The sequence below is a fragment of the Zootoca vivipara genome, chromosome 2 (genome assembly GCF_963506605.1).
Source record: "Zootoca vivipara chromosome 2, rZooViv1.1, whole genome shotgun sequence".
Taxonomy (NCBI): domain Eukaryota; kingdom Metazoa; phylum Chordata; class Lepidosauria; order Squamata; family Lacertidae; genus Zootoca; species Zootoca vivipara.
In genome coordinates this window covers 72697056-73273771 of record NC_083277.1, presented here as the reverse complement: position 1 = coordinate 73273771, position 576716 = coordinate 72697056, and the positions used below count along the sequence as shown (strand labels likewise).

Here is a 576716-nt window from a genome sequence, read left to right as displayed (position 1 = left end):
TTTCCAAGCCTATTGATATCTTTTATTGTTTTTACTGAGTGATAAGTGCAATCACAAAGTATTGGGGGGAGGCTATAGGGAAAAGTAGTACTGTTATGTTTATCAATGAAAGGGACTGACAGGTAAAATATTTGGTGGTCAGGTATTTTAAAGACATGTGGCTGCATATGGGGCATGTGCTTGCTTGCGTGCGTGTGTGTTTGCATGAGTGCATTGTGCGTGCATACACACATGCTGAATAAATAATTTCTTTTGATTTATGTCCAGGTTTAGTGCTCTAACTGCAAGCTCTCTATTTTTAGAAATGCTTTCAAGGTTGTTCTTGGGCTTTGTGCATTGCCTTTTCTTATGTGGCTTGTCTTAAGCCAAATTATATGAAAGGCCTTAAAAAACAGAGAGAAATTCCATCAATACGAGTAAACTCAAAATAGGCTTCCCTCCTGCAGCCCAACACGGTGACCTTCTCAAACATCCTAAATACAGTCCAAAGGTCACACTTGATAAATTTGCACTTTATGGGTGAAATTTAGTTGTGTATTTATTCTAATCATAATCTAATTTATGCAGTTTATGCACCCCTCTTATTGGCTCTTAGGATGAACTGCATGTACATAAAAACAGCATGGTTTTTAAAATCATATTAGCTGTGCGGCACCAGTGGCAGTTGAATCCTGGCAAAACAGAGATGCTCTTGGTAGGTAGTCCCTAAATTCAGGAATTGGGTGGCCGACCTGTCCTACATGGAGTCACACACACCCTGAAGGTTCGTGGACTGGGATAGCTCAGTTGGCAGAGCATGAAACTGTTAATCTCAGGGGTGTGGGTTCAAGCCCCATGCTGGACAAAAGATTCCTGCATTGCAGGCGGTTAGACCCTCGGGATCCCTTCCATCTCTACAATTCTATGATTCTATAATCCTGTCACTAGAAGCCAGCGGTGCCGGATATATGGGGTGCGAGGGGCTTTACCCCTTCAATATTCTGAGGCAGGGGGCGCGGCTTCCCAATATTGAGGGAACTGCCATCACCTGCCACCTCTGGGTGAGTGCTGGCATGATCACCCAAATGTCAGGATGGGCGGGAGGCTTGGAGAGCGATTGCCAGAGCATCCCAGCAGACACCTGCGCATCTCAATAGGTGTGGCCCAATGAAGGTCAGGGCCTTGTGCTTGTGACATCACACGCATGCGGCAGCCTCCCCAATGTGGGGCCCAACTTGGTGCGCCTGATAGGAGCCCAAGTGGCCTCATGGGGAGAAATGCTTATTTCCATCTACAACTAGCTGGATCAGGGCAGCCTTGTCGCCATATTACAAGCTGCACTAATTTATTGATTACTGCAAGGCACTCTACAGGGGGCTTCCCTTGAAGACTGACCAAAATGGCAGGATGCTGCTGATAGAGCAGGGGTACTCAATGTGATGTTGTTGGACTCCCAACTCCCATTAATGCCAGCCAGCATGCCTAATGGTCATGGGTGATGGGAGTTGCAGTCCATCACCATCTGGGGGAACTAGAAGTTCCTCATCTGCATTTTAGTGGACAGGGGTCTATGTTTAGAGCAAAATCTGGCAAAATCTATTTAGCTGTCAGGGTGTTGTCTTCAGCTCCCAGGTGGTTGCCCAGGGAAGTATAAAGACAAGGGAAAGTTTCTTATGTAGTCCTTTTTTATTTCAAACCTAACAGAGAGAAGCTATAGAACCCAGCCTCCTGGATTGTCCCAAGTGAATTTACACACACACACCTTCTCTCCCACTTCCCCATTCATCATCATCATCAGCCTCTACGGGTGCCGCTAAGTGTCCTCTGTCTTCGAGCTCTTTGCTCTGCTGCTTTTAAGGCTCACCGGGTTCTGGGAGATGGTGGGTCTGGAATGCTTTCTAGTGACAATGTGTCAGCCAGCTGCTGCTCCGGCTCTGCCTGCTCCTCCTCTCCCATTATTTCCCAATTCCCCCCCTCATCTGCCTCTGAGCTGTGACCTCCCACAAACCACTGTTGTAAATCTATACTGTACTGTCTTCCTCTTCCTCCTCCCTGGAAGGGTCAGGATGAGGAGGCGGTCTCCACCACTTCTCCTCCTCCGCAGAAAATTGTTGTCAGCAGATGAAGTAGCAAGATGTGATTTTTTGGTTGCTTAGCAGAACGCATTTTGGCACCATGATCCCTTGGAGTTCTGTTTGTTTGGCCTTCCACTGTAGGCAGTTCAAGGATAAGGGAAAGTGTGTGTTGTTTAACAAGCTAAAAGGGGCATGTTCCTTCCTGTTGCCTCCAGAGTCTTTGCCTGATCCATTCTTCAACAGCTCATGAAAAGTGACACTCACATCCATTTGTTTATGGGTAGAAATTACAAGGAATGACAGGAGAGCCAAGTGGAATATTCAGTTTTCAGATTGTTCTGAATATGTTGATATATGCAGTAAGAGCAAGACCATCCAGCTGCATGTCAAAAATTATAATAATTGCATATTAGCTTCATTTGCATTCAAGTTCCAAGCACAGAGCTATGATATAAACGTACGTGAAGTAAGAAACCAAAACTTTGTTTTAACGAAACACACAAACATATATGTTTAAATAACAAGGGTTTGCATTGAACAACACCCTGCAATTGGCTTCACACAAAAAGAGGAGGCCATTCATTAGCAGCCAGGGAACAATCCACGCTGCGAGATGCTCAACTTAAACAAAAGCATTAGAAATTTGCATTAATGCTTCCCTGTCACCGCTTGGAAAATACTGTTTATTCTGTGCATTTCAATTCCCGAACCATTTTGCAGTAAAAATGATTAAAAGACCTCACTGCCATTTAAATTCAAAAGGCAGAGTGAGGAATGTAGCCCCTGTTGCATGATTATTGTGCTGTGTTTTTAAATGTACATGACTGCCCCTTCTCCCCTGCATAAAGTGCTGCAAGAAATGAGGCAAAGGCAGCTGCTGCAAATGACATCCACCAAGCACTAGGAATATATCAATTGGTCAGAGCAGTCCAGAGCTCCTAGCTTGCACCGGGGGGGGGGAGGCTAGCTTTGCTAAGCCAGTCTCTTGTTGGTTGCCACCAACAGAATGGTGTGCCACTCCATCAGTGTAGCTCTTCTTCTTCTTCTGCCTGTCAAGCATGAGTGCCATTGGCAGGATGTCCCTAAGGGACAGCCAGCGTAAGAGCAGACTGGGGCAATCTAGGGCCAAGGAGCAAGGAGAGCTAAGCCAGTCCAGAATCCATTAGATCCAGAGACAGTTTCACTGCTCTCGTGCAATGGCATTGGGTCCAATCTAGGCCCAATTGTTGTGCCAGTTTCAGGTCTTCCTGCAGTGATCTACCTATCTGCTCCCCGCCCCTCATGTTCTGCCCTAGCTGCCATGCATGGCAGGACTGCAGATGTGGTGATCACACTGCCCCTCCAGGCAGTTGGCTGCCAAAGTTTGGATTGTGCTCAAACTCTAGGATGGGGAACTCAGGCAAGCCTACCCAGACATGTAAAAGGTGACGTGTTTTAATCTGTAATTTTAACCGCTGGTTTAAATTGTATTTTTAATATTTTAAAACTTGCTTTTAACTCTGACTTTTATTGATAATTGTAATGTCTAGTTTATGTTTTCAGCAAACCACTTAGAGGTTATATTTATAGTTATGTGGTGCACAGGTTTTGTTAAATAAAATGCATTAAAAAAAACCAACAACTCTTAGTAACATGGAGCCAGCTTAAGGTTTATGAGCCAATAAAACATCCAGACTCGAATCTCCAGAGGTCTAAAAATCTAGGAAGGTGTTTACACAGTTTATAGAGGTAATCCTAAGGTATTTGTTTATAGAGGTAACCTAAAAGAAAATTGAACCATGAAAGACTAATGTGTTCTACTTAACAGTTCTGCTGCCTAAGGAACTGTGATACTGCTCTGTAGTTTGGAGCTTGAGAATTTCCTCGACCTGGCCCAATTGCACTGCCAGTAAGCTCCTAAGCTGGACAGCTCCAAGTGCAACCAAGTTAGTTGCTTAGATAGAACACCCAAGTGACACTCCTGTGATCTCAAGGTGGATCTGCAAGCTGGAACATGTGCAGAGGATGGCAACCAAGATTATCAAGGGTCTGGAATGGTTGGGGGAGTTGGGTATGTTTAGTCTAAAAAAGAGGAGACTGAGAGGAGATATGAGAGCCATCTTCAAATATCTGAATGGCTGGCACATGGAAGATGGAGCAAGCTTGTTTTCTCCTGCTCCAGAGGGTAGGACCCGAACCAATGACTTCAAGATACATAAAGGAGATTCCGACTAAACATCAGGAAGAACTAGATTGGAATAGATGGCCCTTGGGGTCCCTTCAAACTCTACAATTCTGTGATTCTATAACCTGTGCTTATATGTGTTGAGATCAAAGATGGGGAACCAGACCAAAAAAAGAGGCAAGCTTTAATTATTTACTGTTTGATTTAATTATTTTAAGCTCTGACCAATAAGAGCTAATATTGCCAAGTGACTCAAAGCTTAGAAGAACTAATTCTCTAATATTTTTGCATGGTGGGGGTGCTTCCTTGATAAACCAGAAAAAAAAACTGCAAGACAGTTTCAGTTTTTACTGGAACACACTCAGAGGTATTTGGAAGCAGTTGATTGGGAGCTGCCCAGAGTGGCTGGGGAAACTCAGCCAGATGGGCAGTGTATAAATAATATATTATTATTATTATTATTATTATTATTATTATTATTAGCATGGTTTTTTTCCTACAGTGGAGGAAAAACATTGGGAATCAGGAGTCTTAGCCACTAGAAGCCTTATCCTCCATTTTATTCCTACAACTTAGCCAATTCCTGAGTCACAAGAGCACCTCTCCTCTTATCCCATGACTGCTGAGCTTATTCAGGAGTCTTTGGTAAAGTACCAGGTTGTTCATACACTCCCAAGTAGGTGAAGCTTGACACAAACCAATAAAAGCTAGGCAAATCCTGCCAGAGTCCTTTGTACTATCTTGTTCATTGTATTTCTGCAGAAGAGACTGGGAAAGGCTGAACTCCCATTTTCTGAGGGAGCTGAATGGATGGGCCTTTCTCTCTTTGAGTATTAGCTTCTCTCATAGGGGACAAAGGAGGGGCAAATGGTCTGAGCTCTAGTTTTGTTAGGGATCCAGGAAAAAGCTATGGTTTTCCCAGTAGTGATGTATGGAAGTGAGAGCTGGACCATAAAGAAGGCTGATCGCCGAAGAATTGATGCTTTTGAATTATGGTGCTGGGGGAGACTCTTGAGAGTCCCATGGACTGCAAGAAGATCAAATCTTTCCATTCTTAAGGAAATCAGCCCTGAGTGCTCACTGGAAGGACAGATCGTGAAGCTGAGGCTCCAATACTTTGGCCACCTCATGAGAAGAGAAGAATCCTTGGAAAAGACCCTGATGTTGGGAAAGATTGAGGGCACAAGGAGAAGGGGACGACAGAGGACGAGATGGTTGGACAGTGTTCTTGAAGCTACGAACATGAGTTTGACCAAACTGTGGGAGGCAGTGGAAGACAGGAGTGCCTGGCGTGCTATGGTCCATGGGGTCACGAAGAGTCGGACACGACTAAACGACTAAACAACAACATTTTTGATGGCCATCTCCTGTAGGCAGAGTAAGGAGGAGGAGTCAGCTGGTTTTCTAGCTTGCTTCAGGCTTTTATCCTTCTAAAATCGAACCAATTTGTCCATTGATGGAACAGTGATGAACAGACTTGGGAAAGGCAGCAAAATACCCTATGAATTTCCACAGGGTGACTTGTAACAGAAGTTAATCTATGAACATATTATTGTTTTAAGTGACACAGCTGCCCTTCCTGTTGTATTGTAAGCTTGTCAGGGATCACTGCGAATTGTGTGAGGAGTTCTTCATTTGGAAGCCGTTTCACAATAAATTGCAGTTTCTGTGTTCCAAATTGTTCTCTGAAAGAGATTCATCTTTCCTTCTTATTGATAGATTACTAGCTTACCATTGGTGGCAAACTGCTTTTAACAATGGGTTAAATTATCACCATGGTTTGCCGGACAAGAGAAAGGGACACCACAAAAGATAGTTAGGCTACTATTTCATGCTTCAAATGTATTTCTGCAATCCAGCCAGGAGGCGTTTTCAGACAATTTTATGTGGAAAAGAAAAATCCTATCTGTTTAGCTAATTGTTATTTGTTACAGCAAAGTCAGATGCTTTTTATATTTGTGTGCCTTCTGCAACAAGGGCATGAGAAAGAAGTCAAACACTGGCTTGTCTTAACCAAACCTTCATATATAGGATCTTTCAGTCAGGCCTTGAAATTCTTATTCTTGTTTCTATTGCCTAAGGTATATGATGGTGTGCCGCTGCCTCTAGCACTGCTTCAGAGAGAGAAATGAAAGTCAAACTAGTGAGAAATCAAATTCTGCCTGCTTCAGCACAACCACTGAATGACAAAATATTTTTAAAAGAAAGTCGTGCTTTTCAATAAATCACTTAGCCCTGGAGACATGAGCTTTGTTGCACAAATCTGAAGCATGCCCCAGCAATCACATCTGAAAATCGAGCATGAGCTCTACCTTTCCCTCCACCAATACATACCCAATAGTATACAGTGGAATCTCGGTTTATGAACACCTCGGTTTACGAATTTTCGGTTTATGAACGCCGCGGACCCATCTGGAATGGATTAATCCACTTTCCATTACTTTCAATAGGAAAGTTCGCTTCAGTTTATGAATGCTTCAGTTTATGAACAGACTTCCAGAACCAATTGTGTTCATAAACTGAGGTACCACTGTACAAATGTTTCAAGGCAGCTGTATTATAGATGGTTATAGATGATATTTTCCTATTTCCCATACTTCTCCATATGAGTAGGGTGGTATAGAGCCCCCCCCCCCAAAGATGGCCTACTTATTGAGCATTCAGCCCGATTTGCTTGCACAAAGCTTACATGGAGATTAGACCATGTCCGGTCTTCATTGAGCATTTTTTCTCATTAGTTTGTGGGGATTTTATATGACAAACAGCATTTATCTTGCACTGATCCTGATATTATTGTGTGGTTGTTCTGTATCATTCTGTTAATCATTTGCCCATCCCACACTTTTTCCTCATCACTTTCCTATCTGCAAAACTGCAAAAAAGCTGGAGGTTTTCTTTGGATTTGATGTGTGGGTTTTTCACGGTGGTTATATCATGTTCAGACTGGAACACGGGGTTATATGCAAGTTCAAAACACACCCAAAAGTTATCAACCATGGTCAGAAAACCTTGCCATTGTGAGGAGATGATAGGTCACCCAGGCCACTTAGACTAAAAAAAGTTTTAGCAAAAGAAAGCTTTTATTGAGCATGAGACTCCATAATCTCAGGTTTGTGGGTTCTAGCCCCACATTGGGTGAAAGATTCCTGCATTGCAGGGGGTTGGACTAGATGACCCTTGTGTCCCCTTCCAACTCTACAATTCTATGATCCTCAAGAGTAAAACTGCCATGTCAAAAAAAGACTTGAAACCGGTTTCAATACTCTGGACAGGGGAAGCTTATGTCACAACATCCCTGCTTATGTACATAAGATGACAGTTTAAAAATGAATGGTGGGTCTTCCAAGTGAAAGGGGGCTTGATAGAAGTGTTTCCTTTCTCTACCTTTAGCCTGCATTTTGGAAACTCTTCAGCTGGATCAGTTCATCCAGGATTTAATGGTTATCTGGGATGTAGTCAACTGACCTGATTGAAATGGTGCAATAAGTATTGTGTGCCCCCGAGAAATAGTTTTGTAATGGGAATACGTGGAGACCTTTAACGAGAGGCATTCAGGTGTGAGAGATGATAACAGTCAGTTGAGTGTCATGCTTTGTGGCTTTTCATCACAGAAGAGAAGTATTTGTAGCCGAGGCTGTAAATTGCATCCTGCTGCATGGGTGGTCAGGGAGAAATGGATACCCGCTGTCTGAGCTGGCTGCTATGCAAAGGTCACTGAGGCTCTGATGAAGTTCAGGGGCTGATTGAATGGTGGATATTTATCAATGGCTTGTGGAAGGGTTCTAAATATGAGCTCTCTTCTGCACTTTAACACCTGGGTGAAAATCTGATTTATAAAAGATTATGGTTACATGGATTATGGATTTTATGACCACTGGTGATGGATATGTTAGGGTATCAGTTATGTTTGGCATTTCTTTGAAGTGGACAGCTGAGGTTGTGCATGTCACCACTTGTTTCTATAAGTTTATCAAGATTCAAATTAAAATCTTCAATACAGGAGATGTGAGAGGACAAAAAGCAATTGAGGAGAAACTCCCACAAGCCTGCAAACTCCGGAGGATCAGATCCTGTTGAGACCATTGCCTCATGCCTTTTCAACATTTCCTCTTAATTCTGAACAGTGTTTATGTGCTTGAGCTGAAAATCAAGCACATATACAGTACAAACAAAATATTCACGGGCCTCTCCGTTTTTGTTTGGTTTTCATCCAGGCTAGGAAATCTGCTCTTGTCGTTGTTGATCAAGAGCCTACAAAGCTTTCCTTTCATCTCTTCCCTGTCTCCTAAGGTCACAAAAATGTTGAAAGAGCATCAACTTGGTATAGCGATCATGTCACCAGCCATAGGGACCTCAACTCATAGTGACCTCAAATGTGTCTAACCTCCTTATAAACCGCTTTAAGGTTTTTTTGACAGTCAAATGGCATAGAAATTTGATTAAATAAATAACTAATAAGGGAGTGCTGCCCCCTTATCCATCTTCAATACAGGCTGTTTATACTCTCTGATAAACCAAAATGCACTCTGTACATGCTCAAAATAACTCTAAGCTCACAGATTCTGGAGTGGACCTTTAATAAACTGCAACTTAGGGTCAAACTATATACAATGCCATTCATTCATGCAATTAGCAATGGCATAGATGGCTTTCTTTTTAAGTAAATTGTCACAGGGGAACTATTCCAGATAAGAGCTGGTGGAAGGCTATAATTCTTTGTCCGGCTCTGTCCCCAGTCCAGAATGGCACCTACACACACACGCACACACACACAAAAGCACACCTGCTATTTGAATTGGAAGAGAAGCCTCCCTACATGCATGAGAACCAAATAGGAGTGTATAAAGAGGATAAGAAAGAATGGAGCTGGGAAGAACATTCTCCTTATAGATTCCCAATGTGTTGCCTGACCTAGTCCCTAAAAGGATTCTGTCTGTGCCTATGTCTGCAGCAGGGAGAGTCAGGGACATTTCAAGCTAGCCCCCTCCTGTCAGTGAAGGTTGCTTACATAATTCAGGGGCATTTCCGACATGGGACTGTGCCACTGAAACTGCAATCCTAAATGCACATCATTTAGCACAGTGGAACTTCCTCATGAGTAAACATGTGCAGGATTGCGCTGTTTGTGCGCACCACAGCATTAGCAGCCCCAAATGCCTTTACGAAGAAGGGTTTTGGTGTCATTCTCGTTTCACAGAAGAGTAACAAGGCAGTGACAGCAATGATCATTCAGGAAAACGCTGAACAGTAGGAGAGCACATGCCTTCTCTTAAAGGATGCCTTTGATCTGACAAGGTCAATTTTAACCAGATTCATATTTTGTGGTGTACATTTTTAAATGCTGCTGCAGACAGACAGTCTAGCCACAGGATCTTCGGCAATGTGTGCTCACTTCATAGTTTTAACTGCTTTCCAAGATTGGATGGGAGCAGAATTTAATCTCCAATAAATCTTTATCTATGCCGAACTGTTGTGGCAAACATATTGCTGCTCCGGCTTCTACAAGTGTTAGGAGAGAATTGCACTGTAATAGCATTTTTTTACATGGCTGCTTCCAGGGACTCAATCAAGAATTCTTAAGCAATTAGAGACAAAGAGGGAATATATACCATCAGAATTTAAAAGTCTTGGTACCTGCTGCATTGAGGCCTTGTTGTTGTTGTTTAGTCGTTTAGTCGTGTCCGACTCTTCGTGACCCCATGGACCATAGTACGCCAGGCACTCCTGTCTTGCACTGCCTCCCGCAGTTTGGTCAAACTCATGTTCGTAGCTTCGAGAACACTGTCCAACCATCTCGTCCTCTGTCGTCCCCTTCTCCTAGTGCCCTCAATCTTTTCCAACATCAGGGTCTTTTCCAAGGATTCTTCTCTTCTCATGAGGTAGCCAAAGTATTGGAGCCTCAGCTTCACGATCTGTCCTTCCAATGAGCACTCAGGGCTGATTTCCTTCAGAATGGATAGGTTTGATCTTCTTGCAGTCCATGGGACTCTCAAGAGTCTCCTCCAGCACCATTGAGGCCTTAGCCACACTTATATTTTGTTATACTCTTTACAGGCACAGGTCCACACTTGAAAGCTCCTTGTCTGAGCACCTTTCCCCTCCCTCCCTCCTTGAGCTTTCCTCACAAAAACCTGCTCTTTAGTGCTCAGTCAGAGCAAAGGTCAGTTCAGGTTTTCAGGAGATTGACATTTGCTCTGAGTGAGTGCTAAAGAGCAGATTTTCACAGACAAAACAAAGAAAAAAAGAAGACTTGGAGCTTTAAAGCATGGACCATACCTGGAGAGAACAGAGGAAATGTATGTGTGGATAAGCCCTGAGAGATGGCTAGAGGGCTGCATGGACTGCAACATGACATCCAATTTTGGGGTGCCATGGCCCCCAAATTGTTTGAGGCGCAATCTTGCACAAGTCATTTGACATGCATGTGAGTGCATCCCAGAAGATGCGCATCCTAGTTTTCCACATATTGTAGGGTATGGGTTTTAGAAATTGGGACTGTATAGGGAGCAAGTACTTATTTATGCAGAACATTGTTAAGCTATGGAACTTACTCCTGCGGGAAGCAGTGATGACCATCCCCATGAAATCCCCCTGAAGCCACAGAGGAGTTGCATCCTAATTATCCACTGAACATTATGGTCTTGTTACCAGTGGATTCCAGTCAACTCTTGCCTCAGAGCAGTGGCTACTGTCTGTAGCAGTTATCTAGATTAATTGATATGCTTGCGTGTAACTGTACTGAAAACAACAACAGGCCAACCACTCCAGCCACTTTAGCGTTTGTATAAACTGTGCAGGTTTGTTATTGTTGTGTTCCATGCTGTGCAGTGGAATTTTGGTGTGTGTGTGTGTGTGTGTGTGTGTGTGTTGATTCTTGTACCTGTATATCTAATTCATAATCCGATTAGAATGATTAATTCTAGAGCACTGAGCAGCACGTCCCAATAGCTGCTGAGACTGCCAAGTCAGCATTCTAAGGATTGTGAGCAAACTTGCACGCTGCATTTATGCTAAAGCTTGTTATCTCACTAGTTCAGTGTGTCACAGCTGCCTGCATACATCTGTAAGCAAATACAAATGCCAAGCGTAACATATGTCTGTCTGCAGAGGAGAGGGAAATCAGCACTTTATATCTGATAAATCAAGAGTGAATAAGCAAGCCGTTTTGAAGGCATCTCCAAAACTCATTTCCTCGTTATGGATCCCTTCTCCCTCTCTCTCACATTTTCCTGTGTACCGACACAATGAAGCCTTTCTCAGCTGCTAAACATGGTCGCATCACACCCTCCCTGCTATGTGGGTAGAACTGAGACATTCCATCTGTGTAGTAATGATATTTTTAACCGCCATTCTTTATGCTTTTAGGCATACACAGCCAAAGGTATCCTATTTTGGAAGCGAAAGCATCCATCTTTTATGGGCCAATGCTCTCTCATTGTAGATTGACCTTAAAACAGCACATTCAGCACACTGAGCAATGCTCATGCTGCAGGACTGCAGTTGGTGATGTGTGCCATCTGCAGCATTATGAGAGAGTTCAAATTGTGGGCTAACCTGCAGCCAATGAGGAAAGGTACCTCCAGAGCAGTTTCTTTCTGCTGCTATAATGGAGTTATGTGCTACAGCTAAAGCTGTTAGCTATAATTCCTTACTTTAAACAAGCACCCCCAGAAATAAATTATCTCTCTCCTACCCCTTCTCTTTAAGCTGGATGTACATTACACATACACTGCTTATGCAGTCTTACAGAAATTTCAGACTTGGCTTGCATTGCATTTTTTTGTGATAAATTGCCACTGGTCTAATCACATAAAGCACAAAGCTGGCAAATAACTGGATTGGCCAGTATGAGACTTCTGTACAGGCAGCTGGTATTGGTATTCATGCCCCAGACACCATGGATGTTCTAGCCGCAGAATCAACACAGGAGTTTATTCTGAACGGATGGGCCACTGCTAATTTGCACATTTAATTAACATAATTGGAAATGTTGGTGGTTGACAGTATGGGAGTTGTGACAAGTCCTATCTCTCCAGCTGAGTCTTCCAACAGTCTTTGAAACAAAAACAAAAAAGCTGTGATGTTGCCAAGCCCAAATGTTCAAAAAGAGGACTAATGTAAGGGTCCTTTGATTTGCCTTCTGGTTTCTGAGCTTTCAGGATTCATTGCCAGTATTTTTCCAGGTTTTTCCACACTACAACTGACAAGTGCTACAACCCATTATATATATATATATATATATATATATATATATATATATATATATATATATATATATAATTAAGATTCCTGTTTGAACAAGAGTCCCCAGAACATTGCTTCTTAGAGCAGAGATTTCCCACCTCTCCAAACAATTTATTACAGACCTAATATTCCAACCCCCATGCTTGGCAATGTAATCTAAATCCTTCCTAGAGGAATTGCAACATACGGTACATAACAGTGAATGGACTGGCCCCATACACTGTGCGATTTCCAAATCAGAGCTTTTTCCAGAGTAGTCTCCTTCACTACTTTGCCCTCCTCCTTCCCCTGGGGTTTTGCTTGCTGCAAGCATTAGGGTTGTGTGCAGGGTAGGGGGTGGTGAGAGAAAAATTAAGGGAGCACTGTGCAACAGAAATCCTAAACTCCCTTAAATATGTAAAGGGCCAGAACAGATCTCCAGGTTGCAACCTGACAACTGCAGTACTCCAAGACAATATTAATAACTTATGCAAGATCAGCAGATATATGGAAAAAAACATAAACAGACCATAGCAAGAAGGCAGGAAAAAGCAGCTGATGTTTTACTCCTTTCTTCTCCTGTCCTATTTCTGTACGGCTTCCTTGCAATCTAGTGCATGCGCCATTGGGAAGGTTTCTTCAGCCATGTGGGTAGATGCCTGGAAATCAAGATGACAAGGAGGAAAATGCATAGATGCTTAAAAAAAAATACTAGCAAACTATGGCTGGTTTCTAGCTGATCACAGATCTGGTTTTAATCTCTAGCCAAGCCATTAATTAATGGTTAAATGCATCAATGAATTAATTGAACATAAAATGAAACACAGCAGAAAGGGAGGAATGAAATCTCAAGGCTATTAAGGAAGTGACAAGGTGGTGGGGGAGAAGCGGTGGATACCCAGGTTGTGTTAGCAGAGTCTTTGCACTGGTTTCTACTAGAGCACAAGGTTAGTTGAATCTGACCCAGAGTGCCCAAAAATACATTTGACCTACCAACAACCCTAATGTCCTTGTAGTATATGCCAGTGGAAAACATAATCTGAAATCTGTGTTACGGTTATTCCTATCAGCTTCTGCAACGTGGCCACAGAGGCCCTTCTCCATGTTCTATCTATAGGAGAATTATAGTGTCCATGTACAAATAACAGGGGCTTCTCTGTGATGGGCTGACTTTGGAATGAGGAAGGTACGCCTTCAGCCAATTCTCTGTTATTTCCTATTGTAGTTTTAAACATTGTCATTTGCCTGGCATTTTAAATTATTTAATTTGTATCTGGTTGAATGTTTTTATTCCTCTCAGTACTGTATTGTGTTCAACTATTCTATAATGTTTTAATATTGCATTGTGGATTTTAAATTGTCATATATACCTCCCAAGAACTCTATGGTTCATGGGTGGCATATATGACTTGGGGCAGTTTTTTTAATCCTCAAAACAAAACAAAATAAAACATTGTCTTTATATTGAGTGTTGCTACGCAGGCTCCAGCTTTCACTGAACTTGCTAACCAATGCTGTGTCATCTTATTTCTCCCAGGACTGCCCAAGGAGCTGATGAGGCTATCTTTACGAATGTCACACAGTAGGTTCTGAGACAACTTTGATGGAAAGAAAGAAAAAATGGTTGTTCCCATTTGAAAAAGGATTCTCACGCACAGACTCACAGCAGCCAACAGCCATGTCAAAAAAAGGACGCAGCAAGGCTGAAAAGCCTGAGGCACTGATTATGTCCTTACAAGCTGCCAATGAAGATCTCAGGACCAAGCTAACAGATATTCAAATTGAGCTTCATCAGGAGAAGTCTAAGGTGAGTGGGAAATAATGGTAGTCAATAATAATAATAATAATAATAATAATAATAATAATAATAATAATAATTTCTTATTTATATCCCGCCCATCTGGCTGGGTTTCCCCAGCCACTCTGGGCGGCTTCCAACAAAATGTTAAAATACTGTACAATGGTCTGTTAAACATTAAAAGCTTCCCTAAACAGGGCTGCCTTCAGATGTCTTCTAAAAGTCTGGTAGATGTTTTTCTCTTTGACATCTGGTGGGAGGGCGTTCCACAAGGCAGCAGGTGATTTAAAAGGACATGACATTGCAAGGAATTAATTAAAACTGCCCTCCCGCCATCCCAGAAGATGGGATGAACCAAACTTACAATGCTTATTTGTAAGGTTTGCTTCTGACTTCCCTAAACAAAGAACCACTTCAGTAATACATGCCAGGATAGGCTTTTACTCTACTGTATAACAATAGAACAGAAGGGTAAAAGCAGTAACTAGGGGTGGAGCTGCAGCAACCAGCCTGTGCAGTATGTTCTACAAAGCCAGCCACAGCCATCTGTGCTGCTCTTTAGCATATACTTAAGAAGCAGACGAACTTCCCCATATTATACCATTTGGTGAGTTGGTTCTCTGTATTTACGCAAGACCTCTTAGGATACTAGACGGATAAATGGTCGGTCTGCTTTTAGTACTGACATCCTTTAAAACGGGCTTTATGGAAAAGGACCATGGCTCAGTGGTAGAAACATGCGAAAGTTCCCAGGCTCAATCGAACTGCCTTGAAACCCTGGGGAGCTGCTGTCAGGAAGTGTCCATAGCACTGATGTAGATACCGTAGATCAGTGCTCTGACAGATTCATGCGTTCCTGGGCTGCAGAATGAGGTGGGAAAGGCACTGTAGAATTCCGACTGTACTATTTCAGATTGCAGAGGAGAGTTAGATTATGGAGGCTCTTGTGTCAAAAAACTAGCACAACAGGAAGATGGCTGGGCCTTTCTTTTCCTTTTCAGAAGCATTTTTTAAAAATGGCATTCTTCCACCTGTACATGTACTGTGAAATGACGTCCAGATTCTCTCTGAGTTTTACTTGCCGATCCGCTTCAGTTCTTACGCTGTCTTGCCACTTTGAATTCGCAGTCCAGCCACACTGGCAATTTTATAAGGTTCTTGGGGAAAATTTCCTCTCCCTTTCTCTCTCTGGCCAGAGAACTGTAATCGACATCAGTGACCCAGACTCTTTCATTCTTTTGTCAATAAGCATCGCCTCAGGCAAAACAAATCTAGGCTGCCACTGGATTCCATAATTAAGCAGTACCATTTTAACTTCCATGAAGTCTTTCATCACGAAGACCTTTCTGGGCTGTCCATAGATCAAGGCCACCATTAACCTCAGAGGACAATCAAATGTGTCTGTCGAAATCCAGTTTATTTCACAGTAGAATGATTGGGATGAAAGAAAGACTCGGTGCTGCATTAATATCAGACAAGATAGTGTACTCCAGAGTATTTCTCCTTTTGCCCTCCAGTGTGAGTCAGTCATTAATTTGCAGCCCATTTTAGCAACAAAATAATAATTTTGAATGAGAGGAGAGCTGCAACCCTACACCCCCCAAAAATATGTGCAGAAGCTCCAATCATGTCAGTGGGACTTACCTATGTGTAACTGAGTGGAAATAGAGCTTTTGTTTCCAATTCATCGTGTGCTGCACTCTATTTTTACAATCTTGAAAGACAGCTTGTGTTGGGTCCCCTCCCCTCTTTCTTTGGCACACATCCTGTAGCACTCAGGGAAAAATTAGCTGCTCAGTTCACTTAGGAACTGTTATGCTAGTTGCCAGAGGCCTGGAAGATGTAGCATGAGGAGGAGGTTGTCCTGACAATTGCCACTTCATTCCAACCCTACAGTCATCTGCATGTCTTGATTGGTTGCAGCTTTTTTGAATGTGCTGTTAACAAGAGAGAGATGAAGGGACCCATGTCATATATTGAGAATGGGTGGGGCAACCAGTTTTTAAGAGCAGAGAGAAGATTCATGGAATCATAGAATCATAGAGTTGGAAGAGACCACAAGGGCCATCCAGTCCAACCCCCTGCCTAGCAGGAAACACCATCAAAGCATTCCTGACAGGTGGCTGCCCAGCCTCCACTTAAAGACCTCCAAACAAGGAGACTCCACCACACTCCTTGGCAGCAAATTCCACTGTCGAACAGCTCTTACTGTCAGGAAGATCTTCCTAATGTTTAGGTGGAATCTTCTTTCTTGTAGCTTCATGGTGTTCGTTGCAGTTGCATTTTTCCTTCTTGTAATAATGAGAGATATTCCTGAGTAATAATCTTATGTGTTATAAAACAGAGGATGGGTAAGAGGCCCCTTCCTTAAATGGTACTCTTGTGTTCTACCAATGGGTCGCATAGCAATCACCTAAAGGATCAGCAAGATTGTCCCAACAGCAGAAAAGTGTCATCTACTGTACATTGCTGGTGGTATCATCACCACAATTTTAGAAACACAGTTTGAACAGAGGTGAATTCCAGAAGTCTAGGTGGGACAAATGAAAAGAGGTGCATAAAAACAAATCCAATAAGTATTGCATAAGCTTAAGAGAAGCAAATTAAGCCATTATATTTGGCACATTTTTATCTAACCCTCCAAGGAGTTCAAGATGGCATTCAAATGAGTTTCTTCATTTTATTCTAACAACTCTGTGAGGCAAGTAAGGCTGAGATGAGGTGACTATCCCAAGTCCACATCGTGACTTTTGTGGCTCAGTTGGGAACTGAACTCAGGTCTCCTCAGGTTAAGTCCAAAACACAGCCCACCTCACCAGGTGCGGAGAATCTTTTTTCATTCCGAGGGCCTCGTTGCATCCAACCTTCTAGGACCACATACTGGCAGTGGGCAGAGACAAACAAAAGTGGGTGTGGCCAGAACAGGTGAGGCCAGAAGTTACACATAAACAGCACCCACCATACATAGATTCATCACACACATGTTCACATAAACATACACACGGATACACATGGCACACACATATGTACACACACATATGTACATGTACATACAGGGGGGGAAGTCACTGGGGTCCTGCTCCTTATTCCAAGTGCATATGCGTAGAGCAGGCATAAGCAACCTAGGCTCTCCAGATGTTTTGGAACTACAGCTCCCATGATCCCTGACCACTGGCCCTGTTAGCTAGGGGTCATGGGAGTTGTAGTTCCAAAACATCTAGAGAGCCAAAGTTGCCTCTGCCTGGCATAGAGGTTACCATGTGAATTTTCCCCATGACATTGAAAGAAGACATCAGTTTGGAATAATTGCTCTAGGGTGATTCTGGGGACATGTTTTAGTCAGCTGTCTCCAAAAGCGATATGAAAATAGCTCTTGCCTTAGGAAGAGCACTAATCAGTTTTAGTTCTGACGTGGAGACTTTGGTGACTTATGCTGAACCAAAATTGCACTTTGGAAACTTTTCTTCCCATTAGCATTTATCCGGTTTAAAATATATTCCATACCCATGGACGAAGGAATAAAATAAAGGAGGGGGGAATGCTTTTGTTGCCTCAATACATCTTGCAGGGTGTGAAACAATATCCCCTGAAGTTAGCAATTTTCGTCCTTACATGGAATATTAACTGCAAGCAGACATCCCCTTATGTTTTAATGCTAACATCCTGGCAGCCAAGGTTTGGGCTGATAAGTTCCAGTCAAATGAAAATTGTCATCTCTTCTCCAAACTTTCCAGGTTCTTGGTCATCTCTTTGGGTTTCTAACTCTTAGGGCCACATTCAGCTAAACAGTTGCACTAGCAGAAGTTCCCAGCCTTGGGAACATATCACAGGCCTACTTTCTCTTTGGCCTTCCATTTATTGCCTGTGTTCCCTTTTCTTTCAAGCCTTAGGCCCATAGAGACTTAGTCCTTGAATAAAACTTTTAGAAGACATCTGAGATATTTAATATTTGATGTTTTGTTATGCTTTTATATTAGTTGGAAGCCGCCCATAAAATAAAATAAAATATTATTATTCAAAACAACATCAACAATAACTTTGCACAAACTACAGAGAAAACCACACTCTGGTTTTATTTGTGCTGGGGGGCATCAGAGATAAGCCCTGGAATCTGTTTTCATTTACATACTACTTTTTTTTCTTAAAAAATGTTTAGGGGTACTCTCATTTTCCTACTCATATTGAAATACTGCCCCTCAATGAGGCCAAACTTAGATTCACAAAATGTTTAGGGGTATGCGTACCCCTGGGACCCCCCCAGAAAAAAGCACTGCTACTTACATGCCAGAATGGCTTCCAAGTTCCCCATTCTTTGTCCAAAACGGGGTTATATTGCTCCAGGACTCAGGGCACAATTTTTTGTTTAATGCCAGGTTGGCTGAGCACAGATGGTCCCTTTTCCCCCTCCACGGAAAAAGTCCACACATGCAGTTTCTGACAAGGCTGCAAGCCTATTACAATATTATATTGATTTTTCCTTGGTGTTATCAGTGAGTGGGCCTCCCTGTTGGTTTTAAATATTTCTTTGCTTTCCCTTAAATTGTATTTCACTATATTTGTTGAAAAAGAAATGCTCAAAGGAAAGCCTTATTTATTGAACAAAAGCCTTTCCCTGGTCATCAATGTGCACTGAACACCCCTCCCCCCGCAAACTTTAGTATTAAACCAAATTTGTTTCTCTATCCCAGTGTTTTTCCCCTCACTAAATTGCTTTTGTCACTATCAGGCTGCACTTGAAGTCTGCCCTCATGATGATGTTGAAAGCAGCTTACAGTGCAGAAAAGGCTTTATTGTTGTCTTTTTTCTGTCAAGAACCATGAAATATTTATAGGGGCGAGTGCTGGGATCCATACATGAGCCCTTCTTTAGGCAAAATTCCTATTGAATATTGTTTCTGAAGTAATAAAGATGAAGTGCGGATTTAAGCCACCCATTCAGGTTGTGAGGCACAGAGACTTCAAAAGCTGTGTCAGCAGATTTCAGATGGGCTCAGGGAAATCAGTGTTGCGGAAGGGCCAAGCTAAATGTGAGGCTTGTCACGTAGTTGGCCCAGGCATGCTTGCTTATTTTAAAAAAATAAATAGCTGGTGCCTAAGGTGAGAGCAAGCCAGGTTGAGACCATGAAGGAAGGCTTAAAATCTCCCATCCTCTTGCCTTCTATTTGCCATGGTAGAAAAGTTTTCTTGGAGACTTACTGTTTGGTACTGTCTTGCATGTGGAATGAGAGTCACTTGGCCCTTACTTTGCTATCATTTTAGAACCAGGCAAATAGCTTTTTATTTACCCAGTCTTTAAAAGATTGTTAACTTTTATACTATTTTCAAGAACAGGCACCCCCAAGCTTCGGCCCTCCAGATGTTTTGGACTACAATTCCCATCTTCCCCGACCACTGGTCCTGTTAGCTAGGGATCATGGGAGTTGTAGGCCAAAAATCTGGAGGGCCGCAGTTTGGGGATGCCTGTCCAAGAACTTGTGAATTCTGATTTTTATCCACTTCTGTGTTGTTGTCTTGTTGTTGCTTTATTTGTTTCCTGCAATTTTTATTCTTTTGTAGGATTGCTGACTGGCTATATCTATATGCAGGAATGCTGACTGGCACATATATATTTACAGCAGATTTTGTAAATGATCTCTTCAGCTTGATTTATGCATCTTTTAAATGGTAGTTAGAAGAAACAAAACTAAATTCTCCAAATGACAGGATAATTCAGCAGCAGTAAAACAAATCGCATACACACAATAAAGAGAGTTCATGTTCAAGTGTCAGAGGATAGTGCGGGGCGGGGGGATATTCTTCAGAAATAACCTGTGTAATGTAAGCCATCTTTTGTAAAGTTGACTAGTTGATGCTTGGGGTCCCTTCCAACTCTAGAATTCTAGGATAGCAACAGCAACCCCCCCCCCCAAAAAAAATTATCTCTATAATCCAGAATGAATGCAAGACAAGCATCCAAATCAGTGTGTAATTCGTCAAAGTTCTAGTGACAGGTAGGTAGCCGTGTTGGTCTGCCGTCAAAACAAAATAGAAATAAAATAGAAAAAAATCCTTCCAGCAGCACCTTAGAGACCAACTAAGTTTGTCATTGGTATGAGCTTTCATGTGCATGCACACGTATCTGAAGAAGTGTGCATGCACACGAAAGCTCATACTAATTACAAACTTAGTTGGTTCTCTAAGGTGCTACTGGAAGGAATTTTTCTATTTTATTTTTATTTCAACTCCCCAAAGGTGGAGATCAGATTAACTCAGGTGTAAATTGCTTGGGACTGAGGGTTCACACTTCGGTTAAGGTTTGGTTGGAAGTTTGCTGCTCGGGACTTTAGCTACGTCAGTAAACAAGCTTTGGGTCTCACTCTTGGGAGAAAAAGAAGCCATTTGGAATTGTGTGACAACTGCAAATTCTGTGACCATTTTAAAGACTTATAGCACCATTATCAACTTTTAGGCTGCAAAGACAGATCTGTTTACCCCAGCATTTGTTTTTTAACTAAGATCATATGGTACTCATATCATACTCCAGCCTACTGGAGTTCACCCTTTTAGTAGGAAGGACTAGGATTCAGCCTTATCATATTGCAGCAGGAGTATTTCCCTGTTTCTCATATTTTAAGACATACCCATAAAATGAGCCATAGCAGGATTTTTAAGCATTCAAGGAATATAAGCCATACCCCGAAAATAAGACATAGTGATAGGCGCAGCAGCAATGCCAGCTGCGGCAGGAGGAGGAGGAGGAGGAAAAAAATAAGACACCCCCTGAAAATAAGCCATAGTGTGTTTTTTTTGAGGAAAAATAAATATAAGACGGTGTCTTATTTTTGGAGAAACACAGTTGTACTAAGGAAGGTTGTTTAATTCTTTTGCTGTTGCTTTAAACTCTTGCATTGTTATGCTTTTTTATAATTTCCATCTGCTTTGAAACATTTTATGTAGAGACAAATGTAATGGATAGTCATTGTCATCATTATTAATAGTTTCCTAACATCTCTTTTCCTTCTACCTTGCTTTATTGTCTTACTGTAGGTAAGTAGACTTGAAAGGGAGAAAATCCAAGAAACGAAGCGGATCCGGGAGCTGGAGCAGCGCAAGCAGACAGTCCAGATCACTGAACTGAAAGCAAAGCTCCACGAGGAGAAGATGAAGGAGCTGCAGGCCGTGCGGGAGAATCTCATCAAGCAGCACGAGCAAGAAATGGCACGGACAATGAAAATCAGAGACAGTGAAATCCAGAGGCTCAAGTCAGCCCTGTACGCGTTGCGGGAAGGGAGCAGCGACAAAGTACGGACAGCACTGACCATTGAGGCTCGCGAAGAGGCCAGGAAACAATTTGACTCTGAGCGCCTTAAGCTTTTGCAGGAAATTACCGAACTCAAGTCCGCCAAAAAGCAGGTGGACGAAGCCCTGAACAACATCATCCAGGCAGATAAGATCAAAGCGGGCGATCTTCGGAGTGAGCACCAATCCCACCAGGAAGCAATCTCGAAGATCAAATGGGAGAGCGAGAGGGATATTCGCAGGCTGGTTAGTAACCTTATCTGGATGGGAAGCCGCTTAACGGGGCTCAGAAGTACATACTGGTTTTGTGCAGTTGTCACAACTCTTATGTGGTGCCTGCAATGACAAAAGCAAGGTTACAGGGGCAGGAATGAATTGGCTGCTGAAACAGGGCAGTGTGGCTTGAGATGCCCCCATCCTCTCCCCTACGCCGACCACATGGATCAAATTCACTGTAGGAACATTGCATCCTCCTTCTGAGTGTTATCGAGGCTGACATATAAAATCAGTGAGCATAACTTACATAATAGTAGTTAGTCTCCCTCGTTGTTATTAGGGCATGTGAACAACGCAGGCAGGCAGCCCTCTTTGACTCTGCGTGATTGTGTGCATGGGTACGCAGCTGCCAAGAGAAAAAATATTTGTGTGAACTTGGGGTGGAGGCCCACAGCCGTTTCTTTCAGCACAGCCCCTGGGGTGGGGTGGGGGGGAATAAGCCAAAACTGTACAAATGGCAATGTTTTCCATGTACCCCTCCCCTAGGCAAGCCACCTCTTCTTATAGGAAACTCTGTATGACTTTTTGGCTTTGAAAATCCATTTCTGGAGGGGGGATACATTTAAAGCAGGGGTAGGAAATATCCAGCCCATGATACGAAGGCTGTTCACCTATCTAGCCCGTCAGACACTCCCCAGGCCTCACCCCTTCTCCCCAGGCCATAGCCCTCCTCCATGCTCTCTTTGGGTGATTTTTGCCTTGCAGGGGTGTGTCCTTGAACTGTAATAAAGCCACTTGCTTGCCTGTATGGAGGGTGGAGCAGGGTGTGTGTACAGAAAACACTGGCTTTTGCATGGCTGGAAAATAGACTTCCGTACAAAGTTAAAAGTGCAATCCTTCATCCTATCCACTTTCCCCTGTGTCCTCATCACTTACAACTGGCATGTGGCCCCTGAAAGATTGTTCCTTATGCCTGATTTAAAAGATGCCATTAGGTGCCATCTATATGGACCTGCACTGTACATAATTTCTCTCCCCCCCCCCTCATTTTCACGTTGTATCTTGGTTATTCCTGTAATTGTCTTTGCCTAGTTGCAAAGGTCAGCAGACAAGCAGTGAAGTAGATTTGTGTGACGAGGCTGACAGAAATTCCCCCAATAACTCACAACAGACACAATATTTTAGGTTTGGGTTTTTGGCATTATTTTGGCCACAACTTTATTTAAATACAATTATAATTGAGTGTTGGCTTAGGCTTTTGGTTAACCATTCGTCCTTCCCTGGGAAGGACCATATTAATCTGCCCCGCTTGGGACAGGACTCACATCATCTGTCCACTTGGGACAGGACTCACATCATCTGTCCATTTGGACAGGACTCACCATCTGTCCACCTGGGACAGTACCAGCTCTGACTTCCCCCAAGGGTATAGGGAAGTCAAGTAAACATCCATGGAGAGAGGAGGTAGCTGTGGCCAGACATTCACCCCTCTCAACCAAGAATGTTCCCCAAGGCTCGTACTCTGTAATTTGGCCCACCATCCCCGCCTATGGCGGGGATGCAAGGACTAGAGTGAAAGCCCCAGGATTCCTTTAACAGAATACTTCTATGTGGAGCAACATTAAGAAGGGGGGTAGGCATCTGGGTGCCTCAACCCCTCCTTCAACCAAATTCAATAACCAAAAGCCTAACCGCCAACCTAACAAGTTGTGACGATTCGCTAAACAGTAGGCAAAAACAAAGTGGCAAAGCCAATCAGCCAAATGGCAAAATTCCTACTGGGCCCCTTCAACAGGCAACCCCATAACAGGCAAAGCAAGGTCAAGCGGCGGGTGGGAGGGAGATTCAAACACCAATACAAGAGTGGCTCAAAAGAGACTAGGCTTAAATGGGGGGCCCTCCTGCCAATCGAATTACCCCAATCTAAATAACCACGTCCCCCCATTACTCAGCTCCTGAACAAGGCCTAGGCCCCAATCCAAAACCCCAAGGGACTTCTTCCCAGCCCTTCCACAACCCGCTTAATATCTGATAATATAAAGCGCTTTACCCATGCAAGTAGGCACACCAGCCTGCTATTTGAAATGGAAGCACAGGAACTCAATTTGCAATTGTATTTGTTTGCCCACAGGTAGGGGCACAGCTTGCCACTACTGCAATCCCAAAGAGCACAATGTTCTAGGGCTGAGGTGAAATGGGGGTGAAGTGTTTCGTGTACATTTCCACCCTTGGTGAATGCATTATTCCTTTATATGTCATTGGAAGGTTCTTCTGCACCCCTTTGTGAAAGGGTCTAACACTTTGCTCGATAGGATAGCAGGTTGGGGGGTAAAGAGGAGATGGGCATCCCAATGAAGGTGTTTCATGGCAGGCAAATGACACCTTCCGTCGCATGTGACATTCACACTGTGTCACTTAACTGAGATGTGCATTTGAATTGATATTCTGATGCAACATGCATGCATAAAGGAGGCATCCATGATTAGAGTTGGATTGTAGCAAAAATACACTGCCAGTGAGCACTAGAACTGATAGTACAGTGTGACACAACCAGGTGGACAACAGCGATGCTTTCTGTCCTCAGTGATATCATCATATAACAAATTTGACTGGATACATGCCACTGTGACATCACCAAATTCAGTATGTGATCCCTGATTAGATGAGTTAATCATTGGTGGGAAGCTCTTCACATAATAATAATAATAATAATAATAATAATAATAATAATAGACTCCAAAGCAGCAGTAAATGGGAAACAATGGCTACAAACAAATGTTGAAAACTGTGTTAAAGAGTGGAAGGTAAAGGATCAACTGCAGATATGCCTTTAATTGATTGTTGATGTTTAAGAAAGTATTTTCGTCTTCCAAGCTTAAAGAGGATCAACTTGCTTCTTACTGCTAGTCTTGTGAAGTGTGCACAGAGTCCTACACAGAACAAGACATATATAGGAACATGAGTATACCTTTCAAAATCATACATATATTCAGTAAAGCAGGAAGACATCTAGTGGCAAGCAGAAGTCTAGACAGAAATAACAAAACCAAAGCCAATCTCTCTCTCTTTCTCTCTCTCTCTCTCTCTCTCTCTCTCTCTCTCTCTCTGTGTGTGTGTGTGTGTGTGTGTGTGTGTGTGTGTGCAAACATTGCTGAGTGTATACAGAGAGGGAGTGGGAGTGTTGGATTCAGTCCACAGCACTGAATTTGTCTGGATGACTAGCCCGGAATACAAACTTTTTGGGAGCCATATACAAAGCCAGACCCTTGTGTCATGCATATTGGCTTAAAAACACTTTTCACCAGACTGCCAGCTCTGTAAACAAGATCAGACCCTGCCTCACAGACTTTGCTTTGCTTTTAGGAAAGCAACTCCTCTTAAGGATTCTGCAACCATGAGATATTGCAGGCTCTGGAAGCAGCTTTGAGTTGTGTGTGGAAAATTCTTCAGAGTCTATTTTGTATGAATGCTCGCGCACAGACACCCCAAATTAATCATTTTCTTCCACTGAGCATTTATTATTATTATTATTATTATTATTATTATTATTATTATTATTTCTGTTATCTAGTTCATACCAAATCATAACATTTTCAAGGCTCACATTGAGAAGTCTCGGTCAAAATCAGTTTTCCCCAGTGTGGTGTCTCCCTGGTATTTTGCACTACAACTCCCAACATCACAGTCTAAATTCTGGTTAACAGTTTCACTGCTAGAGAAAAGCTAATACCAAAAGTTGCCAACATGATGCCTTCCAGATGTTGCTCGATATTAACTCCCATCCTCTTCAACCAGCATGGCTGATGGTCAGGGGGGATGGGAATTATAGTTCAGCCACTTCTGGAGGGCACCAAGTTGACAACCCCTGCCTAATACTGCTCCAGGGTTATACTGACACCAATAGGATGTGTCAGAAGGATTAGGAATACAATGGTACCATTCTTAAACCGAAACCGTTCTTAAACCGAGGAGCGCTTGCCCTAATGAGCCCTCCCGCCACCGCCACCATTCGGATTCCGTTCTTAGACCAAGGTAAAGTTCTCAAACCAAGACACTATTTCCGGTTTTGTGGAGTTTGTAAACTGAATCGTTCTTATACTGGACTGTTCTTAAACCAAGGTACCACTGTAGAGTGGTAAGACAAAGTGCAGGCTTGATACTTGGCCCCTTTGCAAGAATCAGTTGGGGTCTCCACTCACCCTGTAAAAAGATAAACTCATCTCTTCTGTGGTAAATCAGAATAACTGCACTTTAGTGGGGAAGTACACTAACCTATGTGTATGCAAAGCCTTTCATCATTGCTTATGTCTGCAGTACAAGACATTTAGAGTAGAGTGACACATCGCAGCTAACATGAAGCCCACTCTCGTTCCACTTGCTGTGTGTTCTGGAGTCCTTGCTATGGATATTTCCTTTGCTGCACCTCATTGTCTGGAAGGGTGGGGCAAACACACATTGTAATGACCAGGCCTTCTTGGTAGTGGCACCCACCCTGTGGAACACCCTCCCAGCAGATGTTAAGGAAATAAACAACTATCTGACTTTTAGAAGACATCTGAATGCAGCCCTGTTTAGGAAGTTTTTTATGTTTGATCTTTTATCGTGTTTTTAGTATTCTGTTGGGAGCCACCCAGAGTGGCTAGGGAAACCCAGCTAGATGGGTGGGGTATAAATAAATTTATTATTATTATTATTATTATTATTATTATTATTATTATTATTATGACACAGAGTAAATTGAACATGACATTGGAGAGAGGAATGGGAGATCTGAGTGTTGAGGGTCTATCATTTGTGGCTTTTTTGCTTTGTTTAGTTTACTGGCACTGTGTTGTTGTTTTGCAGTACAGTATACAGTCCCACACTTAGCTGGGGAAATTGACTTTAGTTGATAAATGCTAGCCAGACATTAATCTGAGTCACCTTCTTGTTCTAAAATTGTTCTATACTCATCTTACATAAGCAAACATTTGTATGACTTTGCAAAATGAAGCGCTGCTCAGCATCTACTGATCTCACCGACTGCAAAAGCTAAACGTTTTAGGTATAGTTCAACAACCAGTACTGCAGTTAAGACTACTGACATTTTTTTTATGGACAACTGCTTCATTTTTATAGAGTTGCATGCAGACAATCAGGTTTCCCTGTGACTGCATTCTCATGCAGGCAAAAGAACAGACTGGCTTCTGGATATCAAGCTTATAAAGACACAGAGCCTTTTCCATAAAACTGTGGGCAGGTCTATGCCATGCATTTAAACCATGTCCAACATGCATTTAAAGTACATGAATCTCCCTAAAGAATTCTAGGAGCTGCAGTCCCCCTCCCAAAAAAAACCCCTTACAATTTCCAGCATGGTTAAACTACAGTTCCCAAGATTCTTTGGGGAAAGTCATGTGCTTTAAATGTGTGTTGGGTGTGCTTTACAGGTATGGTGTAGATCTGCTTTAATTAGCCACATAATCCAGAATAACATATGTAGAAGTTAGCAAAATGCGCTATGTCGGAGCCAAAGGTATGCCTTTAGCACACACTCTTAAATGGATAGAACACTAGCAGTGGCAAAGTTTTTATCGGTGGTCACAAGAACTAATGTTTCCTATTCCGAATTTGAGTAAGATGTCTGAGTGGTTTGAGGGCGGGGTGTCCTAGCTGTGTATCGCTTGGTAACGAATTGATGGGTCTATGGACCGTAATAAAGATTGTTGTTGTTGGATAGAGTGAATGGGGTGCACCTTACATTAAAAGATTATACAGGTGTTAGGTGTTCTTCCCTGCCCTGCTGCTTGCTGGTGAGTAGTTTGCACATGGCTGTGAGAATGTTTAAAAGAACCAATCATATGTTTATTACAGATTTGGCACAGCAAACACAGCCTTTCTTGATTTTGTAGGAAAAATCTACTTTATAAGGTCATTTAAGCAGTCTCCCCACTATACAAGAACTCCCTACAGAAGAATATCTAAAGGGCACAACAACAACCTTTCCACAGAGTCGTGCCAGCCAATACAAATTGAGTGAAAACTTCTCAATCCTAATGGCAGGCCTGGTTTAGATGCTCTAAAACCCTCAGCACAGAACCTCTCACAAAGTAACGTATGATCAGGTGCAACTGCCCTGATTGGTGCTGCTTCCTGGTAGCGATTGGTGACATAGCTGCCAAGTTATCCCTTTTTTTAAGGGATTTTCCCTTATGCTGAATAGGCTTCCTCACGAGAAAAGGGAAAACTTGGCAGCTATGGATTGGTGTAGGTGCAGTAATAAATCCCCGCCCCCCTTTATGACTAGCTACTGGGAAGCACCACCTCCCAATGTGGTCAGATTGGGTCAGACACTACTTCCTCTGTACAGCTGCCTCCATGGACCTTTCAGAAATTGTGTCAGAATGTGGATTGAGCTCAGATACAGAGAGAAATAAAGAAGAAGAAGAAATCACGAGGCCTAAAGAATTCAGTTTAGGGTAGTCCCACCACATAGCTGCTACATAACCAAAGGTTGTGTGCCCACCAAATAAAATATTTTCGTAGCTCTGTAGCATCTATATGTCCCCTTTCAACATCCTGTTTTCAGCCTTGGCTTGTGAAGAGTTGCAATCTATTTTTCCTTTGGCTTTTTCACATGCCATGACATAACAGTCAAAAATCTGACAGGTGTATCTTTTCTAAACATCCAGACACAGATATGGGGTTTTTTTGCCTTTTGGATTTATGCCTGCTGTACAGCTGTATAATCATTCCTTGACCATAAAAAGTTGCCGGCCATAACGGTAGGGGATGGAGAGAGTGAAACAATTGACTGGAAAGTTTCTGTTAGTAGATTGAAAGGCATGTTTGAATGTAAACAAGTTGAGCTTTGGTGAATGTGTATAAAGTATGTTGGCTCACTGCTCTGGCTTGTGGAATAACATTGTCCTCCCATGTCTTAATTCAGATGGATGAGATCAAAGCAAAAGACAGAACCATCTTCTCCTTGGAGAAAGAGCTGGAGACCCTGACTGGATATGTTCAGAAGCTTCAACTGCAGAAGGAGGCTTTGGACGAACAGCTCTTCTTAGTAAAGGAGGCCGAATGTAACATGAGCAGTCCCAAAAGAGAGATCCCAGGCAGAGCAGGAGATGGCTCTGAACACTGCAGCAGTCCTGTAAGAAAGGCTTTATATTTCATCACAAAGGGGGAACATTTGGGCTTTTACTGGATGCACTTTGCCCACTTATTGCATCATTTCCATGAGGAAGCATCCATTTGTGGTGCATGAAATGTGCCCTCTTGTGGCTGGCAGAAGGCTGCACTTCAATACTCTCAATTTAGCACAATTCGCAAGAAATGGTTATGGAAGTTAAAGCTTAGCATTCTTGTAGTACATGGAAGTGTTCAAATCTGTTCAAATCTTTAAAAAATAATAATCTGTTCAACAGTTCTGTAGAGTGGGGATGTCGAGGCTGAGAGATAGTGGCCTACCTAAGCCCATTGCGTTCATGGCCGATTCAGCAGAGACCCATGCATACTATGCAACAATTATTTCAGTGTTTGAATGCTTTATTTTATGTGAAATCATAAATGAATTGAATCCTAGAGGGTGAGAGACATGGTTGCAGGGTGGGGGTGGGGCTATACATTTTGTCTTCCTTGGGACCCGTCATTTCTGCCAAAGAACTTCCCTACACAGTCCAGCAGGTAACCAAGCAGCGCTTGCAGTCCATTTATCCAGCAAATGTACAGAACCTGGCATTTTGGATCAGCTCAGTTTCTGAGCAACCATCAAAGGCAGCCCCACATAGAGCACATTACAGTAGCCCAACCTAAGCCATGGGTATGCAGTAGAATAGACTTACCAGGTCCAGTGGCCTCAGGCGGCTGAACTTTGGTGTCATGAAAAGGCAGCAATTTGTTATTTATTTCATTTGCCATGTGGGGTTCAGGGGAAAGGTGCCAATGGGATTTTCTTCCTCAGATGCCAAAATAACTTATCTGGCCTTGGGCACTGCAGTGACAGCAGTTTGCCTATATGCAGCTCTTGTATTAAATGGTTTAAACATTTCCTTTGCAGGACCTACGCAGAAACCAGAAGAGGATGGCAGAGCTCAATGCTACCATACGGAAACTCGAGGACAGGAACACACTGCTGGTAGACGAGCGGAATGAACTGGTGGGTGCTTTTAGCAGTTTTTCCAACGGGGGTGCTTGAAAGCTATATCACAGAGAACAAAAGGACCTAAAAGGGGCCATGACTTATTATTTTGTTTATTAAATTTCTTCACCGCCCTTCATCCCAGGGTCAAAGGGCAGGTTACAGCATAAACCAGGTGGATTATTTACATGGCTCCTCATCTCTCTTAGATGGAAGGAATATGCAACACATGAGTAGGAAAGACAGAGGGCAAACACAAGCACATTCCCTAAAGAGGTGGGGAAGATCTCTCCTCCAAGATTTAGTCCAGTGGCAGCCAGTGCAGTTCCCTGCAGATGTTATTGGATTCCAACTCCCATCATCCCTGACTATTGGCCATGCTGGCTGGGGACTGATGGGAGTTAGTGTCCAACAACATCTGGAGGACCAGAGATTCCCCATCCTTTATATGTACCAAAAGCAGTAAACTCTTTTTCAAAGCACCTTTAGTGCTCTAATCTCCCACCCATCCCCCCACAAAAAACCCTCTGCCTTCAGCTTTAATGAAAGTTAGAATTGCCATGTTATCATTCATTTCCTAAATTGTACTAGAGACTCCCTTGCACAGTAAACAACAGCAATGAGAAATTAAATGAAGAAAGGGGTTTCTCTTATGAGTTATTATTGTTGTTGCAGTTGAAACGTGTTCGGGAAGCTGAAAAGCAATGCAAACCTCTTCTGGAAAGAAATAAGTGCCTCTCCAAGAGAAATGATGAACTCATGCAGTCGTTGCAGCGCATGGAGGAGAAACTCAAAGCAATTGCTAAGGAGAATTTAGAAATGGTTTGTACTGAGTACAGTATTCAGAACATTTTCTTCCCAGTTGTGCATAGTAATATTGGCAAGCTTTTGCCCATAAGTTTTCTTTGCAGTGAATTTATGGGATTTAAGCGCAAAAGGCAAAGCTGCCACTTGATCTCGTTAGTTGATGAAGGTTTTTCCTTCTTCAAAATTGAGTGTGAAGAATTCAGGAAATTATCAATAGCTAAAAACCAGTCAATTTCATGCTGACCCTTGTCCGGTTGTAGCTATGACATTGTAACACATCCAGATTGAGCATCCTGGTACTTACAAACTGACCACAGCAACATGCCTAAACAATAAGGAGTCTTTTTGCATTTTACAGACTAAGAAGTTTATTCTGGCATAAGCTTTTCATGGACTACAGTCCAATTCATCTGTCCAATTCATCCCAGGGGCCAATCACTGCTCCCCTTCTGTCACTTGCTCCTCCGAATTCTCCCTGACAGAGGCAACAAAACAAAACAAAATACTAAAAATAGCTGTGCCAATTTGGATGTCAGATTGTAGACACCTGGCAGAAAATGTTGCTGAAGCAGAAAATGTTGTTTAAAAGAAATTTAAAAGAAATTACTTGTTTTTAATAGTCAGGGGTTGCTTTTGTTTTGTTTGCTACACAGAAAGAAAAAATGACATCACATCCTCCTCTGAAGAAATTAAAATCTCTCAATGACCTGGATCAAGCTAATGAAGAGCAAGAGACTGAATTTTTGAAGCTTCAGGTTATAGAACAACAGAACATAATTGATGAATTGACACGGGTAGGTTGTCACTTCTACAAGACATTAGAAGTAGAGGAGTAGCCCCTGAAAGCTATCATTATGAAAAAGCAAGATGACCTATAATTATGGAAGCATTTCTCATATCCTGAAGTCAGGAGCAAGGCTCCCAGACCACATGGGATCAGACATAGCAATCCTTTATTATTATTATTATTATTATTATTATTATTATTATTAACAACAATATTTTTATTTGCAAATTTAACAAAGAAAATGAAGAGAAAGAAAAGAAATTATTGACAATAAAAAGAAAAAGAATATATTAATAATATGAATAATAGCAAAAACAACCATCAGTTCACTTTATGGATACAATTACTATCAGTTACTGCATCAAAAGTTAAACATTAACTTATAATAGAAGCCCGCCAGATATCCAAATAGATATCAACACAACATTGGCATTTATATGGCATGAATTAGTCTCCCACTGTTACGGGTTGTGTATGAATTTCACCTTGACTTCCGTTCATGAGTGGGTGCCCTGTTGGCTGGATGGTGGTGCAGTCTGCCACTAACTGAACCCACCACGGGCAGAATAATTGTGAGGATTGGTTTTTAATTCAGGGATGGGGAAAACTTTCCAGATTTTGCTGGACTCCAACTTGCACTAGTCCCAGCCAGCAAGGCCGATGGTTAGGGATGACACGGGTAGCTAACCTTTTTCAACTCATGGCCTTCATTTCCTCAAGAACCCACCTTCCATTGGGTTAGGGCCAGAGACTTCTCAATGTGGGGAATATATTTGATGCCTGAGACTGAGCCTGCCCTACCCTGGCACTCACTGTTCTTTGCTCCTCTTCTATAGGATAGAGAGAAACTTATTCGCCGCAGGAAGCATAAAAGAAGTTCCAAGCCAATCAAGGTAAGTGAAGCATAGAAATGTTTTGGACAAACAGGCTGTGCTGTATTTCATTATTGCAGAGCCCAATGCCGTGAGTTGCAGGCATTTTGGTGGGAAAGACACTAGGCCTTGCAGACATAATTTTGCCAGTAGAGACAATGAATTTGCACAAATAGCAGCAAATACAGGATGCATTTGCCAGGGGTGGAGCGTGTGGAGCCAAGAAGAAAAAGGAGCGGGATAAAGCAGAGATTTGTAAACCTGCATGTTGAGCTCAGTACACACCTGGACCTCATCTCCCTAGAGAGAGAGGAGCTGCAAATCTTCTGCCAGTTGGCCATGCATATCCCAAATACTTTCCACCCCTGTGATGTCTTATCCTTTATGTGGGAATAGAAACATTATAATACAAGTGTGCCTTAAATTCTCATTGATCAGTCTGTCTGCAAAACAATTTCACTTCACTTGGCAAATTTTAAGTGCTGATGCCAGTACTTTGCTATCCAAACCCACAGATTAAGCAGCTCTGTCATCTAACGGCATGACTCATCTTTCCTTTGATGTTTTCTAATTCAATTAGGAAGTCTGAAGGAACTAAGCTGGGGGGGGGACTGAATTTAACGTGGCTTACTTCATAAAGTAGCAGTTACTTTAGCATTGTCCCTGTGCCTTAGCTCCAACTAAGCCTGTGCATAAGGACATGTAACTGAAGCAACCATATATTGCTTCCCTGTTTCACCCACACCCCTTCCCTTCCTCTTTTGTTTTCCCTGTGTCAGATTTTAGAATGGAGGCTCCTCAGGGCAGGGACCTCAGTTCTTATATCTCTGTAAAGCAGCATGCACAGTGATGGAACTATGTAAATACATTGTTGCATGTGGAGACCCTTTAACCTGGCCTAGAAAAAAATTCAAGGGTGGTTGCATAGGCTCTGCTTCGGCTAGCTTCCTGCAGCATTGCAGGCAGCGCTAACTGTGGACAGCAACCATAAGTCAGCCTTGGGTGAACATCTGGGACAGAGGCAGGCACGGGTGCCTGCCACACCTGAAATCAGGCTCAGGGCACAACCCCACTCAGGGAAGACCAACCATGAGTCCTTGGATTCCTTTTAAAGGAATACCCAATGCATAGGGATGGCTAGGCATCCTGCCACCCCTATCAACAAGAACCAGAGCCTATCCACAACCTTACAAGTTGTGACAATTTGCTACACAGCAGGCGAAACCCAAATGGCGCCAGCCAATCAGCCAAGTGGGGGAAATTCCTGCCGTGCCCCTGTCCCAAAGACAGGCGACACACGACGGTATAGCAAGGTCAAGCGCAAGCCCTAAAGGTAGGGAGAGGTGGGCGGGTGTTCCGATGCACTGAGACCTGAAAGAGAAGCTCAGGGTCATGTGTAGCAGTTAAATAGTGATCCCTCAAACTACTTTGATTGCCATGCCCATAGCCCAATTGCTCCCGTGTTAGAGGGACCACCAATAGGGTGTTGTGGCCACTCCAATGATCATGCCCCAACACCTAGGCCTGATTGCCGGGTCCCACTGCAACACGTGCCCTCTTGTTAGGGAGGACCCGATACAACAAATCAATAGCAGCTGCAACAACAGTGGGTTGCATACAGTGGTGCCCTCCTGATCGAGGAAGGCTCTTTGATCCATCTGTGATTCCTGAATTGCATGGGGTTGGACGAGAAGACTCTTGTGGTCCCTTCCAATGCTACAGTTCTGTGATTCTGTGTGAAGAAAAGTGGGAGGCAAGCGCTTTTCACTGTTTCCCTCTGCGGTTCCCCCTTTGCCTCCCCAAATCTGTAAAGGAGGTTGGGGAGCTGTCTGGAAAAGTGTGGAAGGTGGTGCAACAGGGGTGCTGCAAGAGAAAGGGCAGCTGTGTGCAAAAATCACATCTCTCCCATTTGATTCATGAAAGCCTGCAGGCTTCCCTGAGCAGGGCCCATTGCTAGCCAACTGGAATCCTGATGCCCCTGCGCACTGATTTCAGTGAGAATTCTCTCACTTGTACAGCACACCGTGAAGCTGTGTCCACATCAATGACTGCCACTACTCTGACACTGGGGGGAGTGAGAGGAGGAATTCTGGTGTACATTGTACTTCTAAAACAGAAAAGGGCCCACCAGTGATGCCATGTTGTGCGGACCCCAGCGCAGCAATCACATCAGCTTGCTGTCTAGATTTTGTGGCTCAGCAGGACATGATGAAATAGCCAGTGCAGAGCCAGCCAGGCTGCACCCCATGTGCCTGAATCAAGAAAGTAATGACTGGACTTGTAAGCATGACTGAATATTGCTTGTGGTGATGGAACAATACTGGTAGTATTTTTTCATGCGAGGTTTTTCCTCCCTTCAGAGGCATATATTGGACACAGTTTATGGGGGTGACGATGACTCCATGGACTCCGAAACCTCATCCATGGCTTCATTCAGGACAGACAGAACACCAGCAACTCCAGATGAAGACCTGGATGAAGTAAGATATTTTGCCTCATACTATAGACCCTGAAGGGCTAGCAGTGGGGACTTCTGCAGTGGCAACACTTTTTATTTTTTATTTTTAAGTGACTGGTTGGAATTTTAAAAGCAGGAAGTCTGGGGCATGGCACAAATCTGTGCAAAATGTAGTTGTTTGTGTTTGTTGAATAAACTATGTGAAACAGAGGACTCTCTTGTGACCTTTTAAAAATATGCATTATAAGTTGAATTGGAAAGGGCCAAAGCTCAGTGGTAGAGCATCTGCTTTGCAGGCGCAAGGTCCCAGATTCAATTCCCAGCATCTCCAAGTTGGGCTGGAATAGACTTCTGTCTGAAATCCAGGAAAGCTCTTGGCTGTTAGTGTCGATAATACTGAACTTGATGAACCAATGGTGTGAACCACGGTATGGTTAGCTTCTTGTCAAAGACTACCATGGTGAGAAAAATTATTGTAGATTTCAGTGAATTTCTTCATGTTTTTAAATGTTTTTCTTGCTCATTCTTTGCCTTGTGTGTCATTTTGTTTTCAGAAAATAAATTCCCAGCATTTTGAAAGCATGATAAAATACCTTCTTACCAGCTGAATAATCCATTCAGCTGAGTTGACATGGGCCAAACTACATGTGATGCTAAAACAAATTGAATTCCATGATTATACTTCTGGTTTTTGTTTTGTTGTTGTTTTTTTAAAAAAATAGACTAAGGGGAAAGTGTGTGTGTGGAGGGGATCAGGATCAGGAATGGGGGGGGGACAAGAGACTTATCTCTTCCCCTGTACCATTTTCCCACTGAAAATCCTACCCTCCTTGCAGCTGCTGTTTGCTCCCAAAGCAAATAATAGCAAAACCAGGTTTGGGGGTAAATAAATAGCAGTTGGAGGTGGGACTTTTTCTGCTGGAAAGCCGCATGGGAAAAGGGGTCGCATTTCCTGCCCCATGTTGCAGTCCTGATAGTTTTGCCCCACCTTGGAAATGCTGCGAGTTACTGGTAAATAGAGAATTCCAGTCAGGATATTCAGAAATTTGTTTAGCATCATGTGCCTGTTTGACCAAGTGTTCTAGTATTGCTTAACTCTCAAAATAAGCATGGTGTATAAATCAGGGGGGGGGGGTATTTTGAATTCTTGTTATCTGGTGTTATAACCAGTGCTTTTTTTTCTTTAAAAAAATGTTTAGGGGTACTCACATTTTCCTACTCATATTGAAATACTGCCTCTCAATGAGGCCAAACTTAGATTTACAGAATGTTTTGGGGTATGCGTACCCCCAGAAAAAAAGCACTGGTTATAAGTACATTTTAAGTATGTTGACATCACATTTTTTGAAAGAGAACTGAGTGTTTTGGTTTTTAAAGGAAACCATATATAAGAGAGAACACAAGCTACAACAATGCTCTCTTTAGGTTACATTAATTTAAAATAAAATAAAGAAGTCCAGGAAGCAACAAACAACCCTTTTCCCTTTAAAAATAAGTTATTGATGGTTGCATTTCAACATAGTGACTCTTTTTAAATTTATGCTCATTAAACTCCTAAACAAAATACCAAAAAATTATGTGGCTTTTGACATGGTAAAAGCCCTAAACCATCCTAAGCAACCCTTCCAAGTTTTCATAACATACATTCCTAAAGCTTATACCCACTTGAGACTCCCTCTATTTATTTCTCTGGCAGAGCTTAGCAGCTGAAGAATCAGAGTTGCGATTTCGACAATTGACAAAGGAGTATCAAGCCCTGCAGAGAGCCTATGCATTACTGCAAGAGCAAACAGGGGGTATCATAGATGCAGAACGAGAAGCCAAGGTTAGTATTTGCCATGGGCAACTCAAACATACACCCCAAACTTAAAAACAGAGGGGGAGGAGAGACGTTAGAAGAAACTCATAGCTATGTCACAAAATCAGAGTTTTGTTATGGTTCATAGAGGGCCACCAAGGAACATGGTGCCAAGCTAGATGTGACTCTATTCATGCAATTATCAATAGCATGAATGTGTATTTTTTTATTTTAAAAAATAGCAAGCATTGGGATGATCAGGACTGTAGTAAGTGGCAAAGGGTTAAAGCCCCCTCCCAGGCTGAGTCTCTCATTCCTGCTATTTTTTATTTGTAAATCACACAATTGCCTAAATAGTATTACATCAGGTTTGATCCAGAGTTACACGATATAAGCAAAAACATAAGATCCTGCTTGAAGAAGCTTATAATTGAATTTTGATAGTGGAGAAGACAGTAAAAGAAGGAGATGTAGCATCGGAGAAGCAAGAGCACCAAAGTCTGAAAGTAGGGAAGTATAGTTATGCATTCCTGGGCCCATACATCTCCTGAGAATCAGTGCCAGTGATGGGACCAATAACAGGAATGAGAGACCCCATCTGGGAGGAGGCCAAAATGTATCGTATTGGCCTTTTTCTAAAAGCCACATTTTGTGAAAAATTAGGATATATATGAATAAATGATACAGCCAGTGTGGTGTAGTAATTTGGGGTGTAAGTAAAGGTAAAGGGACCCCTGACCATTAGGTCCAGTCGTGACCGACTCTGGGGTTGCGGCGCTCACCTTGCTCTATTGGCCAAGGGGGCTGGCATACAGCTTCCAGGTCATGTGGCCAGCATGACAAAGCCACTTCTGGCGAACCAGAGCAGTGCACGGAAAAGTTGTTTACCTTCCCGCTGTAGCAGCACCTATTTATCTACTTGCACTTTGACATGCTTTCGAACTGCTAGCTTGGCAGGAGCTGGGACCGAGCAATGGGAGCTCACCCCGTCGCGGAGATTCGAACCGCCGACCTTCTGATTGGCAGGCCCTAGGCTTTGTGGTTTAACCCACAGCGCCACCACAATAGTATTTTTACCATTATTTCCTCCTCTCACACTGGGGGAAGGGAATAGGGAGGCAGTTCTTTCTCCAGTTTCTCCTTCCTTCTTCAGTTCAGTCTGTCCTCTGGGAAACTGCTCTGGAGGGCTTGGGGGCTGCTGGAGCACAAGAAGAGCCCTGCTGGATCAGGCCAAAGGCAGCATCCTGTTCTCACCCTGGCCAACCAGATGCTTGTGAGAACCTCACAAGCAGAACACGGGTGCAACAGTGCTCGCCCCTCTTGTGATCAGCCAGAGGGGAAAAGCAAAACTGGAGAAACTCCATGTTTTTCCTTTAGTTAAAGGAAAGGATCCTGGTTTCTGCTGTGCAAATTGAGCCTGACTTTCTTTGCAGTGGGTTGTATCCCCAGGACCTTGTAATCCAGGCAGTATGATGTGCACACTTCATAATGTTGTGGCTATACTTTTTAACAGGCACAGGAGCAGCTCCAAGCTGAAGTCCAGAGGTACAGAGCTAAAATAGAGGATCTGGAAAAGACGCTGGCCCAGAGAGGACAGGTATATTCTTTACGACTGGTGTTTTCTGCAGCTGTTTTCACCCATAGGCAATATTTATTTGCTTCCGCATAAAGAAGTTGTTAGAAGCATGGTTTGTTGTATGAGAAATAAATGCTTTGCATACATGTCTCCACTATGTGAAAGGTGACATGTGAAGAACATAAGAGATACACAGAAAACTGTAACAACACGTCAAGGTGTCCCATCCATTAAATGTAGCTGCTTTCGGATGTCCCACTTCCTACAACACAACTATAGATTAATTTGGTAGTAAATGCAATATAAAGCTGAATAAGAGTTGAGTCAGCACAGTAAAAATAACATCCATTATTTTCTTAGTCATAGTGACTTTAATTACTATCATGACTGTGGTTTCCTGTCTCCTGCAAATGTCAGGCCTTTCTGAGCCAATTCACACAATATAATTTTCTTAGACATGTATTAGTTCGTTTCACACAAAAAATGTGTCCATACACATCATAGTGTATCTACTTCATTGCCTATCACACTTCTTTTAATGTTAAAATATTTCTTCCCATCAAACAGGACTCCCATTGGGTAGAAGATAAGCAACTTTTTATTAAGAGGAATCAAGAGCTTTTGGATAAGGTATATTCAAAACCTGAATTTCTAGATTGTACATCAGTACGTAGGATTTGGTGCTGAAAACTAGAGCCACTGTACCTTATTCTATCCAGGATTCCAAATGCATGCTAATAAGCTGTTCATTTCTCTGTAAATTCTGTAAGTAGTCTATACAACAGGTAGACACAAAGCATAGATATCAAAATGTTACTGAGGTTTGCATAGGAAGAAAGTAAAATATATTAATTCCAAAATGCAAGAAATGAAGAACAAATGAAAGATATCAAGATGAAACTTAATTACAAAGAAAGGGCAGTAGTTGTAATCAAAAATGGCAAAACAAAAGACTCTCGAACAACATCAGTTGTTGTTGTTTAGTCGTTTAGTCGTGTCCGACTCTTCGTGACCCCATGGACCATAGCACGCCAGGCACTCCTGTCTTGCACTGCCTCCCGCAGTTTGGTCAAACTCATGTTCGTAGCTTCGAGAACACTGTCCAACCATCTTGTCCTCTGTCGTCCCCTTCTCCTAGTGCCCTCAATCTTTCCCAACATCAGGGTCTTTTCCAAGGATTCTTCTCTTCTCATGAGGTGGCCAAAGTATTGGAGCCTCAGCTTCACGATCTCAGACTGTACAGTAAAAGTAACTTTTGGCAGCAATTTTTTCATCCTTCTTCAGAAGTGGCCTTTCAGAGCAACTAAGAATTCTTCCAATTTTGCTCAAAGGCCAGTCCTTACACAATGTATTTAATAATATAAAACATGAAAACTGAAAAGTCATCCAAGAAAACTGCATGAATCATCAAAAATAATCTTCAAAAGTATCTCTTAACCACAAGGAACATTGAATCCCTCAAAAGTCCCAAATCAGCACATGCAGATCTTGTTTTATGTGCCAGGTTGCTTTTGATATATTTCCATCGATTTTTAAAGGCAATTTATGCTTATAGCACATGACCTGTAACCATTATAGGCTTTGTTATGTTTTCCATTATCAGGCTGACCAGAAAGTTTAAAAAGTTGGATATCTTCCATTGGGGGGGGGGGTGGAATATTGCAGGGGAGACAGTGGCAGTAACAAACTTCTAAACAAACATGGTCTGGAATCTCCACTAATTATATATTTACATTTGCCTTATAGATAGAAAAACTGGAAATCGATAACCATCGATTGCAACAGGAGCTGCAGGATGCCAGAGATCAAAATGAGCTGTTGGAGTTTCGGAATCTGGAGCTTGAAGTAAGACGCCGTGGACCCTTTATTGCAGAATGATTTTTTATTATAACTTTGTGTTTGTGGTTTTCAGTTTGGAAGCTGTTAGCTGCTTTGAATATTTTATACAGAAAAACAGAGTGCTAAATGATATAAATGATCATTGATGAACAAAGATAACTGAACTAGGAAGAGCAGTGTGGAATAAAAGTTGCCCAGTTCTTTCCTCCTTCCTTCCTTTCCTTCTTTCTTCCTTTCTTCCCTCTGAACAATAGTTGCTGGGAAGCACAATTGGGGAGAGTGCTGTTATGCTCATATGCTCCTTGCAGGCATCTCATAGGCATCTGGTCAGCCACTGTGAGAACAGAATGCTGAACTAGTATTGACCTGAGCTCTTTGTATATCCTTATGTTAAAGAACAACAGAAATAATTAGATGGGCTCACCACCAAGCATCTCCAGGGACAAACAGCATGTCACATTCAAGCTTGGTGTTGCTATTTCAGGAGTTCCTCAGTACAGTGTCTCACTGAGAAATTCACCAGAGCATGCATTTTTAGTGTAGATCAGCTAATCCAGAATAAATAACAGGCTCCAGATCTGTCACAATCAATCATCCATATGAATAGTCTTCTATGATATATGTTGACAACACCATTAATAGCAGATCGGTTCCCTCTGCTTTGTATAATGTTGTTGTTTAGTCATTTAGTCGTGTCCGACTCTTCGTGACCACGTGGACCATAGCACGCCAGGCACTCCTGTCTTCCACTGCCTCCCGTAGCTTGGTCAAACTCATGTTGGTAGCTTTGAGAACATTGTCCAATCGTCTTGTCCTCTGTCGTCCCCTTCTCCTTGTGCCCTCAATCTTTCCCAGCATCAGGGTCTTTTCCAGGGAGTCTTCTCTTCTCATGAGGTGGCCAAAGTATTGGAGCCTCAGCTTCACGATCTGTCCTTCCAGGGAGCACTCAGGGCTGATTTCCTTAAGAATGGATAGGTTTGATCTTCTTGCAGTCCATGGGACTCTCAAGAGTCTCCTCCAGCACCATAATTCAAAAGCGATCACCCTTCTTTATGGTCCAGCTCACTCTTCCATACATCACTACTGGGAAAACCAAATGAATTTAAATACTGTAAGAATAGATAAATAAAGTCAGTGCATGTTTTTGAGAACATTCTTACTGGCATTTGGTAACCCATATATTTCATTTCAAATTAACATTCTCATGCTTTTTTTTTAATTTAGTAGATTTATATACTGCTCACTCAAAAAAATTCTCTGTTGTTTATTATTGAACCTACTGGTTGCTTGTCTTACAAAAACTCAAAGCAGCTTACAAACATACATTAAAACAAACAAACCTACAGCATATATCAGACATAAACACTATAGCTCAGCTGTATATTTGTCACTTCATTTTAAAGGATGAAGAACAAATTGCTTGAACAGGGTAAAAAAAGCAAAGTTTTCACCTGCTCAATGTACATAACTCTTCTAATTCTTACATAATTCTTACATTTTACTTGAAGGAAAGAGAAAGAAGGTCTCCACCATTTAATCTACAAATCCACCCATTCTCCGATGGTGTAAGTGCTCTGCAGATCTACTGCATGAAAGAAGGTGTCAAGGTACGTTAGAATGGATTCACTTAAAAAAGGAAACATCATGTCTTTCTTTTTGGAACTCATTTCAGTTGTTAAATTGTTCGTCTAGGTACAAACAAACACATGAAGATAGGAGCGGAGTTAGGATTATGGTGATCCCAATTTAAGCACATTCAAGGATCTCATTTGCATAGAGTCTGTACATTTAATCCATGACCCTCCATTATCCAGTGTATTAGTCCATGTACCTGCAAAGACACATGACTTTTGAGTTCAAAGAAGTTGGGCACAGGATCAGTGGGCCCGACCCTGATGAGCTCTTCCCAAAGTTCCCTGAACACTTGAATTTCACTTTCATGAATGAAGTGTGTTAGACAGTAGAGCTGGATATGATTTTAAGCACTCTAGTTGTGTTGATTATATAATATATTCTATATATCAGGCATGTCCAACAGGTAGATCGTGATCTACTGGTAGATCACTGGATGTCTGTGGTAGATCACTGGCTCCCCCCCCCCCCAAAAAGAAGCTCAGCAAATTTGGCTCCCCTAAAAAAGTTCTACCATGGTATGGTGGGCTGAACCCAGGTTAAATTGAAGAAGATAGAGGGTTTTTGCAAAAGACCACATTTCTTCATGCTGGAGATTGCTAGAGCCTTATGAGGCCTCTCCTCCTCCAGTTTTGGTGCTTTTGTAGCTGTGTCCTGACCTTCTCATGCAAATCAAATCTGCTTGGTTCCACCCCTTCAATAGTTCTGCTGCCTTCACACAACTCTACATTCACTTCACCCTTTCAGTCTATGCATGTTTTAGGGCTCAGTTGTTAAGTAGAGTTATTTTCGCCCTGTCCAGCAATAGGAAGAGAGGTTCTTATCACAAATCTGATATTACTGACTGTGAAAAGCCTTGATCCTTCTGTTCTTAATAAGTGTTATTTTTTTAATAGGATGTTAGCATTCCAGATCTTATAAAACAGTTAGACATCTTGGGCGACAATGGGGTAAGTGATATGCATACCTGACAGGTTCATATTATGTACAGCACCACAAAGGAAACTTACAAGGCTGCAGAGTAATGTAGCAACCTGTTTTTATCAAAGAGGAAAGCAATAGAACTGTGTTCGTAATCTCTTTTTTCAAATTACGTAGTTTTTATTAAGGTGTTTTTTTTAAAAAAACAAAGAAAATAGATAAACAGGGAAGAAAACTTTGTCTGAGATGTTTGGTTTTCAAGAAAGGTATTGCCCAATTGTGCATTTTGGAGATATTTCTGTCAGTTACAAAGACTGGCCTTTTGTGGATAAGAAAGGGTTTGTCTCTGATACAGAGTTCTGCGCTCACCGCAGAATGTAATGTCCATGCAGGCATGTTTCCCCATTCATTTGAAGAGAGAATGTGATTTTGCACAGTGCATCACATTACCTGTACACACAACTGCTTCCTCCACTTAAGTGAATGGGAAAGGTCCATTAAGGGCATGGGAATACTAAGAAACTAAGATGTATTGGATTATAGGAGAAACTGAAACGGAATTCTCTTCCTCAGAGAGAGAGAGAGAGATAGTACCTATTTAGCAAACAACTGTTGCTTTTCTCAGTTTGATCTTTTGCCTTTTGAAATTTACAGAATTTAAGAAATGAAGAGCAAGTGGCTATAATTCAAGCTAGCACCGTGTTGTCCCTGGCAGAAAAGGTACTTTTGGGGCATTTGGTGTCTTTAAGTGTACATGAATTTAATTGGAATATGAATTGGAAAGTGATGTAGCACAGAATGAGGGTGGGGGACTGAAATATTATCTGTCTGTCAAATAGTATGTGGTCTTCTCATAGGAAAGAATGGATAAGAGTAAAATATGATTCAGGTGCATTTGCCACAAAAGGAAACATCAGTTTGCTCCTGCTTGTTTGTTTTTTAAATAATTTCATTCATCAATCCTGTTGTTCAGGTTGGCTTGGTTCTTGGATATAAGCCAAATCATTTTATTTTGTGACCATTTACTACCTTTCAATTGCCCAAGGCACTGCTCACTTTAACATTCTAGTTCCAGTATGAGTTCATTACAGTTAAGAGTAAAAACCAGCATCTCATTGTTCAGATAAATGACAATTTGCTTGGCCTGAAAGCTCCTACTCTGTGAATAACAACAGATTAATGAGCAATGTGCACTTTAGCTAGCAGAGTCTGTCCTTGAAATGATGAGGTTACTACCCAGAATGATGCACACACTGATTCACATTAACACAGACTGCCCTTTAAATGGAGAGCAGGTCCGCAATTGGGTACATAGGAAGTAGCCATATACCGGTACTGAGACCATTGATCCATCTAGCTCAGTATTGTCTACATTTGACTGGTAGCAGCCCTCCATCATTTTTCAGACATGGTTTTCTCCCAATCCTACCTGACAGGGATTGAACCTGGGACCACCTGCACACAAAGCAGATGCTCTACCGCTGTGCCACGGCTTCCTGGCACTGATTCTGCCTGTGCTGTAAATGATAAACTGAGGAGCTCTGAGCATGAGCAGAAGCACTCAGCCCTTTGAATGGGAAAAGATGAGCAACAGCAAAAATAGATTATCCAGGGGGAAATATCTCAAACATACAGGACTTATGTTTGGGAAGATGGAAATATCCACAAGAATGGAATTGGAGGGATTTGCACAAGTGGTTAAGAAACAGAACTTGCCTGGACTTGGCTCTTGGACAGGGTTGGGTAACTTGTAGACTTCTACATACTGCTGGACTCCAGCTCCCATCAACCTCAGCCAACATGGCCAATGGTCTGGGCTAATGGGAGGTGGAGTCTAGCAACATCAGGAGGCCCATAGAGGTTCCCCACTGTTACCCTAGGCCACGTTTTCAGTGCTTGAGATGTGAATAGTAACCCCTGTGATCAGGGGTTTCTTTTTAAAAAACCTTAAGCACACGCACATACACTTTAGACAAATTAATGGCAAACAACTGAAGTAAGATATTTATTTATCCACGTTGTGAAAACTTATATCCTTACAGGTTACAGGTTGAGCCACAACCCGGTATATAAACCACATAAACCCAACATTCTAAATGTTCTGTTTTATTCTATTATTTCATTGTGATGGTTTGCTGCTTTGTTGTTTGCTGCCCTGGGCTTCTTTGGGAGGAAGGAAATAGGATAGAAATGTCAAGATTAATAGATAACAAATGCATAGAATTACAGGTCAGTAACATCAGTGCTGTTATCTGTTAGAATGCCATTAACTGCCTTTACAGTTGCTGAAAGAGAAAGCCGTTACGAGAGACATTGCACATATTTTTGTAAATCAAGAAAATCTTTAATAATAAAAAAGAAGGCTCCTCTTTCCTTTGTTTCTTGTTTTGACAAGAGTAATGAAAAAAAGATGCAAATAACTTTTTGACCTTGCTCCTTTTTCTAGTGGATACAGCAGATTGAAGGGGCTGAGGCAGCTCTGCACCAGAAGATGATGGAGCTGGAGAGTGACATGGTAGGGGGGAGACCATATATTAGACCTTCTTGAAATTGTTGCAATCTTTGTCCCATACACCATACATTTTATTATATATATCCTGAATTATTCTGAGTGTCAAATATGTCTTTTGCTACAGTTTCTTGAATAATTAATTTGTGGGTTTGTTTGTTTGTTTCCAAAATCATCCTTCATTGTAGGAGCAGTTCTGTAAAATAAAGGGTTATCTAGAGGAAGAACTGGACTACAGGAAACAAGCTCTTGACCAGGCCTATATGGTAAGTTGAAAGCAAGAGCAGGAATGAACACCAGAACATAGATCTCAGAACACTGATTACATGCACCTCCAATGTATTTGGGGGTACATTCTCAAGTCAGCAGTTGGAATTGTTTCTCTGTGTTTGGGGTTTTAGAAGGTAGAACATGTTCCCTGTTGTGGGGGTGGGAGGAAAAAAAATCAGCCTGAGCTATGGGTATCTTGCATATGCGAAAGCTCCATTGCCTACATGGAGGTTCCATGGGCATAATGGCAGAAAAGGGTGCATATTGTTCTCTGTGTGCAGGGTTACATCTGCTGTTGAAGTGAATGGGAAAATCTAAATGTGATTGTAAGCATTCACTACAGTACATCTAAGTGAGTAGGCAGGTAGATGATTTTAGACCTTCATGTAGAATTGTCATCATTTACCAAATTCTAGAGACTAATTAATACACTACAGAGAGAGAGAGAGAGAGAATGAGACATAAAACTATCACAAACTTTCCATTTTCATTTTGACCCCTCCAGTCTAGGCACCTTGCTCTTCTACATAATAGTTTTAAAATATATGCATAAATAGAAAACTCGGGCGTGTTTAGTGTGAGGTTATATATCCCCTAAACACCTTTTCCTCTTCCATTGCTTAGAGAATCCAGGAGCTTGAAGCCACTTTGTACAACGCTTTGCAGCAAGAAACAGTGATCAAGTTTGGAGAACTGCTCAGTGAGAAGCAGCAGGAGGAACTTAGGACCGCTGTCGAAAAATTAAGACGGCAGATGCTGAGAAAAAGCAGAGAATATGATTGCCAGATCTTGCAGGAGAGAATGGAGTTGCTTCAGCAGGCACATCAGGTGAGATTCAGATGACAGAAGAAATACTAGTTACAGGTAGGTAGCCGTGTTGGTCTGACGTAGTCGAAACAAAATAAAAAAATTCCTTCCAGCAGCACCTTAAAGACCAACTAAGTTTTTATTTTGGTATGAGCTTTTGTGTGCAAACATTTGCATTGTTACCCACTGTTTCATGGTCAATGCATTTGACCTGTAAAACATCAGCAACAAATAAGGTAGACCTGTGGATTTTGCATCACATAAGGCAACTCCAGACTGGCGGTATTTCACAGGATGGAATCATACCAGGAAATTTAGGTTCACACAATTAAAGAATAAAAGCACTCTGTCACCCTAGTTTAACAGATCCACTTAAAAAAAGAAATGGATTTTTTTGCAGTTAGGAAAGTAATGTATTGAAAAGTGGGAAATGAACAAATGATTTACAAAATAAACATACCACAAGCAAATTAGGATAAAAGTTCAATAAACTGGTTGTCCGGAGGAGCTCCGAGTGGTAAATAAGTACATGCTTTACTCACTTTCAGAAATTAAGGAAACCCAAACTTATTTTTGACGTTTTGAGTCTGTGATCGTATATTCCCTTACCTGGAAGCAAGCTCCATTTAACTCAATAGAACTTATTTCTGGGTAGACAGGTATCAGATTGCACTATAAGTAAAGTGCACATTAACTGCTCACCGTCAATACAAGTTCTTAATTTAGAAATCTTAAATGATATTTTCTCTATCAAAATTCAGCAAACCTAAAGTTTCTTTCTCTTTTTATGTGTGCATTTTATTTCTAGAGGATCAGAGATTTAGAAGATAAAACTGACATCCAGAAGAGACAGATCAAGGATTTAGAAGAAAAGGTTGGTTATTTACATTTTAAAAAAATGTGTAGAAGCCTAGGTGGTTTAATATTTTATGTGTTCTTTTCAGGTTTATTAAGTCTCATTTGTGTTTATTAATTGTTCTGCTGCTTTGCATTTTTCACTCTACAGATTGTACGCCATGAAATTTTGCAGAGGCTTTTCTGTAAACCTGTGCCTTTCCATTGGAAACCAGCTGTTTCTGTTAGAGCTGAGCCAGAATACTCCCTCCTTCACTTCAGTGCCCCCATGACTCATTGTGGATATTTGAAATGGACATGTGAACAGGAGTAAAGAATTCCCCACTACCCAGCAAGAATTGTTCTTGCTCCCTATTGTTACTGGATGCTATTTTGCTTCCTCCCCACCTAAGACATAAGGGCTGGAAACTTTCTGTATCTGCCCTTACTCTGATTTGGCTTCAGGCTGACGCCATCAGAATGAGGGCAGGAACAAAAAAAACCCTGACTTTGGCATCTTCTAGGTAGGAAAGAACTTTGAAGAATCATTGTGCTTTGCAGCAACACGCACATAATCACTCCAACACTGGAGAAAAGTGATAGAGGTCAATGGAAGGATACCTTCCAACACTCCAGTATGAGTGAAAAAAAAAGTTCTTTAAATAACTTTCAGCTCAGCTCTAGTGTCTATTTACTGCTATCCTATTTTAAAATTTACAAAGGGAAAGAAACACTGGCCTGAGATATTAGTTGTGATTCAGACTTGCAGATTTGCCCATATTTGTGTAATGGCTGATCAAGAGCAGTTTTTGGTTTTAAGTCAGTCTACCCCCTTCATCGGATTTTTTTCTTCCTGTTAATGAATCAGACAGCTGGTAGTGCACTTCACAGCAGCAAATGGATTTTAACTGAAGAAGCCATTCAGCCTTTAATCTCTGTGTGAAAATCAAAGCAAAATATTGGCACTAATCCACTTATGCCATCATGCTGAAAAGCGTTTCAGGGAAAAGAATAAACCCAAAAGATTTTCCATCTTGGTTAAGCATGAGTAGTTGACATTCATAATACAAAGGCTTTCCCTATTTAATATTTTTGGATGACCAAAATATATCATTCTATCATTTTGCTACTACAGATTTATACAGGCTGTCCAGTCTTGCACTCTAATCCTGTGTTGTGTTCAAGACATGGGAGCTCCAGTGCACCCAAGGAAATACAAATTGCACAGCAGCACCCATTCTTGTGCCCACAAATTGGGTCCTTTCAGTGACATGAATTTTGATTCCTACATGTGCATCTGAGATCATGCCTCTTCATCAGATCATAAATCCCCAGCTATTCAAAGTCAGCCTAACAGGCTGATTTCCATGGAAATTTGCCAAGCTACTAAGAACGAAGCCTTTAATAATTATTTGTGCCAGTCAAATGTTAACAAAATGGATGCAACCCTATAGTCTAAAAGTGATGTATCACTTCCAAGAGAAAGGGTTTACTGGAAGTATAATCATTGTAATCACATGTCTAATGGAGTTAGATCCTTATCACATACATCATAGTGAAAATAAATATTATAACCCCGAAATATAATGTGTTCTTTTCTTCTTCCTCTGCAGTTTCTTTTTCTGTTCTTGTTCTTCTCTCTTGCCTTTATTCTTTGGCCTTGATGTCAAATGTGCCTCTTGAAAGGTAAGACTTCTTTCTTTGTTTTCCCTTAAAATACTAAGCCACACGCATACCTCTTTCTAGGTTCTTATCCAAAGCAGCACAACTGAATATCTAAACCGATGTTGATCCAGAAACATGATCAATCAAGTGTGTTTCAGATCTTCTACACAGGGCCATTTCATACATTATGCAGAGGCCAACTTGAGTTTTCCACAGGAAGTTGCAGCCAATCTCAGCTCCCTGAGTGGACCTTTCTGTTGTGTGTGTTCGTAAACACATTTATTGCACTCAGACTTTACATTAGATGGTTGCTGTAATGTCTGGTGACCCTAAGGAAATGTGGAATGTTGCCTTTGTCCAGAATATATTATTGGTTGGTTCTAACCTTTGTCCTCTGTCCAGCAACCCTTCCCTCATTATTTTCCATAGCACCAGCTTTTCGTAATATAGAGTCTGAACCATAAGTCATCATTTGGAGTGACTAGCTTAAGATGCAGAACAACAATAACAACAACAACAAAAGATTTCATGGTTTGACTTCTCTTTATGTCTTTAGAGTATAATAAACTAATAGCTACTCACATAGACTGAACTGTCTTTGAAGACAATATCGAAGTAGAAAAAAATACCCCAAAATTCTAAATTTAAAGCCTGGTCTCTTCTAAATAAATATAAAGGAAGACACATACCATGTTTCTCATATTATAAGTCATGTCTTATAATCTTTTTTTCTCAAGAAAATAAGCCTATGGCTTATTTTCGGGGGGTGTCTTATTATTTTTTAAAAAAATTACAGTATGGTACCTCCCCTGTCCGGCGCCTGGAACTGGCTGCTGCTGCGCTGCTGGGCGCGTTGTCGGCGCTTCAGCAGGGCACGCTGCTGGGTCCCGCCGGGTCGGGGCTTCACGCGGCGCGCGCTGAGGCTCTTGCTGGATCCCGGCTCGGAGCAGCGCGCGCTGCGGCTCTTGCTGCGTCCCGCAGCGCCAGCGCCAAGCGCCAACCCAGCAGCGGGAACGGCGGGACCTGCAGCGCGCGCGACAGGAAGAGGAGGGACCAGCGAGTGGCAGCCGCGGCGGCCAATGAAGGCTCGGCCGGGTGTTTTTTGTCGTTGTAGCTGCGTCCCGCTGCGTCCCTCCTCTTCCTGTCGCGGCTCGGCGCCCGGAACTGGCGGCTGCTGCGCGCGTTGTCGGCGCTTCAGCAGGGCACGCTGCTGGGTCCCGCCGGGTCGGGGCTCCACGCTGCGCGCGCTGCGGCTCTTGCTGCGTCCCGCCGCCGGGTCAGCGCTTGGCGCGGTGCATGCTGCTGGACATTTTGGAGGGGCAGCAGCAGCCGATTCCGGGCGCTTACAGGCATCTTCCTCTTCCATGGCGCCATCCAGACCTGCTCCCACCACTACGGCTTATTTTTGGGGTATGTCTTATATTTCTTCAACTCAGGAAAATCCTGCCATGGCTTATTTTGTAGGGATGACTTAAAATATGAGAAACATATTTTGGTTGCTTTTTCAAGTCTCCTTATTAACAGTTGCTATTTTACTTTGATTTGTATAGGTTGTAGCAAGCTGCCAGCACTCGCCACTATGCTCCACTCTCTCCAAACTGGTGTGGGAGACGAGCCAGGAAGGTCACAAGTGTCATTGCGCACTGTGATGACATCACACGTGGGTGCTGTTTGCTTACCAACCAGCACCACAATCAGGTGCAGCCATGATTGCTGCCAGCTGGGCAAGAAAGGGCCTAGCTGGGCAGTACCTTAGAGCAGTGTTAGCCAAACTCGGCCCTCCGGCTTTTTGGGGAGTACAATTCCCATCATCCCTGACCACTGGTCCTGTTGGCTAGGGATGGTGGGAGTTGTAGTCCCAAAACAGCTGGAGGGCCAGGTTTGCCCATCACTGCCTTAAAGGTAAAGGTAAAGGGACCCATGACCATTAAGTCCAGTCGCAGACTTCTCTGGGGTTGCGGCGCTCATCTCGCTTTACTGGCCAAGGGAGCCAGTGTTTGTCCGCAGACAGCTTCTGGGTCATGTGGCCAGCATGATAAAGCTGCTTCTGGCGAACTAGAGCAGTGCACGGAAACACCGTTTACCTTCCCGCCAGAGCGGTACCTATTTATCTACTTGCACTTTGATGTGCTTTAGAACTGCTAGGTTGGCTGCCTTAGAGCCATGAAATGGTCCAGAGATGCTTAGAAGAGGGAGGAGATGGAAGGAGAGGAGAGAGCAGAGAGACTGGAAGCAGGTACAGTACTGCTCTTTAATTAGGAAGATCATTTGAATGGTCCCCTTTTACCAGACATGCTTTTCTCTTGCTTTCTAGAGCGATTGGCTATAAAGAAAAGTCCTCAAAGGGCAGATGCTTCCAAACACATGAAGAAGAGAACACTGTTTACAACTATTGCAAAACAAAGCAACACTCTGTCACCGAGAGACCACATCCACCATGTAGTTTTAAGCCATTACTTCAAGATTTGTTACTTGACAGTTCCCTGTCTAAAGCTACAAGATATGCTGCACTTAATAACATTCTATAAGGAGGGAGACAAATATGCCATCAGCATATATCACTAGGATTTTTATTTTATTTTTTATGGTGAAGAATCAGCAAGCAAACCACATCCAGCCGATTGAGTAAAGGTATGCCAGGCAAGGAACCAAAGTTACTATGAACAATCTATCCCTGCTGTGCAGGGGGGTTATTTTAAACACGGACACCAACTTCCCATGAAAGTCATTGATAATAAATGGGACAGAGCAGAAGAAACGTATCCAGGACTCTTAAGGGGACAGTGACAATAAAACAGGTGATGTGGAAAGTCTGGCTTTCTTAATACAGGGACTCTTTCTCTCTCTCTCTCTCTCTCTCTCTGATTTTAAACTCAGGAACAATGACAGCTGCAATGTGAACAAAAGGGGGGAAACGTTCTCTGTTTTTGTTTCATAATGGGTTGAAACTGACAATGGGATAGACGTGGTTGGAATGTTAATCTACTGCTGCCTGCAGTATAGCATGGGTGATCCATCTAGTGAGAATGCCTGACAGCGCTCTTGAGGATTCCTAACAATGCTGTAGCCTTATTTGTCATCGGGGTCCTTCCGCAAAGGGAGGGTGGCTGTTACATCAAGTGAAGAACTTGACAAGGACACAACACTCATTTCGCTAACCGTTTAATGTATCTTCGGCCACTGGAATGGGGCGGAAAGGTCCTCCGGCAAAGAAATAGCTGTGTCAGAGAGGAAGCAAATGCCTGCTAATCAAACCTCAGCTTCCGAAGAGTTTCTGCCTCCGCTCACTTGTACAAGTGAAATCCTCCTAAACAATTTGTTTTCCCCTGTCATGTTGTGTTTTCCCAGTTGGCTGCATGAACCAAAACGATGAAACCTAGGATGTACCCTTTCTTATCTCACCTATACATGACCAGTGCATATCTTGCTGTTGAGGTTAGTCTTGCGTTCATCATCAAGGCCTGCCTTTTAATGCAGCATTTATCTTCCAGGTGACAAATAACTCTTGATTTTGCAAGGTTTCTTGTTGGATGTAGTATCTGCTTGTGGAAATTCCTGCTTAGAATCCTTGGTTTGTGTTTGGAGAAGTTCTGGTGACTGGCAATGTGCATTGAGGGCAGATGTCATCCCTGTGCTGAAGGCAGCAGTAGACCCTGGTTTGTTATATGGTGTGCGGAGAACCTCAGCTCTGTTCTCAGAAGCCTGCACTGACCTTCTCTTCCATTTTACCACCTTATGCCTCTTCTCCCTTATAGAGATGGGATAAAAAGCAAGGACTTATCTTCCACCTGTGCACCTGCAAAATTTAAATACATTTAGAAATATAAATACGGCAAGCATAGAATTTGCTTGGTTGTTGTTTGCTCCTAATAACAGTGGCCAACATAAGATTATGCTATGCATTGCTTAGCATTCAAAACGGGGGCTTAATACAGACATAAAGCAAAGTCTCTCGTTTTTTAAATGCTGGAATGCTGCAAGAGCACCCATTGGTTCATTGCCATGCCATCATGTCTAACATTCATGCACATTTATCACCCCTACCTGCTCAGAACTGTCCTCCTGTTAGTGCCTTGTAAAGGCACAGTACTTCCTATCAGGCATTCATACAATCAAGAAAATCAGTAATGAAGGGATGAACAACATTCTCTCCTACAGTGGATCCACACCGCAATGTTCGTCTTATATCACATAGAGTTTGCCGCAGCAACACCTTGAAAGCATGAAGCTATGTGGCTAGGATTACCCATGTGACTTCCCTTGTTGCCCAATAAGGTTTTAAGATCCTCCTTATGAGGTGGTGACCTCCCACCTCCCTGGAAAAGCACATAAAAATGAAAGAGGAAGTATTTAGAACCACAGATCTTGCACTTTCAATTACTGCCATGGTGCAAAACGTGGATGTGAGGCATGGATCCCATCAAAACCACTAGTCATGTCATAGGTCACCTCTGTGACCTTGGGTGTGTTTTGTGACTTCTTGGTGGTTTTGTTATTACTACAAATAATGAGGATTTATGCCTTGGATCCATGTTTTTTATCATATTGGCAAGCCCTGGATCTTTCATTTTTATTGTGCCGTCTACCAAGGTTGGCTTTAACTTGATGGTGGTTTAGGGGACTGGAGACTATAAAAACATGCAAATTCAAGAGGATCCATTTTAATTCTACTGGATTTGACTTTTATTCAGACCCCATTGCAAAGCAAAGTTTGTGTGTGCATTTTCTCCCAGCCAAAGGCTCACAAGCTCTGTTTCTCAGATGTGTCTGTGATCCCTTGTAACAGCTTGTCAGAAAACAGATGCATTGAATGTTAAATTCTAACATGCTTTATTGCTAAACTAAAACTTACGTACAGTTCTGATTACAATTATAAAATGATACAAAGTTTCCATAGGTGTCACTTTCCTCCACCACAAAGGAATAGCACTCAGTACAATTAGTAGTGGTAAGAAATTGGTCCTTCAGAGATACTAAATTTAAAAAAAAAAATTCCTTCCAGTAGCAACTTAGAGACCAACTAACTTTTTCATTGGTATGAGCTTTCGTGTGCATGCATACTTCTTCAGATACTGTCAGTAAGTAACAGCTTGCTGTCTTCTGTCACTTAAAGTAATAGAAGCTCTATCCATTTTCTGCATCTTGTTCATTATATTATGTCCCTTTTGCAATATGATGAGTGCAGATTGGCACTGAATGGTTGAGGTACTTTGCTGAGCAAAGTTTGTGACATCTCAGTTTGGAAACAAAGCCCTGCTTGCTGTCGTTACTTTTCTATGCGTCACACTCATTTGTCACTTAGCATCTTGTGAGAAGCCAGGATAGAGTTTACTTCCCAACGTTAAATCTGAATTCGGTCCCCAAATTCTTGCATTGTCTTCACCATTCCACATATCCTAAAAATGCCCTGACCTAAATATTGGAAAAGAGCTTGCTTTGTCTTACCGCAGCATGGATGGATTCTGTCAAGTCAGGTTAAGTCTATGAAAAGGCACCTAAAGCTTCCCTGCAGAACAGCGCTGTGATTTTCTTTGAAGCCATTTCCTTTGCTCTTTGGAATACCAGAATGGTAAATCAGCTTATTTGTGCTGCAATTTACATGAAACCTTACAAGATGCAGTATGTGTTGCAGGGCATGTCCACACTGTGTTTTTTGCAGCTTTTGCCATTCCTGTTTAATTTACATAGTCCACGTGACTAATCTCAACACTAATCTCAACGCTTTCCCCCAGAAAATTCCCAGTTTATCAAAAATGGGGATAATCCAATAAATTGTGGGAAATCAGGCTCCAAAGCACTCCACTCAGGGTGCAGACTATTTTGTTCCAGTGTCTTTGAGTGGATCATCCATCACTATCTACTACTCTCATTTCCATGCTTCTTCAAAACATTCATTTCTTTTTCTGCTGTGCTCTGCTATTTCTGGCATGCCCCTGAATGGAGGAGGAAGCCATATCAATCTTTCATCTATCTATCTATTATCTGTCTATCATCTTTCTTTCTTTCTTTCTATCTATCTTTTGATCCTTCACATTTGCACAAAACCATAAAACTGCACAAGCAAAACACATTAAAATACCTACAACAGATACTGCACAGCAATCTGAAAATAGTGCTGAGAAATTACAATTGCTTTCATTTATTCCCCATTCCCTCAATGGAGAAGCATAGCCTTATGTTATATTATTTTTTTGTTCCCTCAGAAAACTTCAGCAGCATGAGCAGAGAATTTACAGTTGCCTAACTCTACTTTTGCACGTTTCCTGGGCTGGGATTTTTTTTAAAAAACAAAAAAAACAAGGTGCATCCTAGCTATCTACATGAATGCCTTGTCAGTATTCAACTGACATATTAGAATCAACAAATCAGAAGGCAGGAACAAATGCAAAATGGAACACCTACTGGTGTGAACAGGCAAAGACCAACATTGCTCTTCATATTCAAATTCAAATGTGGGTGGGTGGCAGTTACTTCAGTCTAATTTAGATGTGGGGGAAATCCATTAACAACTAAATAATGCTCAGATGCGGACAAGCCCAGAAGTCCCTTATTTTTATGTTACTGGAGACTCTACCACTCAAGATATTCAATATCATCTTCACTTTATAAATGAATTTCCTAGGCTTTTGTGGAGAAAATTCTAGACCTGACAAATTACAAACTTCATATGGGTGAAATATAGTGGTCCACTTAGTGGAGTGATATTTTATCATTGTGAACCTGTGACTACTTGGCAATGTTACACAGCTAAGAACGGGGGGGGGGGTCCTTACCACTTCCTGCTTCTCCAGCTTTCTGATGGGGTGCAGAATGTGGTAATAGCCTCCTCAGCATCTGGCAGGATGTCACACAACATATTTGGGCTGCCGTACATCCGGAATTTCCCAGATTCATCCACCGGAAATAGCATCTGGGCAGAATTTCTGAAATTCGGCAAAAATGTCCAGGAAAACCCGGGCATATGACAACCTATGTTGGAAGTGTCTTTTTGTGAATCCCCCCCCCCCCAATAAAGCTCAACAACTTTTAAAGTTAGCACTTGCTGATTGGTGCTTGTGCTAACCTGTTGAGTGAATACGGTTCTCAGGTACCACTTCCATTCTCCCTGCAAAATGAAAACCAACCTCCATTTGATGTTTTGTGCGCTCTTATTATTTATTTATCGTCTCCATTTTTGTGTACATTTCATTCGACAACTCAGAATTCTAGGCATTGCGAGCTTACTACCATATCCCCTGGTGAGTGGATGAATATTTACCTGAGAAATATACCCCTGTATCAGCACTCTTTAAAGTAACAACAACACTGCCCAGAATTCTAGTTACAGGTAGGTAGCTATGTTGGTCTGCCGTAGTTGAAACAAAATAAAAAAAATTCCTTCCAGTAGCACCTTAGAGACCAACTAAGTTTGTCATTGGTAGGAGCTTTTGTGTGCATGCAAGAAGTGTGCAAAAAGTATCTTTAGAAGTGTGCATGCACACGAACGCTCATACCAATGACTAACTTAGTTGGTCTCTAAGGTGCTACTGGAAGGAATTTTTTTATTTTGTTTCGACTGCCCAGAATGTGATCTACAATTTTCAATTTTCTGCAATTTTCTGAAATCTAGCAAAAAGTATGCACATCACTGGTGGTAAGGGAACATGGCGGGTTGATGGAATTTTTCTTTTCATGAATTGGGGCCAGGAGTGAAAAAGAGCCATGCAGGCAAATGGAATACCCACACAATGATCTTTATTCCCCCAGTGGAAATAACTGCTGTCACATGAAATACAGCTTATGAGATGCCATTTTACGGCAATTCTTACCTTATCTTCAAATTGTCTGAGGCCCTGTAATTACTGTGGAATCCACCTTCAGTATACAAAATATTTCCCATTCTTTCAGGGAGAGAGTGTTGTTCATCCCATCAAGCCAGATTTCCATTGCTAAAATGCAGGCACACACACACACACACACACACACACACACACACACACACACACAGGTCCTGTGACCGTCTTATAGTTTCTCTCATTAGCACTGATGCAATATTTGCAATGTAAAACATGCATTGCCCTTTAACACTACATCCCCGAATTCTAAAATATACAAATAATTATGGCAGTCATATGTAGGGGCAAATAACATTGGTATTTTGCCACTCAATTTATAGCATTTCCCAAACATGTGGCTTGGAATTAAGACCCTTTAGAATCGTGCAAAGGCAGCCCAGAATGCTGCAATATGATTTTCATTGTACCACGGGGTCTTTGGACTGGCGCTGCCATTTTTGCAATATCCGTTTGTTTTTTGTTTTTTTGAAATGTACATCATTATAGGACCGCTTCCTGAATACCTAGTTTCACACTTTAGAGTGCTTTTAACATGTGGGAATTTGCCTTGCGTGCCCACATGCCAGTTACCACAGGTGGTGCCAATTATTCCTCTGAACACACCAATTAAAAAACAGTCCAAATATGAACAACTTGTACCTTCATTGGATAACAACTGTCTGATGTGACCTTATGTTTTAATCTTGCATATGCCTACCATGGTAATTTCTCTGTTCTGATCTACTGCAAATATCATTCATATAATGTGCAATTTACATGCCTATGTCATTCAATTTTATGCATTTTTACCATTTGGCATCTCCAGTATTGAGTAACTCAGATTTGGTTCCTGTGAAGAGCCATGGGTCTTCAGCTATAGACAAGAAGGTTGCTTTGTCATTTTGTCTTCTGTCACACTGTTCTTGTTATGAGACACAGTTTGATTTCCACTTAAATGAATGGCTAAATTTTCACGGATGGTTTTTCCAGCCCTTCCATGGGAAAATGGAACTGCTTAAGGTGATGTTCCACAGCATTCTTAGCTTGCTGAAGAAGTTTACATGTTTTCAGTTCTGTCTTTGGTATTGCAATATGTTCCTTGTGTATGCCTGTTCATCTCACTTTCTCTAATACATACAGCCAGTCCTTTCATTAAGGCTCTGAAGGAGGGTGGATAACCACCAGCCCCTTGGTGACAATTCTATGACTCATAGTACAGAGTGGCCTGTCCAATTTGCTCTGTAGACTTTGGAGGCGCTTTTTGTCTCTCTTCAGTGCAACACAATCTGTGCCTAATATTCTTGACACTGACTTTGCAAACCCTCTGCAGATCAAAATGAGTTCACCTTTTGAAATATGTACGTAGAAGCAAATACATGCATATGTTACTGTACATATATCTATCTCCAGTGTATATAGTAGGATGCTCTTAGATCTTATAAAAAGTGTACTTCCAATTCTAAGAATGAGGATGTGGGGCCAAGGGTGGTTCAAAGGTGACGTGACTAGTGTGAATTAATGGCATGACTTTCAGCTCCTGGGGAATTTGGTAGCAAATCTGCAGTTCCACCCTCGTGAAACTGGAGCTGTTGCACCATTCCCAGCTAAGCAGGCCTCTCTGTGCATGTACAGATAGACCTAGCGCATCATCAAAGCCAAAGGTGGCCTGAACTCGCCAGAATCTGGTACTTCAGAAAAGTGGAATCAGGACTTCTAAATTTCAAAAAGAGTTGTGGAGCATTCAAAGTGGGTGGGGCGAATCAGTGTCTGCCGAGCCTTTTCCTGAAATGGAGTCCACGGCACCGCCCAGTTTGAGCATTTCCTCTTGTATCAGTCTGGCATCTCATTGACAATTCAAGTGTTTTCTTTTTAACATCAGCGTGTGACTCTTTTGGGGCTCTCTTTTTTGCCATGTGGTCGCTCAATTTCATTGTCAAGGAGCATGGAGAAAGAACCCTCAAACTGACCTTTGAAGTGCACATAAGGGGGAAATGCTTTGAATGGCAAACTCTGGGCAAAAGATAGTCCCACATCACACAATTCAGCAGTATTACTACTCACATGGATCACAGTGGCAAGCCTTCTCTTTTGACATATCAAAAGGGCACATTATATAGTTTACTTGTAACTACAGCAAACTTCCCAGTTTCTCAATTTGAGGGCAGTATGAAGACACTGTGAATCTCCAAAGTGTTTCTCTCTGCTCTATCCCGTTTGGACTAAGCTAGCCAACCCCTTTTTAATCCCACTGCATTTAGATTCAGCAAATTGCTCCTAACGTTGGACAAAAGTTCCACTTTCTCTCCACTGCATCTCCCTGTATATAAATTGATCCCATTTTTGTGTCTATAATTCCAGAAGAGAATTGTAAATTATTTGGCAGAATGACCCTTTGATAAACACTGCGGCCATGTATATGTACTGTATGTATTAACGTGTAGATGAGAATCCTTATTGTATGTAAAGTTTTATGAATGGTTATTTTTTAATTTATGTATTTAATATAGGATTCAATGACCTCTGGTGTTTTAGTTTGTATAAAAAATAAAAATAAAACAGCAGCATTTTTTAAAACTTCACTTTACATTAATGGATGTGTTATCCACAGCCTGCTTGAAATCTATTTTGAAACAATGCAGAGACAGCAATAAAGCAGCACACCTGCTTCCTGCCATGTGCGATATTTTCACAGAAAAGTGAGCAGAGTGTGAGAAAAGAACAAGTTTCAGGAGTTGTGCCAGGGATGATCAGGGATCAGCCTCAGGACTTGTTTTCAACATATGCAGTGATAATAAAATTGGTCCTGCAACATACAGTATAAAGAACTTATATGCAAAGTGAATCTTCTCCACCATTAAGATTTAGGTAATAGTCTCCCATGCAGTCCTGAGCCCCATTCAGCTTTATTTTCAGGAATTAAGCAGTTGGAGTCAGCAGCAGACGTTCTAGTGGCAGAATGATGGGAAACCTCCTAAGCCACAAACAGAAGCTAAAAAAAAACATCATGTGGGATGGTTTAATTAATGGTAAAACAGATCTATGATTTAGAACACAGCATATAGCAGAGATCCCCAAACTTATTTAGCCTACCGCTCCCTTTTCAGAAAACAACAACTCCTCAGCGCCCCCCTGGAAATCTACTTACTTTAAGCAAAGGGGCAGGGCTGCAGTTCGCCTGCCATTGACCAAATAGACCAGCAAGCTGTGATCCACTTCCCAGGCCTGGGAAAACCCCTTGACCGCCAGATCCAGGAGAGGCATTAAGCATCATTACACAATGGATGAAACATGTACAGTTTTTCAATTTTTTCTTCTTTATGCTTCCATCGCCCCCTTATTTTATTCAATGTCCCGCAGTTGCTGAGGCTACTACCACCCCCCTGGATCATTCCAGAGGGCCCCCCCCCCAGAATAGCTGTCAACTTCCAGATTGAAAAATAAGGGATCAGTAGCCTCAGCCAGTGGCGCTCATCTTGCTTTCAGGCTGAGGGAGCCGGCGTTTGTCCGTAGAGAGCTTTCCGGGTCATGTGGCCAGCATGACTAAACCACTTCTGGTGCAACAGGACAGCGTGACGGAAGCCAGAGCGCATGGAAACGCCATTTACCTTCCCGCCACAGTGGTACATATTTATCTTCTTGCACTGGTGTGCTTTCGAACTGCTAGGTTGGCAGGAGCTGGGACAGAGTAACGGAAGTTCACCTCATCATGGGGATTCGAACCGCCGACCTTCTGATCAGCAACCCCAAGGGGCTCAGTGGCTTAGACCACAGCACCACCCGCTCCTGAACCTTTTTTTTTTTAATGGGATCCTCAAATGCATGTTTGGGTTAAAAGTGAGTCCTGGGTCTTAAAACACTGAAGACTACTGGTGTTACATGGGATTTCACAGTACAGTGGTAAAGCACACACTTAGCATGTATCTGGTTACAGGTAGGTAGCCATGTTGGTCTGGGTCGAAGTAAAATAAAAAAAATTCCTTCAGTAGCACCAACTAAGACTTAGTTGGTCTTTAAGGTGCTACTGAAGGAATTTTTTTATTTTACTTAGCATGTATGAAATCTATGGCATCCATAGTTCCCTTTTAACTAGATATCTTAGATATCAGAATTCTAGAACAAGATTCTGATTCTTTCCACAAGATGGCAGCCGTTTGCTGTCATCAACACTACAATAGGACTGGGTGGGGTTACGGAATAGTTTTTTCAGTGTTCAGTATTGCTCTTTCATATTTCTCTCTGTGTGTCTAAAGAGTATGTCTTTTTCTTCTACACACACAGATGAGTCACAAATCCAAAAATTATTTGACATTAGATACAGTGTGACTGACTATGCATCATTACAAATGAAGGAGGAGTCAAAAATATTATTCCAAAATCTGTCTTTGTGAGAATTCTCCACATTTCTGCCTAAAGACTGAGGCTGGCTGTTACTACCGGTAACAGATGCAGTAAATTAACTTACAAATCCAAGAGACTCAGCAGTCACAAAGAGCCCTGGAACTAATTAATTGCACACAGAGCAACTCATCCTTGCTCTTCTGCCAGACAAGAAAAGGCTAAAGGTCTGTGTGAGTCACCCTCTTAATTTTCAGCTTTCAGAGGCACAAGTCATTTGCTTCTGTTTTGAGATGAGAAAGCATTCACACACACCCGTTTACATGCCTTCTGCTCTAGTACTCTTTTTTTATTGTTGCTGTTCCAAGTATAACCATAATTTCTAATTGTTGCTCCAGCACTCTGATTTACCAGGAGACCAGAAAAACAAGGCCTGTTCCAAGTAAATAAGGCACAGACCCTCCAAGTGTCCCTACCTTCCAGGGAAAAGCCCCAGATTTACAGAAGCTGCCCTGGTTTCTGATTTCATCCCAGAAGGTCCCCCTTTTCCTTAGGATGTCCCTGTTTTCATATTTTCAAATGTTGGAGGGTATGATCTGTAATCCTACACACACTTTCCTAGAACAACTCTTTGTGGCAGGTGTGCGTACCTAGAGGACTAGAGTAATACAGGTGTGTTTCACATTTACAAAGAGATTAAGGCACACTTGAATTTCTAGCCACTTTTGATTACGCTGCCCTTTTGCAAGTGAAATAATCTGTTTCTCTCTACTATCCCATTTAGCACTCCTTGCAATTCAGGATTAAATAAATAGCCCAGCAGCCTGTGCATATCTTTTAGCCAAGACAGTTTTAGCCCCTCAGCTCTTTATTGACACACACACCCCAAACCAGGGGTAGCCCTCACACAACCTGGGGTTGTCCAGATGTTTTGGACTACAACTCCCATCACCCCAGCCAGGCTAGCAAAGGTGGGCCTAAACTCCCAAGCAATTGAGAGATCAGAAAGCTCAGCTTTGCCAATAGCTGCTTCCCACCTAAACTGCAAGCCACAGCTTCGGGAAGTCAATTTTTGACAGGATTGGGCAGGGTGGGGGGTAGAGGTGAGAAAGAGAAAGAGAAAGAAAATTCCTGCTGCACACTATGAAACAGCAACACAGAACTTTAAATGTGATTGTGCTTTTAACACAGTATATTTGTAGTTTGGAGCTCAGCTTCTGCTGGTGGTATCTTGGATCCCACCCCCCCTTTTTTTTCCTTCAGTACAACCGCTGCTGTTGACCAAAGTAAGATATTTTAGAAGCCTGTTGATGTTAATCTCATCTCACAAACTTTGGCTGCATTCTTCCTGAGGAGATTTAACTAGCTACTGCAAACTTTGTTTTCTGAGTGAGATCACTGCAGGGCAGATACTTTGCTTTCTTTCCTTTAAAAAATACTTATTTAAAACTTTATTTAGCACAGCAATCAATTTTAGTCCTTTTGACCCCAGGGGCTGTTTGTGTTTTAAAAATGTGGCTTTATAAAAGTGCCAGGATCAGCACCTTAGCACATGACAACGCAACAAAGTTCAGTGAAATCCAACTCCTTCCATGTTCTCCATGAACAGCTTCCATTGTGCTTGTTTTGCACAGTCCAGAAAAGGAGGACAAGGGAGGGGGACAGAAGGACGGGCTCGCTTTTGTCTGAAACAGCAAGACATGGTGCAAAGACAAAGAGACCCCTTGGAACCGGGTCAGTGTGATAATTTAAGCAAAAGAAGAGCTTTTATTTTTAACCACTACAATGCTGGATGCTAGTTAAATATTTGGTACGCATTGAAGGGCTGCCCAATCTACATCCAGTTTAAAGACAGAACCATAAGTAAAAGCTGTGAAACTGCCCATCTGAAGTGAGCACCCAGAATACCCCTAAATATTTTTTAAGAAAAAAAGTATTCTCTCTCTCTCTCTCTCTCTCTCTCTCTGTGTGTGTGTGTGTGTGTGTACATATAAATTAGCATATGGAAAGTATCATCTTTTTTGTAATGCATATTGTCAGAGGGTTGTCGTGGCTACTCTAGAGTAACTCCGCCTGAGTCCAGTTTGTCTTCAAAGACGTTTATTGTGCTATTTATTTACAGTGTAGAGACAGCTTAAAAACATGACCTCTCATCCCGAATCAGAATCTGGGCAATGGCCTACGTCTGATCCTACGCCAGCAAAGTAGTCTGGGCACCCCAAAACGCCGCCCCCTTGACCTGCGTTGTGGCACTCTCCTTACTTCTGGTGCCGGAAGTAGTGATGCCCTTTCAGCTTCCTCCCTCAGCAGTCGGTGCCCTGGCTCTGCAGCATCCCTAAGCGTCTGCCTGCATCCCTCCGTGCCCCCCCGAGCTTTCCCATTGTTCCTCCCTCTAATTTCTCTCCTCCTCCGAGTCTCTCCCTCCCCCTCTGGCTGCTTCAGAACCACTGGTGCTCTCTGTATTTGACGAGGTGGACGTCAGGATGGTGGGGGTGGCTCCCTGTAGGGAGTCACCCTTACACATATGCAGCCACAACCCTATCAGATAAACAAGGCCATTCATGTTATAGGCCCAGCCATCAAGCAAAAGCTCCTTCAAAATACTCGGGAGAGAAACTGACATTTTTGTGGTATCGTATGGAATGGATGGCTGGGGTGGTGTTCTCCATGCCAACTCAGTGCCTGGCTTGAACCTCTGGAAGGGAACAGGACCGACATCCAAGTAAGGAGCTCTCCTTTGGCAAAGGATAAAATCAGAAATACAGTAAAATGATTCAGTGACATTACACTTGTTCAAGCAGCAATGATGTGAGATTACCGGTAGATTGTGGTCCTTAGCTGGAAAGCAAAGAGCTTGGTTTGCATGAAGCATGCCAGCAAGTAATCCTCCAGGGATGAGGGTTGCGCTGTGGTCTAAGCCACTGGGCCTTTTGGGCTTGCCGATCAGAAGGTCGGCGGTTCGAATCCCTGCAACAGGCTGAGCTCCCATTGCTCTGTCTCAGCTCCTGCCAACCTAGCAGTTCAAAAGCACACCAGTGCAAGTAGATAAATAGGTACCACTGTGGTGGGAAGGTAAACAGCATTTCCGTGCGCTCTGGCTTCCGTCACGGTGTCCCGTTGCACCAGAAGTGGTTTAGTCATGCTGGCTACATGACCCGGAATGCTGTCTGTGGACAAACGCCGGCTCCCTCAGCCTGAAAGCGAGATGAGTGCCACACCCCATAGTCGCCTTTGACTGGACTTAACCATCCAGGGGTCCTTTATGTTTACCTTACCAGGTAAGGAGCAGCTACGCATTTATTCTGCATATTGCAGTTCTTAAAGAACAAGTTTATAGACAATGGAGAAAGCAATGTCTGGACATTTCACAATGATGACCTGGAAATACACAAATCCGGTTTAAGGTTGAATTCTAGAAGTTACCAAAGAACAGAACCCTCACCCCACTCATTGCTAGCCTCCATCTTCTGGAGACTATCTTTGTCCGATAACTAAACTGGTTGTGTTGTTGAAATTTTAGGAACATGGGAAGCCGCTTCATACTGAATTGGACCATTGGTCCACCTTGCCTAGTTTTGCACAGTAACTGACAGTGGCTTGCTGGGTTTTCAGGATCTCTCCCGGTGCCATTCAGAGATGCCAGGAAGTGGACCTTCTGCATAGAAAACAGATACTGTACTCTGCTGCTGAGCTACAGCCTTTTGCCTTGTTCACTTTAGCTGAGAAAAACTGCTTCCTTTCTCACTTCTTGAGGTGGCAGCAGAGCTTTGCTTTCATTACATTTGTTGTCAAGAGAGACAAAATATTATTCTGCCTTTCTGGCAAAGTGTGCAGGGCAGGCCCACGGACGGAAGGGCAACAGCTCACAAAAGGGGAGGCAGGCTGCACCGCAATGGAGGCCTTGTGATGGGGAGTTGCCAAGAAAAGCCTCAGAGGAGAAACAGAAAGTATATTTTTATAACTACAAAGATTTAGTTAATTGCTTTAATTTACAGTCTTCCCCCCGCCCAAGTCAGTTCAAATCCACAGCAACCTTGGAAAAATGTTTTTTTTTATTGCTACAGACTTGGTAAATAAAAAAATCAAGAAAATGCCATTTTAAAATGGAAAAAGCTTTGTGCGTCTTTATGCCTTTTGCATGCATGTGTAATGTTCCTTCCCATGACTCACAGAAAGATGGGAAGCCATGTTCCAACCATTTGTTTTAGCATAAATCAGAAGACAAAGTGAAAAAGAATTATATAAATGGGAACGAATTATTCTGGCACTATAGTTTTAGAGTTGTTTTTTTTAAGGATCATTTATAACAGTGAATGTTGCTAAGGGAATAAACACATAACATGGGATCTGGAATGTATCTAAATGTCACTGAAGTTTTGTAGTGTCTGGACCATCTCTGTAAATTAAAGCATTCTGAATCTAGTGTGTAAGACTCTGTAAGACATCCTTAAAGTTTATGTTTGCTAAGGGAAATAAAGCAAATAGATCAGATTTGAAGCTTTTGAAGCACAGTCCAAACACATTTCCAAGGATATCTCAGCAGAATAATTTGTAACATTCTCAGCCAACCAAAACTGGCTGCAGAAGAAAATAAGGGATCATACTTATGCATATAGAGTACCTGCATTTTCACAAGACAAACTAATTCTGATAAAAAAAATAACTCATTTTTTTTAAAGATTGCATGGCTAGCAAATGTTATCAAGTTGGGTGGTCGCCTTAGTCCTGGGGTCCCAAATGTGGTGTCCATGGGTGCTACAGTGACCTCAGACTTCTCCGTTGGCACCCATCAATACCTTCTATCCCTCCCCTTTTTTTAAAAAAAGTTAATTTTTGTGTTTTGTGGGGAACATTGTCTATTTCGGGGGGGGGGAGAAATGTTTCTGAGCATTAACACCCTTTTTTTCTCCTATGAACGCCCTGCCAATGAAGCATGTGTTGAACCTATACCAAAAGAGGGACACAAGGCAGTGGAATAAATATTGTAACAGTTCTCAAGGTATAATAAGAACAGGAGAAGAGCCAGCTGGATCGGGCCAGTAACCCACATGGTCCAGCATCTTGTTCTCATGTCAGCCAACCAGATGTCTATGCAAAGCTTGAAAGCAGGACCTGACACTAGCGAATAGGCTACAAAGTGTCTCATATGCTGCAATGGATCACAATGTGAGAACAACTTCACGTGCGTACAAGGAGGGAGAACGTGCAATATTGTGACTATTGTGAAGCACAGAAATGCTGTTTCTCCTAAGGGAATGGCATGGGGAGCTTCCAAAACCCCAGGAACTGCTGTATTTTCTATGGCTTAAAAAGGAAGCCACATGTTTAGGAGCATAAACGCAGCTGCCTAACCTTAATAATCCTCCATGGCCTAAATCTTTTTCCAGTGGCAGACAACAAAAGCAAACCATTTTGCACGCAGATGAAGCCCTTGTGAAAGCACAACTTCTAACCAGAGCCCAGTTCACAGATGTAAAGCTTTCTTTGTCAGCCCTAGCACAACAGATGGGGTCTTCAGGGAGAAGAGTTGATAATCTGTGGATTAAAGACTCCCTAATTACACACCGATTACAGCTGTATTGTGGGGGCAGATGAAACGGGCAGACATAGCCATATCTACTCTAAGCAAGTACCAGATGGCCTTTAACCTGGAGGTCCCTTTGCCCATTAGAAATAACCTGAAATAACATGGGAGTGTTCTTTGCTGTTGTCTTTGTCCATGGAGTTTGTCCATCGAGTTTGTCCATGATCGCCGAAGAATTGATGCTTTTGAATTATGGTGCTGGAGGAGATTCTTGAGAGTCCCATGGACTGCAAGAAGATCAAACCTATCCATTCTGAAGGAAATCAGCCCTGAGTGCTCACTGGAAGGACAGATCGTGAAGCTGAGACTCCAATACTTTCGCCACCTCATGAGAAGAGAAGACTCCCTGGAAAAGACCCTGATGCTGGGAACGATTGAGGGCACTAGGAGAAGGGGACGACAGAGGACGAGATGGTTGGACAGTGTTCTCGAAGCTACGAACATGAGTTTGACCAAACTGCAGGAGGCAGTGGAAGACAGGAGTGCCTGGCGTGCTATGGTCCATGGGGTTACGAAGAGTCGGACACGACTAAACGACTAAACAACAACAACGTTCTTTGCTAAGCTTAGGGTATAGAGAAGAGTGACCAGAGCTCTCCCAATACTGGTAACACCACAGTTTACATCAATGGGGCAGGATGGTGCTGTGGCATTGAGGTTAAGTCTGTGCCAACATCCTGATGGAGTCAGTTAGTTGCTTAATGCTGGTGCATCTGCACAGCCCCAACCCTGATGCCTTTCTGCTCCTCACCCCAGCCCTGTCCAGGGAAGGTATAGCAACATTGTTGTCCAAACTGCAACACCATGGCTATTCCTCATTACATCACCTCTACTGATAGCCAAGCTCTCTAAAGTTACTCTAGCTCAGGCATCCCCAAACGGCAGCCCTCCAGATGTTTTGGCCTACAACTCCCATGATCCCTAGCTAACAGGACCAGTGGTCGGGGAAGATGGGAATTGTAGTCCAAAACATCTGGAGGGCTGAAGTTTGGGGATGCCTGCTCTAGCTCTCCCATCAGTGGCATAGCAAGGGGGGGCATTGGGGGCGGTTCGGCCCGGGTGCCACCCTGGAGGCAGGTGACACTCGCCCCCCCCCACAACTCCCAAGCCAAGCCCCGCCACCCAGTAAAAAACCTCACTCGGTACGGCAACGGCGGCTGGCTTGCTCGCTCACTTGCTCGGCCGGCATGCGCTTTGCTTCTTCCTTCCTGCTGGGCGGAATCGCAGAGGCAAGGCCTCCCTGGCCCGCCCCTCGCATCCGCGGATCCACCCAGCCAGATGGGCATTGTAATAATAAAATTAATATTAATTATAATTATAATAGTCTGTTCCTGAGTCCGTAAAACTGGTATTCAGTGGCAAACTGCCTCCAGTTCCAGAGGTTGTACAGAGCCAATGTGACTAGGGGCAATCAATAGCTTTATCAGTGTGTCTAATCCCCTTTTAAAGCCTGTGCCCTTGCAAACAATGGCAGTTGGCATGAATGATGCTCCCTAATCCCTGGCACGAGATTGGCCAGGAGTTTCAGGACACAAGATTACAACCCTTTAAAAATGAGCAGTCAAGAGTTGCCAGCTGGGATGTGCATTCCTGTGCCTTCAATCTCTCGGCTATATCTCTTAGGCACCAAAGTAACAGGAGGCCTCCCGACTCACAGACTCAATGTCACTCCAAGGCCAGGGCATTTTATTAGCAGGATTAAAGACTAGGGGAAAATATTTGTTGTCAGTATCCTAGCTAATCTTCAGGAGAAACTGGCTAGTCTTTATGAGGCAAATAAAGTGCCTTCCTACCTCTGGGCTGCACTGTGATGACCTAACTCTTTTACTATGTCTTTACAACTCAAATGCAGCCTGGGAGCCATTAGCCAAAAAAAAAAAAAAAAAGAGTGGTGCCCCGATGTGTTCTCTGTGCTTTTGTATAAGGAGCTAGTGAGTCAGCTCATGCATCATTCATTCTTTGCATAAATAACAGGACTTATTCTTCTCAGTTAATTGCATGCTGGGGCTTCAAACTTTGTGAGAGACAACCTGTCTCCCGCCCTTGGATCCAGACATTCTTTCCAGAGGCACATTCCAGCACAGGCTTTGAGTTTCTGAACACCTTCAGTTCTACATAGAATTCCTCATGTCTCCTCAATAACTGGGGAGGAAAGGCATTTTGAGATGCCCGTGGCATTTTGCGGAAAGCCATTAATCACAGATTGCAAACCACAACAATAACCCCCATGATCCCTTTGAGCCAAGAGACTTTAGTATTCTTATTTGTTGAAATTGTAGTCTACTCCACTCCCCTAGTCCTCTGCCAATCTTAAAAGCTATGTGCATTATAAGCATAAGAATAACTGACCAAAAACATGGTAGGAGCTGGAACACAGCCTATTGTTTCTCATGGGATGGCTAGTGGGAATGGCACTGTTAATACACACTACAATGAGATTTGGGGGTGGTCTTTAAAAGTGAGTGGATGAATTAATGGAGTATATGCCTGTTAATGGATACAGGGCCACAGCACTGACACTAACTTCTCCCTTTTCCTCTGCCCGCAACGACCTTGTGCCACTATTCTCCATCCTGCCACTTGCCATCTCATTGTCTCTCTCCTTACCTGTCATTTGCCACCTCCCAAGATTTCTGGGGCCTTCCTTACACCTCAATGCTGGGCTCTGAGATCTTCAGATGAAGGGTGGTATATAAAACTTGATGATGATGATGATGATGATGATGATGATGATGACAATCCCTCCTGGTCTGCTGCTTGAGCCACATGGCTTATTATAGTGCTGGCCCTGAACGCTATCAGTCATGATGGCTAAATATGGCTTGGTCAAATGGCCTGGCAGTCCTAATTAAGTCAGTGGAATGGAAGTACCCAACACTTGCTACAGTTATCTAGTAATCAATATACATCTGGGGGGAAACTAGCAAATATACCCAGTGATTTCACCAGAAGCAGAAAATAGGTGGAAGTCCTACATATCCCGTAGTAACTGGTTTTCTATTCGACTTGCAGAATACTAATTTAAAATAGTTTTTCCTCTCTTTAAATCCAAGTGTACAATGAGGGCAATAACGTAATCTTAATACTATGCACATCTATTCATATATGAGTGTGGAGCCCAGCATTGAGGCATAAAGAAGGCCCCAGAAATTTAGCCTTTTTGTTAAATGGTGTGTTCTGCCCTAGTTGCAGGAATTCTTGTTCTTGACCTAAAAATCAAGGGGAAAAACAGTGGTTAATTAAAACAAAAAAAATCATACAGAAGGCATAAGGTATATGAAAGAAGGCTTTGCCTATGGCAATGGAATAGTGTGGAAACGCTGTGTCTGCTATTTGCTCTGCAATAGCACACTGAAATTTTTCTAGAGCAAGTTATTTGCAGCTTGTAGCCTCGATCTTGGCATAATATGGAAATGTAAAACAGAGTGCTGTAATGGGAAATAAAGAAATTTGCACATGATGTTATAATTTGTAGCATACAGTCATACCTCGGGTTACAGCTGCTTCAGGTTGCGTCTTTTCGGGTTGCACTCTGCGCCAAACCCAGAAGTACCAGAACAGGTTACTTCCAGGTTTTGACGCACTTGCATGCGCAGCAGAGCTAAATTGCACTTTGCACATGCACAGAAGCACCAAATCGCAACCCGTGCGTGCGCAGGCGCGGGTTACAAACGCTGCAGGTTGCGAACATGCCTCCTGCATGGATCACATTCGCAACCCGAGCGTCTACTGTATTAGCAATTAGATTATTAGGTCCCTGTAAAAGAGGACCCATCAGCATATTTGTAAAAATGCTTTATAGAAAATCTCTTTGCTTAAACAAAACTCTGTGCATAAATATAATTTATTTTGGAAAAACAGTCTTTTGGCACTTCATTGCATGAAGTGCTGTCCTGAGTTTTAGGTATTTATATACATGGCTGGGTGGGGGAATTGTAAACAGTGAAGCTGAAATGAAATGTATCAACAAACATACTTTTTTGCCTTTCATTTCCTTCTGGCTTCACTGTTTACTATTTCCCCCCTCAGCCATGTATGTATAGGCTCACAGGCCCTAAAGGAAGAAACCAGACCAAATAGCTCTTCTATTGTACAGCTTATTTAGGTTGCAGTTCTTTATTTTTTGTTGTTGTTGTTTAGTTGTGTCCGACTCTTCGTGACCCCATGGACCATAGCACGCCAGGCACTCCTGTATTCCACTGCCTCCTGCAGTTTGGTCAGACTCATGTTCGTAGCTTCGAGACACTGTCCAACCATCTCGTCCTCTGTCGCCCCCTTCTCCTTGTGCCCTCAATCTTTCCCAACATCAGGGTCTTTTCCAGGGAGTCTTCTCATGAGGTGGCCAAAGTATTGGAGCCTCAGCTTCAGGATCTGTCCTTCCCATGAGCACTCATGGCTGATTTCCTTCAAAATGGATAGGTTTGATCTTCTTGCAGTCCATGGGACTCTCAAAAGTCTCCTCCAGCACAATAATTCAAAAGCATCAATTCTTTGGCGATCAGCCTTCTTTATGGTCCAGCTCTCACTTCCATACATCACTACTGGGAAAACCATAGCTTTAACTATACGAACCTTTGTCGGCAAGGTGATGTCTCTGCTTTTTAAGATGCTGCCTAGGTTTCTCCCAAGGAGCAGGCATATTTTAATTTTGTGACTGCTGTCACCATCTGCAGTGATCATGGAACCCAAGAAAGTAAAATCTCTCACTGCCTCCATTTCTTCCCCTTTTATTTGCCAGGAGGTGATGGGACCAGTGGCCATGATCTTAGGTTTTTGATGTTGAGCTTCAGACCATATTTTGTGCTCTCCTCTTTCACCCTCATTAAAAGGTTATTTAATTCCTCCTCACTTTCTGCCATCAGGGTTGTGTCATCAGCATATCTGAGGTTGTTGATATTTCTTCCAGCAATCTTAATTCCAGTTTGGGATTCATCCAGTCCAGCCTTTCGAATGATGGATTCTGCATATAAGTTAAATAAGCAGGGAGACAATATACAGCCTTGTCTACTCCTTTCCCAATTTTGAACCAATCATTTATTCCATATCCAGTTCTAACTGTAGCTTCTTGTCCCACATACACATTTCTCAAGAGACAGATGAGGTGATCAGGTGCTCCCATTTCTTTAAGAACTTGCCATAGTTTGCTGTGATCAACACAGTCAAATGCTTTTGTGTAGTCAATGAAGCAGAAGTAGATGTTTTTCTGAAACTCTCTAGCTTTCTCCATAATCCAGCGCATGTTTGCAATTTGATCTCTGGTTCCTCTGCCCCTTCGAAATCCAGCTTGCACTTCTGGGAGTTCTCGGTCCACATACTGCCTAAGCCTGCCTTGTAGAATTTTAAGCATAACCTTGCTACTGTGTGAAATGAGCGCAATTGTGCGCTAGTTGGAGCATTCTTTGGCACTGCCCTTCTTTGGAATTGGGATGTCGACTGATCTTCTCCAGTCCTCTGGCCACTGCTGAGTTTTCCAAACTTGCTGGCATATTGAGTGTAGCACCTTAACAGCATCATCTTTTAAAATTTTAAATAGTTCAGCTGGAATATCATCACTTCCACTGGCCTTGTTATTAGCAATGCTTTCTAATGCCCATTTGAATTCACTCAATTTTATTTATTATTTATTAGGTTTCTGTAACTGTTGGGAATATGTGAGTGTGGGTGATTGTGTGCAGGTGCAGAATGGCTGAGGCACAGGCATGTTAGTAGATGTGAATACTATTAGTGTATTGAGTGGAAATCTCTGAATATGATGTTTTATATATTGTAACCATGGATTTTGATGGTTACCATATAGCCTTTAATTTTTTGCCATTTCTGTAAATCGCTTTGTGATCTTTTCTGATGAAAAGTGGTGTATAAATACTTAAAATAAAATAAACAAATAGTATTTATACACACACATTGTTATGCATATATGGTGTTTAAAATTATACCTGTATTTTTAATGAAGAATTTAGATTTTATTTTATTTTTTGTGTTGGGGGGTGTAACCCGCTTAGAGGTTTCAGGCAATTAAGTAGCATACAAATTCTATTAAATATATCACACCTACAACTCAGGATAACATTTGCGCATTTGATGAAGCAAATGCTTTTGTCATAATTAATGTGTTAGTTTTTAAAGTATCACACAACTGCAAGAGACTAATATGCCGGCCTCCCCTGGAAATGGTTGTTTTGGATAATATTGATGGAAGAAAAGTCTAGTTGCTTACAGCCTATAATCATGCTTCTGTAACATCTTTTAAAAACTCTGTTTTGCTTATGTGTAAACCAAATAGTAAATACTCTGGTTCTTGTGAGTATCTTGATAGTTTGAAAGATTCGCAATTATTAGTTTATGTTGCTCCAGAAGGCAATGATGACTTTGAAATTTACTTTATTGATTTACATAGTAGTCTGTTGGTCCATCTAGCTCTGAAGTCGCTATGTCTTGACAAGCAAAGCTCACTCCCATCCCTTCCTCTTTAGCTTCTTTTAAGTGGAGATAGAATTTAACTTGGAAACTTATGTGCATGCAAAGTGCACGCTTTACCACCCTGGGCATATTTATTATTTGCAATGTAAAACTGCTTTTATGTGCCCCTAAAACAAATAGACACAGTTACAATTAAAGAAAATCCTACAGTAATTACATTGACCGACACTCCCATAAACATTCTTCATAAGAGGTCAGCAAAGCCACTTCCACTTCCACTTCCAAGAGAAAGTTCAGAGACCGGTGCTGTCACTCTCGTCCAAGAGTTTCCTAGAGTTCTTTTAGATTAGCCTAGGCTACATGGATGTGCTGATTCATATGTCACTTTGGAGAAAGAGAGAAAATCAGTGAAGGCAATCTGCAGCTTCCAGGATACTTGATTAAAGCCCAAAGGAATGACAGTCTTTGCCAAATATTTATATTGCAAAAACCCTCAGCCTGTGCTAGTTAAATAGTATGAATTCCTTTGTATATTACAAAGGGACACTTATAAGTAATTGAGTGTTCCATTATTTCTAGGGTTGCCATATTTCAAAAAATGAAAATCCTTTATTTTTTAGTTTTGCCCTAAGTTGTTGGGCTTTTTTTTGCAAAATTACAAAGAAATTAGAGCTATTTTTGAGGAAAATTGGCAAAAATGACACTATTGACATACATCTGGATTTTCCTGGACATATAGCCGATTTCTGCCAGGATGCTGCTTGTGGCTGCAGTATTCCGGTTATGTCCAGGAAATTCCAGACGTATGGCATCCCTAATTATTTCTCTCTAAGTCTATGCTGCAACGTTTATCAATGACTGTTGCTGTGAAAAGTTTCTCAACCCTTCTCTCTTGATGGGGGCTTGGGAGAGACTGTGTCACGAAATATTGGTACTGGGATTATTGCATCTTAAGGAGCACATTCATGGGCACAATATAAAAGTATTGTCAAGACCTCAAGAATTTCAAATCTGTGGATGGGAAGTTGCCTAGTGAGCTACCATTGGAATTGTGTGGTCTTAGACCTCACAGCCCTCTTCAGGTGAAGAAAAAATGACATTCTCCAGTATCTCACAAATGAAAACTAGTGGGACTCAGAACAAAATGTTGCAGCATGCCGTGCTGTTGTGCAGGATTCAGCCACTCCATTCCAATCTCGCCATCCGTGGTTTTCTATTTCTCCTCTCCCCAACAGATATACAGAGTTTCATTGCCATTTAGTATGTTCAGTCTCCATTGTGTTGTTCTTGGGGTTCTTCCCTTAAAGGCAGTTTCCACACACAGTATTATTTTATAGACCTTGGGATTCCATATTGGCTGCATAAGCAACATCACTCATAGTCTGGACTTCAGAAATAGAGGGAACAACAGGGACATGCTTGCTTGTTATCACACACACCCTTTTTTTTTATTCCTGAGATAATTTCTCAAACCTTCCTGTACCTCATTACACATGGCTGAAGGCTCTACTCCATCTGCTGTGTTGTGTTCATTTATTCCACAACAGTCCGTGGATCAACATTATTTGAAAAAGAACAACAACCAAGAACAAGTATGTAGTTTTGGTTGCAGGTAAAAGGTAAAGGTAAAGGGACCCCTAACCATTAGGTCCAGTCTTGACCGACTCTGGGGTTGCGGCACTCATCTTGCTCTATTGGCAGAGGGAGCCAGCATACAGCTTCCAGGTCATGTGGCCAGCATGACTAAGCCGCTTCTGGTGAACCAGAGCAGCACACGGAAACGCCGTTTACCTTCCCGCCGGAGTAGTACCTATTTATCTACTTGCACTTTGACGTGCTTTGGAACTGCTAGGTTGGTTGCAGGTACCAGTATGCTAAAATGATAATAATAAGGAAGCGGCCAACAATATGCTATCAACAGTTCAAAATGAGCCCCACCAGCGTGTAAAATGGCAGACTATGAACTGCATGGGCACTCTAATGTTCACACAGATAAATTTGCAGGTGCCCTGAAGACTTCAACAGATGCATCCATATATGCACACAACCTCCAGCTCAGAGATTTAGCTTCTATGGGTGTAGCTGAAACCTGAGTAAACCTAGCAGCTTGTTCAACAGGCATCAACTGAGACAAACGGGGGCAGCAATTTATCAGGGACAAGAAAACAAGGACCATCCTTAGTAAATAGGCACCTTTGGGACTCATAGAAAAATGATGTGTGCGCAACATGAGCATCTGATATCGGTAGGCATTCTGAAGCCTCCCGATTGGCCAGGCCTGGTCTAAAGACTAGGAACTTAGGCTTCTGCCTTGTCCTGCTTAGTGCAGAACATAACTTTCTAGCTGTAGCTCCAGTGCCAAGCTACTGGCAATGGGAACGTAAAAATGAACAAAGCCTGCAGGCTCTGGTTATGTCTACACATAGCCCCAGTCTGGCTTTGTCAAGAACAATATTCGTGATTTTGGAGGGGCAAGAGAAGAAGTCCACACTAATCATGTTGATAATGTTCCATCCCAGTGGCTTTTCTGTGTGTGCCAACATATTTAAAACCCAGAACAACTTCCCTGAAGAACTTTGCCTTTGGTATGCACAACCTCAAACTGAACTTGCCAAGTGGATGCTTAGAGTGACAGACATACTCTATGGATTTTAGCAGCGCAGCAACCTATTGTAGCAATCCCTAAGGAAGAAATATTCATGGTTAGTGGCTAGCTTAAGGCTTGTTCTTTGTTTTTGACCCCAATGGGGTTATTTCTGCAGACTGGGTTTTTCTTTACAATCCCATCCCCTTAGTGCTATTTGGCAACCATTGCAAAGGAGGAGGCCAAGAGCAAATGAATGCAGGATAGACATGAATGCTAGCCTTAAATGTATCGAGTAGAAGCATTACTCTGAGTAAGTCACTACAGGCTGTGAATGTAGCATCTGTGGAGTGTTCTCATTTTTGCCACATTGCATCTCCCACTCTGCCTGGAGCCTTTTGTGCCTTACATTGGCCCAGTTCCCAAACAGCTTCTTCAGATGCCCAAAGACTTTGAGCTCATTCATTTCATCTCCACAGCTCCTCTTGCTAAATCCCAGAGCCTCACTGTCTTGCTTGATTGATGAAGGCAGACAGCTTTCTTTGGCTCGTATAATCAGGAGGAGCCACTGAATACTCTCCACAAATGTGCATTTCTTTTAAGGATTTCTTCCTCTCCGTTTTTAATTTGGGGTAAATTCATCCCAGAGGTGAGATTATAACTTTATTCCCGCCCCAAAAACATACTCCGCAAGTTAACGTGCTGAAACACAGTAGTAGTGTTTCCATGAAAATTATTCATTTAAATATATCTAAGACAATAAACCCAGCAATCTCCTCTAAGGCATCTTCTTCCCTCTTTGGGAAGGTGTCCATGAAGCTCCGATGATAGCCCACTACTTGATCTATCTTTGCACCAGGAACGGGGAAAACATCTCAGCTTGAAGGCAGCGTTCCCTCATGGGCAAGTTTTGGAGCAGTGGGTGAGGCCAGAGGCAAAAAGTGGGCAAGGTAACAGATGTGGTCTCTGTGAGTAGGTTACAATCTATACAGATGTCAGTGGTTTCTACACTCACATTTCCACCCTCCATCCAGACAAGAAAGTGGCATTATTCAGGGACACACTTCATCCAGGCAAAAGTACTGGTTGCAGGGCCAGTAAGGAGGGTATTGCAGGGTAGATGAGGTAGGAAGTATGGTGCGGGAAGAATCCCAAAGGCTTGACAGAGAGACCTGGAGGGCCACATTTGATCTCCAGTCATGAGATTCCCCAGCCTTACAGTACCTTCCAGGGACTGCCAATGCAGCACCCATGCACAACAGTACCTCCTATGGCGCCTGCAAAAGGTCTCAGTAAATATCCACTCAAAGAGCCACAGTGCACAAGAAACAGATTGGTCTTTCGGTTTGCACTGACTTGGCCTCTCCTCTGCCATATTGAACACACACCCTTAACAAGACGAGGTTTCATTGGATGTCAGGCCTGGGCACCTACCCTCTTTCCATTATGAACAGAGGAGAGGTACAAAGAGCTTATTTATGAAAGTGTGGTGGTGGATGATGTAGGGGACTTTTCCCATTGATGGAGAAGGGGTTGAGGGTGGCATGCTCCCATCATTTTGTGGTCCTGCCTCTTTTTCCGCTCTCTTGGATGTGGCAGCCATCTTGTGTTGTGTCCTGATCCACGGCAGCCATTGTGTGTTAATGTTACTCTCCCACAGCCATCGTTTTGTATTATGCCACACACCCCACAGCATCCATGTTATTTATTGGTACCCACGGCACTTTTCCAAAATTCCAAATGTGCCAACAAACGTAGGCAACTCCTACTAACTATACACTATATCCTAGGAGAATTTGTTAATTCGTGCTAATTCTCCTGCTGCTTTATGCTGATGGTTTTAAACAATAATGATTCTACTTTTATTCACCCTCTCCTCCTCCTTAAAAAATAAATATATCTGTGCCTCACATTGTCAGTTCTTGGCCATGTTTTCCTGTTCCTGGTGACATGTGGCAAAGCAGATATGTGGAATAAAGAATTATACCATACAAGGGTAAGTGGTGGAAATGTTGTCAATTTGGATAAATAGCAGTTTAGGAAAAGGGGGTTGGGTGGGGCCTCTACTTTGATGAATCTCTCCAGCACCTGAAACAAAAGCAGTAGGAAAGGTTTTGGCTTAAAATGAAAAATAAAAATCTGAGATTCAGTTCACAGCATTTAGAACATCTGTTTTTCCTGACATGCAACATGTTCTGTTTTAGAATATAAAGAACTTAAACATATTTTCATCTGTTCCTACTTTGTCCAGCAGCCGTTGTTTCTCAAAACAAACTTCTGCCAATATCTAGGTTCATTTGATGGCCAAAAGTATGTCTCTCGGTAGGCTTTCTTTTGCATGTCTCTTCTTTCAAGTGCACAGCATTAAAAAATAAACTCCAAATGCTCAACATACGATTCTCTTCCACCCCAGAGGCTGAGATACTTAGAAATTTGCTTTTAGAAACAAACTGTCAAACAATGAAAGTGGGATCAGCTTTGTTTTTCATGCCTTCGATGGAAATAAATGGTTTCCATCCTGGTATTTAAAGCCTCATTGTTCCCTGTAAATACCCTCCAGTTTATAATGCTAGCCTAAATAAAATATTTTTAAAGATTTACTTATTTTACGCTTAATATTTTTTCTTAATGTAAGACAGAGTCACTATCTGAACATAACAGACAGTTTATACTCCAGGGCTTTCCATGGGACAAGCGGGTGCTAATTTGAGGAGAGAGGTGAATACAAATTTTGGGTTGGAAGGGAAGCAGATCGTGAACTTGTATTGGGAACAAAACCAACAACTTGGAAAATTGTGTGGATAAGATCCCTTGTCTTACTGAGATGGATTCTGCTGTTTCATACACAACACATTTCTCCTGTTGAAGGGTCAGGGTGGAGGTACTCTGGCCTTATAACTGATCATCAGTAGAGCACATGGTTCAGTTCCTAGCATCTCCATCTAAAAAGGATGGTGATAAGAAATATTTCTGACCTGGAGAGCTCCTGCGTATACCGAGCTAAATCATAGAATTATAGAAACATAGAGTTGGAAGGGACCATGAGAATCATCTAGTCCAACCCCCTGCAATGCAGGAATATGCAGCTTTCCATTACGGGGATGGAACCTGCAACCTTGGTGTTATCAGCACCATGCTCTAACCAACTGAGCTATCCATTTGGTCAAATGGATAAATACTGAGCGAGATGGATCTAGCAGAAGGCAGGTCCATATGCTCCTGATACATTACAGCAGGTGTAACATCACTTGAAGACACATCCTGTAGCAGCCTTGCTGAAGGTCTGGGTCAGTGAGAAGACAGGAGACCAGCTGGGGATCCTCTGCAAGTCATCTTAAGTTCCATGGAAGAAAGGCAGGATATAAACATAATCATGAGTATTTATTATTTCAAACATTCATATCTGCCTTCCCATCTTTTAGTGCCCAAGATGGCTTATTTAAGATCAGACAATTATTTTTAGAAATCAGTTAATACATGGAAATATGGAAACAAAAACCCAACCATATGCCCAAACACATCAAAAACTAAGTCGGAGAAGAAGGACAACTAACAGTGAACAGCCATCAGGAAAATGCCTTGATGTGTAAAAGATGGCACTGACTCAGTTTTTCTGTGGTGGGTGTTCCAAAGACTGCAAATGAAAGGGCCCTTCACCACCTAATTTGCCTCTGAAATGGGAAGACTTCTGTGGATAAGCAATTTCATATAGGAGGAGGCAGGTCTTCAGAAATGCCAGTCGTAAATCCCAGTCTGGCCACTGAAGGTCATAACCATTGGCACTAGTGGTGTTACGCAATTTGTAGTGAGAACTTGTAAAGCAAACAAAGAAGTCTTCAAATAGACCTCTGGAAAGACATTTTAATTCTGTTTGCTGGGTTTCTTTTACTAGTTGACTACCTGAAGTTCCTAATAGGCTTATATGCATCCTTGTGTGGTGGCAACCATTGGAGATAACACTGCTAGCGGAAGTGTCTCCACTGCTGTACTTAAAGTGGGTGCAATGGGGGCCTCCAGGGTGGTGGTACTGCAGCCCTTGATCATTCATGCAGTCACTGTGTGATATTGCTTTCCTCAAGCATGAAATGAATGCAAATGCAACAAGCTATTTATATACAATAATAAAAATAACTATAATTTCTTAGGAATGCAATATTGGCTCTGAAGAAGCATATGCTAACCTAAGATTAAAGCCCACTGCTTTAACCTGGCGATCCACGACCAGCTGGGATCAAGACACTGAAACGCCCTTGAATTCTTTGCCAAGTTAAGCCTTTAAGTTACAAAATAAGTATATTTGCTTGGGTGGGCCAGTACAGAATTACTGCCATTGCTTGGAGAAATGAGACGTGCATCAGATTAACCGCTGGCAGACTCTTTACAAAAGCCCAAACGGGATTCTGGAGACTGACTGTCTTTGGTCGCTTCATAAAGCTCTTTCTAGAGTGAATCCCATTGGTGCAGAGCATAGGAACAGAATTCAAAGCATTTTCCCAATGTACCAGTGGAGGTATCTTGCTTTGAAGATGCAACATGAAGACACAACAGTACAGCACATCCTGTTTTGGCTATGTGGGACAACCATTGAAAGCCGGACAGGAGAAGCAGTGCAGGAGACATAGCAATGTAAAGAAAAACTCTGCTCACTTTCAGCCTTAACAATTCGAGTTATTGTTAACATTATTCCTAACCATGCAAAATGCCGAGGGCTGCCCTTCTGCCAGGCCTACTTTCTTAGAAGAGGAAATATATAATTACAGTGTAATTACCCTTTATTGCATTTTCAATAGATGATCTATGGTGCTAGCTATATATCAGCTATGCCAATCGGGTTATTCCCTCATTACTTGTCTTCTGTGTACAATTACGAAAGGGTGCTGTCTCCAGATCCACCAGAAAACCATTTTAATATCATTTCCCACTGATGTGGTGGTAGCAGAGAAAAGAGGAATTTCCTCCCAAGGACTTGACTTACATATGGTTGGTTTGGGATGAATAAAGAGTATGGGGGGGGAGGCAGTTATTTCCTTGGTATTATTCGTTATTTCATTTGTGTTATCTCCCTTCCTCCAAGGAGTTCATATATTCCAGATAATTATGAAAAGATGAGACAAAAATCATGGTGTAGCAGTTATAGCAGTTTTTTTCTAACTAGTGCACTCCAGCTATGCTGGCTGGGATTGATGGAAGTTCTGGTCCAAAACAGCTGGAAGGCCCAGGTTGGAGAAGCCTGAGATACAGCCTAGGGCTGTGAAGACCGAAGGCATGAAGCTTACTCAGTGACTCTGAGACAGTCCTGAACTCTCAGTCTAACCCACCTCTCGGGGGAGAACCACACTCATGATCCTAAATTTCTTGGGACACGAATGCACTTCATCCCTTAAAATGGTGTGGAGCGCTGAGCAAAAGTGTTTGGAAAACAAATACTGAGCGACACTGTTTACCTGATGTTAGCTTTCTTCTACTTTTTGGGGGGGAACAAATATAAAGTGCAGCTGGTATAAGACAGGATGTAACTGACTTAAAGACAAACATTAAGAGGAATGTTGTGGTCATGGCCCTGAAAGCAGCTGTTTGTGTGTAATCACCAAAATATTTTATTCTCCAAGCACCTAAATCATTTGACCCACATGAGACAATCCAGAAACATAAAGACTCAGGGATGGGGGAAATTGTCCCTCGGTGTCTATAAATAACTCTCATGCCCAATGTAAAATAGAGCAAGAATAAAAACTAGATTTATTATACCACAGTGCTCTATTTGGTTTCGACTGAGGTGACCCACATCTGAGGGAGGGATGCTACTAATAATTTTTTTAAAAAAAATCACTGCACCGTATAAGCACTTTTGAGTTGAAATACTGTATCAGCTGAGTGGTAGAGCAAGTGTTTTGCATGCAGAAAATCCTAAAGTCCAAACTCTGGCATCTCCCGTTAGAGAATTTCAAACAGCAGGGCTGAGAACGGCCTCTGTGAGTCAGAGTTGACAGCACTAGGCTAAAGGTAGTGGGTAGAAGGTAGATCATGGAAGCTTCCAGCAAAAAAAGCTGGCATACTTGGACATAAACTGATAATGCAAAACACTTTTCAATTTCCTAAGCAAGAATGCAAAGTCAGAATCACTTAACACAACCCAGTTATGTCTTATAGGTTAAGACAAGCTGAATGTGCATTCTTTGTAAAGTTAAAAATGCATCAGTGGACACAAAGCAGTTATCCCTCCCCACCCCGCCTTACAATGGCCCTGGGCATTCCTACTGGGCATCAGTGGGTTACTTGTTGCTTGAAAAGGAATCAGTGCTTTTTTTGTTAAAAATTTAAAGCACCAGTGAAGAACCTTTTTCAGCATGAGGACCAGATTCCCTTCTGGGCCACCTTTTGAGAGTGATGTAAATTTTACCTTTATGCAGGCTAGTCTGCACACACTAATATATACTGCTGTCTCCCATCTAGACAAACAAGAGTTTGCCAAAGTTCAAGGGCACATTGCAGCCAGCCAAAAACACTTGTGGTGCAAAGCAAGGGCAGTGAGGGGTGCAGTCTGGGGAGAGTTCCATGGGCTAGAGAGAGACTCCTGGAGGGCCACATTTGGGCCTGAGGTTCCCCACCTGTCCTAAACTATGGGAGAGCGCACCTTCAGGGGTGAAGTCAAACCATTGGAGAGTTACAGCACCTGCTGTGGCTGTAGAGACTGATGAGGGAGAGACGTGCTTTGTTGCAGCTGGGGCAGATGAAGGCGTCCAGTTATGCTGTTGCAGATGCACCATGGCGTTTCTTCTCTCTGCGCTCTTCCCAGCTGTCATTCCTCCTCTGTTCACTGCTGTGGATACACAACCTGATTGTTTGTCTGCAAGTGCTGCAGTTGACTGCAAGGAACTCCCACTTGGTAGGGTTAATGTTGCCAGCTTTCAAGTCATGCTTGCAGACATCATTGCAATGCAGAGTTGGTCTGCCAACGAGCCTGGTGCCTGAAGCTGGCTCCCCATAGATTACACCCTTGGGTATCCTGCCATCTTCCATTCTGTGGAGATGGAGTAGACGCCACTGAGACAGCAGTGTGAACATGCTGGGAACATGTGGGCTTGGGAAAGCACATCTCTGTTTGAGACTGCTTGAGACTTAGCAGTACAGTCATACCTTGTGCTGCGTCCGCTGCGGGTTGCGTTTTTTCATGTTGCAAACATGGTGGACCCGGAAGTGCTTGCTTGCAGGTTTCATCATGCGTGCATGCGCAGAAGCGCTCTATCGCATTTTCATGCATGCACAAAAGCGCCGCTCGGTTTGTGGACTTTTCGGGGTGCGAACGGCACCCCAGAACGGATCGGGTCTGCAACTCGAGGTACCACTGTACAGCTAAGTGATGCCCAAGGCTGCTATCTACTAATCCCTTTATAGAAAAGACCTTTTAAAAAATTACACACTCTGGAAAACTGGGCCCTAATTTCCTAATAACACCAAGGTTTCCAGTTGTTAGGGAAGCCAGATTGCACGTAAAGAGGAAGCTGATAATTGCAGTGTTTCCACTTTCCTCCTGATATCCGTTTAGTTTTTATCACACAGTTTGGCTTACTATAGAGAGTTTGGAAAAAGAGGCCTACTAAAAATAAAGAGGTGTTTGATAACACATGTTTTGATGAATCATCTGCGAATCATTTGTGGGAGACGCTGAAATTAGACAAAACACAGAAAATATGTTGTGGCATTCCATCTTGTCTTGGTAGGGGACATACAGACAGAGTAGTAATTTGCTATTAGTAACTTGATTTCTGTCATTTGCATAATAGCAAAATGTAATAAATGTTTCCCACAATTACATATACTGAAAATTACAGTGAAAATCAAGTGGTTTCCCCCCCCCCCCATGACAAGTTCATAAGGGCATTTTAGTTAAAAATAATTCTCAATTTTCACAAAACCTAGCTAGCAGACCCACATCAAGCAACAAAGAAAATGCACAATAAATTCTAGGAGTCAAAAAATTATAGAACGCCATACCATGTGGAGTGGTTATGTCTCATTTCATTAACTAATCCTCCTGTAAAAAGGGATTTGCTTAAAGGATATTTTGAAGAAGGCTGGACAATTCTTCCTCATTCATAGTTGTCCTTACAAATTGTTTGGCAAAGCACTTGGGAGCTTCTTAACATTTCCAAGTGTCTGATGCTGAAACAGTATTTCCATTCAAAGAAGCATTTTAAAAATTAGTTTACTTTTCTATAAGCAATCTGACATGAAAAAGAATTGGGTTGCTGAATGAAGAATATGGAATTATAGGGTAGGAGTTCAAAGTATTGTAGTTTAAGTCTCAGAAATTAAACTAGAAATTTAAATGTGACTATGGCTTTTTCCTGAAGGGTTTGGAAAATCCCAAACATGCTCACTTAAGTTTCAATTCTATAGTATACCCATTTACCTTGGTTAAGTGGGGCCTACTTCTGAGTAAACATATAAGATTGTGTTGTCAGTGCAGTGCACCAAGTTAGCACAAGCAAAATAATACCCACCTTTACATCCTGTACATGCTTGCCTGACATATGCAAGGAAGTGCAGGCTACATACCGACACTTGTCATCAGTAATAGTGGCCCTATTTTCCAGAGACAGTCCTGGATTTACTGAAGCCATCCTGGTTTCTGATTTGATCAGAGATTGGCCTGCTTTTCCTTAAGATGCCTCTATTTTCATCAGAGGAATGTTGGAGTGTATGCATTAAAGGTTGCCACATAACAGCAAAAGTACAGAAGGCAGCTGAATTATTCTGTTTGGCCTTCTCGGTAGTGGCACCTTCCCTGTTGAACTCCCTCCCTTCAGATGTCAAGGAGATGAAGAACTGCATAAAGAAGACATCTGAAGGCGGCCCTGTATCAGGAAGTTTTTAATATTTGATGTTTTACTATGCTTTCATACAATGTGTTTTTTTTCTGGGGGTACGCAGGGGTACGCATAACCTTAAACATTTTGTGAACGGGAGAAGAAACAAAACAATTTATTTATTTATTTTTCGTTTCTTCTCTAGCACGGTGAATCGTCAGTTCCATTGCTTACCCCCCCCCCCGATGGTGGCCTCATTTCCTGTCACCGTGTTTCCTGAGTCTCAGACGGAAGCAAGCATTTAATGTGTGAAGTAGGAGTTGAAATCTAGAAGGGTGATTTGTCAGTTTCGTTGTTGCCACTTCTGATGGCAGCTTCATTTCCTTTCCTGGTGATTTTCTTGAGTCAAAATGAGAGTACCCCTAAACATTTTTTAAGAAAAAAAAAAGCACTGCTTTCATATATGCTGTAAACTGCCCAGATTGGGCGGGGAACAACAACAACAACAACAACAACAACAACAACAACTTCTTTTATGCACTTCTTTTATACACGAAAGCTCATACCAAAATATAAACTTAGTTGGTCTTTAAGGTGCTACTGAAGGAATTTTTTTATTTTGCTTCTTTTATGGGGAAAGCCTTATGTGTAGATATCCCTTTGGTCCCAATTCGTTTAGCGTTGACTCTGGAATAAGTGTAACTTAGGCAACTGTTTTATAATTCCTCATTCTAGCCATGGTCCCTCCCTATTAAAGTATTCCACGCTTTTCTTTCTCACACTGAACATGAGCATTTCTACTTACTGACCCATCCTTAATGGCACACCACTCTTTCCTTTTTTGCTCTCTCCTAATACTGAGTAGATATGGACAATTTCTAAGCCATTTGGAAATGAGGCTAATGCTGAGAAATATTTGTATCTTCTAATTGGATTGTGCTTGGAACTGTCAAGTAGCACACACAGTTTTGACATTATTAATATTTCAGATGATAATACTGTAAAAGGAGTCACTTGGAGATTTGTCATCCATTTAAGTAATGCAACAGAATAATGAGGTTTTGAGACAGAGCCATTAGCTGCTCTTGAATGGCTGTCTGGTTAAGATGCTGCTATTTGAAAGTCTATCAGCGCCAGTCCTGGAAATTTTGCTGCTTAATCAACTTCCTCTCCCACCCCCCAACCTCAATATGATGCTCCCTTCTTTCCTCTTTGCAGTAGTGTGTACCTGATCTGCCATTCTCATGAGATACCACAAATAATAATAATAATAATAATAATAATAATAATAATAATAATAATATATTATTATTTATACCACGCCCATCTGGCTGGGTTTCCCCAGCCACTCTGGGCGGCTTCCTACTGAATATTAAAAACAATATAGCATCAAATATTAAAAACTTCCCTAAACAGGGCCGCCTTCAGTTGTCTTTTTTTTAAGTAAAATAGTTGCTTATTGCCTTGACAGGGCAATAAGGGTTCCATAGGGCAGGCGCCACTACCGAGAAGGCCCTCTGCCTGGTTTCCTGTAACCTCACTTCTCGCAGCAAGGGAATTGCCAGAAGGCACTCGGCGCTGGACCTCAGGGTCCAGGCTGGATGATGGGGGTGGAGACGCTCCTTCAGGTATACTGGACCGAGGCCGTTTAGGGCTTTAAAAGTCAGCACCAACACTTTGAATTGTGCTCGGAAACGTACTGGGAGCCAATGAAGATCTTTCAAGACCAGTGTTATATGGTCTTGGCAGCCACTCCCCGTCACCAGTCTAGCTGCCGCATTCTGGATTAATTGCAGTTTCCGAGTCACCTTCAAAAGTAGCCCCACGTAGAGCGCATTGCAGTAGTCCAAGCAGGAAATAACTAGAGCATGCACCACTCTGGCAAGACAGTCTGTGGGCAGATAGGGTCTTAGCCTGCGTACCAGATGGAGCTGATAGACAGCTGCCCTGGACACAAAATTAACCTGCGCCTCCATAGACAGCTGTGAGTCCTTCAGGATCAGGGAGTCCTCCATTCCAGCCCACCTCCTGTTCCCCAAGAACAGTACTTCTGTCTTGTCAGGATTCAACCTCAATCCGTTAGAAGAGTTTGGATTTGATATTCCGCTTTATCACTACCCGAAGGAGTCTCAAAGCGGCTAACAATCTCCTTTCCCCTCCTCCCCCACAACAAACACTCTGTGAGGTGGGTGGGGCTGAGAGACTTCAGAGAAGTGTGACTAGCCCAAGGTCACCCAGCAGCTGCATGTGGAGGAGTGGAGACGCGAACCCGGTTCCCCAGATTACGAGTCTACCGCTTTTAACCACTACACCACACTGGCTCTTAGCTGCCATCCATCCTCCAACCGCCTCCAGACACTCACACAGGACCGGTGGTGTGGTTATGCTACAAAGGGCTCTGGACTGGGAGCTTTGTGAACAACAGGGGGGACAGAGTGAGAGAGTTCAATCGGGGGAAAGTGTTAAAGCTCTCTCCCCTACATGCTACGGTCCTGATCCAGCTTCTCCCCTCCCCAACAAACAAACAAACAAACAACAAGAAACCTCAACTGTGTATGAGCAAACTGTGTAACAATCATCATATCTAGTTTGGCAGCAATATCACTTTGTGCAGGAAATCCAGACAACAGCTACTTCTAACTTCCCTGGGTAGCTTGTACAAAGGGAAAGTGAAAAATTTACTGCTCCCCTAAACTTGCCTCCCAGTCTGTTCCTTGCGCTGTTCAGACCGGTACTGTTCTCCAGAAGATGTTCATAACAGTACTATTTTGCCTTAGTCCACAGAGTCTCAGTTTTTTACCCAACATTTGCTATTTTAAGTGTGAAATGGAAAATAGTCCTTTGTATTGTGAAATACAAAAACAGTTTAAAGAGTAAAAAACAAAACAAAACAAAACATGCCTGAATCTCTACTATGCAGTGGGTAGTGAAAATCAGGGCTCATTTAGTGATCATTTGTTTCCATTCCATTCCGTTCCATTATTTTCCTTAGCCACAGACTATTGTTGGTTTTGGAGTCAGGTTATACAGACAGTGGTGTGTATGAGAGGAAGAATTTATTGTTTTGAGAGTTTTCTCCTGTGAATCATACTAATCACTGATAGACTTTTCTTAAACAAAACTCATTGTGGCTTCTGACATCAGCTTCACAGATGACATTCAGACATGAGAATAAGTCAGAGATGGTAGTAGCAGGAGTAGGAGAGGGAACCAGACATGCTGACAATTATCTCTGAGAATGGCTGTTGTGTTATGTTGCAGAGTCATTGAGTCTAGTCAATGAAAGTCTAGTCAGCAGATCTTGAGATGCAAATTTAAATAATAATAAAAAACTGATAGCAGTCAGAGCTCTGTGAGTGGTCTGCTGATTTCTTGCTGAAGTTATAGATCTGGTCAGTTCTTAGGACAGCAGACTGTATAAGTATGTGATATAATACAGGGTTGTCCAAAAGCAGCTATACAATCAATCAGTCAATGGATTATTTTTCTTTACTGATATTGTGAATGATGAGAACTTGAGTCAAGAACAAGGAAACTGGATTCTAAAGCAGTATACCTACTTTTGGGCCACCCTGTATATAATAAATAAATATTTCATTGTAAACATTCATAAGGGACAATTCATATAACTGTGCACAGAAAGAAAAACACCGCAAACTGAGCTGTGCACACAGGAGACTCCCATGGTTTTTACAGTGGTGTCTAATATTAAACAGGATGGTTGTGACTGTATAAATGGCTTCTACCTTTGGGCACGCACAGATTCATTTACACTACCCTTTCTTCACCCTGGGACGCGGGTGGCGTTGTGGTGTAAATCACTGAGCTCAGGGCTTGCCTATCAGAAGGTCGGTTCGAATCCCCGCAACGGGGTGAGCTCCCGTTGTTCGGTCCCAGCTCCTGCCAACCTAGCAGTTCAAAAGCACGTCAAAGTGCAAGCAGATAAATACATACCACTCTGGCGGGAAGGTAAACAGCATTTCCATGGGCTGCTCTGGTTTCGCCAGAAGCGGCTTAGTCATGCTGGCCACATGACCCGGAAAAACTGTCTGCGGACAAATGCCGGCTCCCTCGGCCAGTAAAGCGAGATCAGCGCCACAACCCCAGAGTAGTTCGGATGGAAAAAGATACATCTGTTGATTTCTGCCTCTCATATAATTCTTAACAGTAGCAACTCTTCGAATTATAAGTGAGCTTCTGGTAAGCTATAGTTTTCACTAAGCAAATGTGTTATTATCTATGTGCCTAATGTTGACCTCAGTGAGATTCTGACTGCATACTGTACCATCATGTCTTTACTTCAACGTCTTTATTTAGGGATAGATATGATTTAATTTAGCTATAAGTCTTGTGATTATAGATGTTTATGGAAATATAAAATCATGGCTTCTGTTAGAAAAAAACTTCAGTTTGGAAGAAAAAAGAGGCCCCAGTCCCAAGCAGTCTTACATGCTTTTAACTTTCATGGATAAAAGTGAAACTCTGCATAACATTCCTTCATTATGCTCGCTTGAGCTAGATAGGGTTGCCATATTTTGAAGAGCAAAAAAGAAGACATATTTGTCGACTATGGATCTCTATGGCTCTCATCATGAAAAAGAGGATGTGTCCTGGAAAAAGAGGACATATGGGAACCCTAGCTAGAAACCACCGTATTAACAGTTCCAGTTCTTGGCCTCTGGAAGTAATGATGAAGGGGCAACACAAGAATGGGCCTTTTCTACAGTGGCTCCCCAGTTGTGGAATGCTCTCTCTTACATTGCCTTTAGGCACCAGGCAAAAATGTTCGTCTTCAACCAGGCCTTGGGCTGATTGTCATCCAATGCCCTTTTGAATGTGTTGTGGAAGAGGTGATTATTGGGTTGTTTCTGCTTTTGTTTTTATTATGTATTTTATGTTTTTTATACTGTAGTTTTGTGTTGGGAACTGCCCAGAGATGTACAGCTAAAGGGTGGTATCCAAATGTAATAAATAATAATAATATAGAACATGGGCAGAGAACATTTCCCTTACGTTACTAAATAATTGCATTCAGCTTCCATACATCTGATATTTAGGAGGAGAGGTATCCATGTTTTATCCATGAGAGCCAGTGTGGTGTAGTGGTTAAGAGTGATAGACTCATAATCTGGGGAACTGGGTTTGCGTCTCCGCTCCTCCACATGCAGCTGCTGGGTGACCTTGGGCTAGTCACACTTCTTTGAAGTCTCTCAGCTCACCTCAAAGAGTGTTTGTTGTGGGGGAGGAAGAGAAAGGAGAATGTTAGCCGCTTTGAGACTCCTTTGGGTAGTGATAAAGCGGGATATCAAATCCAAACTCTTATTATTTTAGAAATGAAATACTCCCAAACTTGCTACCTTTCGATTGCAATCTTCCTGTAACTTTAATATCTACATGGCGTACAGAAATTCATTTGGTGGCCCCCATCCCTGCATCTCCATGCCAGGAAAGTGGCACCTGCTGAACTTATGCCCACAATGTGGTTGTTGGAAAGCATGGGAATTCCACCTGAAGTACTACTTAACTTGCCTGCACATTCAATCACAATAGGGTAGGATGTCACTGGTTGTGAGCTATGGCAGCATAGGGGAACCTCCGGCCCATGGACCTAATTCGGCCCACCTGGTCGCTACAAAGGTCTTGGAAGGTTGTTTTTTAGCAAGCCCCACTTGCAGAAGTCCTATTTGACACCAACTGCCATTTATGGCAGCATTCCGCATGTTAGACTTCAATTTGTTATGTATGTTTCTTACGTTTATGAGTGTTGTGCACTATAGACTTAACTCGGCGAAAGAGGTTGGGGCAAACGTTTGATAAACCACCAAATGCCTCCTTCCCTTCTGCGAGTCCAATTCCTATTAAAAACACAGGAGGTCCAAATAGGGAGCCTCTCACCAATGGCCAGATGACAGAAATTGTAGTACAGCAACATCTCAAGGACCACAAATACGCCACACCTGATTTAGGGGGGCATAAGGAACCTCTCACCATAGGAGCAGAGTTCCCCTCACACACCCTCTAAAATATTTGAAGGGGCCGGGACCCCCCAACGTTGATGGGCATTGCCATTCAAATAGGGTGTGTGCACCGCATCATGTGACCTATTATGTGGGGCGGGGCTTACTTCTCTCTCCCCCCCCCCAATATTTTATTCAAATTGGCACTCCTGCCTCCCCAACCCCACCCCTTAGCAGTTGTGTGACAAGCAGAAGTTCAGCCGGTGAAGTTTCTCTCCTGGCATGTTTTCCACCTCCCCTCCCCCAACAAACTACTGCGAAGAGGAGACACAGATAAAAAAAGTAGGCCGTCCTGTCAAGGGACGTCGCGAGGATGGAGGCGAGCCGCTGCCGCCTGAGGACTGCGGCGCCGGGCGCTTCAGGTGCCCGCCGTTGCCGTTACACAAGCGCAGCCTAAGAAGAGCGGGCGCCGTTTTCCCTTCACGGCAGCGGCGGCCGGTGCTTGTCGTGTGAGGAAAAGTCCTCGTGGCCGCCGGCCGGGCAACCCTGCCGCCGCGCCGCCGCCGCCGCCGCCGCCTCCCTCTCTCCCTCCCTCCCTCCCATCAGGCGCTCTTTCTCCCTCTCTCCCCGTCAGCCAGTCACTCCGCGCTTGAGCTGAGGCGCGGCGGCTGCGGCAGAGGAGCCGGTTGAGGCGCGCTCTCCCCCTTTCACGCCTCCTTCTCCTTCCTCGCAGGCAGGCGAAGGGGCTCGACTTGCCACCCGGCGACGGCGGCAGCGGCGGCTTGGGCTCCCTAGCGTTGTTTGGCGCTGCCCGCCCGTCTGCCTTGCCTGCGGCGGCCATGACCTCGAGCGGCAGGCGGAGAGGCCGGGAGCGGGGGGAGCCTCATCAGCAGGAGGAGGATGAGGAGCTGCCTGTGTACCTGGCGCGCCCGGGCACCGCCGACCAAGTGCCCCGCCAGAAGTATGGCGGGATGTTCTGCAGCGTGGAGGGCGCCTTCGAGAGCAAGACGCTGGACTTCGGGGCGCTCAGCGTCGGGCAGAGAGGGGCCCGGAGAGCCCCGTCGCGGCAGCAGGAGCCCCAGCAGCCCCCGCCAGAGCCCGACGCGCCCCCGGACGAAGCCCCGGCCCGCAGCGTCGAAATCCGGGCCCGCTCCGGCAAGGAGCGCCTGCAAAACCTCGACTACGAGGATTACAAGGTAAAAGGGATGGGATGGGGAGTCCCTCAAGGGTCAGAGAGGAGGCAGGGGGACCGCGGAAAGGGGTGGGGTGGGGCGGGGGGTGGCATCTCTGAGATGGGAAACAAAAGATGAGGCGATGAGGGCCAGGGAAACCCGCAGCCTGATCTGGAGGGGTGTATGATGTGTGTGTTCGTGTCGACGGCTCTTTGTGGTGCCTGTTTACTCGCTATTAAACCGCCTCCGAATCGCAGCCTTCGGCAGCTGGGCTAACACGAGACAAAACTACTTACTTCTGGGCTTGTGCGTGATCTGCCCTCTTGAGAAACGTCCGAAGCATCTTTCGAACATCTCGCCCTCGTCAAGCTGCGAAGCGGTTAAATTTCAACAGAAGTTAAAACAAAACGGCACGAATCCTACTTGGCCATACATTTTTAGGGCCTGTTCCGAAGTTGATGATGGCTGTTAAGACGGTTACTAAGAGAGAGAGTCCCCTAGCGCCCCCCCCTTCCTCCTGAACAATAAACTTAGCAACTAAACAATGTGTGGATGAGACATCTTTTCAACACTTCTGCCTTGTGTTTCCTGACATTCCCGATAAGCCCTTGCAGCTAGGAGTAATTCTGGTAAGATATCAGGGTTTAGGGATGTAAGAAACAACCCTACACACTCTTAGCATAGCTGCCAAGTTATCCCTTTTTTAAAGGGATTTTTCCTTATGCTGAATAGGCTTCCTCGCGAGAAAAGGGAAAACTTGGCAGCTATGACTCTTAGTGGTGCCTTGATCTTAATTATAGAGGTCACGTGACCACATTCTAATTATTATTCACCATCCCTGTGAATGAATCAGTTGCTCATCCTGCTCTGTTTATATGCTGTATCTTCTTTATTGCTCGCAGAGGTTGTGGTTAACCAAGAGGAGGCTCTACAACTTCTGTTTCTTTTCAAGAGAAAAAAGGGAGAGACAGCTTTTCTTTGCCATCAGCCTGTACTGCACAAGCTGAGTGTCAGCATTTTTAAAGTTATTAACTTAAAAGCTCTATGTTCTATGTTCCAAGAATGGTCAAGTAAGCGAATCAGGAGAGAATGCAGTCAAGTTATGCCAGGATTGGTTACTTTAAAGTCAGTCCTCCCCATTTTCTTCATAAAAAAGATGAACTTGGAACTTAATTTAAATGGCTTGACTTTCAAAAGTTTGACCTTATAAGGAGCAGCTGAATAAAACAGAAACACCTTAAATATTGCATCATAGAAGTAAGAGCTCTTTTGTCAGAGGTTACGTGCATCCTTTTAGGTTTTAAAAGTGGCCTAAGCATTTTTTTGGGATCCAAGAATTTCTAAGTCATTTATAAATAGCCTTTATATTCTGTTGGTCTGGCCTACTGCAAAACAGGAAAAATACCTGAGAACTACTAAAAATAAGTGTCCTGCCTTCTAACCCCATCCCAGTTATATTTCAGGAAACCTTCTCTGAGCTGACACCAACAAAACTTGGTAGCTGAAATCAGGGGTGTGTTTTTCTGATTTTGGTCAGTAAGTTTCCTTGAGCTCATGTTTTGTTTGTAGCCTTGGCTAGAATACAGGTGTCTGGTGAGTGATACCTACTCCTTTAAGGCTATGTACACAGAAATGGCTTAAAATGCAGCAAGGTTGTAGTCCCCATCCTCCCTGCTGTGTTTTAAGTCACATTTGCAAAGTTGCTGTGCACACCAAAGAGGGGGCAGGGATGTCTTCACCCAATCCACATTACCTGTTTGTTTTCCTCAAGCCTACAACCCACTCACCCTGAGCTTCTGCTCATGGAGCTGTCATCTGTGCATGTAAATGTACACACTTCATCTTAACTGAAATGATTGTGGATTACGTTTTCAAATCAGATGAAAGCTGATTTGAGGGAAAATGCATCAAATAGCAGTATTTCTCAAGAAACTACATATGGATTGTGGCTGATGTCATGTGGACACGGCTTCAAACTCCAGTAGTGGAAGTGCACTGGAGCCAGAGTTAAGTGCTAAGTGTACATAGCTGGTGTTACTGATAGATACCTCATACATGATAATTTCCATACAGAATTAACAAGTGTGGCAACGAAACAGAACCACTGTTATGTATGTGGTAGAGCTTGTTTTGCTGCAAGAACATGAGTCAAGAATATAATCCCAGTATTATTTACACAATGTATATATTTGTCACACATAAAGTTTTTCTGATAAGTCTTAAGTGGTGGTTTACATTGTTAGTTACTCCATGCAGGAGAAAGCCACCATGCATTAACTAAAGGGGATGGAACTATGCCAGATATAGGCATAAGTATTGGTTGGAAGTTCTCCTGTCCATTTCTAGGTCAGTGTGGGCTGCTTCAGTGAAGTCAGCTGGAGCTGAAATCATCCTTAGAATGAACTTCTGTTTCATATGATTCAGTTAGGTTGCTGCTTTGTTAAGGGAATGCCTTAACAGAATAAGGCTAATTTCACACTGAACTTCAGTTCATCCAGTTGTAAATGAGTTCTGGATCCTTGAGACTGGGACAACAGATCCTATGTCACAGGTAAGAGCTGGCACGCCTTTAACCGTGTAAGCCAAATAAAACTGGTTTGAAGATGAAGTTCTTAAGCAATGAATAGGTTATAAATGAACGTCAACTTCTTTTTCTCTGGTTCTGCCTTAGAACAATCTGCATTGATCTAGGGCTGTTAGTTCAGGTATTCCTGATCTGAAACTTTGGAGGAGAGCTGTGCTGGATTTTTTTAGCTGCGGTAGGTTTTTCTTCAAAAAGGTGCAAATAATGTTGATTTATTAGTACTGTGCTGTCCTTCGAACAGCTTTTGCTAAATATTTGCTTAAAGAGTCTGGCATGACACAGACTTTCAGCTACCAACTTCCTATCCAATTCCTATCTTAATACAGTATTTAGTCTTGTTTATCCCACCCTTCCAAGGAGTTTATCCTTCCCTTCCAAGGAGATCATGGGAGAGTAAATGGATTTCTCCCCCTCAGTATTTTTTCTTGGAACAACCTTGTGAGGTTAGTTAGACTGAAATATAGTGACTGACTGAAGGTCACCCATTGGGGGTTTGAACCCAGGTCTCCCAGATCCTGCACTTAAGCCACTGCAACACACTGATTCTCTTAGGATCGAGACAGCATTATCACACAATTTTTTTTTCTTTACTAAATAAATAGGATGTGTGGTGATCCTGGCTGGGGCTGGAACATGCAGGGAACTTTAACCATTTGTCCTCACCACTGTTCCAATCTGGATTGAGTGGGGGAAGAGTTGCAGTTGTTATTTCCTCCTAGAACATTGGCAGTCACTGGGCTGTGTTGAGGACAAATTGTTGAAGCCGCCTCGCCCGCCTTTGGTCCCAAATAGGATTGGGGATTCCTGCAGCTGCTATTAAGTTAATAAAACTAGTATGCAAGGGCCAGTCATGTGTTAACATAATATCTTTGTTCCTTTGTGCATTACAATCTACATTAGTGCATAGGCTGAACCTCAGCCCTTGAGCATCCTGGAGGCTCTATTGCCCCACCAGGAATGATGTTAGAATATACAACACTCATTTATTTGGGAAGCCTATATCCCACCTTTCCTTTAAAATAATGCCCAAGGTAGCTTAGAGAAAGAAAATTCAACACCACAAGTATAGTAAACCATGTTCAAAACATTAAAAACAGCAGAAAAAAAATCAATAAAACAGGTACAGGACTATAGCCAAATTTGCCAATGGAAGAAATACTACTATCACCACATGAAAGACTTGTAACTACCTCAAAGTTGATATGAGTAGTAATTTCTGATAAAAATAAAATAAAATAAAAGACCACAGGACATGCCCACATTGTATGCCTCAAATAGGGTTTTCAGCGATATGTTGCCAACATCTTTCTGAACTAATCAACCCCTTCCTTATAAAGGTGATCTGGAGTTCCATATACTCCAAGCATCCATTTTTCATTGAATCAATCTCAATTTTAAATCTAAACAAACACCGTATATTGATGCTATAGCAACTTTCCGTCGATTGGAAAACATCTAACTCTCTGTTCTATTTGTCTCCAAGATCCTGAACATCAATTTTACAACATTTCTATAAACAAGTAATAAGGGTTTAATCTTCAAACATCCATTTCCTCCAGGAGATGCTGAGGCTTTCAAAGCTGATGGTCCAAAAATAGACTAAAATGTGCTGTAGTTGAAGGTATTGCTATTCAGCACTAGTGGGTCAAGTGGTGGTTGTTGTTTAGTCGTTTAGTCGTGTCCGACTCTTCGTGACCCCAGGGGACCATAGCACGCCAGGCACTCCTGTCTTGCACTGCCTCCCGCAGTTTGGTCAAACTCATGTTCGTAGCTTCGAGAACACTGTCCAACCATCTTGTCCTCTGACGTCCCCTTCTCCTAGTGCCCTCAATCTTTCCCAACATCAGGGTCTTTTCCAAGGATTCTTCTCTTCTCATGAGGTGGCCAAAGTATTGGAGCCTCAGCTTCACGATCTGTCCTTCCAGGAAGCACTCAGGGCTGATTTCCTTAAGAATGGATAGGTTTGATCTTCTTGCAGTCCATGGGACTCTCAAGAGTCTCCTCCAGCACCATAATTTTTTATTTTTTTTTGCCATTTTCAGTTTTGCGGTTACATACCACTTGACCCAGCAATTATGGTGCTGGGTCAAGTGGTATGTAACCGCAAAACTGAAAATGGCAAAAAAAAATTCCATCTAATCCTATTAAGTGGTCTAACATGTAAATAAATACCAATTCACATCTACTATTTTATTATTTGTTTTCTTGTCTTTTGTTGTTATATTTGCAAATATTTTTCAAAATTAATTTTTTTAAGGACACTTGCCACACATACATACAACACCCACAAAACACCCACAAAACACCCACAAACAGTAAACATACTTGCCAGGCATACATCTGTCTGTTTAAGAATTCAGTACATAACATTTCCCACTATTTCTGGTTATTTCCCACTGCCTCCAATGATTTTTATATAAGTTATGCTGCCATCAGTAATGTTTTGAAAATGTATTTATCATTTCTTCAGTTCTCTTTGACACGCAGGGTGCTCACTTTTTAAAAAAGTTGCTGCTAGCCTTCTTAAAGTTCATCTGTCTGTTCTTCTCTGCTCGCTGTTGCTGGTTGGCTGCAGAAGGTGCTATTAGTGTACTGTAACAACTTGTAAGGGACAAAGTTCTTAAATAAATAAGCACAAGAAATCCTCAAAACACCCAAGGAACACCTGAGCTATGGAGGGAGAAGACTGGTTGGTAAAAAGGTTAAAAGGTGGGAGGGATCTGCTGTTGCCACCATTAACATACATATATCCTGTATATGGGGCTGCTTGTCAAGGAAACTCAGGAGCTTCAACTGAAAGCCTTATTCCCATGGTGGCACATCACCCGTATGGCATTTGAATAACTATGCGACACAGCAATTTCTTTTTTGCTACATTCTACCTCCACTGTTTGAGGTAAAATGCATTTGAATACCAGTTGCTGAGTATCACAACTGGGGAGAACACCTTTGTTACTCAGGTCTTGCATGTGGACTTCCCCTACATCTCTTAACTAGCCACTGTAAGAAAGGATGCTAGACTAGATGGTTTTCTTACATTCTTGGAGAATTCCTATGTCCAGTACTGATATAAATTAGATCTGTTCTAGAATGTTAAAGTGGGGCTTATTTATGAGTAGACATATTGCACAATAAGCAGAGATAAAATATATGGCAAAACGCTGTGTTGTGAGCTTTGGGAAGCATAAGGCAGAATGATTATTCTGTTAATTACATCTACTTCATCTACCTTAATCAGAAAAAAGCTGAAGAAGAAGTGTGCATGCACACGAAAGCTCATACCAAAATAAAAACTTAGTTGGTCTTTAAGGTGCTACTGAAGGAATTTTTTTTTATTTTACAGAAAAAAGCCATTCTATTATGTTTTCCTTTATCCAAGAATTGGACAAGAAGTCTTTGTCTCTTCAGCATGTGGTCAAGACATTTTCTCTTTTCCTAGGTAATTCTGTGAAGTGGGCTTTTCCTTGACAGCTGGCTGTAATACAGTATTGTACTACACAACACAGGCTTTACTGCAATTGCAAATTACAACTTTGTTGCAGGATTAGGCACAGAGATGATCTGGTTTATGAGGGAAAATGCTCCTACTCTTCAGTGGAAGCCAGTGGACGCTAAGTAAATCTTCCATCAAAATAAGAGTTTACTGAATAATCATTCATTTGTTGGTATCTATTGCAGCATTGTGTCATGGTTACAATTGTCTATATAAAAATCAGAATGTGTGAAATTAGTACATCTATTATTTATGTCTGACCTAAAAGAGGCCAGTTAAATTAAAAATATAAAGTGTTCCTACTATAAGTAAGTTGTAGTACTATATAGAAATATGAATTGAAATTACTGTAATTTGCATGAATACAGATGCAGCTATATTATCAAGCAGTTTCAAGGCCCATTTAAAATGCTTTAGGTTTCTTATTTTATGGGGGGGTGGGAATGTGTCTGGCTAACTTATGCTAATTAGAAACTTATACTTCTTCAGAGAAATCGGTGCATAGCTCTTGTGTGGAAGCCCAAGTATGCCTGTGAAGAGAAGAAGAAAAGACTAGCTCTTAAATTGATTATTCTGAAGGGAAAGTTTCATTCCATATTCAAAACTGATTGTAAAACAATTTGATCACAATTTACCTGTACTAAATATTTATGTATGACATTGTGCAGTGTGTACTTTGACCTACAAATGCAGAGGAGACTGATTGGTGTTTGGATGGAAATGCTCCATCCAATAAATGAAGAAACATCTCAGTAAGTAGACGACATGGGGTTGGGGGGACAACTCCCATCTCTTGCAGGGGCTCAATTAGTGCCAGCGCCTTCTGTCAAGAGTTTGGGTGTAACCTTCGACGCCTCCCTTTCCATGGAGGTGCAGGTTGCAGCCACAGCAAAGGTGGCATTTTTCCAACTCCGCCGTATCAAGCAGTTGGTCCCTTACCTCTCTCGCCCTGATCTGGCCACAGTGATCCATGCGACGGTCACCTCCAGGCTTGATTATTGTAACTCGCTCTACCCGGGGCTGCCCTCGAAACTGACCCAGAAACACCAGCGGGTGCAGAATGCCGCGCTGTGGCTCCTTACGGGGTCCCTGCTGCGGGATCACATTCATCCAGTGCTTTACCAGCTGCACTGGCTCCCGGTGGAGTACAGGATCAGGTTTAAGGTGCTGGTTTTGACCTTTAAAGCCCTATGCGGCTTTGGGACCATCGTACCTACGGGACCGCCTCTCCTGGTATGCCCCGTGGAGGACCTTAAGGTCTACAAACAACAATATTCTGGAGATCCCGAGCCATAAGGTGGCTAGATTGTCCTCTATTAGGGCCAGGGCATTTTCAGTATTGGCCCCAACTTGGTGGAACGCTCTTTCACAGGAGACCAGGGCCCTGCGGGATTTGTCATCTTTCCGCAGGGCCTGCAAGACAGAGCTGTTCCTCCTGGCCTTTGGGTTGGACTTAGTCTGACCCTTAGTGTTTTCCTCCCTCATGGCTTGGATTTATGGACTACTTAAAATCAGGCTGCATTTTAATTTTAAATTTTAATACTGTATTTTAATCTGTATTTTAATCAGTTGCTTTTTATGTTTTATTGTAATTTTATTGGTGTGAGCCGCCCTGAGCCCGGCTTTGACTGGGGAGGGTGGGGTATAAATAAAAATTTATTATTATTATTATTATTATTATTATTATTATTATTATTATTAAGTGCTACATTACAGTGATGACTACTATTAAATGCCTAGCTAAGTGGCTGTCCGGTTTGATGGGGTCGAGAGAACGGAGAAAGAAAGTCAAGTCCTTCTTGCTCCTAATTTCATTTCTTGAAGCTAGTTGTCCAGGCCCATGCCATACCTCTGTGGCTGTTTTTAGCTGCAGCAGCATCTGCGGCTAGCAGGCAGGCCTTCCAATCACCCCTTGTTTCTCCCAGTAATGGCTCAGGGTGTTACTATTCTGGGACTAGTGTAGGTGGGAATGGAGGAAGACAAATGCTTGCAGTCTGTGGTACAGTTTGCTGTGACACTGATCTCCTTGACATGCTGCAGACCAGGTGTAACTGGGAACGAAGACAAAGACCCTGTTCTCACATCATAGTAAGCTTACTGGGATAGTGTGAACGAGCTTGCTAAAAGAGAAGCAGAGCAACTGTGATCTTCCTGGCAGCCAGCATATTTGTGCATTTGCACAAAGTCATGGTTTGGCTTTCATGCAAAGGTGGCCAAATTGATTCCAACTTAGTTGGAATCAGCTTTCCTCTTTTCTCTCAGCTGTGTCCTGCTCAACAATACGTAGCTGGAAGAAGTGGTAGTGGTTCTCCGTATACTCCTATGGGAGTCAGTTTTCCTCTTCTCTTTCCCTTTGTCTCATAGTTTCTTGCAGGTATTGTTGGCCTACCATTTTCCAGCCAAATATAAGGTATAAGAGCAGTGGTGAAGCTGATCCAGCTCTTTGCACAGCTGCATTGCATTTTCCCTCTTTCCCTTGCATGCCCCTTGCATGCTGGTGAGTGTGGCTTAGTCAAAAATATTTTGTTGGCCAAATGTGGAGGCCTGGCTGACCTAACAGGGGAGAAATCTTGGACGAATTAGTATTCCATAATTAAGGACCCTTGATAGGGTGTATATGCTTAGCACTTCATTGGATGCCATTTTTTCATATTTATATTCTAAAGAAATAACAAAAAAACAGGCACATGCCTTTGCAAACTGGAAATGTGCCCAAATAATTTTGTGCTCAATGTATTGTTTAGAAGATACAGTTTAGAAGATTTATAATAATGGCCCCAAAGCATGAGTGCAAAACAGTAATTGTCAGTTTCAATAGCACCTAGTTTAGAAGTTTAGTGATAGATAGATAGATAGATAGATAGATAGATAGATAGATAGACAGACAGACAGACAGACAGACAGACAGACAGACAGACAGACAGACATAAAGTCCAAACTGCTCACTTGTGGAAGTGCTCTGTTGTTTGGCCACTGGCAGATATATTTTGCCTTGAAGAACAATAGACATGAGGGTGCCATTATTTTTATCTGTTTTGGATTGGTTTTTTTTGTTACTCCTGTGGTGTAATTTCCTTTCGGACTGCCAGCTTAAGTGCACATATTTTGTTATGTAATTGCTTTAAGAAACTTCCTATATTTTCACGTAGCTGTTCACATACTTACCTGTGATTATGCTTCAGCTGTGGACTTGGGATGGAATTTAGGAAGGCAAGCCAGATTTCTCTAGTACTGCTCATTATTTTCAATAGATCTCCTGTCTTTTAGCATCTCTGTGAGAAAATGATAGATTTAAGGATGAATTGGGAAGCTCATCAGATGTGATTAGAAGAATTGTTATGATTGTGTTATTTTCATGTCATTGTCTGAATGACTTGGAAATGTGATGTAGTGGGTTTCTTTCTTTTTTTAGTTGGCTGTTGATGAACTGTCAACAAAAAACTTTTCAGCCAACATGTAATGATCCATGGTTTGGTTTTGATGGGAACAATGAAAACTTATTTTAAGAAACTTAAGAAAGAAACTAATGTCTGCAAGATTGTTAACAGTGGCAAAGGCATGGTGAATTCTTCTGAATCATTAGAGTGTTGGAAAAGTCTGGTTTGGAATTCAGCTTTTTTAGAGAAACTAACACTACAGGTACCAAAGACACACATGTAGAGCAGTTTGAAGTCAATTCGAATGACGTTGCTTTTCTAAATAAAGGAAACAGTGGTTGGACACCTCCAGTAATGTATTGTTTGATGTGATATTTTGAGTTCACAGGTGTGGTACCTGCAATATTCTTTATGTAAAAGAGGAATTGAAAAGAAAGTATTATTAGCTATCATGTTGGTTTGTATATGTTGTTTGTACTATAAAGTATTTAATGTTAACAAGTGATTGCCACTTCTCAGGATGAATATTATTATTGGTAATTATATATGATATGAGGGACACGGGTGGCGCTGTGGGTTAAAACACAGAGCCTAGGGCTTGCCAATCAGAAGGTCGGCGGTTCGAATCCCCGTGATGGGGTGAGCTCCCATTGCTCGGTCCCAGCTCCTGCCAACCTAGCAGTTCGAAAGCACATCAAAGTGCAAGTAGATAAATAGGTACCGCCACAGCGGGAAGGTAAACGGCGTTTCCATGTGCTGCTCTGGTTCGCCAGAAGTGGCTTTGTCATGCTGGCCACATGAACTGGAAGCTGTACGGCGGCTCCCTCGGCCAATAACGCGAGATGAGCGCTGCAACCCCAGAGTCGGTCACGACTGGACCTAATGGTCAGGGGTCCCTTTACCTTTATACTGTATATGATATACAGCTTCTAGAACTGTTGCATATGTGTTGATTATGAAGAATACTTGCATAGTATCAGGATGCTTGCAATCTAAATCAGGCATGAGCTCTGAACCAAATATCCCAAACCTTTGGAGAATTATTGTATCCAATCTTCACTAAATTTGTACTTATTTGACAAACAATTGGAAGCTACTTATTTGTATCAGGTTGGAAATGATTGCCTTTATATGTCTTGTACTGTAAAGGAGTGGACTAAAATCTAGGCTTTGGGAGGTTCAGAATTGCAGTGTGCTGCTCCAGCTCTGGGCCTTACGTGATTTACTGATGGTGCTTTGCATTGTACTGAGTTTATGTTCAGCAAGATAATGGGAAATTTACAAATACAAATATTTGCAGTAATTGTGGTCACCTAGTGGAAGAACTACATACATTGCTATCAGAATACAGTCATACCTCGGGTTGCGAATGCTGCAGGTTACGCTTTTTCGGGTTGCGCTCTGCACCAAACCCAGAAGTACCGGAATGGGTTACTTCTGGGTTTCGGCGTTCACGCGCGCGCAGAAACACAATTTGACGTCATGCGCAGAAGCGCCGAATTGCACGGATCACGTTCGCAACCCGAGGTATGACTGTAGTAGTAGCAGTAAAAGCGAAATAAAGTCAGTATTGCTAATCAGAAAGATCTTACTTTGCCACCAAGCGCCATATCCCTCCTTTCTGTAGCAGTAACCCAGATGATGAGGCCTCTTTCCTCAACTGTTTCTTTCATGGAAGAAGTAATGCCACACCTACCTCCTAAACGGCATATAACTGACTCAGCTACCCAGTTCCTTAGCAGGCATGCCTAGTAACGAAAAATGAGCTGTGCTATCCCACATTGAAGTAAATTTGAATCTAAATCTAGGCCTAGTTGTGTTAGATGCTTTTTATACTTGAATTACTATCCTAGTAGACTCAGAATTGACTTTCATAAAGAACAGTCACAGCATCTGAGTTGGAAATGATTAAGAATCCATATTCTTTTAATTAAATTCATTGGAAACATGTTGGTTTAAATTAAGGAGGAGCGGAGGAAGAGTAAAATGTTCTTTTGTCACAAGGGGAAAAACCATTTAAGTTAAAGCATGATTTTTTAAGAAGTCCAGTGCTTTGGAAAACTTTGTGTTGCTGGGGTGTTTGACTATATAAATTACAGGCTGAGGAGTAGGTGTAATATGTGCAGGAGATTCTAACATCTGTCTATTCCCATTGTGTGTGTTTAGTTAAAATTGTACAGGAAAATGTGCAAGGCAGAACAGAAATATATAGTGCAGCTTTGAATGAAAAGCAGCTGGACTGAAATCAGCAATGTGCTTTCAAGGAAACCCAGTTACTGTCCATTTCAAGTTCCCCAAATTCAGGGAGAGGTGCTTATGAGATCATAATTGGAAAAACAGATGTATTCAGAGGACCTTTCCTGATAGTGATTTTTTTTTGCTAAGTGAGCATTGATCATTTCTGGTTGTGTTTCTTTTTCCAATAGAGATTTTGTCAGGAATTTATTTTAAAAACAACAACAAATCCTCCTGAAGAAGTGTGCATGCACACGGAAGCTTATACAGTCATACCCCGGGTTGTGAACATGATCCGTGGGGGAGGCATGTTCGCAACCCGTGTGATGCGATTCGGCGCTTCTGTGCATGATGTCATTTTGCGCTTCTGCGCATGCACGAGTGCCGAAACCCAGAAGTAACCCATTCCGGTACTTCCGGGTTCAGCGTGGAGCGCAACCCGAAAATGCGCAACCCGCAGCGTTTGCAACCTGAGGTACTGTATGACTGTACCTATAACAAACTCAGTTGGTCTCTAAGGTGCTACTGGACAATTTTTTAATTTAAATCCTCCTTAGTTACTGGATTTTAATCTCTTTTAAAATCACATGCTGTACCCTGATTACAGGACAAAAAGAAAACCGAAAAAGACAACCTAAATATAAGTCTACAGAACATTCAAAAAGCTTCAAAATCAAGACAATAAAAAATATTCAAGCAACAGTTGTCCCAAACACCCCTTGCTAACACAGTCACATTTAAGATTTGAAGGTTAAAGTTTGCATACGTGTAATGGAACTGAACAGATAGCTGGAACTTTCTTGACAGTTTGCTGTTACTCCCAAAGAGAGGCAAGTGTCATGCCACTCTGTGTTTGCTGGAGGGTTTATTGGGAAGATACAGCACAGTATCACAAGCTATAAAAATACGTTTTTAAGCCCAGTATCTTGTCTCCGTTAACCATCAGAGTGTTATTGTGTCCAGGAGTCTGAGCTCACCAGATAGACCTAAACACTGGTGGACAATGACACTTAATTAGATGATATAAAGTATTGATACACTAATGAGGAGGCCTTTTATATTCTGCCTATCATGCTGTTAGCTGGCTATGTCCATAATGAGCTTTATTCTTGGAGAATGGACTCTGATATTACAGCATCGGTGGTCTCTCTTTCTTGCAAGGGTATGTTGCATTGATGTGGACTAAAATATAAGCACTCTGTATATGTACATAAGGCCAAACACCTATGAAAGTACAAGTGTTGCTAAAAATAAGAGACATGAACATCATCATCATCTATTTAATTTAGTGAAATGTGTCCCATAGACAATGTATGATGGGACAGATCCCCATCTAATATATAGATTGGACCGACTGGAGTATCTGTTAGTCATAGCTAGCCCTATATACACAGTATTGTATAAAAATTTGCTTTTAACATCAGTTTCACACTTTATATATAACTATGGCTAGTGAAAACATTGATGAATACTAATATTTAAATATTTAGAGGCAACATTAAATGCTTAAAAGCCTGGGTGATCAGTACCTGGGATATTTTCTCCTCTTCCATGTTTCAGAAGTAGATGCCTCTTTAAGACAACTTTCTATTTGGGGAATTATACAGCATTTTTCTTGGTGGTGCCCTTCAATATTCTGATTATTCAAAAACAAATAAATATATTGTTAAATAATATATCCGTGCTGAACCTGTGCTGAAATTTTTACAGTTTCTTTATGTGTTAGGTTTTATGCATTAGTATTTCATTTAAGTTGGCAAAAACACCCCTTTGTGATATTTGTTTGGCTGCTTGTTTTGTGTCATCCAATTTCTAGTGTTCTCATAGTCTTCCCCAGGCATCCCCAAACTGCGGCCCTCCAGATGTTTTAGCCTACAACTCCCATGATCCCTAGCTAACAGGACCAGTGGTCAGGGATGATGGGAATTGTAGTCCAAAACATCTGGAGGGCCAAAGTTTGGGGAAGCCTGGTCTTCCCCAATCTGGTGCCCTCCAGATGATTTGGACTACAACTCCCAGCAGCCCCAGCCAACCTACTTCTTACTCCATCACTGGTATGCACCATTTCAGTACAAATGGTCCTCAAGTAAACAGGTGGCTTTGAGGAAATCACACAGCAACCACTGTATAGAACTCACCACATGCAACAGCTGCCATACTGATGAAATTTGAAGCTGCCTGTATATGGCAGACACCTTGCATGAAATGATCCTTCAAAACTACAAATGCATCAATTCAATCAACCAAAGCATCTGGGAAGTGCTGCATGTTGTACAGCCTCACTGTGTGTCTCAGTGCATCTCAAATTGCAGCTGTGATTGTGGGAGTTCCTTGAGACTTTGACAAGCACACCATATACATGGTTACAGTGGGGAAAATAAATCATGTGAATTTGTCTTCAGAAGTCTTTCTGTATAAGTGTGAATTAAAACAGAGAACATTTGCTATGGGTGAATGAAGAAAAGAAATTGTCAGAAACAAAAACAAATGTCCGATATGCTTTCCAGAAAGCAAGTTAAGGAAGCAGGAAAATGGCATTGTTTCATACGTGTCCAACTGGAGCCTGGCTAAGGCAATGTGTGGTTCCATCCGTGACTTTCCCACCTCTCAAATGGGAAATTGCTATGATCCTTTTGTACTGACAAGTTTGGAGGAGGAAGTTCTGAGCAGAAATCTCACCTCCCTCTTAACATTCTCGGTATTGTGTGTAACTAGGGGGGGGGGAGTGAAACAGGTGCTTTGGTTTTTACAAACTTGCCTTTATTCTTCATTCTTGTCAGCAACTAAATTATTGCAGTGGGGAAGCTGGATACTGTTCGCTGTATTGACCAGGTGATAATTGCATTGGTGGTGGAAAGAGAAATATCTTGTAGTGACCTTTCTCCTCTTTTCTAGGCTCAATTTACAAAATCCTCAGATGCCCTGTCCTATTCAGGATCGCTCTTTGGCTCTAACTAGCAGATTCAGGATGTGGTGCTTTCTGTTCTTCCAGAAAGAAGAGGGTGATTTGGCAAAAGCTGTAATAAGCTATTTTCTCCTTCTGGCTTTCACAGTTTTTCCTTGTGGCACTCTCAACAGCCAGTTTCATAGCTTCATTAGCAACAATGAATGACTTCCACTAGCAAGTATTAGGGAAGCTTGGCCATTTCAAAGTTTATAGCTTCATATACTAAATATAGGTAAAATGAACATGCTAAATTAGATCACTCTCAAGGATATCAGAAAATGTTGCATTGCAAACTGAAAATATTCCAGTGCCAATTGCTTCAGTTCAGACTTTTCTGGAAATTCCACATCTCTGGCAACAGCCCACATGAAGGATTCAGCTACCTGCCTACTGCTCTGTAGCAACAGCAACACCTCCATACCTGCCTCAGTCTAAGAACATTGCCTACATGGTTTGTTTTATCCTTCTTTATAGCTGTTGAATTTACTTACTTTTTGTTTAGGCCTTCTTTTGGAGGTGGTGGTGGGAGGGCATGAACATGAACTAGAAGTTGTTCAAAATGAATTTAGTTCACCTTTAGATTACCCAGCAATGATGGAAACTACTTCCAGACAGGGCTCTCCCCCCCCCCCCCCCGAACTCAGTTCCAGCACCTCTCAGGAGGCATTCATTGTGAGCACCTCTTTTTCTAGAAAAGTAACACAGCTTTCAGGTATACTGCAGAGATGTTTGAACTAGTTCATTGAACTTCATTGAACTGAACTAGTTCATTCCAAACCCTGCTTATCATTGCAGATGTATTGCCCCCACAAACTAGGCTTTGAACTGTACTTCTTCAAGGCACACAACACTGTTACAAGCAAAGTGTCACCTTTAAAAGCCTTCTTTTGTTTGAAAAAGAACCTATCTTAATGTTTCCAAAGGACAACAAAGCATTTGCCTGAATATAATTACTGATCAAGAGCTTCATTAACTACAAAACCCAACATTTGGGATCCCCTCCAAATCTTTCGTAGGATTTTGTAGTCATTTTGTAGCTCTGCCCAAGCCAGTATTAGCACCCCAGAGTCTTTGGGCTATATTAAGACAAGGTCTTTGAGACCCATTGTAAAATTTGGACAACAGTGCATTGTAGGGGGATGGGGGGGCGGATAACGTCAACCCTTTCCCTGCATAGATTTCCCATTATAAGCGCTCCCTAGCTGCTAGCTGCCCCATAATAGCTGCTTGGGTGAAGGCATTTACGCCAGAAAACAGTGCAGTAGGGAAGGGTTCTACCTTCCCATCCCCACAGTACCAAGGTCTTGATTAATTCAGAGGGAGGAAGAGAGAGTTGTTGCTTTAAAAAAATGAAAAGGTTGGGAGAACCAATCATGGATCTCAAACATATCTAATTTGGCCCACTGCTGCAGAAATTGGGTGAGGCTTATATCATATCATGCACATCAGGAAGTCATCAATGGTGTAAGGCTGATGCAGAGTATGCATACTGTTTCCAGTGTGATTTTTGGCAGAAGCAGCAAGACCTAAGCACTTTTCTTTAAAAAAGAAAGAAAGAAGAAAAGAGAGAGTCTTTACAAGGGTAAAAAAGAGATATGAAACAGGCCCAGAAAGGAATGCTGGCAGCACATCCCATACAGGATGAATGTAGGGAAAACCATCAAGTGGAACAACTTCTAGCCTAGACTTGGCATGGAAGTTGATGTCTTGTGCAGTGAATCTGAGAAGTAAAAGCTTTTTAAAAAATGAATGTTTAAAAGAATAGAAAATGTGACTTGGCAACAAAGAAAGCAGAACCTCCCCTCACCTCCCAGGACATACATGTAGACTGCATGGTGTAGAGTGATGTAATGGTTAGTGTCAGACTAGGACCTGGAAGATAAGGGTTCGAATCCCCACTCAGCCATGAAACTCATTGGATGACCTTGGACAAGTGTTGGCCTAATCTACTTCTCACAGGGTTGTTACGAGGATTAAATGAAGCAGAAGAACCCTGTACACTGCCATAAGCTCCTTGGAACAACAGCAGGATATTTGTTGTCGTTTAGTCGTGTCCGACTCTTCGTGACCCCGTGGACCAGAGCACCCCAGGCTCTCCTGTCTTCCACTGCCTCCCGCAGTTTGGTCAAGCTCATGTTGGTAGCTTCGATAATTCACTGTCCAACCATCTTGTCCTCTGTCGTCCCCTTCTCCTTGTGCCCTCAATCTTTCCCAGCATCAGGGTCTTTTCCAGGGAGTCTTCTCTTCTTATGAGGTGGCCAAAGTATTGGAGCCTCAGCTTCAGGATCTGTCCTTCCAGTGAGCACTCAGGGCTGATTTCCTTCAGAATGGATAGGTTTGATCTTCTTGCAGTCCATTGGACTCTCAAGAGTCTCCTCTAGCACCATAATTCAAAAGCATCAATTCTTCGGCGATCAGCCTTTTTTATGGTCCAGCTCTCACATCCATACATCACTACTGGGGAAACCATAGCTTTACTATACGGACCTTTGTCAGCAAGGTGATGTCTCTGCTTTTTAAGATGCTGTCTAGGTTTGTCATTGCTTTTTCCCCAAGAAGCAGGTGTCTTAATTTTGGCTGTTACCATCTGCAGTGATCATGGAACCCAAGAAGGTAAAATCTCTCACTGCCTCCATTTCTTCCCCTTCTTTTTGCCAGGAGGTGACGGGACCAGTGGCCATGATCTTGGTTTTTATGATGTTGAGCTTCAGAGCATATTTTGTGCTCTCCTCTTTCACCCTCATTAAAAGGTTCTTTAATTCCTCCTCACTTTCTGCCATCAAGGTTGTGCCATCAGCATATCTGAGGTTATTGATATTTCTTCTGGGATTCATCCAGTCCAGCCTTTCGCATGATGAATTCTGCATATAAGTTAAATAAGCAGGCAGGATATAAATATACAAAATAAATAAATTAATATATTGTTTCTAAAATGCAATGAAATCATCACTTTCTTCAAAGAAGCTTTTAGTTGTATTGCTAGAGGGGGGGAATTGAACTTCATTGGGAATACTGGGTGTTGCAATATGTAGTTAAATAGTGCAGAAAGTTATAAATACATGTCAAACTTTTGTCAGCTGGCAAAGATTCATTATGTGGCAGCATTCATCTTGTAGTGGCAGAGGCAAATCAATGAATGTTTCAGAGGCCCAAGAGGGATGGGTGGTGTGTGGTTGGGGTTTTTTTTTTATTAAGGGATCTGTATTTAAACCATACCACCCATCATCCAGTAATACATACTGGGTAGAATTCAGTGTTGTACTATTACAAACGAATGGAGCAATTCTGCCCCTCCCTTTCTGGATATTCTCCCAACACCAGCAGCCAATTTCAGGGTAGGGGGCGCAGGGAGGCAAGGGGAAACTCCCATTGTGTAAGTGCTTGCATGGGGCTTCTGCTGATGGGGTTTGTTAAGCGAATCCCGATCATGAAGTTTTATTTAAAAGATACACAAATAGAAGTTGCTTCTGCTGATTTCCCCCCCTCCCACTACAGTTCCCCATACTACACATTAGCTCTTTCCTGAGGGTCCTCTAACCTCAGGAGAGGTTTTTCAGGGAGCTGTAGTGGGCCGGAAAATCCTGTTATACAAGCAGACTTATATCTGCCTAACTTTGGATACAGCTTATGAAATGTTGTGTGTTGTAGTCCAGCAATATTTGAAGGACCATCCCTTGTTTTTGAATTATGTATGTTGTTCACCACCCTGGAATCTATTGGATGAAGGGAAGTATACAAATAATTTAAACAAATAAAATAAAATAAAAAGAGTGCTTGTTTCCATCTGACCAGGCTGACTATCATCCACCTGCACCAATGCTGATTCACTACCTCTGTGCTGCTGCTCTCCAGAGACAGTTTACCTCTTTGGTAAAGGTAAAGGACCCCTGACAGTTATGTCCAGCTGCAAATGACTCTGGGGTTGCACTTTACTGGCCGAGAGAGCCAACGTTTGTGTGCTGACAGTTTTCCCAGGTCATGTGGCCAGCATGACTAAGTCGCTTCTGGCGAAACCAGAATGGCGAAATGCCGTTTACTTTCCCACCAGAGCGGTACCTATTTATCTACTTGCACTTTGACGTGCTTTCGAACTGCTAGGTTGGCAGGAGCTGGGACCGATCAACGGGAGCTCACCCCGTTACGGGGATTCGAACCAACCTTCTGATAGGCAAGCCCTGGGCTCAGTGGTTTAGATCACAGCACCACCCTTTACCTCTTTGAAGAGGGTGGAAACCATACTTGCAAATGATTCAAGAAAGGCTCCAGGCCCGTTTTCCCACATACCATTGCTGTGTTGAGAGTGCCACTGCTTTTGTAACCTAACGGCCATTCACGAGTGGACAGTATCAGGCTTAGGGGAACCCAGAGATTGTAGAACAGGCATCCCCAAACTGCGGCCCTCCAGATGTTTTGGCCTACAACTCCCATGATCCCTAGCTAAGAGGACCAGTGGTCGGGGAAGATGGGAATTGTAGTCCAAAACATCTGGAGGGCCGATGTTTGGGGATGTCTGTTGTAGAAGTACAAGTAATTTCTATGACAAACTCTTAAGGGGAACTTCAAAAACATCCCCCAAAGGATTGAGCGTGCTCAGTGGCTATGGCGTTTGGGGTATGAGGAGAGGAGGGAAATGGACTGGATACAATAGAAGAACAGAGTCTTTTGCAGCTCTTGCTACAGGTATGTATATGGATTTTGCAAGAGAATTTTTATAGCAATACATAAAATGACTTTCTGGATCTAATATCACACAAAAAGTGACAGGTGCCTTTCCCCTTTCCACCATACGTCCTGCCCCTTTCATTGGAAGTTCCGCCTTTTGCTATAAATTTTATATTGTTTAATATAAATTTGATACAAATTATTCAAAGAAGTGATTATAAAAGTTTGTTTTAGGGTATCATGTTACCTGTGTACATGGCTGTCTCAGTGCCACAAATCTGACAGCAGGTTTTGAGTCCCTGTAACCTAAGGTATAGGGACCCAGGTGGCGCTGTGGTTAAACCACTGAGCCTAGGGCTTGCTGATCAGAAGGTCAGCGGTTCGAATCCCTGTGACGGGGTGAGCTCCCGTTGCTTGGTCCCAGCTCCTGCCAACCTAGCAGTTCGAAAGCACGTCAAAATGCAAGTAGATAAATAGGAACCGCTACAGCGGGAAGGTAAACGGCGTTTCCATGTGCTGCTCTGGTTTGCCAGAAGTGACTTTGTCATGCTGGCCACATGACCTGGAAGCTATACGCCGGCTCCCTCGGCCAATAATGTGAGATGAGCGCGCAACCCCAGAGTCGGTCACGACTGGACCTAATAGTCAGGGGTCCCTTTACCTTTACCTAACCTAAGGTATAGAAACTAAATGTTTGGGTTGCGCACACACACACACCCCGTAGATGTTGTCACTAGCATCCAGCCTAGTGTTTGAAATTCCAGTGTGTGTATACTGTAATCTCTTCAGGGTAGCCTGCCCTTTGCCCCAGCTACAGAATGGATGTAGATGACGCAACCATCCTTACCCCAAGGCTTTATGAATGCTATGACCAATAGGAACAGGCCTTTCCATTGACCAAACCCATGAGCTTTTTGGAAGACAGGGACATGTCTCTGGGGTATGAGAGCTAGGAAAGTTATAAATTTGAATGCTGTATTTTTTCTTACTACATTTGTCTATTGATTTTTAAAATCTCATTTCTTCTCGGGGCTAAGATGCAGCAAATGATTATTTGTTACAGAAGTTCCATGTATTTCTGTGGAGATCCTGTAGATTAGGAAATCCAAATATTTTTATTAAGGGGATTTAATGGAACCACTAGTATATGTGCATTGCAGAAATACTCAATTTTAATTAAAAGCCAATGCAATTCTGGGCTGCATCAATAGGAGTATAGCGTCTAGATCAAGGGAAGTAATAGTACCACTGTATTCTGCTCTGGTCAGACCTCACCTGGAGTACTGTGTCCAGTTCTGGGCACCACAGTTCAAGAAGTATACTGACAAGCTGGAACATGTCCAGAAGAGGGCAACCAAAATGGTCAAAGGCTTGGAAACAATGCCTTATGAGGAACAGCTTAGGAAGCTGGGAATATTTAGCCTGGAGAAGAGAAAGTTAAGGGGTGATATGATAGCCATGTTCAAATATATACGTAAAAGGATGTCAAATAGAGGAGGGTGAAAGGTTGTTTTCCGCTGCTACAGAGAAGCGGACATGGAGCAATGGATTCAAACTACAAGAAAGAAGCTTCCACCTAAACATTAGGAAGAACTTCCTGACAGTAAGAGCTGTTCGACAGTGGGATTTGCTGCCAAGAAGTGTGGTGGAGTCTCCTTCTTTGGAGGTCTTTAAGCGGAGGCTTGACAGCCATATGTCAATGCTTTGATGGTGTTTCCTGCTTGGCAGGGGGTTGGACTGGATGGCCCTTGTGGTCTCTTCCAACTCTATGATTCTATGAAATAATATGCTGCACATGCGATAAAATTAACTTTGTGCTATTTCTGAAAAGAAACTCTAGCCATAGGTAGTTCAGATTACTCGCTGTCTCTTTGGCTTTATATTTAACAACAATTATTTGCTGTGATCTTGCTGTGTTTGACAAACCCACCACCTGCTCCAGCTCCAAGAGAGGAGGAAGGGGATTCCTTCTAATTCCCAGTCTCTAAGCATAAGCTGCTCCACTGAGCATTTTGATGGATGCCCTTGGCTCACTTTTAATCTTCAAACCAGTATTGGCTTTTCCATGGCATGCCAGGTGAGATGCATGCAAAAGAGGGGATCTGAGAGTGGAACAAGAGTAGAAAGTGGGAAAGGTTAATGTAGCAGAAGGATGCAGGTTAATCAATATGCATAAAGACTCATACAAAATAAAGCCAATGTTTGGGTCCACTTTATTCTCTAACTTCTCTGCATGAATTCTGAGGGTGGTGTGAATTATTGAAATGTGAAAGTCCCTGGAGGGAAAAGTTCTTCATTGCATATTTATCAAAATGAACACACTGAGCAACAAGAGCTGTTATGTTACACAAGTCAGAGTCATTCAGTCATTTGCTACCGTGTTTCTTTGAAAAGAAGACACTGTCTTATATTTTTTCCCCTCAAAAAAAACACACTATGGCTTATTTTAAGGGGATGTCTTATTTTTTCCTCCTCCTGCCGCGGCCGGCATTGCTGCTGCGCCTATCACTATGTCTTATTTTGGGGGTATGGCTTATATTCGTTGAATGCTTTAAAATCCTGCTATGGCTTATTTTACGACTGCGTCTTAAAATAGGGGAAACAGGGTAGCTACTGTGGAATTACTGAATTTCCAGTCAGCCCAACTGGTAAATGTTTTTGCCTCCACTGAAAATAAGCATTTGTAAGGGTAAGTGCGAGCCATCCCTACTGGTATAGTCTGTCAGATGACTTGGTAGGTGGTGGACCCTAAAGCGGGTCTGTGGTCTGAGCACCCACAGTCCTGGACTCATCCAAGGGGTTTGTGGTTAAAACCCTGGGTGCTTAGTGGGAATTCTAGAATGTGCCTTAGGATAGTTTGCTTCTTCCACAAGCTCTAGTGGCTGACTATACAATATTTCCCCTGCCCTCCCTTCAGCTTGCAGAGCAGATATTTTGTACATATGTTCTCCAAATGGATGAGATTATGTCACCTAAGGTATGAAGCACAATATCCACAAACCACATCAACAATCTTAGACCCCCTAACCACACTGTAAAACTTTTTAGAACAAAGAAAGTTTATATTCCAGAGGGCTTGATGATGAGAACCTTTTTGATTTTGCTTGTTTTGTGCCCCCCCTCCCCAGCTTTATGTATGTCAATTACTTTTCACAAGCCCTGAAAGAAATGGATTTCAAATAAAAACCTTCGCAAAAAATATTGATTTTTTTGGGGGGGGGGGAGATGAGAATTCTAAAAAAACTGGGTGGGGGGGTTGTTCTAAAATAAAGTTAGGTATTGCAACCCTGTTGCACTTCTCCCTTTCCTACACACACTATTTTCCTAACAACAGCAAGATTTTAAAAATGGGTGGATTTTAAATTCTTTAGGGAGCACTTTACCGTGAAATAGGGTTGAAATGGGTTAGATTTTCAAGCTTGGTCTAAAACCATGAGAACAAGAAGATTACTTTGCAGGGGATGGTGGAAGAATCACAATAATATGAAAAATTATGGTAAGGTAGTAGCTTTCCAAACTGTGTGTCACGACACATTAGTGCGCCAGCTGCAGTGTGTAGGTGTGTCATGGGAATGCTCCTCATGCTCTTCCCAGGGCAAGAAGGGGGTTAGTTTATCCTCTGGTTTGCTCTGGTTTGCTAGTAAAACTAAATTACTGTGGCCCGAAATAATGCATTGTCTAAAAAGTGTGTCACTAAAATGGAAAGTTTAGAAAGCTGTGTAGGGGTTTTAAGGAAACACTGTTGAGAATCAGTAAATATGAGTACTAGCTTAACTGCCTTTTCCTTTGCAAAGTTTTTACTGTAGTCTGCTTTACCACACGCCAACTTGGCTACTACTTTTCCACTTAATGTACATTTTTTAAAGCATCTGTTTTAGACAAGAAACAAACTAGAAGTCATTTGTTGCTCAAAGAGATGAAATATCTCTGACCATTTCCGACTGGGTATCTGTGGATACTAATTCCTAAAATCTTAGCTGCTTGCTAGTCTCTGAGAAGTTTGATATGCTTTTCTGACTGCTCCCTTGAATTGTCAGTGCTGGCTTGTAGCTCCTTGCTTCTTCTGCAGTAGCTAACGTCCCTGGGAAAGAGCTTATGGGCCGTGCCCAGCCCCTTGGCAAATCTGGTAGCTAGTCTTTCCACTGCTACCCTCTAGCGGCTGTCATGCCTTACTGCCATGACAGCAGCTCGGAGTGGGTGAGGCAAATAAGGCGAGGAGAGAAAAATCAATGCACAGAGAAAGCGAGACTGGGAAGAAGGAGAAGGGAGGAGTCGCCTCATCAGCCATTCTTGTCTTACAGGGTCCCAGCTGTCATTGGTAAAAGAGGAGGGAGGGAGAGGATTTACTATTGTGTGAAACAAGTGGGAGGGGGCAAGGCAGAGAGGAAGACGAGGAAAGGAAGGAAGCACCATTTGTTTCACCTGAGCTTGAGCTTCTTTGCAAGCTGGTACTGCTCCTAGGTTGGAGGATAGGAGCTGGTTCTATCCCTGTCACAACAGCCGAACATCATGTCTGGTTATCAGGGCAAGAAGAACATCCCCAGGATAACAGTGAGTGGCTTAACATATCTTCTTTCGCTCTCCCCACCCTCTGCTCTTCATGTTTGCTGCATTTATGCTTCTGTCTTCACATTTGTTTTGTATTAGTTTACTCATCCCTACCAGCTACTACCCATGTCAGTCTAGTTTTGAAAGAAGCTGGTGCTGATTCATTTCATACCGGTAGTTGCTAGGGATATTAAAAAGCCAGCCAGCTTGCAAAAATGAAGAGGTGCATGCAGGGGCAGCCCTGATTAAGTAAATCTTGGGACTTGCATAAACTATACAGTTGACATGGGGGGGGGGGCTTCATTGTCTCGTGCTGTTAAATTACTGTCTAGGAGGACTGTACTAGTGTGAAGCAGTAATATCAGACTGCAGTATCTTCAAGCCCCAAAATGTTGCTATGAAATCTCTCTTCTCCCCCCCCACCTCCCCCTTCATGTCTGTTGTCCATTTCTGTGGGGCATGATGAGGATTTAGTGACATTCTGTTTTCAACCCTGCATGTTGGGAGTAGATGTCCCTCCTTGTCCAGTTCAGGATGTTTGATCACTTTTTAAATGCTTTGGACAGACCCTTGATTTTGTTTTTTGTTCTGTCACCACTCCTTTTTTTTTAAAGCAGGAACACTGGTATGCCTAAGTTGCCTGCTGCATAGTTTCGTTTGCTGCATATTTGGGTGCGTCATGTGCTTTGACTGGCTCAGGAAAAAGAGGAATTGATTCATCTGTAAATGTGAAAGCTTTGTTTTACAAATGAATGTGAAATATATAATTTTCTCTTTTTCTAAATAATGGTTTGCTTGTTAACATAAAATAAAAACTGTCTGTTGGAGAGTTTTTGTTGGGGGAAATACTGCGAAAAATAGCAGTGTGTTTTGCATCTTTGCATCAGTGTGTGCCCTGCAGATGCATTTCCAGTGGCTTCATACTCCACCCTGATTTATTGTTGATGCAATGAAACGGCTTGCAGAGGGGGTACCCCCTTGGTCTTTAATAGGCCTGGGGTTTATTGTCGCTGGCTTCAGATGCAAGGAGTGCAGCTGTGCTTTGTCTCCCATGCATTTTAATGAAATCTTTTGTGGGATAGGGTATGCATTGGGGGAACGGGTGGCTACTCCATCTTTGAGGCAAACAAAGGAAACAGCACAACCAAGCATGCACACCACTCGCACAGACACACTGGGTTGGAGCGGGGAGAAGCTTAGCAGATATTTTGTCTTCCACTGTACCTGTTTAGAGGGCAACTAAATTCACCAAAGGATTGCCTTTTCTGATGGGATTTTATTGAGTGCTTTCCTTTGTTTGTCCATTTAATGGATTAAAAACATTTGAATAAAATTGATGCTCATTAATTCATTTTGTGATTTGTGGGGCATATTTTCCTACCTGTGATCTTAAATAAGGGATGAGTTTATGTTAACTACAGCTGCCAGTTTGTTTTTGTCACACACACACACACACACACACACACACCCCACCCCACCCCACCCCCACCGAAACAGCCGTTTTCTTGATCCTGCCTTGGAACAGATATTTTTCTTTTAAGGTGAAAAACACTGAGAATCACAGTCTAGACAGTTGGGACTAATTATATAAAAGAAGTAGACTTAGCCAACATCTTATTTGACATTCACATTTCTGGCAGTACTGAATTATTTGCCTTTAATGCCAAAGTCATTTAATATTTAAGCCAATTTTTACCTGCTTTCGGATAAAGCAGCTAGGTGTGTACATGCACAGTATAATACTATAAAGCAACCATGTAAAAGTGGTGCATTTTCTTCTCTCTTAGGTCTAGAAGGTGTGACCTACATTAGCTAGCTAAATCCCATGATATTGTTTTCTTTTGTGCTGCTGCACCTGACTGCAGCAGTTTTGACTGTGCAGTGGGGCCGCACCTATCTTGGTATACAGCATATGCTTTCTTATGCTTTCTTTGAAATAGTGGAAAGTCCAGCTGCACTAGGGTCCAGCTGCTCACTATTGTGTGTTGTTTCGTAGTTCTGCTTTGGTTATTTTATGGCTGCAACTAGCTTAAAAAATTATATGGCATTTAGTGCTGTGGATCTAAAGTCAGAATAAAAGTAGTTATAATTAATAAATATATTCTTTGAGGGTGATCCTATTCTTTTCAGGGGTTTTTAAAACATTCTCGGCAGCACTCACTCAAATTAATGTCATTTTAAAAAGCAGTTCAAGATGGTGTAGCTGGAAAATAAATGGTAAAGTTAGGTATGCACCCTTAAAGATGTATACCTAACAGTCCTCTGATAGTGTTAATAATTGTCAATTCTATACCACCTGGAGACCACATAGTATAGAACTATAAGGTGTGCACTATTGCTAGAATGTTCCTTGTTCAGTATATGAGATGTTGGTCACCTGAAGATACGACACATTGAAGGATTGCTTTCGTAGGAGTGCTTGGGAACCCCACCCCCACTTTCTTCAGGGAGGTGCATCCCTGCATTTGAAAGGGTGTGACCACCCAGGAACCAGAAGTAATTTCCAAGAGGGAAAGGGTATACTGGTATTCAAGATTTTATCTGCCCACAACACTAATTGCCACATGTGGCCAGTTCAGGCTGTGCACAGCCCATCGTTTTCTCCTCATTTGACAGGTTGACTAGCAGGGGATTGCAGTGCTGTAGAAGAACATCTGAGATCAAGAAAATAAACTCTTGAGGTATAAGAGCACTGAATCCCTTTGTCATCATAGCTGGCAGTAAATCTTACTGCTAGTAATGAATATTGGAGTGAAAACAGTACAGTACTACAGTAGTATGTTTCCACAGGCAGTAATGTGTGCCTGGTTTTATGGGTGGGGCTCTGCCTAAACTCAGGCATAACACTTTCTGTGTGATCCTTAGGGATAAGCCAAAAATCTTGCAGAATAATTGTGTTGCTTGTTTGTACTTAGCTTGTAAACAAACTAAGAAATCCACTACAACTTGCGCAGATATTCATCTTGCATATTGTTGAAAAGCAGTCTGATGAAATGGGAATGGCAGAATGTCTGTCTTGTCTTTCATACTGGTGCTCATGAGCAGCAGCTGTATTGTGCATATGTGGCTATTTTCACTGTGTTCTCTGGGCGTTGCCATCTTGAATATGGCTATATATGTATAGTGAGATTACCTAGACACCTGAATTAGGAAGATGGTGAGGTAGACTGAATAAAATAAGTTGTAGATAATATATTGCCAACTGGCCAATATTGCAAAAGCTCAGTGGGCTTAGGTTAGGAAGTAAAGATGTGAGACAGATAAGATGCAGACTATACAAATAGTATGTGTTTTGCTAAAAATAGACTCTTAGGGATCAAAATTACCAATGATACTATGTTTGTTTATTTTTTTAAGTCTTGCCAGATAAATTGACTATACTAAAGACAATAGCTGAATCTTGGAGAGCATGCAAATTCCAATCTGGAATATCTCACTGGGTTTTTTTCCTTTACTCATCATTATATTTAGTAGAAAGCTTTCATATTCACTTTGGGAAGAGAAATGGAGTCCTGAAGGTAAAGTGACTTTCTCAACTACATCTGCATCAATTACATGCTTTTATTTTTAGACCAGTCTTTTTTTCCACTGAGCATCTCCTAGCTCCACAGTATATTTTTGTTTATAAAAATATGGTATATTGGAAAATATACCATATATACCCAATTGGCAAACCCAGTGGAAAGTTGTTCATGGAGTCTAACAGTAACCACACCACCAGGATAATGCATACTCTGTACAGTATGTAGAACACTATTCACTTGCCCCTGCAATTCCCAGATATTGTGATTCTTGGATTGTCCTGGTAAAAAAGAGGGGACATAACAGCACTCTTTTACAAGGGAGAGCTGCATTGTTATCAGTGCATGGCCTTTGTAATGTTTCTTTCAGTAACAGGAATTACATTTAAACTTTTCCCTTCTTTCAACCCATGTGCCTTGTAGACTGTAAATATGTAAAGTATTATCTTCCTGGCTGAAACTAACCTGTTCCTTTTCTGACCTGAGTCTCGAAACATGTACCTAGTTGCTGTATTTCTGAACATCTTTTGGCCTGTGAAGTGTTGCAGAGGACCAGGAATTGAATGGAAGTGTTAAGCAAATTGGAAGAAAAGTAATGGCAAAGTGATGGTTTTCAAGGAAGTATACTTTTATTACACACACCAAGAACAGTTTACATAGGACTCCTTGATTCAGTCATTTTATCAGGCCAAATCTGCTTAGTTGCAATAGTAGAATTCCATTGTCTGCTGTGAGACCATTCTCTATATAACTGCTTGTATAGAGTGTCTGTGTAAAATTGCATTTTCATACTCCTGCCAAGTCAGGAAGCGGCGCTAATATATGTATGGTTTATGCTAATTTAACATACTTCATTGGCCACATATCCAATACTTTGAATATGAGTATACATCTGAAAGTCGCACCTATGCCTATAAAAGATCCAGGAAAACATCATGTAGGAGACAAGATGAACAAACTATGGAGCTGCTCCAGCAGTACTCTGTGTGCATCTGTTGCCCAAAATTGTATAAGATGGGTTTTTCCCCCTTAGACCTTTGAATATGTATGAAATAAGTAGAGTAGAAAGAATCTACTCCAGTCTTTCAAAAGTAAAATGAGGAGGGGACTTAAGATTTAGATGAATGCTATCTTTTTTAACAGAAAAAAAACCTGTTCTTGTAACTTGGGCTCCTGTTTATTTTATGTTTCCCTATTGTTTTTACAAATGTCAAATATGATGGCCCAAAAATATGAGAATCAGGTAGGGAATTGCACATTTGTGCTGGCTACCAGGAACATTTGACTGGATTGATCAATATAGATTTTTAAAGACCAGGAAAAGGGTCAGTTTTATCAAGGAATCTGGCAGTGGTGCTAGAAGTTTCAGTATCAGTCTTGGGACCATTTCACATATCTACAAACGTGACTTCCATTACAAATCTATGCAGTTAGTCTACATAGAGTGAATGTTTGCCTGTGAATTACTACAAGGATAAATAGGTTGTATTCATAGTAAGAGCATCAGTGCAGTTTGTCCCATTCATGGCAGTGATTTATGCTTGTGAAACATGAAGGGCTGAATTGTGCTACTATTTTACCTGTGTACATTAAATTTCAACTAAAAGAAACCTGTGCATTAGTATTCCATGTGCACCCTTTTTTCCTCATAAAGTCAGTGTTGTTTTGTGCAAGGATTTTTGGACGGCAGGGGGGAAATGGGAGTTCATGGTGGCTTGCATCTTTTTAAAATCAAGCCATCTGCCTTCCTGATCTTGCTTTTGCAGTCAGACAGTACTAATGCCTCTTCCTGTAGAAACTTGCAGAGGAGTAGCCAAATGAGTCTGTTCTCTTAATAGTCCATGGCAGTGTATCCTGTAATAACTTTTTAGTCTTAAAGGTGGTAGATAATTCTTTGCTGTTTATCCTTCTGGTAGAAAACATCTGGTGTGTAGGGTAACATTTATGTGAGAATGTACAAGCAATAAAGTTTCCTGTAGCAACAGAGAGGCATCTTCATTTAACGGGATGCTCAAAGGAGGTAACAGAGAAGGCCTGGGATCCGTGCCAGAATTTCAAAAGAGAACCCAAGATGCACTTAGATTCTTGGTGCTTTTGTTGTGACTCCATGAATGTGATTTCCCTCATCTGTATCTTGCAGATAAAATTTCCCTCAGGCCAACAGTGGCTAATGATGCAGTCTGAAACAGGGTTGGCAGGAAGACATGGCTGGGTGTGGGGAAGCAGAAATGAGCTTTGGCAGGATGAACAGTGTGTTTATTGTAATAGTCCAGGAGATCTTGGTAAGCATGCAAAAGCCCTTGAATTAGTCAGGCCCGTTTCCTGATAAGCGCTTCAGTTTCCTCTTTAGTTCCTCTTGCATACGAACGAATCCAGAACTTTCTGTGCCAGAATAGACATGATGTCATTGAATGTGCCACCCTCCCCCCCTTTTCTGCATACCAACTAATGGAGTTGGTGCTGGCCTTCCTCTTTCTTATTTTACTGCTACTAGGGCTTGGCACAAATGATGATAAATGCAAAACTTTTAAATATCAATGAAACAACCACTAAGGCCATTACATTCCGGCATACTGTACTTTCATTACAGCAACAGTAGACCAAAATAAACTTCTAATTGTGCTGTGCCTCCTCCTTTATTCAGATGCATTATCATCAGTTACTTCTGCCCTTTAAGAATTCAGAAGGGGGGAAATGTACTTCAGTCAAAAGTTATTCAGCAATGAGTTAGGGCAAGGTGGCAATAAGGGAAGTACACACAGACCTTTTGTTCCTCTTAAGGTTTTGTTGGGGTGCAAGCATGCAGACAGGGGAAGGCTGTATTGTCAGAATCATCCCTCTGTGGGTGCTGTCTGGTACGGGCAGATTGTTCACTTCTTATTTTCTCCACATCACATGAATTTTATTATTTGGAGACCACATTTTAGAGTACGGGTCTGAATCTAGAAGATAAAGATTTTTTTTTTTAAAAAAGCATTGCAGATCTAGTACTGTTCTGTATTAAAACAAACACAGATTATGCTACAATGTCCAATGCACTTCTGCATTTGGTGTTTCCAGTAATTTGCACACACTTGATACATTCTGCTTATGACCTTCAACACTTTCCCACCAACCCTTTAGTATAGGCAATGTTATTTTGCAACACCCCCTAATTATTCTGTTTGCTTCACAATTTTGAGAAACTTGGTGTCTAGAACTGAAATTGATCAGCCTATGTGAGATTTTTTTGTCAAGAGCTTGCTTGTTATTTTGTGCTGAGGAAATCACCAGATGTTCATTATATTTGTCAAAACAAAATAAAAAAATCCTTCCAGTAGCACCTTAGAGACCAACTAAGTTTGTCATAGGTATGAGCTTTTGTGTGCATGCACACTTCTTTAGATACCATTATATTTGTGTTATGTGTACTATTAGAATGCAGAAGTCTTAGGGCAATTTAAGAAACAAGCTGAAATTGTATAGTTGTTTTTAACAGTGTACAGTATTTCATATTGTATTACAACGTGTGAATAAAACTTTGGGTCCTTTTAAGGGAGACCATCTGAATGATACATATGTATCCCTGTCTCTTTCAGATGTGTTGGGCATTTAAAAATATGTTTGTAGGAGGTCTTCCAAGAAACTTTTCATTTGGGAGCAAAGCATAACAGTATACCATAAAATCAGTAAAAGCACAGGTTGTGTACGAGTGAGAAAGATGATGTTTAAGAACAGAGAATTGTATTTTGGTCTCATTGCACCTCAAGACTTACAAACTGGAGTTGTTGCTTACTGTATTTGAATTTTCACCTGTCCAATCTTTAAAAAGGAAGGCCAACTTTAATATAGAAGTAGTTGCCATGAGGAATGAAGAGGTGGAGGGGGGGCACTGTTGTTGCCATAATTTCCCTTCTAATATCTACAAGCCCTGGGTTATTTGGAAGACAGGTGGTGCTGTGGTCTAAAAAGCACTGAGTGTCTTGGGCTTGCTGATCAGAAGGTTGGCAGTTGGAATCCCCACAATGGGGTGAGCTCCCATTGCTCTGTCCCAGCTTCTGCCAACCTAACAGTTCAAAAGCACACCACTGTAAGTAGATAAATAGGTGTGGCGGGAAGGTAAACAGCATTTCCAAGCTCTCTGGCTTCTGTTCCGTTGCGCCAAAAGCAGTTTAGTTATGCTGGCCACATTACCTGGAATGCTGTCTGTGGACAAACGCTGGCTCCCTTGGCCTGAAGCAAGATGAGCATCGCCTTTGACTGGACTTAACCGTCCAGGGTCATTTACCTATTTGGAAGACTAGCAATCCTTAACTAGCAATCTGTATTGTAATGACTATTCACTTAACTGATATGTTTGGACTATACTCCGAATAACCATGGAACCCATAACAATAGAGATTCAAGGTTGCAGAGAGTAAAGAAACTAACGAAATGTTTATGTGTAAGTTATTGTAATAGCTATGAAAACAAAGCCTGCCCTTTTTGTGTGAACGGAAATAACTATTCCTGGTTCACGAGTCATGTGTGTCAGCATGGCGCAGCAGCAGAAAGGACCACAAAGGAGCAAAGCACCTGCAAGCTTCCTCTCTGGAAGCCCACTCATTTGTGCTAAGCTAAGTGTGATGTGTGGAAGAGGTGAATGCATTTCAGAAAAGGACTGTGTGTATCCAAGGGACCATTTCTTGCATTATTTCTCCCTGATTTTTATTATGATGTTTGCATGAGGTCTTGCTTTGGATCTCATTGGGAAGTAAGATTGGTCTATGTATGGGGTAGGTATGGGAAAGGGTTTCCCAAACTTGGGTTTCCAGCAGTTTGGGACTACAACACCCATCATCCCTAGCTAGCAGGACCAGTGGTCAGGGGTGATGGGAACTGTAGTATAAAAACAGCTGGAGACCCATTTTTGGGTTGTTGGAAACAGTAGAGAAGTGTACCTTGGGGGGTGAAGTCAAACTGCTGGAAGGTTGCAGCACCTGCTGTGGCTTTAGAGACTGATATGGGAGAGACGTATTTTGTTGCAGCTGGGGTTTCTTTTTAAATAGTGGTTTATACTATTATTGGGGCTTTCAGGTGGCGCTGTGGTTAAACCACTGAGCCTAGGGCTTGCTGATCAGAAGGTCGGCGGTTCGAATCCCTGTGACGGGGTGAGCTCCCGTTGCTTGGTCCCAGCTCCTGCCAACCTAGCAGTTCGAAAGCACATCAAAATGCAAGTAGATAAATAGGAACCGCTACAGCGGGAAGGTAAACGGCGTTTCCGTGTGCTGCTCTGGTTTGCCAGAACTGGCTTTGTCATGCTGGCCACATGACCTGGAAGCTATACGCCGGCTCCCTCGGCCAATAATGCGAGATGAGCGCGCAACCCCAGAGTCGGTCACGACTGGACCTAATGGTCAGGGGTCCCTTTACCTTTACTTTTATACTATTATTATTAAGCTGGTTTGGCACTCTTATACAATAAGATTTTTTTTATTTTTTGCATTTATATTCAAACTTGTTTTTTCACAACTGGTGCTTTTATTTTCCCCTCCCCCCCATTAGTGTTTACTTTTCTCTAGAGCCAGTGACCATCTCATTGGGTTTTTCATGAAGGGGAGGGTTTATTCACTTTGGGTTGCCTCCACCTAAATATTCATTTCCACTGCTCCAAACCTTACAGTTCCCTCAAGCATGCTGATAGCAAAAGAGCTAAAACGGAAACAACCATTCAACTTTCTTGAAGCATTTTTTAGAAAGCTCATTTTTGCAGTGAACTGACCTCTCTACAGCATAAAAACATTGCCTTTCATCCAAAATGTCTTAAGGCTGCAAAGTGTGCACGGAGCTTCTCCCAAGGAGGGGCTGCCCCAACTGCGGTGTTGGAATGTGTGCAGTGCATGCATGGCATGTAACTGAATTCTTGACCTGTACAGAGCTGGATGGGCACATTAGTCTGGGGGTCGGGTTTATTTGATTTTGTTGTCTCCTATGACAAAAAGAGAGACAAAAGAAAGAAGAATACTTGCCAAAGTAACAAAAATTGTGGGTTTTTTATTTTTTGTAAATTGCTTTAGAATTTGAGACAAGGGCATTTTAGTCAAAAAAGATTTTGAGTCAGGGGAATGCAGAAATCAAACATTGTTTTGGTTTCCAGTTGAATGCTGCTTTCAGGCTACCCATAGGCATCTTCTTGGCCATTGTGAGAACAGGATGCTGGGCTAGATGGACCATTGGCCTGATCCATGATTCACAGTGATATGGTAACATCCAAAGGAATAACTTCCATAAATACATTTAAAAAAAACACTGGTGTAGTGAAAGAGCTCCCCCCCCCCGACTGATGTAAACAGTGGGGATATATGCCTTAGTCTAACCAGCAGGGACCAATTAACTCTTTCTGCAGTCCTTCGGAGTAATTGGTTCTGGCATGTACCAGCTTGCTGCTTGTGGCCCAGTACTGTGGATTATGTTGGTTATTCTATGATGAGCAACCTTTTTCAGGCCTGGGACCCATCTTTAGCCCATTTGGGTACCCTCTCTAATTTTTTTAACTTAAATGGTGCTGCTGTTTTGACTTGCCTTAGGTCTGGCTGTGACCCAGTAATAGATCCCCATCCACCAGTTGAAGATCTATGATGTGTGGCAGGCATGGCCAAACTTGGCCCTCCAGATGTTTTGGGACTACAATTCCCATCCCTGACCACTGATCCTGTTGGCTAGGGATGGTGGGAGTTGTAGTCTCAAAACATCTGGAGGGCCAAGTTTGGCCATGCCTGGTCTATGGGAAGTTGGTAGGTCTTTCCTTTGGTCCAAGTGTTGAACTAAATCATTGGCACCTTCCAATGCAGATTATTTTAATGTTGTGAGGGCCCCCAAAAAATGTAATGTTGATATGTTGATGCTCAAAATTAGCTTCTACACTGAATGCTGTTAAAAAAGAACTCTCAGGACTGTTCAGTAGTAACAATATAAATAGCATCCCGGTGAAACTGCCGCTTGTTCATGGATAGCAGTGGGATTGCATCAGATAGCCAGCTCTAGGGAAATGGGCAGATAATTTGTAACTTATGCCAAACAGAGATGGAATTGATTAAAGATTGGGCACAGTTCATTGGCTTTGTGTTACTCTTTCCATGGACACCCTGTGTTATAAAAAGGAGATGAAAACATGTGCATAACATCTTTGCTTTCTCTTCACAGAGCGACCGTCTTCTCATTAAGGGAGGGAGGATAGTCAATGATGATCAGTCATTCTATGCTGACATTTACATTGAGGATGGTCTTATAAAGTAGGTATACAGTTGCCATAGCCCGCTCTTTGTTTTCCTAGTGGTCAGAATATATCTATCTCTTGAAGAGAGCAATGGGATTCCAAAAATTGTTATGCGCAAGTTTATTTTGCATGTATACTGTCTTGTTATTCATGTCAAACAGTCTATGATCAAGTCATTTACAGCACATGGCTTTCTATATCAGTGCATTTAAACTGTCATAGTATTTGGAGACCCTTTGCTAAAGAGAAGAGATGACAAATGTAATTTATGTTTGGTTTCTGGCTTGCCTACTCCATCATAAAAATGACTGTTACATTTATTGCAGTTAAAGATGGTAAAGATTTTCTTAGGGAAGCTGTGTCTTTAAGATTCTGAGAGGTTTTAGGCAAAAGTTGTTATGGTTTCTGTTTTATCTGGCTTCTGGTTATGTTTATGAAGTCAAAGTAATGACTCCAGTGGTTAAAGGCTGAAATTGTTCTAGTGTGTAAATACATGCAATTAGGATTAAATCCCAGTGCAGTGAGGTTTGAGTTGTGGGATATTTTATAGCCAAGGATCTCAAATGTTCTTTGCCATTAAAGTATAAAAGCAAATATCCAGATTCTTCTGCAGGAAATATTTTTAAAAGCAGCAACAGGGGAATCAAATAATATTTAAGAGGAGGAAATTGTCCAAGTGTTTAAACCCTGAGGGGAAAAGGCAATTTATTAACTGCTGGTTTGTTGCCACAAAGACATTTGGAAAGAGTAGCATCTGTAAAATATTTAAAACTCACAAATAATTTTTCAAACGTTGTGAGTTAATTGATACAGAGATGTGGGGTGTTTGTGTTTAAAGGTTGTGTTTAAAGGTTTCTTTCTTTATAACCCAAAAATGTATCTCCAAAAGATGTTTACAGGCAATGACCATTTTATCCTTGTTCAGTATGTGTGTAACTGCACACACGTGCATCATTGTAACCTGGAAGTGGACAGAAAATGGGGGTCGGAGATGTAACAGGGCTCTGTTGATGTGCACAGGTTAGGAACATAACCCCCGTGCAAAACGGCCATTGTCTGTCATATCACAAGCTGCCAGATTTGATATGAATAACTATTTGGTGTAATCAACATTTTGATGAATGCAACAATTGGAATTGCTTCAGTTAAAACTGAACCAGTATTCTTTGTGTACACAAGGTTGTGTGGGCTTGTAGCCCCCCCCCCTTTAAAAGACTTTCTGCAATTTAGGCACTTTGGCTTAGAGAAGTGAGTATTAGTGGTATAAAACATACTCCTATGTAAGCACACAGAGCATGGAATTGTGCACATATTCAGAAGGACTAATAGAAGAAGTTTTGGAGCATATATTTATACCTGTATCCCACTTGTCTTTCCATCATGTGTAACAGGATGCCCAAAGCAGCTTAAAATCAATATAATTTTAAAAAAAATATCAAAATTGAAAACAAAAAGCAAACAACAGTTAAGAAGAAGGGAAATTTACAAAAAGCTTCAGTTCAAAATTCAGACAAATTATAAGCTTGAATAAAATTGTCTTTACCTGGCGTCTAAATGCCACCAGAGAGGAATCAGCCACGTTCCCTTGGGCAACGTCCTCCAGAGTCTTGGCACCACTAGAGGAGGCAATGTTAGAGGAGAGGTAGCTCTAGGGGAGTGGTCGGTGTTATGTACTGAGCTGAATCCTAGAACAATAGGATCCAAAATGCAGCAGTCTTGATTGGTTTGCAGGAGCCACCCAATCCAGCTCCAAGTGGAAGTAAATCCACAACCTGACTGGCCTGCAGGAGCAGCCAATCAGGCTGCTGGCAGAAGTGAACCTGCAACCTGATTGGCCTACAGATGCAGCCCTGAAGTAGCCAATCACGCAAGGCCCATTGTGTAAATAATGTATATAAGCAGACGTTTTGGAAAAAGAGCCATTCTTCTCTTCTCCTTTGCTACTACAAGCTGAATAAAGAGCATGAAATTCACTCTCGACTCCGAGTATATTTCAGTCACACTGGCCATGGAACTTCTGGGGTGCAGGACCAAGCTCCACCACTATTGCTCCAATGTAGAGTGGGAGGTGGGTTGCTAGATTTTGGCATTGCACAGGATGCCACTGAAATTTGAGATGCCAAGGTCCACCAGTGGTTAGAGGGGTTTATATGTGGTGGAGATATCTTTGCTGGTGAGGATGAGGCCTACACTGTGCCTGCTAAAAGCACAGTGGAGTGCATTCAACTGCCTAAGGTGTTCCTACCAGCATTTACCGTTGTAAGACCCTGGAACAGAACACTATGTGCACAAGCTGGGATAGGGTTGGTGATGGATCTGCTGGATCCAAAGCAGGCCTGTTTCCTGGAGCTAGCAAAGCAAACAAAGTGGAAAATTACAGCCCTTTGGCTTCTACCCTGGCCAGCAGGGCTGTGGATGTGGCAGTGAATCCATTGGTTCACTACCACCCCAGCTGCAACATGGATTGCTGTGTAAGTCGTTCAGGTCAGGGGAAGATGAGATTCAAGCAAGAAGATAGTATTTCTTGTACTGCTATAGCACAATGAACGTGCTGTAAAAAATTCTGAACAGAATGCACAAGGCTATGTCAGTGGATGTCCAAATACATAGCGAACTCATTGTCAACTCCCAGGGAAAGGCTTTTGTTTGTTTTATAGAACTTTTTGATGGTGGTGGAATTACAAAACTCTGGCAAAACTTAAGGACAGTTCAGCAGCTGTGTCCATTATATTTGGGAGTTTTCATTTTTTGAAACAAGTAATCCTAACTTTTAGACCTCAAGGACTTGAGAATTGTTTTTGCATATGGAGACAGGGCTTTTTAAAATATTTTTTAAAAGCTTTCTTTTTACCTCCTATTTATTTACAACAAAATACAAGTTTATTTATTTTTAACATCTAGACAAAATTCTCATGGAATTAATCGCTTGCAAATTGTACAATTGGTGGTTTAATTTTTGTGGTAGTAAATAGAGGTGGGAGCTTGATCTTTTTTCAGTTTTTTTTCATGTTTATTTCAGAGAAACCTGATCTCATTACACATTTTAATGGTGTGAATAAAGAGTGATTGCATGCTGATGTTGCAGTAAGTTGAGGACTGACAAAAGGAAATGCTTCTTCACACATTTAACTTTTGGAATTCACTTCCATAACATTTGCTTGAATGCTTCATGCTTCCAGTCACTGCAGTGCTGTAAGCTTGGACAAGGGAAACTGAGGTTTAGATCCCTGGTCAGCTATGAAACTTACTGGGTGAACCTGGGCACTTTTCATTCTGTTGAATGATTGTGGGCACCCTGAGCTCCTTGAAGATACGATATATAAATGCAACAAATTATCCTAATTCATGAAACTTGGTCTGTGAATAGCCACACTAGCTGCCCTAAATGACACCATGTTTAGAGGCAGTATGCTTCTCAATTTTGAATCCAGGGGATAAGCAGGGGTTGGCCATCACAAAAAAGGAAATAAATCCCAACAATCTGAAGTCTTGATAAAAAAAAGGTTCAAAAATTGATAAAATTGGGTTCAACAAATAGTTGCAAACTAATGTAAACACATACAGAGAGAGACAGAGAGACACACAGAGAGAAGGGCAGGATTCACCTAACAAGCCCCTTCAGCAGAAGTCATGCACAAGGACTCCTGCTTGCACAGTGGGACTCCCCCCCCCCTTTTCCCCGTGAACCCCTCAAAATTGGCTCAAATCAGTCAGGAGAGCCCCCAGAATAGCAGAGAGAGGAGAGGGGGATTGTTCTATCTGGCAAGCTGAAATGCTTACACAGATGGAATAGAACAGTGTTGAATTCCACCATATATAATTTGGTGGAATCTAATGACAATTAAAAACAAACAATGCTATTTATAACCAAAGCAAAAGCATACAAATGCAAACAGTGTATATTAGCAAAATAACTGAACAGATGTAGCTCATAAGATATCACAGATCTCTGGAATGTCGAGAAACAAAATAAATATAAATTTCAAACTATCCCAAGGCTCAAGGATATTTTGATATTGGTCTACCTCACTGGTCTTTACTATGTGGCATGAAAACTGCTTGGTGGAAAAAGTAACTGTATCTCAACAAACACGAAGCCAAATGTACAAATTAAGAAAGTAACACCACCTGCTGATACAAAATATAATAATAATATAATAATAATAATAAATATTATTATTATTTATTCAAAACAATACATTTAAAAACTCAGAAGCTGCCTTCCCAAATAGAGCCTTAAAAGAGCAGAAAACATATCAAGTTACAATAAACTATACAGTGAAGAAAAACAATATAATGTTAATATAAATTCCATCCTTCAAATGATACTTACAAATATCATTTAAAAACTGCTGTTAGAACTGCTTCATAAATGTCATAACTTTCTACATGAATATAATTTCCATGTAAGAAATTGCTTGTGTGTACTTCAAGGTATGTGATGCACACCATGTCTGTTTCTCCATCATGAGAAGCTTTCATCTGTGATGAAACAGAAACATTTGCTAAGTGTGGTAGGGTATATATAGGGTACATGAAATTTCCTACATGAAAATGATGTAAATTGTCCAATTACATATATCTAGCTTTGCCTTCCCAACATTTTGGTCCATATGTCTTACAATGACATCGTATACCAAAAATATCATTACTATTGAAATTCACACACAGTGAAAATCCAATACATAATGAAACACTAGTCTTTTGATTACCAGAAAATATTTCACGGCTTTGTATAAGTTCAGCAGATGCCCGTATTGTTGGTGCCTGAAGCTCTGAAGCCTTCTCTGAGCAGGGTGTTCATGGGTGAAACGACCCTTAGTCAAGCTGAAGCTTGGCTTGCAAATCTTTGGAATTGCTCCCCCAGCTTAAAAACAGGCTGCTATACTCCATACCAAATGGAGAACATTTTGCTTAATGTAGCTAATCAAAATTAACTGTAAAAAGACAGACAAACTGTAAAAAGACAGACAAAGACAGAGGCTTCTTACTAGTTAGTAGGAGCAGAAATGCTGGACACTCGCTGCTGCAGCCTGTCTGAAAATCTGGGTCTCTGCCAAACAGCTGCACAAGTGGCAGGTGGAGGGCCCACAATTCTACATTTAAGGGGTACTGCTAAACTCCTTCACTTGCTGCCCTTCCTTGTGGTATGACAAATGTAGGAAGGTCTGAGCATCCTCTTCTTGCCCACAAGTGCCAGTCACATAGTCTTCCTACCTCTTTGCAGCTGTTAGGTAGAGTCCTGGTTTTCCATTTTTGGGTTTCCATCAATGTGTGGTTCTTCTGGCATTAGTATAATGATGTATTGAGTTCAGGTATTTGGCTTCTTAAATATGCACTCTTCTAATTAGGCAGGTCAAATAAAGAAATGTTTGATTAAATTCACTCAAATCCTAACTTTTTTGCAAAAGGAGTATAAAGAACATATATTTGCTCCATTATTGTAATACTTTACAGCCTAAAGTAAATAAAATGTATAAGAGAAAGCTGCACTAAATACGCTGGTTTGCTGATCAGTTATGGTGGATGAAAGAACTGTCTTATTGTGGAATAAATTGCACTCGACATTTGTCATTGTAAACGTGTTTATCAGACTGGTTTGTTATTATTTAATCAGGCAAATTGGAGACAACTTGATAGTCCCTGGCGGAGTGAAGACTATAGAAGCTAATGGAAGGATGGTTATCCCTGGAGGGATTGATGTCAACACTCATTTGCAGATGCCATACAAGGGGATGACAGCAGTGGATGACTTCTTCCAAGGGACAAAAGCAGCCTTGGCGGGTGGGACCACCATGATCAGTAAGTACAAGGGTGGACGGGGGCTCTCTTTGTGACTACCTCGACAGTTTCTGGTACTTCTAAACATTACCTTCATTATTTATTATTACAAAACTTGTTTCTGGTGCATAATATGGTGCTAGGTATAGATATAATGTTGGTTATAGTTAAGATAGGGTGAACGTTTTACAGGTGGAAAGTACAGTTCATTGAGTGTCCTCCTACATGCTCCCATCAGTCCCAGCCAGCCAGAATTGTGGTCCATTACCATCCCACATCAGTCATCCTTGCTGCAGAACATATTGAGGGCTGCCTCAGAAGCCTAATAATTGCCATTATTGGTTCATAGTTGTTTATTTCTATATCATTTGAAATGTTTAAAAATGCTTGAAAACTGCTCTACTCATTGCAACTCCATTGGTCATCAGATGTAATGGGTGATGCATATTTATTTTTGTTTTACCTCCATGGAAATAATTTGGAGCTAGAAAGTGTGTAGTTATGGCAAATGAACTTCAGTAGACTCCAAAGCGAGATGGAAGTTTGTGTTACAGCTTTCATGGAAAAATCAGGCTTTCTGGAAAATCTTACTGAAGTGTAAGGATTTATGCAATAACCCAACTTAGCTTCATTATACTGTGAAATTTTTGTTGGTCTTGTTTGCTCATATACAAAGATTTAATCTTTTATTCAATGGCATTTCAGCAGTTTAACAAAGAATAAACGTGCACAAAATTGTGATTTAAAAATAATAGTAGTAGAGCATGCCTCAGAAGACAAACAAATCAATCTCCCAGCATGTCTAGGAAGTAAACTAAAATGAGAGAGCAATTCTTGCTTCTTGTTTTCAGAATGTTCTGGTTCATAGCTTGATGGTTCTGCAGGGTTTTTTTTGGCTTATTGAGTCATAGGACAAGTTGCAAGTGTGACTGCAGTTGGTTGAAAATGTTTTACTTCCTGCTCCTTCATTTTTGTGTTGAAAGAACTGCAGTGTCTGCCGCAGTGTCTGTTGCACATAAGAACTGCAGTATAAAATGAGGATTACGTCAGGGGCAATAAAAAGGTACATTAAGCTGCATGTTAGGAAGAAACTTTCTTCTTTTTTTAATGAGTCGTAGTGAGGGAAAGAGATGAGGCAACCTGCTACTACTTCCTGCTCACTTCTTAGCAAAAGCCTGCTAAAAGCACCTGGTATAATGCCAAGAACTATTAATCCAAAGCACAGTGCCCTATTTTTTCATTCTCCCTTCTTGTAAGTGCACTCTAGATATATCTGAGAAATTACAAGCAGTAAGATGAGACATGCTCTCTTGGTTCACTTACTATACCCACATTGTGAAATACAGTAGATGCTCCTGCGTTGAAAATGCCTGGACAATGACTGCTCTTTATAGTTCTAAAATATCCCTTTCTTTGAAGTATCTTCTCTGTTTCTTCTTTACTCAAATTCCTTGCTATTAACTTTGTTGCCTAAGTAGCCTAGTCCTCTATACCCATTTATAGTGTGCTCCATCACAAAAATAAATATTGAAATAATGCTGCATCTGTTCTTTTGGTGGTGAAAACATTGCCCCAAACACCATAGTGAATGAGACTTTGAAAAACTGTTTAGCTGGTTTCTTTGGTACATTGTGTCTTGGAGAATGCTGGGAAACAGCATATTTTTTGAAGGATCCATGTAGTTGGCTATTAGGATTTCAGGAATCTTTGGGCTACAGAAGACATGTTGTATTTACTTGAGTCTAATGCACCATCAAATCTAATGCGCACCTCAGTTTTCGGAACCTTGAAACCCAAAAAAGGATTTGCTGGCAAATGTAAATGTGTCATTGAATCTAATGCACAGCTTAATTTTCGCAGTGTAATTTGTCCCCAAAAAGGGGGACATTAGATTTGAATAAATACGGTAATTGTTTAGAGGGAAATCTCCAGACAGAAGGGAGGGCATAAGACCTTCATTCTTTACTACAGCTTGCTGCCTTTGTTCACAGTTGATCATGTTGTTCCTGAGCCTGAGTCCAGCCTCATAGAAGCATATGAGAAGTGGCGAGAGTGGGGTGATGGGAAGGCTTGCTGTGACTACGCCCTGAATGTGGATATCACCCACTGGAGTGACAGTGTCAAACAAGAAGTGCAAACACTCATCAAAGAAAAAGGTTTGTCAATGCCAGAGGCCAATCCCTTGACTTCCCACATTCTAATTGTATGTTAGAATATATAGTGCATGATTCTGTCTTAACAGACGTGTGCTGAGATTTGTTGGGTCCAACCACAGTTTTCTTACTATCTCCTTTGGGTTGTATTAATTGTTCCCCAGTTGTATGATAAGTAACTCTTGAATCTACATGATAATTATCTTAGTGTAGAAATTTGCTTACAAATCATAGTGCTGATGTTATTTGGTATTGCAATACCAATACATCAACTGACTCAGTCTCTTTTTGCACGCTTTCTTCCAGGCTACTAAATCAGTGTGATCCTGAAAGTGTCCTCTCGTGTTTGTTAGAGTTCTATAAGTGGCACTCCAAAAGGTGGCCGCATGCCCAGTAAATATTTTCCCTTTTCTTAAGCTTTTTAAAGATTCAACAGAGCTTTGGCTTGATAACTCCAGTGTTTCAGAGAATCAACTAACAGGACAATAAACAGAAAATTTCCCTTTGCTGTTGGCTCTTGCCAAAGATTCCCATTCCATTATGTGTGAGTAATTCCTCACATGACTAGTGGAGTACCGATTTAGAATGACGTGAAGTAGAGAATAAAATCTTATTTGCCAACTTTTCTTCTTATATAATCTTTTGCTTTAGGTGTTAACTCTTTCATGGTTTACATGGCCTATAAGGATTTGTACCAGATGTCAAATACAGAGGTAAGAACTAAACTGTTCAAACATGCTGTATGCATTGCTTATCATCCTTTTTAAAGGGTTAATACTGTGTTTTAATTTGTGATTTTGAGCCTTCTTGGTGGCCTTATGTAGGACTAAATGCCAGGACAAAAATTAACTTACCAGTAAAAATGTCTGTGATTGATTTGTGACGACTACAATCTAATCACAAATCCCGCCCCTCCCCATTTTTTATGAGGGCTACACAGTATCTCACAAGACATCTGATTAAGAGGCAACAACAGATGTAAGTGTAGCTAGGAATCATAGGCTTCAGCCAGTAGTCCTTTAGTGTGGACATCTAGTTCCTTCTCCTGAGCTCTCACTATTTTTCTTCCTTATTCTTATTCTTAAGTGGTACAGTAGTTGACTTTGAATTGGTAGCTCTTTCAAAGTCCAGTGCTAATAACAATAAATAAAGAAATAAAATATCTGCTAATCAGAAACATGCAATGTTGAAACACATGTTTTCTAATGTTGGCTTTCTTGTTAATTTCTCTTTTTCAGTTGTATGAGATATTTAGTTTCTTGGGAGATCTTGGAGCAGTAGCTCAAGTTCATGCTGAAAATGGAGATATCGTTGCACAGGTGATGTTGTTCTATCTTCTCTTTGACCAAAGCACATATTGTAAACAGAAATAATGTATGTATACTACTGTAAGAGTGTAACATGACACGCTGTACAAATGTATTCTGAGAGAGCCAGGTGGGTCCTTAGGTCCCAGCCAGGTAGAGATTGTAAATGCCTGAATTAAGTTTCTGTCCTTAAACTGGAAATTCTAAACAGTTAAGTAGGATTACCGGCATGTTTTCTGAATACTGTATAGTTTGTCTTATGTCTTCTGATTAACCAGCAGAGCTGGTAATGTACCAAAATTCTGGGACTTAGTTGTGGGCAAGCATATTATCCAGATGTACCTGGGTTTTGCAGATATTTATCAGTGGTTTTAAATCTTTATTTCAGCACTATAGTTCTACTATATTGTTTTGTTCCAAAAAAATTTTGTAAATGCTAGCTTATGTAAAAGCTTAATAAGTTTTAAAAAAACTATAATAAACTGACAGCCAAGGCTATATATAACATTTAACTACAGTCAGTCCTGTATTAGGATAGGTTAACTACAGTAATCCAAGCTCTGGTAACTACACATTTAGACTTTGCTCTGTGCAACATATTCAGATGACTGTAATGTACTCAGATTTTCTCCTTAATAACAATTCTTAAATCTGTTTCTTAACTGCATTCTATTTATATTCTTTAGGAGCAAGCTAGGATGCTGGAGATGGGAATAACTGGCCCAGAGGGCCATGTACTTAGTAGGCCAGAAGAGGTAAGATGTCACAGATGAATCAACAAACACTCTTCAGACAGTTTGTTGCTGCTGCACACTCAATTTTGCAGTAGACGGTTTAAGTTCCCAGTGCTAACATGAACCAGTGCAGTTCCAAAAGCAACCCACAAGTCCTGTCTGGGCAAACTGGGCTTTCCATAGCACATTCCTGCAGCTTTGCTTTTTATAGTCTTGAGAAACAAGACAGTGAAAATTAGGTTAGGGTAATTAAAAGCACTCTAGCAGTGCATTTGCATTGTAAAATAATTGTCTAGAAATTTTCCAGTGTCTCATTTCTGCTTAGGGTCTATGACTTGTTAAAGTCAGGACACATTCAGCAGTTACAAGTTGGAGTAGAGGGTTTCCTGATTAAGAATCACTTTCAAGATGCTAATTGGATTGCAGCTAATATTAGCATCCAGGTTCTTTTTTATTTGGCCTATTAATCCACATTTTAGTTTAAGGCTGAATTTTATACTATCACTTGTGGTAATGAGGGTTGCTTTTTTGACAAGAGTAAACACCCTTCATACATTCCTAGTGCTATAGTCAGGGCTGGCCATGTTAGTTCTGCAGCACTAAGAGCAAACATTACTATGTTTAAATAGGTATAACTTTATACCCATAGGGAGCAGGAATGGTAGGAGTATTACATTTGCACATAATACTTTCATTACTATAATTGTCCTAAAATAGGAAGGTCAGTGTATGTTAAATGCTAACATGCTTCTACAGCTGGCTTTGGAATAAGATATCTTCCATTCATCTTGGTAGGGTGTAACACATTTTCTCTGCTTACTATATTTTTGTGGTTGGTTTTGAGGATTTTCGAGAAAAAAGGACAGGAATTCTGAAACTTATGTAAGTTGTTTGCCCAGGCAGTTGTCCCGAGTCTCTATAGTGCTGCTACTGTTCTAAGGTTGCTAGACTTCATGGACAGTCGCTTTACTCCTGACTCAGAACTGTCTGTGGGGAGGATGATGTGTTAACCACACATATGGTTTCCTTAGCACACATCCTGATGGCACATGTGGTATGGTTTTTGGACCGCAAGCCTCAGTCATTACCGAATAGTTGCAGCCATGTGGAAAACACACCACGTTGGTTATCTGGAATGTTGCACAAAACAGCCATTCAAGAATATATTATTTGGGATTCCTTTAAATTTCTAGGATAAAGCTACTCCATAATTCAGGGAAATCTGAACATGTTTGGGGTATAATTGAGATTCCGTGAGTTGTAGATTGGAGGGGAGCAAGTTGGCTGTCCTGAGACTGCAATTCCCCATCACCCTGATGTAGATCTTAATTGCATATTTCCTCTAGACTTAAAGCTGGGAAGATACACATCTAAAGCATGCTTCTTTTAAGCATACAAGACTGCACCATACTACTGTGCAAAGTTTCACATTGTTTTTTTTGTATTTGAATGTTAATTTGTTTTTCAAATTTGTAAGCAAATACATTGTTGAGCACAACACCAGTCTCCTTCCTTGGTGTTGTGCTCTCTCTCCGGTAAAGCAACAGTGCACATACATAGCAGCTGCAGCACTCCTCCGTCTTCCTCCAGCTGGCTGGTCAAGTGTGTAATAAAAGGCATGTCTTGAATCACTTGCTATGAAGTTTTTTTCATTTTCAGCAGAATTAGTTCATAAAGAATCACCTGCTATATGACAAAATGCTTAAATATTCTCAGGCTGGCTCATAACAGTGAAATAATACATTCGGATATTGCAACAATATTTTGCAAATAGTTCCGTTTTTATCCCTGTGGGCAGCAAGTGATTTTTTAATGGTTGCTCATAGCTGCCTTCACCTGTGGAACAGGGAATTGTGGTTTGGAAATATTTCAACCTTATCTTTGCTTGGAGGTTATTTATGTTTTGCATTTTCTGGTGCTTCTGATAAACATCCTTGTGCTGAATTTCCAGCATCCCAGCCGTATGGCAGTTAGGTCTCAAATAACATTAGATATTCAAGTTCTAAGGGGGTGGGGGGTGTACGTAAGCATGTTACTCTTGGCATGTCCCTTTACAATGCTGACAGATGGAATATAAATCATTTCCTCGGCAAATTGACATTAAGTAAAACAGCCCTAAGAATTGTATTCACATATTCTTGACACTTTGTTAGAGGAGAAATTGTTTCAGCATAGGCAGGTGGTTGAGTAAACAACTTTTCAAACTTTGATTCCTTGGGTCCTGTACAAGCTTGCCTACAGTCGAACCTCTACTTACCACCGCCTCTTCTTACTGTATATGGTTTGTTTCAGGACACTCTTTTATTTTTTCCTTTCCTTTTAAAAAATATCAGTATTTAAGTTGTTGGCAGTCAGAAGGTATTTTAGATTATGTCAGGCTGAACAGTGGATGATGTAATGCTCCAAAGATATCTCACTTGCTGAAGTGTTGAAAGTTATAACAGCAAGCAAGATATGAAAATTACAGGCTTCTGATGTCATGGGAGGCAGCAGAGGCCAATAGGAAGGGAAAACAGTCATCATAATTGGGTTGGAACTGCATCCTAAACAAATAACCAGCAGAAAACCATCCTCTTTTACAGTACAGCCATTGTTAAGTTACAAAATAGACTCAGGCTGCATGCCTTATTCAGTAAATAAGCTAAAGCTTTAGTTCAAAATCAATTTTAATCAGTGAGGGTTAAATTTGAGGACTGAGAGATAGGGTGATGAGGAGAAGAGAGAAATTGTAATTGTGGGTTGTACATATAATAAGAATGAAATTGGCAAATTTTGGGCTTGTAGCTTAGTTATATGGCTCAGGTGGTTTGATTGGCTCTCCAAGAGATGCATGCTGTTGCTTTTAGAACAGCTGCTAATATATTCTCAATATTAACTGTTAATAAAATTATGTACAGTCTATCACCACTAACAAATTAGTGAACTCCATTTTTTCCTTTCTGCTGCTGCTTTGGAACCATTCGTAGGCTAAACAGTCTCTCTGTGAATTATTGTATTCATTTCTATCCTGCCTTTCCTCCAGACTGGTACCCCAGGTGGCTTCTGGATAAAAATATAAAAACACAAGATTAATTATTCCTCCTCCTTTCCCCCTGTTAAATAGCTGACTGCTGTATGGAGCATATCTATCTAGCAAACACAGGTTTCATTTACTAAATGGGTTCAATAGAGAGTACAGGGTTAATGCACAAGCTGAGCTTAGATATAATAGTCTCACATAGCAGGTTGTGTTAGCTTTAATCTTTCAAGGCCCAAAATTGCTACTGTGCATGATTTGCAATGTTTTCTATCCTGCTTTTGAACGAAGGAGTCTTTGGAGAGAGAGGACAGTTGTGCAAGAAACACCCATCACACATAAAATAGAAAGTTGATACTGTGTTGGGTAGAATTTGGAAAGGTTAGTGAGGGAAACATTTTAGAATTTAATGCTTCTGCTTTGTTCAGGATTTGAGGATCATTCTTTTCTTGCTGTTCCAAACTTTCTCAAGGGAATGGAAAGGTCATGCTTTGAAGTGGAATATATTGTGTCATGCAAAGTTACTGAACTCCTTTGCTGTTTTCTGAGCTCACAGTCCCTTCTCTGTTTCAGCTGGAGGCTGAAGCTGTCTTCCGTGCGATCACCATTGCCAGCCAGACCAACTGCCCCTTATATGTGACCAAAGTGATGAGCAAGAGTGCTGCTGACCTGATTTCACAGGCCAGAAAAAAAGGTGAGTGGCTTCATCTTTTTTACCTACCCATGTTACCTTCCTTACAAGGTTTGCTAGAATGACTGTAGCCTCAGAATGACTTAAAAAAAAAAGAAACCAATATAAAAACAACTAGAATAAGGGTGACCATCTTGTGGACTACAACTCGTAGCAGCCCCAGCCAAAACGGGAGGGCCACATATTAAGCACTCTTGAACCAGAAGAACAAAAACCAATAGCACAGAAGCAGCCAATTAAAAGAATACAAAAACATAATTGAAATAGACCAAGGGCCACAAAGCTTCCCCTAAAGAAGGTTTTCATGATCCTCCTGAAAAGGAGTAAGCATGGTGGGAAGTGAATTCACTTGGAAGAGGATCCTACCATCAAGGAGGCCTGCTTATTTTAGCCTGCTTACATCAGAAGATGAGGCTCTTTATCAGCTACAGTGGAACCTCAGTTTATGAATACCTCGGTTAACGAATTTTCAGTTTATGAACTATCCTAACCCGGAAGTTAGTAAACCGAGGTGCCCAAGGCCTACTGAGCGTCCGATGCCTTCGGGGAGGCCGGGCCTTCGCTCCAATGCCTCCTGGAGGCCCGAAGTGAAGGCATCGGAGCGAAGGCCAAACCTCCCTGAAGACACCAGAGCGTCTGATACCTTCGGGGAGGCTGGGCCTTCGCTCTGATGCCTCCCAGAGGCCGGGGAGCGCTTCCGCGATGGCTGCAGCCGCAGAAGCTCTCCCTGGCCTCCGCGAAGGCATCGGAGCGAAGGCCCTGCTGCTTTAGGGGGTGTTTTTCCCCCTAAATTAATCAACTTTCCATTACTTTCAATGGGAAAGTTAGCTTCGGTTTATGAACAGACTTCTGGAACCAATTGTGTTCGTAAACCGAGGTTCCACTGTATACCTTTAACACTGTCCTTCAAAGGGGTCAGTGCTTTGTTCTTTTCTTCAGATAATTCCTTTTTAAATTCATCCAATATTCCCTTTACCAGCTCAATGTCTTCCTTACATAGTCTGTGTTTTTGGCACCATCGTGCCATCAGATGTCATCTTCAATGTCATCAGAACCCATCTGTTGAGTGAGTTTATGAATGTTAAAATGAATCTTCAGAGTTTGTTCTTTCACTCCTTGTGATATATCCTTCTCAGGGTCAATGTTAAATCTGAATAGTTTTAGGATTTGGAGTACATTTAATCTGTTATTTCATCTGGGTGAGGAGGAGAGACCTGCTCAGCCTGTCATTTTTATTAGTGATGTCACTGCTCCCCTTGGACTAGTTGACAGGATATTTGAACCTTGATTTCCCAAGTCCTAGTCAGACACTCATTTAAGGAACCCTGGGTTTAGAGCTTTAAAGGCAGTCTGATTTGTACTTGTAAGACCGGAAGTTGATGTAGTTCTTTAAGCATGGGTGATACTGTATATGCGTTATGCAGCAGGCTCTAGTTATAGCTGCCATATTCTAGAGCTAGACTAACTGAGGATGGCACTAACTTTTATAAATGTGTAACTGCTGCCAACAGAAGCAGCTACAGGCCTAGCTCCCCCTCTCCCCTTCTGTAAAATGTATTGTCCTTGCCGTAAATCTCTGTTGTTATTTTCACCATCAGGTAATGTAGTGTTTGGCGAGCCAATTGCAGCCAGTCTCGGAACAGATGGAACACACTATTGGAGCAAAAACTGGGCAAAAGCTGCTGCATTTGTGACCTCCCCTCCTCTGAGTCCAGATCCAACAACCCCTGATTACATCAACTCCTTACTGGCCAGGTTGGTAATAGCGAGAAAAGGAAATACTCTCTCTTGCAACCAGTCCTATGGAAACTGAATAATAAGATGATGCTTGGAGCTAACATAAACAGGAAAGTAGTGAACTGCACCCACTCAACGGGGGACTTTCCAGATTCTGCTTATATTGCCTTGTTCATTCGGACGATTCTGAGGTGTTGCCATTGCAAGTGCACATTTGCATCTAGAATAGCTCATGAGACAGCTTCAAACTGAGGACAGCAGTAATGCTGAAAAAGAAGGGATCTTTACTCAAAAATTAGACATATAGAAAAACAAAAGAAGTGGGTCATTTAGCACTGGGGGGTAGTTAGCTTAACTGCATGTTGGCACAGACCTGGATTAGTGAGCATCGAAAAACTAGGAATAAGGCTTTATGTTTGGAAATAGTGAGGTACATCTCACATTTCAAATTGTATGCGTTGACTGGCGACTTGGAAGAGAAGACTGAATAAACTAGGTGTGAGTTGCATTAAAACTGACCAACTTGGAAAAAAATATTTCATAACACATATGAAGTGGCCAAGTCCTGGAAAAAAGGAACCATGCCTGCTTTAAACTCTCTGCTCAATATTCTTTTGGATACAGTCTTTAGGAGGTTTGCATGCCTGTTAGTTAGCTAGCTTTTAGCAGAACAAATCTGACTGACACAAATCTCTCTGTGTAGTAAAGCAGACATATGGCACCCAAATTATTAAGAGGAGATGGAGATTATCATTGGATTAGGACTTGTGTTCTGAAGCCCAGACTGAGGCCATGAGGCTCAGAGACTCTTTGAATCAGAAAATCAGACACAGGGTCCATCTGGAAGGAAAACAATCTCTATAGTTTCCTTTTTTAGTGTTTAGAAAAGGCTTTAAGCCCCCCCCCCTTTTTTTTCTTAATTACCATGCATCCTTTCAGCTAGGTCCCCGGCAGCTAGCAGACGCCAGGAAGCAGGAAGTTTCCATGGAACTCTTTGCATAGTCTTTGGTATGATTGTTAGACCATGACCATTGTTTGTTGCTGCCCTCTAGAGCCACAAGCAGATAAATATAATGGACCAACGCAAATGACTTAGTTTCTTTGGCACTACATGAACTCTGAAACAAATTTAAGTTAATAGGTTATGCGGAAAGCTTGTTTCATACAGTGGTTGAAATACTTCGGATTATGTGGGTCAAGGTTTTGTTACATTGCAGGAAAGGGTAGAATAGAAGCAATGTAGCAATTCTTTCTGAGATGAAATCTGGATGCCTTTCCAATAAACGATTCTAGGTGTGGCTAAAGTAATAAAGTCTTTACCTTTACCAAGAAGCAGACAGACCAAGAAGCAGGTGCTTTAGGCCAGGCATCCCCAAACTGCGGCCCTCCAGATGTTTTGGCCTACAAGTCCCATGATCCCTAGCTAACGGGACCAGTGGTCAGGGATGATGGGAATTGTGGTCCAAAACATCTGGAGGGCCAAAGTTTGGGGGTGCCTGCTTAATAATAATAATAATAATAATAATAATAATAATAATAATAATTTATTATTTATACCCCGCCCATCTGGCTGGGTTTCCCCAGCCACTCTGGGCGGCTTCCAACAGAAAAATAAAACACGGTAATCTATTAAACATTAAAAGCCTCCCTGAACAGGGCTGCCTTCAGATGTCTTCTAAAAGTCTGGTAGTTGTTTTCCTCTTTGACATCTGTTGGGAGGGCGTTCCACAGGGCAGGTGCCACCACCGAGAAGGCCCTCTGCCTAGTTCCCTGCAACTTGGCTTTTCGCAACGAGGGAACCGCCAGAAGGCCCTCGGTGCTGGACCTCAGTGTCCGGGCAGAATGATGGAGGTGGAGACGCTCCTTCAGGTATACTGCACCAAGGCCATTTAGGGCTTTAAAGGTCAGCACCAACACTTTGAATTGTGCTCAGAAACGTACTTTAGGCAGTCAACCAATTTTATTTCTCTCCTCCACATAACATTTTGACACAGTATGTCGTTGAAGATTTCACTGCTGGTGGGCAATCTCTTGTGACTCCAGTATCTAATTTTCACACTGAGAGCTGGTTCTAATCATGCCGTTCTAAAAAAAATCCTGCTCACATACATTATACACCCCTGAGCATTATATTGTGGAACCTGTGAACTCCTGCAAGATCATGGCTCTCCTTCCATGAAAATGAAAAACACTTTCTGGTTTCACGGGAACTGTGGATTCGTCTTAACACTGTTCATGTGAATAGACTTGCATCAACAGACTTTCTTTAAAGCACAGTGTTGGCACTGATCTGTTGCCTGACTCAATTGTCAGCAATCAAATCAGTCTGGTGCTAGCTGCAAGAATTTTCTTGCTTCACTTTTCAAAAGCAAATAAATCTTCAGCTGAAAAAGGTTCTTGAATAGGTTTACAATGATAAATTAACAGGACTGTCTCTGTCCTAGGCTTACAATCTAAAAGGCATGACACAAAAGGAAAACAGATTTGGGGGGAGGAGGAGGAAAAAGGCAATATTGGGCATTACTATTTAGTCACATCCTGCCAACCTAGCAGTTCAAAAGCACATTAAAGTGCAAGTAGATAAATAGGGACCGCTACAGCGGGAAGGTAAATGGCGTTTCCGTGTGCTGCTCTGGTTCGCCAGAAGCGGCTTTGTCATGCTGGCCACATGACCCGGAAGCTGTATGCCGGCTCCCTCGGCCAATAATGCGAGATGAGCGCCGCAGCCCCAGAGTCGGTCACGACTGGACCTAATGGTCAGGCGTCCCTTTACCTTTACTTAGTCACAAGGTTCTTTTATACATTACTTTTCTAGTTCACATTTATACTAATTACAGTTCTGTGCCTTCATTTTTGTTGCTGCTGTTGTTACAGAGAGTGGAAACTTTCAGTAAACTACTTGGAGATAAAAGCATTCTTGTATGATTGGACTAAGCATGACTAACCAATACTTTTTGTTGCTTGTCTCTGAGCTAGTGGTGACCTCCAAGTCTCGGGAAGTGCACACTGTACATTCAGTACAGCGCAGAAAGCAATTGGAAAAGACAACTTCACAGCAATCCCAGAGGGGACCAATGGTATTGAGGAACGGATGTCTGTTATCTGGGACAAAGCAGTGGTAAGAAAAGAGGATGGGAAGTGGGGATTACAGGCCCTCTGGTTATTAAGATTGGCAGAGAGGACCCTCTTGGTAGTTTCACTACCTAGTGGTGGCTCAGGAGAGGGCAGTCTCTGTGGCAGCTCCTAAGTTATGGAATTCCTTCCCCACAAAGGTGCATCTGACACCTTCATTATATGGTTTCCAATGTACTCTGAAGATGCACCTCTTTATCCTGGCATTTGACATCTGAGATTTCTATTTTTGGAACCTGCTTTATTCCTGTGAATGTAACTTGTTTTACTTGCCTTATCTTCCTTTTATGATTCATACCCAACAGGCTACAGGGAAAATGGATGAGAACCAGTTTGTGGCTGTGACAAGCACCAATGCTGCCAAGATCTTCAACATGTACCCAAGAAAGGGCAGAATTGCTGTTGGATCAGACAGTGACCTTGTCATCTGGGATCCCGATGCAGTGAAAATTGTATCTGCTAAAAGCCACCAGTCAGTAAGTCTTTTGCCAGTCAGTAAGTCTTTTAACTTCACAAACTGACATGGCCAGTTTGTGAAGTTAAGCACAGGAATATGGGAACCTGAGCCCTGGAGAGCTTTGTCTTCTCTTCATTCTAGGTTGCTCTTTTCTGCTTCAGTCTGCCTTAGCCCACCCACATCCTCACAGAAACGAAGTAGCAAACAAAAATGAAATGTATTTCCTTATTTTTTAAAAAGATGTTTAGGCTATAGGGTCAAAGTGTTCATCTCTTGGTGGCAATAAGTGTTGGTCCTGAATATTTGTGTGTTTTCGGACCTTAGGAGGAATTCAATGCAGTGCTAAGACTATTTAGTTAGCACAAGCATTTCAGCTTGCCAGACAGAATGACACCCCCCCCCCCAAATCTGCTGTTCTTGTGTTTCATAGAGTGTATCTTTCTTTTCTTTGGTCTCAGGGTGGTTCACAGGATAAAATCAGAATACAAAACCACAGAATACATACTCACAAGAAGAAGAAGAACTCCTCAATAAAAGGGCATAGGGTGTCAGTCAAAAGATATTTTTTTAAAAAAACACACAATTTAAAAGCAATTTAAAATAAGAAGCAGTACTCTGCTGGGCAGCAGCCAGGTGGCTAGAGGCAAGAGTAGGTCTGCAGGGTAGAGGGTACCTGTAAACCGAGCACTGGTTTAGGTGGGTTGGTGGCTTGATGCATAATGAGTCTGACTCCAGTGTGTTGTAGGCAGCGGAATACAACATCTTTGAAGGAATGGAGCTACGTGGAGCCCCCTTGGTTGTCATATGCCAGGGGAAGATAATGATGGAAGATGGCAACCTTCATGTAACACAGGGGACAGGACGCTTCATTCCTGGCACCCCTTTCTCAGACTATGTCTACAAGCGCATCAAAGCAAGGAGGAAGGTAAGATAGAGAAGCCCAGTATGTAGGGTTTTAATGATGGTGTGTCTTCCTTCATACTGCTTTGTGGCAAGGGAACTGTGCACCACAGCTCTTTGTCATACTGTGAAGATGCCACCAGAAGCCCTGAGTCACATGGGAGTAGCCAGCATTGTCCCAGTTTCTGGGAGGTATCATGCTTATGTTGGGTACAGCTGTCATGCGGTCTCCTCTCACACAGCCATGAACTTCAGATATTATCTTTGTCATAGAAGCAGCCATAGAGTAGTAGCTTCTACAAATTAAGAAGAGACCCTTTCTGTGTATCAGTAATGATAAATGCATGCCTACAGTTCCTTCCTCAGAGAATTCCTTATTCCTTTATTCCGGTTGCCTTGCTTGGTAGCATGTTTTCACTGTGTTTACAAGACCAAAATCTGTAGTAAACCATCGTAGCACTCCCTCCCTCAGCTGTCTGCTCATGGTGGAAGGGTGAGATGATGATGGAGAAGTATGTTAAGGCCTCTGCACTGACAATTGAGCAGACAGCTGAGGGAAGCAAGGCCTAATGCAGAGGTTTTCAACCTTTTTCAGTCTACGGCTCCCTTGACCAAATACATTCTTTATGCGGCACCCCTGTGGGACTCAGAAGCCCAGTTATGTCACCCCTTGCCTGCAGAGCTGGCAGCTTCTCTCCCTTATTTTAACACCCTCCCTTGTGGAACGTTCCCTCAGCCTCCTCTCCTCTCCCCATTCCTTGGGAATCCTCTGGGCAGCTGCTGCTGCCGCCCCTAGTTTCTGAGCTGCACCCCCTGCCCCAAAGAGAGGTGTCTCCTCATATTGCCCCACAGGGACCTGGGAAGCACCCCGTGGCCAGCCCCAGAGGCACCATTCACCTGGGGAGCTTATAGCCAGAGCTGCTGCAACAAACAGCTATGCAAGCCTTTGGGAGGCAGAGACACAAGAGGGCATCAGAGGAGGGAGGGAAGGAAGGAAAGAGGGACATAGGCCAGTGTTGCACCCCTGACCATCATTCAAGGCACCCCAGGGTGCCATGGCACTCTGGTTGAAAACCACTGGCCTAAAAAATTGCTTTTTTCTCTTACCTATGACAGATGGCTGAGATGCATGCTGTGCCAAGGGGCATGTATGATGGGCCTGTGTTTGACTTGACCACTACACCTAAAGGGGGCACTCCTGCAGGCTCTACTCGGGGATCACCTACCAGGCAGGCACCCCCAGTAAGGAATCTCCACCAGTCTGGATTTAGCTTATCGGGTAAGCTATCGGGTAAGCTATCTGCTAAGCTGATTGGGTAAGAAGATGGTACATTGATTGCAACCCCTCTAGGCAGAAGGCAAGGGAAAAGGTGCCACTGGTATTTAGTACAGCTTCAAATTCACCCCACTGGCAGTTTTGAGATTTGTTTCATTCTATAGGCGGAGAAGGGAATGGGACAACTTTTCATTCCATATGCTTATTGTAACCTTTGTCAGCATTTCTGCATTAAGATCTTTAGTGGATTTCACACTCTAGTTTTGTAGCCACCTATTCAGATTATCAGGGATCCCAAATAGTAGGAAAGTTAAGCCACACCAGGTGCCATTCTTTGCTGTGGAATGGTTGACTGTCACCTACTTCCTATATGATTTACCGCTGCTTCTCCCTTTATGGTGAGCATACTGGTAGATATTTCCAGAGTTAGCCAGCTAGTGGTACCTGTGCCAAAACAATTGTGTTCTAAGATTTCATGGTTGACAAAAAAATGACCTTCATAGCAGGTCTTTTGCCGTATTACTTTGTCTTAGCCCTGTGAAGAAAAGCACCTAACTGACTTTTCCTGCTTTTTGCCCTCCATCTTGTGTATGCCCTGCAGGTACCCAAATTGATGAAGGTGTTCGTGCAGCAAGCAAGCGCATTGTAGCACCTCCAGGAGGCCGTTCCAATATAACATCTCTGAGTTAAGCACCCAGTACTCAGGGAGGGGAGAAGGGGGGAAGGGAAAGGGGGAAACTGTTATTTGAGAAAACTAAGCAATGGTACCTTGATATTTAAAGAGGAAAGAGCAACCTGAAGAAGCGTTCAGATTTTGAAGAATCAATAAGCCTCAAGCCTTATGTTTCATAAATGCTACTCGCTACCTAGCTTTAAAAAATATTGCGGGTTTTCTTTTCTGTTTATTCATAGCCTTAATATCCCCCCCTTTTTTTTTACATGCATGCAAATCTGACAGGTGACTAAGTTAAGAGTATGTAATTGTACATGGTGAGTGCTTGTGTGATAACACATTGTAAGAAGGGGATTGGATTAAAGATGGGAAACTAATGACATGAGCTGTTTATTTAGCCAGTTTACTTGGGCAGAATCAACCAAGGAGTTTTAGTGTTGGGGAAGGGTGGGAGCAGAAGATGGTGGGGCAGGGTAGTGGGAGGTGGATGGGGGGCAGACCAAGTAGATCTGTGTATTGTGTCCATGTTCTTCTGTTTCCACTAAATTCAGACAAGACATAGTTGCCTCAGAGCACTACATGAGGCCATGGAAAATTCAGCCATCTTTGTAATGGCTCTGTTGTATCACCTTCCTGTTAGAGATTTTATTACTTTGTACATTTTAATTGAATAAAAAATGGAAAGGCATGGTTTTTTCCCCCTCCTTGGCTTGTTGAGGCAAAGTAACAGTTTCTTCTTCACTTACAATTAATTTCAAGTTCTTGGGGCAGGGATAGGGGAAAGGATATCACCCCTGGCAAGGACTGAACTTCTTGCCAAATCCTCTTTCTTTCACATCACACAAACTGGTTAGTGAACTGGAAGTTGTAGGATCTCCTCTCATGAGGGCTGCGACTGATTTCCATTCTGCTCTGTAATCATCAAGGGCTTTTTGAATCTGTGGCTCTGTTGATTGATTGGATTTATATACTGCCCTTCATCTGTAGATCTCAGAGTGGTTCACAGCATAAAAATACAAGATAAAAACACAAAATACATAATGAAAACACATTTAAAAGGATTTAGAGCAGGCATCGGCAAGGTTATCCAGCCATGGGCCAGATTGTTCCCATGGACATCGTCCGTGGACCGGACAGGCGCTGAGCGACTCCGGAAATGGTGCCTGCGCATGTCCGCGCCAGAAATCGCTTCTACAGCTGCGCAGACGCTGGAAATTGTGCCTGCGCAGAAGCGATTTTCGGCGTTGGCGCAGGCGCCATTTCCGGCACTGCTCAGCAAGTCCCCGCCCCGCACTGGTTTAGCGCCCCACGCGGGGGACTCACCGAGCGGGCGGCTTGGCTCACAGGCGGCCCGTGGGCCAGATAAACTGCCTCCGTGGGCCGGAGGTTGCCAGCCTCTGATTTAGGATGTTAGTCAGCCAAAGGCCTGGTTGAAGTGGAATGTTTTCACCTAGCATCTAAATGTGTATAATGAAGGCGCCAGCCAAACCTCCCTGGGGAGAGCCACCACAGAAGAGGCCCATTGCCACCCCCCAGGTTGGTGTTAGTGGCATGTCTGCATGACCACTTTGAAGCCAGGCGAAGCTCTTCTCAGTGTTCCTCACATTCTACATGTCCCACTCTTCAGTGCTGTTCAGTACCATGGGTTGGCAATATAGCCTGCGCAAAAACAAGAAATGTGCTTGTAAATTAAAGGAGGCCCAAAACAATAGGTTTACCTGTCAGCTTTTGGACTGCCCTTACCTGGCACAGTAGAAAACGACATGGAACAGTTTTGTGATTGAAACAGATAAACTTCACACAAAATTAGCTGGTAGACTTAAAATGTGGAAGCTACTGGGTGAAATTCACTTTGCCCTATAAACATTTAGTCCAGCAGCACAAGCATCTCAGCGTGCCAGATGGAATAATCTCCCCTGTCCTCCCTCCACATGCAGTTCCACAAATGAACTATGATGATAAGAACGTCCTTTGCAAAGAGCAATACAATAATGTGGGTTTTGAGTCTCTTAGTGATGGCCTTGTTCCACATGATTTAAATGGATAATTTTGTTGCCTGACATTGGGCATGGTGAAGATGGAACATAAGAGTGTTTTTAAGGTAAAGCACTGTAGCTATAACAACATTGGAAGAGGCCTCTGTCATCTGTCATCTATCTGCCCAGTCTGCTTGGTTTACTTATCTGGTTCCTGGAGGAAACGCATGAGCATTACTGTATCCTGCCGCCTTAACTCCAGATTTTGCCAGGTTCATGCTTAAGAATATCCTTCACAGCAGGCTGCATGTTCAAATAACATTGTACTTAATAGTTGTTAAATTAATAGAAGATAGAAATAACTTTCCTAACCAAAGGTATATGGGCCCTTTGTAAAAATGCCAAATGACTCTATGGTAAACTTGACTTCTTACGTTGCCTAAGATGCACAAGTATGTGTATATGTTGTCAGTCACATTCCTATTTTGCCATCTCTTTGGTATGCTGGAGTAACCTTTCCTTCTGTACCTCTAAATATAAGAATCTCAGTCACTTTCCATTTTTTCTTGGTTGGCAAGCTGACTTCACCAGTGACATCTGTGGTTTGCTGGCACATACTTTGCCCACAAAACATCCAACGTTCTATCCCTGGTATCTCCAGGTAGGACTAGAAAAGATCAATCCAGAACTGGAGAGCTACTGTCTGTCAATGTGGAGACAATATTGAGCCAGATGGACCAATAGTCTCAATAAAATACAGCTTGCAGTGTTCCTACAATAATTGCATTATTCCCATGTTGCCACAAGATGGGGCCAAACTACAAATAAGGGAACACATACTGTTGAGCTGTGGTTTGTGTAAGAGAGAGTATAGAAGACAAAACTGCACACTTGCTTGTTCTCAGAAATCGTATTGTGTCTTAAAAGGAAGAAATGTGATGAGAGATGGGAGTCAGTTGTTTCTGCAACAGAGCATACTCCTTTCTGTGTCCACAATGGACTTTTCACAAGTGGAAAACTACATACTGGCAGCCACTTCAGGCTCATACAATGTTTTGTACATTTTGATTCAGCAGGCTGCTTTTTATATTTCTTACTTAAAAGTGCTTCTAAATGTGATTCATGGAAGACTTGTGAAATCACTGCTTACATCTTCATTTGTGGCATCCCCTTAACAAACCCTCAGCATCACAGAGCATCCCTTACTTACTGCAATAAGTTACCTGTTCAAATGAAAATAATGCCACTTCTGGCCACATTCTACTGTGCTCTGTGGATGACAGCACAGACCTAATACACATCAGATGTGAATTGAACCTTCTGTAATTCACAAGAATAGATTCAGCTGATGAAATTTCGGAAAATCAATGAGCTAGTCAAGGATGGCCATTCTTGCACTCTGTGACAAGTCAGCCTGAGAGCAGGTGATCTATATGCAGATGTGGATCAGTCCAGAAACTGACAAACAGCCTCTAATTCTTGTTAACAAAAGTTTTAACACGACATGGATATCTTAATTGCTGTTAGCAATTGTCAGTTAACAAACTTGATGACTTTTTAACATAACAGATTGGTTGAGACTTTTCCCTGCCTTTGCAATTTGAGGTAAGTTTTTTCAATCTGGGATAAAAAAAGAGGATGTCATCAAGCTTTGAAAAATACATAAAACTGTTCTTAACTGACGCTAACTGGAGCTCTGGCCAGCAGTGAAAATCAATCAGATGTGTGATCTTCCCCAACACATCAATTTCACCTTAAGTATGGTACTTGGAACTGGAAGGTTAGGAACATCATATTCCTTTCTGAGAATTGTTTTACCACTGCGTAAAAGAATAGGAAAAAGCTGAAAGATCATATATGTGAGAATTTTATCTAAGCTTCAAATAAAATGAAAAGTGGCCAGAAGTGGGGGTGGTGGGGGAAGAGAGGTCAGATTCCCACAAAAGCTCCTCTACAGAAGTCTCAGTACTGCAATGATACTTGAACTTTCACATACAGCCAGGCACCTGTTGAGTATATTACAAATGTTGGGCACAGTCTAGCAGGATGTTCTTTGCAAACTTGCAGTGAAAAGAATAGGGGCTGTCCAAGAGCATGGATTGTATATACTGTATAGTTAGTTTAGAAAGGTGCCAGGCAAACAATCTAGGGCCTTTTAGCCAGGGTTATTGTTTTCATTTGTTACTTTGTTACTATGTTCTGTATTTTTATATGGTAAACTGCCCTGTGATTGTCACATGTAGGGTGGTATAGAGATTTTATAAATAAAAATAAAGTATAATGTGGCCATTACAATGTAAATAAACTTCAATTTAAAAATGAAGTTCTACCGGTATTGCCAAAAGTTCCAACTCAGTTTATTGAGCAACATTTAATTCCGCCACTGTCCAAGGTGCTGTGTAGAACATAGGGTAGGGACCCTGCTGTCTGATCACAACCCTCACTAAATTAAGAAGATAGCAAGCAGGCTATATGACATCCCCTCTTGGTCACCCCTTATCTACCACATCAAAACAGACACAGCAAACCTACAAATTTATTGAATGGGGCAGGTTTCTCTTATCTATCCAACCGACTTTTAAAACAAGAACATTTAATAAATTAACACAATTTTTTTTAAAAAAAAATGCAAGGGTAAAAAAAAGAGTCAATGCAGTGTTAAGAGTCTTATAGAAAGTTTAATAGACCATATTTATAAAATGGAAGAGAAAAAAGTGCCAGAAATACCACTTGTGTATTTTCATTAAACCTGACATAATTACTAACCTGTTAACATTGATAATGAGCAAGCTGTCTTCACGGCCCATTTCTGTGCAAGACAAAAGGATGAAGCCTAAAACCCAATTGCTTACCATTGTTAGATATGTGACTATAACCAGATTTAATGCCTCCTATTTATTGCCGTGCAGAAAGCTATCCAGGGCAGACAGTGCATAGGCTGCCATTTTACTGTGACATGTTGAACAACTGTTTACCAGTTAAACTTTTCATGGGAAGGTTATTGCTTGAAAGTGACAAGAGATCAAAACTGCACCGAGCAAGGGTAGCCTACACCGTGCTCTTCAGATGTTGCTGGACGCAAGCTCTCATAATCTCTGACCATTGGTCATGCTGGCTGGGGCTGGTCAAACAACATCTGAAGGGCACCATGTTGGTTACCTATGGAATGCAAAAAAACAATTATTGCTGCTGCTTGGCCCTAAAGTGGTAGCTCTGAAATAGCCAGCAGCTCATGTCCTCTTCAATCCAAAGTGTTGTCTTTTAGCGTATTAAAATAGTGCAATACCTCACAAGTTGTGGCATACTCTAGGATTCAAATTAGACATAAGGCACTCCTGTCCACAAAAGTTTTATTGTACCATAAACAGTTTTCAGCTACTGATTCTGTTGCTGCAAAACACATTTACCAACAGAGCATCAAATAGGATAGTACGTTTAATGTATTGTTGCATCTCACTATCTTTAATTCAAAAAAACAACCACCCTGGGGGGAGGGAGTTTTAACCCTCTCGCCTAGTGCAGTTTTTCTGAATGAGAGGCTATAGCATAAATAGCAACTTCAGGGGAACATTTTTGGAGGAAATAGGCCAGGGTTGACTTTCACAGTTCCAATCAAGATGTGTGTGGGTGTTGATACATACAGAAATATGCTAATACATTTACTATATCCTGTTTGACCCTAAGCCCACAGTTTGATATACCAAAAAAATAAAAAATTTAAAAATGCTGTCTTGCCCCATAACTCACAAACCTATTTTAAAAAGTGGGTGTTTCACAGCTTATCATTGTGTTTTTTGGGCACCGATTGGGTAGTGCCAATGACGTCACTAGTAATATCAGTCTTTTGAGGCTGACTGTTCTACATTGTACAAATCAGTCTAGTAGCTCACATTCAGCCTTAAAAAAGCAACACATCTCAACAAGGCTGTGCTGCAACAATCCCAATTTATTTTTAGGCTTTACATGCAGCTGAGATATCAAGCCAATGGGACTGGCGTACAGATTGTGCTAGCATAGCAGTAAGACTTAAATTCAATATAGTGTGAATAGTGGAAAGTTGGACCAAAGCTGTGTTAAAGGGCTTTGTGGATTTTCATTGATACTGTACAGTGGCATGGGCTCCTCCCAGTTAAGAAGCAATGCCCTGACCATTCAGCCTGGTGCAGCAGGCCAGGCGGAATGATGGCAGGGAGAGCTGGAGCCTGGGAGCCCCCAGTTAGCCATCTCAGCTGTACAGCCCAGGCAGAGCACAGAGCATAGTCCAGCCTTAGAGCTTATTCAGTATGTTGGCATCTATTATGCTTAATGCACCATGGCCAAAGGAAGGGTAGTTTGTGATCACCTTTTGTGTTGGGTAATAATAACCTTGGCTATCTAATGATTAGCGTTATACAATTGCATTCATGCCTGGTCTACAGAAGAGAAATTGATAAAAGCCAAGGAGAGACGAGTGTACAGTCTCCAATGCAGGATGAGTCACTACAAAGACACTGCTTCTTATTGAATGCAATGATTCCAACAGGCACACAAGGCAATGCTCCGATCCCAACTACTTTGGAATCTGCTTCGACTCTGGTTCTGGGATAATTCCATGCCAAATATATTTCATTTTGGAAATATTTTGGCCCCAAGACAGGTACTGGCCTTTCACCTTTAAAAGCAGTGGAGAGCTGGATCACAGCCAGCTGCTACCTGGGGCGGTTTTCTTTGGCAGAAAGAAGCCAAAGTGTTTTGTTGAAAAATAAATTGTGGGTTGTTATTATTATTATTTTTGCAGGAAGTACACATAAAAAGGATGTAGCTAGAGGGCCTTAGAGAACATTTTATCGATTTCAACATCTAAGGCAGCAATTTTAGCTTAAGCTGCCTGAAGAAATAGATGGGTTTAAGCAGCCTGTCTTTCTTTGTGCATGCAGATAAACTACTTATTCCAGATGATTGGTCCTCTCCCCACAAGGCAGTGGCTTTCCTTGAGTGCAAGAGAAACCAGATATTAATAGAAAGCAGCTTTTTGTATGTGAAAGCAGCCCAGTGAGCCTATAAAGCAAAGATGGGATTGCTTGCTCAGCCAAATATATGAAGTGTCTGTCTGCCTTGCTTCAATACGGTGATTAAAACCCAAGATGCTGGGCATAGTCTAGCCAATGTTTAACTCTACTTTTCAAATAAATGGCATCGAAAAGTACTGAACTTACAGCTGGATTGTGTCTATTCCTTGCAGAGTTTCTTTTTCTTTGCTTCTTTTCTTTTAAAAACATTTTTTTGTGCACGAGTGTGCACGCAAAGGAAAGGCCACCAGGGGGCAGTTGGCCACAAGAGCGGTGGAATAATCACTTGGCTTATTTTGACTCCCGGTTGCAAACAGCCACGGAAAGGACTCCAGCTGGAGACTATGGGCTTGACTTTCACATCGGTGATATCACTTGGCCAGCTGCGTTCCAGCGGGAACATGGAGAGAAGAGAACATGGCAAGAAGATGGCTAGAGTCCTGAAGCAGGACAGAGCAAAAATCTAGTGAATTTTCGATACATACAATATTGGTTTCCCTTAAAGAACTATTCTTAATATTGCCAAAAATGGAGGCTTATGTAATTGTTATGCTTTGTACACTCGCTCCACCCCACTTGCCCGTTCTCCTTTGGCAGCTCCTAGCAGATCTGAGTGCATACAGTGTCAAATTGCAACCTAAGGCTACAAAGGTAATAGGCTTCATACAGTTAAGTGTGATGTGCTGTCATATTGATCTTAGGGAGCATCAACCTTTGCTGAATGACTATTTATTCCTGATTATGCAGCCTTTATTTCATTTCTTTTAAAAACAATGTTTTAGGTTCAGCCCCATCCCCCACGGTTAGAGTTGTCAGTTGCACTTGCTGGTGAGTTCTATCTAACCACATCCCCTTAGAAGATTTTAGTGACTTATATCTTTGTTTGTATCTACTTGCCAACAATTCAATTTCTGATTCACATAGCAACTCTAAGATCACACACTCACCACATCCATTTGCCCTTGAACGCTACATATATAGTGCCAATAAAGGGGGGGATCCATGGCAAATAATAATTCTTCGTATATTTTGAGCTGGTGTACTAAATATAAGCTTTAGATCAGAGTAGTTGCTGGTGCAGAAAAAGCTGGTGTTGACACTGGACTCTCTTGTTGTCCATTTGCACAATTTTAGTTTCGGGCCATCTGTTTGAAACCTCTATTAAAATATGCAGCCACCCACCTAACAAACACTTAATAAAAACCTTATCACTTGCCTACAGGCAGTTGACTGAGCCCAATAATCAGCAAACCCTACATCCTGCCACAGAAAAGCTACATAAAGAAAATATGACCTTAGCCTTTCTTCATTCTTGTTGCCTTTGAGGGGAAAACACCACCTCCTTTCCTGCTTTTCTAAAACACCAGAAAAGGCATAAAATCAGAATTTGCGCCTTATGCACTGCTGCAAGAGACTAGGCCCTAACTCCTTATGGTGGAAGGAGACACTCAGCTTCCGGTTTGGAGAGACCATAGCAAGGGAAGCTGTCTGCCTTGTCTTGATAGCAGTGTGCAGTTTGATTTGTTGAGCTCCATGAAGTAGGTAAAGTAGACGCCTGGACCTTGGACAGCAAGACCTCAGCAGAAGCTAAACTGATTTCAAAGATTATTATTTTGGTCGTCTTCTTCCTGATTGTCTTTGGTTTGTGTCAGTGTCAAGTTCTCTTGCATTTCATTATGCTGTTTCCTCATCCTACAAAAACAAAACAAAACACATAAGAGAATCTCTATAACAAAGATGCAGCCAAAAGCCTTCTGCAACCAGGATGACCAGGCTGGAAAGTGGGGAACTGACGCCTATCACTTCAGAACTCCTGAGACACATATGGAGCACTCTGCTATTTACAGACTAATAGACTTAGTTGTGGACAAAAAATGGTAGGGCTGACACCAAAAAACAATATAACCTGATAATAGTCATGTTGTGCAATGATGGGGATCCAAGAAGATATGCCGGGTCTAAAGACCAAGTTATTTCTGCTAATATAAAATTCACCCTCTTGTTGCTCGAGCCAAGGAGCTGTGTGTGGAGGTAGGATGTGGGCCTCTTTAAATGCTCAAAGAGCGAACCCAAGTGAAGCCTGGTGGTTCAGTTGGTCCCGCCCCTCGGTGAGTGCCCACCCCTTTGCACACATGCCATTGGCCAATTGGGCAGGCAGCTTGTATCCAACTTTCTTGGCCAGTGAGGAGGCCGGGACGGCATCAGGGGAAGTGGTGGCCAGCTTGCAATCCTGTGGCACCTTTAATAGATAAAATCTGCGGAGTTCACTTTTGCTAAACTCCCTAAATATCTAATTATTTCTGCTAATATAACATTCACCCAGTTACCGCTCGAGCCAAGAGCTTGTTCTTTGTCATTTATTTTAATTATTAGTTCATTTGAAATATGCATCCCCTGCCTTTCCTTTTTAAATGTCAAGGCAGCAAGCGAAAAAATCAAAACGTAATTCAACCGTTTAAAATGTCAGTCACAAATTCCTTTCTCAAAACTACGCCTTGTTCCCTAAAGAGGTGCAGACTAGAACAGAAGAGAGCTATAAACCCACCACAGTCATCATATACTTAATCACATGAATTCAGTAGGACTGCCTACTTCAGGGAAATGGGCTGGCATTGGCTTTTTAAAAGAATTTGTTCTAGTGGCAGCCCAACGAAAGAGCCTGTGAACATTACCTAACCTCCCAAAGCCTTTCAATAGATTCCATGCCAAACTCACTGCTTAATTATTGGAGGAATACTGATCAGACTTCCTTATATCTAAATAGTCTTAGTGACATGCAGTAGCACACTTGCCAATATAAAGTCTACTTTTCAGCTCAATACTTACTTCTCTCTGTTGAAAATGATGAAGTCCCTTTGGATTGACTCCAGGTGTTTCTGAAGCTGGCAAGTCTTCCATTGTGAAACAAACAGAAAAGTTTATGGGATGAGATGACATTAAGGCTCTAGACAGTTCACTGGGATATAGGGAAGTGATAGCAACAACAATAATAAGCAATGGGTTGAATCCAGACAACTTAAGCCTCAAACAAGTTAATCATGACTTAGGGAGATTAACTAAATTCATCTAACTTTGATCCAAAGCTTTGTTTTTCACATGTCTCCAATGCTTTATACGCCAAAGATTCTAAAATTCATGTGATCTCTTTACATTCTAGCACAAAGGAACATTAAAGTCATCTGAAATCTAGGGATACTGGTAATGGTGGGCTGAAGATACCATACCCCTCTGTCTCTCCTGGATCCAGATTCTGCTGTTTTATGAAGCTACAGAAAAATGAAGGGTTGCAGAATAAAGTTGTACAAGACTAACCCAATATATCCTGTAGGTGTGTCACATACAGAGTGGACAATCTCAGGAAAACAAAGAGAGATGTGCAGGAAGCAAAAAGCTTAGGAAGATCCTCTTATTTTTGCCCATTTGTTCTCTTAACAGAATGCAAGAGTGCCCACCAAAGGGTAAATTTACCAACATAGCCACTTATCAACTATTTCAACCTGCCAAGCAGCAAGCAGAGTTATAGCATTATTCCACATCTGATACTAAATCTGATAAGGGAAAGTAGTCCGTTCTCTCTCAGACACATTCATAGACAGACAGATATAGGTTTCAACTACTCCAAGTGATAGGGAGTTATGGTCTAAATTATTTGCCTTTGCACTATGTATTTATATTATATTTTGGAACACCTCATATGGGCCCAACTCCATATAGCTGGTAGAAGGTATAAGGATGAACCTAGATAAAAGCATTAGGGTGGTTTCAAGAAAACAGGAAGGTGCTCTCTTATCACAATCGGTAAATAGTCCAGGGAGAGTTTACTTTCCCCAATTTCTTCCTTGTCTGAATATGAAGAGCTAAGAAAACAGAAAGAATTATACACCTGTCTGTTGTAGAGGGGGGGGTTCAGTAAGGGCCCTTCATGCAGGTTATTGCTAACAAAAACCTGACACCAAAGTCAGAAAGAATTATTTGCTATTTGCAATTATTCCATATTCCAGCAGTTTTTAAAGTGGATGTATAGAAAATATAGTATCAGTGACACATAGTAAAAAAGCAAATAATTTAGAAACTGAAGGAACTACTACTTCCATTATTATCCAAATGTGCAGAGACAAGCAGCCCAATAGGCTGATGGCTTCGCTTGCCTGTTTTGGCTGCAATCTTCTCTTCAAGCCATTCATTTGGAGCACTGCCATTAACGTCAATGCGATTAGACCTGAGTAAGCAATTTGAGCATCACTGTCTCTTGTCTTTTGAGACCAATATGTCAGGAAGGCATCTAACAAAGCTGGAATGCATTAAAATGCTGGCATCTTTACATCGGCAACAAGTCCACTGGTCTGTGCAAATATGAATTTCCTTGACTGAAACAAGGAGCCCAGCTGCCTGCAACTCTCACCTCCATGGAATCATTTTTGCTGCTTTCCTTCTCCTTCTTAGCCAGGCGTTTTTTCTTCTTATGAAGTGGCTTGGACTCCAGGATCATTTCTTCAAGTTCAAAGGTTGGGTCACAGTTCAACTTCCCTTTCTGGGGTGAGAGAATGTTCCAAACAGAATGAGACTTGCATGGGAAGCTGGCTCTATATACTTTGGTTCTATACTTGGAAAAGAAACTCCTCAATAAGAGCTCCTCAATAAGACAAAAGCTAGGTACAAGAGATGGTTTTCATTCTATCATCCTATTCATCATCATCTAACTCAGGCATCCCCAAACTTCGGCCCTCCAGATGTTTTGGACTACAATTCCCATCTTCCCCGACCACTGGTCCTGTTAGCTAGGGATCATGGGAGTTGTAGGCCAAAACATCTGGAGGGCCGCAGTTTGGGGATGCCTGATCTAACTGGCAGGGAAGACCTGTATGATCTGTGTGATTCACTATTTGTTGCCAAACGTCAATAAAAAGCAATTTTTTAAAAAAGCCACCATATTTTTGGTACATAGTTACAATAAAGGCTACTCCCCCATCATTCCCCCTCATCCCCAAAAAGAGGAGTTTGGCCATCACTGCATCCAATGAACTGGTTTGTTTTTAAATTGCTGGCTGTAAGCTGTCTTCTGTGGACTTCAATCTGAAAAGCAGGCTAAAAATATTCTTAAAATAAACAAACAAACCCTATAATTAAAAATAGAATCCTTACGGTAGGAAGGAATCCAGGCTCTACTGTCTTTTGAAGTACAGCATCCCAGTTGATATCGGACAAATAAGCAAAGTCTTGGATATCGGTCAGTTGAGAAAACCGCTCCTCTGTATTTATTTCCATTAACTAGAAATGGAAATTAAACCAACTTGTAAACATTATAAGGATCAGAATGGAGAGAAAACAACAAGATTTTTACTGTAAATTAAATACAGGAAATGACGGTGGTTTGATTCTCTGTGCATTTCAGTCAGCCCTGAATCCCCATTAAAAGCCATACAACTTAATTTAATCATGACTAATTTGCTGCATTGGTTTCAAGTGCAATAGATCTTAGTCACAACTTTCACTAGATCAGGACCAGTGTGCTGCAAGCATAAAAGAAAAAAGGGCAGGTTACCAGTTTTACTCCTGATAACTCAATAGAGAATCCTCTTATACCGCTATATTGTGTAGCACAGCATAGAAGCAAGTCTAATCTATTGTTCTAATTTGAAAATATAATTAGGTTTTCCAGGAAGGAGAAAAGCCATAATCCAGTCTATTTAGCTTTACAGTAAAACATCTGATTGGGTTTTATGTAAGAAATCAATAAAATTTTGAGACAAAAATAAGGATGCAGTCTAGGGCAGAAGACAAATTGGAAATTCATATGCTCCATTTTTTCTTAAAGGTAAAGGTAAAGGGACCCCTGATCATTAGGTCCAATCGTGACAGACTCTGGGGTTGCGGCACTCATCTTGCGTTATTGGCCGAGGGAGCCAGCGTACAGCTTCCGGGTCATGTGGCCAGCATGACAAAGCCGCTTCTGGCGAACCAGAGCAGCACACGGAAACGCCATTTACCTTCCCGCCAGAGCGGTACCTATTTATCTACTTGCACTTTGACGTGCTTTCGAACTGCTAGGTTGGCAGGAGCTGGGACTGAGCAACGGGAGCTCACCCCGTTGCGGGGATTCGAACCGTCGACCTTCTGATCGGCAAGCCCTAGGCTCTGTGGTTTAACCCACAGCACCACCTGCGTCCCATCTGCATTTTTTCTAAAGTTAGCATTTACTTTTGCAGGCAACAACTGATAGATCTCAAGCTCAGTTGGGTTGTCTGAAGAGTTGCAACACATGAAGGGCAGTACAACTGTCACTTGCCATACAAACTTCAAAAATCAAACTTGTTGAACTAAGGACAACAATATAGGGGTCTTTTCTGACATTACTTGGGCAGCTTGGGAAGAAGCAGTGGTTATTGTACAACGTCACAAAGAAAGTGTCAGAAGCCCTGGGTTTCATGAGAGAGGTCCATACTACAGCTCCTTTGCAATGCAATAATACTCCGGCTTTCATGAAGGATGGTAGTGGCATAGGAAGGAGAAGTATCATGGATCTTCTCTGAAGGCTCCCACCATCACTTTAGAAGCCAAGGAGGAGCTGCACTGTAGCAATTTCAACAGGAATGTAACATCGAAAAGGTAGCCACAGTTTTACCTAATACAGTGGTACCTCGGTTTATGAACACAATTGGTTCCGGAAGTCTGTTCATAAACTGAAGCGTTCATAAACTGAAGTGAACTTTCCCATTGAAAGTAATGGAAAGTATATTAATCCGTTCCAGACCGTCCGCAGAGTACTTAAACTGAAGCGTTCATAAACTGAAGCGAACTTTCCCATTGAAAGTAATGGAAAGTGGATTAATCCATTTCAGACGGGTCCGCGGAGTACTCAACCTGAAGCGTACTTAACCTGAAGCATGGGTGTAATTGGTTCCGGAAGTCTGTTCATAAACTGAAGCGTTCATAAACTGAAGCGAACTTTCCCATTGAAAGTAATGGAAAGTGAATTAATCCGTTCCAGATGGGTCCACGGCGTTCGTAAACTGAAAATTCGTAAACCGAGGTGTTCATAAACCGAGCTTCCACTGTAAATGTAGGCTTTTGATAATTTTTATCCATACAAAAGCAACATATTCAATTTAGTGACAAGTTATCAGTGGAGTTCAAGGACTACAGGCCCTACATTTCCTAGATATTTGCTCCATGATGGACTGATGACTATTCTGGCAGTTTCTTCAAGCTGCCTTGTTCATATTTCAAAACTTACCACTATTCATTCTGCATAGCCCTGCAGGTTTAGTCTTCTGCTAAGGCTATGAGAAGAAGTTGTATGGGAGGCAATTATAGCTGTGCAATAAGCAATTTAGGTATGAAAAAGCATTTACAAAGGTCAACATGCTCAGTGGAACACATATTGGTCTTGAACTTGTGAATTCAAATTTATGACCCTTGGGCAAAGTTGTAATCTCTTCACTCCCTTTCTGTGAAATGGGAATAAGTGTTGGCTGTTCTCATAGGGTTCTTGTGAGGACAACTGACAACTGAAGATAAATGGAGAACTTTCCAAGAGAAAACCAACATTCAAAGTAGCACAGCCTCAAAACACTTAAGGAGCTGGCTTTGGACAATGAAAAATCCTTCTACCTTCCATTCTCCTGTAAGATTTGGCATTACAACCAACTGCAGGTAGAGCTAAAGACCACAAGTTTGGTTCCAAAGGTCAAACAATTTAATTTGCATTGACCAGAAATCAGCACCACCATAGAAGGCCTTTCAATCTTTTCTCTCATCTCCATACATCACACTATCCATGAGTGAGTACAGAATCTGGTTCTTTTCCTTGCTGGATGCTTGGCTGGCTCAAAATGAGAATGTGTTCTACTTCAGCAGTAATTTACTGAACTCCTTCTTCTAAGTAAGTTAAGCCAAACACTCTACAAGTATCTACTGCATTTGAACAAATTACTCAAAAAGTCCTGTTCTGACAGATTTATCTCAGAAAGATTTTGCAGCAGTACTTAATTTTTATGACTAGATAACTACCCACGTAGTTCAAACCAACTCCTGCTGAAATCAGATTCCCCTGTGGTTTATACAAATGCCACCAGTGTATACTGCCCACATAGTGTTGAATATTTTTCTTCAAACATTGCCTAGGAATCAGCAAAACATTTCAAAATGATTCATGTAGAACATGAATGCAAACAGATTGTTTTTGTGGGAGTTGCAAATCATTCAGGGAATTCAAAGCCAGCCAGTTACTTCATCAGCCTGCTTCCATTCATATGCCAGACTGACTGGAATGGGATACTGTACTCCTGCTGAACTGCAAACCTACATTTATGCAAGTTCCTAAAATGCTCCTCTAACATTTGCAAGCCCATACAAGCGATTTTCACATGAGACGTTTACTTGGTTTCCCTTTGAATCTGCCTGTAATGCAAACATAAAACCTACACAGGTTGCAGCACACATTTAATTTCTGTTTTCTTCCCTTTTCCACCCTGCATTACCAACCTTGCGTAACTGGCAGTAGAGGGGCTGGAAGGTGTTTAGTTTGTGTGTGGAAATGCTCCATCCCTGATTTAATGCACTGAAACCTTTCTTATGAAATTTACTCGAGACGAGAGAGCCAGGACCAAACTTGACATCCCAGTTGGTCTCATCTATAATACATAACGGCTGCTAAAACAAAGACAAAGGGGGGCACAGTGGAAATTTAAATAGCGGTGACATTGCATCATTAATTCAAGAAGGAACAAAAGGGCCTGTGGGGGTTCCAGAATGTCATGGCACAGGATAAAAAGCAAAGTAAAATGACATAAATAAATATAAAGGAAATCTACAGAAATGTGGAGTTATTACTATGTCTTGGCTAGTTTCAAATGCAGGTATTTTTTTTAAGCAGTTATTATGTGTATTTAGGTTCAGAGCATCATATATATATATACCACCACACATGCATGTTTTCTCAATTGCCGTTGGGCAAGTTTCCATCTCCTTGGTGCCATCTCTTAGAGTGCCACTGTTTGGTCTCACATAAAGGCAGTGGGGATGAAGAGTCAGTATGTAGGCAATGCATGCATGTATATGGGACTCTGAATGTATGGAGGCTTTTCACCTTGTGCAGAACTATGTGAAGAGCATATATTTGATACGGAATTTTGAAAAACATTCAGGATTGGGCTGTGGATTTGGAGTTTTAGCCCAGCATAACCTGCTATGCATTTTGGGGGGTAGGGGTAGGGTAGGGTAGTGGTAACTAATTCACTGTCTACAGTTTAGGGTCCCCAGCCAAAATCATGTCTCCCAGATCTATTAATCCTGCCTAAAAATATTAAAATATTGTGGGTCTTTACTAAAATGTAAAATGACTAAAAACATTTCTAGCATGCTTGGTTCATGTGTGTGGGTTAACAATATGGATCTGAAGTTCACCGTTACACTATATCTCCCCCTTGCTCTGGGGGTCATGTGGCAAGGCGAACATCACCCCCTTCTGAAATCAAACTTCTCCTTGCTACTTGGAACTGTGCACCCGAGTGACTCTCGCCAAAGACAGACAAGAGATCTTCTCAGTTCTGCAGGGGCTTTTTAGCTAGAGATTCTGAACACCAAAAGTGGAGGTTCATGAATTAAAAAAAACCTCGGAGTGCATCACTGAATGATAGCCCAATTTCAGGGTCATTTTGTTAAACTGCCTAATATATCATCTCTACACCACTTGCTGTTACAAATATTGCTGCCACTGGGGGCTGTGTAATTGCCACTTCCAGTCTAGTACCACCCGTGCCCCCTTCTGTTTTCTTTTCCCCCAGGGTAATAATAAAATATAATAGACCTCGGCCTGAACTTTTCTCAGCCTCAGCAGCAATAGCAGCAGCAGTCTTCTCAACTGAATGGCCTGCCAATCCTTCAGATTCTCGAGGCAGTTCCGTACAACATTGATTTAAAAATCACAGATAGAGACATAAACACAAATACCAGAACCTGCACACATATTAACCTATTTTCTTTTCCATAGTCTCTTTTGAGGGGGTTATAGGAGGATACCGAGGCTATACGTACTTAAACCTGTGCAATGGGACTACCTCTCCTCTCCCCATATGGAACCACAACACCCCACTCTCAAATCTGGGTTTGGGGTTTGAGGGAAAGCCCAAAACAGATTTAGGAGGTTGTATGAGTAGAGGAAGGGATGCGGGTGGCGCTGTGAGTTAAACCACTGAGCCTAGGGCTTACCGATCAGAAGGTCGGCGGTTCAAATCCCCGCGACGGGGTGAGCTCCCGTTGCTCGGTCCCAGCTCCTGCCAACCTAGCAGTTTGAAAGCACGTCAAAGTGCAAGTAGATAAATAGGTACCACTCCGGCGGGAAGGGAAACGGTGTTTCCATGTGCTGCTCTGGTTCGCCAGAAGCGGCTTTGTCATGCTGGCTACCAGGGCCAGCCCTCTCCATTCTGATCCTTATAATGTTTACAAGTTGGTTTAATTTCCATTTCTAGTTAATGGAAATGGGGGGGGGCGCTGGAGGGATCTTCGCGCCATGGCACCAGATATGCTTAAGACGGCCCTGCTGGCCACATGACCTGGAAGCTGTACACCAGCTCCCTCGGCCAATAATGCGAGATGAGCATCGCAACTCCAGAGTCGGTCACGACTGGACCTAACGGTCAGGGGTCCCTTGACCTTGACCTTTATGAGTAGAGGAAGTCCACAGAGCAGGCAGAAGTCCTTGAGCTAATGCAAAGACTTTGCTGGATATAAACCCATTCTTTTAACAGTGCAAACCTATCTGTTTTCTCAGATGAAGGCTCCATTGACTTAATGGAAATTACTCTCAACTTAGTATGCATAGGATGGCAGTCTGTCTCTTCTTCCCCAAGTTACCTATATCAATGAACCCAATTATCTTACTTTACTTTTTTTAAAAAAGCTTATTTGGTAGAGAGAAATGTAACCATCTTTCATAACTGTAAATTGCTAAATGGTCCTGTTTATACCATCAATCTTGGATGTGAGACCAAATTAATTTGCACCACTGTATCTGGTATAAAAGGAATTAAGTGAATCTCCTTATGCCATTTATTCCATATTGTAAAATATTTTGTTATGTAAAAATGGTTCACTACATTTTTCCATTGCATTTTCATACCAGTCAGAATGAATTTATTTGGAATGATCTTGAATGGTGATGGGGAATTTGTAGTCCTCTAGATATTGTTGGACTACAGCTCCCATCATCCCTGGCCACTGATCGCAGTGGCTGACACTGATGGAAGTTGAAGTCCAACAACATCCGGAGGGTCAAATGTTTCTCACACCACGGTCTTGGCTTTGAAATCTTTTTTTATGACAGGAATTGCTACTATGGGGAGAAGGATGTCCCACTGCAAGCCCCATACTGAGCATTAATCAGTTAGTTGCAATCAAGTATTAACTGAAACCTATAGGAACTTTAAGTTAGTCATGAGGTCCTGTTATTTATTTCAGTGGGTCAACTGAAACTTAGCTGAATACCACCTAAGTTTCTGTTGAATTGTGCTCACTGAATGTTTGAACAGAGATTCAGATTTTCATGGACTGAACCCATTATTTTTTGCTGCATTTTTTTCATTAACTTCCCCTTTAATCAAATCATGTTTTCAGGCATTACCAAAACATTCCCTTTACAGAAAGAAAGAGACTGAAAGTTGCACTGAGACTTTCCCAGCGGCAAACCTTCCAAAAAGGCATCCCATTCCAATTTCCTCTGTCTGATAAAGAATGCCTGTCAGCCATATTTTCTGATAATTCTTATGCTGACAAACTGTTACCATGTGGAAATATGTGAATAGAAGTTATGAATAAATGATGGCAAGTGAACATCTCTACAGAAGCTCGACTGTCACTTTGCCACAGGGAAACTGTGATGTCTGGAAACCTTCTCAAGTGAAAGCATGCTGAACTAGCAGGCAATTCTCTCTCTCTCTCTCTCTCTCTGGTAATTTTACATAAAACCATTATGAGGTGGGTTTTTTATTTACAGCAGTATTTAAATACCCATAAAATCTAATAATACAAAGATGTAACATAAGTCCTCTGCAAATTTTTTCTTCATGCCTCTACAACGAAGTGCAGTAGGTGGCTTTTGTGTGGTAACCTGAAGTCATGTAAAGTTATGTCACACATTTTGTGTTAGTAGAAATTACAGTGAGGGGTGGGGATGGAGAGGTGAGACATGGGCTTTTTGCAGCAGTCACACCTCCCCTGTAAGTATTGTTGTACTGAGCTGCCACTCAGAAGGTGTGGGACATGGGTTTTTTGCTAGATATGTCTGTGTCCAGTCCTGGGCACCACAGTTTAAGAAGGATATTGACAAGATAGAATGTGTGCAGAGGAGGACAAACGGGATGATAAAGGGCCTGGAAACCAAGCTTGAGGGAGTTGGATATGTTGAGCCTGGAGAAGATCAGAGTAAGAGGTGATATGTTCACCACCTTCAAATATCAGAAGATGAAGCAGGCTTTTTCTGGATTCAAATAACAAGGAAGGAGATTGTAAGAAAACTTTAGGGGAAATGTTCTGATGTCAATAGTTGTTTGACAGTGGAACAGACTTTCTTGGAAGGTGGTGGACTCTCATTTATTGGACGTTTTTAAATAGAAGTTGAGTGGTCATTGTGAGGGACAGGGGATATCGCGAAGTCCCTCCCCTCCTGAGTTCAAGCCCATCACCGACCACAGGGGGAAGCAGAGGGAGCTCCGATTCCAGTGGGGAAGCAGGAAGTCGGGTCCGAGGCTCAGGCAAGGTAGCGGAGCCAGGGTCCCAGGTGGGACAGGAAGGGGGAAGTAAGGGGGGGAGACCCATCCCCCCAACTCCAGAATTACGCCGGAAGAGGAGGGGAAAGAGGATGGGGCTTCCAAGACTTTTGTGCTGGGGAAAGACGCGCCAAAAGTCACTTGGAGGTTCTGAAACCGACTGACCACATCACTCCGTGTAAATAGCATGACTTCAGCACTGTAAATACGCAGCACCAATAAAAGAATAAAAATGCAGAGCTGCGTAGCGTCGTTACTCTGAAGTAGTCCACTCCGGCCACTGTGACAGCAACCTCCAAGTCTTTTTGGGGCTACTTTGGAGTTGCCGGGATGAGCGTGTCAGAGGCGGAGAGATGGCGGCAGATCGCGGAGCAAGCCCAGCAAGAACTGCAGCAGCTGTCGCTGCAGGCGCAGGGGGAATTGAAGGCAGCTAAAGAAGAGACTAAGAAGGTCCAGGACGACCGGCTACAACTGGCGGAACAGGTGAGAGCACTACAGGAAAGAGAGCAGGAATTAAGGGCGGTGGCGGTAGACCTCCAAAACAAGCTGGATGCAGAGAAAAACAAGGCGGGAGGGGCACCCCAAGTCCAAGTGCTGCCAGGAAGGAGAGCCGGGACCCTAGTGAGCAAGTTCAATGGAGACCCGAAGGAATATCAGGGCTTTGAGACTGAGATGGTGTATGCTCTTGAGCTACACCACGCTGAGTTCCCTGATGATGAGCACAGAGTAGCGTTTATTGTGGAGCACCTTACCGGGGCAGCCAGGGAATGGCTAAGACCGTTGATCGCAACAAAGAATCCTTGCATGAAGGATGTCAAACTATTTCTAGAAGGTTTGAGAACGATGTATTCGTCCGATAGTCATATGGACCAGACTAAGGAGGAACTTCATAATTTACGCCAAGGAAATATGACAGTTCGCGCGTACTGGGCGAAATTCACCATGCTGGTGCACAGATTGGGGTGGGAATTAGGGTCACCCCCAATGCAAGCGGCGTTCTACTTGGGGTTGCATGAGGACGTGAAGGATGAGCTCTCGAGAGGTCCAAAGCCCAGTGATATGGATCAGCTGAGCAAAGCGGCTCTGGCGGTGGGGGTGAGACAGGAATCCCGGTGGAGCGACAAACAAGCAACGCGTGCAAAGCGGGCTTGGTTCCCACGGTCGCAGGAGAAACCACTCCCCCAACAACCCTTTCAAGCCACGCCTGGGGCCAGCCAGGACCAGGAACCCATGCAGATTGATAGCGCGCGCGCGCGGGCTTTTCAAACCCCAGCGGCGCCAAGACGCAAGGAGGGAAAGGGCGGGAATTGCTTTCTCTGCAACTCCCCCCAGCATCTCGTCAGAGACTGCCCACATCGCAGGGAGTGGCAAGGAAGGGCGGGAACGGTGGTGCCCTCCCCCACTGACGCAGCACCACAGCAGGGAAACGGGAAAGCCTGGCTGCAGGAGACAAGGGGCAGCAGCCAGGCACAGTCAGCAGAGAACCGCCCCAGCCCGCCCACCCGCACAGAGAGGAGCAGAGCCAGCCCACCCCTCCCAGAGCAGGAGTGGTTCTAGAAGTCACGCTAACGCTCCCAAATGGCTATCCCCTGACAGTCCTTGCCTTAATTGACAGTGGTGCCTCAGCGAACTTCTTCTCGAGAAACTTTGCAGAAGAGCACCAGATCCAGCTTCTGCAGCTGGATTTTCCCCTTCACGTGGCAACCATTGACGGCAGAGAGCTGCTGGGGGGGGCCATCACTCATCAAACCCCCCCCATGAGAATGACGGTGGGAAGGCACTCAGAGACACTGGCATTCAACGTCACCACCATCTCAGACCCCCCCATCGTCTTGGGCATGAGCTGGCTGGCGCGCCACGACCCCTCCATCAGTTGGCACCAGAGATGCATCACTTTTGGATCGGACTTTTGCCTGGAACATTGCATGCAGCACCAACCAGGGGAGGGGCCTCCGATAGCCACGGTGGCCACCATGCACGTCAAAGGGGGTGAGGCGATACCCAAGCCGTACTGGGACCTGCAGGAGGTCTTCAGCGAAGCGGAGTCCGACCACCTACCCCCACACAGGCCTTTTGACTGCCAGATCAACCTGGTGCCCGGGGCAACTATACCCCCAGCCAAGCTGTACGCCATGTCAGACCAGGAACTGGAGGATCTGCGCGCTTTCATCGACAAGAACCTCAAGCGGGGGTTCATCAGAGAAAGCAAGGCAGCAGGGGGCAGCCCGGTCTTCTGGGTGGACAAGAAAGACACGCAACAGCGCCGTCTGGTGGTGGATTTTAGACGGCTGAATTCGGTGACAGAGCCAGTGGCTTTCCCCATGCCCAGAGTGGATGATCTTCTGACAGCGGCACGCAGGGGCAAGATTTTCACCAAGCTAGACCTAAGAGGGGCGTACAACTTGATCAGGATCCGGGAAGGCGATGAGTGGAAGACCACGATGTTCACGCCTCTGGGCTCTTTTGAATATCTGGTGATGCCCTTCGGGTTGCAAGGGGGCTCAGCATGCTTCCAGGCCTTCATGCACCACGTCCTGGGGTCCCTACTCTTCAAGAACTGCTTGGTCTTCCTAGATGACATCCTTATCTATTCCAATGACCCAGTGCAGCATGTGAAAGATGTCAGGTAAGTGTTGCAGCGCCTGAAGGAGAACCACCTGTATGTGAAGCTGGAGAAGTGCAAGTTTCACACCAAGGAGGTGGACTTCCTGGGCTACAAGCTGTCAGACAAGGGGCTGGCGATGGACAAGGACAAGGTGCAGGCCATCCTGGACTGGCACAGCCCCAGGACGCGCAAAGATGCCCAACGCCTACTAGGCTTCGCCAACTTCTACAGGAAGTTCATCAAGAACTTCTCTCGCGTTACGGCTCCCATCACTGACTGCCTGAGAGGCAAGCAGAAGTTCAGGTGGACACCAGAGGCGCAAGCAGCGTTCGAAAGCCTCAAGAGGGTGTTCGCCTCGGACCAGAACCTGTTCCACGTGGTCCAGGACGCGCCCCTACGCATTGAGACAGATGCTTCTGAGAAAGCTGTGGGCGCCATTTTGTTGCAACTGGACGCCAACAGGGAGTGGAGACCCTGTGCCTTCTTCTCCAGGAAGTTGACACAGCCCGAGCGCAACTACACGGTGTTTGACAAAGAACTTCTTGCGATCCACGCTGCGTTCAAACATTGGAGACACTTCCTGGTGGGCGCCAAGCACCCCATCCAGGTGTGCACAGACCACAAGAACCTGGAGTTCTGGAGAACGGCCAGGGTGCTCAACCAGCGGCAGATACGGTGGGCAGAGTTCTTCTCGAACTTCAACTTCTCCATACACTACATCCCGGGGGAGCAGAATGTCAGGGCGGATGCCCTCTCCCGCAAGCCAGAGTACATGGAGGAGGAGGCGCCACCAGCACCAAGGCACATTTTCCCCCCGTCAGCATGGTCCTGCGGAGCAGCAGTGGTGAGCGAGGCAGAACTCACAGCACTGACGGCAGCGGATGAATTTGCCAACCGCATCTTCAGAGAACTGAGAGGGGGGAGGGAGCAGGCAAAGGACTTTGCAGAACGCAGGGGGCTGCTTTTCTACAAGGGTGCACTGTACCTGCCCACCACCCAGCTTCGACGTACGGTCCTCAAGCAGATGCACGACAACCCAACGGCGGGTCATTTTGGAAGGGACAAAACCGCGCACCTAGTCATGAGACACTTCTGGTGGCCAGGGGTGAGGGAAGATGTTCGAGACTATGTACGGGGCTGTGACACCTGCCAGCGGGCAAAGGTGGTCAGAGCAGCGCCAGCAGGATTGCTGGAGCCCTTAGCCACACCACACAGGCCGTGGGAAGTGGTGTCCATGGACTTCATCACAGATCTGCCTTCTTCCAGGGGCAAGACCGCAGTGTTGGTGGTGGTGGACCTCATGTCCAAAATGTGCCACTTTATACCGTGTGCCAGGGCGGTCTCTGCAGAAGAGACAGCCAAACTGTTTGTTGATCACGTATTCAGACTGCATGGATTACCTTTAAGGGTTATTTCGGATCGTGGCCGCCAATTTGTTTCCAGGTTCTGGCGGCGGCTCATGAACCTCCTGCAGGTGGAGGTCAGCTTGTCGACGGCTAGACACCCGCAGACCAATGGACAGGCGGAGAGGGTCAACGCCATTCTGCAGCAGTACCTGAGATGCTACGTCAGCCAGCGGCAAACGGACTGGGTGGATCGCCTGCCACTGGCAGAATTTGCCTACAACAATGCAGTGCACGTCTCCACAGGGGTGTCGCCCTTTAAGGCCAATTACGGGCGCGACCTCAGATCTTTCCCAGAGAGGGAGGGGGAGGAGGAGGAGGAGGGCCCACAGGCTGAGGATTGGGCAGAGGAACTGGAGACGGTGCACCAGCAGCTCAGAGAACACTTGGAGAGGGCCAAGGAAGCGTACAAAAAGGGGGCGGATCGCCACAGGCGACTAGGGGAGGTCATCAGGGTGGGGGACAAGGTTTGGTTGTCCTCGGAGGGCCTTCCCACCAGAGGGAGGTGCAAAAAGCTGGCACCCAGACGGCTGGGCCCCTTCACGGTCACGCAACAGGTCAACCCGGTGGCATACAGGCTGGCACTGCCAGAGGATATGAGGGTGCATCCAGTGTTTCATAGATCGCTGCTGTCGCCGTACAGGGAAAGCAGCAGGCTCCGAGACAGCGAACAAACCCCCGAGGGAGGGGGGGAGAGGGGAGGCAGGGAGCAACTCAATGAGGCCACGGCCATCCTTGATTCACGGAGAGGGGTGGGGGGCCTGGAGTACCTCATGGCATGGGAGGATGCTCCACCGTCCCAGAATGAATGGGTCCCAGCCACTCAGATACAGGAGGAATTCTTGGTGGAAGAATTTCACGCCCTCTATCCCCACAGACCCAAGCCCTGGCACATGGAAAGGGAGGGGGAGGAGGAGGAGGCACGGGAGAGCAGCTCACCATGGCGCTGGGAAGCAGAGTTTGAGGACTCGGGAGACGAGATATGGGTGTCACCGAGATCCACACAGTCAGAGGCAGAAGCAGATTGGCAGCACATTTTTTCCCCCACCAGCTCGGACGCCACGGAATTTTTGGGATTCCAGTCCTCCCAGGCGGAAGGGGGAGCCTCGCAGGACTGGGGGGAGGTGTTCACACCAACGGGCTCGGAAAGCACTGAGTTCTTAGGCTTCCAGTCGTCACCGACACCTGGGGGGGACCTGGGGAGGGGAGAAGGGGAGCTTGGAAGGGGGGTGGATGTGAGGGACAGGGGATATCGCGAAGTCCCTCCCCTCCTGAGTTCAAGCCCATCACCGACCACAGGGGGAAGCAGAGGGAGCTCCGATTCCAGTGGGGAAGCAGGAAGTCGGGTCCGAGGCTCAGGCAAGGTAGCGGAGCCAGGGTCCCAGGTGGGACAGGAAGGGGGAAGTAAGGGGGGGAGACCCATCCCCCCAACTCCAGAATTACGCCGGAAGAGGAGGGGAAAGAGGATGGGGCTTCCAAGACTTTTGTGCTGGGGAAAGACGCGCCAAAAGTCACTTGGAGGTTCTGAAACCGACTGACCACATCACTCCGTGTAAATAGCATGACTTCAGCACTGTAAATACGCAGCACCAATAAAAGAATAAAAATGCAGAGCTGCGTAGCGTCGTTACTCTGAAGTAGTCCACTCCGGCCACTGTGACAGTCATCTATCAGGGATTCTTTACCAGACTTTGAAGGGAATTGGGCAGCATCTTAAAAAGCAGAGACATCACCCTGCCGACAAAGGTCTGTATAGTTAAAGCTATGGTTTTCCCAGCAGTGATGTATGGAAGTGAGAGCTGGACCATAAAGAAGGATGATCACCGAAGAATTGATGCTTTTGAATTATGGTGCTGGAGGAGACTCTTGAGAGTCCCATGGACTGCAAGAAGATCAAACCTATCCATTCTGAAGGAAATCAGCCCTGAGTGCTCACTGGAAGGACAGATCGTGAAGCTGAGGCTCCAATACTTTGGCCACCTCATGGGAAGAGAGAAGACTGCCTAGAAAAGACCCTGATGTTGGGAAAGATGGAGGGCACAAGGAGAAGGGGACGGCAGAGGACGACAGTGCTCTCGAAGCCATCAACATGAGTCTGACCAAACTGCGGGAGGCAGTGCAAAACAGGAGTGCCTGGCGTGCTCTGGACCATGGGGTCATGAAGAGTCGGACACGACTAAATGACTAAACAACAACAACAATGGCCAGGAATGATGGTAATAGTAGTTCAGCAACATTGTGGGGGGCTGGGGTTCCCCACACCTGTTCTAAAGCAAGTACCCTTCTCTTTACTGAAGTCAGCCCTCTTCTAAAAATATGTCCCACTTACCTTTTGGATTAAGGACACCATATCCTTTGACCAAGCAGCAGGATACATAACTGTGGCTGTCTTGAAGATGTGGGCAATTTCGTTTGCAGCAGTACTAGAGCGAATGTGATATGGCCTCTGTGAAGAAGAAAAGGGGGTGGGGAGCAAATAAATTTTGAAACAAATCCCTCATCCAGCAGCTGCAAAAACTACATTATTTTTTTTTAGATCTTTTCTAAGTAGATGACCTCTGATCAGGTAGTCATTGTGCTGATTTTTTCCAAGCCCACATTCTTCCTGTTCCCACCCACATCTCTCCTCCATCTCGCCCTGCTGTTCTTCTCAATTGAACCATTGAACTACAGTCACTGGGGAGCCTAATTCAATTGAAGTAAATAGATCAGTGCAGGAGAGGGCAGCAGCAGCAACAACAAAGCTACATTGGAAAAGCAAAATGTAAGGGAAGGGATCAAGGCTTTGCACTGTCATCCAACCAGCGTTTCACTAGGACAGCCTGAGTGCAGAGGAAATCAATTTACTGCTGTTTTTAAAAAACAGAAAACAACATTCTTTCAATATTCCCTGAAACATTTAAAGATTGCATTATCCTGTTTATGTCTGGAGTCGGAGCTTAACTGCCATTGAGGTAAGCTTTCACTTTTATCTCCTTTGAGGCAACAGAACCAGCAGAATAAGAAACAGACATTGACCATGTTTGCATATCATGCTAAGCCATAAAAGGATGGTTTGGTAAGTCACACTTGCATGAAGTGCAAGCTGACAAGAGACATCCAGGGGACTCCCACTTTGCTCCTCCCACTACAATGAGGATAACCCAGGAACACGCTGCGTTTTGTGCTAACAAACCATGATGCACTAAGCTAACGACAAACCATGGTTTGCCAAACATCTCATGAAAACAAAAGTGGCTGACCTTATAGCCTCTGGAAAGAGTGAGTTAAACTATGGAGGGCAGTTTCAAACAGTCCGTAGAGATCATGGGCAGCTAACTTACAGCACAGCCACCTTAAGTAGCACAGACGGTGGGAATATATGTGACTCCTGGACAGCTATGGTTAGTATTTTCTGTATAGAAAGAGGATGCCCTTCTGAAGGCAACTACCAAAATGTTAAAAAGAATCTATAAAAATATCACAAATAATAAAATTACCTAAGACACATCTAAATCTCTTAACTGTAGCAGATTAAAAACCGATATCAGAAGACAAAAATCACCCAAGTGCAAAAGCAGGTAGCAAAACTAGCACATTTCTGGGTTCAGGCTGGAGTACAACCTGCATTCCTGCCTGCCTCTCCTGTGCAGCTCAGTTAAGACTCCCGGCATGGGGAGATACATAAGGACTGTTGGGAACAACCCTCTCGTCCTCTGGATTTTTACCTATGTCCCATTTGCCAGAACATTCAGCCATGACTAGTACAGATCTTCAAAGGTGATACATGATGGGCAAGAAGTCTGCCAGGGTTCCAGGAAAGATTTAGATACAATAACATTTCTGAATTATTATAAGCAACTTCTATTCATAAGATTTAACTCTACAGTATTTTTTTTTTCTTTACAGGGAAGATGGAGGAATACTTCACCATGACTGTAGTGTATGGTAACAAGGCATGAATGTTTTAATTTCCTGCTATGTCAAAGGACTCCTTTGGGCAGAGTAGAAATCCAATAAAGCAAGCTTTAGAACGCATTACTGCTTTCCAGGTCACCAATACCTGAATGTTGGATTCAGGGCTTTTCACTCTTGCTGACAACCTTAGCAAGTGGTTATTGAAAAATGCCCATGTATAACAGGAGAGTGAGAAGCAAATATCTAACCCTAAAAAATGTAGACCGCTTTAGGGAACACTGACTTTGGGAGACATACAGGCCCCAGGCATGTGGAAGAAAACATGCAACTGAAAAGGCAAAGTACATGTGAAGTAAAGCGCAGCAGTGTAAGGAACTGATTTTTCAATCGCTGTTTAGATTCTTATTAGCAGCAACCACATGCATAGCTTATATATTTAACTAAATCTAAATGGGTGGTGGAAACGACTGAATACAAATATACAATTCTGTCCAGCCAGCAGCACATTCACAAATAAAACATATCTATCTTCAGCTGCATGTATACATATTTTAACACAAGATTGCCTTTCTTGTTTTCCCCAGAAACAAAGTGGGTACTGAAATGATATCTAAACTTGGGCTACTTCATTCCCCCACCAACATGCAGTTGTGACTTAAATGACGTAACATTTTGGATGCTTTAGAAGAGCTGTTTTGGATTAAAAAAATCTAAGGTAGCCTTAATTAAAACTAATTAAATTAAAAATAATTAAAATTTAAAACTATGAGACTTTTTAAAGAAGCAATTTTAAGCAGAGGTTTAAATTATTTCTGCCCTGCTTACTTTACCAAAAGATCCAACTGGTATAAATACAATTATTTAACAAGAGCAAAACAAAACAGAAGCCTTTTCCTGCTTTTTTTTTAAGGTTGAAATCAAACAGAAGGCTGCAATCTTGGATAGTCACAGATGAAGCTCATGTGCAGCAAAATGCGCTTTTTTTTAAACTGCAGCTATTACTCTGCTGAGCAGCTTGTAGGTGGTGCAAGGTGATCGGCTGCAGCAAAAATATTATTAACGTCTCCAGCTAAGCATGTGCTCCTCCCACACCTTCACTTGCCTATGTATCTCCAGGGCTGCAATCAATGGGACTGTTCACGCTTAGTTTATCACAAAATTGATGCTAATATTCTATATGTTAGCAATGCGACATACTGATCACAAAGTTTTATTTATTTATTTATTTATTTATTTATTTATTTATTTAAAAACACTTTTAGGTGTATCCATTGCGATAAAGTTTCCATTCTGCCTACTGGTTTGACCTAACTTCTAAAGACTCCCAGAAAACATTTTGGAAATATGTTGTCATCCAGACCAGCAGCAGCAAGACAAGCTGGAACATGAAATGTGTTGGATTAGTAATTCACACACAGCGGTCCATTTCTTCCTCAAACCGCAGGATCATTCTGCAATTGTAAAATATCTTTCTACATTTGTTCCTGCTGAACTCATGGTATATTTTATAGCAGCTGCTATATCAGAAATTCATATTTATCAGTAAGATAATTCCTTTTTTAAAACAGTAGTGATTCTCTCTGGAATTTTAATGAGTCTATCATAAAAATGGACACAGAGCTTGAGAGCTGGACAACCTGAAAACAATGGATTAATGGATGTATAGAGCAATAAAGTATATAAATGAACAGTACAGTACCCGGCCTCTCAGAAGTTCATAGGCTGTAATGCCTAATGACCACCAGTCAACAGCATAGGAATAGCCAATGGGTTTTATAGAACTGAACATCTCGGGTGCTGGGGAAAAAGAGAAAGTTGTTATTTGCTTTCGTTAGGAATCTTACAGCAAAATTATTGCCTTTGCTTCCATTGGTGTGAGCATATATTCCAAATGTCCAAATAGAGACAGGCACTTTGGGGGCCATGGCTGGCTGGCTACTGGGCCCACCTAGTCAAGAAGGGCTTCCTGATTTGCCTGGGCAACAGTGAGCTACGGGAAATGAACTAAAAGAAATGGGAGCTGGGAGAAAAGCTTCTGTCTAATGTGCGTGCCTAAGCCTTGTGGAATGCCTTGTGAAAATGGGACATCAACAACTATTTTTATTTCTGTACTGTATTAGGATTTAGTCTGCCTCCTCTTCAGTTTTAAGCTGTTAAATAAGGTTAGTTTATTTGTATTGTTTTATCCACTACTGAATGGGTTATTTTTAAATGGTGCTTTACTTATACTGACAGTATGATTAGCTGCAATTGTTCTTATTTTTAAAAATAATTTACGTAAATTTTTAAAAAATGTTATCGCTGTTCATTTGATTTTTTTGAACCGCTTTGGGTATAATCTCATGGAAATGTAGCCTACTGTCAGGGAGAGTCCCTACAGGGAACCTCCCCCCCATCATCCTGACCAGCACTTCACCCAGCAAGAGCAGTAGCAGCGGGTCAGGAGGAAGCGAAATGGAGGAGGGAAGGCTCAGCGAGACATCAGAGCCCTTGCACTGCTCCAGCCAACAAATGGAGAAGGAAAGGCTCAGCGATGTTCCAGAGCCCAGGCACTGCCCCAGCCAACAAGGGGAACAGGGAGCTCAGCAGTTTCCGGCACCCAAATTGCGGTGCGAGCCCAAACATAGGGCTAGAGGGCGGCGTTTCAGGGTGCCCAAGCTATTATGCTGGCCCCGGAGCAGAAGGGCGCCATTGCCGGATTCTGCGAGTGACTGGGAGGTCATGTTTTCTGCTATCTCTGCACTGTAAATAATATGCATAATAAAACCTTAAAAGACAGAACGGACTGGAGCGTCTTTACTCGAGAGTAGCCGCAACAATCCCCTGACACCTACCAATAAACATGATGATTACAATAATCAGATCTCTGGCTCTGGTGTGTTTTGGGGTGACATTTACGGGAGCTCTGAGTCCTATCCTGGTCCCTTGAATCAGTTTCTCTGACTCAGTCATTAGCTCCCCGTTCCCCTCTTACAGCTGCTTATGGCTCAGCCCTGACACTTTATTTATCAGAAGGAGTCAATATTTTGCCTTTCGGAGAGATACAGCTTTAAACATCTGTCAACAAACATGTACACGAGTTCTTTAGGTTTTGCCTTCTAGAGAAGTTAGATCTCTGAGCAAGAAACAAATGCATCTCTCGTCTGGTGCACATGCATCTAAAAAGTTATATCCATAGACTGCCAATGTACTTCTTCCCTCCCATACTTCCATAATAATCTGTTAATCAAAGAGCCATTTTTGCTGAACACGTTTTGAATTTTGACCATATTTATAACAATTGCAACCAAGTTCACTGCAAGATTAAGAATTCTATTCAACCATCATAAGCAGGCTCTTACAGAGAATGCTTTCCCTTTGGAAGTGTGGAGGATATTCATTTCCAAGCATTTTTAGTGTATTTAATGAGTATTTAATGAGTTAATTGACTTGGGGCGAGTAGCCCACTCTGAGCTTCCTTGCACCTGCTTCTACTGTTTAAACTGGCTTTATGGTTTATGATTTTTAAAAATGATTTATTGTCATTTGTATTTGGATCACGACCCATTGCGATCAATCGCAGAATACAAATATCCCCAGCAAATACTGGTATACAAACAAATGCAGAAGGCAAAAAAGTATTTTCAAACAATGTATTTTTGGGTGTGGGGAGAAACTTAAGCAATATTTGGAATGAGAATTGGGGGGGGGCAGTATAAGCACAAAAGTCTGCCCCTTCTTCTGTGAATGTTCTCATTGTCCTCTAAAAGAGAAGATGAAGGCGGTATGGCATCCTTCTGCTTTTGTCACCTAACCAAAACTACCATCAAGAAAATGAGCTGGGAGACTTCTGCCATGTTCTTGAGGTTCAGAAGGTCACTGCACAAATCCACGGAGCACTGGGGAACTGACTCATCATGCTTACGTTCTCTGGTTCTGTACAAGTTTTTACACTTATGAATCACAATTTCCAGGTCACACTTTGGCTGACTGTTTGATCTATCTATCTATCTATGCATGAAAGTACCTCTCCTTTTCCCCCTTGATCACAGATAAAATGCTTGTAGCTGCTGAGCAGATGCATGCATTATAGCCACCAAAACATCATTTAATATTGTTAAATGGAAGTGGCCTAACTTCTGCTTAAGTGCTGGGAGGGGAGATGCTAACTCTGGTGTCTGACCCATAGAAATGGTGCCCTCCTGAAGTGGAAGACCGTGGCCCCTTAAGCTTGGACTTGGGAGACCAGGATTCAAATCCCCACTCAGCTGTAAAGTTCTTTGGGCCACACACAGTCTCTTAGCCTAACCTTAGCAAGTGTGACCTTAGTGTGACCTTAGCAAGGTCGTTGTGAGAAGGCAAGAGGGGAAACCATGTGCACCATTTTGAGCTCTTTGGAGGAAAAGTGGTATATAAGTGTAATAATAAACAAGCATTCAAAATTAAAACAAACATGGGAAAAATACAACCATATGAAATAAGTGATCAAAGGGAGGGTACCAACACACAAAACCCACTACCTCAAACAGCCAAGTTAAACAGACAATTCCTGGAAGTGAGCACTTGTTAAATTCTCAAAGAGTATGTAATAAGTTCATTATATTTCTTGGTAGCCAAAAACAGGGGAGGGGGTGCCAGTCATTTGAGGATGATGCATCAATATTCTGTATATTCATTTATAGTTTGGAGGCTAGTTCAGATGATATTTCAAAGGCTTCTCCCAATGGGCTGGGCCACCTTTTATCATCACTCTAGGGCCTGCCCACCGAACTGAAGCATACATCTCTCACATAAAAACCCAAGAACCAATCATGCAATTTTGCCCTACACTCTTAAGATTTTAGGCACATAGGCAGCAATGAGATGGACCGTTCTGCTGGAGTTGGAAGAGGTGGGACCAGTTTGCTGGTTCCATGTGTCTGGCTGGATGGAGTCTATTCTAAGCTGCCCTTTGCTTCTTAAAAAGAAGAAGAAGAAGCAAAACTGCTTTAATACCTGCACAAAATTAGAATTAAAATGCTCAGAGCACAACCCTAGAACAAAGGTGTCACAGTGGCCGGAGTGGACTACTTCAGAGTAACGACGCTACGCAGCTCTGCATTTTATTCTTTTATTGGTGCTGCGTATTTACAGTGCTCAAGTCATTGCTATTTACACGGAGCGATGTTGTCAGTCGGTTTCAGAACCTCCTAATGGCTTTTGGCGCGTCTTTCTCCAACACAAAAGCTTTGGCAGACCCATCCTCTTGCCCCTCCTCTTCCTGCGTAATTCTGGAGTTGGGGGGATGGGTCTTCCCCCCTTACTTGCCCCTTCCTGTCCCACCTGGGACCCTGGCTCCTCTACCTTGCCTGAGCCTCGGACACGACTTCCTGCTTCCCCACTGGAATCGGAACTCTCCCTGCTTTCCCCTTTGCTCGGGGACGGGCTTGAACTCAGGAGGGGAGGGACTTCGCGATATCCCCTGTCCCTCACATCCACCCCCCTCCCAAGCTCTCCTTCACCCCTCCCCAGGCCCCCCCCATGTGTCGGTGACGACTGGAAGCCTAAAAACTCGGTGCTCTCCGAGCCCGTTGGTGTGAACACCTCCCCCCAGTCCTGCGAGCCCCCCCCTTCCGCCTGGGAGGACGGGAATCCCAAAAAGTCCGTGGCGTCAGAGCTGGTGGGGGTAAAAATGTTTTGCCAATCTGCTCCTTCCTCTGACTGGGTGGATCTTGGCGACACCCATACCTCATCCTCTGGTTCCTCAAACTCCGCTTCCCAGCGCCATGGTGAGCTGTTCTCCCGTGCCTCCTCCTCCTCCCCCTCCCTTTCCATGTGCCAGGGCTTGGGTCTGTGGGGAAAGAGGGCGTGAAATTCTTCCACCAAGAATTCCTCCTGTATCTGAGTGGCGGGAACCCATTCATTCTGGGACGGTGGAGCATCCTCCCATGCCATGAGGTACTCCAGGCCCCCCACCCCCCACCTTGAATCCAGGATGGCCGTGGCCTCATTGAGTTGCTCCCTGCTTTCCCTCTCCCCCCCTCCCTCGGGGGTTTGTTCGCTGTCTCTGAGCCTGCTGCTTTCCCTGTACGGCGACAGCAGCGATCTATGAAACACTGGATGCACCCTCATGTCCTCTGGCAGTGCCAGCCTGTATGCCACCGGGTTGACCTGTTGCGTGACCGTGAAGGGGCCCAGCCATTTGGGTGCCAGCTTTTTGCACCTCCCTCTGGTGGGAAGGCCCTCCGAGGACAACCACACCTTGTCCCCCACCCTGATGACCTCCCCTTGTCGCCTGTGGCGATCTGCCCCCTTTTTGTACGCTTCCTTGGCCCTCTCCAAGTGTTCTCTGAGCTGCTGGTGCACCGTCTCCAGTTCCTCTGCCCAATCCTCAGCCTGTGGGCCCTCCTCCTCCTCCTCCCTCTCCCTCTCTGGGAAAGATCTGAGGTCGCGCCCGTAATTGGCCTTAAAGGGCGACACCCCTGTGGAGACGTGCACTGCATTGTTGTAGGCAAATTCTGCTAGTGGCAAGCGATCCACCCAGTCCGTTTGCCGCTGGCTGACGTAGCATCTCAGGTACTGCTGCAGAATGGCGTTGACCCTCTCCGCTTGTCCGTTGGTCTGCGGGTGTCTAGCCGTCGACAAGCTGACCTCCACCTGCAGGAGGTTCATGAGCCGCCGCCAGAACCTGGAAACAAATTGGCGGCCACGATCCGAAATAACCCTTAAAGGTAATCCATGCAGTCTGAAAATGTGATCAACAAACAGTTTGGCTGTCTCTTCTGCCGAGACTGCCCTGGCACACGGTATAAAGTGACACATTTTGGACATGAGGTCCACCACCACCAACACTGCAGTCTTACCCCTGGACGAAGGCAGATCTGTGATGAAGTCCATGGACACCACTTCCCACGGCCTGTGTGGTGTGGCTAAGGGCTCCAGCAACCCTGGTGGCGCTGCTCTGACCACCTTCGCCCGCTGGCAGGTGGTACAGCCCCTTACATAGTCTCGAACATCTTCCCTCACCCCTGGCCACCAGAAGTGTCTCATGACTAGGTGAGTGGTCTTGTCCCTTCCAAAATGCCCCGCTGTAGGGTTGTCGTGCATCTGCTTGAGGACCGTACGTCGAAGCTGGGTGGTGGGTAGGTACAGCGCACCCTTGTAGAAAAGCAGCCCTCTGCGTTCTGCAAAGTCTTTTGCCTGCTCCCTCCCCCCTCTCAGTTCTCTGAAGATGCGGTTGGCAAATTCATCCGCTGCCGTCAGTGCTGTGAGTTCTGCCTCGCTCACCACTGCTGCTCCGCAGGACCATGCCGACGGGGGGAAAATGTGCCTTGGGGCTGGTGGCGCCTCCTCCTCCATGTACTCTGGCTTGCGGGAGAGGGCATCCGCCCTGACATTCTGCTCTCCTGGGATGTAGTGTATGGAGAAGTTGAAGTTCGAGAAGAACTCCGCCCACCGTATCTGCCGCTGGTTGAGCACCCTGGCAGTTCTCCAGAACTCCAGGTTCTTGTGGTCTGTGCACACCTGGATGGGGTGCTTGGCGCCCACCAGGAAGTGTCTCCAGTGCTGGAACGCCGCGTGGATCGCAAGAAGTTCCCGATCAAAAACTGTGTAGTTTCGCTCGGGCTGGGTCAACTTCCTGGAGAAGAAGGCACAGGGTCTCCACTCTCTGTTGGCGTCCAGTTGCAACAAAATGGCGCCCACAGCCTTATCAGAAGCATCTGTTTCAATGCGTAGGGGCGCGTCCTGAACCACGTGGAACAGGTTCTGGTCTGAGGCGAACACCCTCTTGAGGCTTTCGAACGCTGCTTGCGCCTCTGGTGTCCACCTGAACTTCTGCTTGCCTCTCAGGCAGTCAGTGATGGGAGCCGTAACTCGAGAGAAGTTCTTGATGAACTTCCTGTAGAAGTTGGCAAAGCCTAGTAGGCGTTGGGCATCTTTGCGCGTCCTGGGGCTGTGCCAGTCCAGGATGGTCTGCACCTTGTCCTTGTCCATTGCCAGCCCCTTGTCTGACAGCTTGTAGCCCAGGAAGTCCACCTCCTTGGTGTGAAACTTGCACTTCTCCAGCTTCACATACAGGTGGTTCTCCTTCAGGCGCTGTAACACCTCCCTGACGTCCTTCACGTGCTGCACTGGGTCGTTGGAGTAAATAAGGATGTCATCCAGAAAGACCAAGCATTTCCTGAAGAGTAGGGACCCCAGGACGTGGTGCATGAAGGCCTGGAAGCATGCTGAGCCCCCTTGCAACCCGAAGGGCATCACCAGATATTCAAAAGAGCCCAGAGGCGTGAACATCGTGGTTTTCCACTCATCGCCTTCCCGGATCCTGATCAAGTTGTACGCCCCCCTCAGGTCTAGCTTGGTGAAAATCTTGCCTCTGCGTGCCGCTGTCAGGAGATCATCCACTCTGGGCATGGGGAAAGCCACTGGCTCTGTCACCGAATTCAGCCGTCTAAAATCCACCACAAGACGGCGCTGTTGCGTGTCTTTCTTGTCCACCCAGAAGACCGGGCTGCCCCCTGCTGCCTTGCTTTCTCTGATGAACCCCCGCTTGAGGTTCTTGTCGATAAAAGCGCGCAGATCCTCCAGTTCCTGGTCTGACATGGCGTACAGCTTGGCTGGGGGTATAGTTGCCCCAGGCACCAGGTTGATCTGGCAGTCAAAAGGCCTGTGTGGGGGCAGGTGGTCGGACTCCGCTTCACTGAAGACCTCCTGCAGGTCCCAGTATGGTTTGGGTATCGCCTCACCCCCTTTGACGTGCATGGTGGCCACCGTGGCTATCGGAGGCCCCTCCCCTGGTTGGTGCTGCATGCAATGTTCCAGGCAAAAGTCCGATCCAAAAGTGATGCATCTCTGATGCCAACTTATGGAGGGGTCGTGGCGCGCCAGCCAGCTCATGCCCAAAACGATTGGGGGGTCTGAGATGGTGGTGACGTTGAATGCCAGTGTCTCTGAGTGCCTTCCAACCGTCATTCTCATGGGGGGGGTTTGATGAGTGATGGCCCCTCCCAGCAGCTCTCTGCCGTCAATGGTTGCCACGTGCAGAGGAAAATCCAGCTGCAGAAGCTGGATCTGGTGCTCTTCTGCAAAGTTTCTCGAGAAGAAGTTGGCTGAGGCACCACTGTCAATTAGGGCGAGGACCGTCAATGGATAGCCATTTGGGAGCGTGAGCGTCACTTCTAGAACCACTCCTGCTCTGGGAGGGGTGGGCTGGCTCTGCTCCTCTCTGTGCGGGTGGGTGGGCTGGGGCTGTTGTCTGCTGACTGTGCCTGGCTGCCGCCCCTTGTCTCCTGCAGCCAGGCTTTCCCGTTTCCCTGCTGTGGTGCTGCGTCAGTGGGGGAGGGCACAACCGTTCCCGCCTTTCCTTGCCACTCCCTGCGATGTGGGCAGTCTCTGACGAGATGCTGGGGGGAGTTGCAGAGAAAGCAATTCCCACCCCTTCCCTCCTTGCGTCTTGGCGCCGCTGGGGTTTGAAAAGCCCGCGCGCGCGCGCTATCAATCTGCATGGGTTCCTGGTCCTGACTGGCCCCAGGCGTGGCTTGAAAGGGTTGTTGAGGGAGTGGCTTCTCCTGCGACCGTGGGAACCAAGCCCGCTTTGCGCGCGTTGCTTGCTTGTCGCTCCATCTGGATTCCTGCCTCACCCCCACCGCCAGAGCCGCTTTGCTCAGTTGATCCATATTACTGGGCTTTGGACCTCTCGAGAGCTCATCCTTCACCTCCTCATGCAACCCCAAGTAAAACGCCGCTTGCATTGGGGCAGACTCCAGATCCCACCCCAATCTGTGCACCAGCATGGTGAATTTCGCCCAATACGCGCGAACTGTCATATTTCCTTGGCGTAAATTATGAAGTTCCTCCTTAGTCTGGTCCATATGACTATCGGACGAATACATCGTTTTCAAACCTTCTAGAAATAGTTTGACATTCTTCATGCAAGGATTCCTTGTTGCAATTAACGGTCTTAGCCACTCCCTGGCCGCCCCTGTAAGGTGCTCCACAATAAACGCTACTCTGTGCTCATCATCAGGGAACTCATCGTGGTGCAGCTCAAGAGCATACACAATCTCAGTCTCAAAGCCCTGAAACTCCTTCGGGTCTCCATTGAACTTGCTTACTAGGGTCCCGGCTCTCCTTCCTGGCAGCACTTGGACTTGGGGTGCCCCTCCCGCCTTGTTTTTCTCTGCATCCAGCTTGTTTTGGAGGTCTACCGCCACCGCCCTTAAATGCTGCTCTTTTTCCTGGAGCTCTCTCACCTGTTCCGCAAGTTGTAGCCGGTCGTCCTGGACCTTCTTAGTCTCCTCTTTAGCTGCCTTCAATTCTCCCTGCGCCTGCAGCGACAGCTGTTGCAGTTCTAGCTGGGCTTGCTCAGCGATCTGCCGCCACTTCTCCGCCTCTGACACGCTCATCCCGGCAACTCCAAAGTAGCCCAAAAATGATTAGGAGGTTGCTGTCACAGTGGCCGGAGTGGACTACTTCAGAGTAACGACGCTACGCAGCTCTGCATTTTATTCTTTTATTGGTGCTGCGTATTTACAGTGCTCAAGTCATTGCTATTTACACGGAGCGATGTTGTCAGTCGGTTTCAGAACCTCCTAATGGCTTTTGGCGCGTCTTTCTCCAACACAAAAGCTTTGGCAGACCCATCCTCTTGCCCCTCCTCTTCCTGCGTAATTCTGGAGTTGGGGGGATGGGTCTTCCCCCCTTACTTGCCCCTTCCTGTCCCACCTGGGACCCTGGCTCCTCTACCTTGCCTGAGCCTCGGACACGACTTCCTGCTTCCCCACTGGAATCGGAACTCTCCCTGCTTTCCCCTTTGCTCGGGGACGGGCTTGAACTCAGGAGGGGAGGGACTTCGCGATATCCCCTGTCCCTCACAAAAGGTATTACCAACAGAAGTAAACTGTGCCTTAATTTTTAGCTACTCACCCATATATGGTTTAGTGCCAGCAATAGTGGTGACCTGAGTGTCTTTTGTTATCACGGTGGCAATATTGAAGTCTGTGACATGCACATGTCCTAAGGGAGAGGTAAAGAAACCATTTTTTACATGAGCATCTCACATCTACATAACATTCCATTCTCATGGCTATTCATTTTACTATATATAATTACAAGGAAACAGGGAGCAAAGAGTATCAATCATTTGCACTATGTCCTTTGAATTTGCTCTCTTCCCTGCAACTTTTCCTGTTAAACACTGAGGCCCCAATGCAGGAAAGTGCAATGTGATTCACAAGCCAACACCTATCAACTCCCTTACCGAACAGCCCAGGAGGAAATATAAAAAGTACCCTGGCTGTTGAGCTGGCAAGGTGCTATAATAAAAGCAACACAGTAAATCCCTAGGCTCGGAGGTTCGCGTCCGTGGCACTGCTGATCAGAAATCAAAGCCAAAATCTCGCCCCAGCTGAAGCAAATGAGTACTCTATTTGCTCAACGGAAGAGTGAAAATGGGACTTATAAATAAATTGTGGCAGTAGAAGAAGTGATTCCTACAGGGGAATGTTTCCCATGATCACCTCAAGCATACTTCAGTACCTGCAAACTGCTCAAAGATGGTCGGACAGCACATTCTGCTATGGTTCTCTACCAACCACAATGAAGTTTTTTGGGTGAGCAAATGTACCCACTTGGTGCTGCTGATGCCTTTTTTGCATTAGAACAGCCTTTCTCAACCTTGGGTCCTCAGATGTTGTTGGACTACAACTCCCACCACCCCCAGCTGGCAGGAACCAGTGGTCAGGGATGATGGGAGTTGTAGTCCAACAACATCTGGGGATCCAAGGTTGAGAAAGGCTGCATTAGAAGCATAATCTCAGCAGGCGGGGAGAATGCTTTAAGGGCTATTCTCCCTCAGAGTCTATCACTTCCAGTATGAGAAAACCATGAATTATGGTGTCAGAGTACATCTGACATGCGCCCCCTCCCCAGCAATTGATTTGGCAAGCGGCACATGCATAGCCTGAACAATCTTAGAGAATCAGACACTGTGGTGCCCCCTTCCTTGTGGCTGTAGAGTGAAAAAGAGAAAAGAAAAGGCAATCCCAAAATGACTCCTCAGAGAACTCTTAAGAGAGGAGGCAGTGAAAGGCCAAGGCAATATTCCATCCTTGCATCACTCTTCATTTCCTCTCTATTGCTCTCGTTTCCCTGCGGGAAATTGCATTAATAAAATAATGAATTATAGATGCCATTATTTTTATTCAACCTTTGATATTCTTTGGGAAAGAAGCAGGGAGATGGCATTTTGGCTGTCTTGTTTGTCAGAAGTTAATTCTTGAAATACAACCCCAGGTTTCTTAAAAAGCAGAAGTAATTGGAACAGTAAACTGTAAAACTGAACTATTAAAAAAGCGTGTTATGAGGAACACCTCACACAGAAATATCTTAACTTTTAGTATTTTGAGAAGAAGCTTGGTGTAGTTACTACCACACATAAGATGTGAATATAATTTTCTGAGCAGCACCATAAATAATTGTGGATCCAATTTGGTTTTAGACTCTAGAGCTGATTAAAAAAACCTTTTAAAAAACCTAAATAAAAATGCTGTTAACATTAAACTACCAAAACAGTATGAAAAAACGCAAGGTGTTGTGCATGTTAAAGAAATGTTTGAAAACATGATATTCATTTGTGAATGCTGACAATCCCTGACTAATTTTTTTAATGGTGAAAAACTTAAAGAGATATTTCATCAGTGAAGCACAGTTAAAATATAAAATATATGTATACATATATGGACTAAAATATATGTATATATGTATATTTAGATAGTAACGAAATTTATCTGGAATTACCAGCATGCAGATGTAAATGTCAACAATCATTAAATTGTGGACATTCGGTATAATGGTATGAGACTTTAAAAAATGTTTACCAACCAAAATTAAGTCGTCCCCCCACCAAGTGAAAGGGAAAGCTATGAACTCCCCCTTTTTTCTGGGGGTACTCAAGGATATGCAGTGCCAGAACCTTCCCCCCAAATGTTAAAAGTGTGGCAATTACTGTAACAACTTCGTAGTGAGTACCAACACCATTTTTTCTACACACACACCCCCCAAAAAACCACCTGCCTCCGTCCAGCTGATCCTGCCCATTGAAGTCAGCCCTAACATAACCTCTTTCTCACACAGAGTGCTTTCACACAATCTGATTAATGAACATTCAGCCTGATTTGCTTGCAGGGACATTAGATGATTTTAAAAAGAGAGAGGGGGGGAGGGAGGGAGCATCCATTCGTATTTATTTGTGGGTGTTCAGATGGTGCTGCATCAAAGGAAGTGTCATTCCACACTTTCCAGTGTGTTTTTCCATCACCTTCCATGTTGCAAATATATATATATATATAATCCAATATTTTGGAGAAGTGCGCTTGTTTCACAAGAGCTCCAAATCAGCCTCAATTATGCAACCTGAATTTGCCAGGGGGAGACTGAATCCCACCCAAAAATAGAGACAGTCTGGAAGCACCCACAGTTTGGCATAAATGTAGCAAAGGTGCAACAGATTGAGCTTGCGTTTGAACGACCATTCCCAAGGAGAGAGCAAGTGACTGGAAAACAAGCACAATCTTAGTGGTCTAAATATAGATAGAGATGCTGCAAAAAACAATGGCTGAGGGGGAAACCAAGAGCAAAATTGAACTATAGGTAAGAGGCTCTTTGCACGCTTGAGTGGAACCACACAACTCTCCTGCCATGGTTGGAGAAACACACAGAGAAATTGCAAAGAGGAAATAGTCAGAAGGGCATGGATTTCAAGGGCACGTAGAGAAAAGACAATTCCAAATAGAATTCTGATGCTGTCCCAAATGCATCAAAAATTGAAAAGCCTCTGAAGCAGTTCTTTTCAACTGTCTTCCTTGAGCCCAAGCCTATGGCTGTAATATCTGCCCATGCTCCAAAAATTATAGCATTTAGACACATATTAACATCAATGGAAGTGCAAGTTCCTCCTCTTGAATTGTTTCTTAATGTAAAGTTATCAGAACATTGCCCATTCCACGCCTTCTCAGAGTGCCTCAGTCTACCACGGAGTGGACTATTCTGGGAAACAGCAGAGAATAGCTCACACAATATCCACACCTTGTGGAGGCAAAGCAGGGAATTTACTGTGTTTTTAAATGGTGTGAGAGCAGCATGACAGGGAAAGTGCTCTTGAGGAACCTCTTCAGAAGCACCTAAAGCATGGATGTTGCTGGGCTCCAACTGCCATCATCCCTGGCCATTGGCCGTGATGTCTATGGTGGATATGAGTTTGAATTGACAACCTTTGAAGGATTCCAGGTGCCTCATCCCTGGCATAAATGGTTTTCATGTGAAAAATGCATCCATGACCCAGTGATCTCATGCCTACTGGAACGAAACTGCAGTGAACCTGCATAGGGTGGGAGTGTTTAAAAAGGAAACTTGCCTTCAAACAGGCTGCATAAAACTTTTGCACATTCCTGTGGGGGGGGGGGGAGGAGAGCAAGCAAGGAGGAAATGCTCTGCAGCTCAGCATCCCAAACGCACCTATAGTCCTCTCCAAACACATTTCCCGTTATCTCTGATTGCACAGCTATGTTGCACTGCGGTGCGTCTGAAACACTGAGCCACAGCAGGTCTCCTTCAAAAGCATCCAAAATTAAAACCTTATTCTACGGAGGAAAACATGATTGTTGTTCGTGATAAATTTATCAGTCTGGTTCAGACAAAGCGCTAAGCCAGAGAAACTTGGTTATGCATGGGGCAGCATATCAATGCTGTCAATAAGTAAATAAATGTATGACTCCATGCCATAGTGAGCTTCATGTTCACTGAGTCCCTGTTCCCCTTCCCTAGAAAGACAGGAAGGTGACACAATGGGTCAAATTATTTGTCCATCTAGTTAGTATTGCTTACTCTGACTGGCTGCAGCGCTCTAAAACCTCAAATACAGGCCTTTCCCATCACCTGCTACATGGTCCATTTAGTTGGGGATATGAGGAATTGTATCCCAGACCTTTAGAATGCAAAGCATATATTCAACCACTGAGCTTTGGCCCCTGCTTGAATCCATCATGCACAAGGGAAAAACGGAAATAAAAAGGTTCCGCTTTTGGTTTTGAATAAATCATAGTTTCTCACTCAGAGAAACTGTGATTGATTCCTACTATGAATAACAAACCAGATCCTGAAGTCAGCAATTGATCCTGGCAAGTTTGAACTAACCTTTGTGAGAGTTTCCCCATGTTCAGACATAATGGTGAACTGTGGTTCATTCAAAACTAAAAGTGGATGTTTTCAAACTCCTCTCCTGGCACATGACAGAAGAATGGTATAGCATGCAAGAGGAACCTCTGAATGAGGCCATCATTCTAGTTAAAAGCTGGGTCACAAGATGCAGATGAAGAAAATTTATAGTTAACCTGGCTTGCTGTAGAGTTATCTGTCATTCTTGCCTTAATTCAACAGAAGCACAGAGCTAAGGTAAGATTATTATTATTATTTGCCTCAGCCTGTTTTCCATCTCCAAGTGACATGGTGGCTTCCTAAAGCCTGCACTGCTCACCTAGGAGACAGTATTTTGCTACAGGTTTGCATGTGTGAGGATACTATTATAGTAAGAAACAATTGGCTCTTACCCTGTTCATCCAGCAAGATGTTATCAGGCTTTATGTCCCTAAAATAAAAGATGGAGAGAGAGAGAGAAAGAAAGAAAGAGAGAAGTTTCCAGTAGTAGTTAGTATTACATCTGAGGGGGAAATTTACTGCAGCATGATCACATTCCTCGTAAAAATTGAAGGACACCCAAATCACTCTTAGCAATCTATAGAATGATCCTCAAGTCCTTCTGTTACATGCCACCCACTGATTGTAATCATACCTGCAGTTAAAATTCTGTAAAAGGAACAAAAACTGTCTGGAGCCCATATGTTCCATTTAATAATACAGGGACAACTTCTGATCTTTCACTCTGGGCACAATCAACTTAATTTGTCTACAAATAACTTTTTAATTGCCCATCAACGTCCTCAACAGCTGTAATGCATTGCAGAAAGTGCTTCTGGTCATGCCCTCTACCGAGCAACATTATTTCCCCCTTCTCCTTCCTTTCCCCTTATTTCTTTGTGTGAAGCCTGATGAAGAGTTCTGCAACAGTTGAAAGTGATTGCACTACTTTTTAAAATAGTCCTTATAAAGATATTATACTACCAACCATGTTTGGATTCCCCACCCCCACCACCAATGGAACTGCTTGCAGTTGTCTCGGCTGCTTTGTGGTTGAAATGCCAAAGAGCCCGGTAAACATATGAGGCCATTGATTTATTAGTCCTGTTAGCAGAAGCATGCACAAGGATTTCTGCTAGTGAAACATGGCTTCTCCCATGTCTCTCAAATATAGCACTGGGGGAGTTGGAAGAACCTACAGAACAGTGTGCAGGGGGAGGAAAGAAGGGAATGTTCTGTTGAACTGAAATGCTTGCACTAAAAGAACATTTACCTCAGCGCAACAATGAATTCCTCCCATGGCTAATAAGATTTGCAAAGTATTAAAATAGAATATGTTGGTGTAACATTATTGAACATTATTGGTTGAATCCAATGTACCCATGCAGTTCCCCTAATGGAACAGGACTTCTCCTTCCTCTCCTTACACACCCTCAAAATCTGCTCTACAGAGTCTTCCAATCTGAAGACTATCAAAAAAAAAAAAGGCAACAGGAACTGGGTATTACCATCCCAAATGAAATTCATGCATAATAATCACAACACACTCCTTCTCCCCCAACGTTACAGTCCAAACCTAAGGTTTGGCATTTCCCTTGAACATCCTGATTGTCTTCTGGGAAAGCTAATGTAATCCCGAGTATAAACTCCAAGACACTCTATATATTATAGATTACTGTAAACACTAGAGCACCTTTTCCTTTTCAATTTTGCATTTTTTAAATATCCTTTTTCTTTCAGTGTTTTAGAAGTATGACCCAGATAGGCAGACAGAGAGCTCCATCTGGATATAGAACCCAATTTCACTGATTTTTCGCTTGGAACAAACACAGCGGGAAACACAACTTCTATTGGCTTTGACTTTTCAGCTGCTTTCCTTAATGCAAATACTTTGCTCTTTTCCCCAAAAGCAAAGTACCCTTGGCAAGACATTTAGGACATGCTTAGTCCATTGAAAGTACTTTTACAACAATGGACAAAAAGCTTCTATCATGTAAGGTGCAAGTGCAGGAAGACTGTAATGGCAAAAAAATTTCAGTGTTCTTTTTGAACTTATTGATTGACATACTTCTGTCTAGGCCACCTCCATGGCAACATAATGTACATTCTGGAAGTGACTTCTACATCTTCTTTTAAATGCGAATGTTGGTACTCACCATGATAAGTTCCTTATCCTTAGGGAGAAATATGATCCTATGTGGGTTGTCATTGCCCATCTCACCGCTGGCAAGAAGTAACTCTTTTTTAAAAGAGAGTGTATCTAGCTTGTAATACTCATGAAGGTGGAAGGCGAAGGTGAAATGGCCACCTTGTATATGTCACCCAGAGGAGCTCAGGTCCTAAGGGTGCCAAGGCAGTGTTGCTGCTAATGAGATGGATTGAGATTCCCAATGACGCCCCCCATAGGACCCCCCCCCAATACCACCTGGTGAAGCTGATCCCACCTGCTAATGATGCTGGGGACACAGACATACAGACATCATTTTCAAGGAGGAGAATAGGGTTGCCAGACTCAATAGTGGACAGGGCTTCTGTGCCTTTAATTTCCCTGCTCTCTTTTGGGTCTGGAAACCTTAAAGAGAAGCCAGCAGACCCTTTGTTTAATTTCCAAGCAAAGGGTCTGCTGGTTTCTCTTTTAGGTTTCCAGACTCAAAAGAGAGCGGGGCAATTAAAGGCACAGAAGTCCTGTCCACTATTGAGTCTGGCAACCCTAGAGGAGAGGGCTATCAGGCCACAATTGCTAGGCTCTGGCGCCACAGCTGCAGGCAACAATGCTTCTGAATATCAGTTGCTGGAAACCCACAGAAGGGGAGAGTAGTCCTGTGCTTGAATCCTGCTTGTGGGTTTCCTACAGGCATCTGGCTGGTCACTGTGAAATCAGATTGCTGGACTAGACAGGTTATTGGCCTGGTCCAGCAGGCTCTTCTTATCATCTTATGTTCCACAGAAATAATCAATCATACAGTCTGAGTGGGGTTTTTGTTTCTAATTGAAAAGTTAAATGTTAATAAAATTTAGCACAATCACAATTGCTATCATAGGAGTATGAAGCCTTTAGGTACAAACAAATTTCCCCAGAAATCAATTTAGGCTTGAAACAGAGCCATCTCTGGGGTATAGCACAATCTCCTCAGTGGTACACAGCCCAAAAAAAATTGTTTTAAGAAAAACAAAATAAACGTTGCTGAGTTCTCAAAAGGTAAAAATCAAAGCACAGTTAAGAGAATCACATTTGTAACCTTAGGGAAACTTTCAAAAAAATTCCCAGCAGAGTTAAGTGCAAATTTTAATATGTTAACAGTAAAATAACAACCCAGGAAATGCAGTCTAAATTCTTTTCTGTTTCAGAATGCATAGATATACTAAGAAACTTAATCTAGTCAGTTCAGTTTATTATGTTTTACTACATATCTAAAGTTTATGTAAAAAAAATGTTAAATCTTTCATTCCAATTCTTTCTTTTTCATTTTTATTAAAATTTTCAGTTATACATTTTAAACAATAAAATATCCACCAATAAAATAGTATATTTGTTTACTTCCCTTCTCCTTCTTCCATGGTTCTTTTAATTTCCCCATTATTACTGCGTACTCTGTTCCAACCATCCAATTCTTAACAATGTTTAAAGGATGAACTTCCCCAATGGGTTGTTTAGCAACCTCTTTTCTACCAAGAGCTAGTAATAGCATGATTTTTAAAAATATAATTTAGCTCTTGCACTGAAATATATTCCAGTTGTTATAACATATGCTTTTTGTTTATCTAGGGTTTTTTTAAGGTAAAGAAATGCACTCCAAACCAAAATATAATAGCCAAGAAAACATGGGATTTCTGATGAATTTCAGTATCTATTCAATGAAATGTAGCTGCTCTATGATGGAGGGGGTGGGGAGACTAATATCCCAAAACTAGGGAGGGGGGAACTGGAGGCAAAGTGGCAACTGATACGTCTGCTCTATGCACTTGATTGACTTTACAAGAAATTACCTGATCTTAATGGGCTAATTACATTGCTTCCCAAGCACCTGCCATGGGAATTAGTCAAGCGCCTTGTAATCTAATACCCAGTACAGAGAGCATGGAAAACACATGCAAACATCTTCACTGACAAAAGGGGAGGTTTGATGCTTTCTGTACCCATGTGATGGCAATTGTTGTGGCCATGGCAAGTCAGACTCTATTAGGCAGGTCTAGGTTGTTTAGTCATCTTCTTGCCACTTCACCTGATGGCTGATATATCAAAAACACGGGTCTGACTCACTGCTGCTGTCTCCACAGAGCTTTGTTCCTACAAAGTAAACACTTGTCTGCACATCTCTTGAGGGTTCTAAGTACAGATGTTGCATTCTACAGGTAAGGTGCTGCTTTATCAATTTAATGTCACCCCGCATGGGAATAGCTAATTATAAGACTAGCAAAACCTTCCAGGTGGCCAAAACTGTTTCATCATGTTACATTTATCTCATGTATATAAGCTGTTTTCCACACTGTCTCAAGGTTTTGTCCTGTTACCTCTTGCATTTCCATTTAAGCCAGACATCTAAAGCAGGGGTCCCCAGACTTACCGGCGTTTGGGCCGGTTCCCACCGCGCCGATCGCGCGGCGGGCCGGAGGATGGGGGACCGCGCGCCTGTGCGGGCCGGCGGGCGGGGGAGTGCGCGCCCGTGCGCTTACTGGCGCAGCGGCGCGCTTCCAGGGTGGAAAAAGCGCCGAAAATCCGTTGTGCGCATGCGTGTGGGCCTCCCCCGACCCGGAAGTGCACCAGAAATGACCTTTTCTGGGTCGGGAGAGGCCCATACGCATGCGCACAACGGATTTTCGGCGCTTTTTTCCTGACCCGGAAGAGCGCTGCCGCGCTGCGCACCGTAAGAGCGGGTGGCGGTCGTCGCGGGCCGGATTGGCAGGCCAATTGGGCCGCATCCGGCCCCCGGGCCGTAGTCTGGGGACCCCTGATCTAAAGGCTACGATCTCCACTCCAAAAAGACAGCTGATTGAAACTAATGGGATTACACTGTACACTAGAATTCATGTTTCTGGCCAAAGTAACCGCTTCAGTCGCTAAATGTTCCCAACACGTTGACACACTGTTTACAGAATTGTTTGGGAGTGGGGGAGAAGAGGTTATAATATCTTAATAGCTACATCCTGAGGAGTAATTGAAACAAGTTCCTTTTTTTTATTATCATAAACCAGGATTCAAGGGGAACAAATAAGTTATTACCCAACCCATTCGTCATCAGCAACTGTCTCAAATGAAATAAATTACTTTGGGGGGAAAGAATCTGGGAAAATTCACATAAATTCAAGACTATTGATAAACAGCAACTTAGTACAAAAGGAAAAAAATCAGAATGTTCAGTATAATCACCCAGATATACTGTAGGATATAGCACTGTGGAATTAAGACAGGAAACTTTTAACTTACACCCAAATTGCATCTTGGGAATAAGGCCTATTGGGAGATGGGCTGGCGATTCTACAAAGCATTTCAGCTGTTAATATGAAAATGGAGAACAACCATAGGAGGCCAGATACTGATGTTTTTCTACCTCTTTGAAATTATATCCTGCTGTTCACTTTTCCAAGCTATGCAGGGGAGACTATTCTATCTGTCTGTACAGATTCAAACAGCCATCATCCAGAGACAGAGAAAACTGCCTTAAGATATCACGCAATAGGATGCAAGTTACAATGGAGCAGGTATCTTTTGAATAAACATATGTACTGAGCACAAATGCTAATAGTGCAAGTCCATGTCAAAAAGGCATGAAGTATAGGGGGGGGAGTAGCCCCACACCATAGGGGAACAAGCCCACTGGTGCCACAGAGCAGGAGAGCGGGAGACATCCTTAAAAGAAAGTCAACACAATTTGACCTATGCTCTTCGGAGGTATTCTGTGCACATGGATATCTATTATTTTTAACTGAAGATTTCTATCCCAGTTTCCATCTGTATTTGAACTATTTTTAACCATTTTCATCTGTAGAAGTATTTTTGATTGTTTGTATATGTGGAATTGTTTTTTAAATGAAACTATTTTTCATTGTTCTTACAATCACTTTGTGGTTGTAACTGATCTTATTATTTATTTATTTATTTATTTATTTATTTATTTATACCCCACCCATCTGGCTGGGTTTCCCCAGCCACTCTGGGCGGCTTCCGACAGAAAAATGAAATAAAATAATCTATTAAACATTAAAAGCCTCCCTAAACAGGGCTGCCTTCAGATGTCTTCTAAAAATCTGGTAGCTGTTTTTCTCTTTGACATCTGATGGGAGGGCATTCCACAGGGTGGGCGCCACTACTGAGAAGGCCCTCTGCCTGGTTCCCTGCAACTTGGCTTCTCGCAACGAGGGAACCGCCAGAAGGCCCTCGGCGCTGGACCTCAGTGTCCGGGCAGAACGATGGTGGAGACGCTCCTTCAGGTATACTGGACCGAGGCCATTTAGGGCTTTAAAGGTCAGCACCAACACTTTGAACTGTGCTCGAAAACGTACTCTGCTCGGAAATCTAGCCCAATAATGTCTTCATTGTTGTTGTTGTTGTTGTTTAGTCGTGTCCGACTCTTCGTGGCCCCATGGACCATAGCACGCCAGGCACTCCTGTCTTCCACTGTCTCCCGCAGTTTGGTCAAACTCATGTTCTTAGCTTCAAGAACACTGTCCAACCATCTAGTCCTAATGTCTCCATAGCACTTAATAAACACTTTATTTTACAAAGTATATCCCTGGGCTACAGTATCAGGCCTGCTGGATCAGACCAAAGGCCTATATAGTCCAGCGTTGTATATCTCACACTGGCCAGTCAGATGCCTCTTATGTGAAGTCCACAAGCAGGGGATGAGGGCAATATCCCTCTACTGCTATTGTTTCCCAGTGAAAGGCATTGAGAGGCATGCTGTCTCTGATCCTGTAGGTAGCATGTAGCCTTCATGACTAATACAGCTTATCCATGCCCTTTTCAAAATTTGTCAATATTATTCTCTTTTTTTAAATTATTAAAAGGTACTTGGGCATCATGACTAGTAGCCACTGATAGCATTGCTCTCCAGCTTCCCCACTCCCTTTTTATCTTGATCCAGGCTGAAGTTCTTGAGAACCTGAATGCTGACTTGCTTGCTATTTTACCATTATCCTGTTCTTATTTTTGAAAAGTAAAAGCTTAAAGTGTTGCTGAAAGCAGCACACCTGTGTGTCTACAGTATGGAGCATAAATAATAAATACCAAGGGCAGAGATCAACCTTATCTAATCTAGGATGAATAGGACTCTTATCGCTGCAATTTATGGCAAAAAGTTCTTACAAAGAAATCCCACATACATTTTTTGTAATTTAATTCAATGAGAATGCAGCTGTATTTTAGTTCATGAGTTCTTTCCTTCCAACCTATACTTTAGTTGTTAAACTGATCTGTTCCTAACTAGCATTTACAGAAAAAGGAAAAATGACATACTCCACTGTGCAGCATATTTGCAAATAATCTCTGAGTCTGGGAAAAACATAGGGCTTTGCTTATTGTTAACTTAAAGTGCTTCTGTATAGAGATGCCAGGTTATGATTACCATCGATTTGAAGAAATCTAAATTCTGGATATAGGGACAATGGCAGAGAAAGATTGGAGCAGAGCAATATGTCAGGTTATTTTTCATACAGCTGAGTCAATTAAGCACATGTAATAAAGTTAAATATATATGTCTATTTTAAGTTATCAGCTGCTAATAATAAGGAACTGTAACTTCCCCCCCCCTTAACCATTTTCTAAATATGCATGCATCGAGAAGGTAGGTGGTAATTGCAAGGCACTGAAGATCATCAGTCGTAGGTAATGTAGGTGTTTGCTTCCCCTTCTCCTTACAGAGTCAACCCTCTGCCCAGTCTGTTCCACACTCCATATAGATACACACCCTTTGACTACTCCCCTCCTTTCCCTCTCCCCTTCTTTTAAAAGAGAAGGTTTCACCTGAGTCTTTTGTTGCCGTTATCTCACGATGATGCCCCAACTGCCTTTGCAAAGATAATCATGTAAGAGGAGTAACATACTAGCAAAGTAACCAGCAGCTTTACATCTCACTCCCAGTAACGTTATCTTGATAGACGTTGGGCTTATGTGGCATTGGTCCTGTGCTCAAATGGTTCAGTAACTCATTATGAAAAGAGGTAACATACAACTGGCACCAACTTTTTATCTCCTTACTTTTATTATCTGATAACTTTTTCAACATGTGGTCACCCTAACCACCAACAGCCAGCTTATCAAGTGAGGCCTACGTTACATCCATGGTAACTGCCTCCTCAGAAGAGTTTGCAATTCATCTCTTAAAAAGGTTGAAAATCCAGAATGGTCAGGGATGTGGGGCTCACCCAGAAGCCTTGTTCATCAATGTGTGCTTTAAGACCAGCAAATCATGTTACTAGTAACCCTCCTGCTAAGAAGAGTAATGCAAAAACAAGCTGGATTGGGATCCTTCCAAGCTACATCTTCATGGTGCCCATTATTATTAATTGATTTCTATAACACCATCCATCCTTGGGTGTTTGCCCAATACAGTTTCCAGGCTTTTTCAAAGCCAATACAAAACAGCCTTATTCCCTCTGCGTCTCCTAGTGTAATTCATCCTCATTCATTATTTGGTGGCTGTGTGAACAGGTGCAGAGCAGAAAAAGTGAACCTTATACCTTCATTACCACACTGTTTTGTCTTGAAGTCTCCTTTGGTTACGCAAGCATGAAATAGGCATTTGAGTTTGTCCAAGTGCAGGCGTTTAAACATATTACAAAGGAAGTTGAAGTGTACATTTAAAAAAATTTTTTAAAAAATCCTTCCAGTAGCACCTTAGAGACCAACTAAGTTTGTCATAGGTATGAGCTTTCGTGTGCATGCACGAAATCTGAAGAAGTGTGCATGCAAACGAAAGCTCATACCTTTGCAAACTTAGTTGGTCTCTAAGGTGCTACTGGAAGGATTTTTTTATTTTGTTTTGACTACATCAGACCAACACGGCTACCTATCTGTAACTTGTACATTTTCAGAAAGTAAACCATAAATATCCTGAAAAACAAAAAGAGCCATAGGAAAACAACTCCAATCCTGTCCAGAGGTATGGAAGAAGTTTGATAATGAAGCATGCCAAAAGGAGTAGTCTAAGTCAGCTCCACTGACTATTTTATAGTTAGAAATATTGGATAATGACCTTCAGTATCACTATTCTTCCCAGTGAAGTATGATGCCTATTGAATAAATATTATTTAGGTTTGAAAGGCAACACCTGAAAGTCTCTTACCAAATGCATATAAGCTTTCAAATTCTCAGCCTACTTGAGAAAGCAAGGCCAAACACTCTCACCAAATGGATCATTCATACAACTCTTTCTATGCCATTCCAAGGAATTGCATCTATCCAGGAAGAGAGCCTCATCTTGCATGATCATCTACTCCTAAGTACACATATAACACCTCTGGTTGCATTTTTAAAGACATGTTTGCATCAACTGGGAATTACTCCAATCTGATGTAGCTGAGAGACATTTAATCTGTGGACTGTGAAGCTTCTGCTTCAAAGAGAGATGTTAGAAGTGAGGGCTTGAACATATTTATATTAAAATTTAGATTTCAATGTAAGTCAGGTTATTTATTAATAAGGAGACACCTAGTATTACTGGGTTGTTGTTTTTTTTAAAAAAACACCAAATAAATATAATCCAATTCATCATATTCACATATCTAAAATACAATTTATGTATTTTTAATCTAAAAAAACCACAGTTTTATGGGTCAAAAGTTTGCAACCCATTTTTCTCATAGCATATGTGATTACAGCAGGCATTACATTTGTTTCTAGAGCCTGAAGTTTTGCTTGAGTAATTTCATAGATAGTTAATAATACATATACTTAGTATACCTGTATTTCTATTCTTCAAACTTTATCACTTGTATAACTTCTTAAACTGCAATCTCCCTGCATTTCTTTTAATTTCCCAAGCTCTACAACATTATGGCATACACTCTGCATAAAAACAGATGAAGTGGAAACCAATAACGTTTTGATGGTATGCAATTATCCACTTACGAGCTGAATCCTATAGTATTTACTCAAGACAGAATTCTGTCAGATGCATCCCCCTCTCTGGACTTCAAACCTTTAAAGAGTTTCTATTGAACTTGTCCTTGGGATAACACACTGCAACCTTGTATATATTAATGACTCTCAAAGGAATGCACTATCAATACTGGTCACAAACCAGAGAACCACGCAACTAGCTATGCCCAATCAGCAAAGGTTTTGGACATCATTCTTGAATAGTTAAACTTCTCCCCTCAGTTACATAGTGAAATGATGACAGATGCAAGTCACAGCATAGAAAGGCTGTTTCCTCTTTCAAGGGCAGGGGGGAGTCAAAGTTCATTATAAGTGTGTGGATTGGATAGTAGATAGTGATGGCTGTCACCACCAGCTCATAAGAAATGCTCATTCAAAATTCACAACACTCAAAATAAAGTATGTTATCAAAATTAATTTTTTGAAACTATTGTTATTGATTAAAACAGTCTGTGGGCAAATGTCCAGTCCCAACTAACCTTCTATGGATTTGCTATATGGATGGTTCATCTGAATAAAATATATATTTATTTTTATTACATAAGTTTTTGTGGACTATAGTTCACCTCATCAGATGCATGAAGTTTTATTCTTAGTAACAGGCTCATTGGTTTTGAGTGGGTTGGGATTGTAAACAGTGAGGCTGAGATTCCTGCATTGGAATCCTGGGGTCCTTTCCAATAATTCTATTATTCTGTGAGATCAGTTCCTGAATCTTTAATGCCACATCATCAACTCCTAGCCATTTATACCGAAGAACAGTCAAACCTCGGTTGTCAAATGTAATCCGTTCCGGAAGACTGTTCGACTTCCGAAACGTTTGACAACCGAGGTGCAGCTTCTGATGGGTTGCAAGAGCTTCTTGCACTCAAGTGGAAGCCATGTTGGATGTTCAGGTTCCAAAAAAACATTCGAAAACTGGAGCATTTACTTCTGGGTTTTAGGTGTTCAGAAGCCGAAACGTTATGATAACAGAGGTTTTCGAGAACCAAGGTTCGACTGTAGCAGCCACGTGGCTGAGTTAGTGGACTGAAACAAATGTGTGTGCGTGTTTTGTATAAAATATGTTATATTATATATATATTATATTACATTTTATATGTATATCTCACTCAGTGCATCAGAAGCCTTCTGTATAACTTTTCTAAAACAAGTACAAGCTAGATATTTATGTTATTATTCCTTCCAACATATATTTAAGCATTCATAAATGTTAAATTAAATTATTTATTTAGGGAATTCCCCAAACACCTGGAGGTATCCCTTTATTTCTACAGGAGGAACAAAGCCATTATTTGTTTTGTTCATTATTTCAGGGTGGAATATAATACTAATACCCATTGGTAACTGAAATAACCACACGTGCTTTCATCCTGATATTCCAAGTGTCTGTCAACCCACGAAGGTAAGCATACAGAAAATGCTGTCATTCACTGGCACTACAGACAGTGCTTTTTCAGGGGGTACTCAAGGGTATACAGTACCAGCATCTCTTTTTGGGTTAGAAAGTGTGGCATTTACTGTAACAACTTCATGGTGAGTACCAGCACCTTTTTTTCTAGGGAAAAAGCACTGACTATAGATACCTGCCAGGATTAATGGTGTCTCATGATGGTTTGACTGGTAACAGTTTCAATCTATCTCTATAGTGCGTAGCTCACCTGTGGATGATGTTCCTGCTCTGGAGATAGTCCAGTGCCAATGCTAGTTCACAGATGAACAGCTTCACGGTGCTCTCTTGGAAGCGGACATTTTGCTGCAGGTGGTAACGCAAATCTCCTCCAAGAAGCAGATCAACCACCATAAACATGTCTTCCTCATCCTGGAATGAATACCTGGAACAAGATGCCAGCACACAAATGACACATAGCTTGATTAGTGCACAGTAGCCAAAGCATGTATTATGAGATCTATGACTCTGCCTGGAGTCAGACTTCCTCTTTGTCAATGCAAAGCAAAACAAAACACAGCAAACTCTAAGTCAAGAACTGGGGTTAGTAGTGTCATGCTTGCACAACAAAATATCTTAAGGTTTGAGCTATTCTGGGTTTGTTGCACTGTTAATAAGACATGTGGCCAAAGTTTCATTTCCATAATTCTTCTAGACATGGAACCCCCCTCCCTTTTCTCTACTGTGTGTGTGTGTGTGTGTGTGTGTGTGTGTGTGTCTGTCTGTCTATCTGTCTGTCTGTGGGAAGGAGTCCAACTCTGTAGACATAGCAGAATTGTGTGCACATTCTTCTCACAGAAAAATAATAAGGCTTATTCAAGGGCACATGAAATGCAAACAAAAGTAGGAAAATGAAAACAGCAACTGTGGTGGACAAGAAGTGGAAAACAAGGAAAGAAGCAGAGACACACAAAACTGGTAGCAAACAAAAAGAGAAGGCACCCCCAAGCCCTTTATTCAATGCCTTCTAGCTAGAATTCTAACCTCTCGTTACAAGGGCTCAAGGCTATCTAGAAACATCCCTCTCTAGTTCTGAATGCCTCCCTCCCTTAATCCCTAATGTGTGGAGGCTCCCAGTGGTTACAAAGGAAATGCACTTGACACCTGCTCAAGGGTACCTCCATCTATTCCTAGTTGATACATTCTAAAGTTATGTCCTGGCACTGCAAATAAATGGCAGTGCTGAGCCCCGGCACAAGTTAAGCCTCCACCCCCAACATTTTCATATTGCCTTCGAAATTTCCCTCACAAGACCTTTCTGCTTGACTTCGTTTAAATAACAGCGAGTTAAATGTGGGCTCAAGAAATCAATACGTTTTAGACTTGGAGCAGTCAATGCTCTTGAATACAGAGAGGAAAATTAGCTGCTTTTGTGCCCAAAGATTCCCTGAGGTGCCAGCATAATTAAATACAAGGTAAAATCACATCATCTCTAAGTCAATGGACAAAGAAAGATGCATGAACATAAGCAAGCAGCACAGAAGACACAAGCATGCATGTCTTTGACAGTCTGGAAGATGCAGGAACACTAAAGACAACTCCTTCGCAAAAAGCAAGAGTGCCCAGCCTCACCTAAAGATCTTGTTCCCATATCTACTCTTTTGGAGAAGGCCCATAGCTGAGTGCTAGGGGTTATAGTGTGCATACAGAAGGTCCCAGGTTCAATATCCAGATAGGGCTGGGGAAAGGCTCCTCTGAAATCCTGGAGGACTGTTGCCAGTCAGTGTACATAAGACTGAACTAGATGGACAAGCAGCCATCTAGTATGAGGCAGCTTCTTTTAGATTGGGCAAGAATAACCCATAGAAGTTTAGGAAATTGCACGTCTATATTTTGAAAATGCATTTGCAAATAGCTGTGATGATTTTCTTCATAAAAGTTTTGCCATCACCCCTTACCATTGTGATTTGGGAACGGATGCTAAAGAAATTTCCTTACTACCAGGTACTGTATGCTGAGCTGCAATGCATGGACACAGCTACTGATTAGGTTTCCTTTTCATGTGAAATCTATGTCAATCATTCAAGCAGCTATTTTAACACATACAACAAGGAGTGTTGCTGTTTTACAGCTCTCCAAGCTTCAGTCAAATGAGATTTCCAGAGTGACTTAAAAATCCTACTCAACAGAGAGGGGTGAAAGAAATCAATCTAGTGATCAATTGAGCTGTTACTTGGTTGCAATGTTCTCTACAGGTTTCTCCATCATGCTAGAGGTGCAGGTAGTCTGCGTTTAAAAAAAGAAAGAAAGAAAGAAAGAAAGAAAGAAAGAAAGAAAGAAAGAAAGAAAGAAAGAAAGAAAGAAAACAGCTCTAAAACAATTCTTTTTTCTATATGCAGGACTGAAAGGCAGCTGGGGATCACCAAACTGGCATTAGAAATACAGTCAATGCATAAACACAATGAATAGCTTCTCAATCAGGTTGTCCTTTTGATTCCACCACTATCACACAAAGAAAGAGCCAGCCTTCAGAATTTCTCATGGAATGACAGGTTTATATGGCTTTAATGTTGAAGCTTCAGATGTTCCCATCTCCAGACGTTGGCCCAGACAGGGGAATTTCAGCCCATGCTGCTGTCATACATATCTGCAGGGCTGACAGAACTGTGCAGCCTGCATGTAGAGGACTTTCCATAGTGAATATGATGGTAAGGGGAGGGGGGAATAATTACTCTTCTTTGCATGTCTTTGTGTTTTCCTGGTGGTTGTATTATGTAGTTGGTAAAGCACTGGATGAATATGATCCCGCAGCCGGGACCCCGTAAGGAGCCTCGCCGCGGCATTCTGCACCCGCTGGAGTTTCTGGGTCAGTTTCAAGGGCAGCCCCGCGTAGAGCGAGTTACAATAATCAAGCCTAGAGGTGACCATCGCATGGATCACTGTGGCTAGATCAGGTTGAGAGAGATAGGGGACCAACTGCTTAATGCGGCGGAGATGGAAAAATGCCACCTTGGCTGTGGTTGCAACCTGTGCCTCCATGGAAAGGGAGGCATCCAAGGTTACCCCCAAGCTCTTAACAGAAGGGGCTGACACTAATTGGGCCCCAGCGAAAGATGGAAGTTGGCCCCCCCGCCCCATGTCATCCCGACCCAGCCAGAGGACCTCTGTCTTCGAAGGATTTAGTTTCAGCCGACTCCCACGTAGCCATCCAGCAACAGCTTCCAGGCACTTGGTCAATGTGTCCGGGGCCGAGGCAGGACGGCCATCCATCAACAGATAAATCTGGGTGTCATCAGCATATTGATGACAACCCAGCCCAAAACTCCGGACAATCTGGGCAAGGGGGCGCATGAAGATATTAAAAAGCATTGGGGAAAGGATTGCACCTTGCGGGACTCCACACACCAAGGAATGCCGCGGTGACAACCCCCTCCCTAGCGCCACCCTCTGTCCCCGACCTGAGATAAAGGAACGCAGCCATTGTTGGACTGTACCCTGAATCCCCACGTCGGCAAGGCGGTGGTCTAAAAGCTCATAATCGACCATGTCGAAGGCGGCTGACAGATCTAGAAGAATCAGCAGCCCCGACCCGCCTTGATCCAGCTGTTTACGGAGGTCATCTGTTAGGGCGACCAGTGCTGTCTCGGTCCCGTGGCCGGGACGAAAGCCGGACTGGAATGGATCTAAAGCCGATGTTTCATCCAGAAACCTACCGAGCTGTTCGGCAACCGCTCTTTCAATTATCTTACCCAAGTATGGAAGATTTGAAACAGGGCGATAATTGGATAGATCTAGCGGATTTGACGATGCTTTCTTTAAGAGCGGATGCACCACTGCTTCCTTCAACTCCTCTGGGAAAGTCCCTGAACTGAGAGACAAGTTGATAATCTCAACCAGGGGCCCCCGTACCTCGTCTGGACACGCTCTAATCAGCCAGGACGGGCAGGGGTCTAGGGAGCAAGTGGTGGGCCTCCCAGCCTGGAGGAATCTGTCTACATCAGCGGGGAGTATGTGGTCGAAATGGTCCAATACTAAACTCGAAGACAGTCGAGGGGCCTCTAGTTCCGCTATTGTATCAAAATTGGCAGAAAGGTCACGGCGGAGTGTCAAGACTTTCTCCGCAAAGAAGCTCGCAAATGCCTCACAGCTATGGGTCGAATTTGTGCTTAAATTTGACTGATCCTCAAGGGTTGTTAGAGACCTGATTATTCGAAAAAGTTGTGCCGGGTGAGAGCTAGCGGATGCGATGGAAGCTGAGAAGTAAGACTTCTTTGTGGCTTTCACCGCCATCTCGTAGGTTTTCATAAGCGACCTATAAGATGTTCTTGAGGCTCCGTCGCGAGTATGCCGCCATACTCGCTCAAGCCGTCTGAGGTCCCGCTTCATTTTCCGAAGTTCCTCGGTGAACCAAGGGGCCCGGTTTCGGCGGGGTTGCAGAGGGCGCTTAGGTGCGATCTCATCAATGGCCGCCAAGAGCCGGTTATTCCAGTTCTCGACCAGCTCATTTAACGAGCCACCAGGGGGAGCAGGGTCCCGTAAAGCCTGACGGAACCTATCAGGATCCATCAGCCTTCACGGACGAGCCCAAATCGGCTCACCACCCAAGCGGGGCAGAGGCGGTAAATCAATCCTGGCTTTCAGAGCGTAGTGATCAGACCATGGCACTTCCATAATTGGGGACATGATCATAATCTATACCTGCACCAAAAATCAAATCCAGCGTGTGGCCTGCTTGGTGTGTGGGACCCAAAACAAACTGGGAGAGCCCTAATGTCGCCATGGAAGACACCAGGTCCGGAACCCGTGAGGAGGGGGTGGCATCGGCATGGATGTTGAAGTCCCCCAAAACCAATAAGTTAGGGAACTCCAAGGCCCAGCCGGCCACCACCTCCAACAGGTCCGACAGGGTGGCTGCTGGTGCGCTGGGTGGTCGGTACACCAGCCAGACAGCCAAGCCCTCCTTGGTGCCCCACACTAGGCCAACACATTCAATGCCGGTGATTGATGGTGATGGCAGAGCCCTGAAAGAGCAATCCTCCCGGATTAACAACACCACCCCTCCCCCCCGACCCACAGTCCGTGACTGGTGGAGGACGGAGAACCCAGGGGGTGTTATTTCATGTAATGCAACTACTTCACCTTCACGTACCCAGGTCTCCGTCACACAAGCCAGGTCAACCCCCAGTGAGATAAAAAAGTCTCGCATAGTGGCGGTTTTATTGCCTATGGACCTGGCATTGCACAACACCAGTGGCGGAGGTGGATAATCCCTGCTCACCCTACCCTCGTCCCTCGGGATGGGGCATAGATTGGAAGGGATTCGAGCATCACCACATCTCAAAACCCTTCGCCTGTGAAATCTACCCCCACCACCATACCTCCCTCGCCCATCGACAGTGGTGATCCCCAGCCCCGTGTCAGCGTCCTCCCCAAAGGAGTGATGTCCTTTCAATAACAGATCTGCCCTAGGCCCAGTCTCTTGAATAGGAAGGATATAATGATGATATATATAATCGGATGGGCAGACATCTCCAATAGGTATAAGTATAGCCCCTCCCGCCACATCCCGGATTAAATTAAAGTGCACAGTTTGTCCATCAAGGCCCCCGTCCACTGGGTCCCTGTGTCAGTCTTCTGCCTGAATGGTTTCTAAAGTGCCAAGTTTGTCCACAAAGACTGAACCATTTCCAGGCCTAGGCTGCACCAGTTCAACTTGGTGTGTTGTCAATTTTGGTGTTGAAGGAAGTGTTGGGGGACCCATTTCTTCCGGGGTCAGGTATTGACATGCCAACCACTCCTCATTAGATAGGGGCTTTGTTTTGTGATTGGCGTAATAATAATCCAAAGGGGCCGGAGGAGCTAGAAGGAAAATATGTTTTCTTAGAGCCGAGAGTTCATCGATCAGTGCATCCTGAGACTGCTGAAGTTGCTCTAGATTGGCCATCAGGCATTGCCCATTCTTTAGAATAAAATCATTTCCTTCCTTGCTAAATGATGTTTGGGGTTTTGGGGGCTTATTCTCATGGAGATGGGTTTTAACAGTGACTGGGTGTGGTGATTTAGGATTATCCTGGAGGCGGGTTTCATTTTTTATAATGTCTGGCTGTGGTGGTTTAGGATTTTCCACCTTGCTGGGCTTGTTAGTAGATATTTGAGTTTTGGGGAGCTTGACCTCCCGGGTGTAGGCTATAACTGTGTCTGATTGTGAAGACTTAAGATTTGCCATACTGCTAGACTCTGTAGAACCAAAGTTGGATCTGCCAGACTTGTAGTTCTCTAAAACTGGTGAGGGAGCTCCAATGTTTTCAAAAAGGCGATTTATCCGCAGTCCAGACTTCAGGAGTTTATCTCTGTTTGATAATACTTGCTTAACTGCCATCCAGTCCTTAAAAGTCACCACTGCCCTGCTGTATAACTTATCATTTGAGAGAAATGTTACCTTTCTAATATTGTCTAATCTCATAAAGCCCCCAATAGCAAGGTCAATTTTCGTCCGAAAGTTACTTTCCCTGTGATTGTACATTAGGAAGTTTCTATTATTGTGTGGGATTGTAAAAACGAGTTTATGCTTGTTTAAAATTAAATTCCAGCCATTTTGGATTAATTTATCACACACCTTTTTGGATTGATTTGAATGGGCAAGGATTCCTTCGGACATCTTATGTAAACTTGTTTGCTTAAGCGTCGAGGGGTCCTTTTGTTTTTCAGGGTCATCGCTTGGTAGCAGTGTAGGTGCTATACTGTTTTGTAGCACAGCCAGAGAGTGTTTTGTTGAAGAGCTTGGCTTTTGGACAGTTTTCTTCGTTATTGTGGAAGGGTTGTTTGTTATTGAGTCCTCCAGCAATTTGAAGAGCTTTGGGAAGTTCATTTTCCTGGTCTGGTAGTACAATTTCCCGGAGCGGCGGCCCATTTTGATATTCTTGGGCTTTTTCTTTTTTTGTACCTGTCGCTTTCTCTTTAAGGACAGTTTCCTGACCACCTTCTGTCGAGGTGTAGAGGAGTTAATTTCCGTGACTTCAGTGCCTGACTGGCATTTATTATCATTGGATATATTATTATTTGATTCATGAGGTGGAGGCCTTTCTTGTCTCTTAATTAGTTCAATTAAGGTAGCAAGCAGGCTCAGGCTTTCTGATAGAAAGTTTTTTATCAGCTTCAGGTCTTTATTTATCTGTGAAGAATAGTTTCTAAACAAGTCTTCATACATCCCAGACAGAAGGTAAAAGTGGCTGTGCGTGAATTGTAATCCGATGTTGACTTGCTGTTTATCCCATTCCGGTGAGGGAGGTAAACTGGGCACATTTAGTCCAGAATCAGGGTTTCCACTTAAAGGCCCCTGCTCCTGAGGTGGTTCATGATCTGAGTGGGCGACGAGGCTCTTATTTGCTAACGCTGCTTGTTGCAACTCCGTTGCCAGGTCTGTTTCAGCCACTTTATCATTTGGTGTTTCCTCCCACCTGTTCCAAGCATGATCCAAAGACCATTCGTGTGGGTGGGGGTCTACTGGGTTTTTTAATCCTTCCCCTTTTGATTGAAAAAAAGTTGGAATTTTGGTCTGCTTTTTTCTTAAAAGGCTTTCCTCAGGATATAGAGGTGATATACCCAGTTCCTTATAACACTGTCTTGTTAGAACCATAGCTGACTCAGAATGATATAGGCAAATTTAAGGAGTCCAGCGTTAATCTGGGAAGCTATGGAGGCTATGGAACTGCGGAGGAGGAGAATTTACGAGCTCTTCAAACAACTCCCAGTGTCTTTCAAAGATCTTGTCGGAGTCTTGTTGGTGATAAGGGAAGGAGGTTGGTAATTATTTCTACCCTGCACTTCTTTATCGGCTATTTGTTAAAAGATGCTCTTACTCACATAAGCGAGACTCAGAGAGAACTTGCCTCGGTGCCATCTTGATGGCGTACTTTGAGTCCCCCAAAATAGGGAGTCTTTGTTTTGCCTTTGTTTTGCAAGAAGTAGCTGGTTAGAGAAACCCCCTGTGATTAAATATTTGCCGACTGCTGCAGTTAACCATTCAGCCACTAGTTTCAGTAAATCTATGCTTGTTAATACAAAGTTTTCACTTAGGAAACCTATCCTGAGAAAACCTGCAATTATTATTCTGAACACACACTCCTGCAAGGAGTAGAACACACAGGGAATAATATAACATCCCATAAACGGGGCTCCTGCAGGTCGCAGTGCAAGTGAAGTTATAACAAATCATCAGTGCAATCACTTTTGATGGTGCTTCTTAAAGTGGCAGCCACACCCTTGGCAGTTTACATCTCCCAGTTTATGTATTCCTCTTTCAAAACTGATCCAGGATATTATCTTTTTTTTTAATTTAAAAAAACCCAGACTGTATAAGGAGGCTGCTTAAAGGAAATTTAACAATACAGAGGTGACATCACAGACCTAGGGTAGTATTCAACATAGCACTAAGCAGATCACTTTCTCCTTGCACAACAGAACTATCTCTCCCTCTCTTCTCTGCTGGATCAATTTGGTGCTTGCGGAAAGGCTCTCTGCACATGTGCTGCTGAATCATTATTTTTCAGCCAGTTTGGCAATACAGACAGTGCTGGCACTACTACCATGCAGCAGCATGAAACAACCTACTTCAGGCGTGTGCGAGTCTGGGAAGGCAGGAATCAGAGCCTGAATGGTGTAGCAAGACTTTTTCAAGTGTTTACCCTTGTAGCCAGAGGGCATCATTGCCTTGGGGTAGCACTGAACGCAGAGAAAAGGATCCCAACTAATGAATGATGTAGGAAACTGGAGCCTGAGCAGAACATTGTTGACAGAGTACAAACTTCTCACATGATTCTAATGCCTCAGAAGTGATGTGCTTGTTTGAAAGCACACCCTCCCCAAAATCACCATCCTTGTGAAAATCTTGCTCATTAGACAAGAAATATGTACCATGGCCCTGCACCATTGGACTGAAAATGTGGACTGAAAATGGACTGCACCATTCCTGAAAATGTGAAGTGAGGTTTTCATTCATTCACATCAATACTTCCTGTGAAGACAGCACATCTCCCAATCTTTTACCACTGTCTTCCCATTCTTATTCCACAGGAGTACTAGCAGCATCTGCTACAAGTTGATCCACATTCAGGGCATGTAACATAGACCCAGCTGGAGGATACACAGTTAGACTACGTTCTATGGTCAGAACAACGGAATAATCAACTTGAGCTAAGTTTTAACAATGTACCCTCTGGGCCTGAGAGTCTCCCCTGACCCTAAGCTACTGGAAATCCCTATATAAACCTAAATAACCCTGCCAACAGACTTAAGGCTGCACAGGCTGCGAACTGGGCTTTTCTCCAAGAACTGTTGTGTTTGAGAAGGAATTAAAAACTTAGGGTGATATATGCAGATGCACTCAAAATCACTATTAACCTCCTTGCATTTGAGGCTATTTGGTAAGGGAAAATTAATCTCCCAGCTTTTGCTTTTTCTTTTCTTTTTGGTACTGACTGCCAAAGGCATATTATTAATAGTCTAGACCAATGGCTCAGAGAGGCAGAGAAATTATTTATTTCCCTACCTTAAGGAGCACCATAAGATGCCTTCATTTATCATGCAGTCTGCTTCTCAAGCATCCGTCACTAAACACTCAAGCAACACTTGTAGACAGCAACTCCCCTGTGATAAGCTATTACTCTCACTTTCTCCTTGCCTTCATGGGTTAAGCTGGTAAAAAAGAAGCTAAGGAAACTAACAAGCAGATAGATAGTTAAGTAAGCAAAGATAAGTAAAACCTTTCATGTGTAGAAAGACCAATTATTAGTACAAAATTAGATGCTGCACTAAAATAATCTAACATATACCAAATCATTATTTAAGGGGAGTGTGCACATGAGAGTTCATGAAAGAGGAAGGGAAGAAGGGTGAAAATCTGAAGTGCAATGGGAGCAGACACAATCCTCCCTAGGAGAAAAACTGATGAGGAGAGGCAGAGTTTTTTGTGCGGCAGGAACACAGGCAGCAGAAGGGTTTAAATAGCCCCATCCCCACCTAATAGGGCATCTCTTGTTTGATCCAGACTGGGAAACAGTTCTGCTTTGTATCGGTATACATTTATTTGGAATTCCCTGATATTAATTTCCAGTTTTGCTTTGGGTTATTTGTTCCCCGTGGCAAGGAAGGGCCAAATTAGACAGGACACCATTCACATTTGTTGTTGTATGATGGCTTTTTAAACAAGTGAATTAGCAGATCCAGGGTGGGGGGATACTACCCACTCCCAACTTTCATTTTTTAAAAATGTTGAGGCACAAATTGGCTTATTTCTTTTGTGAGAAACAAGCCTGCTCCTGCTTTCAGTGTTGTTGATTTTTAGCCAATGAATGAAGTCATAGACAATGATTGGCATTTAGAAAAGCATATCTAGTCAATCAGATATAGAGTAGGCTAGAGTGAAAAACCCACTGTCTACAGAAGGAACTTCATGATGGATTTTTAAATATCTTGGGTTGGTCTTCTCCGGTGGAAGTTTTTAAGAATCTGTGAGGGATTATTTAGCTGGGATTTCTGCATTGCAGCGGGTTGGACCAGATTACCCTTGGGGTTGCTTTCAACTCTACAATTCTTTAATAAATTTTATTACTGCCTTTTATATGTATTTGGTCAAAACAGAAGAGCAGGGTATAATTTGTTTTTTTAAAAAAATACTTCTTCCTTTGTCAGCTAATACTTTGGTACCTCTGGTGAAAAGTAACTGAGGTCTGTTTTATTACCATCACCCTGCAACAGGGTGATTTTTGATGGAGGTTATTTACCAATGCTCTACCAGTAAAACCACCTGAAAACAAAATAAAAAAAATGGCAAAATAATCTAAGTCCCCGTTACTTGAAATATTACTGTGGCTCTTAACCGAGTTTAGTGTCTATTGGTAACAGAACTTTATTTCATCCTTCCTGTTTCAGGGCCACTGAAAGGGGGGAAAACACACTAAATCAAAGAAAAAAGGAAGGATCAACATGCCTTATAAGTGTGCTGATTTCATTGCTGATGGCACACGAGCTACTGAAAATGAGCTGTGCCCCCATCAAGTGTCCTCAGAGAAAGAACTGTTACAGACATTTCCCCAAGATATCAATCTGGTTTCATAGTCTGCCCCGCAGCAGGGTTACGTGACCTTATTCAGATGGCACCATGTGGGTACAGGGAGTAAACAGATATAAAGGCAGGAATTGGTATCTGAAGGGTGCAGCGATGTCCCCAGTAGTAGCTACGCAGTGTGGCTAGATGCCAAAGAAGGCAGGGTTCCTGAACCTTTACAGACTTAAGGAGAAGACAGAATTTCAGCAATTATTAAAGGTGCAGGAGCCCTGTTCCCTTTTGAAACTGACGGTGCTAATGGAATGAACAGGTGGAATTTGAGTTCTGCTACAGGCAGCAATATGCCTTGGGCCACGCCAATAAAAGTGGAACACTTCATCCAAGTTGTAATGTGGAGGGCCAAATCTGCCTCAGTAGAGGAGAGCCTTTGTGCTGCAGTGGTTGGAGTGTTGGACTAGGACCCACGAGACCGGGATTCAAACCCCTGCTTGGCCCTGAAGCTCACTGGGTATCCTTGGGCCAGTTACTTTACAAGCCTTTGCAATGAGGAGTCACCAATCTTTTGGTGTCTATGGGCACATCTTTTGGGCCTCATGCACAGCGCAACCTAATCTTTGTCGGGTTCCAGATCTCATCAGCTGCATCACATAGCACAGAAAGCACAAAGAAATTGGGGAAATGGGCAGCAGAAAGAAAAGCAGGAGGTTTATTAGGAATCTATTGACAACTAGTGCTAGCCTGAATGATAGCTCATTACAATCTCTAAAATTATCACATGAAAATAATGACAAAGGTTTTGGGCTGGTGAGGAGATCCTATCCAAAGGGCCATATCAACCCCTTTTCCAGACTTGTATAAATCACATAGAATTCCCTGAGACTATAATTTCAGGCTGAAGATGGGAGACTATAAACTGGAATATTCTCCAAGAAGCCAATGGAAAACCAGGATTATAGGCAGGGGGCTATATCTAAGCCTTCTCCCCAAAGGCACAGATTTCCCAGGTAAAGGTAGTTGTTTTCAAAAGTGACATTCCTTTGCACTACCAAAGTATATTTCCTATTCAAAACAGTCACGGTCCTAGATCTAACACATCTGCTGTTGGGTCAAAATGCTACATTTATTTATTTTACTGTGAAAGAAATAAAGGGCAAACAGCAGGGCACTTCGATGCCTCAAGCCAGAAAGAACGCAGCCAGTTATAAAAGGAGCTGAACAGGGGGCTCTATTATCCAGGCCCTGCCTAAGACATGCGTTTAAACCACAGGCAGCCCAGGGACCTGTTGTTTCTCTCAAAGGCCACTCAAAGAAAACTAGGTTATACGTAGAAGAAGAAAAACAAGGAAAAAAACCACCAGCCAGGCAACAAGTATTGTGGAAACTAACAATGGTAAATAAGGATAAAGTGAAACAAACAGAAACAGGTTTCCAGAAAAATGAAGGCAACCTCCTCCCTGGAAAATAATGGGAAGTATGGTGCTCAGCTTACCACAAATTCACAAGGAAAGGGTGTTCCAATCCCTGCATGATCTGTAGCTCCTTGAAGACATTTCTCACTTCATTCCGTTCCACACACTTTTGCTTGTTCATATATTTCATGGCGTACATTTTCTTGGTGTCATTCTTCTGGACAATGCATACCTAGCAAGGACAAACCAAGGTGGAAGCATGGTGCAAACTGTGGGATATGTAGCATCGCGATGTGCTGAGGACACTCATGTATCCTACCTTAACTTAGCAATATACAGTACCTTATCCTACCTTAAAAATGTACATTGCTAAATTGCCGCCTCATTTATCTAGATCCTGCTCTTCCCCACCATATACAAATGCACAGACACATTGCTGAGAATAGAAACCAAATATTAGGACACATTGCCACTGTAATTGAGTGGGACTAAGGTGAAACTGTGTCCAGTGTTTGGTTTATTAATTGGTCTGATGAACTATGTTTTATTTGCCTCACATTCTCATAGGCCTCATCCACCTCTCACCGTTCTTTAGCCTTCTTTGTCACATTATAACTATTCTTGAAACAGCAGTTTGTGCCTGGGCAAAGTGTCCCTGATAGCTTCCAGATACAGATCTTGACATAAAAATGAAAACTAATGAGAACACAGCAGCCTTAAAAATCACATTAAAACTTCACACAAAAGGCATCTTAAAAAGGCATCCTGTTCTCCTTTGGCAAAAATGTAGAGGCTGTACAGGACTAGGCTCAAAGAACTAGGCTTGCACACCTCAAAAAGTGCCGTGACTGTGCAAGAGAAGGGAGAAATGAGGCACAATGCCAGTGTGTCCTGAGTTGCTCCGGTGGAAAGTCTCCCTTTACCGGATGTTTACATATAAATTCAGCAGCTCTGGTTTTATCAATAAGAACAGTTTAATATCCTGTAATATAATTTAAAGTTTCTGAGCATACGAGGGACAAGGCTCTAATTCCTCCTGACGCTCCGAAAGATAAGGCTCAGCTTGTAGACATTGACAATGCAGTATTATCTAAAACCTACTTACTTGCTGTCCACCTTGTTATTTTAAGAATAATCTTTGGATAGCTATGGTTCCTGATGTTGGGAAAGATTGAGGGCACTAGGAGAAGGGGACGACAGAGGACAAGATGGTTGGACAGTGTTCTCGAAGGTACGAACATGAGTTTGACCAAACTGCGGGAGGCAGTGCAAGACAGGAGTGCCTGGCGTGCTATGGTCCATGGGGTCACGAAGAGTCGGACACGACTAAACGACTAAACAACAACAAAGCTATGGTTCACACCACATGGAGCGATAGTTTTGTTTGCAAAAAACAACAACATACCTTTCCAAAGCTGCCTTTTCCAATGGCTCTCAAAATTTCAAAATGGTCGAAGGTGACTGTAAAGAAGAATAAAGGTTTTAAAAATGAAAGCCTCAGCTATTCAATATTTGAAATAACCAATTTCAGAATTATAATACAGCGGGGAGAACCATTTTTTCCTTAGTAAGCGGGACTAAACATAATATACTTCACTATTGCTTGAAATAATATTGTTGTACTACATTTTTCAAAACTGATAAGATTCTATCTAATAGAATAAGTGCTCACTTTTTAAATGGAATCCTGTTTTATTACTATTTAAGGTAAGGGTATACACAGAATGTAAAGAGCCATTTTTCCCCACATATGTAGCTCTCTTTTCCCATACCCCTCTTCCCACAGGTAGGAACACCAAATAACAGTTATCTTCTTGGATGAAGTTCTGCTGCATTGGGATACTATAAACTTTCAAGTTACAAATGAATTTTCTTTAGATAAAATGGGAGAGGAAACATTTCCTGCAATATAAATTGCAGGAATCTGTAGATCATTTGGTTAAAAATTAGGGAGGGGTTTGTATTGTTTTTTAAAGCAGAATAAATGTGGCAAGGCAACCCAAGGTAAGCATCTGTGCAAGCAAGATAATTCCAGGATTACATTTAAATGCAAAATTGTGCCTCGCCCTAAATTTTTAGTTTTTAGTTGTTGTTTTAAATCAACATATAATGTAATAGCTTCAAAATCTGAACTTTTGCACCAGTGCTTTTGTCTCCTGCTCTGGTGCTGTGCTCCCACAGTGCCACTGTAACATGGTTTACCATTATGTCCTTGTGCTATTACACGGCTTTTTCTGCCCTATCCCAAAGAATTTTAAGCAGCCATTGGATACCAATCCACCGTTCTTGAAACCTCATAAGTGGTTCTAGCAAGGCAGTACAGCTGCAGTTCCTAAATCACTCTCTTTGAATTCTGCTCATACTAGCTCAGGTCTTCAGATGGAGATCAGGCAGCACTACAGCCACAGAACTATTAGTCAAGAAATGATAATAATGAGAGCAGTCCAGTGGTCATACCAAGCACAAACGTAATAGCACTTAAACCTCATTAGGGGGCTGATTGGAAGCACCAATTCAAGACTGTGGGTTTCCAACAGCAGCAGCTTTAATGATTGTGACCCCAGAACTGTCAGGTAATGCCAAAGTGACAGAGCCTGAAATTACACCATTTGCCTCATTCAGCCGTACATTTCCAACCAATTAAGAAGCGGAAGGAAATAGACCATGTTCATGACCTGCTTTTGCCCGAAACTCCCTCCTGAAACAAGGGACAATACAGTTCAGGAAAGATGTCTGTAAAGAGTGATGGTGAACAGAGGATACAGTGAACAAGACAGCTTATTCTACTAGCTAGTCAGTCAGTACAAAGTATTCTAAACCATCTATGAACGGAAGGGGGGGTATTTGTGAGGGAACCTGACAATGTATGTAGCTTTTGAGAGCCAAGTTTGGAGTCATGGGAGAGATCTAGGCTAAAGAACCAGACGGCATGGGATTGCCTCTGTGTCCCTCTGTCTTTCTCTCTGTCTCGCTCTCAGCCATCCTACTTAATAGAACTGAAATGTCAAGCCTCCATTGTGATTCCTTGTGACCTGTAGGGAGCTCACTGTTGTGATTTTGAATAGCAACCAGGAATCTTGACGTGGAGGAGGAAGAACCAGGTGGATCAGGAATATCAGTGGATATTCTGTTCAAGTCACAGGTTCTGAAGCCAATATGCAGCCTGTTAGCCAGAAGCCCCTTGAACAGAGTCTCCAAAAATGAAGTCGTTCCTCCCTCCACAATTTTTGTGGAGATTCCCTGTGATACTGGCTTTCTTAACACCAAGGACCTCACAGTCACTGGTGGTGGCTTCCTAGTGAGGTAACACACAAGTTAGGAGCTGACTGAGAGGTGAATGAGTGCTAGACTCTAACCAGAGGAACACAGCCTTTAGGAATTCCTGGGGAAAGGCTTTTATGTATTTATGTACCACCTGAGTATTTCTTATCCAAATGACAGATAGTATATACATTATTTTCATCATAATCATCATCTGGACCAATTTCAGATGACCTCCAGACTTCGTTCTAGCAAGTTGTCTGCTATGAGCTATCCAAGGTCCTGCAATTTCAACATTACTCTGCCTGTCACCTACCGGTACCTGACAAGCCATTCTCAAGCATTCATTGTACTACCTGGGCTCCAGCTTCATCAGGATAGGACATTCATATACCTCTAGGAACTTGAGAATATACTTCTAGTTTTACTGGTTAAATTGTCTCTCTTATGCTTGGATTAGCCATTGTCTATTGCAGCACACATTTAATAATGTCAGCCCCTCTGTTCACTAGTGAACATTGGGAGGAAATTGATTTAATTAATTATCTTCATAGGCTTAATTCATCTTATAATGACAAAATCATCATGAACGACAGTTATGGCAAACAGACATTTTCTGAATTGCCCGGGAAGACAAGTGAAGTAACATTCTAGTCAATACAAATCAAAGGCTTGCAGGATATGTTTTGCAATACTGGCACGCAAGACTTTCTCCTGATCCTGCAAATGAGCAGCAAAACATTTTACATGTGGAACAGCACAACCGAAGCTCCTCATTTGCTGATAAAAGAAAATAAGTCTTTAAAATAGCTCCCAGCATGCTAATATCCATCGAGAAGTAATTATGTATGTTTAAATTGCTAAAAATCCACACATATCCCTCAATACAGTATTAAAACATTATAGCTAGCCACTTAAAAAATACTGCCCCATAATTCCATACATGGCCAATAAGAGGAAATTTGGATGGCTTTGAACAAGCTTTGTTAGAAGATAGGAATGGCCAGAACTAGGGGTTCTTACAATCAAACAACTGATACACACAAAATAGTTCTCCTCCCTATTATACAAATCAGGGTTACCCAAATTCCCTAATTTACTATGTTCAGTATATAAATGTACCTGATTATTTGTTATTACCAGGGTGATGGAAAGAGAATTTGGAGACTGCCTCTAAAGGCATCACCTCTCAGCTGTTCTTAAGTTCCTCTATTCCAAAGCAATAAGGAAAGGAACAGAAGTTCTCTCCTATGCTCTAAACCAGGCATGGCCAAACTTGGCCCTCCAGATGTTTTGAAACTACAATTCCCATCATCCCTGACCACTGCTCCTGTTAGCTAGGGATGGTGGAAGTTGTAGTCCCCAAACATCTGGAGAGCCAAGTTTGGCCATGCCTGCTCTAAACTGAAGACAGAAAACTTGTACCTGATCCCTCCCTGCTTCAAATGTCTTGATGGATCAATACCCTAAAACAGGTGTGGGCTCCAGTTGTTGTCAGACCCCAGTTCCCATTATTTTGGGGGTTCAAGAGAGCTGGAGTTCAACAGCATCTGGAGGGCCATCAGTTCTCCATCCTTGTTCTAAATCCTCTGAGAAAATTTACATTCTCCCTCAATTTCTGTTGCTTGACAGCACAGCTTAGATGGTTAGACAAGAGTGGATGACAGAAAAGCCAATAACTTGGGACTTGTCTCCTAGTGAAGTGGTTCAGTTTCGCTAAGTGTATCTGATCTCTACAACTGCAGATGGAGTCCCATACAAATAAATGGTTCCTGGACGAAAATAATAATTCCACATATTAAACTATGCATGCAAAGGAGAAGGGTTCGATTTCAATTTCTATGTGGATGAATGCCTTTTTCTCATGGAGGAACTTCCCACCTGATATCTGAAGTGGTACAGCCCACTGGTGTTCAGCTGGTGGGCTGCAACTCACTACTGAGTCGCGGCCTGATTCACGTGGGTTACAACAGCTGCATTAAAGGTAAAGGGTAAAGGGACGCCTGACTGTTAAGTCCAATTGCGGATGACTCTGGTTGCGCACTCATCTTGCTCTATAGGCCGAAGAAGCTGGCGTTTGTCCGCAGACAGCTTCCAGGTCATGTGGCCAGCATGACTAAGCTGCTTCTGGCGAACCAGAGCAACGCACAGAAACACCATCTACCTTCCCACTGAAGCGCTACCTATTTATCTACTTGCACCTTGACATGCTTTCGAGGTGCTAGGTGGGCAGGAGCTGGGACCGAGCAATGGGAGCTCACCCCGTCGCGGGGATTTGAACCGCCAACCTTCTGATCGGCAAGCCCTTGGTAAGAATTATTTTAAGATACTGGTCCCACAAATGCATGTTTGGGTTAAAGGTGGGTTCCGGGTCAGAAAAGATTGACAATTACTGGTATAACCTGCTAAGAACTAAGTCTCAGTTTCAAGGGCATGTGAAGGACAAGCAGATTAAATTGCGCGATAGGAGTTGGTGGTAGCATTATCTAAGTTTGTAGTATATGCATTGCTGGGCAGAACAAGTGGCATGTAAACTTGCAGTCTAGTTTCACCAGGCAAAACTAACAAATTATAAAGAGACATTTTCTTATGTTTTTTTTATCTGTTATCAGTTTTAGCCTGTTGAAAACCATCAATACAGGACTTTTTGGTGTTCTGTAGGTGAAGATAGTATTTACACTATACAGTACAGGTATTGTGATTTTGGACTTATAGACTATTATGCCTGGTGCCAGCAACTATGGATACTGAGGCCACTTTGTGAGCTAGTATGATATGACACATCATTTATGTTTTTAACCTTTCTGTAAATCAGCAGCTGTGTCTTCTTTGAGAAAATATCAAGGAAAAATAATGCCATCATTGTTTTTCTACTTGTGGACAAGTAAAGCCCCTTGAGGTATCTGTTTCAAGGAAAGCAATTAAGCAATTAACCCAATAACTGGAACACCTAGAACAGTGTAAAATGCGAAATCTAATTCCTGTGCTGGGCCCAGAGATGTGGGGTAGAGCATTTTCCAAAACAGAAAATCTTCTGAAAACTTTCCCAGTACTTAATTTTTCTATGGAATATTCCACATTTCACAAGTTCAACAGTAGCAATGAATGGATGACTCCCAAATGCAAAAAAGGCAAGCTAACAGTTGCAAAGTTTTTACCTTTGTTTAGTAAGTACAGGTAAAATAAATATGCTAAATTACATCACTTTCTAGAGCATCTTGCATAGGATTGCACAGACACCCCCATTCTTCCCCAGTTCAAGTAACCTCCTGTAACCTCCAGTACCAACTCAACTACGTAGTTTATCTACTGTTAGGTAGTGGAGAAGTCTGACACACCAGCAGTATCCTGATTGCCACCTGCAAATTCAGCAGCAAAAGTACAAATGTTCTGTATCACATGAATTTGTCCCTCAGTCATTTTCTACAGGCTAGAATAACTTGGTGATCACCGCTACCTGTCTATCAGAATCTACACTGATCCTGTAGCCAGTATACCGGTGGAAACCATCCAGGCAGATTCTAGTCCAGACATAGCGTCCAGACATTAGTAATATATTTCAGAGCAGTAGGCTCATTGCATGTTCAGAACAAAGGCATTTGTGATGTGATTGAGCATCCAGGACAATTCCAGTTTCACATTTTTGTTTTCAAGCAAACAGAGCAACATACACAAGCCTCTTGAGTGAAAATGGCCTTAGGTGGTAACCCTATAAACATTTCCTTGTACAGTAAGTCTCACACTTATCTGAAGAAGTGTGCATGCACACGAAAGCTCATACCAAAATAAAAACTTAGTTGGTCTTTAAGTGCTACTGAAGGAATTTTTTTATTTTACTTGCTCTTACTTCCAAGTAAAAATGCATAGGATTGAACTATTAACAATGTAGCTATTACACATTAACTGCTGGGTACTAAGCCCTTATGAATCACTAGCTTAAGATGGAGCCAAGTTATTTTGGAAGTCTGGTCACAGATACACATACACACACCAACAAAGCTGCTTCTAAACACTTTGGAAAATCTAATAGCAAAGAATAATCCCAAACGCTGGCCTAGTCCCATAGCAAATGAACCCCTGTTTTTCCAGGTCTGTATCTTGATCTCACCACTGGAAATCAAGAATGACCACAAATGGGATCTCTGACTCCTTAAGCTGCAAATAATAGGTTTCTGTGGCTAGATTGCTATTGGGATAAGCAAATTAAAAGGGAAAGACCTCATAGGCTCACAGTGTATTTTAAAGTTGCTCAAGGAAGCAGATTGAGAAAAGAAACAAAGGCATATTGATATCCAGCAATGACAATAATCACAAAGGGCAGGGATTTAGAGTGACTGGAATGATATAAAACTGGTTCAATGAAGACACATTCTGGGAACAGTCAGGGAGACAGAGCACACTTCAGCAATTTTCTCTGCTTATTTACAGAGCTGGCACTAGGAAGTTGCAAAAAGAATGAGCTGGGAAGCCTGCAGTTCAAATTTCAGCACCCCCAAAATTCTCTTGATGGCTGTCAGCAAGGCATTAGCCCACGTCTTCAATGCAGGGATAACCCTGGCCTGCCTTACATGGCTGTTGTAAGGATTACTGATATAACTATCTATGTGGAACCCTTAGTGGTGGCAAAAATTGGGATGAATATGTTTTTATAGTGTTTAAATAACTAATTAAAAATAGTATGTGGCATGCTTGAGTGAACCCTACTGGCCTTTCTCTTGAACCCTGCCGCAATACAGTGGTAGCTTGGTTTAAAACTTAATCCGTTCTGCAAGCCCGTTCTTAAACCAAAGCGTTCTCAAACCAAAGTGTGCTTTCCCATAGCAGCGGGGGACTCAATGGAACACACTCAACAGGAAGCAAAACATGTTCTTATTCCAAGGCAAAGTTCACAAACCAAAACACCTACTTCCGGGTTTGCAGCGTTCTTAATCCAAGTCGTTCATAAACTAAGCTGTTCTTAAACCAAGGTACCACTGTATCACCCTTATCATGGTAAAACATAGTGGCACTTGGAGCCAGAGAATCCTTGCTTCAAGACACTCCACAACTAATTGCATTAAGACAACTTCTAGACACTCTGAGGCTTGGTGGCACCTCCATCCATACTACTGCATCAGCTGTTGGTTCCATCGCCTAGTCCTTTCCTTGCTGCTGCAGTATCTCTGCCTGGACAACCTACGCCACTGTGTACCCAATTACGTGTTCACTATGTGCCCACTTACACTCTACAACAGCACTTGCTTGCTCCTAGAGCTGACAACCATGGAACAGACCTTCCAGAGACAAACATAACCTTGGCTTTAGAAGCAAATGTCAGGCAGGTGCCTGACAAGACGGGAAACACACTAGCTTCCTGGAGGTGTCCAATATTGCACAAAACTGGCCTTTAATTGCCTCTGGAAATCAAGTACAGTAATTGCCTCTGCTATAATTATTGTGAAAATGTATTTGAAGAGTTCAATTGATGGCAAAAAAAAATATTGAAGAGCTTAACCTGTCAATAGTGAGATAAATTACTTTTGGCAAGTAATTAGAATCAGATGTTTCCCTATAAATTGCATTTCCTTAATAATGCTGGCCAGAAATAGCCTCTGTGTGTGTATCACAGCTATATTCACAACTATGGGGTAAGGCCATTTTCAGCCCTGTATAAATTAGTTCACTGTATGTTTACCACATAGCATCATAATTTCCGATGGGACTTGACATCAGTGCACTTTGCAAGGGCTCTTGATCAAATGATTGTGTCTTTTCTTACAAAATCTAAGAGGATATCAGGTTTTTTTATTTCTTGCAATATGACACCATCCTACAAACATTTTGCCAGTTTTAAGTTGCTTGGATCTGTGTGGGAAAATCTACAGATCAGCATTAGGGATGAAAATGATGATGATGATGATGACGACGACGACGACGACAATGATGATTTTAACAGTTTGGACAGCAGTAGGTCTAGAGTTGAGATGTAATTGTTCATTTTTTCTTCAACTTTCTTTTCTCAGTCAACACTTCCATAAATACCGGTATGTTTATCATAGGGTAGCTGCTCCTCATGCATGCAGTTTTTGGCAGCATCCACACAACATTTATAGCATCAGAACGCCAGCCCGTATTCCCCCACCCCATTTAATCAGTATTTATCCTTTCCAGGAAAAATGCAGTAAGTTTTTTTAAAAAAACTTCTGAATAACTATCTAGGACAGACATTCCCAAACTTTGGCCCTCCAGATGTTTTGGACTACAATTCCCATAATCCCTGACCACTGGTCCTGTTAGCTAGGGATCATGGGAGTTGTAGGCCAAAACATCTGGAGGGCCGCAGTTTGGGGATGTCTGATCTAGGAAACCTTTAAGTAATTGCATTTGCTTGCCGTGCCCCCCCATTGGTAAGCAAATATATTATGGTATGGCATCATCCTGTTTTATCTTCCTAACAACCTGCACCAAGTGGCTTGCCCAAAGCCATTCAATGAACTTAATGGAAGCTCACTGAATGTCGGATGAATCAGGACAAGCAAAAGAAAGTACTTCTTCACACAACTATGAATTTCACTTCCTCACAGGTTAGTGATAGCCACCAACTTGGATGACCTTAAATGAGGATTAGACAAATTCATGAATGATAAGGCTATCAATGGCTACCAGTATCAATGGCTATGTTCTGCCATACTGTTGAAGGCAGTATGTCTCTGAATGCCAGTTGCTGGGAATCACAAGAGGGGAGAATGCTCTTTTGCTCAGGTCTTGCTTTTGGGTTTCGCATAGGCATCTGGCTGGACATTGTAATAATAGCCACTGGTTAAAACAGCAGGGCTCTGGTTTTGAATATTGAGCAGAGGTCAGATTATTTAACCACTACAAATCTGTCCTCTTGAGTGGCCTTGGGCAAGTAATTTCCCTGTTTTTGTGACAATGAAACAGAGCAACCCCACATAGCCTGCCCCAAACAAGTTGAAGGAAATGGTGCTATTCCAATGCATCATTCTTTTATTTTATTTTTAAAACCAATTGCATACTACCCTTCTTCTACTCTAATAACAATATAAAGGGAACAAAATAAAAAAAAATTCCTTCCAGCAGCACCTTAGAGACCAACTAAGTTTGTCATTGGTATGGGCTTTTGTGTGCATGCACACTTCTTCAGATACTGCTATTTTGTTTTGACTACGTCAGACCAACACGGCTACCTACCTGTAATATTAAGGGAGTTAGGCTGAAAGATAGAGGCAGGGCCAAGCTTCATGGATGAACAGGGATTTGAGCCCAGATCTTCCCATTCCTAGCCCAACACTCCGTAAAAATACTTAACTAGCTGATTAATTGTGTCACAGTTCTGCCTCCCCTCTCCCCATATAAAGCCTGCCTCCCTTAAATAAATTCTGGCTATGCCCATGACTCAGTGACAATCTCCTAATATAGGGACAGAGTCCGTCTTGAAAAGTTGCTTGCTAAAATTCATTTAATCATTGTTGTTTTTCTAGAGATGGGTGAGGAGAGGAGAGGAGAGTTCAGAGAGGAGAAAGTGAGTTAATTAAATTTGAGGCTCTGCCCGAAATGTATTCTTTTGTTAGCTCCCATCCCCTAAAGAGGCATACCTTCAATGAATACGACATGAATAATGAATCCCTTGATACTGTAACCTGAACACCAGCAGTGACATAAGTGATAAATGTTTACTGATAATGACTTGCCATGCCAATATGCGGAAAGAAGAAAAGGTGCTGGTGAATTCAACAGAAGCATCTTTTACTAGGACATTGTTATTATTTTGCTACCTGAACCTGATGTGTTCCTTGTTGCTTTAAGGCTAAGCTTAACAGCCAAAGGAAAAACAGGACTTGCAAAATCAGTGTTGCAGCAAAAAATGCTGGCAGCAAATATGCCAATCAACACGCCACTTCTGTGCTCCTGTTTTCCTAACTGGAAATGAGTATAAAAACAGTTGTCATATTAGATTAAAGGGTGTTTGTCAGTACACCTTTCACCCACAAGCCCAAAGTACACAGAATCACAGAGCATTAGCAACATTACTAGGTGAATTAATTCCTAAACTTCACTGCCTAAACGACAGATGGACAGCTACTGGAAGGACAAGTGACAGAATCACCATGGGACAGAAGCAAGAGGGCTTGTTCCTTATACCAAGCCCTGGTGACTGAATTTTACTGCAATGCATCCAAGGGTGGCATTCTCTAATACTTTGGGATTATGACCAAAAGGGTGGCTATGAGTCAGTATCTATTGGTTGACATTATTGTTGTTGTTATTACTCTGCCTTTTGCCTTTTGAGTCTGATGGGACTTAAGGCAGCTTACAGATAAAAAGAAGAAGAACTGCAAAAAAAACATATAAAAAGCAATTATTTAAATATAATTAAGCATTAATGGAATCAAAACTATACACAAATATAAAATCTGTTTAAAAGATACCCATAATTACAATAAAAACAGCATGGCACCAACCCTTTAATTAAAAGGAATCAATTCCCCAAGTCAATTCATCTGCTAGTGGAGGGACAACCAGGAAGGAGCCAGTCTAGCTTTCCTAGGGAGTTCCAAAGTCTGGGAGCAGCCACTGAGAAGTCCCTTTCCTGCTTGTGAGGGTAGGGGGACCTGGAGTAGCACCTCCCCTGAAGATCTCAAAACCCAGGCAGGTTCGCGTATAGTCAAAACACATTAGGTTCAAGGCAGGTAGGATTGCCAAGTCTTTTTTACTGGATGCCCACTATTATTATTATTATTATTATTATTATTATTATTATTATTATTATTATTATTATGCCAAGTGCATATAGCTGAATGAGCACAAGTTAAATGTGCATGTTGTAAGCTACCTGTACTTCAGAATGAAATGAGAACAAAGAGGAAGCTCATGCTCTGACGAAAGCTGCAGGTAGAGGAGACACAAAGTTTTGGTCCAAACCAGAACGAAATGCAGGCTGAAAAGGAGGAAGCTTGAAGGGGGAAAGATGGGAATAAACAGGGAAGGGTAAATAGGATATGGTGAAGCTTGTTGCAGAATGGTCTGGACACAAGTTTTGGGGTGGTGGTGAATCAGGGGAAGAGGGGAGGCTCAATTAATCCATTTTCAGACTGGAGTTTGTGGCTCTCTTCAGTATTTAGTTTCTGCACACATTTCCGGGAATAAACACCCATGATCAAGCAGCCCCTTTTATTGATCAGGAAGCAACCACTTTCAGGCATCATAAAGATGCTGTTTATCAGTAGAAGTGCTAACTTGGGTCTGTTTTATGATTCCTTGAAGAACTGTAAAGACAGCCGTGAGGCTTCAAAAGCTGGCCCCTTTAACGGGAAAGGACCTCTCCTGTAAGATTGATGGTGTCTAGGCAGCAGATTAATCTTGAATACTGTTGCTGCATGGGTCACAGATCACAAAAGGCATAATGTGGTTGCTTAAATGTGAAATATTTTAAAGGAAGATCATCTTACCCACACAAGATTTCTGCCTCACCTAACATTATGGATTTCCCTCATTGTTTCACACTTCCCTACAATGTAATGGATTCCTTTTAAAATGCCCTTGTCTTAATTTTTTTACATCTTCATGTGTTGCTGAGAAGTTTCCAGCTTTTTAAGGCTTTTGTTTAAAGCAGAAGAAGATAGGTTGTATCCAAGTTACATGCTTGAAGAAAAGACTTGAGAAGCCCTGCAGCTGGCAGATTTATCAACAAAAGTTTCTCACCATCAAAGGACATAGCACACTGTGGAAGGAACCTTTTACCAGGGAGGTACAGCAGTAAAGCCCAAGCACCTTAACCCTGCACCACAGTAGCAATTTGGAGGTGGAAGGAACTCCTGGTCTGGTCTCTGCATTGCAGCACCATCACACACAGGCATTTGGAGAGCATTGATGGCTGGTCTTTGAGTGTCTACTAGAGTTCATACTGTCTAGACGGGGTGTGCTGTACGATACAACTTTTTCTTTGGATGAACATGCAGCTGGTTAGAGTATGGTGCTGATAATGCCAAGGTCATGGGTTTGATCCCCGTATATTCCTGCTTTGCTGGAGGTTGGACTAGATCAGGGGTCAGCAAAGTTTTTCAGCAGTGGGCCGGTCCACTGTCCCTCAGACCTTGGGGGGGGGGTCGGACTATATTTTGGGGAAAAAAATAGAATTCCTATGCCCCACAAATAACCCAGAGATGCATTTTAAATAAAAGGACACATTCTACTCTTGTAAAAACACCAGGCAGGCCCCACAAACAACCCAGAGATGCATTTTAAATAAAAGGGCACATTCTACTCATGTAAAAACATGCTGATTCCCAGGCCGTCCGCGGGTCGGATTTAGAAGGCGATTGGACCGCATCCGGCCCCCCGGGCCTTAGTTTGGGGACCCTGGACTAGATGATCCTCAGGGTCCCTTCCAACTCTACGATTCTATGATATTTTATATTTGTATTGTTTCACTCATTTTAAAAAATGTATTTTGCATTTTACTATTGCTTAGGGCCAACGCTGGGTATGTGAAGTGGTATATAAATACTACAAACAAAACTAATCTAATCTAATCTGTAGGGTAGTACAACAGCTTTCAACCCAGTGGGATTCAAGTGACACAAAGACCTACAGTGTCCAAATAAGGCTCTGTAATGCTATATACTCTGGCCTGGTTTCCTGAGCCTGAGTGACACTTAAGACTGCCTATCCTCGCTTGACTGCTTGTTGAAGCATTTGCTGGCCTCCAGTCTACCAATCCTAAGACTCTGGAGTCTTTTTTTTCAAAGAGCTGAAAGCAGTGTGAATGGGGGGGGGGTACCTGCTCATGGTGTGCCTGCTCATCCCACTTCTGCCTCTTTTAGAAAGGCTGTGCAGGCTTTTTCTTGACTCTTTGCTTTGCCAGAACACAGGTAGCCACCTTATAAGGAGTCAAGACTATTGGTCCATCTAACTCAATATTGTCTACTCTGAGTGACAGTGGCTCTCCAGGGTTTCAGGCAGGGGGACATCTTCCGACGTGAGATGCTGGGGATTGAAAATGGGACCTGCTGCATGCAAGGCAGATGGACGACCCATCAGCTAAGATCCCCTAAATTCCTGCACAACATATTGACCAGTATAAAATAAATATTTGTATGCCATGAGAAGAGGTGCCGACGCCCCCATCAAACCACTTTCAACTGTTTTTAATGTGGATTCTTCCCATACTTTTTCAGCATGCCTGTGTTTCTCAAACTCATCAGTTACTAGAGTTTATGCACACAGACACCCTAGTCTATGGGTACCAAGATGGAGAGGGTGTACTGTAAGACTACAGAATTTCCTCCTCAGGTTTCCCACTCTCAGAAAAGTGCAAAACAAAAACAAAAACATCTATCAATACTGCTGAGACTGCACCAGAGACTGCTTTACAACAGATGCCAATACAAAATGCTTGCATGCACAAGAATATAATTTGCAGTTCCCAGGATAATTTCAGGGTGGCATTGCCCCATCATAGTTTTCAATTACTTTAATGCATGCATACACAAAACCAAAAAACCCAAACAATAGCACTATTAATCTTGAAACAAAGCCCACAGTCACTCTAGCCAAATATGGAGGGAATTGTTGTCCACGCACTTACTCAGCATTTAACACAGGGTCCAGCAGTACGGCATGCAGTAATGGAAATTATGACATTCAGAGGGCATCACCATAAATTTCCTAAGTACACAATCAACCTAATCATCAAATAATTTGTGCCATGCTTGCAGAGTGCACCGAGGATCAGAATTTTTTTTAAAGAAAATGAATGAAATTTGGTCTTACGTTCATGGAGAGGAAATTGGCTGCAATGATTATTACAGAATCAGAACAAAATGATTTGGGAGATTAGAGAAAAATACACTACTGGGACAAATTGCTGTACTTTCAGAAGAAACAGCATTTAAGTACCCTGCAGGCACCATAAAAAGGACTTTAGTTTCTTTTATCCTGGCTAGAGAAGATGGGCCCTTTGATCTACCCTTTCCTTGCTCTTCTGCTTCACTCCATACATTATACGTACGGTATATACAGTACACACACGCTTGAGCCAGGCAAGACACCATAAAATTAGTATCTTTACCTCTGACAAATTTCAAACACAGATATTACTTCCAAATCAGCATGTGCCTTCATAAATGTTGGTGTGTGTGCTTTGCCCTGTGCACACAGTGTAGGTGCTGAGCACCAATCAGGGCTTTCTGGCATGAAGGTGCCCAGCAAAACACATGCTTGGCATTAATCACATATGCCAATGCACAGAAGCACACACAGTTTCCTACGCCAAAGTCATACCAATACCATTTCCCATATTGTGATGCAGCCCCCAGTTCCCTGCTTGTGTGTGTGTTTCATCCTCAAATGCCTTGGCCATCACAGGCAACTCCAACCTTGCATTCGATGATCACAAAATGACATTATGAAACCATTCCACCTGTGGTTAATTTCTCAGGCCAAAGATGCCAGGGCTTCCTTAGAATAACTTTTCCTCAATACCAGAAGTATGTGTGTTGGCCATGTAGCAAAGCCAATCTGAGCATGGTTAAAGGCACTCAGTTATTACCACACATGTTCCAGGGCTGAACCCTCAAGATAAGAACTGGCTCTAATCTGTGGTGAACTTCAACTCAGATTAAGTCCTGGGATTCCATGAGGACATGGACTGACCAGAGGCACAAGGGAGTCTTTGGCCTAAAGGCAGCCCAATTATCCGGTGCAGGGAGGGAGCAAGTTTTGGAGCAGAGCCTCAGCTACATGGGGGCCCTGCAGGACGCAAAACCCTGAACCGAAGTATAGGAGAGCATGATACGTGCTACTTTGCAGAACAATGTGCCAAAGTGGATCCAGTTCATTGCCCTGACCTTTCAGTCGCATCTCATTTCATGAGTTGCTACAAAAGTGTCTGCGCGAGCTGCGCTTGGGCCTCTTAGGTGAGCACAGCTTGCCTGGGTTGTGCCGACTCTCCCCTAAGCATCGCTCCCCTTTAAATCAGACGGAGGGAAAACCTGCTGTGTCAGCTGTGACTTTGTTGTGAAGAGTGACCGGCTCCAAAGCTGTTGGCAGAAGGAGGGGTCTTGTAGCGCCAGAACTTGTACTGAAAAAGAGCATTGCTCAACGGAGACAGTTTAAAAGCCTCTTTTTTCCAATGGGCAGGAACTGTTCAGGTCCTAGACATTTGGCACAAGAAAAACAACAACAGAGTTCTGCAACCCCACTGTATAACTTATATTTATACAGTGGTACCTCGGTTTACAAACAGTTCCGTTTACAAACGCCTCCATTTACGAACTCCGCAGACCCGGAAGTGTTTACATCTGGGTTCTGCAGCGTCGGATGTGCAGACGCGATCTGCGCAGCGCATGCGTGCGCAGAAGCGCTCTATCGGCGCTTCGCACATGCGCAGAAGTGTGCCTTCGGGAGTGAATGCCTTTGTTTACAAACGCCTCCATGGAATGGATCGCGTTCGTAAACCGAGGTTCCACTGTAAATGTATATTTATAATTCCAAAGTATATAGGTGCCATGCAAAAGTGAAAAAACCCTGGAATAAGCAGGTGTTGCATGAGTGAGTGTCATAGGGTTGAGTTTGCCTTGTGATAGCTCTGGCTTGAACTTAACAACAACAACAACAACAACAACAACAACAACAACAACAACAAGTTTTTTGGTACCCCACCCATCTGTCTGGGTTGTCCCAGCCACTCTGGGTGGCTTCCAACAGAATATACAAAAACACAAGAGAACACCACACATTAAAAGCTTCCCAATACCCGGCTGCCTTCAAATGTCTATATAATGTTTATCCCTTGACATCTGACGGGAGGGCATTCCACAGGATGGGCACCACTACTGAGAAGGCCCTTGCTCTGGATGGCTTTTCATCAGATCCCTTCCAACTCTACAAATCTATGATTTGACAATTCTATACTCTAAAAGGAAATCTGTATGCATCATTTAGAAGGAACAGCCAGAAATGAAAACCAAGGAGCTCTCCCATTTTTCCAAAATAAGCAGCATTCATAATCTGTGCCCAACATTAATAGGGATGCTGGCAAAGTTTGCCTGAGCCAGTCTCAAGAACAAGATCCAGGAGTTCATTAAATCTGACTTCAAAACAGAGGCAAGCCTTAACAAGCCCACAAAACTCTCCCCCAGCTTAGGCTTTGATCTGAGCTGGAGGAAAATGCTAAAGGGAGAGGACAGAACAGTGATTAGACCAAAAGCCCCTATTTCACCCCTGCGACATATTTTTCTACCTCCTCAAGTACTAATGGAGCCATTCGTGGTGGAGGTGGTGGTTGGAAGAAAGCACCTGAAAATAGGCATTGTGTGTGTGTGTGTGTGTGTGTGTGTGTGTGTATTAAGAAAATAGGCATAATGTTTTGAGTCCTTGGAATGACTCTGAAATACTGCCCAAGTTCTTCTGAATTTTTCAGAGGGAGGATTGGGAAGTTTGCTCATCCTAAATAATGATGTTTTACAATTTCAAAGTGCTAAAAAGAGCTGTTGTGCTAGGCAGGAAAAATCCAGGTTCAATTTTCCACTCAGAGAGCTCACAGCAGATAATTTAAAACAGTCATGATACACAAAACACCAGAGCTGATAAACAAGCAACAATAAGACGCAGAACTAACATCACAGAACCTTCAGTTGGTACCTATGCAATAACCTGATCGATATCCCTGAGCTGTGTGTTCCATGATCTGGACCACTGGTTCCACCGAGCTGACGTCTGAAAGAGGGAATGCCCAGAGCAGGGCCTCAGAAGAAGATCTTAACAAATGGACAATGCCATATGGGACCAAGTGGTTCTTAAGGGCAGGGATTAAGGGCAAGAGTGGGGAACCTGGGAGGTTGGGCTACAATTCCCATCAGCCCCCAGCCAACGTGGGCAATGGATGATGAGAATCACGTATTTAGGGCCACAGCTCACCATTCCTAGTTTAGGTCTTCCAGAGTCTACAACAGCACTTTGAATTTGGGCCTGGAAACTGTAAAATGCACCATCATTAGTAGTGCTGTCTACTTGCTTGCAAACCTGCTTTTTGACAGACCCTTTCCCAATCCCAAAGCTTCAAAGGTAGGCGTCCAAAAGAGCATCGGGCTGCAAACTAAATTACCACCCAAACCAGATATTCATTTAGTTCCCCAAAGGGGGAATTAACAACAATGACACAAATTAAAGAGATATCTGTGCTGCCTGGCCCGTGGCGGAGAGGCAGCGCTTTAAAAGGAGCTGCAATGTAGGATTTCTCAGGCACCTCTCTCTCCCAGTGTCTTACTGAACAAAGCTATTTCAAACACCACACAGCGTTCTTACCGTCTTCGTTCTCGTCAAATGGTGGTGACTTGCTGGAGGTGTTTGCGCCCATGTTGGATTTGGCTGGAAGCTCCTCACTTACACCATCCTTTAAATCCGAAGCGCTAAGAGCGAGTTATTAACTCACTCGGAGTTGGCAGATCTGTAGATCTTCCTGCCGGTGGACCCTGGTGGGGAGGGAAAAACAGAAAGGAAAGGGGGGGAGGGAACCACAGCTGACATCAAAATTGAAAAACTGTATGAACCACACAAATTTGTCACATTTTGACAGGAGTGTTAATAAAATATAAAAGGAAGGGGGAGAGGCCCTTAAAAAGGACACACAAGGGCACTGATGCTGACAGATTTTTTCCCTCTCCTAGGAGTAAACCTATTGACTTTTCTCTGACTACCTCAACAAGATCACCTCTACCTCTTTGCATGGTTCTACTAGTGTGGCTGTCATCTTGCTTTCTATGCAGAACAGCCAAGCTGGTATAAATTCCACTTGCTTCTGAAAATCTTAATTCTGCTTCGGACTAAACATGAGAAACAGAGGGCGTGCCACTTCACCTTTGCGGCTCTCATTTGAAAGGAAGCATATTAAACTTTCTTATTGTATGTCCTGAAACTCCCCAAGGAGGAACGCAGAACCATGCATTTATTTGATCTCTTATTCCTCCAGCGTGTAAGCAGAAACCTCTCTATCTGTGGAACAGTGAGAAATTTGGCTGTCATGATTACTTACTCAGTTTATAATCATGATCCCTGCACTGCTCCCATGAAACCATTTTTATCTTGGTTTTATAGTCCTCATTCTATTTCAATAAAATTTCAACAACAAAAAACCAGAAAGGCCCCGCCATGTATATAAAACCAGTTACCAGAAAGAGTCTGTATTCACATCTCTCTCTCTCTCTCTCTCTCTTTTAAAAAAACACCTGGAAGCTACTTTATGAGGTGGTTAAGTACAATGAACGCATAAATCAGGCTAGATATTTTTCATTATGATGCCTTGATTCATTGTCTCTTCCGCAGTCTGCTGGCTGCAGGACTGTCTGATATGCAACCCGGAAACAGGGACCGAACTTCAAGCATTTACGTGTAAACATAATTAATAAGGTCTCAACCTTGCACACGTAAATGCAAGCAATGCAGAAAAAGTTACTCTGGCCCCATCGAGTTTAGCAGGCTGAAAAGAAGTGCTTACCCACCTTGGAGGCAAGAAAAGGTTCAGCAAAGGGCAACCAAAACCATCAAAGGGCTGGAGCAGCTCTCCTATGAGGAATGCTTACAGCATTTGAGGTTTTTTTTAGTTTAGAGAAAAGGTGAGTAAGAGTTAAGGAGAGGCTTGTTAGAGGTGTTTAAGATACAAATGGTGTGGTCAAAGACATGTTCTCCCCCTGTGTCATAATACTAGAACCCAGGGCCAGCCAGTGAAGCTGAATGTTGGATGATGATACCAACTACTGCTTCTTTAAACTATGGGGTTCCTTTCCACAAGAAGAAGTGATGCTCACCAACCTTGGACAGCTCTAGGTAGGAGGACAAAGCATTCATGGAGGACAAAGCTTTCAATGGTTAGTAACCAAGAAGGCTATACTGTGAGTCTACTGAGCACAGTGTGCCTCTGTATACCACATCACAAGTGGGGAGAATGCTCATGTCGTAATCTCAGGTTTCCCATGGACATCTGATTGGTCACTGTAAGAACAGGATCCTGGACTAGATTGCTCTTTTGCCTGTTTGATCTGGCAGCACTCTTCTTATACTCAGTGAGTTGCCTTACTGAGGTCCAGATGTGGCAGTTCTCTGCTAGAGCCAACATTTTTAAGTCTTGATGTACCATTCAGATTCAGATTCCTACCTTTACCTATCCCCTACAACCCAGGGTGCCACCAAAACAGGTTATTTCATCCAGCAGCGTAACAGAGCTGTAGCGTAGCCAGTTACAAATCACCCCAAATCAGGAAACACACCACCTCCTCAACTTCCAAAAGACCAAGAGGGTGTATGTTTCCATTTGTTAATTTATATGTGGAGATATATAAATAATTACTATCATTTAACTAGAAAAACAGTACATCTCACCATTGTCGGGGCCCAGGGGCCTGCAGGCCTCTTAAGTTTGCTATCCGGGTACTAACTATTGATGGGATACTTTGAGGTTCCCACTTTCCTTTCTTAGGATTATCTCGCTTCAAATTGGACTTGGACCAGACAGCCCTTCAAATACAGGGCTGACCTCTGTAAAGCAGGAGATATCACCAGTCTCCTGGGCTGGCTCTCACAGAACTGGAGGTTACGTGGCAAGGAAGGACGAGGACACAGGAAACTGCCACATACAGAACAGTGGTCCCTCTAGCTCAGTTTTTCTACACTGACAGTGGCTCTTCAAGATTTCAGACAGGTGTCTCTTCCAGCCCTGCTTGGAGATGCTAGGGATTGAACCTGGGCCTTCTGCTTGCAAGGCAGATGCTTTTCAACTGAGCCATGGCTCTTCCGCAAAGGACATTATCACAAAGGCCTGCATCAAAAGTGCACTGGTTATTTAATGATACTTTAGTTCTGTACCAGACTTATTTCATGACAATGGGCAGACTCAACTTTTTGCTCAGGGGGCCCCAAATCCTCTCAACATCTTTCAAATGGTGGGACTGATTCAGAAAATAATTGATGCACATGTTAGCAAAGCTTTTTCTGTTGTTGTGAGAGCTTGGCAAAGTTCCCATCATTTCAAAATAAAACAGAGGGGTAATTAAATACTCAGGAAGTTGAAACAAGCAAAATTGTCTCATGGTTGGAGAGCCCAGGTGAAATTCTTAAGGATTTGGGCATGGGTGAAAATTGATGAGTCACTCCCTTAAGTAGTTAAGACTTTGCAGATAATGGCTGTCTTTGGTTGGCTGAAAACCATTACAGAGGTAGAGAGGGGGTAATTAAAGAATCCTAAGTATATCAGAAGGAAATGGGAAAGAAAACAGAAGGACAGTCAAGCAGATTGGCTGAAAATAAGAAATTCTTTTCCCTGTTATAGTAGCATATGAAGCCAACAATATAAAACCTAATTAGGTAATGTAGCTTGAGCAGACCTTTCAGAATTCTGGAAATATTAAGGTTTAAGAATTGGCATGAAATGTGGAGGGTTGCCCAGGACCAAATATTCGCTTCAACTCAAATTTCTTCTGTTTGCTATACAACAGCTTTAGAATATTCTTCAGATATTCTGCCTTTTATGTTTTTTAAAGTACTACCTGTGTTTGTCACCTGGCCCAATTGTTTATCCCTATGTGGCTAACAAATTGGTACCACTCTGCTGAAGAGTTCTGTACAACCAAAAAGGGAAACAAAAGTTGTGTTCCTTCCCCACAAAAAAACACCTGTGTTTTTTAATAATTCAATAAAATCAGACAGACATTGTTTTATTGCTGCTGGCAGTACGGTACTATTTTACAGATTCTACTTAAGTTGGGGTTTGTTTGGGGTTTTTTTTTTTTTGCATGCTCCACTATTTATCTTTGTCCTTTGGCTGCTTATTTGGTCTTGTTGTGATGTTTTTATGCTTTTATCCACTCTGTACATAATTTCACATACTAAATACTAAAATTTCAACATCTGACACTGGCTCCCAACCACCAGCAGCAGCCTGGTCTTTTGATCAAGCTGTGGTCACGCTCCTCTCTTCTGGTCTTTCATATACATTTCTGTTTCAGGCTCTCACATGGAAGAGGGACCAAGCTGGCATTCTGCTGCTACACAGGGTAAGACCCAAGCCAATGGATCCAAATTACAAGAAAGGAGATTTTGACTAAACATTAGGAAGAACTTCCTGATGGTACGAGCTGTTCAACAGTGGAGTGGACTCCCTTCGAGAGGTGATGAACTCTCCTTCCCTGGAAGTTTTTGAACAGAGGTTTGGCTGGCCATCTCTCAGGGATGCTTTAGTTGAGATTCCCGCATTGCAGGGGATAGACTAGATGATCCTTGGGGATCCCTTCCAGCTCTACAGTTCTATGATTCTATCATGCTCTCCTACTACCTAAACCAGCTTTAATCCAAACAAGTTTAAAGGAAACTTGCTGCCAGGTGGCAGCAACACCACAGAAACCATTAAATACACACCTAGACTTAAACTCAGTTATACAGGCCACAATCCTGCACATAATTACACCTCAGCACCACTGGCGCCTGGTCTGTTGCCATCATTTTTTAGAAGCTCCCCTTAAGGTACCAGTCAGTCAGTCTTATGTATCCTCAAGAAATCCCATTCTAGAAGCTGCTACTCTCTCTCCTTAGTCCCTGTGTGAGTGAAACTCTGAAATGATGTTGGACTTATGGGAGTACAAAGAGCTTGGGAAGGAAGAAGCTTCTGAAGAGGGGCATCAGAAAGGTAAAACTTGATGAATGACATTTTTCTTTTTAGAAGGAAAAGCCTCAAGATCACACATATTTTTATAAGGTTCAAATTTTGTCTTGGGAGTCAAACAATGTCATGTCCTTTTGATACATTAAGTAGTGCTGACAATGGCCTGGTTTGCACGGCACAATAAGCCGAACTATGGCTTACTGGGGGTGCACAAAGGTGTGGGGTCCTGAAGGGGCTTGCAACCACTTTGCTCCTAACCAGCTTTGCTTCTGCGAAGCCCTTAGTCTTGGGGTTCAGCTCTCTCCTTGCTAACCACAAGCTATAGCCAAGAACAAACCTTGGCTACAGCTCACGGTTAGTGTAGAGAGAGCTTAACCATGAACCATATTTGGGAAGAAGCACTTAGCCAAACCCTGTCTTAGCACAGCATGGTAGTAAATAAGAGGGAAGTTCAAAGCAGTTGTCCTGGTAGGTCATAGCATGGACATGCAATAAGTGAATCAGGACAGTCATGAAGCAAAGCCACATTTTCACAGGTATTGCTATTAATAGCCAACTCTTCCTTTAGTAGGCTCAAAGCAACTTTTCCTGGTTTCAGTGACTGTTCATCCAGGTACAGAACAGACCCATACCTACCTAGCTTTAACAAAGTAAAAGCATTAAGTGTCCCTGGATTATTCATTCGCACCTCAGTCTGACCAACCTCTGGCACATATTAAATGAATGCATGACCATTAACAGCACAATTTTCTCTGTTGCTGATTGTATCCATCCAGTTCACACATGCAAAAATGCACTCGGCAGCAGCCAGGGCTTCTCATGTGTAGAAGACAACAGGGTGTGTGAACTGAGAATGAAACATAGACTGCTCTTAATATTTTTAAACCCCATTATTTCAGCATAAAGCATGCTCTCACTATTGATCTAGTAGTAAAACAAAAGTGCAGCCATCAGCACAACCATTTCACAGGGACCAAATGTGCAAAGAGCTGAGATTTGGCTGAAGGCGCTCAGGAAAAAAGCGTAACTTCCCTCATTTAGGGGAGGCACCCTAGTTCAGTGCTAGAGCAGGAATGCAGAAGTTTCCAGCACCTCCAGTTAAAAAGGTCAGGTGGAAAGTGATGGGAAAGATCTCTCCCAAGACGCTGGATAGCAGCTGACAGTCAGGGTAAGCAATACTGGGCGAGATGGATAGACATTTTGACCTGATTTAAGGCAGCTTCCTCTCAGGCACCAGTGAGTCCTCTCTCCAAAGCATGTGACAAATCTCAGAAAAGTCCTTTTGAAGTTCAGATTGCCATAACCTGTACTAGAAATGAACCTGTACTAAAAACAGCAACCTGCCTTATTCCAAAATCAGAACCTTTGTCCACCTAGTCCAGTATTGGCCACACTGACTGGCAGCAGTGTTCCAGGGTTTCGGGCAGTGGATGGAATTCCTGGAAATGCCAGGAATTGAACATGGGACCTTGCACATGCAGAGCATGTGCTTCGCCACTGAGATATGGTCCTTCCCAATAAAGTTGTTTTAGTGAAACGGCGAAAAATGACCTAGCCCACTAATTAGTTAATTGTAATAATAATAATAATAATAATAATAATAATAATAATAATAATAATTTATTATTTATACCTCGCCCATCTGGCTGAGTCTCCCCAGCCACTCTGGGCGGCTCCCAATCGAATATTAAAACAATACAGCATTAAGTATTAAAAGCTTCCCTAAACAGGGCTGCCTTCAGATGTCTTTTAAAATTAAGATAGCTGCTTATTTCCTTGACATCTGATGGGAGGGCGTTCTACAGGGCGGGTGCTGCTACCAAGAAGGCTCTCTGTCTGGTTCCCTGTAACCTCACTTCTCGAAATGAGGGAACTGCCAGAAGGCCCCTCGGCGCTGGATCTCAGTGTCCGGGCTGAACAGTGGGGGTGGAGATGCCCCTTCAGGTACACAGGACCGAGGCTGTTTAGGGCTTTAAAGGTCAACACCAACACTTTGAATTGTGCTCGGAAGCGTACTGGGAGCCAGTGTAGATCTCTCAAGACCAGTGTTATGTGGTCCCGGAGGCTGCTCCCAGTCACCAGTCTAGCTGCCGCATTCTGGATTAGTTGCAGTTTCCGGGTCACCTTCAAAGGTAGCCCCACATAGAGCGCATTGCAGTAATCCTTCTACTATTCTTTTCTTCTTCAAGATAGCTATGAAACAAAACACCTTGGACAAAGACCTTCGGGTATAAGGTGGTATATAAATTAAATAAGTAAGTAAAAATAATACAGTCATCTATTTTGAAACAACAAAAATCTTGCTCACAGAGAAGGAAGCATTGGGAGAATGCTTTCCCCCTTGCAGTGAAAAATGCTACAGTAAAGATTAGTGTTTTTCCTGACCTGAAGAGCAAGAGGAAAGGAAAAAAACAGCATGCATGACATTATGCGGTGATATAATCCATAAAACAGGATGCTAAAATTATGTCTTATCATAAGTAGCTATAAAAGTCAGTTGCCATATCATTTATGTGCACTTGTTAAATAGAAACATACAAGCCTTATTGATGTCCCTACTGGTAGACCACTGACACACAGACATCTCAGAAGGGATTCAGGCCTCGTCTTTCAAAATTGTGGGTTGTTTGGGGGCTTTTTTATTTGCCAGGTTTGGGTAGTTTCAAGGATACTTCGTGACTCTGATGTGCATGTTGTTATTAAAACCTTCTATTACTTATCACCCCAGTTTAGGGTGGTTTCTTTTCACTGTGTTCCCGATTTATGTTGTTTAATCCTAAATATGTTTTCTTAGATGAAAGTCCCACTGTGTTCAGTAGGGTTTGCTTCCTACAAGTATATTTAGAATTGCAGCCTAACGGAGACTTACTCAGAAGTAAGTCCCACTGAGTTCAAGGTTAAGTGGGTATCGGAGCCTGCCTAAATCTTTTAAATGACTGCTATCTTCCTAAAGTTTTTTTTATCCCTATTATACAAATTATAATCAAAATAAAGAACCCTCCACAGAATCTCCAGAGGAAATCAAAATGACAATGTGTTGTATAAAGTGTTTCTACATCTATTCATGCATGCAATTTTTTTGAAGGGTGATAAAAATACCAAGATTTCATAGCTAAGTGGCAGGGTTTTGAACATCTCATGAGGTGATCTCCAACTAAATTGTATCCAGAGGAGACCTAGTGAAATTAAAAAGCTTAGGTATCTTAAGAACACTGATTTCAATGGGTCTCCTCTGGGTATGATTAGCTTTGGAGAGCACACATACTAATTTTTTATCTGTCACAAATATACATTTTAATGGCTTGGATAATTGAGAGACAGGAATCTATAAGCCCTCGCATACTTTGCTACGGCCTTTGTCGACAATTCAAAACATTGCTGAACTTTTATTAATCGGTCACTGCACATCTCCTCAGGGTTCCAGCTTTTTAATGCTCTGATGTTATCCGTTTATTGATCACAATATTCATGGTTCCATTAATGGAACAGTAAACAGACTTATAACTGGAGAAGAGAAAGGGGGAAAGAAGGGAACTTAGTATGGGGGTAAATCAAAACCATTGATTTAATTAGCATAGCACTTCCTTGCTGAGACCCCATGCATGCAAAGATGTCAAAGTAAAACCATACTTGGCTCTTTTTTAAAAAGTTATTCAGCTGCTGAGAATGAAAATCATGAAATAAAAATCATGGCTTTATGCTAAAGCTGTTGGATTTGTGTGAATTAAATAGTTATTTCGAAGAAAATGAATTATAGTTCTACAGTTTTTAAATACTTTAAAAGAAGGTTGGGGAGATGCAAATATAAAATACTGTGGTTTAGGAAGAAACTTGGTCATTAAAAAAACCAACCCTTCCTTCTCTAAAACTCTTATACTGAGGCTGGGTCTAGCTAGACACATCAAAGATGCGTTTCAGTTCAAAGCGTTGTAAATTTAAACAGGGAAAACAGGTAGGGAAAAGGGGGCTTCACAGCGCCATCTGGTGGCACAACGTTATATCGCATATACAACGCATATAAATCGCTTTTTATTTACCAATCTAGCTGAGTCCCTTTTAGGTTTGATCCACTGAAACCCTTGAATTTCAACCCATACTGTTCCACAGTGTTCTGACCCCAACTTGGTTCTGATACCCCTGCAGATGCACACAAGAACAAAGACTTCCGTTAAAAGTATTCAGTTAGCTTGACCCATAATTACTCTTTCAGGGCTTGTCCTGCTACTGGTAACTGCAACTGGAGTTTTCGCTAGGAATATGTAAACATTCAAAGTTGCTAACCATGAGCGGGGGCGGGGGGAGTTAACTTCTCTATAAGCCAGCATCTTTATAAAAGAATGCCCCAAACCTTAGGGGCATCGATAAGCGAGAGAGCGCGCCACTTCCTGCTTGGAAACCTTAGAGGGTGAAACGAAAACAAAAGCTACCTTTCTTACCTTGTTTTAGGGAGGGCAGAAAGACCAGAGAACGGAAGCCAGCATCAACCACAACAACCTGAAGCTGCAGAGCAAGAGAAACCGGGAGAGGTGAGTGCGCTGGTGCAGATTGACACTTTGTGCGTGGCTTTTGCCTCTCAAGGTTCCTTTTTGCAGGATCTCGGCTGGAGGCAAGGACACTTGGGAGAAGAGCCTGAGCCGCTATTGCAGGGAAGTTTCCCCTCTTGCAGATTGCAGGAGGAGCCTGCGGTAGTCACAAGGGGGGTGAAACAAACCAGACAACAGCAACGGTTGCAAAGACGCACATAAACGCGCACAGAGGACAGGAAATAAAAAAAGTCTGAAGGAGAGGAGAGCGAGCAGGAGGGGGTCTTCGGAGAGAGATACGGTAGAAGCAGCGGCCAGCCACTGCAACTGTAGTTAACGCTGTGATCGAATTGGCAGCGATTCTGCAACTGCAGACGAATCAAAAGCACGCCGGCCGGGTCCGCCTGACACACCGTGTCGTTTAAAAGCTTTATGCAGATCAGCACTTTCCAGAGATCCCTTGAGTAGTTGCTTGTCATGCATGGGGGCGAGGACAGTATCCCTTTACCCCCTTTTTTTCCCTAGGCAGGAACCCCCAGCATCCCAATGAAAAAGCATGAAAAGAATGCAAATGATGCTGCAAAGACTGTTACTGGCGTTTCATTGGCAAAGAGATTTAGGACCATTGAGCGAGAATCTCCTCTCCGCCCCCAGATATCTGCATTAAAACCATGCATATCATGCAGCACTTTTCGTGTCCCATGCACGGTGGCTTCGGTTCCGGCCAGGAACCGAGCTAGCTCTTTTGGCCTGAATCCAGCACGGCCTGTAAGCGCACAGGTAGGGCTAATGGTTCGTGAAATTGCCCCCGGGCTTGAAAATAACTTAAGGACGTGCCTGCCTAGGTACTGCGAGGGGCATCAGGACCAATGACATGAAGCCTGCATAAGCCATCGGTTGTTCACGTTTCTCTGAGAGGCAAGAGGAGAGCCACTTCCTTAAACCGTGCAATCCCTTCTTCAAATTGGAGGAGGGCGTGTCAGCCTCTGAGCTCCTGAAACGTAGAATCTGAGGACCGCTTAGGACACAGGAACCTTGGATCAAGTGCATGGTGGGGGTGGACGACGTGGTCCTTGGAAGTGCTACTTTTGCGCATCTGCTTTACCTCTAAACTGCGCAGTTAAACATTAATTGGTGTGGTTATTCAGCTGCTAAAGCACTTGTCCACCGATTTATTGATGGAGCTGGCAACAAGCCAAAGTCTGGGATAAGGGTACTTGGTCCAAACATGTAACAAACATGTAACAAAAGCCCAAGGTCCCGAGTGCGGATAACCTCTGGAATGTGGCTTGTTCTCCAGCTTGAATTAAAAGTTAGCAGGTTGAAAAAGAAGGTACTGTGTGTGAAACCATTTAGACTTTCATTTCTATACCAAGAGCTACTACTTTTAAATAAAGGTGACTGTTTTGTTGCAACAAGCAACATCAATGTGTCTTTTAAGTCTGGTGGTTTTGAGCTGCAGTCATATGCTCTCACTTGGTAAGTGGGTTTTACTTCCGAGTAAACATATAGGATTGGGCAAGGCACTCGGGAAGCCTGGGAGAACTTCATTGTCTCCCTAAGGAATTCCTCCATCCAGGTAAAGTCCAGTGCCACCTAGTGACTACCTATATAATGATGCAGTGAGTATAGTATGTCTATTAAATTGCAACTTTTGACACACTTAAGAGAAAGTGTACTTTTCTTTCATGGTCCTCAGAGACGCTTTAACTGAGGCTTTACAATATGTAAATTTATGTAGATTTAATCAGTCAATCAATTCATCAGTTAAAAGCCGGATAACTAAGAAGGGTTTCATAATATGTAAATTTATTTACATGTAATCAGTTAATTATTTCATCACTTAAAAGCCAGATAATTAATTGATTAAAAATTATTGAGAGGTTGACAGCACGACTGATGTTACTTAATTTCCTTATCAAAGAGTTACATGCAAATTGATGGTATTCCATTAAGCAACAAAAATTATTTGTGAAGTGTCTTTAAAAATTTTACCATAAACCTGCTATCATATAGGTTTTATATTTCAATCATTCTCTTGCAGAACAATAATAGAGAAATAGTTATTTTTACCTAGTATTTGTAGGTATCATGAAAAGGGAAAGGAAGGATAAGAAACCCATCCTCCCAGTTTTAAAGACTGGGAAAAGATAATAGTTACTTTCCTATAACTAATCTTTAGAGTAGCTCCAGCTAAGCATTCATTGTGCAAAGTGAAATTCTACTCATAGCACCTCACTCTCTCCCTCAGGGCACTCATTTACAGAAAGAACCTAGTTACCGTACATTGGAACTGATAGAATTTAGGTAAATCCACACAGCCTGCGACAACCCTAAGCTATGAATGAAAGGCTTCTATAAGGAAAGACAGGAAAATAGGATGGATTCCGTATGCAACTTGAAGCACAGGTCAAGTTACTGCTTATTTATTTATTTATTTATTTATTTACTTACTTACTTACTTACTATGTTGCATTGAGTTACAGGAGGATCTGTCCTGGAGTGTTAATACAAGGGGGCTTGTGAAGAAGGCGCAGCAGAAACTGTATTTTTTGAGAATTTTAAGGAAAAACCATCTTCCACAAAAGCTGCTGCTTGCCTTCTATCACTGTGCCATACAGAGCGTGCTCACGTACGGTTTATATGTGTGGTACGGAAGCTGTACTTCTCAGGATAGAGCAGGGCTATGTAGAATTATTAAAACAGCAGAGAGCATTATTGGCTGCTCACTCTCCACCTTAGAACAAATCTACACCACCAGGTGCCATAGAAAAGCACTAGACATATCAAGAGATCCAACGCACCCTGGTCACCATTTCTTTGAGCTCCTGCCATCGGGACGGAGATACAGAACAATGCAGGCAAGAACGAGCCGTCTCAGGAACAGTTTCTTCTCTAGAGCGATTTTGGCCTTAAATGGAAAGCCTGGACTTTGAAGTCATCTTATTTTACTTGTTATCTTGTATTATATTTACTGTTTTTAATTAGGGTTTGTAATTTTGGATTATGTGGAATGCTTTATCTGAGTGGATGTAGCAACCGAGTAATTTCAATAAGCTATCCAATAAGATATTTTATCTCTTATGGAGTATGACCATCTTTTTTCAGTAGTTTCAGTAGTTAAACTGGTCCCGCAGAATAAAAATAGCTCCCCTCTTATTTTTTATTAGGTGAGGGAAGATATCTTTTGGATGGCACAGTACTTTTTGCATAGATGTTCAGAGCAAAAGTAAGGCATAACTGTTGGTAAAGTAGGCGGGGAAGGAAAGCTGGTGTACTGTGGGCTAAGATGTCATGGAGATTACCAAGTACACAATCAGTTTGCTCCCCTTAGGAGTTGCATAGAGGGGAGAATTCTGCCCACATACTGCCTGTGCCATCAATGCAGCACTAAGGGTGAGGAAAACACACATATGGGCCAATTCTCACTTCTTTTAAAGAGACAGAAAGCTTCTTGGGGCAGAGAAGCCATAGAGAGTGGAGCTAAATTTTACCAATTTAAGTCAGTGTGGAGGATGAAAGGAGAGGCAAACCCATTAAATTGTAATGGTGTTAAGCAGTAATGACATTTAGCATTGTCTGTTCTCTCTCCCATCAGCTCACCTTAATAGTGGCAATTTTTCATAGTGGCTACCACAGGGGGAGAAGGCAAAGACTGAATCAGCCCTGGCTCCCTTTTTTGCAGCTGGGGGCAAAGGGTGTACACTTTTTGCAGTGCTATACTTTTTAGAAGGCTACAGAGGTGAGCTTATTGAACTCACTCCCCAAACAATTCAGGCACTGGTGTTAAATCCAGATGTGACACCAGATTTCGGCTGGTGTGGACGGTTACCCCACACATGGGGTGCCAAATAACAAGAACAACAACTTATGTTTATGTAATAATGTGAGATCCATAAAAAGCAACTGTACCAAAATGGAATTGTTGTAAAATTAAGAAGTATTGCTGGAGGGGCACCAAATTTTGTCCTCATGCAGGGTGCCATATTACCCAAGTCTGTTCCTGCACTAAATATATCATTTGAAGTTATTTTGTTTTAACTAAAATCACCACCATCACCCCCAATCTAGGCTAATATTACCAATGGGAGACTTCCTTCCACCAAGTAGCAGCAGCTTCAAGGGTACTGAGGCTGTATTCCAATAGGTATGAAAGGGTGAAAAAAAATTCCCACAAGTTATGGTGCTGACAAAATCCATGCCTGGTGGTTGCTGTTAGCTTTAACAACAACAAAAAATTTTAAATTCCCAAATGCAAAACACTTAGCATCGCATCTATTTTGGCCTTGTGATTGGACACTTTACCAGTCTTGCAGCTAATCACCTGCATGTTTATAGTTGGATATATGTCCCACTGTGTTCAACAAATGCGGGCTAGACAATGCTACCATTCAGTGGATTTGTAACTGGCTGACTGACCGAACCCAAAGGGTGCTCATCAATGGCTCCTCCTCATCCTGGAGAGTAGTGAATAGTGGGGTGCCACAGGGTTCTGTCTTGGGCCCAGTCTTATTCAACATCTTTATCAATGACTTGGATGATGGGCTTGAGGGCATCCTGAGCAAGTTTGCAGACGACACCAAATTGGGAGGGGTGGCTAATACCCCAGAGGACAGGATCACACTTCAAAATGACCTTAACAGATTAGACAACTGGGCCAAAGCAAACAAGATGAATTTTAACAAGGAGAAATGTAAAGTACTACACTTGGGCAAAAAAAAATATAATGAAAGGCACAAATACAGGATGGGAAACACCTGGCTTGAGAGCAGTACATGTGAAAAGGATCTAGGAGTCTTGGTAGACCACAAACTTGAAATGAGTCAGCAGTGTGATACAGCAGCTAAAAAAGCCAATGCAATTCTGGGCTGCATCAATAGGAGTATAGCATCTAGATCAAGGGAAGTAATAGTACCACTGTATTCTGCTCTGGTCAGACCTCACCTGGAGTACTGTGTCCAGTTCTGGGCACCACAGTTCAAGAAGGATACTGACAAGCTGGAACGTGTCCAGAAGAGGGCAACCAAAATGGTCAAAGGCCTGGAAACGATGCCTTATGAGGAACGGCTTAGGGAGCTGGGTATGTTTAGCCTGGAGAAGAGAAGGTTAAGGGGTGATATGATAGCCATGTTCAAATATATAAAAGGATGTCATATAGAGGAGGGAGAAGGGTTGTTTGCTGCTGCTCCAGAGAAGCGGACACAGAGCAATGGATTCAAACTACAAGAAAGAAGATTCCACCTAAACATTAGGAAGAACCTCCTGACAGTAAGAGCTGTTCAGCAGTGGAATTTGCTACCAAGGAGTGTGGTGGAGTCTCCTTCTTTGGAGGTCTTTAAGCAGAGGCTTGACAGGCATATGTCAAGAATGCTTTGATGGTGTTTCCTGCTTGGCAGGGGGTTGGACTGGATGGCCCTTGTGGTCTCTTCCAACTCTATTATTCTATTATTCTTACTCCCAAGTAATTGGGCACAAGCTTGCATGCTGAGACTGTATTGCAAAATAATAGCCAATGTGATTCAGTGATTGGTAAGCTGAACTTCTGCCTTGACAAAGTTAGTAAGCTTGCTTGACTATCTATGTGTTGTGTGAACTATAAAATGGGAACAGTAACCCGTTATCTCACATGGTGGTTGTGAGGTAAACACCGCAAAGCAGTTTGCACATTAAAATACCATGATAGAACAAAGTTTTAGAAGTTCAACTGTTTTTCTGGGAATGTTTGCTGCCCTCTAATGGGGATAAAGCAACATGGCATGCAAAAGGAGCATCAGCAGCCTGCCATTATGAAGCTACTTTATACTGCACTAGCTGGCCCGGCCACGCATTGCTGTGGCTCAGTCTGTTAAATAGACCCTCAGAGTCCCCCTTCAGACTCACCTCACCTTCAGAGTTCCCCTTCATTTTGTTGAAATGTTTTATGTGTGTTGTTTACACAGGGTTATCCCTGTCACTCCCCCCACCCTGTCCTGACCCATGACCTATCCCATCCCCATCTTCCCCTACCCCCAGTTCATCCCTGTGATTGGCCCCACCCTGTCCCGACCCACGACCTATCCCGCCCCCTCCTCCCCCCATCCCCCACCCAGGCAAGCCCCCACCTCCAATCGGCCCAGTCTGGAAAGCCGAGCCAAGATGTGGTGGAGAGGGAAGCTTTCCTAGGTGCAGTACCAGTGTAGCCGTTGCTAGAGGGCACTGTTTTGCAACCTTTCCTGTGCTCCCAGCATGCACTTTCGTCTGAGTTGTGAGTTCTGGAACACGTGGTTTGGGGGCTTTTATGTGGCCCAGGTGTGACATCTGTCTACACAAACAGTATGGGGTCACTCTCATATTCACTTGGGACGTTGTGTCAAAATTTGAACACAATCGGTCAAGCAGTTTCGGAGAAAAGTGGAGACACACCCACGTGCCCAGTTTACATTTATATATATATAGATTAGATCACTAGTCATCTAGCCCAGTGCCGCCTACTTTGACTGGTAGCAGTTTTTCACCAATCCCTAACCCCACTCTTTGTCTGCAGAAGTGTCTGGGAAGATGTAGTTCACCACTCTGCCATTTGTTTGACCTACACAGATACAGTTTTTTAAAATCTTTCGGCTATTATGTGCCAAGTGTTACAAAATTCAGTTTGGTATGATGTTGATAATAGTAGTTTTAAAAACAACCTACAGAATTAGTATTCTTTTGATGAAGGTATGAAGTGAATGGAGTACCAATGATGGATAGCTAGAAGCTTTAAGGTTCATTATCTTCAAACAATCTACTACAGGATACGAGCATATTTTCCCTCAAGTTTATTTAAAAATCTAACAAACAAGAACACTTGAGGGAGTAAAGTACAAGGGTTATGTTTAACCAGTCTTTGCTTATTGAATACACTCCTGCTTTATGAAACTCAGTGCTGGAAGCAGACAGCCATTCTTCTGAATCACTGAAGGAACATCTATTATACAACTTTATTCATGTTCCTGGACACTTTCTGAAATCTGTTAGGACACTGAACAAATTTTCAATTCCTTTTTTGCTTCTTTGCCTATTACACTTACTATTTCACCTGCCAAACCCACCTCTACAGTTCAAAATATTTTAAGAACAAGGCAAAATGAGCTCACAGAGTTTGCTTCTCAGGTGGCCAACAATATACATTAGTGCTTGTTCTTTCTTCTATGAAGAACTGTATGACCACGGAACAGTAAGCGTGGCATCTGATTTAAGATGGTGGCTTTTTCACATCATTTGCTTCTTTTGGAATAGAGAACCCATATTTAAGTGTAACAATCACAGTCACTATCAGTACAGAAGCGGTAACTACAGTGGATATCACTACGGGAATCCACCACTTTTCTGGATCATCCACTGGCTCAGATGCTGTGAAAACAAGGAAAGAGAAAATATGCTAAGCCCTCACTACACTGTAAAATATGGCCAGACCCCAGTGCCCAAGACACTGCTAATTAGGAGGTAAGCCCGTAGGAAACTTCACTATTTTAAAAATGTATTTATTATATGTCAGTGTTGGGAAACCTTTTATTTTATTTTATTTTACCAGGATCAGGCTGAATTTGACAGGCAGAAAACCCAACCCATCAATCACATTATGTCATTATGATGTCACATGATTGACAGTTGGACACCCTCCCGCCTGTCAAATTCCCTTGTTTGGAGTTCCCACTTGGCAACCACACCACAAGGCATGTGGTTTTGCAATTTAAACATGTTGCAGGGTTCCCCAAAAAATAACTCAAAGATGCAATCAGCTTCACCCAGCAGAGTTTTCTTTTACTACTGAAGGCAAATGAGCATAACGGTCACCAATCCAACTCTTCAGGATTGGCAAAGTCCATAAGAAATCCAGTTGCAACAGACTTAACAAACTTACAATAAGACTAAAACTTAGCACTTAAACATACTATGTACAGAACACCACACCAGAAAGAAGAGTCAAATAGGCCTTGAGAGAAAGAGATAAAAGAACCAGCTTAACTCAGCTTCTATGAAAGGATAAACCAAACATCAGGAACCTTCTGATTCTTTCCAGGCAGAATGGAAACTTGTTATTTAGAAACTTCCAGCTTGCACCAGCTTGTATCACACAGAGAAGGCTCCAGAACCTTCTTGAATCAATAGAATAGGAAATATCTCTACGCTTTAAACCAATACTTTCTGTACCAAAAAATGCAAACCTGACAGTTGTCAGCTTCATGTTTGGCGTTTGGGAAAGCTCTGAGCATAGGGCTGCCAAACTGCTTATTCCTCTCCTCCCCACAGCTGGAGTTTGTAAGCAACAGCAACAAATGGGTGTTGTTTGTAAAATGTAACTTATTTCCAACCAGTTAATGGGGATTGGGGAGGGAGTACACTTTACAGTGGCACCTCGGGTTAAGAACTTAATTCATTCTGGAGGTCCGTTCTTAACATGAAACTGTTCTTAAGCTGAGGTACTACTTCAGCTAATGGGGCCTCCCACTGCCGCCACCGCACAATTTCTGTTCTCATCCTGAAGCAAAGTTCTTAACCTGAGGTACTATTTCTGGGTTAGTGGAGTCTGTAACCTGAAGCGTCTGTAACCCGAGGTACCACTGTACAAGGTAAAGCACCCATACAGTATATGTATATTCTGCTCTTTCATTGGGCTTTCAGTGCTCTTCCATTCAAACTGCCAACAGATTACATCTGCTTAGCTTTGAAAATGCTGTTTACAAGCAATTCCCTATGGCAGTAGTTCCCAATTAGCTAAGTACCACGGACCCCCTGTATTTCAAAAGCCAAGCCATGGACCCGCTACTTTTGAAAATGTTGATATTTCTGTGGCAGGTTTTGTTATATGAATGCATATGTGAAATATATATCCATATATTCATTATATATATCCTCCAAGATGTCCCAGAGCAAAACTAGGCCACATGTCTTCTGGGCCAGGCTCCCATGAGAGTCACGTAACCTGTGCAAGAGCACAGTGCCCCCAAATGGAATGTCCAGGACAGTTGGTGGGCATGTGCCACAGACCCCCCTGGGTGAGTTACATAGACCCCCAGTTGGGAACCACTGCCATATGACCATCAAAATTCTATATTCAACACGTTTTAACTGCTCTTTGTTATAACTCTGTAAGAAAGGTACCCTGTAGCATTTTTAGAAAACCATGTTTGCCATTCTGGAGAGGGTAACAAATTCTGCTCACTCCCCAGTAAGGATTTCTCAGAACAATGTTCGAAGTCATGTCGCTGCTCCTCAATAAAAGACCTGAGCATACATGTACTATGTGTTAGGTTCTTTTGGTGTTGCCTTTTAGTTTCTGAAACTTTCATTCACAGGAGAGACAGAAACATGGTTTTTTTTCTTTTTACAGAATAAAAACAAATGCTAGATTTCTATATGGGATTTAGTGACTGTCACCCAGTAGTTTACAGGGAGGGTGTCATATTAATACTTTGTCTACATTGTAATATGATTTTTGTTGCATCATACTTTGCTGACAATAGTTTGTGAAACCAGTGTTAACCATTAGGAATGCCTTAGAATACTACCTAATTGCAAGGAAAGTCATAATAAAACAAAGGAAATGCCTTATCAAAGTGAGGGTTCAGTACTACTTTCAATAATGATTTTTTTAACCCCTCTGCTTGTATAGACCTAGCACCCTAATACAAACTCAAATAGCTACCCTGGCTCAGGCAGTATCAGTTGTAGAAAAGGAACTCCCAATGAAACTTGAAAGTAGCTTAGTGACTTTTACCCAAATTCCCAATATCTTGCTAAACATTAAACTCACCTAATGGGGCTTCACAGATCCATGAAGCTTTTCCCGAACAAGGAGCTGATATCAAATAAGCCAAAGCAGGTTGCATCTGAGGACACAACTGCTCGGCATCAAAAAGAATCCTGAAACAAGAAGTAGACATAAATCTAAAGAAACCTAGACAAATGACACACACTTTATGGTATAAACAGCTTTGGGTGGTCAATAGTAAACTACCGGTATTGTGGTAAAACTATTCCTATTAAAGACCTCCTTGTTATTACAATCAACGCTCAGAATGCAAAAACCAGTATCATAGCCTCCTACAGAACAATTTATGAGTGAACATTCCAAAAAGTTAAAGTGATCTGCTGTTGGATTGCAGAATGGTGTCAAAACTACAGGATGATGTGGTTCCCAATGACAAGTAATATAAACACACACACAGCCTTATGACATAATTATTCTCTAGTAAATCAAAATTTGGGAATTTGTGAAAAGAGAGCTGTTTAATTTACCTGCCTTCTAGCTTTTCTTCCTGTGAAAGCCACATTTTTGGCTGGAAAGCTGGGCCCGCAATGTGAACCCAGAATGTTGTAGAGATCATTTTAGCTACCCAATCCTGCAAAGAATTAATAGTGACAGAAGACAAGAACATCTGATGACAGCTGAAAATATCCAACATCTTTTGAAGTTAAATTTCAGTTACAAATTTCTTTTAGCAAAAGACCACATACATGTCTCACTGTGCAAACTAGTAGGTTTTCAGCCAGTTAAAAAGAAGACTGGGAAATAAATTACAATGGATTAGCATGATTATGTGAGCACGAGACAATTAAAAAATGCATTATTTTATTTAAAAAAAAATGTGAGCACGAGAATTTCCAGAACATAGCTCACAGTTCTTTTGCTTCTCAGCAATGAGCCATTCCTAAGTTTAGCTTATCTGTTCTACATAAAATTAATAGCAGCTTGTTTTGAATTTATGGTTTTAAAGGAAATATTAGCAAAGTATAAATAAAGGTGCAAACAAGGTCAAGACACGCACATTTTTTTTTAAAAAAAAAATGTTTATTCTCACACCTCTCTACTTTCAGCCCACTCCTAAACAGAAATAAAGCCTACTGGGGCAGAATTGCAACCTGTACTATTTTATCTCCCCATGTAATCTAACAGGTTTCCGTAAGATGAAAGCCAGTAGAAACCCATTAAGAAATCAGAGAATGACAGTGACTCTTTTTTTATCTACCTGATTGATGCCTAAGTCACTGACCTTTTCATCAGTGTCAGTCATATGTAGAAGATGGGCTCCTTTAAAAAGGCTGCACATGTATTCTGCATCACTATGATTAATCTGCCCATATGAAGGAATGTAATAACATTGTCCATTGAAGTATGTCCAACTGTAGTAACAAAACTGGCTTTTCAGATCTTTTCAAAAAGAAGGAACAGTGGGGGGAAATAATTATTACTAGGCACACAACAGTACAATAAATAAAAGGTCACATTGCCCCTCGCTATTTTGAGACAAAGTGGGTCCCCAGCTATAGACAGAGCCACTTAGCTTCTTGCCTCCCACAATTCTTTGCTCCTGCCTGCTGTCATATGGTGTGAAACCACCCACACCATTGGTTCCATCATCCCACGAATTAAATTGAACAGATTACAAAAATGGAATATATCAATAGCCTCAAGCTGATAAGACCAATTTTGTCCCACTACTGTAGTACTCACTTATTTCACAGAGCCTTAAATCATGTTGTGAGCAGGTCACATCACCAGCACACTTTCCTGTTAATCTATTGCATGGTTTATCTTCTGGACATTGTGGGCACTTTTCTTGACAAAAGGCTCCAAAATGTCCTTCTCTGCAAGCTGAAAATGTATTTTAAAATTATGGACCAATGTTTAGATAAGAACAGTACTTTATGGTCCCACCCCCCTTCAAAAAGCCGTAATCTTTATCTAAGTCCCCATAAAATAAGGCATGTAGGCATGAAGATCTGACTCCATGAAGTTAAATGATATCCACATAATGCTAGGAAGGGCACATAATAAATAGGGTCTACTTACCCCTTCCTGTGTGTGTCCATAGGGGACAGGAAGTGGAAGCATTCCCCCCCCATTTTTTTTGCAGATTCCCAGTTTGTTTGTTTTCATGTAAGTTTTATTCAAAGTTTAAAGTGATTCCACGTTTTTAATTCTTTTATCATGCAAGTCTCTAGCCCTTGTACGTATAACCTCAAGTATGAAGCAAGATGTGCAGGCAATGTTCTGCTCATTCAGTTTGTGAGAAAGTAGTCTGCTCCTGATTTTCAGTGCCTTTACCTGATGAATGAAGTCATACTGTTGTAAACAATGTAGCATTAAGTAAGTGTCCCATCAGTGCAGCAATTTCCCACTTGAGCAACAGGACTTACTCCTTGAGCAATTGGACTTTCTCCCCCTTTTCTTTCCCCCATCTCTAAGGAGAGTGAAGACAAAGGGAACAGAGGGGAGAAGGTCCCTGTTGTGCAAGTGAAAATCATTTCACTGAAAGGAAACATTAGTGGGATAATGTATGGGGGGGCACATGATGAGATTTCTGCATTGTAGATGGTTGGACTAGATGCCCCCTGGGACGCCTTTCAACTTTTGAAGTGTAGTTTTTTTATCCTGGGTTGTCTTTTTTTCAAAAAGGGAAATGAAAAGTGTCAGGTGGCTATGAAGTTTATTCTAACAGCACTGTAATTAATTAAGGCAGGGAAGCCAGGAAAAAAATCAAGGAGTTCAGGGGTTCAGTCATGGTGAAAGACACTGGGCGCCTTCAGACTGTGTTATGCAAGAGGGATTCAAACACATACCAGAAATTTAGGCTTGTGAAATTAAAGTGGATTAAATTTATATAGCAAACTGGCAGGCTGGATTCCTAATCACCAGCCCAACCCACTTGAGCCAATTTACACCAACCTCCTTTGAAGATGCCCTTTGAGCACCTGTCAGCTAACACTGTCTGGATGTGCAATACATTAATTTTCCATAAAGGAACAAATGAAAGCCATTCATTTATAATACAGTATAAATTTTATACGAAATACATATACTCAAGGACATAATGGGATAAATGGTTAAACTTGCCCAATGCCCTTGATGATTCCAGTGTCTGAACGAGAAGCAGGTTTTGCCTCTTATATTATAAGGGATGGGGATATTACTTTATCCCAATTACCCTAATGAGAAGCACTGTGAACAATGCCAACCCCTATCTATACAGCCTTGCCCTGGATTCTGTTTCTTCATGTTAGAATGTGATGGGAACAGGCTATTTTAGAAAGAGCTGCTATATTTTATTATTGTTGTTATTGCTATACAGGTGGTGACCATTTTAGGTGCATCCAATTGATGCGCGATTACCAATGTGCAGGTCCTTTTGGATGCAGAAAAGGAGCGGGATGTTCTTATATTTTAATTTTTAATTTAATTTTGATGTATTTAGTCTTGTTGTGTTGTATTTTAACCAGTTGTTTTGTATTTGGTGTTAGCTGCTCTGAGCCCGGCTTTGTCTGGGGAGGGCGGTGTGTGTGTGTGTGTATATAATGTGCTCCGCCAATGCTTGCGGTGCCTGGGAATGGAACCCCTGCGTGAAATGGCCGCTGCCTGTATTTATTTTTATCCTGCCTTTTCCTTAGTTTGGGACTTAAGGTGGCTTACACAGACAAACTAGAAAAACCTAAAAACATAGAAAAGACAATTAAATTAAATGTAGCTAAACACTAACAGAATGAAAATAATATTTAAAAATTCGTTAAAAACACAGACAACAATTAAACCATCACAGCACTAGGCTGCAGACATATGACTTTCAGAAGAAGAAAAGTTTGGATTTGATATCCCGCTTTATCACTACCCGAAGGAGTCTCAAAGCGGCTAACATTCTCCTTTCCCTTCCTCCCCCACAACAAACACTCTGTGAGGTGAGTGGGGCTGAGAGACTTCAAAGAAGTGTGACTAGCCCAAGGTCACCCAGCAGCTGCATGTGGAGGAGCGGAGACGCAAACCCGGTTCCCCAGATTACGAGTCTACCGCTTTTAACCACTACCATGTTTCCCACATTTTAAGACACCGTCTTATAATTATTTTACTCAAGAAAATAAGCCTATGGCCTTAGTTTGGGGACCCCTGCTCTAAAGGAAAGCAACATAGTACGTCTTATTTTCGGGGTATGTCCTATATTTCGTGAATGCATAAAAACCCTGCCATGGCTTACTTTATGACTATGTATTAAAAAAGGAGAAACACGGTATACCACACTGGCTAACTTTGTGAAGCATGTACATTAAAAGGTCATTACTGTGATGATTAGTAACAGTGTTCCACACCTTTCTAATTTCCTTTTCTCAGTTTTTGGCTACTCCTTCCCATAACCATTCCCCACACTCAAAAGTGGACAGTTACCAGTTTTCATGAATGTAGCATCCAACTTTGAGTTAGGTGAGATCAGTTCTTTACCACTGACTGGTACATACTGTCTTTTCCATAAGCTGATTCCAGTGCATTTTTCTTCTAAAAGGCAGGCTGATATTGCAAGCTCCTTTTGTACATACATTCTGTCCCCCAGAGGCAATATGATCATCTTTCCAGGATATACCCAAAACATTTTGGCATCTGAAAGGTATTTTAAAAAAAATATTTGCATTTTCCTAGAACAATCTGCCTGATCATATTTTCATAACAAGTCCAACACTAAAGATTTCACTTGTGCCATTATTATACACAGAGCCACCTGGCTTGCCAATTAATAATATGCTGGCTTCCTAATTCTTTTTTTTCTACCAAGCGAAGTACAAATGTTGCATTTGAAGACGGTTTTCTGAACTATTTACTGCTGTGCAGGAAGACATTGTACTGAATTCTGGAATTATTCTGGTATCTGAAGAAGTGTGCATGCACATGAAAGGTCATACCAATGACAAACTTAGTTGGTCTCTAAGGTGCTACTGGAAGGAATTTTTAAATTTTATTTCTGGAAGGAATTTTTTTATTTTGTTTCGACTACGTCAGACCAACATGGCTACCTACCTGTAACTAGAACTCTGGAATTATTATTCATCTTGAAACTACTATTGATAACAATTGGAGTTAACAACCAACTACCATCTGGGAATTTTGAACAGGGATACCAGCCAGTGGTAGCTCAAAATATAGACCAGTAAGCCTGTCTTGCAGTGAGCTACTAACCTAGGCAAGTAACAATTTATTCTGCACAAGTAGCTTTGCTGAACTAATAGGAATATAGAAAGGTACCTTATACTACCTCAGAATGTTTATCTGTCTATCCTGCTATTGTCTGCTGTGTCAGATAGCACCTCTCTAAGGTCTCAGCCATCAACCACTACCTAATATTTTTAGCTGGAGATATCAATAACAGAACTATGGAGCTGTCTGTGTACAATACTGCTCCTCTGCACCTGATCCTGTAAGAGTATATCTATAATTAAATACACAATTAATAGATTTAATATAGGGTAACCCAACATTTCCTACCAAGTGGGCCAGAAGAGTATTCAGACATGGAACCCACAAGCTGCACATTGTCTTTTGCAGGATGAAGGCCAAACATGACCCCTCACGCTGCCTTCCCAAAGCCAGACAAGCAAGGTGCTAGACCAGGCATCCCCAAACTGCGGCCCTCCAGATGTTTTGGTCTACAACTCCCATGATCCCTAGCTAACAGGACCAGTGGTTAGGGATGATGGGAATTGTAGTCCAAAACATCTGGAGGGCCAAAGTTTGGGGATGCCTGTGCTAGACATTGGGAAAGAGACCATAGGCTCTGGCAGCGTCCTAGAATCCTCCCACCTCCTTCCCAAAGCTGGGGAAGCACTAACTAGGCTTCAGAAAGGAGGAAGGAGGACCCTAGGACTCTGTCAGAGTGCTCACGCCTCCGCCCCAAAGTCCAACGCCTTGCTTACCGGCTTTGGGAAGGTGGTGAAGGGGGGGGGAGTCATATGTTGCCGAAGGCCTCCAAATAAAGCCTCAAGGGCCACATGTAGCCCTTGGGCCATGCGCTGGACCACCCTGATGTAGATGCATGTTGTGCCTGCAGACAACCCAGCTTGGGGAGGGGTGGTGCTTGGCAATGGGCACTGTCCCAGGTGGCACATTTCAAATTGATCTTGGCACCCATCTGACCCTTGGGTCATAGTGTAGAAGCAGCTGGTTCTATAAACAGAATGCTAAGTCAGGTCACCATGGCTTCAGAACATTCAGTATATGCTAAAAGGCATTGGATAACTAAGTACCAATCTGCCTTATCAGCCTGAGAGGTGTGTATCATGTTAAGTCATTACTGCAAGTCCCAGAGATCACGTTCACCAAACATCCTTGCTTCTAGTTGGGAACTGTTGGGAATTTTCTCTTACCTACACTTCTTTTACAAGCCAAGAGAGCAAAGAATGAACATGGAACTTCTTCAAGGTCCCCGTTCTTCCTCATTTGTGTGCAGGTGGAAGCTTTTCCATACATTTCTTGACTAAGAATCAAACACACAAGGTGTTATACCAAATAAACCCTTGCACATGCGGGATAACTTCTGCAAGCACAACAGAATGTACCTGATCACAAGAAAACCAGCTCTGTAGCTCTCCCAAGCCTCTTGGGCAGGGTACAGGGAACATGGGGGAGTAGAAGGATGGGAGGTTGCCTTGCACTTTCAGAAGTAGTTCTGCACATACAATGATCACCAATATTTTAAATTATAGCAGATAATATTTTAAATTATAGTATATAATAGGCAAGATAATGTATAGCAAAATATAAAGTTTAAAAACAAGGCTACACAAATGAGTATCAGAGAAAAAATTGAAATGATGAAATTTTAAATTTGTAATTTCTATTTATATGTATAATTTGAATGGCAAATCTTTACATTAGAACTGAGGAGTCTATATCTGTGACAACACTGTATCCAAAAATGGCCCCCATTGAATGGCATATTTCTTGATCATTTAATAATTAGTAGACAATTTACAGTTACAGGTGGCTGCTAAATACTGTCAGCAGCATGTCTGAGATTTCAAACCATTGCCTGCTGTCCTGCCTTCACCTGTCTGTTTCTAATGTTGCTGCTACAACAAAACCACTGGATGTTCCACTCTGATCTAAAATAAGAATCATAGAATTGTATAGTTGGAAGGAACCACAAGGTCCATCTAGTCCAACCCCTGCTATGCAGGAATCTTTTGTCCAACTTGGGGCTCAAACCCACAACCCTGAAACTAAGAGTCTCGTACTCTACTGACTATTATTCAGTAAATGAGCTGGTCAAGCTAAGTGTGGCAGAGCAGATGCAATCGTCCTCTAAGGCTACTTGGAAAAAAGCTGCAAGAATATATTGCTTCAAAAATTTGGTTTTTATCCAGTAGCCCTCCTAACATCTAATGTGCAGTCTACCTGAAGGTTTATTAAAGAGCATTTGCAGGAACTATTGGTCAGACAGGATATGGAAACAGTGAAGGCATCAATAACATTAAGCACCTGCTGTAGCTCAAACAAACTACTGTAGTTATGTTTAACACAGTAAAGCTTGTGCTAAGAGCCTCTCAACTCAGGAAAGCCCTGGAGTCCTGTCGTGCCCTGAGTTTCCCACCTGAGTTTGTTTATATCTGTGAAGTGTTTTATAATGTTTTTAATAATATGTGCTATAATATGTTTTTAAGACCTGTCTGTTTTTGTTTGTTTTATTCTTGGCTATAACCTGTACATGTACTTGGTTGACCAATAAAATCTGATGACTGATGAACATCACATCCCAACAGGTGCTTATTTCTTATGATCAGCTAGACAACTAAATCACTAAATCACAGCTAGACAACTAATACACCATTAATGAAAACAGTAGTTTCTCTTACGAGTTAGTCATTTCTTTGGGTTTTGCCACTGCTGAGTTAATCCATATAGCATCCTTTATCATAGACATCAACCAGGCCTGCAGATTAAGAATATATTTATTTTATAGACATACATACTGAACATCAACAGCATAGTTCTGTAATCTGCCCTACCTTAAAAAAAGAATTGTTTGAAACTATTTATCTATTATTTATTTAGACCATTTCTATATCACTTAACATAAAAAATGGCATCTCTAAATGGTGTACAAAAAATTAAAGCAAGAACATACAACTTGAACAAGTAGATGAACAATGCAATGTAGATTTTTTCTATATGTTCCTTTTCCTACTACCATACACATTGTTCAGATCTTCTTGAATGTTCAAAATATTCAGCAATTTTATAATGTAACACTGTGTCAAGACAGAGCAATGGCAAATAATGATAAAGCCAAAGCCACTTACTTTATGCTGCAGGACTAAACAAGTCTACAGTACATGTTTTCACTAACGTTGTCTTCCCTAATCTTCATATTTTAACCTATATCATAGGTTTTATATAGGAAAATTGGTTGCATTATATGATATTTAACATCATCAGACACCCACTCTAGAGCAGCAGAAATTTCTCTTGCTCTCCAAATGCATGTTAAGTTTAACTTCTGTATCCAATAGGAGAAGGTCCTGTTTTCCAGTTGACAAGTATCGTGTTACAACAGGCTTTGGGGAACTGACTGCTTTTCATGAAAGGGCTGGTGCCATGCTGGTTTTATTGTAATTGTTTGTATGGCCTTAATGGATTTTATATATGTATACCATTTTAATTCTATCAGTGCTTAATTACTTTTCAATTATTGTTTTTTCTATGCTTTTAGCAGTTCCTATTTTTATCTGTAAGCCACCTTGAGTCCCACCAGGGGGAAAGGCAGGGTATAAATAAATAAACTCTTATTTACCATCATTTACTCCATTCCAGAACAGTGTCAGTTTATGCATGTTACCTTTTCCTCTTTGCTTTGTGGCAGTCGTATCAGTTCAGTTTCATGATAAGCATTGCAGAAATCCTTTGCTCCCTCCCAAGTGAATTGCTTCACCGTCTCTATGTAATAACAATTGTCTTTCCAGTACCACCATCCAGGATCTGTTGGACACTTAAGATTAATCACACCTGAGAAATTAACAGCAGCATTTTAAACAAATATAATTTCTGAGTCATTGCCGCCGCCCCCTCCGGCCCATAGGTCAGAAGTGTTGTAACAATTAAGCCTGCTTGCAGAGGGCTGATACTCAATCCACTACCCACTTGACTATTTGGGGTCATAAAATAGTGTCCAGTGCATATGTTATAATAAATGAATGCTGAGTGGTGATGTATCAGGAAAGTGAGCCCTTCACTGCCCATGCCAAAACACACCCTGCTAAAAAGAGAATAGGGTAGCGTCAGACATCTATACCTGCAGCGATTGCATGGCTCTTTCATTTTTCTCAAAAAAAGGAGTCAAAACTTCCTGTAGTCCAAAGAAAAAAAGGAAGAAACACAAGAAAAATATGGGATGACTGCATCATATAGATGCCCCTTAAAAACTGAATGGGCATGGTAATTCCACACTACGCACCTAGTGTGAAAGCACCCCAAGTCAGCATAAATCACTCTCTGGTTACATCATAAAAACTTTCACCTGATGAATGCAACAATATCTTGATAACCCATATGCAGAAGGAAACCTACTGCTAAAAAACAATTCATTTCACGCGTCCCAACTTCACGTTGAGGAACTCATCTGCTAAAGATCACATCAGTCCTTCTTGCCAGATGGCTGGTTTGAAATCCCACAGAAGCAGGTAGGAATCAATTAATGTCATTCATTTGTGCATGAGACACAATTTGGCACCTGATTGACATGCTGGTATGCCATGCTTCACTAACATGCATGATACTGAAAATAGTGTTTGAATGGGTAGGCATGATCAGGTCCGACGGTGCCAAACCGACATCTGCAGGCACTACAAAGGCCTTCACTGTGACACCAGACCCTGCATAGAACTCCTAGATTCTGAGCTTTTATATAAAAAAGAAAAGAACATAGTCTTCCTAGAAAAAAGTTATGAAGCAAAAGGGTATCGTTATTCTATTATTATTATTATTATTATCATTATTATTATTATTATCATTATATCCTCTATCCCATTATATCCTCACAACCATCCTGTGAGATAAGTTAGGCTGAAAGGCAGTTACTGTCCCAATATCTCCCAAATTAGCTTTCTGAGTGGGGATCTAAACCCTGGTCTCCCAGGTCAACCAAATTTGGCTATGTAGAAATATTAGCAATACCGATTTTGTGTCAAGATACAACCTTATGGCAGCCATTTTGTGACTGGTGCTATAGCGCTTTATATCATCTAATATAAAGCGGGTTATGGTAGGCTGTTAAGAAATTTAATCTAGGGTTTGGGCTGGGGCCTAGGCTGGGGTCATGCTGAGTAATGGGGGCGTGGTTATTTAAATGCTTGTATTGGGATTGGTGGAGTGGGCCCCCATTTAAGCTTGGTTCCTCCATTTTCCGATCACTTTTGCCTTGGCGTTTGAATCTCCCTCCCGCCCGCCTCTTTCTTTCGCAGATTTTAGCCTGACATTGCTTTGCCTCTCTAGGGGTCGCCTGTATTCAGGGGCCCAGTAGGAATTTTTCCAATTGGCTGATTGGCTTTGCCTCTTGGTTTTCGCCTACTGCTTAGCAAATTGTCACAACTTGTTAGGTTGGCGGTTAGGCTTTTGGTTGTTGAATCGGTTGGAAGAGGGGTGTGGCATCCAGATGCCTACCCACCCACCTTTGTTGCTCCACATAGAAGTATTCCGTTAAAGGAATCCCGGGGCTTACGCTCTCGTCCTTACATCCCCGCCATAGGCGGGGATGGAGGGGCCAATTATAAGAGTACGAGCCTTGGGGAACATTCTTGGAAAAAGAGAGGAGGGAATGCCCGGCCTCAGCTACCTCCTCTCCCAGGGGTGTTCACTTGACTCCCCTTTAGGAAGTCGGAGCTGGTACTGTCCAAGCGGACAGTGGTGAGTCCTGTCCCAAGTGGACAGATTAAGTGAGTCCTGCCCCAAGAGGGTAGATGATGTGAGTCCTGTCCCAAGGGGACAGATGATTGAGTCCTGTCCCAAGTGGACAGATGAGTTGAGTCCTGTCCACAGTGGACAGATGAAGATGGTCCTTCTTAGGGAAGGACGAATGGTTAACCAAAAGCTTAAGCCAATACTCGGATTAAAATTGTATTTAAATAAAGTTGTGGCCAAATTAATGCCAAAAACCAAACCTAAATTTTCGTCTCTGTTGTGAGTTATTTTAAGGGTAATTTCTGGTAAGCCTCGACACACAACGGCTTTCTCTCAAAATTCCAAATGTGCTACTGGGCCTAAAAAGTTTGGCAATCTTTGCTATAGGTAGCAGGCTAGAAAGCCATGGGAGAACAGAGGATTGCATTAGTGTGCATGAAGATGGAAAAACAGCCTATGTTTTCTAAGCAGAATGCTGACAAGGCCATGGAAAGGGAAACAGAAGTGCTAAATGCACAGACGTGCTCTGGTTAGATCTTGCAGGCACATTACAAAACTTGCTTCCTTATCTCTCCCTAACTGGTGACCGGTATGAAGCTAGCCTTGAGCTTAAAACAATCTGGAAAATGCAGCAGATACCTCTGAAGCAGAAATGTGCATTTACCAGGACTCTGGCATCAAAACCTTCACTACACCTAGTTTGGCCAACTAGATCATTTGTGAGTTGCAAATTTGAGTGCAGTTTAGGATAAGGTTTTTAATCTACTGCTATTTACTAGATTTACCGTAATAAAACTTTATAACTAGAATTCCACTATTTGGTATGTTGTGGGGCTCCTTCTGCATGACCATGAGTCACAAATAGGACAAATGAGGGTCTTTATTGGTCACAAAGACATGAGGATACCTAGTTATAGAAATCTCATGTAATGTCTCATTTGTTTCTCAGCAGATTTGCCAGACAAACCTGAGTCCTACAATTTCTGACTTATTAATTCTTCCTCAGTAACATCCCCTTTCACCATTCTTACTCTGCTTGTCAATTTTGACACATGCTGTTGACAATAAAGAGTAGAACAAGGGAAGTAGCACATCCTTTCACAATTTTTATTGTTATTAGGTGATATGAATAAGAACAGATTAATATTTTTACACTGCTTCTTCCATAAAAGCTTTGTCACCTTGATCAATGAGCTCATTTTTTCTCTCCCCTCCAGATCAGTCTGGGGAGGGGAGGGCCACCCAACCAACAGGACTGCAAATTGTATACCTTCTTCACAATCTGTTCCTATGAAGTCTTCATTACACTGCTCATTTTCTGCACATTCTCCAGTTAATGGATTGCAGTTCTTAGTGCCATTACAGGCGCAGTTTATACTGCAATCAGGACCATAATACCCTGGTGTGCAAGCTGCCAAAAGAGATTTCAAAGATCAATTATAACGGCATATTAAAATGACCATAATGTTTTTGTTTTTTTAAAAAAGCAGGATGGTCAAAATTACATAATAACATCTCCTCGCTGCTCTGCAAAAAACTGAACAGTCTTATGAAACAACTGTGTGACACAAACCTTAGGCCAGTCCCCTGATGACCCAGAAACCAATTAGGGGTGGATGGAGTGTCATCCAATCAGGAGGAGGATGTTAAAAGTTAGAACCTGACAGTCTGGGCTTGAGTACCTGTGAGAGCTGAGATAGGGCTTGTCTGTCACTTAGGTTTAGATTTAGACAAAGCTTGGAAACTGTCTACTTCAGGATCAGTTCAAAGCCTGGTTAGGGCTGCCTTTTGGGTTAGCTAGGCAGGGCAACCTGGACTGCTTCCTATCTCTTGCCTTCAACCACAAATGTAAAGACATGCTACAGAATATGTGAATAAGTTTGTGGAACAGTCACCACCTATTCAGTGTACAACAATTTGGGAATCCCTGGTCTGAAAGAAGTGTAAACTGAAGCATCTTTTGAAGCTTCAGTGGGTGCTCAGTAATCATTTCAAAACAATAGGTCTATCACTAGCTATTAATCATGATAGCTAATAGCGAACCTCCAAATATGGAGGCAGTGTACCCAGAATACCAGTTGGTTAGGTACAAGAATGGAGGAGGGCTTGTGAGCTTCCCAGAGGTCATTGGGCTAGCCACTATAGTATGAATAGAAAAAGAGTGATTCATTTATATAATGGGTTAATTAATCCCTGTCACAGGATTCCACAAGTGTGGCATACTGTTACATACCAGTTTTCAAATATGCTGTATAGAGATTTGCAAATGATCCCCTGACAAATACCAGACGCTTTGCAATCAGTGTTATGTACGTAGCTCTTATCCTTTGAACTCCAGTGCAAAGACTTCCTTTGTCTCTACAATGCTGAAATGCATCATGCAATGATATGTGGGTGACTTCTTTAGTGTTGACAATGCCAATGAGGTAGTAGCCACCAAACCTGATGAAATCTGTACTTTCTAGAACACAAGCAAAATTAGTTTGGATAATACATCATTTGAAGGACTTCTGTGCCAATCAAACATTAAGCCTAGGCAGATGAAAATAAGCTGCTGGAGAGAGACTGAGTAACATAAAAGAAGGAGTGTTTCCAGCTATCCCATCCCTTGCCTGCCTTATAAACTTCTACAGGAAAGGGACTATGAGCAACATCGTGGGAGGGGTGTTCTTAGGACTAATGAAAATGTGAAGCTCCTTGATACTTTTGAAATTGGATGCTATGTGTAGTTTATGTAATCTTGTTGTATTTATAATATTGAAATGTGGGGTTTTGTCTTTTGTGTTTTTTGCTGTTATGAATGTTTACTATGTCATTATTTTGCTATGTTATTGTGAAATTGTTTTTGTAGTGTTTGTTTTAAATGTATCCCTGTTTCTTTGTTGTGTCGCTTTGAGCATGTTTTTTTGTGGAAAGGCAGCATACCAATAAAATAAATGAATGAACAGAGCAAAAGGGGAAAATATAAGTGCCATGAATTATATCAGGAATCTGGCAATTTCCCCCCTTCAATTCAGAAGGCAATGTAGGAAAAGTCCCACTTACCTAGAACAGAAAACACAATAAACCCAAATAACACAGGTACAGGATATTTGGAGACATGGTAGACCCTACAAAATGAGTCAACCTTGCCAAATTTCAGACAGGTAGCTCAGAGTTTTTGGGATAATTGCCTGTACAGTTTACTTTTTAAAAAATTGTTAAGACTATACTGTTGGTTGAGTGTCAAAACTACAGAACACCCGGCTCCCTGTCTCTCCCTGTAGGGTTTCCCCTTGCTGACTTAAGGCTAGTTCTGTCCTTAGGGGACAGTTGGTGAACCAATGCCTACGCAACCACTCACATATTTTGTATTTTAATAAAGTTGTGGCCAAATTCATGCCAAAAACCCAAAACAAAAATTATGTCTGTGGTGTGAATTATTTGAGGGGTGGTTTGGGGACCTCGACACGCAATGCTAAGTAAAATCTGATTATGCAAGTAATTCAGATCCCACAAGAAAAGCTGATCCTAACTTACTGGGCTAGCAATTTGGGTTAAAAAAAAAGAGTTGTACTTTTTATGCACAAAGTATTGGTTTTAATTAAATTTCAGCAATTTGTGTATTAGGGTAGCCATACTGAAATTAGCATGGAAGTCTTCTTAAAATTTAACTATCTTATTGTATGTCTTCTAATGTTTTACATAAATCAGTAGTAGTATTTCACATTACCCTCTTCTCTTTTCTTGCAAACCCACGATTTTTTCCTGTAACAACTAGTTTCTGGCATTGTACCTTCGGGAACATTTAGCTGCACACAGCAATTCCAGGAGAACGTCCATGAATCATTACGTAACCTCAATTTTTAGAAACAGTCACACAGAAAAAGCTTCGTTATTTTGAAAATGTATTTACAAACTTTAATAGTATTCAATGAGTTACTATTGCCCATTTGCATTCTATTAAGGGCTACTTCACAAAGTACCTTGTTAAGAAAACAAAATATTGCATATAAATATGTGAAAACATAATGCACATACACATATGGAAAAGCATGAAACATACACATGGTAAATACATAATTATGTATGACTACAGTTAGCCATAACATCCCATTATATGATGTGTGAAACTGCCCAAACTTTTGCTTTCTGTTCCATAGTCTCCTGGTTTACACAACACAGAAAGCCAAAAATTTGGCTTAGTGTGTTGTCCAAACTTGGGCTCATGGTACAGAAGGAAAAGGGCCAGAGAAAAGAAAAGCAGCTGCAAGCTGCATGTTTGTGTGGTCATCGTAAGCCAGTTTCCTGTACCATGACATGTGAACCAGGGCAGTAAGTAGTGCAGCTAGTGGTCTCCTGGAATGAGTATCAGAAATACCACAGAGCAGATGGAAGCAGCAGAATTAAGCAACAGAAAGGGTAAATTAAGGGTAAATTCTAACACGTGCTTTGAACACTTCGTAAATACGTTTGAGGGGGGAAACCCACATTTCAAATTCCTCTAATGAGTCTTTGAATTTGGCAGCTTCAAGCATCATGTTAGTATCACACAACAAAAACAACATTCAGCAATGTAAGCCTACCAGGATTTTATACTGTTTCCCCAGTAGAGCTACTTTACGTTTCAGAGGGAGCATGGGGCTGATCATGAGCCTTAGAACTATTATGATATATTTATTTATATGCAACCTTTTTTCCCTGAGGGGACTCAAGGATGCTTACAGATAAAAATAAGAACTGCCAATATCATCAGCAATTTGAAAAATTAAACATTGATAAAATTATAAACTATACACACAAATAAAATCTATTAAAACATTACCAACTATTACAATAAAAACAACAAATTGTCGCTTTTTTGTGTTGAATATATGCTATATGGTAACTTATGCACCTAATAGGTATCTAAAGCCATTTGCACACAACAAATAGGAGCCTACACAACACAAAACACTGTAGCTGTATGTAGGTTTTATTTTATTTAATTTTTATCTTATATTTTGGAAATTTACATCCAGGTGTTTTTTCTTTAAATTTTTTTGGGGCCCCCAAAAGAGTGGGGCCCTAAGCTATAGCTTGTTTAGCTTATACGTAAATCCGGCACTAAAGGAGGGGGTTTCAAAGTCTGGGAGCAGCCTGGGACATTCAACTTTGTCGTAAATTTCAGAGTGTGTGTGCTTATTCTTGCTGGCAGCAGCAACTGTGGGCCTCACTCAACTTACCATTTTAAATCTCTGCTTGAAAGGTTTGCCTTTGACCACTCCAAATGGGTACAAAATACATTACCATGAAGACCAATCCAATAGACTCCTCTTGGCAATATAGTAAGAAGTGAATCCTAAATAATTTAAAAGGTAGAACACCTATGAAAGAGTAGTGTAGAAATGGGGGACATATATTTTACAAAAACTTGTATATCAGCTTAAAACCACCCCCCTAAACTGGCATTTCCCACTGAAGTTGCTGCATGGCATATCCAAAATCATATAAGTAAATATATATTATGTGAAAACACAGGCTTATACCAGCTCGTTTCTACTAGTTATCCAGAGAAGGTCTGTGTCTGTATATCGTCTACACATATCTCTTGCATCTAACCATGTGCTTTCTGTTGCTTTGGGGAAGTAATAACAGCTGCCATGCCAGTACACCCAGCCACCTTCAACTGGACATCTCCCACCAATCAAGGTCCCTGAAATGTAAACACATACATACAGGGTGAATTGTTTCCAGGTAAGCCAGCCTAAACATTATATGTAATACTATGTTTCACTACCTATGTAGACCAAACAAATAAGATACATATCAAATCTCACAGCTAGGATCAAAGAAACATGCTGCAAGCCTTATTGACTAGGCCAGTGTTTCTCAACCAGTGTGCCTCCAGATGTTTTGGGACTACAACTCCCATCATTCCTGACCACTGGTCTTGCTAGCTAGGGATGATGGGAGTTGTAGTCCCAAAACATCTGGAGGCACACTGGTTGAGAAACACTGGACTAGGCCCACCTCACAAGATCAGGTTCCACCAGTGTGCACTTTTCAGGTACCACAGAGCCTACAGCTGTCTTCTCTTCCATCACTGTGCTAAAGTGGAACCCTTCTTGTTAGCAGTGAAATAATATGAAAGTCAAACAGCAACGTGCAACCTCTAATCCTGGAATGACTGCTAGGAAAATAGAAACAAAAGTGGGCACTATATTCCCTGAAACCATCTGATATGAGGCACCTTCATTTATATAAAATTATCTGAAAAACTAACCCTTCTTCACAATTATGGGCATTCCTCAACTATTTTGGAAAATGCCAAGATTTACTAGTAAGCAAAAGAAATTAGGGAAAAATGGATCTTTAATTTTTGAGCTAAATGTCAGAAAGCTTGTTTTGGACATTTTACCCAACACAATAAAAACTGCCCTTTATTGACAAATTACAGAAATCAAGCAAGCTCATTTATATCATTCACTCCCTACAATTAATTCCAAAGTATCACTACAACACATGGTATTATAAAAAAAATAATTAGCACTCATTCTGATTTGATTAAGAAGTAGCTGACTTTCTTCCAGAGTACAAATATAAAGCATCTGCCTCTTGCAAGAAACAATTAAATTGTGCAATTGCCAATGATATTTTTTTTGCCCATGATCAGTTTTATTTGTTGTAAAAACTTAATGCTGTTATTTTCCACACTGTCTTCAAAAGGAGGATACTGGATTATTGCCAAATGATTATTGCCAAATGATTTGTTGAATTTTAAGCTTGTTATCCTACAACATAATTAATAATCTTATCCTACAATCTTTATCAAATCCTTGATACCTTGAGTGACGTCTGAATGCTATCTCTATTCTCTGATTTTTTAATATAATTCAAGTACTGTACTGAGCTAATCCATGACTTCAAAAGGCTACCAACCTTTCCTTCCAACCTTGTGAGTAACAAATAGCAGTGTTATTACTTCACTTAGCTATATCCTGCTTGCATTTTGATCTGGATTTACATTTCAACTTCACACCTTTCAAAGAAATAGGATTGATTCTATATACTTAAAGGAATTTAATTTCAGCTGAAACCAGAAAAGGATCATGACCATTGTTTGATATTCCTACAACTTTTGTCATAATGTGGATTCTCATATTTATGGGAGCAGAAATTTTTAAGAAGAAGCAGAGAAAGGGGTTCCCAGATCACCTTTTTCGCAAGTGAAAGTAGGGTCATTTTTGCTGCAAAACAAGCTGTCACCACACAACCCTGTATAGGGGTTGCATGGCACATCATCACCACACTTGCGGCATATTTGTTCACAGTTCTCCCCAAATCTTCCACCGACACAATCTACGAAAGATGTAAAATGTTATATTACAGTGAAATACAAGAATGACTTCCAAAAATTCACATGGTAATAACCATGCTAGGTGTAGGCTACATCTGTGGGTAAATCTGGCTACAGCTGCATACTAAATGGATTATGAAAAGACAATTTTATTCAAAACCCAATTTTAGGACAGGGGACATGATGTATAATAATAATAATAATAATAATAATAATAATAATAATAATAATAATAATAATAATAATTTTATTATTTCTACCCTACCCATCTGACTGGGTTGCCCCAGCCACTCTGGGCAGCTTCCAGCATATACAGAAACATAATAAAACATCAAACATTAAAAACTTCCCAAACAGGGCTGACTTCAGATGTCTTCTAAGGGTTGTATAGTTACTTATCTTCTTAACATCTGCTGAGAGGGTGCTCCACAGGGTAGACACCACTACCTAGAAGGCCCTCTGCATGCTTCCCTGTAACCTTGCAGTGAAGGAACTGCCAGAAGGCCCTTGGAGCTGAATCTCAGTGCTTGGGCTGAAAAATGGGGGTGGAGACGCTCCTTCAGGTATCCTGGGCTGCGGCCGTTTAGGGCTTTAAAGGTAAGCATCAACACTTTGAATTGCACTTGGAAATGTAGTGGGAGTCAATATAGGTCTTTCAGGACTGGTATTATATCGTCGCAGCAGCCGCTCCCAGCCACCAGTCAAGCTTCTACACTCTGGATTAGTTGTAGTTTCTGAGTCACCTTCAAAGGTAACCTCACATAGAGTGTTTTGCACTAGTCCAAGGGGAAGATAATCAGGGCATGTACCACTCTGGTGAGACAGTGCGCAGGCAGGTAGGGTCTCAGCCAGCATACCAGATGGAGCTGCCCTGGACACAGAATTAACTTGCGCCTCCATGGGCAGCTGTGAGTCCAAATGACTCCCAGGCTGCATACCTAGTCCTTCAGAAGCAAAGTTACTCTATTCAGGACTAGGGAATCCCCACACCTGCTTGCCCCCTGTATCCCAGAAGCAGTACTTCTGTGTTGTTAGGATTCAACCTCAATCCGTTAGCTGCCATCCATCCTCCAACTGCCTCCGGACACTCACACAGGACACTCACACACCTTCACTGGCTCCAATTTAAATGAGAGGTAGAGCTGGGTATCATCCACAAACTGTTGAACACCCAGCCCAAACCCCCTGATGATCTCTCCCAGTGGCTTCATGTAGATGTTAAAAAGCATGATTGAATCATCCAAACATGAATATGACATAGAATTTAGTATCTACCAGAAAATAGTATAGCAAATGATGGCACATATTTGTTATGCCCACATTCATTATTCTTTGTCTCTTTGTTGTCTTTGCCCACTGCGACTATTTAGTTAAGGGTGCCCAAACTAAAGCCCGGAGGCCGGATGCGGCCCAATCACCTTCTAAAAGGTAAAGGTAAAGGGGCCCCTGACCATCAGGTCCAGTCGTGACCAACTCTGGGGTTGCGGCGCTCATCTCGCTCTATAGGCCGAGGGAGCGGCGTTTGTCCACAGACAGCTTCCAGGTCATGTGGCCAGCATGACAAAGCTGCATCTGGCGAACCAGAGCAGCACACGGAAACACCGTTTACCTTCCCGCCGGAGCAGTCCCTATTTATCTACTTGCACTTTGATGTGCTTTCAAACTGCTAGGTGGGCAGGAGCTGGGACCAAGCAACGGGAGCTCACCCCGTCGCAGGGATTCGAACCGCCGACCTTCTGATCAGCAAGCCCTAGACTCTGTGATTTAACCCACAGCGCCACCTGGGTCCCTATAAGTCCGGGAATCAGCATGTTTTTACATGAGTAGAATGTGTCCTTTTATTTAAAATGCATCTCTGGGTTATTTGTGGGGCATAGGAATTCATTCTTCTTATTTTTTTTCAAAATATAGTCCGGCCCCCTACAAGGTCTGAGGGAAAGTTTGCTGACCCCTGATTTAGATGGTAAACTCTTTAGAGCTACAAGCTTCTTTTACTTCTATATTACATATATCTGAAGCATCCCCTCAGAATGTAGAAACCACTGCCTCATTTAGGATGGCCCAGTGTCACTTTCTAATTAATAGGCATGCACCCATCCCAAATTTGTTTTTAATAAAAATAATACAGACAAACCACTTGCATTTGAGTTAAATTATATAAATTTCAGCAAAGAGATAAAAGCAAATAATTCTGCACATACTTGTACTGCATACCTGATTTAATCCAGGTTTTCACACTTTTGTCCCTGGTATTGTATATGCTTAGACCAGTGTGTATCATGAAATCTTTCCCTGCTTCTACCACTCCAGTACATGTTGACAAGGCTAAACAGACTTGTTTAGCCTCATTTAAAGTAGAATACCTGGGAGCTTTTCCATCAGGTAGGTAAAATGCTCTTCCAATGAATTTGGTAAAGAGATCAACATCTGTTTAAAATAAAAGGAACAGTCAACTTAAATGAAATGTATAAAATATGACTGCTCCTAATTATTGTGCAGATTAGTGATGTGCAAGTGCAACCTGCCAGTTCACAAATGAACAGATATACTCTGATTTAAGTGCCCCAAACTAGAGCTACTGTTGCAACAGACAGACTAACAAATAACAATGCATTGTTATGTCTTTTTCACCAAATTAATTTTTTTCTAAAAGATTCCCCTTTTCATTGGTACAAATGTTTGTCTTGTCAAGGACCTGAGCTTTCAGAAGTAGTACATATTTACACACAAATGATTGCAGTGCCAAAATCAAGAATTTGAATGGCCACACAAGTAATACTGATAATTAATTTAAGGATTGTACTTAGAACTACACTGAAAGGTATCTGAAATGTATCTAGAAAAGTCTGTGCTTTTGGACTGTGTTTAGTGGGACCACCTAGAAGTAAAGAAGTAAATGTACAGTGGTACTTTGGTTCTCGAATTTAATCCATTTTGGGAGTCCGTTCGACTCCCAAAATGGTATAAAAACAAGGTGCGGCTTCCGATGGGCTGCAGGAACTTCCTGCACTCAATTGGAAGCCACAGAAGCCGAGTCGGAATTTCAGCTTCTGAAAAATGTTTGCAAAATGGAACACTCACTTCCGGTCTGTGGTGTTCGGGAGCTGATTTGTTCAGGAGTCAAGCCGTTTGACAACCAAGGTACAGTACTATTAAATTGATATGTGAGTGTTTTAAATGTATGGATCGGGATGTGTGGATATGGCCTGCAGCTTTTTCTTATTTTAATGTATTTTTTAAAATAAAATGGTGAGTGTGATATGTCAAGAGTATATTTTAATGAAGAAAAGTGGGACAGAAATCACAAATAAAATTAATAATAATATGCATACTTGTGAGTCAAATTCACTGAAATCAGGAGGGCTGCAAGGCCAGAGAAAGTCAATAGGTTTTAAGAGAGCTAAAGGAGGTATGATAGAGTTGTTACAACTCATTACATATTGTCATTTCCTGTCCAGTGCTGATCTGGCCAAACAGATTTCACATATTTTTGAAGCACTATCATCTGTTTGATGAGGTGATGCTGATAGCAATATTGACAATGGGGACAAACCACAAGAAATAACACAACTATATCACTTCCAACTCTTGGGGGGGGGGAGACATAGTTTCTAGCCAGAGTCAAGTTGTGCATCTGTTTCTGAGAGACAAAAACAACTTATTAATTTACCTTGTCTCTTGCAAATCCATTTTCTGCGAAGAGAACAATCAATCACAGAAAGATATCTCTTGAAAGCAACTCCACAATCAGAAGCAGATTGTGTATATCTTCTGTTTTGCCTAACCACCCTGCCAGTAGTTAAGAAGGAGAGAAAAATGTACAGGTTCCTATTAATTAAACCATTCCTTAAGGCTTGCTCTATTTCAACAATACTACGGGAAGTTTTCAAAACCACACAGTAATCTTGGGCAACAAACTTCAATTGCATTCTAAAATTAGCAACCTGAAAAACCATATAAAGATTTAAGGCTGGTTCAATCTGAGAAGAAGGGTTTTTTGGAAGCCATATCCAGTATAAAAATTGAGGCTATGAGATCCCTGCCTTTCTTGGGCAGGAGGAAGAGACAACCCATTCTTTCAGTGTCTCATGCTCACTTATGCCAGAGAATGACAAACTGCCCTGAAATTGCCATAAATTATCCATTCAGTTTGGACAATGATATTTTAACTTCGTGTATGAACAAGCCTTTTGCCCATGTGACAACTCCTTCACAATGTAAACATTCAAACCTGTAAGTCAAAACATGAAACTGCAATAACTGATTTTGAACCAAACCAAGATATTAAATCATAGTTTGAATTTGGTTTAATATACTATCTTGTGCTAAAGATGATAACCATAGTTTCTAGGGTCAGATGAAATGGGAAACCATGGTTACCATAATTTGAGATTTTCTAATTTGGACTGCTTGCTCCACAAAGAATTAAGAAGCTTAAAATGTGGCTGAAAGGCTTGTTCATAACTTGACTTAATACACTGAATTGACAGTCATAGTGGGTTTAGAGACTTGAAAATCAGTGAGATCCTTACTGAAACGTAAAGAACCTCTGAATACCTTCTTAAAATAAAGAGCAGGTACTAGAATCAGAATATATCACATGATCATTTTTTCTGTTGAGAGAATGGACTTTACTAATGCTCTGAAAACAATCTTTTCTGCTAATATTGGACTATATTAGAAAACATCTCACCATGCATTTTGAAAGACTGAAGTTGTGTTATCTACCCAAATATATTGATATGTCCGCTTACTGAAGATCAAACCAATCCAACTGTCATCTCCTTTATACTGTACCCACATCTGAAATATGAATAATGAATAAATAAATCTGAACGTTCTTTATGGTGTAGGAGTAGAATAGTTTAATTATAAACCAACATTCAGAAAATGGAAAAGTCCTAAAGCCTATTTTATAGCAAGAATCCTAAAACCTTATATCCAAACAACATTTAATCATCCTTTGAATCAACTTTCCAACACATAAAAACCTCCTTTAATAGGTACCGCATGTCTAGTTTAGATAATGGTGGTATATGCTTTTAAATAATAATTTAAGAGAGAAAACTGAAGTAAGCACATGTATTACAAAGCTCCAAATCTCTTCAGATAGTAGCATTGCTAACATAGATCAGTTTCTCTCAGCTGCAAGGAAGCTTTCTAAAGCATTCATAGTCACTGTAAGAGCGCTGTATAAGGGTTCTCTCCACCACTTTCTATAATATGTCCAAAATACTTCTGTTCTTGTTAGGTAACTAATGCTGCAGTTGTAACCAGAAGTAACAGTGGCTCGCTGGAGACACTACAGTGGCACTGCTGGAAAAAGAAAGACCCACACAACTGGCTTGAAGAAGCCACACACACAAATCATAATCACATGATATAGTAAACTGGGGAAGTATCTCCCATGTTGGGTAGGTATCTGAATTGCTTAAATCTGAATGGAGAAACACCTGCAATCTGTATGGCTTCTAAAATGAACAAAAGAAAAAGGTCACAGAATTGACCTAATTAAGTCTAATTCACAAACCAGCCCCTATCCAGTATGAGAAGGATATAAAGCAATTACCACCCCCAGGTCACAAATAGTACCTTTTCATGACTGTTTGTAATTTTAACTAGGTCTGTTCCCTTAAATCCTTGGCATGCAATCCTGGCATCGGTCCATGTGGCTGTTTTTGTGTGTTCCACATAGTAACATGACTTGGAATAATGGTACCACTGGGGCTTCTTTGGGCACGGATTTGTGAAAGCTTAAAAACCAATACAGTAAGTTGTAATATAACTTTGAAACCACAAGATACACCTGCAAATCTATGTAATTTAATGCATTGCTAGCGTGAGCAAACCATACTAAATTTATAAAGTAAAAAAAGGACCCTTGGAGGGTTAAATCCAGTCAAGGCGACTACAGTATGGGGTGCGGCGCTCATCTCGCTTCAGGCCAAGGAACCCGTGTTTGTCCACAGACAGCTTCCAGGTCATGTGGCCAGCATGACTAAACCACTTCTGGTGCAACGGAAGGCATAGTAATTGTAGTACCTTTGTACGGTAGCACTTCAGAGAGCGCCACCTAGTGAGTTTGTGGCTCAGTCGCTTAAGTTACTATTACAGCAGCAGTTTCCTGTATCATTTAATTTTATTTACACAGATAACTAATGTTGAGGTAAATAATAAAATTTTAACAGAAAGATATTAGTAAATGAAAACCAAAATTTCAGTAGTTGGTAGAGGAGTTAGAGTGACTTCTACAGAGTGGCTGACATAAATTAAAGGAGGTACTAAAAGAAAGGCAGAGAAAGTCACATAAAATGAGAGAATAAAAAAGGAAAACCTTTGTCTAGAAACTGTCATATTTTGTACCTTTTGCATTACATGCTGGCTCTGGGGAGTCCAAGGTACACTTGGTAGGGCCAGTGGCTACACATTCTCCATTAATCGGATGGCAAGGTAAGTTATTGGCACACTTTTTGCAAGTGAATTGACAATTTGTTCCAAAAAATCCAGGACTGCAAACTAGAATAAAATTTGAGAATTAAAACAGCAAAAGAATAAACTAAAAACCGGATTATCAAGTACATTTCAACATTTGACTTTTACTATGAGCTGTTCCAGGTATGCAAATAGAACCCAACTTGCTCAGCACTTCCAAAGTATATTACCATTGGTTGGCTCCAGGTTAATATTACTAATATGTAAATGCATCTTTATAGAAAAGTTAGGTCCCTCTGTATTCACTGGGGCATACTCGCTCCCAAGTGTGCATAGGATAGTCACCTTAGTGTATATTTAGTTCTTTTCCTAAATGTGAAAAGGTGATTCACAAACTGAAGATAGGGCATTATTATTATTATTATTATTATTATTATTATTATTATTATCCCATATTAGATTTGGGAAGAAACATGAAGAGAGGAGAGAATGACTTGCCATCTAGTGAGCTATAAATGTGGGACTTGGGGGCTCACCAGTCAGTCTTCCAACCACTATGCTACACTAGAGCTCATTAATTGTGGATTGAATGAAAAATAGCTTATTTGATAGAGAAGTTTAATTTTATCTGAAAGAGGCTATGATTTATTTATTTAATGTATTTCTACCCCAACTTTTGTCCCATAAGAGCAAAATAGTAATTAATGCTTTGATGTTGACATCACCAAAGCTGTAAACTCCTGACCTAGCTGGACATATTTACTTTTGGAACCAAACAGTAAGATTAAAAAAACTAAAACATTACATAAAATTTAATAAGCTCTCTTATTTTTGGATCAGAGTACTTTGGATAAGTTGGCAACACTGAAAATGCCATAACAAGAAAGAGATGTACGTAGGAGCCAACAGTATGCACCTGCCAGTATGCACCTTAGCTTAAGAGGCATTTCATAAGATCAGGAAAAAGATAGTTTGATAGCCACAGCCACATTGTTATAGATAAGTGTATAGATAAGTTGCTTTAAGTGACTCACCAGACTTCACATATAGGATGTCATGTGCATCAAAGCTTTTGAATGTATGCGTTCCACTAACCATATAATAATGGCCTTTTGATAAAACTATACCAGTACAAGTAGTTTTCTCAAAAACGCAATCCTCTTCAGCATCACTGAAAGTATAGAACGTTTTTGGCAATATGTTTTGTCGTTGTGGTATAATGTGACCTTTGTATTCGTGGAATATATTCATTGCTGTCCAAAGAAAACAACCATAGACTGTGATTTTTACCATCAATTCAAACATTAAGATGATATAAGAAGAGCCTATTGGATCAAGCCAATGGCCAATCTGGTCCAGCATCCGATTCTTACAATGGCCAACGAAATACCTGTGGGAAACTTGTAAGCAGGACTTGAGAGCGACAGAACTCTCCCCTTGTGTGGTTTCCAGAAATTGGTATTCAGAAGTACAGTATACTGCTTCCAACCAATATAGCCTCCATGACAGCTAAGAGTCATTGATGAGACTTTTCCTCCATGAATTAGTCTAATACTTTTTTAAGCCATCCAAACTGTGACCACAGTTTAACTATGCTCTGCCTACTGTAATTCTAGTACATAATTTTATAAACTTCCATCATGCATTGCCACCTCTTACTCGTCTTTTTTCCTCTAACCTAAAAAGTCTCCAAATGCTGCAACCTTCCTCCAAAGAGGAGTTGCTCTACCCCTTTGATCTGGTTGCACTTTCTGAACCTTTTCCAACTCCACAGTATACTTTTTGAAGTGAGGTGACCAGAACTGTACATAGTTTTCCAAATGCAGTAACACTACATATTTGTGTAACAGAATTATACTCCCTAGTATGGAATTTGCCTTTTCCATAGGTGCCATACTCTGGACCGATGTCTTCCTCAAGCTATCTACTACAACCCCAAAGTCTTGCTCCTGATTAGTCACTGCCAGATCAGACTCCATGAGTGTATATGTGAATTAAGATTTTATTTGTCCAACATGTACCACTTTCCTCTTGTTTACATTGAACTGCATTTCCCATTTTCTGCTTCCTCCTACTTAACAAATTCCTGATCCACAAGAGGATATCGCCTCTTACCCTGTGACTGCTGAGCTTACTCAGGTGTCCTTGGGAGGTACCTTCTTGAAAGCTTTTTGAAAGTCCAAGTACACTATGTGTATTACATAAGATCAAGCTTTCTCAAGGACACCAAGATATCCAGCAAGTATCATACATATACTACATAAGGGCTTGTTCTTGAAAACAGTTTGGAAGCTTCAGATGGTACAGACCTCAGTGGTCCAAATGTTGATGAGAGTGAACATGCAAAACATTTTACTATGTTCTTGACTAATCTGCTTACAAATCATTTACTATGATCTTCATTAACCTGTCCTGAATTCCAATTCACTTATGAATTCAAACTGCTGGTCATTATCTCCTGAATTCCTGCAAAGCACGTTATTTCACTGTACCACCCTCTCCTGGAATTAAGATTCTAAGTTGAAGTCATGCTTTGCATTTCCTCAGCCATAGAAATGAGATGAGGAAGGTGAAGGGGAAAAGGGTTATTCATTGGTGGCCCTTACACTGTGGAACACTCTTCTGAGAAAAGCAATTTTTCCTGGCTTTGTTTTGCCAGCACGTTTTTCCAAAGATGTTCAGCTGTTGTTATGGCAACATGAAGTAATTTTGTTGTTGATTGCTCGGTGTTGGAAATCCAATACTGATGTTTAAGGTGGGTTTTCTTTCAAGTTTTCAAACTATACAGGAAAAGGCAGTGCGTACTGTATGTAATAACCTAGCTATTATTATTCATCTTCTAGTAATATCCGAATAGGATTATTGCATCCAGGAGCCACAGAACCATCAACATCTTATTGTATTCCTTACCACCCTTCTCCACAAGGTCCCAGGACAGACTACATCATATAAAAACACAATCCAACTGAAAGAATAAAAAATCCTTTAACTCCCAAACAATAATTCCACATAACACATTGCAGAGAGGACAACATTAAGTAGTGGGATGAATCTTTAGAATAATCTTTCTTTTCCCTCAGTGAGAGACAGTACTGAATAGGAAGAATATAAAAGAAGAAAAGGGAGCAAGAAAAATAACAATAAGCTAATACTTACATTCTTGTCTTTCACATATAAAATAAAACTTCTCAGAGCACTTTGCTGATTGCAGCAGTGGCTTATTTTTGAGAAGATAACCACAGCCATCAACCGGGTCCCCTTCTATATTTAACCTAAAAGGAGAGGCAACATTTTGAACTAGAGATAGGAAGAGAAAAATATTCATACTAATTTTTATAACATAATCTGTTATATCACACATCAGTATGCAGAATTCTGGAGGGTCACTTTGAGAGCACTGCCACATTAGAAATAATAATAATAAATAAGGCAGGTAGCCTCTGAAAAAAAGAATGTTGCAGTGCAGAATATACAGGGTTCTACCAAGTTAGCCATGTTCATTATGCTCCATTCCATTTCCCTACACAGTTTTCTAGTCGTCATCTTCCTCCATCCCTCAACATTCTCAGTTTTCATATGGCTGGAGTTCCCACCCTTTAGGATTTTCTCCTAAAGATAGATAATTAGATAGATAGATAGATAGATAGATAGATAGATAGATAGATAGATTTATATTTTTTACTTCTGACAATCTTAGGTGATCTATTATTATTGTGGACTCACTCACAGTGACTCTCCGCTCCAGGGAGCAAGGCCTAAGCCAAGAAGGTGAACTGGACAGGACAATCTGGGATTTTAAAAATTGGCCACAACTTTATCTATTCCAGATGTAGGTTGGATTTGGGTTAGGTATTGGGTGTATATCCCTTACAACTCTCATGCTGGAGGGCTGTCGCATGACAGGGTCAAGCCCAGGATTAACAGGTCCTCCACAAGCCGCAGGTCTATAGGGATTACATTCCCAAGCTGCCCATATGCCAAATGCCTTGGCTTTTGGACAAAGATTTCCTTCCTGTTGTTGCACAGCTCTGAGGTAGGGGTGATTCACCACTTTCACACACACCCCGCGCAGACCCACTGCAGACCCTTGGGACAGACACAGACAACTTTTACCAGGTCTCAAGCCCAGCTCACTTTGCCTGACCAGATTGGCCAGGATTCAATAAACAGATGTCGGGAAAGCCTGCCACTCCCCCAGCGGCCAGCCTAGGAGTTTCCCAATGGCCAACTGCCTAACCCAGATGTTGCTCTTGAGGGTAAGCATTTGGAGTGACGGGTTGCACCAGCCACCCAGCCTGTAACTGGGCAAGCAGCCATTATCATTATTATCATTTTAATATTTATTTATATCCCGCCTCAGAAACAGCTAAAAACATAGAAAAAACAGTCATTTAAAACATTTAAACATCAATAGAACATGAATGTTTAAATACTAACTGTGAAAGAATATATATCTGTACGATTTATTCAAACATACAGATCATTATAAGAAAAGCATCAACACCAGCTTTTTTCTTAAAAACAGTCAGTTCCCAAAAGCCTGTTGGAACAAGAAAGTCTTTGCCTGCCAGCAGAAGGAGAACAAATTGGAAGTCAGTCTAACTTCTCCAGGAATGGAGTTCCAAAGTCTGGATACAACCGCTGAGAAGGCCCTGCATGCTTCTTGTGGATGGATGGTGCTGTTCTGGCTACATAAGGATAGGCATTTGAAGAATGAATTTGCTATTAGTATAATGGACTACTTCTTACAACACCTAAGGCAGTAACAAGTGTTCCTTCCTTCAAGCACCAGAGGAAGCTCAAACCCACTTGAGTACATCTTATATCCAAGGGGGAAGTGACTAGTTCTTCTGCTTCATGTTACCATGCTGATCATACCACATCCTAATAATTTAAATAATTTTTGTAAAGTTCAAAGTATCTAAAGCCATGGTTGGAGAAAGTATGCTTCTAGAGATCTTCCAGTTCGGAGCCGCCATGGCGAACAGCAGTTCCCGCGATAAAGGACGCTGGGTGTGTTAAGGATAATTTCAGAGTAATTATCCTTGCAAGCAGGGGATGCAGAGTGCATAGGACTGCACGTATCGGTAACTCTCCAATGCAGTCACCATGAGCGGCGTTTCCTCTGTTTTTTAAGAGAGATATGATATGAATTTGGACTTTAAAAAGAGACATGTTCTGGAAGAAGGAGACAAGATAATCTGCTAAATGAATCAGCCTTTGAGTGCCAATGTCTTGATCTGGAGAGGACTATCGCCGTAACCGGATTGGAAGGTAGGTAGACGGAAGCCTTTGTTTCTTCTCTATACATCCACTACTTCATTTTATGATTTGGCAACCCTTCACTGAAGAAAGAAAAATAATTTCTAATGGAATATAATTATTAATGCATTGCGGAATGCAAGAGGGAATCAACAAAAACTTAATAATTTTCACAGACTAATTGAAAGAGAGGAACTGTGTGGAATGTGGAATGTTTTGTATACCCCCCTAATGAGGACCCTGACTTTGATTTATTACGGCTCGGGAGAGATGCCAGAGATCAAAGAGAAATGCTGGAAGTCAGCCCGGAACAAGGCTAGATGCCAAAGGAAGATGGTGGAGAGGATTGTGCAGTAAGAATTAAGTTCTCAGAGTGCGGGGGGGGGGGATGGAGGGAAATAATGGATTGCAACAGGAAAGGAAAGACAAACGTTAAAAGATATTCCACACAGAAAGTTACAAGATATAAGCCCCTCTGGCAAATTAACGGATATGGAACAGTTAAATACAAACAAAAGTCATTACATCAGTGGCTGCGAAGATAAAGGAATAACATTGGAATGGTATTATTTGGATTAAATAAGAATAGACGGAGGAGAAGGAACAACAACAGCATCTCCCCAAGATCAGAACATGGGAAGTCACCCAAAAATGCTGAATTTGGAATGGAATAATTGGCTTTTTAAATTGTATTATGATTTGGTATTGTATCAATGTGGCTTATATTGGATTATTATTAATGAAAAATTAATAAAAACTATTATAAAAGAGAGAGAAAGTATGCTTCTAAATACCAATTGCTGAAAGCCACAGGAGGGGAGAGTGCTCTTCTGCTCAGGTCCTGCTTGTGGGTTTCCCACAAGCATCTGTTTGGCCACTGTGAGAACAGGATGCTGGGCCTGATCCAGCAGGCTTTTCTTACGTTCTTAAATTATTAACAATTAACTTCAATAAGTACATATCCATACACTGAAAACTGCTCAGTAGGTATTTCAGGGGCATAAGTAAAAAGTACCTCCAGTCCCATTCATAAAAGGCAATAAAATGTGAACATCTTACCAATTTATATTAGTGTTCACATTCGTTCCATCTCCCCACTGCCAACGAGACGTCTCTGAATGCCATTTCATTCCTACCCACATTTGTTGATTTATCATTGTTTTCAGCCATTTCTGGAGCAGAACACAACATAGACATAATTAGCATTGTTAAGATCTGATGGTGTGATCTCAATATACTCCATGGGTGAAACTGCATACACATCAGGGGATAAGTATGGCTCAATTCTCCCTTTGAACAAAAAGAAAAGGGTTGACAGCACCTCCTCTCCATCACTCCACCTAGGTATCAGGCACAATGTGGCAACCATTACTTGAAATAAGAGAACTGATACGCATCTCACATGAAGCCATTTGCCTGTTTTCTTCCTCCCCAGTATCTCACCCAACAAGTGACTTCTGACTACAGCAAGAGTATGGGAGGGAGAGAAGAGGGCTTTATATACTGTATATATTTAACACTCCTCCCTCACGGTACAAACAAAATCTCCCCCTTGAAATAAAAGTTGAAGTGCCATTTGCAAAAAGGTAGATTTTTAAAGTGCCCACTGAATTTTCTTTAAGCAAGTAAATGTTATTTACCACCTTCAGCACTCTTGAATAGAAAGGTGACCAACATTGTATAGGGTCTTTCTTTTCTTTTTTTAAGATTCTAACCTTTTCCTCAAAGCTTTGCAACTCAAGTAGATGTGTGCCTTTAAAATGTGTGCATAGCTTCTGTGCTTCACTCCATGCCACTTTTCTTTTTTCTTCTATCAAGTAGCATTTTCCTCTCCAGTACCACCAACCATCACCAAAGGGGCATCTTAAACTGTACAAGCCTGACACACCATCAAAAGAAAAAACAAATGCAAAAACTATTACGGTTTTCCATGTTTTGTTGCTTTTCATAGTCTAACATTCCTTTGTATCTTTTGCCAAGTGAGTATTTTCAGAGTGGGTAGACAGTTGTTCATTATATATAAGGCAGAATCTTCCCATTAACTTCCAATAACTGTCAGTGATAAGCTTACTCTGTACAAGTGATGGTTTGCAAATCAAGATCCATCCTCAGGGGCACATTCTCCCTTTCCCTCCGTCCACACATCAGGATGCATTGTTTTATCCTGTTCTTTTAATTACATTATTTTTCAGATACTGCTTTTGTATGTTTTTATGTCATCAATTTTAAGCTACATTTTGCAAAGCTTTGTTTTCAAAACTCTTAAATGAATAAATAGGGGTTTTTAAAAGAAAGAAAGAAAGAAAGAAAGAAAGAAAGAAAGAAAGAAAGAAAGAAAGAAAGAAAGAAAGAAAGAAAGAAAGAAAGAAAACCCACTTACCAAAAGGACATGAACCTACATGCTCAGATGCAACACAAACAATGGGACTTTCACATATTCCTGAAACAGGGTGGCATGGTTTGCCCCAATGACAGGGCCGGCATTCAGCTTCACACTCTGGCCCATAATATCCATAGTCACATGCTTAAAATAAAATAAAAGTAATATAGCAGTATGGAATGTTCAAAGTGTTTCACATACATTATCTTGTTGTAACCTTTACAACAGCCCTGCTAGGTAGGTCAGTGTTATTATTTCCATACCTGAAGTTGGAGGAAAGGTTTGCCTAAGGTTAGAGCCTAGTTGGGACTCAGCTAGGTAAAGGTAAAGGGACCCCTGACCATTAGGTCCAGTCGTGACCGACTCTGGGGTTGCGCGCTCATCTCGCATCATTGGCCGAGGGAGCCAGCGTACAGCTTTCAGGTCATGTGGGTAGCATGACAAAGCCACTTCTGGCAAACCAGAGCAGCACATGGAAACGCCGTTTACCTTCCCGCTGTAGCGGTTCCTATTTATCTACTTGCATTTTGACGTGCTTTCGAACTGCTAGGTTGGCAGGAGCTAGGACCAAGCAACGGGAGCTCACCCCATCACAGGGATTCAAACCGCCAACCTTCTGATCAGCAAACCCTAGGCTCAGTGGTTTAACCACAGCGCCACCTGGGTCCCTTAGGGACTCAGCTATACAGCTACAAATAAAAAGTTTTAAGTGTGTTTTATGTGCAATATACAATATGACAATAGATGGCGATGGTGAGCCTTATGGAAAAGTCATTGTATTTTTTTAAAACTTTTTTTAAAAAAAGCATTTTCAGAATGTTTTTTATATGCGTGTAGATTCCACCTCAATTTGGAATTCCTGAGTCATAAGCTCAGCTATCCCCAACAATTAAACACTCATGCTGAAAGACACCCAGTTTTTGTCAGTGTTTTTCTTGAGCCTGATACTGCCAAAAAGCCAGTTCTGTTCATTTCAAGCAGAAGCAGCTGTGCATACCACTGACTGGCTAGGGGCTTGTGCTAATATACTCCCATTTCTACATTCTCTGCAAATCAACTTAAAAATATTTTTTTACAAACTTTGGCACACATATGCAGAGTGAGGGAGAAGGTACAAGTGGTAGATTTGTTAGGGCATCCTGTAATCACAGGGTTGGGTTACAGCTCCATTCCTGTTGATGAAGGCAAGAGCAAAACACTCTTTGGGAAGTGAGTGGCTCCCATTTAGTTTTGCAGAGCCACTAAATTTGAAAAGTCATTGGAGTATCACCAAGGATAAGAAACAACAAGAACTAAAGAGCCCATTTCCTGCATAACCATAAGTAGTAGTACTTAACTACTACTAACCTATATAGGGACTAAGCTACAACCATAACAGAAAAGAAAAAGCATAGAGAAAAGAATCAGTTGCCGTCCCTATTAGGGAGAGGCCCCAGAGACAAAACTCTCTTCGGATAAGTACCAACTGTACTATTTACAGTGGGCATCAAGCGGTCACTGGGTTGGGACATATCACAACTTTCTCCATTAGGCTATGTCTCAACAGCAACAGATTAGAGCTTTAAAGCCGGTTAAAGAACCTTGAGACCAAAGATGATGTCCATTGAGGCAAATAAGTCCATTTTATAATGTCTGGCAAATGTGCTATGCAAGGACCATGAAGCCACCCTGCAAATCTCTGACAGTGGCGCATTAGTAGAAAAGGCAGCTGTTGTTGCAGCAAACCTGGTAGAATGCGAGGATAGGAAGAGGAAGATTTTTATTGGTCCCTTTTCTGATTTTTTTTTCAGATGAAGAAAGCAGGGAAGAGAAGAAGCAAAGAAAAAAAAGTAGGAACGACATTTCTGAGGGAAGCAATCTGAGTAAGCTGTGAGGAGAGAATGGGCTGAAGAGGGGAGGAAATCAGCCAAGTTGAAAGAACTAAGGTACAAACAGAGGAGGTAAAGAGGGAAAACCCTGACCATGTGAAGAAAAAATGAAAAATGAAGATTACTGCTTTGCACAGGCAGGGACAGAAAACCTCAGTAAGTGGGAGCTGCCTACTTTCCAAAGAACTTTTCTCTCCTGCCTTCATCACCAGGAATGGAGCCATAGCCCAACCCGGTGACCGCATCATGTCCACTATAACTGAAGATGTTAAACGAATGTTTGTGAGCAGTGCTTTTTCTCTTTAAAAATGTTTAGGGGTACTCTCATTTTCCTACTTACCGTATATTAAAATACTGCCCCTAAATGAGGCCAAACTTAGATTCACAAAATGGTTAGGGGTATGCGTCCCCCCAGAAAAAAACACTGTTTGTGAGTATGCTTTAAAGCATTTGGAAGAGGCAAAAAGAAAGAAGAAATCAGTGTTCAGTTGAGGGGGTATACTGGATGAGTAAAAGCAGGAACAAGCAAATATCACACCTGAGGGGAAAACCAAAACAAAACCGTATTCTTTGTTGTACTTAAACATCTGCAGGTGAAAGAAACTGGCTATTGCAAGGTGCCAGACTCTTCAGCAAGGAAAAGCATGAATGAGATTTCAAAGGATCTACAGTGGTACCTCGGTTTATGAACAGTCCGGTTTACGAACTCCGCAAAACCGGAAGTAGTGTTCCAAACTTTACCTTGGTCTACGAATGGAAGCCGAACGGTGGAAGGGCACCGATGGCGTGAGGCCTCATTAGAGAAAGCACGCCTCGGTTTAAGAACAGATTTGGTTTAAGAACAGACTTCAGGAATGGATTAAGTTTGTAAACCGAGGTACCACTGTATTTAGAATACAGAAATATCATAGAATTTTGTGTTTTCATGAGAGAGAATCTTGATACGATTCAGTATTCAATAATTCTAAACATTTAAGAAGGTACTCAAGACAATTACGACTACCTGATTTTAAAAATGTTACACTTGGACCAAATCCGCCACCAACTAATATTAAACCATTGAACAAGAAATATCCATTTTCCCACAGTCCATAGCCAAGACATCTTGACTTCAATCTAATACATTCATCCCTTGAATAATTGTAAGTAAAATTGGCTGACAAAGTTGGTTTCTCTGAGATCACTAGTGAATCCCAAAAGCCTGTATATACATCAAGGTCTGTAGGGAAGAGAGAAAAAGGTTATACTGAGGTTCATCTGCTTAATATATAAGAGCAACCAAATATTAATATCATGTATGTGATGCTTACACAAGAGGCCTCTTTAAGAAGATTGACCTCTATACGTTCTACGGCTTAATTAACTGTGATGTAGAAGTATAAAGCTAGTTTATGATACAGTTGACCCGCAACAAAGCCAGGCAAGGTCGGTTAGCACTTTGAAAAATCTATACTGAGTATATTTCTTTAAAATGTTAAAATTTGTAGACAAAATAAAGAATGTCATAACTGATATTTTAATCATCCCTATTATTGCTCACTTGTCTGCAATCAATATGCTTGAACATATGAGGGAATTCAGCTGCACTGCTCACAGATTTTTCTGTGCTCAAACCTCCACGATTTTTTATTATTATTATTCTAAACCTTTGCCCATCAACTTATGATACATGAGCCACAATGCATGTACAAACTCAACAGAAAAATGAAGACACTGAACACTGGGTACCACCATTAGACCCATAACAGCATTTGACAAGTTATGGCTTTGTTGCCATAAGATCAACTACTATTAAGCAATTGCTACTAGCATGCATTAAATCAAGACTGTAAATCCCGCAGAAATAATGCAAAGCAATTCTTTAAGGCAATCAGTCATTCAGTGCTGACATAGGTAGCAAGAGATCTAGAACTTTCTGGGGATTTCTTTAATGCCAATGTAATATATAAAAAATAAACAGAAAAAACATGTGGGACTCTTAACAAAATGATTCTGTTCAGATTTCCAACAGCTCAATTACAATCCTCTCTGTTACAACTGGGCATGCTCATTGTGCTGTTTTCGGGAACTTGCCTCATGGGGAGGGTTAAAGAGGATTTGTCTTTTGACCTTCTGCATATCTTAGCGTCCTGGTGATGTAATTCTTTCTTCTCTGAAATATTGCTTAGTATGTGACTGATTCCTGAAGGATCAGACTAAAGCACCAACTAGTTCAGCATCCTATTCTCAAAGTGGCCATCTGCAAGCAGGCCTTATTTCCACCTCTTTAAGACTTTTTTTTTTAAAAAAAGCTTTTTTTTTGGCACTTCTGCAAATCATTCATTTAACTGAGTTATGCTTAAGGGGGTAAGAAATGTACATTTTTATAAAACTACAGAGGATCTTCATTATAACAGCTGGTGAGTTTAGAAAGCTCCTGCTGACTCTTCGAATTGCTTCTGCAAACTCTATGCAATTCTCAGATTTCATCTAGGTTGCTACCTCATTTAGACGCTGAAGCTATCAGAATTTTGTCAAAATACAAATATTCACCACAGCAGATCACATGTAAATTGAGAGGCCAATGACCTAAAACTTCCCAAAAAATACAGAAAGTTTGCATTAAAAGCCTTCAGATTGAAACATATGATCTAAAACCTTATGGTCTGTTGATCATCGATCCACAGCAAAGTGTACCTAAAGATTATTTAGTGTCCCAAAACAGAGTACTATAAACTACAGTGGCACCTTGGTTTACGAACTTAACCCATTCCGGAAGTCCGTTCTTAAACCAAAACTGTTCTTAAACTGAGGCGCGCATTCCCTAATGGGCCGCCGGTGCCCTTCTACCGTTTAGATTCTGTTCTTAGACCAAGACACTATTTCCGGTTTTGCGGAATTTGTAAACCAAATCATTCTTAAACCAGACTGCTCTTAAACTGAGGTATCACTGTACTATGTTGCAACTGGTATATTGTAATTCAGGGCTTTTTTCTGTTCCAAACAAGTAGCATTTAATCCCTCTGTTGGGACAGCTGATCTTCAAAAAGTCAACAATGCTAACTCTCATTCAGTTGTCTTCTTCCCCAAATTATACATGAGCAACTTCTACATAACAATAAAGATCAGTAAACTCCGAACCTCGTCCAGCTGGTCTCTTGCACACCCATTCTCTCTTTTCAGTACAGTGAACTTTACTAATAACACCTTTGTTTGACATATCAACACATCTACGCCATTTATACCCCTTTGGGAGATCCAGCCTGTCAAAATATAAAAAAGAATTAATTAAGTAACTTCATCTGTACATGCCCATGTAATTTCTACATGATCATTACTGTTCACTGGTGACTACCAACTATTCTTTCTCCTAACTGGAATGGAGAACAGATACCCCTTTCTGGGCCAAGCTGGGAGAGTGCACTGAGAAGATAGTGCAGGCTGATGGATCATTCGGTGCACTTTCTTAACCTGTCCGGGGAAGGAATTGCCTGCTCCTCACTGAAACTGGGTGAGTAGGGTGCTTTAAAAGTGCAGATTGTGCTGGCTGACAACAGCAGGTGGGATGCACACTTACAAAACACCATTACTTCTGTTTTTAGAATGCTCCTGGCAATCAAACTACATCGTCACATGATGCATTCTGGCCCAACTGCCAGGAAATATGATCTTGCTATGAAAGAACAAAGGGTTTTTGTTGTTCTTAAAGAAGCAAGGGAGGATAAAGTTAAGCAGCTCACCACTAGCTTCTTCCCTTTCCAAACATACTTGTTATAAGATCTTTGTATCTGATATACCATAACACGCGGACCATAACACGCACTTTCCCCCTCCTAAAACGGGAGGGGAAAAGTCACTGCATGTTATGGAGCGAAAGCAGCCGATTTCGCGCTGTCCGCTCCTTTCCATTTGCCGTTGCTGTCAGCAAAGCGGAAGGGGGAAAAGCAGACAGCACGAAAAGCGGCGCTTTCCCGCTGTCTGCTCCTCCCCCTTCCCTGTTGCTGTCAGCAAAGGGGAAGGGAGAAGAACAAAAAGCGCCCCTTTCCCGCTCCTCCCCCTTCGCCGACAGCGACAAGGGGGGGGGGGGTGCAGCATCAGCCCAAAATCGGGCTGGTGTTGCCTCCGCAGCTGCCTCCGCCAGCAGCTGAGGGGAGGGGGAGGCAGCATCAGCTCGAAATCGGGCTAGTGCTGCCTCCGCAGCCGCAGCAGCCAACAGCTGAGGGTTGAGAGAAGCGGCTGAAAATGTGGTGCTGCTATTGCTGCTGCCTCTCAGCCTTTTAGAGGAGGAAAACCAGAAAAATATTTTTTTCTGGTTTTCCTCCTCTAAAAAACTAGGTGCATGGTATGGTCCGAAAAATATGGTAACCTTTTCGAGGAAGAGGTGGAATAACTTAAGGAATTGATTGGCAGTACCTTCTAGTAAGAAATGAACACTTGCACAGATGGTCTTTACAGATATTTTAGTACCAGTGGTGTGACTGGTATAAGGCAGTCATCTATATTCCTATGATTCCAGCCAGGCAAGCATTTAAGCAAGGCCACTAATGCCTATGTCTTTGGGTACCATACAAAGAAAGAAGAAGAGCTGACTAATGGTTCTCAGAGTGGGTAAAGTCCTGATATTTTCCAATACTCAGAACATACAAGTGCATAACCAAAGCCAAAGCCAGTGACATTATATGATAGGTGAGAAAATCAAGCAGTCATGCCTCAACTTTCCTACAAAGTGCAACATATTGTGATATGGTAGGAAAGCAACATGCCTGGCCCAGCCTTTAGACTTGAGCCAATAGCAAAACAATAATTTAAATATGAGTGGGAAAGGGATAAGGTTTGGCCAGATGTAGACAACAGCTTAACCCTAAATATTTATTCACTACCCTGTGCTTAGAAAAAGTAATTTTGTCATGTGTTACTTACTCATACCTCCATAACTTTCTCCAGACTCTGCCTCTACACTCTTTGTCTTTCCCTGACCTGTTCTCAGTATTTTGTAATAATAAAGGCGACTACTGATACCAAATGAGATCTGCATACAGAAGTTCCAAGTACTGTGTTTATTATCATTGATGAGTCTTTTCATAGCTGTTTGCAAACATGCAATACACAACTGAGATCTGCTTAAACTGGCAACAGTTATGGATTGGGCCTGCTCATTATACATACCATCGCAATGCACTTTCTGCATTGTCTTCATGTGACCAAGTCCAGACCTCATCATAGTTTATATCTTGCAGTCCTAGCCATGTTCTTTCTCTAACAAACTTTTGTATCCACTGCTACAATTGAAATCAGAATGAGGAATAAAAACAGAAATAGCCAGGTAGTATTGATTTTTAAAAGCAGTGCAAGTGTTTTCACAATTAATGAAAATATTATCACTTTGTTCACATTCCAGCTGCAAATGTTGCTTCTGATATTAAATTAGTGTTGGGTTATCTTGTGCATGTATCATTAAAGCAGTTAGAAATTATATGATTTTAGTACTATGATAAACATTGAGCAGAGTTGAGATATGGATCTCCAGTACATATTGTATTTATTATGAGGACTGCCTATTCAACTGTGATATACAAGCTCTTTAAAACCTATTTGTAACTTGGGTCAAAGATATCTCAAGGACTTTTCCCCACTTGAATCTGCCCAAATGTTGTTGTTGTTTTTACAGAGGCTGTCCTTTGTGTCCTACCAGCACCTGAAAGAGGACAACTGCTGGAAGAGTAGTTCCAGCTCCCTCCTCAATTGTCATTGATTGGCAGCCATTTCATCTGGCTGCAACAGAGGGAGAGGTGGGAAGAACAACAGCCTCTGTGGACTGTGCAGAGGGACCAGCTTCAGTTGGCTCCTCCTCGCCCTCAAACAGGTCATTTTAAACTTTGTAAGTTAAGACTAAGTGCCAGATTTTGTTTTTCCTAGTCGCTCCTCTCTCCTCCTCTCATGCTGCGTTTTTAGACAGGGAGCCTACAGGGAGGGACTGTGCTGTCTATTGTTGAACTTATCTAAGCCACCCTGGAAGCCTTTTTTGGCTGAACAGCAGGGTTAATACATAAGGAGGATCTTTGTGCAAAATTACACATTAACGTGGCTCACTTACTGAGCCAAGAAGGACAAACATAAATCAGATGCTCATTCAACTAATCATTCAGTTATGTATACCTTGGTGTTCTGCATGCCACTGCTCATCCCCAGCCATATTAGGCTTACAAAGACACACAATGGAATGGAAAGGTACTTTAAGGCACGAATCAAATAGTAATATAGAAGTGGGCACTTGTATCCAGTAGGGTCAAGTTGATCTATGCTTGCTGGCGTTATTGTTTGAAATGCATGTGGTAGCTCTTGTTCCTTTGTCTGATGGATGTGGCCTATCTCCTTGCTCCTACAATCCCAGGGAAACTAGCAGCTGGAGCACTGTTCTTCCCAGAAAGGATGGGAGGAAATAAGCTCCCTTCAGCTGCTCCTTCTCTGGCCAATGGATGGGGTTGATTGGTCTTACCCTTGTCCCAATTATCTTTCTGAGGCAGGGGGAGCAGCCTCCTAGTGGCCTTTGGTCCCCTGGCCAATGGCAGAAACCAGAATGTGCTGCCCTTCAGCTGTGCAGTCCCTGAGCAATAGTGCCATGGATTTCCTCTGCCAGCAATTCAACAGTGGTAACAAAATTCTTTGCACCAGCAAAGCACCATGAATGACCGGGAAGGAGCAAGCAAAGCTGAACAATGTGTTGCAGAGCAGAAGTTAAGAAGAAGTTACATGACAGTGTATGAGTACCTAGCTATGGTATGTACTGGCAATAGCAAGGGCCAGTAAAACAGCTTGCAGAAGTAAGCCAGTGTAAAGTTTTGCAGGCCAGTAACTTGTAGGTTTGTTCATAAGGCTGAGGTAACATGTGATCTGGGCATTCTGCATTTAGGTCCACACATGATATGTTTCCCTCTAAAATGGTGGGGGGTGAGGGCAGAAGTGAATGCGTGAAACAAGCTTTCAGGCAGAGAATCCATATGAATATTGCCTTCTTTGTGTGACACGTAGAAGAGCATGTACTAATTCACCACATGGACAGATATGAACCAGCCTTCTCAGGCCTTACCATTTTAAAAATGATAATTGAGGTTCTGGGGATTCTTACAGCAATTCTTTGCAACAGCATCACTAAAGGAACTTGCATCAGCTTGGAAAGAATAACATAAAAATGTAGAAACATTATTTTTTTACTGTACAGTGCCTGCAATATTAATAAAAAATACAGCATTCTTCTGAATTGTGATACTTCTACATAGGTGCTAATGTTCTGGAAGTACAGGCCAATTACGACAAGAGTCACTAATGGTAAAATAGCCATACCAGATCATCTTGGTCTTCTACCCATAGAAGTTCAGCAGCCCTAAAACGGCTGCAGGAAGAATTGGCCGCTTCCCAGTGTTTTTCAGCACCAATACGGACTGAGAAATAGTAACAGTATCTGTTCCAGTAGCGCCATTTACCCATATCTGGACATCTCTGGCTGACTGTGGCTTTAAAAACAAATGCACAAAAAGCCACTTCATACTCATGCCAAAACAAATATGCAAAACAAATATGCAAAACATTTACCCTATGCAAACAGAAACTTTCCAGTCTCAAGTTACAGATAGGTAGCCGTGTTGGTCTGCCGTAGTCGAAACAATTATTATTATTTTTTAAAAAAACCCTTCTAGTAGCACCTTAGTAGGGACCCAGGTGGCACTGTGGGTTAAACCACTGAGCCTAGGGCTTGCTGATCAGAAGGTCAGCGGTTCGAATCCCTGTGACGGGGTGAGCTCCCGTTGCTCGGTCCCAGCTCCTGCCAACCTAGCAGTTCGAAAGCACGTCAAAATGCAAGTAGATAAATAGGAACCGCTACAGCGGGAAGGTAAACGGTGTTTCCGTGTGCTGCTCTGGTTCGCCAGAAGCAGCTTTGTCATGCTGGCCACATGACCTGGAATAATGTGAGATGAGCGTGCAACCCCAGAGTCGGTCACGACTGGACCTAATGGTCAGGGGTCCCTTTACCTTTTACCTTTAAGGTGCTACTGGAAGAATTTTTTTTATTTTGTTTCCAGTCTCAAGCAATTCACTCTCATATCAACAAAAAATATAGGGATGGCCTGTAGAAAAGGACAGAAAAACTATATTTTCCAGAGTACTGTGGATTTGGTAAAGATTAGCTCAAATTCAGATTGGGGTGGGGGGAATAGCTCCTCTTATTCCAATCCACAGAGAATCCAGGGGGTGCCAATCACTAGTTTCCACAACTATCATGATTCACTGGGGCAGAAATGTGTATCTGATCTGTGAACAACATACTGTATAATATTTATTCTCCTGGGAGGCTTTTCCCAATTCATTGCAATGTAGAAGTCATATTCAGAGAATGAATCTGGATACAGAACTGGCTAAACTAGGTATTATATTTGCGTGTAATCACCTCTGAAAGGATAAGCAGGCACTCAAACAGTGCTAGTGCAGCTACTCTTAAGGCATGGTCCTAGTCTCCATCATTCAAAGGTTGTTACTGAGAGCAAGAACATTTGCTCTGAACTGTGCTAAGCAACTACTGTACAAGACAAAATATGCACCAAGGAACATGGGGAAACAGCAGTGTTCTGTATCATTTCCATTAAAATGATCCTGAAAACATTTAGGGATATTTTGAAGACCCGCTTCAGCCACAGAACAAAGGCAGCAATATTTCATATAAACTAAATTTATTTATTTATTTTAAAGCTTACTTTCTGAACACCTCTCTATAGAGGATGTGTCTCTGCAGAAGGCTTTCTCGTCACAGAAACCAGTCAACATGTTACAAAGGGCATTATCCCTGCATAGTGGACATTCTTCCCCACATCCATACCCGTAACGTCCTGGTGAACAGGCTAGAGTGCAGAGAATTTAAATATTTTTAAAGTAACAAAGCAGGCTTGGACATCTATGTATGATAAAAATATTCCAAGCTACAAATACACAGGCAAACATATAGGGATGAATTCAACATAGTATTAAGAAGACCAATTTGTCAGCACAAGAATTTCCGATTGCCTGATGGAACGAGTTCTCCTCTCCTCCTCCCATGTACTGTTCTAGGGATTATCCTGACCTCCCCATGAGCAAATTTGGGGGGACATGGTGGGGAGGATGGAGAAGCCACATCATGCTATCAGAAGTCGCTGCATGGGCTTTCACTAGCTGGACTGGTCAGCTGAGTCCAGCCCTAATAAATTCTTTTTTCACAGCAAGATTCAGTGTTTTACCACAGCAACATGCCTTACTATGGACGCACTACTGATTACAGTCATACCTTGGATCTCAAACACCTTGGCTCCTGAACAAATCGGCTCCCGAATTATTGAAACCCAGAAGTGTTCTGGTTTTCGAACAATTTTTGGAAGCCAAATGTCTGGCATGGCTTCTGATTCCTGCAGCCAATCAGGAGCTGTGCCTTGGTTTTCAAATGGTTCCAGGAGTCGAAATGGTTTTCAAAGGGTTCCGGGAGTTCTGTTCAAGAGCCAAGGTACAACTGTACTTCACAATCCTCTTGTCAACAGTAAAGTAGATAACCAGTGAGTGGGCATCCCTAAGAAAATTCTGCCACACCAAGCAGCCCAACTGGGACCTGTAAAGAGACCATGACCTATAGAAGGCTGTTCAGAAGATACTGCAGCCCTCAAGCTGAAAAATTCTGTTTCAGGAAGAAGTAGATAAGCACTACTAAAACTGTAAATAATTACATCAGTGTTAAATTCTGAATCATCACTTCAGCTTATGGATTTATACCCATTCTGGATGCTTTGTCTCAGCCTGTGTGAAATAAATCACAGAGTGATGTACTAACAGGGTTGAGCAGAGAATGCATGAGTTGGACTATTCCAAAACATCCTGGGATCTCCTTTCTTATCTGTGCTGATTATTAAAACCCGGATGTGTCCCCAACACTTCCAGGTGCTTCAAACTCAAAAGCTAAGCAGCATTTTCTCTTTCTGAGCTGAACACAGAACAGTAAGCAAAAAATCGTATCACTACAGTGAGAGCAACTGGAGATGGCTCAGCATTGTTTTAAAACAGCAATCAAAGAGAAAACATAAAAAGACCTGAGTATTACTGTGACAGCTGCAAAGCAGGTAAATTGTATAAAGGTTCCAATAAACCCCTAGAATACAATAGGATATATGACTACCCTGAGATAGCCACAGAATAGCAACAAAATATATGGGTCATTTGTGAGGAAAGTACTGTGGTCCTCCGCAACAACATGGAGACACTGTGGGCAACACAACCCTAAAAGAATAATATAAGCATATGGATATTTAGCACCTTTGATAAAGAAGAAATACAAAGGGCAATAACTTACTTTATCATCCAAGTGCTAAGCAGCAAGATAAATAGAAATTTACAAGAAAAAATACAGAATCAAACATGTTAGACAACATAACAGTTAAGGCTGTAAAATATCAAAATGCTGCAAGGCTATGCTACGTCTGCCAGCTCCAGTTTCCACAGCTTACTATATCTCTTGGGCCTTTATTTAACCTCCTATTCCAATTACATTCTACTACATTTGTCTTTTATTTTCTACTATGCTCCCTCTTCAGTTTGTCTATCTTGGTCAATTCACTTTTCTCCATTTCTCTCTTTGTCTCCTAGGCTATACGTGCTCTCTCACTAGCTCTCTCTCTCTCTCTCTCTCTCTCTCTCTCTCTCTCTCTCTCACACACACACACACACACACACAAAATGCATGTCAGTATTGTTATAATATTTTCCCTTCCCCCAATTTGGTTTGCTTCCTATGCTTCCTAGCTCAATATCTCTTAGACCAGTAGTTCTCAAACTGTGTGCCAAGTCCCATGGTATAATATGAGGGTACCCTTCAAAAGCATGTTAGCACTTTTTGAATGGCTACTAGAATGCATTGGAATGTGTTGGAACCTGCAAGCTTCAAGATAAAGAAAACATGCTCTCAAGTTTATTATTTAGCAGGATACTGAGCCACCGCAGTGTAACATGGGGTACAACTAGCATGCTCCTCCAGATGATCTCAGTGTTTGGGCTGGGACATTAGGGTTCAGACACTCCTTATGGTAACCTGGACTCAACCTGTTCAGGGCTTGGGCTATTGACATAATATATGAACCCGGCCCAGTAGCATATAGGCAGCCAGTCCAGATGTTTTCACAGAGGTGCCACATGCTGTTGGCTTTCTGATCCCATCTGCAGTCTAACTGACGCTTTCTTCACCAGCTGGAGCTTCCAGAGTAGGGCAGTACTACATACAGTGCATTACAGCAATCCAGACTTGAAGTTACCAATTCATGGACTACAGTAGCCAAGTTATCCCAATCCAAATACGAGCGTAGCTGGTGTACAAGGTGAAACTGCTAGGGACATTTGGGCCTCTTGTATCTAGGTGTATCTAGGAGTACTACCAAGTTACAGACCTGCTCCTTTAGGAGTGCAACCCTCCCACCCCCACAAGGTATCACTTTATAGGGAAAAAACCTAAATTTGGTCAATATTTAAGCTCCACTGGTTCTGATCCTTCACAATATTTCCAGGACATTTCAAACCAAACAGAATTTTGAATCTTTACTCAGCATCCCACCTATTAAAAACAGCAATTTCCAGTGCACCAAACAACTATAAAAACAGAAATGATCCTTACCGGTCTTCAAGTGAAATACATGATGCCTCAAACCTGATACCATTTCCATTCCTGTGATAAGAAAATGTTTGTCTGGCCAGCTACTTATTCCAGTACAGTTTTCTCTTAATATACAATAGAATCTTGCTTCATCATAGTTTTTGTATACAGCCAGGGGGTGAACAGCCAGCATTATTTTCCCAGGGTAATCAATGAAAATGTCAGGACCAACTTTTTGGGGGGGAAAGAGACAATTTAGTAACATGTTTATAATTTAGTAACAAGATTACTGACAGCAAATATAGTATGAATTGCTGACATAAGGTGAAAGAAAGCAAATTTAGGAATCTTCTTGTTGTTTAGTTGTATAGTCGTGTCCGATTCTTCGTGACCCCATGGACCAGAGCACGCCAGGCACTCCTGTCTTCCACTGCCTCCCACAGTTTGGTCAGACTCATGTTGGTAGCTTCGAGAACACTGTCCAACCATCTTGTCCTCTGTCGTCCCCTTCTCCTTGTGCCCTCAATCTTTCCCAACATCAGGGTCTTTTCCAGTGAGTTTTCTCTTCTCATGAATCTTAAGTCACTACAATTAATCATACTTACTCTGGGCAAATTCAGATTTATAGTCATAAAACAGAGCAAAAGGTTAAGGGATCCTATGATGAGCATTTATATTGTATAACAATCAAAAATTCCAATCAGTACCTATTTCTTTTTCACAAACATATAAATGTTGCTCAGTGCATGGTAATGCCATAAGTTTGCCTCCTCTAACCATCATAGCACATCCATTTGCTGTGGCAGGAAACTCCCATAACCTGATTAAAAATATGAAAAATAAGCTGGTAGAATTAACAATGCAGTTTATTTATACTCTCCGCATTACAAAATTTAAAAAAACAAACCAAACTGAATATCCCATACATTTCTGTACTCTTTAGAGCAGTATTCTCGATAATGCAGAACCAATTTGTTTACTTCAGAGGGCACCTTTATAATGTTGTATGTTGTCTAATTAAAAGCAAACAGGAAACTTTTCTAGAATATGTAGAAAAAACTGAAATCTAAAAGCAGAATGCAAACAAAAAGCAGATGGCATAGAAATTAGGGACATCTCTGAGAGTCCAGTTCCCAAATTAATACAGAACGGATGGAAAAATAACTCAATGCTAAACATAGCAGTGTGGTGTCACAGGAAAGTGGGACCAACTGCCTTTATATTACTGAACAGAACAAAAATCCAGTTATATTGATATACTGTGCGCGACCATGTCTATGCACATCATGCCAAATGTGGAAGTGACCTGGAAATACCATAAAGACATCAATGAAAGAGTGGAATGGAGGCAAGGGCAGAATGAGGTGTTTGCAGGCTTTTTCAATGGTTTTCTTTGGTACGCAAAACGTTAATGGGAGGCGACCTGTAAATTGGGAGGGGTGATCTCCCTAAACCTAAGAAATTAATAAATGTCAGAATCTAGCTAATATTTGGATAAGGAATGGAAAATGCAACCTGCTGAACTGTGCCAGATGAGGAATCCCTGGGTTGGTGCCTGCTAACTACGGTAGGTGCAGAGCCATTAAAAACCAAGTGGGCCATTGAGGATTTTGGCAATACAAATGAACTGTCCTCTCCACCACCCATCCTGATTCTGAGGAGTGAACAGAGACAGGACAATTAACGGGTGATGGGGAGGGGTGACTAGAAAAAGAGTAATTTCATAGGAGGCTTGGGTTTGGGGTGAAAAGTGTGCTGGGAAAGAGAAGAAAGACCAGCCCCCAAGAACTGCTGGGCAGGCAGAACCAACTTGGCTGCTGCCTGGAAGAGGCTTAATTAAGAGACAAGGGGCCATGACTGACTGCTGCTTTGGAACTAAGCATGGGCGTAGCCAGGGGGGCAGCTGCCCCCCCAGAAGCCAAAAGGGGGGGAAAGGTGTAAAAAACAGCTCGGCTGTTTTTTTATACAGCAGCAGCAGCAGCAGCAGTCCAGCTACTCCTCTGGCACTGCGGCGGAACAAGTGCCGCCATCCGCCTCTTTCCCTCCCGTCTCGGAGGGGCAGGACGCAGTGGGGGGCTCTCTTGTGATGTCACCCTCCTGGCGCCCCTCCCCCCGCGGCCGGTCACGCGCGTTCTGGGTGAAGGGCTGTGCCGGCGCCGAGAGGCCGAAGCGCGTGGGCATCCGGGCAGCCCCCTGGGCAGTGTGGCAGCACTGGGCGGCCCGCTGCCCATGAACCTGTTTGCGGCCTGGGAGGTGGACGGCTCCAGCCCCAGCTGCGTCCCGCGGTTATTCCCGCCTTCCTTGCGCTCGCTCCGGCGGGCCCTGCCGCCCCGTCAAGGCTCCACCTTCCGCCGCCCCAGCCAGGATGCTCACCCTCCGGGGGGCGTGGACGTAGACCATGCCTCCTGGGAGATCCCAGCCACGTCGTCGCCAGCCAGCCAATCGGGTGGCTGGGGGCGTGGCCGGGCCCCGTGGCTTGCCTCCCCCTCCCTAGTTTTGATCCTGGGTATGCCCATGGAACTAAGCTTGCTGAAGCTATTGGGGGGGGGATATGAGACACTCCTAGGGTAAAATGTTATGCACCCCCGTCATTGAAGATTTCCAGGGGTAAATGTGTTAATAAACCATATTTCTTAAAGGCACTAGCCTCCACTGTCTTTCCCTATGTAAGCTCCTGGAACCACTAGAATCTCACACTGCACATGGAGATTATGGTGACATGTAACAATATTATTCCATTATTCCATTCAAGCAAAACTGAAGGAAGGCAGTCACAAAAGAATGGGAAAATAATGTGTATCTTCCAGAGAAGAACTAGCTCCATCAGTCTGTAGGCCTTACCTTCCAAAATGCTTCTCATCACCAAAGCCTTCTTTAGCATCCTCTTCTGATGACAATTTGAGAGTTATAACTGAGCAAGAGTGTTATTAAAAACAATGCTCAATAGGTACTATGGAAGTAACTACGGAACTATGCTCTTTTCCTGCAACTGCTGAAATTGAATGCTTACCAGGAATAGTGCGATGGATCAACAGCTTCTCGGCCACCACTCCATTTCCATATACTCCCTTCCTGTAGCAAACCAATCCAACTCTGAGTTTCCAGCATAGTATTAAGCCACTTCTAGAAAAAGAAATCTTTTTTTAAAATAGCTTATCGAATTTAAGACCTAAACAAATATCTGGAATCTGTATTGGGAAGGATGGAATTCAACAGGTACTGTTGGTTGATGACAGATGCAAGCTACAGAACCCTGCTAGATAAAGGATCCTTGGGATGGCTTATGCAAAGTCATTAAAAGACAAAGGTGTTGACTGCCATCCATCAGTACATCAAAGGAAGGGTCTCAGGACTGTGAAAGACAGGGGTAATCAAGGTGATAGGGAGGGAGCAGGCTGTGCTCACATGAAAAAAAATGTGCCTCTAAAAATGTTCTTGGGATAGGGAGGAGTAGGGATGTGCTGGGAAGAAGATGGGGAACAAAAGCCAGAAATGATCTTGGCAGGCTGACTGAAGGGAGGCTGGGCTCTAGTGCTGCACTGCTGTGGGGAACATGCCCTTCTTGCAATAACTCCTTCCATCTAAATTGAGGTGTAAATATTGAATAAAACATATTTCTTAAAGCTACAACAGCTTCCACTGCATCTTGATTCTCAAAGGAGCACAGACTCTGGTTGGGCACCTAGAACTGTCCTGGAATCTTGCTACTGCTTGGCAGTCAGCAGGGTAGTGCTCAGCCTTTGTAACAATACTTAAAACACTGGTACAGGAGTTACAGCTCTTTAACCATGTACTTCAAGCCTTGATGGTAAATACAAGCAATTTTCCTCCCACTATTCCCTAGACTGCTTTTTAGCACCAGCTAGTTTACTCAAATGCAGCAATTGCAGTAGACTCATCTTGATGCTATTAGGGCCAGTTTCTTCTTCTTCTTCTTTGGCGATCACTCATAGCTGAGTAAGATTGTCTTCCATAAACATGATTTTAACAATGGGTCCGTAAGTGACTGTGGAGGCCAATTCTGGACCCACATGTCCTTCCACAGTGGGGACATTGGTTTCCAGGCGGGAGTTGAACACGGTGTGGATTTGCCAAGTGTGCCTTCCTCTTAGCACATTTCTCCCTTGCGTCCTGAGATCGAGTGTCTTCAAAGCCCATGACACCTTTGGTAAAGGCTGTTCTCCAACTGGAGCATTCGCAGGCCAGTGTTTCCCAGTTGTCGGTGTTTATATTACATTTTTTTAGATTTGCCTTGAGACAGTCTTTAAACCTCTTTTGTTGACCACCAGCATGACGCTTTCCATTTTTAAGTTTGGAATAGAGTAGTTGCTTTGGAAGACGATCATCAGGCATCCGCACAGTTTATCAGTGGGCTGGTAAACTTTTTAAAGGAACTGATGTAACTGAGGAATTAACCTAAATTGATTAAAGGGGGAAAATGCTACTCATCACAGCACCTATCCACTGGGCTAGATATAGCAGGAACTTCAAGGTACAAATCTACTTTGTTTTTTTCCTTGAGAGGGAATACTATTAGTTTTCTTTAGTTCTTAGCCATCCAGCTAGCCTTTTCCCTCCCTCTGTTGTACATACATATCTAGTTTGGCTAGAAAACTGTCTAGAGTCTAGACCCTGCTCGCCAGTCCCATTTCTGAAGCTTACATGCCTTCCACACCCTTCTGCCTTTTTGGCTTGAGCAATAGGGAGAGAAAACCATCTTCAATGGGTCAGATTTACCTTATGAATCTCCAGCAGCCTATTACCTCTTCAGTCTAATTGATTACATATCTGATCAAATGTAAAAAGTTTCAGTGCATTAAACTTAAATTGGTCCGTTTTAAATGTACTTATGCCTGTTCTTTTCAATGATCTGAGGTGTATCTGATTGGGTTTTTGCCTTTTTGAAATATTTCCAGCTCCATTTCCTGAAAATAGGAAGAAAGGTAGCCTAAACTGAAACTAGCAACGTTTAAACCTTTTACAGTATGTATTTTTGTAGTCTCAGATTTATCCCTGCACTAAAGTACAATACCTTTTCTTTTTCACTGTCAATCTTGACAAGGTTGACATCTTTGTAGTATGAACACCGTACACTTGCCTGTACGTGCTCCTGTTTCATTTCCTTTTCAAAATAATAGCAGTGCCCATCATAAAACCACCATGGGGCATTCTGTGGACATTTTGGATTCATGATGCCTGAAATGAAGAAAATTATAAGGAAACTAATGCTGATCTCTTACAGTGAGGGGGGAAAGTATTTGATCCCCTGCTAAATTTGCCCGTTTGCCCTCTGACGAAGAAATGACCAGTCCATAATTTCAATGGTAGGTTTATTGTAGCTGTGAGAGACAGAATAACAACAGGAAAACGAACAGTGCTTTTCTACTGAAGTTCATATTGTGTCTAGCCTTTTGTTTTATAGGGCCAAATGAGCTGCCTCCAGAGATATGTAGTTTTAGTCATCATGCCTTGTCTCTAAGCCTGTCTCAAATATGTTTCCTTAAAAACAGCACCAAGAAATCTCATAAGTATTTTGTAGCAACATCGCCACATTGTATCTGCTTTTAAATACCGTATTTTTGTTCCATAGGACGCACCTAGTTTTTTAGAGGAGGAAAACAAGAAAAAATTTTTTGCTTTCTTTGATGGAGCTAGGCGTGGCTCTGGTGCGGGCTCTGGTTTTGGGCGGGCTCTGGCTCTGTACGGGCTCTGGCTCTCGCATTCGCTCCATAGGACGCACAGACTCCCCCCCTTCCTTTTTTTGGGAGAGAAAAGGTGCGTCTTATGGAGCGAAAAATACGGTAAGCATCTTTTTGAATTTTCTATTGTTTTCTGTCATGGAGACTAATGAGCTCATCTAGCAAATACTGTATACAAATTGCTCGTTTTTAGTTTTGAGAAACTGCACAAAGATGAAAACTTCTATTTTGGAAATAAGAAGGGTAGAGGGTGTTGTGGGTAAAAATGTTCATGCAGATTGCACATGCTGGCGAACATATATCAAAACATCATGTTACAAGGAAAAATCTAAGGATAGAATTAAAAAAAAACCAACTACTTAGTTATTGTATTTGAGCAAGTGGCCTCATATGCATTTCATCCTGCTGTGGTTTTACACTTGGTTGAATTCAGTAGAAATACCCTTAACCTCACCTATAGTCAGTTATTTGCAAGGGTTCTACCAAGGCTTAAAGTCAACCAAAATTTTTCATAGCAAGACAGCTCTACCCTTGCAAAATAAACATTCTAGATTTTCATTTGTGCTTATACATAGACAAAAAAAAACCCACACAAATCTGTCCAAAGTAATACTGTACCTAATTCACACAGTTCTCCTTTGAATTGGCCAATACACTGCATCCTTTCTGGGCACTTGCCATTTACTGAATTACACCTGAATCCTCCCAAGCATTTTTTACAATCGGATGCACAGTTATAACCATAGAAATGAAAGTTACATTCTGTGTAGAGAATCGGATAAACATTATCACACACTTAAAACAAAATTATACAAAACCTCAGAGAAAGCTGAGTGAAGCAACGAAATGACAACGTCACCATCTAGCTGGCTTTTGCACAGAACCAGCTGATCTAAATGTTAATATGCAAAAGGGGTCATGGGAAACAGGGGAGTTGAGGATCTTGAGGCATCTGACGTTAATAAAGATGAAGGCTGATGTAACTGCTTAACTCGTTTTTTTAAAAAACAAAGATTGCTTAAGGTGAATTCCACCATTCCCAGTGAGAAAGCAATCAAACCATTTTAGAGAGAGAAGGGGCAGTAAGGAGAAAGCAGATAATCCTGGTTGACTCGTAACACAGACACATAGATCTTAATCTAAAGGCTGTGCCTAAAGCTTTATGCAGTAACTATGCTTTGCCTGCCTGCACCATATACTTAATTCTCAGAGTTGTTTAAAAATCAACCCCTCTTCCCAGGAACTCTGGAGAATTGTAGCTCTATGAGGGGAATAGGGGTCTCCTAACAGCTCTCAGCACCCTTAACAAATTACAATTCTTAGGATGCCATTGGGGAATATAGAGCTGTTTTAAATCATCATGCAGACAGAATCTCAGACTGCTGTGAAGCTAAACTAGGGAGGAGGGTGGAAGAGAGAAACAGAATGTAGGAACAAGTCATGAACATTCAAAATTCTTTTTTTGGTACCTAAAATAATGTAAATGAGTAAGTAAAGACTCCCAATTAAGACCAAGCGATACAGTACATGAGTGAAAGGAAGTAAAGACTAAGTGAGCAGAGTCTGAAGGACCAGTCCCTAAAACAAAGAAAAACAGGATAATCATATATGGGAAAATTATTGCTTCTGTAAGTCTCCTCCATTTAAATTGCAGGACTTAAAATCTCTTGCTTGAAGCTTGGGGGGGGGGTATTTTTTTAAAAGGGGGGCAATCCCTGTTGCAGGTAATTATACTGCACCCCACATAATACAGTTCTTTGAATGTGTGATGCAGCAGCTAAAAAAGCCCAATGCAATTCTGGGCGGCATCAATAGGAGTATAGCATCTAGATCTAGGGAAGTAATAGTACCACTGTATTCTGCTCTGGTCAGACCTCACCTGGAGTACTGTGTCCAGTTCTGGGCACCACAGTTCAAGAAGGATACTGACAAGCTGGAACGTGTCCAGAAGAGGGCAACCAAAATGGTCAAAGGCCTGGAAACGATGCCTTATGAGGAACGGCTTAGGGAGCTGGGTATGTTTAGCCTGGAGAAGAGAAGGTTAAGGGGTGATATGATAGCCATGTTCAAATATATAAAAGGATGTCATATAGAGGAGGGAGAAAGGTTGTTTTCTGCTGCTGCAGAGAAGCGGACACGGAGCAATGGATTCAAACTACAAGAAAGAAGATTCCACCTAAACATTAGGAAGAACTTCCCTACAGTAAGAGCTGTTCGGCAGTGGAATTTGCTACCAAGGAGTGTGGTGGAGTCTCCTTCTTTGGAGGTCTTTAAGCAGAGGCTTGACTGGCATATGTCAAGAATGCTTTGATGGTGTTTCCTGCTTGGCAGGGGATTGGTCTGGATGGCCCTTGTGGTCTCTTCCAACTCTATGATTCTATGATTCTATGTTCATGTCATGTCTTTTGGGGAAATCTCTGCATAAGGTCACTGCAACTGTGATTAACTGGGTTCCAAAAGTTTTAAATTTCTAAACTCTCTCAAATGTGTGTATTTCTTGATTTTATTTAAGAAATGTGTTTTCTGGTCCTATGTCGAGAAAACACAGTTATGGCCAGGCTTTAGAAGTCCACGTATGACAGTTGGCATGTGCACTGGAGGCTTTTCCTACATCACCACTATCCATTTTAGTCACAAGAACCCCAAAATGGGTAGTTAATATAGTAAAGAGATGCAGCAAGAAAGGAGAACTTGTGAACTTCCCCCTGGCTTCCAGATATGTGCATGAAAGCACTTTCTGCATGGGGTTCATTAGATCCTGACTTATGAGTTTTGAATGTAAGCGAGATACGGCTTTGGCTAAGACATGAAATCTAAAACTGGGGAATGAAATAGAATTACGTTTTACAGCTCAGATTTAAAATGGGAGCTATTTAGACTACAATAAGAACAAATACGCAAGCTTTTCAAACTAAATCAGAACTTGCATAGTGAAGAAAAATGAAACATCCCTATAAGACCCATAATACTTTGCAAATACTTTTAGAGTACTAGTGCATTTTAAAAGCTGTTTACTAGTTTTTATTTCAGGCGCACAAACATACCACGTCTTACGTATGAAGTTGCAGTTTCATCATAAGTAACAATTATATCAACACCTCTTGTTCTTCTGTAGTATCGGTAATCTTTCACTATTCCTGTGCAGCTGGCATCATTTAAGCAGTCTAATGCAGCGGTGGAAAAGGAGGTATAAAAGTGGGGTTCTAATGGTCCTGACAAAAACTGGTCAGTATAGACATCAAAAAGATTTTCCACTGAGGTGAAAAGAAAAAAGAGGGAGGGGGCAGGAATTGTCTTTACTATCCATTCTAATAGAAATATGCTTTGAATAATTCTCAAATAAAGTTTACAAGACATTCTTTTTATCCTAGATAGTCCATTGTTTGGCAGTGCAACACCCTCAGCCCCCCACACTGAGCATTCAGAACATATACACGCCAGAAATACTCTAAGTGGAATTCTTATAACAGAATTTTCATCACCTTCAGAACTCTACTGTGCGGTTTACCTTCAATTCTCTTGCAAATGAATTTGTGTTTTTCCTCACAATTTAGTCTCAGAGTAGTTTGGCTTACTGAATCAAGACCCACACATCTTCCAGCTGGGCTCCCTTTAAGTTCCAACCTGTAAGAAAAAGACATGACTAACTGAAATAGACACAGATATGCACATTTCTCTTACATCTTATAAAAAACTTTTCAGCCACCTTACAGACCACAACAATAATAAACCAGGAGCAGCCAGAGGAGGAGTGGCACCATGCTCCTGGCCTCCAACAACAGAGTTGCTGCAGCTTACTGGGAGGGAGAGGGGCATTCTACAGAGTGCATTGACTCCTCAACCATACAGCACCAACCTTCTCTGTTACCTTGCCTGTCTCCCTCCTTGTAAGCAGCAGTGACTTCACAACCAGGTGCATGATGTCACTCCTCCTCACTGGCTGCTCCTAGAAGGAAACATTAAAAATAAACCCAGTCTGACATGCCATCTGGACTGGACTACTGTAACACACTCTTTACAAGAAAGCAGAGAGACCCTTCGCATCCTGGTTATCACCTGTTTGATTTACTCCCATCCGGACATCGGTACAGGACTCTATATACAAAAACGTCTAGGCACAGGAATAGCTTTTTTCCTTGTGCCATCAAATTGTTGAATCTGTAGTTGTGGGTGAAAGGGAGGTCAGTTGGTGGTATGGGGTTTTTTCGCTGTGCTGTTGTAATGTGAGGGGAATAGTGTTTGTATGAGGTACGTTTTTCTTTACATTGCAATATAGTCAAAGCAAAATTCCAAGTATGGTTGATACTTGGCCAATAAATTATTCTATTCTGCTCTATTCTATTCTATTCTATTCTGGGGCAGCAGTTAAAAACCATCCAAGAACTTCTACCAGTGTAAAACACCACCACTAAAACTTTGATTGGGGCAAGTACTGTACAAGACATGCAGTTTTCAAGTGAAATTCAAGGTGTCAGCTATTACTTCTAAAGCCTTAAACAGCTTAGGACAAAGCTTCTTGCAGTTTGTCTCCAACCAAGTGGAGCTGTCCATCCTTTAAGATGTGTGACACATCCCTCCCACATGTGCCAACACCTTCTAGGCCTGGCTTTCTCTATGGCAGGCACATTCCACATGTGCAATTCCTTGTTCCAAGAGATTACCTTCCTATTTGTGTTTCACCAGCATTTCAAGACATTTCTTTTTAAACAAGACTTTGATTCTGTTGTTGCTTAATTTATATGCCATTTTCATTTTGAGAATAAATGAATTTAATGTATTTATTATTAGCTCTGGATTTCTGTGCTCTTTCTGCCTTTGCTTTCCCCCCTCTATATAATAATAATAGTAATAGTAATAATAATAATAATTTATTATTTATACCCCGCCCATCTGGCTGGGTTTCCCCAGCCACTCTGGGCGGCTTCCAACAGAAAAAGAAAACACAGTAATCTATTAAACATTAAAAGCCTCCCTGAACAGGGCTGCCTTCAGATGTCTTCTAAAAGTCTGGTAGTTGTTTTCCTTTTTGACATCTGTTGGGAGGGCGTTCCACAGGGCAGGCGCCACCACCGAGAAGGCCCTCTGCCTAGTTCCCTGCAACTTGGCTTCTCGCAACGAGGGAACTGCCAGAAGGCCCTCGGTGCTGGACCTCAGTGTCCGCGCAGAATGATGGAGGTGGAGACGCTCATTCAGGTATACTGGACCGAGGCCATTTAGGGCTTTAAAGGTCAGCACCAACACTTTGAATTGTGCTCGGAAACGTACTGGGAGCCAATGTAGATCTTCCAAGACCGGTGTTATGTGGTCTCGGCGGCCGCTCCCAGTCACCAGTCTAGCTGCCACATTCTAAATTAGTTGTAGTTTCCGAGTCACCTTCAAAGGTAGCCCCACGTAGAGCGCATTGCAGTAGTCCAAGCGGGAGATAACTAGAGCATGCACCACTCTGGCTAGACAGTCTGCAGGCAGGTAGGGTCTCAGCCTGCGTACCAGATGGAGCTGATAAGACAGCTGCCCTGGGCACACAATTGACCTGCACCTCCATGGACAGCTGTGAGTCCAAAATGACTCCCAGGCTGCGCACCTGGTCCTTCAGGGGCAGTTACCCCATTCAGAACCAGGGAATCCTCCACACCTGCCCGCCTCCTGTCTCCCACGAACAGTACTTCTGTCTTGTCAGGATTCAACCTCAATCTGTTAGTCGCCATCCATCCTCCAACCGCCTCCAGGCACTCACACAGGACCTTCACTGACTTCACTGGTTCTGATTTGAAAGAGAGGTAGAGCTGGGTACCATCCGCATACTGAACACCCAGCCCAAACCCCCTGATGATCTCTCCCAGCGGCTGCATGTAGATGTTAAAAAGCATGGGGGAGAGGACAGAACCCTGAGGCATCCCACAAGTGAGAGCCCAGGGGTCTGAACACTCATCCCCCCCCACCACTTTCTGAACATGGCCCAGAAGGAAGGAGCGGAACCACTGTATAACAGTGCCCCCAGCTCTCAACCCCTCTAGACGGTCCAGAAGGATGTTATGGTCGATGGTGTCAAAAGCCGCTGAGAGATCCAGCAGGACTAGGAAACAGCTCTCACCTTTGTCCCTAGCCCGCCGGAGATAATCGACCAGTGTGACCAGGGCCGTTTCAGTCCCATGATGAGACCTGAATCCCGAATGGAAGGGATCCAAATGGTCCGCTTCTTCCAGGCGTGCCTGGAGATGTTCAGCAACCACTTGCTCAATCACCTTGCCCAAGAATGGAAGATTTGAGACTGGGCGATAGTTGGCCATATTAGCCGCATCTAAAGATGGTTTTTAAAGAAGCGGTTTAATGACCACCTCTTTCAGCGGGTCTGGGAATACTCCCTCATAGAGGGAAGCATTTACCACCCCGCGGAGCCCATCGCCCAGCCCTTCCCGGCTCGCTTTGGTAATTATTTTAGATATATTATTTTTGCTTTCATTGTTGTGTTACAGTGCGTTGGAGTTGTTTATAGTTTGCCTCTGCAGACAATTAGGAATACAGACTTCCACAATTATAAACTGATGCATTTAAAAAAAAACATTTTTATGATTTTATTGTATAGTTTTATGTTTCTATTGTTGTACCAATGCAATGCTTTAGCAGCTGATTTCATATTTGACCAAATCCATATGGATTTTTGCTTCCTGCTATTCAGCCCAGTCCACAAAATGTCATGAGGGTTTACAGAGAACAACCAGTCCTGCCAAAATACAAGAGACAGTAAAACAATTTGGGATGCAACAATATTTGATGGCTATATTAGCCTTCTGCTGAATTTTACAAGGTCAGAGTAGAGCTAACAGTATTTTAAACCACATAAAAGGAACTCCCCCAAGCCCTGGGGTACAGGTCCTGGCAAAGGCTTCTGTAAGCTCCAGCTAGAAAAGATGGCTTCCTACCTCTTCTGAGATAACACAGATAGGATCCCTAGCCCCAAGCTGGGAGAATTTTAACAAGTTGGCAGCAACTGCATGACAAGACAGGCTCCAATACCTGGAGTTTGTGTTTGGCTCTGGCTCATGGCAAAAATGGGATTTCCATTTTCCCAACTTCCCGAACTACCGGTAGGACATTTTGGTTTTGAATTCTCTCAGTTTCAATATTTGCTGGCATTGCTCAGCATTACTATCAATTTCTAGCACAAGAGGGCAGCATCCACAAGTCGAATGCTGGGCACAAACACATCCCCCCCCCGCCCCATAACTCAACATACTTTGAAACTTTATACAGTTATTCTTAAATAGAAAGCTCAGTTCAAATCACAGTTTTTTATTATAAGTTTTTCCTGTTTTTGATAGACAACGCCAATCCCAGGTTCAATTTGTAACTGGGTTTAGTAAACTAAGCAGTTTCCACACACACACCAAGCTACAGATAGCAGCTCAGTTTATTCCAAACAAAATTGACTGTTCATAACTCACAAAGAACTTTCTAGAGGTATACAATACTTGTGAAATAAATAGCTCACCTCTTGTATGAGCATACTTTTATGTAATAAACTAGCAATCAGAGCCAGATATTGCAAGAATTTGTCTAATAACTTTCTGAATAAAACACCTTATGATTTAAAATGAGACCTCTTGAAGACCTACCTGTTTGAGACTCAAAAACATAGTGGGACTTAAAAGCAAGTCCTACTGAATTGAATGGGGCTTACTCCCAGGGAAATTTGCAGCCTTACTCTCTCTTGAAGAAGAGACACACACTGTAGGGAACTCTCTGACCTCTGTTGTTGGCACTGATAAGCAGACACCCCTGACATTATAAAAGCAAAGAGAATTGCGGGCCAGGGTGGAGAAAAACAGTGTCAAAGACAGCCACAGCACCTCTGAAAAGAGAACTAGTTGGAAGAATGAGCCAGAAGGAACACTGGTGTAAATCAGACCTGGCCCACAAAGTTAGGGATATTTGATTTAGTCAAGGAAACCTAATTAGCAAAGACCTTCACTTGAAAGTGTATGTGGTGTAGGGAAAGACACTCACAGCACCTTGGGACTCGAGCCAGACTGGGGCTGCATCTTTTGATGCTGCTGCCACAGCACAATCATCACACTCATAACTGTTATTAAAACACAGTAGGTTGTAGTAATGACAGGGGCAAATATCAGAAAGCCAAACCAATGCCCAAACTATGCTGATATTCTGTTTAAAATTTACAAACCCTGCTTTTAACTGAAGCATTTTCAAAATAGTAACACACACACACACACACACACAGCCATATAAAATCTACCACTAGATCTCCATTATTTGTGTTTTGCCATAGGGATGGGTAGATACCATTTCACTTGTGCTTTCAATCCATACGAGGTCTGTACTTCTGAATCTTCTGCAATATTTCCGAGAATTTGCCCAGCTGATGCTGACACTGCTGAAGTAATAGCATCCATTTCCCCAGTATTTCCAACCAGAAAATCGTGGACACCATGCACTGCTCATAGCTAATCAAAACACAAATAAACAACAGATAACATTTCAGTCTGTATGCTGTAATAAGATTTGTCACATGCAAGGACCACAATGCAGGGGTGAAACCATGCTTTATTTCACCTGAGTCAAAGACCCAGTTTGGCAGCCTCCCATGTGTATTTGCCTACACACACACAGAGGCTGAGAACCTCAATGGCGAGGCAAAAAATGGCTAGCCTCCTCCATAGCTACGGCTCTGTACAATGCATGCCTATAATATTAGTTTCGCTGTTATGCAAAAGCAAATAGTTCACCCAGGATCCACTCAAATTTCTCCCCAGATTTCTCTGTTTTAAATTGCCTGGTTGTATTTGCAGAAGGGGACAATTGCATTCCCAACCCACTAACCTTGTGTGTGTTGTTGTTGTTGTTTGCAGACTTTAGGCTTATCCACACTTCTACTTGTCCCATGTCTAGAAAGCATAGGTCCGAAATGTTTTCTACTTGTTCCATGTTTTCCAGGCACAGGTCCAAGTGGTGAGGCTTTTTTTTTGTCCCACCGCTTTCCCAAGGAAAACCTGTTGTTTACCATTGAATCAGAATAAACATGAATCCACACCAAAAAAACCCAACTGTTTCTTCTGATTCAGCAGTAAACAGGAGGTTTTCCCAGAGGAAAACGGTGGGACAAATGGAAGTGTGGATGAGCCACACTTCATACTACTGTGTATAGATGCGCTGTCACAATTTTCAGTTTAATTTCTTCTCTTACTGGTTCCAGTGCTCAACAGGACATATATGCTTTCATTAAAAAGCCATGCAAAAAGGAATCTGAAGTGAAGGCAGAAATCAATCACAAGTACATTGCAAAGTAGTTTAAGCAAAGCATCTATGACAAATGGTCACAGATCCACTTGATGGTTTATCAGGCACAAGAAAGACTCTGGAATTGCTTTCATTATTTGTTTTGTTATTTTGAATTTTTCCTGCAGCACCAATATCCAAAAGGATTGAATTTTGGGCCATTCCCACATGTGGAGGTATGTGCCTGTGGAGGTGCAGCCTCTGTGTACAGACTAGGAGGCATTGATAGGACAGGGATGTCTTTAACTTCTGAAGAAGTGTGCATGCACATGAAAGCTCATACCAAAATAAAAACTTAGTTGGTCTTTAAGGTGCTACTGAAGGAATTATTTAACTTATGCAAAGGTGTTCACACCTTGGCTAGAGACAAATTGGGAATGGTTTAATTATTTCAATCTGTGTGAAACCATTTTAGGAAACAATGCATCAAAGTAGAAGATACATATACATTTTCAACAATGTCACATGGAATACAGATTAAAAACCCAGCACTGGAAATGCAGCGAGTGCACAGTAAACAGGAGTATGAACACAGCTGCTAACTCTCCTTCAAATTCTGACAAGCGGAGGGCTTGGAAGATGGGTGAGGATTTTTCTCAGTTGCATAGAACTTTGTATTAGAAAAATTGCAATAATCTCTCCTGATTTTTCTCATTTTATCCAAGTATCCATGTGAGTAATCACTGTCTCTCTTTCAAGGCCTCTGCTGAAGGGCTTGAGGAAGAGTTTTCTGTCACTTGAGGTGAAGTTTTAATATGGGACGAAACAGTAGGTGAAACTTCCAGTTTCAGCCTTCTCTGGGTGACAATGCACATAAGAGAAATCCCAGCCTCTCTATGAAGCATTCTGCACATGCTAAAGAACTTAGGCAGGGTAAGAAGCGATTATTAAGGGGGGGGGACCCAACAGGATGCTTAATGAGACAAGTCAACAGTTGTGGCCCACTGTCCTGTGTAATCACACACTGCAGGAACGTGTAAAATGGAAGACAGAAGGTGAAAACTGCAGCAAACTGCACATGCACCAATTCCAAAATTAATTTTAGGAATTCTACAAATTAAGCCATAAGGAAGAACACAGCCACCAAAAACAACTCACAACCCACAGGTAGAACTGGAGGCATCCATTCCTACCACACTCAATTCTTAACAAGGGGTTTAAACAAGGCAGCTTAGTAAGAGCATACAGGTCACATAAACTGGCAGAATGAGTGTACACATAGCACAAGAGGCATCTCATAGTGGATAAACTTGTCAGAATCTACGTGGTGGCTCAAAGATAGAGGCATGTCACCCACAATTTATGTGCTTGCTGCAGAAAACATTTGTGTACCCATGGCAACCGTGTATGCATATAAGTATGCAGCCACTATCAACCACTGAAGAATAGGTGATGGAAGAAACCTATTGGGAATTAATCAAGTGCAACACTGTAGATGTCAAAATGTGAAAATACCAGCTCAGTCACATAGCTAAAATGTTACTGAGACAGAAAGCAGGTATGCCTGGGCTGTTGCTACAAGCTTTCCCAAACTAAGGTATGTCATGTGCAATGAGGAGTTAGGAATAACACTGTTTATATTTATTGGGGCTTCTTGAAAGTTTTTTTTTAAAGTTTATATTTAGTTTTGCACTGCAGAAAGAGTTCTTCTCTGCTCCCAATTCATCCCCTACTAGCTTTGTTCAAGTACCTCGATCACAAATAGTAGGCGAATCCTGAGCTCTACAAGAATGAAAATTATCACAAACTCCAGTGTATGGATTGCATAATTCATCACCATAACATCCACTGCAAACAGAGGAACAGTTCCTTCCAAAGTAACCCAAGGAGCAATCTATGAAAAATAATAAAAAGGACATAAAAATAATCATATTTGCCTTCCACAGTTCTCTGTTTCTTCTCCTGGTCATCTAATACTTAGGTTTTATTTCATTTCAGAAATTATAAACCATTATACAGAGAATACCCAAATAGTGTACAGAATATCTATTCCTCTTTCCCTTTTATGCCAAGCTCTCTCAAACTCTTTCTTCACACTATCAAAATACTTTCCACAAAGATTCTGCTCTTGAAATGAGAATGCAAGCTATCAAAATGAATGTTTGCTCAAAATGGAGCATTTTAGTTTTAAATTTCTATTTCTCTCAGTTGAAACCTTTTCATTTAAGGCAAAGAACTCACATTCTGATTACAACTCAGAATGCTCAGTCCCTAGTTCTATAAACTGTATCAGTCAGTTTTTCTGTTATCACATAATAATAAAATAATAATAATAATAACTTTTATTTATACCCCGCCCTCCCCAGCCAAGGGTGGCTAACATCAGGTATAAAAACAATTGATTAAAATACAACTTAAAAACAGGATTAAAATACAACTTAAAAACAGGATTAAAATACAACTTAAATGCAGTCTCATTTTAATGGAAGCCCAGTTTGGGGGGAGAAAATATCAAATCTTCACCAAGGCTAACTATCCAGACTGGTTCTATGTGGGCCAGAAAAAAAGCCAGGGAAGTCTCCAAATAGGGGTTTCCTCACAGAAGGAAAAGGACGGGGGGGGGGGGGGGATCAGGCTGATTCCAAGCCAAAGGCCAGGTGGAACAACTCTGTCTTACAGGCCCTGCGGAAAGAAATCAGATCCCGCAGGGCCCTGGTCTCATGAGACAGAGCATTCAACCAGGCCGGAGCCAGTGTTGAAAAGGCCCTGACCCTGGTTGAGGCTAATCTGACTTCCTTAGGGCCCGGGACCTCTAGAGCAGGCATCCCCAAACTTCGGCCCTCCAGCTGTTTTGGACTACAATTCCCATCATCCCTGACCACTGGTCCTCTTAGCTAGGGATCATGGGAGTTGTAGGCCAAAACATCTGGAGGGCCGCAGTTTGGGGATGCCTGCTCTAGAGTGTTGCTATTTGTGGATCTTAAGGTCCTCCACGGGGACATAATACAATACTGTGAGCTGCAATCTACAAATATTTGGCCAACCTGATTTGACATATGCTGCAGACCAGGGCTCCTCACTTTTTAGCAATACAGTTCCTCTAGCAATCGCATAGGCATTATTCCAGATAGTGATCCCTGTACATTGTTCTCTAAGCTCCAAGCACGCTGCCTTTGCAGAAATCAAATCTGCATGTACTTGAGATACAGAGCCTGGTGGTGATAGAAGCACCTTTCCTTTGTGTTCCTGATACCGGTCAACACCTGCAATAGGAAAAAGAATCCACACAGTAATGCAACCAATTTAAATTACCGTAGTTGCACAAAATTGCCAGACTCACACTGGAATCAATTCCCAGTATATATGAAAAGTGTGCAAATGCCAGTTAGGATTTGGCACACATCTTTACTTCAAGCGTCATGTAACACTGTAGGCTTTTATCATTACTACAAAGTAAAAACAGCAAGAATAGGTGGAACAGTTATTCAAAGTTACATATCACAAGAATTATCAACTCCCACAGGGTCAACAGTGGCAAGCTGTTCAGTTAAATGGTCTATAGATGAGCCCTGTTGAGATTTGACTTTTTGTCCTATATGGAAGATTTATCTTATTTTTAGTCGATTGGTAGCAATGCTCCCTGTGAGGTGTTATTAGACATGTTGGTGGCTGGGTTAACTGCCCACAGGGTGAGAGTTTTTTGGTGGTAAAGGTAAAGGTATCCCTGACCATTAGGTCCAGTCGTGACCGAGTGGGCTTGCGGCGCTCATCTCACATTATTGGCCGAGGGAGCTGGCGTACAGCTTCCAGATCATGTGGCCAGCATGACAAAGACGCTTCTGGCGAACCAGAGCAGCACACAGAAACACCGTTTACCTTCCCACCAGAGTGGTACCTATTTATCCACTTGCACTTTGACGTGCTTTCGAACTGCTAGGTTGGCAGGAGCTGGGACCAAGCAACGGGAGCTCACCCCATCACGGTGATTCGAACCGCCAACCTTCTGATCAGCAAGCCCTAGGCTCTGTGGTTTAACCCACAGCGCCACCCGCATTGTTGGTGGAGAAGGGCTTCAATGAGAGATGGGGAGAGGGTGTTTGCATTGCTCGAGGTGAGAGAAGGGATGGAAATTATTGGGGTTGAGCTTTTCGCCTGCTGCCTTGTACATATGCACTGGTTGTTAAATGGAATTGATTGGACAGAGTAAGTTGTTCATGCATGAAGAGTATGATTATTGAGTGACTCAGTATAATAGTTGGTTCCTGAATTCCAGATTTGTATTTTTATATATGAAGACACCTAGTTTTGTAGTATTTATGATACTACTAAGGTACTTGACGTATTTTTTTATATTATTTTTTGTTTTTTGCTTATGTATACTGTGTGGATATATTTACTCCTTAATTCTCTTATTTAAAATGTATCATATATTAATAGCAGTTGGATTGGATGTGGAATCTGTATGTAATATATTTTGAGCCAGATTAAACTAACTGGTCTGGTCCTGCTACTGGAAGCCAATGTGAAGACTTCTGGTAGCACACCAGTGCTTTCCCCACCTCTCTTCCCCACACATGCCTCAGCTGGCTCTAGGAGGGTCAGGGAAACACGCAGAACAATTAGTAGAGTGAGGGAGAGATTGTTCCATCAGGCATACAGAATGTTTTAAAAGGAGCAATGTTGAATTCCTCCCTTTGATTTCTGTTGAGATGTAAACCGCTTAGAGATTTTCTGAAATATTAAGTGATATACCAATTCAATAAATGAACAAACAACCAAACAAGAGATTTCTCTGAATATACAGGCAAGCCATAAGAATCACAAGTATGAAAGTGGCCCAGAAATCATTTATACTTACTCCCTGCTCTAGATTTATTCATTGTAATTCAACTGTGCAATAAAGTCTGCATTTGGATTATTTCATCACATACCATGCCAGTGGGTTAGGAAAAAGCTAACCACTTGAATAACTGTCTGGAAATCACAGATAAATTGGAAAAATTTAATGAATTAAAAACCTGTAAAAACCAAACTCACCTGTATTTCGCTTGCAGATCCAATGGGCCTTTTCATTGCAATGCAAAGCAACCAAGTGACGTTTGGAAACTTTTACACAATGCACAGTATTTGGCTGGGCTGGGGACGATAGCTGAAGCCTTCCCAATTGGATTTTAATACAACAAAAGAGAAAAATTACAGTGAAAACATGACTGCAAAAATATGCTCTTTCAAAATACTGATGTCAGAGATCACACTGATATTGTAATGCCTTCTGTCTCCAGTACATTGCCCTTCCTCCTGGAAAGGGCTTTTCCAGATGTATGCCCCCTGAGCTCCTGGTTAAGTGGCATGCCCCAGGAGAACCACTGGGACCTCTAAGACAGAAAGAATTACTAAAGGGTTCTCTCTGGGAACTTAAGACTTTGCATGAAAAACAGTTATATTCATGGCTCTTTTTATGGCATGCCTGCTGGTTTCTTGGCCCCTCTAACAATGACCTACAAAGCAGTACTATTAATATTCTATGGAAATATAAACATAAGAAAAGTTTTGTGAATACCAATGCTAACAGGCCTTGCTGCCACATTAAAAGGGGGTGGGGGGAGGCTGTTGCTTAAACACTCTGGCTTACCATAGTCCTATGTTCCTCAGCATCTTTTTAATGTTTTTTCATTATTATTATTCTCTATTTGTTTACCTATGTACTCCCCATGATATCAATAACACAAAATTCCAATATACAGGATGAATGAAATATATAAGTGGTAAAAGAAAGAAAAAATACACTTGCATAGTTACAAACACCCCTGACACAATCATATCAGAGGAAAACAAATCAGACTTTAATTGTGTTTTTTCATGTTCACATCTTACCAAGAAAGCCTCATATTTGCTGGTGTACCTTCTGACCATGAAAAAGTATTAATATCTTCCAAGTTATTCAATCCGGTCCAAAAATCATCCAAAGGTAAAGCTAAGATCCAGTTCTGTGGAAAAACAATGGCAAAGTTTAAGATACTTTGACATACAAACCGTATCGGCAAAAACATACTCACCTGGACCTCACATCTCTTTTATTTATTTTATAATTTATCTTCTCTAATACTTTTTATGATCATACCTTACAAGCCTTCCTAGATATTACATCGCTTAAATAATGTTGTTTCTACTTGTACAGTACTCTGAGCATTAGTTCAAAGATAGTAATGTTCCTGACATTCATAAGAAAACATTTGTTGGCTCAAAGAAGTTAAATAATTTGTGATGTCACATGGGAGTACAGAGAAAAAGATCAAGAAGTTATTGTTGCTCATCTGTTTCTAAGTAAGAACAAATCTTGTGTGAACAACTAGTAGTTATCGTCTACCCTTGAGTTACAGTAAAACCATTTCCGATTTTATCAGGTTTCATTGATGTAACTCAAAAAGAGCATCATCTGCTCATCTGTTGCATAATTCGTATCTAAGACTGTAATATAAACTGCAATACAGTGGTCCCTTGACTTACGAACTTAATCCGTTCCGAATGCACATTCGTAGGTCAAAAAGCGCGTAAGTCGAAACGCAGCTTCCCATAAGAAAAAAAATATTCGAAAAAATTGTAAGTCGAGGAAACCGCATTAGAAAATTCGTAAGTCAAGGAAACCACATTTAAAGCCGCCAACAGTTTGCATTCGGATGTAGAAAATTTTGTAAGTGTGCAGCCATTTGTCCCGTTCGTAAGTCGAAACTGTTGTAAGAATTTTGAGGTCATATATATAATAAATGTTCATAAATGTACCAAGCAAACAGTACAGGAAGACAGGCCTGAAAACCATTTTGATTCTCCCAAAACAACCAAATGTTTCTCTGCAAGGAGAGAAGGGGGGTGAAGGAACTTTCTCATTGTCTCAAGAATTAAAGTGATTTCCATCTCAAAGGAATGGCCAGGCTACCCAGGAAAAGGCAAACTAAGAACTTTGTTAAATTAATAAGTTACATAGTAAGACAGGATAGACAGGACTTCACATTAATATCTCCTCCCAGCAAAGCATTCACCAACAATACTTGAATTTACATATTGACAACCGAGAAATTCCAAGACATCGAGAAATTCTGTAATCAGGGTACCATCTGTAGAAGATTCACAAGTATTCTGTCTATTGAAAAAATGTTAACCTTTTAAGAGTTCACAAGTACTCTGTTTACTGGAAATGTTAATCTTCCTTTCCCGCCTTTTTGCTCCATCCACTTACATGTACAACTAAAGATATATAATGGGAAATGTTCTTTTGTTCGGGATTCCTCTTGCCATCTCTGCTTTTGGTGGTGGGGGGGACCTCTGTTATAGCAGACCTCTGTCTTTTTTAAATAAAAATCATGCTTTGCTTTACAAGCCCTGGGTTTTGGTCTTTGTCATTTTATCCCAACCAAAAGGAGCCTAGGTCTATCTGCTCCTTAGAGGATTTCAGTCCTCCTTATGAGGCTGATCTCCCTTTAAGGTAACTTATTAATTTTTATAGCAAAACCTACGGATGTCGAGTCATTCGTAAATCGAGGGCCCACTGTACTGTCAAATGTCTTGTTACCTAGAATTTGCTGGTTTCTCTGTAACCCAATAATCTGGTTGGCCACTTAGAGAACAAGATGTTGGACTAGGTGAGCCTGTTTCAGTAGAGAAACTCACCTGGTACCTATCTTAATGTCATTGCGGTGCCAGGTGAACACACTATTGCAGGCCTTTTACACTGGAACCTCGGTTTATGAACACCTCGGTTTATGAATTTTCGGTTTATGAACACCGCGGACCCATCTGGAACGGATTAATTCACTTTCCATTACTTTTAATGGGAAAGTTCGCTTCAGTTTATGAACGCTTCAGTTTATGAACAGACTTCCGGAACCAATTACACCCATGTTTCAGTTTATGAACGCTTCAGTTTAAGTACTTCGCGGACCCGTCTGGAACGGATTAATCCACTTTCCATTACTTTCAATGGAAAAGTTCGCTTCAGTTTATGAACGGTTACTCCACGGACCGTCTGGAACGGATTAATCCACTTTCCATTACTTTCAATGGGAAAGTTCGCTTCAGTTTATGAACGCTTCAGTTTATGAACAGACTTCCGGAACCAATTGTGTTCATAAACCGAGGTACCACTGTATTCTGTTCCTGTTTTAAATATGCTTCATCTGATCCATCATGTAATGCTGCTTGTATGTATTTTATTGGTTGTATCCAATGGTTCTATTCTGTTTGAAGAAGACTCTGACATAGTAGAGGTATCTATAAACAGAAGGTGGGTAGGAAAGTTTTGCTAACTCCCCCTGTGGGAGTGCTGCAGTGGACTGTAGGGATATTTTAAATATACAGTCGTACCTCGAGTTCCGAACACCTCGGGTTACGAACAACCCGGGTTACGAACTTCGCAAACCCGGAAGTATTTTTGCCGCGCGTGCGTGCGCAGAAGCGCCGCGCGCCTTTGCGCATGCGCAAAACGGCGGTTCGGGCCCTTTTCGGGTTACGAACTTTTCGGGTTACGAACTGCGACCCGGAACGGATCCCGTTCGTAACCCGAGGTACCACTGTAAATGTATAGGGATGCCAATACCCTTTTAAATGTGTTGTGGAATGGGGGATTATTGGTTTGGTTTTGCTCTTATTTTTATTAAATAGGTTTTTTAAAAAAAATACATATTGTATTATGTCGTGAACCGCCCTGAGATATACAGATGAAGGGTGATTTAATAAATAAAAATAATAATACATGCACTTCAGTAAGTTGATAAGCCTTCTGTTTGCTGTATTGTTGGGGGTTTTTATAACTGGTTTTTTTATGTAATTGTTGTAACCCTGCCCTGATTGTTGGTATCGCAAGATACAATTTTTAATTAATTAATGTGAATTTGTGGACTATATTATGTAAATGCAATATCTGTTTGGGCAGAAAGTGTCCTCAATGTATATACTGTACTGTATACAAAAAGTAAATATATATGCAACTTACCATTTCCTGACTACTAGTAAATGATACTAATTCTGTAAAGCTGTATCTCTTGCAAAATTTTAGCGCTTCTATCCAAGTCCCCGTATTATTTGCTTCTAGGCAATAACAATTTCCATTCCAGTAGTGCCAGCAGGGTGCTTGAGGACAATTCAGTCTGAATCTAGCTTTAGATGGGAAAAAGTAGTAATTTAATTATTATATTCTAACTTAAATTGAAGACTGTCTGTAATTTATTGCTGCCCTTATTCCTCTTGAAACTTCTAAGTTCTGCTTCCATCTATATTCTTCAGTCACCAAGCCAGAATAGAGAACATTGTACATCCTTCAAATATGGCATTCTGACTGACTTCAGAGTCAGAATGCAATAAAACAGGTTAGATAGGATAAGTGGGTTGCTTGTTTCAACAGAAAATTTAAAAATTAAAAATTAAAAAATAGAAACGTGCAAAAAGCAGGAAAAAGAAATGTTATTTTATTACACTTATATTACTTCTAGCTAAAGCAAGTCAACATCCAATTCTAACACTGCCTGTATATTTCGAAGCAAGTTTCTTATAAGAGATAAGGCAGGAAAGAAAAGCATCAAAATTGTTTTTGGTAAGCCCAGAAACAACCCAAGTAAATGCTTAATCCTCACTTTTCTCCCTTTATGTGTCTCTACACAATCATATGTGCAACAAAAGAAGTACTAAATTCTATAATCTTCTCCAGGAATGTGTTGGATTTAGTTCAAAAGTATGTAAGCACAGGCACACGTTTTATTCTTTTTTTTTTTGGTCTCCTATAGTTACTCAGTTGATTACCTTGAAGTTACAGCCTCTCTACCTGTCTATATAAATATTATGTGTATTAGTCATCCAGCATTAACTACTTTTATATCACCTTGATTTCAAATGGAAAAATTAAGCACAAACTTAATCTTCTGTTAACAGAAAAATCTAAGTGCAGAAATCCACTATCTAAATCTAAAAACACACATTTTGGGGTGTTCAGAAGCTTCTGTGCATTTGCAAAGGGCCCCATAGTTTCAACAGTCAATACAGGTGCCTTCAGGGGAGTCTAATGCATTCCTTGTCCCATGATCCCAGGGAGCTCAAAGCTACCACTGACCACTCAGCTTCACAACAATTATAACCTTTCCATGCCAGAGAGAACAAAGAAAATGAATGGGCTATTTTCCCACTTTTTTCTGGTGGTTGCTCTTGCCAAGAGCTGGAATAGGAAAAAACACTGCTGCCAAAGAGAGAGAAATTAAGAACTGCCTCTGCAGCTCGTTCTTTGTTCTCTCTGGCAAAGAGAAGCTGGAGCAGCTTTGAGGTGAGTGGGCAAGAGTAACAGGGGATATCAGCTTGCCCAAAATGTAAAACAAGGTGCAGGTTGGAAAGAGAATTTCTAGCCATTGGAAATAGTACTGGTGTTGGAAGTTGAGGCAGTTCACAAAAGCTCATACATGCGGCATGGTTCACTAATGTGTGAACCAACCTTAAGATACTTCATTTACAGCTTTCATTTATTTACTTAAGAACCTATAAACACACTCAAAATTTAAGGGACTCATATAATCTACTTTTGATGCATCTTAACAACGCAAACTGTGTGGAGCATTAAAAACTGTGTCTATGTGAATAAACGTGTTCTCATTTAATCATGTGCTCTGCAGTTTGGAATCCTTGTCTATTATTTTTACAACACCTTTACCTGCCTAGAAAAACTATATCCACTGAAGAAGAGGCAGAGGTGTGCGTTTTCCAGAACTGAGTTTCCCCCCAATGCATATTAGGGTAATTTGCATTAGGAAACTGTTTGCAACAGACAAATTTCTGATGACTTAAAAACTGATCTAATTTTGCATGTTTATTTCACTTGAATTTAAAGGGACCCAGGTGGCGCTGTGGTTAAACCACTGAGCCTAGGGCTTGCTGATCAGAAGGTCGGCGGTTCGAATCCCTGCGACGGGGTGAGCTCCTATTGCTTGGTCCCAGCTCCTGCCAACCTAGCAGTTCGAAAGCACGTCAAAATGCAAGTAGATAAGTAGGAACCGCTACAGCAGGAAGGTAAACGGCGTTTCCATGTGCTGCTCTGGTTTGCCAGAAGTGGCTTTGTCATGCTGGCCACATGACCTGGAAGCTATACGCTGGCTCCCTCGGCCAATAATGCGAGATGAGCGCGCAACCCCAGAGTCAGTCACGACTGGACCTAATGGTCAGGGGTCCCTTTACCTTTACCTTTTTCACTTGAATTTAGTAAATAAAGTTAAAAACATCTTTCATTATGTCATCTTCGACAACAAAAATTCCTTCTCCATGAGCCCACTCGCCACCTGAAATTTAATCAACACATTTTGTTGTCTACCCTCTCTACAGAAGTATATTCTGTAAATTTAATCAACACATAAATTTAATCAACACATTTTATTGTCTACCCTCTTTACAGAAGTATAGGATGGTAAAGGCTAAGGGTTGTATCCAACAAAGTTGTCCATTTAGCACAAGGACTTCTACTTGTGCAACAGAATTTCTCTGTCCTCTCTTCTCCCCATATGCCCCCACAATCTGTTCCAGAGAGTTGGGGGAAACCCAAAGCAAACTGGGATGTGTGCATGGGTGTAGCCAAGGGAGGGCAGGGGGGCAGCTGCCCCTCTAGATCAATAAAAATAGAAATACTTAACTGAGTTTCTGTCCCCCCCCCAAAAAAAAAACACCTGGCTACTTCTGTGTGTGTGTGTGTGTGAGAGAGAGAGAGAGAGAGAGAGAGAGAGAGAACAGGTTGGAAAGTTCCATTGTGTAAAGTCCTTGCACTAACATAATTACTTCATTGAACACAATCCTAAGAACTAAGCATTCTATGTCCTGGCCCAAACTAAACACACAAAACTGAAAACAGAAAGAATTCCCTTAAGAACTCACCTTGCCATTATTTCGGGTTTTTTTAAGAAATGAGTGGGGCAAGTGGAAAACTGCTTGGACTTGTGCTTTCTAGGCACAAGCAAAAGTGTGGATGGAGCTTAGCCTTTACCTCTTCCAAGATATTCCACCCCCTCACCTCTCCCACAGAGAGCCAGCATCCTGTGACTATTACACAGCAGAAACTACTGTACTTCATGGGCGTACCCAGCACGGGGCAGGGGGCGCAGCTGCCCCCCTAGAAGCAGGGCCGGCACAGCCGTGGGCAAGAGCGGCACTGCCAGCAGGGCTGGTGGGCAGAGGTGGAGGCGGAGCACAGCCTGGTGGAGTGCGAGTTCGGCATTCCCGCCCACCACGCCTCGCCCTCCCTCCAGCTCCCCGTCGCGCCCTCCGGCAAGGCCAAGCGCGGCGGGGAACTCGCGCTCCGCTGGGCTGTGCTCCGCCTCTGCCCACCAGCAGCGCTGCTATCGCCCACGGCTGTGCGCTCCGTCAGGGTCCTGGCCATAGTGCACCGGGGCAGCCCGGCGGGCCAGAGCGAGCACCCTGGCTGCGTGCTGTCAGCAGAGCCCCAGCGCCTCCGACTGCAAAAAGCTTCGTGGCGCCAAGGTGAGACCAGAGTCAGTTTCACCTGGGCTCCGTAGCCCCGCCCATGTCCCCACTTTGTGGCCCCTCCCCTCCCTGGCCCCGCCCCTTGCCCCCCTAGTTTTGCCCCTGCTGTACTTAATCACGAATGGGTCTGCCCTGACTAGCAGAGGCTCTCCAGGATTTCACATCTCCCCCAGCCCTACCTAGAGATGCCAGGGTGACATCTGGGACCTTCTGATGCAATGCAGGTGTTCAACCTCCGTCTTCCTTGGGTGCTTCTGCCCCCCCCCTTCCCTTATAGTGACAAAAACTGCCAAGGGCACAAGACAGGTGTGTGTATGCTCTGGATCTGCTAACCCAGCCTTGGGCAGCTGCTGGAAAGTAAAGGACAGAGGTAAAATCATCTCAGGTACAGGCACCAAATACAGTTCAAGCCTTTCCACAATGGACGGGATGGGGCTGCAGCATCTCTGCTGTGGGTGTTTTCATTTGCATTGCTTGCGACGGCAACACCTGTTCGCAGCGCAACCTTCGTTTACCTGCATCCCACGTGTCGCCAGGCAGCAAGCGGACGTGCACCGCCAACAGGAGCAGCGAAAGAAGCAGCAGCCCAGGCGCCATGAGAGCGCCTTTGCGGCTGCTGCTACGCGAGGCTCCTGTGGCTCCTCCCCACCGTGGGCGGAATCGGCGCCAGAGTTCAACCGTCCTCCTCTCGCGCCTCGAGAACAGTTTTGCGCACGCTCGGTCCCGCGCGCAGGAGCCGACTTCCCGCCCCCGAATCCCCTCCGCCAATCCCCGCTTCCTCCTCCCCCCCTTCCTTATAACGTTCGACTCAGACAATTATCCCAGCTAAAAAAGCCGGCTGTTCCTTTCAAGTACCTCCGCTGCCAAAGCATGTTATCTTATTATACAGGCACAGCGGTTTCCTGCCATTGTATCCCCATTCTCCTCAGGGATTTCCCTCTCCCAAACCATTCCCTTGCCAACCCTCCATGCCCTATAATGCCCAAGAGCATTCACTGACGTGAAAATGATTGCAGTGCTTACACCAGAGACTCAGCTAAAGCTATCAGGGTAATATTCATAGAATAATAACTCTGTAGAGTTGAAAGGGACTCCGAAGGTCATTTCGTCCAACCCCCCTGCAATGGAGAAATCTCAACTAAAGCAGTGCATGACAGATCCATTCCAGCCTCTGTCTGCTTTAAAATCTATGAAGGAGAGACCATCACCTTTCGAGAGAGTCCATTCCTGATGTTTATTTGGAATATTTTTTTGTGTAACTTGAAACCATTGGTTCATGTCTTACCCAGTGGCGTAGCAAGGTCAGGTGGCACCAGGTACAGAAAATTTCTTGTCACGCACCCACACATTTTTAAAAGAAGGAAAAAATAAGATACAGTTGCAAGTGTAATTTTCTGGTTTATTTACTTAGCATGGTGACCACAAGCACTTAAAACCTGTTTTTTGACAATTGGAATTTGTTATGGATGAATTTTTTAACTTAATTTTGCTATTTTGCAGCCTACTGTTGATGTGGACTGCCTCAAAGTTCTGATAGAGGAGCATCACCTCTCAGGAGGAGCCAGGTCCAAGGGGGGGGGGAGTTTGCCACGGTGACAAGTACTTGCCCTCCTTTGTGACATCTCTTGCTTTTCCCTTAAAAGCCACTGACTTGCAGGCAGCCACTGTGGGTTAGTAGTGAGGCAAGTGGAGGAGAGAGGAGTTGGTGGTGGTTGGAGAAGATAAGGAGAGGTGTTCATTTGATTGTTATTGTTATTTGATTAATTACTTTTATTTGATACGTTTGATTTTTTATTATTATTTTACTTTTTATGCTAACACTTATTTTACTTTTTATTTTGTTTTTTGTTCTTTATTTTCAGCCTTAGCTCTCTGGAAATCGACCTGGCTAGTCTTCTCCAGAGAGCTCAGTTCCGCCACACTCTTTCCCTGTCTTCCCCTTTTCTCTCCCCTCTCATCATTTACATTTACTAGGACATTTCTAGCCCACTTTCCTTCCAGGAGTTCAAGGTGGCCTTCATGGTTCTCCCTGGCACCAATTGTTATCTTCATAGCAGTCCTGCAAAGTAGGCTAGGCTGGCCCAAGGTCCACCAGGGAGCTTCATGGCTGAGTGGGGATTCAAACCCACTACACCTCTGCCTGGCTCCTATTTGCATCTCTCCAGCTGCTCTACAACATCGGACCTCTCCCCCTTCCTGGGGGGTCTCTCTGACTCCAAGGAAGACTCCAGCACCTTCCTCATGTTCCCCTTTTCTGAGACACCTTGATGCTTGGAGGACCCTCCTAGGGGTCTCCTCCCTCTCCAGGAAGGGCAGGGCTGTCCTAAGAAGATGCGGCAGAGCAGCCCTTTAACAGCTGGCAATGCTTCCTCTTTCCTTTGGGCTGGAGCTCTTGAACCCATAGCACTTGGAGCCTCCTTTCTCTCTCTGCCAGCCCTTTGTGCTCTGGGCTACCTCTTTCCAGCTCTGGTGATGCCCTTTCAGGTCACTGAACTGCAGAGAGATGGAAGGAATTGGGCCAGATGCCCCTCCTCACACACAACCCCCCCCCCCAACAATTGGGGCTGCTGGCTTCTGAGTCGCTCTCTCTACTCGTCTCTTCGAGGTTCAGGTGCTTAAGATGCCTGATCAGCTGCAGCAACAGGGTGGCCCCCCTGCAAGGCCTGGAGCAGCCTGTGGTGTCAGGTGAGCAAATGGCCTTCCTTTTTGGGACAGAGGAGGGCAGGAATGGGCTAGGGGGGCAGCTAGTCAAAAGATACATAGAGCCAGATGGCTGGATCCAACTCAAGGTCCATCTGGGCCATCACCTGGAAACCCAGCCCCCCCCCTCCCAGCGACCACACCATTTTGTGGGATCTGATGGAGGAAGCAGGGAGGGGCTGGGGTGTCCCCTGTAGTAGGACATGGAATCCAGGAAAAAACTATTGAAATAGCCTTGCCAGGGGCTTGCCAATGGCTCAGGTATGTGCTGGGGTTCCACATCCCTTCCCCAGGGGTGAGTACTGGATAAAACTAGAGCATGGAGTGGATCCCTCAGACCTGCCCCCTGCTGCCCGGGCTCTTTGTCCTCCACTCTGTGCTGTGCACTCTCAGATGCGGAGGAGCCCTCCCCTCCATGAGGAACTGACAGCCTGACTTTTGCATTTCAGCTGCTGGAGGAAGATCAGCTCTACCTCCTGGAGGTTATCCAGAACTACCAGGCAGCTCGGCTCAGGGGCGCCAAACCCTGAATTGCTCCAAGCAGGGGGCGGCCCAAGCCATTATGGTGAGTGATGGGTGGTGTGAGGGACCCCCATGGGGAGGGAGGGGCAGAGAGGGGTTTTGCGGGTTTGTGCATCTGCCAGAGAGGAAGACCCTTCTGGCTTAGAACATGGGGTGGCCAATCCCCTGGAAACACAAGCCTGGCATTTGGGGCCGGAGCCGTCCTCCGGAGACCCCTGGAAGGAGCTGACTTTCCTCCTCTGATCTCCTCAGGACATCTTTGGCCACTTGGAGCACTTCAGGGATCGCCCCCTGAGCCTGGCCCTGGCCTTGGAGGCGCTCCTCCAACTGAGTTGAGTGGGCGGGGGTGGGTGGGGTGGGGACAGAACTCCAGGGGGAGCTCCAGGTGGGCAAGAGTAGGCAGGAGGGAGAAAGGGGCAAGGAAGTCTTACCCCTTCCCTTTCTCTCTCCAGCTTAATGAGACCCCATTTGAACTGCGATATGGTCAGTGCTATCCTGCATAGGACAATGGAGGCTGTTCTTGGGGGTACAGAAAAGGAGGAGGACAAAGAGGTATGTCCTCTGCTTTGACTTCCCTTTGCACAGCTCTTTCTTCTTCTCACACCCTTGTGCAAGATTTAACCCAGCACTCAACCTTTCTTCTCTCTTTTCCCACAGGAACTGAAGCGGCACTTCCAGAGCCTGCTGGGGGGGTCTCCTTCTGGAAGCCCCCAATGCTGGCACCCTCCTCCAGCTGCTCACTGTAAGTGTCCTGATGGCATCAGGAGTACTTTTAGGGTTCCCCCACCCCCATCCCTTACCCAACGGACTGTCACATTTCTGGGGCAGAGAGTCCGCTGTCCCATTTGGCCCCTAATTTAGCCCAAATCCCAAACTGGCAACCCTTATGGCTCGAGAGTGCCAGGGACTCTGTGATGGGGGCAAAGGAGGGCCACCTTGGCCCAGACTGGTCCCTGACGCTGAGACAATCTTTCCTCCCACAGGACCTCTGATATTCCCCTTTGGGGAAGTGAGGAGGAAAGGAAACTAGCGGCCAGCAGCATTTCTCTACTGCTGGCTGTTTCATGGCGATTCCCCCACCTCAGAGTAAGTATCTTGCCTTCTTGTAATCATTTCTTTGGTTGCTTCCAGCCCCCCAAGAGCACACACCCCAGTGAATTTTAACGCAGAAGATGTGGCCAGAGGCAGTGGCGGAGCTTCATGCTCTGGCGCCGGGGACGGAAAGCAGGCAGGGTGGGACTGGTGCATGTTTTGGGGTGTGGCATGCCGCCCGTAGGGGCGTGGTGCGCATTCTGGGGCGGGGACTGTTGCCTGCGGGGGGCAGCCGCGATGGCGCCCTTGGGATCACGCTGCCCGGGACGGAGCGCCCCATCACTCCCCCTTCCTACGCCCCTGGCCAGAGGCTTTTTCTGCCCCCTTTCCTGGTGCTGTCCTTCCACCTCTTCCCAGAAGGGTGCAGGGCCCAGGGAGGTCCTCTGGGACAAGGGATTGGGCCCAAGCCATAGGGGGACCTATCCTTCCTGGCATGGGGCTGCTTCTGTGTTCTCTTGCACCCATCCAGGGTGGGGTTCGCAGTGTCATCTGACCCAGATTTTTTTTACTTGCAGAAGACAGTAATTCGGTCAGAGCTGGCCTTCTTCCGGCAAAATCTGAAAAAAGCTAAGCCCCACATCTTGGGGACAGCAAACACCCTTGCCCCATGTTTGCCCAAGACACACCTCCCAGGTCTTCTTGCTGGGAGTCCTCCATGGCCTCTCTGCCCAGCGGTCTCCCTGCCTGAGCTGACAGAGCTGGTCTCGCAGGTGGAATTGAGGACTCCCCAACTGCTGGTGCTGGCGGACTTTGAAATCCGTGCCCAAGCAGCTGGCTCTGGGGTGGCTCAGGACTTCCTGGCTGCTATGATGACCATGGGGCTATTCCATCAGGACACCACCCCAATGCAGGTGGCCGGCCACACTGGGCAGGAGAAGAGTGATTAAAAGTGGGGGATCTAGACTCCAGACCCTGAGAAATAGGTGGAAATATGAGACCCCAGACCCTGAGAAATCTGGAAATATGGTTAACAGCGAAAAACTCTAATATATTTCATATTTATGTAAAGACATGGAAAGATATAAGAAAAAATATTGAGTTATGGGGAAGAATGAAACTCTCTCTAATGAGAATAATTTTGGTCATAAAAATGAATATTTTGCCTAATTTTATTTAAAATTCTCCAATAGTAGGCAGAACAAGATGCTTCAAAGAATAGCAAAAATATATTTCTAGGTTTGTATGGGACAAACTCAAGTTCGGTTCAAGGGGAAATCATATTGACAATAAAGGGAGAAAACAGGGTTCAGAATAGCATAATGAAAATAATTAATGTTCATCCATTATTCTAGGGAAAAGAACTTCACATACACTTATTATGCCAAGGATCAATGCACATTTTGTTTTTCTAAAATGACATTTTCTACAGTGAAGTTAATAATGGCAGATTTCAAATTTTAAGAGTGGTATTGCAATCTTATTTTGAATAACATTGCCAAGAAGATCTGCTTATTGCCTTTTCTAATTATTGGTGATTAGATGAATTACTAATAGGGCAATCCTATCATTTTACTAGAACTAGGAAATTTATTTATTTGCTACATTTAAGTACCACTTTTCTGTAAAACCAGTCAAGGTGGCTTACATTTTATGTAGGTAAACGAAGGTAAAATCAAAGCCCCCTGATACAAAAGTAAAAGAAGTAAATTTAGGCACTGACACTTTCATATGGTCACATCATGACCCAGTGTGAAGTGGTCACTGCAGAAGAGATATGGAGCCTGTAGAAGGGACATACTGTCTCCCTCTGGCTTTTTAAAACCTTTAAATATTATAAAATGTGTAATAAAGAGAAAAAAGAACTTGCAAAGTTCATCAAATATAATATTTGTAAGCAGTGCTTTGTTTTTGTTTTTTGGCAATAATAATAATAATGAGGTGTCATATACTGTATTGATAAAAAAATATGCTGCATTTAGAGTAATAATTCCACCAGAGTTCATTCCCACAACTATTTTCAGCGGGACAAGGATGAGGAGTCCTCACAAACACTGTGATTTACAAGTATCTCTTTAAAAAGTATCCTAAAACATCTGGTCATTATGTTCCTGAAACAGTTTAAAGATGTTTTGAATTAGTATTGTATTTATGCCAGTTTTGGCCTATTACTGGCAATTGTAAATTGCTGAGTTTAAGTACAGTATGCCAGTTTGAAGGGCCTATGATTAGCAGCCAGTCTTTATAATTTATGTAATATTCCCTCCAAAACAACAGGAGGGTGACCTCATCCACTGTGAATCAGCTAAATGTGAGTTGTAAGGCAGAGGCTATTCAACAGGGAATATCATCACTACATAAACAGTTAATTCATTCAGAAAGGGTAAGAAAATACTGTAGTTCACTTCTTGAGAGAAACATGTTCAGTTGCCATCATTAAACAGGAGGGTGGCATTTGAGTAATTTTAATCAACTTTTAATCAACAAGATTAATCCATAGATCAATCAACTAAAGCATTATAAACATTGATTAATGAAAAGCTATATGAACACTTGTTTATGTGTAATGAATTGGTCAGTTGAACTTGATATTTTCCTTGCATTTAAGAATCACATTCATTGCACTTAAGAATCAGCTTTCTGGATCAGATCAAAGATAAAGTAGTTCCAGTAGTGGCCAACTATCTCCTGCCATGTGCCACCAGCATCTAATAGCAATGTGAATTACATTTGAACATAGAGGTTTAATTATTAGCTATTGTACATGATAGCCTCTGATAGACCAGTGGTGGTGTGTGTATATGTATCACAACAGAGGGAAGTGAAAGGAAGAAGCAAGAGTCATATACAGCAGAAAGAGGGGACAGCCACTTTAAATCTAAGACTAAACATTTATTTTATTCTAAAAAACAACAATTCAGCTGTTATTTTGTTGCACTTTTTTATATATAAGACGAAACAGAAACTATTGTGTCTGCATTAGTATTCTGATGAAGAGAGGCTGTGATAAAGAATGTGACTGCTGGCCTCCTGACTCTACAATGATGCTGCCAATGATGTATTGGGAGCCGACTCCGATTGCACCATTTTTTAAATAGCCTCAGATGGCATGAATAAAGCAGACAGAAAGGCAATTCACAATGTGGGCATAATGTTGCTACTTTCCCAGAGGGCTAGGTTATCTCTTTGCATTGCAGAATGATTCCAGGTAAGTACACATTTTTCCTTCTTTTTATTCGGACAAGGCAGCGACTACACATAGATCTCCATTTGTTAATTAAAAAAGAAAATCTTGACCCTCTTTCTCATTTTTTTGATGGGGCGACGTGTCTATCTGCAGGATTTGAGAACCTCATGCAAGATGTGCTGTGGTGCTTCAGTCAAGTGAAAGGAAATATTGACATAGGGGTCACAGAAGGTGGGTTTCCTTTTACTTTTCTTGAAATGAAAAGGAGCTTGTTTTCTTGCACTAACTGCTTAGTCAATGATGACTTTGTTTTGGTTCTTCTTGTGGTGATAACTTATGCTGCAAACAGGTAGCAATGATGTGTCTTTTTTTAAAGGTATGTTTTAAGAAAGCCTCAATTAGCCTGTCACTAAAATGGGAGCATGGACCTTTCTGCAATTGCAGAAATCCTTCTCCCCACATTCTTTTTTTTTTGAGGGGGGGTTAATTTACTTCTTTTTCTTCATGTTGACTATATTAGCATATTAACTACTGCACTGTATACAATTTATTGCCTTTCTTACCATAAGATATGGAAAAGAGAGAGTCCTAAAAGTGATCAGGAGTGATGAGCATTGCAGCACTCAATGAACTATTTGTTCCTAGTAGTTCTGGGACCTTTCACAGTCAGCTCATGTCCCTCTCTCTGTGCTACTCACAATAAAAGCAAAATATGCTATCTGCCGTATTGGGAACAAACTTGAAGGGATAACTGTGCTGGTCTTTGCACACACATACCCTTTGAACAACTGATGGAATATATGCTCCTGAAATGGAGAAAGTTTCTACCAGCCAGATCCCACAAGGGTATACATTCCAGATGTTTTGCAGGGCAAAGGAGGCTTTCCTTCACGATACACTCAGAGTGGAAGTTGTTTTCCCCCCAGAACCAACTCTTTCTCGCATTAACTCTTTCTACCTCAACCTGTCTCCTAACCTGTCTCCCTACCTATCTCCCTACCTCTATTCCAACCCACTTCAACCAACCATCTCTCAAATCCTCTCCTTTTAAACCCTTCCTCTTGGAATTATGGCCAATCAGAGGCTGCCATTCATTAACCATTTGCTGGCAGGGAAAGAAGGGGGGGGGACACTTGTTGATCCAACCACTCCAGCAAAACCAAATTTTCTGTCACGTCCCACCCCTGAAAATCATTGCATAGGCGAGGTTGCATACACCAGCCTCCACACAGCAATGGGCAGGAACTGAAAAATACTTGGGGGGTTTGTTTCAATTTGCAAATACACTTTAAACCACATTACAAACTTTTGTATCTCAATTAAATAAACACATATACCGCCTGTTTGTCCCTTTATCTAAAGGTTTCGTGACAGGGTCTCCACAATTGTCTTATCCTTCCCTCTGCCCTGTTCATAATAAGGTTTAAGCGTGTTTACTTGGAAAACTTCACAATGTCCACCTTCCAAGTTTAATCCAACCAAATAGTCTACATTGGAGAGTCTACCAACGACATGGAAGGCTTCGGCTTTGTTCTGTGGTAAGACCAAAGCGCACTTTCACACTCTTTAAATGTGAGGTAATCAGGTTTCATCCTCTCTGAGATTTGAGTATATTTCACTCAAAGTTCCATATATCTGAGGGCGCAAGTACAGCATCCAGTTTCCCTCAGGAATGTTTAAGTCTTTACAAGTCCGTTAAAAAAAATATACTGTAGGAATACTTGCACATCATCACCTTTTACATACTTCGGAAACCTCTTTATATTAGCTGAGGAAAAATATCCACCTGACATTGGTTGTGGCAATTCTGCCCTCAGCTTAATTTCCTCCATTTTTAAAAGAAACATACAGTATCTTTTTCATGGGCCGTCTTGGCCTCCCTTTCTCTGTATTCTTGGGCTGATCTGGCATATCTTTTTTTCTCTTTTTCCTCATGAGCTAGCTATCTCTGCCATATCTCTCTGTCTGTATCTGTGCTAGCTGAATGTTAGCTGTGATTCTGGTCTTTTCTTTTTCTTTCTCTGCTTCATCTTTAGCCATTTCTAATCTTAGTCTCATCATCTCTAATTCAATTTTAGGATTCTCCTCAGATGCAGTAGCTCCCTGCACTGGGTCATCCCGAGTCTCTTTGGCTTGGCACTTGCTGGTCATTTTCTGACAGAATTTTTTTTCCTTTTAATAAAATAACTTCACCACTTTATTAAACTGGTTGTTCTGTGTCTCTGGGTACGTTTCTGTCTGGGTTTAAACTTCAGATCATGGCGCTGCCACCAATTAATATGCAGGGGGTGTGACAGCACTTTTTCCTCTCATGCCGTTGGGCCCGCTCTCACTTAGAAAAATTTCTCCCACCTCACTGAACAACCCTTTATCTAAAAGGTTTCTTTTCCTTTCCTCTTAAAATTCTAGCCCAGAATATCCTGTGGGGGACTTTTGTGAGGGGATATTTAGTAAGTTGGAGTCTCAGACCGGTTTTTCTTTAAATAAAAAAGATTTATTTAAGGCAAGATAGTATATAACACAAATGGATTAAACTTAGGTTACTTCAGGCATACAGTCCGATTACACTTTAATTCGTCCTCAGTTGTTTTTGCGTTATAGGTTTGGTTCCTTTATACGGTGATACTTTCTTTCAGTTATCCACCCCCTTTAACAATCCTGCTCCTAAGGTACCTTAAGTAATATACCCAAGGGCCCTCCACACACCCTCCCTTCACTGGGTTTGGGAGTTTCTTATTTTCCTTAGAAGAATCTCTCCCCTCCAGACTAGATTTGAGTCCCAAGTAGGTTGTTCCTTTCCAGCTCCTACGTATCCTGGCTCAATCTCTGCCTCCCAGTAAAATTCTGGTCTATTCCTCCTACAGGACACCACAGAACCAACTTTTTCCTCACATTAACTCTTTCTACCTCAACCTGTCTCCCTACCTATCTCCCAACCTCAATTCCAACCCACTTCAACCAACCCTCTCAACAAACCAACTGTCTCTCAAATCCTCTCCTTTTAAACTCTCCCTCCTGGAACCACAGCCGATCAGAGGCTGCCGTTCATTAACCCTTTGTTGGCAAAAACCACTTGTTGATCAAACTGGTCCAGCAAAACCAACTTTTTCATCACAATGGCCCTTCTCATCTCCTCTGTTGCAGGCCCAAAGTGGTGAGAGCTGGAAGTTGAAATGAAGTTTTTCTTACTGCTGGCTTGCTGGAGTTGAAAGCCACCTTTTTTGGTGCACAGTTTCTACTTGCATTATGGAGGACAAGAATGTTAATCAATGTATATCATTTACCACAGGCTATACATCTATATTAATTTTGGGTGGAATTCAACATTGCTGTAAGGCCATTTTTCAATCAGCACAAGCATTTCTCCTTGCCCGATTTAATAATCTCCTTCTGTGTGCTGTTCTGGGGGTTCTTCCAATCTCCAAGAGCTGGTTTGAAGGGTGTGTGTGGGGGGGAGACAGGGGATCTCTATTGCACTATGGGAACTCATTGTACTTGTTACTGCAAGCACACCTATTCAGCCTCCATGACATGTTTGGACAACTGGGGCACAAATAAAACTAATATGAGTAAGACTAGGTATGCACCTTCTAGAGTACTGGGGATCCAAGCCAGAAGTATTTGACCCTACTGTATTCCCCTGCTGTTGTTTTGTGTTTTCCACAAGGTGTCTTTAATTTCCTACTTTCAGTTTCCAGGGTTGAGGGGGAGGTCTCATTGCGCACTCTGCACATTTGCTGTGAGTTAAGGGGATGAGTCTGTGACGAATGTCCCCCTCTCTATTACTAAAAAGCAACATAGGAATCCAGAGGTGAATCCACCCACACTCTTCTCCCACCTCCTCCAAATAAACCCCTTTATTCTTGTGGGTTTATAAGTAAAGAGACTCTCCTTCCAGCTCACGTGGCCTGGTATAAAAACAAAACAAAACTCTAGGCTGTTTGATAGAATAACCTCCTGCCACCAGTAAAGGGTCTCTCTCGGCTTGATTCCCCATACTGCAAAAGTTTGCCCTTTCCACGCTGGCAACTTGTTGACACCCCAGGTTATCTTTCTAAGCCTCCTCAGTGTTACTCTTAAGACACAAATGTTTGCCTCTTTTCCTGAGGTAAGTTTTGTCCTCTAACGAGTTACCACTTCTGAGAGTCCCGATACCTTGCTGGGAAAATAATGACGATACTTCTTGGCACAAAAGAGAAGAATTTTATTAACCTTAGAACATAGTTGTTTCTTTAACGTTTCATGTGTTTAAAAGCTACGTTTCGGTTGTAGATAATCTCTGTCAAACATTTAACATCGAGCCTTCCTGAACCTCATCTAGATCCCCACTATCCTGGCCTCTCAACTTTCTTCTTCACACCTACCCTCTCACTCTCCTCAACTGACAAAACCGCTGCTCCCTCCTTTTAAACTGGGAACAGTCCCGCCCCCACCAGAATGTTATGTCAGTCAGGCTGGAGGTGGATTAACTCTTTTCCAGCCAGGTAGGAATAAATATTTCAAATATTTCAAAACCGTGTCAATCCGTCAGTCCTTCCCCCAATTTCACCCGCACCTCAGAGAACCCTGGGATGATTTCATGTTGTTTGAGCCATTGCATTTCTATTGTCCTAATATTGACAAGAATCCTTCTGGGCACATGAGGCAAGTCAGCACCATGGAAAGTTCCAAAGACCATAAATGGGCAGGCCTCTGTTTTGGAACTGAGCACTTCTCCTTTCTGACAAATCCTTCCAGGCATGTTGCCTACATTAATGGGTTGCCATGAGGATACAAGTTCTTTGAGTGAAGGGGATTAATTCCTCAGGCAGGGCAGGATCTGAAGGTAGGGACTCAGGCCCATTCGGTCTAGATTCTAGCATTAGATTCTTCCTCCCATGCTACTGCTCTGATGGATCCTGCCACACCTCCACTGGAATCAGATCCTAGCCTGCTTGCTCAGAATGGGGTCCCATTCTGCTTAGGGTTCAAAAGCTCTCTGAAGATACCTGCAACAAGCTTCCACTATTCCAACAGTTGCATGGGGTCCTTTGTTCCACAACTTTAAAACTCTGCCGTCTGCTAGTGTAAGGGTTCTTGTGTTAGCAGACAACCTTTCATTTTCAAGTGATTTCTGGATGCTAAATCAGAAATAGTTCCTATGACCTTCCATCATATTGTATATAGGTATGCAACTTTGTAACATATTACTGACAGCTGGGAATCAAGCCTTTAAAATCTTGGATACCTTGGATATCTGACTCTACAATATCATTGGATTTGGCTGTGAGCCCAATTTCATTGGCTTCTTTTTACATTGCTTGCTAATTGCTTTCACAGTTTTCATTCTGCCGTTTTCATAGAAAGTAAAGTGCTATTAGTTAATGCAACCTAAAATCTCAGCCTAAATAATTAAATAAGAGCCAGCTACCATGAGACTATGGCTATTTTTGTGCATATGGTTTTAAAGTAGAGTGAATTTACTCCAAGGGAAAGCTAAACCACCAATTATATATACTGTAGCTTGGGGTGAAGGGAGAGGATAGGCAATGCTTAGGGGAGCAGATTTAAATCAATAAATGTTTCTAGTGTAGACCAAAAACCATGGGTGTAGCCGGGGGGGGGGGGGGCGGGGGGCAGCTGCCCCACTAAATCAAGTAAATCAATAAAAATACTTGACTGAGGTTCTCCCCACCCCAAAAAACCATAAATCCTGGCTACACCCATGCCAAAAAACACCATATATTTCAGTTTAAAGCTAAAATCAAACCATTTCAGTGTTGATCTGGAACAATTATTGAGACCCTGTGTCTTGGAAACCAACGCTTTATTTATTTATTTATATTCATATTACTCTTGAAGACAAATGTACATATTTTTCTTTATGCTTTCTTCCAATACTACTTCCTCTTCTAATCCAATTTTCAGAGATATATTTCAAGCAATTTTCCCCGAACAGTGGCATAAACAATGTCTTAGGGAAGTCCTTCTTAACATTTTCCATTTATCAAATACAGTAGGTAATTTCAAAGCTGACAGTGCTAAACAAATGAGATTCAAGCAGCGATAATTTCCTTGAATTGATACCACACATTTATTTGTCAGGAAAGCTGGAGGCAATGCTCCGAGTAGTACTAAAAAGGGGGAAAAGAGATTGAATGAATCTAATTTCATACCCAGGTTTGTATAAAATATTAAAGATGTGTGAAGTACAAAGTGCCAATTCAAGAAGCATTAATACTTGGTTTATTGTATACATTCTTTCAATCACATTTCTACTTATGCATGCAGCTAATAAGCACATTCCTGTTTCTGTCAAGAAAACCCAGAAAATGTTCAATCAGCATGTCCTGGATCATGAACTGTAGTATTCAAGAGGGTGATGAGTTCCTTAGGGTCAAACTAAATGCAATATAGTTTGACCCTAAGGAAGAGATGTGAGAGATTTTACTTTCTTGGGCTCCTTGAGCACTGCAGATGGTGACAGCAGTCACGAAATTAAAAGACGCCTGCTTCTTGGGAGAAAAGCAATGACAAACCTAGACAGCATCTTAAAAAGCAGAAACATCACCTTGCCGACAAAGGTCCGTATAGTTAAAGCTATGGTTTTCCCAGTAGTGATGTATGGAAGTGAGAGCTGGACCATAAAGAAGGCTGATCGCCGAAGAATTGATGCTTTTGAATTATGGTGCTGGAGGAGACTCTTGAGAGTCCCATGGACTGCTAGAAGATCAAACCTATCCATTCTTAAGGAAATCAGCCCTGAGTGCTCCTTGGAAGGACAGATCGTGAAGCTGAGGCTCCAATACATTGGCCACCTCATGAGAAGAGAATAATCCTTGGAAAAGACCCTGATGTTGGGAAAGATTGAGGGCACTAGGAGAAGGGGACAACAGAGGACAATATGGTTGGACAGTGTTCTTGAAGCTACGAACATGAGTTTGACCAAACTGCGGGAGGCAGTGCAAGACAGGAGTGCCTGGCATGCTATGGTCCATGGGGTCACGAAGAGTCGGACACGACTAAACGACTAAACAACAACAAATGCAATATTAATTGTATGTAAGCAATTAGCATGCATGGTTTTGAAATTTTAAATCTCTGCAATGAGAAAGAAGAAGCAGGTTTGGAACTATGGCACACTGTGATGGGAGTAGCCTCCCCTCATCCCAACATCACCCCCAAAACCATTAGAATCAGGAAGAGAAGTCCCATGGGCATATTGATCTCTCTGAGCAAATACCAGGGATAAACCAATGTAATTGCGACAAAATCCTTTCTAGAATATCTTTAAAATAATCTAGTGCAGTGGCTTAGAATGTGAGCCTTGGACACCATGGAGTCATTTAGTCATTCCCTTGCCTCAACCTCCTTAGGTAGCAAGTAACGAACTTTCAGCTTCCACTGTCTCATATGTACTATGAAGTAATATCACTGACCCACCTGGGTGTTAAGAATATTTAAGAAAATACAGCCATACCTCGTAAGTTGAACACCTTGCGACTCAAACATTTTGGCTCCTGAACGCTGCAAACCTGGAAGTGAGTGTTCTTTGGAACCAGAACATCCGACAGGGCTTCTGTAGCTTCTGATTGGCTGCAGGAGCTTGCTGCAGCCAATCGGAAGCTGTGCCTTGGTTTCCGAACGTTTTGGAAGTTGAACAGACTTCTGGAACGGATTCCGTTTGACTTCCAAGGTACGACTATATGCAAAACTTTGGATGTGAGAAAAGCACTATATAAAGGTTATATATTTTTACCCATGTTCTTATTTCTTCTATGCTGTGTAAAGTAAATATTAGCCCAAATCCCTGATGCTAAAAGTAATTTAAAATGCAACCCCTATGTGCATTTCTGCAAGGACAAGGTGGAGGGCTGGTTATAACATTTGACCAAAGTCTACTTGAAATATACACGGAGTCCAGTGGTGACTTCATGCTCTTTACTGCAGCTTGTAAAACAGTGAATGAAATGCCCCCCAAACTTCAGGCTTTTATATACATTATTTACACAACGAGTCGTCTGATTGGCTGATTCTGCTTCCCTCCTGGAGCCTGATTGGTCTTTTCCTGCAGGCCAATCAGTTGTTGCATTCTACGATCCTACTTGCCTATTGTTCTAGGATCCAAGCTTAGTACATAACTTCACCCCTCCAGATGTTTTGGACTATAATTCCCATCATCCCTGACAACTGGTCCTCTTAGCTACGGACCATGGGAGTTGTAGGCCAAAACATCTGGAGGGCCGTAGTTTGGGGATGCCTGCTGCAGATCCTTGATTTTAAGTTTCTTCCTTCTCCTGAAGTCCAACCCTATTCATGTTAGCTGGAACACAAGTATCACCAGTTCCAAGGGAACAAGTCACACAGGACTTAATTTTCAGTGCACATGGCTAGATATGCACTGCTCGCCAGCTGTCCTATGACCATAGCTGCCAAGTTATCCCTTTTTTAAAGGGATTTTCCCTTATGCTGAATAGGCATCCTCGCAAGAAAAGGGAAAACTTGGCAGCTATGCCTATGACACTTTCCTAGGAGTAAACCTTATGAAATACAGTAGGGCTTATTTCTGAGTAAACATACATGGGCTCGCCCTGCACAGTAGGGTGGGTCATAAAAAACTTTTTTTGGAAAATGTTTCCTCCCTTGATCTTATATCAGGCGTATGGTATAAACATAGTCAAATTTCAAATTTGGGACAAATCGGTTAATATTTAGACCCTGCTCCTACAGATTGAAATTTTGCCTCACTACGAGTGATGAAAACATAGGAATTTGACTGATTTATTCTCAGTATGTTAAATTGTGAACTAATAAACATAAATTTTAGGTTTTATGTAGAGCAATAATAGTTGCATACTATTATCTTCTGCAATATTTATTTAATTAAGATAAAACATGTTGATAATTTCCATGAAAAACCAATGGTTTTGAACAAATTATATGGAACAATTAAGCAAACGGTGTACTAAACAAGTAAACATAAACATTAAACAATAAAACACACTCATATTATGTGTTGCATCAAAACATCACATTATACTTAATTACTTAGGTATAAATTGTACTAAATACTTACATTTTGTGTAATTAATAAAATTATGCCTTATGCAATATTATACATTGTACATGTACACCATATTATATCATTCTAAAAATATGCTTTTATGCCTTACACTAAACGTCTATTTTGGTGCAAAGTCCTTATTTGTCTCTTGTTTTGGGAATTTAGAGCAATTGTTCATTGTTGTTTTGATGGTAGCATCACGTCTTTTCTCTCCAATAACTATCCTAGATGCTCTAGTAACCTCCTTCACTGCACGTTCAACCATTTGCGAATGGCACTTGAATTTTGGAATTGTTAATGGAGTGGTCACAATATTTAACAGTTCATTGTTTGTCATGTTCCTGATTATTGGTGGCTCATATGTATAAGTTTCCGACCATTTTATCATTTATTCCATACAGCCGGCAGATACGACAGGCACTAGTGAGCTGCATGGGCCAATTCTGAGCAGCTGTAAGTCACTGCTGAATTCTCCAGAGATGAGTGCAGATGTAACTTGCCACAAATACTTTTTGTCAGTAGATAGATTTTTCCATACTACTTATGGCATTTCTGGGATTAAATCTGATCGTGCAAAGCATTTATATTCAACAACTGGCAAATCGGTGACACTGGGCAGTAATTTCCCAATATGCCCTGAAAAGGGGTTAGCTCCAGATGTGGGTCCATCTAGTCCAATGATGAGATGTTGTAGAGGCAGTTCATTGGCAGGAAGGATGCAAATATTCCATTGCAATGTAATTTCCATCAGGCAATGAAACAATTGAAATATGCTCCTCTGTTAAATTGTATTAATTACACAAAATGTAAGCATTTAGTACAATTTATACCTAAGTAATTAAGTATAATGTGATGTTTTGAAGCAACACAAAATATGAGTGTGTTTTATTGTTTAACATAGCTGCCAAGTTTTCACTTTTCTCGCGAGGAAGCCTATTCAGCATAAGGGAAAATCCCTGTAAAAAAGGGATAACTTGGCAGCTATGTTGTTTAATGTTTATGTTTACCCTACTGCACAGCTGCAGTCCTCTGTGCCCTAACTTGGAAACAGGCCCTACAGTACTTTACACCCATGAACTCAGATTCTGCAGTTAACCTAGTTCCCTGCCGAAAATCTAAACAACTTCTACCGGTAGCCATTCCAGCACCAGCACCCCAAAATATAAGGGGAGCGGTGGGAAGGGCGACCATCTCCTTTTCGACCAGTCAAGCACCTTTAAACATGCGGAGGAATTTCCCTTTCTGTAACAGGTTTTTTTTTTTTCCTTCCCCGTCCGTCCGGCACTGCGGAGGAAACGTCTTTTGATTCCCAGGGCTCTCCGCAGAGTCCGGGACGCTGAGCAGAGCGAGTCGCGAGAAGCTCTCCCGCCGCCTCGCCTCGCGCGCGTGTTTACAGGCGGGAGGGTCTTAGTCAGCAAATCTTGCTCCTATGCGCTGCAGCCAATGAGAAGCCTTGCTCGGCCCGCTCGCCGGGGGGCTTCGGAGTTGGCGCTGCTGCTGGGCGCGGGCAGAAATGCGAGGCGGTTCTCGCGGGCGCTGATGGCAAAATGGGGTCCGGCCGCCGCCGCCGAGGTGCTTTCGCTGCCGCCGCCTTGCAGCTCCGCCGGGAGGGCTGCCGCGGTGCGCCGCCGCTGTCCACCATGTAGCCTCCCTCGCCAGCCTGAGGATCTCTCCTGCTCCTCCTCATGGATTGAGGAGGCTGCATTCAGCCCTCATTGCTTCATATTTGTCGCCGGAAGATGAAATGCTTCTCCCGTTACCTGCCTTACCTCTTCAGACCTCCGAACACCATCCTCTCTTCCAGCTGCCACACGGAAGGTACAGGTCGGAGAGGAGCGTCGGCGGGATGGTGGGTGGGACGCGAGATGCGGATCAGAGCCGAGGGGAGGGGAAAGAGGGAAAGTGGGAGGAGAGCCTGCCCCCCCGCTCCGTCCCCCCTCCCTCTGCTGACATTGCCTTTTGCAGCCAGTGCGTGCCCGGGGCGAGTGGGGGTGGGGTGTGCCAGCAAAAAAAGCTTGCCTTGCGACAAGATTTGAGCAATCAGTGGGGCCTGGGTGGGGGGTGGCCCGATATCTCCCCGGCGAGTCAGCCATTTATCAAGGAGAATGGTGCAAAACATTACAGCATCGGAAAGGTCTTCTGGACTGCAGGACTATGATCCCACACACCTTAGTTACTGTACTTCCTTTACAGGACGGGTTTCCATCGAAAACATATTTTACATCGTGCAACTCTGTTTACAGATTGGGGAGAGGGTGGGAGGTTAGCTGTGCAGATCAGGTATTTGCAATCTGTTTTGCCAAGGATTAAATTTGAGAAGACTGGAAGGGAAAGTATGTTCAGGATTCTGGAGCCTGGGAGAATGCTAGGAACTTTTGCCATTCTGGGGCAAGTTTCTCTACTACAGGACAGTACTAGTTTGCATGATCTGCTGTCAGGAATTTTTATGAATCGCCATTGATGCCACACTCTAATAACTGATATATAGTGCACAGGAAGTAATCATGGAGGTAATCAGGATTTTTGTTCGGAGGGGGGCAGAAACTGAGTTTGCTATGTATTTTTATTGATTATGGGGTGGGCAGCTCCTCCTCCCTGCTCCCCCCTGCTACACCCATTGAAGTAATATCAAGACTGCCATACTATAAAGATAGAAGGGGGATAATCACATTTTCTTTAGTCATAATAGAAGGTACTTGCAAGAAGAATCTAAGTTCTAAAACTTACAAGCAGTGTTAGAGATTTTTTCCCAGAGTGTAGATTTTGTTTCTTTCCATGTAGCTGAGAGTAGAAGCCCTCCTTATGAGAGCTTTAGATGAGTGTTTAAGTATTGCAGAGATTGATGCTGTCAAGACCCAGTTGCATAGCTAATACAAGGAATGCAAGCAGACCATAGCATATAATTACAGCTAATTAAATGTTAAAGCAGCAATAAGTAGAACTAGGAGCACAATCCAATAGTTAGTTGTCTTTAATCTTTACATCTAAAGCCACTTTAGTTTAGTTTGGTAATTTATGACTAGAAGATGGAAGTAAATGATAGGCAATAGATCGGCCTCTAATTGTCCCCATATCGGCCATCCAAGTATTTAATTTTTTAAAGTGTTTGAGCAGGTTACTAGGGTCACATGGGGCATCATTCTAATCCAATAAACTGTTTTTATAGTGGGGAACCTTTTTTCAGCCTGAGGGCCCTGTTCCTTCTTGATGACATTGGGGGCAGGTGGATGCCAGTGATGGGCAGGCCTACAAGCCAAACGTGATTGAGGCAAAGGATGTGACGGATCTTTGACCAGTAGGCTGCATTCCAGCCACACAAAAGCCACAGGTTTCTCTATCCCACAACACACATTTATTTATTTAATAAAAGTTAAAATTCTGAAACATTAAAACTACCTCGGCTTGGTAGGCTTGTCTAAACAAGCATGTTTTTAACAGCGTACAGTGAAGGTGCCTGCTTGCTCTCAATAGGCAGGGAGTTCCACTGCCACACGAAGCGACCCAGTTCTTACAAATGTGGAATGGATATTACGTGGCTCGCAACTCAACAACCATTGCAGATCTCTGAGCACAGGTGTTGCAGTAGTGTAGCTAGGGCAGGCGAGAGTGGGGTGCTCCCGGCAGCACTTATCTTTGGGGTTGGCACACTGGAGCCCAAGGTGGCGTGCAAGCCCCAAGCACCCCAGAGTCCAGGGCACCACTCCCCAAAGCAGCATGGCTCGCAGTGGCCAGAGGGTGGCCAGCAAGGATGCAAGCAGCATGTGCTGACTCTGTGAGTGGTGCTGGGCCTGCATCATGCCTGAGCCACCACGTTCCTCCCGGGTGCCCTCTTTTTCTTCTTCTTCTTTTTGCAGCCATTTATCTTATGCTTAAGAGAAGTTTTCCCATTCTTTCAGAATTCTCAGATGAGACCTTCACTGAGGTTCTGCACTATGTAAATTAGTTTATAATTGATTAATCAATTCAGTTGTTAAAAGCAGGAACGCTAATCAACTGCGCCATCTTTAATCAGATCCTAACAACAAAAATGACCTTAAAATGATACTCAATTTTCTTCAAATAGTACATTCTGTTTTGTTCCCAAACCATATTTCAGAATGATCATCTTATGTTGCGTTCTAGCCATATCTACTCTAAAAACATTGTTCATTTTTTGTTAGACAAGCATACCCAGATGCTTAGAAAGTTGAAGTAATTTTAATCTGTTTTAGTGTAGAGAGATATACTGTAGTCCAGTAATGCGTTCCTCATCCCTGCTCCATTGTTTTTCTTGTTTGCCAGTAAAGATTTGGAATCTAACAAACATTTACTAGATTTTTTTAAAAAAATTAAGCTCAGGAAGTTTGGTGAGTCATTTGGATGAGACTGTTAGACACCAAGGTCATTGTGGTTGCTCATGTATAGAAGGATTCATATAATGGCTTTAGGATAAACAGAAAACTGGGAAGTCTGTATTCCCTAGTTTAGAGAAATAAATGTTTCAAGTTGGTGTGTTAGTTAACGTGTGCCATACAAACCCAAGGGAATTCTGGAAGAATAGCTTAGCTGTCTGATGATTTCTTAATAAGGGGGGGAGGGAAGTTTCATTTAATTCTTTCATCTAACTCGCTAAGTCAGTATTCATAAACTCAGATTTATGTAAGCAAAGTGATACCAGGCTGAATTATGAAGTAGCATGTTTGCATGGCTTTGATGGCAGCTCTTACCAATCTCTGTAGAACTAATTAAAGGCATATAATGATGACTCCCCTTCCCCAAGCTGTGGCATGACTGGAGAATGTTGTACTTTCAGAAGAATATACCAGCCCAACAGACTGGAGGAGATATCATACTCATGTAGATATGGAGAACATAATAATACCCTTATTGGTCCTTGCTCTTATTACAGCAAATGACATGTCATAAAAATGGCATCTGTTAAAACAATTAATATTCTATGTGTCCACACTGCTGAATTCTCTAAATCAGAAAATGGAGATGGAAAGAGACCACCAACACCTATTAGAGGGAAGGTCTTTACATCAGTCCTGCCCTATGAGTTTGGTCTTTGCCTTTTTTCATGCCAGAAGATATATACAACATGGTAATCGCCTGATTTGCTTGTGATCACCTATTTGTTTAGTGAGTCCCTTTGAATCCTTTGTGGCTTCATTCTGGATAAGCATGGCTAGGACTGGGTTTCCTGTATCCTAAGATAGTACTACGGTAGGATAATACAAGGAATAAATGGATTCACTTTCAGCTCTTTTTATACCTCTGAAGTTTATATCACAGCAGCTTAAAATAGCTTCCAGGTTATCCTTAAATGCACAAAATGTGCTTCTGTTCCTTTTGTGTGTGCAAAATGCAAAGGAGCGAAATGAAAGGTAATCAAAATGGCACATGGTGTTTAATGCTTTCCTAGGACTAGCTTAAGCCCCACTGAGAACAGTGGGACTTCTGTAGGTTTAGGGTGATATAAAAGTAGAATACAAAATATAAAGCAAATCCAGAGATAAAGCAACAGCAAACCAAATTACATCCAGAAACGAGCACTTTCAGTTCCCATATTCATAATTCTCCCATTGATCCCAATGCAAGTATACAAGGACATTCCTTTGGCGGGATCATGGCCATTAATAATACCAAATTGCTTTTTACATGCAGGTTTTATCGACAGCCATAATTTTATTTTCTATAACATGTCTTGAACCACAGCATGAAAATGAACTGTAAGCATTAAATCAATTTAGTGTCAGATTAAACCCGGGATTTAGAAAAAAAATTGCTATATTTATTTTCAGTAAGAGCCTGACCTCTTCAAGGGTAAAAAGCACATTATGAACACAGTGCAGAATAGGACCTGAGGACATAAACCATCCAAAGTGCAGTTTTTACCTGAAGGTCAGTGAGGTTTACTTCTGAATAAACATGCCTAGGCTCGCCTACACAAATTCGGCTTATTTCAATGAAAGAGATTTACAGGGCAATTATAGGCAAGCGTACACTGTAATGCCTAATAAAGGTTTGGTGAAGTAAGCAAGTAAGGCATGTGTACAGCAGTCAGAAATAAAATCTACTAAGCTCAATGGGGTTTACTCTCAGGTATAGGTGGGTTATAGGATTGCTGCCCTTAGCACATGCTTAATTCTCAGTTGAAATGAGCGGGACAAAACTGATTAACTGCAGCTGGAATTGTCACCAAGTCTTTGAACAACTAGATTTATATTACAAATGCTATTGCTGTGGCCATTACCTTAAACTGAAGATAGGCGTCTAGTAGCTCCTAAGCTGAAACTGGATTCCGGATGCAATTTTATGTTTATTCATTTAGTAGCTTTATATACCACTGTTTGACTGACAGCTCACGACATTTATAAATGCAATGGGTACATGAAGGGACACAGGTGACGCTGTGGGTTAAACCACAGAGCCTAGGGCTTGCTGATCAGAGGTCGGCGGTTCAAATCCCTACAACGGGGTGAGCTTCCATTGTTTGGTCCCAGCTCCTGCCAACCTAGCAGTTCGAAAGCACATCAAAGTGCAAGTAGATACAGCGGGAAGGTAAACAGCATTTCCATGCGCTGCTCTGGTTCGCTAGAAGTGGCTTAGTCATGCTGGCCACATGTCCTGGAAGCTATACGCCGGCTCCCTCGGCCAATAATGCAAGGTGAGCGCCGTAACCCCAGAGTTGGTCACGACTGGACCTAATGGTCAGGGGTCCCTTTACCTTTACCTTTACATGAAGAGCAACCACAACTGAAGCCATCCCAGCAGCAAGTGTCTGGTGCCGTCTTCTGCCTCCCACTCTGTTATGTTCATTCCCACTTAGCTTATTATTATTATTAGCTTATTATTATTGGTTTCCTACCAATTTTAAATTGAGGTGCGTTAAACATTTGGTTTGAAAGGAAAGGTTTTCAAAAGTTTTGTGAGATAGGGAAGGACAGTTTACGCAACATTTTCTAATAGAGCCTCTAGAATAGAGCCTCCCCTCATCACCCCAAAGAGAGAAACTTTTAATTCAGCAGTCCTGAATTTGCCCAACCAATTGTCTCTGCATCTTATCAATGTTCCCTAATAAGATATCCAGAGGGCAGTCCTGATGTAAATATAGCTTCAGTTGGTGGAGGTGTTTCAGGAATTTATTCCAGTTTGTAGCTGCCTGTCCCCAGAAGCCTCAGAGTGGGTAACAGTATTGAAAATTTAATTAAAAACAAACCATCATAACTTGAATTATAGAATTTATGTTAAAATAAAATGAGTGTAAAATGTTGCTTGCTTTTGTTATTCCTAGCCAGTGATTTCTCTCTGCCCTACCCCCTGCACTTACCAAAATAAAAACTTAGTTGGTCTTTAAGGTGCTACTGAAGGAATTCTTTTATTTTATTTCGACTCAGACCAACACGGCTACCTACCTGTAACTATTTATTTCATAAAATGTATATACTGCTTAACTGTAAAAAAAACAACAACCTCAAAGCAGTTTACAAAAAAATATAAAACAATAAACTTGTCAATAAGAAGAACAATTTGCCAGCTTTGGACAACATACATTTGATGAAATAAGCTCTAGCCTACAAAACCTTGTTATCCAATAAATGTATTGGTCTTTAAGGTGCCACAATACTCTTTCTTGGTTTTTATATAATCTTCTGTATTCTGATCATGCTTCCTGAAGTTCGGCACATCTCTCTTTATCGTCAAGTTAAGCTGCTCAATACTACAGAAAAATCTTTCCAGAAACTTACAATATAGTCTTGTACTTCATTTTGCCTGTCAAATGTGTCTTTAAAAAAACCCCAACAACCTTGCAGATCAATCAATAAAGGCACAGGGGAGCTGATGGGGAAGCTCAAAGACACACAAGAAATGAGAAGCTTTCAGCTGAGATGGTGAGCTGATAAGAGAAATATCCAAGAAATCTGTTTCAGACCTTAAGACAACACAGGCAAGCAGAAGCAGTAAAAAAATTATTTGAGACATAATTGTGCAACCTGAATTTACCCGTGTGTGATTGCAACTATTTTAGGGTGGAACTCAAACTAGAAGTGCTTAGAGAAGCTGGGACTGCAGAAAGAAGCCTCAAAAGAGGAGAGAGTATAAATTGTCTTTCCTTCCCTCTCCTTGGCTGCTACCATCGCAGACAGCTATTGAATCTGGGTGGGGGAGGAGAGACTAAGACCCCTCAGAGGAGAAAAGGGCATGGATAAGTAGAAATGACTGTGAAGGGGTAAGCTTGGTAAGACCAGACTGGTAAAAGCAAAGTGAAGAAGGCAGAATAGTCTTTTTTGAGTGTGGTAGGGGACAAGGGCGTACCCACCACGGGGCAAGTTAGGGCAGCTGCCCTACTCTAGAAGCAGGGCTGGTGGGCAGAGGCGGAGCACAGCCCGGCGGAGCGCGAGTTCGCCGTTCCCGCCCGCCGCGCTGCGCCCTCCCTCCAGCTCCCCGTCGCGCCCTCTGGCAAGGCCAAGCGCGGCGGGGAACCAGAGAGCGCGGCGCGGCAGGCGGGAACGCTGAACTCGCGCTCCGCTGGGCTGGGCTCCGCCTCCGCCCACCAGCCCTGCTTCTAGGGGGGGCACAGCCCGGCGGAGCGCGAGTTCGCCGTTCCCGCCCGCCGCGCTGCGCCCTCCCTCCAGCTCCCCGTCGCGCCCTCTGGCAAGGCCAAGCGCGGCGGGGAACCAGAGAGCGCGGCGCGGCGGGCGGGAACGCTGAACTTGCGCTCCGCTGGGCTGGGCTCCGCCTCCGCCCACCAGCCCTGCTTCTAGGGAGGGGCACAGCCTGGCGGAGCGCGAGTTCGCCGTTCCCGCCCACTTTGTGGCCCCTCCCCTTCCATGCCTTGTCCCCTCCCCTTGCCCCCCCCTAGTTTTGATCCTGGGTACGCCCATGGTAGGGGATTGAGCTGTGTTTCAGCCATGCCTTTTGTCCCAGAAGCCCTGCTCCCCTTCTTCTCTTAATTGTAAGGATGTGGGGCCAGCCAAACTGGTGCAGTTGTTCAGTCAGGGGTGATCGAACGCCACTCTGTGCATGCTGGAGACAGCTTCCTTTCTTAGTACCTCACTGTCTAGGATTCAGGCATGGCACAGATTAATTGGCAAGGGGGAGCACAAACCACGAGCTCCCTATAGTAGGAAGAAAGTGGGAAGTTTTTAAGAGTGAAGGCTGGCTCAAAAACAAGATAATGCTGGAGAAACATTGAATGGGCCTGTTCTTCGCAACAAGTAATAAAATGGTGGTAATATTGGAACTTCCCTGCTTCCTAGTGGAGAAGGGACAGTGTTCATTAGTCATTCATGGTAAAGGAGAGGGATGCAGAAGTGCAATATTGAATCATAGTTCCAGAATGGAAAACAGATGATTTTAATAGGCAATTGTGTTTAATTAATTAATTAATTTAAGGGTGTCTCATTAGATGACATAATCAGCCTCTTTATTAGCCCATTATTATACAGCTCTACCTGTTAGTACACATGCCAACATTTTGATCAAAAACCCATTGCTTCTTTGGGAAACTACAATTTGATTTACAAGATAAATAAAATGTGTAATTGACTCAAGGTGCACAAATATCCAGGGAAATTGCATAAACCGAGACAAACCAGATGTAAATATATGATCTATTTTAACACTTAAATGTCAGGACTGATTTAATAATTATTTGGGATTCCTCACCCCCACCACCCATAGTCTCTAGCTATATTTTGCTGTCTGCTGGATTGCACCACTTGATGGCTCACTCTGAAAATATGATGGATACTTTGCTTTCTAGCTCTTGACCAATCTGTGCACACTGGCTGACACCATAAGGCAGGGATGTCCAACTTCCAAGAGACGGCGATCTACTCCCACTATAAAAACACTGGCAGTGATCTACTCATTGGATTGATCAAATTTGTTGAGCTTTTTTTGGGGGAAGACTTCACCAAAGTTGTTCAGCTTTTTTTTGGGGGGGGGGGAATCCATCAGGATCACACAATCAACTGGGATCGACCAGGAACGCCCTGCCATAAGGGATCTACCAAGTCAAGCCATTGGCATTTTCACTCTGCATCTGTATGGATAGAGCAGTGTGATAAAATGCATCCAGTGTGCTGTAGTGGTTAGTGGATGTTCAGTCCAAAACATCTGGAGGGCAACAGGTTGGGAAAGGCTGGGTCATAGTCTTAGATGAGGAGTGGAAAGACTATGAATTGTATCCAGTGATGTTATCACACAGAGAAGAGAACTTATGTTCACTCAACAGAACTCCCCCCCCCTCTCTTCCCCATGCACATCCTATAAACCCCAGATCTGCTCTGGGTTTCCCTCCAACCCACCAGAGAAGATATGTTTCTGTGTGTGTGTGTGTGTGTGTGCAGACTGAACACGGAGAGAAGAGGGAGGGGGAGCTTTATTGCATGAGTGGACATGATTCCGCTCATGCAGTGACTTCATTGGATTCAACTCTGTGAGCTTCGTCCATAAAGCTCACTGGGTGACCTTAGGTCAGTCATTGTCTCTTAGCTTTGCCTACCTCACAGGGATTTTTTGAGCCTCAAATGGGAGGAGAGGGCCATGTTCCCTGCTCCAAGCTCCCTAGGGGAAAGGAGGGATATAAGACTTCTTCTTGTTGTTGATAAAATATGTGATTTAGCAGACACACACCATCAGTTCACCTCACAGCACACCTTTGCCTGGCATGTGATTTTGACTTCAAGTGCCTTTAGCTGTTCTTCATTTGTCTTCTTAGAAACTATTATTCTTATGAATGGCTTTGATCGTGGAGCGGCAGTTATTTAAATATTTATGGTCATTTTGCTCCATTACTGAGCAGAAAACACTAGAGGGCAGTTTAATAAATGGACAGAAGCCAGCCAGCTGAATGTTTATCTGTGTTAGAAAAATATAAATGTTCTTTTAAGGGTTTTAAACAATTGGAGGCATTGGCATCCTAGAATCATTTCTCCGGCATGAACTGTAGCCTTCAAATGGAAACAAGCAATTGATTGTATGCTGAAGCTCATTTGAGAGCTAGTATTTTTCAGAAGACAGTGCTGAGTGGCACAGCCTCAGATTCTCCTTAGGCCTTGAAAGAATTATTATTATTATTTATATATTGAACTTATTATCCCAGTCTTCCTCCCAAAGGAGTCTAGGGCAACATACACACCCACAATTAAAAACAAAAACACAAAACCTAAAACAGTTAAATCATTTAAGAAACAGTAACAGTTAAACTCACGATTACATCCAGTGATTTCAGAGTTGCCAGGAATAGTATTCTTCAGCCACCAGACAATATTTAGGTCTATTGGCTGTGCATGCATGGCCATCGTGTGTGTGTGGTAATCTTTATGTATAGTTACAAGTTCAGAAGTAATTACTATTTAAATAAAAATACAAGATATCTCATCCTAGTGGGGAAGAGTGCACCCAATGTGGCTGATCAGTCTGCTGAATGTTGATATTGTCCTGAGTTAGCTCTTGTTGACCCTGTGAGTACAAAAGTGTCAGACCTGGCTTTTTCTTCAGAGTCAGTGCAGATGATTCTTTGTGTAAGGCAAAGGGTAGCAAACAAAGATCAGGAAGATGAATTCCCTTGTTATGCAAGAGAGCTAACTTAAAGCAGAAGCTTTTATAGAAGTCGGGTACTATCATCTGGCCAGGCCTGCTGTATCATGTTGCTGTTCAAGAGGCTTGTTTGGCTCTTCATTGTCCTTCTATCTTGGGCCAAAGTTGGGTAGAGGTATACAGGCTGGATTCTGATTTGATCTTTCTCAGGCTCCATGTTCAGGACCTGCTCCCTATGGAGTCTGGTAGCCTTGGGACTGGTAGGGCAAAGGCAGGGAGGCCAACCAGAGTCCACTAATTCTGATTTTGTCCCCATCCTCCTATTGGCTGAACTCTACAAAGGCTAAGGTGGAAGGTGCTTACACACAGTGCCGCCTTGTGGACAAGTTTTAAGGAAGGAGGAAGGTGGGAGCTGGCTGAGGATGGATTATGCTTGGTGGAGGGATGCCACTTTTGCTCTAATGGACCAGCTTTCACTGCCTACTCCAGACTTGATATAGTTTGCAACCTGGATAAGGATGGCATTAAACTTCTGTCTAATTGTTGGAAGGTTTTATCTCTTTAATAGTGTGTAAACCTTTATGCAAAAATCCTGAACTAGAATGCTGAACCTTAACAGATACTGTGCAATCTGTGTTTACTACTTTGAGCAAATAACTGTATCAGATCCTGCAAAACAACTGTCAGTCTGGATGCACCCTCAGGGCCTATTTCATCTGATTAAGGATTCCAAGAGAGAACACAACTCTTTTGTGAAATCATTAAAGCACTGATGTTTTATGAAGTCTTCCCATCTGATTGAAGTACAGGGGAACTTGCACTAGTGGATATTATTGGCTGTAAATTAAGGGGCAGTGACAGACCCAGAGACAGGAATGAAAATGGTTGGAAAAGTGCCAGGTTTGAAAGCTTAGCTTAGATGTGAAACTCTTTTGCAGTATAGGTTCATTCTGCCTAGAGGAAGAATGCAGTGTGGGAATCTCATCTTTGAAAACAGACATTGGTGTTTGTGTGTTTCCTCCTAAGTGCAATTTCTATGTTCCCATTTGTCTGGAGGGAAGAAAGAACAGTTCCAGGGGCTTTCAACTTCCTCCAGCCCCAGCCAACTTGGCCAGTTGTCGGGCTAGAGGGGAGTCCAGCAGCATCTGGAGGCTCCAAGGTTTCCCCATGCTTGCTGTCCATCATTCTGTCCTTTCCATAATGGAGTGAGTTGGATGATAGAAACTGATAGCTCTTGACTCTGAGTTTTTATTGAACAATTCATGCATAAATAAAGGCTTGGCAGCATAATTACTCCGCATCACACAGCCAGTGCCTAATATACTTTTATGTTTAATCACAGTAGGTTTTCGTTTAGTGGCTATTGTTTTAAAATACATACCCAGTGCTTTATGGAATGTTGTTGTTTTGCAATAAGGATTTAATCACTTCAATTTCCAATCTACAATGTTTTCAAAATACTCAGTACAACTACTATATACTTGATATATGATGTTCTGGAATAACCTCTTAGAAAAAAAAAGCCATCTTAACAGATGCTGGATAATGGTAGTTCACTCTTTTGCAATAAACATCCAAAAAGCAAATTAAGGTAGACAAAGGATTGAGGTTATGTAATCAAGTAATCAAGGTCAGAATTTCTCTAAAGCCTGCTGGTTCTTTTCCCTTCTTTCTCCTTCTGTCTTCTTCAGAGGCCTTTAAACTGCCATTTCCCATTCCAACTGCAGAATAATGCCCTTGCAATGGACCTGTGGAAGCCAGTTCCCCACAGTACAGTATGTGGACAAAGAAACTGTGTGGCGGGAAGAGCGAATGGTAGATTCTAGCACCGCCACCCCGCTATTGCTGTCCCACCCTAATTGTGAAATTGCAGCACAGAGAAGCAGTTCCTAAATCTTATTACATTGTCTCAAACTTTGGGTCACATGAACATGATCAAAGACTACTTCTTTTATCCAGGTTCTGCTTACAAGAAAGTGGAATGTATAGCCTGCAAAGAGAGTTCCCCCTGGTAACAGCAGCCCTATCAGTCAGTAGCCAGTCAAAAGGTCGTCATAACAGAAAAATAGATAGGCCAGCCTGAGAGAGATAGATTTAGGGCAGACATCCCCAAACTTTGGCCCTCCAGATGTTTTGGACTACAATTCCCATCTTCCCTGACCACTGGTCCTGTTAGCTAGGGATCATGGGAGTTGTAGACCAAAACATCTGGAGGGCCACAGTTTGGGGATGCCTGATTTAGGGGAAACCAGTGAAGCTCACGATTGATCAGGAATTTCAGTAAATATGGGCCAGATTCAAGCCTAACAATTTATGCATTGTATCAGGAACATGTGTTTGGCTTTTTAGGCACAGAGTGCTGGGGTTATGCCCTTTTTGGCAGCAATAGAAGCTCTGCCACTGCCTTAATTTGGGTAAGAGCTTTTCTGTGATCTGAAGTGGGTCATCCCATCAATAAAAGAAAGGAGTGAGCTTCTTACCAGCTAAGATTAGCAGTGGTGTTAAGTGAAGAAAAGTGAGAAACCCTCTTTGCTAAGAACAATTAAGGTTGTAGCCGTTAGCTCAGTTGGTAGAGCATGAGACTTTCAATCTTAGAGTCGTGGGTTTGATCTCCACGTTGGGCAAAGATTCCTGCAATTCAGAGGTTGGACTAGATGACCCTCATGGTGCCTTCAAACTCTACAATTTTATGAGTATGATCACACTTGAATGTGTATGTGTGCGTGTGTGTATGCTGACTCTTTGAATTCCTATTTCTGGCTTTAGAAAAAAATCATTTTGAAAGTGCACAGAATTAGTTGCTGACCTTGCCAAACAAAAAAAATGGAGTCTGCTGAACAGAAGGAAGTACTTCATATTATTATTATTATTATTATTATTATTTTATTTTGTCTTTTTTATAAATGATTTTTATTAGATTTTACAATAACACACACATAAATCCAAAAGAAGATATAAAAACAATAATAAAAAGAAAAAGGGAAAAAGGAAAAAATCATTACAATACAATACAACACTATACAATAAAAACACACAACTTGAATATATATATCATCACATTTTTAAAAATTTGTAATTACTGTATTTTGTCTTGGTGTCATGAAGCTGTTTAGCAGAGTCTTGCTTAGCAGCATTTGTTTGGCTGTGTTACCTAAGAAATCCACAAGGTGGTGCTGTTCATTAACATGTTGCGATGATCTAGTAGTCTATCCTTGCCACCCTCCAAATACCTCAATTGTTCTTTGTTAGCAACATTCTGCCAAAAGGAAAGGCAAGCCTTCTGCAGTTTTTGTAACAAGCAAAAGAAAACAAGCAATCTATTTTTTCATTACTGTTTTAATGTGGAATAGCAAATTTTTAACAAGGGATATATATATATGAAGGAAAATCTATTGTGCCTGAAATGAATTAACCAATTTGTAAACATGACACTTCCTGCATCTTCATCTTTAAAACATTAGCCCGTAGGGCAAATGATTAGCATTTTCCCTTGACACTGGCATCGATACCTTAGCTGACTTGGCTGAGCCAATAAATGCTTTGGCTCTTGCGAGAAGTTCATTTTAATGGCTGAACACTGTTAGAAAGGACTCGCTGCTGCGGGGAGCGGGAAGTGTGGAGGGCCCATTAATGTGCACACAATATATTGGCAGCTCATTTAATAAGGCAAACAAACAAGGCCACCTTTCATTGCAAGAGCTGGCCTAGAGAGGCTGCGGCAAGCGAGCAAAACCCCCGCTGTGAAAATGTTTTCAGAAAAGTGCTCTGAACAGAAACATTACTATGACTTGTCAATATTGCTCTTTCAGGGAAAATAACAGCATTCATGCATTTTGTATAAGGAAGGCAGATCAAACAGATGATCAAAGCCATTTTATTATGTATAAGCTCTCCTCCTGCGTTGTTTTTAATGTCAGATGCTTAGGCACTCAAGAATGGGCTCATTTGCCCATGGTTATGACCAATGGCATCTTTTATACTGCCAAGGAAACAGCAAAGTCTTTTAAAGGTTGTGATTTCTCTTTCGCATCCATTCAAGTGAGAATCTTTTCTGGTGGCTTTGGTATGGGGTCTTTAAAACAAGGACTGACAATATAGCAGGATCCTATGCAATTCTATTATTAAGAAGTAAGCCTCACTGATGGACTTACTCCTGGGTAAGTATATGCAGGATTGCAGTCCTAGTCATCCTTGCTTTCACCTGTTGACATCCCATAGTTTTAAAGTGACAACACATCTTTATCCCATGATCTCTCCACACACAGGAGACTTTTTCTGTGTTTCTTTGGAGCGGTTGTCTAGGCTGAGTTGTTTCTGATAGTTTTAGCTGGCACAAAGAGTTTCTTTCTTTCTTTCTTTCTTTCTTTCTTTCTTTCTTTCTTTCTTTCTTTCTTTCTTTCTTTCTTAAAAAGGTCCCATGCATTGTGAGAAATATCTAGAAGAGCACTTCCCAAAATGATGCAGTGCTGAAATCTGGAGTGGTCCCAGTGCCCTCTGCTGTATGTTCTCCACGGCACAAAGTCAGCAATACGCAGACAGTCATTTGCTGCACCAGCACATGCCTAGTCAGCATTCCATCTGGCCTATTGCAAGAGTCTGCTTGAAAAGCAAAGCCTCGTTTTACCTCTGAAGCTTGGCAGTTTCCATGCTTTTGAGAGCTGCAGCCACACAGCAGTGAACGTTAGGGCCTTTCGAGATACCGCTTCCTCTGTGGAGAAGGTTTTGCTCCATGCAATGGCGCATGCGGGGAGAATAACGTTTGCAAGAACCTTGCCATGTGTACAGCCCCCTGTGCTGAACTGCAGTAATGGGGAGCATCAAACATCTGCTTGCTGGTTCTGTCTGCCTCGGCACTACCAGCATGAGTGTGCAGCTGCTACCACATGGGCTATAGCTGCACACATTGGAACAGGGTTCTCCCAGCTTCTGGTGCCGCTACAAACAAGGGTTTCCCCATGGTCTATGTGAGGGCAAAAGGAAGTCTTAAACTTAGACTCTGTTTGATCTTTGTGGTTGGGACAGCTTGCTTGCAGAGTCTATTCAAACCAACTGCAAAAAGTAGGTTATATATTTCATTTTTGTAGTTCCAATGCCCCAGGAAAAGGAGAGCTTCCACTAGAGGTGTAGAAATATCAGCTGGGTTTTTGCATGCATTCCAAGTGGCTGGAAACTCCTGCCAAAGATTAGTGGATTCGGTTAAACAGTATGGGAAGGTATCCTAAGGCCCTAAAATTTCAAAGTGAAATGTCCTTTAATTTCATTTATGCTTAAGCGGCATTCAGATTTTGTTAAATATATAATTTTTTTCTTAGTGGCTCAGATCTTACACATTTTATTCCGCCCTATTTGAGTCTTCTGGTCATGTGTAAACTCTATACACAAGTGAGCACGAGGGCATTAAGCTCTGTCCCCACATGGCCATCTCCCCACTTGCCCTGCTCACATGTAGGGTTTGCACAAAAGCAAAGGCCTGGATAGGATTTATGCCCTCTTATGGCTCAAATATCAACTCTCTCATACTATCTGTGTACACATTTTGTGCAACATTGGGATGTGGAGAGACACTCCCCCCCCCTCATTTGCCCCTAAATTGTGGCATACACCCATGAAGAAACATTGATCTCAAACATTTTTGGCCGAATTTATAGTGGTTCAGGTAAGTGCACATTATGCATGAGAGTAGAGCAATTAAACAAAATATTTCAAATAATAATAATATTTATATTGATTCAGTGTGATTACGTATATATTCTGCTGTCAACTTACTATGTGTTTTAATAGCTGCAGCCCAGAATTTACGGTAGCTGTTTTTCTTTTCTCAAACTAAACCTGGTATCCATTAACATTAAGTTTTTCATTTAAAGCTTCCTGGGTAAGCTTAAAGCAGTGGTCAGATAAATGCTTCACATAATATGCAGGAAAAAAATCAATTGGGGGAAAAAATACACAAATCAAATTTTCTAGTTCTTCAGACCTGCATGGACATTGACATCTAGCAGTACAAATGGTTCAGATAATTTATCTTCTAGCATCACACTTTTCTCCATCTAATTGTATAAATGATCTCTATGTTGTTATCCTTTTTAAAAAAGAAAATACCATGCCATACCCTGATATCCAAGAAAAGAGCAGTATAGAAAGCCAAATGAGATTAAACACAATTTTGTGCATGAGAATTCCGTAATTCAGGCCGTGTAACGCACCATGAGCTCTAATTAGTTTCTGGCTATAAACAGGCACCTATGAATGTCATCACAATGTGCCATTGGAGACTGAAATCAAACCCTACAGTTGGCAGAGGTCCCTGTCCTCTGAGGTGAAAGTGATTCTGCACTTTAAACGCTATCCAGCAGAGGGCCAGAGCATTGAAGTACTGCAATCAGGTTGCTATTGTTGTGGCTCCTTTAATTTGTGTACTGGTTGACAATGCATTTATAAAAACTAATTGCAGAGAGGGAGGTTAAAATGTCTTTTACCATTACGATTGCATAAAACTACTTGTAGGGGATGTAAAACCTTTTGTCTGACTTACCAAGCCCCTGAGTTATAAAAAGGGCTTGGCTTTCTTAATCTCTAAAAGGTAAAGGACCCCAACAGTTAAGTCCAGTCGCGAACGACTCTGTGGTTGCAGCACTCATCTCGCTTTACTGGCCAAGGGAGCCAACGTAGAAAAAAATCTAATACCAGTTTCACAAAAATATTGATTCAGTTGACAAGAATGCAGGAAAGGCTTGCTTGTAAAATTGTAGGAATTCATCCCTAATGCAGGGAAGATGAAGCTGTGGCCCTCCAGATGTTGGTAGACTCTCAACTCCCATCATCTCTGATCACTGGGCCACACCGCCTGGGGCTAATCGGACTTGGGGGTCCATCAGCAAATGGAGGTCACAGTTTCCCCATCCCTGATCTAAGGGATGTGTCCTTCAATGTGTATTATCATACATGCTTATCAGACAAATCTTAGGGTTTTTTTTGTGACACTGATTACTGTATGCTGCATTTTACAGAAGAGCAGAACCAAAGGCAGGTCTCTGCCCTGAAGAACTTACAAATGTACTTGTGGACCAGGTGTGGGGGACCTTTGGTGCCCCAGATGTTGCTGATGTGGCCATTGTCCATGCTTGCTGGGGCTGATGCGAGGTCTCGTCCAGAAACATCAGGGGGCTGTGGAGGGCAGAGAAAATAAGAGTAGGAAGCGTAGGCAGAGGCAAACTGACAGGCTTATGTTTCTTTTTTTTGGCCACATTTTCTTTCTTTGACACTACGTGTATTAATCTGGAATGAAATGATTCCCTAATAAACTAAGAAAAAACATCAGCACAATTTTGCTAACATTTTGTAATGTTGAGCATTTTTAACTCTCTGTTTTAATTCTCCCTGTTTCTCCATAGCTGTGTCTGTATCCTTTGGTTTAGTCACCTCTGCCTAGTACATAAAAATAGGAATCAGGATATTAATTGTGACAATGAGAAGGTGAATCAGGTCAGAACAAGCCCTCCCCTATTGTCCATGTGCAAATGCATGTGTCCTCGTTAAACTTTCCAATTGTAGCATTGACTGTTTGATATCAATCTAACACAAGGCTTTCTCCTTTGCACTTTGAATGATTTTCTAATTTGGATTAGAATGAGAAACAGACTGCCATGGGCTAATCTAGCTATATTTGGAAAGCAAATGTATTATCAGCTTTATAAAATCTATGGCAGGTTTATTCATAATCAGCAATTCCATTCAAATGCAAGTTCATGGCTCTTAGTAATAAATTTTCCAGTACACAACTCAGCATGCTTTTTTTCCCCTCACGTGACTCAGCGGGGCTCTGCTTGATGTAATTTTTTTTACACTGACCATTGTTTGCACAGTGCATGGACTGAAATATTACTTATCATTTACATTAGTGGTTCCCTGGTGACTGCTGCCTGCTTTATCTGTAATTTTTGACACCACAGAGATTCATCACTGTTGTGCTCCCCCCCCCTGCCAATTCCACAGCCCACATAGTTCTAAGCTGCATACTTACATTCAGATTTGCTTCTGATTTCATATCTAATCAGTGAGGGAAAGAGCCTTATTGCTCGTGACTGTACATCGCTGCGGGTGGATGGCTTCCCTCTCAGCATTGTGCTTGCAAGGGGTGAGGACAGTTGGCCAGTGAGAGTTAATTGTTGGACTCAGAAGTCATAGGGGCAGAGGTGGTGGGGCTCATTACCCACTCATTCCAGGATCTGAAGGGAGCAGGTCTTTGGAAATTTAACCAACAATGCCCAAGGGCCAATTAATGCTGCAAAATTCTTCCATGAAACTATGTATACCAGTACACAGTTCTGTGGGGGAAAGGATAACATGAGCCAGGCTGGAGACCAGCAAGCCAGCAACCAAATATTGTAACCACAATTACACTTTCAAGTCCACCTCCCACCCAACCCAACACTTTCAACTCCACCTCCCACCCAATGTTTGTGATGGTTCCTTGTGTATGTAGTTTGGCTCACGCGAACCTTTTTCTATGTGGCTGTGCTTCCATACATTCAGGAAAGAATGTAGAATATTGAATAGTAATGCAATGAGCAAATGTAACTTAAGTGCTGATGTAGGAACAGTGAAAATGCTCTGAAATCTAGCTGGGGTTGTCAGTGTGGAACCCTTGAGGACTTCCCTTAGAACCCACAAATCATCTGAGCCTCCTCCACTCATTCCTCTCATTGTCAAAGGGTAGCAAGTGTGGTCAAAACAACAATCAAATCTTAGGTTACTTCTGTGTCCACAGATGTGTTCTGGGATTTGTTGGTGTGTGTGTTTGTTTGTCCTCTTCTGATAAAGCAATGGAGATTTATGAAGATCTGCATCTTGAATCAATGTATATATAGTGCTGGCCATCTCTAGATCTATAATTTATTTGTTTTTGTAACTGTGCTATCCCTATTGTAAGCTTTAATATGATGGTGGCTGAGGGTGGGGACTCCATCTAAAATCATGCAGGTTCAAGAGGAGCCATTTTAATTATACTGAATCTAACTTGGAGAGAAGCAACCAGACAGGGCAGTACCCACTTCCCTCACTCAAAATTCTGAATGGGTCCTTGGGCCCAAAAAGTTTATTAACCCCGGTATATGTGTTCCCCGGTACAGTGAAATGAGCTGATGCATATGCCCAGCACATGTTTCAGTGCAAGTGGATGTTTGTTTCTTCTACTGCTGGACTGCAGCAGAATGTATACTATAAGATGACCCGATAGAATGGGGAACAGAGTTCCTATACCTTTCAGTTGTTAACTAGAAGCAGGTATTTGAGCAGCTTTGTTTTGCTGGTTTGAAAAAAGAAATGTGTAGAAATTACCTCTCTTTTTATAACTTTATTTTTCATTTATAACAAATAAGCATTTCAACAATAACAACAAAAATAAACCATTCTCACATACCGGGTATCAAACCTCATCTTTCCTCCCCCTCTTTCAGTGGTTCCATGGATTTACCCTCTTTTTTTCTTCTGCATATCCCAATTAACTCTATCTATACTTTTCCTCTTCTATCTCATATACTGTATGTTTTAGAAACTGCAAGTTTTTACAATAATCCTACTAATGTCTTAATTTGTTTACAATTTGTTTGTAAATATGCAATAAACAATTTTCATTCCTTAATAAAAAGTTTGTTGTCTTGTTTTCTTATTCTTCTCGTAAGTTTCGCCATTTCTGCATAGTCCATTCATTTCTGTAGCCATTCTTCTTTTGTCAGGACTTCTTCTTTCCATTTTGGGTGAATGTCATTCTTGTGGCAGTAGTTACATACATAAATAAATTTCTGTATTGTTTAGGTAACAATATAGATGTTCCCATACAATATAAGTATGATCCCATAATTCCCAAAAGAAAAGCTTCTGTTTTTTGTGGGGGTTTTTTTGTTTTTGTTTTACAAATGTTGTCTTAAACATCTTTTTCAATGCATTCATTATACAGTATATCATTTCCCAGTAAGCTTTACCCTTATTATAAGACCACCACATATGAAAAAAGGTAGATTCCTTCCCTTTACATTTCCAACACATATTTTATTTTAATTTATACATTTTTGCCAATCTACATGGTGTTAGATACCATCTGTATGACATTTTCATATAGTTTTCTCTTAAACCATAACATGCTGTAAATTTTATGTCCATGTTTCACAGTCTTTCCCATGGCTCCATTTCTATGTTATGACCAATATCTATTGCCCAGTGTGTCACTGAAGATCTCACTTGTTCATCTTTTGTCTCCCATTCCAATAAAAACTTATACATTTTAGCCATCACCTTAATTAACATTACAATCTAGCAGGTCTCTCTCTGGTTGAGATACTTGTTCCTCAAACCCCCATGTACTATCCTTTTTGAATACCGGTACTTCATTCAAATGATAATATTGTATCCACATTGCTAACAATAAGCTAATAAATCCGTAAACTCTTTTAATTTAAATTCTCCACCTTCCTCTTTTAATAAATTTCTATAAGTACCCAGTTTTCCATCATGATGTTCTTCTTCACTGCTATAACTTCTACTGGTGAAAACTATAGTGGTTTTTTGTCTCCAATAAATTTTTATATTTATCCCATACTCTATACAAATTTTTCCTAATTATATAGTTTGTAAATCCTTTATGTACTTTAGCCTTTTCATACCACAAATATGCGTGCCAGCCATATATGTTATCATGACCTTCCAAATCTAAAATATACAGATTCTTCAATAACAACCATTCCTTCAAGCAGCACAGACAGGAAGCTTCATAATATAATCTCCAATCACCAGTAATGATTGAAACCAATATAACATCCTTGGTAATACATTCATTTTTATGGTCGACACTCTACCCAGTAACGAAAGTTTCATTCTATTCCATATTTGTAAATTTCTCTTTATATCCTCCCAAGTTCTCAAGTAGTTATCTTCATACAAATTTATATTGCCTCTTCTGTTTCACTATTAAGAGTGCAGGAGCCCTGTTGTCCTTCGCAGCCTAAACATCAAAGGATTTGCATGCACATTTAAAAATTGCAAGCTGGGTACACCATGAAGGAATCTCACGTCTGCTTAACCATGTGCTCACATGCATGCTGGCACATGTGGCTTTTAATTTCTGGGTCATTTTGTAATACTATATTTCAGAGCTATGGCTTACTGTGACTCCAGACATGCAGAATCCACTTACAAAAAGAGTCCTGGATATGCTTTTATATATATTTTTCTACTCTTCCTCTCCAGTCATACCTGGTCCAGTCAAAAATATAAACAGTTAATACAATAAACAGGCTATTCTATTCTCAGAAAAAGCTGCCTGCTGATTGAAGTTCACAGGGTGCCCTACACACAGGACTAATCAATATGTTTGAGATGGAGCTAATCCAAGGAAGAATGGTAAGTAACCTTTGTTGCTATTTTTAGCCTGAAAGGTGAATGAGTCCTTTTTTCAAGATAAAATGTGTTTGAATTAAATAGTAACTTTTTAAAAAAGGCCATTCTTCCAGCAGATGCTTTCAAAATTGCCAAAGCAACAAACATCTATTCTTGCCTTAAGAAATCAGTTTTTAAAATGGTCAGTGAACCCATTGCATGCATGATTCCTTGCTATTTATTCTGCTGTCCCCCTTCACCCTACAGTATGGCAAACAGATCTTCCCAGACAGCAATTACCTCCATGCTAAAGGCCATATGCTAAGGAGTCTTGAATGCCTGCTTCTCCCACTAACGTCACTAGGAGCTCATTATCTCTCCATATTTGATCTGAAATTCCTCCGAGGCATTCTGTAGCAAGCCTGCGAGTTTTCTACTAAGTTTTAATAGGGGCCATATCTGAAATCATGCTCTTGAAAAATGGAAACCAACAGCTATAGGACAAAGCATGGAGAACGATGTATTTGTGTGTGTGTGTACATCTCCCTTCCCACAATAGTTTGATGATCTGGACATCTGTGGCAGAACATTGCGCTTAATGCTGAAGATTGCATACATAAGCCTGATAAGTCACGCAGGTTCCTTGACTGCAACTTACTTGTTTATGTTACCCAGATGGATAACAGCCAAATCTTGCCCCAGTATTGCAATAGAAGGGGGAGGAAGCGGAGACACTTGGAAGCAGGTCCCCTGCAATATAATCCTGCTAGAGCAAAGCAAAACTCCGTAGGGTGGCGTGGGACAACCTGCTGAGTGGCACACTTTATTGCTCGAGCAACCTACATGCTCCACCATCTGCCGCCTTAATGCTCACTGCTGTGCAGGCAACATATGTGCCAGCAGGAGGAGGTGGAGAAGGGAGGGGGGGCTAAATACGTTGCTTCTTGTGAAGACCCTATTCCCTTGGGGGACACGGTGAGTGAGTCAATATATTAGACAGACATGGCTCCTTGCGCTCTCTTGGGTGTGATGGAAAAGGAAGCATTTCTGGCCGTCGCAATGCAAGGCAGCGCTGCATAGAGAGATTTGTAGCTGCCTAAACTCCACCCTCCACCCTTTTTGCTTATGCCCAGTTTGTTAAGTAGGGACATCCTGTGATAGACAGGTAGAACACAGTGAATATTAAACAGTCCCTGGAGATTGTCCGTTGAATACTTGATACTGACGGGTTGTGCAGGCTCAAATTCAGTTGACTGTGCCAGCCCCCTGCCCCTGGTTGGTCTGAGCAACATTCTAAGGCTGTGGCTCGGTTAATTGGCATCTCAGGTTTACACTAAATGGGAGCTCAAATCAGAAGTACCATGCCATGTATATTTTAGCTAATAAAGCTAGGTGAGGTCAGATGGTTAGTTTTGTAATAAGCAGTATTGTTTCTTTTTTGAATAATCGGATCAAGTCCTTCTGGAATTGCTCTTGCCAGAAGTCCTTTTACAAACGTCCCTGTCATAGTTGCCACAGCAGATGAAGGTCATGGGACAGATTGTGTGCAGAACTCTTCCCCCACCCCATTCCTGTTCCATGGGGTTCTTGCCAAGCAGTGAGAAAAACTGGACATATTGCAATCCATAGAAACGTAAGAAGAACCCTTCTGGGTCAGACCAAAGGCCTGTCTAGTCCAGCATCCACAGTGGCCAAACAAATGCCCCCTGGAAACCCACAGATATTCTATATATTTTGGAAGGTGGTCTGTCTGTACTCTGTAGATTTGGCTGCCTCTTGAGATATCATCCCCAAACCTGGTATGCATGTTTCCGAGGTGGGGGTGGCAGACTTCAGTGCCATTTGGATGCCAGCCACCATTCTGAGTCAAGATGGTGGACCAAAACATTACTTTTGTGTGACTTCACCTTTTTTTTTTAGCATAGGTTCAGCCACCTCTGGCGATACTATTTCCAAACTTGGCAGAAGGATTCCCAAAGTGGGGTGCCAGTCTTTATTGACGTTTACATGCTGGACTCCAATTTGATTCCAGACGGGGGACTGAAACATCCTAAAAATTTTTTTGGTTTCTACAAATTCCTGGGCAGAACCAGGTACACCCCATGAGTAAGACATCGACACAATAGCCCTTTGCTGCTGCTGTTTCCTAGCAACTGGCATTCGGAGACATGGTGGCTTCAGTCCTGGAGGGATAGAGCCATCATGGACTAGAATCCACTGAGCCTTTATCTAGCATGAGCATAGCAATTTCACCCCCACTCATGCTGTTGCCAGAAATACAGAGAAACATTTCCAGTAGCCATTTTACTGCATTTGTAATTAAAAAAACATTTTGAAAGAGAAAACCTTTTCAGTTTGCAACACAGAGGTTGCACTGTTATCTTAAACAAAGCATATGCATTGGGAAGATGCTGCTGCACACACACCTCTTCCTATCTAGGTTACTCTGCTCATTGTCTGCAAAGTTCTTTCTTCAGCAGGTGGGGAAAGGAAGGTGGATAAGCAGAAGGGCACAAATGGCCATTTGGGGAGGGGGAGATGCACAGCAACTCCTCTATTATGGCACCATCCAGTAAATTTAGAGGAGCATCATACCTGCCTCTTCCCTACCCCACCCCTACCACCTAGATACATGAAAGAGGCCAAAATAGAAGTTCCACATGGCCTTTGGTAGAAAGGCTGGAGCTCAGTGCAGAAGGTCCCAGGTTCAATCCTCTAGGTAGGATTGGGAAGGACTCCCATCTGAAACCCTGGAGTCTGGGCAGCTCCCTCGACCCTAGTCCTGGTGCACCATAGTTCAGCCTGTGGAGGAGCCATCGAGTGAGGAACTGGTCCTATCAGACCTAGGAACTGGCCGTCCTGAAGCAGGCTGACCGAACTTTCCCTGAGGAATTGCCCCTCCAAGACCCATATGGCATCAGATTCTCATGTACGACATTGTCTATCCCTAAAACTATCCATTGGTAGGCGAATAACACGTGATGAACCCGATGCTTATGAATACTGTACATCCACACCTTTGCTGGTTGTTACTACTATGTTTTCATCTTCTAATGAAAATATCCGATATAAAAATTCAGCTCTCAGAGGGGAAAATGCAGTACAATTTCAATCAAAATGAAACAAAAGATGCAGGATGCCGTAGTCTTGCTTGCCAAGGAAATGCTTGAATACTTATTAATGCCATATTTCTTAATTGGGATCTGACTAGTATTAATGCCAGGACACAATCAAGTAGCATTTTAAGTATTTAATTTAATTTCTTTTTATTTACTTTTGACCAGTAACTAGAAAGTTGCCATGTAATTCCCCTCCCCCTCAACCTGTTAAGGAAATAGGACTATTTTCTTCTCTTTCCCCTTTTCTCTCTCTCTCCCCCCCTCCCAAGCCTGGGGACATTATCACCATGGTTACCTGGATACCTGTTTGGAGGAGGATGTGCTGTGGCAATTTAGCTATTGAAACATCTTGTCATTCTGTCTTTAAGTAGAAATTTGTCAATACCACCAATGGGCCATTGAATGAATGGCTGCCTAAGCAATGTTTATCCTAAACTGCAATATACTCCTATCAAGAGCTATAGAAACTGAAATCAGTTTGGATCATTACTGGTCATTGATTAACTAGTCTATTCAGTGGCAGAGAGATGGAGAAATGCAGTTAGAAGAATGCAAGTTTGGATTAGGTTGACATTATGGATAATGCCATAGGCGATATGTAATGTATAAGGGACCAGCTTGGGCAGGTGGTAACTAAGTTGTTTCCTTTTGTATTCCTCTGTTCTTTGTGTTCACACTTAAAATTGACATGTTTGTTTCACACATATGTTTATTTATGGGAAAGACAGACAAAAGATTTAGGTTCGCTGTAGTCAAACATATTGTATATCTTCATAAACAGGAATGTTACAGGGCAAATGCTGGCATTTTCTTATGTAAAATCTTGCACTGTTCCTTTGTGTAGCACTGTATATTCTTTTGTTCTCCTGCTAAAGAAAAACTCTCACTCTCTTTCCCTCTTTTTATCGCTCTCTTCCCATAACCTTTAACCTATTTGTGGACATAGACAAATCCCTAATAATTTGTCTCGGGTGTCAGACTGCAGTGGATCCAGAATAGCAGGGAAGTAAGGGCTCTTTCAGAATGTGACCCTATCATATGAAAAGAGCAGTAAACAACATAAGGGTGGCATCAGTGCTGAGTGTATTATAAGAGGGCTTACATCATCTCTGCTCATGTTACAACTCTTCCATGGAAGAGATGTAAATGACTCTTTCAACATTTATTCATTCATTCAACATTCTTGTACTGTATGGCGCTTTTCATTCAAAAGATCACCTCAAAGTGGTTTACATCAAAACAGATCCTATCAATATAAATAATAAAAAACAGAAAAAACTACATTTAAAAGCCAATAATAAAATCATAGGAATCAGTATAAATCACAGAAGCTTCAGAAAGTAAACCACTCATAGCCTCCTGCTGAGAGAGAGAACCAGTCTTCACCATGCAGCAGAAGCTTGTCAGTATTGTGGGTGTCCATGTCTCCATGGGAAAGGAGTGCCACAACTGGAGCCCTACCATGGAGAGGGTCCTTCTCCAGGTTTCCACAAGCAGCCTCCACACCACTTACTGATCTCAGTTCTTGGGCTGAGTGCACAGTCTCAGTTGTGTGCTAAGTCTCAGTTTATTTCAGTGGGATGTATTTTCAACTCTACCCTAAAGGACCTGCACATACATGATTTGTCTGGATTATGTCACAGTTTTCAGCCATTTCTATGTATCGGTGCTGAAATTAACAGCAGACAGAGGAAGCCCAGTCCCCGTATCTTTGTGATCCCCCCCCCCCGGTCTATCATTTTAGAAGGCTGCAATGGAGCCATTATTTGGATTAAAATGTGAGGGTGGGAAGGGGTGCCTTGTAGATTTCATTAGGGGCTTCGGACAATTTACCTTCCTGCCCCACTGTGAACACTGTTACATTTCTTTCTAAATGGAGGCCATGTTGTTGTTCCTTCCTACCTTACAAGCTTTGAAAGTTCCAGAACCGGTACAAGCAATAATATGCATTTGTGTGCAAGTATACCAACTTCTATGTTACATTTTGAAGATGTTCTGGGTTGTTTCTTTATGTGATATGAGTATGGCAAATGTGCTTGCAACTACTCAAGAGTTGGGATTTGCTTGTTTCCCTACACAGGCACATCTGGTTGCTAAGCACATTTTGATGGCATATGTGATAAGCAGCTCTTTAAAGAAATGGGGAAGCACAAAATATGCTTTGCATGCAATCATGGGCGTAGCCAGGGGGGAAGGGGGGAAGCTGCCCCCCATCAAGTAAAACAATAAAAATACTTAACTGACCAATCACGTTGGTTCTGCCCCTCTAACAAAAGTCCTGCCCCCACAACAAAGTCCTGCCCCCCCCTAACAAAATGCATGTGCATGCATGCAGTCCTCAGTAACTCCAGTTTAAAAATAACTTGGGAAACACCTTGGAGAGCTGCTGCCAGAGCAGACTATTAGGGATGCATAGCTGCCAAGTTATCCCTTTTTTACAGGGATTTTCCCTTATGCTGAATAGGCTTCCTCGCGAGAAAAGGGAAAACTTGGCAGCTATGGGGATGTGTGAGCCACCATCACTCTGTCTTTCACAATGAATCTGACTTTTTTAGCCTGTCCCTTTGGAACATTCGAAAGGAAGAGTGGGGAAAAAACCAACCCTGAAATTTTTATATTACCCACTTCTTAACCGCTTCCCCTTCCTCCTCACAGGCAATAAAATAAAATCCTTACCTTTGTGAAAGGAGGAGGAACTGGTGGCACTGTGGGTTCACAGACAGATGCCTGTTTCTCTGACTCTATATTACCTAGGTGTTGGATGAGCCTTGATTTGTGTCAGTCATAGATTGGAGCCTAGAGTAGTAGCTCAAATGGGGGCATGTATTTTCAAGCAGGGGGGGATTTTCATTTTAACTATATATCATTACTATAACTAGATTCATTCCCCCCACATTCATTACAAGGCAGGTCACAACAATGTAAAATACAAGGTTAAAGGCAGTTTAAGACAAATCACAATCACAACTAGGTTATGTGCCAAAGGGCAGAGTGAAGATGTGCATATTCAGCTTTATGGGTAACACTGGGCTAGATGAATGAATGAACTTATTCTGTATGAGGCAGCTTTTTGTGTGCAGATGATGTCTTGGATGGGGTTTGTATATTTTGTTTTCTTGCCATGCAGTGTATCTTAGCCACAGTGAAATTTGGGGGAAGTTATGGTTAGGGTGGCAGCAAGTGCTGCTGTCTTCATGGAGGCCTTCTTTGGTGTCTGTGATTACGGAAGTCAGTGATGGCCTATAACCATGACTGCCTGATTCACACATTACATTTGCACATGTTTGCACATGTATTTGGGGGATGGCCAAGACAATGTGGGTGATCAAGAAATTGTGTGTCTGTTTTGGCCAAAACAACAGATAATCAGATCTCATTTCAGTGATCCTAAACTGGCAACTCTCTGTTGACTGGGAGTAGCTGCTGAGACCATATAATACCGGCCCTGAAAGACCTACATTGGCTCCCAGTATGTTTCCGAGCACAATTTAAAGTGTTGGTGCTGACCTTTAATGCCCTAAATGGCCTCGCCCCAGTATACCTGAAGGAGCGTCTCCACCCCCCATCGTTCAGCCCGGACACTGAGGTTCAGCACCGAGGGCCTTCTGGCAGTTCCCTCACTGTGAGAAGCGAAGTTACAGGGAACCAGGCAGAGGGCCTTCTCTGTAGTGGCGCCCACCCTGTGAAATGCCCTCCCATCAGATGTTAAGGAAATACACAACTATCTGACTTTTAGAAGACATCTGAAGGCAACCCTATATTGGGAATTTTTTATGTCTAATGTTTTACAGTTTTTTATGTGCTGTAAGCTGCCCAAAGTGGCTGGGGAAACCCAGCCAGATGGGTTGGGTATTATTATTATTATTATTATTATTATTATTATTATTATTATTATTATTTCTAGACATTCACACAAGTTGAAAGCACTTAGCTACTCCAAAAGAATACTGGTCATGTTAAAGAAGGGTGATATTTTTAGAAAAACAAATTATTTTGGATCCTTGTGATCCTTCCTTTTCTTATTTCAAATATCAAAGACACCACAGAGCAACTTGGAAAAAATTCATTGTCTGAATGGCACTTTTGAAAAAACACAGATTTGCCGACTTGTTTCAGAAGCCTCTTATTAAATATAATTCTAACAACAGCTGAAAGGAAAATTAAGTCCCCTGCATATTGGCTGAGCACAAAAGCTTAGCTATATACCAATGAGCCAGAAAGCAGTGTGTGATCAAACATATGTTTGCTCAGTTTTGCCTTTCATTTTTGAGGCAAGGGAGGCAGGAGAGTGTCAATCTTTATTTTCCCTGGAGAGTACCACTTTATGAAGTCAGTAAATTATTTTCACAAATGCTTACTCTTAACTATCATGTCCACGAAACAGACAGACATACAAAGCTGTCAGTTTTTACAGCAATTTTCTTTTTAGATTCCTTGGAAACATTTGTGTGCAAAGACAGTTGCCCATTGTTGTTCTGGCTTTTGCTTCATTAGTTTAGACAAACGTTTCACCTGCACCTCATTTACTTTGGAAAAGCCACCTATTTTGTGTGGAGAGGGAATTTCCAATCTTCTCTCCCCTCACATTGTAAATTTTGCAGGCAGAGGAGAAGAAACTAGACAAGGGGGTTGTCATTATGACAGCACTTCCAAGATTAGCATTACTTCCAGTTCTGCACATGATAATTTGCAGTCCCTTCTGTTATCCACTCTAACTATAGCATAATTTAGAGTGCCAACCTGCTTTATTTTGGAAATTTGGAATAACTGACAAGAGCTGGCATGATCATAAACAGTGTGAGAAGGAAAGCAGCTTTAGCTCGAGGGAAGCAAATTGGAAATTAGCATGAAGGAAGCTGAGGCAGTAGGGCGTGTCATTTAAGGGGTGAAACTTAATTTTTGCACATTTCTTCAGTAAGGGCTCATAATATGTTTTTGGGTATGAGGGATTCATCTCTGCTGTTATTTTTGTGATTGGACAACATTAGCTTGGTAAATCTATGCTTGATTAAAAAGCACATAAACTGCTCTCAGAAAACCAAAGAATGTAATTTTATCTTCTGAAAATGTCAGATAGTGCTACAAAAATTATCGTTTCTCTGCTTAGAATATATCCTACTAAGTACCCAACATTACCTTATAAACATACAACAACATTAGAAAGTTATGACATCAGTTCATAAGAAATTTAACAAGAAGCTTCACCAAGTCTTGCTTTGATTCATTCTTGGACATCAGCCGCCGACTTGCTTCTTGGCCTCTGATGTAGCCCGTAAGATCCGATAACCATATGCTTCATCAGAATAGAATAGAATAATTTATTGGCCAAATATCAACCATACTTGGAATTTTGCTTCGACTACGTTGCAATGTAAAGAAAATACGTACCTCATACAAACACTATTCCCCTTACAATACAACAGCACAGCGAAAAGACCCCATACCACCAACTGGCCTCCCTTCCGCCCACAACTACAGATTCAACAATTTGATGGCACAAGGAAAAAAGCTAGTCCTGTGCCTAGACGTTTTTGTATATAGCAGGCTTCCCCAAACTACGGACTGCAAGGCTCATTTATGTGGCCCCTGGCGACCCCCGCTGCTGCCACCCGCTCATGGCTGCCCACTTCTGGGGGGCTGGAGCGTTGGAAACAGCTTGCGCACAAGCTATTTCCGGCACTCCTCCAACCCGGAAGTGCGCTGGAAATAGCATGTGCGCACGCTTTCGCTCACTCCCCTGCCCTCTGGCCCACCACGCGATTGGCACGGCGCGCACTGGCCCGAAGCCAGGTAAGTTTGGGGACACCTGGTATATAGAGTCCTGTACCGACGTCTGGATGGGAGTAAATCAAACAGGTAATGACCAGGATGCGAAGGGTCTACAGCAATTCTCTCTGCTCTCTTCCTAACTCGAGCGGCATAAAGTTTCTCTCAGTAGATCAGTAGACAGATCCTTAACAGCATTGTCACTCAGTGAAGTAAGAGGCTTTCCAGTTGAGAGTTTAGTGCAGGCACCCCCAAACTGCGGTCCTCCAGATGTTTTGGCCTACAACTCCCATGATCCCTAGCTAACAGGACCAGTGGTCGGGGAAGATGGGAATTGTAGTCCAAAACATCTGGAGGGCCAAAGTCTGGGGGTGCCTGGTTTAGTGTATGAAAGATCAATTTCAAGTTCTGTAGCAGTGACTAGCATCTATCTTGCCAGTGTTTGCTGTCCACTTGCTGTTAGACAAGGTTTTCCCATTGAGTGCTGTGATCAAGTGTCGTTAACTCCTTGGTGTAGAGGGCAACAACCAACCAGCATTTGCAGAATCACCTCTAGTGGCCTGCAGGCTCTTATCAACATATCTCATACTGTCTGTCTTTGTAATAAGGTTTTTTCTCTTGCACTCATACCCTCTTTCTTAAAATGGCATTTTCCTCCCTTACACAACTACACTATGGTCAGTGTGTAGTGATGCAGAGATTACTGATAAGAAGATGAGCTTCACCCAAGTGTTTCTAAGCATATTCAAGAAGCATAGTGGGTGTGACTCCCTAATTTCTGTAGGAAACTGGACCCATGAGAAGTGAAACAGGCTACCCTAAAACACATACAGTACATGGACAGACAGGGAGAGAGCCTTTCAGATTTGAAACTTTAGCGAGAAAGTAATTGCATACTGCGGATGTGGGGTTTGGAATGGCAGGTTTGATGCTGAACATGTAGATCCTTCTGCCCCAAATGAACATCTCCCCTGACCAACACCATCCCATCTTGTTGATCATTAATTCCTAACTCGTATTATTATAAATAATAGTAATAAATAATTCTTTGAAGCATCAACAGCAAAATTGGTGTTAGTTGTGGTGGGAAGATAATATCCTTGAGTTATTGTTATTTTTTTGCAGATCTGTGACCTCTGATCTTTCAAAGAACTTGGCAAGTGCCCCCAGATGGTACTCACACTGTGAAATGAGACCAGAAATGCAATGTACAGTATGTTTCATCTGTTACAAATTTCTACTTAGGTGGGAAGCCCTGCATTTTCCTTCCAGCCGTGTCTGCGTGTGCCGTTTCCTCTCCCCCTCACATGCTATCTTTGTTTCTCTTTAATCTGGTTTCTTAGTAACATGCCTGAAATGGAAATTTCAGAACAAAATGAAGTGGCCGTTAATAGCTTCAGGAAAAAGGGTTGCTAAGAAGCGTTGTTTTCCTTTCAATTTTCAACTGAACTCTGCCTGAGAGTTAAGAGAAATTTGGAAGCAGTAATGAAGCGGTAAACCCTGATTACAACACCATCAAGGTATATTTTTTTACCGCCTGTCTGATAATTAAAAGTGGATTGTTCCACTGAAACAAGTTAATTGATGTGACCGTTTAAGTTAATAGCAGATTAAGTTCCTATCTAGGGTCTAATGTTTTAATCAGAAATCTGAAAGCAGTGGAATGATAGATCGAGAAATAACAACCTGATAGAAACAGGATTTATTCCTTTATAGCATTCTTTACTGATTCTTATACAGCATGCTAAAAATGTGAGTGATATCATTGTTTCATGTCAGCTTCGACTACTGTAGGATCTTTGCAGAAGTGAGGGTGAAAGCCCCAATTATGCAATGTCTTTTGGCTGCTTCTACCTTGCCTTAACAACGGGACGCAGGTGGCGCTGTGGGTTAAACCACAGAGCCTAGGGCTTGCCAATCAGAAGGTCGGCGGTTCGAACCCCTGCCACGGGGTGAGCTCCCGTTGCTCGGTCCCAGCTCCTGCCAACCTAGCAGTTCAAAAGCACGTCAAGTGCAAGTAAATAAATAGGTACCGCTCCAAGCAGGAAGGTAAACGGCGTTTCCGTGCGCTGCTCTGGTTTGCCAGAAGCGGCTTAGTCATGCTGGCCACATGACCTGGAAGCTGTATGCCGGCTCCCTCAGCCAATAATGCGAGATGAGTGCCACAACCCCAGAGTCAGTCACAACTGGACCTAATGGTCAGGGGTCCCTTTACCTTTACCTTGCCTTAACAGTAGATTTATTGAGTGATTCACAAAATCAGTATTGAAATAAATGCAGGAATCAGTACTTTGGACTAACTCCCCAAGCAGTGAGCTAGGGGTTGTTCCAGTAGCAACAGCTTTGTACATGAGACCAAATTGTGACAGAACAGCGGATTGGTCCAATTATGTGTGTGCCATTTGTTCTTTCAGAATGGGCCTATCTGTTGTGGGTATTACTCTTTTTGTATCCTAATGCCGCCTGGTCATGCTCTAACTAGTGGGTGTGGAGAAACATTCAGCATGGAGGTTCAGGTGCTTTCATCTATTTATGTTCAAGAAGATAAAAGTGACCATTTTCATCTATTTGAACAATGGTCATCAGCCTCTGCTGACGTCTTGAAACTCTGCTGACCTTGAGAGAGTTCCCATGGAGATCCAAAAGGAGAGATTCCATTGCTCATAACTTTCTAGTTTGCATCCTTCACTTACATGTCCTTCTACGAAATGTGCATGTCTTCTTTCCCACCCCAAATCAGACATACATGCATTGCAAAAAAAGGCCCCAGATGTGTACATTTATATCTTCCTTCTGCTAGACCACATTCAGATCTGTTCCTTTTTCCTGTTTGCTGAAAGTGGAGCTTTGCAGGGACACTTGTCCTTGAGAGTGAAAGCAATGCAGGGTGTGAAATGCATCGCATCAGTCTCCATTGTTATGAGTTTTGGGATACAAGACTCCCCTGAATTACTCCAGTAAATTTTAGAATTTAATAAGTGCTCGCAGTGTTAAACTGGACACTGAACCTCTGCCAGATACTCAACTCCTGGAACCAGATTTTATTAAAATACAAACCAGGCTGATGAGGTAATCACCTTGGAGATGAGCTATTAAAAAGAGAAAAGGAAAGTAATGTCCCTTTAAGAAAGCTATGGAGAGGGGCTCTGAACCTGATGACAAATGGAGGAGAGCCCCTCCCTCCCTCCTCCAAGTTAGTTAGTAGTTGGAGAGACAATAGGTGAGAGTCATTGGAGGGTTCTTTCTTTCTTTCTTTCTTTCTTTCTTTCTTTCTTTCTTTCTTTCTTTCTTTCTTTCTTTCTTTCTTTCTTTCGTGTGAGCTAGAACCAGGATGCAAAAAGTTGCAGGCTGAAAGCTGGAGCAGAGAGTTGAAGAGCCATGGCTGTTTTCTTTTTGTTTTGTTTTGTTTTTAAAAATTATTACAGATTTTCTTGGTTTACAAAAGTATGTGTGTTGTCACTTTTGTCAGGTTGTAAAGCCTTTTCTACAAATCATTTACATTTGACATGAGACATTATTCATTATTATATCATTATTCAGTATATTATACTGTATTATAATATTATACTGTATTATATTATTCAGTATTATATATATATTCAGTATAGGGTTGGGGAAGAAAAGAGAGGAGAGAGGAAGGGTGGGGTGGTGAAACATATTCTTTAAATAGTGTACAAGTGGAGTTTTTTGTCAGCGTCAACGGGGTAGGTTCAGTTTCTATTTGCTTATTACATTTCCTTGGTAGTGAGAGGGATGGCGGGCAGGGCATGTTTGGTTGTCTGTTGTTGGCTGCAGTGAGGTTTGTTTGCATTTGTTGGGGGGGGGCAGAGGGATTGTTGGGTCAAGTAAGCCGTATTGATTTGTATACTGTCAGTGGGTTCTTGTTGTGGTCTTGTTGAGCTGTGTATGTGATAAAGGGCTGCCATACCGGGGTGAAGGCGTCCTCTTCTATTTGTCCCCATGTCAGATTCAGTCTGGTTGGTGTTTAATGCTCCATCATAGGCTCAGGTTGTATATATGTGTAAATAAACCATGTATCATACAAACCCCACAGTCTCTGTTGTGCCTCATTTCCAAAAGGAAACATGGACCCTAGGTAACCGCCCCTGGAATTTCACACTGCTTGGAGATTGGAGTGGCGTGCAACACTATGTTGCTTGAACTTAACAGCAATAAAGATTGTGTTTGGAATAGTTCATGTATGCAAGGCAGAGTGAAATTTTTGGTGGCACTTTTTATACTCAGAAGCTAGAGGAAGGAATTAGTGAGTTTGCATTTTACATTATTTTCATTTTATGTGTCTAACAGAGCAATCCTAGCTGTATTACTGGCAGGTGTTAGGATGTGTTGGTGGTGCATGGAAACACCTTTACAAATCAGATATTTAAAATATGAGCATTCTTTTTTAAATAATAATAATAATCTGCTCAAATCATTACAAACGAGGTTAATTTTATTTATTAAATTGGATTACACAAACCAAATTACCATCTTGGCAAATGGGATTTAATGTTTAACAGAATAGCTGTTATGACATGGTGCGATTCCAGGGAAGAATAAAAAAATGCATTGGCTACAAAAATTAAAAAGAAAAGATGAAATGTTAAAGGTTGTGAAATTTACATTGTCATTTCATTTTTTGTGACCTGATGTCTGTATGCAGAGTAGAGGTGAGGGGGTTACATTATAGTAAAATTATTTGTCAATCAGGCTAAATGTGCATATACATGTGTGTGTCTGTGTCTACAGCTTTATGTGGTAAAAGGAATTGTTGTTTGATTCTTGATTTAGCTGAGGCTATTAGATTTTCTTCCCTGAGGCATTTGATAATCGGTTTAACAGAACATAGTCATTTGTCTTGTTTGCTGACTACATAACAGATGGATTTGTGATTTTAGTAATTATGATATGAACGTTAATAAGACATGATATCTTTTATTAATTAACACTTTTCAGCACTTCTTTTTCCAGATGATATGGGTACATATAAATACTGATAGTGTACAGATATTAGGTTTATGAATTACATTTCCCCCAAAAGATTTATAAAAACCTATTCAACACCACCTTCACTACCCAAGGTGCAGGGACCAGAAACTGCTAGTTGTTTGAATGTACAGAGTAATGAAGGAATGTACAAAACAATGACCCTAAGGAATCTTGTTCTGGGTTAAGGGTATCCTTGTTTAAGAAAGACAGCCATTTTACTTTATTTTTGTCACTTTCCTGTACTGTACATGGTGAGCCAAGTTCAAGATTTTGCAGCCCTTGTTGTGCACTAACAATATCCTAGGCCAAGGACACATTTTGCCACAAAGCCAATTTTAAAAATAAAGATTTGGTCAACATATTTGGCTGCAGGCAGAAGGTCATGTGAATAGTCCTGGTGTGCCTCCCTTCTCAGTCTATATAAATAACACTCCTTTGTATTCTGATCTCTGATTACCCTCCCAAAGGAGACGTGTTAGTGTATTGCAGAAAGAGTCAAAGATCTCTGTGGTGGCAACTTGAAGACCAACAGATTTGATATGAAATAAAAAAATTCCTTCGGTAGCACCTTAAAGACCAACTAAGTTTATATTTTGGTATGAGCTTTCGTGTGCATGCACACTTCTTCAGATACAGTGTGTATCTGAAGAAGTGTGCATGCACACGAAAGCTCATACCAAAATATAAACTTAGTTGGTCTTTAAGGTGCTACCGAAGGAATTTTTTTATTTTGCTTCGACTCAGACCAACAAGGCTACCTACCTGTAACTAGATTTGATATGGATTGTGAAAATCATAGACTCCAATGTATGCACCATAGTGCAACGGAAGGTAAACTAACACTTTTGTCATGGAAATGTATTTGCACACATTTCATACACCTGTGAGTGTTTTCGGAGCCTCTGTTGCAGCTACTTCCACAGCTAAGGAATTGCCCATGAAAATCTGCAATAAAAAATATTGTTGCCTAACAGAGCCCAAATGCTGCAACATTTCCTCATGGGGGAGTTGCTCCATTCCCTTGAACATGTTGGTTGCCCTTTTCTGAACATTTTCAAACAGTATTCCAAATGTGATCATACCATAGATTTGTATAACAACATTGGCAGTTTTATTTTCCCTACCTGCCTACAGATTGTCTCGCCAGAGTGGTGCATGCTCTAGTTATCTCCTGCTTGGACTACTGCAATGCGCTCTACGTGGGGCTACCTTTGAAGGTGACCCGGAAACTACAACTAATCCAGAATGCGGCAGCTAGAGTGGTGACTGGGAGCGGCTGCCAAGACCACATAACACTGGTCTTGAAAGATCTACATTGGCTCCCAGTACGTTTCCGAGCACAGTTCAAGGTGTTGGTGCTGACCTTTAAAGCCCTAAACGGCCTCGGTCCAGTATACCTAAAGGAGCGTCTCCACCCCCATCGTTCTGCCTGGACACAGCTCCGAGGGCCTTCTGGCAGTTCCCTCATTGTGAGAAGCCAAGTTGCAGGGAACCAGGCAGAGGGCCTTCTCGGTGGTGGCGCCGCCCTGTGGAACGCCCTCCCATCAGATGTCAAAAAGGAAAACAGTTTCCAGATTTTTAGAAGACATCTGAAGGCAGCCCTGTTTAGGGAGGATTTAAATGTTTAAGAAATTAGTATATTTTAATGTTTCTGTTGGAAGCCGCCCAGAGTGGCTGAGGAGACCCAGCCAGATGGGCGAGGTATAAATAATAAATTATTATTATTATTATTATTATTATTATTATTATTATTATTATTATTATTTTCAATTCCTTTCCTAATGATCCCTAGCATGGAATTTGTCTTTTTCACAGCTGCTACATACTGGGTCAACATCTTCATTCTTCACTGAAACCCCAAGGCTTCATTCCTGGCTAGTCATCACCAGTTCAGACCCCATGAGCATATATATGTGAAATTAAGATTTATTTATTTTTGTCCTGGGTGTGGCATAGAGGTAGACACCCCGTGTGGAGGCTGGAGCCGAGTCAGAACAGGATGTAAACAAGCTGGATGTTAGTTCCAGATCAGGAACAAGGGGGCTGGAGCAGCAGAACCGAATGTAAATGAGCTTGAAACGGAGCTGTTAGAACTCAACAAAGATAAAGAGGGGACTGAGAGCCTTATACAGTCACTGCCAGCTCTTCCTCTGCTGGGTCATTGCTTTCAGCTGGCTCTTCTCCCTCCTGAAATCATTCTTCTCATTCACATAAAGGATCTTAGGTGCCAAGAGTTACAATTCGTAATCCAGTCTTCCTATTTGGGGCAAGTTTTTTTCTGATGCAGAATCAGCACCAGAACTGAGGTATGGCTCTTCACCATGTGTACAGTAGTAATATTATAGAAAGTTATGTCCCATTCATGACCTTGAATTAGGCTGCATTCCACTTAGCTTTATTGAATTTGGCTATATTAAGGCCAATGCTGCTGGACTCAGGTTGGCTTATTGCTAGCACTTCCGGTTGTTCGGATGCATCTTCTCTGACTTCATCGCTACTGACTACATGCCAACAGTTTTATGTTGTCCACAAAAGTGATCAGCAGCAATCCATCTTCTCCCTGAATATGTTTTCAGAAAACTTTACACTTGCTAATGTTTTCATAGAGCTACCACCATTACCACAACTCTAATAAATCAGAACACAAAAAACCCACATACACCCTCATTGAATTACTTACTGCAGATGCAGCCCTTCTGTATATTTATGGGGATAAGAAAAAGGCAACCGATACTGATACAGCCATTTATCTGTGGTTCATAGCTCATCTCTGTGGCACATGAGGGCAACACCATGCTGAAGCTAAGCAGATCTTGGTCTGGGCAAGGCTTGGATGGGTGGCCTCCTGGGAACCACATGTATGCTGCCTTGGGTTCAGTGACATAAGAAAGATGGGCTATAAATGTAAGAAAATAAATCAATAAATCTTTTGCCTTTTTGTGTGTGACCTATGATGAGGGAGTAGGGTCTTAGCAGGTCAATGCAAGGCCAACCAAATTAATTGACAGGGAAATCAGTCAGTAAAAACTTGGGTTAGTCTATGGATTTCTGAAAAAAGTGACCTTTCTCAATCAATGAAAAATAATATAGCACAAGGTGTATTCTGTTGTGTGCCCAATGGATTTGACTGCTTAGCTGTCAGGGATGGCTAGATGCAGAGGAATGGTGGGAGGAACCAGCCGAGGAACCCCCAAGGAAAAACGGCTCAGAGACAGGAGATTGGTGGTGGGTTGACATTGAGTGGTCAGAGAGAGAAGGCTGGGAGAAGGTGTTGGGGCTCAGTGAGCAGGGGGAGTCTGTGGCAGAGAGCAGCCCAGAATCAGAAGCTGAAGCAAGTGAGTGGGATGAGGGAGGCCAAGAGGCAGAGATGAGTCAGAATGGTGAAGAGGCATGGGTGTCTCCTGCTCCTGATGTGACAAGCTCCCCTCGCTCCCGGTCTCACAGAACCAGGAGAGGCATGAGGAGGGTGGAGGAGAAATTAGTACCGCACAGGTGTAGTCTCAGATTGCTTGGGGAAAATACTGGAGAGGAGGGGACTTAGGCAGCTGTGGGAAGGCAGGGACCTTCAGTCTCCACAACTGCTTCATTCATATAGGCAAGACCTACCTAAGAAGAATTGCTGTGCTCCTGGGCAGATCCTGGTTCCCTCCACCCCAATAGAGAGTTAACTCCACTTACTTTGTGTGATTTACTGCTGGCTCACTCCTTTGTACTCCACCTTGTTGCCTCCAGGGCCACATCCCTGCATATTACATCCTCCTGGCTGAAGTATCACAGTGCTGCATTGCATCACTTAGGAACAGGATGCCAGAATTTAAATCATGCAAACTACCACATACATTTCCCTGCCTGTGCACTTATTAAGCCGTATTGCTTTAAAAGGGGTCGCGTTAGCAGCATGCTGGTAAGAGAGTAGAAAAGCATCCCAGATCTGAGGTCAAAGAAAGCATGAAGCAATTTATTCTATTCCTCCATTTTGCAGTATCAATGTGGTTGGCAAATAAATAGAGAAAGCAAAAAGCCTCATTTGTGGAAGTGCTTAGAAAGGGCAATTTGAAAGCAAAAGATAAGCTTGTGCTAAGGAACCTATGCTCCAGCCATTCAGATGCACTGGCATGGCAGCATATGGCTTTGCGCATTTGCAAATAACAAATCCTATTTGCTATATAAGTAGTTAAGCTAATTACAGTTCTGATGCAAGGGTGTGTGTGACAGGGGTTTGCACTATCCCCTCTAAAAGACATTAAAGTGTTGTTTGATCCACTGGAAATATTCCACATTTCATTCTCTTGATTAGCAAGGATTATATGCTTTCTTTCAGCAGCACACAACCAGCTGAAAAAAGCAGGAAACAAACACACTCTATATAATTACATATGCAGTAATTTAGATAGTGTGCTTAAAAGTACCGTTCTGCATAGTTCAGTAAACCAAAAAGATGCCTAAATGTTGTATGCCTATCAGGCGGGGACACCTTTATGTCGTCTGCTGCAGTTAACAGAATTGCACTGGAAAGAACTGAGTTGCTTGGTCAGCTGCTATGAAGATCAATGGCTGCCTTCGTTGTCAGTATCTCAGAACCCAATCAAAGTAGAAAAGGAGATAAACCATCTACACTGTCCTGTACTCCTTAAAGGAAGGGCAACCAAAATTATCAAGGGACTGGAGGAACTCCCCTATGTGGAAAGGTTGCAACGTTGGGGGCTTTTTGGTTTAGAAAAAAGACAAGTAAGCGGGGACATGCCAAAGGTGTATAAAAATCATGCACGGTGTAGGGAAAGTGGACAGAGAAGCATTTTTTTCACATTACAAGGCCCAGGGGTGCCCAGTGAAGTTGAGTGTTGGAAAGACGAAAGGAAATACTTTTTTACTCAGAGCATAACTTGATCTGTGGAATTTGCTTTCACAAGAGGTTGTGGTGGTCATGGATAGCTTTAAAAAGGGTATTAGACAAGTTTGTGGAAGATAAGGCTATCAATGGCTACTGGTTATAATGGCTATATATTCCAGTGTTATGTATCTGAATATCATTTGGTGGGGATCATGAGCAGGAGAGTGCTATTGTGCTCATGTTCTGTTTGTTGTGAGCTTCCCATAGATGAGCTTTTTGTCTGGTCCAGCATGTCTTCTTATGATACAAATGTGAGTATTTATAGATGCACCTCATTCTATTGCGGATGACAAATAGCAAGTATGTACTTTTATTGCACCTTAGCAAAGAACTTGAGTGGAATGGGATAATATTTATACATATATTTACACAGAGAATTTGTCTCTCTTGTGGAAGCTTGTCTCCTGAATAACTGCAAAGCCCTCCTCATTTATATAGCACTTTTATTATCTACTTTGTTTCATTAATCCTTGCAGCAACCCTGTGAATAAATTATTATTCCCTATAGTTTATATTCCTGGTGGGCGATGTAGATTTAGAATTTTATGATTCCTCTTTAGGAATGTTATAAACATTATTGCTGTCTCGATTGGGAGGGTAATTAGTTTTGCTTTGGCAGGTGTCTGTTTTTAATCTGACTTTGCAATAACTGTTCATTCACTATTAGTCCCATTTCAAATATGAAGCATTGAGGCTGAAGAAAAAATATGGGCTCAGATAATTGACACAGTGATTTGGTGTCTCAGTTTGAGAATAAGAACACTGCGAGAAAATATCACCAGATCCAGTCTGTTGTTTAAAAAAAAACCACTTTTGCTACATGGGGTTTATCTGGGCACATTTTCTCTTGGGAAACTATTAGGATTTTGATGGGTTATGCAAGAGGGAGCAATAAAGATTGCATTTTTAGCACTGCTGCTTTAATGACTACTCTCTCCATATTCCTTATATAACATTGTTACTACCATGAACTCTAGTCATTGTTTGAGTTAATGGCCTGGTTTGCACCTGATAATAAGCCATAGTTTATTCAACTGTAGTTTATTAAACTATGGCTTAGTGTTAAGTGTGAACCCTGTTTAGAGTGTTAACTGGTTCTTTACTGCCATCAAACCATAGTCTGAAGCCATAATTTGTTGCTGGCTTACAAACATGGATTTATTTTAACCATGGCTCAGTGTTACATGTGAACCCACCACCATTCCTTAACCATAGTTTGTTTGGCTACCCCACCCTAGACACAAAACAAATTACAAAGGCTGCAAGAGCAGCTGGAAAACAAACCAATATTTGGAGAAACATTTGTTCAACAAACTATGGCTTAGTGTTATGTGCCAAACAGGACAATGTTTACTTGCAGCTGTGGTTATGTGGATAACTATCAGCAGAATAGGATATACATTTCCACCCTCAGTTCAGGAAATATGGGAAAGCCTATCTTCATCTGTATAGTGCAGTGTTAATGGAGATCACATTGCCTGGATTATATGAGCACCCACATTCTAACATCCTGTGTATTGTATGCGGCTTTCCCATGTACAGCATTATCCAATATCAGCAGGTGTGAACTGAAGACAGAGCCTCCCTCTCTCTCTATGTTATGGGATATAGTAGGTCATGTTGGTTCAAGCATGGCAGGACAGCTTCCTCTATAGTTTTAACCCCTTCATGCATTAATTAGACTTAAGCATGTTGGTTATATGTGGCTGGTTATCCCACAGGTATGTGTACATGAAACAGCACACATAGGCCATCTGCTGAGGCTGGATTGGGGCAATTAAGGATACGTTGAACATGTTATGGGAAAAGATACTACATCATTAACAGTTCCACAAAGTACCATTTATATATTTATCTGTTTTTGTTAGAACTTATTTTCTGTCTTTCCACCCCATTGGTTGCCCAAGGCAGCTTGTTTTCTTAATATCAAAACCGTGATAAATTGAAAACTCATTAAAATCACTCCTATAAGAGCAATAAAACTGAGAGATGCAAGTTGAGAGATGCATCAACTTAAAAATAAAATATACACTGGAGATTTATTTTGATTTTTAAAAAATACAGAAATTGGATTTTACAATAGAAGAGCCTATATCAGCTGGAAATTGCGCCCTTAAATAAATTGAAATCCATCTATTCACAGCAAAACAAAATGAAAGAGAGGAAAGAATACTTCTGGTAATGGCTTCAGTTGTACATCATTGATGGGAAGGAGGGATCCCTGCATCCCATTGGTGTGTTTATAATTTCTTTCTCTGCATACAAATATCCGAGTCACTAATAAATTACTGGTATGTTTTCATTCTTTCCCAATCTGAATGTTTCTTTTGTGACACCCTACCCCACATGGGTAATACAGCTTGATCTGGGAAGGAAGATCTTGTCATAATGTGGACATTTCTCATTTTTCTCTCTCTCTCTTTAAAAAAAAATATTTTTAGTGATTTTCCAATATAGTTCCAATAACAGCCTCATTATAACAATGCCCATTTTATCTAATTAATACAATTATTAAAATCAATTATTCATGTACCAAATTATACAATTTAGCTAGATTTGATGGCTCCCTCTTTGTTTTTATTTTCTGCATTTCAAAATTTTAATAATTTCAGTTACATTCCCTTCAAGATAATAATCCCTCATACAACAGCTACAATCTTATGTTTTCAATTCATGTTAATATATTAAACAATTTATAAAGTTTCAGGTGAGGTACTTAGTCTGTAACCATTGTTCTTTCCTGCATGTGGTAGTCCCCCCCCCCCCAATATGTTTTCCCAGCCCATATCTGGTGTTGTGTCCTTCATTCTTCCAACTGTTGATATTTCCCATCATGACTCGGGGGAAGCAGTTGTCCCACAGTTTTCCAAAAAGCCTCTGCGTTGCTTTCAGCAATACTTCAGCAAATTTCAGCAATACTTACTGCTTAGGGCAGAGGTGGAAAACCTTTGTTTTCTTCTAAAGGCCAGACTCCTTTGGGAGAAATCTGTTGCAGGCAGCATGCCGACAGTGGACGAGACCAGTGTCAAATGGGACTTCTGGTTGATCGCGCGGCCATCACAGTCAGAGACGGGGAAACCGCTCCAGCACAGCAGACCCCCAAAAGAACCCCAAATCGAGTGTTTCCGTCGGGCACGAAAAGCGTGCTCCCCCCTCCCCAGTAAGGCTCTGTTTTGAGCCCCCGAGAGCGAAGGGGTCGGAGCTGCAGGGCATCGGACAAAGTCACTTCTTCTGAAAGCACGAAGTTGCGAAACTGAGAGGCATCAGCAGTCAATTCTTCCAAAGTAACTTTTAAATTCAAGGACTGTATCGTGAGTAATGTGATTTATTGGATTAAAATTTGAAGAATTTGGCCACAGGAGAGAGATCTAAAAACGGAAGCCAATCTCTCCTCACTGAGAGAACTGAGAAGCAGTTACATTTCCCGAAGCCGGAAAGATATATAGAACTCTTTAAATTTCCAAAGACTGAACTTAAATTCTCCCCTTGAGGCAGGGTGAAGGGGGGAATAGTTTCATTCAATCAAAATTCCTGTAAAGTTTTATAAATTTGGACTGGGAAAAGCCGCTTTTTACGCTGGAATCGGCATCCCGCATGGATCAGCGAGACACCATTATGATGTCACAATAGAAAGGAATTTGTTTACTTCCTAGAGGCTTTGAACTGTTTGCAGCGAGGAGCATTGAAACAAGTTTGACAGCTAATAATTGGACTTGCAACTGTTCTTTCTTTTTAAATGGCTATAAGAGTTTTACAGTAACAAAGAGGAATTTATAATGATACAGTACTTTGTAGCCAGTTTGGATACAACCTTTGTTTCTTGAGCTTGGAGGCATAAACTGCACCATTTCCTGTTTTCCAATCCCTGCTGTGTCCTTGAAGTTTGAAAAATGCCAGCAAACAACACCTGGCTTTCAACAGTCAGTCTTAAAATTGTTGTGGGAAATTAAAAGCGAGGTGAAACAGATTACAGATTGAAAGGATGAATCATTTTTTTGAGGAAAAGGAAAAATGAATGGATATTCTGGAAAGGAAAGGAAAGGAAAGTGGAGCATTTAGTTGTTTTGGATAATGCACGAGATGTCGGAAAAACCTACCAAGATCCATCATGGAATATTGTTCTCTCAGTGATGGGAGAACAAGATCCATTTTGGGACAGAATTCAAGGGAATTTGAAATTGTTAGTATGAGCTGAGCTGAGATATGAGAAAAAGTTACCAAGAGCCATTAAGGAACTTTGCTCCCTCACAGTTGAGAGAGCAAGACTTATTCTTGGGACAGAGTTCAGAAAGAGGACTTGAAAATGTTATTATCAGAGGTTGGCAATTCAGAGAATTGGCTGAAATAGGGGGCAGCAGGGGGAGAAGAAGGAAGCTTGGGTTATAAAGTGTGTTAGATTGGGAGTGGGGTAAAAAGGGAAAATTGTTGTTTTTTCTCTAATAGGTATAACTGGAATGAAATTTGACTGTTTTATGGAACTTGCTGAAGCGACTGGGAGACACCGAGACATGGGGAGGACATGGTAGAAATAGAAGAGAAAAAGTTTAAATGTTATTTGGGGGGAAATGATGAAATGTTTAAATTCATGGATACCTTTGGGAAGTAGTTTTAGGCTAGGGAGAGAAATATAAGATAGTATGGTTTGAAATTACTGTAGATACAAGTTAGTAATAAAAGTTGAAATAGTAAATGAAGTTAAAATTTATGTGTTTTGAAAATTGTTAAAGATATATGAAAATTGCTAAAGTTGAGTTAAAAATGGAAATCAGTGAGGGGGGACCTGAGGGAGTCCACATAAAAATGTTTAGCAAAATAGATGGGTAAGATTATGTATTAGTATTGTTTTTTATTGTTTTTTCTTTTTCTTTTATTGTCTTTTCTTAGTATGTGTTTGCATTTTGTGTTTATTATATGTCTTATTATAAAAAGAATGAAAAAAATTAGAAAAAAAGACCAGTGTCAAATGTGGGTGGGGCCTGGAGGTTCCTCCATATGTAGCTATTCTGTCTCCTACCTTCCTTTTAGAACCAGTGTGGTGTAGTGGTTAAGAGCGGTAGACTCGTAATCTGGGGGACCGGGTTCGCATCTCTGCTCCTCCACATGCAGCTGCTGGGTGACCTTGGGCTAGTCACACTTCTCTGAAGTCTCTCAGCCTCACTCACCTCACAGAGTGTTTGTTGTGGGGGAGGAAAGGAAAGGAGAATGTTAGCCGCTTTGAGACTCCTTAGGGAAGTGATAAAGCAGGATATCAAATCCAAACTCCTCCTCCTCCTCTTCTTCTTCTCTTCCTCCTCTCACTTTCCTTATTTCACACATACACACACACTTTCACCTTATTCTCTCTTCCTTTTCCTTCTCACTCTCCCCTACAGCTACCACTACCCCAGAAACGCATTGGCAGCAATGCAAGCTGCTTTCAAAAGCCTAATTGCTGCATGTGGTGGAGGGGTGGTAGTGGAGGTTACAACCTGCAGGAGAGGAAGGCTAAACCTTATTGTTCCAGCTGTAACTGCCCCTCCCCTAAATGACAGCATTAACCATTAGGTTTAAAAACAGTTGAGAATGGAAGGGTGTGGGGTGAATGGGAAGGCCCCATGGGCTGGAGGTTCTCCCCCTTTTCCTTATGGTTACCAGGTCACAATGCTGCAGTGGCAGAATTCCCCCAACAGGGTCTAGATTCCAGTACTCAAAGAGGTCTTCCATCCTTTATAACCATCCAGCCATGAGATCTCTGCTTTAGAGACAGATATATGGAAGGTGATGGGGACAGTGTTTATCCCCAATTGCCCCACTTAAACACCTGAGGGGGGTGGGAAGGACTTAGGTTTAGCCAAAATGACATTTTAAGAACATTAATTCTAGCAGTGCTTTATAGATGTTGATTGTGTAAAGCAAAAAGCAAACTTTTTGGCCGGTTAGGGGGGAAAGGATTTAGTGGAACTTCATTGTGGGAAGGGGAAACCTAGTCATTTGCTTCCATGCATACATGCAGGAATGGATGAGGACAAATGGAGAGAGCCATGAACAAAACGTCACAGAACAATGATCCATCCAATAGAAGTTTGGAAATACACTCTCCTAGACTACAAATCCACTGAGCCAAAGTAAAGGCGAGTCCATAACAGTGTTCATTAACTGGGCACTGTTTATCATAGGCAGCTTGTGACTGTGAAGTTGTACTATTTATCATATGACCTTTGGGAGGTAGAAAATCTGTACCTACTTTGCATTCAATGAACTGATTCTTTTATTGTGCTGTTGGAAGGTCCTGACCCTCATTCTTCTTCTCATCCGTGAAGGAGGAGTACTGTGTCTCCTTTTGTGTGACTTGACTCCCTAATTTTGCTAACCTCGTGCCTGACATTATGAGATGCTGTGTGATTCTGGAACACTCACTGAAGATCAGCCATGCTATTGGTCTCTGTTACTAGGAAATTTCCATTTTCCAAGTTCCCACTAGCTTGTTTCCGATTCTATAAAAATAAGATGAAATATCCTAGTCTTCAGTAATGACATTAGCGAAGTCATATTCCGTGTTTGCCTTCAGTAGAAATTCAAGGTAGAACCCCAGAAATCCTGATATTAAATAACAAGATTTATAGGGATAAATAGTCCTGTACTGTATAGAGATGAGGGAGATTCAGTTTGCATTTAAACTTACCAAATTCATATTTCCATAGTAATATGTAATATGTGAACTGAAACAGTTATTGTACTTAACCAAATGTTGCAATGCAGTTTTCCAGTCAAGTAATGTGTACACAAAAATGAATGTACTGTGGCAAAGTGTGCATGCAAATGTTTATATTAGTGAAAATAATGCACAAAAATATAGTATGTCAGGGATTATTGCTTTGCAGAAATGTGTATTGGAGGCAAAACTGCATATAAAAATTGCATAATAGGAGACCATGCAAACCAATGTAGAAATGTGTAGAATGGAACTTTGGGGAAATGAAAAACTTAGAAAAACTTAAAAAAACCAATACTGGAATTTTCAGCCATCCTTACCTTCCAAGTCCCAGACTGCAGAATCTGGGACCGGCAGCCGTGTGACACCGGAAGTTGTGTCAACATAACTTCCGGTGTCGCTTTGCCCTTCTATGGGCACCAAAAATGGCCGCTGCCGGCTTCAAAAGTAGCTTCTACGCATGACCAGAAGTGCGTCGACGCAACTTCCAGTGTTGGCGGAGGCCATTTTTTGGTGCCCATAGATGGGCGGGGGGACACCGGAAGTTTTAACTATATGTGATCTTGGCTTTAGGTGCCATCCCCGGAATGTAATCCCTGCGTAAATTGCAGGCTTATTGTACTGCAGTCTGCTTTTAAGATTAGAAGAACTACCATGGAGAAAAAAATCAACACTCAAGCCAAGCAAGCCAATGTGGTGGTGAGGTTACAGGCTTGGAATGGAACCTGGAAGACTCTGTTTCAAATCTCCACTCATGGCCATGGAGGTCACTAAGTGTACCTTGGGCCAGTCTCTTTCTCTTAGCCCAACTACTTCACAGGGTTGCTGTGAGGATAAAATGGAGGGTGGGTAACCGTGTATACTTTCTTGAGCTCCATAAAGGAAAGGCAGGATATAAATGTAGGTTTTTTAAAAAAAGTTTTACAAAAATGCTGCAGCACGCTGCTGGAATCTCCCCATTTAGGAAATGTGTGTGTATGTGTCACAGATGGGGTGTTGGCTACTCCCGAGTAAGCACTCCACACATCCTCTGGATTTTCATAGTTTTATTGTGCATGCTATATACAGTGGTGAGATGTCTCAAATCATGTCTGCTCTGCATGGGGCAGAAGCCCACAATGGCGTCTCGTGGGCTCTGACCCCCCTTTTAAGACTGGGCATCCAAACGCCCCTCCTCCTTGCTCTATGGGTCCTCCGTGGTCCCAAAACAGGCTCCTGAGGTGCCGTTCTACTTACTCCCTCCTTTCCAGCCCCTGCTGAAGCTAGCTCCGCCCCTGCTTCCCTTCTCCCAGCCTGGAGCTGAGCCTCCAGGACTCTGCAGAGCCCTGGACCCTTCTTAACCCTTCCTGTTCCTGATTTGAACTCCCAGACTTGCTGCTGCTCTCCCATCTGATGGAAGTAAGCAGAGTGGGCTGCTCTCTGCAAGCCCTCTCTCTTACAGTATGTGTTGTGTGTGTGCATATGTGCATGCACACTCTTTTCAGTTTCTCATGACAGCATCTTGTAAATGATCCTTAAGCAGTGCATTTGACCATGGCCATCATATTGGTTTAAACTCAAAATCTCTGCTGTTTTTCATTGTAATGCTGGTTAGATTTAAATTAATGAGAAAGGTTCTTGTATGTCTAACAACGAGCCAATCGGTTTATTGCCTTTGATGCCAACAGGCCCAAGAAACAGCAACAATAGAACTGGGGAATTCGTCTGTGTGTACTTAGGAAATTCATGGGAAGCAACATGCTTAAAGGTGAACTTTCTAATGTGATTTTATATCCATGTTAAAAAGGAGGTCTTAGTAAGACAGCATCCAATTCAGTTAACTATCTACATAATCCTCATGTCAAGATACTGCTTCCATTCCTGGAGCAGATTTGTTGGATTTCTGGCACTCTTGTGCCTTTAGATTCATTCAAATATGGTTAATATAAACTAGGGCTATTAACATCTGCACTTTTTAATTCACTTTGAAAATATTCCCATTCTGTCTGGGTGAAAGCTTTCCCAGTTCTCAGCTACATTTTCAAAGCTACAGTTTCATCTTTTTTGGGGGGGGGGGAGGGAGTCAATATTGGTTTAAAATGATTGCATTGCTTTATGAAATAATAATTGGTGCAATGAATGTCAGGAATTCTAATTAATTTACATATGCATTAGAGTCCACTGTCATGAAAGACCTTACTTTGCTTTCCAGCACATGAAATTAAATATTTATTCCTGTTGTGATTTCATATATACATAGTTAATACCTCTCCCACAATACCACCTGCTCACCGCCATATGTCATATGCCTTAAAGTTCATATGTAACGCAGCCTAATGGCATTCAGGCTAACATGCTCCTGGAATGAGAACAGACAATTAGGTGAAATTACTTGGATCTTCAGGATATATCTACTTACATGGTATTAGTTCGCAGGAGTACTAAAAAAGCTGCCTAAAGCCTCAGGACATGATTATCTACAAGCCATTTCAGCTGGGGTATTTGCACTTAATTTGATCTATGGTTCATGCTCTTTTGAACTGCTGCGCTGGGATAGCTGAGCATAGTGTTGGCATTGTGGGTCTCAGCACCCATGAGAGAAAGGAAGAGAGAGATTGCAGCTTGGCTGCAACACAGCATTCAGCCAGCAGGCTCTGCCCCAATTGCCAGAATTGGGATCAGGCGTTCAATGTCATGTAGCAGCTCCCTGGTTGCATTACTACTCTGGTCTGTCTCTTGTATTGGACTTCAAGTCCCATGGAAGTCAGGGAAGATAATGCATTACAAGTGCACCTACACAGTTTTAAATGGTTAGCAAATACCATTAGTCTTCAATGGTGCTACTTTATATAGTAAAACTGCTAATGTTCAGGAACTTGATATTTGTTCATCTAGCAAATGTTTTCTGTTGACTTGAATAAAAATACAACAGTACCTGTATTGCAGTCTGTAAGTATTGCTCATGGATAATGCAGGGGGGGGGGATTGTATTATGTGACAAAGTTAATTCATGGTGTTTCAACATCTGATAGTGGGTTCTGCAAGGAAGAGTAATTGATTCAGTAGCTTCCCAGTACCTTGGATATGCCTGCCTGTGTGCAGCTGTTGCGTTTACCTTGAAAGTTTGCCAGCAAGCATCAAATAAGACATGAAAACAATAAGCTGGTGGTGGATTTGCTTGTTATTTATTTGGACTTAGTGGGGGGTTTTGTAGCAATTAGAGAACACTCAGAAAAACTATATTCTTTTCAAAAGTCTATGACAGTGTTTTTCAAACTTGTCATATTATTAGACTACAACCCCCATCATCTCTGACCACTGGTCCTGCTAGCTAGGGATGATGAGAGTTGTAGTCCAGTATCAAAACCTTTATTGGCATGACGAGTTGTAGTCCAACAACAGCTGGACAACCAAATTTGAAAAACACTGGCATATGATATTGATACACGCATAGGAGATGCCCATTGCTCCACCCTTTCTCAAAAGTTCCCTTTACAGACAGGAGGTAGGAAAAGAATTGCTAGGAGCTCCATTTATGTGGCTTTCTGGTAGCACTGGGCAGTCTAGGCTAGGGCATCCATGACTTAAATATGAGATCTCCATCATTGTTGCAAAGAACTGAGCTGCAAGACATTGGGAGTTCCATTTTTTTCTGCTGCCTGAAAGCAATGGGTGTTCCTAACTATGCAACCACCCAATCCTTCAAGATGGAACCATTGCTACCTCACCTACCAGTCTTCCTCAAAAGGAAGCCCTGTAGTAGCAGAGGTATCAGGAATGCAATTTACAGGCCTCCTTAAAGCAGTGTTCCTGCCTTAAAGTATATAGACCTTAAAGAAGAGGTCTCTGCCACTATAAACCCTCCTTGCCACAACACACTTCTCTTCAACAAATGTATATTTTGGTAGTGGCCTCACAGCTGTGAAATTTGAGATCCAGAAAACTCCAGTCCCTCAGTACTTTAAAATGGCCCTTTAAGAAATATCTCATGGATGAATATCACTTGGGCTGTAGAAAATATTGTGATCTGACTCAAATATTTTTTACTAGCGGGGAGTGGACAGTGCAGCCCAGGAATTCAAACAAACAAAACCAATATGATTTTCATATAGATTGTGTAATTTGTGAGTTTTGGGGCTGTGTACACACACACACACACACACACACACACACACACACAGGAAACCCAGATCCAATTCAATCTGTGTGTGTGCTAATGTTTATTTATTTCTTCTGCCATCTTGATTCAACATGGTGACTGGTGACCAACTATAGATGAAAACTGTCTCCTCCACTGGGAAACCTCATGGCAGATTGGGTAATACTATCTCCAGAGGCATCCAAATTGGCTCGGGTTTCAACTGTCACACCAAAAATTGAGGGGAAGTAATATCAAAGTCACATTTTGGTCTGCCATCTTAACTCAAAATGGCGGCCAGTATCCCAGCCTTGACAAAAAACCATTGCCTCCACCTCAGGAACCCTTATGCCAAGTTTGCAACCAGCAGTTTGGACCCATCATGACAAAAATTGGCCAAAGACATGCCAAAATCACATTTCTGACCACCATTTTGATTTAAAATGACAGCTAGTGTCCCACCATCAATGAAAACTGCTTTCCCCACTTCAAGTAACCCTTTTGCCAATTTTTATTGGGTATGTTGTAAACTGCTTTGGGTCTGGAAAGCATTCTGTAAGTCCATTAAATAAATGGATATGTAATTCTTAATCTTTGCAGATTAATAGGAAAGGTTTAATATGGGTCACAATGTTATGAGTCTTGGACTGGAAATAGGCGCCCCCCCCCCCACAAATTTAATATTAGGTACCTAGAGCTGCTGTTAAAAAGAAAATAATATTTAATATGCATGATTTCTCTGAAGTAAGTCCCACTGTGTTCTGTGGAGCCTATTCCTGGGTAAGTGTTCATAGGGTCCCAGTTTGATTCTCTCAGTGGCAACTGAATTCTTTCAGGCTGAAAGGAGCTGTCACAATGCAGAGGACAGAAAGCGATTTTGTTAAAAGGTTAAAATCAAAACCTTGAAATACAGAAGTACAGTATTTAGTGGTAACAGGACATAAATGGCAAGAATAAATAACAACGTTTGCCAATCTAGAATTATCTTCCTTTGTAACGTTCAATCTGATTTATTCCACCAATTAGTAAATGGATTGTGAATATGAAAATTTTAAAGTGGTTAAGTTGAGGCAATTCATCCTTTTCTGAAAAGGATAAAGCTGGAGCTTTTTGCATGTGTCGAACAGGAAGTTATCATAGTTATTTTATTGCACACTTTTAGCCTTATGCAAGATAATGCACAAAGGCTCTTAAATCTAAATGAAGGTAAAAACCACTGGAGTGAAAAGTGCCTCCACTCTTCAAGATATGCCAAAGAATGGGACATGGTAGATACCTGGGGAGGTTGGACAACAGTGACATGCTGACCTTTTGTGAATTTTAATCTGCAAATGCATTTGTGTTCAGGACTGCTAATGCTTTTAGTTGTTGTAAAGGCTTGTTCCTTGATTTTAGAGAGTTCAGAATAGAAGAATGTCACGAATCAGCACAATGCATGTTGCATAACAGATTGATCACGGCACCATCCAAGTCATATGGAGGCTTGATACTAAGCCTGTAGTAGTCAATGAAAGTTGTTTCTCTGGAGATGAATCAACTGGATTATGCAGGCTAAAAAATGGAAAAACCACATAGAGTTGACAGATAATACCCAATGATGAGAAGTGAAACATTTTAGAACAATTCAGTCTAGGGGTAATTAGACAGAAAATCTCATAAACAACAATGGTATTCTTGTAAAATAAACAATTGTGCCTCACTTCACAAGAATGTACTATTTGTTTTTCCACTGACATGGACAACAGTCCTACAAACTATAAGGCTGAATGAGTTATATTGACTTCAGCATTATTTAAGTAGCATAATTATGTACATGAATAAACCCTGTGTAGGCAAGGGGTGGGCAAGCATTTGTGAGTTAGTTTGACCCTTGGTTACTTTCTTTCACATATGAGCTCTTCAGCTGTTGATTTTATGACCCTCATTGCAGTGACTTTCTGTTCTTAATGGGAATTCCTAGGCAGGAACAGTAGGTTTTTGCAGCATGGTTGTACAGTTGTTTACACATGCACCTGAACTCAATAAACTGATGAATACCTAATGAAGGGTTTTCTAAGATATGCAGGATTAATAAATCTTAGCCCTAACAACTCATGCAGCTTTATAAATGAACAAAAGTAAATCTTTCTAACATCCCTTTTAGAATTAGGACTCCCATATCCCAATAAGTGTACAGAAGAGAGAATTCCAGGTAGTGCAGCTTGTCATGTCAAAGAGTGTCGGGGAGAGAGAAACCTGTGCCTCCTGTAGCTGTTTCTATTGGGAATAACTGGGTACTGAAAGGTACTGAAAGGTGCGAAAGATAAACTCACACCCCAGTTTTCCAGTGGCCCATGGAAGTATGCTTCCAGCAGAGTCAAAAGAAAATGTGCAACAGAAACTGACTTGGCTGAAGCAGGTCACCAGGAGTCGAAAGGTTTTTCCTCAACCTAGTCTTTAATTCCTGCAATCTGTATCCTTAGCAGTATACAGAAACAAATGGTTGGCTTTGCTTCAACAGAAAGGAAAATAAAGGAAACAAACTCAGAACTCTCTGTTAGCATCAAACCTTCTTCCAGAGACTTTAAACTAATTCCAAACATGCTTTATCAGTGCATTCACACTCCCCAAACTCCCACAGCGAAATGCTTCTCAACAGAGCCTTATATACACAGAGTAACACCCACGCTTTGGAGCAATTAAGCAAAAAACACTGACACCTGTTTCATCTGCACAGTTTAAAATGTAATGAACCCTAATCTTGAAAATTTGGTGACCTCTGCAACAGAAGAATAGTTCTTTTTTGTGTTAATTGAGGAACTGATACTATTGAGATGAAATTGACTCAAGTGTAAATGTCAACAGAATATGTTCCTATAGGGTTATAGCCAGTGTGAGAATCCCTACTTTGAGAACCTGCTGGCTGATTTTCACCAGCACTCTTAATATGAATTTTGTGGCATGTGAAATTTCTGTATTGGGGTTTATGAGGTGGAACACCTCCAGAAGGATACTTATGGCTTGCCATGTCAGTAATTTTCATATTACAAAATCCCTGAATGTGAGATGACATGATAACCTAATAAATCCTTTAAGCTATAATGGCTATTATTGGGTCAAGGTGAACTGGGCAGTTTTATACTACACTGTGTCAGTAGTACACTGTGTTAATGTACAATTAACATTGATGCGAAGATGAAAATAGGATAAGGTTTCTTCTTTGGGAAGGATTTGTCAGATTGCTTCTTCTGATTTGCAGTGAACACGGTTTCAAATAAATCCTTTTCACAAGCGATGTTTGGCCAGCCTTAAGGTATATTGTATTGCTAGTCCATGTATACAGTATTCCTGAAGGCTTCAAATAGAGATTCTATCTTCTGGTTTGCCTTTTAAATAGGTGGGCAGTCCTTTCCTGCAGCAATAATGTGATGCCTTGAGCAGCTTGCCATATGGATTGCACCATCCAGTAATGCTGATGAACATGTGTAGCATCTGGTGGTAGCTTTGGGGTTATCCACATTGTGGTAGCGATCTACATTGAGAGTGCACATCCCATTGAAATTAATGCAGTGCTGACAAACATGTACATTTGGATGTCATTCTGATGTGCATTAAATCTCTGTTTTCTCCTGTCTTTGTGTAGCTTGTGGAAGAGTTTGCATGTCTTGTTGCTGATTATTTCTCCTCACAAAAATTGACTGCAGTATTTTGCAGGTTTGCTTGTCATCTGTTGTGCTGTTTGTGCACATAGTAATAATAATAGACTACTTCTGTGATCTGTGAACTTTCTTTTATTGCATTCCCTTAATGTGATCTGTTAAACGTACATATTAGAAGCCCAAGGAGATGTATGAATTAGGCCCAAGTGACAAAAGATAAATATGAACCAGCCCTTAGTTACCATAGTTTCAAAGAAAATTACTGCTTATCAGCTCTCAATCAGACAGCCAATTAAGCATCTTTAACTTCTTTCTAGCAAATTGGATTTCTGTCAAGTATCTTCAACATTTTTACTTCCAAAGTAGATTTTACAGGGGAGAGGGATTTCTTTGTTCAATTGATAAAGGACACTTGTTTCAGTTTTTTAAAGCATTTAAAGCATTTTACAGTGGTACCTCTACTTACAAATTTAATGTGTTCCAAACGCACATTTGTAAGTAGAAAAAATTTGTAAGTCGAATCCCATAGGAATGCATTGGGAGAAAAAATTCGTAAGTAGAAAAAATCCTATCTAAACCGCATCCAAGATGGCGGACGGAGCTCCATTTGTAAGTAGAAACATTCGTAAGTAGAGTTATTCGTAAGTAGAGGTACCACTGTACTTGTAAAACCAAAATTTAGAATTAGTGATTGGCAAACTCTGCTCTTCCTAGATACATGATACAAGTCTCTTTCCTTTTTCTTTTTTTAAAGAGCATAACCTGGATTATTATTTTTGAGCAACTCAAGGCTTGGAAAAACGATGCACCTTGTCCCATCCGTCCTCCCTGTCCCAAAATCACACCCTATCATACACTCCCTGAACTTCCTCCTTTGGAAACCTGGCAAGCAATGGTAGTAGCATCGCTACTGGGAGTAGAGGGAGAAAGGAGAGAAGGGAGCTTTGTACCTTCCCTCCCTTCATCTTAGTACCCTAGCAGTGTTCTGATTAGGAGCCTGCTGGGGTACAAAACCCAAAGGGTTCTGGAAGGTGGAGTTCTACTGTTATGAATTAGGGATCCTGGGTACCAGATTTCTCTCTCCCTAATTTCTAGAGTTAGTAAATGTAAGAGATTACAAAATGCTTTAAGTCTTCACCCAGGTGCAAGGCAGCTTAAAAGTATAAAAATGCAGGCTGAAACAGTTTCTTGGCCCGGAATTGCCTGAGGAGAAGAACAATCATGTAGTTTGTACAAAGGAAGGTAATGGGCAACTGACACAAGCATTCACCCTGTAACAGAGGAGTGCGAGTCCCTCTTCCCAAGAGGGGATGAGGAGCCAGGATCAGAATTTCAGTGTACCATGATGTAAGCTGGGAGGTGGGAGGTAGCCTGGGTAAAGGGGTGTGATGTCACCATAGGGAAAAATGTGTCCTTTTAAAGCAGAGGTTTCTAAGAAGGTGGGGAGGCCTCAATGCGGGGCTGGCTGGGAGAGGCTGCATGCAGAGACTGGGGGACATGGCTAGCTACCACGCTTGCAGAAGCTAATAAGGAGAGCAATAAGAGATACTACTGTATTGGAGTGTAGAGTTCTGCACTCCCTCCATTTAAAACTCAGGTGTAAATATGTGTAAATAAACCATATATCTTAAAGACATTGCAGTCTCCGCCGTGGCTATTCCAAAGAACACAAACCCTGCTTAAGTGCCAAGACACCTGGAATTTTGCTACTGCTGAAATTGGGGTGGCCAGTAACTCTACCCTAGGGCTGTAGCTGTTCCTCATACCTTCTCCTGGCACTCTCTCACTGCTGTCCCCACCACCTTTTGACAGGCTTTTTATCTGAGCTGGAAAAAAAATTCAAGGGCCTCAAACCCTTGCCATTCATCAGAGGCAAGTGTTGTTGTTGTTGTTTTTTTTTGGGGGGGGGCAAATTCCTCAAGTGCCTCTCCATGCCAGACCTGTTATCCAACACTTCAGTCAACTTGGGAAAAGAGGGAGAGTTGTCTCATGCAGGGTGATTACGCATAAGCCAAGAACACCAGGAGGGAACTGAATGCATAAAGAATATTATAGATATACTGAAGGAAAATAGGATAGCTTTGTCTGGCAAGCTGAAATGTAACCTGAAGCTCTATCATGCCTTTAATTTTAAAACCAAACACACCACATTGTACTTTGCTCAAGAGATACTAAACTTGCTATAAAGAACTGCACATATCAGATCTCTGCCACAGCTGCAGACACCCCAAGTCACAGTGAAGGAATGGTGGCAATTTGCAGTGAAAAATTGATTGCAGTCTGTCCCTGAAGAGAGAAGCAGCAGCAGCCTAGAATCAGACAACTCTTGCTTCTAGTCTGTCACTGAACAAAATAAAGGTAGCTCTCTCTTTGTTTCCAAATGGCCCAGTTTTGCTCATGATTTCCTTTTCCCTGTTGAGTTAAGGCACTGATTCCAGAGTGTTTCCTGCTAGGTATTCTGTTGGTTTGTTTACTTTACAAGGAACACTTAAAACATTTAAGGATAATTGAAATAAACAGGGGAAAATATTAAAACACATCATGTCTGGATAGGCTTGTCTAAACCAAAAATATTTTAAGCAAGTGCCAAAAAGGTGCTTGCCCTAATGGCAATAAGCAGGAAGCTCCAAAGTGTAGTTGCTGCTAGACTAAAATATTTATTTCTTACATCATGTCGCACCTGTAACAGTGCAAGTTCTGCAGTTGAGTGGGCACATAAAGGGCAAGGCAGCCCCCATTAAGGACTTGGGATCTCTATTGACCTTTCAGGATCACCTTCTTGTCTTCAGAATAACTGGCTCTCATAGGGCCTACACAATTGTCTCTCTCCCCGCCCCCATGAGCAATGCCCCTTCTCCAGTTAGTACTGCTCCAATGATAGCCTTGTTTCTACAACAGCTCTGCTATCACTATTCAAACACAATTGGGTCCTTGGAGGAGAAATCTTGTTAAAGGGCAAACCTTTCAGTGGAGCAAAACCTCATTCACCTAATTTGAAAAGGGAGAGGGGGGACATTAACTCAATACACTTCAAAGGAAAAATAAATAAAATAATTTATTAAAATGGAGGGTGGCTGCTGCGTTACATACAGGCAACCACACTACACAGAGATTGCTGCAGGATATACTGTGTGAAGCAGCTTCCGTTTATTACTGATACAATTTGCCAATATGCATATCCAGGACAAAGCCTTTAACAGTTGTTGCTATTATATTCAGTCTTTGCTCAACTTACCTTGTTGACACCCATTGAAATAAAAGTCCAAAATACTCCAAAACTCCTCAAATGATTATTCGATTTCAGGTGTGTGCACAGATTTCTGGGTTTGTTTTGGCCAGCAGTTAATAGTCCAGATGCCCAGCCATAGAAGTTATTTTTCTAATATGGGCATCTGGTTCCTTGGCACACATACTTGGCTTGGATAAAGGCAGGGACACTTAGCAGACTGGCTATCCACTTTGTAACCATTAAAAGGGAATGAATACTGCATTGTGCTGGCCCTACGCCTGCTATTTACTATTATAGCTTACCAGGGTGCAATCTGCAGGAGAAGCTGAGATAAGGAGTGGCCACAGAGCAGAAAGGTCCTCCAAAGATTTAGCAATATAAGGAAAGTAGCTGCTAAGCAGCATCCTTTCCTTGTTGACAGCCTGCACTGCTTTTACTGTAATTTTGACTGAGAGTATACCTGTTTGAAAGCAGGTACCAGTTGTGAAAGTAGTGTGTACCCCATGGGGTCCTGCTGCTGCATTCCTTGGTTTGGGTGCAAGAAGATCACTAGTACAAGGTGGCAAGCTGCCCTGAAGCAACTGGTGCATCACTGAGCAAGTGCCACCCTGGTTTGTATCTCAGTGATGGTGCACATCCTTTTTATGCAGGAGTGTTCCGAGATGGGGGTGAGGGGCGGCCCACCCCAGGTGCCATTCCAAAGGGTGTGTGTGACAAAATGCTGACCCCCCAATCGGCGGCACCCCCAGGATGCTTGCCACACCCCCTGGGATGAGCGCCGCTCTGGGTACCAGAGTAGGTTGCTCTGCCTGTTTGTATGCAGAAGGTCCCCGGCCCTGGTGTGGCCAGGTAAGTCTGAGAAAAGCCTGAGACCCTTGGAGATCTGCTGCCAGTTAATACGGGCAGTACTGTATTGAGCTAGATGGTCAGACTTGCTATAAGGCAGCTCCCTATGTCTTTAAGTATACCGTAGTTAAATTATATGCCACTTTTACACACTTCCCAAAGTGGCTCACAATAAACATAAACATTATCTTTTCATGATTTGTAACATATTGTGCTTTGAATTTACTGATACGCTTTTAAATAAACATTTAGCATTGCAAAGCGTATCAGTAAATTCAAGAAGGGCAAAATCAAACACTCAGTGAACATAGGATACATTTAGTGTTACACCGTAGTAATCTAGACATAATGCATAACAAGGGCAAAGCAAAATAATAAAGAAGAAGGGGGGGGGAGCTAATCCACACTACCAGTTCTCATCTTGCTGCTCTCCAACAGGACGCGGTGGTGTGGTGTAAATGAAGTTCAGAGAGCTCCTTCCTCTTTTCAGCACCATTCATTATTAGGTTTACTGGGGACAGCTCCCTGCTCTCAAGTGCAGCTGTAAGAAAGACATCGGTTTTCTCAGCTGGTCTAATATGCTTCCTGCATCTAAGCAGCTCAAAATGTCAGTGTTTCCCTCTGAATTACTTCATACTGTCTTGCATCACCATACAACCTCTCTGCACCGAGAAGTGCAGACCCTTGCCCTCCTGCTGGACCTTCAGGCGTTGGGAAAAGTTGTATTCTTAATTATCACCACCACCAGCTTTTCTCACCAGATGGCTTCCATATTGGATCATTTGCTGCAGGACTCTTGTGTGGGTCTGCTCTTTCATACCCCAGGAATAATGGAATACCCTCAAACACACTATTTCTGGTCTACCTCATTTATTCAGGATAACACATATAAAAAAACAGTAAAAAGAAGTGCACAATAATAAAAAAATATTATTAAACACAGCAGAATGCAGAGCAGCAGTTAAGTTTTATTTCACATGCATTCCAGTGTGTTAGAAAGAACAGTGCTGTGTGAGCAGTAGGATATTTTGAAGAATAGAAGGGACTAAGGCTGTCTAAAATGATGCCCATTGAAAAGAAAAAAGTATTTTTTCAGCCTACTGTGGAAACAGGGGACATTGGATGGGGAGGATTATCCAGCAGATGTGAACTTTAAGCAATATTCTGAATATGGAGGAATAAAGTGGGGTATGTGGTACAACTGCTGACTCACAACTGATTGAAATGTGATGCTTTCTGATGAATCAGACCACTTGACCATCAAGTCCAATATTGTCTACTGCTCTAACCGGAAACAGGTATCGTTAGCCCTTTAACCCCTTCAGATCCTTTTAACTGCAGATGCCAGGGCTAAACCTAGGACTCATGAAATCAAAACATGAGCTCTGCCACATGCCCCTCTACTGACAATATGGATTGTTTAATTGATTTGTGTGCCAGACTTATCTAACGGACATGTGGTATTATTTTATTATATGTACCACTGAAGCAGTCACAAAATTAAAAGACGCCTGCTTCTTGGGAGAAAAGCAATGACAAACCTAGACAGCATCTTAAAAAGCAGAGACATCACCTTGCTGATAAAGGTCCATATATTTAAAGCTATGGTTTTCCCAGGAGTGATGTATGGAAGTGAGAGCTGGACCATAAAGAAGGCTGATCGCCGAAGAATTGATGCTTTTGAATTATGGTGCTGGAGGAGACTCTTGAGAGTCCCATGGACTGCCAGAAGATCAAACCTATCCATTCTGAAGGAAATCAGCCCTGAGTGCTCACTGGAAGGACAGATCATGAAGCTGAGGCTCCAATACTTTGGCCACCTCATGAGACGACAAGACTCCCTGGAAAAGACCCTGATGTTGGGAAAGACTGAGGGCACAAGGAGAAGGGGACGACAGAGGACGAGATGGTTGGACAGTGTTCTCGAAGCTACCAACATGAGTTTGACCAAGCTGCAGGAGGCAGTGGAAGACAGGAGTGCCTGGCATGCTCTGGTTCATGGGGTCACGGAGTCGGACACGACTAAACAACTAAACAATAACAACCACTGAATCGTGCATAACTATAGTGGTTTTATGAATGGGGGAAATAAAATTAGTAGCTTTGCGAAATAATCCACTCTCAATTTAGATTTTCAATTAAGTTTCTACCTACGAGATTAGAGCTAGAAAATTTAAAAATAAACCATTGGATAACTTCTTGTGAACTGAGGATGCCCCCCCCCCCCATATTATAAATCAAATATTCCATTATTACTGCTTGCAGAACCTCAAATGGAACCTCTCAGGATGCCAACTGCATTCTAACTGCAACATTAGGCCCCCAGGTTGCAAAAACTGCAGGCAAACGCTTGTACTACAAGTAGAAGAGACACAAGAGTAATGCTTTGTTCTTGCAGAATTTTAATAATGCCTAATGTAAATTCCACTTTTCAATAAAGTGTTGTTCTTCTAGAAAGTGCATCATAAAGTTCAGAATTGGCCTCATGTACAATGCTTGTAGCAAATTATATTATGGATACACCACATCTTGATAATCTATAATAACTTCTACCTGTGACACCTACCATGTTTGGTCTAGAGAGCAAATCTCCCAAACAGCCAGGCTTCTAAAAGCAAGCACATACCAATCTGCCCCTGTGATGCCCAGTCAACTCTGCTCAAGTGGCCTAAGTAGAAGCCTGAAAACCTTGCATGATGCTGAAAATTGCTGCCTGGAAGTGGTGCAGGCCTTAGGATGCTTCCACATCTTACCTTAAAAAGACAAAAGTAGGTTCACCCTCCCAGTCTGGACCTATTAAAGAAATACCAACAGCTGGGTGTGGGTAGAATGGCACCCTAATCTGCTAATCAAAGCAGCCCAGCCCATTAAGAGTCCTGGATCAGGCCAATGGTTCAGCATCCTATTCTCAGTAGCCAACCAGATTCCTGTAGGAAGCCTGCAAACTACACTCTCCCCACCTGCAGCTGGTCTTCACACACACTAACAAAATAATGAGGAATTTCTACCTGTGAGGACAAATACTATTTTTTTCACACTGTCCACAAAAGTTACCAGGACTTAGTTAGCTGCAATGCTAAGCTTGGTAAGGCTTCTTCCATTCTCCACTGCCTCTGTAGTGAAGGGTTGAGGCTGACTCCACAAGTCCATGAGAGCCGCTGTGGTGCAGTGGCATTATCATAGCCAAGAGGCACAAATATTGCTGATCCAAGGGCCTGGGAGACCAGGGTTCGAATCCCCATTTGGCCAAGAATGGGTGACCTTGGGCCAGCCTAACCCGCCTCAAAGGGTTGTGGGGGTGGAGAGGGGAGAGCTATGTGCACCATTATGCGCTCTTGGGGGAATAAAATGAAGAACCCCCAAATTACACTCGCGTGGAGACACATGCCTACTCTCCTCCTCTTCCAGGCCCCTTGCTCCCCGGTACTTCAGCGTCAGCGCTCCCCCACCCGTTAACTCTGACAGGGAAGGGCCGCGGGAGGAGGTTCCCCTCAGAGGTCGCGCACCGTCTACCTGCGGCCGCGCCACGTGAGCACCATTATCGCCCCGGGCGCGCGAGGTCACGGGGCCCTCGGCGCCTCAGGCGCGGCTCCGCCTCGCGAGCGCTCCTCCCTCGCCGGCCTCGTGGCGGTGCCTTCCTGGGCGTCCTTTCGAAGCTCGTCCCTCCGGGGTGGTCCTCCTCTCTCGGAAGCTCCACTGCAGCAAGAAAAAAAGCTGCTCCCGCTTGCCGGGGGAAGAGTTCCCCAGGCCGCCGCCGCGGTTGGCCAAAGCCGAACTGTAGGGGAGGAGCCTGGGCTTTAATGCACCATCAGGTTCCAGTAAAGCCGCCGCCGCCGCCACAGCACAAGCCCGAGCAGCTTGCAGCAGCAGCAGCGACGACTCGCGCTCCGCCAGCCTGGGCTGTTCGGCGGCGCTTTGCAGCAGAGCCCAGCCCGCGGCACTCCGCGCCCCACCTCCCGCCTGCCTGCCGCAGCGGCGCCAGTCCTCCTGCCTCCCCGGAGAGAGAGGGAGAGAGACCCCCGCCTCTCCACCCTCACCGCCTCGGGCCGTGGCTTCACGGAACACCCGCCCCCCTCCGCACTGAAATAATTAAAGAAAAAGAGAAGAAGAAGAAGAAACCCAGCGAGGAAGAAGAGCCTTGACGCCGGAGCTGTGCGATCTTTGCAGGAGCGGACACCATTTTGTGGCTAGCGGCAGCCTGACTTGCTGCATGCGGAGGAGAGGTGGGCAGCCAAAAGGGGAACCTGTTGGGCGTCGCGATCGGGAAGTCGCCCAGCTGCGGCACTTCTTCGCCCTGGAATTGGGGGTTGTAGCAGCGTCCCTGGGAATCGGATCGTGCGCGGCAGCGGCAGCCTTGGGAAGAGGAGGAGGAGGGAATTCGCAGGTTGTGCAGCAGCAGCAACCGCAACGTCGGCAGCAGCACCAGCAGCAGGCGGCGAAGGGGAATTGGACCTTGCGCATCCCCATTCCTGGGTGGAGGCGAAGGAGATTTGCACCTTTGCGTCAACGGCACGAAGAGAAAAGCATTTGGACCTTTGCAACAGCAGCGTCCCTGACAGGAGGAGGAGGAGGTGAAAGCTTGCTTGCATATATATAGATTACATATATATATACATACACGTACATATTTCCCCCCCTTGCAGGGCAGGAGCATGTTGGTTTCGATGCAGCTCCCCTTCCCTCCTGTCCACTGATCCCAGGCTTGGTGGGGCGATGATGGATACTTGCCCGCTTGTTCTCACTTCCCACAAAAGTAAGCCCGCTGTCAATGGAGGAGGACATTGATACCCGCAAGATAAACAACAGTTTCCTGCGCGATCACAGCTATGCAACAGAAGGTAATGGATGGCCCAGCCGCTTTTTTTGGGGGGGGGGAGTAAATAAATAAATAAATAATGGGGTGGGTGAAGAAGAGAGGCAGTCCACTGCGGGGAGGCTCCTTGCCAAAGAGCAGCTCCGAGTCAGCAGCACAACGGCGCTGCGCTTGGCGACAAGATCGGACCTAGCGGGGCAATAGCGGGGAATTGGTGGCGTGGTTGTTTGGTTTGGCAGCTGTGCTGGCAAGACGCGCCATAGGGCGCCGGTGCCTGGGAAGCTGGGGCCCCGAGCAGCAGGTGGATCAGGGCGGAAGATCCCTCGAGCACTGGTCGAGGGCGCCTCCGGTTCATTGGGGCCCTGATCGCACCTCGGCGTGCTCCGCTCCCCAGGTGTCTGCAGCCTCCCCTTGCATCCGGTGTTTGCGCTCTCTCTCGGCTGCTACCTCTTAATGCTCGGGGAAGTGTAAATTAATGACTGGTTGCTTACAAGGCAGGAATTGGGCCGGTTCACTCTGCTGGGGGGCTGCGTTACCCAAGCTCGGCAATGCAACGATTCAGCGCCAGGGAGGGTGGGGGTAAACCCTGGATGTATCACGATGACGACAGACCCAAGCTGTTTCTCGTGGAAAGGGCCAGGGAGCTGTAAGGCAGGTGTCGACATGCTTACGGGAAACGAATGCAATGGTAGGTAGCCGTGCTGCAGAGTCGATTCCGTTGAATCAACTGGGAGTGGAAAGGAAAAGGGGGTTAAAACAGAGGTGTCGTGGATGAAGGGAAAGAAATGGCTTCACTGGGCCTGGTTTTCTCACTGATAATGGGTCCTTGTCTTGCGGTCTCACCCCCCCCCCCTTTCAATTCATCAGAGTCTTCAGTGAGCCACTACTGAAGATATTGAGCCTTGGCTCTGAATATAAAATGGAGAGACAGGATGGTGGGGAGGGAGGGTAAAACAAGGATTTACTTGAAATAGGTAGTGGGGGGAAGGAGGGTGGAATCTAAACTTAGCTCCTCTGTGATTTACTTAATCTGCAAATAAATCCCAGGAGGGTTGGAGGTAGCTGCATGTGGCTCTGGCTTGTTCCTGTAGTTCCGTTCCCAAGTACCCTGTTTCTCATATTTTAAGACATACCCATAAAATAAGCCAGAGCAGGATTTTTAAGCATTCAAGGAATATAAGCCATACCCCGAAAATAAGACATAGTGATAGGCGCAGCAGCAATGCCGGCCGCGGCAGGAGGAAGAGGAAAAAAATAAGACATCCCTTGAAAATAAGCCATAGTGTGTTTTTTTGAGGAAAAAATAAATATAAGACATGTCTTATAATATGAGAAACACGGTATGTGAGCCCACCACTGGGCCATGCAGTGGTGATGGTGGAAATAGGAAATGGGGTCTTGTGTCTGAAATAGGCGTTGGTATTCTTGGGGTTTGGCCAAAATCTTTAGGTTGGCAGTGATTTTTTTGCTTTCAAGACAAGAAGGTTTATGGAGGGCGGAAATTGGGTACCACAATACCTGACCTCCCAAATGTGTTTAGGGTTTAGGATTGATTGTTAAATCCTCTGGGAATTGTAGCTCTGTCAGGGGAATAGAGGTCTCCCAAGAGCTCTCAGTGCCCTTAACAAAATATAGTTCCCAGCATTCTTTGGGGGAGGTCACGAGTGTTTAAAGTGGTATGATACTGCTTTAAATATATAATGCAAATGGGACCTTGGTTGGAAACAACTCTGTTTCCATTTAGACAGTGGAAATAGCCAGAGCAGGCCAAGATATGCAGAAGGCTACAATAATGTGGGCAGATAATAGGTTGGGGCTGCAGTTGGTACCTGGGAGTAAGTCCCATTGAACTCACAGAGACTTACTTCTGAGTAGATGAGTTTAGGATTTGACTGTTCCTGTACATTACAAATGGTTGCTTAAAAAAATAAGAGTTTTATTGCTAAAACTGGGTCATGATTGAAGCCTTCTATTGGATGAAATGGGGAAAGGTTCTGCTGTTCTGTTGGAGGCAGTTTATGTAAGTTAATCAAAAAGATCCATTTAATCCTTTGTGGTAAATTAGGCGGTACTCAAATGTGTGGCTGTCTTAACTGTCATAACTTCAAGGCCTTCTAAGCCACCTCCTCAGGCTACTGCTTGACTGATTCCCCCAAGGATTGCCCTGCTAGAACTTCCCTAGGAATCTGATCACTGATTCCAGCAATAATTTAAAATCTGCATAATTCTGAACACACCTACTTACAGTATATAGAAATGGCTCTTAAAAAGATAGCCTATTCCCAGGGAATTTTAGGTATATTAGTTAACTTATGTATGTGTGTCTGCCTCTTACTCATGCAGAACAAAGCAACACTTTGATATTTCTGAGCAAAATGGAGAATGGATAAAGATCCAAGGAATTTGGTGTTTTTCTTCCCCACACAGAAAAACTATGAGTAAGACATTCCATTGCAGCCTTTATGCTGGCTGTTCTAAGTAGGATGAATTGGATTTTCAAGTGAAGATGGTGTTGTATTAACAGGGGGGATATGGCATCTCCCCCCCCCCCCGTAACCTGTTGCTAGTTGGAAACAGTATAGGGTTGTCTTTTAAGGCATGCCTTGAATCCTATACTTCTGTGCAGAGCAAATAATGTAGGCCTATAGTCCATCATCATCAATAGGCAATAGTTAAAATAATTCCTTAAGCAGCTCCACCCATTTTCAGTGCAAGCCCTGTACACACTATGACCCAATTCACAAATAACACTTAAGCCAAACCATGGCTTACCTTGAATGAGCAAAACATTGGGTTCCTGGAGAGAAGGTTGAGACCTCCAGGCCTGCTGCAGTGAGGCAAGTCAGAGCTTGGCTTAGTGTTATGTCAAAACCTGGGCTCATGGTTTATCTCACTCCTGATAAGCTTCAATCTATAGCCAATGTTTGTTTTATCGCCCTCCACATGCATTTTGTATGAAGCAGCTAAACCACAAGCCTCGGTTTGTATGTAATGCTATGCCCAACCATGGCTTAGTTTACAGCTGTGTGTCAGCAGCAGGAAGACTGGCGGAGGAGCAAGGTGGCCATGATCTTTTATCTCAGAGCTGCTCATTTGTGCTAAGCCATGGCTTGGCTTAGCATTATTGCAAACTGGGCCTGTGTGATACAGTTACATTGCTGCCACAGTATAGGTCTCTGTGTGTATATATGGCAATCTGCTTTTTAAAGGTAAGGAATCATTCTCGAATCCTGCTTGCGGATTTCCCATGGGCATCTGGTTGACCTATCACTGTGAGAACAGGATGTTGGACTAGATGGGCCATTGGCAGGATCCACCAAGCTCTGCTTATGTTATTATGTTCTTTATAGGTCTCTCCGAAGCTAGTCTGTCTCAATTGTATGTAACAGATATTGCTTCAATCCCTTGTGGATCATATCTCACTTCCCTTTTTGGTTTGCTTCAGGCAACGTTTGGCATTAATGAACACAGAGGGCTATTGAATATAATACATCTACCATGTGGAATGTTAAATCTCTCTCATAATCTCTATATCCAGGATCTCTCATACTATGGGGCAACAAAACAATAATAATTCATTGATGGAAGGTGTAGGAAGAGAGGTAGTTTCCAACCTCATCTACTGTATGCATTTATTTATTTTGTCATTGTCCCCCAAAGTGTCTTCCATTTAAAACAAACAAACAAAAACACACATACAATGTGGATTGATTCAGTACCATTGTGGATACATTTGCTGCTTGGGCACTCTCTGGGCCTGCTGCTCTAGTTGTTTGTTTGAAACAACTGGATGAGATCTTTGAGTGTTTTATAACAGATATCATTGCTTGTCCTTCTGCCTGCTACCTAATTCTGGTGCAACAAAGGGAAAGTCCTGTTATGCACTTTGCCACGAGGAAGCTTCTCTCCTGATTGCAAGTATATGAGAGCACCTCATAGATCCATAGATGGGGCAGAGGGTTTCAGTGGAACTTTGAAGTGCATTTTGTCCTACCTTGCTAGCGCTCTCTCTCTCTCTCTCACACACACACACACACACAGACACACACACACCTTTTCAGGCAAAATGGAACAAAGGTGCTTGGGTTTGAACCAAGGTGCTTGCAAGGGAGCATGAAACAGAGGAACCACATAGACTTCCCCTTGTCTAGAGTTTCATTCCTTAGCTTGCACTGCTCCATGTATTCTGCACTTAGCTGATCAAACATTAAAATATGTAGCATCATCTGGCTTAATTGTGTTTTTTTTTCTAGAATATAATTGGTAAAGCATTAACAAAGTATATGCTCCATAAATGTGGTTTTTGACCATGTCTCAATGCTGCCTAGACAGATCTGGTCAGTCTTTAACACTTGTTTTTGTAAAGTACCATCCTGCTTTCCCTCCTATTCCTAGGAGCACTGCTCTTTAAATTGGGGTCCCTTTGTGACAAATCCAAGGGACTGTGGTCCTTCTGTGTGCTAAGTTGTTTGGCTTTCTGTAATCTGCTTGTGCCTAAGGGGAAGTCTGAGTCATCTGGGACGACCCCCCCCCCAATGAGAGCCTGACTCAAAAGTGCTTTCTGGGCCAGGAAACCTCTGCTGATGCACTGGGAAAGGTGGAACTGCAGGCAGTACTGTGTTGTTCGATGTAAGAATTCCCAGCTGCAACAAAACTGGGTTTCTCCCTGTCCCTAAAAAAATAAAATGAAAACTAGCACGAATCGTTGGAGCTGGCATCCAGGTTTGGAAACGAATACAAACCAAGTACTCCCTCCCTGAAGGTTTTGGGGCCTCTCAGAAATCATGTTCCTGCCTGTGTGTGAATGCCAAGAAATCATATGAAACAATAAACCTTTTTCTTCCATTCAACTCCCAAGCAGGTGTCCAGAATAAGCATCTCAAATTAACCTGCCCAATCATTCTGGCAGAGACTTGCAGAATAAGTAGCACGCTGAGTCACTTGGCGAATTAGCAGTAAATTGAGGAGTGAGGGTATCATGGAAGCGATTCTACGTGTAGTTGGCATCTTTGGGAGAAAGAGCTATTAAGAGTCCAGTCTGGAGTAAATTGAATTTTATTGAAGCAACCACTAGGTGGCCCTCCTAGAGGAAGCTAATCTCTGCCAATATAGTACAGTATTTTTATTTTTTTCGGAGAGGGGGCCGGATTCAGACCATATAATCCAAATAAAGCACCTTAGCTGTTGTGGGTATTCTTCTAGTGTATCTATCAATAGATACTGTTCCACATCTGCTGATGTTGCTGCTGTTGTTTTTAAACACCACAACACAAATTGTCTCCAAAGATAAAGGATTGATGATGAGAAATCTTGTTTAGAAATAAATAAATGGGATGGGTTGAGAAATTGTTTCTACAACAGGAGCAGTAGTTTGGGATAATTCATGGGTAACACATGTGGAAACCGTTATGTTGGATTGAGCAGGCCATGTGGCCATTTCAGTAAGTACCTGTATGAACAGATCTTTCCAAACAGAAAAAAATCTGTATTGAAATCAGCCTGCAGCGTTGCTTCTTTAATTGATTATCACATTTATATCCTACCTTTTCTCTAAGGAGTTCCTGGTGGTATATATACAGATGGATGGCCATCTATCATGGATGCTTTGGTGGAGATTCCTGCATCGCATAGAATCTCACATAGAATCACATCACATAGAATCCTATGATTCTATTATTCCCTTCCTGTGTTTTTAACCACACAACAACCCTGTGATCTAGTTTAGGCTGAAAAATGATGATTGGGCAGGGTGAGGAAGCATCATGGCTGAACGTAGATTTGCATCCAGGCCTTAGTTGAGCATTCCAACCGCTACACCAAACTGTCTATACAGTGGGATTCTCCACTTAACTCTATCCTGGTGTGCATTCCAGCCTCTTTTATTTGTGCCCTTATAAACAAGATGTAATTCAGTTAGATGTCCCTTTGGGTTGTGCTATTTTGAATGAGTGTTAGGGCTCAGCAAACTTAAGTCTATTCCTTAGTCATGCCCCTCAAATAATATTTTATGGAATGGCTTAATATTCCGCAAAGGTTATGATGCTAATGGAATAGACACACAAAGATTTGCATGGTTTGTTTGTATCCTTATTTATATCCTCAGATTTGCTAATGAATTTGTAAAGATGCAGGGTAATCTACCTTGGTGATTAACGAGGAATTTTGATTCCCCGCCCCCAATATTCCATGATGGGGCTGTTTTCCCTAAATTTCATTTGGGGCAAATATCCTGCCAACAAAACCACTTTTAACAGATTTATCTCTACCTTTGTTTTGTTTCAAAGCATAATCATTGCTTTTCTTGTAATTAATCCTGCCATTGCCTTCTCAGGCCTTCATTTTCTCATCTTAATGTCTACTGTTCCTTTCTTTTTAATTTTATTTATAGTTTTCATTGTATACATTTCAATAAGTTTACAAAAATTATAACATTTCAAACAGTTTGACTTCCTTCCTCTTTTCTGGGATTCCTTAAATTTAATTTATCATTTCCTGCACATTCTAAATCAACTTAATTTATGCTTTTAGTTACTTATTTTAATTCTATATTCTTTTTAAAACTGAAGGTTATGTCTGTACTATTCCTGACCTATTTGAGCTCAGTGTTCTAGCTTTGACCAGAAAGTGTTCATAACAAATATTTCCCTCCTTTCTGCACCTGCTTCTACCATCGGATGCCTGGGGCAACCTTTAAAACATGAACTTGGAACTTGTCTCACATTGATGGTTACTCAAGGAATCCTTAACCTTTCAGAAGCACAGTCTTTCCCTCATGTATTGTAAAGGGCAGCTTCCTGTGCTTGAGAACAAAAGTAGCCAGAAGTCATCAGTGCAGTGAGAGGCAACCTGTCTTGACTGTGGCAGGTTCTGGGTGTTACATTTGTGTTATGCATACTCCCCTGACTGTACTGGCCATTGATTCAATTTCCTTACCTTGCATCTATTGCTGCTGGCAGGCATTTGAGGATCTTCTGTAGAAAGCAAACGAATGCATTTTTCCTTACACTGACAGAATTTTAAAAAGATTTAACTTTGCTTTAAGGGGTTGGATTTTGCTGTGCTGGAAACTTTAAAAGCTTTCTTACTTTAGGAGCTGACTTGAGAAATAACTCTCTGAATTCCTTACTTTTAAAGAGAGCTGGTGCCCTCTGCAAAATCTTACATTAACTTTCTCATTTTCACACGTTTTGAAATTGAAGAACGGAAATGGTGCACCTGAAGTATCCAAAATAATTACATAAATCAAAAGAGCCATTTCAATTTTAATCCCCCCTCTTTCTGCCTGAAGATTATGTATGTGAATCTTGCAGCTTGTGCAGTCTCAGATAGCAGAGATGCACTCTTATTTCATGTATTTGCAAGTCCCAGATAAGCCCAGGGCTGTGTGTATTCTGCAGTCCTGTGACATATTAAAAAAAATTCCTTCAGTAGCACCTTAAAGACCAACTAAGTTTTTATTTTGGTATTTTCCTTCAGGTGCTACTGAAGGAATTTTTTTTATTTTACTTCGATCCAGACCAACACGGCTACCTACCTGTAAACTGTGACATATTAGTTATTGGTTTGAGAATTCAACATCCTAGGAATTTAAGGGTTTGTTTTTTTAGTTAAAAAGAAATGTGAGATAGCTCAGTTGATAGAGCATGAAACTCTTAATCCCAGGGTCATGGGTTTGAGTCCCATGTTAACCAAAAGATTCCTGCATTGCAGGGGTTGGACTAGATGACCCTTGGGCCCCTTCCAACTACGATTCTTTGAAATCATTTCTTGACCTCATGGCTTTAAAGGTAGTTCTGACTAATTTGCAGTCAATGAGGCAACAGTTGATAGCTATGCAGGGCTTCCAGTGATTAGCGACTAGCAGTTCACTGCCCTTCAGAAGCGAACCCCATCAATTTCAGTGGCTCTGACTTCCAAGTTAGTGCTTTGTGGAGCTGCTCTTGAATAATATTGCCATGTGGGAGCCAGTGCAGAATATGAGATTACCTGTCTTTCTTAACTGGTGTGAGCTGTGGGTGAGATACTGCACTTGTTCTAGCATTGGCAGTAAGTTATGAGCACAAGAATGACTCAAGGTTCTGGTTTTGACTTTTAAAGTTGTATAACAATCCCTGTGTATTTTGGGGACCACCTCCTCCCATGTGTTTGTTGAGATCAACAGGTGATAACCTGCTTTGTGTATTTCATTCATTGGAAGTTAGATTAATGGATGCATGTGGTGGGACAGGACTGTTGGGTGAACTTCCCAGAACAGTGGAACTTCCTCCCTGGAGAGGTCCATTTAACACTATTGTTTCAGTTTAAAAGAGGAGCTGTGACCTGGTTAATTCAACAGCTTTTGAGTAATACTGCTTGCTGATATTTGCAGTGGGTGTTAGCCCTGATTGTGCATTTCATTTGTGAATTTAATGTGTTTTTATAAGGATTGTGAATATCTTTCTATGGTGGAGGAGACTGGGAGGCTTTTGAAGTTTTTTTTTTAAAAAAAGATTAATTGTGAGGATTACGTGAAGTACACTCCCATTTTTTATTTGGTCTCTTTGAGTCGACTTCAGTTTTTAAAAGGAAATTGGTCCATCTCCAAAATGGCACTAGCACCATGGGTAAAAGTACAAGCTATGAACTAGAATTCCCTAGTTCTGATTTCTGTTCAGAATTAACTTAAAGGGTAGCTTAGGCCTCTGCCCTCTATTTGTAACAAAATAATATCAATAGTGTTTTAAGGATTATTGAGTCAACATATTGGAAGTGCCTAATAAAGTACTATTTGAGTTCTGAGTATTATTATAGTCCATACATGACTACTGAATTGCAAGTAATGATGTTGCCAGTGTTTGTAGTTACTTGATTTGGAATATGATTTTGTTTCTTGGATATATTACAAATTGAGCCATTTCCCCAGAAGATAATCTCTGGCTGAAATAACATTTTTGTACATGTGTGGCTTGCGTTTTCAGAATGGAAGACAGCTGTGTTGTAGGAGTATGCACCAAAGTTGCTCATTGAATCCCCTTGTAACTCGATGGAAGCTCTCATTGATAGTTGTGAACTGTGTGACCAGAACACCCAACGACACAGCCTTTTGTTTATTTAATATTGTCTTCATTTGAATCAAGTATTTGACTTGTTTCTTGCAAATGTATAATACGATTGCTGTCATTGCAACCTTCTATTGTTGTTTTTTGATGGAAAGAGGAAGATTGAATTTCTAAGTGGCTTTCTGCCATGCCTCATGCTTGAAACTACATTTCCCAAGACCCAATACAATAAGACACATGCATGCAAGCATTCATTAAGAGCCTGAAGAAAATATTTGAAAAGCAGATGAAAACTCAAGAAGATAGATATTAAATATGCAGATTGAGCTGAGGAGATTTTGCCAGTCAGTCATTACGGGGTTGGGAGTGGGGATAGTGCTGGTACAAGTATGATTATGCACAGCAGCAACACTTTAAAAAAAATGCATTGATTCAAATAATAATAATAATAATAATAATAATAATAATAATAATAATAATTTATACCCCACCCACCTGGCTGGGTTTCCCCAGCCACTCTGGGCGGCTTCCAACAGAAGTATTAAAATACAATAATCTATTAAACATTAAAAACTTCCCTAAACAGGGCTGCCTTCAGATGTCCTCTAAAAGTCTGGTAGTTGTTTTTCTCTTTGACATCTGGTGGGAGGGCGTTCCACAGGGCGGGTGCCACTACCGAAAAGGCCCTCTGCCTGGTTCCCTGTAAATTGGCTTCTTGCAACGAGGGAACCGCCAGAAGGCCCTCAGTACTGGACCTCAGTGTCTGGGCAGAACGATGGGGGTGGAGACGCTCCTTTAGATATACTGGACTGAGGCCATTTAGGTTACCTTGCAGAAGGCCTGAAGTTAGGTGGCAAAAATGACAATACTAGAGGGTCATCTAACCCAACCCCTTGCAATGCAGGAATCTCAACTAGATCATCCATGACAGATGACCATCCAACCTCTACTTAAAAATTTCCATGGAAGAAGTTGGAGTCTGTTCCACTGTCGAAGAGCTCTTACTGTCAGAAATTTATTCCTGATATTTAGTTGGAATCTCCTTTCTTGTAACTTGAATCCATTGGTTTGTGTCCTGGACTCCGGAGCAGGAGAAAACAAGCTTGCTCCATCCTCCATGTGACAGCCCTTTAAATGGCTATCATATCTCCTCTGTTTCCTCTTTTCCAGGCTAAACATGCCCAATTCTCTCAACTGTTCCTCATCAAACTTGGTTTCCAGACCTCTGATTATCTTGATCACCCTTCTCTACACACGTTCCAGCTTGTCAATGTCCTTCTTAAATTGTGGTGTCCAGAACTGGACATATACTCCAGATGTGGTCTGACCAAGGCAGAATAGAGTGAGACTATTACTTCCCTTGATTGGGACACTATACTTCTGTTGATGCAACCTTGAATAGCATTAGCTTTTTATTTATTTATTTCTTTATTTTTTAAAAAATCTCTCTTGCAAGCCTGAGTTAATTCTGAACTTTGGCCCACCAGACCTTCTTCCTGCAGCTGTTGGCTACTCTTGCATACTCTTCTTGCAAGTTAAGATAGTTAAGACAGGAGTGGTGCTGCCTGCAGCCCACACACAACCATTGGGAATGCTGAAGAAAAAGAAGCAGAAAGCCTTGGTCAGTCCGTTGGGTAGGCTCAGGCAGACAAAGGTAGTTCAGCTGTTCATTAGTCTCTTTAGACACTGGCTATTTGGCATCAGACCAAACAGATGTTTACAATGAACAGCCTGGCTATGGGATTGGAATGGTGGGTATGGCAGTGCAACTTGCATTTTAGGATATCCCTTTAATACACTTGTAGATAAGCTATGAAAATACTGTGCACTATAACATAGTGCTTGTGTAAAAAGCTAGGAGGAGTTGATTAGGACAGACTTTTTGAGGGAAGGAAGAACAAGTGCAGAAGTATATTTGAATAAGGGGACTTTTCTTGGATGATATTTGCATTGGCAACACAAGTTCAACTCATGAACTGGCTTTTTTAAATGAATAATCTCAGCATAAAAGAAAAATGGCCATAATAATATAAAGATCAGTCCAGATTGTTTAATCTTTGAATGGAAAAAAGGCAGCACTCTTCAGTCATTCGCACAATGCACCTATGAGACATATCATTATTCCTATTTCACAGATGGGGAACTGAAGAGGACAGAGAACAACTTGCTCACACTAGATAACGAAATTATTGTTAAACTGCAGCTAAAACCCACAGAACTGTTAATACCTTACGTATACGTGGTTCTTTTTAAATCAATACTACACATGTAGGCTTGACAGGCATATGTCAAGAATGCTTTGATGGTGTTTCCTGCTCGGCAGGGGGTTGGACTGGATGGCCCTTGTGGTCTCTTCCAACTCTACAATTCTATGATTCTATGTACAGTAAATAAAACTTGGCCAAATGAACTTGCTTTACAAAATGTTATGTATTGGTAGGCTTTCCCAAGTAAAGTTTTCAGCAGGTATCTAAAGCAATATAGCAACATTAGGGACTGGTGCTTATACCAATAGGCAGTGAGTTTCATAGTATAGGTGCTGCCACATTAAAAGATTGGCTCATTGCAAATTTGGAATGAGCATCACATGGCATTTTAAAAAGTGCAGTTTCTACATATGGAAATTGCCAAATAAACACATAGGGCAAGGTGATTCCTCCAGCAAACTGGCCCCAAGGCTTAAATAGATTTAAATTGTGATAATGAAACCTTGATATTGGTCCAGTAACAAATCCACAGCCAGTGCAGATCTTTGAGCGCAGGAGTCATGTAGTGTCGTCGTAGTGCAGCATTCTGCTGAAATTTCCAGATCAGCCTTAAGGGATGCCCCACAGTGAGTGCATGCCTGAGATGCACTGTGGTGAAATGCCAACTCTGCTATTCTTTCCACTGCACCACTCTGCTCTCAGAAATAAAAGGTATGGCAAATTGCTGGAACAATCTATTCCACACACTGCCAAGTCCACCAATACCTGGCTGTAACTAAAATTAACATCGCTGAGTCAGTTTTACGTTCCTAAGTGCTGAGCAGTGAACTACAGCAGTGCAGTTTGCAGCACAAAACAGAAGTAAAGCTTCAGTAAGCATGGCAGGTTGCTGATTACTCTGCTAAAAATAGATTCATCAACATTTCTTCCTTATACAATTTTGATATAGCTGTTGATGGGGAAGAGCAAATAATTGGCTGGTAATGGTATGTTGAGCAACACACCCATCTGTGTTGTAGAGCCAGGTTAACATGGTGATAGCTATAAACCTCCTGGTGCAGAGCAGTCAAGAACTTCTGGGATGGCCCCTGAGTGTGTGCACATGACACAGGGTTTTGAATAGGGTGGTGCCAAAAATGTGATGTTTTGTGGGGATGGTTTTTGACAAGTATGATGCATAACCTTCAAATGCAAGTAAACCTCCAAAAATAACCTGCATTGAGCTTGCTGGTTTGTTATTTCCATTCTGCAGTGCTTGCAACAAAAATGGTGCAGAGCATCGTTCAGCCAACACACACAGATTAAAAACAATGCAAGTGCAATGCCTTAGTGTCCTATCTTGAAAGATGCTTTTGTGTCTTTAGGAACTACACAGACAGAAGTAGCTGACACCAGAAAAGCGGCATGTGCTATATTTCTCTTGAGATTTAAAGTTTGCAGCCTTCCTTTCATCCCTTCACTCTGCACGTCTTTATGAAATTGATGCTTCTAATAATGAACCATCCAGGGAGCAAAATAGCACAATCCCAAAGAACGATAACATTTCCTTAAAAAAAAAACCTGGACTTTCTAAGCATTCAGAAGTGTGCACATGAAGTAAAAGTAAAATAACAAGTAGAAAATGGTGCGGCTCAGCAAACCCTTTAGTACTCTAGCAAACAATCTTCTTCTTCTTCTTGTTGTTTAGTCATGTCTGAATCTTCATGACGCCATGGACCAGAGCACGCCAGGCACTCTTGTCTTCCACTGCCTGCTGGAGTTTTGTCTAATTCATGTTGGTAGCTTCTAATAACACGGTCCGATCATCTTGTCCTCTGTCGTCCCCTTCTCCTTGTGCCTTTGGTCTTGTACCAAGTCAGTATATATGCCCATCTAGCCTAGCATTGTCCACTGACAACAGTTCTCCAGGGTCTTGAATTGGCAGATCAAGGCGGGTGAAGGAAAAAATCTGTCCTCTCCCCCTTCTCTGAAACTGCCCTCTTATGGGTTCAATATGCAGTGGAGCATTTGTTGCAGGCTTGCATTACCTGAATTCTGTGAGGAGGGAGGTTTTGTTCCTTAGAATTCAAGAAATGGGTGGTAACTGTTCCAGTCTAATAGACTCACTGCAGATTTGTATCAGGGATCTCCGAATTGCTGGGCCGCATAATAAAACTGATGATAATGGCAAGCAGAGGTAGCTGATTACCACCTGGAACGAATGTGCTACAAAACAGACTTTTGGGACCTGTCTGTTATCTTTTGCAAAAACTCAGTTTTGTCCTTTGCTGCCATTGAACAGAACTGTCCAAATTCCATTCCCTGTCCCGTTTCATAAAAGCACACATGAATTTAAATCAATGTTTTCTTTCCTAATACACATAATAGAGCCATTAGGGTTAGTATCCCCTTCTGAGCAATTATTCTACTGCATTTTTGTTCCTTGTGTTGTAAGCTTGATTTCTTGAGGGGGAACACTTTGAAGCAGTAGTAATTCCCATGATTTAAGAGTTTTTGTTCTCCTCAGACCAATTGCAGATTTGCCACTCTTAAAGGATAGGGAAAGGTCAGCACTGATGTGTAATGAATAATATCCTGTTGCCTTGGTATTACGCTGTACTAGGAATGTTGACATAAATGCTTAGCGCTTTTACAACCAGTCAGATAAACAGAGGGTGAAGTGGATGACATGATATTATTATTTGAGGAAATGGGGAGGTGGAGAGAAGACCAGCCTCAGACAGCTGAACCATTGTTGCCCTCTGTCATCGTCTTCCAAACCCAACTGTTACAAATATATATTTTTTTCAATCAAAGAGTAGGTGAAGAAATGTTTAATATGCTGGGCATGCCTGGGGCATGTATGTGACATGTTAGTTATTATCGTACTCCTTATCACCATCACTTAAAACCCCTAGAAGAGAATTGGCTATCTTGGGAAGCTTCTTAGAAGGATGTGCACAAGGTTCTCTTTGAATTTGTATCCCTTGAAGTAGTTTTGTAGCATATGTGTAAAGAAAAGCTCTCATTTTGGGCAGTAAATGCCGTTTTAATAAACACATTGGTTTGGTTGGCTTCAATTGGCTGGCTGCCGCTGCTGGTTTTTGTGTTTGTCTGTAATTTGTCTCAAACATCCTTCAATGGACAGCAACCTGTAGTACTAGCATGTTGCCATGGCAACACCCGAAGACTTTCTGAGCCCGGAATCCTAGAACACTGGTCAACCGCTGCATAAAGCCAAGTAAAAGTAGTAGGTGGGGGGAGAAAACACTACAGAGGAGGCTTCATAACAGCAATATAAATGAAGCAGCAGCTCATGAGCATGATTAAACGTCAGGGGCAAGACAGGTCATTTGCATCACATGCTATGTATATCATCCCATTCCCTCTTCCTTTTGAAAGGCAAGTAGTATATAGGTTGTACAGCTGTGGCCTTAAAAAGTGAAAAAGAGCCACAACCCACTGTGATGCACCAAACAAATGGCAAAAACCAAAATCTGGACATTTCCTTCTTTCTTATGCTTGTCTAATGTACATTTGAAAAATAAATGTGAAATATATCTAATATATGTGAAATTTCGGATTCTGAGAACTTAATCTTCTGCTGAAAGAAATGCCAGCTGGTTTCAAGGCTGTGAATTTATAGCAATGGTGAGGAATCACTGGCTTGTAGGCTCACCAGGCCTCCCCATTCGGTTTGTGATGTTGACATGCCCATCTGCCCTACAGCTGATGTCAGGCATGACGTTAGGTGTGGTGCGGATAAAGATGTCACTCATTGTCCGAAGTGGGGTTTACAGGCATCACCAATCTGCTGATAGAGCTATGTGCAAGGAAAGCGGTTCACCTGATGTCATTGTGGACATCAGGTTGGGCCTAGAGGGTGGGTCAGAGACATAATGATCCAGCCCATCAACCAGAATCAATTTCCCGCCTTTGTTTCATAAAGAAGGCCTGGGAAAGTTATATATGATGAAGGCCAAAAAAAGTCTGGAGACTTGAGTGCCTAGGGTGCCTTTCTGTCCCCAGTATCTCTTCGTCATTCCATTTCTTCTATGTCACCTAGGAGGAAGTCAGCTTCCACCAATTTCAAGGTAATTGTTTCACAAGGTAATGTCCCTTTGGCTTGTGCCCATTGCCAGCAAGAGTGCAGCTGAGCGCCATACCAGAGATTCAGCATCAGTTCTTGAGAGTCCTGAGCTGGATTGCCTTTGTTGTTTAGTCGTTTAGTCGTGTCCGACTCTTCGTGACCCCATTGACCATAGCACACCAGGCACTCCTGTCTTGCACTGCCTCCCACAGTTTGGTCAAACTCATGTTCATAGCTTCGAGAACATTGTCCAACCATCTCATCCTCTGTCATCCCCTTCTCCTTGTGCCTTCCATCTTTCCCAGCATCAGGGTCTTTTCCAGTGAGTCTTCTCTTCTCATGAGGTGGCCAAACTATTGGAGCCTCAGCTTCAGGATCTGTCCTTCCAGTGAGCGGTACAGGAATTCCTTGGCACTGGAAGGCAGGAGGTCACAGCAAATTGCCTGCTGCTTTTAAGGCAAGAGGAGGTGAAAAGAAGTTCAGCTTTCCTCTGCAATGAGCAAATTATGCATCTGTTTCAAGTCAGCAGCAAGTCCAGCTGTGTTCTCATTGCCAGCTGAAAACACAGCTAGGTCAGACTTTTTCTCACTTCAGGTAGAAGCTGGTTGAAGGGAAAGCTAATCAAAATGCATTGTTTCATAAGAAACAACACTGATTGTGGCTATCCTTGTTTCCCCAACCAGTAATGGAAGCACACTGGATGCAGAGTAAATGGGAGTGTGTACGCAACCTTTGTCTCCGAGGCTGAACTTTTTATTATTGTGAAGGCTCAGGGGGTACCATGAATTCTTATGCTTATGGGCATTTCTCTTCCCACATTTAGACAATTAATTCTTGCCCATAGCTCTGGACTTCACTTTTTCAAATTTTATTGTAATATTTTCTCTACTGACAAAGACATTAGTTGCACATGTGGTGTGTAAAGCTGAAGGACATTATGGAGTCAGCTATACAAATAATGCCTAATAGCTTTTGGGTACCTGCATATCATTTCTACAAGCCCTCAAGCTGTTCTCTTCGCAAGCTAGCCAATATTGTGCCACTTTTGGAATCTGTCCTTAACGTTTTCATCCATTTCAGAGCACTCATTGGCATAATTGTCACTTTAATCATCTTGTTCTCCTTACTGGCATAACAAAGTGGCTGTTTAGATAACAAGCTGTGGGCACCACTTCGAAGCAAAGGCAAATGTCTCTTAACAAAAAGCTAACCAAAGAATTGTTTCACCCTTAATGACAGCAAAAGTCTCAATTTGATCTTTGTTTTACAGCATTTGGGTTGTCCTCCATGCAGTCATAAAACGCAGCCATTAACTGCGCCTTCTGAATATCTGAACAAATTACTGCAACTTTCCTACGCTTCGTTCGGTCTCTCTCTGTAGTCTCTGAATAACAATAAAATGTTAATGGAGATAAATACAGTTATCTCCCTGATGTCTAGTTTGTCACTGGAATAACAGTTTCGAAAATTGGAAGTGCATGAGTTTATATGAGCTTGGACAGCTTAGCAAAAATATAAATCTGCTGAACTGAATATAGTAACATCTTGCATCACACACACATGGTTATGTACAAAATATAAGGGCAAGGTTGGTATTTCTCACACAAGGTCTAGATTGAGAATTGAACTGAAGAAGTGGAAGGAAAAACTCCTACATAATTGTGTAGAGAGGAAAGTCAAACCAACCAGAATAGTTTTACTTTAGTTCCATGCTGACAAGATTTAAGTGTCTCGTGGACTATTGGCAGTAAATGTCGGCATCACGACAGGCACAGAAGATCATAGAGTGAGGCTTCAGAAACAGCATGCTCCTTATTATTAACCCCTGTCAACAGTCTGGCTGCTGCATTCTGGACCAGCTTCTGAACAGTCCTCAAAGGCAGCCCCATGTAACCTGTTCCACAGTAATCCAAGTGGAATGTAACTAAGAGTGTAGATGCCATACACATCTGATGTCGGGGACTGGCAAGGCTTTGAAGAGTGTGTGATGGAGGCAGGGAACCAGGGGTGTGACTCAGGAGAGGGGACCAGTGACTTACGGGGTGCCACAACGAGCGAGCCTGGAAAAGAGCAGAAGTCAGGGCAGTCTGAGGTGGAAGAAGGTGACCGCTCCATATAGCCCAGATCTGTGGACAGCTGCCTACAGTCTAGAAGCATATAATAATAATAATAACTAATTATAATAATTATATCCCACCCATCTGACTGGGTTTCCCTAGACACTCTGGCCAGTTTACAACATATCTAAAAACACAATAAAAACATCAATCCTTAAAAACTTCCTTAAACAGGGCTGCCTTCAGATTTCTTCTAAAAGTCAGATAGTTGTTTATTTCCTTGGCATCTGGTGGGAGGGTGTTCTGCAGGGCGGGTGTTACTACCGAGAAGGCCCTCTGCCTGGTTCCGTGTAACTTTGGAGAAGGGATGTTGTTCATATGCACAACCATGGTCAGAACTGAAACCACTAGAAACAGGCAAAGTTGCCTAGTTATATGGGTACACAAACCTTTTGGATAGTGTCAAAACAGTTCTTTCCTCTGAGTGAAAGCAAATTTTGTACTGCATACTTGCACCTCTGGGGGAGTGTAGGATGACAAGGATGCTCTGTATGCCTCTAAACTTACTGAAGTATGCAGTAGACTGGCAGAACCTTAATTACAGAGCAGTGCTTCTTTATTACCTGTTCCCCACTGGACATTTCTGGCTAGCCAAGAATGGGATACCAGATGTCTGCCTGTGATTATCTTTGGTCCTGAAGAGCAGTTTGGAAGGGGTCCTCTCAGCACGAGAATGTAAATAATGCACATACCAAGGGTCTTATTGGTTTGACAACAGCCAAAGTACCATAGATTGGTTCTGTCTAAATGTGTATTACTGTCTCCTTAGAACCATAAGGATTTTTTCATAAGTATTTATGCAGGGACAGTTTATGCAGAGCAAAGAATAAAAAGCATTTGTATAAATAGCTAAGTGTTTTAACATGCTGTACTGGTCCATATCTGCAGCAAGGATTGTGTTTCAATTTATTGCAGCAAAAGAACTGAGGGTTGTAGCCAATGTAAATCCTACTCAGAGTAGACCCATTTCAAATGAATAGACTTAAGTTAGCCATTTATTCCAATGGGTCTACCCAAAGTAGGTCTAACATAAATTAAGGAAACAATCCAATATGTGACTAGTTGAGTAGAAATTAGACTATGGGCGAATTCGCATAATGAGCTCCATCTGCGGAAACCCTGCCTAGGACTTCTGCTTGTGCAACAGGACTGTGCCCCACGTTCCCTGCACCCCATGAAATTGGCTTGGGGGGCAGGGGGTTGGGAGAACTCCCAGAACAGCATGCGGGGGAGGAGACACATGATTGTTCCATCTGGCAAGCTGAAACGCTTGTGCTGGCAGAATGTTCATCATAGTGCAATGTTGAATTCCACCCCAGGGCTACTGTCATTTGCACCTAGGAATAAGTCCCACTTAACTCGGCTGACTTAATTTAGAGTGAACTTTCATAGGATTGAGCTGTATAACTATTTGACTTCTGGTCAAAACATCCCTATGTTTGAAAACCTTTACCCTGAAAATATGAACAGCCCAGCTGCTGGGTCTTCTGTTCTTTGAACCCCACTGTTCTGTAACAATGCTAGTTTTTGTGCTTTATCCCAACATTGGATTCACCCTGCTTCTTGCTGGGCCTGTAGGGTGGTGTGTGAGCCGTGTTTTTTCCTGCACATTTAGCCAACGACAATATTACTGAATATCCTAGGTGAAATATCCAATTGGTATCCTTTGAACAGTAGGCAGTATTTGTGCATTTGTGCATTTTTGTGTGTCAGAGAGAGAATATAACAACAACAGCAACAACGTTTTTATTTATACCCCGCCCTCCCCGGCCAAGATCGGGCTCAGGGCGGCTAACACTGAATATAAATACAGTAAAAACATTTTTTTAAAAACAACAACAAAAACAGTTGATTAAGTTAGAATACAGTTTAAAATGCAGCTTTTAAAATGTAGAGGTTGTATTCTTTTTTTATAAACTTGCTTATGACCTGCTGCAATATAAAACTGACCTCTAACAGGCCCCGTTTCTCTCTGTTGGCTCCCAGTGGGAATTCCTCCCACAGAATGACAGCAGAATCAGGCCATTAGTTTGAAAAAGCAAATGCATGGAATGCTATAAAAAAATTGCTGTAAGTTCATCATAGTGCAATGTGCATAGTGCATACTGATTTCCCAAATGGGCAAAAAAAGCTAGCTATCAAAATGCACCATGCATTTTTAATGACTCGGGCATTCATTGTCTCAACTTTGTCTTGTCATTTTGTTTGGACAGGCAAGGCCAGCTGCGACTGTCTGTTAACATCGGGTTTCCACATGTGTGGGACTCCTGTGATTTGCTCCAGCAGACTTCTGGTTTTTCAAAAAGCAAGAGTGGAGTATGAACTACTGAAGGCAGATCTTAGATGCTCAGTAGCAACAGTATAGGATTTGGAAAGCTTTCCTCCCACCTTTTCCAAGTTAGTTCCTCCAATATGTGAAGTCAGGTAGACCTCAACTGGCTGAAGTTCTGTTTTGCTTGAAAACATGATGTGTGTAAAAAGGTGTGTGTGCTTTATTCCAAAGCTCCTTTATCTCAAAAAGTCAAAAGCTGTAACTTGGGCTATATCCTATGAAAATGGTGTGTGGGAGATTATTAGGCTTTGGGTTACTGTCTTTCCTTTTCTTCCTAGTTTTGCAGTACAATCATAGGAGATTTTTTTAATCTCTATTTTTTTAAAAAATAGTTTAATTAAATGTTTATTGGTTTAAAGATATACAAACTACATTTAACAAGCTTCTCAAACCACCTCAACACCTTGAAACTTTTAAAAAACCCTCTTTAAAAACTGGAAAATGGAAGTATTCATTATTGCTCTTGTATTTTTTTTAAAAAAGCTTTGCAATTTCAAATGTTAAAATAAATTCAAAGGAGTAGTCAAAACATACTCATCTGCATACGTGTACAGCTCACCATATATCTTACTTTATAGGAGCAGATGCTGTAACGTTGTAGCCTTTCACTTTAGCCTACGTTTAAATGCAGCAAATGCGCCTTGTTGCAGCAAATGGGCCTTATTTTGAGGGATGAACAAATCTGTGAGATTCCTTTTTCTTTCATATTGTTGATTGGCATTGCAGCTGGCTTCCTTGCCTCCATAATGATATAACATTCTTTAAGTGGCTTTCATATCTATGGAAGCCTTTAGTATGGATGTTTGGTCTCCATCTGGTCTGCTGCCGCCTTCTTGTACAGGCAGACAGATCGATTATTCTTGGTAGAGGCTCAAAGTGGCGGTTAGATCAGATGTTAACCTACACAGAGTTTTGAGTTACCAAATTGAGAAGTTGCTCAGCCATTGGATAACTTTATTGTCACAGAGGCCTATTGGCTATCTGAAAGAAAGCTCTTGTACTCATCTAAGTGTTTAATATTGTCTACCAAGGAGTTATTTTTGCATTATACTTTGTTACAAATTAAGAAAAGTGTAATAATCTGCAATTTAACCTGGAGAAGCAATCGCTCTTTGAAGGGGGCAGGACCAGAACCAGGAATTGGGAGTTTGGGGCACATGCAATGGCCCACACTGCAGCAGGGGACCCTTTGCCAAACTTTAGAATGCCCTGGCCCTTTTTTCTCCCTATTGTTACTGCCTGTTCATGTTCCCTTGGCAAGTGAGCAGTAACCTCTGCAAACCTTTATCTCTCCCTGGGAAGTGGCACAGATTGGGCCCAGAGGCAAGCAAATGGGGAACTGTAGTGGTGGTGAGGAAAAGGAGATGGGCATACAATTAGAAAGTAACTCTCCCTGAGACCATCTTGCCCAAGGGCCTCCCAAAGCCTAGAGCCACCACTAAAGGAGGAACCCATGTCAGTAGATCAACTAACAACTCTACGTTTGCAGGGGCACCAAGACTCAAGCTTTGATGAATGTGCTTTTGCCTTTGAGACATTGGTTCAAAACTGAGCATGCTTACTTAGCATCTAGTAAAGTTAGGTCTTCATTTGACATGAAGGAAACATGATCCATCCCCACCCACAAGCCCATCTTTATTCAAAGTTTTGAGAACAAACTATTCCAGCAGTGTTGGCTATCTAATTATGTTTCTTGAATCTGACAGTATTCAGAACAGTGCAAGAGGAAGTGATCCTGTCTTTATGTTGTCTCAAAAGGAGTTCCAAAATTCCAGAGCAGATGGAGCACTCCGATGTGTAATGGTGGTTGGTAACAATTTGTTTATTGCTAGTTTTGACAGTCTAGATCAGGCATCCCCAAACTTCGGCCCTCCAGATGTTTTGGACTACAATTCCCATCATCCCTGACCACTGGTCCTGTTAGCTAGGGATCATGGGAGTTGTAGGCCAAAACATCTGGAGGGCCGCAGTTTGGGGATGCCTGGTCTAGATTATAAGACCCTATGTATGGTAATGAAAAGGCCTGAGCTCTGGAAATATGAGTACTCACTATCACAAAAATGATGTCACATGTGTACTGGGGGGCAAAGAATCCTTTAATGCAGTGTGACTTTCCTCCTTCCCATCCCCCTGTGTGTGTCCCATGCCTTCCTCAAATCTGCTCCAGAGGTTTGGGGGAACCGCTAGAACATACTTAGGCCGTGCTCAGGGGTGGGACGGGGAGGAAAGTCCCATTGCACAAGTGGAAATCCTTGTACCGATAGGACTGTGATTTAATGCTACTTTGGATACAGGTGTGTGTGTGTTTCTAGTTCACTATTGTCCATATGGGGAGTAGAAAACGATGACAGACTTACTGGTGTGCTGATCACCTAACTCACACTTGCATGGAATGTATATTCATGAGGCCCACACTTGCTCCCCATTATTTGTGGGATGTCATTGCTGGGCCAAATGTCTGAATTGCCCCCCAAATCAGGGTGTGTGTGTGTGTGTGTGTGTGTGTGTGTATGTATGTATGTATGGGAACCTTTTCTTATACAACCAATTTTCTTGTTACCAAGGTTTCTCTTTCATAGGGTTGCTTGGCAACTTGATGTAATGATTTCATTAAAAGTACAATAAGAGACACAGAGCCTTAACAAACTGATGAAGGGTGTTTTGTCTAAAGCTACCTATTCTATGTTCCTTAAAAGTGAGAATTAATACCTAGACATCCCCTCTAATTCATTATTTAGTGGAAATAAATGGTCTAAGAGTAGTGTTTAGATCGCCATACTATTGTTTGCTTAAGGCTTCATATTAAGAGTGGCTTGGAAGCTTTCACATTCTCAGTGGCTGCCTATTTTGCCCTTTCATTCAGCAACATTTTCTGAAATAGTCCTCTAATAGGAGCATTTATTTCAAGCAGTGGATGCACATTTACGGTAAGTTTGCATCATGGTAGGGAGTTGGCAAGTCAAGATTGTGACATGCATTTCCATCAACTGACCTCTGAGATTCCATCCAGATGGCTAATGGTACGTGGTTGGGAACTGAAGGTGGCAATATATCTTCAGACGCTTCTATAAAAGCAGCTGCTGGGGACTTGGAAGGAATGGCTGGTTCCGGAGTGGTGCTGCTTCAGATTAATATATGGTATTTTTAGTTTCCTGTTTTATGATGGGATAGGATTGCATCATCTTATTGGCAGCAAGTCACTCAGTGCATTATTCCCATCCATCTGCTTGTCTATTCCATGCTCCTCATTTGAAAAAATAAGAAATATGTACCAGCAGCTATTATTAGCTAAATCCTGCAGCAATCTGCTATCACAGATGGTATTCTAAGCTTTTGAGGCTCAAAACCATAGAAACTCATTAGAAATAAAGACGTGAAATGGCTATGATCCCTCCCTATGCAGGTGCAACACCTGCACAGGCAGTGTAGCTCAAAGGTCTTGGTAAAGGCTCTGCCTTCCTCCCTGCACCCCTCTTCTCACAAATGAAGGCAGTGTTAGCAGGCATTTACAGGGAATGGCAGGTCTGTGTGTCCCTCCAATATCACTCTCCAGTCCTCCCCCTTCAATAATCATTTATAGAATTCTGTTCTTTTAAAAAAAATGATGGGAGAAGTAGCTGCTCTATAAATGCATTCTAAATCACCATAAATAATTTGCTTTTCGTATCATGGTAGAGGTATTCCACGGAGATAATAGAAAATGGGGAAGAAATACCTGTCAGCAGAAAGGAGATGGCCAGATACTACTTGAAATTGGTTCATAAGAGTGACAGTTGACCTCATATATGTCAGAACCAGCTAGTTGCCATTTCTTCTGCAGGGTTTGCATTGCCTAATTACAAGCCCAAAGAGAGGCCTTGCTGGATAAATTGCTCCCACTTGGCGGAAAGCTGCACATGGGAAATAAGTGTTTCAATTAAGTCAGCTGTACTTTATAGCAGTCTTTTATGAAGGGAGGACACTCGCTGGGTTTTTGCCCTTTGGAAATTTGTTTTAGAATCGGTTCATCAAGAAAGCCCTTTTGTTCCACCTCTGAAGTGGCCTGTGGTGAAATCTAGGGCTTCTTCTATATGCAGATCAGCCACTTATTGTCTCCATATGATCTCCCCCATGTATGTGATCTCATGAAGAAACTTCACTGTGAGCCAAAATAAATGGTTGGCTTGCATGTATGAAGAAGGTGTTGCAGTTCACATGCATACACAATATTGGCTTCTTGCAAATGCAAACAGTGCCACTTAGAGGCTTTCTATTTTGGAAGTAAACACTTGGTACAACGTATTGAACTAAAACCACTTCATGGCTTAACTATCCCTTTATATGACAATCCTGTGCTAGTTCTCAGGCAATTGGTAATGTAGAAATTCAGTGCATGTAATGGGGCACATGCCCACTAAAACATGTACATCCATGAACCTGACTTCCTTGACCCTTTCATCCTATAAAAGGTTTAGAAGGTTTTTGGTATGCCACACATAACTATTCATATATATTCCTGCGTATAAGACTACTTTTTAACCCAGGAAAATCTTCTCAAAAGTTGGGGGTCATCTTATACGCCCAGTCGTCTTATACGCCGGAATATATGGTACTTCCTTATATTGATATCCGACCTTTCTTCCCTCATGGAATCCAAAGGGGTGTACATGTGATTCCCAGGCACAAACCCAGAGGTGCTTAGCTTCAGCAAGATGTGCTTTCAAACCAAAGCCCAGTTTGCTGCTATGCTCAATCCATATAATTTGTAACATGCATGTTCCTGAACACAATCACTTATGCAGTATTTCTGCTGAAATAAATTCACCCTTTAATGGGCTGCCTTGAAGCTAGATCAGGCATAGGCAAACTCGGCCCTCCAGATGTTTTGGGACTGCAATTCCCATCATCCCTGACCACTGGTCCTGTTAGCTAGGGATGATGGGAGTTGTAGTCCCAAAACAGCTGGAGGTCCGAGTTTGCCTATGCCTGAGCTAAATGTTTACAAATACATATTCCACTAATATTTATTAAATATTTTTGGATTTTATTACATGTGTGTGCACATGTGCATGTTATACAGTGGTACCTCGGTTTATGAACACAATTGGTTCCGGAATTCTGTTCATAAACTGAAGCATTCATAAACTGAAGCGAACTTTCCCATTGAAAGTAATGGAAATTGGATTAATCCGTTCCAGACGGGTCCGCGGAGTACTCAACCTGAAGCGTACTTAACCCGAAGCATGGGTGTAATTGGTTCCGGAAGTCTGTTCATAAACTGAAGCGAACTTTCCCATTGAAAGTAATGGAAAGTGAATTAATCCGTTCCAGATGGGTCCGCGGCGTTCGTAAACCGAAAATTTGTAAACCGAGGTGTTCACAAACCGAGGTTCCACTGTACTCTATTCCTTTAAAAACAGCCCTTGCTCTCAACCTCCTTTGTGATTTAAAAAATTCAACACCTTGATTGACGTCATCCATTTAAGCTAAATATCGGAAGCTCGTGTTCTAGCACTATGGACAGCTCAGTAACTGAGATCATTGTAATTCTTGGCCTGTCTAGAGCACAGGGCAGGAATCTATTTGATAAAAGCCTTGAAGGCTTCAAGCAGAATGAGGCTTCCCTTGGAATCTAATGAATGGAGAAATATGGGAAAGGGAAATAGAAGTGCCCCCAATTATTATTATTATTATTATTATTATTATTATTATTATTATTATTAAAAACCCTCCATGGACAGAAACCGTGGACGGTCCTGCGGCTCCCCAGCTCCAAATAGGTAAAATCTTTCATAGTCCCCAAATAAATGTTCCTCGGCTATTTTGACTCTCTTGTGGCAGGAAGATATTTTTCTTTTCTTCAAGCACTCCTGTCCAATTTGCTGAGTTTGCACAGATTTCAGTGAGGTTTTTGTTATGAATAATAATAATAATAATATATTATTTGTGCCCCGCCCATCTGGCTGAGTCTCCCCAGCCACTCTGGGCGGCTCCCAATTGAGTATGGATGAATGAATCACACCAATTCTGGTTTGTTCCAGGGTTGTGTGTCTGTGTGTCTGTGTCTGTGTCCGTGTCTTTTCCATCCTATTCATCCAGTAACGTTCAAATTAAAACAAACAAGCAAGCAAATACTGGTTTCTAGACATCTGGAAATGATGGTAAGGTAAAGGTAAAGGGACCCCTGACTATTAGGTCCAGTTGTGACCGACTCTGGGGTTGCGGCGCTCATCTCGCGTTATTGGCCGAGGGAGCTGGCGTACAGCTTCCAGGTCATGTGGTCAGCATGACAAAGCTGCTTCTGGTGAACCAGAGCAGCACACGGAAACGCCGTTTACCTTCCCGCTATAGTGGTACCTATTTATCTAGGAAATGATGGTAGCAAACATTATTTTAGGGAAACTCATACACTAATGGTTATATTTGGTTCTGTTCCTATTATCCAGTTTTCCTCAAATGAAATCATAGTGTCATAGAATTGTAGGGTTGGAAGGGACCCTGAGGATCATCTAGTCCAACCCCATGCAATGCAGGAATATACAGCTCTCCCATATAGAGATCAAAGCTGCAACCTTGGTGTTGTCAGCACCATTCTCTAACCAACTGAGCTATCCACTTGAATAACAAATTATTCAAGCTTCCAGGCAAAGGAATTTAAAAGATTTTTACACAAATCCTTGAATGGACGGTGGATTACAGAATTCATTGTGGGTTAGCATGTTCCCTAAGAATGTGACCATTTACAAAACAAGGCCATTGAGACGACCCCAAGTTCTCTAATAAGTGTGTGTTTTATTTTGGTATGATTGTATTATATGGGACTCAGTGTTCGAAACTCCCATTGTTCTAGGAACGTTTTGCGACAGGAAATGTCATTAGCTCAAGCAGTTTCTGAGCTCTGGGCACAGTACTGCGCCTAAGATTCCAGATTAAAACTGCAGGTTGGAAGGAAAGGAGGACCCTTTTCTGCCTCCCCACTTCCAGACTGGAGAAGAGACAGCCTTAAGAATATTAGGGGTGTGTGCAGGGGAAGGACTAGACCATGTGAAAAATGAACATATTATTTAGCTGCAGTTCATTCATTTTCAGTTTTGCATTCTTGTTATAAAAAAAGCGCCCAGACATTCCTTTGTTGCACCCATAACCGATGTTTAAGGTGCCATTTAGCTCCTAGATTTCATATCTCAGTTTCTAACACTGATGGGACTACATGTGAGACAAATACTGAATATATTTACAAGATTTTTTAAAAATAACATCATGAGTTCTTCTTGGTTTTGTATATTTTTGAAAATGAATGATCCACTTTTAAAATCTTTAAAAAATAAATAAATCCTGCCATTTAAGTTATGGAATACCTAAGCAGTTCACAACAATCAACATTGCAATAATACTGCCCTAATTTTACAAAAAAACAAAACAAGTGAGGAAGTGAGGTGGCCTGCCTTTGAAAAAGTATCCAATATTGGTATGGTGTAATAAGCACCAGTCCTTTAAAAACTTAGTTGTCCTGTATTGAGGACCGACTATTCTGCTGGGTGAGCCAGTTTGCAAAAAATAAGTACTGGTAACCCTGTCTAGCGTGTTGAATGCAGAAAGTTTCAGCTGTCCCTCTTTTAAGTTCCCAAGCCCAACAGTCATCCCCCTCCCCCCCCCAATGCTGGGGATAACTGTAGTTATAAAAATCTCACCATATTGGAACTATTACTGTGAGAACATTGTGAAATGAGATGAGCAGAATTATCTATATAAATAGAAGACTCGAGGTACTGATTGTACTATTCATATTCACATTTTAATTCAATACAGCCTACCCTTATTGAGTTTGAAGGGGCTGCTGCACAATATCCATCCTTCTGCAGTGGCACACATTATTGCTAAAAGGCCTGGTTTGTGCAATTCAGAGTCTAAATGAGACAAATGTGAATCGGTCTATGTGGCTGCCTAGTTTAGAGGAATCCTTAGTTTCAGTGTAGGTCTTACCAGTTTCTTACAAGGATGCAGTCATGCATCTATTCCGTATTACAAAGAAAGAAATGGCTTTCAGGTGCGGCTGTATTTTGCAGCTGTGTGTCATAGCTGCAAAAGAGCCAGGTGTGTTGTTGTTGTTTGTTTGTTTGTTTGTTTGTTTGTGTCTTTCCTCCATTTTCAAAGAATCATGGCTATACCTTCCAAGCTATCTTAATCTAAGGTTAGAGAGAAATACTACTAGGGATTTCAGAATTTGAATTGTCTTTTATGCTGGTGGTTTGCAAGGCCTCGGGATTTGGATTTCAAGACCATTTTGGACACACTATGCCAACCTGGCCCTCACCTGATGACATATCACAACTTGGCGCAACATACATTTACTCCATTCTGCAATATTGCTGCTCAGGCTTATCTAGATTACAGAAGGCTAATCTGTCCACCTCATGAGAAGAGAAGACTCCCTGGAAAAGACCCTGATGTTGGGAAAGGTTGAGGGCACTATGAGAAGGGGACAACAGAGGACGAGATGGTTGGACAGTGTTCTCGAAGCCACCAACATGAGTCTGACCAAACTGCGGAAGGCAGTGCAAGACAGGAGTGCCTGGCGTGCTGTGGTCCATGGGGTCACGAAGAGTCGGACACGACTAAACGACTAAACAACAACAAATCTGTCAGAGATTAAGGGCCAAACATAGATAGTCATAATGTAATGGGGAAAATGTTTTTGCCATTGAAATGGAAGGTATGTGGGAAAGAGTAATCCAAAGCCCTAGTTAACTCAAAGTCTTGAGATTGGCTAATTTGCAGATCTCAGTGGTACTGAGAAAAGCAGAAGGGTGTTGATGAACTATGCAGAGAATTATGTTTGCTGAGAGAGACAGATAACTGCAGACCAACAGATGGCAGCTAAAATCATGTGGCCAGACAAGAGAAAGTGTGATCACACCCGGTTTATAGAGAGAACTACATCATAAAATTGCCAGAAAATTGACATGCATTTGAGAATCTGAGAATACACTGAGCACAAGGCAAACAAATTAAAATGCCAGATAAAAGTTGATAATTCCAAGAGATGGTAGAGAAAAATATTCTAAAACTGATTTTAATATTAAACAAGAGAAAGTGGACTGTTTTTATTTTTAAGGAAGAGGGGGAGTTAAACTGATGGCCTATGTCAAAGGGAAGACAACTATAAGCTGTAAAAAGCAGGAGACTAATTTCATTTGCACACACTCAGATGAAATTTCCAAAAGGACTGTGGGCTTTTCCAGATGACCCATTTAGTCAACATTATTCTGATTTGCTTGCACTAAGCTTATGTGGTGGTTAGACTATGTCTGGTCTTTATTGAGCATTCATTCTGATTGTGAGGTGGTTATATGGCAATGAGCATTCATCCTGCATTTATCCTAATCTGCTTGCAGGGTGTTCATATGTCTTCCCATTAGTAATTTGTTCACTTTTCCATGTCAACTTCCTAACCACAAAATGCCTCTTTTTTAAAAAAGTGATTTGTTGCATGAAGCCAACAAACCCATTTTATATGGACAAACTTTATTTCTTGTTTGCTCTTGCATTCCTCTCACAAAGTACTGACAATCTGAAGATACCTGTCATTTCTGAAATTATCCTTGGTAAGAGCAGTTGCTTTCCTCAACTAACCTTGAAATTAAAAGGAAAGGGAAACATTTTTGCTGTTGCATCTTCCTAACCATTTTATAATTTCACTGTGTATGAGCTCTTTTCCTTGAGACTGTCTGATTCTCCTTTCTTCTCTTCCATTTCTTCTCTCCTCCCTTTCTTCAAGTTTTCTGATTCTTGTTCCTTTAGCCAATCCTCAGTTCCCAGAGTTTGTTCATACTGTCCAGTTTCTGTACATGTTTCCACAGTTTCTGTACATGTTTCTGCAGTAATCTCACACATGCTTTTCTTTCTGCCTGTGTTATAAAACGAATAGCATGCGGAGTGGCCCTTGATAAACAAAAGCAGCCCCTATTCGTGCTGCTCCTTTTAAGTATGCAAAATATAGTGCACAAGAACTTGCATTAAAGCATGAATACCACCAATAACAGTGTGCACAGCTGGTTTTTCCCATATATATGGGACCCATGCAAAAACAAATGTTGGCTCATTTCATTTGAAGCATAAAAGGTCTTTTATTACTTTTTTTCAGTTGAAGGAAACCGATTTCAGCTGCAAGACAGCTTAATTTCAAGAATCTCCTCTCTTTCTCTCTTCACATTTTAATGCTAAGCACTAAGTTTTCTCATCTCAGAAACTGCCAGAGATGAAGCAGAATACCCTGTTGTGCTGCTGTGTTGACAGACAGCAGTTCATGTGAAAGGCAGTATCTATATGCACTGAGCACAGCCCACACCCATGCTGCATTAAGGAATTTATTGATCTCTAGGATGCTTTGCTCCCCCATTGTAGAGTTCAAATAAGCAAAAAATCTTACGCTTGCATTCAAGAAGTAGTCTCACAGTGCAGCTGTTTGATCCCCATCTTGAGTGTGAATCCACAGACTTAATCTGGGGTTTCCACACCTATTTATTTAATGCACTTTCTAGATGTATTGTGTGTGTAAATATAGCTATAACTGTTTATCAACTGATAACTTACCACAGCAGACACATAGCCGTGTGAGTAGTTGCTCATTTTTAGGTCCCATCTACATAATGAGGATAATAATTTTACTATATCTCCACACTTAATCAGAAATCTGGGGCAACAGGTAAGTGGCAAAAATGGTCATAGCAACATTTGCTTATGTATTTTGTGGTTGTGTGCCCAGTGGGATCATGTTACAACCTAGTAAGTGATTGTCGGTATTTACCTTGTGTATGTGGAAAAAGGAGATCTTTTGATATGTAAACTTTATTTATTCCCTTCCCCCCCTTCTCTTGACAATAAAAGGTAGGATAAGGTACATGGGACGCAGGTGGCACTGTGGGTTAAACCACTGAGCCTAGGGCTTGCCGATCAGAAGGTCGGCGGTTCGAATCCCTGCAACGGGGTGAGCTCCTGTTGTTCGGTCCCAGCTCCTGCCAACCTAGCAGTTTGAAAGCTCGTCAAAGTGCAAGTAGATAAATAGGTACCACTACAGCGGGAAGGTAAACGGCGTTTCTGTGTGCTGCTCTGGTTCGCCAGAAGTGGCTTTGTCATGCTGGCCACATGACCTGGAAGCTGTACGCCGGCTCCCTCGGCCAATAACGCGAGGTGAGCACCGCAACCCCAGAGTCGGTCACGACTGGACCTAATGGTCAGGGATCCCTTTACCTTTAAGGTACATGAGCTTGCTCATGTCTAGACATTAGCCTTCTGCACCTTCTATTTTAAACCTCTTCACATAGTGCAACAGCATACTTAAATCCTTTCACAGTATCCATAAGGCAGAGAGATTATTACTCAACCTGATCAGAGATCTAAATCTAGCATTACTGTTTTGTTTTCAGCATCTAGCCCGGCCTTGGGAGTTTAAATTTCCAAGGAGTGATATCCACATCGCCACTGTTTCTGTTTGAAATATCTATCCTCATTCCTAGAATTGCAATGGGATTTTGTTAAAGTGAATTCATAATAAACTCCTCATATAGCTTCACTTTGTGTATTTCAACCCCTGGATAGCCAGAAGAAATGGCAAGGATTCTCATCTTATGTGGTTGACACCCTTTGATTAGCTTTGTACCCAGGCTTTTGCACATGCCAGGATCCAGTCCTCTCCATTAATGACTGTGCCTTTGGAGCCAGACCTATTATTTCCTGTTTATTGATTTAACTTGCAGCAATTCTCCAGTTTTCCCTTAATCATCTCTGGGTTAATTAATAGGCACAGCTCAGCTTATCATAAGACCTTGCATAGATAGGTCATTTCTCCCCTCATCAATGTTATTTCATGCCCATTGCATTATATTGTTTGTTTCCAAACCCTACTTAAAAGAATAAAAGGCAATCTAAGGACTTCCAGCCGATCGTGTAGCAATGGCGGGCGCCGTTTTCCTCGCTTGAGGAGAAAGATGTGCTTTCGAGGAAGGGGGGACTGCTCCAGCTGCCTTGTGACAGATGTGTGTGACAATGCCCTGGCGTTTGTAGTCATGAACTGAAGGATCCATGGAGTGGACTTGGAGAGGGAGAGAGAGAGGGAATATCCTCCACCCCCCTTAAAGGTACAAAAATGGCTTGGAGGGCAATTTTTTGGGTGGAAAAATTGTAAGATGCTCCTTTCCCAACAGCCATCTGCTAAAGAATACAGCTTCTCACTGCTACTTTAAATTTAAAAGCAGGGTTGAAAAATAAATACAGACATTAGCCCTGTAAAGTTGTGTTTGTTCCTGAAGCATAAAGAAAATGGGAATCAATTTGATAACACTTTTTTCATTACCAAGATACTCCAGTAACCCTGTTTTGTGAACTGTTTGCAGTGTGATTACTGGGAAAGTCAGTCTCAGCCAGGCAGCAGAACAGCTGCTGAGAGCAATGGTCTAAACTTGGGATGGAGAACTTGTGGCTCTCCAGTTGCTGTTGATCTCCTAACTTCCATCAGTCCTACCCAGCAGGGTCAGGGATGATGAGAGTGGTAGTCTAGCAGCAACTGGAGGACTACAGATTTTCTACCCCTGGTCTAAATACTTCAGTGTGTTACCCTCTTTTTACTTTCCAGTTACACATAATAAATAGTAATGCTAAGGATGTCTTAGTCCAAACTGAGTTTATACACATGGTGGAAATGATTCTTATGCCCAAAACTCTGATCTGAAAGGAGGAAGACCCTGTTACATTAGCCTATTACATTCTTATATTGCCACTCTCTGCACCTCACTCAGAGGAGGAACATGGAGAAAGGCCTCTGATGACAAATATAGTCTCCAGGTAGGCTTATATGGAGAAGAGGTTTTGGGTTCCAAACTACATCAGGCTTTATAGCTCTAAACGAGCACTTTGAGCTGAACCTGGAAACAGATGGTGACCCTGCATCGCTTTCCCACTTGTGAAGGAGTGCTCTTTGCAGGGAGACTTGCCTGTCAACTTCATTGCACATCTTTAGGTGCTAGGCAAAAACATTCCTCTTCTGACAGGCCTTTGGCTAATTAAACAATCTATGGCCTTTTAAACTGTGGGGTGGGTTATTGTTTGTTACTGTGTGATGTATTTTTGTGTCTTTGTATTGTAATCCACCCTGTGATCTTCAGAAGAAATGTGGTATGTTGTTGTCGTTTAGTCGTTTAGTCGTGTCCGACTCTTCGTGACCCCATGGACCAGAGCACGCCAGGCACTCCTGTCTTGCACTGCCTCCCGCAATTGGTCAAACTAGAAATTTAATAAATAACTAATTCCCTTCCCTCCTTTATCCCATTTTTCTTCCATCATGCAATCTATGGTAGTGTACATGCAGTTCTGAGGTTGTTGCCCACCCAGGCATTGACCAAACCTACTTAGCTTCAACAACTTTGTGGCCTCAGATCACACCCAGACTCATGTAGTAGCTGCTGCCCTCTTGAATAGAATGCAGCTTCCAGGTAAACCAGCTTAGGATTTCACTGTTTATCCTGCAGGGGGTTCATTGGATACAGTTCTCTTTTACCACATTTACTGTACTGGGATAGGGTAGTGGAGGAGGAGATACAAACTTCATGTTAAATATCTCCTGTAGCCTCTAGTCCAGGCATTGGCAGCGTTTTCCGGCCATGGGCCGGAGGATTCAAACAGACTATCGTTCATGCGCCAGACATGAGCGGGACATCCTCAGAAGCCATTTCTGGCGTCCCGGACATGGGCAGTGCGGCACCGGAAATGGCTTCTGTGCATGTCCGTGGCTGCACAGAAGCGATTTCTGGCGCCGTGCTGCCCATGTCTGGGACGCCAGAAATGGCTTCTGCGCATGTCCGCGGCTGCACAGACGTGATTTCCAGCATCTGTGCAGGCGCCATTTTCGGCACTGCTTGGCGAGTCCCCGAGCCACGCTGCACCGATTTAGCGCAGTGTGTGTGGGGGGGGGACTCACCAAGTGGGCGGCTCAATTCACAGGCGGTCTGTGGGCCGGATAAACGGCCTTCGTGGGCCACATCTGGTCCATGGGCCAGACGTTGCCGAACTATGCTCTAGTCTTCTTTTCACAAATGTTGCTATTTATCTCAGTGTTGTTTGTGTGGAAAAGTGATTGCACTCTGCTTGTGGGCTTCCTGTAGACATCTGGATGGCCACTTTGGGAAACAGAATGCTGCACAGGTTTGGCCTCTGGAGTGACCCACAAGGCTCTCTTTATGTTCTAAGTACAGTGGTACCTCTGGTTACGAACTCCTTGAGTTACATTTTTTGGGGTTATGAACATTTTTAACCCGGAAGTGAGTGTTCCGAGCTCTTGGAGGCCTCGCCACTACCCGGAGCCAAGCCCAGACATCCGTGGGGCCTACGGAGGCTCCGCGACTGGGCTCCAACAGCGGGAGCTCTTGGAGGCCTCTGCGAATGCCTGGAGCCAGGCCCCGACATCCGCAGGATGCCCAGCAGGTCGCATCCCAGCCCCAAAGTTAGGTAAGGAACACTTACCTAACGAAGACTAAGAGCAGTGAAGCTGTTAAGAAAACAAAGATGAGCCTGGGCCAAAAAGCCCTTTACCAACCCTTGCCCCGCCCCCAGCTGTAGCAAGATGGGTGGCCCTAATCAGGTAAGCCCACCTACCCTGTGGGAGGGGTGGAGTGGAAAATTTGGGGATTCTGCAAGGGATTTTGGGATTTGTTTATGTGAGTCTGCCCTGTGTCTTTGTCTCTGCTTTGCTCCTTCGTTTGGGGGACTTCTGCCATTCTGCCATTGTTTTGGGGATTGTGTGGAGCCCAGTTCAGCTTTTGGTTGATTGTGTGACTGCAGAAATGGATAAAAGCCCTCCATCCAAACAATGACTATCATCAGTGCATGTAAGGAAAATAAATGTTAATTGTTTTCATCTACAGTACTGTCTTATTTATTTTATAGTACAGTACATTGATTATTGCCTTCATTTTATGGACCAATAGTCCCGTTAGACAGTAGAATTCGTGTTAAATTGCTGTTTTAGGGGGTGTTTTTCATCGTCTGGAACGGATCAATCCACTTTTTCATTACTTTCAATGGGAAAGTGCGCTTCTGGAACGGACTTCTGGAACCAATTAAGTACTTAACCTGAGGTACCACTGTACTCAATTATTGTATCTTTCTCTTTTTTAAAAGAGAGAAGATACAGCAGCTGCTTTTCCTTGCACAGTGGTTTTTCACATTTGTACGGTAATAAAACTAGACCTAGGAGGCCTGCAAATGTTCGTCTAAATGGTTATTAATATCCTTCATGAACTTCAAATGTGGTTCAACTTGGTTCAAAGTGCTTTAAAAAGCTAAACACTGAATTACAGTTACCTAGTGGCACTTTATCCCCTGTATTCCAGAAGTATAAGGTTTTTTTCATCGGAATCTCTTGCTTGTTGTTGCTTCTCTCTCTCTCTCTCTCTCTCTCTCTCTCTCTCTCTCTCTCTCTCTCTCTCTCTCTCTCTCTCTCCCAATCATCACATCACTTTGACCAGTGTTCTGAGGAAAACACTGCACTAATTTAAACTGGATCTTTCAAAATTAACATTTGTCTATAGCAGTTAGATCAGTGGTTCTCAAACTTTTTTCTCTGGGCCACACTTTCAAAATAAAAATGTGCTTGTGCCACACTACATTATTTATTGATCAGAAATACTTTGGAAATCAGAAAGGAACCACTCATAGCAGTGCTTGATATATAATATAGAACACAAATACTTTATAATATGATCATGGGACATGGCATGTAAAACAATGCAATTACAGATAGGGATCAAGAAGACTCTGTGTAAAACTCTTGCACCTCTGTTAACCTGTGCACAGACAATATAGTAAGGCATTCCCAGGCTGTTGTTATTTTATTCAATCACATACCAGCAAATTCAGGTTGCACTATTGAAGTTGATTTAGTGTTCTTGTGCTACAAACCCATCCCCACCTACAATCAGACTTTTTGTGATGCGGAAAGTGGCAGAAAGCTGGATGGGAAAATGTGGGTTAATAATGTTCTTCCAATGCTTCCTAAAGCCTCCTAATTACAAATGACATTTAAATATGCTCAGTCTACAACTTAAGAGCAGTTTAATTTGGTCTCTGTGTTGGCTGCCATTTCCGGATGAAATGACACCTGCAAATAATGAAAGACATATCTCACATTACTCATAAGCACAATCTTCCAACATTTGCATTTTCATACCTCATATTTCCACTTGGATAGCAAGGTGGCTTATCTCTCAGAGTTTCATCCTTGAACTGATTACACTTGAATAATCTCATTGGGTTCTGTAAGATTGTTCAGGAGTAAGTTGCCAGTCTAAAAAAGAATGAAGAAGTGAAGTCCGCTCCTACACTTGCTTCCTCACGAGTAGATTCAGTTAAACTCAATGGAGCTTTATTTCTGGTGGGCATGCTTAGATTTTCAGTCTTAAATAAGCTATATTAAAATTTCAGGAATGTAGAAAGTTGCCTTATAACAAGGCGGACTCTTTGCTCTATCTTGTTTTATGTTATACATACACTGACTGCAGCTGATTGGAGATACTGGCAATTGAACCTGGGACTTTTTGCATGCAAAGCAGATGCTCTACCACTGAGCTATGGCCCTCCCCCCAAATTATGTTTGCATATGTTTGAAAATAGGTTCAGTTAAAGCTCCATGCATACTTTGACAGGCTTTTTATTTTGAATGGTGATGAACGATTTTAAATGGAAGATGTGATTACATGAATGAATGATGATGAGTTAGTTGCATTGAATTACAAACGAGACATCCACATTACCTGAGACTGCTGTGTACGAAGGCAGATGCTACAAGCAGGACTCAATTCATTAACTTGGTTGCTGACTGGAGCGAATACAGTTCTGCTCTGATTAGTGTCCCAAGGAGAGAAGTGGACCTCTTGTCACTAATGGAGTAGCTGGATAAAGCTCTTGAAAGTGTAGGCATTTGACCAGCAAGGTTTTTGCCTTGTAAGAAGTTAACATTCAAAGTGCCTGGACATCATGAGACTGCGTGGTTAAGGGCAGGCTATAAATATGCCTGCAAATAAATAAATCGTATCATGGCTAGTAAATAGGTCTTAATAAATATTTTCTTGTTTGTTAAAACATTTATTTTCCATCTTTCCACTGGAAACATGCAGTGCTTTTTTTCCTAAAAAAATTGTTTAGGGGTACTCTCATTTTCCTACTCATATTGAAATACTGCCCCTCAATGAGGGCAAACTTAGATTCACAAAATGTTTAGGGGTACGCGTACCCCTGCGTCCTCCCAGAAAAAAAGCACTGGAAATATGCACAAGTTGGATCCCAATCACAGGTTTCTGGTTTGTTTTAATGAATGTTTTTAACAGAAACAGAACTACTCACAAGAATTAGCAACCATAAGGACCACAAAGCAACCACGGGAATTAAAATGGAAACAAGCTGTAGCTTGGGCAACTGGAGTTAAGTGAGGCCAGTTGCTCTCTCAAAGATTCATTTTTTAGCTGCTTGCCAAAAGGCAAGTGGTAAGGTAGACAAAACAGGTGATGATATGGTATGGGGTAGACCAAGCATCCCCAAACTGCGGCCCTCCAGATGTTTTGGCCTACAACTCCCATGATCCCTAGCTAAGAGGACCAGTGGACAGGGATGATGGGAACTGTAGTCCAAAACATCTGGAGGGCCGAAGTTTGGGGATGCCTGGGGTAGACACTACTGTTGAGGAAATCCTAGTATGTCCTTCCTCTGCCAAACTTCACACAGTGGGAGAACCATAAACAGAGCTTCAGGACTTGAGTTGGTAGCTTGGCTCATATGGGCAAAACCAGTCCTTGGGAGATCTTGGCATTAACAATTAAGCCTAGCACTTTGCATTAAGCTCAGAAGCAAATTGGTGAATTTAACAGATGAAATGACATTGGAGTGTTTGTATTTGTCTTAAAAAATGCCTGTTTTTCTTACAACAATTTCTGTAACTATTTTAGACAGCTTTGCAAACATTTTTATTTTCTCTCCCACTCTAAAGGGAAGCAACCTTTCAAGCTCTAAGAAACTCTCTGCCCCTGCCCCCTTTGCTATGGAACAATGCTTGAATGAGTGGGTGATCACTGGTATGTGGAAATTGCCCTGTCTAGACTTGTGTTGTGTTTGTATCAAATGTCTTCCGATGCCAAAACCATTTTTTCCTTCAGGCATTGGCCTTTTTGTATTAAAACAAATTGCCACAACTTCAAACTGAACACAGTTTGTTCTATGCTTGCATTGATCAGGAGCACTTGGCTAATCACTTCCTGTAATTAAATTCTTCACTAGCAATAAAGTTAATCTCCTTAGTGTACGTAAAAGCTGACCCACAGCTTGAACTGGAAGAATTGCCGTTGTTTATAGGCATGCTTTTTCAGGCCCAGCAGTTTTATTCTACGCCATAAGCAATTAATATAATCAAGTTTCCTTTCATCTGTCATAGATACATTAATAGGTAGCATTCGTGCTGATGAAGCAGTTCTAGCTGAGCCACTAAATGCTCTTGAGGCAGGTAAATGTCATTCGGTTGGTTTTATGGGCTGGTGAATAGTGAAGGCCTATAAGATGCTGGCAAAGCTAAGCCTGAAAGCCCACAAGTTAACAACCCAAAAGACTTGCAGCACAGTATGTGTACTCAGAAGTAAGCCTTCTTGACTGCAGTGGAATTTAATCCCTGGTAAGTGGGTGGCGCTGTGGTCTAAACCACTGAGGCTAGGTCTTGCCGATCAGAAGGTTGGCAGTTTGAATCCCTGCGACAGGGTGAGCTCCCATTGTTCGGTCCCTGCTCCTGCCCACCTAGCAGTTCGAAAGCATGTCAAAGTGCAAGTAGATAGATAGGTACCGCTCCAGTGAGAAGGTAAACGACATTTCCGTGCGCTGCTCTGGTTCACCAGAAGCAGCTTTGTCATGCTGGCCACATGACCCGGAAGCTTTGTGGACAAACCGGCTCCCTTGGCCTATAGAGCGAGATGAGCGCCGCAACCCCAGAGTCAGGGGTACCTTTACCTTTTCCTTTAAGTGTGTATTGGATTGCTGCCTTGATGACATAGTTACCTTGTAGGCTTTGCCAAGAGGGTTAAGTTTACATATGGGATACCTATGGATTTTTTCCATGAATACAAGTGTGTGGTCTTTTTATGAGATTCTCCTGAGTCCTGAAGATTGTTGTTGTTGTTGTTTAGTCGTTTAGTCGTGTCCGACTCTTCGTGACCCCATGGACCATAGCACGCCAGGCACTCCTGTCTTGCACTGCCTCCCGTAGTTTGGTCAAACTCATGTTCGTAGCTTCGAGAACACTGTCCAACCATCTTGTCCTCTGTCGTCCCCTTCTCCTAGTGCCCTCAATCTTTCCCAACATCAGGGTCTTTTCCAAGGATTCTTCTCTTCTCATGAGGTGGCCAAAGTATTGGAGCCTCAGCTTCACGATCTGTCCTTCCAGGGAGCACTCAGGGCTGATTTCCTTAAGAATTGATAGGTTTGATCTTCTAGCAGTCCATGGGACTCTCAAGAGTCTCCCCCAGCACCATAATTCAAAAGCATCAATTCTTCGGCGATCAGCCTTCTTTATGGTCCAGCTCTCACTTCCATACATCACTACTGGGAAAACCATAGCTTTAACTATACGGACCTTTGTCGGCAAGGTGATGTCTCTGCTTTTTAAGATGCTGTCTAGGTTTGTCATTGCTTTTCTCCCAAGAAGCAGGCGTCTTTTAATTTCGTGACTGCTGTCACCATCTGCAGTGATCAAGGAGCCCAAGAAAGTAAAATCTCTCACTGCCTCCATTTCTTCCCCTTCTATTTGCCAGGAGGTGATGGAACCAGTGGCCATGATCTTGGTTTTTTTGATGTTCAGCTTCAGACCATATTTTGCGCTCTCCTCTTTCACCCTCATTAAAAGGTTCTTTAATTCCTCCTCACTTTCTGCCATCAAGGTTGTGTCATCTGCATATCTGAGGTTGTTGATATTTCTTCCGGCAATCTTAATTCCTGCTTGGGATTCATCTAGTCCAGCCTTTCGCATGATGAATTCTGCATATAAGTTAAATAAGCAGGGAGACAATATACAACCTTGTCGTAATCCTTTCCCAATTTTGAACCAATCAGTTGTTCCATATCCAGTTCTAACTGTAGCTTCTTGTCCCACATAGAGATTTCTCAGGAGACAGATGAGGTGATCAGGCACTCCCATTTCTTTAAGAACTTGCCATAGTTTGCTGTGGTCGACACAGTCAAAGGCTTTTGCATAGTCAATGAAGTAGAAGTAGACGTTTTTCTGGAACTCTCTAGCTTTCTCCATAATCCAACGCATGTTTGCTATTTGGTCTCTGGTTCCTCTGCCCATTCGAAATCCAGCTTGCACTTCTGGGAGTTCTCGGTCCACATACTGCCTAAGCCTGCCTTGTAGAATTTTAAGCATAACCTTGCTAGCGTGTGAAATGAGCGCAATTGTGCGGTAGTTGGAGCATTCTTTGGCACTGCCCTTCTTTGGAATTGGGATGTAGACTGATCTTCTCCAATCCTCTGGCCATTGCTGAGTCCTGAAGATAGGGGATAGAAAGCAGGCCCCCGGGGGGGGGGTTTCCTGTGAATCTGGGACTGAAGCCCACTTCATGCAGAGCCTGCAATGACATGGGCACCACTGTCCCATTACTCTTCCCATGCTACTCCTGCAGCATAAGCACCTTATTTGCTTTGATTGGAGTTCCTGATCTGTCCTGCACTACAGTTATGAAAAAAATGTGTGTTATGCACTGCATGTAACAGCCTTCTACAGACTGGTAGATGCTAAGACTGCATGTCCCACCACACCCAGCTGCCTTGCCCAGTAGTCAGGATTGATGGAAGTTGTAGTCCAAAACATCTGGACAGCTGTAGGTTGGCGGAAGGCTGATATATAATCATGTTAACTCTGATCAGCATGTGCATTTTGTGATTGATGGTGGGACTTGACTCACTTTTTCCAGCCCTGATGGAAAAGGTGAGCAGAAAAAATTACTTATGTTCAAAGATACAACCTGATCAGCCTTTATATCAAGTATAAAACGGTCACATAGTTTTTGTTCCCTATTCAGTACAGTAGTACCTCGGGTTACGAACACAATCCGTTCCAGATCGCTGTTCGTAACCCGAAAAGGTCGCAAACCGAGTGCCATTTCTGCGCATGCGCAAAGCGCGCACGCTTAAAACACTTCCGGGTTTGCGGAGTTCGTAACCCGAACTGTTCGCAACCCGAGCGGGTTGTAAACCGAGGTACGACTGTATTGTTAATGGCTTGGAGCTGCCTTAGAATACCTTACAATGCAACTAAGTCAAGCAACAGATGAGCAGAACCTTTTGATGCCAAAATATTCGCATAGCTGTCAAGTTTTCCCTTTTTTTAAGGGAAATTCCCTTATGCTGAATAGGCTTCCTCGTGAGAAAAGGGAAAACTTGACAGCTATGTATTCTGTAGATAGTGTATAGCTTACGGTATTGCAGCTGTGCTGTTCCTACAGGCCAAGCCCTACAGTGATTCTGGGATAATGAAGCAATGGATAAGTAGGGACTCTGCAATAAAGCAGCAGTGGTTGCTTCCCATTTCTGAGATGTTAAATTCTGAAGAAGTCTGGAGAACTTGAAATCTTGCCACACTTCTGTCACATTTTGACTTGTCCCAGTGATGCTATTGCTCAGCTTTTGAAGCTTTTTTCTTAGGGAACAAGGTAGGGCTAACCTTCTTTTGCTTTTTTTGTGCTCTACCAGAAACCATTGCTGCATGTAATAAAGCAGTCTTGCCATCTACAGTCTCTCCCTGTTAATTCTTCTTTGGGGGGGGGTTGCCCTCTTTCAGAGGGGTCTGAGTAGCAGTTGGTGTTTTGCTGTGTGACATCGCATCCAGTAAAGCTCTCTGCACTCAGCTACTGGAACACAGCCAAGCATGGAGCGAAACATAGCCAAGGGGATGTCAAGGCTCAAGGACAGTCTGTTCCTTTGGCTGCCACTTGGACCCAACTTGCAGAAAAATGGCCTTTACTGAGACAGAAGCTTGAAGCAGAAAGTGGCATGGGTGGAAAGAAAGAAAGGAGTAGGGCTGGCAGTAATCCACTGGATCCATAGGGACATATTAGCAACCCTATGTTCATTGAGTAGACTCAGCATAGTCCCCAGAGTTTTCTGAAGTAAGGGCTATTTTTAGGGCTTGTTGTACCCCACTTCCTTAAGCACAGAACTGCTTATCACAGCAGCTGAAATGGTCTAGATAGGAGTCATGAGCTGCAGGTCGGGCGGGGACTGTGTTTAAAAAGTGATTTTAGTGCTGATCTGTGTGAAGGCATATGCAGAAAAGGCTTCTGAATAATTCATAAGTGCTAATATATTCTATAAATTTTCATAGATGATTCCCTCTGCATTCTTCCAGGAATGTATTCATTATTTACCAAATTACTTTTATAGACTCTTCTTGGTTCCTATCTCATTTAGTAGCAAATTGATAAAAGGAGTGTAATGTTAGAATTTGAACTACTTCCTGTTTATTTCATTGCTAACCTGGCCTTCCCCTGCACACTTTATTTCTTTACAGCAAACCTGTTAGGCTGGGAGACAAATGATTAACCGCAGATCACTCAATGAGAGGGGAGATTAGAACACTGGTCTCTTTGGTCCTAGGCTGACACTCTGGGAACCCTTGCCTCTGTGTCTGTGGAACACATGGGTACCATAGGACCTTAGTTTCTTATTTGGCTTATACTGGCTCAGAGATATCCTAGTTCAATACACAGAAATGTTGAGAAGAATTCATACCTTTATACATTGCCATGGCAGATGCGTTCAAGAGTTGAGGGGAAGTGCATCTATAAATGTGTGACATGTTGTGGCTTTCTGACTCCAAAAACTAGATTTTCTCCTTCACATTTTACAGAGTCCACTGGGAGATCCCAATGGACATACAGCAGATATATTTGCTATGGGAATTAGGCCACAGCTCTGGACAGAAATAATACATTGTCCCCCGGGATGCTTTGGCACTCCAGATCAATTAATTCTGCCCCCTGGCAAAACAAAATAATCCAAGAAGTTCCCTCATCTCCTGAGTAAAGTTTGTTTTAAAAAAGCAAACCACCCAAACCAAGCCCTTGCATAGAAGTAGTCTTCCAGCATCAGTTTAATTAGGACAAAAAGTTGATTTGTAAAAGTTATTAACAAGTTTTAGATGTGATGTATCCCTATCGTGTTTTATGATTTCCTTGATACTGTTATGTGGGCTGGAACTGGTCTGTGACCGTAATAATAAATTCATTCATTCGTTTTAGATGTTAGTGTCGAGGCAGATTTAGGACATGCTAGTCCTTTGTTAGGGATGTGGGTGGCGCTGTGGTCTAAACCACTGAGCCTCTTGGGCTTGCCGATTAGAAGGTCGGCGATTCGAATCCCTGCGACAGGGTGAGCTCCCCTTGCTCGGTCCCAGCTCCTGTCAACCTAGCAGTTCGAAAGCACATCAAAGTGCAAGTAGATAAATAGGTACTGCTCCAGCGGGAAGGTAAACGGTGTTTCCATGCTCTGCTCTGTTCCATTGCACCAGAAGCGGCTTAGTCATGCTGGCCACATCACCCGGAAAAACTGTCTGCGGGCAAACGCCGGCTTCCTCGGCCAGTAAAGCGAGATGAGCGCCACAACCCCAGAGTTGTTTGTGACTGGACTTAACTGTCAGGCGTCCTTTACCTTTAGTCCTGTGTTACAAATGTGTGTGATTATCTTTCATGAATAAATATCCTAGGAGTGAGGCCTTGACTTCGTCACCAGTTCAGTTTTAACTGCTGAGTATACTTGGTGTAAACACAATTTGTTTATCAGCCTCAATGCTTGGTTTAATAAATATGTATTTCTTAATACTTTTTGCTTTTGGTGGGCAGACTTTCATATTATATATTTCTTTCTAAACTCTGTGTTGTTGGGTTTATTGGTGGGCGGCAGGGGGAGGTTAGGAGCCATTGTCCCCAACCATTTCAATTCAATGCCCAGCCCAGGATTTCATTTTTGTTTGACTAAACTTTGACTGTACAGATACCAAACGCTAAAACAGCCAGTGTCACAACATATTTACCAAGCCACTAATAATAAATGTATGCATTTGATTTCCACAATGAACACAAGGCAGCATTTGTTGAAAATTCAAAACAACATTTGTGGAACTTTTAGCAATATTTCTTGCACTGCACACATAGTGGCTTGGTATCGTTGTTACATTCCAGTATAAATCTGAATTATCTTAATTCCGTGAGTATGATTGTTCGGAATTCATTCCCAGAACAGCAGAGCTCACTTTCTTTTTCATTAACACATATCAAAATGTTCTTCTGAAAGCTGAAAATGCTATATTAAATTTAGGGAGGATGCTCTTGATTTGGAAAATGATGAAGAATGTCTCTGGGGTGTGTGTGGGGAGCATTGCTTCAGCACCAAAAGTGCCTGGGCATCTTTTTTCTTCTTTTTCTGCAGTGCGTAGAGATAAAATCTTTTGTCACTCTCCTTCATGTTTATGTAAACCTACTCCAAAACTCGTTGATCAAATCTTTGCTGGCTTTGGAATTAAGCTTCCTCTTGGTAACTAATCTCAGCCATATGTTTTGGTCCCATAGCTTCAGGAAAGGTTCAGAAGTGCCTATTTGCATCACCTGAGGCTATTGAAATTCTGATCAGAAATGGTTTGTGCATAACTTATTGTGCATGCTGCTGTTTTGCTTGAGCTGCAAATTTCATTCAATATACCTGTTTCTTATTTTAATTATTTCTGTGACACCAAAAAGGACAGTTTGTTGTTGTTTTTTGGTATGCAAACTGCAGGTTTTCAGGTCAAGGCAGCACAGAGGAAGGTGTATGGAGCTTCAAAAGGGAAACCAAGTGTTGTTTTTGCAATTTTTTTAAGTTTTAGAAGAACTTGCAGTGAGACTAGCTTAAAACAACCCTTAAAATTTTACATCTTGTACAAAACAAGTACAATATTGTGTTACACAAATATAACACTTGATATTTCAGGGTGCATTATGAGCTATTTAGACAGACTTCATTAGTGATAATAGCAAAAGTGATAAACAGTTCCTTATAGTAGTAATAGTCGCATCAAAGTGGTATAATTCCTATATTAAAAGACATGATATCACTTATTTAAATAACAAAATCAAGGAGGCACTTATGTAGCGTATCATTCACAACCAATCTAATTCCATTATTAACAGTAGTCTATGCCCAAATCTGCTTGATTCCAAATTCCATGTTTAGTTTCTTTAACAGATCTAAAAATTATATGCAGTCTTAACTGATGTACCTTTAATGTATGTAAAAGTAAAATTCACTTTCATAATTAAATTTACAGCTAGAAATATTCTTGTATAAACTTGCCACAACACCAATAAAGGACATAAACTGGAAATGGGAGTATGCTACCTATTTACCGTTGAAATTGGGTTTAATAGTTGCTTCAGTATTTAATATTTCCCTTTTCTCTCAGGAGTTTAGTTTTCCTGCCAGTCAGTTCTTTCCTGCATAATGAACTATCATGTAGAGCAATGGGGAACTGCTCTCATCATCTGCATCCCTCCAATCACTTTTGGATGCTAATGAACAGTACCAGGGAGACATCAACCATTACGGTACATGGGGCCTGAATAAATCAGTGTGTATGGATCATTGACCATCTTTGTTGTAAAACAAATGGCCTGTAGTCAGTTAATCATATAAAGAAACAATCTTGGGGAGGGGGGAAGCACTATTCATAAAACCTAGATCATCTTGTAGTTCCATAAACACAACATCTGTTAAAATATAAAGAAACTACGGAGTTGCACATTGTTACAAATACAATCCTTGCAGATTGATGAGGCTGAATTACTAGCACTATGTTTTGGAGTGGCCTTCCCACCCCACCTGCCTCCAATTTTTATTTTTATTGTCTCTGAAAATACCTTTTTCATTCTTTAATCTGTCATTCACATCTTATCATCGCCAGGATTTAAATGGAGAAAATATGCACTGAAAATTGTGAATATGTGAACAGGATCAGCAGGACAGTGAGAAGTAGCCACTCATCATCTTTCTCTCTCGCTTGCTGGCCAGAGGCCTGTAAACTAGTATTTAGCTTGTTCAGCCTTAGTAGCCGGAGGCAAGATTACTTTATTGACCTTGGATGCTTTTGCACCGTGAGCGTTGCAACTTAGCCAAGTTGAAATTTTATGTTTTGTTGATGTTAACGTAGCCTTTAGGTACAATTATCCTTCCTGGTTAAGACACCTTATGGGAGTTCATGCCATTGGTGTGTAAACCTTTTGCTGATTTGATTTCCCCCTTCTGGTGTATGTTGCTTTTTTAATTTAAAGGAGTGATCTTGGCTATCAAAGAACTCCCTTTTGCTGTCTGTCTTTTATGTCCTCTATATTCATATTAAGGGCCTGCGGGCATTTTAATATAGGCACTTAAAGATCACTTGCTCTGACCATAAAACACATATAATGCATCCATTATAGCAGCTTAAAAGTTGGCCTTGTAACACAAATATCCCCAAATAAAAGAAGGAGTTTTATTTTTCTGCGATATATGTATTACCAAAGAACTCTTGCTACAATATGTTAGGTTAGGGCATTTTATAATTAAACAGTAGAAGGGTCCAATCCAATGTCAGGGTGATTGGTTATTGTACAGCCCTGTTCCCCTTTTAAGAATCAGTGATTGATCCTGATAACTGAGCAGGGCCTAGTCTATATATGCAGCAAGTGGTGTGAGCAAATGAAGAACATAAGAGCCTTCTGGATCAGGCCAGCAGATCATCTGGTTCAGCATCCCGTTCTCACAATGGCCAGCCAGATGCTTGTGGGAAACCTGCCAACAGACATTGAGTGCAACAGCTCTCTCCCCGCTTGTGATTCCCAGCAGCTGGCATTCAGAGGCATACTGAATTAGGTAGCAGAATGGATTATATCCCTTTAGTTTTAAAGTGTGCATGTAAGGAAAAATTCCCTGTGAACAGCCCAGCACGGAGAGACTATGCTGGTGTGAACCCTTTCTTCCTGGTGTATTGATTTACTGCTTCACAATAATCTGTTCAGTGGAGGTGCATTTAAAGTCCTTCCTCACTCAACCCAGCAAAATGATTCTGCCCATTCTGCTATTGAGAAAACAAATGGTAGATTTCCAGCTGCAGGACTGGGTGCCACTGTCCTTGGTGCTTGAGCAGCATGCATAACAAGATGGGACGTTCCCACTGCCATCCATGAACGGATTGCTTATTCTCACTAATTTAGTTCTGCATGTTCCACCCATGCTGTGGAAATCCATGGGCATAAAGACTGGAGGTTCTGTGCAACCTCCCCCCCCCCAACTACTGGGAGCTTGAAAGCATTGGAGAGGAGAGGCTTGCTTTCTCCCCCACACCTCCCACCCCTGTCGGGCAAAATTGCTTCTCTCCCATCTGTGAAAGGGGCAGTAAAACTCCCAGAGTCACTGGAGAGGATGGTGGCCCACCTACTGAAAAGAAAGAGAGGCAGCAAAGCCAAACTAATCAGTGGTGCCCTGAGGCTTCCCCCCCAGTTCCTGTGACAAATTAAAAGAGGCGAGGGGTGAGCTGAGGAGGGGGACCAGAGGGGATTGTAGGAGATGAGGCAGCAGAGTGTAAAAAGTTTGGGCAAATTAGGCTGCCTGAAAGATCCAATTTGCATGTTGAAGAGGCATGAAGGGATCAGAGGGTGAAAGCCAATTAACAGATCAAAGGCAGAGGAAACAAGGCCCCTTTAGAACAGTAGCTGGTGAAAGCAGGAGTTGCAGGCAGGGCTGAAGGTGTAGTGATATTAGATACTGGGTTGGACTCCTCATGTGATAAAACAGATTAAATGCCGGGATAATTCCTGCTGTAAGTCCCACCCACTTCAAGCTCACAGGCTGAACTTGTTTGAGTGGACATCAATATTCATGCCAGCACATGAGTCACAGTACAATGGGCAAGCAGCTTAACTGTTAATTGCACAGTTAAGGCACTGGGCAAAACTAGCATAATAGGTCTACTCAAGCTTTAGTGGCTTAGCACAGATTTCTGGCTGCTAGTCCAATTTTCAAGGGTTGTGGGAGGAAACAAATGTGTGGGCAAGGGGAAAACATGAGAGGGTAGGGGACTAGAACTGACTGGGAGGCCAGATCCTTAATTCACCCATCCCCTCTGGGGCAACTTCGATGGGCATGTCTTGTCTTTAGTGCAGCCAATCCCAGAGGGTTCACTGACAATGCCAATCAGCTGGTTTTAAAACAAAGAACTTCTCCCTTTTCTGCTGTGTGTATTCTAATGCAGGTGTAGTTTCATTTTAATAAACTTGATACATGCAGCAGCAACAAAACCTTATTGCCTGGAAATGGAATGGGGGAGGCAGAACAGAGCAACAACTGGTTGTTGTATTAAATGAGAGCACAGCCATTATGCATTTTCTCCTTCTCCAGGAGGCCTGGGTACAACCTGAAGCCTGCAAAGCATCTGAAAGGGCTTCATTTGAATGTATGCTACTCCGTCCCACATCACATCTTAAGACTCTGCCAGATGCAGACTATACAGCAATGGTTTGAACAACAGTCTTCCATCCCCTTTTCTAGCCTGATGAAGAGTTTGGGGGAACTCGAAAACTTTAACATTATTTTGTGGCATTTTTAGTTAACTTAATAAAGCTTTTTTTCCTGGGCCAACACCTTTGCTAATACCATTCACAGCATTTTTTAAAAAATCTAGTCTTTTGATTGAGCAGTATTGGTAAATCTAAGTGCTTCACATGAGGCTGGTGTATATCATCACCCTCCCTTTCCAGATTTGTGGGTTTTATAACGTTAACCAGGAGTAAACTGATCTCATTTCTGTGGATTTTTTATTTGTACATCAGAACTGTAAGTTACCTTACAGGTTCATCACTGAAATTTTAAATAGGTGAGTCAGTGCTTAGGGATATTGGGGTTACTTGCTATAGGTTTTTCATTTGATGTACATACATTTGGTTTTGGCTTTACAACTCTTTCCTCGACTTCCTCTTTGTTCTGTAGCATTAGTTTCCCTGGGTCAAGGTCATCTCGTATTATAGTCTAGCACTAGCGCTGGGTGTCATACTAACCACGTGAACTATCTCAGTATGTTGTGTCAGTGTAAGCAGGGAGATCACTGCTGCAATGCTATTCTGGCATCAGCCACGCCAGATGGTGGCATGGTCATATTTGGAAAGGTGTTCTTCCAAAATAGAATGGGGAGATGGTTGAGAAATGGGCGCCTTGAATTTCAGAGAAAGAGCAAGAGGCCAAAGCGGTCCACAGTAGTTGAAACCATATGCAACCCCCCCCCCTAATGTATTAGGGTCTTGCTGAACAGGATTTGGTTCCTGTTTTCTGGTTTTGTCCTTATTCAGGGACCAACAGCCAAATGGTAGAGTTTATCACCCACTTCTAATGTGACACTAAAATGTGACCTCCATTTCACTGTTGCAGTGGCAGGCAAGGTTGGCATTAGAGAAATTATGCTGATAGATACTTGCCTCACACTCCCAGATATTACTGGTGTACAGTGTAGACAGTACCTTTGTGCAGATTATGAGATACTTGATTTGGTTCAATCTTTGAAGCATCTCAAGTGTTGTTGGCATTTCGTTAGATAACTAATTCCCATTTTATAATTTTAGAAGTAAAATTCTCTTTACATTTCCTAAAACTCATGCGGAGTATTTCTCTGACTTTTTGTCCAGTATTAAAGTACCGTGAAAAAGTGTGCCGTAAAACATACATATCCTGCTGATTCATTTTGATCCGTTAAAGATCTTATAGTAATAACTGGGAATTTCATCTTTTTACATCAGGTCCATATTGGAAAAAATTGACTAGAATAAGGCCTACTTCTTTCTCCTTATGTCTTTAATATAATTGATCTCGTTACTTTTTCCAACATGATTAAAATCTCTTAAGTGTGGCCACCTCAATTTACAGTTCACATTTCAAGAAGGGGTCTCTTATGTCTTGCCAATCCTCTGCATGTTCACTCGTTAAATTATACATATGCTAATGATGTGTGAAAATCAGCCAAATAACAACTCTCTGTAATCGCTTAATGTCCCCAGAGCACTGTGGCTTTTTTATTATTATTATCTTATGATTTGCAACCTATTCTGAGTCATGTTCCTTTTAGAGCATCATTACAACAGCTGAGGTTAATTAGCATTTTCACTTTTACCCCTTCTGAGAGAAGCTCAGGCGAGTCCTCACAGTACTTACCCACAGGACAGCTCCCAATTTCCACTTTGGAACTGTGTATTTCCCCTTATTACAGCCTGGAAGACTTCTAGCTCTCTAATAGCTTCCATCATGGAAGGCTATCCATGCAACATGCAATTTGGATTAAATTCTACTAGTCTGGGATGCAATGAAGGTTATTTACAGCACCGTGCACCATGTCACTGATCTCATTCTCCTGTTAGATTTTGCAAGTATCCCTCCCTGCTAATGCCTTGCTCTCTCTCCTCCAAACACCCTCTTTTCAGCTGCCCCCTTTCAGCAACCTATTCTCTTACACCAAGCACCCCCAAACTTCAGCCCTCCAGATGTTTTGGACTACAATTCCCATCATCCCTGACCACTGGTCCTGTTAGCTAGGGATCATGGGAGTTGTAGTCCAAAAAATCTGGAGGGCCGCAGTTTGGGTATGCCTGTCTTACACCAAGCTTTAAGCCCCTGAAAAAAATGCCCATTCAGGTAGTCTCAATAAGGGATTCTTTGCCAGTAGTGCGAAGAGAACTACTGAGTGAGGGATGAAGTGTGCATTTTACTTGACAGAGAGCTGTCCCTGAAAATAGCTGCTCTTGTGGTGAGTACTCTCGATCTTATTACATAACAAAAAAATAAAAAAAATCCTTCCAGTAGCACCTTAGAGACCAACTAAGTTTGTCATAGGTATGAGCTTTCGTGTGCATGCACACTTCTTCAGATATCGGAAGTATCTGAAGAATTGTGCATGCACACGAAAGCTCATACCTATGACAAACTTAGTTGGTCTCTAAGGTGCTACTGGAAGGATTTTTTTTATTTTTTGTTTTGACTACGTCAGACCAACACTGCTACCTACCTGTAACTTATCCCATAACGTTTGGAAATACTGTGTGTGTGTGTGTGTGTGTGTGAGTGAGAGAGAGAGAGAGAGCATTCAGACATAATAAGCCACAAAGTATAAATGGTTTAATCATCTTGTGCATGAACTACATGCTGGTGCCCACAGCTCAAGCTCAGCTGCTTTGCTCCTTGCTTAGTCAAAGCAGGAAGAAAACTGCAGAGGTGTCAGTTTGGTGTTCCATTTGAACCCATGCATGTAGTTTCTCTCTCTCCAAACAAATCACAATCTGAAGCCATGGTTTGTTCTGAGCTTCCCAACTTTTGTTCGGGGAAAGGAAACTACAATTGCTCACTTTGACACAACACTAAGCTGGTTTGTGCGCAAGGAGAGAAGGTGGAGCTCCTTGAGCTGCATATACCAGTAGCTCATGTGCAACACAAAGGTGCTTTGTGTTGCATCTGAAATGCAGCCGATCTCTGCACACCTGATCCAGGTTTCTGGCTACTAGTGCATAGGCGTAGCCAGGTTTTTGGGGGGTGGGGAGGCCTTTTGTTGGGGGGGGAAACAGAACCTCAGTTAGCTATGCATTTTTTATTGATTGGGGGGCAGCTGCCCCTCCCTGCCCCCTTGACTACGCCCATGTTCTAGTGCAGGATAATGGTTACAAGCTATATAGCAAGCCATTCTAAATGTTACATACCAGGACAGGATAATTCTTTCAGGGAAGGCTGCTTTTGGCAGCATTTCTGTGAATTCTGAGTAGCTTGTACTCTGGTTGAGAGTGCAGTTTTGGGGAAGGGATCCTTCGAGATTCCATTGTCTTACAGGTTTTCAGAAAGAGCTATTACGTTGCAGGACTGCAACTTCAGAATCCCATCTTTCGATGGTGGCAATGAATAAGCAGTATGGGACGCAGTTAGAATTAAGTGAGCCTTGGATGCACTACCCAGGAAAACTGTTTGCTTGGCAGCCTCTTTGGATGTGCAAAGCTTCCTGCAAAAGACTCATTTGCATTTCTGCATTTGTCTTGCTCTGGGAGAGAGGAGTTAAATATGCTCCTTGGGATTTGTTAAATAGGGTGAGCAGCAGCCGCCTAAGGTTCTCCTGTTGGATTTTTGCCATGTGCATTGAGAATAGTACTGCCGATTCCCATTCACTCTATCTCGGTTTTTAAATTTTTTGTGACACTTAGGAGTTTTATTCCATGGAGATGCTCTTAAGTTCACCACAGCTCTTCCACCAGTTTGGTAAGAGGAAACAAAATAATACCTACCTCCTTTTGTGAATGACCTTTTAAGTACTCTTACAAAAATATGCTAGAAATTTCTGTATATGCATGCATATTGTTGATGGGACCATGAAACATCAGAAGCTGATAGAACTGTGATGATGCTATTAAGGACAGGACCAACATCCTCCACCTCAGACTTCCTTCCATGAATGCCCTTTAGTCCTTAAAATGCAGCACATTTTGAAGAATTTATTTCGGCTTCCCCCATCTCAGATTGCATCTGTACCTGAAGAAGTTTAGAGCAAGGTATATGTGCCATATAAAGTGCTTGCGGCCATTACCTCACTTTGGAGTCCATGGAAAAGACCAGCAGAGTTGAAAAAGGAGAGCTTCAGGGAACACCAATATGTTTATTTATCTGCTCTGCCTTGTGGGAGAACTATAGCTTATTGGACAGAGCAGCTCCTAGGCATTTGAGCTCTTCACTTGCTTGCCAATCCACAGCCTGAGGCAGCAGTCCCTGGGACTAAGCTAGGGTACTGACTTGCAAAGATATTGCTTGGGGGCTTGTAAGTTATCTATATTCTCTCTCTGTGTGAGCTTGATTTCTCTCTCTTTGGAAAAATCTGCTGAATGAGCCCCCCATGTGACATGGAACTCAGTTGTCTTATGCCATTACCACACAAGCATTTGAGATTCTCTGTGTTTGTGAGCCATTTTGTTTTTCTTTCTCTGGTGGAGACCAATGCTAATATTTACATCCTCAATAGCAGTACAGTAGTACCTCTACTTATGAATTTAATGCGTTCCGAACGCACATTTGTAAGTCCAAAAAAATTGTAAGTCGAATCCCATAGGAATGCATTGGGAGAAAAAAATTGTAAGTCGAAGCAACCCTATCTAAAAATTCGTAAGTAGAAAAAAATCCTATCTAAACCACATCCAAGATGGCGGACGGAGCTCCATTCGTAAGTAGAAACATTCGTAAGTAGAGTTATTCGTAAGTGGAGGTACGACTGTATTGCATTCTGAGAATGACAGCCACATTCCTTAGAAGATCAACCAGTTCCCAAAATCCAAGAGCTGTTGATTTGCCCACCTGACAGCTCCTGGGGCCACTTGAGCAGTCCACAGAACTGCCTGAGGCAGAAGGGGCACAGGAGGGGTTGTCTAGCCAGCTGGATATATATGTATAACTGCTTTCTGTCCTTCTCCTCGTTTCCCATCCAAATTGGGGGAGAAGAGAACAAAACTTTGATTCTCTGCCATCTTAGTACATCTGGTGTCTGATGGATTACTGACTGGTGGAAGGATTTATTAGGCAGAAGGAATGGTACACACTGAAGAGTCATGTGGCGGGCTTTGTATAATTGGTTGAGTTTTTTTCTTCTGCTTAAATGGTCATAGAAGAGCTATGCCATATATCCAGTTGCAGCCCCCCCCCCCCCACTGCACGCACATACGGTAAAACAGATAAGTTCTTTCTTTACTCATGTGGGGTCATAATAATTTATTTCCAAAATACCATACCCTTCATATATAAGCATCCATCTTATGTCTTGGATGCAATACTATTGAAGGAAGTACATAACAAAACATGCAGACTAATAAGGGTATTTCCCATACCCTCTCATCCCCTTTTATTCGTGATGTGCTGCTAATATTTTTGGATAGCATGTTTCAGTGATTATATTTGCCCAGTTTCTTAATTCTTCATCTGTTTTATTGCTTTACATTTAAAATCTGTTACTACTTTATTATTATTAGGATAATTGGTTTTGGGTGGGTGAGTGTGGCTCCTTTTGGAAACACATTGGTAAGCTGAAACAGTGATTCATAAATGCTATATCTTTCTTCCCTGGCTTCATTATATGAGGATCCATGACAGTGGCTCTTTTTTATTGTGAATATATTGATAAAGTCAGTCATATTGCTAAGCATATTACTTTGAAATAAATACCATGTATTTCATTGTGCATTAGATATTTTTGTATCCCCCCGAGCTTTAACACCATCTAGAGCACCTTTTTAATTGTGTTTCCATTGTTTTCAGAATTTATCTTCCCTAGTGCAAAATCAGGAATTACTAGAGGAGAAATATGATGATGGTCTACATGCTGCAGATCCATATCATTAGTTGCCACTGACCAACTTTTATTGGAACAAATTATAATCTTTGAAAATACAGGGAATATACTTGTCCTACCTTTCTTCTGTGACATGGCCTTAACCCTTGGGAAATTACATTTTATATTCTGTGCACATGGCATAGCTAAAAGAGAATCTCTTTATGCAAAGCATATGAGCCTTTCCGTGGGAGCCCTGGAAAAGCTTCCATTTAAGACTAGCTAATTATGACTTGCAACCTGTGCCATAAATTAAAGCTCACGATGAGCTCATGACCAGTCAAGGTCTGTAATGTTTACAAGCCATAAGGTCATGGTGGAAAACAGCAAGGAACAGCCATTTAATAGGCTGTTGGCCTAGCTGTCAAAATTATTAATTAAATTTTATCTCCTCTCCTCCATGCTTGAGTGCCACCAGTATGAATCTTCAGACCTGAGGAAGCCATGCACAGTAATAATTGGGTGCTTATCACAGGCCAAGCAGTCTTTTAATATGATCCTTTGTTTGACAGCTATTGCAGTGCACTGATGGAAGATGTCAAGATTTCTGAAAATGCCAATAGAATGCCTTACTATGTATCAGTCCCCTGGGCTTCAGATCTTGGGATAAATAAGGTAGCTAAGGATCAATAGAATGTGGTCTAATACATTTATCCATAATGAGCTTCAAGGGGGAGGTGAGAGGAGAGAAGCTTTCAGTGAAAGAATCAGAGGCATAACTGACAGTATGTATTATGCAGGGTGGACTGAAACCACTTTTGTATAGCATCAGTAGACCAGAAGGAATTGCTGTGTTGCTGCTCCTTTTGCACAAATTTTTGGCAGGGTAAAAGTCTTCACTCCCTCCCAACCCACCCTCTCTTTTTTAAACCGAAAGGCAATTCTGTTGAAGCGCGTCTAGGACTGCCCTGGAAACCAGCTCTTCTCACTCTCAAGCAAATCTGTCATTGGTTCTATCACAGGCATACTCTCAGCAAGAACATTAGACTCTGAGGCATAACAAGGTTCCATATTATTGTGAGGCATCATGTTTGACTTCCTGCTCCAGCCATCACTTCTTTCCGCTTACTGGGCATCACTTTGCATGTTGATATTAATCACAAATCACTTGGCAGATTAGACTGAGAGTGTGGGAGTGACTGGCCCATGGTCACCCAGTGACCTTCTTGGCTGAATGAGAGTTTGAACCTGGATCTCTGTGGCACTAGTATGAAACTCTCACCACTACACTAATAAATAGGCTATGCGGGCCTCTTGCATGAAGTTAATCAGCTTCTTGGATCAAGTGCAGCTCACTCAAGGTAAACATCTGGAGCTGCTTTCATTGGTTGCCTCAGCAAGTTTCATTTTAAAGACTCCCTTCCCCATTTGTTAAAGGAGAATAGGAAACAAATACCCTCAAAAAGAGGTATTTTGAATTGTGCATGGTCTTGTAAAGCATTTGCACATCAAAATGCTATGTAAATAACCTATTGTAATATAAAACAAAAGGCTTGGCCATTTGTTTCAAATCAGACACTGTAAGTAATGAGATAAGAGCTGCAAAGCCTTGAAATGGTGAGGCTTTCTATAGCTCCTTCATAATTTATGTCCGAGTGTCTCTTCCAAGCATTGGTTATATGGCTAGGAAGTGCCAGAAACATCTCATTTTCTAGGTCATGTAAGGAACTGGCACAGATGCAGTGGATACATTCTGACATTTGCAGACTCTGAAAATCCTGGATGAGTAAATGTGGTAGAAGAGTGAAGTATCTGGAGGGACAAATGTGATCCCTGCTTCTAGTCAAGCAGTATTCCAAATGCCCATCTTTATCTGTCTTCTGACCCACTGAACCAATTCCTCTAATGAAGTTGTGAAAGGCTAGAGAACCCCAACTCAAGGATGGAGAGTGAGCTGCCGATAATAACCCTGAAAGTTATGTCTCTGCATATCAAAAGTATGCTGCTAAAAATATAAATACAGTAATGATCAAGAGCCTCGCAGGATTCTGTAGTACAGAGGGCATTGTGGTGGGCTTGTTAAGTGACTGTTGTAACACTGCAGTTGCTTCAGCAGGAATTTGCTAAACTTCCTTATTTGTTGCATCATTTTGTACAAATGTGGAGAGGTTTGCTGCCGATGGGTCTAGGAAGCAGTCATTTACCATGTGCCCTTTTAAGTATTCTAACTAATGCTGATGTTGAAATTTTGAATTTCTTTTATATTTATATCCTTTTGTCTACCACTTTGGCCAGAGGAAGGTCTGTTAGGCATACACGAGGCCATTGTGTCGCAGACTGCCTCCATTCCGTTCTGCAGAAGGAAGCAGTGGCCTGTGAACCAATTGAATGAAATACCTTCTTTGTCAGTAGTCTCGTTACTTCCAACCTCAGCGACTATTGGATCAATGAATCCAGGCACTAATTTTATAACACATCTGTCACTCTCCTCCCAAAATGGGTTGGCAGCTGATGCAGCAGCAGGACTGAGAAGGTCTTTTAGATTCCAAGGTGCCCTGCTACAGGAGCGTTGGAAGTCTGATTTCAGTAGCCTCTTGAGACTCCGAATCTCTAGTTTATTGCTGATGGAGCTGTCATGGTGGCTGTGTAGCAAACCTTTAGAGCCTTTGCTGATTAGTAGCTGCATAGCCAGGTCCGTCCCACAGTTCCAAGAAAAAAAATGTAGGCTGAGCCAACTCTTTCCTTATCTGGTGCTCACATATCACACATATTCCTGGTCCAATTCGGTTTTACGGCGCTAGGGTTTTATTTTTATTTTTTTAAGAATGCATCATTCAATGCAAAACATGTAAGCTTGCTCAGCAATGCACATGCATTTAAACATATCACAGGAATTGAGAGTCAAATAGCACAACAAGCTGCTTACTGAGCCATCCATGCCTGGCCCTTCTTAGCTTTGCTTAACACAATCCATTCATAATATTCTCATTGAAATCATAAGCAAAACACACACGGGCACCTGAGAGTTAAGCACTGTTCGTAAAATACAAATAGCAGAGCAAATAATGATCATTACCCACAATCCATTGTGGGGTTTTTTCAAGTCACTATCATCAGCTCAGTAATACTGTTTAATCCCTTCCCCTGATTTAAAATTCCATCATAGGGAAGTAATGTGTTTCTGTTCTGGGGTTTACTCTGGTAAAAACATTAGTAGATTAACTTTATCTTACCTATTACAGGGGTCTTCTAGGAGTTAGTGCAGCCTGTTTATCAAAAAAAGTGAATAAAATAAAAATCCAAACCAAATTGGTAATATCTGCAAGTTCCTTTCAGTGGGAAGTGCACTTCAATGGCATCAGTTTCAAATATTTGCATAGATCCTGTTGAGTGCTCCAGAGAATGGCTACTTTTTTTTTTAATTGGTTACAAGAAAACCTATACTTGAACCTGCATTACCTTAGTTTATATGCCAATGTCATGACTTGTTAAATTTGTTCCAAATTTTACATGAGTTCTTTCCCATTTTTATTTATAGAAGCTCATTTTCGAACCCCTAATAAAATCATGTTCATTGTGTGTTCCTTACTTACACTATCCATATAACTCTAGGAGACAGAAAACATTTTATGATGTGAGCTGGAGTCCAGCAACACCTGCGGGGCCCCACAGGTTCCTCACCTCTGCTGTTAACTCCACTATCTGGGGTGGGGAAGGGGCAGGTTTTATTCCCATCTAAACTGTGCCCCCAGTTGTAGTGTGTTTTGCTTTCCACCATGTGAGTCAATAGCTGCAGTTGGGTTCAGGTGAAGGCAAACCCTGCACTTCAGCCTTGACACTGGGGGTTATGGTAGGTTCCCCCTCCCCAACCCAATGGAGTTCCCCCTCCCAGCATACCCTTTTATTTTCTCTCATGTGCATGAAATAGGGTGCGTTCTGTACTTTGGGGGTGCTGTGGTGGTGGAAAACGTGTCAGTGCCACTATGTTGGGGCCTCAGTTCAAAAATATGTCATGGCCTACGTTGTGATATTTTGCCAGTCAGTCAGTGGTGAGCAATTCTTCTTGTCACTGCATTTTCCAGTCTTCTCTGCAGATAAAAATGTTTAGTTTACATGTGAAATAGGTGTGTACATTGGGTCTACACTGTCGGAGGAAGACTCCTTTGGGTCAAGAAATGCATAGAAAGCTTTTTGTAGGCTGGTGCTTGCAAACAGTGAGCAGGGCCAGGTCTCAAAGTGGTCAAGCCAAACGCACATTAGGTACACACCATGCACATTTATGCATCCAAATTTGCAGATGCAGAACACATAAACAGACATAGTGAACACAGAGACTCACACACACACTTTGCCCCTACTCATCACCTTAACATAGGGATGCTCACTGTGGCATGGTTGCTATATAGCTGGAGGTATTGCACTGGGCAAAATAGCTTGCTGCATGGGAAACAGTCAGACTTTGGGCAGAGTTGCTCTTGAGTGGTTTGCTTTTCTTTCTGGGCCAAGTGTTCTGATCACACCACAGGGGATAAAACACCCTCTAATCTGCTCCATTCAATTCTCATGCACTGGCAATGATCACTGAGTGTTCAGGAAACACTGGGAGCACTTGCATTGCCTACATTATGGAGGAAAAGAGTACCCAGGAGGGAACAGCACAGGACATCTCTCTCTCTCTCTCTCTCTCTCTCTCTCTCTCTCTCTCTCTCTCTCTGTGTGTGTGTGTGTGTGTTGACTGTCATCAGACATTGTAGGATGCTGCTATAGAAAGACTCTTCTATAGCATGTACTACTATGTTTGTAGCTAAGGACAAGCATAGTAAAATGTTTCCCTTTTAGGGGGAGAGAGGTTTCCGAGGAAAGCCCAGCAAGCTGCTATGACCCCATTGGTGCTTGCCCACAAGAAACAAGGTGGCAGCTTGCAAATGATTGTAGAGCACTCAGGGATGCACAAGCAATCTGTGCAAGATGGCTTGAGAGGAAGAAACTGTGCTCTTGGTAAGGGCAAGAGGACTTCCCCAGTTCAATTCTTGTATTGTTCCGTGGTTCATTGTGCTCTGCATTCCATTCCTTCTGAAACTGGGTTTAATTAGGAGAGTTACTAACATTAATTCTGGATTGGGAGCATGAATAGAGTTGCAGCTTTTACATCCTTCACATATGTTCCCTTCTGTGTGATTGCACACATGTGCATTGATGTTGCATTAAAGGTATGCAATCAATACGCATAATGTAAGCTTATTCTTGTTCAGTGTTCTACGTGTGCAAACCTTCCATGAGTTAGGGACTTCCCCTGCATACAAAGACAAGTTCCAGCAGATGAGTGGACAAGATCAGTAGTGGGCCCAACGGTCAAGAAGGCCATAGAGGAAAATGAGGAGCAGATGGGGTTCATCAACCTAGGAAGGTAGCCTATCTAGGAGAAGGAAAACTCTAATCTTAAACCTCTCTGCCTTGCGTCTATAATCATTGGTGAGAAAGGCTTCGGGAATAAACCCTGAGGAAAAATCTGTATCTGCTGTCTTGTGGGGCATCTTTGGTAGAAGAAAAGGCTAAGGAGTAAACTCTGTACAAATCTGAAGTCCCCAAGATGGCTGGATGGCACCCTGTACTACTGCTCCTGGCAACTTTTGCAGGCCAAGCTGGTGCCAAATGTACTGCTCTGCTTTCCTTTGGTGAGGCTGAGACAAGGGGATTGTCATCTGGGCAGCCCAGGACCTCCATACACACTGCTCAGACTTGTTCCCCAGAGAGTTCACCTTGGTGCTGCTAACACAGCAAAAAATCCACAGGTGAGTCTCTGCAGCCATACTAGACAGTGATTCTCCAGCAGTTTGACTTTACCCACAGAGGTGCATCCCATTGTCTCTCAAGTCAGACAGACGGATGCCAACTACTAGTGGGTCCCTCTGCTACATAATCTTGAGACAACCACGTGCACCATCGCTACAAGCTGTGTCCCCCCCCCCCTTTCACAATATTTTATCCATGCACACAACAAAATTGATAATAAACACTGCAAAAACGCAGCAAAAGTGATGTGCAGATGTGCAATTGAAATGCGGGGGGCAGGGAGGAGGAAGTGAGATGACTACAAAATTCAGAACTAGAAACATGGAACAATAGAGACCTCCTAATGTGTCACTTCCACTTTGGAATCAAGACCAGATAATCCAGATGTAAAGGATCAGGGAAGAAATTCACTTGACAATTTCAGAAGAATTCCTAGATCTCGGTGCTTTGATGTAGGTTTACACATTGTTGAGATGTCTGAATTCCGTTTGGAGACTGGGTGAAGGTATGCCCTGACTGGAATCTGATAGGAATGCTGCGTGGGCCTTTGTTCTTTCCTAGAATGGGTTTTGGTACCCATTCCAGCTTCTTCAGTCTATTCTGTAGTTTTGGCAGCTCTGCCCCCTAATGATTCATCGTTCAGTGTAGATTTACCAGGGCTTTGTGGAAAATCCAAGGCATAGAGCTGCCTTTCTATTAGTGTGGGGAAAGGCTTTGCAAAGAATACTGGCAGTGATACAACTTGGTTCTAATAGAAATCCGTGGGCATAGCATCTCCTTTTCCATAGTACAGTATAAGGTGGAATTTGGAGGCACAACCATGAAGTGTAGTAACTATCAATTGAAAGGACACATAGTTAAAATGAGGAACCAGTTGAAAGTACAACCCTACCAAGGCCCCTCATGAATATCTTTGCAAATAACCTCCGTTTATATGTTATTGTGCAGTATAAAAATGTCACTCCCCAAAGGTAACAAATATCACATACCTTTTGTGTGCTTAATCTACTTTGCTATTAATGTACTTCATCTGGGAATGAGGAATGGGCATTGCCAATGTAAGAGCTGACTTTGAATGCATTGACACTGGCATGTAGAGAAAGCCTTTCCTGCATTTTGCACTGTCTCTCTTTCCTTGGAAGGTTGTATGTGCTGCAACAGTGGGATCCAAGTAAACAGAAGAGGGACTGTTGAAAGTGAGATAGCTGTGATAGTATGTGGGGGCTGGTACTTTTTTACAGCAGGGTTTATTGTAACCAGCTTTTTGCCTTATGCCAGACTCCTCTTACTTTCTCCTTTGAGATGCGACATGGATTCTGACATCTCTTCCAGAGGAATGAGCTTTAGGTAAAACAGATAATGTACCAGTTCCTGCAAGATTTATTGCACAGTAGCCCTAGATAAGTTCTTATTTTCCCTTCTTTGAAAATACTTTACTTTTGGCAGGCTTATTAATAAGAAAATCGGCCTTTCTTCATTCAAGGTGGAATTCATTTTCATGGACAAAGGCCCTTTGTTGGGAGCTGGCTCTGTTCCTGAAGTGGGTTAGAGATTATTCTGAAGATAGAATTGATTTTTGTCCTTCAGGAGACTCCAGAAAGAGCAAGCCTTTTTGTTATTTTTAGATTCCTTTAAAGGCCTGCTGGAAGTTGAAAGGAAATTGTTGTTCAAAGTTCAGGTTTATAACCTGGTAGACTATATATAGGAAGAAATCACCATCTGATATCCAACTTGCACCAACAAGCTCCAAGAAAATGTGTTGAGTGCATTGTGCTTTTTGTTTTTTGTTTAAATCTGATCAACAATATTTTGGTCACAAAACTCAGTTGGTTAAGGTGACAAAATGCACCTGATATTAAATGAAGTCAAGAATAAGCTGCCTTTTCTAAGAAACTTACTGCCACCTTTCAAGAAGGTACGTTGTGCTTCGGCTAGCAGAGGAAAATACCTTATCATCGACTTCCAGGTTGTCAAGGTGTTTAATCATAACCTTTGAGATGTGGCCGCTTGCACTCTGCTGGTGCAAAGAGCCATGAATGAAAATCAAATAAGCATTTAACATGGTGTTTTCAATCTTTTTATTCATTGATGAAGCCTGGTCTATTGGATTAGGTCTTTCCGTAGCAATATTAGCAACGGGGGTTTTGAGATGTAAGGGAATAACCTTTTAGCCATTGCCACTTGCTTTACTAGCTGATGTTACCTGCCAGCTAATCTGCCGTCCTTGTATTTTCTTCAGACTGTCTTCTTTGTAACAGGAAGCTCAGGGAAATGGTTGGCAAGGTTTTGAAAGTGTAATCATCTATAAAAAACAAATCAATTGCTAACACTGGATACTCCATTGTACCAAGCAAGATGAGAGTCAAAGGAGATTAGCTGAAGAAGGAAATGTGCTGCACTCACTTTTTTTCATGGGTTGCCTGTGAAAGGAAAAATCTTCCACAAAATACTGAGAAGAAAAAGGTTAAAAGGAAAGTTGTGGAAGAATGGCCCACTGATATCTGAGATTAGTCTCTACACAATATTTGAATGCCATTCAGATGAAATTTGTTCCAGGTGAGATCGGGGCATCTGCATTTTGGGGCAGCAGGTAAGAATACTTCTAAGTATCCAGAGAAAATACAGATCATCTGAGAATCTTTCCACAACAGGCGCCAACTGAATTAATCCTCATGACAGACTAGAAGCAAACAGATATATTCCATGAGGAAATTTCCATTGGGTCCAATGATATTACACCAGATCTTTGGAAGTCTTGTGTACGGCCTTGCAGTGGATGCGTGTAAGGTGAACGGGATACTTCCCTTTTCCTACTTCCTAAACACACCAGCAAACTTTCCAGATTCTGCTGAATGTAATTGCACGTGCTTGAATTAAAACACTCTTTAGTATCAATTTGCAAATGAACATTTCATTAAAGATATGGAATACATCTTTGTTTGACTGCACCTAGGTACCTGCTGCTATTTTTAAAGCAGCTATTTAAAACCTGCCCACAGGCTTGCCTACATTAGACTCACATGGCAACTCCTCGACAGTCACTCAATTTAACAGCATCACCCTCCATTTTTGCCCCTTAGAGTTAGAGAATTTTAGAATACATAATGCATCTTTCCACTCCATTCTAATTAACATGGGGTTTTGCACACTAAACTTTCATTAGAGGCAACCAGGTCAAGCTGACAGTGAATTTCTGATGTGTGGTCAGCAAACAAAGATCTGCTTAGGTTTGTCTTTACAGTTTTGCTCCAGCGTTTCTATACTAATAGCTACGGAGGAGGTTCTATTTTTAGCTTCAAAGCTGCATCCCTCACAACACCAGCAGTGAAGCTTCCAGCAAAGCTCTTTAATTCCTTGTCAGAATGAACTTAATTAAATCCCCTCTGGCTTTTTTTTAAAGTAATCTAGTAAGTATGTGAATCTAAATTTGGAAGTTTATTATATCCTGAATTTTATTATAAAGCTTTTACTCGATAAGGCAAATAATTACTCAAGTCTCCCCCTTCCCTTTTTATCTTAGGATTTGTATATGATTTTTCTTTTCTTTTTTAAGGAAAGGAAATGCCCAGAAACAAGCCATCCTTTGTTGCATGGGTGGGATATGCATGTTTGTAATCCATAGTACTGAGATCAGCTAAAAATGGAATGCAAATGAACACTTTGGATTTGTAGGATTGACAGTTTAAGCTCAGGGTTCCTGAGGTACAGCCTGTGTTAAAATGGGGCAACCCCCTTTCTCCAGCGATACGGAAAGTAGGTCACTATACAGCTGGTCCAGAGAGAGAGAGAAAGAGAGATTAAAGAATTTTATCTCCAGGAGGTGACTCAAGAGGCAAGAAGCTAGCATGTACTCACAAGCTCTTTGCACATCATAAACTTGAACTTTCAAGATATTTAAAGGTGCGTGTAATAACTGTTTCTGAAGATACAGTCTACCTTTGAAAGAAAATCAATGTATAGCTGAAATTCCTCTGAAATTCAGAAGCCAAGTTAGAAACAGCTTCAGTGAGATTGGTTAGCAAACAGCTATGATGGTGGTGGATGCTTCCTAATGCCCTGCTTATTTGATCAGCAATAGATGACCTCCTGTCAACCAAATTCTTTGCAGATGTGTGCTATCACATCCACACCATACAATTAAAGCACATATAAAGCCCTTTAGCAGAGCCCCCCCCCCAAGGTAGAATTTTGAACTCTCTTAACAAACTACACCATAAAAAATATGGTGTGAATATGTGAGCAAGGGTTCTTTTCCTTGATACTTTTGGCTTCAGAGGGAGTGGCTATGCCTAGCCTCAGCACTGTTACCAGGCAAAAGACCACTGGGGATGGGGGATATTTTCCTGTCCCAGCTTCCCCTGAGGGCTGCTTCTGATGTACCCAGCGGAGGTGGCTTGGGTGACCTTTGTGCTTCCTCTTCCTATGGAATGTGGGGAGAGGAAGCACAAGCAAGTAATGCTTCCCTCTCTGACTCTTTCTGCAAAAAACCTCCAAAGCAGGTTTCAGACTGTGCTGATCCTGTCTGAGAAAGGGAAGGCATTCCACAATACCTTAATTTAGCAGTAGAACATTAAAAGCTTCTGTGGCTTTGAATCCCCTGAAATATTAATGTTCAAGTGAGAAACCTGAATCTTTCAGACTATTGCAACATCCCAAGTAGCTGTTTTAGGGGAACTCTTGATTGTGAAAATCAGGTAGAAATACAAATAATAAGTAAGTAGAGATGAAATGAATAACCTTGCAAATAATAATAATAATAATAATAATAATAATAATAATAATAATAATAATTTATTTATATCCCGCCCATCTAGCTGGGTTTCCCCAGCCACTCTGGGCGGCTTCCAACTGAATATTAAAAACAGTACAGCACCAAACATTAAAAACATCCCTAGCAGGGCATGCCTTACCCACATGTACTGTATATTAGTGTCTGTGGGTTAAACCACAGAGCCTAGGGCTTGCCGGTCAGAAGGTCGGCGGTTCGAATCCCCGCAACAGGGTGAGCTCCCGTTGCTTGGTCCCTGCTCCTGCCAACCTAGCAGTTCGAAAGCCCGGCAAAGTGCAAGTAGATAAATAGGTACTGCTCTGGCAGGAAGGTAAACGGTGTTTTCGTGTGCTGCTCTGGTTTGCCAGAAGCGGCTTTGTCATGCTGGCCACATGACCTGGAAGCAGTACACCAACTCCCTCAGCCAATAACACAAGATGAGCGCCGCAACCCCAGAGTCGGTCACGACTGGACCTAATGGTCAGGGGTCCCTTTACCTTTACCAGCAGAAAAATTATAAATCTTTACCTGGTTGCCTGGAGCTGAATCTTGCTTTCCATTGGCAACCAGAAGTGTGCCTGTTTACAAGTCTGCATCGTATGATGGAATAAAGCAGAATAACCATGTGTTAACCAGCCTCTATCTTAAGCAGTTTAAGGCTCAAAGGGTGGCACTGATTTTCCCCATCTTTTGCAATTGGTATTACCTTCTTCCCTGCCCCCAGATGTTGAAGGGTATACCTGGTCTACCAACTCTAGACATTGTTAGCCGTGCAAATATTAGAGTTCTCTGGCTGTTTAAGATGGATTCCTGTTATCGTAGTCTGCAGATCCTAACATCAGTACGACCCATGACCTTTCCATTTGAGATACGGATGTATGAAGATTTACATTATTTCTTTCTAGATAAACACAGAGCCATATAGCAATACTCTGATAGGTTTTTATCTAAATCTGAAATAACAGCAGTGCAATAGGTATATCTGTGTGCTTTTTGGATTAGCTTGGGTCACACTTTTTAGAATAAGTGACACTACCGTATATATTTTGTTGTTTGTTTGAGAATGGGAGAGGAGTGCTTGCACAGGCTGCTGAGTTTTGAGTTTTAAGTTAGAATTCTATTGCCTTGCAGTCCTGTGGATTTTATGTATGGTATTGTAGACAGTTTATGTGTATTTGCACATGTTTTCCTGAATATGTTAATAGGGAAAAAAATCCCCTCACACACTTAAGAGTTTCTTCAAATTTATGCCAGGCATGGCCAGATAACAAACAACATTTGGCAGTGGGATATGGCGTGTAAAGGGTTAAAAGGAGATTGACTGCAACCATTGCACCTTCTCTGACTCAGTGGGTGAGATTTAGCTTGTATATGAGTGTTTTCAGTCCTCTACCAGCTTGTATATGTTGCTGAAATTTGGGCCAAAAATAAACAACCCTGGTTTTGCACATTCTCCCAGTTGCTACAGTTCCAGAAGTTGGCTAAATGGCATTTAGCTGATTAAATTCAAATCTAGACTGTGCAATCTGATGCCTGCCATTAGAGCTGTAGACTTGCCACCAAAATGTAGATTAGTGGCATTACACATACTGTATTCTTACACATAGTAGCATAATTATGAAATACAGATTATTGTGGTTGCTCATGACCATGTGCATGAGAAGGATTGGCATTTTTTTTTCAAATAAATTCTATACGTCTTTTCAGTTAATTTGTGGGCATTAAAAAAATATTTTTACAAATTTCCTTAAAAGAGGAGGTCAGATATTTTTAAATTTTTTTTGCCTCTGGCTTTGAACTCCTATCTCCATTTTAGAACTTAGCACCAAAGGTTCCCTAAACTTGGTTTAGAGGATATATGTCTTGTAGTGTACATCCTCTGTCAATTCTCCTCCAGATTATTGCAGCAGCAAAAAGGAAACTCTCACAACTTTCAAGTGGTATTTAAGTTGGGTGGGATTTTTTTCCAAGGACCAAGTCTGATTCTCTCCCACACTGCTTGTTTTCCTTCAGCCTAATGGCCAACTTTGAACTGAAGCATGCCCCACACCCGTACATTGTTTTATGCAATGGGAGGGCAACATGTGCAGCTTTTAACTCCCTCTAATTTTTATTTTTATTTTTGTTTACTTTTCAACAAGCAGGATCCTGGGTCTCTGAAAGGTTCATAGTTGCTGTCTATTCCTTGATCTGTCTCTGTCACTTGAGGCTCACGTAATCTCATTGGCTAGGAATGCCTTTTACTAGCTATTGCTGTTCTTGAATGGGGATAGCCTGGTCATTCATGCATTGATTCATGCATTTATAACCTTAGGAGTAGATTATTGCAATGTGCTCTATGTGGGGCAAGCCTTGGGCTTGTTCCAGAAGTTACAGCTGGTACAAAATGCTGTGGCTAGACGGTTGGTGGGGCCATATTACTCCTGGACCAGGTTTAAGCAGGGTTCTAATATTTATTTGCAGGATTTGCAACAACTTGGGCCTAGGATACTACTGGATACTTTATATACCGGCCCATTCACTGAGATCTTTGTGGGATTCTTATTCACCAGGAGCACTGCATTCAGTATTTCGGGCCAAAGTATGTGTAATTCCCTCCCAGCTGAGATCAGAGAGACCCCTTCCTGTTCAACTTGAGACGCTTGGTATTTTAAGGAAGTTGTATTTTGCCTACCGTATTTATGGACTCTGCCTATTTTTGAAGTTGTATTTTGCCCTATGATTTTTATCTTTTATCTTTTAATCTTTTTGTGTGTGTATTCAACACCATATTATTGGTTGATGAATTCATCAGTCCAACAATGTGTTGGAAATAAACAAAAAACCATGGGTTAAAACCTAAGCAATTCTATAAACCACTTTCCATGGTGAAAGGTAGTCTATAAATACTGGAAATAAATCTCCCCTCCCCCAAGCTTTGACTCCACATACTTAGAATCCACTTTATTAGACATACGAATAAAACACAAATGTTCATAACAGAGTAGCACGGAAGCCACTTCCACATAGATGGGTCCCAGACTGTTTCAGTATCCTCTACTTTTTAAAAGGATTGCCATGTGCTACATATTTGCACTATTCAAGTATTTACAATTCTGCAAAATGAGCAAATCTCTTGGGTCATCTATTAATCAGGGTACATGCCACAGAGACGGTGCTTATCATCTTAAAGCATGAGAAATTCAGGGCAGTAGTCCTGCCATGGGACTATTTGGCTGTCTGAAAGATGCAAAAAAGCCAAATGAAATAGACACGATTTTCTCTCTCTCAAATGCTTCTCATCTCTGTTCCCTGCCCCCTGCCACGCTTCCATAATCCTCAATGATATTTAACGTCTCTGAACAAGTTAAGATTCTTCCAGAGAATGATTGGGATATAGCAAATTTGCTATATTTTTTATGGACTAGGATTTCAGATGGGCTTTTATGAAGTGAACATTTTAAGGCTGCAGTCCTGTGCACATTTACCAGAAAGTAAGCCCCACTGAATGCAGTTAATATGCTTGATGGTTGTGGCACATGACTTTTGGCCACAAAGTTTCACCAAAAATATTTGAGGGGGGGGGTGTTACTGGAGCATCTTGGGGAAGCAGATTGAGAGGAGAAGTAAAATAGTGTGCCAACAAATAAAGCCAAAATACTGTGTGGATAAAGCAAATAGGATAGAAAAGAGTACTGTCATTTGCAGATGTGAAGCACAAAAAGAGAATTTTGAATCTTCAGGTCAGAATCAACTAAGTAGTTTTGCTAATGGGACTCAGCGTAAGGGGACAGGCAGAACATGGTTCCCTCCCTGGCACCCCCAGCGTATTGGCTTTCAGGGTGGGAAGAACCCCAGAACAACACACGGGAGAAAAGAGAGGGGAGGCCATTCCACCGGGCAGAAGTTCAGTCTGGGTAACTCACTAGTTCTGACCTTCAATAAATCTCAATCATTCAGTCTCCTCTTCTGCAACATTGAAATGATGGAGATCCCTCCTCATAGGGTTGTTGTGCAGATGGATGACCCAGGGGCACAGTGCTGATTAACCAGCATGAGCTACAAATCACAATAACCACTTCTTTATAACGTAATTGTATATCATAGTCCTGGCTATGTACGTTTCTGAAATCCCCTATAGGCATGTTGTTTGTTTAATTATTTTCCGGTTTTTACACTATGTAAAAGTCTGTCTTTGGCCTTAAAATTACAAAGCATGTGCATCATATTGCAATGAGTATGATAATGTGGAAAAGTAGATGGCATCAGTATAAAATGATAGCAATCAAATGCTAAAAACAGCTGCCGGGTGTGAGAGGAAGCTTGCTGCTTCCCAGATTTAACTCACTCACTTGGTGACATTTGGGTACGACTCATTAAAATGTTTAGAAAATCAATAGGGTTTGCCTGATAAGCTACCAGATGGCTTCACTTGGATAGCCACAAGACAGCCTCCATGGCTAGCACTAAACTGTGGAACAGTATATAAAAAGTCTTGGCAGCTATAGATTGCCTTTGCTGTGTTACATGTGCTTAAGTTTTCGTGCTGCAGCTAAACAAAGTGATATAAACCAGGAGTTATAGCTGGCCAGCACACAATTCCCCATGCTCGTAGGACGTGACCTTTTAGAGATCAATTTTATTTGTTCTAATACGGATGCAATTTTATAGAGCAAATAAGTTCTGGAATCTCTTCCTCTGCAGGTGCTGGGCAAATAACAGAGATGAAATATATAGCTATTTCTCTTTGCTTTGCTTTTCAATTATATGTAAGAATCTATTTACTACTAGTAGAACCTTCAGTAATTGGATACTCAAGTGAAAATGCAGCTTTACACCCCAAAATGAATGGGATCATAAAGGCTAAGGTGAAATGAGTCTTGGGGAGCTGGATTATATTTATATAGGGCTTTTCTGACATACTCATGGTGTTTTGCACACATTATAATCCTTACAACCGTCCTGTAAGGTATGTCAGTAGCATTATCCCAGTTTTATACCTGGAGGCTGAGAATTAGATACCTAGAGCTGATGCATCATGCTCTTAACTGCTATAGCAGGAGTAGCTCAACGTGGCGCTGTCCAGATGTTGCACTCCCAACTTCTATCTCCCCTAACTATTGGCCATGCTGGCTGGAGCTGATGGGAACTGGAAAGTCTATCAACCTACAGGGGCACCCTTTTTAAAATTAAATCACACACCTTATGTGGGGCTGCCCTTGAAACGTGTCCAGAAACTGCAGCTGCTGCAACAGACAGGATTTCTGCTGTCTGCGTTTCTGCCCATGTTACACAGGCCCTTCTTAATATGAACTGGCTTCCACTCTGTACTTGGGCCCAATAGAAGCAGTAGCAGTTGCTGTGCAGCTCACCTGCCCTCCCTCCTGCTGTGTCATTGCTGCATACTGGGACAGGGAGGGAGGAGACTATGGGGAGGTCAGTAGGGTGCAAACCTGCTGGCGGAGCCAATCCAGAGTGGAGTATTGGTACCACGCCACCCTCACTGTCTCATCACCCCACCCAGTCTCCATCAAAGTATGCAGAAGTAATGCATCCAGAGGGAGGCTAGGTGACTGCTTGGCCCCACCATGGCATCCACTACTGACTTTTAAGGTGGCCTAAATATCCTGGGGCCAAGTTATTTGAATGAGAGTCTTTTCCAGCATGAATGCGTTCATCAGTAGGTTCATCATCATCTACGGTGGTGAACCTAGGCCCTCCCAGAGAATGGCAGGTTATGGGGCAGCAACAAACAGGCCTGACACCAGCATCTATGCTCTGTTCTGCCACCCAGAGATGTGCAGTCAGTAATAATAATAATAATAATAATAATAATAATAATAATAATAATAATTTATTATTTATACCCCGCCCATCTGGCCGGGTTCCCCCAGCCACTCTGGGCGGCTTCCAAAAAAACAGAAATTCTAAAATACAGGATAAGCAAGAGGGCTTTTTGGTGTTTCCCACCCAAAAAGGTTGGGTTGTCTTGTTCTTTTAGGTGTAGTGGGTTAGGACATTTCTCTTCCATCAAGCTTCTATATTCTAATCTTGTCTGGTGTTGGACTCCAAATATCATGGGTTATTTTTAATGCTCACCCAGTAGTGTTAATTGTAGTGTTTAACTGTAGTGTTTCCTTGCATCTTTTACTTCTTTTTATATGATTGTAAGCCACCTCAGGCACTTTTCCTAGGTCATAGAGTCATTAATTGAATATGTTTATAAATTAAGATGCTAATCTCTGGTGCATTGTTGCCACTTCCAGAACTAAGAACAAAGTGCTGAGTTTGTTTTTTCTCTCTGGCTTTCCGTAAGAACCAACTTCAAAACTTGCACATGCACTTCCTTAGCTTCTTTTCTTAAGACAGGAGTGCATAAGAGCAACTTATTTCTCTTCACACAGAAACCTCTGAGATGTGGGGAAAGATCTGTTTTTGAAAAGATTTGGTTTGTCAGTAAAATGGCAACCTTTTTCTGATATGGCCTTTTGACTTTAATAGAGAGTTCATAGCCAGAAATTCAGCAGGTGTAGCTTTTTTCATCATTAAATATTCATGCTGGAGACCCTGTGCTCACCACTGTTTAGCTGAGTGTATCTGAAGAAGTGTGCATGCACCCGAAAGCTCATACCAAAATAAAAACTTAGTTGGTCTTTAAGGTGCTGCTGGAAGGAATTTTTTTTATTTTGTTTCGACTACGTCAGACCAACACGGCTACCTACCTGTAACTAGAACTGTTTAGCTTGTCACACAACTCTAAAAGCACTGGGCTCCTTGGAGGGAGAGGGGAAGAGACACACTTTACCAAGGGCCTGATTTGACTCTGAACACCTGAAAATACTACAAAGAAGGACATGCTCAAGGTCACACTGGCATAGCAGGGAACAGTGTCCAGACATATTAATTCATAATTTGTGGGAAAGATTGCTTTCCCTCCTGTCTTAAGATATACCACCTCTAAAACAACAGGAAGGCAATGTTGAGAGAACTGTAGCTAAATAGAAAGCTTCACCAGCACCTGCATTGTCTTGCAGAATCTGGAATTTAAAAGCAAAACGAGGAGTTTTTTTGTTGTTCCTGAAAATATTTCTACACTCCGTCAATGTAGCTCATTTGATATTGTTCAGCAAAACACAGAGAGCCTTCATGTTTAAATCAACAACTGTCTTTGAACAGCACATGAAAAAGGGGGTTTGAAATCATCACAGTATGATTGACTCTATGGTCAATTCACCAGACACTACTGCAGCTAAATTCTGGATAAGGTCCATCCACAAACAAAACATGGAAGCCTTGCTTTGGACAATTGCAAATGTATTCTTGCTCCTTGTTTACCTTGCTGGTGACATTGATGATGAAGCATTAGAGCATGTGAAATAAAATATGGGAAACAAAAACAAGCCTTTCTGCAATTCTGCAGTGCATGGATCACTGTGGAGGCTGAAATATAGGTGGAAAAAAGAAAGGGATCAAAATGCTCTCCATTCAGCTTGCTGGAGCAGTGGGGCAAATCAGCATGTACTGATAAATAAGACCCACTCTGAATACTGAAGAACTAATGTGATACTTCATCACTTGCCAAACAGATTTCCTCTAATTTGTGTGGATATGCATGAGAGAAAGAGAAATGTAACAGTGGAAATTACAAAATAAAAGTGATATAAAAATGATGGATCTTTGTAATTGTGCAATTAATCATTTGTTTCAAATTCACTGCATTACAGAAAGCATATTTTCTAATTATGCTAAGCATACATACAATAAAGAATGTCTCTGCAGCTAAGTATTATCATGGAGGCATTCAGCATTATACATGCTCAGTTTTGTAAATCAGGTGTGTAATTTTTCATGCTTTGCATATCTTTCAAAACTTTGCAAAATATATTCTGGGCTGGATTTTCTAAATTCACAGGATAAAAATAACTAAAGTCTACATAAGCAGCAGAAGAGTAGATTATACAACATCAGAGTTCAAGTGCAATTTTTTTCTGGGAAACCTCTTCCTATTAGTGGTTTCATCTTCAGCAGCAAGATTAGAGCCCTAAACCTGGTCCAGCTCCTTAGCTGGAGAAACTACAGCTTCTGCCTCTATTCAATTCTGGACTCCTGACTCATCGCACCCTCCCTATGCCAGTTACTAACTTTCAGCCAAAGTGGCTGCTGCCAATGTAGTTAGTCTCACGTTTAGCTTGGCCCTTAGTGCTTCAGAGCTGTTACAGAATTCTATGGGGGGAAGTCCTTCTGTGCATGAAGTAGAATGTCATCCAACATGCTTACCTTTTTAGAAGGTTCTGTGCTTTGCCTGCTTGTTTTCTATATATTGAGTGGCTTACAAAGACACAGAAGCAGGTTTAGAAAAGGTGGCACTTTTGAGATCATCATTGATAACAATGGTACATGAATTTGGTTTGCTGTATTTACCGGTATATCAGCTGGGATGCTATGGTTTTCTCACAAGTGTGCACCCAGAAAAATGCACATGTAATGTTCTACATTCAAATTGCATGATAATTCCTAGAGGCAACTGCTTTTCATGTGGAAACTTTGAAGCAGACCATAGAAGATTGTCTACTACTTAAAGAGGTAGTAAAAAGTAGTAAAAGGTGATCCATTAATGGCACCAGGAAGTAAATAGCATTCTAGGGGGCAAAATGGAATGCCTTTTTAGCCTTGCACAGAAAGTATTAACACTTTTATGCTACAGTGAATACCTGCTCCAAGGTACTTCGTAAAAATAGGAACATTAAACTGAGCTGTCTGTAAAGTCTAGAGTCATTATCAGCTTCCTTGAATGAGTTCAAAATCTCTCTGGCTAAAGTGCGGAGGAAATCACTTCCCAGATTGAGATAGACCCATCTTCCCTTTAGAAATCTCTTTGCAGAGGTCTGAAAATTTCCATCAGTCTCTCCTGCCACGAGGCAACTATTGTGCCAAATTACTGCCTTGTGGCGATTTCCCTGGACTTCACAGAGTATATGATTGATTCAAAGTAAAAATGCAAGGGTCTTTGAGCAGATGTTATCTCTCCCTATCATGAGAAGTTGTGAATCACTCATTTGATTGCAGCCTGATACCAGATTTAATGCAAATAGAGAGGAAACACCTCTGGAGCAACCATTAATTCTGTCCCCCTCCCATCAGTGATTTTCCTAGTGTAAGGAAGAACCACAAGGTTGCTGTTCTAATTCTTGGTTTAACACACACTTCAGTTATCAGAGCTAACATTATTCATGGCCTGGCCAATTAAAAATGATAGCTCCCCCCCCCAGCTGACATGTTGCATGTTTGCAATGTGAAGGTCAGTTTGTCAAATCTGAGACCAGTGTGGGGCGCCCACCATTTGCACAGGAGATTGCCAGTTGGTAATTGTCAATCTCCATCATTTCCTGACAAAGGGGAGTGGAAAGAAGGGGAGCATGGAGAACAAGAGGATAAATGAAAAAACGAATTCTGTGGTTTGGCCTGTTGACCTCCTGATCTCTTTAGCACAGACGGTGTATGTTTAATGAAGGGACATATGTATGGCCTCGAGACACACGCTTTACATTCCAATGGGTTTGGAAGGGCCAAAAGTCCATATACTCAGCAGGGGAGGGGAGGGGGAAACCCAGGAAGAATGGCAATGGAATTAATTCAAGATTTGCATGAGGAACCGAGCTTGTTGTATATGGTGAAGCCTGAATCAAAGCTGGAATCTTTGTCATTCTGGCCTTAAATCTGAGCAAAAGACTGGAAAACACTCTTTTGTTCCTCTACTAAAGAGTAGAAGAGGATGGAGTGAGGAGGCTACTCTATTTTACAGGAGCTTATAACTGACATGATCTTAATTATCAAATTACTGCTTACATTTTTAAAAGCCTCCTTACACTCCATTCACCACAACTGGAAATTTTGCTCAGCTAGTTTAGGCTGTGTCTCCTGTACTGATAACAAATTTGGGCTCCTCTCCCCGTATGTGGTCCCAAGCAAATGTTAAGATGTATAAACGTTCTTTGTTGGACTGTTTTAATTGAACATTTAATATCCTGCCCTTTTGGTGCTTCTGCACCATTCGGCATCTAATAACAATAAAAACCAACCATAAAATACAGTATTTTTTATAACATAAAAACAGAAATGCAGCAGATAAAACCAAGTCATTGAATAAAAAGTATCTATCCAATAAATGCCTGCCCTATTAGGCATTGCCATACAGCAAAACACCAAATATGTAGGTCAGCTAAGCCTCCCAGGGGAAAAGATTCCACAATTTTAGGTGCAGCCACAGAGAAGGCCCTTTTATAAAAGTCAAGCACATGCATTTTGCCTTTAAAATGGTTCCCAATATAAAACACAGTGTATCAGTAGCCCAAATTCTTATTTGATGAAATGGAGAACTCTGCTTCAAAAAAAACCAAAACCCACCCCAAAATCTATTCTGAGCCGAGTTTTGTAGAAAGCACTTGCCGGTAATAGTAATAATATTACAAATAGCTTGTACTGTAATTCTCAATTTTATGCTCTGCCTTTTGTATAATTGGCCTGAACCATAGTGGGTGATGAATCCTGTAACTAACATACATTTTATCTTTCCCATAGTTGAAACAAAGTGAATTTTTCCGTCTAGACTGGAATTTTCTCATGTACATTCAAAAGTTTTGGTTAACTATATATAATGATGGTTTGTCAACCAAGGATCCAGTCTTTCTTCATAGTTTGCAAGTGTGTGCCATTTTGAATTATAATTCTTTAAAACACCTCCAGCTCAAATAAAGAAATTTGGTTATCCGTAGCAAGCAGTAAGATACGAACATATACATACAGTGCACATCTCTGTGATTGGGCAATAATGTTTTGAGCCATTTTTGCTGATGAGCCCAGATGCGTACTGAGTTTAATGCAGTGGAATTGATTTCTGTTTGCTAGCCTATCATTCCCCTCAGCAGGGGAAAATCAATACAGATCAATCATGTGTGATTTTGCATGCCATTAGATCCTGATTTAACCTCTGTAGCCCCCTCCCCTACTGTGGACCACACAGTTTGAAAGAAGATTGATTGCTTCAGATAATCTGGGCATGACCCTTCCATTGAAACATCGGGAATCATTCTCTCCTTCCCTAATACTTTTTAACCTAATTATTAAACACAGGGTTCTTGAAACTCTGCCATTCCACTTCTACATAATTTGGAATTGTGGACAGAAATTCAACTCTGCAATGAGGGCATATTAATAGCTAAGCAGAAATTTTGCTTGGGGCTACAAGCATTAAGCAATTTGTTGTTCTGACTAGCAAGGAACTTACGGTAGGTGTTGCAAAGGGCCTGTTGCCATGCAGACTGCACAGAAACACATTTTCCCTTCTTCCTAAGCCATTTGTGGAAAAAGAAAATGTGAATACGAGCTTTTCTTCCAGTTTGTCCCTAAATTAGTACAGTATGTAAACTAGCTTCCCAGGAGGATACTTCCATACCTTTCTTTCTAGTGGTAAGAATCACAGACAAACTAAAACTTACTCTGTAGTTCAGAGCTGTGCCTAGACTTGAAACTGTTCGTCTGAGGCCTTTTATCCAGTCTCTAGACTGGCAAACTCTGAACTGTTATTTCCGCAATCTCTCTGCAGAAGCATAAACATAATTTTTCAACTGCTGGCCTTTGTTCTGTATTGCTGGCCTAGAGCACATATCAGATTTTATTTTAAAAGAAATGTATTTTCAGAAAGGATTTGCATGAGAGAATGAATATGTATCCTTTTGATACATATTCATGTCATTTTAATGAACTTAACAGAGAAGCTTCTACTGAAGGTCTTTGGGTACAGTTCTTCAGAGGTGTTTTTTGGGGGGAGGGGCACACTCACACCCACCCTTGCAGTCTCTAAGATGACTGTCAGGGATCAGAGGTATATGCTGAGTACCTGTCAATTGTGGGGATCAAGCCAAGGGTCCAGCAGCCCCAAATGTTGTTCCTTTCCATTCTCTCAATACCTATAATTTCCCTTTTATCTCCTTGTGTTTACTTTATCCATCAAAACACCATGAAAATTCTCTCTTAGATTTAAATTCCCTTCTGTGGTTGCTGGAACACTGCAATAGGCCATTGGCTGCCTTTATTGCAGTCACACAGCAGGCCTGGGACATTGGGGGTTATTGTACAATCACTCAGCCTAGTCAGTGCTAGCATCCCTATTCCTTCAATAAATCTGTTGTCCTTTTTCTGTTTGGTGGGCTTAGAGAGGGGATGTGCAATGAGTTATTATCCCACACTTATCAGCATTAAACTGGATTTGACAACTCATAGCTTGGGATTTGAATGATCTAAATCCTTCATCATTTGGCAGCCCTGAGGTTTCCTGGGGGCTTTTTTAAATAGTACTTCTCAATTTATCATCTGCAGGGTTGGAATCCTTATTTATGGTCAGTGCTGGATTTAGGTTGGTACGGGCAACTGTACCAAAAGGAATTATTGTAAAAATAAGAAATATTGGGGGATTTTTGTCCTCACTCAGAGTGCCATATTACCAAAGTCCGCACCTGTTACGGAGTTCAAAGATGAGATGAGAACTTTGAAACCTGTCTAGGAGTTACTTTGCAACAGACGTTTTCTGTAAAATCCAGTTCATCCAGAAGAGCAATCTCAGTCATCATGAAATGGAGTTGACAAGTGATTTCCCCCATCCTTTCTCCATAGTGATATGAGTAAACTCCAGGTGCAAAGGCGCATCTTTCTTTCCCAGGGAAAGTTCCTATTCTATAAGCACCAGAAGAATTGTGAATGCCTCCACTCCCCTTGTTTCTCTGTGACATCTGAAACCTGTCTTTGAAATTTGCCTGATAGCTGCCTCTCTGGAAGGAGACTTCACAGTCTCTGTAGCCTAAGGATTGTTAAAGAGAATGCATGTTGGCTATACCTAGTCAATGAGGACTTTCCCCCAGAAAGGCCTCAGCTTCTACCATGTCAATGACAAATCTGTTGGTGAGTGGGATTCCTGGCTCACAATCCAGAGGTGGCAGCACTGTAGTTTTTGGCATAGGGATGGGGCAGGGCAGGGTGGAAGTGGCAAGTTTGAGGCGGCCCCACAGCAGTTGCCCCACAGGTGCACACATAAGTGCAAGCTCTCCTGGCCTTGCCATTGTCTTGCCGCCGCCCCCATGAGTATAGAGCTGCCTCCACTGGGAGGACTCCACGGGCACCCCCACCCTGCCCCCCAAGCTTCAACTGTCCAATAATGCAGGGACAGGGAGCCTGTGGCCCTCCAGATGTTTCTGGACTACCACCACCCCTGAACATTGGCCATGTTGACTAGGTCTCATGGGGGTCCAACAACAACAATTAATTTCTTATCTCTGCCCATCTGACTGTATTGCCCCAGCCACTATGGGTGGCTTCCAGCATAATAAAAGCACAGCAAAACGTCAAGCATTTAAAACTTCCTGATACAGGGCTGCCTTCAGATGTCCTCTAAAAGTTGTATAGTTCTTTATCTAATTGACATCTGATGGGAGGGTGTTCCCTGTCAAAAAGGCCCTCTGCCTTGTTCCCTGTAACTTCTCGCAGTGAGAGACCCGCCAGAAGGCCCTTGGAGCTGGACTTCAGTGTCCAGGCTGATCAATGGAGGTGGAGATGCTCCTTCAGGTATACTGGGCTGAGGCCGTTTAGGGCTTTAAAGGTCAGCACCAACACTTTGAATTGTGCTTTGAATTGTACTGGGAGCCAATGTCGATCCTTTAGGACTGGTGTTAAATAGTCCCGGTGGCTGCTCCCAGTCACCATCATCATTAAGAGGGTCACAATTTCCCATTCCTGGTCTTAGGGAAAGTTTGTGTAACTTGATGATGATTATTTTACAACAGTATCAGAGATAAAATTCCAACATGTAAGTGTTAAGACTGACAACCAAACACCAAACTGTATACAGAAAGGAAAATAAGCACCGTAATTAATTTCCAGGCATAAAAAAAGGAAGGAGATGTTATGATTCTGCAGCCTTTGCATGTGAGTTGAAGGTTATTGTTTTCTTTTTTAAGATTAAAAGTGCAACCCTATAGGTGTTTTCAGAGAAGTAAAGTCTACTGTGTTCAGTAGTGTTGCTGTCAGAAACTGTTCATAGGCTTGCAGCTAGGAATTTTTTTTTAACAAAAGACAGTTCTCATAATGTACATTTCAAAATGCACGCTAGGTGCAAAAGTATATGCAGAAACCCAACAAACCTGTTTCCTTCCCATGAAACAACTTTGAAAGGAATGATATGAAGTGGAAAATCAGCAGGAGTGTGTGTGTATGCACTCAAACACTTTCCCAACCCATAATATGCAAATTAGGCTTTAAGATTTGGTGAACTGGAATATGGCAAGCCCTATATGAGAGTGAAGTGCCACCCCTCCTCTTTTACACTATTTCAAGACCCTGCCCCCCCCCAAAATGACGAAAGCTTTACACCAGGGGGCAAAAACACTTGCAGTATCCACCCATTTCAGTTCAGACCTGTTTCCAGGCGATATGAAAAAGATGAGGAATTTTATCTCTCCATGGCAATCCAGATGTAGCCCCACCTACATTGCCACCTCAAGCTAGTCTGTGGGTGGCCCATCTCTTTGGTGTATATATATTTTTGCCTGAAATGAAAAGATGACATTTTTCATGCTGAGTTCTGTGTCTGCTTCTTACTCTCCATTCCTCCCCCCCCCTGATAAAAATGGTATTGCTTCTGAGGAAATCAAATCCAATCTTCAATATATTTAGCATGAAAGCAATAAAGAGCATTAATGTACTTCAGAAGGGAGAGAAGTACGGGCTGGCATCATCTGCCTCATGGAGAAAAGAAGGATCACCATGGAAACTGTTTTCGTTGAATTCCGCACTCTCCAGGCACTGCATGTGTAGGAAAGCAAGTAAAAGGGATGGGGTGGAGGGGGGCGGGAGAGCGGGGAGGGAATCTTAGTTTCCCCCCCTCTGTTGCCACAAATCTGCTGCTGGAGTCTCCTTGTGAAGAAGAGTCATGAATTATATATACTGATTGTGCAAATAGCATTATGAATTCGAATTATTATTGCACGCTGCATTGGCCTTTAAATGAAGGCTGGTTTGAAGTAGCAGGTGACAAACGGGACCAGACTGTAGTGCATTCCAGTGGCACAAGTCAACCCTAAAAATGAACAAGCAACAGCTGAGGAGTGTCTGTTTGCAATTTTAAACACTGACAGATGCCACTTAGAAGAATAGAGGATATTTTCCCAACTAGCCAAGGAAAGAAAGGCCACCTCTGCCGCTCTTGGGATTGTGTGCTTAGATGCCCATCTCTTGAAGAGTGGTGGTGGGAATCAGTCACTCGGGGGTTGCAATCAACGTAGCGCTAATGCTACCATTTTTCCTTGCATGATTGAACTTTCTTCCCCTTCCTCCCCTATGTCCTGGAGGTTCCCCAAAACATTCAGAGCAGATTTGGGGATGGCTTGAAGCATGCTCAGAGAGAAGAGGGGCGGAAATCGCCTTGAGTCAGTGCTAATGCTTGCGCTAGCACAGAATGTGTGTTGAATGCCACCCTTGGTGTTTCCCATCCACTCTTTCCTGGTGTAAGAAGAATTGGTTGGGTTTCCCCCTCTATCTCATTGGCCTCTCTGTTGCAGAGGAGCTTGATGCTCGTGTCTCTGCCCCAGAAATCCTTTAGTGTCCAAGCACTGAGAGCATCATTGGGTTAAATTGGGGGAAGCACCTTGGGTACAAGCCAGAACTGATCCAAGTAAGTGCTGATCTAATGCAAGCAGCACCTCAAGTTTGCTAATTAATTATACCTTATAAATGAATGCATATCTTGCCGTAATTAGACCAAAGTGCCTTTTTTGTATTTCCAGACAGATCTAAGTTTTTATGTTTTTCAGCAAGGACCAGATGACTTTATTAAAATAAGATTTGAGATGTAGGGACAAATATCTGACTTGTTTTCAGCACCCTGGCAGGGCTTTTAGCTTGTATGACTGAAGCTAAGCCAGGAAACTCACCACCTGTGTCTTTTGTTGTGCAATGATGCTCATGTCCAGCCTGGACCTTTTAGGAAAAGCTGTTTTAGATTCAGGGTGAGGCCTTTCAAATATTATTTTCCCTATAATTGGGTGCACATTGCACTCCCAATTTAGTCGGGTTTTAGGGGTCATTCTAGAAGGCTGCTTTGCACTGCCCTTTTTAGAGACCATAGCTCCATTGATGGCTGAGGCAGCAGGCATCTCTCTCTCTCTTTAACTTTAGGTAGTTCCCTTCCATGCCAACTCATTGCCTTGCTCCCTTGCCTCTGCGCCATGTTTGTTGTTTTCCTAGTCAGGAATCCATTGTGGAGAGGTACAGGCAAAGAAGAAGACTTGGTGAGTTTACAAGAATCCTTGGAGCCACCATGGCTGTAGAGAAGGGTGAGTTGCCTTACCATGGCGTTCAGGTTGATGGCCACCCTAAATGGAGGCATCCACTCTTGGCAGGTGGAAGGATTGCCTAAAATGATAAGTCCTTGTTAAAGCACGGAAGCCTAGCTGGAGTTCTGCATGTATTGTTTCAGTGAAAAAATATGAAGAACATTAGATGGTGTTGCTTCAGTTTCAGCTCCTTTACTTGTTTCTGTTTTCTTCAGTTTCCCAATCTCACTCCTCTTTTGCTCTTATGGGACTGGGAAACTGCATGTTGTGTATGAAACCTTCTCCCACCTTCCTGGTTTCTTTTTTTTCTTCATAACAAAGCTGAGCTTATAAGGTTTAGCCTCCTACTCTTATATAAGGCATCTCTTTGCCTCTAGCTCTCCCACTCCCATTCCACAGCAGCAACTAAGCAAAAGGTCCAGGCAGTGAGGGGGGGGTAGTTAATACTGTGTAACATGCAGTATTATTAATTCCTTCCATTCTGTATTGGTATTGGTATTGCAAACCGCAAGTCATTAACCCATGTGTGCTCTCACACTTCACGTTAAAACATTTTACTTCTGTAAATAAATAGTGCAGTTGCAAGATTGGTATGGTTATTGCTAGCTCTCCAGAATGACTAGCTCTTTGCAGGTCAGTGCTAAATCCTCCAAAGTAAGCAAGCTACTAACAGCTAGTGCAATCATGTCTTTTACATCTCCATTAGAGATATGAAGAATACTGTTGAGTAGGTTGAAAGCAAAGAGTAAGGTTACCATAACTTCTGTCTTAGAGCTTCAGTATGCTGATGACAACATAGTGTGTGCACACTCAGAGGATGACCTGCAAACCATCCTAAAAATCTTCGCAGAAGCTTACAAAAAGCTTGGCCTATCATTCAACATACAAAAAGACAAAGTGCTGCACCAACAAGCACAAAACAGCTCCTTTGCAGTGCCACAAATCCAACTCAATGGTTGAAGCGCAGCATGTTTGAGGAACAGGACATTCGCAGGAAAACCAAAATACATATTTACAAAGCTATTGTACTACCAACCTTACTGTATGCTTGTGAAACATGGACCACTTATAAACACCATCTCCAGCTCCTCAAAAGATTCCATCAATTATGATTCCGAATTTTTTTTACATATCACTTGAGAAGGCAGATGAACTAATGCCAGTGTACTGGAAGAAGCAAATATCACTAGTGTCAAAGCAATGATTCTTCAACATCAACTTCGTTGGACTGGTCATGTTGTTCGGATGGCTGGTTATCGTCCTCCAAAGCAACTACTCCATTCCGAACTTAAAAATGGAAAGTGTAATGCTGGTGGTCAACTAAAGAGGTTTAAAGACTCTCTCAAGACAAATCTTTAAAAAATGTAGTGTAAACACTGACAATTGAGAAACACTGGCCTGTGAGTGCACCAACTGGAGAATAGCTTTTACCGAAGGTGTTGTGGACTTTGAAGACAATGGAATGCAGGATGAAAGAGAGAAATGTGCTACTCACCGTGATCAACTCCTGCCCGGAAACCTATGTTCCCACTGTGGAAGAACACGTTGGCCTCTACAGTCACTAACGGACTTACTGTTAAGACCATGTTCATGGAAGACAATATTCCTTGGCTACGAGTAATCAAATAATAATAATAATAATAATAATAATAGAAGAAGAAGAAGAAGAAGAATATAAATCCCACTTCAGCCCTTGTGGGTTTCTCAGCTGTTGTCACAGCCCTGTCTACAATGAAATTGTCTTCCTAAATCTATTCACAGCAAGCAAGTGCTATAAATTAGTTAAGACAAACTTCAGAAAGCATTCATGTCTTGGTAAATATGCTTAGTGCTGAAGAGACAGGGCAATATGGAGAAAATTGTGCAAATATTAATAGAGGCAGCATGGAACTCATTATTCACCTGCCTAATGCCATCTGGATGTTCATGGCCCAGCAGGCATTGAGGCAGGAGGAGTATATGTGAGGTGTAGGCTTCTTGCATAGAGAGTGGATGGATCCATGGAGAGTGGGGTCACAGGCTCTTAAAAGCGCAAATCAACATGCATTTGGGCTAAATGGAACTCACAATGGCAACAAACACAGATTACAATTTACGAGGTGAAGTTTACTATATACTGTAGTAGGATGTAACCATGTGGGAGGCCAGTTGTTTGTTACTATCATACCCCTTGGAGACAAAACATACCACCTATTTGCTTCCCCAGATTTCTGAGGACAAGATGAGACTTTATGAGGCATCCACTCCACATGTCTTTCTTGTAATGTCCCATTTCAGTATGTAAAGTGACATCATTATGCTGTGCCTCTAGCACCCAATATGATGGTTCTACATCACACATCTGTGTTACACTAGACATTCTGAGGAAGAAAAGAAGAGGTGCCTGGATTGGCAGTGCACCCTGAAACAAGATGCTGATAGCTGTGTCTTTATTTTTATTAGATATAACCTGGAAGGGAGCAAATGTAAATCAGGTGCTGAAAGAAGCCCATGACCCTGTAAAACCTGCTCCCTAACACGCAATGAAAATGGATGCCAGAAGCTAAAAATGTGTAAAAGCCTTCATTTTATAAAAGAAGCCCTTAGCTAGCAATACTGCTATGTTGGAAGCCATTTTTCTCCCTCTCTAGTTGTGCTTTGCATTCCCTGAAAACTGCACTCAGATGCAGTTGCTGAAGAGAGGGAGTAATTGCAATGGAATTAACCCCTGACATATTTTCCTAAGAATAGCCCTGATAAATCCACTCATCAGCAGGTTACCCGCTTACCTTGATGCAGTGTAAACACTCCTTTCTTCCACCTTTTGAAAGGGAGAGCATTTGTAAGTCAAATCATTCTCTGCCCAAGCATCTCTACTGTATTTTAGTTAAATGTATATTCCATTGTATCTCACTTCAGAGTGTTTTGAATATTACGGTATTAAATAACAAAATGCTTCCAGACATTGCGTTATAGGGGTGGGTTTGGGAGGTGGTTGTAAATGTTGAAACATATCCCTGTGGGCTGCAGAAAATATAACTACACATACACATTTCAGTTGTGTGGTGTACTGTATATTTGTATTTGAAGGGGATGAATTTCATGACTGGCTCCAGGTTTGGAGGGAGCCTCGGGTGAGAGGCCCTTGTGCCCTTCTTCCCATGCACTTTGTCATTTGTCTTCTTTCCTTGATGCTTCAGCCTCATTTCTTCCCACTACTGGTGTCTCCTTAGCTCTGGCCCCTTTCCTAAGGCTGAGGCTAAGCAGGGGAGCCAAGCACTTGGGCATCCCTACTCCTTCCAGGCTGTGGCCCTGTGGGCAGAATTATTTGGGGGAGGGGAGCGGGGAAGAGGCTGAAAGGAACATATGAGCATCATGCTTTCCTCACTCTGCTAACAGTGCATGCCCTTTCCATTGGGAGATATATATACACATATATGCAGTGCTTTTTTCTGGTGGGATGCAGGGGGATGCATACCCCTAAACATTTTGTGAATCTTTGGACTTTTGTCCATTTACTGTATTTATTTTTCCCAATTTGAACTATAAATGGTATTTTCTTGAGTCAAAATGAGAGTACCCCTAAACATTTTTTAAGAAAAAAAGCACTGATACGTTGTGTGTGTGTGTGTGAATGAATGAATGAACAAAAATATTCTTTGTTCACTATTGAAATGAACATTCAGAATGAAAAAAATGGTGTGTGTTTTTACTCTGTAATTAATACAAGTTTAATCAAAAGATTTCATGTCAGTGTAGATTCTTTGTGGTTTTGAATCAGTTATACTAGGCCATGTGATTGTTAAGGGAAGATTATATTGGAGTGAATCTAGGTGATGATTGAATACAGAGAGCACTAATGAATAGTATCTAAGGTGGTATTTGCCTGTTGCTGCTTCCTGAGGATCTAAGTGAGAGGCAGTGATAACTGGCACATCATCCCATTTCACACTGTGGTTCCAAAGTTTGACGTTTGGCAGATACTTGCTGGAGGAGACAACATTTTTCTAGACATCTTTAAAGCAGAATACAGTCATACCTCAGGCTGCGAACACTGCGGGTTACACGTTTTCAGGTTGTGCTCTGCGCCTAACCCAGAAGTACCGGAACGGGTTACTTCTGGGTTTCGGCACTCACGCATGCACAAAAACACAAAATGACTTCATGCGCATGCACACAAGCAACGAATCGCATCACACGTGTGTGCAGATGCAGCGCTGCGGGTTGTGAACGTGCCTCCCACACGGATCACGTTTGCAACCCAAGGTATGACTGTAAACATGCAACTTTTACTCTGTTAGGAGAGATGCTGATATTTTTCCTTGGAAAGCACTTTTGTCACAGGGACACTGCATTCTGTCAAGCAGCAGTAACTAGAAAAATGCAATTTGGCCTTCAACCAGCATGTTGGTTATCACTGTGACTGCAGCGTGTAATGCAGTCGTAGAAACCTCAGGTGCCATTTCTGATAGTTCCTGTGACTTCCCGGGTATTTCCAGTACCATGTTGTCAATGTTTTATGTAATGAATTTTTAAAAACTGCTTTAGAAACCAAGGATTCCAACTCTGATAGCAGGAACATTATTGTAGCCTTTAAAACAAGCAAAAAAGTGTTTACCTTCTTAGTTTGCTGCAGCATCCAGTGATCCTTTCCTTCTCTTTGGAAGATGACATTGTACACTCTCCCTTTCAAGCATTAAGAGTGCGCACCTCCCTAGATTGCTGTACATCACTTGAAAATTAATAAAAAATAATGTTTAACAGACTATCCAGCAAGGTTATTTCCCCCTCTCCTGCAGCAAGGCTGCTTCATCCCATAAATCACATGGGGCCTGGAGATTGCACCACTGGCCAGCCCTCATGAGATACTATTTGTAAAGACTCGTGCTTTTCCCACACACCATCCCCCAGCCGGTGTAAACATTCCAGCCATTTATGTTGGTGACAAAAGCAAGAGTGTAATGGCTGACTATTTGAAGTGCTCATATGGATTTTTAAATCTTGACAATAATTTGCTTATAATGTGTATGAATTCGCTTTATGATATTCAAGTATAATAGAACATCCAACTGCTCCGCAGAAATTCCACAGGGGAGGCAAAGCCCTGACGGTGGTTGTTCCTGTAACCATATAGGCAATGAAGCCTTTAGATGCCTGTGCAAAGCCAGTTTGCAGTTAACTTAAATTGCCTTTGTCTTTTTCTTTTCAGCTGACATTATCTCTACAGTAGAATTCAACCACACAGGAGAATTACTAGCGACAGGGGACAAGGGGGGTCGCGTTGTAATATTTCAGCGTGAGCAGGAGGTAAGTGCTGGTGAATGCAAAAATGCCCATTTTTATCCTTTTAAAAGAAGCTTCCTGCTGCTTCCTAATCTTTGCGTGTCAGTCTTCACCCTGCTTCTCTTCTAGCAAACTAAAAATTGCAAAAAAGTCCATTAACATCAATAGGCCAGCTTCCGTCTCATGAAGCACCCTGCAAATACCACATTTTCTGCATCCTTTTGCTTCCTTTAACAGTCAGTGCAGGCTGCAAATCTAATATAAACTGAATACTGCTGAAGCATCATAAATTCAAAGACACTCAACTGCCTTGTTTGCCCAGCCAAATAATGCTTTTAAAGTCTGATTTGTTTAATCATTAGTACGACTTCTCTTATTTCTTTTTCTTTTGCTCTCTCAACTGCTTTACTTTCCAAAGGTATGCATAGACTTTTTCTGGTAAACACTGATGCAGGGCCTTAAGCAACAGTAGTGATGCTGTTGATAAATGCCGGTGAAAGATATAGGCTAAGGTTTCACATATAATTAAACCCCATAGTGGAAGCATGGTATTGTCAGTTATTATTTCTTAACATTTGTATAATTGCTTGGGGTGTGTGTGTGTGTGTGTGTTCTGTATAATTATTTAGAAAGGACAGTTTTTATTTCTATAGAATACGCAACATGGGCCATTCCCAGGATATGATTCCCAGGTATATCTTTTTATTCTAATCTGTCCTAGTCTGCAGATATATGTCTTACCTGAATGGAAAGGTATCACTGGATCAAAAAGGCAGGAATTTGATAACAGCTTGAATTGATCCCACTGGTGCAAGCAGAAGACACTTCCACATGTAGACGTGTGAGCTGAAGGTTTTCAGTTTCTTCTCATCTACACCCTACACAGACAATCCATACACTTGCAAAAAAGGTTTTCTATGTAGGATCACTTTCATCTACATGGGAGTAATGTCTCACTTGTAACATTTCAGAGAATGCTATGAGCAGACATTTATGGGAGCCTCTAGTAGAAATACGAGCACTAGGCACCATCGTTTTAATTCAACACGTTATTTGTGGCAGAATCAGCTCTTGTGAATGACATGCCACATTCTGGCCCCATCAGCTTGATAAAGTGGTGCAAGGGTGAAAAATGGTCAATTGCTTTCCCCCAGTCATGGCTTGGTTAAAATGCATTTGACAAAAACTGATTTTCAATTAGTACAATTTAAAATCTGAATGTCGCTGTCTCTAGAATATCTATGCTTATATCTGCCCCAGTGCTTAAGGTATTGGCATCAACTCATTTACACCAAATGAATGCATGCAGCTGTTGAAGTACTTTTTTTTTTTGCTGAGTACCCTCAATTGGGCTATTACAGTGGCTAAGCATATGCCTGTGCTGCCCCAAGGGGGCGGGGTGTACAGGGGACCCTCCCACATGCCACCCTCCCACATGCCACAGGGTAGGAGAGGGGCAGGGAAGCTGCCGCCCACTCTCCCCCTGCTCTCATCCGCCAGGTGCTCCTTGCCGGGACCGAGGTGGGATGCTCTCCCCCACCAGATCAGATATGACCCAGCAGCAGAGCAGCTGCCAGCGGGCACAAGGTGTGCCGCAGCTGAGGAGGGTGGGCAGCAGCCATGCCATCCACTCACCTGCTCTTCTCCCTCCCCCCAAGTCAGGCCTGACCTGGGACGGGGGCAGAGCTGCACCAGGCACAAGCGCTGCAGCCAAGGCGCAGCTCCTTCCGGTGTGGAGCCAGGCTTCGATGAGGGAACCTGCTGTGGGGGTGCCTGTTTGTGTACCCTCCCAAAATTGCTCCCAGGGCCACGACCCCCATGGCAATCCCCACGCTATGCATCTGGGCTGTTGGAGGGTGTCATCTAATTTGGATCAAACCATTTGATGAAGTTATGCAGGTTGCATATACTCCCATCTAGGTGGGGGTTTTAAAACTTCCTAAAATAATGTGCATCTTTAGCTGAATTGAATTTATCTCATCAAGTGTTGAAAACTCATCACAGTTACTTTTGTACCAAATAACAACAATATGTAGTTATGCCACCTCAGCTATGAACTTAACTAGTTGACCTTAGGAAGAGTTCCCTTTGAAGTCTCTTTCCTTCCCATATGCAACATGTAAATAATAATACAAGACAACTTTAGTTACAGGCATGGATCCTTCTTGGAATATCTTCAGGGAGCAAGGTTGAGAAATATCCTCTGGCTGAGTCCTTGGGGACTCACTGGTGGGCAGATAAGGCAGCTCTGCAGGCCAATGGCCTGATCTGACATAAGGCAGTTTTATATGTGGATTTTTACTGCTATAATGCAAAGTGCTTTGAAACAGAATCCTATTTAAATATAAGCTGTAGTATTTCAAACATGTCCATTATGGGCTAGTTCACACAGTGAAGGGGGCTGCTGATTTCTCCACGTGACCTCTCATGTGCACAGGGGTCACATTGGGGAAATCTCAGTGTGAACCAGACTGTGTCCAATTCAGCTCAGAGAAAGACAGTGACCTTTTTATAAGCTTGCATCCGTGGGACAAAGTTTTGCTGTAATTGTGGAAATGGTTTCTGCCCACATAGAACAGTGTGCAGACCAATTCACCTAGAGGAGTGTCTGTGCAATTCCTTATTTGGGGGGGGGGGGGAAGAGAAATAAGCAGATGGCTCGCATGTGCAAACTGGCCCTATGATTGGCGCCTTGATACTGCCAATTGGAAGTGCATCACAGTAGCATAACAGCAGTTTTCAGGATAAAGGCAACTTTAGACCATTTTATATGCTTAGGCAAACCCTACATTGAGCTGTGATCCTGGGCATAAGCCAAGTAGGGTTTGCCCCTTGATTTGAGCCACTTTCACACCTTGCCAATATGTTTTGGAGATAAACGTCAGGGAGGCCTTCATTCATTCATGGAACAAAGGTGCTCTTCCTGCTTCCTATCATCAGCATGCAGAGAAACTGACACACGAGGAGGATGCATTGTGCAGGAAAGATCTCTTGTGTCTGCTTTGATATCTAAACTGTAATGTGTCACCATAATCAGACATTTCCCTGTCTTTTAACAATCCTCTGAGAACAAAAGAATCAATTGAAAATTTGCTAGCTCTGGCTCTTTTGAGAATCCCTTTATTGTTTCTTTCCCACTCCCACAGAGCAAAAATCAGCCCCATCGCAGGGGAGAATATAATGTTTACAGCACATTCCAGAGCCATGAACCTGAGTTCGATTACCTGAAGAGCTTAGAGATAGAGGAGAAGATCAATAAAATACGATGGCTCCCGCAGCAAAATGCAGCCTACTTCCTTCTCTCTACCAATGGTATGTTGTAGTTATGACAGATAATTCTTTGCTTTCCAGCCAAATATCCTGCTATGCTTTGGTGGCTTGCAATAATTAAAACTTGTAATCTCGCTGCAGGATGGGTAGGTATTACTTTCTCTCTCTCATATACGGGTGGAACGGCTGAAGCTCACAGGCTTTGTAAGATGGTGGCAGTGGCTGTAATAAAGCCCCTTTTCATAATGTAAGTCAACAGCCCGTTAATATCAGATCTTACTTGGAACAGCCCTGTTTAGGGAAGTTTTTAGTCTGTGATATTTAATGTATTTTGATGTGTGCTGGAAGCCGCCCAGAGTGGCGGGGGAGACCCGGCCAGATGGGCGGGGTATAAATAATAAATTATTATTATTATTATTATTATTATTATTATTATTATTATTATTAGTGCAGTTGTACCTCTGCATAGAACGATACAACTAGACAAAGGTATCTGGCTGAGTTCAACTGCCCTCCCCTCTGTCACGTGTCCTAAAGTGTTTCATGTATCTTCACATTATGACTATTCCACACACACACTGCTCCACATCATTGGCTGCTACTTGTGAGGTAATGAAGGGCATGGCTTAAATAACAACTTAAATTATCCTTGGGACAGTTCTCACCATAGCTGCCAAGTTTTCCCTTTTCTTGCGAGGAAGCCTATTCAGCATAAGGGAAAATCCCTGTAAAAAAGGGATAACTTGGCAGCTATGGTTCTCACAATTTTGCTTTAGTATGTGATTTTCGCCTTTCTGAAGGCATTTTACATGTAGATATGCCATTTACAGGCATTGTGCTGAGCGATTGCATACCTTCTTTAGAACACTTAGCATATCAAGAAATAGACTGGTTTAATAAAACAAACTAATTGTACCTTTTTATACGGTAGAAAGAAAACTACTTCTTGATCATATAGAACCCAAGCACAATGGAAGAGTCCATCAACAGAACTTCTCTAATGCATACTTTTCTCAGCTATCTAAGAAAAGCTCCAGCTTGTCTTATTTAACCAACCAGGGATAGTTCACGCATAAGAAAAGCAACTATACGCACTCCAATTTTGTTCCAGTTCAATTTTTACGGTATATACCCGTCAGTTTATGCATACAGGGGTACCTCTAGTTGCGGACACAATCTGTTCCAGGGTGCCGTTTGCACCCCGAAAAGTCCGCAACTAGAGCGTCACTTCTGAGCAAGTGCGGAGCGCTTCTGTGCATGTCCGAAGCACGCAGAACGCTTCTACTCATGCACGCGCGGTAAAACCCGGAAGTATACACTTCCGGGGTTGCCGAGTTTGCAAGCCGAAAAGACGCAATGTGAACCTAATGCAACACAAGGTATGACTGTAATGCACTGACATGTTAACCAAGGTGAAGTTCTCTGACCTTATGACTGTGCTGGGGAGCCTCTGTCAGAATTCACTCTTCTACGATAATAGGGAGGGAGGGAAGAAGTATTCCTAATTTGTTTCAGTTTTCAGTTGTGCTAAGCTTATGCTTCATGTTATGTTTAGATAAATATCATGAGGATCCAGTGATGTTACTAGGATGAATGAAGCCTCAAGATGGATGTGACTTAATTACTACAGGAGAAAAAAGGGGGTCTAATTATCTCTCATAGTCAACTTACTTTGTGTTAAAGAATTTACCCTATTGATCATTGTAATAAAATTCTGAGAGTTATTAAACTCATTTGGGGGAAGATTCACTGAAACACAATGAAGATTAATTATGTAGCCTAATGTTCTGTTAATTGAGATTTTAAATAGTTTTTTGATTAACAGGGATATTATTCAGGAAAGTGTTTTCATATGCTTATAAATACCTCACAATGATTCAGAGTTCTCTGCTACCTTTTCTACCCAACTATTCCCATTCTGTTCCCAAAATAACATTGTGTGTGGAAGGCCCTTTGATCAAAATGAGTTAATACAACAAAATTAACAGGAGTCAACTGGAATCCCCAGAAAAGGGGGTGGAGGGAAATGAAGATGAATAAGATTGTCTTTAAAGGCTGGTGGGAGCAATGACAAACTGCCGATAGAGCACTCGCCAGGAGGGGGAAAAGAAAACACCATTATTCAGAATAAAAGCCACATGTTCCTGAGGCTCTTTCCCTAAAGGACTTCATGGCACAACGATAAATGGGATGACAAAAAAATGATGAAGTCAGTGGAAATATCCACCTGACAGGCAAGCTGGCAATTGTGGAATTCAGCGCAGATTCAGTGTTGATGATAAAACGTCAGATTTTATTCCTTTCACTGGGAGGAGGGAGTTGAAACTGACTTTTGAGTAAATTACGGACATGATTGGGCTCCTTTCTAGTTTGTACTTTGTCACCCTTTGGACTTGCAATGTAATCTGTTGCAATCAAAGCTCAGCTAAAGCAGTTAGCTTTCATGTAACTCTAAATTGCTTTTATAGGATATTGTGCATGCTAGTTTTCTTGTCTAAGCTGTTCCCTGAACCTGTGCCAAAGTAAAATTCATTCAGCTTGACATATGCAATGTGCAGAGACCAGATTACAATCAGCAACCTTTTGCAGACAAGACACTGGAATCTACCTTTGTGGCTTACTGGTTCAAAATTTGCTTGAAATATTCAAACATGATAGATAGGCTGCACAGTCACGAATGTTGTTATTTCCTTTTGCCAAATTGGCAGGAAAAACTGGTGGCATGTGTTTCTTCAGCATGCGATCAGAGAAGAAATCCTTGTAATTGCCCCTTCTTAATTTTACATAAGGCTGCGCTTTCCCCCTGCTATATTGAAATAAGATCAAATGCCTCACTGCGCCAAGACCAATTATTGAGAGAAATGCATAGTTTAGGCCACCATTATCAGGTCAGGGTATAAACATTACAAATCTTCCATTTGACCTACTTTAGTCTGAAAATTCACAACAGTTTCTTGGACCACTGGCTATGTCTAAATATATAGAAAGGAAAATTCTGCATTGGCATCTTGTGTGGGTTACTTTAATAATAATTATCTAAACACAGAAGTTTAAGGGGACAGCGGCTAAATGAGTAGCAACATTCTATGGATTTGCAGCACCCTCTATATTTCGTCCCTGTAGGAGTTAGGAAAGCCTTCTCCAGTAATCTCCTACTGTGATTGAATAGGGGAACCTCAATCCTTTCTGCATCTTCTGCAGTGGAGTTAAAGGAAAGTGGTCCTTGTGGGGCTGACCCTGAATATGCTCCTGCCTTTGGGTTCAGAGTCCGTTCCTCCACTTTTTGACTCATAAAAGCTTCTGTGTCATTTCTGATCATTGATTTGAACAAGAATGAAACCTGATCATGCTACCTGCAGAGGCATGGTGTGAAAACTGCCTTGGGAGCAGAGTCTACAATCCTATATTTCCTTAGTCGTGGATTCCCTTGGTGACCCTGAGCAAGTTGCTAACTTGCAACTGCAGTTGAGACTAACATGATACAGAAAAAACCTTGTCCACATATAATGAGCTGTGTAAATGACAATTAAAAGAAAACATTGTGGAATATTAAATGTATTGTTATTCAATAGCATTCGATCTGGCTTAGAAAAAAATGTCAATTGGGTATTCCTGTTGTCTTCTAGATAAAACTGTGAAGCTATGGAAAGTGAGTGAACGCGACAAAAGACCAGAGGGCTACAATCTCAAAGATGAAGATGGACGGCTCCGAGACCCCTCCACAATTACCACACTACGGGTACGGCAAATGCATATTTCCGGGATGGGGGGGGCATTTCCCCTGCAAAAAATGTCAGAATTTCTTTATTTCATCACTCATGACCTCAGGGGAAAAAAACAGCCCACAGCATTTCTTATCTGAAGTACTCTTGGCATGTTTCCTTACAGGGGCCTAATATTGCAAATGGGTCATTGGGAACAGGTATTTTTTACTTACTGGATTTTCCCTAGAAAGGGACAATCTTAATTATGTGTGTGGGGGGGTGATATATGGACTGATATGGACATTTTGATGCCAGTGACGTCATGTGAGTGATGCAAAATACCTGCATGTGTGAGGAGTGCTTTTCACACCATTAACACCTGTCTGGGAATACCCTTTCTTTGCACATTAGATGTTAGTAGCATGATCAAAGTGTTAATTGTCTCTGTCATAGTAATGAGATAGTGTTTGACACTGTAATGAGGACGGTAGCTTTGCCATTGCTTAAGGCAGTCTCGCCAAAACACCTGTGAATTCTTTGGAGTGTGGTGCATATAGCAAGTGCAGTGGGGTTTAAACAAGCCGTGTTTCTGCTTTGGATTCTCACCTAGCTTTGGTCTCATGTTCTAGCTGCCAGGGTGCATTTCTGTTAGGTCTTGGGGTTCAGCTAATTGGAAGTAAGGGAGACATCACTGCCTGCTGTAGCTGACTGACTCAGAGCAACGGTTCTTTCACACATTCTGGTTTTCTTACACAGAGGTTATGTGCATTCTGATGGTTGCCTGCTTGAGATACCGTGTTTCCCCTTTTTTAAGACGTAGTCATAATATAAGCCATGGCAGGGTTTTTATGCTTTCACGAAATATAAGACATACCCCGAAAATAAGACGTACCTCAGAGAGGCTTGAGACCAGATGGGAGGGGGCCCGAGGCAGAGCGGCAGCGGGGCGACTGACTGCGGTGGGAGACGCGCTGCTGGAATGTTGTGTGCTGCATGGCCCAAAGCAGAGCGGCGGCGGGAGGCAGCGGAAGCCCTGCTGCCAGAACATTGTGGGCCGCATGGCCGAGGCAGAGCGGCGGGGCGACTGACAGCAGCGGGAGCTGCGCTGCCGGAACATTGTGGGCCGCATGGCTGAGGCAGAGCGGCGGCGGGGCGACTGACGGCGGCAGGAGCTGCGTCGCCGGAACATTGTGGGCTGCATGGCCCAAGACAGAGCGGCAGCGGGGCGACTACGGCGGCAGGAGCTGCGCCGCCGGAACGTTGTGCGCCGCATGGCCCAAAGCAGAGTGGTGGCCGGAGGCCCGCTAGCCCTTCCGCACGATTCCAGAGGTTTTTCTGCAGCGTAGGTGACGGGCTGCTGTTTCTCTGGGCCGTCAGGCTGCAACTTCACCGAGCCCCCGCCAAGCCTAGATGGCGGCGGCATTGGCAGTTCTTTAGGAACTTGCGGGTTCCGATCTCGCAGTTCTTTAGGAACTCGCGGAGCCGGATCGTGCAAAACCTGGCGCACAGCGCAGGCGCGGGACGAGGGTCGCGATCCAGCCTCGGCAGCCCTAGCGATGGCGAGGGGGGCGTTGCGAGCCTGCCGCTGGATGAAACAGCCCCACCCCCTGCAGAGTCTGCGGAGTCAGATCCCTCGGCAGGATCACTTCCCGCCCCCAGTTCTTAAGAGGAGCTGCCGGTGGAGCGCAGGGAGCCTGGAGGGGTGGCGAGGAGGGCAATCTGTCCGTCTGCCTGCATCCCTCTCTTAACTGTTCTACGGTAACTTGGCAAAGAGGTTTCCCACCTCATCGTCCCTGCAGGCAGGCAGCCACTTTAGAGGGGAGGAGGGCAAGGGAGGGGGGAGTTCATTAATGTTTGGAGAGTCAGCTCGGGAAGGGGACAAAGGGAAGGCTTTAAAAGTGTCACGAACGGGGAGATATTCCTTTTTTTCCAGCAAGGTGTCCCAATGCAACAGCTTGAGTATCTCCTCTTTTACGTTGCAATCTGCGTCAGCTTTTGCAACCGATAGGGCTCCAGTGCCGGCGCCCAGAGCGGATCTATCCATAGACAGTTCTTGCTTCCCAAAACCAAGTCTTGTAGCACCGTAAAAAAAAAAAAAGACATCCCCTGAAAATAAGACACCGTGTGGTTTTTTTGAGGGAAAAAAGTTATAAGACGGTGTCTTAAAAAAGGGGAAACACGGTACTGATGGTGTAAAAAATACCTGCACTGTAGTTCACACACTCACACTTTTTCAACACAGATGTTTTCTATGTCCGGCAAAACGGTAATGTATAGAAAACACCATCTCCCAACCCATCCTGTAGAAAACCTTGGGTATATAGCTGTTTCTTTTGCTGTCATTCAGCGGAGCTATTGCATTCAGCGGAGCTATTGCTTTATTTGATTTCTCCATCCAAACTGCAATTCTTCAATGGGAGTGTTTCTTTCTCCAAGAGAAGTATGTGTTCTGTGGACACTGGGCGCTTGCTTCATTAGGATCTGAAGCCTAAGTTGTGGTGCTTTGGGTCTCTCTGCTCACAAAGCACCCGTCCCACACAGGGAAATCTCTGTGCTTCCACTAATTAACTACTGGCTAATGAAGCCTTGAACCTGAAAGTGCAGCATGGCTTTGAAAGAACGTAGTTACAGTGTTTCCTATTTTAGCCCCATTACCTCCTGTTGTACAAAATGGCTGTTTGGTATTGACCGTTAGTCTAGTATATATTAATACGGCTGCACAATATTGATTTAGAAGAGTTTTTTTATGTGTGGTGCTATTATTACTCTGGGTCACCTTTTATAGCTTCTAGTTTCATAGCCCGCAGGCCAGCAAAGACATTTAATAACTCCAGACAACTAATTAAATCTCACCATAAAGCAAATGGTTTCCATATTGCATTGCCAATTCTTGATATTGAAGGCATTGCTCAAGGCCAAGATTATTATTCTTATTATTATTTTTACTTCACAGTTTGTTTACTGTCATTTTGAATAGTGCATTTGGAAGGCTGCATTGTCGCACTGTTGTTCAGAAAGCCCGTTGAAATAATTTCTCACATATCCTGGATATCTAAACCAGTGTGCTGCTATGCACAGACAGAGCTGCTCATCATTGCTATTGACTTCTTTAGTTTTTTTCTGAAAGGCACTGTCAAAAGGATACTATTCAAAGATTGCCTTCTTCACTGCATTAGGAGAACATGTATTTAATGTGTAAAAAAGCAAGGACCTAGTGCAGAACTGCCACATTTGCTTTGTCTAGATCTAAGTGGAGATTTTCCATATGGCAGACATGCCATTTTGAGCCTGGGTTGTACTGACTGAACCCTACAGTGGCTTAAGTGACAGCTCATAGTGAGCTTTTCCTGGACAGCTTCAGTTAATTATTAAGGCTACAATCCTACACACATGAGAATAACTGCCATTGGACTCAGCATTGGTACTTACTTCTGAGCAAACATATATAGGCTTGGACTGCCCAGGTAAAGAAATCATACACACTTTTGCCATCTTAAAACACAGCCAGTCACTCATTGGCTGCTATGCATTCTGTTTATTTTCATGTCAATTATGTTTCTGAAGTTTGCAGGTTGTTGTGAGAGTTGGTGTGCTGAACATGGGGGTGAAAAATGCCAGAATAAAGAATGAATTATTTTGCACTATGGGGATGGTGTTGGACAGGCTGGCATTTAGATAGTGTTCGTTGTCTTGCATATTGCCTTGGAAACCTTTGAGGTCTGCTGGTCTCTTGTGATACAATAACTCCAGATGACTAATTAATTGCCAGGAGTAACTGTACTATGAGTCAAAATGAAGTGACTTCATTGGCAGTGGATTTTGGATGCCATTAAGGGTGATGCAGTAGGAGACAGGTCAATCTTATGGGGCACAATCTACCAGGAATATCTTCTGGGCAAGTTCTCTTGAACTGCAGCTGTGCAAGAGCTCCATAGGATTATGCCCCATGTTAATTTCTGTTTTTCTGTATCAGGGTGGTCATCAAGGAAATAACAGATATGACAGAGCCATAGTACAAGGAAGGGAGTAGTTCAGAGTAGAGACATCTTGTTGAGTATTTGAGCAACCATTTACCATTCCTTGCAAAAGGGATTGGGAATCTGTGGCCCTCCAGATGTTGCTGGATTGCATTTTATTCCTAGCCATTGACCAAGCTGGATGGGGTTGATGAGAGCTGGAGTTCAGCAATATTTGGAGATTCCCCATCCCTGCCACAAAGCATGATATGTACATTTTACTCTGAAGTTAGTTTTATTGACTTCATTGGAGCTTATTTCCAGGAGAGTAAGGATTGCAGCCTTAAGCACCTAATATATACCAGTACAGTCATACCTCGGTTTACAACCGCCTCGGTTTACAAACACCGCAGACCCTTCTGGAACAGATTAATTCACTTTCCATTACTTTCAATGGGAAAGTTCGCTTCAGGTTAAGTACAGACTTCCGGAACCAATTGTGGTTGTAAACCGAGGTACCACTGTATATATTGGTTATAAGACTGCAATTAATCTATATACATTACAGTACATTGGGAGACGGGGAAACAAAGGCAGATCTTCATTGCACATTATTCAAATCAATACAAGATTTAAAACAGATTCTTTGAGATGTAATAAATTCTGTCCCAAATAAATCCATAAACCGATTAAAAGTGAGTGTCACCTCTGAGCAATGGTTACATTCTTCAGGAAACCAGGCTACCCACAGCAGCAAGAAAGCCACACAATGATCCACTTCCCAGTTTGGATTTTAGGGTCATATTTGCAATTTGTTTGTAGTGTTGAAGGTTAATAGTCAATTATTTTGCCCATCGCTCTTTCCTTATTGCATTTCTTACAAATAGTGAGGTAATAAAAAAGCACAAACCCGATCAAGACTCTTATATTTATGAGATCGTAGTGTCACACAGACAGCCCATATTCTAAGGGTATAATGCTATTTTGCTTTTGTCGTATTAACCCTTAGCTGTTGTCCAACTCTGGTCAAGTGAATGCTGTTCAGCAATCAACCTAATGAAGGCTATGGATCCTCAGTGGGATGTGCTTTCTATATATTGATTTTGGGGTGGGAGTGGGATTAATGCTTGCTGTCACGGATTGTATTTGCCTGCTGTGTTTTTAAGTAGTTCTTTGGTTGCTCTGGACCAGTGTAATCTTCATTAAAAAAACAAACAAACAAACAAACTCCCATCTGTTTAATTCTACTATCTTAGACTGATGATAGAGAATTTGAGATACAAAATAAGGGCTGTTGAGAAAGATTCACTGTGACTTAGCTAGCTCAGTAATTAATGAAGGCCATAACCCATGGAGTTTGAATATATAGTATCTGTATACACACAAGAGGTGTTTTGAAAACTTCCTATTTGGCAATTACCCATGAACTGCCCCCCTAGCTGCTATGTTCATGTGTGATGCGATCCTAATCTGTTGATTACATACCCTCCCAACACTTCAAAACCAAAATCCAGGACACCACCTTCCCATTTTTGATCGCTAGAGCACAGAATCCATTTGGGTTGCCGTGATTTCATGCCACTGTTCCTCCCTCCCGCACAAAAAAACACTTTTTAAGGGCCCAAAAACATGTGTTTAGGGTGTCACAGCCCTGGAAAAATGTATTTTGGGGAGGGTGGGGGTTGCACAAGATCACAGTAACCAGAATGGCTGCTGTGCTCTCAAAATAAACACTTGTGGAGTATGCGTTTTACCCAGTTTATTTCTATTTGTAGTTCAGGTTAAGAATGTGAGGCTTAAAGTAAACGAACTTCTTTACCTTCTCCTAAAACCGGGGAGTCTTTCATAGCTACTAGCCATGATAGTTAAGTTCTGCCTCCACTGTCAGAGCTGGTAACGGGGTATGGCATGCCTCACAAGGCCAGCTGCTGGGTATCACACATGGAAAAGAGCACCTGAGCACTCAGGTGTTGCTTCCTGGCTTCCTATGGGCATCTGGTTGGCCAGGTTGAAAACAGGATAGTAGACTAGATGGGCCTTTGTCCCAATCTAGCAGGGCTCTCCTTATCTACTTAGTTTTAAGTAGATATTTGATTTAATATTTCTCAGTGATGAAGTAGTAACTGGACATCAGTTACAGTACTGGTCTTTTTAGTGTTCCACTTCCCTCCGCCCCATCCCCATACTAGGTTATACTTAGTTTTCTTCTTATACGACCTTTCCCTTTTTCTTAACCTTATTTTTCAGCTATTAAATTATCTGGAGGTTTGGGACCTATGAAGGTCAAAGTGTTGGAAGAGGAACTGAAAAATAGAGTACAGAGACTTTTCATGCCTGGGAGTCCAGTGATTTATCACTGTCGAAAAAATCTCTCCCATTGACCAAGGTGAACTTTTTCCTGAATAACGAATGTTATATATTGGGGAAAAGTTCTCATGGCTCAATCCTTTTGGCTGCTGCACCAGCAAGAGAACGGGCCCTTGGACCGGTACAGGTTTATGACATGTGATATTGTGCTAACTTTGCTTTGGCAACAGTTACCAGCAACATGTGGAATGAAATGGCAATTTGGAAAGCAAAGCCCAGAAACGGGAAAGAATGGAGGAATCTGAAGAATAGAACTCTACAGATTCCTTTGGTGTTTCCAGTGGTCCTCTCATGCTTATCACAACCTGATATGTATTAGTGATGTGTTCTGGAGGAATTCATAGTCAGTAAGAGTGGGCGTCCCCAATGATAGCTTGTGGTTTATTGTTATCCGCTACAACAGCATGGGCATGAGAACTTAAAAACAACCCTTCCTGTGTTGTCTTTGGAGGGTTATGTGTAGCTGGACAGGAATCTGCCAAGGTGGGCAGGCCCCTTAACAGCTCAAACATCCTGGAATGGGAGGGGGAAAATTAGGGCCAGGAGAAGCATTTATTTATTTTCGCTTACACGAAGGCTCACCTGACAACACTACCAAGAAATTTGGGATAAAGCAATGCAGAAAGATAAGGCTTTACCAGGCCATGTCAGTTGTCCCACAGTGGGCTAACTCCTTTTGCCAATGGTGCTTTGGCCAGCATGCATGTGAAAGGCTGATGCTGCCATTGCATTGAAGGTCAGAAGAATGGCCGTAAGCCAGACAATGTACAACAAGGAGAGGAGGAGAGGAAAAGCACTGGCATGCGAGCATTTGGCAGCAACATGGCCTGAATTCTCTGTAGTAATAATGAATTGCAGGATGGATCTATTGCTGTTCTTGTCTTTTTATGCCAAGTCACATTTCAGGCATAGCTGCCAAGTTTTCCCTTTTCTCGCGAGGAAGCCTATTCAGCATAAGGGAAAAATCCCTGTAAAAAAGGGATAACTTGGCAGCTATGATTTCAGGATGATTTATATACTGTACGCATTTTAACATTTCGAGGAAAGTTTTCACACCAAGGAGTCTTGTAGAACCATAAAGGAACCATATATATATATATGTTATGCCACATGTTTTGTTTTGTAGACCCGAGTCCAGGAATGTCAGATGAATGAGTCTGATGAGCAAATTGTTATTATCAGGTGACAAGTTTATGTGGATGTACTGGAGTGGAGGAGTGAAAACAGTAATGGAAATTAAATGGGGGAAAATACAGTCTGCAACAATTGCATGGAAGCAATATAAGCAAAATCAGTGCGGTTAAGCATACACAATGGCAGCAACTGATGGTAAAACAAACATCCTAGCATTAGCAAGTTAATTGACATATGTAATAAGATAGGAAACCATTATTGCAGTTCAAGCCATAGGTGACAGAACTGTACTTCTTGTAACCTGCCAGCTGAGGATTACACTTGAAGCATGTGGTGAAATGGATTCTAGTCCCAGATAAGGTTAAGACATAATGAATTTGTTAGCATTCAAGGTGTCACTAGGCTCTTTATTTTTAGTAATGCATCCAATTATTAGATGCAATAGGGCAAGACAGTTTGAGCATTTAAAACCAATCCTGACCTGATTGCATGGCTGCCAATTAGTTTCTGGGCCTAATTCAAATTGCTGGTCTTAATCTTGTTGTCGTTTAGTCGTTTAGTCGTGTCCGACTCTTCGTGACCCCATGGACCATAGCACGCCAGGCACTCCTGTCTTCCACTGCCTCCCGCAGTTTGGTCAAACTCATGTTCGTAGCTTTGAGAACACTGTCCAACCATCTCGTCCTCTGTCGTCCCCTTCTCCTAGTGCCCTCCATCTTTCCCAACATCAGGGTCTTTTCCAGGGAGTCTTCTCTTCTCATGAGGTGGCCAAAATATTGGAGCCTCAGCTTCAGGATCTGTCCTTTCAGTGAGCTGGATCTATAAAGCCTTAAATGGCCTAGGACCTCAATATCTCAAGGATGGCCTCTCCTCATATGAACCAGCCCAGACCCTGCAATCATCATCTTTCTTTGTGTGCCTCCTCCACAACGTTTCTGGAATGTGGCAACACGAGATAGGGCCTTTTCTGCAGTGACTCCCCATTTGTGGAGTCCTCTCCCCAGGAAGGCTTATCTGGTGCCTTCATTGCATCTCTTTAGGCACCATGTGAAAACGTTTCTCTTTAACTCCACCTTGGCTGATTAACACTCCATGTGCTTTTAAATATGTTGGGGGAGGGTTATTGGTTTGTTTTTGTTCTTGCTATTGTTTTTACATATTTTGTGTTATCATATTGTATTTTTATGGTTTTTGGATGAAGGGCAGTATACTAATTTAATAAATAATAATAAATTAATAATGATCAGACTGGCATTTGCTGTCTGCATTCCTTTCTCCCTCCCAAACGCAGAGCAAAATTGTTTCTAATTCCCTGATATTTGTCGCAAGTAGACCTAAGGGAATACCTAACCCCTACTTTAAAGCACTTTGAAGAAGCAATACGCTTTCTAAATGCCAAGTCTCATGGTGCTTATTAGGTGACACAGGTAATGCCATCAGTCTGTAAGAGTAAAAGATTAGAGTGTCTTTAAGCAAAACTACCTTCCTATTCTCTAGCTTACAGAAATGATAGCTACTTAAAGCTATTTTTCCTTTTTTACTGCTGCTTTTGCATTTGGAGGGTCTGACATTCCCAAGAACTCATCTTCCGCAGAGATCAACAACAGTTGTAAGAGCCTCTTTTAACAAACCTCTCACTTCACTTCAACAGCTTCATGCCCATTCTTCCCAGTGATGCACTTTTGTTTACAAAGCTCTGTTTCCCTGAAATACTTCCATGTAGATAAAAGTGTCCGTGCCTGAGAAGCGGAGTGAAATCTGTGACCCTGTTAAGTGGCTTTTTGTTATCAAAAACACGATCTATTTATTTTGCTGCACACCATAATTTCAGATGCTTAAAGCTTCATACTTGACATTTTCACTGCACAGAGATAATTTGGGGTAGGGAAAATATTTAACTGTTAAAAGAGTTTTATTTCACGTATTAGATTTGCTATACAGTGGAACCTCAGTTTACGAACACCTCAGTTTATGAATTTTCGGTTTATGTACGCCGCGGACCCATCTGGAACAGATTAATTCACTTTCCATTACTTTCAATGGGAAAGTTTGCTTCAGTTTATGAACAGACTTCCAGAACCAATTACACCCATGCTTCGGGTTAAGTACGCTTCAGGTTGAGTACTCCGTGGACCCGTCTGGAACGGATTAATCCACTTTCCATGGGAAGGTTCACTTCAGTTTATGAACGCTTCAGTTTATGAACAGACGTCCGGAACCAATTGTGTTCATAAACTGAGGTACCACTGTATACAGAACGAGGAACCAATGTGTGCACCAGTTTCATTATCATATGCATGTGGTAAACACTTGAATAATTTAGTGAAAACGTCAATTTCCTGTGCAGTAGCAATGAAAAGGGCCGATTCTATGTCAGAAATTATTTAGGAAGGGGCCAATATCAGCCAGTGTCACAATGCTTTGTACACATTTATGGCACAACCACATCTGGAATACTGGTCATCCCACCAGGATTATCAAAGGAATGCAATAAACTCCATACAAGGAAAAGTTGAAGTAATCATAGTTTTGAAATACGTTGACTAATAAATCACACAATTCTGTATGTACTTGTTGAGCCTTGAAACCATTCTTCTCAAACTGTCACCCTCCAGATGTTGCTGGACTACAACTTCCAGCATTCTTGATCATTGGCTGGGTGGGGCTGATGGGACTTGGAATTCAGAAGCATTTACAGAGCACCAGGTCAGGGGAGGCTGCTTTAGATTCTCAGCTGAGGCCCTTCTCTAAGTGCCTCCACCAGCTGGCTGTGGGAGAAAAGAGTTTTTTTTCTGCAGTGGTCCCTCAGTTGTGAAATGTCCCTCACCAGAGAGGTGTACCAGGTACCTGATGTCTCTTTGGTGCTAGGGGGAAATACCTTTGTATTTCCCCCAGGTCTTTTAAATCTCTGGTTTTAGCATGATGGTTTGGCTCTGTGGAATTTTTATTTTATTTTTTATTGTTGGTCTCAGTTCCAGTTTATCACTGATGCAGGTTTTTAAAAAAAAAAGAAACAAAAAACCCTATTGATCTCTGTTTCATTTTGATATTACACTTATTTGCTGCTCCTTAATTTGTCCCATTGTAATTGTTATACCGGTATTTAAAATTTGTTTTTACTTTGTTCATCACCTAGAAAACTCTTGTTGTTGGGGGCTGACAAATTAAATTTTCATGTCTCTTCCAAAGTAGTTCTCCCTGAGTTTAGTGGATCGTATTTCCAGGTAAAAATATATATAGGACTGCTACTTAAGGCTACAATTCTGTACACTTAACTTGCATGTCAGTCCCATTGAACTCAGGGAGACTTAACTTTGGAACAGAGATGCATGGGCTCATGCTGCAAAGTGGAGTGGGGTGATAAAGGTTTATGGCATTATGAATCACATGGAAATAATGGATAAAGATAAATATGAGACTCTCTTTATAACAATATTGCTTCAGTTCATACAGCGAAATCAATCGATACTGATTTCAAAGCAGACAAAGGAAAATACTTCACACAGACAGTGCATTCTCTGCCTCAAGAAACGGTGATGACCACTAAGCTCAAGAGTTTTTTTTTTAAGTATTAGGCACATTCATGGATGTGATGTCTATCAAAAGCAATTGGCCATGTTAGTTAATGGACCATCTACAACTTAAAGGGAGTGTATCTCAGAGTACTGTACTAGGTGCTGAGAACATCAATACCATCAATACCAGGAAAGATTCTAGAGCAGATCATTAAGCAAACGGTCTGTGAGCACCTAGAAAGAAATGTGTCCACTCTGTGATCACTAAAAGTCAGTATGGGTTTCTGAAAAATAAGTCATGTCAGACTAATCTGATCTCATTTTTTGACAAAATTACAAGCCTGGTAGATGAAGGGAATGCTGTGGATGTAGCCTGTCTTGATTTAAGCAAGGCCTTTGACAAGGTGCCCCATGATATTCTTGTAAAGAAGCTGGTAAAATGTGGGCTAGACAATGCTACCATTCAGTGGATTTGTAACTGGCTGACTGACCGAACCCAAAGGGTGCTCATCAATGGCTCCTCTTCATCCTGGAGAGTAGGGTGCCACAGGGTTCTGTCTTGGGCCCAGTCTTATTCAACATCTTTATCAATGACTTGGATGATGGGCTCGAGGGCATCCTGAGCAAGTTTGCAGATGACACCAAATTGGGAGGGGTGGCTAATACCCCAGAGGACAGGATCACACTTCAAAATGACCTTAACAGATTAGACAACTGGGCCAAAGCAAACAAGATGAATTTTAACAAGGAGAAATGTAAGGTACTACACTTGGGCAAAAAAAAATGAAAGGCACAAATACAGGATGGGAGACACCTGGCTTGAGAGCAGTACATGTGAAAAGGATCTAGGAGTCTTGGTAGACCACAGACATTCAATTCCCCCCCCCCAAAAAAATATAGTCTGGCCCACCACATGGACTGAGGGATGGTGGACCAGCCCACAGCTGAGAAAGGTTGCTGGCCCCTGGTTTAGTATTTATTTTGTGCCGCTTTGCAAGCTGTAAGAGGGCATCCCTGAGAAGCTAGCAATCTTAAATTTGACCTAGGGGAAAGGAGAGGAAGAGGAGCCACGGCTAAGCTGGGAAGCAATGTGTGGTTATTTCAGACTGAGTTACAGTAAGCAGGACGTGAGAATTAGGAAGTTATGTCAAAAGTGGGTTGGTACTAATAAAGGGATTATGGTACTGTACTATGGTACTGTTTTGGATCCCCGCCCTGCTGCCGCCCTCCTGCCCCCAGTGAGCATACATATACCTCATATAAGAGCTTGCATTCTTTCTCTGAATCATCCTTAAAAGCATTGCTGTTTTGTTTTGCTGGAGGTTTTTTTGCATAGCTGTAGTATCCAAAGTGCTTGTGGTTTTGTCTGTGCTAGGGGATGTTTGCAATAAATAATTAGCACAAATAACATCTATGATTTAAATCTCTTTAAAGGAGAAATGTTTTGACTTTGATCCTGCACTCTGCAAATCAAGCTTCTACTGAGGCTCTGATAGAAGTATTTCCTTCTCACTTTTAACTACCCTTCCAGTTAGAAGAGGAGGTTTGCAAATTTCCCCCTGGGGTGCTCTGCACAGCAAGGTACTTTCTGTTTTCTTTGATGAACAAAACAAAAAAAGAGGTTGGGGGGAGGGTAGAGGATGTATAGATTGAAGCAGCTTCCAGGACTAGTTGCAGAAGGTCTGGTTTTAAATGTCATGAAAAGGTAGCAGGCTTTATTTCATCTCCTTTTAAATACTTTATTTTCATGGCAGGTCACATTTTATAAATGTGGCAGCTGATTAGATGTCTTTGTGGTTGTATAAAATGCCTCTGGCCTACAAAGGGTTAATTGATTTGAAATTCAACTTTGATCCTGCAGTAGACAACTAGAATCCTCCTGTTTATATGCTTAGTTGGTGTAAAAAATTGAATCCACTTGCATATTAGATTATCTTTGGACATCAAATGACAAATGTGACGCTGTCCCATAAGCTGCGCTTGAGTTATGGCATGATTGTCAAAAGGGTTGGTCATCACTAGCCTAGAGGCTGTGACCTGCTTGGTAGATTCTATTCAGGTTGTTGTTTTCCCCCAAAGTGTGTTAATCTGAGCCACAACTAATAATGTGAGAGTCTGGGTCCCCCCCCCACATTGCTATGAGCAGCAAAGATCTGGTTTTCTTTTTTAAAAAAACAAGAAATTCAAATACATAGTACTGACTAAGGTGTTAGTTGTGCTAGTGAAGTTACATTCTCATTGGAGCAGCAGCAGGAAAAAATATTTCTGAATCACATGTCTTTCAATGAAAACCCTAGTTACCACAAAGGAAAACACATGAAATGTAACTGCAGATGTGTGTAAGATACAAACGGATGGGGTGGAGCAGCAGACCTAGAGAACAAGTCAAGGATCAAGAGTGTTTGTTAGCACATGCTTTTATCTGAAATTATGCAAGGAAGCTGATAATACAGTGTTTTGATCACCGGGGCTAGAAAAATGGCACACATTTCTTAGGATCTAATCTTGAGGAAAATACAAGTGCTTCAGTTCTCTAGGGCAGCGGGCCTCTAGGTGTCTGAATTTTTATGTTCCTTCTGATAATCATAGGGATTTTCAGTAATAAACCTTCTCTAGGCAAAATGGTTCACTTGCGCTCCTGAGTGCCTACAGCCCCAGCCTGCCATGGTGCACGGTAAAATTGCAGCCAGACTTTTAATTTAATGAAACAAATGTCATCCAATCAGCTGAACAAGCATACCTATCAGTCGCATGTCACTGTGTCGCCCTTGTAGGCGCTGGCCTTGTCTGAGCACGTGCAACATCAAGACGTTCTGGGTTCTGGGGTGAACCTTTGGTGTCAGTTATTGAATTGTTCGGAGGGCCTTGGAAGCTGACAGCAGACCTTTCCACAAAGGGGGAGATAAGCTTCTGATTAGTTTGTGCACCCCCACAGAAACTCCAGATGCAACACGCATGTCAGAAAGGCCTGCAACATATAAATCATCTCAATTTTCTGTACAATGTCAGAAAGGAGGGTGGGGAGGAGACGTTTCTGAGGTTGACTGGCGGTGTGTAACCTTATTAAAAAGTCTTCACTTTCGCTTTTAAGCAGTGCTTTGTCCATTATGGAAGCAGAGAGGAATGGAGCTAGCCGACAGAGATGGATGTCCGTGGTTTTGTTTTCTGAGCGGTTTGTTTTGGTGACATTTACTAACAGCTGGAGCTGGATGCGAATGGCTGACCAGCAACAGCAAACAAAAGGGCAGCTCAATGTAGAAGTCTTCTAAAGCAGGGGTGGCTAACCTTTTTCACCCCTAGGGCCATATTGATCACCAGTCACCCCCCTCTGAAGTCCACATGCCAGTGGTGGGCATGACCAGTGGATACACACCTGCGACTTCACACTACATACATCACACATAAGGCCATGCACATTCACATATGAATGCACACACTTACTAGATACACACACACCCCACTCCAGATCTGTGGGAGAATTGGGGACACTATTTTTACTCATAAAGAGGAGGCAGAGGGCTTTATCTTTGATATCAGCACTGAAGGTGCTTAGCCCTAAGTTCACAGATAGAAAATTCATCTGCCTGCTGTATAAAGAGTGGATAGAGGGGTTTTATCTGGAGGGATAGGTCCTTCTCTGTAGTGGTGCCCTGAGTGTGGAATTCCCTTCCACCAGATAGCCCCAACTTTACACCAGGCACCAGGGCTTTCAGAGGCATTTGATTGGCTAGCTCAAGGTCTTAGTGGACTTATGAACTGCTGCTGTATTTATAGTGTGTAATGATTTTTTAAAAAAATAGTGGATAGCTTGTTTCTGGGTTCTATGACTTTGCAGTTGTGTCTTTTTTATTTTATTCAATGTGCTGCCCTGGGATCTCCACTTAACGAAACCCAGTTTAATCAGCCAGTAAAATGAACAACAAAATGAAGTCCCTTCCTTTCCTCATTTTTGCAGTCTCACATCACATACATTTACAGCTCTTTAAAAGGGGCTGACTGCAGAGCTAAGGCACACAGTCTCTTCCGCATACAATGTGCGCTTCTCACATTGCTCTTAATTTGGGACTGGCTTACAACGTTTTCCTTCCTTCCTTTGAATGCCACGTGTGAGCTGCACTACAGAGTTCCCAAGACATCGTAAGAAGGCAGGCATGACTGCATCCTTTCTTCTCTCCCTCCCTCACTTCAAAAAGACAAGTGCTATCAAGAGAGTACTGTACATTGCTTCCATATCAGCAGTGATGGCAGAAAAAGACATGATTCAACCTGTTTTAATGTATCAGCTTGCATTTGGGATGCCGGCTCCAGGAGAAAGGAGGGCAAATTCATCTTCTCCGCTTCTCCTTGTGCCAAGCAGTGGCTCTCTTTAACAAAGCACCATGCCAATGCAACTATACAGATGAGGGCACATGAAGCAAGCTTGTGCCCCCCCACCCCCTCTTTGTCCTTGTCATTGCCTGTACTCTCTTTGCCTTAAACTATTCTAGAAAGCCATCTTCTTGGCAGCAGAATCCTCTGGGACACAAGAAAGAAAGGAAAAGTAGGTTATAGTAATGCAGTGAAAATACATCACCGGGTAATCTGGAGAGACGTATCAGATGAGTGAACAAGTAATAGATTTTCTTTGTAATGGAACAGAACCATTGCCTGCTCTGCCTAAGTACAAGAGATGGGTATTCCCTTGCCAAAAGGAGAGGAGATTTCCAAACTCTGCTTTTGCCTTTAGCGAGGAAAGCTCTCACATGCGCACTTCAAGACTCTGCATGTTTATTTAGAAGGTATTTATTGGTTAATATTTTTAGCTAAACTTATATGCCGCTTGATTGTAGTAAAACATATTAAGTGTTCAGTGGAGCTTACTCCCAAGCGGTTGCTGCTTTTGCCAACAATTGCCTTGGATATGCCACTATCCTCACACCTCAGCTCAGCAGCGCCCACAACTTGTGCTTTCAGGGGAGCTCAAGTTTACTCAGGTAGCATACAGACAATAGAATGCCAGGGCTTCCTAGAACTGTCATTGCCTGCATCAAACAACTTTATTGGTTTTTTTGTAAATGATAGGAACACAGTTTTGCATGCTATCCCATCCCTGAGCAGTGTGAGATTCCAGGGTTTCCAGGTGCTTACCCAGGGTTTGTGTTTCCTTTAGAATAAGGGACAGCGGAGACTGTGTCTTTATGATAGAAGGTTTTTTTTTACACGTATATGCAACCTGAGCCTACAATGGAGGGGTTCACAGCATTAACACCACAAGAGGGTCTTTGCTTGTCCCATAGTCACAGCTTTGGATTCAAACAGAAATCAAGTATCTCTCTGTCTCTTTGGCTTCCCAACCTGCTGCTTCCAGTTCTAGCTTCTAGCTCACATAACTGAACTCTTAACACCCAACTCCAACCTTTGCCTTTCTAACTATCAGTGAATTGAGGGAGGAGGCCCCATCCATTTGCCATCTGGCACAGTGCCACTTCATTGTTACCTTAATGCCCCATACTTAGAGGGTCATTGCCTCACCAGGAAGCTAACCTGGCTATTCCAGAAATTGAATCCATGCTGGATCCAGAAATTAGAAAGGGACCCAGGCATATGGCTTACCTCCCTCCTCCCCCATAACAGTAGGTGCCTTTATATTGAGGAAGGCCATAAATGATCCATAAAAGGGTTTATCAGTGATATATCCATACACACACATGTGTTGGGTCCACTGCTCAGCAATGTCTTGCTATTCAAGAAATCATCAAACCAGCAAAACTTGATCTATGCCAGGCTGGCCTTAACAGGTGAAGTCACCTTCATTGCTCTTCAGAAACGGCGATCCATATGCAGCTTCAGTGAGCTGATCTCTTAGGAAAGTCTGATACCAACTGATTTATTTTATCTGCCAAGGATGCATCTTCTGCACAATTAACTTCGCCTTTGAGACTGGTCAAGATTAAGGGGAGGAAGGTGTAGAAAACAGCTGGTGAGTTTGCTGGAGGGATGTTCTAGTAGTGGTCTGAACTGGCACATTTCATAGTAATTAAAATTCAGTAATGATTCAGCAGTGATTCAGAGAGCACTGTGGATATTCTTGTGGAAATAGTATATTAAGTTGACTCCATGGGTGGGGAAATGTCCGCTTTGCTGTTTATGCCAAGGACTTGCATGGTGGAGCAGCGCCACAGAGCTGCCCTGCCAACAATTGGTGGCGCTGCAGCTTCTCTGGATGGCACTGGGGCAAGGCAGTGCAATGGTGAGGCTGGGGCTGCATGGGCACATCAGTGGAGCCAATCCAGTGTGTCCCACTCCAGCTCCATCCAACTAAACTGCAGTGATGCCAGAGTTGAGAGGGCAGTGCCGCAACACAGTCCCACCCCACGAGCCGTTACTACTGAGAACAACCTCTAGCCATGGAGATTTTAAGAGAGAGTGTAAGTAGATAAAACTGTTGATTGGTATACCCCATGCTGCAGGTGCCAGTTGCTCATCCAGAAAGAGTATCGCCAAGCTGCAAACTTGCATTTTGAGAACTGCAACAGGGCAGGCAAACACTTGCCATCACTACCTCTGCTGCATTCGTATCTTGTTTCAGTTTATTCCAGCAGAGTCTTGTATAAAGACACACAGGGCTCATCCAGACTGCCTTTTGTGCTGTATTTCTAGGCATAGGTCCAGATTTTCCACAGGCTGCCATTTGCTCTGATTAAGCACCGGTGTAAGGAGGAGGGGAACCTCTGACAACTGGGAACACAGGTTTTCCAGGGGAAAGCACCGGGACAAAAGCAACAACAACATAGAGCTTTAAAAACACACACCTATGCCTGGAAAGCTCAGTGCAAAAAAGTCTGGACGAGCCCTTAAGTGGACTTAGCCCATTAAGGTCACAACCCAAACACCCAATCCACCACACTGTGGAAGTATTGGATAGGGCAGAGGTCTCCCAGCCCTGATCATCTCTACTGACTTCTGCTATGTAGCAAGAGTAGCACCACTCTGCTGGCCTGAAGCTCCTGTTCCACCTGCCAATAATGCAAGCTGTCCATCAGTGGGTTTCCTGCAGACAGCTCTGAAATGGGATACCATGAGGGGTCACTCAAAACATACCTTGTTTGAGGATTCCGTTTGTTTGGTTGCAAAATAGAGCCTGCCATTTATTATCTGGCTTCTGGCATTTGGCAAAGGTTGTCCACTCCACTGTTATGCCCTCTAAAGGGCTGCAGAAGGCAGAGGATGGCAACGTGAAAAGTTCGTGAAGAGCCGGACATATCAAGGCAAATACAGGAAACTGAATATGTACACCCAGTAATAATTATTCCAATTAAAGATTGCAAATGGGACCTGCTAAAAATAGGGAGCTGGCTGGGCCAAGTTAGCCAGCCACCAGCAATCTAGCCAATATGGCTCACCTATTTGACACATTCCTGTGAACAACTTAGTGGCTACTGTAGTGAGGATGTCTGATCAGGAATTGGTACTTTATCCTGTCGCATCTGTAGTATCAATCCTATAGTCTTCTCTGTATGTATATTTTTTTCCTTTAATACTTCATAGGGGTATTCCCTCTCACAGACACACAGACACACACTACAGATTTCAGCAGCAATTACACAAAGGATGCTAAGAGTAAGAATAGTTATGTTGTAAGACTCATGGCGTTGCTCTTTCTGTTAGATGAGCATTTATTATGCAGCACAGAAATTTACACACACACACACACACACTTCTGAGTAACATTATCATTTTAATGACAGATAGGGTAATTTGAAACATTTGGCTTTTTAAAAAGAATGAAGTGCCATAAAACTCAAGCGGCAGAACTAATCAATTTTGAATGATCAGATCATCATCAAACCAATGCAACAGAAATAATTAAAAAAAGGTTTCCTCCATTTGCAATAGGTACTTAAAATGGTTTTAAAAGAGTTCAGTGGGCACCATTTGCATGCTCAGTTAATCTCATATAGAAATTCATTCCTTGCAGATATGCTTACTTTGGCTTTTATAGACTATGTCTCGAAATACCCATGTAAATATCTACGTAGTGCAATAATCCAAAATTTATTTTGGGGCTCTTCAAAGCAATCCATTGCTAATTTTTCCAAGCTTTCTTGGGAAAAGCTCAGAGCTTTTTGGGAGAGCTTGTAAAGACCAAGCTTGTCCCTTGCCTTCTGTGATGATCTTCCTCTTCCTCAAAGCTTGCCGTGAAGCTTGGTTAAAATGAAGTTTTAACCAAGATATTAAAAACTTAATTAAATGGGGATGTTTTTGAAATGACAGTGTGGGAATGCTTTGGAGACTAAAAATGAAACCCCTTATGTCCCTTCATAGGAGAACTGGTCTATAGATTCCCCAAGGCCTCACTAAATGACCTTGAACAGACAGGAAGGATATTCTCATTGATTATATAGAAGATGTTCATGGTCTGTAGCTCTTGGTTTTGATTTCACAATATCTATAGGTAACAATAAGTTACAATCTGTAAATTCAAGAAGTCCAGCAGATAATTTGTCTTTAAGTTTATTGGGAAAATCAGTATTTATTAACTAGTCAGCAGAGATTTTTTTGCTGAAATCAAATGGATTAAGCATTTATTGAATAGGTTTGGCCCATTATTAACCACTATTTGTAGTTTAATTGGGTCTGGGATTTTGATAGCAGCCCAAATACCACAGAGACAAAGTCTGATAGCAGCCCTTAGTACCACAGGGACAAAATTTAGAATAAATTAATGAACTGAAGTTAGTGAATGTAATGTCAGATTTGGTGTCAAACTCCCCCTGAGCCCTATTCAATGGTGAGTTGAAAACACAGCTTGTAAAGACATTTCAGGAGGCTGGAACAACTCTAAGTGATAATTGCAAAAAGGGGGATAATAAACCTCTAGAGAGGGTTCATTATTGGGAAATCCAGCTAGAAAGTATTGAGGCTAGCCCTTCAACAGTCCATGTCTCCCTAAAACAAACCATGAGTCATAAGCTGAGGATATACCTTGTGGCTACAGTTCTTGGCTTGTTTTTTTAGAGTAAGTCAAGCTGCAAGCCTGATTTGGGGCATACGGCTAAGCTGAACAATGGCTTAGAGTGGCTCCTGGTAGTGCAGCAACAGCAGCAGCAGCAGGACTGGGAGAAGGGCAAAGTGGGTGTCATTTTTTCCTCTGTGTACCTGCACGCTTGCCCGTTCACCTTCAGCCATAGTTTGGCTTAGTGTTACATGCTAGCAAGTCTGTTACTTTGAATTCGAATATACAGTATATTAGGTGCAATTTGTGGACTCTAGGCAGGTTTTCTCATTGTAAAAGTTAAGGAAAAGATTGAGACACTGAGAGAGTTGACCTTACAATACATAGATACATTTTAAAGATTCTAGATAGGATCTCGGGTGCAGTCTTCCTTCTTTTATATAATGTGGTGGAAGACAGGAGTGGGAAAGTGGATCAACTCTTTGGCTCTAGTGGGTTTCCCCCCACTAAAAAGCATACTTTCCATGCTATTTTCATCTCTCAGGTGAAATGAGCCAGGTACCTCTATCTTTTCCAGTATATGTATATACCGGTAGTATGTGTGCTTATTTTGTGGTACAGTTTAGACATTAACATTACTGGGGGAAACTGCCGAAATATCCATGGTTTGTTTTTTAACAGAGGCATTGAGATAGAGTCCTTTCATATGTATGATTTTACATGCTGATATTCACTTTGCTGCATTCCTTCTGCAAAATAAAGAAGCACATTGTACCAGTATGAATAAGAGTTATTACTGTGAAATTCTTATTTAAGGGGGGAGGGCAGGGAGAAAAAGAGGCTTTTATTGCCTCTTTGCATTTTTTATTTGCTCTTGCCCTGGTCACGAGCTGGATCTTTTCTCTGCTACAGGCTCATTATTCATCCATTTAATATTTGTAAACTCAGCTTGGAGCTTCGATGACCAGAACTGACCTACTGGAATTTTTCTCCTATTCATCTGATTTTCCACAGCAATTACACCGTCGGTATCTGTGTCTAGGCATACTGTAAAAACAATGTGCCCAACAGAATTATCAAGTGGAATTAGATTGCTATGACTTTGCATTTGATAACACAATTGTGCTTTTGCATAATTCTCCCTGATTAGTGAAACGAGAGGAAACTATCAATCTGGCAGATGAGTTTCCGTCTGCTGGCTCTTTTGGGGGGCAGGGGATAGGAGAAATATATCAAGTGAGATCACTTGAAAGAATCATGCCTTTTAGCTACTGAATTGCTAAGCAGTCCATAAATCCAAAGCTGTCGAGGTGGAATGGTTTCAACTGCTACCTACCACTGATATTTTAAAACATAGAAAGGGACACAGTAAACATTATATATAACTATTCTAAGCAAATAGGAGGAATGTGCATTTGGAGGTGATATTCTTTAGACTTTCTGTTTCCTCAATCCACATTTGCTAGAGATTTCTGCTCTTACTTGATCTGCCACTTATTTTCTATTCTAAATTATCTGGTTTCCACCTTTTAAAATGCATATTTTTATTAATATATTGTGACTTGGTATTAAAGAGATCCACTGTCTTAAGAGATGGCATTGCTGCCTGGATCATGTTTTAAAAAGAGCTTCAGGACCACTATTGCCTAACAGTATCTAAGTGCAGTCTTGGCTGGAAAAGAGGTTGTGTTTTCAGTAGGCTCACGTAAAGCGTAGCTACTCCATTTGCCCAAGACTCTAGAGTTGTCATCTTATATGGACGCATAACAGAAGAGGCAGGCAGCACACTGAAAGCAAACACGTGTAGTGTGGCATTTACTTTATCAGTAGGGAGCTAGGGCACAGTGAACAGTGGCTTGGTATGTTAGATTTCTGGGGGAAAGTAGTAAAAAGTTGTCCATGGACTGCTTCAAGAAGCATCGCGAGCAATACTGAAGGTAACTGAAAAATATTTCCAATTTTAAAACCTTTTAAGAGCAAAGGGAGGTGGAAGAGGCCATGGACTGGAAAAGCAGCAGGACACCGCATGCCAAGGTGGCTGGTGTACAGTCTACAGATGCTGCTCCTAAGACAGTTTGTAGGAGATGGGGTGATGACTCAGGATGCCTGAATTGGGAGGATGGGGCTCCCAGCCTTTAGGCAGGTAAACCATGTTTCCTTTAGCAGGCAAAGCCCAATGCACACAACCAAACTGCACATGTTGGGAAAGTGTGGGATGAGTGAATCCATTCCCAGACATCTAAACTACTAGACTGCTCTCATATGGCCCCAGCTTGCAGCTCAGTATGCATTTAGCAGATCATCACAAGGAGATCAAAGTGGAGGTGGGGTTGGAAGCCAGCTGTGTGTTTCTTTACAGATCCATTCCACCCAGCTTCTTAACATACCAATTTAATTGTGTGAATGTGTGCTAATTCAGTAGGTGTTCATGGGTGAGGGAAGGGACAAGGGAGATTGCGCTGCTTTTTTACTGAGTGGCAGAACATGGGAAGGGGTGTGCATGTGCTTGTGAGATGTCCAGTGCCACTAGGCTGAGAGATAGTGCCAGCATCATGCAGATGCCATAAAAAGGGGCACAGGGCATTTCCAGTGAAAATGTTCAAGGTGCCACATGCACTGTGCATTCTTATTGACCTCTTTCTTCTTCAGCCACCTTCCCATAATTGCACAGGGACATCTCCCTCCTTTAGCGTAAGATATGGAACCAGGGCTCCTATATCTTACTCCCTGAACCACCAGTGATCTGTTTTCTGCTGCATACCTGGCCAAGTGAGCTTGGTGCTACCTAGGCTGCACTACCACCTTGCCTGAACACTCAGTCAGCTGACACCAGGGGCCAATCCATGTTCACTAATAATAAAACAGAGCTTGCTGATCAATCTGATAAACTCATTTCTGGTGTGAGTTCAGTGCCTAAGCCTCTCCTCCATGTCTTTGATCTCTTACCTTGGATCAGGCATCCCCAAACTTCGACCCTCCAGATGTTTTGGACTACAATTCCCATTTCCCTGACCACTGGTCCTGTTAGCTAGGGATCATGGGAGTTGTAGACCAAAACATCTGGATGGCCGCAGTTTGGGGATGCCTGCCTTGGATCTTCATGAACCCTCCATCCCTCACCATTGGATCCATTGGATCATATGTGAAATTCTGTCCCAGTTGCGTAGGCAGCCAACTCCCTTCTCCTTTTGTCTGACTCTTGATACCTGCTGGAACCTGAGCCTTGCTGAAGCCTAACATTTAGCCATTCCACCTCTTCTTCTGCCCCACACAACAGCAATTTCTCTCATTCTCTTTCAGCAGCCGGCTGCCTGCACAGTGTTATGTCATGCACACTTTTTTAAAAAAGCAACCCTATTATTCTCTAAGGTTCATTTGGGTCTTCTTTTATACTTACATTAAAGGAGTTTCTTGCAGTGATTACTGTTTTAATTATGTTAAAAACTAATAGAAACAAATGCTAGCTCTTCCTATTTCCATTGCTGGCAGCACCTTTGTACTTTCCTTTCTTGATGGTCTGAACTGCCGGGCTCAGAGATTAGCCTGTGCTGCTGAACATCTGTGTGGGAAGGCTTCAGAGATGTCAAAGAGAAAAGGAACGCAAGAGGCTAAGGACATCAAACCAAAGGGAAAAGGGCCCTTTTGAAAATTCATGACAGTCGAGAGTTTTTCGTGAAAGCTTCTCTTCAAGAAATGTGAGGACTTTGGTTGATGTTTTTGAGAGGCTCTGAAACACTGCAGGGGGTCCAAGAAGAGAAGTACAATGCCTGAGCTGCGTAATTGCTTGCAGTATTTGGTGTGTGGAAAAAGGAATCTCAATGCAATATTCTATTTAATAGGGAAGAGCATAAATTCTGCCTGCCTTGAAGTGGAATGTGGGTCAGCAACAAAATGGTGGGGGCAGCCCATGGCTTCTGGATCATATACGGTGCAGGGTTCTGACAGGGGATTTTATCACCTCAGAATGCATTTGGATGATCACTTCCATGTTTCTTCCTAATGCATAAATTATTTGTGTGCAGTTATACTTGGTCTTAAGGGCGTTTTCAGTCCAGCAATCCCTCACATGCATTTTACAGATCTAAAAAGGACTCTACCGAATTCTGTTCTTCAATGCTGTTGTGCAGAGAGAGAGAGAATTTATTTGAACCTTCTCTTAGATATTTTATCAGAGACCAGCTCATTGCCTCAGCCTGTCTACAAATTAACTTGGGGGGGCGGGCGCAAAATGCATCTACTGCACTTTGTTTGGATTGATTAATCTAATCTAAATGATAGACCAATGTGGTTTAGAACCTGTGTCTGGAATTGAGCATTGTCCTGCGCAAGCCCTGCAGCCTGCCTGGTGGAACAGTCTCCTCCCCATGCTGTTCTGGGGGTTCTTCCAACACCCCATAGCCAATTTCAGGGGCACATGAGGGGCATGGAGAGAGAAAAGGCAGGGAAGGCCCTGTTGCAAAAGCAGAAACCCTCATGCACTGATGGGACTCATTAGCAGCCATCACTGGTTCAAGAAGTGAATTGATCTTTGTATATGTGCAGGACTTCTCAGAGATGCCCAGGTGAAATTGACATTTTGAGATTCCTATAAGGGTGTATCCAGGGGTTGGCCAGGTTGGCCCCCACCAAGAGCACAGGTCTGAGGGGAGGCATGAAAATCACACCTCTCCATTCTGGCTCAGAGTGGCTAGTAGCCCGTCTGCTCCCCTGGCCACTCCACCACTGCTCTGGACAGCCAGGCAAGGCACGCTAGCTTCTTGGGGCACCTAGACCCCCCCCCACAGCTGGCCAAGGGTGCAAGGGATGGGTGATGGTGCTAATACAGTTTCTTGCCAACAGCACAAGGAAGCCTAGGTATGCCACATCTCTGTAATAAAAATTAAAAACGGGGAGTCAAACATAAGAGCAAAATAAGGTGCCCACCCCATTCAAAAACCAAAAGCGGCTTCCTTGCTTGAAAGTGTCAGTTTGGTCCGATGTGTATAAGAACAAGTTGCAAAACTTATCAAATAGCCCAAATGAACAAGGCCCCGTGTCAAATGGCCTGCTTCCATTCGTCCATGCATGACTGCAATTATCATAAATGTCTAAAACACTTCCCTACTCGGGGAGCCTTGTAATACTATTCTGTATGTTGATTATATGGTGTTAACCACCATTGTTACACCATTTCCAGTAAAATTTATTCCTAGAAAAGCTAGGGAACAACCTTTGAACAGAAGATGTGAAATTTTAGGGGGAGGGATTTTACCAGGCAGTATTATTGCATACCTGGGTTAAGTTTGTTATAAAAACTATGTTCACCTTAATGCGGTGGGTAACACACACACACACACACACACACACACACACACACACACGTTCATGAATGCACACAATAATGACTGTGATATCAAAAGACAGAACCATTTGAACCAGTTCTCAGGTACAAAGACAAATATAGCATAGCATGAGTACGTGGAACAATCACAGCTTTTAACTGCAAATGAAGTGCAGGACAAGGCCACTTGCATACATTTGGCAGGCAAAAACTATGACTCGTGGGCATAATGAGCATTTTATCCTCATTAATCAGTTTCTAAGTTAAGGAATGAAGAGGTGGCTATGCACTTGGCTTTCCCCTCTGTAATATTCACCAAACTTTGTCAGTGAGCCATGCCCACCTTGCCCTTGAATAACCAGGGGGAACATGGACTGAATGTGCAAGTTGATTCAGAGCAAGGAAGCCAGAGCTGTGCCGGTTTTCCCACTTCCCCTTTAAATTGCATCTCCGCAGACTGTATTGCAAAAGGCCAAGTCGTGTCAAAAAACAGCAAAATATTGCTATCCTTCTTTTCTTTGCAGTTTTTATTTTATTAGCTGTGGGTGAATAGCTGCATGTGCTCTGGTGTTGGGGCAGTTCAGTGTGCCAGGAGCATGCTCTGTAGTGCAGTGGTAATTGAAAAGCTCAACAGGACTCCTGCTGGCTGGTCTGTCAAGAGCCACTAAGCACATTCATTAAAGCGAACAACGCTCCCTCTTCTGCTCGGTTTCACCACCTTTCCTGTGTGCTTGGCAACTGTGGCTGCAGTTTGAAAAGGGCATATTGGAAGACTCAATCTATCAACCAAGCTCAGGTGGCTGTTTCCATGTAAACACAAGCTATGCACTCCTTTCCCCCTCCCACAGCCCACAGCCCCAATATATTCCAATCTGCTTTTAACACCATCTCTCCCTTTATTTCTTTCTGATCTAGAAATGAACTGATCTATAAACAGAAGACTAGATATGCATTATTTTATTGGCCCATGAGGTGATTGGATCCTCCTTTGTCCTGAACCCCTGGCCTACTGGCAGCAAGTTGGTATGCCAAGTCCGGGGGTCAAGCCACCCAAGCAAAGAGCACAGTCCAAAATCCAAAGGTCAGGAAACACAGTCCAGGGTCAACCCGTGTAGCCAAGTCTGAAGTCCAGCAGTCAGGATACAGTCGAGAATCAAACCCGAAGCGCAGTCCCATTGAGGTCCAGAAACAACCAAGCCGAGGTCCATCAACATGGGCAGTTGAGCAGACAGAGCACCTCAGCTCTACTTCCCTTGTATACTTTGCATGCTGATTGCAGCACCTGGGCTTGATAAGCCATGTGACCCTCACCTGCTCCCAGCCTACTCCAGCTGAGGAATCACACACCTCCTCTCAGAGCTAGCGAGCCCCACCTGGCCAGCTAGGGAGCTGAGCTGTGGGCCCTTGCCTGCCTCAGCCTCCTAGAGCACCATTACCACTGCTCCCTACACTTCAGAGCCCACCATGTTCATGGAGACGGGGGGCCCCTCTGGCTCTGGATCCTGCTGCTCTGGTTTCTGTATATTGACCTCCATCACCTCGCTATCCTCCGTCACCCTGTGAGTACTTCCATCCCCATCCCCTGCTTGCTCTGGTGTGCCCCCGCCCCAACTACACCCCTCACCCGGATCCTCTTCAAATCTTTTATTTATATTTATTTGTATGTGCACACGCAGACAATCATCATTATCTCATATTAAGGAGAGGGGGGTTCAAATATTCAGGCAGCTTACTGGGTGACCTTGGACCAGGAATTCTGTATGAGCCTATCCTATCTGACATGGTTGTTGTACGGGTAAAATGGAGGCAGGCTATACATGCTTCTGTGGAATCCCAGGGGGGGGGGCTGGCTTATGTTTGCTACAGCTTTCATTTCCTTCAGTGTTTTCAAAGGGACCCTGAGGATCATCTAGTCCACGCATCCCCAAACTGCGGCCCTCCAGATGTTTTGGCCTACAACCAGTAGCTAACAGGACCAGTGGTCAGGGATGATGGGAAATGTAGCCCAAAATATCTGGAGGGCCGAAGTTTGGGGGTGCCTGGTCTAGTCCAACCCCCTGCAATGCAGGAATATGCAGCTGAACCTGAAACCTAACCAAGTGAGCTATCCAGGCTCTGACTTTTTCAGTTTGCAGAAGTGGTTGTACACAAAAGGGGAAAAGATTTGGAGGGAAAGTTGCAGCAAGCTGCATATCTACAGAGGAAATGCTGTATAAGTCTTGGAATTAAAACACACAAAAAACAGCAGGTGACGAAAGTGATGGTCCAGATCTACAAGAGCACACTTAATAATCAACAGTGTGTTTTCTCAGACTGCTGCTGCTATTTTCTTTGAACCTTGAGGGTGTGGAGAGATCACATAGGTATATAGCAGTGGTGGCGAACCTATGGCTCATGTTCCAGAGAGGGCACTCAGAGCCCTCTCTGTGGGCATGCGTGCCGTCGCTCCAGCAGAGCCGTAGCTTGCATGCGACGTCCAAAGCCTGCGGCACCAGAGCCATAGCTTCTGTGCTGGGGGTAGGAGAGGAGGAGTGGAAGGCTCGTGCGTACGCGCCCAAGCCTGCGGCACCGGGACCTGGTGAGCGAGTGGCTGAACAGGCATTGACCTTTGATGTGCCAGGGCCTCCCGCCAGTCTGTTTTTCCTACTTGGGAGTAAGCCGCCTTGAGTTCAGCAGGGCTTAACTCCCAGGTCAGTAAGCATATAAAGATAGCAACCTAAGAAGGGGCTGCTGGGTTTACATGTTCGCTGGGCTTTCCTGTGTAAGCCAACAGAGAAATTCATTCCGTGGAGGCTGCGATCAAACAGCAGCCAAAGAAATGGCAATAATAATAATAATAATAATAATAATAATAATAATAATAATAATAAAGAATATTTATACCCCGCCCATCTGGCTGCAATTATTTTTTTATTTATATTTATTTGTATGTGCACACGCAGACAATCATCATTATCTCATATTAAGGAGAGGGTGGCTCTTAGTACAGCCCTCCAGTGTACACTAGTGACCAAAACTGTGGAACCTTCTGGAAAAAAATGTGTTTCCAAGGTTTGATGGCTCATAACACCACTTTGTTTTGGAGTAATACTGGTGCTTTCCCCCCTTGTAGGGCGCAGAGGAAAGCATACCCCTAAACATTTTGTGAATTTAATGGGAGAAGAAATTCACTGTATTTATTTTTCCCGGTTTGAACAGTATTTATTTCCCCCTGGTGGTGATTTTCTTGAGTCAAAATGAGAGTGCCCCTAAAAAATTTTTAGGAAAAAAGCCCTGAGTTATACCATCAAATTATATATCAATGGAAAGATAATTTAATTAAGAATGAAATACAATAACTTATTATTTATTACAACAGCAGTCATAAAGAAGAAACGTGAAACACACAGAAAAAATGAGGTATATAAGTTAAATTGCCGTGTTGAGGCACTTGCGATAAATAAGTGGGTTAGGGGGTTGCAGTTTGGGCACTCGGTCTCTAAAAAGGTTTGCCATCACTGGTATATAGGAACCAGAAGCTGCCTTATATTGAGTCAAAACATTGCTCCAAGTAGCTCATAATTGTCTCTGCACTGCTCTCCACGGTTTCAGACAAGAGTGCCCCTCAATCCTACCTGGAGATGCCAGGGATTAAACCGGGGACCTTGTGGATGCAAAGCCCTTACCCATGAGTCTTTCCCGTCTGATCATTTCCCTCCCCTTCACCTGGGTAACAGTTGGTTGGATACCATCAGACAAATTGGTGACAGCAATAAGCCCGTTCACGTATTTTGTTGAGTTCTATGATTATAGTATTTCTGATGTGGAGGACTTGCAGAGGGAAACAGCAAGCAACAAAAGACAGGGGAAGAAATGACACTAGGGTTGAATGTGTGAGTTTAGAAGGAAGGAGAACGCCTGGGGGAAGCAGAGGCTTGTAATTAGATTGCAAGTTTATCTTTATGCAGGAAGGTGTCTCCTCTCACTTCATAGGAATGGCCCAATAAGGCAAAGGCACAGGAAGCGTGAAATTGTAAGCCTACCATGATAATAGTCCTTGATGAATATTCTGTCTGCGAAAATATCAATCCCCAGGCAGCACTGGCCGGTTATTCCTACTGTTGACGGCATAAGGCAATGCCTTCTAGAAAGAGAAGGAGAGGGGGAGGAAGAGACATAGAAGAGGAAGGCTTAGCACCTAGAGCTCCATTTGAAGTTGGTGCTCACTATCGTCACAGCATTCACACACACCTGGCATAGCTGCCAAGTTTTCCCTTTTCTCACGAGGAAGCCTATTCAGCATAAGGGAATTTCCCTTAAAAAAAGGGAGAACTTGGCAGCTATGGACCCGGTGCTGCCCAGATATTCTGTCTAGACAGGTGATGTTTTAATAAAATGGTTCTGTTGAGCGCGACAGGAGAGGGTATCAGCTGCTGTACCCTGAGCCACATAGGCTTGCTGAGTTCATGACTGCACAGGAATAAATTGGGCTCGCTCTACTCATGTTAATGGGGTCAAGATAAAGCTCAATAGGAGCTTGATCAATGGCATCTGATGGCATTCAGATCAATGTCTGCATCTATTGCCACATGGTTAAAAAATGAATGCACTCTCACATGTTATTCCAACGTGTAAAAATACATTTAGATGTGGGTTAAACGTGACATCACATAAAACCAGGGAGTTTCAAGAGAAGGCCCACGAACCCAGTGAGATTTGAGAAGCAGCTTTGAAGTTCACTGGGCTTCTCTCTTTCTCTGTTGTCCTTCTCACACTGCATTTACATCACTCAGTTTTAAAATGTAGGGTACAGGATTTCAGAGGAAAATACTACTACATAGCACAGAAAAGCCACACAGAGCCAATAAGTGTTATGTATAAAACAGAAAAAGGAAACACAAATTGGATGACTGGGCCAAAGTCGCACAGCAGATAGTGTGAGCAGATTCATCCATGCAGAGCAGTACATTCACCTTGCGATTCCTTCCTTTCTGCCACCTCTGCTTTTTACACTGCAGTGGTTTGAGAGGACTACTTTTGAATGCTGAAAGCGAGTCTCTATAAAGTACAAGGACAAAGCATTTCTGACTAAGCATTTGTTTCAATACAGCCCCCCCTCAAGGAACCTGTTTTAAAAACTCAGATGAAAAGTAGTAAAACAGCTAAAGCTTGTACATAAATGACCTTTCAAAATTCTCCATCCTATGTGGAGCAGGGCGGGATGGGGTGGGGGAAGGAATTTCAACAAATTTCGCCTGGGGAACATTTCCCCCTGCTGCAACATTTTTGTGAGGGTGGGGTGCCAGTATCAGTATCTTTCATTCCACCACCACCACCACCCACAGTTTTTGGAAGGGTGTGCCTGCTGCTATGAGTAGCAGTAGAAGCAACTGTGATAGCAGTCTTTTTGAATCTTCCACAGTGTGTCCTGGACCTAAGATGGGGTGAGGTTGTGGGAAAATAGCTACTATAAAAAATAAAAGAATTTGTGAAGTAGGTTTTATGTACTAGGAAGTGAGGGAGAAAAGGGGACCCTCACAATTTCTCAGGAAAAATGTCTTCTGGGTAATTCCAGCAGTTATCCTGATGCGATTCCCTCTTTCTTTCCTGGGATGCTTTCAATTTGGGGTTAATTGCTGCCTGAAGAAATGCAATTCTGATAGGCACAAAGAGGAAGGCCATATCCCCTTGCTTTCTGAACCACACCCACCACTGAACCGTGGCAGAAAGCGAATTTTACAGTGCAAAAGAGGATTAGTGCTCCATTAACTTTGGAAGGAGGAAAAATCCTCACCAGATGAGAAGAAAGGGGTTGGGAACTGCATGTGGAGGCATGTGATCACTTGCATGCCATCTGCATGGAAGCAGTATTTTGTGCTTCATCACTACACACACACACACACACACACACACACACACACACGAAAGATTGGCATTTTCATTCCCCCTTCTGAAAACACAAAATAATTTAAATTGTTAGTTGGTTTATTTTATTTGACAGCCTGTGTAGGGTCTTGATTTGGTTTGTTACACTGAATTACCCTTTCATAATGGGCATATAGAATACCAGATAACTGCCCCCAGGTTACTCTTGTAATTGAATAAGGAATATATTTAAGGAGCTGTCTGTGTTGGTTAAGAATGCCGTGATTGTACTAGTTAAGAGAAGGGTGGCTTAAGTAGAAACCTAATAGTAAAAGAGCCATGTGCTAAGTTTTAATTGATATCTTAAAAGCATCCATTTACTTGTGACCATCATTGACTAGATGGGTCTGAGATCCATTTCGCACGTTCTCTCCAGTGCAGTTTCAGAATGGAAGGGAATAAAGTGTAATGGGTGGATGGGGTCTTAAAAATCAGGGCACATAAAGAAGAAAATTGCTGATCATGGTATTTTCCTGATGCAGATAAGAAGACATCACCCTACCATTCACACATCACGGTTTGCAGGGCAAGGTCTAGTTCCATAGCTGCCAAGTTATCCCTTTTTTATGCTGAATAGGCTTCCTCGCGAGAAAAGGGAAAAATTGGCAGCTATGGTCTAGTTCCACTCACCCACATGCACATTTTGTTGTAAAAATGTGATACTCCTACCCTGCCAGTTTTAGATGTGAATAGATGCATGGATGAACTACCATTGCTGCTCCCATTGCATCCCATTTGTGAGCTTTGATACCTTCCCCATCCCCCAAAAAAGTTTGTCCTGGAGAACATTATTGGCTTTAAGAAGTTACCTCTTTCTGCATAGCTCCATCCCTTCCCTACCCTAGGATGCATTTCCTAGTGTGATGCTAGAGTGGACTAGGCCTTCGTTTATGAAGTCTTGGATATATTTTAGATTATCTGATCACCACAACTGGAAGATGGTACCAATTATACACTCCCAGCTACAACAAATGGATGATGGTTTTGACCATCAGGCTTATTGGTTGGTTGCTTGTTAAATATTACCCTGGCCCCATAAAGACCAGGAAACACCATCTAATCCTGACTACACACTTTATAATAATAATTTGTTCTTTATACCCCGTCCATCTGGCTGGGTTTCCCCAGCCATTCTGGACGTCTCCCAACAGAATTAATGATAATAATTAAAAACAATAAAACATTAGACATTAAAAACTTCCCTAAATAGGGCTGCCTTTAGATGTTTTCTAAAAGTCAGATAGTTGTTTATTTCCTTGATATCTGATGGGAGGGCATTCCACAGGGTGGGCGCCACTACTGAGAAGGCCCTCTGCCTGGTTCCCTGTAACCTCACTTCTCGCAGTGAGAGAACTGCCAGAAGACCCTCAGAGCTGGACCTCAGTGTCCAGTGTCCTTTGCACCTGTTGGACTCTTTAGATTTTCTGTTCCCAGTAATATGCCCTCCCTTGTAGAATTCTGATTATTCTCATGCAGAGTAAATGCAAGCCATATTGACAAAGATGCCAATATAAACTCTAGTTGTGGACTGGCTCATTTACCACTGTGTTTACTGCGGTTGAGCCAATTTGTCCACCCTACTCATTGATTGATTGCTTCTTTCTAATTGTGGGAAACTCTGGGTTTTGTTTTTTTGAGTGAACATTTGGCCACAGCAGTAAGAAAACCAATTAATACACACCTTTCCCACATAACTTCACATGGCTAAGTGAAATCTTATGCCGAAGCCCTTAATTTTGATGTTTGCTTGTTTCTAGGGAAATCTGATATGACCATAGAACCCTTTAGCTTCTGAAAACCATCACGTTTCTCTTGACAGCCTCAATGGCTGCTTGCTCCCTGCAGTCTCTGGGCAAAATGCTAGGCCATGTCCCCAGATGGCTGCGCCAAGTCCTTCAACAGCAAACGATGCATCATTGAATATGTCAGGCTGAATTAGAAAGCAGGCTCATCACATTAATCTCAGACTCTGAGCTGGCAGTTCCTATGTTCTAGTGTCATTTGATCCTGGCTGTCATATCCCCGTCTCCACCTCCACAGCCATGGGAAATCTCCCCAGGCAGCATACAGACAATAATGCACAGTAATGAAATTGCTGGAGGAAATACTGTGTTGGCATTGGCCACCATTGGCTGACACCTTTCTGTTACGTTAAAGTTGCCTTATATAGTTGAAGGTATCTGTTCATCGACTGGATGTATACTTAAGAAGCATTGGAGTGGGGAAACCTATGCCATGTGCTTTTGTGTTGTGCTGTTATACCCACCCCAGTTCCTCTACATCAGGGGTGGCCAACTTCCAAGAGACTGCGATCTACTCACAGAGTTAAAAACTGGTAGTGATCTAGCCCCTTTTGGGGGGTTCAGGTCAAAGTTGAGCTTTTGGGGGGAAGGAAAGCCCTGTTTTGGGGCTTCACGTAAAGGTTGTTGAGCTTCTTTAGGAAGGAGGAAAGCGACATTGAGCTTTTTTTTCCCCCTTAGGAAGGAAAGCCCTGTTTTTGGTGGTTCAGGTCATTTTAGGGGTGCAGGGCAAAGGTGTTGAGTTTTTTTAGGGGAGCCAACGTTTTTTAGCTTCTTTTGGGGGGAGCCACTGATTTACCAGTGATCTACCACAGACGTCCAGTGATCTATTGGTAGATCACAATCTACCTGTTGGACATGCCTGCTCTACATGATGGGAAGAAGGAAATAAAGGTTGCTCACAGGGAGTGGAATCTCTACTAACCTTAATATTTATTTGTTTTTGGGATTTGTACTTCACCCTTTAGTCACAAAGGTTCTTAAAGCATCTTACAAAAACCAGTATTATGATGGTCCCTGCCTTTAGGCTCACTATCTAAAAAGGCATGACACATGGCGAACGGGGAATAGGAAGGAGGAGGAAAAAGCAAGTTCAAATTCTTAATGTTGCTGTTCTTCTAACCCAGCATAAGAACCCAGTCCTAATAACCATATCTGTTGCTTACAGAAAAGTGGTTGCAGTATATGATACTTTCTTTGATTATAGACTATTTTTTTCTCATTGATTAACCCCTTTTGTTTCTTGTCTTGACAGGTACCCGTGCTAAGGCCCATGGATTTAATGGTGGAGGCAACTCCCAGGAGAGTATTCGCAAATGCACACACATATCACATCAACTCCATATCTGTGAACAGTGACTATGAAACTTACATGTCAGCGGATGACTTGAGGATAAACTTATGGAACTTTGAAATAACCAATCAAAGTTTTAGTATCCTTTGCTGCGTGAATCTGGCTGGAGTTGCCATCCAATCAGAAGAGAGCCCTGTTCTGAGAAGGCACCGCTTGCTTGAACCTCAAGTTTGCACCTCTTGAATGGTTGGTTTGTTGTGTCCTTAAAGTGCATTTTACAACTGTACTTGCCTCAGTCCCCCACCTGCATTTAGCCTGCAGAGAAATGTTTACTCAGAAGTGAGGCAAACCCTGAGCACCTTATAAAAAGTTCTACATGTGCCCTTCTTTACTGACTGACTTTATGGCATTTGTATGATACGCCATAACCTAAAGTTCTCTCGGTAGCTTACAAACAATGAGAAAAACAAACAATTGAACTGCAAACAATTATCCTCAGCTGTAGCCATTCAGTATGAAGGAAATGACTTCCTTCCCTCTCAGTTTAGCTAGGTAAATTGTGGACTGCTTCCCTCTGGTAACTGCATTGGAGAAATGGGGTGGGAGAGTCTTAAGGTCTTTGCAAGAGAGTAAAGAAGGGGACCCAGGTGGCGCTGTGGTTAAACCACTGAGCCTAGGGCTTGCTGATCAGAAGGTCGGCGGTTCGAATCCCTGTGATGGGGTGAGCTCCCGTTGCTTGGTCCCAGCTCCTGCCAACCTAGCAGTTCGAAAGCACGTCAAAATGCAAGTAGATAAATAGGAACCGCTACAGCGGGAAGGTAAACGGTGTTTCCATGTGCTGCTCTGGTTTGCCAGAAGCGGCTTTGTCATGCTGGCCACATGACCTGGAAGCTATTCACCGGCTCCCTCGGCCAATAATGCGAGATGAGCACGCAACCCCAGAGTCGGTCACGACTGGACCTAATGGTCAGGGGTCCCTTTACCCTTTACCTTTAAAGAAGGGGAATATGAAGGACAACAAAAACACCTGGGACTAGTATTGCCTGAGTTAAGAAATGACAGAGGAAGGTGGCAAGCATATTTCTCCAAAGCACTTTCTGTAGATAAAGTGGTTTACTGGGGGTTGCTGTCATAAAAAGAATGGGTGCTGGAGTAGGCTGCAGTTTGAGTTTTTATTCTTCCCCCTTAGAGTATAGAGTTATATTGAGGATTCTGTGGCTCTGGTACAAGTTTCCAAATGGATAATAAGGTGAACTTGCATATACAGAGTTGCCAGAGCTGTGTGGGAAGATGCCATTGGGACGCAACTCCCATATGTGATATTGATAGTATCACCCAGTGAAAGGACTGTAGTTCTGTGGTAGAGAATCTGGTTTACGTGCAATAGGCCCCATGTTCAATCCCCAGCATCTTCTGGTAGGAGCCACTGCCAATCAGTATAGTGAGCTGAATGGCCCAGTGGTCTGTCTCATATAAAGCAGCTTCAGTTTGTTCCTATTTTCATTAGCTTATCAGATAAATCTATAATCCTAAAGACACCGTTGATTTCAGTAAGACTAGTGTCCCAAGAAATGCATTGAAGATCTGGGTGTTAGGCTGCAGCCTCTATACAGGGATGGAGAAATTAGTCTGTTTCTGATCTGGGTCAATTTAGCCTGTGTTCATTCATCAGTCCAGTCCATCTTTCTGCAAACCATTTGTGACAGTTGTTGTTGTTGTTGTTGTTTTAAAAAAGAGAGATTCTGATACAACCTTTAAAAATGCATATTTTATCTGCCAGTAGGCATTTCTAAACATATTTTACACCAAAATATTTGGTGGTGGTGGTCGTTTACATATTTTGGTACATTGTTTGAGTTAAGATTTGTTACTGCAAAATTCGGAAAAGTGTAAAATTCAAAAAATAATCAGGCTACAGGAGTTGCATATTAGGTCATTTTTCCTTTAAAATGCAGACCAAATGACATTCTCTTCTGTCCATGTAGCATGTTCCACTGAAATGAGGAAAACTTACTATTGTTTAATCAAGCCTTGCAGCCAACAGTGCATGCATAAGAGAGAAGGGGGAAAGGAGGAAGAGTGAAACAAAGTGCATGAATTGGAGGAAGGGAGAAAGGTGTCATATGGACAGAGGGAGAGGAATAGAGTGGGGTTGAGGATCAGGATTTGGGGATAGGATGATAGGGAAGAATCAGGATTTGTGCAGGGAAGAGACAAAGACTGACAACAGGCAACATTGGGGAGAGCATTCTTCTATGGTCGTTTGCAGGTTGTGTGTGTGTGTGTGTGTGTGTGTGTACGTGTGTGTACGTGTGTGTACGTACGTACACGCACCCCAATGGCTACAGGCTTCATTGTGTCTGTACAACCGTATGTAAATCAAAAACTAAAGGTAAACAGGGTGTGATTTCTAGCCTTTCTCTTCTTTTTATTTTCATTTTTTAAAGTGATCCTGCTTTTGAAAAAATTACCATAGCAGTTTATCTCTTGGCCCTTGTGTAGCCTTTGCAGTGACCACACCGAGGGCTCTGCCAGTGTTTGAAACTCCCATTGTTCTAGGCACATTTTGAAATGGGGAATTTCATGAGCAGTTTCTGAGCTCTGGGCACAGTACTGTGCCTAAGATTTCAGATTAAAACTGCAGAGTGGAAGGAAAGGAGGACCTTTTCTGCCTCCCCACTTCCAGCTACTCTCTGAAGATTCAAGAAGACACCCTCTTAAGAATATTGGAGGAGTGGGTAGCTTTCATATCTCAGTTTCTAACACTGGGGTCTGCTTCCCTTAGCTAGAAATCTAAATGCAGCTCAGCTCAGCTGGTCATTATTGCAAGGTTCTGCTTTCCAGCTCGGTTGACAAATTGTTGAATTTTGCTTACAGGATCAGCCTGAGAGGAAGGCAATTGCAAGGTGTAATTTAGAAGACAGGTGCCTTTAGGGAGCATGTGGAGAAGAAATATTAATAGGTAGCTTTCATTGCATGCTACAGATATGTGACAGGCTGCTGGAACCAGGCATGCAAATGAGGCCATGCCAGTCACCTTTATAAAGCCACAACTGGAATAATAATAGGACTTGTGGCAATAATTACATCAGGTGTGCCCAAAACATCGCTAGAATACCATATATTGCTCTCTCAAACAATGTTGCTCTCAAGTAAGCAGATAAAATGTAGGTTTCCTTTGCCAGCCATGGGGGGCAGGGAGGAAGCACCCAGTGCTTGGTTGTTCATAAGTGCACACCGAGTTTGTGTGTGCATTTTTAATTTTTTCTATTCTAGACAATGTGTTGAGGATTTGCCTGATAACTATTGTTATGTTATTGTTGTTCATCTGTTCCTCAGACGCCAGAGTACGGTCAGGCCATGAGGAAGCCATGAGTGTGTCATTTTAGGCGGTGAAACAATTTTTGCAGATTTATTCAGTTAAGGGTCTTAAAAATACGGTTTGGGGTGTGAGGAATTCAAATCTGCTATTCGGACAACATTTAGTTTGGTAAAGCTACATTTGATTTAAAAGCATATAAACTGTTTTCAGAAAACCAAAGAATTTTAATTTTACATCTTTTACACCTTTTACATAATTTTTATGAAGATGTCAGGTAATGCTAAATATTAATAGTAGTAGTAGTAGTAATATAATAATAATAATAATAATAATAATAATAATAATAATAATAATAATATAACTGCAAGTACTTGGCAACCATTTTTAATTATTTCTATGCAATTTTACACACATTTCACTTACCAAGCAAAACTATATTAATTTAACCAAAATGTCTTTCGAATCCCAAGTCGTGTCACAACTTTTTAGAACCCCTCATTTTTTAGAAGTTTAAAGTTGAAAAATTCAGCACGCCCTGATCCTGCAGTAGTTGTGGTGAAAAGAGGCAAAAGGGATAATAAGAGTTGCCAGGAAGTTCTGCCAGGGAACAGTTAGGAATGAAGAACCAAAAGGCACCCAGCTTTTAACTAGGATGGGAGGTCTAATTTTCATGGCCCTAGGTGCCTCTTGAAATATCGGTAGGAAGGGGGTGTAAGTATGCACTTGAAGCAGTCGTGATTTCACCATGCCAAGTCAGAGATCTGGGAACGTGGAGTGCTTTTGTTTGAACTGTGTGCAGTTTGAAGCCTGCTGTGATTCGGTTGCTATAATAGACCTTTTCTATAACAGTGGGATGTTGGCTTAACCTGGATGCAAAACACTTCACCTTCCCTTTCGCAATCCTGCAGTTTAATCTGCAGCCTCCCTTTGCACCTCAAGACCCCGAGGCCTCCCACTTATGTAGAATAATAACACTTTGAGACCTTATATAAGGTTAAATGGGCAAAGTTAGACCACAGCTTTATTGGTTGCAGAATGTGAGTGGTATTGGCTTAGGCATTGGCTTGAACGACTATATCTGACTCCTGCCCGCCATGCAGGGAGTCTCACAAGGGTTAACCACCAGTAGGGGGAGCCCTGTTGAAGCACATCAACTTGGAGCTCCCCCCAGAGTCACTGGAAGGTCGTGCCATGGCCCTAGCCTCCACCCGGGCTTCGGACAGGAACCACGACACCCGGATTCCTTTAACGGAATACCCTTTTAAAATGGAGGGGCAGGTGATGGCCACACCTCCCCTCCCCCAAACCAGGTTTTTACCAATACCTAACCGCCACACGAGCCAAAGGCTCACCGCCAAATACCCTCACAACTGCAACCAACACCTAATGCCCTATACAGTGGAACCTCGGTTTATGAACACCTCGGTTTATGAATTTTCGGTTTATGAACGCCGCGGACCCATCTGGAACGGATTAATTCACTTTCCATTACTTTCAATGGGAAAGTTCGCTTCAGTTTATGAACGCTTCAGTTTATGAACAGACTTCTGGAACCAATTACACCCATGCTTCAGTTTATGAACGCTTCAGTTTAAGTACTCCATGGACCCATCTGGAACGGATTAATCCACTTTCCATTACTTTCAATGGGAAAGTTTGCTTCAGTTTATGAACGCTTACTCCGCGGACCGTCTGGAACGGATTAATTCACTTTCCATTACTTTCAATGGGAAAGTTCGCTTCAGTTTATGAACGCTTCAGTTTATGAACAGACTTCCGGAACCAATTGTGTTCATAAACCGAGGTACCACTGTATAACATTGGCCATCCAAGCATCATTTCCATGACTCACCTGATCACAACACCTCACATTTCACTTGGGCCCCTTCGAGGTGGGTGGGGGAGATCCTCATGCACGTTGTAAAGCAGGGGTGGCTAACCCAGGACTCTGCAGATGCTGCTGGGCCACAACTCCCATCACCCCTGCCCATTGGCCATCCTGGCTGGGGCTGATGGGAGTTGGAGTCCAGTTAACAGCTTCCCCATCCCTGCTCTAAAAAGATGATGATGCTTCCAAAGAGACATGCAAATACAGCACTGGCCCAAAGGAACCAATTAAGCATTTTGATCTATCCTTTCATTCATTGCTTGCATTTTGTTTAGCAAATTCCCACTGCATAATTTTCAGTTAACTTGGCAGGTTCTGCAGGATTTTCAGAAACCCTGCTTTAAAGCTATTACGCAACCTGTGTAATTTTGGGTCAGCTGAAGATATGTCCCATCTAACACGCACAAGTAAGTTGACATTCTGGGATAGTTGAGTATTATAACATGGCATGCTTTCCCATAGGCAGACAGCACTGCTGTTCATTTCTTGTGGAACGGCAACCTGCATCAGCCAACAGTGGATTGCTGTGAGTTTAAATATATGCTAAAAGCAGCCTTAAAAGGAATTACTGTTAAAAGAAAGCCATACTGAAAACTGAGAAAAGCTTGTCTTTTTGACAGTGGGTTGTTGTGGTTGCTTTCTTCTCAATAGAGCTGACAATGCCGTGCTTAACGGACATGATCCATTAGTTCATTATTTTCTCCATGAGAGTTACCTTTTTGTCACAGTTGGTGTGATCCACCAAACCCAGTTTTGGCCCTCTGTATGCATTCTGAGGGAGAGTTATGGGGAAACCCTGGGTCTTGTGTTTTTGCAAAAGCTTGTGGACCTTTGCAGCATTTCATTCTTGCAAAGGATTGTAACAACCCACACCATCAACATGGTGTATTTTTAATGAAGGAAGCCTTCTGGTCTGTCAGTGAGCCATAGATGGAACCTGTCAGCATGTGACAAATACTGTCCCATCCCTAAAGTGTCTCCCTGGTTATTACAGATTTGAGTGTATAGATGCCTACTTGAATTCTGTGCACTGGAGAACAGTGGACAGTTGCAAAATTGCCAATTGCGTCTTGTAGAGTGAAAAGTCTGTAATGGATAATATGTGTGATCCAGACAAAGCTAAGTGCTTTAAATATGATGATGATGATGATGTGCTTAGCATTTATATAGCATGATATGTGCAGGGCCAATTACTAATTACTAAATAGTGAAGGCATTATGCATATGCCTCAGAGCTATTTTTAGAATCGCAGCTTCTGTGGGTAAGGAATGTATTTGAAAACCCTTGTCTTTGCCCATTTTTTAATATTTAAGTTGGTTTTGACAGGAAGAGAAATGCACTTTTATTTTAGAAGAAGGTTACACTGGGGAAGGTCATCATTTCCCCTTTTTCTCCTGTTACCCTCTCCCCCAAATTCTGGTCAATTTAGAATTGCTTCACACTTAACATGGTAGCTTGTTTACATGGGCCTTCCACTAGTGTTTGCAATAGCAAGTGTGTAAGTGTTGAAGTGTGTGTGCCCATGCTTACGTCTCCAGTTATGCAGTGGGCATGTCAATGGAGTTGTAGTTTAGGGGACACACCTTCAGCTCAGTAAATGTTCAGGGTGTTTTTTATGCAGGCAGAAAAAGCAGGACATTTATCAAGCCACATTTGGGTGGATACAGCATAAGTTGTGTGAGCCTGCATTACACATTAACTGCAGAAAGCCTGCACTTCTTGCACAACATGGCCCTTTTAAACTATGTTATCACTGTGTGTGTGTGTGTGTGTCCCATCTAAACAACATGTGCTCACAAAAGAAACTGTGTGCAGTGGGGCAGCACCCACAGTTGCGGAGCTGCAACCCGGCACATTTCATGTTGGGCCCATCTATTATTCATTTGCAAGAACAAATTGATTCTTTAAAATGCATAACTAATTTCCAGTCTGGAAACGTGATGAAAGAGAAGCTAAAATCTAACAGCCCAATTCTGTGCTCCACTGGTGCATGGGATCCCGTGAAAGATCCATGGCACTGGACTGAGGGAAAGGCTCATCCGTTTCTTCTGGTACTGATGATCAAAAGACTTATCCCACTACAAGACTACACTAACATATTTCTAGAGTCGGGGGAAAGCTCCTATGAAGTAGATGTGCCTCCTTTGCGCAAAGCACAAAGTAGATGTGATGGCAAAGACCTATTCAGTTAAATCCAGATATTTGAATCTGGAAGGAAAGTTCGTATTAAGTGGTCACCAAAAAAGAAGACTTAACAGGGACTGCCAATAGACAGGATGAATTTCCTGCCACACCCTAGCCCGCCCATCTATTTCCCCTTTCTTTAGCCCAGTTCCAGGGAAAAGAGAGATGCTTCGAGTTTAGGGCCAGAGACACAGAACTTAACAAAACAAAACATTGTTAAGATAATTTTCCTATTACAATTAAGGCCAAGTGTCAAAATATGAATAATTTTGTTAAGGGAACATAACAATCATGCACAAAAATGTACCAAATAAAATCAATAAATTCAATCTAACTTGGCTAGTTACATTTTGCGTCCTCGTGTAATGCACAAAATTCCTTGCAAAATAAGGTTCTGGGAGAGCACATCTTTGGTTCGTGCAGGGCCAGCACATGAGGCAAGGTGAAGCGACCACCTCAGGCTGCAGGATCTGCATGGGCAACAGATCCCAATGCCAATCTTTATTTCCCTCCCTCCTCTTTCCTGAAGTAATAATAATAATAATAATAATAATAATAATAATAATAATAATAATAATAATTTATTATTTATACCCCGCCCATCTGGCCGGGTTTCCCCAGCCACTCTGGGCGGCTTCCAACAGAAACATTAAAATACACTAATTTCTTAAACATTAAAAGCCTCCCTAAACAGGGCTGCCTTCAGTAGATCTTCTTCGCTCACCCCTTCCTTCCTGGTGGTTTGCCTCAGGTGCCAAAATGTTTTGGACCACCCATGGCCCATTAGATGTTTCCAGAAAGAACAGACTAAAAGTGAAGTATCACTTATTTACTGAAATCTAAGACAAAGCTGGCCTGTTAGGGGGGAAATTGTTGTTGGCCCTAGCTATGAGATTTGTCACTATAATATCAGCCTATCCACTGAGTCAGTATACAGTATGTCCATTTAAATGTGTGGGGTAGCCATAGGAAGCTTATGCTAACTCAGACGGTTGGCCCGTCTAGTTCAAGATGATCTGCACTACGGATTGAAAATCCCTGGCCCTCCAAATGTGGCTACAATCCAGCTCCTGTCAGTCTGAGGCAAGATGGCCAGTGGTTAGAGATAGTGGGAGTTGCAATCTATGAACATCTGGAGGGCCACAGGTTTTCCATCCCTGCTCTATACTGACTGGCAGTGGCATCCCAGGGTTTCAGATAGGAGCCTTACCTGGACACACAAAGGATTTAAATGGCACCATCTTCTTGCAAAGTAGGTGCTCTGCCACTGAGTTGTATCCATTAACATATTAATATTTATTTGCTTATTTATTTGTGTGTGCATGGTGAGTTAAGGGATTTGCAATTTCTAAGCTACTTATGTACAGAAATTCCCACTGAAGTCAATGAGCTTAACATTTTCAATATCAGAACTGTGTCATGTGTGCCGACAGATCCTTCCTTGGTCAAGTGCAGATTCTATTTAACAAGGTCTCAATATCCCCTGGGGCATGCAGTGGATTAATGAACCTGCCCTTTGTCCCTTAGAGAGCCAGGATGAAATCCTCCTTGAGTTGTAAGTGAAAATTATGCCGAGGGAGGAGGTTCATCCTAATTCAGATATGGTGCATGTCACAAAACCTCTGTTTGCATTCGTGCCATTTGCAATATATTTTTAGTAAATTAATACAGGTTGACAAATCTTCCTATAGGTCCATGATAATAATGCCATCTGACATACCTGAAGCATCATTTGTGCAAAGCCCACAAATAAATCAAATTTATAATTTCTAAAGAAGCTAGATCCACTAAAACCACTTCCTCCAGAGTAGTCTCATTGGTCAGTGAGGCTGCTGTAATAATAATAATAATTTATTATTTATACCCCGCCCATCTGGCTGGGTTTCCCCAGCCACTCTGGGCGGCTAGTTGCATGGCTTGAGAAGCTAAATCAAAGCATCTCTGTAGGCAAAATTAAATCACACATGTTATTCTTTTCATTCTGAGCTCTGCCAGTGACTTTGCATGTGATGTGTATACCGGTACTTGCTGCCTTTTTCCTATGCATTGATTTCACTCCCACGTCCTGCTCCTTAGTAAATTGCTGTGAGAGATACAGTGTTCGATGAAAGCAAAATAAGGATAAAAAAATTCAATGCCATATCAGTAGTAATGCAAATAATGCAGCTAAGGCGATTCTTTGGCTAGGCTGGGGAAAGAGCCCATATTTCTTGGTTTCCCGGCTCGTGATTTTAATTGAAGGACCATCCTTCCAGCTGACAAGAAGACTGGCAGCATAGATATTACAGGCAGGTACTGAAGTGTATTAGCAAGACTGGGAATCTATGGACAGACAGTGCACTTCTTTTTTACACTATCGCCAGATTATTTCTGTCCCGTTTGGTTGAAGCAGCTTGAAACAAGAACATCACCAACATGGCAGGAAGTGTTTCCATGGCACAAAGAAGCCAAGCAGTGGTGAGGAAGCATTGCACATGCAGACCAGGGATGGGAAACCTCTCTGGACATTGACTGTCACTGGGAGAAAGCGTTTCATATGGTTTCACCATGAACGTTAATATTTATTGAACGTTCAAAGTATTTCACACACATAATAAGCTTAGCACAAGGCGAAGGGCCATAGCTCAGTGGTCAAGCATATGCTGTGTATGCAGCAGGTCACAGATTCAGAGTGCAGAATGCCCCAGTATCTCCAGGTAGGGCTGGGAATGTGCCTGTCTGAAACTCTGGAGAGCAGCTACCAGTCAGGGTAGATAATACTGAGATGGACCAGTAAGTCTGACTCAGTATAAGGCAGCTTCTTGTGCTCCGATGTGCAACACTATAATACAAATCAGTGTTTCTTACTCCAGTCTTGCAACTAGGAGGTTGAGAGATTTATTAAAGCAAGGGTTGCCAACGTGTTGCCTGGGAGTGCACAACTACTCGGAGAGGTGTTTCCTGGTGCCTGTAGCCCCATCCCTCCCAGCTGAAACCGGGTTTGAAAGAAGCAGTTTGTTGCCACCAATAGAATAGGTTGCCGTTTGTGCTTGCTTGGGGGTGTCTGATGCCCTGCTGGTTACTCCCCAACAACCAGTATTCAGAGATGTGCTTCCTCTGATCTTGGAGTGCATATTTTTCCAAACTTTCCCCTAATTATCCATAACATGGACTTCACCTTTTTCATAGCTGCCACATCCTTTGCCAATATTTCCATCAAGGTATCCACCATGACTCCAAGGTTGCTTTCCTGATCAATCACTGTCAGTTCAAACCTGTAGAGATTAGGATTTATTTATTTATTGCCTCAGTGTGCCTCACTTTACTCTTCTGTTGAACTGCACTTGCAATATTATTGTCTATTCACCCAGTTTGATGAATTCCTTTTGATGTGCTTCACAATCCTTACCCACCCCCCAATCCAGAATAATTCAAAGTCATAAGTATACTTGGACACCTCATTGATCATGTAATTTATGAATAAGCTCAAAAAGCTCCAACCTCAATACTGATCCTTGTGGGACTTCTCAGATCCCTCCATTGGGAGAACTGTCCATTTATGCCTAATCTCTGCTTTCTGTTCTTTTAACCAGTTACTGATCTATAAGAGGACCCATCCATTTATTCTAGGCATAGAAAACCCTCCAGATGCTTTGAGTCTACAATTCCCATCATCCCTGACCACTGATCCTATTAGCTAGGAATGATGGGAGTTGTAGTCCCAAAACATCTGGAGGGCCAAGTTCACCTATGCCTGATTTATTCCATGACTGCTTGGTTAATCAGAAGGCTTTTATCAAAAAGCTTTTTGGAAGACCAACACAGAGTGTCTACCAGGTCACTTCTATCAGCCTGCTTACTTACCCATTCAAACAATTTTAAAAGGTTAGGGAGATGGTTTGCAGAACCCATGTTGACTCTTTTCCAGCACATTTTCTCCTATATGCTTGAACATTTTGTCTTTAAAAATGGTTTCCATGAACTTGCCTGGAATAGATGTTAAACCAAATGGCCTGTAACTTTCATTTCTCACTTCCTGCCCCTCTGGTTACAGATGCTAATATTAGGGGAAAGTTCCATAGCTTTGTTAAATCAGCAATTTAACATTTGAGTTCTTTAATCATTTTGGGGTAGATGCCATCTAGACCTGGTGATTCTCTAGTTTTTAAATTTATCAATAAGGGCGAGAACTTGTGAAGTCATGTGCTCATTCCAATAGGACTTGTGTAAGGGGACATGCCCCAGTGAATTGGATCCCTTATCTCTCTGAAACACAAGTTTCATTTATGAGAAGATGAGGAGGGTGGTATATCCAACTATTCAATTTCCCCATCATATAATGCTACATTAAGGAAAGTATTTTTCACACAGACACATTTTCTCAGTAATCCCTACAGGAGAAGGATGTTCCTAACCTCCCATTCGCCCCTGTTAGCAGCAGGAACTTAATTTGTTTTCCGTATGGGGCAAAGAATGCCTCTGTGCTTTCCCCTCCTCCTCCCCTTTATCCACACTAAGGCTTCACAAAGCCAACAGAATTGGCCCATGCTGGGTTTTTTGTAGTGTGAAATCTAAAACTGCTTGACATCAGTGGCCACCATCTCAGAGCAATGACTGAGGGAGCCAATCATCAAAAGATCATCTGCACTTATCAGGGCTTTTTCTCTGAATGGTAAGGCCAGCTGAGAAAAAAAAAACCAATAAATACCCTGAATCTTACAATTGTGTCCATCTGTGATTCTATCTTGGATCGAAATGTGAAGAATTGAAAAAAACCAACCCCGGCAGCAATTATTGGAAAGCTTTTCTAGCGTGATGCCTTGGCTGATTTTTTAAACTGTTTCATTTTGTCCCTTGGGTTGGGGTTGCAGGGGGCAGGAACCATAACTCTTCCATCTTGAACCAAAGCAAACGGTTGTAATCTGAAAGTAAGCAGTTACTAGCTGCTAGCTTTCCTTGCACTAAAATCAATAAAGAAGCACAGGCTGAGTTTTAATTAGTGTGGATGCAAACATCCCTGTGAGACACACACACAAAAACCCAAGACAGACAGATAATTCCTGTTATTTTGCTTGGAAATAATATGGTCTGAAAGCACCACATTGCATCCTGGATATATACTGTCCTGTTTTTGTATGGGGTGCTGCTCTTTATTTTTTGTCTTGGAATCAGGGAATCCTCAAAACATTCCTAGCCACAATCTCAATTTTGCTCCAATTCTGTATTGAAAAGACTTTTTTTTTCTCTGAAGATCAATTGTTGGTGAAGCTGGTGTCAGTGTACAGATTCTGCCGTTTGCTTCAGTGTGTTATGAATTGGTGATACAACTCTAGTTAGCCCTCATAGTCTTTCATTGCCCTGCTTTTTACATGTTTTCTGTGCATATGCGCTTCATTCTCTCAGGACTACAGGTTTATGCGGGTGTGAAAAGGGGAGGAATAGGTGGGAACCCAGAGAGGTTTCTGTGGAGCTGTGAAGTTATAGAATGGGGCAAGGTCAGGAAATATCCTTCTCCCATACTGCAAAGGAAATTAAGGATGCAGTGTTAAACACAGTGACTAGGGAGTTAAACCCCACTGGATACAGTGGGAATTCCTTCTGAATAAACAAGCATAGCATTGCCCTGTAATGTAATTAACAGAAGAAATTAGCCAAGTTTCAGTGGAGAATGAGTAGACTGAACAAAAGAATGCCTGGATAATGGAGGGTTATCATGTGATGATAGCCAAGCAGATATAGCAGGAAATTAGCTGACCAGAGCGAGTAGTCAGAAAAGGTTGTGGAATGATGATCACCTGTTTAATGCAATTCTAACAAAGGAACCTGGGCAGGCCATGTGATGAAACATAGCCTGCTTAAGCCGTTCCTGGTGTTTCCTGGTGTGAACTGTGCAAATAAAATTTTAAAAAAATTCAGGTTAGTAATACCCTAGGTAGGGCATTATTAGTAGGTCTTCCTTCACAGATGATTCTCACTTCACCCTGTTCCAGTGTGGTCAGGACATGATTGCATAGGTTAAAACTAATGCATATTCTAGGCAAGGGCTTATAGACCCTTTTTCACCAGCAAAGACTTTTGTTTAAGGGAGGGAGGGAAGATCGGGAGATGGGCTTCTAGAAAGGAAACCTTGTGTTCAGTCCATTGTAATCAAATGGTCTTCCATTCATTTTCACTCAGTACTGGAGACTCACAACATACAAGGAGTTGTTATAGTTCCATGTTCTAATCCACCTCCATTTCAACTAGTGCTCTCTAGAAACACTTGCATGCCCTGACTCCCACCTCCTCAGTTCTTGACCTAGGCTCATGCATCATGGGCAGCCAGAGAGGATCAATTTATTGGCCTTTTTAAGGAAAACCATATTTGAAAAGCAATTTTTCTTAAACTAATTGGACTTTAGCCTGATCAGAGGAATTCCTTGGTTCTGTGGAGCCAGTGGCCTCATTCGCACATGACACTAAACCATGATTTATTAACATTAACTGTGGTTGACATTAAACATAGTGTAGCATTATGTGCAAACTAGACCAATGAGGCTGCCACTTTGAGGAACAATTTTGTTAATGTATACCAAACTAAAAGATTTGTTAAGAGGAAAAGAAGGAAGGAGACATTTAATGATAGACAGCTTGCTATTTTGTTGCATCATTAAGGTCATGAATGCCATAAGGTAGCTGCCCTATCCCAGTTAAAGCATGGTTACTGGTAAATTGTAAGGTTTTGGTGACTGAGCTGGGGTTCTTTGTCGCCTTGCAGATGGACATTTATAATTACCAAAATACAATCCCACTGAGGATATTTTACATATGCCAGGGCAACTAGCCAGAGAATGGAGAGTGTCTGCTCCGATACAAGCAACAAAGAAAATCCAGGAGACGAGGGAAAAGTAGGAGCTAATAGCTTGCTTTTGTGAGAGCAAGTGGCTGGTATTTATGTGACTTACCTCTGCCTTTTATTTCATCTGACTAGTCTGTTTATTTTCCTCAGATGATTGCCCATGGTGTTACAGATTGATTTTGCTTTCTGAAATAGAAAATCTATTGTGCGCCTACCATCAGCCAGGGGGCAACCTAGTTGACTAATGAGTTAGGATTCATTTTGAGTCAATCACCTAACACATGGTTGATGGCAGATAAAGCAATGTGCTTTGAATGAGTGTTCTTTCTAGCACCACGGCATGTTACAGCATGAGGAGGCATAAGAGACTCGATAATATGCACAACATTCCAACTGAATGGGACAGAGCTAGAGAAGGATTTGGTCTAGACCATCCTTTGCCAAGCTACTACCTTCCTGATGTTTTGGACTACAACTCACATCAGCTCAATCGGACTGGCAGAGAGTTATAGTCCAAAGTGCGGCAGCTAAACCGCTGGTAGGGGCAATTGACATTATTATTATTATTATTATTATTATTATTATTATTATTATTATTATTAATTTATACCCTACCCATCTGGCTGGGTTTCCCCACCACTCTGGGCGGCTTCCAACAAATAGCAAAATACATTAAAATATCACAGATTAAAAGCTTCCCTAAACAGGGCTGCCTTTAGGTGTTTTCTAAATGTCAGGTAGTTGTTTATCTCCTTGACCTCCGATGGGAGGGCGTTCCACAGGGCGGGCGCCGCTACCGAAAAGGCCCTCTGCCTGGTTCCCTGTAGCTTTGCTTCTCGCAGTGAGGGAACCGCCAGAAGGCCCTCAGCTCTGGATCTCAGTGTCCAGGCTAAACGATGGGGGTGGAGATGTTCTTTCAGGTATACGTAACACTGTTGTTAAAGCATCTGCACTACCAAGCCAAGTATATGTTTCTGGTAATAATTTATAAAACCCTGAATAACATGGATCCAGAGTACCTTAAGGACCACTTGAATTCTTATATCACACCTGATTCATCTGATGTCAACACGAAACTGAGCCTTTCATGTTTCTTGCCTAGTCCTATGGAAAACTCTTCCAGTGGACAATCTGAAAACTTTCCTATACCACCAGGCTTGTGCAGATAACCTTTCTCTTGCAGTAGCCAGTGATCTATGGTTTTAATTCTGTTTTTGTGAGTTTTCATTGCATTTAGAATTGTTGTATACCACTCCGATATTTTTGTGAAACTGCAATATATACATATTTTGATAAACAAAATATAAACAAATAAATATGCACAGTTTGCCCTCGTTTACACATAACATTAACCCAAGCCATAGCTTGGTGTAAATGAGCTAACATGCAGGCTCCCAGACAGGTAGGCGATAACTTCTCTTATTATCCCCTTCTATCATAACATCACCAGTATGTTACTCAGAAAGGTAGTAGTTGGCCCAGTTTCAGATTCACAAACGAGAAGTGAGTTCCACCCAGGTCTCCCCAGTCCAGATATATGGCACTCTTTTGTCTCCTCCCCACTTCCTTGGGACATCATGCTCTGTGCTATTTGTTCTGCCTTGATTCACTTCTGCCAGATATTGTAGATATAAAACCAGCAAACATGGAGGAGCTGACAGAAGTGATTACGGCTGCAGAATTCCATCCGCACCACTGCAACACCTTTGTCTACAGCAGCAGCAAGGGGACAATAAGACTGTGCGACATGCGAGCATCCGCCCTGTGTGACAGGCACTCCAAATGTGAGTATATTTTGGCCCACAGAAGGATGAATGAGATAATAGGATTTGTACTTATTTTATATAAAAATATATATCTCAATGGCAGGTTTATTGGGGGGGGGGAGAAACCTTAGTTTTTTCTTAGTAATCAGTTATCAAGCTTACTTCTGACGCAAAGTATTACCAGCTGGAAGTGATTAGAATATATCCTCTTCCTGCTGTGATTGCCAAAGTAAGAGCAGCATGCACAATAGTTTTTACCTTGGTGCTGTTTATATGTCTGTACAACCGAACCTTACCCTCCTGCCAGAATGAGTAACACCCAGAGCTCACTTTAATTTCTGGTTCGCTGGGTTCTCAGATATCTTAATGTCAAACTGAAAGCTCAAAGTACATGGGATATCCCTGGGTGTGGAAGACAGAGGGAATGGCAAAGCATTTTATGAATAGTTGCTTTAATGCATGGGGAGCGGGACCCACACCATTGCTTTCTGTCCCACTGAACGAGAGATGTGCAATTGCTATAAAGCCCCGCCTGATTCCTTTTCCAGCCAGAATTGAAATAAATCTCTTGCAAAGATTCAGCTAATTGCTTTTTTAAAGGACGGGAGAGAGAGATTGGTTTTGAACTAAGTTATTCTGATCCTCAGAATTTAATCCAAAGCCCATTTTTCGTTTCTTGCCGTCTGAAGAGTGCTTCCAGTTTGGGAGTCAGCTTTTAATTATTAAATGGTGGTTTAGCAAATCAGAAAGAGTGATATTGAATTGCAGGTCATACACTGTTTTCTATAACAACTAAGATGAATGTAGCTACTAAAGCAGAGATTGAGAACTTCTGGCCTGGGTGGCAAGTGCAGCCCTGCAGGCATCTCTGCCCGGCCATCAGGACTTTCCCTAGGCCACACCCCACCTCCCAGGCTCCTCCTTGCACTTGCCCTGCTCTGCATCTCCTTCAAGTATAGAGCCTATGTCGCCTCTAGCCCCACCCACCATTGGCATGTGACCGCTAGAATATTGCTCATGATGGAATGCAGCCCTCAGTCTGAGTAAAGGTTCCCCACTCCTGACCTAAAAGATCACATCACATTCTCAAATTGGTACGTTGAAAATAGAGGTTGACCACATCCATGTAGAGTAATATGTGGTGATATGGTTGTGTGACTGCTTCATAACTCCACCACTGCTAACAACCCACTGTTCATTCCCATGCTGGCCCAAAGATGCCAGATGCTTGTTGGGTAGTGTGTTGGGCGTGCTTTCACCACATTCTGAACTCACTCAGCTCACATTTTCACACATCAGTTTGGTTATATGCTTCTCCCCCTTTAATAAGGGAAGGTAAAGGTAAAGGATCCCTGGACAGTCAAAGCCAACTATGGGGTGTGGCGCTCATCTTGCTTTAGGCTGAGGGAGCCACCATTTGTCCACAGACAGCTTTCTAGGTCATGTGGCCAGCATGACTAAACCGCTTCTGGTGCAACGGAACACTGTGATGAGTGCCAGAGCTCACAGAAATGCCATTTACCTTCTTGCCACAGCAGTACCTATTTATCTACCTGGACTGGTATGCTTTCAAACTGCTAGGTTGGCAAAAGCTGAGACAGCAATGGGAGCTCACCCCATCACATGGATTCAAACCTCTGACTTTCTGATCAGCAAGCCCAAGAGGTTCAGTGGTTTCTACTACAGCACCACCTGCATCACTTAATAAGAGAAAATGCCAATGCAGTTGAAGTGAAATATTCAAAGAAGTTGGCGAGTTGATGCTCTAAAGAGAATAGAAAATGAAACCAGTAGTGATTTACAGTTAAGTGGATAACTGGATTAAGTTTTCAATCTGAACAAGTGTGATGTAGATGTTGAGTTATCCTTAACTATTTTTGTCTACGTTAAATTACATAGATGTTTTAATCCAGATTAAACCCTTATGTAAAGAATTTCTCAAGGGGCTGAGTCATTTTAGCTAGATTATTTGGACTCAGGATTTATAAAGTAGAACAAGTTGTTCTAATACCTGAACCAAGAATCCATGGGGGATTTAATCTCAGCGAACCAGCTAATTCAATTGAATCAGAATGCTTGTCTTGCATAAACAAACTATATTTTAGAGGGGTGGTCTGACTATAGTTGGATGTGTTCCCTTCTTTCCATCATGCTCAAAGGGAGGAGATTGGTAGTCTTTAGCTTCTGTTTTTGCAAACCATTGTTTGTCATTCCATCTGAATGCAGCAGACTATGGTTTGTGGAAACTATAGCTTGCCCTTAAACCGGCATCAAACCCTCTTGCACAAAGGAAGGTGGGAGGAGAGCACATGCAAGCGTGTGCATTTCTCTAATGACAAAGCCTGGTTTGTTGCTGCATCTGAACTTAAAACAGGACTTCTGTGCGGAACAAGTTTTCTTCCCTTTTTCTATGACTGATCTCCTTTGTCACATGATCTTACGTCCATTTCCTGAAGCGGAACAAGACCTCTCTGTCTCCTTGAATTTTGCACATGTTGATCCCATTATGCAAACTCTGATGAGGTTCACAATGACTGCATGTTTTCCTGTTTAGATTGGTGTATTCTCCTAGCATGTGTTTTGTCATGTTTTGTTTATTTTCTTTTGTCCACAAAAAGTACAGATAAAATATGAGCATGTTCCTCTTGAGAGAGTTTATATCTCAAAGGTGCTGTTTTTCTAGGAAAATAGCCATTTCTCCCATCCATGATGCTGCAGTAGTTTGCAGTTTTTCTTTTCTTTTCGCTATTGAATCAATCCCTAACCCCTAATAACCAGGTTACAAAAATGACCTCTTCAGCTTTATCGCTTCCACTTAGTGGGAGATGTCACAGAAGCCCAATTAGATGGCTGTTCCAAGCGTATGATTATATCCTGATATCTATCACTAGAGTTCATTGGATAGCCACAATTTTTTTCACTCTTTCCTCCCAGTGTCTGATTATTGTACCACCTCAGATTCATAATATAAGCATCAAGAAGCAGGCTGGATTCATTTCCTTCCCTTTTTTCAAAACCAGAGACCTTGGCTTGGTTTGTTTCTTTGTTCTGCTGCTGCTGCAGTGTCCTTTAGAGCGCATACAAGCCAATTGTGAAAACAAGTTCAATTTGACCTCTCCCTTGACGTCTGATATTGATTTTTCCCTATCCTTCAGAAGCATTGGACCTCAGTCAATTGTGGTTCAGCAGACTTGCAAGTTGGAATTGAGGCAGTTCATCGGGGATCAAAAAAACAAAAACAAAAAGTGACTCTGGCCTTTATAGATGAATTTTCAAAAGGAAATATTTAATAACTGGTTGTGTTTAATCAAAATGCAGATTGTATTGAAGCACCTTCCAATTGTGTTTCTGTTCCGTGTCACAGGTGGATATACCTGTTAATGCATTGCTATGGGTTGGCCTTAGAATATGTACCGTGCAACTGGAAATATGTACCTCTTTCTATGCACAATCTACAGCAGTACCAAATGAATCTGCAGCTTTATGTCAAAGAAAGTATGTTCCTTGCCTTAATCTGCCACCCAGAAATTTTCCAAAGTGTATATGGCAGTGTTGGCTGAACCACATACCCCCAACAATACTGTGGGTACTAAAAAGTTAGCCTTAAAAAGTTACCAAGATAAATCCACTGTGTGTGGCCTTGAAAGCAACTCCCTTGCTCAACCTTCCTTGTCCCATGCTGTTCTGGGAGTTCCTCCTAGAGAGAAGCCACTCTTTGCAGAACTGTTTCGTTCTTGGCAGGTGGCCATTGTAGAGGCAGCAGTGACATAAAAAGCATGGCTGGGTTTTCTGTACTGTGATATTCAAGCAGTATCAAGGTCACACCTCTGGGTAGGTGCATTAGAGCCAAGGATAAGATTCCTGGAAACGTTCCAGCTCCCCCCCTCCTCACACACCCAGTGGCAGAGTGTATATTGAATTGAATTTATTACGGTCCCAGACCAGACTTGGCAGAGTGTATAGTCCTGATTTTATTGAGCTCTTTTCCAGTGCCTTAGAAGGATAGGATTTCACATCCCACCAAGCCTGTATTCTCAGCAACTGCAGAGTCTCGCTTTTATTGCGGCTAAACGTTCTTGCTGCAGTGTGATTGGGTTTCAGTGTTTGTGTAATCGTCATTTCCTACAAACTGGACCCAGGTGGCGCTGTGGGTTAAACCACAGAGTTTGGGCTTGCTGATCAGAAGGTTGGCGGTTCGAATCCCTGCAACGGGGTGAGCTCCCGTTGCTCAGTCCCAGCTCCTGCCAACCTAGCAGTTCGAAAGCACATCAAAGTGCAAATAGATAAATAGGGACCGCTCCGGCGGGAAGGTAAACGGCGTTTCCGTGCGCTGCTCTGGTTCGCCAGAAGCAGCTTTGTCATGCTGGCCACATGACCCAGAAGCTGTCTGCGGACAAACGCCGGCTCCCTCGGCCTATAGAGCGAGATGAGCGCCGTAACCCCAGAGTCGGACACGACTGGACCTGATGGTCAGGGGCCCCTTTACCTTTACCTATTCCATGATGGCTTGCGCAACCAACAGCCCTTTTTTCAGCACTTAAATGGGAGGTGCTGGTTCTCCCAAATGACCATTCCCATGTGAGTAATACTGCCATATAGTGTGATTCTTGTAGCAGCTTCATATACTTTCTGCAGCAGAGGCAAGGAGCCTTTTTCAGCATGACAGCTGCCTTTCAGTGACCATAACATGCTAGTGGTGGGCAGAGCCAGAGGTAAAATTGTACAGCAGGCTACCTTCTAACCATGCAGCGGTTAGAGGTTTCTCCACCCACTCACATTGTTCCATCCTCGATCTAGGCAAGGGAGAGGCATTATCACAAATCAAGGTCATGCTCTAGGTTACTGCAATAGCAGTAAGTGACTATCAACATAACTACCATCAAGACTTGCCCTTTACCGGCCGCTTTCCCCCAAGAAAACTTGATCTTCGCCACTGAATTGGTGCAAACTTCAAACAGGTTTTCTCCAGGTTGACATTTGCTCGAATTTATCTGATTTTTCCAGGGAAAGCAGCAAGGCAAGTCCAAAACCACTCAGGCCCATGCCTAGAAAGCATGGGATAAAGCAGGAAACCGCTCAGACCCATGCTTTCTAGGTGTGGGATGAGCATGAATCTGGATGAGTTCCAACCCTAGAAATCTGTAGGATTGTCTAATTTCTCTTTATTTTCTGGTGGTCAGCTGTTGGCGTAAGAACAAAATGACTGAAACATTTCCTCTTGTTTCCAGCGTGGAAAACTTGCAGAGGTTGGATGTGGCTCTTCCTGTAGAAAACTCTTGAGCCTCTCTCATTATATTGGGAGCAATGAAATGTCACTGGAGGGGAAGAAACCCCTTCTGCTTTCTGCCTCTCTAAAATGAAAAATCACAGTCTCCTTTTGCACCGCAGGAAAATTGCCAGGTTTTGTCCCATTATAGGGGAAATTGTCAGCCATACCACCAGATGGGAAGAGTGCTAGCTCTGTAGTTTTACAGATGAAATGTCATTGTAGGAGAGAGATTAACCATATTTCTGTGAAATTCCCCAGCCCCCTGGGAACCTTGAAGGCCAGGATTTTTGTGCCTTTATCATTACGTCATAAATACAAAAGAAGGAAAAGGTCCAAGTGGAGAATAAACAGGAAGTGAGTGCATAGCTGCTCCAGGCAAATGGATTGTGTGTTACAGGATCACACAGCCTTCTGTGGGACACCTTTGACAGACTCTGAAACAAATGGTTCATTGCTGGTGTGGGAGAGCTGTTTATTTGGAATCAAGCTGCTCTTGCTGCTATAAGCAAGGCTGCAATTTTCTTCAGAATGGAAGCAGAGGACCAATCCCACCCCTTTACAAAATAGGTCCTGCCTTGCAGTAGTGAACAATGGAATCTATGCCAGTGCCCAGCAAGCTCACATTTCCCTAATCTCAAATTGTTATGTAGCCACCAAAATCCTGAGGTACCAGCTTGGGGAAGGGTCTTCTGTAAATCTTCAGGATTTTGTCATCAACTAAAAAAAAAAATTCTATTCAGAACAATGGTGCATTGTGGAATCCTGCACTACTCATCCACAAAGTTAAGGAAATGACATGCAATTACAGAACATGTAGAAACTATAGAAATTGCACCACATGTCCCACCTTAGTTGCTCTGAAAACCTCTTGGGACAAGTTCCCTAAGCACTTGAAGGCTAAAATGATGTTTCCATGCCCCCAGCCGCAAAAAACAAACAACAACAAAACCCCATGAATAAACGGAAACTACAACTCTATTTAGCCTGCTGGATATTTAAGGGCAGCTCTCCTACAGTCAAGATTTGCAAATTACCATTTGTTCCTCTTATCAACATGTTCATTCCCTGTGTCATTAAAAGTATACATTTGCGGCATTTGGCATTAGGGTGTTTGAGACTGATCTGGAACCAAGAGATCTATCCAACCCAGATGATAATAGACTAGTTCTGGTTATGCTAATCCAAAGTGCACCCAACAAACAGAGAAGTGAAAAATTGAATTTCCATGAAATTTTGTTGGTAAGGCGAGAGCAGTTTCTGCTGACCAGGTTCCAGAGGATACTAGTTGTCAGCACCGCCAAGGTTTCCCCAGCATCCCTTTTTCTGCTGTATCCTATTTTTCCTATTTGCAGGTTGAAATAACTTTTAGGTTGTTCATAATTTCATTATAGAAGGCAGACTTTGTATATCATTCTACAGGTTAGTCTTGCCACAGCCTAAGAATGATTGCCTTGTGGTTACGGGAGGCCAGGCTTTTTCACCAGTGGGCCTAATACTATGGAATGCACTCCCTGCTGAAATATGAGAGGCCCCATCCTCATTGGCATTCCATGATATTTTGAAGACACACCTGTTTACATTGGCATTCCTTGATCTCTCGTCCTGAGGCTTCTGTTTTAAATACTGTCCTCCATCCAGTCAAGCAAGAAGCATTATCAGAGTTGAAGGGCAGATTCCAGCCAGGCAAAAACATTTAAGGAGAGTGCAAAGCAGCCTGGATGAGGGTTGTGCCTTGGGAGGGAATATGGCCTGAGGAGAGTTCCAAGAGTCAGATGCAGCAGCCTGGGGGGCCAAATTTGGGCCCTGGGCCTGAGGTTTCCCCATCCCTACCACTGAACGTTTTAGGGATGCAGACATGAGGAGAAAAACGTAGAAGACATTGATTACTTGTTGCCATGTTGGTGCATACTAAAATAATAGTGTTGGGAATATTTAAGCATATATATCACCAAATAGCAAGTTATTCTGCAAAAAGTATAGTGATTATCCATCTACTGCCATTCCGCTTCCTTCCTTCCTTCCCCAAACCAGCTGTCTCAGTTGGGGGTTGAGGAGAATGGTTGTCTCCTCTGCCCAGAGATCCCCCTCCAAGCTGGGATAGGCCCCATATATGATCATCATATATGATCATCTAAGGTTTCTCTGCACCAGTTGTCATGGTACCACCAAGTCTCCAGTTGGCAGAGGTTCTTTTGAGTAAAGGAGCACCATCTGGTCTTTGATAATAAGGCAGTTCACAAATTCCTGCATTTCAATTTTCACTTTGCAGTGGTAGTAATTGCAAATGATGAAGACAGAAACTGTGGGAAGGAAGGTCACTTATGCCTTGTCTTTTGATGAATAAACCGCAAAGCAGGCATTGTTCCAAAGTGCCCTTCACCAAATACACTGTTGAGAGGGAGCTTATACAGAAGGGTTTGGATGCAGGCCCAATTCAAGGAAATCTAAAGTCAAGCCCGGTTCTAAATCCTGCAGTCTGCACATATAATCCTCACCCTGGATTGCTGGGTAGCATGAAAAATGGCATTGTGGCAAGCAGGCTGTGTAAACGTTTATGTCTTTTTACAACAAGGTCCACGATACTTCATTAAAAGCAGTTTTACCCTGCACTTCAGCCAAAGAGTCTCCCAGAACAGTTTGCAGCCTTCAGGCTTAACACTAATAAGACACAACACAGAAGGAAAGAGAATGGGGAAGGAGCGATGAAGGGGGGGGGAAGCAAACTTGGGCACCAGTTCTTCAAGATCTTCCTTTAATGACCATTCAGGGAGAGGAGGAGCCAGAAGTAGCAGTGGCCCTGCTCCCTTTCTCTTCCACTGCAGCAGCCTGGTTCAAATCGGCCAGTACAGTCCGAACCTTTGTTCTCGAACGGAATCCGTTCCAGAAGTCTGTTCGACTTCCAAAAACCAAGGCGCAGCTTCTGATTGGCTGCAGGAGCTTCCTGCACTCAACCGGAAGCTGCAGAAGCCACCTCAGACATTCGGCTTCCAAAAAAAGTTCGCAAACCGGAACACTCACTTCCAGGTTTGCTGCGTTCAGGAGCCAAAACGTTCAAGTCACAAGAAGTTTGAAACAAAGGTACAAGTGTATATATAAATTGCACTGCTATTTACATGCACACCTGAATTTAATAATGATTTTGCTTCCACTATGTGCATATTTCTCTAAAAGAGATTTTACAGGATGGTACAAGATGTATAGAAACCAAGGGAGCATGACTGAAAGGTGGATGGCCTCTTACCTTTTCTGACCTATACCCCTCCAGATATTGCTAGACTGCAGCTCCTTCCAGCCCCAGCCTGCATGGCAAATGTTTGGGATGATGGGAGTTGCAGTGGAGCAGCATCTACAGGCCTGCAGGCTCTTCAAGCCTGCAGATATTGGTTAGTGGGGTATTTAGATCAGGAAAATGAAATGGGACAAAATTAACCCCACCCCACCCCACCCTCAAGTTCAGTGCCCCCCAACAACTGCTTTAAAATAGAAAGAGAAATATATGGACATCTGCCACATCACAAGTAGGCTGGCCCTGAGTTTTTCACATGCTCTTAGGTTTTGTATAATTTGGTGGTGGTTGCAAATTTCTCTTTCCTCGACTGCAGCAAAAGTCAGCCCGTCGCCTCTGCTGTCACTTTAGCACCAGCAAACTTGACTCAAGCTTTACACATAACAGGACCCATAGAAATGATGCAGCTGTTAAAAATTCCTCCCAAATCCTGTCTCCTAGTGTGCCTGAGCCCATAATTATTACAGCCAAGACAAGCTCTTGTGGAAGTTAGGTGCTTTGCACAAGCCAGCTCAGATCTTGATCCCCCCCCACACACTTCTCTTGATGTTTTCAGGTTTTTTTTGAAAAAACCCACAAGTCATCAGATTTCCTGCTGGCAGCTAAAGGAGCTCAAGCTGGAGACTGCTGTGAGCAGTGCCATTTCAGATTTGTAGAGAGATCATTTATCCTGGCACTTTGGGATGTTTTCATTCCTCCTTCCTGCACACACCATATTCCAAAATTCAGGACTTCACAGCTCAGCATTCAGTTAGAGGGCAATGAAACTCACCAATTTTTTTTGCTGAGAAAGGAAATCCTGCACTGGTATGGTTTTCTTCCCCAGTTTTTCCTGCAGGAGGTCTGACTGCTAGTGTCAAACTTATTTTTAAAAAATACCGTAAGTAAATAAAATTCTCATTGCCAGGATGTTAGGTGTCAAGTGGGTCATTACCCTTCGAAGGGTGAGAACACAGCATTGCAGCTGAATTCATGCAGTGCGAAAGAAATCCTACTGTCTCTAAGAAATTTCCTTAAGCTTCATCTTGTTTTAGCCACACTTCATGTTTTCTGCCCTGGCCACAGAAATGTGCTTCCTTTGGTCAAATATACATGTAGTTCCTCCTCCTCTCCCTCTCCCTCCCTCTCCCTCATATTTATTCTTTTCAAGCATTTATAATACTGCTGTGCATCAGAAAAGATTCCAAAGCAGTCACAAAGAAAAGTGAACAAGAATAATAATCCAGCATATAAAATAATACAAAGATACAATATTAAAATCCATAAAGCAAGTTTTCACTCACTCAGTAAGCACACAAATTCCACACTCAGTAATACACCCGTAGGCCAGACAGCCTGTACACATTCAGCCAAACCAAAAAAACAACAACCACAAACACAATTACCAGAACCAACAATCCCTTGTGCAGCCTTAACGCTACGAGTCAGAACAAAATTTAATCTGGGATTCCACCAACCCCAACAAAAGCCTAGCACAATTTACCCAAACACTCACTCTCACATAGGGCAAGGGGTAGGGAAATGCAAGCTTTGTGTCTGAATGTGTCCCTCCAAGCCTCTCTAGCTGCCCTTGAGACTCTCCCTGGCCAGAGTGCCTCTGCAGTCCTGATTAGCACTTGCATTGAGTGTTTTTGCCTGACTGGAATATATCTTCGATGATGCGTCTTGCTTCCCTGGATGGAAGGTAGAGAATCGGTGTGAGTAGGTATAGAAATTTGCTTGCTCTATAAAGGTAGAATTTATATTCATTGCCCCACCCACCACTGGCAGGTGGTGCTGAAGGAATGTGGCTTAAAATTTGGGCTGAAGAAGGTCCCCCGTCCCTGATTTCAGGTTATTGTCCACAGCTGAGGAACCAAGCTGTCACTGCAGTCAATTGCAGAATGATGGTAGTGGAGAAAACATCCGGTAGTTGTTTTAAGAATTCATGTATGGTCATACAATTTATTTACTTTTACCAATATAGCCGCTGCCAAACAAAGTATGCTAACAATGGAAGATGCTCTTTCTCAAGTTCTGCTATGGTATCATATTTTTGTTTTATGATTACTTAATATAGATATAACATTTTGAAAAAGCATGGTGAGGGTCCTAAAACTCATCCATTGAATACATCCTTGAGATTTGTCCTACGGGAAAACAGGTCTTAACTTCACAGTTGCATCAGTCTGCTTTCTTGGGCCATTCAGGTTGTGATTTATATATACACGAAGTAAGCAATTGCTCTGAAACCTCTGTATAGACTTCGATTGGCTAACGCCATATATTGATTGGCCCGTAAAGCTTTAAATCTCTTTGACTGGTGGCAGCTTTGATACAAATGCTTCTTACTCCACTAATTGATGGCTTGGTAGAGAATAGTCCATTCTTTTAAAGATGAGTGTTCTCATTAAAATGCCCTACCAGGGGTTCCCAACAAAATTTTCTCGAGGACCCCTCATTGAGCCGCTATTGTGACAAGGACCCCCATTAATTCCTAATCCTAAAATTAAAAAGTGAGAGCCAAATTAAGAGTCTTTTTATATTTTATATTTATACATTTTTTACAGTTACAACAGAGTACTCCATCAGTATACAGTTAGTTTTAATTTTCAGTTCTTAATGAGATGAACCACTTTTTAACCAACGGTCCATTTTTAACTACGCGAACTGTAGCTTCCGCGAAAAACAATGCTTTGTTTACAAACACTACTGTTTTGCAAAGAGGCAGCACGCGCGCCAGGTAGGAGGGAGGGGAATGGAGAAGACAGGGTACCTGCGCAGTAGCGCACAAATGAAGCCGACGTGCGCAAAGCATCTTGGGGAGGTGACCGTTAGTAGAATGTGCGCGCTGCCTCTTTGCAAAACAGTAGTGTTTGTAAAGCGCCACCTAACGGCATACAGCAGAACTACTGCCTCTATCTAATTCTAGTTTTGCACTAGACTCTGCTCATGCAGGAAGCGGCCAAAACAAAAAATCTGTTATCATACGAAATATATTTAATATATTTTTTATTCTAATAGCATCTTGCGGACCCCTCTGGCATAGCTGTTGGGAACCACTGCCTAGTCATTAAAATCTCAACTGTTCTGTGGATCCAGGACCAGCTGACAGTGCCCGGATCACCTAGATAGATAGATTAGATAGATAGATAGATAGATAGATAGATAGATAGATAGATAGATAGATAGATAGATAGATAGACATGACACACATACGATAGTTGGGTAAACAAAAGCAGAGTGCAGCATATGGATGAGCAGTTCAATGACTGAAGTAAGATAAATGTCTTAAGAAGACGCATAGCTGCCAAGTCTCCCGTTGAAAAATCTGGGATCAGCAGCGGTGTGGCACAGGAAGTCGCTTCGACGCATGTCCAGACATGCGTAGAAGGGACTTCCGGTGCCCAGACATGGGCAGAGCAGCACCCTAAATCAGTTCTAAGCATGTTCAGACATGCGCAGAAGGAGCCTCCCTGGCAGGTAGGAAATCGGGGGATTTATGGGATTTTTTTCTATTCGGAATAACAGCGGGAAACGGATTAAAATCCGGGGGTTTCCCGTGAAAAATGGGAGATTTGGCAGCTATGGGAAGAAGGTCAGAAAGGAGATGCAGGGAAGTCCACATTTACTAGCCATAGATGCCAGGCAGAATGTCCTACACTTGGGGTCACCCTGATCCAGAAGAATTTTTATAAGCAACCCAGGCCACATCTGCACCATAAAATTAAAGCACTCTCACACCACTCGTAACAGTCTTGGCTTCCTCTAAGGCAGGCATGTCAAACCTGCGGCCCTCCAGATGTTTTGGACTACAATTCCCATCTTCCCCAACCACTGGTCCTGCTAGCTAGGGATCATGGGAGTTGTAGGCCAAAACATCTGGAGGGCCGCAGGTTTGACATGCCTGCTCTAAGGAATCATGGGGACTGTAGTTTGTTAAGGGTGCGGAGAGTTGTTAGGAGACCTATTGCTCTCACAGAGCTACAATCCCCACAGTGGTTTAATAATCAGTCCCTCTTCCCATTGAATTCTGGGAATGGGAATGGTTGCTGATGACTGTTAAAAGTGGTTTGATAGTGCTTTAAGTGTATGGTGCAGTCAGGGCCTTGGCCAGCTGGCCTCTGCAACAAAGACAGGATCCAGTGGACCAAAGTTTGGTCCCATGGAAGCCAACTTTACAAATCAAAAGGTGGCATAAAGTGGGTTCAGTTTCGTTGACTTCCCACATGATGTAATCATACTACACTTCTGTTTAGATTCCTAAAAACTCTTATTTACTTTGGTTTGCTGCCAGTCATTCAGTGGGAGTCCAGGTGTGAAAGCTCGATTTGTTCTGTTGCATTTTAATTTAAGAAATTAATATTTTATAGTCTACAGATATATATATTTAATGATGCCATGCATTGAAATATTGAAATGCAAATGTAGGTAGCGTGATGGAGTTTGAGATTGTCAGGTGAATGAAAAAGCAGGCAAAACAAGCAATCTCACTCTGGCAATTATATGTTAAGGACTGAAAAGCAAGATCTTGTTGAGACTTCAGTGCTGATCCCAGTGCGTCTCTCCCCTCACCCCACCTTTGTAATTAGGCAGAAGGGAGACTTGGCAAAGAAACTATAGACTATAAAGAGGGGAGTTTCTGTTCCTCAACTTTGTCAGCTTTTGCACTAAACTCTGAACTTTTAGGGGAGATTTCACTCAGCTGAGTATATATTTTTTCTAAAATAAAATTTGATTTTTGCATCATTGCTCTTTCTGTAAGGCATCTGTAAGGCATTGCTCTTCCTATTGTGCATACCTCCCCGTATAAAATATTATATATTTATACCCCACTTCAATACATTTTTCCCAGGGCAGCTTGCAAAATTTCAAAACACAGTAAAACAAAATAGAAACATTTTTTTAAAAGGATACTTCCAGATGAGTTCTAACACTGCAAGCCTATGCATATGTACTTAGAAGTAAGTACCTTTGATTTCAACAAGGCTTACTCCCTGATAAGACTGTAATGTTGATTGTATTTTTGCAGGATTATGTTATTTATGGTCTTGTTTGTTCTGTAAATGACAGCTATTGTAGCCCTTTTTGGGCATTCTTGCCTTTGTGCTTGTCAGAATGAGAGTGTAGATGTGCACAGAGCACAATTGTCCATATTGTAGGTTTTAGGCATAAATGTATATGCAAACACTTCCACGTGACCCAGAACCCTGTCCGACTGGGGTTCCAGATTCAAAGCAAAGCTGTACTCATGATTGCAGAGAGCCATGCTCTTTGAAGAAGGGTTAGGGAGTTGGCATATCCCTGCTCCTGGGTTGACAAACACAATGGGGATGGGAAAGCTCAACTAGCACTTATATCTGAATACTATCCTGAACTGTAACCATTTTTCCGTTAAATATTTCCACACTGCTGTGCAAGTGAAACACATCAATACTTCAATACTTACCACATTGGCACCAGCCCTGTTGACTTGTGTCTTGGCCATGTTTTAAGTGACTTGTTTTTTGTGTGTGTTGTATAGTTTTTGAAGAGCCCGAAGACCCAAGTAACAGGTCGTTTTTTTCTGAGATCATCTCTTCAATTTCTGATGTTAAGTTCAGTCACAGCGGGAGGTACATCATGACCAGGGACTATCTCACTGTCAAGGTGTGGGACCTCAACATGGAGAACAGACCTATTGAAACATACCAGGTACCTCACCCTCAAGGTTTTTGATGTGTTGTGAATGAATGAGTGGTAGGAATTAAAGATAAAGGGATGCACCCAGGCTTTGTCATACTTAGAGTTGATCCACTGTTAGACATAACTTAAACACATTTGATTTCAGTTATTCTGCTCTAAATATTACTTAAGTCTGGGCCAAACCCAATCTAGGTAAAGCACTTTGAACATTCAAAACTGCTACATAACTACTGTTATGAGTTCTTTGAACTAACAGGCAAAGTCCTCGTTGTTTAGGATGCTCCTTTCCATTCCATTCCTGCTGAAATTAGAACGATATTTGCGTTTTGTTTTTTTCTGTTGCATATGATCTCATGGAAAGCTGCATAATTTTAAGGCTGCTTGTCAAACCCTCTACAAATCCAAAGTAATGAAATTGCTGATGAGGGTTGGAATATACTTGTGTTCTCTGCCTAATAACGTTGCTGTGCCTTTAGGGATCTTTGAAGGAACACAGACTGTCTCTCACAGGAGCAAGGCCAAGGGGCCAAACTATACAAGAAGCTGCCTTATATAGATGCAGACCAGCGGTCCATGTAGACCACTATTATCTACTTTGGCTGGGAGCTCTTCAACATCTCAGGCGGAGGGGGGAGTCTTTCCTGCTGCTACATGCTACCTGGCACTCTTTAACTGGATATGCCTGGGTCCTGCATGCAGAGCACACCCTCCACCAATAAACAAGGACTGCTCTGAATTACTTGAATGTAATACTTCTTACCTGGGCAGAGGTGCTGCTTTGATCGTTATGGGGGGAATTCAACATCACACTATTGCAAACATTCCATCACTGCAAGCGTTTCAGCTTGCCAGGCAGAATCACCTCCGCACCTCCTCTCTTTGCATACTGTTCTGGTGATTCTCCTAACCCTCCCTTTCCCCCTGGCTCAATTTCAGAGGTATGCAGAGCATGCAGAATGACCCCATTGTGCAAGCAGAAGCCCTTCTGCTGATGGAACTCATTATATGAATTCCACCCTGTAGGTGGAGGGGAGGGATCAGGGCCGGCCCTACCATTAGGTAAAAAGAGGCACCCACCTGAGGTAGCAGGTGCTGGCTAATGGACAGGAATTACAAAAGTATTGGATCAAAGCACTATGTGTGTCATTCTGCCCTACTACCCTCAGATGCAGTGGAGGATGCTTCCCCCTTTGCCAGTGCTGAAGTAAGAGTAGATTGCCAACCCAAGTGGCTTCTGTATGTGGAATTGGGAAGGTATCATCTTGCCCCTTTGCTTCAGGCAGCAAAAAGTCTTGGGCCTGCCCCTAAACCTGTGTCCTCCAACATTGTTCTTGGATGCCGGGGTGGACTTCCCCCTATACACATTCACCCCAGACTACTGGAACAGATAACTGGAGCTTGCACGGCAAGTGTGTGCATTGATTCTTGGACAGCTTCACCCTTCATTGAATCTTTGTTACGAAAATAAGGTTGCTGAGTGCTCTTCCTACCCACGTCTCTCCCCTATTGCCATAATAGATTATTTTTGAGGTTGTCTCTTTGGTAATGGAGCAGCCTTCTCCCATGGGACTGCTGTGTTCTTCCCTTAAGTATCTTGCGAGCATCATTTCTTTTGAGCCATGCTTCTGGATTAGTAATGAACAGCTTAATGTATCCACTGTAGAAGATGTCTCCAGGATTAATGTATCTGAGAACCTAAATGAGTAAGAGGTGAGCTTGTAGGGAACTAGTAGATACTATGTCATGTTGGTTCACAAGATTTATAAATCAGGGTTTGGATTATGATTCCCACTGAACCTTGTTTTACTATCACCCTTAGGTTCATGATTACCTCCGCAGCAAGCTGTGTTCCCTCTACGAGAACGATTGCATTTTTGATAAATTTGAATGTGTGTGGAATGGGTCTGACAGGTAAGGAGCCTCCTTTTACTTTGGCTATCCCACCCCCAATTGCCCCTTGGTTTACACTGTTTGATCTTGCATTTCTTCTGCTTCATGAACAGTGGAGGTGTGTGTGTTTATTGGGCTGAGGGGGAAAGCGTGTGCCAGTCAATCAATCACCACTGGTGCCAGCCATGAGCCACTCTGATCTTAGCTTCACAAACAGGGCTGGCTCACGGAGGGCATCATGAGAAGGACACATGTGCCCTTTGATCCCGACCCCCTGAGGGCGAAGCTGGGATCGAATAACGCATGGCATCCTTCTCAGGCAGCCCTCCCTGAGCTGCTTTGCAAGGCTTGGATCTGATCCCAGCCTTGCAAAAGCACCATAGGGCTGGCTAAGAGAGGGTGGTATGAGCAACACTCCTCTAAAAAAATTGCCTGGGACAATCGCCCTGGCAACTCACCTCCACCCCCTGTGGTGTAGAAATCATTGCGAAGCTGAATGAAACTTGGCAACTGTTCATCAGCCAAGGCAGGGAAAATACTCACCACTCTCCAATGCAGGCATCCCCAAACTGCGGCTCTCCAGATGTTTTGGCCTACAACTCCCATGATCCCTAGCTAACAGGACCAGTGGTCGGGGAAGATGGGAATTGTAGTCCAAAACATCTGGAGGGCCGAAGTTTGGGGATGCCTGCTCCAATGTCTGTTAAGTTGTGGCACTCAACCAGGGTTGTTTTCCATTTGAAAAGCAAGGCACAGAGAGTCTGAAGTGTCTTAGAAATGTAGTTTATTCACACATAGGTTTATGGAGACAGAAAGATCACAGCATTTGCATCTCAGGAGGGACTTGTCCTTTCCAGCAGCGCAGCATTGCATTCAAAGGCATTCTAAGTGCCAGCCCCATCTCTCTCTAACAGCCAGCATGACTGCTGCCCCTCATGGAGTTCTGCTCACTGCTAGGGCTGGCCAATTTCATGTTTTCAACATTGCAATGTTTCACCAGGCAAACATCATGACCTGGCGATAACACCACAATGTTGAAAGGGTAAGAAAAGCTGCATTGGCCTTGGGCCCACCAGGGAGGAAACGCCACTGCTCCCACTGAAGGAGCCAAGGAGGTTGTGCCTCACATGGCCGGGGCCAAGGCAGCTTGTTCCTCCTACCACCAAGGAGCGAGCGAGGGAAGTGTGCCTTTTTAACCCCATCAGGGCTAGGTATGTCTGCACCACCACCACTGTTTCCCACTCTTTGGCTCTGAAATGGTTGATGTGCCGAGGCTGGAAGAGTCGCCCTTTCCGCAAGGATTGGAACACATGTGGAAAGGGGGACTCTTCCAGCCTCGGCACGTCCACCATTTCAGAGCCAAAGAGTGGGAAACGGCGGCACGGACATGCCCAGCCCCAATGGGGTTAAAGAGACATGCTCCCCTCGCTCGCTCGCTTTTTGCTGGACAAGAGGCGCTGTGCCTCACCCAGCAAAGAGAGAGAGTGTGTCCGCGCCTCCGTCTGCCTCTCATAGGAGCAACAGTTGGGAGAGGCGCTGCGCTGTGTCTCTCCCAACCGCTGCTCCTATGAGAGGCGGGCGGCGGCGGCGAGATGGCATCATTCGAGGAGCAGGCGGGCTGGTAGCAATGATGATACTGCCGCCGCCTCTCCTGCTCAGGATGAGCGGCAGCAGCAGCACTGTTACCAGCCCGGCCTCAGCTCCTCCGCGCCCTCCTCCTCCTTGCCGCCCCTCAGCTCGCCTTTGCCCCCGCCACCTCGCCCTCCTCTTTCTGGCTGCTGCCACCACCGCCTCACTGTTCCCCACCGGTTAGGCACGCAGGACGTCGAGCTGGCAGATGGATGGCACCTCCTCTCTCCCGCACACTTTCACATCAGGGCGTTTCCCACCCTTGCAGGGAGAGGGTGTGTAAGGGGTGGGGGTGGGGCCTTGTCTCCCCCCCCCAAAAAAAAGAGGGGTAGGAGGGTGGTCGAGTGCTCCCCTCTCTCTCTCTTTCCCCTTCCTCAGTTTCCCTGCTGGAAAGGCTGACTTGCTTTTCTATCCTCTTTTCACTCACTCTCACACAGACACACAACTCCCAGTCATTGAAGGCTGTCTCATCCACACACACCCTCTGTCATACATCCACTGTTTTGTTCAGAATATTTTTTCCCCCTTGTTTTCCTCCTCTAAAAACTAGGCTCCCTGCACTGTGCTTCCTCATTGCCAGGTGCTCCCAATTCCAAGTACAGCGGTGCCTCGCTAGACGAAATTAATTCGTTCCATGGGTCAATTCATGTAACAAATTTTTTGTCTAGCGAGTCCCAGTTTCCCATAGGAATGCATTGAAACTTAATCAATGCGTTCCTATAGGCTCTGGGGGACTGGCAGCGGCATGCAACGGGGCTTCGGAGAAGGTCTCCGAAGCCCCGTCTGATGTCGGCTGTGTGCAAGGCGGCGGCGGGGAGAAGCTCTCTTCTCCCAGCCGCCGCCTCTGGCCAGCCTCCGCGGACACGGAACGCAACTTCGGAGACCTCCGAAGTTGCGCTCCGTGTCTGGGGTGCAGGGAGAGAGGCGGCGGCAGGGGACAGAGACGAATTGCAGCAGGCGCTGCTTGCCCCCGTCTGTCTTCCCCGAGCCAAGGGGAAGACAGGCAGGGGGCAACCGCCGCGTTTCGGCTCCGTCCCCCCTGGGAAAGGAAGATTAGCTGTCAGCTTCCCTCACTGACAGCTGATCTTCCTTTGCCGCTTTCTATGGCCGCGCTTCGTAAGACGAAGCGGCGGTCATAGAAAATTTTGTCGTCTTATGAATGCCTCGCGTAGCGCAAAACTCTTTAGTCTAGCAAGTTTTTCGTTGTGCGAGGCATTCGTTAAGCGAGGCACCACTGTACCTGTTAAATAGGATTTGAAGCTGCAGGGATATAAGCAGTGAGACTTTCCTCAGCTGTACAAACAATCATGCTGGCTGGAGTCAGCCCAACCATTAGGGGAAGTGAAACCTCACCTCAGTCAACAAATCTGGAGGACAGAAATTTCCACCTACACCCCATTCATTATTCTGCACCTTGGTGCCTCTTTTTCTGTCAAAGGGGCCTTGAGTGTTTATCTAAGGCTAAGCTAATGCCATCAGCATTGGGTATGGCAGAAAATGCATGGGAAGGGAAATGAAACAGGTTTTAATTCTATTTGGTACGTCACCTGATTTGATTCCTGTTCTCACCCCATTCTCTTTGCTTGCTCCTCAGTGTCATCATGACCGGCTCCTACAACAATTTCTTCAGAATGTTTGATCGCAACACCAAGCGTGATGTGACCCTGGAAGCCTCACGGGAAAACAGCAAACCCCGTGCCATCCTGAAACCCCGCAAAGTTTGTGTAGGGGGCAAACGGAGAAAAGATGAAATTAGTGTGGACAGTCTGGACTTTAGCAAGAAGATCCTGCATACAGCTTGGCATCCTTCAGAAAATATCATAGCAGTGGCAGCGACAAATAACCTGTATATATTTCAGGACAAGGTTAACTAGGAAGGGGCGGGGAAGATGTTCCTTAGGAATCTTACGTACTGGATACTAACTAGCAAACACAAGTTTTAAAATGTTTCTTCCGTTTAATTTTTTCCCTTCTCCTCCTTATTTGTTTTGTTATTCCTCCGCAGACATTAGTTATGTAGAGGCAAGCACTCAGATTCCAGTGTCTATTGCTTTCCCCCAAACCTTAAGAAATTGGGTTGGCAAAGCCCATTAGGAACATTTGACTTCCAAGTATTGAGACCTACAAAATGACACCATTAATTCAACAGCAAGCTTGAATTATTTGTGATTTATTTTTTCCCAGTACTCAGTAGTAGCTTTTAGTTTCTTTAAAAATATTGTTCTAGACATCTGCCAATTTATACAGAAGTTAAGACTATAGTAATATATTTACAAAAAAAATGCAAGCAAGGCCATAAAATACAATGATGTATTACTGTATCTAAAGATTAAGTTATCCAGGTTCAATTTTGGAGATCTTTGGGTTTTACAGCCATACCCAAACAGGAATTCAGTTTCCTTTGCTGGTTCATTTCTCCCCTCTAATTGTCCTTTCCCCTTTTTAAAGATGGCATTTACCTTTTATCAACTCAGGGCCTTTCCAGATTTTCATTTATTGTGTATATTTGTCACACAATAAATGTTTTGCTGTAACAGTTGTTATGAGAGGTACAAATGTACTTTTGCCCAAGCTCTAATGTATTGCAAAACCACAAGATTTTGCTTTGGGTGAAATGCCATTTCTGCTCCCCCACCCACCCACCCAGCCCTGTTCTCTCCAGCTAGAGGACTTGTTGCATTTTTACGTGCCATTTTATGTTGCACAGGTGTCACAACCTCCTATTGGCTGGTATCTGACATCTGTGGTGACTACCATAACTATGCCATTAACTTAATTTTTCCTAGGGTACAATCCAGCATAATTAAAAAAAATTGAGCACCATTGATCTCACAAGCACGTGTTTTAACTGCAAAATAGACTGCAAAAGTGCTTGTGTGCTTATGTTCGGCTGGATCCGAGTGTTTGAGATGCTGAATCTCCCCCCCCTCTATACCATTCATTAAAGCCACTGACCTCATACAAAAATTGTATTTGTTCTTTGGCAATGGCAAAGAGCAGCAAGTCCTAAGATCTTGCTACCAACGCATTACTCATGACAGCAGTGTCTCAGCCTACAACCTTTGTGACATTCCATCATCCTGCCCCCTCCGCCTTTAAATTTAGTTTCAATCAGTCCATAGTTCTGATTCAGTGCTAGAACACAAATCCGCCCTCTTAATTTTTCCCCCAGCTGAAAAATATGTGAATTGCCCAGGCCCAGCCCACAGAAGCATTGCTGTCCCACTTGCAATAAGTCCACTTTGTCCTTCCATCATTGCATGCGGACATAATGCTAGTGCTACTTTAAGGATCACTAAGCCCTTTTTTGTTTTCTGGAAAGGCCTTCAGACAGAAGAAAAGCAAAGCCAAGACAGGAAAAACAGGTACACAGTACAGACATTTTGACTCACCATTCATGACGAACCACGTGTGCTATTGAGGGCTCTTACCCTTTTTCATCACACCCCACAGATGTCCTCATAGGGATTTGGCTGGATTGATCCTGTGGTGCCTTTTTGATGGTATACAAAATACCTTACAAAACAAAAAAATAAACCCAATGCTTCCAATATGCAACTTTTTTTTTGCATACCAAAACAAATCTGAGCTTTCTTCTGCAATTCCTGTGAGTTTATTTTATTTTTAAATTTTTACCTTTGCTTTGGCTGAGAGAACTTTAAAAAAAAGTTCTCTTTCAATCTCTTGCATGACATAAATATGTATTTGTGTGTGGGAGGGAGGGTTCCTCCCTCTCCTTTTTATTTTTAGTAGTGCGTGTTTAAATATTGTTTATTTATTTATTTATTCCAGTAGACATTTGTTCTTTTTTCTCCTCCTTATAAAAGAACGAACTCTTGAGTTGCTAATTTATGGAATTTAAATGAAACAAACACACACAGAAAAATAGCCACCAACATGTATTGCTATCCTCGCCTGGCTGCTTTCTAAGAGAGGTTGTCCATGGTTCTGCAATATGAAGATTAGCTACACTAGCTCTTCGTTTTTGCATGGTAAACTATCCTGTTCCACTACAAGGATCTAATCTAGGTCTTGCCTTTCTTGAACAATTGATTGGTTTGGGAGGGTGGGATTTTTTTTTATAAAACGAACAAACTACCATAATAATAAAAACAAGTAAATAAAATTATGACCAGAGAACAGACCCTACAAGAAATAAAACCAATGCTTTCTCTGACAAGGTGGCTATCTGAAGATCAATGCGCTTCTTGTTTCCTCTGATTGTGAAAAGTGGGGCAGTAGCTCCATCCTTTGTGATTGTTGCCATGAAGCATACAAGAATTTCTAAACACCCTCTTGGGTAAAGGATGCTTAAAAGCCCAGCCTTTTCCTGTGCCCAGCTGACCATCTCTTACACCTTACGAGCAAGACTTTGCCTGCAGCTTTCTCAAGAGACATCAAAATACTACAAGGCTGCACAGAAGCCAGGGAGGGGACATTGATTTGATAGTCCTGGGAGCAAGAGGAAGTTCAGATATTTGGAATCAAGCTTTTTCATTGTTATTAAACTACTTAACTCCCTGCCTGCTCTTCACGAGACTGCTCAGGTCAGGGGCAAATTTGATGTTTTGCCTTGTTTAAAGGAATGACTACAGGGGGGGAGTATGCTGGCTTATAAATTTATTACAAGTAATGGCTTTCAGGAGTAACCTCTTTTTTAAAAAAAAACACAAAATGATAAAAAAAAATAGCAGGAGTAAATGAGTCATTTTTCTTAATAAAAAAGGGGCCATTTTTTTAAAAGAAAAGCTGCACTCTGGTATCAGAAGTAAAATTGTCTCCAAGATGTTCTGGTGTGGAGTTGCTAATTTCCAAATTCTGAGTGAGGATCCCAACCCTATGCCATTGGCACTAAGGTCACCCAATGGCAGACTCAAAGGGCTCATTCACACAAAGAACATTGTTTAGAATTTGGATTCTAGAAGAATCTCTTGCTTCACTTTGGTCTCATGTGTGTTCTATGAGCAGAAATTAAAGGTGACAGGTTTTAAGGGAACGGTTTCTTTGTTGGGTTAATCAAAGATCTGGTCCAGCATTCAGCAGCTAACAGATGCCCCTGAGGAGACTCTCAAAAAGGAAAGGCAATGAAAATAGTATCCATCCCCTGTCTGTCACCAGCCTTAGGTATTCAGAAATATACCACCTCTGTACAGCGAGGTTAGATGCTGGCATAAATGCTTACGGTTATGATCCAGCAATGTCTTTGGATGTATGTACCAGGGTTTCAGATCTCCCTTCTCTTGCTGCATCATAAAACACAACGGAAACACTCCTAAGAGTTTCAATAATAGCTTATCAAACTGTGTGCACTGCAGTGCTCTTGTCAGAATACTTACGGGAGCTGGAAAGCCCATTGCATGGAAAGAGCTCACAGTACCATCCTATGGTTTGCATCCTTCAAGTATATCCTTGACGGTACTCGCTTCTAGCCAGGCTTTTGCACTGTGACCCACACCAAGTACTTCTGTGTTCAGGTTGTCTCCCATCATCTGTTTCCTGTCAAGGGTCCCCACAGAGCATAGCGCACACAAGCAGTCAGTGACTAGGAAGACTCCAAGGATATGCAACCATAGGCTGGGAAGGGATGGTTTCCATACGACTGTGGGCATCATAATGCCAAAGAATGTGAAGTTGCTTTCACACTCCTTTCTCCTTATTGTCATTCCATGACAATGCCCTGATTTACAACCCAACTCCTTCCCGTGTGCCAGCTACACCAGAGCTTAACGTTGACATTAAGAAAGTTCTTGTCAGACTAAAAGACAACTTTAATCTGGCATAGCTTTCTCAGTAGGTGGGACACTTCTAGCTGAGTAGATCACACATGTCAAAAGGTGCCCCCCCCTTCCTCTCAGGGCCAACACATGCCTCACAGTGCTTAGGATTGTTTCTGAGCCATCTTTGCTGCCACTGCATCACCCCACATTCTGCTAAAGGTCTTCCTTTAATAATCAATAGGGCTGTGCGGCAATACTGATGGCCACAGAGCTGGTTAGGGTGAGTGAGTTTTCAGTGGAACAGGAAGCAGGAAGGAAGAGACTTGGGTGGGAGGAGCCAATGCTTGGAGACCAGACTGAAAGAGTTCACCTTTTGGAAGCCTGAAGGAATAACTGATGAATCAAAGGGTCAGGGGAGTGTAGCCCATGGATCTGAGAGGGGCATAAGTGCTCTGCCCCTGACGCGCTTAAAGCTGCAAGCATTGTATCCAGCTGCATACCTACCCATCCAATATATGCGTAATAGGCTATTTTTTGTTTGCAGTTTCCAATTGTATTTGTCATATTACTGAATGGACGAGCTGATTTGTTGTATGAGACAGACCAAACAGCTATAACACTTCTTGAACTTTCAGAAGGGAACCAACCATTTCTGTGGAGGAGATTCATCTGGAGATTTTTCCAAGGTTTTATAATATAGCGACTGGGTCATGTGCTCCAACAGTATGTTGGCATCAAGCTCTGCTTAGAGATGACCTGTTCAAAAGAGCCTGGTGGCTGCTTGGCTAGAGAGGCAAAGGGCAAAGAGAGAGAGAGAGAGGGAGAGGGAGAGAGATTTCTCATTCTGTCTGTCCTGGTGATGTTCACTTCCGAAAAATTAAGCTTTATGACAAGAAACTCTGGCTCACCACCATGGGCTTGGATGGATTTCAGAATCCAAAAATAAATGATAGCAGCATTAAGGAGCTAGTTTGCTAATTTCTTGAATGCTTGCCTTATTTTAGAAGAGCTACAGAGATATTCAAGAGGTGTATTATTAAGGAAGGACACCCTATTGCTCTTACGGCTGTCTTAAGATAATGCAGTGCATGAGAGATGTGGCATGATTCATTGTCGAAGGCAGCCTGCTGGAGTACCATAAAGTGTGCCCAAGCCATGACAGCTCACAATCAATATTGTGTTCACTGATGCAGGAAGCAACATGATCACATCCTAGATACTACCCCCACAGCCCAGCCTCAGCACTAAATATCTCCAATAACAAGGCTATGTGAAGTGACAAGGGCTATTATTTTTAACCCACAGTCTAAACCTCTCTGAAAAGCCGAGCTGCCAAAAAATCTTCCATTTGAGTTTTATCAGGGGCAGCCTCCTCAGCCCCTTCATAATCCCGCATTAGGAGTCAAGTGCTTGCCTAACGCAGCCAGGATTGGCAGATCTATTTAGTTGGGTTGCCATACAGCACGTTGGTTGATGAGAGAGGTGAAATGTGGGGTTTCTTTTATGGTGTTTGTAATCATCTTCTAAAAGATGGAACTTTGATTTCAATGTATCAGGGAAAATGTACTCTAATAAATGAAACCTTCTCCCAGCATGGGTTTATTATTTTGGTCTTGGTGTCTGCATTCTGAACAAAGGTCATCTATTACAGAAACTATAACCTAGTCATAAAAGACAATCAACACAGATTACTCCACACAGAATCAAAGCTAATCAAGTCTACAACACAAGGCATGGCCATTAAAAAGCCTGTGAAATCTATATGCATTTGCTTTATATCATTCAGATCATTTTACAAGGGATTAAAAGGTCCTGTTGATACAAAGAAAAATGCTAAAACACATTCAAAATCCTTTTTTACAACTATTGATATCTCCTGCTTGTCATAATAGGGGGCTCCTCCACACTTCTGCTTGTCCCATGCCTTAAAAGCACAGGAACAAGCTGTGCTCTACTTCTCCTGTGCTTTCCAGGCACGAGTCCGAGAAATTTGCCCTTGTCCCCATCCCTTTTCCTGGGAAAACCTGCACTTTAGCAATAAATCAGAGCAGACAGGAGAAAACCCAATTGAAGTTTGCTCCAATTCAGCATTAAAGATTGGGTTTCCCCAGGGGAAAGTGGCTGGGCAAGGGCAAACCTGGATGAGCCCTTACTGTGGACTTTCGTGGACAACATGATCATGATACAAAATAATTTCTTAAATGGAGTTTATAATATACCTAGAAAAGCATAATTCCAATAGTACAGATACAATTGTAGAGTTGGAAGGGGCCCGGAGGGTCATCTAGTCCAACCCTCTGCAATTCAGGATTCAAATTGGTCCCCCATCTAATTTGAAATCATACTGGACTCTGCTTAGCTTTGCAACTGTGCTAGCAGTTTTGTTGTTGCACCACTGGAGCTGGACATAATCTATGGAGTGTGTTCCCTCAAAATAGAATCACCGAAGTACCGCTTAGTCACTGATCAACATCTAATGTTAATTTCTCATTTTGTAATTGATATAGGACATAACCATAATAATATACAGGACTGGCTTAAGCTTCTCAGGGGCTCTGGGTAGGCTGCCCCCAGTGACTGGCCACCCCCTGGTGCCTACTATTGCTTGGCCTACCTCCTTTTGCATGCTCATAGGAAGGCTTGTGCACTGGCAGCAGTCTAACTGTATCTCTAAGGTCTAAGCCTTTCATTATTTTATAGTAGTAAGCATTAAAAAGTTAATGAAGGAATGAAAAGATGTATCCAACAGCCAGGATCCAAATTTGCTATGGAAACTGATGGCACAGCCTTTCAGTTTCCAGTTCTCAAGCAAGGAACAAAATGCACAAGCATACTAACACATGCCATGCTGGACACTAAAGACTATGAAGCCTATTTAAAATGGACACCCGTCTTTGGGGAGCTTTGATGCCAGGGGTGGGGAGCCTTTTTCAGCTGCATTCTTCCTTCCCGGGGAACCTTTTAAGTGGATGGGGCCAAGATTTTGCCAATGTGCTGGCCTTGCTTCCTCTCCCCTTTCCTCCTTGATAACCAGGAGTGACCCTGGCACCGAAAAGCCAATTCAGCATCACCACCTTGCCCTGCTGACTGCTATTGCCTCTGGAAAGTCCAGAGAGCCCTGGAGGACTATAGTTCTAACTCCTTTGTTCTGCACCCAAAGCATGACTGTAGATGCCTTCCGTCCTGCCACAGCCATTCAACAAACAGGATGATTAAAATGGCAAAGGACCCCTGCATGCAGATGCTACAGAAGCAAATACATTCAAATGTA

At 42.4% G+C, this 576716-nt stretch overlaps 5 protein-coding genes across 15 annotated transcripts; 3 read left to right on the top strand and 2 right to left on the bottom strand.

The window, feature by feature from the left end:
- Nucleotides 1-14006: 14006 nt before the first annotated feature.
- On the top strand, nucleotides 14007-51634 carry JAKMIP2 (janus kinase and microtubule interacting protein 2). Of its 7 annotated transcripts, none has more exons than XM_060270973.1 (21): nucleotides 14007-14248; nucleotides 21265-21762; nucleotides 28661-28870; nucleotides 29777-29875; nucleotides 30533-30679; nucleotides 31318-31458; nucleotides 32288-32344; nucleotides 34684-34803; nucleotides 36478-36606; nucleotides 38093-38176; nucleotides 38723-38785; nucleotides 39902-40000; nucleotides 41503-41601; nucleotides 42523-42576; nucleotides 43202-43267; nucleotides 44994-45062; nucleotides 45245-45322; nucleotides 45951-46154; nucleotides 46942-47007; nucleotides 48828-48861; nucleotides 50937-51634. In XM_060270973.1, exons 1-21 carry the CDS (start codon nucleotides 14045-14047, stop codon nucleotides 51158-51160), a joined length of 2745 nt encoding a protein of 914 aa, XP_060126956.1. In that variant the 5' UTR covers nucleotides 14007-14044; the 3' UTR covers nucleotides 51161-51634. The 7 variants fall into 7 exon arrangements, with proteins under 7 accessions (XP_060126956.1, XP_060126960.1, XP_060126959.1 ...); XM_060270977.1 differs by lacking the exons at nucleotides 48828-48861; nucleotides 50937-51634 and adding exons at nucleotides 42736-42737; nucleotides 48581-48653 and having other exon boundaries at nucleotides 28661-28879; nucleotides 31318-31488; nucleotides 32288-32327; ... (1 more) ...; nucleotides 38099-38176; nucleotides 42523-42580; XM_060270976.1 differs by lacking the exons at nucleotides 48828-48861; nucleotides 50937-51634 and adding exons at nucleotides 42736-42737; nucleotides 48581-48653 and having other exon boundaries at nucleotides 28661-28879; nucleotides 31318-31488; nucleotides 32288-32327; nucleotides 34667-34803; nucleotides 42523-42580.
- A 39142-nt stretch (nucleotides 51635-90776) lies between these two features.
- Nucleotides 90777-148454, top strand: DPYSL3 (dihydropyrimidinase like 3). 3 transcript variants are annotated; one of them, XM_035105320.2, is made up of 14 exons: nucleotides 90777-91332; nucleotides 125837-125925; nucleotides 131527-131711; nucleotides 133682-133846; nucleotides 134495-134556; nucleotides 135082-135162; nucleotides 135837-135905; nucleotides 139474-139594; nucleotides 141190-141346; nucleotides 144305-144446; nucleotides 144766-144936; nucleotides 145663-145842; nucleotides 146934-147096; nucleotides 147695-148454. In XM_035105320.2, exons 1-14 carry the CDS (start codon nucleotides 90976-90978, stop codon nucleotides 147781-147783), a joined length of 2031 nt encoding a protein of 676 aa, XP_034961211.1. In that variant the 5' UTR covers nucleotides 90777-90975; the 3' UTR covers nucleotides 147784-148454. The 3 variants fall into 3 exon arrangements, with proteins under 3 accessions (XP_034961211.1, XP_034961210.1, XP_034961212.1); XM_035105319.2 differs by having other exon boundaries at nucleotides 146934-147108; XM_035105321.2 differs by lacking the exon at nucleotides 90777-91332 and adding an exon at nucleotides 114931-115157 and having other exon boundaries at nucleotides 146934-147108.
- Nucleotides 148455-152412: 3958 nt separating this feature from the next.
- Nucleotides 152413-242151, bottom strand: STK32A (serine/threonine kinase 32A). Of its 2 annotated transcripts, XM_035105322.1 has the most exons (14): nucleotides 241921-242151; nucleotides 233140-233306; nucleotides 215978-216033; nucleotides 214653-214804; nucleotides 202370-202543; nucleotides 191023-191060; nucleotides 186344-186433; nucleotides 177159-177256; nucleotides 173892-174008; nucleotides 163275-163442; nucleotides 159933-160058; nucleotides 159193-159321; nucleotides 157617-157681; nucleotides 152413-156482 (listed from the first exon to the last, which is right to left on the bottom strand). In XM_035105322.1, the coding sequence occupies exons 2-14, from the start codon at nucleotides 233189-233191 to the stop codon at nucleotides 156389-156391; spliced, it is 1359 nt and encodes a 452-aa protein (XP_034961213.1). In that variant the 5' UTR covers nucleotides 233192-233306; nucleotides 241921-242151; the 3' UTR covers nucleotides 152413-156388. The 2 variants fall into 2 exon arrangements, with proteins under 2 accessions (XP_034961213.1, XP_034961215.1); XM_035105324.2 differs by lacking the exon at nucleotides 163275-163442.
- Nucleotides 242152-248830: 6679 nt separating this feature from the next.
- Nucleotides 248831-325616, bottom strand: LOC118080310 (uncharacterized). The gene is made up of 45 exons (XM_060271698.1): nucleotides 325517-325616; nucleotides 321490-321653; nucleotides 318378-318490; nucleotides 317541-317659; nucleotides 315548-315766; nucleotides 314254-314397; nucleotides 311571-311731; nucleotides 309875-309990; nucleotides 306778-306893; nucleotides 306314-306523; nucleotides 303888-304031; nucleotides 302603-302766; nucleotides 300581-300693; nucleotides 298278-298390; nucleotides 297592-297801; nucleotides 294665-294808; nucleotides 293259-293428; nucleotides 291084-291196; nucleotides 289059-289180; nucleotides 286942-287157; nucleotides 284071-284214; nucleotides 283406-283569; nucleotides 282750-282862; nucleotides 279585-279700; nucleotides 277463-277681; nucleotides 276360-276512; nucleotides 275589-275749; nucleotides 274690-274799; nucleotides 273667-273785; nucleotides 272211-272423; nucleotides 269855-269998; nucleotides 268186-268352; nucleotides 267883-267998; nucleotides 266391-266515; nucleotides 264912-265139; nucleotides 263949-264089; nucleotides 260622-260788; nucleotides 259639-259715; nucleotides 258151-258260; nucleotides 256184-256393; nucleotides 253484-253624; nucleotides 253023-253180; nucleotides 252268-252371; nucleotides 251783-251892; nucleotides 248831-249378 (listed from the first exon to the last, which is right to left on the bottom strand). Exons 1-45 carry the CDS (start codon nucleotides 325596-325598, stop codon nucleotides 249221-249223), a joined length of 6621 nt encoding a protein of 2206 aa, XP_060127681.1. The 5' UTR covers nucleotides 325599-325616; the 3' UTR covers nucleotides 248831-249220.
- A 17542-nt stretch (nucleotides 325617-343158) lies between these two features.
- Nucleotides 343159-575163, top strand: PPP2R2B (protein phosphatase 2 regulatory subunit Bbeta). 2 transcript variants are annotated; one of them, XM_035105326.2, is made up of 9 exons: nucleotides 343159-343300; nucleotides 492741-492838; nucleotides 495961-496126; nucleotides 499711-499823; nucleotides 533974-534151; nucleotides 549844-550008; nucleotides 564049-564218; nucleotides 566029-566120; nucleotides 569323-575163. In XM_035105326.2, exons 1-9 carry the CDS (start codon nucleotides 343222-343224, stop codon nucleotides 569600-569602), a joined length of 1341 nt encoding a protein of 446 aa, XP_034961217.1. In that variant the 5' UTR covers nucleotides 343159-343221; the 3' UTR covers nucleotides 569603-575163. The 2 variants fall into 2 exon arrangements, with proteins under 2 accessions (XP_034961217.1, XP_034961218.1); XM_035105327.2 differs by lacking the exon at nucleotides 343159-343300 and adding an exon at nucleotides 405583-406505.
- Nucleotides 575164-576716: the final 1553 nt, after the last annotated feature.

Coding starts and splice junctions, on each gene's coding strand:
- DPYSL3 (XM_035105319.2), top strand. CDS start 90,976: ATGACCTCGAGCGGCAGGCGGAGAGGCCGGGAGCGGGGGGAGCCTCAT. Junction 135,906..139,473: donor TACTTAGTAGGCCAGAAGAG/GTAAGATGTCAC, acceptor TCTCTGTTTCAG/CTGGAGGCTGAAGCTGTCTT. Junction 145,843..146,933: donor GCATCAAAGCAAGGAGGAAG/GTAAGATAGAGA, acceptor TACCTATGACAG/ATGGCTGAGATGCATGCTGT.
- PPP2R2B (XM_035105326.2), top strand. CDS start 343,222: ATGAAATGCTTCTCCCGTTACCTGCCTTACCTCTTCAGACCTCCGAAC. Junction 499,824..533,973: donor CCACAATTACCACACTACGG/GTACGGCAAATG, acceptor TTGTCTTGACAG/GTACCCGTGCTAAGGCCCAT. Junction 550,009..564,048: donor GTGTGACAGGCACTCCAAAT/GTGAGTATATTT, acceptor TGTGTTGTATAG/TTTTTGAAGAGCCCGAAGAC.
- JAKMIP2 (XM_060270973.1), top strand. CDS start 14,045: ATGGAAAGAAAGAAAAAATGGTTGTTCCCATTTGAAAAAGGATTCTCA. Junction 38,177..38,722: donor CGCTGGCCCAGAGAGGACAG/GTATATTCTTTA, acceptor CCCATCAAACAG/GACTCCCATTGGGTAGAAGA. Junction 45,063..45,244: donor TGGAGCTGGAGAGTGACATG/GTAGGGGGGAGA, acceptor CCTTCATTGTAG/GAGCAGTTCTGTAAAATAAA.
- LOC118080310 (XM_060271698.1), bottom strand. CDS start 325,598: ATGGCGCCTGGGCTGCTGCTTCTTTCGCTGCTCCTGTTGGCGGTGCAC. Junction 297,802..298,277: donor TGTTTGTGAAAAAGAAATAG/GTACTGATTGGA, acceptor CCCCCCAAAAAG/TTGGTCCTGACATTTTCATT. Junction 273,786..274,689: donor TCAGTCTTTCAAAATGCATG/GTGAGATGTTTT, acceptor AACTACTGGCAG/GGTGGTTAGGCAAAACAGAA.
- STK32A (XM_035105322.1), bottom strand. CDS start 233,191: ATGGGCGCAAACACCTCCAGCAAGTCACCACCATTTGACGAGAACGAA. Junction 177,257..186,343: donor TGGCACTAAACCATATATGG/GTGAGTAGCTAA, acceptor CTTTTTCCCCAG/CACCCGAGATGTTCAGTTCT. Junction 174,009..177,158: donor ATGAACTTCTGAGAGGCCGG/GTACTGTACTGT, acceptor TCTTCTTCACAG/AGGCCATATCACATTCGCTC.